This window comes from Typopeltis vanoorti, chromosome 4 (genome assembly GCF_054136105.1).
Source record: "Typopeltis vanoorti isolate ZY-2024b chromosome 4, IOZ_Tvanoo_1.0, whole genome shotgun sequence".
Taxonomy (NCBI): Eukaryota; Metazoa; Arthropoda; class Arachnida; order Uropygi; family Thelyphonidae; genus Typopeltis; species Typopeltis vanoorti.
Window position 1 is genome coordinate 167,211,009 of NC_143552.1, and position 451,401 is coordinate 167,662,409.

General features: G+C 37.3%; 2 protein-coding genes, 2 non-coding genes and 1 pseudogene across 4 annotated transcripts; 2 read left to right on the forward strand and 3 right to left on the reverse strand.

The window, feature by feature from the left end:
- Positions 1-284: 284 nt before the first annotated feature.
- Positions 285-290,407, reverse strand: LOC150107828 (uncharacterized). Its single transcript, XM_090391582.1, has 7 exons — positions 290,322-290,407; positions 236,460-236,588; positions 152,312-152,417; positions 104,636-104,723; positions 74,295-74,435; positions 53,594-53,697; positions 285-416 (listed from the first exon to the last, which is right to left on the reverse strand). The coding sequence occupies exons 2-7, from the start codon at positions 236,549-236,551 to the stop codon at positions 315-317; spliced, it is 633 nt and encodes a 210-aa protein (XP_090247708.1). The 5' UTR covers positions 236,552-236,588; positions 290,322-290,407; the 3' UTR covers positions 285-314.
- LOC150107829 (U1 spliceosomal RNA) lies at positions 279,675-279,839 on the reverse strand. The gene has a single exon (XR_016548288.1). It is a non-coding gene; the product is annotated as a U1 spliceosomal RNA (small nuclear RNA).
- Positions 290,408-306,946: 16,539 nt separating the features above from the next.
- Positions 306,947-450,856, forward strand: LOC150107830 (uncharacterized). The gene is made up of 5 exons (XM_090392195.1): positions 306,947-307,107; positions 348,505-348,667; positions 371,826-372,012; positions 436,916-438,725; positions 449,568-450,856. The coding sequence occupies exons 1-5, from the start codon at positions 306,947-306,949 to the stop codon at positions 450,334-450,336; spliced, it is 3,090 nt and encodes a 1,029-aa protein (XP_090248321.1). The 3' UTR covers positions 450,337-450,856.
- On the forward strand, positions 350,789-350,907 carry LOC150107831 (U6atac minor spliceosomal RNA). Its single transcript, XR_016548282.1, has one exon. It is a non-coding gene; the product is annotated as a U6atac minor spliceosomal RNA (small nuclear RNA).
- LOC150107832 (5S ribosomal RNA) lies at positions 356,957-357,074 on the reverse strand (annotated as a pseudogene).
- Positions 450,857-451,401: the final 545 nt, after the last annotated feature.

Below are 451,401 nucleotides of genomic sequence, written 5' to 3' on the forward strand. Positions count from 1 at the left end.
ATGGCAGATGAATGGTGTAAAATAGCTCCTGTTGAGTTCCAAGCACTGAAGAGTCTCTCCCTCGAAGAATACAGCGTGTATTCTTCAAGGGAGAGACACCCGCAATGGACCAACACCATAATTGAAACGTGTCAGTGCTTCCATGTTTTTGTCCATTACCTGTAGTTTAATATATTAGGAAGTATTAAATCTTAGAGTTTGTAATTATTTTGTTAGTTTTTCAGTATTATAAATTTATTTACTCAAATAAAATTTCCATTTTATTTCACATCAGAAGTCAAGCAGCAGTGTTAAAATACTTTTTATTTATTTTGTTAAACTTTCTGAGTTGAACCAGATCCAGCTTCACATGAAAATGATGCTACATCTAACTGGAACCCCAAAATGTCTGTCAGAAAAGTTCTAAGCGGAATATTCTGTTAAGAAATTTAAAAACAGCCATTAATAAAATGAGTAGGGCAGTAAGAAAAATTAAATACATTACTATTAAAATGTGAGAGAGACTGAAATGGATACTAGCAATATTATCCAAATAGAATTAAGCACTATTCATATTTTAAAATAATAATTTGCTCCCCAACAAATGAGTCAGACACTTAATCCTAGATTTTGAATATGAGGATAGTTCTCACAGAACTTCATTTTCTGCACAAAAATAACTTTTTTTTTTTTTTTGCAAAAACAGTTTGCATGAAATAAAATAAATGTGAACTACATATTTAATACTTTCTATACTGATAAAACAAACTTGATCTTTACTAGAAATTATGATAAAAGAATTATTGGTTGTGGTCAAAGACTTCCTGAAAGTATCTATTATTATTAGTAATATTATCTGTGACCTCCAAGGTCAAGGACTTATTGAGGGAGGTTATAAATCACCCGAACCAGATGTCATACCTTCCCTTAAATTCATTCACACTACATATGTTCACTACCCTTAAAGGCAAATTATTCCACTCACTCACTCACTGCATTGTGAGAGAAAAACCTAGCTCTTACTCCTTTCTTCACTGTAAACAAACATAACTTTCATGGATGCCCCACCACCCCCGTGTTCTCTCACCACCTTCCATATAACAAAAAATTTCTTCAGAGATATCCAATAACACCCATTTAGAAGTTAGACCTCTATCATATCATATCATCTCTCTTTCTCCTGTTTCATTAATGGATATCTTTGTACCCTTTCCACAGCTTCTTTATCCCATCGGAACCTGGGAGACCAAATCTGTGTACAATAATCCAGGTGAAGTCTTGTCAAGGTCTTATAAAGATGCAAAATGACTTATCCTTAAATGTCAAGGTTCACTTCAACATCACAATTATCCTCTGAGTTGTATTTGTAACTTCTGCTATGTGACCTTTGAACTTAAAATTCCTATCCAACATTACATGAAGATTCCTAGCATCATCAGTCTCTTGTGGCATAACCCTGCTAGTATTGCAACTGGACATCTCATCACCCCAAAGTGCATAATTTTACACTTACTAAAATTAACCTTCTCTCTGTGTACAAATATTTTAACATTAACCGTGTACAGGGGTGTAATTACACCCTGTGTATTTTCAGTGCAAAATGTAAAGAAAAAACTTGGGCATAAAACTTCCAGCATATATTAGAATGCCAATCATAGTATAGATTTCATCAGCATCATACTAAATACGAGATCATTTATATTGTGGATTTCTGGATGCATTGTAATGATCTCTGGTTTTTCTGTTAGTTTCACATACAATCATTTATAATTGTTTCAGGAATTATTTGTTTGAAATAGTCCATTGCGCAGCATAGATTTTGAGTTAGTATTGCTCCGGCAATTCCTTCTCTTTCTCGAAATACCTGAAAGTCAAGAACTTCATGTACATCAGGAGGAACATTGGTCCATCTTCTGTTCATTTGTGAGTTTCTATTCAGATACACAACAACATTTTCCGGGATATTATCAGCAGAAAAACCGCAGTTGAAGCTTCCACAGTAACTATAGATCTCTCATTTGCTTCTTCTCTTAGTTCTTCATCTAATTGTGGTATATAATCTTCAGCAGCAGCATCAAAAGCTGAGAAATCGCCATCAAAAATATCGTTTTCTAATTCCACATCTGAATCAACATCATCGCTTGGCATATCTGATGAAACAACTGACAACACTTCCTCTAAAAGATCTCTCAACTCGGAACTGGTATGATGTCTTTTTCTTCTTGTTATAATTATCTAAAATATCCACAGAAAAAAAAAATTCTATAAAAACTACAACAAAAATAAAAAATAAACATATCACAAAACAAACTTAGTAGCAATAAGTAGTAGTAAAATAAGCAGTAATGAAGAAAAACAACAATAACCACAGCAGATAATAGTTCGTAATTTGCAAGACAATATCAAATATGAAAACCAAAAACACTTACCACTAATTCAATAAAAAAACATATCTTACTTCTTTGAAACGCAAGTAAAGACAGAACTGAAACTGCATCAAATCATTTTAGAGATAATGAAATTATGCTACAGTGTACACCAGTAAGCTGAACAAAAAATGACTAAAAACGAAGAAAAATATACATACTCATACAAGAATCATACATAGTTCCAAAGCGAATATGGTAGCAAAGTAAAAATATATATATTTTTCAGGCAACAGGAATGTAAATACAAAAGAAACTATGGAAAAATACTAATGCAGCTGCTTACAAAAACTGGTTTTTGTATGGAGAATATTGGGATGCATATGCGCCCCTGTACACGGTTAAGCGCTCAGGTGCCTTTGAAGCCTTACTACTACATTCCTATTCAATGAAATGTTTTTCAAATTGTGTGTGAAACATATCACAGATAGCATTCCTAAGAAAACTTTGGAAATTTTCCATTCGGCAACTTTTTATTTACATTTTTATTAGCCTAGGGTGTGTTTGTACCCTGTACACAGAGGGAAGGTTAAATGGACAGCCATTTTCGTTTACCCAAATTTCCATCGTATTCAAATCATTTTGTATGTGCTGGATATCAGTAGTATCCGCAATTGCCCTCCCTGTTTTCACATCATCAGCAAATAATTGCACATCTCCTGGCAGATCCTCCCTAATATCATGAATATATAATACCACAGGCCACCTTAAATTTGGCAGATTCACACTCACTGTATACCCCACTTTGTGATATCTGTCTATAACCATCTCCTGATCCAAGTCAAGAGTTTATATTCCAATCATATATCTCTAGTTTATGCAACAGCTTTTCATGTGGTATCTTATCATATACCCTAGTGTAATCCAACATTATCATAGTGTACCCATTCCCTTTATCCAGGGGCATGGCAGTAGTGTCCGGCACCTGTGTGCAAAACTTTAGTTGACGCCCCTATATCCCCCCCCACCAATAAAAAAACACTTTATAAAAACGTTATTTTTAATATTTGATGTCAATAAAGTGAGTATTTAATTTTGAATTTTATCACCTAAATAGGAGGGCATATTTTTAAAGTTAGGATCAAACTTTTCTAACATCTCGATGCAGTTTAAAAAATTGCCATTGTTGCGATCGTAAAGTTTATTACTTTTACCACGAAGAGCTAGATTTTGTTTGCCTAAAAGCTGTACTACAAAAATTATTATTTTTATAACTCTATCCCAAGGTTTCCTTTCATTATCTAAAACTGTTTGTTGCAAGTGATCAATACAAGTTTTATATTTTAAGGATGTAATTAATTCTGTCCATTTTTTGTAATTGTTCAAATGTTTTAAATTTTTCTCATGACGATTCAGGTACATTGCAAGATGTTGCCTATATTCTGCTGTTATCAGCAGAATATAGAATAAAGTTAAAAACTGCAGCAGATTTTCTTATATATGTTTAGAGCAAATGCGAGTGTGAACAAGATTAAACAAATTCAAACGTGGGTCATCCTGTAAACAGTAAACTCAAAAAGTATTCTTGTTTCTCAGACTTGTTAGAACTAGGATCAGAATAAAATAAGATCTTAAGGAATAATAACAAATAAGTGATTATAAATAATTTGTTTAAGACAAAAAAGTAAAATATAATTAAAATTTAAACAAAAATGTAATTTATTTTGATATAATTAACAAATAATATTTTTTTAAAGTATTTCCTCCTGGCCTGAAATCTTGGGCGCCTCTACTATCCTGGTGCCTGTGTGCGTTGCACATATTGTTGGCATGCCCCTGCCTTTATCCAACTTGGCCACAACATTGTTATAAAATATGAGCAAATTGCTAAAAACTGAACTTCCTTTAGTAAACCCATGCTGCTCCTCGCAGCATATAGCTTGTTTGTCTACTCATTTCCACATGCAAGTTCTTACTAACTTTTCTCAAATCTTCACTACCACATCAGAGATACTGATACGTCAGTAGTTAGACACATTAGTATTTGCACCAATCTTGTATAATGGATTCTATTATGCATTTCTTCCATTCCTGAGCTGAGACTCAAGTTATGCAAACATGTGAGAGGCATAGCCAATTTGGCTGAACATTCTTTTAGCAAATGTGCTGATGTTCCATCTGTCCCTGTTGACAAACTCTTATCCAGGTTATGCAACAGCTCTTCAACCTCATTTTCATGCACCTCTAACTTTTCATCTCATGTAGCAGTAGCACTGTGCACCATGTTATACACCTGGTTAATATATCTTAGCAAAGTAAGCACTTATTACTTGAAAGAGCTCATTAGCTTCTGACACTAGAGTCCCATCTGCATTCAGTAAAGTTAATCTTCCATATTCATTCTTTCTTTTGCTTGCGACAGCATAACGATAAAATTCTTTTGAATTGCCTTTAGCTTGCATGCCCAATTTTTTTTTTCATACACCGATTTAGCTTTCTGGACAATACTCATTACTTTTCTGGCCTGAGTTTTATATATTTCATAACTCCTCTCACTCTTATTCACATGATAGTCTTTCCACATCATCATCATCTGGATCTCTTACTTAACAAGGTTGAACATCTATTTAACTCCTAACCTATTTATTCTTCAAACACTAGGGATACATTCATACACCACTTTAAGCACTTTTTCAAAGTGCTTAAATGACACCCTTGGACCAAAGGTAGGATTCTCCTAAATTGATCATAATGTCCAGCTTTATAGTTCAGCATGTAACCTGTCTGGGAACATACTTCCCAAGAAAGCATGGCATGATTACTGACACCAACTGGTGGTAAAATAGTCATATGAATAAAACTAAACTCTTTGACCTTGAGTTCCTTCTTTCACATGTTGCTCGAGAAAGTTGTCTTGCAACAATTCTATAAATCATGTCTGAATGGTGAAATAAGATGCCTAGTAGAAGTCTGTCCCTTGGAATGCACTTCCACCATTGTAATAAGCAATGTAATTCATATGGTATTGTGTATATAGGAATAGAATGGAGGAATGGAGTAGCATTTGTACTAAAAAATAAGATTGCCCAATCCTTACTTGATTTTGGCCCATAAGTGACAGAGCAATTGTATTAAAAATTGCAGCTCAACCTTTGATAATTTTATCATCCAAATATATGCACCTACTTCTGATTACCCAGATGAAGATGTAGAATACCTCTCTGAAGACATTCAAAATGCACTTAATGACACCAAATCATATGACATAACTATCGTTATGGGAGATCTAAACGCTAAAGTAGTTTCCCATGCAGGAAAAGATCAGAAATGATCTCTTCCTGCATGGGAAACCAAGGCCTCGGGCATAGAAATCCAAGAGGAGAATGATTAATACAGTTCAGTGAAGAAAACAATCTGGTAATAAACAAATACTTTGTTTAGCCAACCTCCTAGAAGACATGGGAAAGTCCCAGAGACAGACATAGGAACCAGATTGACTATATAATGATTAAAAAAAGATTCCGGAGTAACATCTTACAAGCCAAAACATACCCGGAGGGCTGATATTGGATCAGACCACAACCCTGTGGTCATTAAAGCAGCAATAAAATTAAAGAAAACAATGAAACAACCTATACACATAGAAATAAATAACCTTTGGCTCCCTTAAAAATCAAGAAATACAAGGTAAATTTTTAGTGGAACTGGCACAATCCACTGCTGTTAATGTTCCTAATTCCACCAGGTATCCTTACTCCTAAAGATGAGATTGAGGATAGATGATAGAAATTTAAAGAAGGCAGTAAAACAAATAATTCCCAAATTTCTCTTGCCAGAAATTGTCAGCTTGGTTGGCCGAGTAGTTAGCGTATCTGCTCTCCAGCCAAGCGGCTGTAGGTTTGAATCCTGCCAAGGGCATGGATGTTTGTGATTGCCCTACTAAGTGTTTACAATATGTGCTGCTGTAAACCTGCGTCCTGGTGCAGTATGATCTTTGATATCTTTGCACCATAAAAATCAAATGAAATCCTAAAAATCTTGCCAGAAAAAAAAACAGTCTCTTGCTACTTCATTATATTCTTTCTCTCCCGTAGTCCTAAATGGACCATTGGGTCACTCATGGCTGGTAGGTGATATTCTTTGTTAGCCTCCTCCAATCATTTCGGTCTCTTGTTCTTGATGTTAGTTGAGAAATAGGAGGAATTTGTCCATTTTTTCATGTTATCAGTCCATTTTAATTGAAGTTGGCCCCTAACCCTTGATCCCAGAACGATTCCTTCTAGTGCTTGCTTTGGAATGCCATTAGCCCTCCCCACATGTCCAAACCATTTCATCTGTCTTCTTCTGATGACTGTCAGAATATTTTCCCTTTTTCTCCCATCTATTGAATCAATCAGTTTTCGGACATTTTCATTGGTTGCGTTAGCGGTATAGGGAATTCTCAAAAGTCTTCTGTAAGTTTTCATTTCAAAAGACAGGAGTCTCCTCTCATCTTCCCTCAGTAAAGTCCAGGCCTCACAACCATACAAGAGGATAGAAATTCACCAAAGTGTCAATTAGTCTTAGTCTGGTTGTGATTGCTATTCTGTTATCGATTTTATGCTTACAAGGATTTGTAAGCACAAAATCGATTTTAAAGTCGATTTGTTTGTGTGTTTTACCATCAGGGGAAGTCCATGTCCATCTTCTGGATGGTTTATAGGGAAATAGAGTGTTAGTAATGGTAAGTTCATTTTGTGAGGCAAAATTGATCAATTCAAAACCTCTTTTGTTTGTCTCCCCATAGCCATGTGGTCCAACAAATGGGAGAAAATCCTTACTGATGTCGGTTCCAATTTTGGAATTCCAATCGCCCTTTATAATCAGAAGGTCTTTTCTATTCGCTCCGGTGATTGTTGCATTAAGTTGCCCATAAAACTCCTCTACTTTACAGTCCTCATGACCTGTGGTTGGGGCATAGACCTGTATGATGGTGATATTGAGTGGTTTTCCTCCTAGGCAGACTAGAGCAATTCTGCTATTGATAGGATTGAATTCCATGACAGAATTTCATGATGATTTGTGTATCAGAAACTTGACACCTTTTCCGTTGCAATCACATCCAGAGTAAAGAAGCAAATGTCCATCTGTTGTTAGCTCCTGTTTTGGGCCACCGAATCTTACAAAGCCCCATAACAGTCCATTCATATCTTTTTAGTTCGTGCTGTAGTAATTTGAGTTGAACTGATTGTAGTAGAGTCCTAATATTCCAGGTTCTGATCATTAAATGGTTAAGGAGTCTGAATCTGGATCCAGTTTTTTCATTATTTTTGTCAGTGATAGTGGTGGTGGTGGTGGTAGTGTCAGTCGCTAACTTCTCATTGCCACCCCTGGAGCTGCTACCAAATGGCAATGCAGACCTTGTTGAACTGGGTGACGTCCAAGCTGGCATGGTTTGCTGTGTTAAATCCTTCACCATGAATGTCTAATTTCTGGACTTTAAGCTTTCTCACTTTCTAGCTTCTTGTATGTGCCTTGAATGTATTGGATGGTAACAGTTTGGCTGCAGTCTTGTGTGATAGGCAATGGAGGCGATTTTTGAGGGGCATTTAGTATTTTTGCTATCCTATGGAAATTATAGCCATAGGCTAAGAAGGTGTGACATAAGTGAGTGAGTTCAGCAGCAAGAGCATTGTGATTGTTACCATCCCATACATTCAAGGCACATCTGAAAAGATATCTAGGTGCTCAATAAATATCAGTTACACTGTTCAGTTATTTGCTGATGACACAAAGTTGGGTAGAGCAATAGTGAATACACATGATGTCAAAATTTTGCAGGATGATTTGGTTAAATTGGCAGACTGGGCTAAGGAGAATGGATGTCAGTTTAATGTGGCAAAGTGTAAGGTTATATATTTTGGGGTGAAAAGTTTACCAGCAGTATATCACATTGGTGGAACTGTACTCCAGGAGGTTGATGAAGACAGAGACTTGGGTGTGTTAGTGGATAGGGAGTTAAAGTTTAGGGGGCATGTAGCAAAAGTGGCTAAATCAGCTCATCAGATTACTTGGTTACTGAAGAATACTTTGACAAGCAGGTTATTATTGCTCTTTATTGAGCCTCAATGAGACCCCATCTTGACTACTGTAGGCAGATCTGGGCACCAGGATTTCTTGGTGATGGGGAGGAGGTAGAGAGGATCCAGAGGTGATTGACCGAGATGGTAGCTGGTCTATGGAATGAACCTTACAAGAACAGGTTTGTTCTTGTGTGGGTTACAGAAACTGGTTGAGGTGGCAAAGGGGTGATATGATTGAGACATTATAAATTGCTGAGGGGTTTTTACAAGATTAATTCAGAGGAAATTTTTCAGAACAGGTGTGGTGGTGGGAGAACTAGGGGTCATCCATGGAAACTGAACAAGAGTGTAGTTAACAAGTGTGTTAGAATTAGGTTTTATACTTGGTGAGAGTGGTGAATGAGTGGAATAAGCTGCCAGAGTCTGTTGTGAGCGCCATGACTGTGAATGAGTTCAAAGCAAAGTACAATAGATACTGTGCAAATGCGAATAGATCTTGACATGATATTCAGGGCCTCCCTCAATGAGTCTAAGGACTCCTTGGAGCTGCCCGTAATAATAATAATAATAATAAAATTTGAGAAGAAGAAGAAGAGTAAACTCTGGAATAATGATAAGATACTGAAAATGATAGAGGAAAGAAAGAAAAACAAAAATTGTCTTGAATACAAGAACTTAAACTGGGAGAATAGGAAAGAATCTAGGATTGCAAAAGAACTATAGCTCAACAACAAATGCAAGGAAATTGAGCTTTTGCACAACAAACACAAAACCAGAAAACTTCATGGAAAAAATTAGGGAGCTAACTAGCAAATCTTGGAAAAGGGCAGGCTCTCAATGAATTGAAGATGCCAGTGAAAACATCCTAATGGAGAAAGACAAAATAAAGGATAGATTGGTAGAGTATTCAAAGTAACTCTACAATCATGATAGAATAGATAAGCCATTGCAAGAAAATTTAGATGTGCCTACTATTTTTACCTGGGAAGTAACAAATGCCATTAGGAAATTGAAATCAGGAAAAGCTCCAGGAATGGATGGAATTATGGCAGAATGTCTAAAGGCTTTAAATGATAAGGCTATAAGATCACTGATTGACGTATATGAAACTGGACAACTGCCAAAAAGATTTTAAGCACTTGACATTCCTACCAATGCCTAAAAATCTAAGACAATTACATGTGAAGAGGTCAGAGTCAGAACAATCAGTCAGATAACAAAAGTTATGTTATCTCTCATCCTAGAAAGAAATAAACCTAAAATCAAATTGTAAGTTAATGAGACACAATCTGGTTTTCAGGAAAATAAAGGTACTAGAGAAGGATTTTTCAATGTTAGAACTATTACAGAAAGATATCTAGAGAAGCAGAATGAAGACTACTTATGTTTTATTGACTACACAACACAAAGGCCTTTGACAATATAGAACATGAATTAATAGAATGCATCAAAAATTAGGAGTAGATGGTAAAGATATTAGATTACTGACAAATCTATATCGGAAGAAAACTGCTTCAAAAATATCAGGAGAAACCTTGGAGGAATTCCCAGTAAAGAAGGGTGTCAGACAAGGCTGTGTTCTTTCTCCTTTACTCTTTGACTTCTATACTGAAAATATCTTCAAACAATCAGCAGAATTTAAAGGAGTCAGCATAGGAAGCAGAAATATAAACAATATGAATTGTTTGTGAAATACGAATGAAATTGAATAAACAAAATAGAAACAATAGGGAGAATGACATTGTGGGATAAAAATGGGAATAGAGTGACTGATGCAGAAGACATAGTGGAATTGTTGTATGAACACTTTATTGGAGTATTTCATCCTGGAGGAGTAAATTTTATTACTAGAGGGATAGGGCAGGTTCAAGGTTTAGAGGTGCAGGAGGAGAGTGTGTCTCAAATACTGAGTATTGTGGTCACCAGTAAAGCTGTGGGACTGAATGGTATTTCAGCATGAGTTTTGGAGAATGTGCTAAAGAGCTGACAGCTCTTTTGACCTGGCTTTTCAATGAAAGTCTGGCTACGGGAAAGGTACCCAGGGAATGGAAGGAAGGTAAGATAGTGCCATTGCATAAGGTATGGTGGTAGCAGACTGGAAGTGTCTAATTATAGACCAGTTTGTGTGTCAGCAGTAGTTGTTAAGATCTTGGAGAAATTAGTGAGGGACCGTATACAGCATTGGGCAGATGAGGGTAATGTTATCTATGGGAGTCAACATGAATTTGTGAAGGAGTGCTCTTGTTTTAGTAATATGCTAGCCTTTTATAATAAAGTTACAAGAGCAGTAGATGAGGGAAAGGCATATACTGCCATTTTCTTGGATTTAGCAAACGCATTTGATAGGGTACCACATGATAAGTTGATACTTAAGTTGCAGAACATGGGTCTGGGTGTCAGATTGGTCAACTGGATTCAGGATTGGCTGTCCGACAGGTATCAGAGAGTTGTGTATGGTGGGACAGTTTCAAGGAGGCAGAGGGTTACAAGTGGGGTCCCACAGGGCTCAGTGCTGGGACCTATATTGTTTAACCTTTATATCAATGACAGTGTCAGTGGATTGCAAGGGGTTATTCAGTTGTTTGTAGATGATGTGAAGCTGGGTAGGGTTATTAGTAATAGTGCAGATGTGGTAGCCCTGCAAGAGGATTTGAATACGATGGGCAAATGAATGGGGATGTAGGTTTAATGCAGCAAAATGTAAGGTCTTGAGGTTTGGGACACATTGATGGGATGCTGCATACTCCATGGGAGGAGTTAAACTGGGGGAAGTTGGGGAGATGAGTGATGGAGGTTGATGATTGATACAAACCTGAAATTTAGGGGACGTATTGCAAAGGTGGTAAAGGTAACACAGAGGATTGCTGCAATAATGAGGACAATGACCAGCAGAGATAAAAGTGTTATCATTTCGTTGTAGACCCTGATCAGACCATACTTACACTATTCTCAGATTTGGTCCCCAGGATTTGAAGGGGATAAATTAACTGTGGAAAGGGTACAGAGGGGGATAACAAAGTTGTTTTCAAGATTGTACAATGTTAGTTATGAGGATCTGCTGAGGGAATGTGGACTGCAGAGTTTGGTGGATAGAAGAAACAGAGGTCATATGATTGAGACTTTTAAAGTGTTGAGAGGTAGTTACAGGGTTGACACTGGGGAGTTCTTTTGCTTGGTTAAACAGCAAGAAGGAGTGGTGACAAGGGGCCATCCCTGGAAGTTACGAAAGGAAACTGTGAGCAAGAGGATGAGGTGTGGTTTCTTTGCATGGAGGGTAGTTGAACCATGGAATGCATGAGTGATAGAGTGGTGAGAGCGAGAACGGTCAATGAGTTTAAGGAATGATATGATAGACTTTGTGTTTCCTAAGAGGAAACATAAAAACACCTCCCATGATAAGTGTTGATAGACTTTGTGTTTCCAAGGAAGGACCTCCCACGATGAGTCTTTGGACTGCATGGAGGCCTGAATAATAATAATAATAATATAAGATATGCAGTTGATACAGTACTGCTGGCTGAAAATAAAAAAAAGATCTTCAACTTACTAGAAGAGATGCTGAAACTATGTGAAATTGCAGTGAATGTGGGCATGAAGATGGAGTATATTGCTATTTGGGTGGGAAAGTTGAGACTGAGCATATATATGCGGTAAGTGGTGATAAAGGTAATTGGGCAGGTGTAGTGGGGAAATCACAACCATCAAATGCTTGGATAGGATTGGCTATAGACCTAAAAATGAACTGCTAAGCAGGTATTAATATGACTGTCTCCCAAATCTTTGGCAAATTTATACAGCCATACTTGTTGAGGTTTGCAGTATGTTTCAGGGCTGCTGTTGATTCCAAGATGCTGGAATCAACAGAATAAGGGCTACCACATCTATAATTTTATATACACACCCTTCTACTGATCTTGTAGAAGGGTGTGCATTTTGCTTTCATATTCTGTTGAATTCATCACTACCGTTGTGTTTCCTTTGTCTGCTTTGGTTATGGCAATGCGGTTATTACTGTGTAGCTCTTTTAGAGAAATGATTTCTTTATGTGAAAAATATTATTTTCTTAGAATGGATTAGAATGTTGTCCACATCTAAACGAATGTTACAAGTTTTTGCTGGAAAACAGGTCGTATATTCCCCGTTCAACAGAAGCCATTATTTTGGGCTTTTGGAACTCGCTTCAGAGTAATGGCAAAATTGTTCTTGACTTAAAGCACTAGTGACTTCTTCGGTTAAGGTTAATGATGATAAATCAGGATCCCATCAACTTGCAAAAGAATATGGAAAGCAGGTGAATTGAGCACGTGGCGGTGAATTTGAGCTGTGCAGAAGAAAGTGATTTTTAATCGGTGAATAGTCCGTTGTTTTCCCGTTTTTCTATGTTTTTGAGTGCTAAATCGTTTCTCTGAATACGAGTGTACTTCAGTGGTTGTATTTTGGAAGTTAGTTGCTGTCGCGATATAATATATTTTGGTTACCGTCAGAATTGAATGAATAACGATGGAAGACAAAACGAAGCAAGTTTTCATTATTGTATTTAGTTATATTTCATTTTATTTAATTATATTTAGTGTACTTAAATGTTTTATTTTGCTTGCAATTGTTTGTACTTTTGTTCTTATTTATTTAACGAAATTTATTAATTGAATAATTAATGATTACGCTACTTGGCAGTAAGGAATGATGGCAAATTCAGCTGCATTCGCAAGTGGCATATCGCCAAGTCATCCGCCATTTAAGAACTCTATTATAAGCAATATCATAAGGGACTTTGTGGAATGCAGTACTTGCGGCATGTATGCGTCTCGGGAATTGGATATGTGGCTTGTGAAAGAGAGCAGAGAGTGTATGTGCGCAAAATGCAGGCGGTGGGAGGAAATAAGTGCATTAGAAATATCAATATCCAACCTTGTTGCTCCAGGAATGGGGAATGAATGTAGGAAGACAAGTAGTGTGATAGGAGAAAATGAAAAAAAAATATATATATATGAATGAGAAAATAATAGTTCATAGTGTGGAAGGCATGAGTGACTGTGAAAGTTTAGGAGATGGTTTTGTTTGGGAGAGTGAATTTAGATTAAGAGTGACTGACCTGCAGAGGGAGGCAGATGAGCTGAAAGGGGGGGGGGGGTGGAATGTCTTGTGAATGAGAGCAGAAGTATGAAAGATAAGATTAGGAGAATGGAAGAGATAAATGCAGGCCGAATCAGAGTAGGGGAGAGAGAGAATTTTGGGAGTGTTAGAAGAGGAGAGAAAGGAAACAGTAGAAGAGAGGGAATGAGTGAGAGGTATGGGGATGCTAGAAGAGGAGAGAATGGAAACAGTAGAAGAGAGAGAATAAGAGAGAGGTATGGAAATGCTAGAAGATGAGAGGATGGAAACAGTAGGAGAGACGGAATGAGAGAGGGATATGGAAGTGCTAGAAGTGAAGAAAATGGAAACAGTAGGAGAGAGGGAATGAGAGAGATGTATGGAAGTGCTAGAAGAGGAGAGAAGGGAAACAGTAGGAGAGAGAGAGGTATGGGAATGCTAGAAGAGAGAATAGCAGTAGAGGAGAGGGAATGAGAGAGAGAGAGAGAGAGAGAGAGAGACCTATGGGAAAGAGAGAGAGAGAGACCTATGGGAAAGAAAGAAGAGGAGAGAATAGAAACAATAGAAGAGAGAGGGAATGGTAAGAGGTATAATGTATGGCGACGCAATTATCCGTGGTGTTCAAGATAGGATGCGTGAGGAGTGTTTGCCAGGAGGAACAATAGAAAGGGTGGCTATGGCAATTAAGAGAGGTGAAAGGGTGGATGAGATGATTGTGATGGTAGGAACAAATGAATTGAGTGGTAATGTAAGTCAGGCAGCAAGAGATATGAGATTTTTGCATGAGGCTGTACGGAAGAAGACAGAGAGAGGAAAAATAGTGTGCGTGTTGCCTAGGTATGATAATGACGAGCTGAGCAGAATAGCAGCAATATTGAATGACATAATAACTAGAATGTGTGACAAGAGAGGACTGGTATATGTTGATGCTTGGAGTACATTTGAGGAAAGAGAGGAATTGTATGCGAGACTGCTTACATTTGAATGAGGAAGGACATAGGCATCTGGAGAGATTGCTGTTCTGAACGAGTCAGTGTGTCCCAGGGAGGATGTTAGCAGGGGTGGCCTCTTGTGGGAATGGAGACGACATCAGGTAACACTGAACCCAGTGGGGTCTAGAGGGGATAATGCTGGGTATAGAAACAATGGCATTTATATGCTTTATACTAATACCAGGAACATTTGGAATAGGAGAGAGGAATTGGTGGTGCTGATAGCATCAGCCTGGCCAAAAATTATTGGGATCACTGAGATGTGGTTGACAGAAGAGGATATAATAACAGAAATAGAAGTCGCTGGGTACAGCATTTTTTGGCAGGATAGGAAGGGAAAGCGTGGTGGTGGAGTACTGCTTATAAGTGACGAACTATGTCCTCTAAGAGTGGAGGCTTTGGAAAGAAGTGAGACAAATGATTTTGAGAGCATACGGTGTGAGGTAGAGGTGGGCAAGACAGGATATTTAGTGGGGTGTTGCTACAGACCCAGGAGCACAGAGATGGGGACCAGGGGATGTTTAGACAGTTAATCTCCCATAACAATCATTCTTCCTGCAAGTGCAAGAAGAATGATTGCTATGGGAGATTTTAACTACAGTAGTATAAATTGGAGAGAGGAAGATGCATGTAGCAATAGGGGAATGGAATTTCTAGAATTCTTGAGGGACAAATGTCTTAGAAAACATGTAACAGAGGGAACAAGAGGTTTGAGAGTTTTGGATTTGGTTATAGCATCAGAAGAGTTGATAACAACTGAGATGACATCTCTCCCGCCAGTTCGAGAGAGTGACCATATGGTTTTGACTTGGAAAATGAATAGACATGAAGGAGTATCAAAGAGACGGGAACTTATGTGGAATTATAAAGCAGGTGATTATAATAGTCTTAGACGTCAACTACGGGAAGTTTCATGGAGGGAGGAATTGGAAGGCTGGGATATCATTAGTGTGTAGTAAATTGTGAACGAATATTTGTTAGCAGCAATGGTAAGTTGTATACTACGAGTGAGGAAGAGGACAAAATTTGGAGTAAAGTGGATGACAAACAATATTAAACAGGAATTGCATGCGAAAAAGAGGCTATGGAAGAGATATAAGGAGACAGATGAAGAGAACATACATGAAGAATATAAGACACAGGCCAGAAGAGCGACTAGTGTGGTAAGGAAAGTGAAAGTGGAATATGAGAGGAGATTGGTCCTAAGATCCAAAGACAATCCTAGGGAATTTTTTAGCTATGCGGCCAGTAAGAGGAGAAATGACTGTGGAAGAATGATATTGTGGGATAAAAATGGGAATAGAGTGACTGATGCAGATGACACAGTGGAATTGTTCAATGAACACTTTATTGGAGTATTTCATCCTAGAGGAGTCAGTTTTAATGCTAGAAGGATAGGGCAGATTCAAGGTTTAGAGGTACAGGAGGAGGGTGTGTTTCAGATACTTAGTACTCTGGATGTCAATAAAGCTTTGGGACTAGATGGTATTTAACCACGAATTTTGAGAGAATGTGCTAGGGAACTGACAGTGCCTTTAACCTGGCTTTTCAATGAAAGTCTGCCTGCAGGAAAGGTGCCCTGCCCAGGAAATGGAAGTAAGGTAAGATAGTTCTATTACACAAGGGTAGTATAGTTTGCCCACCGTTTGTAGATCTCTTCTTGGCATTTTGCCAAGAATAGTCAATTCATGCTGAAGGCGAGAAAGAAATGAAGGATGTACGAATTGGTCACCAATATGCGAAATCACGTGCTTTCTTGTCTGTCACTGCACTAATACTACCTTGATTTTTGTTGTCGCTTTTTTGCATTACCTTTTTATTATTAATTTGTATGATGGATCCAGTACAGTCAACAAGTTCTGTTGTTAAACATTTCAGTAGCTCTTGCAAAAGAATATTGAATAATGTGCTGACATTCCGCGAAAAAAGAACCATCTCCTTGTTCCCCTTTCTCAAGTCATAAAACGTGCAAGTGCAATTGTGGGCGTATCGGGGTTGACTGTTAAAATAATTTGTAGGGAATCAAAAGGTGAAGGTAAGCCAAAATTTAAATCTCCTAAAAAAAAGCGCCAGAGTAAAGAAAACCATCGAAACCGTAGCTTTGAATGATTTTGATGTAGACGTTATAAGAAGAACTATTCACGAATTTTACATGTTCGAGAAAAGAGTGCCAACTGTTCCAAAATTGATTCCAGTGCTTAAAGAAAAAATTAATTTTCCTTGGAAAACAGAAACTTTAAGGAAAATACTTCATGAAATCGGATTTTGTTTTAAAAAGTCTCAGAATAAAAGAAAACTTATCATGGAGCGAAGTGACATTGTTTTATCTAGAACGCAGTATTTGAGAGTAATAAGACGTTTCAGGGAGGAGAAAAACCGATTGTGTATCTAGATGAAACTTGAATTGATAGTAATTTAAGTTATGGAAAATGTTGGCGGTTTAAAGAAGAATGTGGAGTGCAACAAACTGGAAATTCCTCGCAGTGCATAATAATTTTGTGTGCGGGCGGAGAAATGGGTTTTTTACCGAATTCAAACTTACTATACAAAGCCAATTACCATAGGCAAACGAATTCTATGATCTTTGAAAAGTGGGAAGAAGAAAAACTGATTCCAATCCTTCCTAAAAATGCTGTTGTTATAATTGATGATGCTTCATATCATTAAACAAAGTTCCAAATTGGTCTAATAAGAAGCAAGTTCTTATGGATTGGCTCTCTGCAAATAACATTTCTCATTCCCCAGATATGCAAAAAATTAAATTGCTTAATTTGGTCAAAAGAAACTCGCCCACAACTTAACTATTTAAATTCGACATGATGCTCAAAGAGCATGGATTTCTAGCCATATCATTGCAAAATTAATGCTATTCGGTATGTTTGGGCAGAAGTGAAAAGTTTCATTCGCCATCACAACATAACTGGAGATATTGACATGTCGAAACTCTTTAAGCTTTCAGAACAGGCGATTGAAAGTATTGCAGTTCAAAACTGGGGAAAATATTGCTTTGATGTCACCTAATTGGAAAATATGTATTGGGACAGAGATAGAATTATTGAAGAATTTCATTTAAAATGATCACATTTGGTGATCAGGTTAAGTGAAAGCGATGGCGATTCGGACACCGATTCAGATGACTCTGAAGATTAAAAAGATTTGATAATGGTATTTTTTTCCAACCTTTTTTTTTTGCATGGGTTTGTTGAAAGAGTCACAACAAGTCATAAATAATTAATCGGTTTAGGACATTAAAGTGTCTCAGTTCTCTCAACTGTAAGTTTAGAATATCTAAGTTCATTCGAAAAAATTCTGTTTTTCTGTATAATTATTTTTATTTTGTAGAAAACTTTCTTAAAAATAAACTTAGTTAAATTTTTGTTTTATGCTATACCTTTTTTAATTTTATTAATACTCTACGTGCATTTTTCCAACTGTTATACAAGCAAAATAGTTACACTTTAAAAACTACAATGTTCCTAAAAGAAAAGCTAAATTTTCCGACCTGTAATAATAAACAAACACACCCCAGAAGACAGATTGATTACCCTATTATCGGAATGGATTCTCCTTTTTCTGACATGCGCAGAAGTGTCGAGGGACCTGTAACCGGTGGGCGAACTATAACAGACTGGAAGTGTCTAATTATAGGCCAGTTTGTATGTCATCAGTAGTTGTTAAGATCTTGGAGAAAGTAGTGAGGGACCGTATACAGCATTGGGCAGATGAGGGTAATGTTATCTGTGGGAGTCAACATGGATTTGTGAAGTGGCACTCTTGTTTTAGCAATATGCTAGCCTTTTATAATAAAGTTACAAGAACATTAGATGAGGGAAAGGCATATACTGCAATTTTCTTAGACTTAGCGAAGGCATTTGACAAGGTGCCACATGATAAGCTGATAGTTAAGTTGGAGCACAACTTAACTATCAGTTGGGTCTGGAGTCAGATTGGTCAACTGGATTCAGGATTGGCTGGCTCATAGGTATCAGAGAGTTGTGTATGGTGCAGTTTCAAGGAGGCAGAGGGTTACAAGTGGGGTTCCACAGGGTTCAGTATTAGGACCTACATTATTTAACCTTTATATCAATGACATTGCCAGTGGATTGCAAGGGGATATTCAGTTGTTTGCAGATGATGCAAAGCTGGGAAGGATTATTAGTAATAGTGCAGATGTGGTAGCCCTGCAAGAGAATTTGAATAAGCTAGATAGATGGGCAAATGAATGGGGGTGTCAGTTTAATGCAGCAAAATGTAAGGTCTTGAGGTTTGGGAAACATCGATGGGATGCTGCATAAAAGGAAGTAGTGGAGACAAGAGATCTGGGGTTGATGATTGATAGAAACCTGAAGTTTAGGGGACATATTGCAAAGGTGGTGAAGGTAACACAGAGGATTGCTGCAATTATGAGAAGGACACTGACCTGCAGAGATAAAAGGGTTATCATTCCATTGTATACGTCTCTGATCAGACCACACTTAGACTACTGTTCTCAGATTTGGTCCCGAGGATTTGAAGGGGATAAATTAACTGTGGAAATGGTATAAGGACAGATGAAAAATATGGTTTCAGGACTGTACAATTTTGGTTATGAGGATCGGCTGAGGGAATGTGGACTGCAGAGTTTGGTGGATAGAAGAAGGAGAGGTGATATGATTGAGACTTTTAAAGTGTTGAGAGGTGGTTACAGGGTTGACACTGGGGAGTTCTTTCACTTGGTTGGACAACAGGATGGAGTGATGACAAGAGGCCATCCCTGGAAGTTACGAAAGGAAACTGTGAGCAAGAGGGTGGGGAGTGGTTTCTTTGTGTGGAGGGTGGTTGAACCATGGAATACATTGCCTGATGGAGTGGTGAGAGCGAGAACGGCCAATGAGTTTAAGGAGTGGTATGATAGACTTTGTGTTTCTTAAGGGGGGGAACTCCCCTCGATGAGTCTTGACAGACTTTATGTTCTTAGGAAGGACCTCCCACGATGAGTCTTTTGACTCCATGGAGGCCTGAATATTAATAATAATAATAATATGGTGTGTAAATTATTGAAAAAGTCACTTCCTGGCCTAAAGAAACAGTTAACAAACTCAAGCCCTTCCACGTTAAAACACCCAGGACATATGGAGCACCAAACATTCACAAACAAGGCACACTCTTATGCCCTATTGTGAATAGTATAAACAGTCCCACATACAAACTTTCTAGACATTTAGCTAAGCCACTCTCACAAAAATTCGCCCTCCCTCATCAAAAATTCTTCCCACCTAAGAAGTATTTTAGAAAACCATACCTTAAAAAATTCAGACATAATGGTGGCTTTTGATATCTCCTCACTATTAACAAATGTACTGTTAATTGAAACCCTTGATCTGTTAAAGTCACACTTTCTCCCTGATATATTTGAATTATTTAAATTCACAATCTATGCAGGTATTTTACATGGAGAGGGAAAATATACAAACAATTAGATGGGACAGCTATGGGCTTCCACTTTTTCTCCCCCCCCCCCCCCCAGCCAACTACATAGAAAATGGAAAAGCTAGCTATGAATACAGCCCCTCTCAAACCAACCCATTTTTCTATGCTATGTTGACGGTGTGCTTATTATTTGCCCACATGGCCCAGACATATTCTTAGCACATTTAAATATCCAACACCCAAAAATCCCTTACAATGGAACTGGAAGCTAACAACTGTCTGCCCTTCCTGGGTGCATCAATCACACGTCTTTCAGATGGTTCCTTATCATTCTCAGTTTATAGAAAACCAACACAAACAGAAAGATATTTACACAAACCATCACCAATCCCAACAGGATGGTATCCTAAAAACACTAACCCACAGAGCAAGAGCAATTTGTTCCAATGACAATGCTTTTACTGTTGAACTCGCTCACTTATACTTTCTTAAACAATGGCTATAACTCCCATAATACTAAATGCTCCCCAGAAATACCCCCCACTGCCCACCATGGAGAATTACAGCAAAACTGTCACCACCTCATATATTCAAGGCACATCTGAAAAGATATCTAGAGTGCTTAAGAAACATCAGCTATGCACCATATTTAGACCATATGTCAATTTGGCTATTCTCATCTGTTCCTCCAAGGACAGCATATCTCCCTTATCACATCCAGAAGGCTACGTGGTATCCTGTTCATGTGATCAAGCTTACTACTGTCAAACAGGAAGAACTGTGGACATCTGCTTCAGTGAACACAGCAAATACATCCGGCACTATCACTATGGCAAGTCGGGTCTAGCAGACTGTGCTTTGGATACCTCTGCACACAGGATCAACTGAAAGAAAACAAAAGTACTGCACAGAAGCTTTTAAAAGTCAGGGAGATTGTTCTTAGAAGCAACAGAAGCCTTAAAATATACTCCAAATCTCAACAAATATGGCTGTATAAATTTGCCTAAGATTTGGGAGAGTTAAGACTGTTAAGATTGTTAAGACTTTTTTTTTTTAACATAGAGGGCACCTAATTAGGACTTTAGTCTTTGTGTTGTAGCTACAATTGTTCTAACTAGTCCCATTGTTACACCACATTTTTGTTGTCTCATGCACTATGACAAACTGTTGTTTGTGCTCTGAAGATGCTGGTTAGAATACCAGCAAAATATCAGTAATAAGTCAATAAATTCATTATTTACTTATCAGTCTGTGTTCTAATATAAACCATCAAAATTAATCAACAGGTAAGTGAAACTGTCAGTTTAATATTACGAAGTGTAAGATTTTGAAATTTGGTAAGCAATGATGGGATGGAAAGTATACACTTGGTGGAGAAACTTTAACGGAAGTAGAGGAGACGAGATCTAGGAGTAATGGTGGACAAGGACCTGAAATTCAGAGGTCACACTGCACAAGTTGTGAAGATGTCACATCAGATAATAGCAGTGATGGGGAGGACCCTGACATGCAGAAATAGAGAGGTTATGATACTATTGTATAAAGGCCTTGATCAGGCCTGATATGGATTATTGTGCTCAGATTTGGTCACCTGGTTTTCATGGGGACAAGGATATGTTGTAAATGATCCAGGGAAGATTCACAAAGGTGGTCAGTGGTCTTTAGAATATGGAGCACGAGGATGTAAATTGAGAGAATGTAAATCGCAGAGCCTCGTGAATAGGAGGAAATATGATTGAGACATAAGATAGTCAATGGTTGTTATTGCATCGACATGGAGAAGATTTTTCATAGAATGGTAGAGGGGAGTAGGACAAGAGATCATTGTTGGAAACTGTAGAGGAATGAGGAGTAGGCCCTTTGCAGGGAGTGGATGGTGAGTGGAATGCAATGCCTTGAGTGTGCACTGCCTTGAGAGTTGTGACGCATTGAATTAGTTTAAGGCACGGCTGACAAGCATTGTGTGCAATAGTGTGTACCTCCCACGATGAATTCTCTGACTCCATGAAGGTCAAATGTTAATAATAATATGGACTTAATTTCAACTTCAAAAAAACCCCAAAACCATGCTCGTAACAAGAGAAAAAGGGAAAATACCCAATACTTTAGATCAAGTAGAGAGTTTTATATATTTGGGTCAACTAATTACAGAGAATGGATAGTGTGATAAGGAAATATTAAGAAGGATAGAACTTGCTAGATCAACCTTCATTAGTATGAAAAACATTCTGGCCTCAAGGGAAATTCACACAAATACAAGAATTAGGCTGTCCAAATGTTATGTACAGTCAACACTGCTATATGGAGCAGAAACCTGGACAATTTAGTGGATGGATTGAGTGGTGGGTGGAGAGTTGTGGAGCAGCTGTCTTCCCTCAATGAGTCCTTGGACTCCCTGGAGGTTTCACATAATAATAATAATAATAATATCAAAATATTGTGAAAATAAATCGAAAGCCTTTGAAATGTGGAGCCTGAGAAGAATCCTTAGAGTCTCATGGACTGCCAAAAAACCAATTTAGAGATATTAGAGATGATTGGAAAAGATAGGACTCTGTTGAAAACCATTATGAAAAGGAAAACCACCTTAGTATGCAAACAAATTCATGCCTTGATCGCATACTAAGGCATGAATCCCTACAAAAAACACTTTTAGAAGGAATGATACAAAGAAAAAGAAGAGGAAGACAAAGAACAGATTGGATGGGAAATATTAAGGACTGAACCTTTTTTGAAATGAAAGTTTTAAATATTTCATTATTCTCACAGGGAGATGAAGTGATTATATTTGTATTATCATCACTAGAGCTCCATGGAGTCTAAAGACTCATGGGAGATCCTATGGAAATAGCATCTCCTCAAACACACTGTTCATCAAATATGCCGTAAAACTCATTAGTAGATAATGTAATTATCTCACTCTCCAAGCAAAAAATATGCCCTTCAGTCATAAGTTAATGTCATGCCCTCTTTATACAACTTCCAGGGATGAAATCTTGATTTACCTCTATTTTCATCTGCTCAACAAAACCTCTATTTTGTAGTAATCTGTTAAAAATCATCAACTTATGTTTCTTGATTACATCACCATCCTTCACCTTCCATTTACTAGGCTTTGTAATTCATTCTATCCTGATACCCAACATCGTATATAGTAATGAAATATGAAAGAGGCTGCTTGGGATAATGGGAGTATATGCCTCAGAAAGAGGAAAGATGAAAATGAAACATTATACATTTTGGAAAAGTTGAAGATATTATAAGCGATTATATGATAAACGCAGGATAATTAAATACTAGATCAGGAAACCAAAATACCATAGATTGTAAGCATATAGGGAGAACAACATTTAAATCAAAATTAACATAAGGTGAGAGATTTCTCATGTTATGAATTAAAAATATGTTGAATTAAATGCTGTTTATTTAACATATTAAAAGAAAGACAAATACCAAATAATATTCTAAAAGCTATCCTATCATGAAAATAATCAAATACAAATAAGATTCAATCATGAGATATCATATATGACAGAGACAAACAAAGAAGTCCGACAGTGATGTCCCCTTTCAGCAAATCTTTTTAACATTTATCAAAATTAGGGGTTGGCAAATGTTTTAGACCATTGACTCCTTAATGGAATCCTTGATCCCTCATTGACCCCCATCATGTAAAATAAATGAATAAATGCTATCAATAATAAATTTCTCAATTTAAAAATAATAATTCCTTCATCGTTTTACTTCATTACCGCTTCTCGATAAGAAGTATTTAAAAAAATTTATAAAGAACATTAAAAATTTAAACCCCTTTTGAGCCCTTAGATAGCCATGTCGACCCCCAGGGGTTGATATCGACCACTTTGCCGAACCCTGATCTAAATGAAATAATAATAAAATAGAATAAAAATTTCCATCGAGTATTAAACTTTCTCCTACTCTGAACGTAAACAGTCTCCTTTTTGCTGATGACCAAATAATAATTATAAATTCCAAAGATAACTTACAAAAAGGTATTTTGAATTTAAATGAGATAGTCAAAGATTATGGAATGAAAATATCAACAGAAAAATCAAAAACGATGCCGTTTAAAGGACAAGATCCAGTAGGAACTAAAATAGTAATAATAGATAACAAGATTTTAGAAAAGGTGAATTCATTTAACTACCTAGGATGATGATTACTTATGAAAAAGATATATAATGAAAAAGATATATATAAATATATCCTTGATGTTAATTAGGCGACAGCATTTGATGAAATATCACTATGCATCTTAAGAGAATGTTCCAGCGAACTGGCAGTAGCATTGGCATGCATTTTTAGCAAGAGTTTTGCAACAGCACAGGTAACCAAAGTGGAAGGAGGGAAAAAATTGTTCCACTGCATAAAGTCAGTGATAACGCTGTAGCTTCAAATTATAGACTGGTCTGTATATCTGGAGTTGTGGTGAAGGTCCTGGAGAGATTGGTGAGAACTAGGATAGAGAAATGGGTTGATAACAACAGTATTCTCTGTGGTTATCAGCATGGGTTTGTTAAGGGGGAGATTATGTTTCACTAACTTACTTATATACTATAACAAGGTGACAAATACCTTGGCCAGAGGAGATGCATATACAGAGGTGTACTTGAATTTTGCAAAGACTTTTGATAGACTGCCACATGACAAGCTCTTAATTAAATTAAAAGGGATGGGATTGGGTAACAGACTTCTGTGTTGGATCAGTGACTGGCTGTCAGATAGGTATCAGAAAGTTGTATATGGGGGTTCAGTATCTCGAAAGGGAAAGGTCATCAGTGGTGTGCCACAGGGGTCAGTTTTGAGGCTATTGTTGTCCAATTTGTATGTTAATGATATTGGGTTGGGTTTAAGTAGTAATATCCAGCTGTTTGCAGATGATGCAAAACTGGGAAGGGCAATGCACAGTCAGGCTGATGTTAATGCCTTACAAGAGGACGTGAATAGATTGCATGAATGGACAGGTAAGCGGAACTATCAGTTCAATGTTGCCAAGTGTAAGGTTTTGAGATTTGGTAAGCAACGATGGAATGCCAAGTATACACAAGGTAGGGAAACTTTAGCAGAAGTAGAGGAGATGAGAGATCTAGAAGTCATGGTAGCAGGGGCACACCAAGGGTATTTGCCGCCTGGGTGCAAACTTTTATCGGCCGCCCCTAATACTGCATTGTATAATCCAAATTAGATATTATATACATAAAATGCCGCCGGGTGCGGTGCACCCCTTGCACCCTCGAGTTGGTGCAGCCCAGCATGGTAGACAAGGATCTGAAATTCAGGGGCCACACTGAACAAGTTGTGAAGACATCACATCAAATAATGGCAATGATGCAGAGAACCCTGACATGCAGAAATAGAAAGGTTATAATTCTAGCGTATAAGGTCTTGATCTGGTCTCATATGGATTATTGTGCACAGATTTGGTTGCTGAGTTTTCATGGTGACGAGGATATGTTGGAAAGGGTACAGAAAAGATTCACAAAGGTAGGCAGTGGTCTTTGGAATGTGGAGTATGAGGACAGATTGAGGGAATGTAAGTTGCAGAGCCTCGTGAATAAGAGGAAGGGGGGGATATGATTGAGACATATAAACTGGTCAGGGGTTGTTATCAGGTAGACATGGAAGAGATTTTTCATAGAATTGGAGAGAGAAGTAGAACAAGAGGCCATTGCTGGAAACTGTATAAGGAGGGTGTGAGCGAAGGAGTGAGACAGGTTCTTTGCATGGAGGGTGTTTGGTGGGTGGAATGCATTGCCTGAGTGTGTTGTGGATGTGGACATATTGAATTAGTTTAAGACGCGGTTGGATGAGCATTGTATGCAATAGTGAGTACCTCCAACGACGAGTCTCTGACTCCATGGAGGTTGGGTGTTGATAATAATGATAATAAAATAATAATAATAATAATATAAACCTAAAAACTGCAAATTATTTAAAAATAACAGGTGTAATTAACTCTATATTTAAACCAAATGTAGTACAAAAACAAACCAGACTAAAAGTATACAATACATTAGCCCTACCAGTCCTATTGTATAGGAGTGACATCTGGACAATAAAACATAAAGACAAACAAAGATTAATAACAGTTGAAATGAAATTTATGAGAAAAACTGCAAAGTATACTTATTTGATCACAAAAGAAATGAAGAAATTATGAAAGAATGAAACCAGGAATCAGTAATAGAAAAAATTACAAAATATAAACACAAATGGATGGAACACATTGAAAGAATGAAAACAGAAAGATTACCAAAATAAGCCTTAATTACAAGCCATTAGGAAAAAGAAAACCAGGACGTCCTCTAAAGAGATTCAACAATGACTTCTAAGGCCGGAAAGGCTACTGTAGGCCTAAATCCTTGATAGGCATGATGATGATGATGATGATGATGAATTAAAAATAATAAACACATTTTTTCAGGAAAACAATATCCATAAAATGTGGATGCTGATAATAGGGGAATTTATGCCAACACTAGGTTCAGATCCAAGGGAGGAAATAGTAGCAGTTTATGATGTAGTGTGATAGGCTGTGGAAATGTGAGAGTGGTGACAGTGAAGGGTCAAGGGCTGGAAAACTGGGAGGAGACCGCCACATGGCCTTTTGTGGAATGTAAAGAACTGACCTGGGCTTCTGACCTGATGTCCAATCATCACGTTCTTGTGGTTCACCCTGTTGGATATCTACCTAGATACTGAATGAATGAGGATCGGCTGGCAGTTTGGAATTTAGCTGACCAAATTGTATTCTTCTTGGCTCAAACTATAATTTAAAATGATGGTACAACACGATGGAATTTCATGCCAGCTCGGGCATTGCCCAATTGATTTTCTTAGCGAAGCAGGGTAAATAGCAAAAAAAGTCAGTTACAGGAACAAGCTCCAACTCAACATCAGCAGATATCAAGATTAGCACCATCAACATATAAAGCATCACGGAAAAGAAATGGAACTAGCAGAAGAATTGGATAAGTACCAGATCGACATAATAGGTGTTACCAAAATAAAGAAGACAAACACAGGTGAGATCTTTCTAAGCAACAAACACCAGATGTTATATTCAGGAAAAACATGAGCAGCTATAATATTAAAAACTAAATATGAGGATAATTTTGACAATGAGACTTATTTGTGCTTATGGTCCCACAGATGGTTCTACCAAGGAAAAAAATGGTGAATTTTTTGGAGGCATTAGAGAGGTATATGTTCATTAGAGAAGGCAGCTAGCACAATGAAAAAGGAAAAGTTGGTCCTTGTTGGAGATCAAAACAGCAGAGTAGGAAATGATTATAAGCCATGTGTTTTGTGAAAATTTGGAGAAAAGAGCAGAGCTAATAATAATGATAAGTACCTTCTCAGGCCATATTATTATTATTATGGTTATCTCCATGGAGTCAGTAGACTCATCGCTGGAAACTCAAACTATCAAAACAATATCTATCATATCTCTTCTTGAATTCATTTACAGATGAAGAACTCACAACTGAGTCAGGCAATGCATGCCATTCATTCACCACCCTCCAAGCAACAAACCTTGTTCTCACACTATTGTTAACCACACTTTTCTAGGGATGACCTCTTGTTCTTCCATCACTATTACACAGCTGAAACATTTCCCCTGCATCATGGGGAAATGTTTCAGCTTGGATGTTTGGAGTGCATTTGAGGAAAGAGAGGAATTGTATGCGAGAGACCGCTTACATTTGAATGAGGAAGGACGTAGGCATCTGGAGAGATTGCTGCTCTGAATGAGTCAGTGTGTCCCAGAGAGGATGATAGCAGGGGTGGCTTCTTGTAGGAATGGATACTTGGGAGAAGGAGACGGCATCAGGTAACACTGAGCCCAGTGGAGTCTAGAGGGAATAATGCTGGGTATAGAAACAATGGCATTTATATGCTTTATACTAATGCCAGGAGTATCCAGAATAAGGGAGAGGAATTGGTGGCGCAGATAGCATCAGCCTGGCCAAAAATTATTCGGATCACTGAGATGTGGTTGACAGAAGAGGATATAATAACAGAAATAGAAGTCGCTGGGTACAGCATTTTTTGGCAAGATAGGAGGGGAAGCGTGGTGGTGGTGGGGCACTGCTTATGATAAGTGACGACCTATGTCCTCTAAGAGTGGAGGCTTTGGAAGGAAGTGAGACAAATGATTTTGAGAGCATGTGGTATGAGGTAGAGGTAGGCAAGACAGGATATTTAGTGGGGTGTTGCTACAGACCCAGGAGCACAGAGGATGGGGACCAGGAGACATTTAGAAAGTTAAGTTTGGCAAATGCAAGAAGAATGATTATTATGGGAGATTTTAACTACAGTAGTATAAATTGGAGAGAGGAAGACGCAATAGCAATAGGGGAATGGAATTTCTAGAATTCTTGAGGGACAAATGTCTTAGAAAACATGTAACAGAGGGAACAAGAGTTTTGGATTTGGTTATAGCATCAGAAGAATTGATAATAACTGAGTTGCCATCTCTCCCACCAGTTGGAGAGAGTGACCATATGGTTTTGACTTGGAAAATGAATAGACATGCAGGAAAATCAAAGAGATGGGAACTTATGGAGAATTATAAAGCAGGTGATTATAATAGCCTTAGACATCAGCTTCGGTAAGTTTCATGGAGGGAGGAATTGGAAGGCCGGGATATCATTAGTGCATGGGAAATTGTGAAAGAATATTTGTTAGCAGCAATGATAAGTTGTATACCACGAGTGAAGAAGAGGACACAATTTGGAGTAAAGTGGATGACAAACAATATGAAACAGGAGCTGCATGTGAAAAAGAGGCTATGGAAGATATATAAGGAGACAGGTGAAGAGAAGATGCATGAAGAATATAAGACACAGGCCAGAAGAGCGACTAGTGTGGTCAGGAAAGTGAAACTGGAATATGAGATGAGATTGGCCCTAGAATCCAAAGAAAATCCTACGGAATTTTTTAGCAACATGGCCACTAGGAGGAGAAATGACTGTGGAAGAATGATATTGTGGGATAAAAATGTGAATATTGTGACTGATGCAGATGACATAGTGTAATTGTTCAATGAACACTTTATTGGAGTATTTCATCCTAGAGGAGTCAGTTTTAATGCTAGAGGGATAGGGCAGATTCGAGGTTTAGAGGTATAGAACGAGAGTGTGTTTCAGATACTGAGTACTCTGGATGTCAGTAAAGCTTTGGGACTGGATGGTATTTAACCATGAGTTTTGAGAGAATGTGCTAGGGAACTGACAGTGCCTTTAACCTGGCTTTTCAATGAAAGTCTTGCTATGGGAAAGGTGCCCAGGGAATGGAAGGAAGTAAGATAGTGCCATTGCACAAGGGTGGTAACAGACTGGAAGTGTCTAATTATAGGCCAGTTTGTGTGTCATCAGTAGTTGTTAAGATCTTGGAGAAAGTAGCGAAGAACCGTATACAGCATTCAGCAGATGAGGGTATTGTTATCTGTGAGAGTCAACATGGATTTGTGAAAGTGCACACTTGTTTTAGCAATATGCTAGCCTTTTATAATAAAGTTAAAAGAACATTAGATGAGGGAAAGGCATATACTGCAATTTTCTTAGACGTAGCGACTGCATTTGACAGGGTACCACATGATAAGCTGATATTTAAGTTGCAGCGCATGGGTCTGGATGTCAGATTGGTCAACTGGATTCAGGATTGGCTGTCTGATAGGTATCAGAGAGTTGTGTATGGTGGAGCAGTTTCAAGGAGGCAGAGGGTTACAAGTACTAGGACCTATATTGTTTAACCTTTATATCAATGACATTGCCAGTGGATTGCAGGGGAATATTCATTTTTTTGTAGATAATGTAGATGATGTAGGGTTATTAGTAATAGTGCAGATGTAGTAGCCCTGCAAGGGGATTTGAATAAGATGGGCAAATGAATGGGGGGGGGGGGGATCGGTTTAATGCAGCAAAATGTAAGGTCTTGAGGTTTGGGAAACATCGATGGGATGCTGCATACTCTATGGGAGGAGTTATACTAGAGGAAGTAGGGGAGACAAGAGATCTGGGGTTGATGATTGATAGAAACCTGAAATTTAGGGGACATATTGCAAAGGTGGTGAGGGTAACACAGAGGATTGCTGCAATTATGAGAAGGACACTGACCTGCAAAGATAAAAGGGTTATTATTCCGTTGTATAAGTCTCTGATCAGACCACACTTAGACTATTATTCTTAGATTTGGTCCCCAGCATTTGAAGGAGATAAATTAACTGTGGAAAGGGTACAAAAATGGATGACAAAAGATGGTTTCAGGACTGTACAATTTGGATTATGAGGATCGGCTGAGGGAATGTGGACTGCAGAATTTGGTGAATAGAAGAAGGAGAGGTGATATGATTGAGACTTTTAAAGCGTTGAGAGGTGGTTACAGGGGTGTTCTTTTGCTTGGTTGGACAGCGGGAAGGAGTGATGACAAGAGGCCATTCCTGGAAGTTATGAAAGGAAACTGTGAGCAAGAGGGTGGGGAGTGGTTTCTTTGCATGGAGGGTTGTTGAACCGTTGTAATACATTGCCTGATGGAGTGGTGAGAGCGAGAACGGTCAATGAATTTAAGGAGTGCTATGATAGACTTTATGTTTCTTAGGGGAGGACCTCCCCTCGATGAGTCTTTTGACTCCATGGAGGCCTGAATAATAATAATAATAATAATAATAATCAATCTTATAAAAATCTTTTAGTAATTTAAATGTTTCTATCATATTCCCTCTTCTCTGCCTATCAACCAACCTCTGCAATCCACAAGCTCTCAATCTATCAATGTAGGGAGCATTTTTTACATCACTCACCAACTCTCCTCTGAACCCTCTCCACAAGCTCCTCATTTCCAAGGAATCCAGGTGATCAGACCCGAGCACAGTAATCCAAAGGTGGAAGTATCAATGCTTTATAAAGGGAATAATGACCTCTGGATTTTAGCACGTTCCTCAATAACCAATTAATCCTATGTACAATCTTGGACACATTAGCAATATATTCCCTGAACTTCATCTCGCATCAACACCCTGAAGTCCCTAGCATCATGAATCTCTTGGATTATCGTTCCATCAATGTAGTACACAGCTGGTAATCTTTTAACCCCAAAATGCATAACTTTACACTTTTCCACAACGAACTGACATCCATTACCTTTTGCGCATTTTGCCAGCTTATTTAAATCATCCTGCAAACTCTCAACATCAGCTTGATTTTTTTGCACTACCCAACTTTGCATCAACAGCAAACAACTGAATATCTCCCTTTAAGCCATTACCTATATCATTTATGTACAAATTAAACAACAATGGCCCAAGCACAGAGCCCTGAGGCACACCACTGGTCACCTGCCTCATCCTGGACTCTGCTCCTGCATACACCACCTTCTGGTATCTCCCTGAGCCATTCTCCTATCCATATCACCAGTTTAGTATCCATCCCATCTGCTCCAATTTGCACAACAGTACAGCAATCCCTCGAATAGTGAGCCTAATGTGTTCTTTAAAACAGGTGCATTAATCGAAAACGCACTTATCGAGTATAATAACCTAAGGAAAAAAGTATAATGCGTTCCTCAAATTTCTTTTTTTACCCGTGATTTTTTTTATAAAAGAATTAGGGTATGTCTCAGGGCCTAGTTAAAGGAAAAGTATGAAGCTGATAGACAATAAAACATATTCAAAATATAAATCTATTATTCTGGCAGGCATTCTGTTTCTTTTTTACATACAACTGCCTCTTCTGCAAATTTTCCTGCTTATCTCTTCACAAGGGCCAGTCTCTAAGCATTGGTACTTAAAATTTCGGTTGCATGAAAAATATTTTAAATTTGTTTCTGTGAAATCTCTTTGGCTTGTCAGCAATTAAATTTTCTTCATATTCTTGAGGATCTTCCTGCTGTGCATCTAAATTTAGCAGGTTGGAATCACTCAGTTTCTCAGAATGAGATTTAATTAACTTAGATTCATTTGAAAAGCCTCTAAAATCATTTGCACAATGTGCTTCCAAATGGATCGCATATTACTAGCTGTAATTTCATTCGACTTTGCGACTTTATAACCAGGCTGAGATTTCTCTGATTTAGCAAAAAAAGTCATGGAAGGCATTGGCTTCCAAAAAAAGGCCAGTTTCATTGACATTAAATATTTGTTGGTCACAAAATATCCCCTTTCTTATACAATTTTCTTCAAATCTCTGGATAATTTGAGGCTGCCTCCTTATCGGCACTTGCAGCTTCGCCCTGCGATTAGAATGTTATGTATGTTATTTCTAAATCACCCAGCACTGACATGGAATTCTTCTTTTCCATCAGTGATAGCCTTTTCTTTCAAGGTTGCAAAGAGACTTAATGCTTTTGATTTAATAAGGTCAGTTCTTAGCAGGATCCGTTTTTGTTACAATCTTCGATCCATGTACAAAGAAGTCTCTCTAATTCAATCATTATAATACTTTGTTGACTCACCCATCTTTGTGTTGTTGTCTTATCTTTGCTCTGGACTCGCCTTGTTCACTTTCTTTATTATTTCAAGTTTTTCTTCCAATGAGATTTACTTTTCGAATTATTTTAACACTATCACTTTTTTGCTCACTAATTCTTTTACTTATGATGAAAGGTTGGGAAAATACTTTTAAATAAAAGATAAAATTTAAGAAAAATAATTGCAAAGGAGGAACAAGATATGATCAGGAAAATGCTTTGTAATTAGCAGACGACATAAATTTTGGCTGTAAAAATTTCGAACATGGTATACATATAGCGTATATGGAAGTAGTGTAGTATGCCATTAAAAATAATTTTATAAAATGTTTTAAATCAGTAACTAAATTATTTCATTTTGGTGAGTGATTTATTGAAATCGTTAGCCATAAAAAATGTATAGATAGAAAATTTTTAAAATCTGTAACATTTATTTTTAAGATGTATACAGACACACTAATCGAATTCAGGTATTGAAAAAAAATTATGCGCTAATCAGGAGAGCATTAATCGAGGGTTTACTGTATTCCATGGGGTATCCTGTCAAAAGCCTTAGCAAAATCCAGAAGCACCACTGTGTAGCCATTTCCTTTGTCCAACTCAGATGTCATTCTATTATAAAATAATAAACTGCTAAGGCAGGATCAACCTTTAACGAAACCATGTTGGCCCCTACAGAGTATCATATCCTGATCCACCCATTCTTGAATTTTGTATTTAATCAACTTTTCCAATACTTTTACCACAATTCCTAAGATGGTGATTGGTCTGTAATTAACTACCAGAGTTTTAGAGTCACCTTTATTGCCTTTCTTCCACTCCCTAGGGAATACCAGAGTTCAAACTTAAGTTAAATAACCAAGTAAGAGGCATTGACAATTCCTTTGCACATTCTCACAACACTCGAGCTGATATTCCATCTAAACCTACAGCAGTGTTTACATTTCAATTCTGCAATATTCTAAGTACCTCTGATTTATTAACTTCAATTCTCACATTAGTTATTGCTACAGGTATACAGAGATATCCTCACTTGGGTGATAGACTTTTGAAAAGTGATCACTCAGTAACTCTACTATTACATCTGAATTTGTCACCTCAATACCATCGGCACCCACTAAAGTTATCCTTCTGAAGTCATTCTTCCTTTTATTTACCATATAGCGGAAGAACTATTTGGGATTACCCTTGATCTCCTTTGCTAAGGTCTTCTCATAATCTGATTTAGCTTTTCTTATTATGGTAACCTTCCTAGCTTGAGCCTTGTACTGCTCATGGTGTACTGATCGCCTTTCTCCTTGTAAATTCTCCATAACATTTTCTTTTTTTTGCAGATCAAGCCTGATACTACTACTCATCCATCTAATGCCTACCTTGTTTGTCTTCCTGACCATGGGAATACAATCTGATATTGCCTTCCTCATACACCCGCTGATTATATCCTATGCACTGCTAACATCTTTCCCCTGGAATATGTTCTGTCACAATGGCTGCAAGCTCACTCCGAAGCTTGTTATAATTGCCTAACCTTAGTTCCATATATACCCCTTCTTAAGAGAGAAATCCACAAATTTTGCAACCTCCCAAGTCAATACGACATGATCACGCTCACCAATTGGAGGTAATGAGGACACCTTACTCATGCATATATCCTCTGAACCAATTACCAGGTCCAACACTCTCACACCACGTGTCCCTTCAGTTATGTGCTGTTTCAAGTAATTTCCTTTTTGTCACGTGATATATCCTTCTTCCAATTGATATCACCATAATTAAAATCCGCCATAATAATCACTAACCCTGCACTCACTGCACTAATTTACTGATGCATGAATTCAATATCACCTCCTGTACCCCCCCCCCCCCCTGGCCAATAGCAGCAACAAACTGTATATTTGGTTATGTTGGTCACTATTTCACACCAGACCACCTCAAATGAACTATCATTCACATGTCTATCATATTATATCTATTATATAATAGGACTGGTAGTGGAAGGACTAGGGGCCATCCATGGAAGCTTGGCAAGAGTGTGGTTAGCAAGGGTGTTAGAGTTAGGTTTTTTATTTGGAGAGTGGTAAATGAATGGAATAAGCTGCTAGAGTCTGTTGTGGGTGCCATGACTGTAGATGAGTTCAAGGTGAAGTATGATAGATACTGTGTGAATGTTGAATAGTCGTTCTAGACATGATGTTGGGCCTCCCTCGATGAGTCTAAGGACTCCTTGGACTGCCCGTAGTAATAATAATAATAATAATAATAATCTAATAGTAATACAATATACTACTTTCTTTGGCTGCAACTCATCAGCTATCATCAACAGTAATCCTCCCTCTGTTCTACTTCTCTATCCTCCCTGAAAATACCGTACCCATCACATTCAATTCCAGTGATCACCTCTTCTGCTGACAGCCATATTTCACTAATGCCTACAACGTTTGGTGAGATTGCACTGACTAATGCCAAAAATTCTTCCCTCTTATTTCGAATGCTTTACTAACACTATGTTCCAACATAAAAATGTGCACAAATTTACATGGAGAGAAGATGAAAGGAATAAGAAAAGTTTCATTGACTATGTTATTGTCGATTGATATTTTCCCACTGGTTCAGGAGATGAGTTCACTATCAATGTAAACTGTAGACTCAGATACACATCACAGAAAAAGTTTGAAAACAAGAACAAAACCATGGAGAATCATTGGCAAACACTTAAGAAAACATTGACTGATTCAGCCAGAGAGGGATGTTCAATGAGATAAGCAAGGATAAGAAAATCAGAACTCCATGGTGGACTCAGAAAGTTAAACAGGCAGCTAAGGAAAAGAAAAAAGCAAATTGAAAGTTCCTGACAGTATGTCAGCTTGTGCTCTTAGGGAATACACAGAAAAATGTATGAAAGTAAAGCATTGTGTAAAATTAGCTAAACAAAAGTCTAAAAAATTGTTAAATGAAATAAGCAGTGACAGCAAGGTGGTATAAAACACTCAACAGGAATCATCAACATCATTAACATCAAATTCCTGCCATGTACCTTCGAGGGGGGGGGGGGTGTACAGGATATGATAGTACTACAGGAAAAATTTACCTCATTACGAACTTCCTATCTACAATTTTGCTCCAATTCAGTCTGTTACCTGTCAAGACTCCAATATTATCAGATCTTATATTTCTATCTTCTAAGGTACTTTTTACCATATCAATCCACCTACTATATCTTTGTCTTCCTAAGGGTCATTTTCTTGCCAACCTGGCAGAGAACACTTGTTTTGCTAAACTTTCCTCTCTCATTCTGTTCAAGTGACCATACCATCTGAGATTAACTCTGCTAATGCATTACTGTCAAGTGCTTTCCTAACATCCTCATTTTTAATATGATATTGCCATTGATGTCATCTATTCATGCCCCTAATCTTTCCCAGGACTCTCATATCTGTGGTCTCTAGTCTTTGGTCAAGAGTTTTATTTCTAACTTAGCTCTCAGATCCATAAGTTAAAATCGGTTTGAACACTGTCTTGTATACAGCTAATTTAGTGTTTTGACTAATTTCTCTCTTATTCCATATAAATTTATTCAATTGTCTTCCTACCATGCCAGCTTTGTTGATTCTGTTGTGTATTTCCATATTTAATTTACCACCTTCTCTAAAAATCATGCCTAAGTAGCTGAAATGTTTTACTTGTTCTATAGGTTCTCCATTCACAATGCAGTTGATATTTTCAATGCTTCTGCCTATTTTCATTGTCTTTGTCTTGTCAATGCTGACCTTCATACCATATTTATTAGAACAGTTATTCAATTCAGTCAGGGAATCTTGCAGACTTGTAGCAGATTTATTAAGAAGTATAACATTCTCCAGATAAAGCAAAGAGCTGAGATTAAATCTCCAATTTTGATATCTGGTTTAATACAACTTTCTTTCATAATGTGATCCATATAGATAATGAACAACAGTGGAGATAATGTACATCCTTGTCTGACACCAAATTTAACATGAAATCATCATCCTGTACTTCGTTCAATTCTAACTGCTGACTTACAACTCAGATAAAGACTAAGTATTGCTTGATATAATGCCCCATTGATACCATATAACTGTAGCATTTTGAATTGCTTCTCTCTTGGCACCTTGTCATATGGCTTTCTAGATATACAAAACTTAAATACAGACCTCTGTTATATTTCCATAATTTCTCAACTATTTGCCATAAAGTGAAAATCTGATCCTGATAGCCTCTATTTAGCCTGAAGCCTGAATCCAGCTTGTTCTTCAACAAGCGTTCAGGCGGTCTAGGGATTAGTGGCTCTTTATAGAAGAAATTAATAATATATATTTAAAAATTAATTATTTTTGTGATTTTGCGATTAGATAATCATTTAAAATTTAAATATTGCATTTTAATTCATCTTATGCCCGTCTTACACGATCAGTTTTTTTTTTCAATTTTCTATTTCAATTATTTAATCATTTGAAAATTTACCATGTCAGGTGGTAAATTTTACAACTTACAACTCAGATAAAGACTAAGTATTGCTTGATATAATGCCCCATTGATACCATATAACTGTAGCATTTTGAATTGCTTCTCTCTTGGCACCTTGTCATATGGCTTTCTAGATATACAAAACTTAAATACAGACCTCTGTTATATTTCCATAATTTCTCAACTATTTGCCATAAAAATTCTAACATTAACATTTTCCATTCTACCTTTGATACTGCCTGCTCTACTAACATTTGCTTCGATCCAACTCAGGGGGTCTTCAATCCTTCAGATAGTGTGGGATGCATTAAAAATTTCAATGAAACCAGCAGACCACTAAGCTATACTGCAGTATTTAAAATTGTAAGATGCTTTCCAGATTCACAAGGAACGCTGTGCATTTGATATTTTACATAAAATCCTATAAAAATAAACCAACTCAGCTTTAAGAGAGTAGGTAGGAGTCGGGTTCATGATAAGTAAATACAATCAATACTTGAAAAAAGATAATTTAACGAAGAAAACATTCATTTTTTACAATGTCAATGGGCAACTTGGCAATGTTTTTCCTTGACCAGCTTGTCGATATTGGCATTCAATATTGGAAGTCGTTATGCACAGAGTATTCTCGAGATGTTGGTCCGTAATCTGAGTTCTTGTAAGTATGTGCTTCCTAACAAAGCACACATCTTCAAAGCATGCTGGCGAAGATTAGGGAATGCGTCCTCAGAAATGTAGTTTGTGTAAAATGTAAACAAGGGCACACTGGATAATAAAGAGTTGCTTTGGAGTTCAAGCAGCTCCATTTGTATTGAGATTAGCATTTCGGCAGCATTGACACTGAATGGCATTGAAAATAAATCTGAAGAAGACTGTTGGTTATGAAAATCACTAAATCTCTCTTTGAACTCACTTTGCAACACGGCTAATTTTGTAGCGTATTCATCAAGAGATGAACAGTTGGACTCAGCAAGATGCTGAAAATGAATTATATCTTTTTTTTGCGGGTTGTGCCTCCCAAAGTTTGAACTTGGCCACAAAAGCTTTGATGTAATCAAACAGAGTGTGCATCAGTTGATCTTTGGATTGTAGGCACGTATTTAGGTCATTCATATGCAACGAGATGTCGGTCACCCACTTCAGATCATTAAATTCTGCAATCGGATTCCCCATGGTTTGCATGAACTGCTGTGTTTCGCTCCTTAAGTCAAACTCTTTTAAGAACCTTCCCTCTGCTCAACCAACGCACATCACTATAATAAACCACATCGCCATGATCCACTTCGCACTCCTGGGTCAAAAATTCTTGGAATCGATGATGATTCAATCCTCTTGCCCTAATAATGTTGACGACAGCCACAATAACTTTCATGACATTCTCAAATCCAATAGTTTTCATGCATAAATTCTCCTGGTGGATTAAACAGTGGTAATAGACGAAATCTTTTCCTTCTAGTTCTGGCTCTTTCTGTAGCAGTGAAACAAACCCTTCATTCTTTCCCACCATAGCAGGGGAACCATCAGTTACCACACCCTCGAGGTTGGTTAAGCTGTGGTCGAAACACTGGAGCATTTTCTTGGCAGCTTCAACAATATCAGTGCCTTTTGGCTTCAACAATATCAGTGCCTTTTGACCAAAAGGCAATATTGTTCATAGCGCTAGCAGTTTTCTTCTGTCACATTGAATTGTTGATCAATGCCACGGACAAAGACAGCCAGTTGTGCTGTATCCTTCACATCTGTGCTCTCATCTAAAACAAGTGAATATGATGTAAATTTGGACAACCGTTTTTTTTAAAGTTCCTTCAATGTCATTGGCAAGTTCTTCAACACGTCGTGCTTTCAGTTACCCCAGACAAACTTGGTTTTTTAAACACTTCCTTATTATTTGGCCACAGAATATCCCCAGCAGCGATGAGACACTCTTTCACAAACTCGGCATTCAAGAAGGCTTTTGATTTTTCAGCAATTTTTTCAGCTATTACATAGCTAACTTTGACGCATGCTTCACTCTCTTCCCTCTGTCTTTTAAATATACCCTGCTGCCATTTTAAATCAATTTGGAGACGGTTCACTTTGTCCCCACGAAGCCGTCCTTGAAGGTGATTGAAATTGGATGCATGCTTTGTCTCATAGTGTCATTTTATATTGTATTCTTTTGATACTGACACTGACTCACGACAAATTAAACACACTGGCATATTGTTGATCAGCACAAAAAAGTACAAATTGATCCACTTTTCATTAAAAATCTGACAAGAATCATTTGATTTATGATTTTTACTCGTAGATGTCATGGTGATGGAAGGTGAACCAAAAAATGATCCAAAATGGCCATGTAACAGTTATTATCCACTGAATATGTCTCACACTAATGAAAAAAGTCTGGCAATATAAAACTACAATAGGCTATGGCTGACACAACGAACCTGCATGCACTTATACATGAATATCACACTGTTCAGGACTGACTGTGGATGAGATCCTCTTGTATTTATATGAAACTAATGAAGTATTGAGAACCTTTGAGATGTATCTGGAAGACACTAGACAACTCCTGCTTCAGCCATCTACCTGCGATGTTAGTACTAGTACTTAAGTACTGCTTGACATGGTAGATGGATGAAGAAGCATGTCTATTTAATATTTATTTTTATAGGATTTTATGTAAAGTATTAGATGCACAACATTCCTTGCGAATATGGAAAGCATCTCACAATTCTAAATACTGCAGTATAGCTTAGTGGCCTGCAGACACAGATTTGCAGGACATCTTCTGAGAGGTTCATCGGACACCTGACAAGAACTACATTACAAGGGAAAGTTGAGGAGAAGAATAGACGAGGAAGACCAACTAGAGAGTGGTTTAATGACATCGTGGAATGGACTGGTTTAAGAATGAAGGAAGCGATAGACAGAGAGAAATGGAGAAGAGCTGATCATCTGCTGCAACCCTCTTGCTAGAGGATGCTACTGGACGACGACGATGAATGTTAAGTAGTTATTTTTTCAAAATGGCTGGCGGGCCACGGCAAAGAGTTCTGAGGGCCACAGGTGGCCCACGGGCCATGCGTTGAAGACCCCTGATCTAACTGATACTCCTCTCAAAACTCTTAATACACACACTTTCTCACCAGTTTTGCTCTCTCTTTCCATAAATCCTTGACCTTTCACAACAAATACATTTCATACACACAGCATTGTGCAAAATTCAAATCACCCAATAATGATGTCTTTACGACCACTGCTCTAACATGCATTGCTGCCATACTACAATATCATATTTAAACAAAGAATACAAAGCTTACTTATGAACTAAATAAATCAGTCACATGTCATGAAAAAAAACTACAATTAATATAAAATTAACCTAATATTAATAATCAAAATAGGGAAAAATGACTTATCTTTCACCAGTGCTAATAATGACACAACACATACAATACACCATCTCACAGTACCGTTTGGTCAACTCGTTCCAAAGTGCTACCAATGTTTTAAAATTACTGCCAACCTTGCCTCTGACAACACTCATATGTCTATGCAAAAAGAAATTTCTCTCATTGTGATTGGATTATCTTGGCAAGAAGACTCTCTTGGCTAAACTTGTTACAACCAATGAATTCTTGACATCCTAAAAATTCAGATCCCTCTTTTGCTCATTACTTTACTTCTGAACAGCTATTAAAGCTGTGCAAATCACAAAAATCTGCTATCCATCTATTACTGGTCACACATCTTGGATGGTGCTATCAAGAGCTCCTTAAAAATATTCAAATCATTACAGAAGAGTGGAATCAGACTGATTGCACTCTTCTGCAATGATTTGATATCTGATTTGATATTTGATTTGATAAATACTACCTTTGCAACCACTGTTGCATAGGTAGTATTTACTGCATGAATCTTCTATAAATAATTCCATGGTAAATATCTATTAGAAAAAACATCACTAATTTCATTTCTCTCTATACCAGTGGTTGATGCACATTAAACATGTGCAGCTGCCACTCAACACGCATTCACAGTCCAACTCCATACTCACAGAACAAGTTTCTCTTCCTTCTCCTTCATTTCTGCTGCCATTGCACTCTGGAACAGCCTCCCCTCCCATGTGTTTCACTTGTTCAAATCTAATGTGAACACGTTCCTCCTTTCCCAAATCTCTTCCCTAGTCCAAAACTAATAGACTACTCATATATGAGCCTAACAACAAAAACTTCTATTTCAACAAAAAGCAAAAAACATGAAAAGCATGTTTTTTGCAATACATTCCAAGGTTCAACCACCCTCCATGCAAAGAAACCACTCCTCACCCTCTTGCACATAGCCTCCATTCGTAACTTAAAGGGATGGCCCCTTGTCATCGCTCCTTCCCGCCGTTCCACCAAGTGAAAGAACTCTCCAATGTCTACCTTGTAACTGTCTCTCAACAGTTTAAAAGTCCCGATCATATCACCTCTTATCCACCAAACTCTGCAGTCCACATTCCCTCAGTTGATCCTCATTACTCATATTGTACAGTCTTGAAACCATCTTTGTTATCTGCCTTATGTACCCATTCCACAGTCAATTTATCCCCTTCAAATCCTGGGGACCAAATCTGAGACAACAGTTGAAGTGTGGTCTGATCAGGGTCTTATACAATGGAATGATAACTCTTTTATCTCTGCTGGTCAGCGTCCTTCTCAGTATTGCAGCAATCCTCTGAGTTACTATTATTATTATTATTATTATATGCCCTCCCTCGATGAGTCCTTGGACTCATCGAGGGAGGGCATTGAGGAGGGCATCTGCTCTACAACCGTCTCCACTCAATCCACCAATTGACCGCAACTATACCAATGCCATCTACCGCTGACCACCACCATTAGTATTTCCACAGACAATCATAAACTCACAAACATCCATGTCCACGGCAGGATTTGAATCCGCAGCATTTTGGCAGGAAAGCAGATACCCTAACCACTCGGCCAGCCAGGCTGACCTCACCATCTTTGCAACATGCTCCCAGAATTTCAGTTTTCTATCAATAATCACCCTAAGATCTCTTGTCTCCCCTACCTCCTGCAGTACAGCCCCTCCAATCGAGTATGCATCCTCACATCGATGGATCCCAAACCTCAAAGACTTTACATTTTGCTGCATCATTGATCCTATACCCCCATTCATTTGCCCATCTGTCTAGTTTATTCAAATCCTCTTGCAGGGCTGCCACATCTGCACTACTCCTGATAAAACTTCCCAGCTTCACATCATCCACAAACAACTGAATATCCCCTTGCAATCCATTGACAATATCATTGATATAAAGGTTGAACAATAGAGGTCTCAGTACTGAGCCTTGTGGAACCCCACTTGTAAACCTTCTGCTTCCTTGATATTGCCCCACCATATACAGCTCTCTGATACCTATTAGTCAGCCAATCCTGAATCCATTTGACTAACCCGACATTTAAACCCATGTGCTGGAACCTAAATATCAGCTTATCACATGGCACCCTGTCACATGCCTTTGCAAAATCCAAACAAATGGCATTATATGTCTTTCCCTCATCAACTGCTTTTGTCACTTTATTATAAAAGGCAATCGTATTACTAAAGCAAGAGTGCCCTTAAACAAATCCATGTTGATTCTCACAGATAACATTACTCTCATCTGCCAATCCTGTATATAGTCCCTCACTAATTTCTCCAAGACCTTAACAACTACTGATGATATACAAACAGGCCTATAATTAGACACATCCAGTCTTCTACTGCCCTTATTAATCGGCACTATCTTACCTTCCTTCCATTCCCTGGGTACTTTTCCCACAGCCAGTTCAACAGAGCTGTCAGTTCTTTAGCACATTCTCTCAAAACCCATGTTGAAATACCATCCAGTCCAACAGCTTTACTGGTATCCAGAGTACTCAGTATTTGGAACACACTCTCCTCCTGCACCTCTAAACCCTGAACCTGAACTATCCCTCTAGTATTAAAACCTCCTGGATGAAATATTGTAATAAAGTGCTCATTGAACAATTCCACTATGTCCTCTGCATCAGTCACTCTATTCCCATTTTTATCCCACAATATCATTCTTCCACAATCGTTTCTCTGCCTACTGGCCAGGTAGCTTAAAAATTCCCTAGAATTTTCTTTGAATCTTAGTGCCAATCTCGTATTCCATATCATTATTATTATTATTATTCAGTCCGCGCGGTTAGCCTAGTGGCTTAGCGCTTCACAACCATATGCTTGGGGAAGGAGTGTCCTAGGTTCGATTCCAGTCGGAGACGTGAGGAGCTCAAGGATCTTCCTCAGCCATAGCCAAGTTAGCCGGCCTTGGGTGTGAACAGTAGGGTTTTTTCTGCCAGTTTATCTGGGGTTTTTCATCCCGCAAGCAGGCAAACCGGCCCCGTGAACACACAGGTTACAGTCATAAAAAATACTTACGGCAAGGAAGACAACGGGAAACCACCTTGCTCATAATCATCTCCCTAGTATGGTAGCATATAGCTACCCTCCCCTGGCAGTATGGCAGAAGGGAATAGATAGATAGATTATTATTCAGTCCTCCATGGAGTCAAAAGACTCATCGTGTGAGGTCCTTCCTAAGAAACACAAAGTCTATCATACCACTCCTTAAACTCATTGACTGTTCTCCTTGCTCACAGTTTCCTTTCGTAACTTCCAGGGATGGCCTCTTGTCATCATTCCTTCCCGCTGTTCAATCAAGCAAAAGAACTCCCCAGTGTCAACCCTGTAACCACCTCTCAACAGTTTAAAAGTCTCAATCATATCACCTCTCCTTCTTCTATCCACCAAACTCTGCAGCACTCCCTCAGCCGATCCTCATAACTATGCTTGTGCAGTCCTGAAACCATCTTTGTCATCCGTCTTTGTATCCTTTCCACAGTTAATTTATCCCCTTCAATTCCCGGGGACCAAATCTGAGAACAATAGTCTAAATGTGATCTGATCAGAGACTTATACAACGGAATGATAACCCTCTTATCTCTGCAGGTCGGTGTTCTTCTCATAATTGCAGCAATCCTCTGTGTTACCTTCACCACCTTTGCAATATGTCCCCTAAACTTCAAGTTTCTATCAATCATCAACCCCAGATCTCTTTTCTCTCCTACTTCCCATCGATGTATCCCAAACCTCAAGACCTTACATTTTGCTGCATTAAACCGACCCCCATTCATTTGCCCATCTATCTAGCTTATTTAAATCCTCTTGCAGGGCTACCACATCTGTACTATTACTAATAATCCTTCCCAGCTTCGCATCATCCGCAAACAACTGAATATCCCCTTGCAATCGACTGGTAATGTCATTGATATAAAGGTTAAACAATATAGGTCCTAGTACTAAGCCCTGTGGGACCCCACTTGTAACCCTCTACCTCCTTGAAACTGCTCCACCATACAAAACTCTCTGATACCTATCAGACAGCCAATCCTGAATCCAGTTGCCCAATCTGACATCCAGACCCATGTGCTGCAACTTAAATATCAGCTTATCATGTGGCACCCTGTCAAATACCTTCGCTAAGTCTAAGAAAATTGCAGTATATGCCTTTCTCTCATCTAATGTTCTTGTAACTTTATTATAAAAGGCTAGCATATTGCTAAAACAAGAGCGTCCTTTCACAAATCCATGTTGACTCTGACAGATAACATTACCCTCATCTGCCCAATGCTGTATACGGTCCCTCACTACTTTCTCCAAGATCTTAACAACTACTGATGACACACAGACTGGCCTATAATTAGACACTTCCAGTCTGTTACCACCCTTATGAAATGGCACTATCTTACCTTCCTTCCATTCCCTGTGCACCTTTCCTGTAGCCAGACTTTCATTGAAAAGCCAGGTTAAAGGCACTGTCAGTTACCTAGCACATTCTCTCAAAACTTGTGGTGAAATATCATCCAGTCCCACAACTTTACTGACATCCAGAGTACTCAGTATCTGAAACACACTCTCCTCCTGTACCTCTAAACCTTGAACCATCCCTATCCCTCTAGCATTAAAACTCACTCCTCTAGGATGAAATACTCCAATAAAGTGTTCATTGAACAATTCCACTATGTCCTCTGCATAAAAATGGGAATAGAGTAAGTCACTCTATTCCCATTTTTATCCCACAATATCATTCTTCCACAGTCATTTCTCCTCTTACTGGCCACATAGCTAAAAAATTCCGTAGGATTTTCTTTGGATCTTAGGGCCAATCTCCTCTCATATTCCAGTTTCGCTTTCCTTACCACACTATTCACTCTTCTGGTCTGTGTCTTATATTCTTCATGCATCTTCTCTTCACCTGTCTCCTTATATCTCTTCCATAGCCTCATTTTCGCATGCAATTCCTGTTTAATATTGTTTGTCATCCACTTCACTCCAAATTGTGTCCTCTTCTTCACTCGTGGTATACAACTTACCATTGCTGCTAACAAATATTCTTTCACAATTTCCCACGCACTAATGATATCCCGGCCTTCCAATTCCTCCCTCCATGAAACTTCTCGAAGTTGACGTCTGACACTATTATAATCGCCTGCATTATAATTCCACATAAGTTCCCGTCTCTTTGATACTCCTGCATGTCTATTCATTTTCCAAGTCAAAACCATATGGTCACTCTCTCCAACTGGTGGGAGAGATGTCAACTCAGTTATTATCAACTCTTCTGATGCTATAATCAAATCCAAAACTCTTGAATCTCTTGCTCCCTCTGTTACATGTTGCCTAAGACATTTGTCCCTCAAGAAGTCTAGAAATTCCATTCCCCTATTGCTACATGCATCTTCCTCTCTACAATTTATACTACTGTAGTTAAAATCTCCCAAAACAATCATTCTTCTTGCACTTGCCAAACTTAGCTGTCTAAACATCTCCTGGTCCCCATCCTCTGTGCTCCTGGGTCTGTAGCAACACCGCACTAAATATCCTGTCTTGCCTACCTCAACCTCATACCATACGCTCTCAAAATTATTTGTCTCACTTCCTTCCAAAGCCTCCACTCTTAGAGGACATAGGTCATCACTTATCATAAGCAGTACCCCACCACCACCAAGCTTTCCCCTCCTATCCTGACGAAAAATGCTATACCCAGCGACTTCTATTCCTGTTGTTATATCGCCTTCTGTTAACCACGTCTCAGTGATCGCAATAATTTTTGGCCAGGCTGATGCTATCTGCGACACCAATTCCTCTCCCTTATTCCAGATACTCCTGGCATTAGTATAAAGCATGTTAATGCCATTGTTTCTATACCCAATATTCCTTCTAATATTCCAGTTTTGCCTTCCTCACCATACTAGTGGCGTTCATCTTATATTCTTCATGTATCTGTCCTCCACCACTCTCCATATATCTCTTTTATAATCTCCTTTTTAACTGCAGTTCCTGTTTGATATCGTTTGTCATTCACCCATGGAATACAGCTTACTATTGCTGCTAACAAATACTCCTTCACAATTTCCAAAGCACTAATGATATCCTGGCCTTCCAATTCTGATACTTAAGACTATTATAATCACCCACCTTATAATTCCACATACGTTCCCTTTTCGTTGATACAATTGTATGTCGGTTCATCTTCCAAGTCAAAACCACATGGTCACTCTCTCTCCAACTGGTGAGAGAGATGTCTTCTCACTTATTATCTGCTCTTCTGATGCTATCACCAAATCCAAAACTCTTGAACCTCTTATTCCCTCTATTACATGCTACTGAAGACATTTGTCCTTTAAGAATTTCAGAAATTCTATCCCCTCCTTACTACTTGCATTTTCCTCTTCCCAGCTTATACTGATGTAGTTAAAATCTTCCATAACAATCACTCTTCTTGCACTTGCCAAGCTCTACTGCCTAAACATCTCCTGGTCCCCACTCTCTGTGCTCCCTGGTTTATAGCAGCACTCCACTAAATATCCATTCTTGGCCACTTCTACCTCACACCATATGCTTTCAAAAGCATTTGTGTCACTGCCTTCCAAAGCTTCCATTCCTAGAGGACATAAGTCATCACTTATCGTAAGGAGTACTCCACCACCACGTTTCCTTATCTATCCTGCCGAAAAATGCTGTACGCTGCTACTTCTATTCCTGTTATTATATCCTCTTCTGTCAACCATGTCTCGGTGATCCCAATAGTCTTTGGCCAGGCTGATGCTATTAGCACCACCAATTCCTCTCCTTTATTCTGGATACTTCTGGCATTAGTATAGAGCAGCGTTTCTCAACCTTTCTAAGGCCAAGGACCAGTAAAATGATGAAAACAATTCTACGGACAACTAAGTTACAGAGGTGTAGCTGGGAAAGGCGATCCGCCCCGGCAGGCACTTTTTTGGCGTTTAAGAAATCTTGCCTTCCTGTCTATAAAACAGCAACTGAGTTTTGAAATAGACTTCGACAATGTGATTGACGATTTTGCAAACAGAAAAGCAAGAAAAATAACATTTTAGAATGTTGGAATTAAAGTTTTACTTCAAAAATAAACGTGTTTTTAATTTATTTCCCTATATGTCTTTTGACTTTTTGTAATTTTTTTAAAAACCTAAGTAGGGGAATTACAAACATATCGGAAAAATTGTGCCATTTATAACATAATAAATCTAAAAGCATGTTTTGTATACATATGGAAACATAATTAATTAAATTGAAAGTAAACGATTAAAAGTGTATCATCATTGAACAAAGTTTTAATTTTTATTAAACAAATAAATAATATGATCTAATAATGTTACTATTTACTTTTAATGAGATGGTTGAGCTTCTCGGCCATTGCAGAGTTGCAGGATATTTGGCTTAATATTGGTCAAATTCAGTCGAAGATCGGCACACACACGCACACGAAGCCGATTTCTGTCTTTTGTTTTTATTTGAAGGAGCAATGAAAATCCTTTCTCACAAAGATAGGTTGTTACATGATGATTTTCAATGCTGCTTTAGATAATTCGGGAAATTCACTTCTCACTGAAGGCGAAGTCCAAAACGAGCCAAACCAAGATCACGGAATTGCATTTTAAGCCCACTGTCACTTGAAAGCTCAATTAACTTCTTTTTTCGATAATAAAGGTCGTTCTCGTGACTACAAGCCTGAAATGGATTGCGAACCCAGAGAAATTTCTTATACAAGTTATTTGGAAAATATGTTTCAAAATTCTGTTTCAGATTTTTGAGGAGGTAAGTCACAAACCCTTTCTAGGAAACTCAGAATCAACAAAAATATAATTTTTCACTAAAAAGGATTCCAATGTTAGAAAAGGTGCAAATTGTCTATTTTTTACATAATTAATCCATAAAACCAGTTTTTTCTCGAATGCCTTAATTTTGTTGTGGGCATCAAGAACAGTTAAAGAATTTTCCTCAAGGGAGAGATTTAACTCATTTAATTCTGAAAAATGTCTGAAAGATAGGATAGTATTGATAACCATGCTTCATCAACAAGGAGTGATGCAAAATCAGAATTACATTCATTTACAAATAAGACTTCATGCCTTAATTGAAATGACCTTGTTAGTACTTCACCCCTGGAAAGCCAGCGAATTTCAGAATGAAACAAAAGTTGTATATATTCACTGCCCATTTCATCGCAGAGTACTGAAAATAACCTGTTATTTAACGGTTATTTTCATTACTCTTCGAGCATTAATAAAATTAACTAGCTTTACAGCATTGTATAGCAGTTTTAAAATCTGGTGGCATTCCTTTGGAGGCTAACTCTTCCCTGTGTATGAAACAATGTACCAAATTCATATCCAGAGCTACTTCCTTGACCACAGAAACAACCCCACTATGCCTGTCTGTAAAGGCACGAGCTCTATCCAAACAGAAGCCTACATATTTACCCCACTTGATCCCTTTGTGTATTATGTAATTATTGAGAGTGTGAAATATTTCTTCTCTAGTTGTTCAGGATGGCAAAGTTCTACAAAACAGAATATCATCATGAATGTTCTTATCATGCGCATATCTTACGTAGCATATGAACTGCACATCACTTGTAACATGAGTAGTCTCGTCTATTTGTAACGCATAATAAGGGCTCTTTAACTCTTTCGATTAATTGACATTCTACGTCACCTGCCATATCATTAATTCTGCGACCGACATTGTCATTTGAAATAGGAATGAAATCAACAACTTTTAGTAACTTGTTGCCAAACAAGTTACTAAAACAGTTTTTACCACATCTTTTATAGCTGGAAGTAGCAAATTTTCCCGATAGAATGAGGCATCCCTGTTTTCGCTATGCGCAAACTTAAGCGATAGGATGCTTCCAGTGCCTTGCCATTAATGGAACCCATGGCCGAAACTATATCTTTCCCATCATTTAATGTCCCTAAGCGTCGCTGAAAAAATTCAATTGGCTTATTTTTCACATCGCAATGTTTAGTTTCTAAATGTCGTCGGAGTTTTGCAGGTTTCATGCAGTCGTTCAACAACACTTCATTACACAAAACACATTGAGGTTTCTGTTCATTTTCATCTCCACACCAAGTAAACCCAAATTCCAAATACCACTGTTATATTTCCTACTGTATTTTTTCTTTGAACTGCTTGTTTCTTCTTCAGATTTACTCACCGTTACAACACTTGAATCACAATTAGGGTTAGCATCACCTGTTTCATTTGCCCTTCTTTTCAAAGTCCTAGTTCTAAGCCACTTTTCCATTATTAAAAAACGTTTCAAAAATATATAAATATACAATAGTGGGGTTAACTCAGGACACATTTTGTCCAATTATCACTTAGCACTTCTCAAAATATACTGAACCTTGGTTGAAGGAGGGAAACCTTCAATCATAAAAATCAATAAACAACAAGCAATTGGTTGAAATGTGGATAACGCATTTCAACCAATTGCGTTAAATGTTCTCTTCAAATCTGAAAAAACATCAAGGGAGGGCGGAAGCAATAAAACTATATTATTGTTCACTTCACCCCTCTTTTATTATTGTTCATTCTGCCACTACAGATTTAGCGGCAGAATGACGAATAATAAAAAGGGTGAAGTGAACAATAATATAGTTTTATTGCTTTCGCCTTTGAACATTCTGACGATATTTGTTGCTTTTGTAAGTCTCCATTTGATTTCAATAATTTTTACTTATTCAATTTTAATTTGTTTAGATAATTAAAAAATATATATTTATTTAATTAATTTAAGTCTGCCTGTGGACCACCTGTCCCATCGTCGAGGACCACAGGTTGAGAAACACTAGTATAGAGTTTCTCAATTGGTATAGAGTTTCTGGTATAGAAGCAGTGACATTTTTATGTCACTGCTTCTATACTTATCACTGTCCCCTCTCAACCCCTCCCCGGGCTCAATGTTACCTGACGTCATTCCCCTTCCCCCAAGAGGCCACCCCTACTACCATCCATCCTGGGAATTCTAGTTTTCCCTGCATCTACACACTGACTCGTTCAGAAAACAGCAATCTTTCCAAATGCCTTCGTCCTTCCTCATTGAAATGCAAGCGATCTCTAGCATACAGTTCCCTTCTGTCCTCAAATGCCCTCCAAGCATCCACGTATTCCAATCCTCTCTTCTCACACATTCTGGCTATTATGCGATTCAGTATTGCTGCTCTTCTGCTCAGCTCATCACTATCATACCTGGGCAACACACACACACACACAATCTTCCCTCTCTGCATTTCCTTTTGCACAACTTCAAGCAAGAATCTCAGATCTCTCGCCACCTGATTTACAAGATTTACCTCCTGATTTACCTCTCAAGTCATTTGTGCCCACCATCACAATCATTCCATCCATCCTTTTACCCTTCTTAATCGTCATAGCCACATTTTCTATCATCCCTTCAGGCAAACACACCTCTGGCATCCTATCTTGCACACCAGAGATCATCTAGTCTCCATGCATCACACCTCTAACCACTCTCTCTCCTCTAACTCTTTCTCTCTGTGGGTTCCCCTACTTGCCTGCTGTCCTCGCATCACTCTGTCCCTGGTTCTAGCACTCCCTCGCATTCTTCTCATTTCCTCTCTCTGACTGTTTCCATCATCCCCTCCTCTATCATTCCCATTACTCTCTCTCACTCCCTCTCTTCTACTGTTTCTATTCTCTCCTCTTCTATCATTCCCATACCTCCCACTCCTTTCCTCTCGCCTACTGTTTCCATTCTCTCCTCTTAGCATTCCCATACCTCTCTCTCTCATTCCCTCTCTCCTACGCAATGAAATTTATCTATACCTAAATAAAATCATAAACACCCAAGCTCATGGCATAATTTAAAACTGCAGCCTGCCTGTTTATTAAAGAGCAGATATACTAACCACTCAGTCAACCATGTAATCAAGTGCATCCAAATTAGCTTGACTTTAGTAAATTATCTGCATTATGTATCTGATGAAGAGATGGCCCTTTTATTGATTACTGTAAAATGATTGACTCTTGAGTTTGGACTTAAATCTTTCTTAATCTTTTCAGATATCCGAAGCCTGTTTTCTAATTTTGACTTCTAAATATAGTACAAAATGTCTACTTTAACAATTCCTAGGTATTTGTAAGGTTCATCATGGGACAAGGTTTTAACTCTACTTCCACCTGAAAATTTGATTCCGTTGCTGTTTCCTTAAGCTATAGATCAGAGGTGGCCAACTATGCATCCTTTTGGAGACAAAATAATTCTGGTAAGACTCAGAAGAGCTGCAACCTTTGACCGATGTGATGGTATGGGAGTGAGTGTGCGCATAGCGAAGTTGTAATGAACTTGTAAGAACTCTCTTTGACTAATTACACACCTAATTTTAAAGAGCTTACTAAGAAAATGTATACAAGGAAGGTCCTCTACTAGTAAATAACTAAAATTTGTGTTTTGACTTTAAAATTATTCTAATTGTTCAAAGTAAACTTTGTTTAATGTGTTTAAAATTAAAAGTTTTTATTGCAGTAATTTTTATTACTCCTGCTTTTTCACTCTCTTCTCTCTTTTTGTTTTTATTTTGTTTGTCTTTTTTGCTGTCTCCTCTTCTCTTTTTTGTTTATTTTTTCCTGGTAGATCACGAACAGCTGCGTGATGTATGGACGCAAGCGGCATGCAGCCAGTGAGCCACATTGTGGCCATCCCTGCTATAGATAGTACTGCATGTTTATCACCTCCAAATTATATACAAATGTCCCTGCTGACAATTAATACTATATTGAACAGATTCAATTTCTCTGGATGATTTTCCATATAACTTAAAATCATCCACGTGATCATCTGATATTTTTTTCTTGCTTGCTTTGATGTATCATACCCAAAGCCAAAGTTTTCTTGAGGTTTAATGTTACAGGAATCACTGCTAGAATGAACAGTAGATGTGATAATGAATTACCTTGGAAAATTCCTCCTTTGATATTGGAACTCAGATTATCTGATTGATTACACCCAGTTGGATGTTCCATGTGGTTGTAACTGCTGCTAGAAATTTCCTGATTTTTAGTCACTCCAAAAATTTCTAGACATTTTCTTATCTAAATATGTGTCATGGCATAAAATGTTTCTTATATCTAACCCATGAAAATATAAGTTTAATTTTTTTTGAATTAACAATTAGTCATTTGAAGTTTAGGCAACAGTCCTTTTGTTGAATAAGCATGAGCCAAAAACTGATAAATGTTGATAATTCAGACTTGCTAGGATCCAGTGAATAACTTAATGGTGGCAGTCGAGTTACTGGATGGTAATTACTTGTAAATAGCTCCTTTGTCTTTCAAAATCAGTAATGTCCTCTGGTTATCATCCATGCTTCCAGGTGTTCAATTGATGAGACAGTCAATCATGAGTGCTGGTCAGTTCAAACAAAAACCGTGCAGTTATGATTATTATAAATATATTTTAATTGTAAATTAAAGATGCCAAGAAATTATATTCTTGGTTTCATCCTTTATCCAAGTGTAAGCAAAACAAAGTTTGCATGTGAAGTAACTTCACAACTGGGCTACTTGCATATAGAGGCTAATAACCTCACATCAGTTGCCTTGGGATATTAAGGCAAGTTAAGTTACTTCACGTGCAAACTTTGTTTGCTTACACTTGGATAAAAGATGAAACCAAGAATTCAATTTACAGTAAAACCAAGTGAAAAAACTTTCAACATCTCTCTCTCTCTCTCTCTAATCCAGAGTATTTTAATAATAAGGTGTGACAACTTTTAACTACTTCTATATAGGAAATATAAGATTTCAGCATTACTTCAACCTTAGTATCACTTCTGGTTCTGATTCCCACTGATGAGATAGCAATAAAGGTCAAACTGGTCTAGGTAGTAGCCCTTCCCATAATGCACAGCCGCCCTGGTTTGTGTATCTGCTCTCCAGCCAAAGGGATGTGGGTTCGAATCCCACCGTGGGCATGGATGTTTGTGATTGTCTGTGAAAATACTAGTAGTGGTGGTGGTCGGCAGTAGATGGCATTGGTGTAGATGGTGAAAGTAGTTGTAGTTGGTAGATTTAAGTGGTGGATATGGAGAGTTGTACAGTAGGTTCCCTTCCTCAATGAGTCTTTGGAGGTACCATGTGATAATAATAATAATAATAATAAACTCATTCGTGATGTTCACATGCAAACTTTATTCGCTTACACCTGGATAAAGGATGAAACCAAGAATATAATTTCTTGGTATCTTTAATTTATAGTAAAACAGTGAAAAAACTTTCAACATTCATTTTACTTATAAAGCTGAACAACATTAAAATAATAAATCACCTGTGGTAATAGGTCTTCAATTTTTAACATTGGCCCAGAAGGAATGGAACTACCAGTTACAACCCTCAGTGCTTCTTTTAATTCTTCTTGACTGAATGGTTCACCTAAAATAAATTCTTAGAGTGAATTAATGTGAATTATTTACAATTACCATCTTGCAGCAAGAACTAAAACACATTAAATGGGACATCATAGGTTTAAGAGAAGTTCGCAGGCAAGATGAACAATTAATAAAACTAAAAAATGGAGACTACTTATACTATTATGGGAAAACTAAAGGAAAATACAGAGTTGGATTTCTAATTATTATTATTATCCAGGCCTCCATGGAGTCAAAAGACTCATCGTGGGAGGTCGTTTTAAGGAAACACAAAGCTCATCATACCACTCCTTCAACCCATTGACCGCTGTCGCTCCAACCACTCTCTGTCTCAGGCAACGCATTCCAAGGTTCAACCACCATCCAAACAAAGAAACCACACCTCACCCTCTTGCACACAGCCTCCTTTTGTAACCTCCAGGGAAGGCCCCCTTGTCATCGCTCCTTCCTGTCGTTCCACCAAGTGAAAGAAGTCTCCAATGTCTACCCTGTAACTGCCTCTCAACAGTTTAAAAGTCCTGATCATATCACCTCTTCTATCCACCAAACTCTGCAGTCCACATTCCCTCAGTCGATCCTCATAACTCATATTGTACAGTCGTGAAACCATCTTTGTTATCCGCCTCTGTACCCTTTCCACAGTCAACTTATCCCCTTCAAATCCTGGGGACCAAATCTGAGAACAATAGTCTAAGTGTGGTCTGATCTGGGTCATATACAATGGAATGATAATTCTTTTATCTCTGCAGGTCAGCATCCTTCTCAGTATTGCAGCAATCCTCTGAGTTACCTTCACTACCTTTGCAATATGTTCCCTGAATTTCAGTTTTCTGTCAATCATCCCCCCCCCCAGTTTTCTTGTCTCCTCTACTTCCTCCAGTACAGCTCCTCCAATCGAGTATGCATCCTCTCATTGATGGATCCCAAACCTCAAGACTTTACATTTTGCTGCATTGAACAGACATCCCCATTCATTTGCCATCTGTCTGGTTTATTCAAATCCTCTTGCAAGGCTGCCACATCTGCACTATTACTGATAACCCTTCCAAGCTTCACATCATCTGCAAACAACTGAACGTCCCCTTGCAATCCATTGATATAAAGATTGAACAATACAGGTCCCAGTACTGAGCCTTGGGAACCCCACTTGTAACCTTCTGCTTCATTGATATTGCCCCACCATACACAACTCTCTGATAGCTATCAATCAGCCAATCCTGAATCCATTTGACTAACCTGACATTTAAACCCATGTGCTGCAACTTAAATATCAGCTTATCATGTGGCACCATGTCAAACACCTTTGCAAAATCCAAAAAAATGGCAGTATATGCCTTTTCCTCATCAACTGCTCTTGTCACTTTATTATAAAAGGCAATCATATTACTAAAGCAAGAGTGCCCCTTAACAAATCCATCTTGATTCTCACATATAACATTACCCTCATCTGCCCAACTCTGTATATGGTCCCTCACTAATTTCTCCAAGACTTTAACAACTACTGATGACACACAAACAGGCCTATAATTAGACACTTCCAATCTGCTACTGCCCTTATGCAATCGCACTATCTTACCTTCCTTCCATTCCCTGGGCACCTTTCCTGTAGCCAGACTTCCATTGAAAAGCCAGCTCAAAGGAGCTGTCAGTTCTTTAGCACATTCTCTCAAAACTCGTGGTGAAATACCATCCAATTCCACAGCTTTACTGACATCCAGAGTACTCAATATTTGGAACACACTCTCCTCCTGCACCTCTAAACCCTGAACCTGCCCTATCCCTCTAGTATTAAAAACCTCCTCCAGGATGAAATACTCCAATAAAGTGCTCATTGAACAACTCCACTATGTCCTCTGCATCAGTCACTCTATTCCTATTTTTATCTCACAATGTCATTCTTCCAAAATCATTTCTCTGCCTACTGGCCACATAGCTAAAAAAAAATTCCCTAGGATTTTCTTTGGATCTTAGTGCCAATCTCTTCTCATATTCCAGTTTTACCTTCCTCACCATTCTGATCACTCTCCTGGCCTGCATCTTAAATTCTTCGTGTATCTGTCCTCCACCCCTCTCCTTATATCTCTTCCATAATCTCCTTTTTAACTGTAGTTTATGTTTGATATCGTTTGTCATCCACTTTATACCAAATTATGTCTGCTTCTTCACCCATGGAATACAGCTTACTATTGCTGCTAACATATATTCTTTCACAATTTCCCAAGCACTAATGATATCCTGGCCTTCCATTTCTGCCCTCCATTGAACTGACCCTAGTTGATACCTAAGACTATTATAATCACCTGCCTTATAATTTTACATACGTTCCCTTTTCTTTGATACATCGGCATGTCTGTTCATCTTCCAAGTCAAAACCATATGGTCACTCTCTCCAACTGGTGGGAGAGATTTCATCTCACTTATTATCAGCTCTTTTGATGCTATGACCAAATCCCAAACTCTTGAACCTCTTGTTCCCTCTATTACATGCTGCCGAAGACATTTGTCCTTCAAGAATTTCAGAAATTCTATCCCCTTCTTACTTCTTGCATTTTCCTCTTCCCAGCTTATACTGCTGTAGTTAAAACCTCCCATAACAATCATTCTTCTTGCAATTGCCAAGCTCAACTGCCTAAACATCTCCTGATCCCCACCCTCTGTGCTTCGTGGTTTATAGCAACACCCCACTAAATATCCTGTCTTGGCCACTTCTACCGCACACCATATGCTTTCAAAACAATTTGTGTCACTTCCTTCCAAAGCCTCCACTCTTAAAGGACATAAGTCATGACTTATCATAAGCAGTACTCCACCACCACCACATTTTCCTTTCCTATCCTGCCGAAAAATGCTGTACCTCACTTCAATTCCGGTTATTATATCATCCTCCGTCAACAACGTCTCAGAGTTAAGAAAACAATTGTACACCTTATAGAAGAATTTATTTATAAAGATGAAGGAATAATAGAAATCACACTTAAAATAAACTCCAAACTTAAATTCAGGATCATCCAAATATATGCTCCCACCTCATTCCACACTGATGAAGAGATAGAAGCATTTTATTACTCAATGCAGCACACTGTAGACAAAAAAAGAAATAGCAATCAAAACTTTACTATAGTAATAGGCAAGTTTAATGCCAAAGTAGGTCATCCTATTAAAAAAATAGACACAATAGGACGATATGTATATGGTACAAGCAGCAACTTAGGAATGGTTCTTACAGAATTCTCTATCAGTAACAAGCTTTACATTATGAATACATTTTTTGAGAAAGTCCTTAAAAGAAAATGGACATTGAGAAGTCCAAATGGAGAAATAAAAAATGAAATAGATTAATAATAATAATAATAATAATAATATTATTATTATTATTATTAATGTGTATTATCGACACAGATGTTGATAATACACAACCCAAGAATCATACGCCCTGCATCACTATCGATACATTGTCACACATACCGCTGCATTAACAGCAAAAATACCTGCCAATGTTCCGAAATCAAACCTGTAACACACGCAAAATACCTCGGTCTCTATATAGATTCCCACTTTAAATGGACAAAACATATAGAATACCTACACACCAAACTCTGGATCATCGCAGCAAAACTCTTCCAAGTTAAAGACATTATTCCACCCAACATAAAAAAAACTCCTATATCACATTATCTGCGAATCCCTACTCAGATACGGAATAACAGTCTATGCAAATACATCAAACAGCCACCTAACAAAATTGAAACACTACACAGGAAAATCGTGTCAACAGTGATCTGGACACCTTACATGCAACAACCAATATCCGACAAGCACATGGCGATACACGGAATTCTGAGCATTAAAAACCTAAAACACTACATGACATTAACAGGGAATTATTTCAACATCACCTATCGAAATAACAGAGACACATATCGTATAACACGACCTGCAACAACTCTATACATCCCCACACCTTTCAACAACTCATACGGATCTTTTGTGAGATCACATCAGATACCCACGCAGCTCAACAACCTACCAAGACAGTTAAAATACGTAGATAACTACAGAACATTAAAAAACGAACTCTGGAAAATATACCAACAAAGTTAAGAAACCATTAACACTAATATACACATCATAAATCACTAGCATCCAATGCCTACATCCCATACATAAACAGTTGCAACAACACAAATAGTGAAGGCTAAATCCCACTCTCTTCATAAAAGCTAACCCAAGCTTCGAAGCAGGTGGGATTAACTTGCCTCACTCATCTACAAATAATGCTTATAAGCAAATGCAGAAATTTGTATGAATAATCACTTTTTCTCAAACTTAAAAATAAATAAATAAATAAACAAAAATAAAATAAAAAACAAAAAATTATACAAAATATTCTGTATAATCTTCATTGTTAATATTAGAACATGTATTGTAAATACATAATATAAAGGCAAAAAAGTATTACTAAAAATTTTTAATTGAAATCCAATTAATATATAATATATAATAATAATAATAATATAATAATATATTATATTATTATTATAATATACTCACTATAATATACTCATTATAATATACTCACTATATAATAATAATAATAATATTATTATTATTATTAATGAGTCTTTTGACTCCTTGGAGGAGTCAAAAGACTCATCACGGGAGGCCTTCCTAGGAATATCAAGTCTATCAAGACTGATCCTGGGAGGTCCCTCCTAGGAAACACAAAGTCTATCATACCACTCCTTAAACTCATTGACTGTTCTCACTCTCACCACTCTATCAGGCAATGCATTCCACGGTTCAACCACCCTCCATGCAAAGAAACCACTCACCCTCTTGCTCATCTCACTATATAAACATTTATATACTATGTAACAATAAAGAAATAGTTCAAGATATGTCAGCACTAAATCAAGTAAAAACAGGAAGTGGCCACCAAATGGTGAGAGCCAAAATTAAAATAAACCCCAAATTGGAAAGAATAAAATGGCTAAACAACAAAAAATCAAGAAGTTTTGACTTAAAACCTATTGAAAACAGAAGAAGGATTACGAAGAAAAACTCAATCAAAAACTAGTCTTAATAAATATATTTGAAGAAGAAGACATAAACAAAATAAGCGGAAACCTAACGGAAGTAATAATCTCAGCAGCCAATGAATTCAAAAGCAACAAACAAAAAGGACCATAAACTTTCAGAGGAAACCTTACAACTACTAAAAAAGAGACGAAATATGAAACAAGACAAAAACTTAATTTCTTAAATAGAATATATAGAACTATGCAAAACATTAAGAAAAAAGATAAGAAATAAAATAAGATCTTATAACACTAAAAAATTAAAAGAAACAATTGAAAAGAATAAAAATATGAAAATACTAAGAAAACATTTATCAGTTGCAAAAGTCAAATAACTGCAATAAAAGACAAGAATGGAACTATAATAAGGAACCAAGTACAAATCCTAAGCAGGCTAGAAGAATTTTATAAAAAACTCTGTAGTGATCCTTCCATAAATAAATCAAATAAAAATAACTCTTCTCCATCGCATGTAGAATTCATCCCCCCTCCCATTCACTTCAGATGAAACAAAACAAACATTAAATTAAATGAAAAATGGAAAATGTCTTGGTGAAGATCTAATTCACACAGAATTAATTAAATGGGGAGGAAATAATATAATTCAACATGTCACAAACTTACTAAATCTATGCCTAGAAGAAGGGAAGATAACAGAAAACTGGAAAAATGCTACCCTGATATTGTTATTTAAAAAAGGGGACAAAGAAGAAGTGGAGAGCTATAGACCAATTAGTATTCTCTCCAATCTGTACAAAATTCTCACAAAAGTAATAACAAACAGGTTAACTCCTCTTCTAGACTCAAATTAACCAGTAGAACAAGCAAGGTTCTGTAAAGGCTTTAACAAAATTGATCATATTCATACAATAAAACAAATAATAGAAAAAGCAGAAGAAAACTAATTGTCTATATGCTTAGCCTTTATTGATTATGAAAAAGCATTTGATTATATCAAAACTAATGCAATAATCAAAGCACTCCAGAATCAGGGAGTTCCTGGAGAATATATGTACCTCCTCCAGGAAATATACCACGCTGCAACAACAACAACAATCCAACTTCACACAAGTAGCAATAAAATATCAATTGAAAAAGGTATCCGACAGGGAGACTATCATCCAAAATCTTTACAGCAGTCTTTCAAGAAATATTTAATAATATAAACTGGACAAACCTTGGTATAAAAATTAATAACAGAAACTTAACACACCTAAGATATGCAGATGATATCATAATTTTTGCAAACACTCCAGAAGACCTTAATAGAATGATAGAACACCTATATCATGAAAGCAGAAAAGTCGGTCTAAAAATAAACAGAGAAAAAACTAAAATCATGTTTAATCATTTTGTAACACCAAAAAGCATAATAATAGAAAACAATTTCTTGGAAAGAGTCTCTTCATATACATACTTAGGTCATCTCATTGATGTAAACTGTGGACTCCAAAAGGAAATAAATAGCAGAGTTCAACTTGCCTGGGGTGCATTCAGAAAATTGAAAAGCATTTTTCAAAACAATGATGTCTCACTCTGTTTAAAAAGGAAGACATTTAATCAGTGTATACTTCCAGTCATCACATATGGTTGTGAAACTTGGTCTCTAACAAAAGCACTGGCAAATAATCTAACAACAACTCAAAGAAAAATGGAGAGGTTGATGCTAGGCATCACATTAAAAGATAAGAAGCAAAACTCCTGGATAAGAAGCCAGACTCACATCACTAACATCATTCTTCACCATAAGCGATTAAAATGGAAATGGGCCAGATATCTATCCAGGAGAGAAGATGCGCGATGGACCACTATAGTAATGAACTGGATTCCAAAAGAAGGGGAAACGAGGCTGAGGACGTCCTAAAAGAAGATGGAGCGATGAACTGTCAAAATTAGTTGTGAAAAATTGGTCAACCATTGCCAAGAACAGAGAAAGGTGGAAAGAACTGGAGGAGGCCTTCGTCCAGCAGTGGACAGAAAATGGCTAAAAAGAAGAAGATATACAATTATTATTATGGTTATAATTTCCTTGAAGTCATTCCTTGACAAAATTGCCCATTTTCATTGGAGACAATATCTTACCTTTTGTATGTTTTAGTGCAACCTTGGAAAATTTCCGCAATTTTGGAAAATGCTTAGTTTTTGAATTAATTGATATTTTGATAGGAACTCTTTCCTGTCCAACAGTCGTTCATCTGATTGAAGTCTATGGGTGACCGTAGCAGATGTACCGATTATGTGAACAGGCATTTCGTCTCCCTGCATCATTGTGATGCAGGATCTTTAGAGGAGGAGGAGGAAAGCATCTCGCTGGTACCTAATCTAATCTAACCTAATAGTCGCTGGCAGGAAAATGCAGCCGAACACCTAACCTAACCAAACCAAACTAACCTAACCTAGCTGGGGGGGAAATGCAGCCGTACACCGGTGTACCGCTCACGCAAAAATGCGTCTGCTCCAGTCTCTCGTAGACTGCCATATTAACGAACTGTCCATTGGCAGGGAAAGAGTCTGATTTTGGAAATGGATTTTTGGAAAAAATAAATAATGAGCGCTAATTTTTATGAGTTGCGTTGTAATTATCGAAAGCTAAGAAATTGTCTGATATGCTACGTTACGCATTTAAAGAGGAAATGACCCCAAGTAACTATAGCCATTATTATAGTTGAATCTTACTCTATCAAATGCATTAGAGACCACAGAAATAGATGTTATAGTGAATTTCCTTCAGAATAGCACTGTGCCTGTGGGGTTTTGGTTTGGACTTTTCATTTTCAGTAGTTTGTTACAGTTGATTGTTTTATTATTATTATTATTCTATATCAAAATCTCAGGGGGGAGGGCTACCCTAGATCACATTATACCAAAAACACTTAACTTCGCCATTCATTCACTCACTCACAGCACTTCATGATAATTATTTATCCCCCATTCCTTTGCTTATTACATCACTTCTTAAATATTAAGAAGGATCAACCCCTTTGTTCTTTCTCTCTCTCTCTCTCTTTGCCATGCACTGAAGAAACCGTCGTTCTTTTTAATCCTAAAGATTCTTGTCTCCTTCTTCACCTTTTGTCTCTGAAATTTTATAAATATTTCACATTGTCTTAGTCTATCCTCACTATTCAGTTTCCATGTTTGATATTATCTTGGCTACCTGCTTTCTAATCTTCTCCTATATTTCATAATTTTCCTCTTCCAGACATTTGGGTGATTAATTTTCTGTGCTGAAATCCAAATGCCTTGTCAAAGCTCTAAAGAGAGCAACAATAACTGAATATCCCTATCACCAGGGGCAGACCAAGGGTATTTGCTGCCTGGGTACAAACTTTTATCGGCCGCCCCTAATACTGCATTGTATGATCCAAATTAGATATTAGTTACACATAAAATGCCGCCCTATCAATGTTGCTGCCCGGGAGCGGTGCACCCTCAGGTTGGCACGGCCCTACCTATCACTTAGGTTCCTTCTCAGTAATCCTTTCTGTTCAATTGTGTATCTTCTTTAACTTCAATTCTTTACCTGAAAAATCACTAAAACTTTGTCTACTTAAAATTTTTTGTGGTAAATAGTCTGCTATATCTCCAATTCACAAATTGGTAACAACTGAACTAACCTGTGTTCTCTGATATTTCTGTCAATCTAATGAAGTCTTCATGAAAGAATACCACATCAAAGTAATTCCCTAGTACAGTAGTCTCCCTTATCTGAGGATTCGCTGTCTGCAGTTTCAGTTACCCATGTTCAACCTTGGTCCGAAAATATTAAATGGAAAATTCCAGAAATAAACAATTCATAAGTTTTAAATTGTGCCATTCTGAGCAGCATGATGAAATCTCGTGTGGTCCTGCACAGGACGTGAATCATCCATTTGTCCAGCATATTCACTATACTTATGCTATCTACCTGTTAATCACTTAGAATCTGTCATTCCTTCCTGATTTACACTCACACATAGACCCACACTTCGCTGTGTAGGCATTCAAAACCAAAATTCTATGGAATAGGTTGGTTAATCCTTATTCCAGGAATGTCTTATGTCTGTAGATGTGCATGTTCACAGGGTCAGTTTGCCTGTTCTGGGGGAAAAACTTGAGTTTCCAGGTGAAAAATACCCTCTACCTCTGTATGAGGCTAACTTACCTTTAATCAAAAGAGACCAGATAAGGTTCCTCATTTCATGGACAGGTATCAAACCCAGGACTTTCTGACCAAAGTAGCAGTTCAAAAATATTAAATGGGAAATTCCAGAAATAAACAATTCATAAGTTTTAAATTGCATGCCATTCTGATTAGTTCTCGCTAATCAGGTTAACTGTTGTGGTATCATGGTGCTTGTGTTCAAGTAACCCTTATTTTACTTAATAATGGCCATAAAGCTCAAGGGTAGTGATGCTAGCAATTCGGATGTGCCAAAGAGAGCTCTAAATACTTCCTTTAAGTGAAAAGGTGAAAGTTCTCAACTTCATAAGGAAAGAAAAAAATCATATGCTGAGGTTGTTAAGATTCCATTCACATAACTTTTATTACAATATATTGTTTTAATTGTTCTATTTTATTATTAATTATTGTTGTTAATCTCTTTACTGTGCCTAATTTATAAATTAAACTTCATCATAGGTATGTATGTATAGAAAAAAACATAGCATATATAGGGTTCGGCACTATCCACGGTTTCAGATATCCACTGAGTCTTGAAACATATCCTCCACAGATAAGGATAGACTACTGCATTCTCCCTAGTTTTACATCATCTGCAAATTGAAACAGTCAACTCTCACTATAACCTGCTGAAAGGAGTGGAAGGAATAGTCTGTTTCACTAGAAGGTTTGCTATAATGAAGTGGAGTGTTGTGATGAATGAAGTAGAGGTGAATAGTCTATTACAGAACCTTAATGTGAATACATCTGTGGGATTGGATGGTATACCGGCACGGGTCTTGTGTGAAGCGGCTAAGGAATTATCAGTGCCCTTGACCATGTCGTTTAATCTGAGTCTCAGGTCTGGTTTAGTCCCAAAGGTGTGGAAAAATGATAGCAGGTCTATGGAATGAACCATATGAGAACAGGTTGAAGATTTGTGGGTTGCAGAAACTAGTTGATAGGTGGAAAAGGGGAGATATGATTGAGACATTCAAATTGCTAAAGGGATTCTATAGGATTAATTCAGAGGATATTTTTGAGATCAGGACTGGTGGTGGGAGAACTAGGGGACATCTATGGAAGCTGGGCAAGAGTGTGGTTAGCAGGGGTGTTAGAGCTGGGTTCTTTACTTTTAGAGTGGTAAATGAGTGGAATAAGCTGCCAGAGTCTGTTGTGGGTGCTATGATGGTAAGCGAGTTCAAGGCAAGGTATCATAGATACTGTGAGAATGTCGTATAGTTATGTGGACATGATGTTTAGGGCCTCCCTCGATGAGTCTAAGACTCCCTGGAGTTGCCCGAAATAATAATAATGATGATGAACTGCCTTTAAAAGAGTACTGATGCTATGGGGACTATGGAGACTTTAATGAGTTTACTATAGTGAGGGGGGTGACTGTATTACCATTAAATCATCACCATTAAACCATCCAAAGCATTATTATTATATAACAGCAGAGACTGGTTACTAGGCTATTATCCATCACCCATCAAATCCAGTTTATGCAATATGGTGCAACATGATATTCTGTTGGATGCCTTTGAAATTTCGAAATACCACTGCTAATTTGTTCCTCTTAGCTAAGTAGTTGCTTTATTAAAAATCAGTAAATTATTAAACATAAAACATAAGCTAAAACATAATTGCAACACTGGTCCAGAAATTACAAAGCATCAGTCCCCACACCAAAAATGCCAACTAGCCTAAAAAAATAAAATATTTCTTCCCTCACATCATTTATGAAATAGAGTTACTTTAGCTTTTTCTATTCCTTTGGGACAATACATATTAAAATATTTGTTAACACGTTCGCTGCCACGCTACTTTGGCATGGTCTGTTCCCCTACGCCGAGCAGTTTTACTTCTTCAAGGTCAGTACGATAATCTCGTTACCGGAGGTAAACGACCTACGAGTATACTCGTAGTTGGCTTGTACAGAGCATATACGGTCTATGAGAATACACAGTTTTGAAGCTAGCCCCACAAGCCAAGCATTTTCACTTCTTCATGGTCACTACAATAATCTCGTTCCCTGCGGTAAGCGTCCTACGAGTATACTCGTAGCTGGCTTGTGAAGCAGGTTTACCCACTACGAGTATACTCGTAGTTGGCAGCGAACGTGTTAAACAACCAATCAATCATCTGATAACAGAAAGCAGCAACAGAAAATGTCTGATACAATATAAAAATACCAATATGGGAGCACAGGGAGTCAACTGCAAGCACTATCTGCAGTAGATGACACACTCACTGAATATGACTGTAGGGTGCCATGAAGGATAATATGTAAAAACTGCCATTCGTCGGCCGACATGTTGAATGCAAAGTTCCGGGCAACAACTGGAATACAAATCTGCACAAAAACATTCAGAACCACATGTAACAACATGAATTTCTATGGTAGGACCACACAATATGCAAGTCCCATATTACCTGAACCAACATACGACATCATCTTCAGCAGTGCAAAGAATATGTACAGTAGGATGTGAAAGCTTGGACAGCTGTGTTATGGAATGGCAAATCACACTACACCTTTACCGAGCAGATGAACAGGTGTGGTAAATGTCCGGTGAATGTTTCCTGGCAGAGTGCATAACCCGAACTATGAAATTCGGAGATTGTTGTGTAATGGGATAGTCCTGTTTTTCCTGGTTTATGGGATAGACCTCTGTTTATGGCACCACGAACATTAAACTCCATGAGGCATTTGAACACCCTGAAGTGCAATGCTTCCTACTTTCTACAGAACAGACCGTTGTCTCTTTCAGCAAGACAATGCACTATGTCATAAGGCTGCTGCTGTGACTGCGTGTTTTGTGGATATGAACATAACCACCCTTGAACTGGCCTCCACAGAGCCCTGATTTCAACCCTACTGAACGTCTGTGTGATGAATGGGAACATCAGATCAGGTGACATCAAGGAACATCCACCTCACAACATCCAAGACTTCATTATATGCCCACAGGAAGAATGGTTCAAAATTCCGATTGATTGATATTGTACGCTTGTGGAAAGTACATCCCATAGGATTGCTACAGTCATCACAGCAATGCTTGGAAAGAAGCCAACGACACCATAGTGTGAGGCACAAGCAGCTGTGATACCCACCTTAATAAGATGTAGGACCTTATTAAGGTGGGCATCATGGCTGCTTGTTCCTCACACTATGCTGTCCATTGAATTCTTTCCAAGCAGTGTATATAACTTCTGCATTACTTCAACATTGCTATTCTTTTGGTTCTTGCTCCCACTGATGACAACTCAATAAAGGTAAAAAATAATCTGCTTGGTGGCCCTTCCTATAATACATAGCATTATAAACACCCAAAAGGATTGTGTGTGTGCGTGCGTGCGTGCGTGTGTGTGTGTGTGTGTGTGTGTGTGTGTGTGCTTTGCATTATGAGATACTAAGGCAACTGATGCGAAGGCATTAGCCTCTATATACAAGTAGCCCAGTCGTGAAGATACTTCAAGAGCACACACTTTGTTTGTTACACTTGGATAAAAGATTAAACCAAGAATATAATTTCTTAGCAACTTTAATTTATAAAATTCAATCTTGAACTGGAAGATCACAAAAAGTTGCCATTCCTTAATATCCTTTTTGAACTAAATGAATAAAAAAAAATGATCTTTTCAGTATACAAAAAACCTACCACAACCAGAAGAATTTTAGATGCCGCTTCACTACTACCATCCATTACAAAAGATAGGCAGGGTTACTGAGGCATACTATCCCTCTCAATGGGTATGAACCGAGATGATTAACATCTTTCAAGAAGATGTTAACGTTATAAAGATTAACATCTTTGTAATATCAAAGGCTAACATTACAAAGATTAACATCTTTCAAGAAGATTAACATCTTCTGGAAAGATGTTAATCTTTGTAATGTTGCTTTGTGATTAAAATGTTAAAATGGCTTTTTTTGCCAATGTATAAGATCTCGAGGTTCTTATATCCACCATAACCTCCACATGCTCTCATGAACAAACCAGGAGTTTATGTAATTCACTGCTCTTGTGGCATTTGCTATGTGGGCCAGACAACAAGTTCTAAGGATAAAATTCGCAATGCTGAACACATAAAAGACATTGAAAAAAGAAGACAGCATAAATCAGGATTAGCCTTCCACACAACAAATGCAGGCCACCAAGTAATTTGGCAAGGAACAGAAATGCCATATATTGATCATCACTGTTTTACAAGAAAATTTAAAGAAGCCTCAGAAATTCTCTGGATCTACACACAATGTAATAAAAACCAAGGCTTAATCCTACACCAAAGTTTGCCTGCTTTCATCAAAAATCTAACAACTGCAGACCTGGAATATGAAATGCATTATTATTATTATTAAGACCTCCAGGGAGTCAGAGACTCATCGAGGGAGGCCACATGCTACACATCAGCTATCATATTTATTCTAGAATTCATTCAAACTGCATGCACTCACATCATCCAATGGCAATCCATTCCAATCACGCACCACCCTCTGAGAGAAAAATCTAGCCCTCACACCATTCTTGGCAGCCTTCATTCTCAGCTTCTAAGGATGCCCTCTCGTCGTTTCCCAACCATCCATAAATTGAAAAATTCCATCAATTGAAATCCTGTATGACCCTTTCAGAAGTTTGTAAGTCTCAATCATATCACGCCTCTTTCTCCTGTTTGCTAGTGTCTTCAGTCTACAAATTCTCAATCTGTCTTCATAATCAGTTTTCCACAATCCTGATATCATTTTTAACACTCTACCCTTTGTACTCTCTCTCCAATATATCAGAATCACAATGGAAACAAGACCTGCACAAAATATTCCAAGTGAGGTTTTATCAAGGCCTTGTAAAGAGACAAAATAACATCCTTATCTTTACATGTGAACGTTCGTTTCAGCATGCAATTATCTTTAGTTGTATATGCAATCTTTGCCATATGGCCCCTAAACTTCAACTTCCTATCTATTAACACTTCAAGATCCCTAGCCTCATCAGTTTCTTCTAGCCTAATCCCACCAATATAATATGACACTGGATATCTAATCATGCCAAAGTGAATGACTTTGTATTTACTGACACTGAACGAAACCCATTTTTCCATGCCCACAATTCCAGTCTATTCAAATCATTCTGCAAGGACTGCATATCAGCAGCATTCAAGATCACCCAACCTATCTTTGCTTCATCGTCTAGACATCTTGTCCAGACTTGATATAGGCCTAAGCCTTTACAAGTGTTTTACCCTATGCCTGTTCTAATTATCATTGCAGTCATTCTCTGGTGGAAATGCGATGCCACCAATGTGCTCTGTAGGGCCCTCAAGGAAAGAACTTTTATATTCTTCTGCATAAGCCCAAGCTGTTTTAATTCCTTATAGCTATCTGCGCTCCATATGCCATGCAAAGAGATGGTGGCACTGATAAACCTCGGAGTTGCCCCATGCTCCTCCCGTATCTTACTAACTAGATCTTGGTTATTCTTGTAATAGTTTACCTTATTATTATGGCTATAGGTGACTAGGTGCCCTATTCCCACTACCTAGGCATCAGCTATCCAAATGTCACCATCTCTTTTAATCACTAAGTCTGGCATATGGAAATCCGCAGAGGTCCTATAATGTGGTTCCAAAGTGGTCTCCCAACCTTTGTTCTTCGGTTGTTGTTCAGAATGGAGACCACGGTGTCATGCCTCCACACGCAGACCCCATGGGTGCAGAAGCAACACTGGGCTATATGAGACAATGTTTCACTGTAGTGGCAGCCAGCCCTACAGTTTGAGTCGTCACTACCCCATAGAGCTGTGTGGGCTCGAGTAGGCAGGGCATTGATCCTCGTCCTGACTGACTCAGATCCTCAAAATACTACTTTTTGATATCTGTCAGTCAGCCATCCTTTTATGCATGCTAATATTGTATAGCCCAAACCCATTTTCTCCAATTTATGCAGCAGTCTGCCATGCAGTATTCTGTCAAAAGCCTTAGCAAAATCCAAAAGTATCATGGTATATCCATTCCACTTGTCTTGTTCAATAGAAACATTGTTATAGAATGTGAGCAAGTTGCTAAAACATGACCTTCCCTTAGTAAACCCATGTTGCTCATTGCAAAGCAGAGTTTCGCTGTCAACCCATTTTTGAATGCAGACCCTAACCAATTTTTCCAAAATCTTCACCACCACTCCTGAGATACTAATTGGTCAATAGTTGGATACATCTGTCTTTGCATCACCCTTGTGCAATGGAATTATCATACATTCCTTCCATTCCTGTGGAATCTTCCCTGTTCTGAGACTCATATTAAACATCCTGGTCAAAGGAATGGCCAGTTCAGCTGAACACTCTTTTAGCACATGTGCTGATATTCCATTAGTCCCTATTGCTGAATTCTTATTCAGTTTGTGGAACAGCTCTAATACCTCAGCCTCACACACCTGCATTTCTTCATCTAGTGAAGAGGTAACAGTGAGCCAATGTTGCATACACCAGGTTGATAGCTTTTAATGAAATGTGCACTCATTAACTGAACAACCTCTTCTGTATCTGTAACCCTCAAGCTATCTGGATTTAGAAGAGTTATTCTTTCATATTCATTCTTTCTTTTACTTGCAGCATATTGATAGAATTCTTGTGGGTTGTCTTTAGTATGCAGAGCCAGTTTCTTTTCATACTCAGACTTTGCTTTCCATACAACAGTTGTGACTATTCTAGCCTGCTGCTTATAACGTTCATAACGGACGCCATCCTTATGCAAACGGTATTCCTTCCACATCGTCCTTTTCTTATGAATCTCTTGCTTAATAAGATTACACATCCATTTGACTCATACTCTATTTATTCTTCGAACTCTTGGGATACATTTTGATATCACATCATTTAAGTATTGTTTAAATGCTTCCCATGCACTGTCGATATTCTTTCCATCCAGCAACCGATCCCATTCCAGTGAACTCAGTATACTCCTCAGTTTGTCATAATTTCCTGCTTTTTAGTTCAGCATGTAACCTTTTCTGAATGGAACATTCATAAACTTAGTCACTTCCCAAGTGAGTACCACATGATAACTGTCACTAACTGGAGGCAGAATAGTCATGTCTTTAACTGAAATGCCCTCTCACACTATAATCAAATCTAACACTCTTTGACCTCGTGTTCCTTCTGTCACATGCTGCTTGAGGAAGTTGTCCCACAAAGTTCAATAAATGCATTTTCATTCTTCTCATGAGATTCTACTGCTACCCAATCAATATTTGGATAATTAAAAGTCTCCCATTATGATTACTCTTTTCTCGCTCACCTTTTCTATTTGGTGATGCATTTCTTCATCACCAGCAACCAAATCCACCAGGTATGTAATTCATCTTGTTAGATTCCATCTCACAACAGATGGCTTCAAACTCACTGCCACATGAAATATTGTTAGTAGTATTACTACATTCATAGGTCTCAACTCTAACTGGATTTAAGTCATCCAATATCATTAGCAGCATGCCCCCCCTCATATCCTATCCACTCTATCCTTCCTAAAAATACTGTACCCATGACACTCAATACCAGTTAGCAGGTCTGATTCTGATAGCCAGGTCTCACTAATTCCTATAATCTGAGGTCGCAACATATTGACTAAGGCGACAAACTCTACCCCTTTGTTTCTGATACTCCTAGCATTCGTGTACAGACATAATAATCTACCTGCATGTTCTTTTGTATACTCTTGTTTGTAGTCTGCCTGACACAGATGGACAACTTACAGATCTCTATTCTTCTCTAATGCCTTACACATGTAGACATCTTTGCACACATATGATGGGTCTGAACCGGACGGAAACAAACCCGAAATCGTTCTCGCCTCATCAACATTTCCACGACAAAGCCCATTTCTGTCATTAACACAGTTATATACCATTGTCACTCTTACACTCACATTCACACATTCCTCCCTTTATAATTTAGTTTCCCTGACTCTCTGTGTTAGGTCTCATTATGCTACAGAACATGATGGCAACAACTAGTATTGTTTGAATGCGTATATATAATTCATATAATGTCCCCCCCCCCCGGTCATCACTTGTCTGCATGTACTAATGGGAAGTTCCAATAATATCTACTATATGCAATTAATATTTTTCTAGTCTTTTTTTGTAATTTTTTTTACTTCAGATGATGGAACTCTTTTGACTCATGAAACTTGTTGGATTATATTGTTTATAACTCAACAGGTTTATTAAATATGTGGTCTCAATACCAAAAATTAACCGAAGAACTGCTAAACCACAGAAAATTTCATATTCATGAGGCTCTATATCCCTAATCTACTTTAATATTTTAAAGGAAATAAATACAGACATGTCTAAACCACTTAATGTGGTAGAAAGAGCCAAAAAATCATAAATGTGAGGGCATACAGCTTACTTTAGATCTTGCCAAAAGTGAAAGGATGAAAAAGAAATTAAAAAGATCAAGACCAAATGGAACATATAATATCAGGATGCAAAAAAGGAGGCCTGCCACTACAGCACTTCCCCTGAAGTTCTCTTATGCAGAGGAGGCAATTAAAAAATATTAAAAGGAACAGAAACTCAGATATCTATCCTACCATCCGAAAATTTCATTGTACCTCATGTTTATGATCGTGAATATTTATCTTTAGTGTGCATTAGTTATGTAAGCTATTAGAGTCTCACTTTTCATTTAGCAGGATTTATTTTATGAAACAATTGCTAAAATGATCCACAGAAAAAATCAATATTTTGTATACAATGACTTAACTGCAAAAAAGTGTTTCTTCAGACAGCAGTTTAAGCCGTTTTGAGGTGCTGAGCTTTTGAATTTTGAGGATGTCAGGCAGAGGAAGGGGTGGTGAAGGTCTCGGAAAAGGAGCCAAGCGTCATTGTAAGGTTCTTGCCGGCCTGGCTGGCTGAGTGGTTAGCGTATCCGCTCTCCAGCCAAAAGGCTGCGGGCTCGAATCCCGCCATGGGCATGGATGTTTGCGAGTGTCTGTGGAAATACTAGTGGTGGTGGTTGGTGGTAGATGGCGTTGGTGTAGTTGCGGTCAACTGGTGGATTGAGTAGTCGAGACAGAGTTGTAGAGCAGGTACCCTCCCTCGATGAGTCTTTGGACTCACTGGAGGTGTCAAATAATAATAATAATAATAATAACAAAACTGATTGAGGCATATTGGATGACATTATTAAACAGCTTTCCAGAGGAAGAGCTGTTTAATAATGCGGACATTGACTATCGAAAGTTCCCTAAATCAAATGACAAAAACAAGTCAAAAAAATCCTCAACCTCTTGGAAATCAAATGTCTGCAAATCCAACAGAATGGGGAAATTCTTAAAGTGGAATTATTGTCAATTCTGCCAAAATATCAACTATATCAACTTTCTGCATAAGAAACAATCCTAAAGGTTTGTTTCTTATGCAGAAAGAAACCTTTAGGATGCACATTTAAAACCCACTTTAAGTGCAGCCTCCACTTTAAGGCATTTCACTATTATTTGTAAGGACAGAAATGGAAATGAACTTGTGCATTGAGCATTCGGTATCCTTGTGGACAACCATACCCCATTTTCTGCATGTCCAGAATGTTCTGCATAAGATTACTCTAGAAGGTATAGTTATCTGTCATTCAGCAGAATATCTTCTTACAGTGTCTTCCATTTGTTTACCTTTACATTCTGAGTTAATTCAGATTGTTGCGACTTCTGGAGGATGTTTTAGTTGTCATCGCTACTGTGTGCTCATAGTGACTCATAGTGTTATCTGTTTTGAAGTAATTGAAACAACTAGCATAAATTAAAGATACCAAGAAATTATATATTTGGTTTAATCCTTTATCCAAGTGTAAGCAAACAAAGTTTGTGCCTGAAGTATCTTCAGGACTGGGGAAACTCTTGGTAAAGGTGGTGCGACTTCACATCACTTGCCTTAGTATACCATAATGCAAAACACATCTCCTTGCGGATATGTATAATGCTATGTATTATGGGAAGGGTCACTATCCAGACTGGTTTCGACCTTTATTGAGGTCTCATCATTTAATTTATTTTTCTTTAATTTATTGTAATGGAAAAACTTCCAACAACTAACTATCTATAATCCAGAGTATTTTAATAATAAGGTGTGACACCTTTTGGCAACTCGTATATGAAAATATGACTTTTGCATTATTCCAACCTTGGTATCACCTCTGGGTCTGGCTCCTGCTGATGAGACCTCAATAAATGCCGAAACAAGTCTGGGTAGTGACTCCTCCCATAATGCATAGCATTATACACGTCTACATAGAGATGTGCTTTGCATTATGGGATACTAAGGCAAGTGATGTGAAGTCACGCTACCTTTACTATGAGTTGCTCCAGTCCTGAAGATACCTCAGGTGCAAATTTTGTTTCCTTACACTTGGATGAAGGATTAAACCAAGTATATAATTTCTTAGTATCTTTAATTTATAGTATAACCAAGTGAAAAAACTTTCAACAACTATCTCTAATTCAGAGAATTATAATAATAAAGTGTGACACCTTTTGGCAACTCATAAAAATATGAATTTTGCATCAATTCAAACTTGGTATCACTTCTGGGTCTGGCTCCCACTGATGAGACCTCAATGAAGGTCAAACCCGGTCTGGGTAGTGACCCTTCCCATAATACATAGCATTATACATGTCTGCAAGAGATGTGCTTTGCATTATGAGATACTAAGACAAGTGATGTGAAGTCAATACCGCCTTTACCACGAGTTGTCCCAGTCCTGAAGATACTTCAGGCGCAAACTTTGTTTGCTTACACTTGGATAAAGGATTAATTTCTTGGTATTTTTAATTTATAGTATAACCAAGTGGAAAAACTTTCAACAACTAACTATCTCTAATCCAGAGTATTATAATAATAAGGTGTGACACCTTTTGGAAACTCATATATAAAAATATGACTTATACGTTTCCGAAAGTGTCACGCCTTATTATTATAATATTATGGATTAGAGATAGTTAATTGTTGAAAGTTTTCCCACTTGGTTATACTATAAATTAAAGATACCAAGAAATTATATACTTGGTTTAATCCTTTATCCAAGTGTAAGCAAACAAAGTTTGTGCCTGAAGTATCTTCAGGACTGGGACAACTCATTGTAAAGGTGGTATGACTTCACATCACTTGCCTTAGTATCCCATAATGCAAAACACATCTCTTTGTGTACTTTGCATTTATTCTTATTACTGTTTTTACAGTTATAAAAACAGTAATAAGAATAATAAAGGCAATTTGCAGTAAATATAATGCAGAAGGAAAATAACACTTATGTGAAAAATAAAGCATAAATATATATAATAAATATAATAAAAATAAAGTGAAATTTCAGTGGTAGATAAAATTCTTACCTAATTCAAGGAGTGACTTGACTAAAAATTGCCTATGGATGCTGATTTCTTTCCCTTCATCTTGTTTGATACCAAGGGTTTTGAATGCAGATGTCAGCTCTGCAAGACTGGTTCCAAACACAGGTCTGTGATTTATGTATACTATGATAAGCAAAGGATAATATAAAAAATTATATTTGGTACAAAAACTGCAGTAATATTACTTAACCAGAAAAAAAAAAAGACTAAAAACAACAAAAGAAACAGTCATTTTAATTATAAAAAGAATCGAACTTTCAGTTTAAATATTTCATCACTAAATACTTTGAAAGTTCAAAATCAAAGATACATGGGACCTGAAACTCATGCTTTCTGAATTTTCTTAGGAAAATAACTGACACACAAAAAAGAAAGTATTCTGCCATACGTTCAAATAATGCTTATAAAATATTATTATATAACACACTGAAAATAAATAAAACATGAAAAGATTATAAATAACATAATAAAGCCACTTAGTCTCTTCTGAGTCATACAAGATGTAGCCAAGGTTTTGGATTATTTACTAAAGAAAATTTTGCTTTTGCAAATGCTGCACTAGCCAGTAATACACACAAAGGATAATTGGTAACAGATTAAGGATTCTGAAATTTTCAAATATCTCATATTGGTGAAGCACATTATTAAAACAAATAAATAAATAAATACGTTTTAGGAATAATCATTTGTTACAAAAATGTCAACATTATAGGGTACCAAGAAACTTAGAATGTTATAATCAGTATAACAGAATGCAGAAAGAAAAATCATAGGATTATATGCTAACAAGTGTGCTATTATCTCATATGCTATATATTCTCAGGTTGGTCAGAATTTAAAGTTTGGAGATCAAAATAATAAAAGGATCAAGAGAGGGAAATAGTGAGAACTGATTTGAAAGTATATGGTGGAATGCTGGTATGAGCTAGAGAAAATACAGGTTGGTTGAACATGAGAATACTGTGATTTTCAGCTTGACTTCGCCAAAAATTATCAGCATCACTGAAACTTGGTTGACAGAAGATGATTTAATTATAGAAATAGAATGTAAAGGGTGGTGTATTTTGAGGGAACATAGAGGGAATCAAATCAGGAGGACTATTATTGATAAAATCAAAGAACTGCAACTAGCAAGAGAAGTTAAGGAGGATTTTAAGACTGAGAGTGATAGTTTATTTGAGGCTATCATGTGTGAAAAATAGGCCAACAGTAAAATATATTGATAGTTGCTTCTATAGGCCAGTGGTTGTTGCACAGAATGATGTGGATGTCATGCATTAGCAAATTAGAACAGTGAGTGCAATTATTATGGGACAACTATGGAGGCATAGATTGGAGGGAGGAAAGGATGCCTGGCAAGATGGAAATTTAATTTATACAGTTATTAGGGAGTATTTATCTGAAAGAACATGTGATGGAGGAGGACCTGGAGTTTGAGAGTGCTCAATCTGGTAACAGCATCAAACGATGTATCCATAACCAAGAGCCACTCTGATTGGGGAAGGTGACCATGCAGTCTTGTCCTGATAAGTTGATAAACATGGAGTGCTCAGTTAATAAGGGGTATGTGTGGAACTACAAAGCTAGCAATTACAATGAACTTAGGAAGCAGCTTGAAGCTGTGCCATGGCTTAAGAAGCTACAAAAGAAGAATGTCAACAGAGCAAAGGAAATCATCAGATTGTGTGACGGAATCAGTACCAGATTATGTACTCAGGGCCAGGAAGATGCACCGAGAGGGAGTTAGATGGATGAGTAGCATCATAAAGTTAAATCTTCAAAGAAAAAAAGAAAAGAAAAGAAAACATTGTGAAGAGAATATCAAGAAAAAGGTTGTTAGCTTTAATAATTATCTTTCAGATAATTATTCCCTAATAACTGTATAAATTAAATTATCATCTTGCCATGAGCAATACAAAGCACTGGCCAGATGAGTGACTGGCAGGTTAAGAAGGGCTATTAAGAAGGATTATGAGAGGAAATTACTATTATTATTATTATTACTCCAAGATCTCATGGAGTCAAAGACTCATATCTGGGAGGTCCTTTTATCACACACATCTCATCATACCGTGTCTTAAACACGGTATGATGAGATGTGTACATCGATTTAATACTATAGATGAGACTTCAATTCACCATTACACACTAGAATCCAAACAGCAGTCAAAACAGTGGACAGAAGCCGGTTGTTCAGCCCCAAAAAAGACAGAGTCGGTTCCATCAGCCGTCTTTTGGACTCTACTCCTGAATAAACTACTCTTTGATATCTCTCCATCAACCAACCACCTATCCATCTCACCAATCCTATATCCATTCCCATATGTTGTAGTTTACGGATTAGTATTCCATGTGGTATCCTGTCGAACACCTTTGCCAGGTCCTGCAGTATCACTGTAAACCCATTTCCCTTTCCAGTTCAGCCGTCACCTTGTTATAAAACTTGAGCAAGTTACTGAAGCATGATCTACACTTCACAAAGCCATGCTGTCCCCTGTACAGTATCTCGTTTTCATCAATCCATTCCTGTATTTTTCCCTTGACTACTTTATCTAAGACCTTTCTCTAAGGATAGGAAGGGAAAGCATGCTGGTGGAGTATTGCTTATGATAGTGATGATTTATGTCCTCTAAGAGTAGAGGATTTGGAAGGCATTGACACTGATGATTTTGAAAGCATATGGGGTGAGACAGAGATGGGCAAGACATGATATTTAGTGGGGTGTTGCTACAAACCAAGGTCAAAGGGTGGAACCAGGAGATGTTTAGGCAGTTCAGCTTGGCAAGTGCAAAAAGAATAATTGTTGTGGGAGATTTTAACTACAGCAGTATAAATTGGGGAGAGGAAGATGCATCTAGCAATAATGGAACGAATTTTCTAGAATTCTTGAGGGAAACGTGTCTTAGGCAACATGTAATAGAGGGAACAAGAGGTTCAAGAGTTTTGGATTTGGTCATAGCATCAGAAGAGTTGATAATAGCTGAGATGATATCTCTCCCACCAGTTGGAGAAAGCGACCATGTGGTTTTGACTTGGAAGATGAATTGACATGCAGGAGTATCAAAGAGATGGGAAGATATGTGAAATTATAAGGCAGGTGATTATAATAGTCTTAGATATCAACTTAGGGAAGTTTCATGGAGGGAGGAATTCAAAGTCCGGAATATCATTAGTGCTGGGGAAATTGTGAAGGAATATTTGTTAGTAGCAATAGTAAGCTGTATTCCACAAGTGAAGAAGAGGACACAATTTCATGTAAAGTGGATGATAAACAATATTAAAAAAAAGGAACTGCATGTGAAAAAGAGGCTATGGAAGAGATATAAGGAGACAGGTGAAGAGCAGATGCATGAAGAATATAAGACACAGGCCAGGAGATTGACTAGTATGGTAAGGAAGGCGAAACTACAATATGAGAAGAGAATTTTCCTATGATTCAAAGAAAATTCTAGGGAATTTTTTAGCTATGTGGCCAGCAGGCGGAGAAATCATTATGGAAGAATGACATTAAGAGATAAAAATGAGAACAGAGTGACTAATGCAGAAGACATAGTGGAGTTGTTCAATAGACACTTTATTGGAGAATTTCAACCTGAAGAAGCAGGTTTTAATACTAGAGGGATAGGGAAGGTTCGAGGTTTAGAGGTGCAGGAGAAGAGTTTATTCCAAATACTGAGTACTCTGAATGTCAGTAAAGCTGTGGAACTGGATGGTATTTCACCACGAGTTTTGAGAGAATGTGCTAAAGAACTGACAGCTCCTTTGACATGGCTTTTCAATGCAAGTCTAGCTACAGGAAAGGAAGGAAGGTAAGGTAGTGCGATTGCATACATGCAGTAGCAGACTGGAAGTATCTAATTATAGGCCAGTTTGCGTGTCATCAGTAGTTGTTAAGATCTTGGAGAAATTAGTGAGAGACCAGATACAGCATTGGGTGGATGAGGGTAATGTTATCTGTGAGAGTCAACATGGATTTGTGAAGGGGCACTGTTGTTTTAGTAATATGCTAGCCTTTTATAATAAAGTTACAAGAGCAGCAGATGAGGGAAAGGCACATACTGCCATTTTCTTGGATTTAGCGAAGGCATTTGACAGGGTTCCACATGATAACCTTTATATCAATGACATTATCAGTGGATTGCAGAGGGATAATCAGTTGTTTGCAGATGATGTGAAGCTGGGAAGGGTTATTAGTAATAGCTCAGATGTGGTAGCCCTGCAAGAGGATTTGAATAAGCTAGACAAATGGGTAAATGAAGGAGGTGTTGGTTTAATGCAGCAAAATGTAAGGTCTTGAGGTTTTGCGACATAACGATGGGACACTTCATACTCTATTGGAGGAGTTGTACTGGAGAAATTAGGGGATACAAGAGATCTGGGATTGATTGATAGAAACCTGAAATTCAGGGGACATATTGCAAAGATGGTGAAGGTAACAGAGAGGACTGCTGCAATGCTGAGAAGGACGCTGACCTGCAGAAATAAGAGAGTTATCATTCCGTTGTATAAGACCCTCATCAGACCACGCTTCGACTATTGTTCTCAGATTTGGTCTCCAGGATTTGAAGTGGATAAATTAACTGTGGAAAGGATACAAAGACAGATGACAAAGATGGTTTCAGGACTGTACAAGGATAGTTATGAGGATCAGCTGAGGGAATGCGTACTGCAGAGTTTGGTGGATAGAAGAAGGAGAGGTGATATGATTGAGACTTTTAAACTGTTGAGAGGTGGTTACAGGGTTGACACTGGGGAGTTCTTTCGCTTGGTTGAACAGCGGGAAGGAGTGATGACAAGAGGCCATCCCTGGAAGTTACGAAAGGAAGCTGTGAGCACGAGAGTGAGGAATAGTTTCCTTGCATGGAGGGTGGTTGAACAATGGAATGCATTGCCTGATAGTGGTGAGAGAGTGAGAATGGTCAATGAGTTTAAGGAGTGATATGATAGACAGTGTGTTTCCTAGGAGGGACTTCCTGCGATGAGTCTTGATAGACTTTGTGTTTCCTACGAAGGACCTTCTGTGATGAGTCTTTTGACTCCATGGAGGCCTGAATAATAATAATAAATTCTCATGAATGCTTGCATAAATCTTACCTGAATAGGAAATCTTACCTCAGCATGAAAATTCCTATGCTATTTTCATGTTCAGTTTTAGTACTGTTTTATTTACTTAGAAAAGACACATGGAGATTAGTATAACACGAACTTTACTCCAACCATCTGGAATTCTACCTTCTGACAAAGCTTTCTGAATAATGCACTGTCATTACTGTAAAACTTGCTGTGTGATGTCATTCATAAAATAACACAATGGTATAACAGAGGAAATATTGCAATATTAATTTTTTATTAGCTATTTAAAAAACAGTGCGTTTTTCATGTTATTAGTATTATTATTAATATCTGACCTCCATGGAATCAGAGACTCATCGTAGTAGGTACACACCATTGCATACAAAGCTCATCAAACTGTGCTTTAAACTGATTCAATGTGACTACATCCACAACATACTCAGGCAGTTCATTACACTCAACCAACCACTCTCCATGTAAAGAACCCCCTCTGGGCACTCCTCTGCTCACACCCTTCTTATACAGTTTCCAGCAATTGCCATTCGTTCTACCCCCTTCCCATTCTATGAAAAATCTCTTCCATATCAACCTGATAACAACCACCTGACTAGCATATATGTCTCAATCATATTCTCCCCCTCTTCCTATTCAAGAGTTTTATGCAATGTATATTCTCTCAATTTATTTTCCACATTCCAAAAACCACTGACCACCTTTGTGAATCTTCTCTGGAACCTTTCTAACATATCCTCGTCCCATGAAAACCAGGCAACCAAATTTATGCACAATAATTCATATGAGGCCTGATCAGTGCCTTATACAATCACATCATAACCTCTTTATTTCTACATGTCAGGGTCCTCAGTATCGCTGTCATTATCTGATGTGAGATTTTCTCAACTTGTACAATGTGGTTCCTGAATTTCAAGTCCTTGTTCACCACCACATCCAGATCTCTCATTTCCTCTTCCCTGCCCCACCAAGTGTATACATTGTATTATCCCATTATTGCTTACTAAATTTCAAAACCTTACACTTTGCAATATTGAACTGATAGTTCCACTTACCTGCCTATCATTGCAATCTATTCAAGTCTTCCTGTAAGGCCATAACATCTGTAACATCTTCCTGTAAGGCCATAACTTTCCTCTGTAATTCTGCATTGCTCTCTGCAATTTTGAATCATCTGCAAACAGTTGCATATCACTAGTTTAACCCATCCCAATATCATTAATATATAAATTGAACAACAATGGTCCAAAAACTGATCTCTACGGCATACCACTAGTGAACTTCCTCTTTCAGGATACTGTTCCCCATATACAACTTTCTGATACCTATCTGACAGCCAGTCACTGATCCAACTCGGAAATCTGTTATCTAATCCCAACTGTTTCAATTTATTTAGCAGCTTGTTGTGTGGCAGTCTATCAAAAGCTTTTGCAAAATATAAGTATACTGCTGTATATGCATTTCTTTTGTTCAAGACAGTTGTCACCTGGTTATAGTACATAAGTATATAGTATATAAGACATTAGTAAGTTAGAACTGATATCTCTTTAACAAGCCCATATTGACAACTACACAGAATACTCCTGTTATCAACCCATTTCTGTATCCTACTTCTTATCAATCTCGCTCTAGTACCTTCACCACAACTCCAGATATACAGATTGGCCTATAATTTGTAGCCACAGCCTTAACACCACCTTTATGCAATGGAAAAATTTTACCTTCTTTCCACTCCCTTGGAACCTCTGCTGTTGTAAGACTCTTATTAAACAAATATGCCAATGCTACTGCCAATTCCCTGGAACATTCCCTTAAGACATGTGGTGATATGTCATCAAATCCTATTGCCTTATTGACATCAAGGTTATTTATTTCCTCAAATACCTCTTGCTCACTCACAACTAAGCCATCCTCTCCTACGTCTTCTACACTCAATTTTCTCATGATTTCATCCTGATGAGGATAAAACACCCTTTTAAATTGATCACTGAATACCTCAATGGTGTCTTCTGTAGCTGTTACCATTCTACAATTTTCATTCATTAACATCATCTTACTATAATCATTCTTCCTTTTACTTGCCACATGTCTAGAATTCTGCCAATTATATACAAAAAAAATCACTCTTTTATTATAGGACTGATTACCATACTTGAATTGGGTTACAAGTCCACTAACAGACAACTCCGAAAACTGAACTCTTTGCTAGAAAAAGTTGTAAGCCTCAATGGAGACGCCATAAAAAACTTTTATTATTATTATTATGGAGAATAGAGAAGATAGAACAGGGGGGGGGGGGAGTACTCTGAGTTGCAGCCAAAGAAAGCAGTATATCAAGAGGATAGATATGTGAATGATAGTTCATTTGAAGTGCTCTGGTGAGAAATAGCAACCAACGCAACCAAATATACAGTTGGTTAACTCTTAGTAAGGGAATACCATGAGTAGACATATAAATACAAAATTAATGATGGAAAATCTCATGTAAAAAGATTTTTTTAATAGTATAATTTTTGCCTGTGTGTCACAGGCATCTTCAGTACATTTTAAGCTGAAATTAAACAATAACTGACAATTCCAAAAATTGGTGCTTTTTGGAATTGTCAGTTATTGTTTAATTTCAGCTTAACATGTACTGAAGATGTCTGTAACACACAGGCGAAAATTATACTATTAAAAAAATCTTTTCACGTGAGATTTTCCGTCATTATTTTTTTTTTATACAGTTGGTTGCTGCTATAGGACAGGAGGTACAGGGGGTGATACTGAATTCATGCAACACAAATTAGTGCATTGAGTGCAGAGTTAGTGATTATTATGGGGGATTTTTATTTTGGTGATATCAATTGGAAGGAGGAAATATCACATGGCAAAAACGAAGTGGAATTCATACACCTTCTAAGAGATAATTACTTGAAACAGCACATAACTGAAGGGACACATAGTATGAGAGTGTTGGACATTGGTTCAGAGGACATATGCATAAGTAAGGTGCCCTCATTATCTCCAATAGGTGAGAGCGATCATGTGGTATTGACTTGGGAGGTTGCAAAATTTGTGGATTTCTCTCTTAAGAAGGGGTATATACAGAACTACAGGTTAGGTCAGGGTTTCTCAAACTTTTTCTACGACGGAACACTTCACAAATCCTGAAATGTTCACGGAACACCTTGGTTATTTTGTAATGCATTAATTAATAATTAATTGGTAATTTAGCTTATTGTATTGTCAATTAATAATTGATAATTAATTATTATTTAATAAATAATAATTAATAATTAATTAATAATTAATTAATATTAATAATTATTTTTATAATTATTATTAATATTAATAATTAAATATTAATAATTAATTCTTCTGGTTCCCATCTGCCATACGGCCGGGGGAGGGTAGCTATATGCTACCATTCTAGGGAGAGATGATTATGAGCAAGGTGGTTTCCCGTTGCCTTCCTTGCCGTAAGTATTTATGACTGTAACCTGTGTGTTCACAGGGCCAGTTTGCCTGCTTGCGGGATGAAAAACCCCAGATAAACTGGCATAAAAAACCCTGCTGCCAACGCCCAAGACCGGCTAACTTGGCTATGGCTGAGGAAGATCCTTAAGCTCCTCACATCATGGACGGGAATCGAACCTAGGACACTCCTTCCCCAGGCATATGGTTGCGAAGCGCAAAGCCACTAGGCTAACTGCGCGGACCACAATTAATAATTAATTAAACATCGATTAAACCATAATTAAATTAATTTGTGCTGATTTTCACTGACATATCCCATTCTGATCACCAAAAATTTATATTATTATAAGTACTTATGAGTGAATGCAGACTTTTTCTCCTGTGTGCTGGTTTTGTAGAGTAGGTAAATATAAATAAAATAAATGAGTAAATCTAAGCATTAAGAAAAAAACAATAATTTATTGTCAAATGTTAATTAGTAAAAACAAAACACATAAAAATAGTAAAACACGTATATTGCAAATTAAGTTCTTAATGACTCCGAAGTTTTTGGGTCTTTGAGTTACAAATTCTTTGATATCAGACACCACATTAGAAAGTTAAATTCTCATATTTGGTGTAGCGTCGAGTCTGTTCCTGGATTTTGATTTGGTTGCAGCATAATATGAAAATCCTGCCTAGCATTAATATATGTTGTTATAAAAGGAAGTGTAAACTATAACACTTTTTTTGAAGGTTAGTCAAGTGAGTTTTAATTTATCGTCCTACATATTTCACCGATTTTTGCAATTGGCATCTTCAGGGAATACAATTGGTAAGCTATATGAATGTAACAGACTAGGTTTTTAACTGACAGTTCTAATTCATACAAAATTAGTATTGTGTGAGACAATGCACGTGTCTCGGGAACATGATTTATTTGTTGCAAGACATAATGTAATTGGCGTGAAAGTTCATTTCTTTGATGTTTAGTGATCTGATTAAAGCTTTCTAAATTTCCATTAGGATTAGACCTTGATTCTTATTTAGGTTTCCTGTTGAACGGGCGACCGTAGCAGCCTCCTTGAAGGTTCTGGAATGGTAATTCCCTTCTATATAAGGCATATGACTCTTATCCCACTCAATCAGATGGTTGGTAGAGGCAAAGTGTCAAGAAAGGCCTGAAATATCTTCTCTGTTGTTTCTGACATATCCTATGTGTTCCTTCTGTCTCATGTCGAAACTTCTAGAGGTCTGACCAACGTAACTAACACCACAGGAGCGAGGTATATTATATACTCCGTAGTACTTGTAGAATGGATGAGGGTCTTTCGGTGATATTAAAAATTTCCGAATAGTATTGACTGGCTTGAATGCTACTCTAATATTGTGTGGTTTTAGAAGGATAGCCACTTTTTTGGAAATGCTGTTGACAAATGGAATAGTTATAGTACTGATGTATTGGGTGTCATCACGTTGTCTTTGTGGTATATCCGAAAAGAGAATCTTGTTGCAGAGTCTTTTTGGATAACCATTTAAGGATAGCTTTCTGGATATTGTAGTTAATTCTGTACATTATACAACAGACCAAGATGACTTTTTGTAAGTCATCTTGGTCTGTTGTATAATGTACAGCTCTTTTCTTAAGCATATGGAAAATGCTAAGTTTCTGGGATATATGGTGTGATGAGTTGAAATGGAGGTAATGTCCAGTATTCATAGGTTTTCTATACACAGACAGGTTGATACTGTTATTGGTTTGTTTCTTTATTAGGATGTCCAGGAATGGAAGTTTTTAATCTTTTTCAATTTCTAATGTGAATTTGATGGTATGGTGGAAACTATTGATTTGGTTGAGATAATCCATTAGTTCTTCTTTTGTGTGATTCCAAATGATAAAGATGTCATCAACATAGCTGTACCAAGTTTTTGGTTTTGGGATCATTTGTGATAAGATTTTACCACTAGGTCTTCCATGAATAAGATTAAAAACTTCCATTCCTGGACATCCTAATAAAGAAACAAACCAATAACAGTATCAACCTGTCTGTGTATAGAAAACCTATGAATACTGGACATTACCTCCATTTCAACTCATCACACCATATATCCCAGAAACTTAGCATTTTCCATATGCTTAAGAAAAGAGCTGTACATTATACAACAGACCAAGATGACTTTTTGTAAGTCATCTTGGTCTGTTGTATAATGTACAGCTCTTTTCTTAAGCATATGGAAAATGCTAAGTTTCTGGGATATATGGTGTGATGAGTTGAAATGGAGGTAATGTCCAGTATTCATAGGTTTTCTATACACAGACAGGTTGATACTGTTATTGGTTTGTTTCTTTATTAGGATGTCCAGGAATGGAAGTTTTTAATCTTTTTCAATTTCTAATGTGAATTTGATGGTATGGTGGAAACTATTGATTTGGTTGAGATAATCCATTAGTTCTTCTTTTGTGTGATTCCAAATGATAAAGATGTCATCAACATAGCTGTACCAAGTTTTTGGTTTTGGGATCATTTGTGATAAGATTTTACCACTAGGTCTTCCATGAATAAGATTAAAAACTTCCATTCCTGGACATCCTAATAAAGAAACAAACCAATAACAGTATCAACCTGTCTGTGTATAGAAAACCTATGAATACTGGACATTACCTCCATTTCAACTCATCACACCATATATCCCAGAAACTTAGCATTTTCCATATGCTTAAGAAAAGAGCTGTACATTATACAACAGACCAAGATGACTTTTTGTAAGTCATCTTGGTCTGTTGTATAATGTACAGCTCTTTTCTTAAGCATATGGAAAATGCTAAGTTTCTGGGATATATGGTGTGATGAGTTGAAATGGAGGTAATGTCCAGTATTCATAGGTTTTCTATACACAGACAGGTTGATACTGTTATTGGTTTGTTTCTTTATTAGGATGTCCAGGAATGGAAGTTTTTAATCTTTTTCAATTTCTAATGTGAATTTGATGGTATGGTGGAAACTATTGATTTGGTTGAGATAATCCATTAGTTCTTCTTTTGTGTGATTCCAAATGATAAAGATGTCATCAACATAGCTGTACCAAGTTTTTGGTTTTGGGATCATTTGTGATAAGATTTTACCACTAGGTCTTCCATGAATAAGTCAGCACAAGAAGGAGAGAGGGGGCTACCCATGGCTAATCCGGTAAGCTGTTTGTAGACTGTTTTTGCCAAATGAAATAGTTCGAAGTTAAACAATGATTGAACAAAGTAGTGATGTTTCTTGGGAACAAGTTGCCTAAGATGTTGATGACTTCTACAACTGGAATATTTGTAAATAAAGATGTGAAGTCAAGGCTTGCTAGTATATCATCTTCAGAGATAGGAATGTTTTTTAATTTATAAATAAAATGTTTTGATTATTATAATTACAGCTATTTTGCATGCTTCAGTTTAGGAGTGCCCCTGTTTAAATGTCACTGGCTATTTACTCATGGATTCTTAGAGCATTGTGAGTGTAAATGTACCAAAAAGTACATGTAGCATAAGGAATAGAAATTTACACATACCTTTTTCTGGGTGTTGCGGCTTTTCCTCTCTTCTGCGATGTCGAAAAATTACTGAGTGTGTGTGGGGGGGGGGGGTAGGCAATTTGGTAGAATTAAGTTAGAAAAACCCGGGTTTTTTGCTGTAATATATATAAACATATATATTATATTATATAGGGTGACAATGACATTTAAACAGGGCACTCCTAAACTTAAGCAGGCAAAATAGCTGTAATTATAATAGTTTATTAAGAGGAGTAACATGGGAGTTTTCCCAGAAATAATATACAAAATGTTTTGAGTTTTTAATATAAGTATCCGAGTTGTGAATGTGTTGTTGCAAAATCTTGGCTCGATATTTAGACAGTTGATAAGTAGGAGAATATATTCCATCAACTATTGGACGTAATGGTATACCTTCTTTATGTATTTTAGGAATGCCATACAATCTTGGAGTCAACGGGTGCATGGATTTTAGCTTTCTTGTTAAGGCTATAGGCCAGTTAGTCATTCCATGTAATAGTTCATTTGTGTCGTTATGGGTTTTTTGCATAGGATCTGTACTGAGAACGTTATAGACAGATGTCTGATAATAGATTTTTAATTTTTTCTTCATAATCTTTTGTATTTAAGATAACAGTATTGTTGCCTTTGCCAGCTTTAAGTATGATGATGTCTTTATTATTCTTTAATTTGTGTAGTGTTCTTCTTTCCATTTGGTTAGAGTTAGGAGATCTTAATGGAGCGGAAAAGATAATACTGCTTTTTAATCTTAAGTCATTAGATATTGGGTGTGGAAGCAATGAGATGGCTTTTTCTAAGTTGCAGATGAACTCTATTTTAGGAATAGTAGTAGGTTTTAAGGCAACATTGAATCTTTTTTTGAGAACTGAGATCTCAAGTTTTGTTAAAATGTGTTTAGATAGGTTTATTATCACTTTGTTATCTGGTAGAGACGGTTTAGAGTTAATATAATTATCATACATCAAGTTGAATTTATCAATTGGCCTCTTTTTGCTGTAACTAAAGGTTTTGGCATAACTGTTGCTAATCATATTATATACCAACAAATTTACTCGTAAATACCTTTCCAAATTTTTTTAAAGTTCATACATTAACCTAAGTGTTAATAATTAACTATGACATAATCTTAAATAGTATTAGTGCACTTATGTATACGGTGTGTCATGTTGACAAATATAAATTACATTTAAATTAGTTATCAATCACTGGGCTAATGAAATCTTGTAGCATGTCATAGTTTTTTCAGGCAAACATCATTAAATTAATTTATACTGATTTTCATTGACATATCCCATTCTGATCACCAAATCTATTTATAATATTATTATAAGTACTTACGAGTGAATGCAGACTTTTTCTTCTGTGTGCTGTTAGTTTTCCCCCTCCTTTTGTACATCCTGGAGATCTTTGTAGGCTTGAGATGGATGACTCACTATCTGTTCCGTCACAAACACCTTCAATAAGAGATTTCTTAATAACAAAATTAAACAAAGTGCCTTGTCTCTTATTTATATTAGATTTTAACTCTGTATTCCTATTACTTTTAAAAAAATCACGGCACTCCGGTTTCAGAATAAGCACTTACACACTGCAATATGAACTTGCGAAAAAGTATTCAGTAGTAATAGATTTGAGAACGGATACATACTACCTTGATCTTCAATTTCGGTGGAAAAATTTTCTTTATACTTTCCTGCTGATTGGTCACTGACATTTGCAACACAGATATCATTTCCTTCAGTTTTGAGAACAGATGATATGACCAATTGTTGTAATGGGCTTGCAGACAATTTTTATGACCTGTCATAAACAGCGGCATTCCCTTTCCCAAATGTTAAAAGGTTTCGATGTGTGAAAATTAACAATACACAGATGTTATTAGCTGTTCTGGGTCTGAGCTTTTCGACATATTCTTGAATATTATTCTCCACTGAACATTTTTATTATAAAATATTTATTCATGAAAAATGCTTAGAAAACTAAAATGACAAATTCCAAAATTTCTAGTGGAACACCTATTCACCTTGCGTGGAACACCAGTGTTCCACGGAACACAGTTTGAGAAACCCTGGGTTAGGTAATTATAACAAGCTTTGGAGTGAGCTTACAGTCACGCCATGGCAAAACATATTACAGGGAAAAGATGTTAACAGAGCATGGAATAAAATCAACGGGTATCTGAGAAAGGCAATATCAGAATGTATCCCCATGGTCAGGAAGACAAACAAGGTAGGTGTTAGATGGATGAGTAGTACCATCAAGCTCGATCTGCAAAAAAAGAAAATATTATGGAGAATTTACAAGGAGAAAGGCGATCGGTACACCCATGAGCAGTACAAGGCTCAAGCTAGGAAGGTTACCAGCATAGTAAGAAAAGCTATGTCATCACTCCTTCCTGCTGTTCAACCAAGTGAAAGAACTCTCCAGTGTCAACCCTGTAACCACTTCTCAACAGTTTAAAAGTCTCAATCATATCACCTCTCCTTCTTCTATCCACCAAACTCTGCAGTCCACATTCCCTCAGCCGAGCCTCATAACTATCATTGTACAGTCTTGAAACCACCTTTGTTATCATGCCTTTGTACTCTTTCCACAGTTAATTTATCCCCTTCAAATCCTGGGGACCAGATCTGAGAACAATAGTCTAAGTGTGGTCTGATCAGAGACTTATACAACAGAATGATAACCCTCTTATCTCTGCAGGTCAGTGTCCTTCCCGTTATTGCAGCAATCCTCTGTGTTACCTTCACTACCTTTGCAATATGACCCTAAATTTCAGGTTTCTATCAATCATCAACCCCAGAGCTCTTGTCTCCCCTACTTCCTCCAGTATAACTCCTCCCATAGAGTATGCAGTGTCCCATTCATGTTTCCCAAACCTCAGGACCTTACATTTTGCTGCATTAAACCGACACCCCATTCATTAGCCCATCTATCTAGCTTATTCAAATCCTCTTGCAGGGCTGCCGCATCTGCACTATTACTTATAATCTTCCCAGCATCGCATCATCCGCAAACAACTGAATATCCCCTTGCAATCCACTGACAATGTCATTGATATAAAGGTTAAACAATATAGGTCCCAGTACTGAGCCGTGTCAGACCCCCACTTGTAACCCTCTGCTTCCTTGAAACTGCCCCACCATACACAGCTCTCTGATACCTATCGGACAGCCAATCCTGAATCCAGTTGACCAATCTGACATCCAGACCCATGTGCTGCAACTTCAATATCAGCCTATCATGTGGCACCCTGTCAAATGCCTTTGCTAAGTCTAAGAAAATGGCAGTATATGCCTTTCACTCATCTAATGCTCTTGTAACTTTATCATAAAAGGCTAGCATATTGCTAAAATTAGAGCGCCCTTTCACAGATCCATGTTGACTCTCACAGATAACATTACCCTCATCTATCCAATGCTGTATACGGTCCCTGACTACTTTCTCCAAGATTTTACTAACTACTGATGACACGCAAACTGGCCTATAATTACACACTTCCAGTCTGCTACTGCCCTTATGCAATGGCACAATCTTACCTTCCTTCCATTCCATAAGCACCTTTCCCACAGCCAGACTTTCATTGAAAAGCCAGGTCAAAGGCACTGTCAGTTCCCTAGCACATTCTATCAAAACGGATGGTGAAATACCATCCAGTCCCAAAGCTTTACTGACATCCAGAGTACTCAGTATTGGAAACACACACTCTACTCCTGTACCTCTAAACCTCGAACCTGCCCTATCCCTCTAGCATTAAAACTGACTCCTCCAGGATGAAATACTCCAATAAAATGTTCATTGAACAATTCCACTATGTCCTCTGCATTAGTCATTCTATTCCTATTTTTATCCAACAATATCATTCTTCCACAGTCATTTCTCCTCCTACTGGCCACATATCTAAAAATTCCCCAGGATTTTCTTTGGATCTCAGGGCCAATCTCCTCTCATATTCCAGTTTCGTCTTCCTTACCATACTAGTCACCCTTCTGGCCTGTGTCTTATACTCTTCATGCATCTTCTCTTCACCTGTCTCCTTATATCTCTTCCATAGCCTCTTTTAAGCATGTAATTCTTGTTTAATATTGTTTGTCATCCACTTTACTCCAAATTGTGTCCTCTTGTTCACTCGTGGTATACAACTTACCATTGCTGCTAATGGTAAGTTGTATACAATGCTAACAAATATTCTTTCATAATTTCCCACGCACTAATGACTTATTTAGTCAGATGTTTTAGTCTTCTTTATTTCAGTAACATCTATTATGTCAATCTGGTTTTTATCCAGTTTTGCTAGGTTCATTTCTTTTCCATTGATGCTTCTTATGTTGATGGTGTTGCATTCTGCTGATGTTGAGCGAGTTTAGGATATGTTCTGGAGTTTGTTCCTGTAGCTGACTTTTCACTGTTCACTTTGGTTCCCTGACAAAAACAGCAGGATCCTTGTTTAACTGGGCTATACCCCCAGCCAACATGATTTTCTGTATGTTGCACCATTATTATTATTTTTATTATACAGGTCTCTCCATAGCGTCAGAAGATTCATCCTAGGAGAATCATTACACACTCGAGCCATCATTCACACAATACCTCTCACACCCTTCTTTAAACTCATTCATTGATGAAGCACTCATACCACCTCTGGAACACATTCCCCACCCACCCAGCAAAAAATCTAGTCCTAAAATACAGAGGCTGTTCAATAAGTTATAAGACTATATTTATACAGAAAACAGATTACCTTTAATCGTCATCATTTACATGGCCTTTTTCGACGTAACTACCATGGGACACAATGCATTTGTCCCAACGTTGTGTCCACTTCTTAAACACAGGTGAAAGTCCGTTTTTTGAGAGTTCTTTCCAAACCGCCTCTGCCGCTTTTACAAATGCTTTGTTGCTTTCGAAATGGCAGCCTCTTAGTGGTTTCTTGGGCTGAGGAAACAGCCAGAAATCGCACGGTGCGAGATCAGGACTGTATGGAGGGTGTGGTAGGATATCTATGTTGTTCTTCTGTAAAATGTCCACTAAACAACGAGCAATATGTGGCCTTGCATTATCGTGGTGCAATAAGAAGCCATTCTTCAGCAATGGACGCTTCCTTTTGACGTGCTATACCATTGTACAAAACATCCGCATAGTATGAGCTGTTTACAGTATTCCCGGGTTCTACAGCGTGTTGGTAAACAATGCCTTCGTAGTCAAAAAACATTATGGTCATAACTTTACCAGCCAATTTTACAGTTTTTGCTTTCTTAGGGGTAGGTGAAGATGGATGCTTCCATTCACTGCTTTGTTGTTTCATTGTAGGGTCATAGTGATACAACCAAGCTTCATCTGCTGTAATGATGCATTTTAAGAAGTTGTCGCCTTCTTGTTCCAGTCTTTCTTTCCATTCTGTGCATACATCCACTCGATGCTGCATTTGCTCCGGTGTCAAGAGTTTGGGAATCCATCGGGCGCAAACACATTTCAGTCCCAAATGTTCAGCCATGATTGAGTGAACACTTCCCACAGAAATATTCAGGACAACATGCAGCTGGCGTACTGTAATTCTGCAATCCTCCTTGATGATAATCACTGCTGTGTTGATCATTGTCTCTGTGATGGACGTTGAAGGTCTTCCCTCACGTTTAAGATCTTCCACGTTTTACCTTCCTTCCTTAAAAGTTTTATGCCAGCGAAAAACACTTGCCCTCGACATTGCTTCATCGTGGAAAGCTTCGCGTATCATGTTAAAAGTGTCCAATGCCGATTTTTGCAAACGCACACAAAATTTAATTGCATAATGCTGTTCCAAGGACGCTTCCATTTCGACGACTGGTCGCGGCTCGTAGGTGTGCCGAAACAAGCTTGCATTTAGTCACATGACACTCTGGCACATCTATAAACCTCTTTTGTTAATAGAGACAGCAACATTTCTTTATTCCACAGAAATTAATATTGTGATGAGTAGTTTTGCGACAGCAAAATTAGTCATATTACTTATTGAACAGCACTCATATTATGGCTGTGGAAAATTAGACCACTATTATTTTAGGAGAACTTCCCCACTAGATGATAAGCCTTAGTATGGAAGTTCTAAACTGGCTGTCATTATAAACAAAGATGGACTCTCAGTTAAATGCAAGTTTCACATTTCAGTGGTATTCATCAAATATCCTGCATAGTGACTTCATGACAAGAAATAATAAAATACTTTATTAAACTCTAACCTGATAACTACACTCTTACAACTTCCACTAATGATCCATTGTTTGTTTCCTTCTTGTCATGTACTGAAAATTCTTCAGTTTCAATCCTATAAAACCTTTTTTAATAACTTAAATGTTTCTATCATGTCTCCCTTTTTTTTTCTATCAGCTAATTTTTGGAGATTACAGACTGTCAATCTATTCACAGACTTTGCACAATCTTTGTTATTTGTCTCTGGATTCTCTCCACAACTTTTTCATCCCCAAGGAATCTGGGAGTTCAGATCAGTGCAATAGTCCAGATGTGGCCTTATTAAAGCCACATCTGGACTACTGCACTGGAATAATATAAGGAACAATAACCTCTCTATCCCTGCTTGTTACAGTATTCTTCAACAACCACGTAACCTGATGTACTGTTTTGGCTACTTTCGCAATGTGCCCTCTAGACTTCAACTCCTTGTCCATCTCCCTCAGCAGGTTTCTGCAGTTTAGCTCCATCAATATGGTACACAGCTTGTGATCTCTTCCCATCATCTTACACTTGGCCATATTAAACTGACGGCCATTTACCTCTGTCCATACTGCTAGTCTGTTCAGTTTTCCTGCAGGATTTCTGCATCATCTTCATTTACCATTGCCCTTCCCAATTTAGCATTATCAGCAAACAACTGAATATTACTTGTCAAATCACTTCCTATATCACTGATGTACAAATTAAACAATGGATGACCTAGTAATGAGCCCTGTGGTACAATACTGAACACTTGTCTTCGCCTAGACTCAACTCCTCCATAAATCACTGTTTGATATCTGTCCAACAGCTTCCCTCTAATCCAAATCACCAGATTCATACCCATAACCAATATCTCCAGTTCTACAACAGAGTTCTATGCAGATGAGAGATATTTCTAGATTTTGCAAAATCTAGAAATATTACTGAGTAGCCATTTCCCTTATCCATCTCCATTGTTACTTTATAAAAAGTAACCAAATTATTAAGGCAAGATCTATCCTTCAAAAAACCATGTATCTCTTATAGAGTATTGTATTCCTATCTACTCAGTCGTGAATTCTGTTTTTCACTAATTTCTTCAATACTTTAACCACCACTCCCGAGATGAAGACTGGCCTATAATTGGCTACTTCAGTCTTGTAGCTTCCTTTGTAAAGTGAGACTATTTTGCCTTCTTACACTCTACCTTCCCAGTACTGAGGTTTAGATTAAACAACTTGGTAGAGGAACTGATAATTCCCTTCACATTCTCATAATACACAGGCTGATATGCCATCTAATCCCATGTATGTATGTGTTCGTATTGAGGTTCTGCAGTATTCTAAACACCTCCATTTCTTGAATCTCTATTCTCTCATCATTTTGCATTATGGTTTAAACCAATAGGAATACATTTAGGAATAAAATAGTCAGCTAAATCTCAAGCTGCCAGTCCATCATCATTCATTCAGTATCCAGGTAGGTAACTGTACCAAAAAATGTTCCAAAAATGCTCAGTGTTTTCCAGAAGAGGGTAATCTGGTTAACTAGTGACCATTCTTTCACAGACTCACTCCAGGTGTGCTGTTTGTGTGTTCTACCTCTTCTATGGATAATTTCCTCCATGCTCTCCTGCTGTCACCATTCCTCCAAGTCTATAAACAAATAAGCAATTGCTAATCAACATCCATTTGTGATTCAGCTCCAAATATACCAAATCAACCTCCCATCCTCCTCTTTAATTCCTTGTAGCTCTTCTGTGCTTTTGTATAAGCTTCACAACACAGTTTTCCTTAAGAACTACAACCGCCTGTTGTTAAAAAACATAGGTTCGATCTTTCTTCTTAATGATCCCCCCCCCCTCCATTCCACACACACACACACACTCAGCACTAACATTTCATAGGCTTTGCAACTGCTTGTGTGTGTCAATGATCTTGAAAAAAAAATACTGTTAAGGCTGTTTAAATTATTCTCTAGTATCTCTACATGAAACTTACCAATAAATTTAGTTTAATCCTTTATCCAAGTGTAAGCAGCCGAAGTTTGCGCTTGAAGTATCTTCAGGACCGAGGCAACTTGTGGTAAAGGTGGACCAAGCTCTCATCACTTGTCTTAGTATATCCCATAATGCAAAGCACATCTCCTTGCAGACATGTATAATGCTATGCATAAGGGGAAGAGCCACTACCCAGACCGGTTTCAACCTTTATTGAGGTCTCGTCAGTGGGAGGCAGACCCAGAGGTGGTGATACCAAAGTGGAAGCAATGGAGAAGTCATATTTACCTATATGAGTTGCCAAAAGGTGTCTCACCTTATTATTAAATTACTCTGAATTTAGAGAAAGATGTTAGGTTTTTTCCCACTTGGTTAGACTATAATAAATTTAGTTTAATCCTTTATCCAAGTGTAAACAAACAAAGTTTGCTCTTGAAGTATCGTCAGGACTGAGGCAACTCATGGTCGTGATGAGACAACCAAGCTCTCATCACTTCTCTTAGTATCACCACCTCTGGGTCTGGCTCCCACTGACGAGATCTCAATAAAGGTTGAAGCCGGTCTGGGTAGTGGCTCTTCCCTTAATGCATAGCATTATACATGTCTGCAAGGAGATGTGCTTTGCATTATGGGAGATATTACGACAAGTGACGAGAGCTTGGTCCACCTTTACCATGTGTTGCCTCAGTCCTAAAGATACTTCAGGCGCAAACTTCGTTTGCTTACACTTGGATAAAGGATTAAACTAAATTTATTATTAGACACTTACCAAATATTAGCTTCTGTTCTGCATCACTAACAAGCAATTGGCCATCCCCCAATCGTACCCTATATCACCAATGCACAAATCAAATAGCAGTGACATGCACATAATTCCATGTCACACCATGATTACCTGTTATATACAGGATTCCACTCTCTGTTATTTGTCTATCAGTTACCCCCCCCCCCATCAGCCTCATATCTATCTCCCACTTCATTCAATTCAAGTAAAACACAGGGAAGAAAACATTAAATGAACATAGGGAGGAAAAGAAAATTAAGTAGCAAAATAAGAAACAATAAAGCACAGAATCAAGTAAGAGTAAATTTGATTGTAAACAAACAGAAGGATATTATTTTGTATGGTGACTCTATCATAAAATATGCTGTTGATGAGTGTGTTATAGTGTCAAATTTTCCAGGAGAAAAATTAAAAACAAACCACATGTAATTGAAAAATAGAAAAGAAAAGTAAACAAGATCATAATTGTAGTAGGTACTGATGACTTAACTGGCAATAAGTTCAGTAAGAGAGGATATGAAAGAGTTATTGGAAGAAGCGAGAGTGAAAGGTGGGAAATTGAAAATCGTAAGTATATTACCTCAATATGATAAAAATGATTTAATATGAAGGGCTATCATTCAAACAATTCAATGTGTAGGCTGTGTAGAAGGAATAGATGCAATTTTTTGGATGTGTGGAGTGAGTTTGAGGGAATATTGGATTTGTACAAGAGGGATGGCCTACACTTGAATGCATTTGGTATCGGGAGTTTTGAAAAACTAATAACTAATGAGACCTATGAGATCTACCACAGAGTCAGGGAAACTAAATTACAATGGGAGGAATGGTGAGAATATGTGTGTAAGAGTGACAATGTTATATAACTGTGTTAATGAGAAGAATCGGCATTATCATGGAAACGATTATGAGGATAAAACAATTTTGACTTTCTGATGGAAGTTTTTCACTTGGCTATGCTACCAATTATATATTTGGTTTAATCCTTTATCCAAGTGTAAGCAAACAAAGTTTGCACCTGAAGTATTTTCAGGACTGGGGCAACTCGTGGTAAAGGTGGTATAAGTTCTCATCTCTTGCCTTAGTATCTCCCATAATGCAAAGCACATTTCCTTGAGGACATGTATAATGCTATGCATTAAGGGAAAGGCCACTACCCAGACTGGTGCCGACCTTTATTGAGGTGCTGTTTAAGTAAAGACCTCTCTAAAAATTAGGCGGTCACCCAGACCACTCCCTATGAGTGTCAGAAGGACCATCCAACTCAGCAGTGGTCTCACTCAGAGACAGGCAAAAACCTACCCCTGGGCAGAGCTTCTCACATCTCAGCCAGACCCAGAGGTGGTGACACTAAGGTGGAAGTAATGGAGAAGTCATATTTACCTATACCAGTTGCTAAAAGGTGTCACACCTTATTAATAAAATTCACTGGATTAGAGATAAGCTGATGGAAGTTTTTTTCACTTGGCTATGCTACCAATTATATATTTGGTTTAATCCTTTATCCAAGTGTAAGTAAACCAAGTTTGTGCCAATTATTTTCAGGACTGGGGCAACTAGTGGTAAAGGTGGTATAAGTTCTCATCACTTGCCTTAGTATCTCCCATAATGCAAAGCACATCTCCTTGAGGACATGTATAATGCTATGCATTAAGGGAAGGGCCACTACTCAGACCAGCTTCGACCTTTATTGAGGTTAATTGAGGTTTATTCAACCTCAATGAAGGTCGAAAGGAGAAAATGGCACTACTGAAGCAGATAACACCTGATGACTTGCAGCACTGCTTCCAACAATGGAAAATTCATATGCAACAGTGTATAGATAGAAGGGGGGGGGGGAGTATGTTGAAGAGGATAACAATTAAGTTGTACAATTGTAATAATAAACCACATTTCTGCATTATTTAATAGCCACACTTTGAATATCAGTCCTTTTTATATTTGTCAGTGCAATATCTCCAGCTGGATCATCCACTGTTGGAAAGTATTCTCTCTCAGATGGTAGAGATCCATCTCTACCATCAGCAATACTGGAATCGTTCTTCCCCCTAACTTGCCAAATGAGGGATAGAATGACAATTTTGGCCAATTTTTTCTTGCTATCCGATTCCACCTTCTCCATCATTCTGTTCATACCTCCCTATGCTTTGTACAATTCATCAGTTCAACAATCACATTTTTCTTAATATTCCTTGCATGACATGTTCTTTTTCTACATATCCTGCTTTACAGTGCCACTTGATTCACCTATCATCCAACCTATTCTCCTGACACCATCACCATTGCATTGTCATCATACATCACTTTCTTATTCCATGGCACTGCTTCAATTAGTCTTCTAAATTTGTTCTAGTCAGTGACTGCCTCTGTAGCTCAACACACACGTTCTGTCCGAACTGAAAGCTCAACGTGCACTTCTCCAAATCAAGACCATTTCTATATAAGATGATTCCACGCCTTCCGTAAGATGATATCCTACAATACCCATTCAGAAGTTTATAGACCTTTATCATATTACTGTCTCCCTCTTCCTTGCTAACCAGAGTCTGTAGTTCACATATTCACAATCTGTCCTCATAATCTAAATTCCATAATCTTCTGATATAATCTTTGTAAGCATTCTTTGCACTGTTTTCACAGCTTCTTTATCCCTTTGTAACCAAGGCAACAAAATCTGCACACAGTAGTCCAGATGCAGTAAAGAAGCAAAATGACTTCCTTACCCTTATATGTCAATGTTCATTTCAACATCACAATTATCCTGAGTTGTATTGTATTTGCAATTTTAAACCTCTGAAAAAATCCTAAAACTTACCCCAACTCAACATCACCAGAGTTCAAGATCAGTACTATCAACATAAGAAGCCTGAATGGCAAAGAAATGGAGCTAGCTGAGGAATTGGATGAGTACCAGATCAACATAATAGGAGTGATTGAAACAACAAAAGACAAAAACTGGTGAGATCTTTCTGAGCAATAAATACAAAATGTTATATTCAGGCAATGACAATCAAGGAAAAGAAGGAGTAGCCATAGTATTCAACACTAAATACGAGGCTAATATTCTTGAATGGCAGGCAGTCTCAAGTAAAGTGATGTGGGCAAATATGAGAATGGGGAACTGTAAAATGAGACTTATTTGTGCCTATGGTCCCACACTGGTGAGATCTAAGGTAGAAGTAGAGAAATGTTTTGAGGCTTTAGAGAAAACAACTGACACAATGAAAAAGGAAAAGTTGGTCCTTGTTATAGATTTAAATAGCAGAGCAGGAAATGATTGTCAGACATACAAAAATATTTTGGGAAAATTTGGAGAAAAGAACAAAGCTAATAATAATGGCAAATACCTGTTGGATTTCTGCTCAGGACATGGACTGGTTATTACTATCAACACGTTCCAAAATAAAAATGTGCACAAATTCACATGGAGAGAAGAAGCAAGGAATACGAAAAGTCTCATTGACTATGTTATTGTTGATAGTGATGTTTTCTCCCTGGTGCAGAACACCAGAGTGTACAGAGGATTTGAAATTGGAAGCGATCACTATTTAGTCTTGAGCAGGATAAAATTGAATTTCATATGGAAAAGAATAACATGTAAGAAAGTTTTAAAGCGAATAAAAGTTGAGCAGCTCTCAGATGTGAACTGTAGACTAAAATACACAAAGATTATTGAAGAAAAAATGAAAGAGTTTCAGAGTAGAAACTAAACTGTGGAGATTCAATAGCAAGCCCTGAAGAAAACACTGACTGAAGAGGTATGTGGTGAGGTTGTGTGCAAGGATAGAAAACTCAGAACCCAATGGTGGACACAGGAAGTTAAAGAAGAGAGGTATGTGGTGAGGTTGTGTGCAAGGATAGAAAACTCAGAACCCAATGGTGGACACAGGAAGTTAAAGAAGCAGTAAAGGAAAAGAAGAAAGCATATCAAATGTTCCTGGCAAATAAGTCAGCTTGTGCTCTTAGAGAATACAGAGACAAATGTAAGAAAGCTAAACACTGTGTAAAACTGGCTAAACAAAAGTCATGGGAGAACTTTGGCAAGAACATAGAAAATAAATATCAAGAAGGTAGCAAGATATCCTGGAGGTTGTTGAAGAAGCTCAGAAATTGAGGAAAGAGTGCTGTAAAAGGAATTAGAGAATATAAAGGTGACATGAAAATGGGAGAAAAAGATATCCTTGAAGTATGGAGTAATTACTTTGAAAAATTGCTAAATGAAACAAACAGTGATGACAGCACAGTGGTAAAAAGCACTCAACAGGCATACAGTCATGAATACATATCCATACTTGAAGTAGAAAAAGCCATCAAATTCTTGAAATGTGGAAAGGCAGCAGGAGTAGATGATATTCGACCAGAAATGCTATAGTGGTAAAAGTCTTACAGTGTCTGCACTGCATAGTTCAAAAGGCCTGGACAGAGGGATGAATTCCAGATGATTTGAGTAGAGCTCTCATAGTACCCATATATAAAAAAGGAAATAAAACCGAATGTGAGAATTACAGAGGTATTTCCCTACTGAATGTTCCTGGTAAGATTTATGCTAGTATACTTAAGAAATGGTTGAGAAGAATTGTGGAAGAAAAGCTTGGTGAAGAACAAGCTGGATTCACCCAAATAGAGGCTGTCAGGATCAGATTTTCACTTTACAACACATAGTTGAGAAATAATGGGAATATAACAAAGATTTGTATTTAAGTTTTGTAGATCTGGAAAAGGCATGTGACAAGATGCCAAGAGAGAAGCTATTCCAAACGCTAGAGTTAAATGGTGTTAATGGGGTATTATATCAAGCAATACTTAGTCTTGATTTGAGTTGTAAAAGTCAGCAGTTAGAATTGAAAGAGGTACAGGAAGGAGATTTAATGTTAAATCTGGTGTCAGACAAATATGTACATTATCCCCTCTCTTATTCATTATCTATATGGATCACATTATGAAGGAAAGTGATATTAAACCTGATATCAGAATTGGAGGTGTTAATCTCAGCTCTTTGCTTTATGCAGATGATGTTATACTTCTAAATAAATCTGCTACAAGTCTGCAAGATTCCCTGACTAAATTGAATAACTGCTGTAATAGATATGGTATGAACATCAGCATTAAAAAGACAAAGACAATGAAAAAAAGCAGAATTGAAAATATCAACTGCATTGTGAATGGAGAACTTATAGAACAAGTAAAATATTTCAGCTACTTGGCACAATTTTTAGTGAAGATGGTAAGTTAAATATGGAAATAGACACCAGAATCAACAAAGTTAGTATGGAAGGAAGTCAACTGAATAAATTTATATGGAATAAGAGAGAAATTAGCCAAAACACTAAATTGGTTGAAATACTAAAAAGACAGTGTTTAAACTAATTTTAACTTATGAATCTGAGAGCTGGGTTAGAAGTAAAATGCTTAACAAAAGACTAAAGACCACAGATAGGTAAGTCCTGAGAAAGATTAGGGGCATGAACAGATGGCATCAATGGCAATATCATATTAAAAATGAGGATATTAGGAAATAACTTGATACTGTCAGCATCCAGGAATGCATTAGCAGAGCTAATCTCAGGTGGTATAGTCACTTAAACAGAATGAGAGAGGAAAGATTAGCGAAAAGTGTTCTCTGCAAAGCTGGCAAGTAAAAGACCCAGAGGAAGACCAAGATATAGGTGGATTGATACAGTAAAAAGTACCTTAGAAGACAGAAATATAAGACCTGATAATATTGGAGTCTTGACATTTAACAGACTGATTTGGAGGAAAACTGTAGATAGGAAGTTAGTAATGATGTAGATTTTTCATGCAGTACTATCATATCCTGTATTTAGGAATATGATGATGACCCTTGAATGAACTTCAAATTCCTGTCCACTATAGCTCCAAGATCCCTTATTTCATCAGTTTCTTTTATGCCAGCAAAGGTTGGTCAATTGGTAGAGCCTCTGCTACTAATGGCTCACAAAAAGTTAAGCAAGTTTGAGTGCAGTTAGTAGTTGGAAGGAGGTTCAATCGTTTGATGCTGTTGGCACACTCTCCCTGGATGAGTCTTTGGATGCCTGGAGGTGTCACATAATAATAATAATAATAACCCTGCGAATATAACATGCTGTTGGAAATCTCATCGCACCAAAGTGCATAACTTTATGATTGCAAAGAGTGAACTGATAGCCATCATTTAACCACATTTCTAGTCTATTCAAATCATTTTGTGAGTGCTGGATATCATAGCATCACTGATTTCCCTGCCTATCTTTGCATCATCAGCAAACAATTGAACATCACACATTAGATCCTTCCTAATGTATAGACTGAACAAGGGTTCAAGGACCAAATCTTGGTGTACACCACTGGTTACCTTAAATCATGTATTTTCCTATCAAATGCCTTAGCAAAATTCAAAAGTATCATATGGTATTCATTCCCAGAGTACAGCTTGTCTGTCTACCCATTTTATGCATGTGAGTTCTTACCAACTTCTCTAAAATCTTCACTACCACACCAGGGATATTGATAGGTTGGTAATTAGACACACTGATGTTTACACCACTCTTGCAGAATGGAACTATCATGCATTCTTTTCGTTCATGTGGTATCTTTCCTAAGCTGAGACTCAAGTTATACAAATATGTCAGAGGCGTAGCCAATTCAGCTGAACATTCCTTTAGAATACATGCTGATATTTCAGGTTATGCATATCATCTCTTCAACTTCATTCTTAATGAGTGCTTGTTAATTGCACAATCTAATTAGCTTCTAACCCTAGAGTACTATCCATTCAGCAACATTATTCTTTGACATTCATTCTTTCTTTTACTTGCAGCATAATGATAAAATTCTTTTGGATTACTTCCATATCCTGTTTCGTTTCATACTGTGATTTAGCTTTCCACACAGTACATACATTTTCTGGCCTGTGCTATATTTGATAATTCCTTTCATTCTTATTCTCACAGTATTCTTTCCACATGATCTTTTTCTTATGGATTTTTGCTTAATAAGGTTGCACATCCATTTCACTCCCACTCCATTTATTCTTTGAACTATAAGGATACATTCGGATACTGCTTCATTTAAGCACTCTTTGAAAAATTCTCCTCCATTGCTGATATCTTTCCCATTCAGTAACTGATACTATAGGACCAAACATAGTATTCTCATATGTTTGATCTCTCATATGTTGCGTTTATATACAAATGCTAGAAGTGTAAGAAACGAGGTAGATGAAATGGTTGCACTAATTGAGTATGTTCACCAAAAAATTGTTGGAATAAGTGGGACATGGTTAGATGAGAACGACACTCTGACAGAAATAGAGATGGAAGGATATGATGTGTTTCGTGAAGATAGAAGGAGTAAAAAGGAGGGGGAGTGCTACTGATGATAGAGAAAGAGTTATGTCCATACAAAGTAAAGATGCAAGAGGGAAATAGTGCCAGTGGTTTTGAGGCAGTATGGTGTGAGATAGAGGTGAATGGAATGAAATACTTGGTTGGATGTTGTTATAGACCAGGAAATGTGGATGGTAGTGAACATGAAATGTATAATCAAATTAGCCTGGCAAATAAGAAAAGAGTGATCATTATGGGCAATTTTGATTATGGCAATATAGGCTGGAATGATGAGATAGCAACTGGAAGTAAAGAAAATGGGTTTCTTGAATTTTTGAGGGATAACTACCTCAGACAGTATGTAACAGAGGGCACATGAGGATTGAGGTCTTGGATGTGGTCATCTCATTAGAGGATATAATTATAAATGAAGTGTCAAATCACCCACCAATTGGTGAGAGTAACCATGAGGTGATTACCTGGGTGATTGCCGGCAGTGTGAGGACCACTGTAAGAAAAGAATATATGTTGAACTTCAAGGGGGGGGGGGGGGGGCATGGAATGAAGAATTAGCTGGAAAAGAGATCAATCCAGCTTGGGCGATTTTCAAGAATTATCTAGTAGATGCAATGTCTAAATGTATTCCAAGGGTCAGAAGGTTAAATAAGGTAGGTGTGAAATGGATGAATAAAGAGATTAAGCATGCGATACAGAGAAAAAGGGAATTATGGAGGCAGCATACGAGAAGTGGAAATAAACAATTCCATGAGGACTACAAAGACCAGGCAAGGCAGGTAACTTGGTTAGTGAGGGTAGCTAAAGAGATGTATGAACAGCAGTTAGCCAATGAAGCCAAAATGAATCTAGAATTTATGCTTGGTGGGGATATATTGTCAGAGGTGGAGAAAGTAAGAGATCTTGGGTGATAGTGGATAAGGATCAGAAATTTAGGGGACACATAGCCAAAATTGTGAAGACAACACAAAGGCTTCTGGGAATGATGTGGAGGACACTGACTTGTAGAAGTAGGGAGATTCTTGTTCCGCTGTATAAGGCACTGATTAGGCCATACATGAACTACTGCCCAGATTTGTGTCACCTGGTTTTCAGAAGGATGAAGAAATATTGGAAAATGTCCAGAGGTGACTGACTAAGGTAGTTTCTAACCTCTGAAGTGTCAAGTATGAGGAAAGATTTAGAAGATGCAACTTGCAGAGTCTGGTGAACAGGGGGAGAATAGGAGATATGATAGAGACCTACAAGTTATTAAAGAGTTGTTATAGTATCAATGCTGGAGAGGTTCTACAGAAAATAGTGGGAGATCAGGGGAGAACGAGAGGTCATCCCTGGAAGCTGTATAAGGATGGTGTGAGAAGGGGAGTGAGAAGCAGTTTTTTTTCATGCAGAGTTGTGAATGATTGGAATGCCTTGCCTGAGAGTGTGGTGTCTGCAGAGAATTTCAGTGCATATAAAGGATGGTATGATGAGCTGTGTGTTTGAGAAAAGGATCACCTAGATGAGCCTTTGATTCCATGGGGTCTGGGGTAATAATAATAATAACTTCATAGTGTCTCTATAATACAACTTCCACTGTTTGAAAGAAAAAAAAAACCTGAATTCAATGTTCTCATCGTAATCATGTAAAAAATTGTGTACGATTTTTCAAATGGAAGTGAATCAGCCAGTCACATGCAGATAGCCAGGCAAACTGGCTAGAAAATGCACAATCACACAATTTACAGTCAAAAATACGTTTATAGAGTGGGGTGGATTATAATGTAGAGAATGGCCTCCCATGATGAGTCCTTAAACTTTGAAGATATGTAGTAATAATAACATGGAATGATAATAAATTTAGCTAAATAGTGAAATTGTTATTCTCCAATTTTCTTCAGTTAATCTTTAATTTTACTGATATAAACAACAACACTATGCAAGGTATACTTACACTTAATAACATCATTAACATCAACTTCATTATTCTTTCTGTTTTCTAGTGAAATGCTGAATTTGGCATCATTAAGGAGAAGTTCAGCCTGTAAAGACACATATTTTTAAATCAGTGAAACCTTGAACTTTATCATTACTAGTAATTTTACTGTTCATCCAACTTTATTACTACTAATATGAGAGGAGATTGGCCCTAAGATCCAAAGAAAATCCTAGGGAATTTTTTATCTATGTGGCCAGTAAGAGGAGAAATGACTGTGGAAGAATGATATTGTGGGATAAAAATGGGAATAGAGTGACTGATGCAGAGGACATAGTTGAATTGTCCAATGAACACTTTATTGGAGTATTTCATCCTGCAGGAGTCAGTTTTAATGCTAGAGGCATTAGGGCAGGTTCGAGGTTTAGAGGTACAGGAGGAGAGCGTGTTTCAGATACTGAGTACTCTGGATGTCAGTAAGGCTTTGGGATTGGATAGTATTTCACCACGGAGTTTGAAAGAATGTGCTAGGGAACTGACAGTGCCTTTAACCTGGCTTTTCAATGAAAATCTTGCTATGGGAAAGGTGCCCAGGGAATGGAAGGAAGTAAGATAGTGCCATTGCACAAGGGTGGTAACAGACTGGAAGTGTCTAATTATAGGCCAGTTTGTGTGTCATCAGTAGTTGTTAAGATCTTGGAGAAAGTAGTGAGGGACTGTATACAGCATTGGCAGATGAGGGTAATGTTATCTGTGAGAGTCATCATGGATTTGTGAAAGGGCGCTCTTGTTTTAGCAATATGCTAGCCTTTTATAATAAAGTTACAAGAACATTAGATGAGGGAAAGGCATATACTGCCATTTTCTTAGACTTAGCGAAGGCATTTGAAAGGGTGCCACATGATAAGCTGATATTTAAGTTGCAGCACATGGGTCTGGATGTCAGATTGGTCAACTGGATTCAGGATTGGCTGTCTGATAGGTGTCAGAGAGTTGTGTATGGTGGACCAGTTTCAAGGAGGCAGAGGGTTACAAGTGGGGTCCCACAGGGCTCAATACTAGGACCTATGTTGTTTAACCTTTATATCAATGACATTGCCAGTGGATTACAAGGGGATATTTGGTTGTTTGCGGATGATGCGATGCTGGGAAGGATTATTAGTAATAGTTGGAGATGTGGTAGCCTTGCAAGAGGATTTGAATAAGCTAGATAGATGGGCAAATGAATGAGGATGTAGGTTTAATGCAGCAAAATGTAAGGTCTTGAGGTTTGGGAAACACCGATGGGATGCTGCATACTCTATGGAGGAGTTATACTGGAGGAAGTAGGGGAGACAAGAGCTCTGGGGTTGATGATTGATAGAAACCTGAAATTTAGGGGACATATTGCAAAGGTGGTGAGGGTAACACAGAGGATTGCTGCAATTATGAGAAGGACACTGACCTGCAGAGATAAAAGGGTTATCATTCCGTTGTATAAGTCTCTGATCAGACCACACTTGGACTATTGTTCTCAGATCTGGTCCCCAGGATTTGAAGGGGATAAATTAACTGTGGAAATGGTACAAAGACAGATGACAAAGATGGTTTCAGGACTGTACAATTTTGGTTATGAGGATCAGCTGAGGGAATGGACTGCTGAGTTTGATGGATAGAAGACGGAGAGGTGATATGATTGAGACTTTTAAACTGTTGAGAGGTGGTTACAGGGTTGACACTGGGGAGTTCTTTCGATTGGTTGAACAGTGGGAAGGAGTGATGACAAGAGGCCATCCCTGGAAGTTACGAAAGGAAGCTGTGAGCAATAGGGTGAGGAGTGGTTTCTTTGCATGGAGGGTGGTTGAACCGTGGAATGCATTGCCTGATGGAGTGGTGAGAGCAAGAACGGTTAATGAGTTTAAGGAGTGGTATGATAGACTTTGTGTTTCTTAGGGGGGGGGGGGGACCTCCCCTCAATGAGTCTTGACAGACTCTATGTTCTTAGGAAGGACCTCCCACGATGAGTGTTTTGACTCCATGGAGGCCTGAATAATAATAATAATAATAATAATAGTTTTACTATATAGAGGCTAACATATAGTATTATATAGGTGTATATATAGAGGCTAATGACTTCATACTAAGGGAAGTGATTTGAAGTCATTAGCCTCTATATACAAGTAGCTCACACCTGAATATATTTCGCATGCAAAACATTGTTTTGCTTCCTTGAGAAAAGGATTAAAACCAAATATATAATTCCTTAGTATCTTTAACGTATAATAAACTCAAGGTAAAAAAACTTTCTACATCTTTCTCTCATTCAGAGATTTTTATTAATAAGGTCGAGCATCTTTTGGCTAGTTGTATATGAGATATATAACTTCTGCATTACTTCAAACTTGTATCTCTCACGGTCTGGTTCCCACTGATGAGACCTCATTAAAGGTCGAAACCGGCCTGGATAGTTGCCCTTCCCATTACGTATAGCATTATACATGCCTGAAAGGGGATGTGCTTTGCATTATGGGATGCATACTAAGGCAAGTGATATGAAGTTATTAGCCTCTATATACAAATAGCTTAGACATGAATATATTTCATACACAAATCATTGTTTTGCTTCCCTGGGAAATGAATTAAAACCAAGCATATAATTTCTTGGTATCTTTATAGGCAATCATTAGTTGAGCAATCTTATCTGTATTGATGAGAGTCATTCTTCCACATTATTTCCATCTTTTACTTTCTACATAACAATAGAATTCTTCTGAGTTTTTTTTATCTTGGAGAGCCAGTTTTCATATTCACACTTACTTTCCATACAATAGTTGTAAGGTATAGGCTTATATGTTGGTTATCCATTATGGTACTACCCATAGGTATTACTCAAGGAAATTAACAACATGTACTATATATTATGTAGAAAAAACTTACCATTAATACTTCCAATATTTTGGCATAGTCAAACTGCCATCATCAGAAAACAATGACAAAATTGATATGCGCATGTGCAAGCACTACATAAGGTAAGTATGGCTGAAGCAGAAACAACAAACATAAATCTGAAGTGCTAAAATAGTTTCACTTAGTGGGCTTGGATGGGTGTTCTTGGCTGTTGGGCTGAAGTTTTCAGGATCATTTCTTCCCAGATTTGAGGCAGTTTAATACAAACATATTTATTGAGGTTATGGTTGAGCGTAATTCCAGGAATGGTCTTTCATATTAGAATTTCCTTCAGTAAATTGTAAGAAGTCAGGAGGCTTTTTTTTTTTTTTCCATAGCATTTTGTGGCAGGTGTCCAAGGCATGGTCAGCAAACACTGAGTGACTGTAGTGATAGAACTGGATGTAGTCTTTTTGTTTAGCAATTCTGATGTTGGCTGTCTTGCCTGTTTAGCCATAACACGACAGCTTACAACTGCATGGCACCTGGGAGATCTAGGAACTATAACTTGTATTTGTGGGAACGAATAAGGGATGCCAATTTTTTATATAATCTATAAATGGTTATAAGGTTGTATGTTTATATAATTTTTGTCAGATATAATTTGGAGTGCTAGAACCAAGGATAGAATTATATCAGGAAGACAGGCAAGTAGGGAAACACAGAGAGAAAGTGTTAGAGGAGAGAGAGAGAATGAGGGATGCAGCAAGCAATCGAGGAACAGGGTGGTAAGAGGTGTAATGTATGGGACTCAATGATCCGTTGTGTGCAAGATAGGATGCGTGAGGAATGTTTACCTGGAGGAATGAGAGAAAGTGTGGTTATGGCAATTAAGAGTGGTGAAAGGTTGGAGGAGATGATTGTGATGATAGGAATGAACGACTTGATAGGCAATGTAAATTGGGTGGCGAGAGATATGAGATTCTTGCTTGAGGTGGTATGAAAGAAAATGGCATGATGCCTAGGTATGATAGTGACAGCTCAGCAGAAGAGCAGTAATAATGAATAACATAATAGCTAGAATGTGTCAGAAGACAAGATTGGAATATTATTATTATTATTATTATTATGGGCAAATATAAGGAGTCCTTAGACTCGTTGAGGGAGGCCCTAACATCATGTCAAGAACAACAATTTGACGTTCACACAATATCTATCATACCTCGCCTTAAACTCATTCACAGTCATGGCAGCTACAACAGACTGTGGCAGCTTATTCCACTCATTCACCACTCTCCAAGTAAAAAACGTAGCTCTAACACCCTTGCTAACAACACTCTTGCCCAGCTTCCATGTATGACCCCTAGTCCTCCCACCACCACCATTCCTATTCTCAAAAATATCTTCTGAATTAATCTTATAGAAACCCTTCAGTAATTTGAATGTCTCAATCATATCACCCCTTTTCCGCCTATCAACCAATTTCTGCAACCCACAAATCTTCAACCTGTTCTCATAAGGTTCATTCCATAGACCTGCTATCATCTTGGTCACTCGTCTCTAGATCCTCTCCACCTCCACCCCATCAAGAAGAAACCCTTGCGCCAAATCTGGGCACAGTAGTCTAGATGGGGTCTTATCGAGGCTCGATACAGAGGAGCAATAACCTGTTTGTCTCTGCTTGTCAAAGTATTTTTCAGCAACCAAGTGATTTGATGAGCTGATTAAGCCTTTTGCAATGTGTCCCCTAAACTTCAACTCCCTATCCACCAACACTCCAAAATCCCTGGCCTCATCAATCACCTGGAGTACGGTTCCACCAATGTGATATACTGCTGCTAATCTTTTCACCCCAAAATGCGAAACCTTACATTTTTCCCCATTAAACTGACATCCATTCTCCTTAGCCCAGTCGTCCAAACTATCCAAATAATCTTTCAAAATTTTGACATTGAGCATATACTATTGCTCTACCCAACTTTGCATCATCTGCAAACAGATGCACAATTTCTCTCAGATCCTTCCCTATAACGTTAATGAACAAATTAAACAGTAGTGGTCCCAGAACAGAACCCTGCGGCACACCACTAGTCACAGGCCATCTTTTGGACTCTACCGACGAATAAACCACTCTCTGATATCTCTTAATCAACCACCCTCCTATCCATCTCACCAATCCTATATCCATTCTCATATGCTGCAGTTTACTGATTAGAATTCCATGTGGTATCCTATCAAAGTCTTTAGCAAGGTTCAGAAGAATCACTGTAAACCCATTACCCTTATCCAGTTCAGCCGTCACTGTGTTATAAAACATAAGCAAGTTACTGAGGCATGATCTACCCTTCACAAAACCATGCTGTCCCCCATACAGTATTGTCTCATTTTCATCTATCCAATCCTGTATTTTTCTCTTGACTATTTTCTCCAAGACCTTGACAACAATTCCTGATATGCTGATCGATCAGTAATTTACAACAGCAGTCTTGGAACCTCCTTTATGCAGTGGAACTATTTTCCACTCTTTCCAGCCCCTCGGGACTAACCCAGACCCGAGACTCAAATTAAACAAAATGGTCAAGGGCACTGACAATTCTTTAGCCGCTTCATGTACGACATGAGCTGGTATACCATCCAATCCCACAGATGTATTGACATCGAGGTTTTGTAATAGACTATTCATCTCCACTTCGTTCACCACAATTCCTGTATAAGCTATTGGTTCATTCATTCCTGCAATGTCACCACCAGGATGATATACTCTTGCAAAGTGCTCGCTCAGTAATTCAACTATATCAACTGATTCGGTTACCTCCCTACCATCGGCATTCTTTAAAATCATTCTGCCATATACATTTTTTCTTTTACTTGCAACATATCGAAAAAACTGTTAGGGATTCTCTTTAGCCTGTATGGCAAATGTTCTTTCATAATCTGCTTTTGCTTTCCTTACCACACTCTGTACCCTTCTGGCCTGTGCTTTATACTGTTCATGTACCTGCCGGTCACCTTTCTCCTTAAATTCCCTCCAGAGTTGTTTCTTTTTTTGCAGTTCAAGCTTAACACGTTCGCTGTCAACTATGAGTATACTCGTAGTTGGTAAACCAGCTACACAAGCCAGCTACAAGTATACTCGTATGACGCTTACCTCCGGCAATGAGATTACTGTACTGAGCTTGAAGAAGTGAAAATGCTTGGCTTGTGGAGCTAACATCAAAACTGTGTATTCTCATAGATAGTATATGCTCTGCACAAGCCAACTACGAGTACTCATATGACACTTACCGCCGGCAACGAGATTATCGTACTGACCTTGAAGAAGTGAAATTGCTCGGCGTACGGGAACAGACCATGCCGAAGTAGCGTGGCAGCGAACGTGTTAATAGTCTTATTCATCCATTTAACCCCTACTTGATTTATTATTTAGACTCTAGGTATACAGTCAGCCATTGCCTCATGCAAACACTTCTTAACTGCTTCCCATGCACTATCAACATCCAGCCCTTGCAGTTTTGCATGCCATGGCACTGAACCAATCAAACCACTAAGCTTGTCATACTTACCAGCATGATAATTCCACATATACCCTGTCTTAATTGTAAATTCAACACCTTTAGTTACCTCCCAAGTCAAGACCCTATGATCACTCTCACCAATTAGTAGCAACATGGTCATATTTGTTACAGCCAAATTTTCAGATGCAATGGATGTGGATGCTAGGAGGGCATTTCAGGATAGAAAGGAATTGTATGTGAGAGACCGCTTGTATTTGAATGAGGTAGGATTAGGCATCTGGAGAGATTGCTGTTTTCTGAACGAGTCGGTGTGCAGGGAAACTAGAATGCCCAAGGTGGATGGTAGCATGGGTGGCCTCCTGTCAGAATGGGTATATGGGAGAAGTGGAAAATAAAATCAGGTAACGCTGAGCCCAGTGGAGACTAGAGGGGATAATGCTAGGTATAGAAACAGTGCAATTTTTATGCTTTATGCTAATGCCAGGAGTATCCAGAATAAAGGAGAGGAATTCTTGGCACCGATAGCATCAGCCTGGCCAAAGATTATTCGGATTACTGAGACATGGTTGACAGAATAGGATATAATAAAAGGAATAGAAGTAGCAGGGTACAGCATTTTTGGCAGGATAGGAAGGGAAAGCATGGTGGTGGAGTACTGGTTATGATAAGTGATGACTTATGTCCTCCAAGATGCTTTGGAAGGCAGTGACACTAATGATTTTGAAAGCATATGGCGTGAGGTAGAAGTGGGCAAGACAGGATATTTAGTGGGATGAAGCTACAAAACAAAGAAAACAGAGGGTGAGGACTAGGAGAAGTTTAGACAATTGAGCTTGGGAAGTGCAAGAAGAATAATGAATAATTGTTGTGGGAGATTTTAACTACAGCAGTATAAATTAAGGAGAGGAAGATGCATATAGCAATAAGGGAATGGAAGTTCTAGAATTCTGGGACAAATGTCTTAGGCAACATGCAATAGAGGGAACAAGAGGTTCAAGAGTTTTGAATTTGGTCATAGTGTCAGAAGAGTTGATAATAACTGAGATGACAGTTATTATCAATTAAATCAAAATCACATGGTCGTTCTCTCCCACCAGTTGGAGAGAACGACCGTGTGGTTTTGAGTTGGAAAATGAATAGACATGCAGAAGTATCAAAGAGACGGGAACATATGTGTACTTATAAGAAAGGTGATTATAATAGTCTTAGACATCAACTTGGGGAAATTTCGTGGAGGAAGGAATTCAAAGTCCGGGATATCATTAGTGCTTGGGAAATTGTGAAGAAATATTTGTTAGTAGCAATAGTAAGGTATTCCACAAGAGAAGAAGAGGACACAATTTCGTGTGGATGACAAACAATATTAAACAGAAACTGCGTGTGAAAAAAGAGGCTATGGAAGAGATACAAGGAGACAGGTGAAGAGGAAGAATATAAGACACAGGCCAGTTGAGTGACTAGTATTGTAAGGAAATCAAAACTGGAATATGAGAAGACATTGCCCAAAGATCCAAAGAAATTTCTAGGGAATTTTTTAGCTATGTGGCTAGTAGGAGTTGAAATGATTGTGGAAGAATGACATTAAGGGATAAAAATGGGAATAGAGTGTCTGATGCAGAGGACATAGTGAAGTTGTTTAATGAGCACTTTATTGGAGTATTTCATCCTGGAGGAATAAAATTTAATACTAGAGGGATAGGGCAGGTTTGAAGTTTAGAGGTGCAAGAGGAGAGTGTGTGTGTTCCAAATATGAGTACTCTGGATGTCAGTAAAGCTGTGGGACTGGATGGTATTTCACCACGAGTTTTGAGAGAATATGCTAAAGAACTAATAGTGCCTTTGACCTGTCTTTTCAACGAAAGTCTGGCTATGGGAAATGTACCCAGGAATGGAATGAAGGTAAGATAGTGCCATTGCATAAGGGGGGTAGCAGACTGCAAGTGTCTTATTATAGGCCAGTTTGTGTGTCATCAGTAGTTGTTAAGATCTTGGAGAAATTAGTGAGGGACAGTATACAGCAATGGGCAGATGAGGTTAATGTTATCTGTGAGAGTCGACATGGAGGGGATGCTCTTGTATTAGTAATATACTAGCTTAAGAATAAAGAGCTAATAAGCTTCATTTCGGCAATGAAAACATTACTTAAAATTAAGGGGATATCAAATCCCGCATAGTTTTAAAACCGAATAAGAAACTTAAAGATTGGAATCAGAGAGTTTCTTGCCGAATATAGTAAACTATAAAGTATCGGCGACACTAGCGTTAGCCAATGCAAGTGATTCTCGTACGTAGTACAATACCGGACAACTCGTTGTAAAGGTGGGGGAAGTTCAGATCACTATTCTTAGGTATTTTCCATAATGTAAAAACACATTTCCTAGGAAATGTATGCTGTTATTACATTATGGAGGGAGGTCACTACCCAGACCAGTTTCAGCCTTTTTTGAGGCTTCATCAGTGAGTAGCTAGACCTAATACCAAAGTGTATAGCGAAAAGAACTTATATACTCTGCGAACGAGTTTTCCAAACAGGTGCAACCATTAAGTTACTTAAGAATAAAGAGCTAATAAGCTTCATTTCGGCAATGAAAACATTACTTAAAATTAAGGGGATATTAAATCCCACATAGTTTTAAAACCGAATAAGAAACTCAAAGATTGGAATCAGAGAGTTTCTTGCCGAATATAGTAAACTATAAAGTATCGGCGACACTAGCGTTAGCCAATGCAAGTGATCCTAGTATGTAGTACAATACCGGACGACTCGTTGTAAAGGTGGGGGAAGTTCAGATCGCTATTCTTAGGTATTTTCCATAATGTAATAACACATTTCCTAGGAAATGTATGCTGTTTTTACATTATGGAGGGAGGTCACTACCCAGACCGGTTTCAGCCTTTTTTGAGGCTTCATCAGTAGGAAGTAGGGGAGACAAGAGATCTGGGGGTTGATGATTGATAGAAACCTGAAAATTTTGGATACATATTTCAAAGGTGGTGAAGGAAACCCAGAGGACTGCTGCAATAATGAGAAGGATGCAGGATTTGAAGGGGATAAATTAATTGTGGAAAGGGTACAGAGGAAGATAACAAAGACAGTTTCAGCACTGTACAATGTGAGTTATGAGGATCGGCTGAGGGAATGTGGACGGTAGAGTTTGGTGGATAGAAGTAGGAGAGGTGATATGAATGAGACGCTTAAACTGTTGAGAGGTGGTTACAGGGTTGACACTGGGAAGTGCTTTCACTTGGTTGAACAGCAGGAAGGAGTGATGACAAGGGGCCATCCCTGGAAGTTATGAAAGGAAGCGGTGAGGAGTGGTTTCGTTGCATGGAGGGTGGGAGAACCATGGAGCGCATTGCCTGATGGAGTGGTGAGGGAAAGAACGGTCAATGAGTTTAAGGAGTGGTATGATAGACTTTGTGTTTCCTAGGGAGGACATCTTGTGATGAGTCTTTTGACTCCATGGAGGCCTGAATAATAATAATAATAATAATAATTTTCAGGGAGGATAGAGAAGATAAAACAGGAGGAGGAGTACTGTTGATGATAGCTGATGTGTTGCACCCAAAGAAAGTAGTATATCAAGATGATAGACATGTGAATGAGAGTTCATTTGAGGTGGTCTGGTGCCAAATAGTGACCAATGCAACAAAATATACAGTTGGATGCTGCTATAGGCCAGGGAGTACAGGGGGAGATATTGAATTCATGCATCAGCAAATTAGTGCAATGAGTGAAGGCTTAGTGATTATTATGGGGGATTTCAATTATGGTGATATCAATTGGAAGGAGGAAATATCACATAGCAAAAAAGAAATGGAGTTCATACATCTTCTACGAGATAATTACTTGAAACAGTACATAACTGAAGGGACACGTGGTGTGAGAGTGTTGGACCTGGTTATTGGTTCAGAGGTTATATGCATAAGTAAGGTGTCCTCGTTACCTCCAATTGGTGAAAGCGATCATGTGGTATTGACTTGGGAGGTTGCAAAATCTGTGGATTTTTCTGTTAAGTAGGGATATATACGGAACTACAGGTTAGGCAATTATAACAAGCTTCGGAGTGAGCCTGCAGCCATCCAATGGCAGAACATATTGCAAGGGAAAGATGTTAGCAGTGCTTGGGATAAAATCAGCAGGTATCTGAGGAAAGCAATATCAGATTGTGTCCCCATGGTCAGGAGGTCACACAAGGCAGGCATTAGATGGATGAGCAGTAGTATCAAGCTTGATCTGCAAAAAAAGAAAATGTTATGGAGAATTTACAAGGAGAAAGGCGATCAGGACACCCATGAGCAGTACAAGGCTCAAGCTAGGAAGGTTACCAGCATAGTAAGAAAAGCTAAATCAGATTATGAGAAGACTTTAGCCAAAGAGATCAAGGGTAATCCCAAAGAGTTCTTCCGCTATGTGGCAAGTAAGAGGAAGAATGACTTCGGAAGGATAACTTTAGTGGGTGCTGATGATATTGAGGTGACAAAATCAGATGTAATAGTCGAGTTACTGAGTGATTACTTTTCAAAATCTATCACCTAAGTGAGGATATCTCTATACCTGTAGCAATACCTAATGTGAGAATTGAAGCTAAAGAATCAGAGGTATTAAATATATTGCAAAATTTAAATGCAAACACTGGAGTAGGCTTAGATGGAATATCAGCTCGGGTGTTGCGTGAATGTGCAAATGAATTGTCAACCCCTCTTACTTGGATATTTAATTTAAGTTTGAACTCTGGTATGGTCCCTAGGGAGTGGAAGTTAGGCAAAGTGGTTCCTTTGCATAAGGGTGGCTCTAAAACTGCGGTATTATATCATGGTTATATAATACCGATATTATATCATATCGGTAGTGGTAAAAGTATTGGAAAAGTTGGTTAAAGACAAAATTCAAGAATGGGTGGATCAGGATATGATACTCTATAGAAGCCAACATGGTTTTGTTAAAGGTAGATCCTGCCTTAGCAATCTATTAACTATTCATAATAGAATAACATCTGAGTTGGACAAAGGAACTGGCTACACAGCGGTACTTACTGGATTTTGCTAAGGCTTTTGACAGGATACCCCATAGAACACTGTTACGCAAATTGGAGCAGATGGGAATGGATATTAAATTGGTGATATGGATAGGAGAATGGCTCAGGGAGAGATACCATTAAGGTGGTGTATGGAGGAGCCGAGTCCAGAATGAGGCAGGTGACCAGTGGTGTGCCTCAGGGCTCTGTGCTTGGGCCAATGTTGTTTAATTTGTATATAAATGATATAGGAAATGGCTTAAAGGGAGATATTCAGTTGTTTGCTGATGATGCAAAGTTGTTTAGTGCAATAAAAAATCAAGCTGATGTTGAAAGTTTGCAGGAGGATTTAAATAAGCTGGTAAAATGGGCAAAAGATAATGGATGTCAGTTCAATGTGGAAAAGTGTAAAGTCATGCATTTTGGGATTAAAAGATTACCAGCTGTGTACTACATCCATGGAAAGGTACTCCAAGAGATTGATGAGGCTAGGGACTTAGGGGTATTGGTAGATAGGGAGATGAAGTTCAGAGGACACATTGCTAAGGTGTCCAAGATTGCACATAGGATTACTTGGTTGTTGAGGAACACACTGACATCCAGAGATAAAGAGGTTATTATTCCCCTTTATAAAGCATTGATACTTCCACATTTGGATTACTGTGCTCAGTTCTGGTCACCTGGATTCCTTGGAGATGAGGAGGCTGTGGAGAGGGTTCAGAGAAGAGTGACCAAGTTGGTGAGTGATATAAAAAATGCTCCCTACATTGATAGATTGAGAGCTTGTGGATTGCAGACATTGGTTGATAGGCAAAGAAGAGGCGATATGATAGAAACATTCAAATTACTGAAAGGTTTTTATAGGATCGATGCAGGGGAAATGTTTCAGCTGTGTGATAGTGATGGAAGAACAAGAGGTCATCTCTGGAAATTAAATAAGAGTGTGGGTAACAAAGGTGTCAGAACAAGGTTTTTTGCCTGGAAGGTGGTGAATGAGTGGAATTCATTGCCTTACTTAGTTGTGAGCCTTCGTCTGTAAATGAATTCAAGAAGAGATATGACAGATATTGTTTTGCTAGTTTGGGTCTCCCGCGATGAGTCTACTGACTCCATGGAGATACCCGTAATAATAATAATAATAATAATAATAATAATAATAATAATAATAATATAGGAATACATGGAGAACACACTCTAAACAGAAATGGTAAAAAATTGATTGAATTTGTAGTTTATAATAACCTAAAAATAATGAATTCCTTCTATAAACATAAAGACATACATAAATATACTTGGGCAGCAAGAGGATGGAAATGAATATTAGATTACTTCATATTAAATGAAAAGACATAAAAATTTTTACTAGATGTTAGAGTTCACAGAGGATATGAAATAATCAATGACCACTTCCTTGTTAAAATAAAATTAAGACTACCATCTAAATGGCTACAAGTAACAAGAACAGAAAGAAAAATTGAAACATTTGTTTATAAAATCTAGACTTTTGAATGACACAAATGTACAATGGCTATATGAACAAAGAATTAACCAATATCTAGATAAAATAAAACAAAATGAAGAAATAGAAATAGAATGGCTTAATATAAAAACGATACTAAATGCAGCAACAAATGAAAGCTTAGGAAAGACCAAAAAATTCAATAAAAGAAAAAAACTGAAGATCTGGGATGATACAATCAAAGAAATAATCAAAAAGAAAAAAGAAGCCTATCACAAATGGTTAAGCAGTAAAAGATTAGAAGATGAAATAGAATATAAAAGAATAAGAGCTATAGCTAAAAGAGAAGTCAGAAAAAGATATAGAGAATCATGGAATAAATTAGTTTCTAATTTAGAACATGATTTATATAAAATAAGACCCAATGTATATAAGATTTTGAAACACTTAAATGCAGATACCAAAGAAAACATAAAATTAAACACTGAATTGAAATTAGAAGAATTTCTAAATTACTAAAAAGAACTGTGGACAGACAAATATTTTAAAAAAAGACAACTGGCAAACAATTAATGAAAATGAAAAGGAAATAGCTGAAGAAGAATTAGAAATCAGCCTGAAAGAAACAAGAAACAGAACATCACCTGGAGAAGATAAGCTAGGTTCAGAACTATATAAATACGCAGGAACAAGATTCAAAGAAAGACTCTTATTATTTTTAAATAAAATTTACTCAACTAGTATCCCCCCAATAGAATGGATAAAAGCAATTGTGATTCCTATCTTCCCTAAAACTACTATAGAGGTATCAGTATACTAAATTCCTGTTACAAAATATATAGCAGAATCTTAATTAACAAACTAATGAAATATTCCTAAAACTTTATTCTAGAAGTACAAAAGGACGATCATGTATAGACCCAGCCTTTTGCCTAAAATTAATAATAGAGAAAAGAAGAGAATATAATTTAGAAACACATATTGCATTTATTGACTTTGAAAAAGCATTTGACAAAGTTAAAAGAAACATATTATTTAACATATTAAAAGAAAGACAAATACCAAATAATATCCTAAAAGCTATCACAAGTATATATGAAAATAATCAAATACAAATAAGATTAAATCACGAGCTATCATATACAAGAGAGATAAACCAAGGGGTCCAACAGGGATGTCCCCCTCTCAGCAACTCTTTTTAATATCTACTTAAATGAAATAATAATAAAATGGAGTAAAAATTACATCAAGGAATTAAACTTTCTCCTACAGTAAACTTAAACACTCTCCTCTTTGCCGACGACCAAATAGTAATTACAAATTCTGAAGATAACTTACAGAAAGCTATGTTAAATCTAAATGAGATATCCAAAGATTATGGTATGATAATATCAACGGAAAAATCAAAAACTATGGCCTTTAAAGGACAAGATCCAGCAAGAACTAAAACAGTAATAGATAACAAGATCTTAGAACAGGTGAATTCATTTAACTACCTAGGATGTATGATCACATATGTAAATGAAAAAAGATATAAACGTAAAAATTGCAAAATATTTAAAAATAACAGGTGTAATTAACTCTATATTTAAACCAAACCTAGTTCAAAAACAAACCATGCTAAAAGTACACAGTACATTAGCCCTACCGGTCTTAATGTATGGAAGCTAAATCTGGACAATAAAACAAAAAGACAAACAAAGATTAACAACAGCAGAAAAGAAGTTTATGAGAAAAACTGCAACGTATACTCTATTTGATCACAAAAGAAACGAAGAAATTATGAAAGAATTAAACCAAGAACCAGTAATAGAAAAAATTAAAAACTATAAACATAAATGGATGGAACATGTTCAAAGAATGAAAAGAGAAAGATTACCAAAACAAGCCTTAAAGTACAAACCATTGGGAAAAAGAAAACCAGGACATCCTCTTAAACAATTCAACGATGAATTCTAAGGCCGGAACAGGCCATGCTAGGGCTAAATCCTTGATACGCATGATGATGATGATGATGATAATATGGATAATAATAATGTGGAATAATAGATTTGGTGTAGTCTCTGTTTGGAGGTGAGGAGTGTGGTTTCTTGGTTTCAATATTCCTTGGATTTGGTGGGGGATTGTAGCTGCTGGCTAAGAAGGTGTTGTGAATGAATTCAATTGAATGTGTTGTGAATTTGTTCATTCTCTGCTAAGTTCTCCACACTGCCAGTGTGCCCAGTAAGGCATGCAAAGAAAGTATCTTGAAATCAGCCCAAGAATCCAAAAGCTTAGTGAGATCCATATAACTTTGCTGAAAAGAATACAGTTCCAGAACAAAATTTTGTTATAATGTGGTGTCATTCTTGAAGTACACCAAGTCTTGATTTCAGCATAGTAGGCAGTTTTTTCATGATGGAAACTAATAAATGGTTGCCTGGCACTTCCTATTTGTACACGGATAACTACTAATTATTCTCCTGTCTAGATTACGAGGCTAGGCTTCATCGATCCAATGTTAGTTGGAGAGTGAAGTTCTATTTCTTTTATACAACTTTTGTTATCTAAACTATCTCCATAATTTCCATTACTGCATTGTGTTTACTGACATATATTCCATTTGCATGAAAACAATATCAAACAACATCTGGTGGCCTGGTTGGCTAAGTGGTTAGAGCATCTGCTCTCCAGCCATGGGCATGGATGTTGTGATTGGCTGTGGAAATACTAGTGGTGATGGGATGTAGATGGCATGGCATTAATGTAGTTGCAGTTAGTTGTAGTTAGTAGATTGAGTGGTGGAGACAGAGAGTTTTAGAATAGATTCACTCCCTCGATGAGTCTTTAGTGTGATGAAATAATAATAATAAAAAAAACACGTACCAAAATTTCAACCTGACAGCTTCCTCCGCAATTCTTGTCATCACTTCTGCTCTGAGTTGTACAGGCTTGAGTTTGCAGAGAATTGATTCTTGTCTTGATTAAATCTATATATTCAAATCCAAGCAGGAGGTACAGTCCCATCCCTAATCCATTGACAGTGAGATGGAACATGTTTATAATCTTGTAATGCAGCCTTATTGACTGAATGTACAGCATTAAAGGCCATCTCCTTTGTTCACCAAGGCAGTCATAACTGATGTCCTTCCATTAAGCACCCATCCAGAGGTACTTGAAATCCTAGACAGTAAGATATAATTCTGAAATTGAGAGGAAAAATTCTTTAATCTCGATAGATATAAATCTAGGTGCTAACCATAGAATAAAGGAATTCCAAGACTTCCATGGATTGCATGGAAAAATGCTAATAGCAAATCATGAGGAAGGTGTGAACAAGAACAGAGAGTTGAACAAATAACTACATCTCTGAAGGACAATACAGAGACTTTACCTAGGATTGTTCTTGATAGACACAGGAAGAAGTAAGTAATTAAGAATAAAAACCTACTGTTGAGGTTTAAAAGGGCTTTTCAAAAAGAAGAGAGAATATCCTAAAGTAAATGCGAAAAAGGAGCCCGCTGCTGGAGCAAAGAGCACACCAAGGTAAGGTGGCCTGAAAAGTTCATTATCTCGTCCCTATAGTGGTTCTCAGTTAGAACTACAAAATACCTCTCTACAGCTGCAATCACCTCTTGATTCAAAGAAAAACACTGACCAGCGAGGAAGAGTTTTAGTTTTGTGAACAGATAGAAGTCAGAGGGAGCTAAATCTAGGGGATAGGGTGGATGTTCCAACAATTTATAGTGCAGATTCCTTAATTTTCCCATTGCCAAAATAGCTTTGTGGGCAGGTGCATTGTCCTGATGAAAGATGATTTTTTTCTTCTGCAAACCGAGTCTATTCTCACGAATTTTTTCTTCTAGTCTGGTTAAAAGATCAGAATAATATTTCCCGGTTATTGTTTTACCCTTTTCAAGATAATTAATAAACAAAATGTCTTTAGCATCCCAAAACACCGATGCCATGACCTTTCCTGCTGATGGAACTGACTTTGTCTTCTTTGGTGCTGAACAACTGGCTTCTGTCCACTGATTTGACTGCTATTTGGATTCTGGTGTGTAATAGTGAATCAAAGTCTCATCCATAGTAATAAATTGATACACAAAATCAGTTTTATTCTTGTTAAAATGCTCCAAGCACTGTTCAGAGATTTTCATGCGAGTGCATTTTTATCTGCACTCGCATGAAAACCCATCTTGCGCAAAGCTTTTTCATTTGCAATTCTTCGTGCAAAATATATCCTACACGTTCTTTTGAAATGGCTATAGTCTCAGCAATTTCACGCACTCTGGCTCGCTGGTCATCCAATACCATATCATGCACTTGATCAGTGATTTCTGGTGTTGTTACACTTTTTGGATGTCCTTTACGTGGATCATCTTCAAGGGTGGTACGGCCATTTTTAAACTCAGCAGCCAATTTCTTAATTGTCGAAAACAAAGGAGAAGAGTGCCCATAAACTTTTATGAACTTCTAATGAATTTCTTTTTTGCGTTAAACCTTCTTTTACAAAGAATTTTATTACTGCACGATACTCAATTTTACCCATTTTAAGGGATACAGACTTCTGCTTCAGACAGTTGTAGAAAACAAACTACTTGATAGAACGACTTCAATTTCACATGAATGCTTATGACAGATGTACCAACTTGAAAAAAAATCTTGCACCAATAGTGTTGCCATCTATGGTCGAGGCCGAGAACTTTTCAGACCACCCTCGTATTTGCACTCTTCCATAACCCAGACAAAATGCAGGGACATGCAAGTAAATCTCAAAGTTCTCAACCTGGCGAGACAAGAGAAAGTGTATTTGACTTTGTCCCACTAACATTTAGGACTTGAACTTGAAAGATATTGAATGCTGGGTTGAGGAGTTCCTTTAAGAGGTCTAATAATTCTCTAGTAGAGGCTATGAGTATAAGTCATTGGCAAATGCCATAGCATTAACAGTGATTGTGTTGAATGAGTAGATAGTATAACTTGGAAGGGAGTAAAGAAACTCATTGATGACACAATTGAAGAAAACAGGATACAGCGGCTCCCCTTTGCATACACTCCTAAGTGTGACATCCTTCTTAACCCTAGAGTAATAGGGAATTTGTAGAATAAATCTCCAAAATGTAGGAAAGCTTCTAGATATCCTTCAACAGACAGCACTAAAAGTACAGCTTGAAGGAAGACACTTCCAAAGGCTTTCTTTGGAAATAATGAAGATATTCTCAGTACAGCCATCTGCAGGAATGAATGCTACTTACCTAAAATCATGCAGGAATGTAACTGAAGACATTTAGCTAAAACTTCATGAAAAAGACATAAGAGAACAGGATTAACTGCAACTGAATATTGTAGATGTATCTTCCTTCTTTGGAATGAACACTGTTCTTGAGTGGCAAAGATAAGATGGTATATCAGATAAACAGAAGTAGATCAATTATATCTTGCAAGATAGGCAGAGGGACCCCCACTGTAGCTCAGCAGCAAGTGAAAAATCAGGTAGGTAGGTATGGCAGCAGTGGAGTGGAAAACACATCTCTAAAAGCAAACTATTTATACATCTCACTTAGAGGAGGAGAGATGCTGCATAAAGCATCTTTATTGCCAAAATGCAGGTGTTATACAACTGTTATATAACACTTGTATTTTGGAATAAAGACACATCCTTTCTTTCCACTTGGGTTGAAAAGATGATGCAGGGTGATATTCTATTAATCAAGAGAGGGAGATGTAGTATGACATATCCTGTCTCTAAGTAATGATTCAGCCAATTTGTAATAGATACTTCACTGAGTGGCATTCTGATAATTTACTTTAAAATTCTGTGACTATAACGAGTTGTAGTCATAGAATTTTAAATCAGAATTCCCCAATTTACCATCTGAAATGATAGTCATGGAACAGAAGGTATGGAGGTATTACCTGTTCTGGTGGAATATTCTAACATAGATGTTTGTATTTGCATCACTAGCTCTCTAGGATGGTAATTTGCAATGCAATGCAATATGATTGCTGCTGTTCATCTAGGCAGAACCTCTGCTAAAACTTAATAGGCTAATGAGGCTTCACAGAAGGCAAAAATGTGTTCTTCTTCTGCAGGTAAGGCATAGATGATCTGGAAACTTTACTCTACAGACCATATATGGAACTTTTAAAAGCCACTTTATACCTCCTGTAAATGGGATAGTATCACACTTAGTGAAGAAATTCATCTACCAACTGTGTATGTGTCAGAAGAGTAAGTGCTGGAAGAGAAGGGGAGATAGAATAGTGAGCATGTATCTTGAATATAATGGTGAAAGAAAAAAGTGCATTAACAGGAAAGGAAGAAATTCATCTACCACCTAAAGATTTGACATTCACGCTAGCAATTGTGTGTCAGAAGAGTGCATGCTGAAAGGGAGAGGGGGGGGGGGTGGAATAGTGAGCATGTATCCTGAATATGATAGTGAAAGAACAAGCAGATAATATGAGATCAGAGCAAGGATGTATAGAAAGAGAGATTTAGAATAAGTGAATGTCTGCAGTGCATTAACAGGAGAGGGAGAGAGAGAGAGAGAGAGAGAGAGAGAGATTATGCAGTAGAGTTGATTTCTATTCAAAGAGCTGTGAATGTAAGGAAGCTACTTTGCTTGCACTTATGCTTACACTATATTTTCTTGTTCAATATAATATACATTGTAATCAAATGGAAAAACTTTCAACAAATGTCTCTCATCCAGAGTACTTCATAATATGCTGATACACATTTTTTCTATTTCGACATCGAAAATATTAGGAAACAGAAATCTGAACAAACAGTTAAGAGTAAGAATCCTGAAGACAATGATCTGGAGCATGGGAACGTATGGATGTGAGTCCTGGATGATCAATAAGGAGATGAGTGACCGATTGAATGCATTTGAAGTGTGGTGCTTGAGAAAAATGGATCGTATCAGCTGGACTGAAAGAGTGAGCAATTAAGAGGTTCTTAAAAGATACAAAATGAAAAGAGACTATATGGCTAGCATCCAAAGAAGAAAAATAGCATTTGCAGGACATTTGATGAGGGGTTTTTCTGGAGAGCTTCCCAGAATAGTATTGCAGGGGATGGTGGAGGAAAGGAGAAGAAGACCCCGACTGCAATGGAAAGACAACATCAAAGATTGGACAGGCAAGAATCTTACAGAAGCAAGAGACAGAGAGGCATGGAAGTGGATTGTTCATCAGCTGCAATCCTCTTAAAGAGGAGGCCACAGGATTAGATTAGATATGGAAAATATATGAAATCTATATTAACTGAATTTGACATCTTCGTGGGTCTGGCATTTCCACTGGTGTGACAGTAGTAGATAGCAGGAGAATTATGTCCACATAAGGTTATCATGACAGAGGGAACTAGTGGCAATGATTATGAGGCAGTGTGAGGTGATGGTTGACAGGAAGACATATTTAGTTGGATGTTGCTATAGGCCAGGGAATGTGGAGGGTAGTGATGAGGAAATGTATAAACAATTCAATTTGGGAACAAAGGAAGGGCAATTATTATAGGCGACTTCAACTATGGTAGTATGGATTGGAATGAAGAGGTAACATTTGGGAATAAGGAAAATTAATCTCTCAAGTTCTTGAGAGATAACTATCTCGGTAGCTAAAGGAGGGCACACGAGAATCAAGAGTCTTAGATCTGATAATTGCATCCTCTCATTGCATCCTCTCATGATCACATCTCTCCAGATGGTGAGAGTAATCATGAAGTGATCACTTGGGGTGTGGTTAGCCATATGCGGACTTCTGTGAGGAAAGGATACATGTGGAAATACAAGGTTGGTGATTACGACTATCTTATGAGACAGCTTGGAGCTACAGCATGAAATGAGAAGTTGAGTGGTAAGGAAATAGATGCTGCTTGAGAATTGACAAATAAATTCATAACAGCATCAATGCATGAATGTATTCTGAAGACCAAAAGGCTGAATAAGATAAGTGTAAAATGGATGAATGAGGGGCTTAAGCATTAATCTGGAAGACGAAAGTACTTTGGAAGCAGTACAAGAAAAATAATGGTAATAATCAGTTACATGAAGAGTATAAAGAACAAGCCAGGAGGGTGACTCAGTTAGTAAGAAAAACAAAAGTGGAGTATGAATAGAAATTGGCAAATCAGGAACAGAAAATCCCTAGAGAATTTTTTAGATATGTGGTAAGTAGAAAGTAAAATGATGAGCTTAATGAATGAAAATGGTACAATGGTAACTACTGTAGAAGAAATCGTTGAGGTATTTGGTCATCAATTTATAAGGGTGTTTCATCCTCATCAGGGTAGAATCATGAGCAACTTAAGTGAGGGCATAGGAGAGGATGGCTTAATTGTGAGCGAGCAGGAGATATTTGAGGAAATAAATAACATTGATGTCAATAATGTGATAGGATTTGATGACATATCACCATGCATCTTAAGGGAATGTTCCAGGGAATACACAGTAGCATTGGCATACCTGTTTAATAAAAATCTCGCAACAGCACAGAATCCAAGGGAGTGGAAAGAAGGCAAAATTGTTCCACTGCATAAACCCACTTGGGTTGAGTTCGAGGTTATGTCGTAGTGTGTAGGGTTCGTGCAAGCTCCTGATAAGATAAGTATTATTTTCAGTTATCGTTGATAAAATTAGTAAATATTGCGTAGTTTTGTTTGCCTTGCATATTTTAGTGCGTCTGTTTGTGTGTTTCTGGTGTGTATAACTTATTATTTGATAAAACACGTTGCAATAATTATGGCACCTGTACGAAGGAAAATGGCGGCCAGTAATGATGGTTCGCCATCGTTATCAAAAAACAGTAGTATAAAAGAAATGAGTCAGTGTACTAGCTGTGAAATGTATGCTTTACGGAGTGTGGTCGGAGTGTGGATAGATGATAATAAAGGATTGAATGTGTGTAGAAAATGTAGGGAGAATGAGGAATTGAAGTGTATTTCGGATCGTTAGTGTGATATTTTTGTCAAACTTCAGAATGAAGAAAATAGCGATATGACAAGAAACGGCAAGGTTGTACATGAGAATTATGAGAGTGTGAATGTAGAAAGTGTGAATGATAGTATTAATGGTTTCTCAGAGAATAAAAAAGATGAGATAGATGCATTGAGTGAGATCGCGTTGTTGAATGGTGCGATAGAAAGGGCAAAACAGCAGCTAGAGTGCATGAACAAAAGTCGACTGAATGAACCAACCAATAATAAAAGGTATGACAGGAAAAATAGGCGTATGAATGTGAACATGAACAAAATGAAGGATAGAGTGCTGTATGGAGACTCGTTAGTACGAGGTGTGTTAGTAGAGGATTTGACAAAATCGTACCAACCTGGTGCGACCATAAAGGATGTAACTGAGTCTATTAGAGAGCAAAAGGAAAGGGTGAAAGAAATGATTGTTGTGGCAGGTACGAATGATTTGAAAGGAGATAAAATGGAAATGATAGAAGACCTGAATGAATTGTTTGAGGTAGCAAAAGAAAAGAGTGAGAGAGTTAGAATGATTAGTCTTTTGCCACGGTATGACAGTGAAATGTTTAAAAGGAGGGCCATAATTGCGAATGACTTTATGCGTGGGTTATGTATGACGAGTGGTGTGGAATTTGTGGACGTGTGGAGTGAGTTTGATGGGCGAAAGGATCTATATAGGATGATTGGCTTACATTTGAATGGTTATGGTGTAAGAAGACTTGAGAAAGTGTTGCTGAATGTAGTGGATGTGCAAATTCAGGGAAACTAGATTTGTTAAGGGGGGGGGGGATAGACATACAGTCCTTAGGGAGGCAGTTGAATGTAAGAATGAATATAATATGCTAGAGCAAATAAGGACAACAAACCAGAGTGGGATAGTTAATATAAGATATCAAGGTAGGGTTGGGGCTAATGGGGGTCTTAAATTCATGTACACTAATACTAGGAGTATTAGGAACAAGAAGGAAGAGTTTTTGGCCATGGTTGGCACTTCCAGACCACAGGTTATTGGTATTAGTGAAACATAGCTGACTGTAGATGATATAGCTAGTGGGATTGAATGTGATGGGTATAGTGTGTTCAGGAATGACAGAGAGAATAAAATGGGGGGAGGAGTATTGTTGATGATAGCTGATGAGCTACAGCCAAGGAGAATAGAAGTTGAATTGCAGGATAGAGAAAAGAGCACATTTGAGGCCATTTGGTGTGAGATTGTGGCTAGCAGAACTAAATATACAATTGGGTGCTGCTATAGACCAGGTGATGGAAAAGATGGTGGTGACAATATGCACAAGCAAATAGAAGAAATGAGTGGAAGGAGGGTGATTATTATGGGAGATTTCAACTATGGTCACATTGATTGGAGTGAGGAGAGGACACACGGGAGGAAGGAATTGGATTTTATGCGGTTATTAAGGGATAACTATCTGCGACAGCATGTAATGGAAAATACTAGGGGTCAGAGAGTGCTTGACCTAGTAATTACATCTGAGGATTTGGCTGTAACAAATATGACCACATTGCCACCAATTGGTGAGAGTGATCATAGGGTCTTGACTTGGGAGGTGGCTAAAGGTGTAGAATTTTCAATTAAGACAGGGTACATGTGGAATTATCGGGCTGGAAAGTATGACAAGCTTAGGAGTTTGATTGGCTCAGTGCCATGGCATGTACAACTGCAAGGACTAAAAGTTGATAGTGCATGGGAGGTAGTTAAGAAGTGCTTGCATGAAGCAATGGCTGACTGTATACCTAGAGTCCGAATAATAAATCAAGTAGGGGTTAAATGGATGAATAACACCATTAAGCTTGAGCTGCAAAAAAAGAAACAACTATGGAGGGAATTTAAGGAGAAAGGTGACCGGCAGGTACATGAACGGTATAAAGCGCAGGCCAGAAGTGTGACGAGTGCGGTAAGAAAAGAAAAAAAGGATTACGAAAGAACATTGGCCATGCAGGCTAAAGAGAATCCTAAACAGTTTTTTAGATATGTAGCAAGTAAAAGGAAAAATGTACATGGCAGAATGATTTTAAAAAATGCAGATGGTAGGGAGGTAACTGAATCAGCTGAGATAGCTGAGTTACTGAGTGAGCACTTTGCAAGAATATATCATCCAGGTGGTGACATTGCAGAAACGAATAAACCAGTAGATTATACGGGAATTGTGGTGAATGAAGTGGAGGTGAGTAGTCTATTGCATAACCTCAATGTCAATATATCTGTGGGATTGGATGGTATACCAGCTCGTGTAGTACGAGAAGCAGCTAAAGAATTGTCAGTACCCTTGATAATTTTGTTTAATTTGAGTCTCGGGTCTGGGTTAGTCCCAAGCGGGTGGAAGGAGGGGAAAATAGTTCCACTGCATAAAGGTGGTTCCAAGACTGCTGTTGTAAATTACCGACCGATTAGCATATCAGGAATCATTGTCAAGGTCTTAGAGAAATTAGTCAAGAAAAGAATAAAGGATTGGATAGATGAAAATGGGATATTTTATGGGGGACAACATGGTTTTGTGAAGGGTAGATCATGCCTCAGTAACTTGCTCACGTTTTATAGCACAGTGACGGCTGAACTGGAAAGGGGTAATTGGGTTTACAGTGATACTACTGGACATTGCCAAGGCCTTTGACAGGATACCACATGGAACCCTAATCAGTAAACTGGAGCAGATGGGGATAGATATAGGGTGGGTGAGATGGATAGGAGAGTGGTTGAAGGAGAGATACCAGAGAGTGGTTTATTCAGGAGTGGAGTCAAAAAGACGTCTTGTGACTAGTGGAGTGCCGCAGGGCTCTGTTCTTGGACCACTGCTTTTCAATTTGTTCATCAATGATATTGGAAAGGATTTGAGAGGAAGTGTGTTCACTTGTTTGCTGATGATGCAAAGTTGGGTAGAGCAATTGTCAGTGCACAGGATGTCAAAATTTTACAGGATGATTTGGATAGTTTGGAGGACTAGGCTAGGAAAAATGGATGTCAGTTCAATGTGGCAAAGTGTAAGGTTATGCACTTTGGGGTGAAAAGAATAGCAGCAGTATATCGCATAGGTGGAACCGTACTCCAGGAGATTGATGAGGCCAGGGATTTGGGAGTGCTGGTGGATAGGGAGTTGAAGTTTAGGGGGCACATTGCAAAAGTAACTAAAGCAGCTCACCAAATCACTTGGCTTGTGAAAAATACTTTAACATGCAGAGAGAAGCAAGTTGTTGTTCCTCTGTATCGAGCCTTGATAAGACCCCATCTGGCTTCTGTGCCCAGTTATGGGCACCAGGGTTTCTTCGTGATGGGGAGGAAGTGGAGAGGGTTCAGAGACGAGTGACCAAGATGATAGCAGGTCTGTGGAATGAACCTTATGAGAATAGGTTGAGGATTTGTGGGTTGCAGAAATTGGACGATAGGCAAAGGAGGGGTGATATGATTGAGACATTCAAATTACTGAAGGGTTTTTATAAGATTGATCCAGAAGATATTTTTGAAAATATGACTGGTGGTGGGAGGACTAGGGGCCATGCATGGAAGCTGGGAAAGAGCATGGTTGACAAGGCTGTTAGAGCTAGGTTTTTTACTTGGAGAGTGGTGAATGAGTGGAATAAGCTTCCAGAGTCTGTTGTGGGTGCTACGACCGTAAATGAGTTCAAGGCAAGATATGATAGATACTGTGTGAATGTTGAATAGTTGTTCCAGACATGATGTTAGGGCCTCCCTCGATGAGTCTGTCGACTCCTTGGAGTTTCCCGGAACAATAATAATAATAATAATAATAATAATAATAATAATAAAGGTGATGATAAGGCTGTGGCTACAAATTATAGGCCAATCTGTATATCTGGAGTTGTGTTGAAGGTAGTACTACAGAGATTGATGAGAGTAGGATACAGAAATGAGTTGATAACAGACGTATTCTCTATGGTTATCAGTATGGGTTTGTTAAAGGGACATCATTTTTTACCGTATTTATGTACTATAACAAGGTGAAAAATACCTTGGAGAGGGGAGATGCATATACAGTGGTGTTTTGCAAAAGCTTTTGATAGACTGCTACATGACAAGCTGTTAAATCAATTGAAATGGATGGGATTGGATAACATACTTGTGAGTGGGATCTGTAACTGGCTGTTAGATACATATCAAAAAGTTGTATATGGCATTGCAGCATCCCAAAAGAGGAAGATCACTGGTGGTGTGCTTCAGGGGTCAGTTTCCGGAACATTGTTGTTCAATTTGTATATTAATGATACTGGGATGTGCTTACCTAGTGATATATAGCTGTTTGCAAGATGATACAAAATTAGGAAGAGCAATGCAGAGTCAAGCAGATGTGATGAGCTTACAGGAAACTTGAATAGATTGCATGAATGGGCAGGTAAGTGGAACTATCAGTTTAATGTTGCAAACTGTATAAGAAACCTTAAAAGAAGTAGAGGAGATGAGAGATCTGGGTGTGGTGGTGAACTTAAATTCAGGAGCCATATTGCACAAGTTCTGAAGACACCACATTGGATAATGGCAATGATGGGAGAATGCTGACATGCAGAAACAAAGAGGTTATGATGCCATTGTATAAGGCCTTGATCAGGTCTCATATAGATTATTGTGCATAGATTTGGTCACAGGTTTTCATGGTGATGAGGATATGTTAGAAAGGGTCCAGAAAAAATTCAGAGATGGTCAGTGGTGTTTGGAATGTGGAGTATGAGGACAGATTGAGAGAAAGTAAATTGCAAAAGCTTTGTAAATAGGAGGTGGAGAGGGGAATATGATTGAGATATATATGCTAGTGTTAAATTGTGAATGAAGGATTTTATGATTATTAATACTTCATTCATGATTTAACATGAATTCCATATCCTGAGCTAATTTTGCGCCTAAGTAAATTCTAATTTAAATACTTACTCTTATTTTAATTTTTTTTGTTATTTATTCTGTATAAATTCTTTATATAACTTGTAAATGTTTCCTACGTGAACTGTAATATATGCATTTTATTTGTTGTTACGGAAAGTGAAAGTAATTCTAACAGAATCTGCTAATGTGATTTCATTGGTTGCTGTCAGAAAACTAAGTTATTTTTAGATAGCACGTGCCTTAGCATTGGGGAACTGTATAACGATCATGTGAGAATTTTCATTGTAAACTGAACGAGTGGAAAAAAAAAAAAAGTTTGGGTGGGAAAAAGGAAGGAGAGAGGTGATATAGGAAGAACCAGCCAGAGGGAAAATGGACAGAGTGTATGAAGGTCATGAGATGTGATCTAACCTGGGATAGTACGACATAATAAAGATTTGGAAACTTGTTCTGATTTTAATGGATCTTACTTCAAACTCATATTTATTTATAGTTTCCTGTCATCTTGTAAAGGAATTTACCCAAGTGAAAGGATAATAATATGATCGATATTTATCGTAAGATAAGTTATTACGAGCAAAAGAAAATACATTTTCCAGTCTTAACAAATAAGTTATTGAACTCATGAATACCATAAGTTTTATGTTGCCTATAGTGGAAGATTATCGAGTGCCTAGAAGTGTTGTAAGCATTTTCCATAATGTGCAAGCTATGATGATCATACCGGTAAGAATATCTATTCTATAACTAACGGGCAATAGTGTTACTTGTGTCCGGAGAACTTGGTCAAATTTCGTGTTGCTGGAGCCGGCTAATCAAGCTTGAATGAGTGATATTATAAATGAGTGAAATTAATGTGAGAAACTTCATTGAAGAATTAGTTCATGTTTGAATGTGTTATCTCACTACGTATATGTAAAATCAAGATGAGCCATTTAAGAACTATTTTAATCCTCTGATAAATTTTGATGATGCTTGTTAACTGTTTGATAAATTGAAGTTTATGAATATTTCACTTAGACTAAAAAGAAATAAGTTTTGAATATTTTGCTGAATATTATTATTATTATTATTATTACTCAGGCCTCCAAGGAGTCAAAAGACTCATCGAGGGAGGTCCTTTCTAAGACATAAAGTCTGTCAAGACTCTTCGAGGGGAGGTCCCCCCCTAAGAAACACAAAGTCTATCATACCACTCCTTAAACTCATTGACCGTTCTCACTCTCACCACTCCATCAGGCAATGCATTCCATGGTTCAACCACCCTCCATGCAAAGAAACCACTCCTCACCCTCTTGCTCACAGTTTCCTTTCGTAACTTCCAGGGATGGCCTCTTGTCATCACTCCTTCCTGCTGTTCAACCAAGTGAAAGAACTCCCCAGTGTCAACCCTCTAACCACCTTTCAACAGTTTAAAAGTCTCAATCATATCACCTCTCCTTCTTCTATTCATCAAACTCTGCGGTACACATTCACTCGGATGATCCTCATAACTATCCTTGTACAGTCCTGAAACCATTTTTGTCATCCGTCTTTATACCATTTCCACAGTTAATTTATCCCCTTCAAATCCTGGGGACCAAATCTGAGAACAATAATCCAAGTGTGGTCTGATCAGAGACTTATACAATGGAATGATAACCCTCTTATCTCTGCAGGTCAGTGTCCTTCTCATAATTGCAGCAATCCTCTGTGTTACCTTCACCACCTTTGCAATATGTCCCCTAAACTTCAGGTTTCTATCAATCATCAACCCCAGAGCTCTTGTCTCCCCTACTTCCTCCAGTATAACTCCTCCATAGAGTATGCAGCATCCCATCGATGTTTCCCAAACCTCAAGACCTTAAATTTTGCTGCATCAAACCTATATCCCCATTCATTTGCCCATCTATCTAGCTTATTCAAATCCTCTTGCAGGGCTACCACATCTGCACTATTACTAATAATCCTTCCCAGCTTCACATCATCCGCAAACAACTGAATATCCCCTTGCAATCCACTGGCAATGTCATTGATATAAAGGTTAAACAATATAGGTCCTAGTACTGAGCACTGTGGGACCCCACTTGTAACTCTCTGCCTCCTTGAAACTGCTCCACCATACACAACTCTCTGACACCTATCAGACAACCAATCCTGAATCCAGTTGACCAATCTGACATCCAGACCCTTGTGCTGCAACTTAAATATCAGCTTATCATGTGGCTACCTGTCAAATGCCTTCGCTAAGTCTAAGAAAATTGCAGTATATGCGTTTCCCTCATCTAATGTTCTTGTAACTTTATTATAAAAGGCTAGCATATTGCTAAAACAAGAGTGCCCCTTCACAAATCCATGTTGACTATCACAGATAACATAGATAGGATAGATTTGATAGCACTGGATAGATACCCTCATCTATCCAATGCTGTATACGGTCACTCACTACTTTCTCCAAGATCTTACTAACTACTGATAACCCCCAAACTGGCCTATAATTACACACTTCCAGTCTGCTACTGCCCTTATGCAATGGCACAATCTTACCTTCCTTCCATTCCATAAGCACCTTTCCCGCAGCCAGACTTTCATTGAAAAGCCAGGTTAAAGGTGTCAGTTCCCAAGCACAATCTCTCAAAACTCGTGGTGCATGTGAAATACCATTCAGTCACAAAGCTTTACTGACATCCAGAGTACTCAGTATTTGAATGACACTCTCCTCCTGTAACTCTAAACCTTGAACCAGTCCTATCCCTCTAGCATTAAAACTGACTCTTCTAGGATGAAATACTCCAATAAAGTGTTCATTGAACAATTCCACTATATCCTCTGCGTCAGTCACTCTATTCCTATTTTTATCCAACAATATCATTCTTCCACAGTCATTTCTCCTCCTACTGGCCCCATAGCTAAAAAATTCCCTAGGATTTTCTTTGGATCTTAGGGCCAATCTCCTCTCATATTCCAGTTTCGCTTTCTTTACCACACTAGTTACTCTTCTGGCCTGTGTCTTACATTCTTCATGCATCTTCTCTTCACCTGTCTCCTTATATCCCTTCCATAGCCTCTTTTTCGCATGCAATTCCTGTTTAATATTGTCTGTCATCCACTTTGCTCCAAATTGTGTCCTCTTCTTCACTCGTGGTATACAACTTACCATTGCTGCTAACAAATATTCTTTAACACTTTCCCATGCACTAATGATATCCCAGCCTTCCAATTCTTCCCTCCATGAAACTTCCCGAAGTTGACGTCTAAGACTATTATAATCACCTGCTTTATAATTCCACAGAAGTTCCTGTCTCTTTGATACTCCAGCACGTCTATTCATTTTCCAAGTCAAAATCATATGGTCACTCTCTTCAACCGGTGGGAGAGATGTCATCTCAGTTATTATCAACTCTTCTGATGCTATAACCAAATCCAAAGCTCTTGAACCTCTTGTTCCCTCTGTTACATGTTGCCTAAGACATTTGTCGCTCAAGAATGCTAGAAATTCCATTCCCCTATTGCTACATGCATCTTCCGCTCTCCAATTTATACTACTGAAGTTAAAATCTCCCATGACAATCATTCTTCTTGCACTTGCCAAACTTAGCTGTCTAAACATCTCCTTGTCCCCATCCTCTGTGCTCCTGGGTCTGTATCAACACCCCACTAAATATCCTATCTTGCCTACCTCTAGCTCACACCATACGCTCTCAAAATCATTTGTCTCACTTCCTTCCAAAGCTTCCACTCTTAGAGGACATAGGTCATCACTTATCATAAGCAGTACCCCACCACCACGCTTTCCCCTCCTATCCTGACGAAAAATGCTATACCCAGCAACTTCTATTCCTGTTATTATATCCCCTTCTGTCAACCACGTCTCAGTGATCCCAATAATTTTTGGCCAGGCTGATGCTATCTGCACCACCAATTCCTCACTCTTATTCCGGATACTCCTGGCATTAGTATAAAGCATATAAATGCCACTGTTTCTATACCCAGCATCCCTTCTAGACTCCACTGGGCTCAGTGTTACCTGACATTGTCTCCCTTCTCCCAAGTATCCATTCCCACAAGAGGCCACCCCTGCTATCATCCTCCCTGGGACACACTGACTCGTTCAGAACAGCAATCTCTTCAGATGCCTATGTCCTTCCTCATTCAAATGTAAGCAGTCTGTCGCATACAATTCCTCTATTTCCTCAAATGCACTCCAAGCATCCACATATACCAGTCCTCTCTTGTCAATATTGATATTGTTTAAATTGAAACTAAGTTGAAATCTTAATGGATGTGAATTGTGAAAGTCGTATATATAAGTTCTAGCAGTAAATGATGCACTCAGCTGAGTAGAATCTTAATACTTTATTGAATGTATAAATTATTTTCTAATTGTATTGATCTTAATAGAGTTCTTGTTTCTTATGTAAGAATAATTTTGTGAGAGAATTAAATATCTTGTTTAACTTGATTCTTGTGCTTGCCTAATTTCAGTTCCATTGCACCGCTCATTAAAATATGAATCTTGCGAGAAACCCTAAATATAGTTAAGAAATTATCGGTCTGTAGTGCTATTTGATGCTTGATTCCTTCACTATAATTGTGTAATTTCAAACATAGAGTGGCACAGTATAATAAAAATTTTCTTTATGTTTGAATGTGGGATCAACCAACAGCTAACAAATATAAGGTTGGATGAAAGACAAACCCAACACTAGTCAGTGGTTGGTATTAGATTGACATACAGGAAATTTTTCATAGAATGGGAGAGGCAGGTAGAATAAGAGGCATCCTTTGGGGAATGGAATGCATAGTCTGATTGTGTTGTAAATGTAGACACATTGAATCAGTTTAAGGCATGGTTGGATGAGCATTGTGTGCAATAGTGTGTACCTCCTGCGATGAGTCTCTGACTCCATGGAGGTCAGATATTAATAATAATAATAATAATAATAATAATAATAATAATAATAATGACCTGAATAAAGGTCGAAATCAGTTTGAGTATTATCACTTTACTGAAAGTTTTTGCATTATGGGAAAGAAGTGGATGTGAAGTCAGTGGTCTCTATACTCAAGTAAACCAGTCATAAATTAATGGTTATGCTTAGGGTATAGAGCTGACACAAGAATATAATTTCTTGAATGGAGGCAATTGGGCGTGTGAAAAACTGAGCATGTTGAGTGCAGAAAACTGGAGTTAGACAGGAATGGTACCCTATGTGGGAACTGTAGTTTTGGTGCCAAACAAACCAGACTATGTAGTATGCAACTGAATGGACAGAAGACTAATGAAAATAATTATGTGAATAGGACTGGCAAGAGTACTGGCAATCTATATTGATGCTAGAAATATTAAATATAAAGATGCTGAAAGTTTATTTTTCACTTGGTTAGACTATAATAAATTTAGATTAATCCTTAATCCAAGTGTGTGCAAACAAGTTTGCACCTGAAAGTATCTTCAGGACTGGGGTAAAGTGGTAACAACACCTAGGCAACTCCTATACCTGCCATTGTTTCTGCCTTGTATCTCCACTTCTGGGCCTGGCTCCCACTGAAGAGACCTCAATAAAGGTCGAAACTAGTCTGGGTAGTGGCTCTTCCCTTAATGCATAACATCATACATATCCACAAGGAGATGTGTTTTGCATTATGGGAGATACTGAGATAGGAGTGTTGGTAGCTTGCTCCACCTTTGCAGGGAGTTGCCCGGTGTTGTACCACTTTACCCCAGTCCTGAAGATACTTTCAGGTGCAAACTTTGTTTGCACACACTTGGATTAAGAATTAAACTAAATTTATTAAATATAAAGACAAGTTTGTGACCTTCATAAAGTTTCAGACTTACAGAAAGTGGGTTTGGAATAACTTCTGAAGAGTTAACAGGCTAAACCATCATAAGCAGCCTCTATTTAGCAGATAAGGTTGTGTTGAGTGACTCTGATATTAAAATTACCCCAAAAAACACCTAGATAATCTTTGTTAAGGTGCAACATTATTGTTTGGTAGTCAACAGCAGTAAATATTATTATTACTTAACATCTCCAGCAAGTCCAAAAACTCATCGAGGCAGGGCTCCTACTCTACAACTCTCCATCTCCACCAACCGCAACTACCTTCATTATCTACACTAACACCATCTACTGCCGACCACCACTAGTATTTTCACAGACAATCACAAACATCCATGCCCACGGCGGGATTCGAACCTACAGTCTTTTGGCTGGAGAGCAGATATGCTAACTACTAGGCCAACCAGGCCTGCAAATAGAAGGAAACAGTATGCTAAACAACTACCCACTTGAAGAAGAAAAAGATTGTCACTGGTTCTTTGGGCCTGCTCCTTTTGTTCTTCAGATGAATTATTACAGAAAGAACTGCATTACAGAAAGAAGTAGTTTTGATATATCTTCCTCTTCAAATACAGAAGAAATAACATGTATTCCTATCCCTTATGTGCAAGGCATTAGTGAACGCATAGTAAAAGTTTTAAAACCACTAAATATTTTTGTTGCCTTTCGACCAATCAAAAAAATCTCCACCTTTCCACTTCTCCAAAGGACAAGCTTCTACATCTCAGTTATCCAGGTGTCTACCAGATTCCTTGCTCTTGTGGGTTATCTTATTTAGGACAAACAGGAAGATCTGCTTTTATTCAGTCAGAAGAATACCAGTCTTATATTCGAATAAAGTTCATTGGAACAAAAGTCCTTCACAAAAGTTGGTTCCTCATGGAACAGCTTTATAAAGAAACATGTGAAACTTTACTTCACTCTCCTAACTTAAATAGATCCGGTGGTCTACGTCTATCCACTCTGTGGGAGAGAGTACTTTTTAAATCAGCTAATCTTTCCTAACTTTTTTAATTGTAAATATATATATATATATATAATTTATTTATTTATTTATTTATTTTTTAAATAAGTTAGGAAATTTAATGACCTTTTTTTTAGTTATCCTACATTAGCTATTTAGGTGGCACCTTTTGGAATTGTGAGTTATTATAGAACACATGCAATTTACAGACAAAAATACTAGCTGTGGTGGTGGTGGTTGTGGGTAGTAGATGGCTTAGATGTAGGTGATTGGTAGTAGAGGGTTGGTGCAGTAGTGGAGACGGAGTGTTGTATAGTAGGTATCCCCCTGTGATGAGTCTTCAGACTCCTTGGAGGTGTCACGAATAATAATAATAATAATAATAATATTGTTTAATTAGCTTTTTACATGTACTAAAGATGCCCATGATACTCAGGCAAAATTTCTACTAATAAATAATATTTTAAGTGAGTTAATTCAGTTATTATAATTTTAATTAATGTCTACTCACGGTATTTCCTTACCGAAACATACAAAAAAATTGTCAGCACCTTGGATTCCTACACTGACACATTAACTGATATATAATTATTATTATTATTATTATTATTCAGGCCTTCATGGAGTCAAAAGACTCATCGTGGGAGGTCCTTCCTAAGAACATAAAGTCTGTCACGACGCATCGAGGGGAGGTCCCCCCCCTAAGAAACACAAAGTCTATCATACCACTCCTTAAACTCATTGACCGTTCTTGCTCTCACCACTCCATCAAGCAATGCATTCCACGGTTCAACCACCTTCCATGCAAAGAAACCACTCCTCACCCTCTTGCTCACAGTTTCCTTTCATAACTTCCAGGGATGGCCTCTTGTCATCACTTCTTCCCGCTGTTCAACCAAGCAAAAGAACTCTCTCTCTCTGTGTTCACTGGGCATCTACAGATGCCATATGGTCACTCCGATGCTCGATGATGTTCCACACTAGGCCTCGCCATGTAATCCTGTTATTTGCCCTTCTGGCAGCCTCAACTCTCTGAAGATCAATCACTCTACACACGCCATCCATCCATCTCATTGATGGTCTACCCTCTGCCTCTTTTTCCAGGAACTTTACCTTCTATTACTGTTCTGAGAAGTCCTCCTTCCATCCTTTCTATGTGTCCAAAATATTTTAACTTTCTTCTGTCAACATCCTTAAGGAGCCTTAAAGTTCTACTAATCTTTTCTAACACCCATTCATTTGTATGCCTTTCAGTGTATGATATCCTCAACAGCCTTCTGTAACACCACATCTCAAAAGCAGATATCAATTTCTTATCTGACTTCTTTAGGTTCCAAGTCTCGCATCCATAAGTCGCTGTTGGAAAAACAACTGCATCTAAAATCCTCAACTTTGTTCCCATGGAGATAGATCCATCCTTCCAGATTTTAGACAGGTCTCTGACTGTTGTTTTAGCCATTCCTAACCTTTTTCTGACATCTTCTGAACAGCAATTCTTCACATTAATAATGGATCCCAGGTACTCAAACTTGCTGACTTCCTCAATTCTTTCTCCATTAAGATACATTTGTTTCTCAAATGCTTCTCTGTTTGTTTTTCCTTTGAGAACCATGATCTTTGTCTTGCTAGAATTGAGTTGAAGTCCTCTGTTATTACTGATCTTGTTAACTTTGTCAAGAATTAGTTCTAGTTCTTCCAAGTCATTACAAAGGAGTACTGTATCATCAGCGTACCTCAGATTACTGATCAATCTACCTCCTATCGTAATTCCTGTCCTGAGCTCATCCAATGCTTCACGCATGATGTCCTCTGCATATATACTAAACAAGTGAGGAGAAAGTAAACATCCTTGTCTAACTCCTTTTCCGACTTGAAGCCAGTCACTCAATCCAACACCTGTTCTTACTGTGGCTTCTTGCTCCTTATACAAGTTGGCTATCAACCTGATAGTGTGTTGAGGAAAATCCATTCTTTTCATTACTTCCCACAGTTTCACATGCTCAACACAGTCAAAAGCTTTAGAGTAGTCTAAGAAACACATTACCAGAGGGAGTCTGAATTCTTTATATTTTTCTATGATCTGTCTAAGGCAAAGGATCTGATCTCTGGTGCCCCTACCTTTCCTAAAACCTGCTTGTTCCTCGGGCATCTCTGCCTCAACTTTGGCCTCAATCCTATTTAGCATGATCTTTAATAAAATTTTGCTTGCATGAGATATCAAACTAATAGTTCTATAATTCTTGCATGCCTTCATATCACCTTTCTTGTGTAGTGGTATGAAAACTGACTTCTTCCAGTCTCTAGGCCATGATCCTGTCTCCCATATCCTTGTAATCAATCTATGAAACACTCTTATCCCTCCATCCCCTGTGGCCTTAATTAACTCTGCTGGGATTTCATCTGCACCTGGGGCCTTATTGCTGTTGAGCTGCTTAATTGCTTGAAAGAACTCCCCAGTGTCAAACCTGTAACCACCTCTCAACAGTTTAAAAGTCTCAATCATATCACCTCTCCTTCTTCTATCCACCAAACTCTGCAGTTCACATTCCCTCAGCCGATCCTCCTAAGCAAAATTGTTATCCTCATAACCCTTGAAATCAAATTGTTAATGTGAATTGTGAATAAAAATGAACTGTAAAATTAAAGTGTAAATGACAAAATACAATAATAACTGTTTAACTGTATTAATGTACAACTGTAACTGTAAATTGTTTTTCTTAGGATTACTATTAATTTTAACATTAATTATAATATTACATTGCCCTAATCATAATAATTTTAATAACATGTAACAAAATGTACCATACACTCATGTCATCTCTTTGAAAGATAATAAACTGTGTTAAAAAAAAATTATGTATGGAAATGTACAGATGTTAAGTACTGTAAGTAATTATTGCACTGTTGCCTAAATATTATAAACTCTATGCCATTCACTATAACAAGGCAATGAATGTATTGGACCAGGGATATTCATATACAGTGGTATACTTAGATTTCACACAGATTTTTGATAGATTGCTATACCACAAGTTGGTCACTAAACTGAAGCAGATGGAACTGGATGATAGACTAGTGAGTTGGATAGGTGAATTGCCATCAAATAGGTATCAGCAAGTTGTGTCAGTTTTAGGACCATTGTTATTTAATTTGTATATTAATGATATTGGTATAGGTTTAACTGGAGATATGCAACTGTTTGTAGATGATGCGAAACTGAGGAGAGTGATGAAGAATCAAGCAGATGAGGCCTTACAGGAGGACTTGAGTAGATTGTATCAGTGAGCTGCAGTATGGAACTGTCAATTCAATATTGTCAAGTGGAAAGTTCTGAAATTTGGTAGGCAACAACGGGATGGAAAGTAAAGTTTACTTTCCTCGCTTGGCAAGGAAAGTTTAGAGGAAGTTGAAGAGATAAGAGACCTTGGAGTGTAGTGGTGGACAAGGATCTGAAGTTCAGAGGCTACATTGCGCACATTATGAAGACATCACATCAGATTATGGCAACTATGAGGAGGACCCTAACCTGTAGAAATAAAGATGTTTTGGATCCATTGTATAAGATCCTGATCAAGCCTCATATGGATTATTGTGCATGCACAGATTTTGTCCCCTAGTTTTCATGGTGGTGATGAAAATATATTGAAAATGGTCCAGAGAAGGCTCACTAAAGTTGTAATTAGTCTTTAGGATGCGAAATATGAGGACAGATTGAGCGAAAGTAGTTTACAAAGCAGTTTTTCTGACGTTTGGGCTTGTTATATGATGTGCCTGTCTCTTCAACGTTTCTAAACACCGTAAACATGCCTGCAAGAATTGTAATCAACTATTTTATAATGGTACAAGTCATCAGTGTTCCAGCACGTTGGCAGTTTTGGACATTCATCATTTTATTGGCCCTAAATGCGTGCCTTTACTTCTGCTGTTAGACTTGGAGTGCATAATTCTTCTAAACATCTTGCTGAGGCGAACTCTGCAATCTGCATTGAGTGCATTAAAGCATGCTGGAGTTCAGAGGAGGAGCATATATTATATATTCTTTTATATTACGTAACACCTCCAGGGAGTCCAAAGGCTCATCGAGGGAAGGCATCTACTCTACAACATACTGTCTCCAGCACTCCACTAATCGCGACTACTTTTTATAATCTACACCACCGCCATCTACTGCTGACCACCACCACCACTAGTATTTTTACAGACAATCACAAACATCCATGCCCACAGTGAAATTTGAACCCCATGAAGTTTGTTTGGTGGCAGCAGGTGCTAGGAACTTAACCTGGCATTAGTAAAGTGGGGTATTACAGACCCCAAAGATTTTAAATTGACTATAACTTTTTAACAACATGTGGCAGAGTCATGCCTCAGTATAACTTCCCCCCCCCCATGACCTGCTACTCGACACCATAGATGACAGGCTGTTGCACACAAGCAAGTTTAGTGTGCAGAGGTGTAAAGTGTGCTGGGGTCCACCAGATCACCTTACTAACGACGAGTTAAACAAGGCTTTCACTGATGTGCTACCTCATTGTACATTTCATGCTATTAAAAGTCATCGGCTTGTTACTACAAACAGCTTGTTAATGAGCTTACAGAAATTTCTAGGAATGGCTGGATGGGTAATATCTCCGTACCTCCCACCCTACCTTCCGTTCCTAGTCAACATCAAGTTGATTTTCAACAGCCAGTTTTAGCAACAGAGGCTCTGATTTCCAAGTCAGCATCAGTTTTAAACCATTCGGAAGTTAGTTGCTGTCGCGATATAATATATGTTGGTACCGTCAGAATCGAACGCGTAACGGTGGAAGACAAAACGAAGCTAAGTTATTGTATTTGGTTATATTTCATTTTATTTAAGTATATTTAGTACTTAAATGTTCTGATGTTTGTACTTTTTTCCCCTCTTATTTATTAATTGAATAATTATTAAAGATTACGCTACTCGGCAGTAAGGAATGATGGTGGATTCAGCAGCAGTCGCAAGTGGCGTAACGCCAAGTCCTCCGCCATTTAAGAACTCAATTATTAGCAATATCATAAGGGACTTTGTGGCATGCAGTACTTGCGGCATGTATGCTTCTAGGGAATTACATATGTGGCTTGTTGAAGAGAGTGGAGAGCGTATGTGCGCAAAATGCAGGCAGTTGGAGGAAATAAGTACATTAGATATATCGATATCCGACTTTGTTGCTCCAGGAACGGAGAATGAATGTAGGAAGACAAGTAGTATGATAGGAGAGAATGAGAAAATAATGGTTGATAGTGTGGAAGGTGTGAGTGACTGTGGAAGTTTAGGAGATGGCTTTGTTTGGGAGAGTGAATTTAGATTAAGAGTGACTGACCTGCAGAGGGAGATAGATGAGTTGAAAGAGGAGGTGGAATGTCTAGTGAATGAGAGCAGAAGTATGAAAGATAAGATTAGGAGAATGGAAGAGATAAATACAAGGCGAATCAGAGTAGGAGAGAGAGAGAATTTAAGGAGTATCAGTGAGAGGTATGGGGGTGCTAGAAGAGGAGAGATTGGAAACAGTAGAAGAGAGGGAATGAGAGAGAGGTATGGGAATGCTAGCAGACGAGAGGATGGAAACAGTAGGAGAGATGGAATGAGAGAGAGATATGGAAGTGCTAGAAGAGGAAAGAATGGAAACGGTAGGAGAGATGGAATGAGAGAGAGGTATGGGAATGCTAGAAGACGAGCGGATGGAAACAGTAGTAGGAGAGACAGAATGAGAGAGGGATATGGAAGTGCTAGAAGTGGAGAAAATGGAAACGGTAGGAGAGGGGGAATGAGAGAGATGTATGGGAGTGCTAGAAGAGGAGAGAATGGAAACAGTAGAAGAGAGAGGTATGGGAATGAAAGAAGAGGAGAGAATGGAAACAATAGGAGCGAGGGAATGGTAAGAGGTATAATGTATGGCGACTCAATGATCCGTGGTGTTCAAGATAGGATGCGTGAGGAGTGTTTGCCAGGAGGAACAATAGAAAGGGTGGCTATGGCAATTAAGAGAAGTGAAAGGGTGGATGAGATGATTGTGATGGTAGGAACGAATGACTTGAGTGGTAATGTAAGTTGGGCAGCGAGAGATATGAGATTTTTGCTTGAGACTGTACGGAAGAAGACAGAGAGAGGAAAAATAGTGTGCATGTTGCCTAGGTATGATAATGATGAGCTGAGCAGAAGAGCGGTGATATTGAATGGCATAATAGTGAGAATGTGTGACAAGAGAGGACTGGTATATGTGGATGCTTGGAGTGCGTTTGAGGAAAGAGAGGAGTTGTATGCGAGAGACCGTTTACATTTGAATGAGGAAGGACATAGGCATCTGGAGAGATTGCTGTTCTGAACGAGTCAGTGTGTCCCAGGGAGGATGATAGCAGGGGTGGCCTCTTGTGGGAATGGATACTTGGGAGAAGGGAGACAATGTCAGGTAAGACTGAGCCCAGTGGAGTCTAGAAGGGATAATGCTGGGTATAGAAACAATGGCATGTATATGCTGTATACTAATGCCAGGAGTATCCGGAATAAGGGAGAGGAATTGGTGGCGCAGATAGCATCAGCCTGGCCAAAAATTATTGCGATCACTGAGATGTGGTTGACAGAAGGGGATATAACAACAGGAATAGAAGTTGCTGCGTATAGCATTTTTCGCCAGGATAGGAGGGGAAAGCGTGGTGGTGGGGTGCTGCTTATGATAAGTGATGACCTATGTCCTCTAAGAGTGGAAGCTTTGGAAGGAAGTGAGACAAATGATTTTGAGAGAGTATGGTGTGAGGTAGAGGTAGGCAAGACAGGATATTTAGTGGGGTGTTGCTACAGACCCAGGAGCACAGAGGATGGGGACCAGGAGATGTTTAGACAGCTAAGTTTGGCAAGTGCAAGAAGAATGATTGTTATGGGAGATTTTAACTTCAGTAGTATAAATTGGATAGAGGAAGATGCATGTAACAATAGGGGAATGGAATTTTTAGAATTCTTGAGGGACAAATGTCTTAGGCAACATGTAACAGAGGGAAGAAGAGGTTCAAAAATTTTGGATTTGGTTATAGCATCAGAAGAGTTGATAATAACTGAGTTGACGTCTCTCCCACCAGTTGGAGAGAGTGACCATATGAATTTGACTTGGAAAATGAATAGATGTGCTGGAGTATCAAAGAGACCGGAACTTATGTGGAATTATAAGTCAGGTGATTATAATAGTCTTAGACGTCAACTTCGGGAAGTTTCATGGAGGGAGGAATTGGAAGGCCGGGATATCACCAGTGCGTGGGAAATTGTGAAAGAATATTTGTTATCAGCAATGGTAAGTTGTATACCACGAGTGAAGAAGAGGGCGCAATTTGGAGTAAAGTGGATGACAAACAATATTAAACAGGAATTGCATGCGAAAAAGAGGCTATGGAAGAGATATAAGGAGACAGGTGAAGAGATGCATGAGGAATATAAGACACAGGCCAGAAGAGTGACTCGTGTGGTAAGGAAAGCGAAACTGGAATATGAGAGGAGATTGGCCCTAAGATCCAAAGAAAATCCTAGGGAATTTTTTAGCTATGTGGCCAGTAGGAGGAGAAATGACTGTGGAAGAATGATATTGTGGGATAAAAATGGGAATAGAGTGACTGATACAGAGGACATAGTGGAATTGTTCAATGAACACTTTATTGGAGTATTTTATCCTAGAGGAGTCAGTTTTAATGCTAGAGGGATAGGACTGGTACGAGGTCTGGAGGTACAGGAGGAGAGTGTGTTTCAGATACTGGGTACTCTGGATGTCAGTAAAGCTGTGGGACTGGATGGTATTTCGCCACGGGTTTTGAGAGAATGTGCTAGGGAATTGACAATACCTTTAACGTGGCTTTTCAATGAAAGTCTTGCTTTGGCAAAGGTGCCCAGGGAATTTAAGGAAGGTAAGATAGTGCCATTGTATAAGGGTGGTAACAGACTGGAAGTGTCTAATTATAGGCCAGTCTGTGTGTCATCAGTAGTTGTAAAGATCTTGGAGAAAGTAGTGAGGGACCGTGTACAGCATTGGGCAGATGAGGGTAATGTTATCTGTGAGAATCAACATGGATTTGTGAAAGGACACTCTTGTTTTAGCAATATGCTAGCCTTTTATAATAAAGTTACAAGAGCATTAGATGAGGGAAAGGCATATGCTGCAATTTTCTTAGACTTAGCGAAAGCATTTGACAGGTAGCCACATGATAAGCTGATATTTAAGTTGCAGCACAAGGGTCTGGATGTCAGATTGGTCAACTGGATTCAGGATTGGCTGTCTGATAGGTATCAGAGAGTTGTGTATGGTGGAGCAGTTTCCAGGAGGCAGAGGGTTACAAGTGGGGTCCCAGAGGGCTCAGTACTAGGACCTATATTGTTTAACCTTTATATCAATGACATAGCCAGTGGATTGCAGGGGGATATTCAGTTGTTTGCGGATGATGCGAAGCTGGGAAGGATTATTAGTAATAGTGCAGATGTGGTAGCCCTGCAAGAGGATTTAAATAAGCTAGATAGATGGGTAAATGAATGGGGGTATCAGTTTAATGCAGCAAAATGTAAGGTCTTGAGGTTTGGGAAACATCGATGGGATGCTGCATACTCTATGGGTGGAGTTATACTGGACGAAGTAGGGGAGACAAGAGATCTGGGGTTGATGATTGATAGAAACCTGAAGTTTAGGGGACATATTGCAAAGGTGGTGAACGTAACACAGAGGATTGCTGCTATTATGAGAAGGACACTGACCTGCAGAGATAAGAGGGTTATCATTCTGTTGTATAAGTCTCTGATCAGACCACACTTGGACTATTGTTCTCAGATTTGGTCCCCAGGATTTGAAGGGGATAAATTAACTGTGGAAAGGATTCAAAGACGGATGACTAAGATGGTTTCAGGACTGTACAAGGATAGTTATGAGCATCGGCTGAGAGAATGTGGACTGCAGAGTTTGGTGGATAGAAGAAGGAGAGGTGATATGATTGAGACTTTTAAACTGTTGAGAGGTGGTTACAGGGTTGACACTGGGGAGTTCTTTCGCTTGGTTGATCAGCGGGAAGGAGTGATGACAAGAGGCCATCCCTGGAAGTTACGAAAGGAAACTGTGAGCAAGAGGGTAAGGAGTGGTTTCTTTGTGTGGAGGGTGGTTGAGCCGTGGAATGCATTGCCTGATGGAGTGGTGGGAACGAGAACGGTCAGTGAGTTTAAAGAGTGGTATGATAAACTTTGTGTTTCTCAGGGGGGGACCTCCCCTCGATGAGTCTTGACAGACTTTATGTCTTAGAAAGGACCTCCCTCGATGAGTCTTTTGACTCCTTGGAGGCCTGAATAATAATAATAATAATAATAATTATGCCTTCACGTAGGCGATTGAGGAAGACAGCTTATGCAGAAATGCAAGCTTTATATAAGAAGAATCGCGGGATATGTGCAAAGATTATAATAGATGGGAATCTCCACCTCCCTCTGAAGATCAGCCCAAAGATTTTGTGGAGTTTTGGAGTACTGTCTTCTCCACTCAACCATTGCACTTACCTGATCAAGCCCAGCCTTGGGTCTGTCCCTGAATCAGCCATTTATTCTTTTGTATCGCATGAAGAAATTGTATAAGCTTTACCTCCTAGTAATTCAGCTTCTGGCCCTGATGGCTTTCCAGTCACATTTAAGGAAAGTGCCCATTCAGATCCTTCAAGATCTTCTGAACATTTTATTATCAACTAAAGTTATTCCACCTTATTTACGGAACTCAAGAACTATATTTATCCCAAAGAAGGATACTGCTAGTAGTCCTGTGGATTACTTATTACAGTTTCTTCTGTTCTTCAACTTTATCATCAAGTGTTAGTCAAGAGACTGCAAAAGTATATCCAACATGATGTCCCTTTGGATGGCTGTGCTGAGAACATCTATATTCTTTCCTCCCTTCTTTTTAATTCCTGCCAACATCTTAAGCCTTTGTTTATGGTTTCCTTGGACCTTAAAAAAGCCTTTGATAGTGTTTCTTTTCCTGCTCTTTTAAGAGCACTATCTATTGAAGGTTGTCCAGCTCCTTTTCTTTCACATGTTTTAGAGTTATACTCTAATAATTCTGTTAATATTCTATTAATATTAGGGCCTGTGCAACTTCTATTCCTGCAGTTTGGTATGTTTGCCAAGGTGATCCTCTATCCCAATTTTTCTTCAACTGCATCACTGATGAGTTTTTCATTCTCTACCTAACCATATTGATTACTCTCTTGATGCATCTTCTTTTAATACTATAGCCGTTGCAGACAACCCTATTCTACTGGCCTCCACTAAGGTACACCTGCAGGAACTCCTTGACAAGGCAGTCGACTTCTTTCGTGTTAGAGATCTTACCATAAATGTAGAGAAGTCCTGCTCATTAGTACTTGTCCCTTCGAGGCATGACAAGAAGCTAAAGGTCGAAAATCTTGAGTTTCTTCTGCATGATAAGCCATTGCATTGCCTTACTGTCCTGGAGGAATGGAGATACCTTGGTATCTTATTTACACCAAAAGGACGATCTTCTATTCCCTTCTCTTTAGAAAATGCTTTGTCATCTTTAAGAAAAGCTCCTCTCAAACCCCAGCAAAGGCTTTTCCTCCTTTCAAATTATTTGCTCCCTAGGCTATCATATCATAAGTTGATACTCAGGCACACACCTATGTCTCAGTACTGTCCTGTATGGATAGGGCTATTTGCTCAGCCATTCATTCATGGCTTTGACTTCCTTTAGATACTCCTGTTGCCTATTTTCATGCCAAGGTGAAGGACAGTGGACTTGGTGTTCCTTTCCTCTGCTGGCTTATCCCATGCTTCCATTATAATGGAATTAAGAAATTAGAAACATCCACTTCTCAAATTTGCAGAGATGCATTTCATTTTCCTATTATCCAGGAAGGCCTTTGGTGTACTATACGGTGGACCAAGTATCAAAGTCAAGTGATGGAGACCGCATCAGCAGAGCATAAGAAATGGACTACTCAGCTATACAGCTCTGTTGATGGTGCATCATTTTATGGATCTAATCAAGTTGCTCCCCAGCATCAATGGTATGGGAAGGTACTAGACTCCTACCTAATTATGAATTTATTGACTTAATCAGGGCTAGGATCAATGCCCTGCCCACGAGGGATCACATATAAGTTGCAGTGACATAAGTTGAGGTGACATAAGTTGTAGGCCAGGTTGCTGCTACAGTGAAACCCTTTCTCATATTACCCAATGTTGTTTTCGAACTTATGGTATTCAGGTGAAGCAGCATAATGCTGTGGTCTCCATATTAAATAACCAGTTGAAAAACAAAATTTTTTTATTTAACATATTAAAAGAAAGACAAATACCAAATAATATCCTAAAAGCTATCACAAGTATATATGAATATAATCAAATACAAATAAGATTAAATCATGAGCTATCATATACCAGAGAGATAAACCAAGGGGTCTGACAGGGATGTCCCCTCTCAGCAACTCTTTTTAATATCTACTTAAATGAAATAATAATAAAATGAAGTAAAAATTTACATCAAGGAATTAAACTTTCACCTACAGTTAACTTAAACACTCTCCTCTTTGCAGACGACCAAATAATAATTACAAATTCTGAAGATAACTTACAGAAAGCTATCTTAAATCTAAATGAGATATCCAAAGATTATGGTATGATAATATCAATGGAAAAATCAAAAACTATGGCCTTTAACACGTTCGCTGCCACGCTACTTTGGCATGGTCTGTTCCCCTACGCCGAGCAGTTTTCCTTCTTCAAGGTCAGTACGATAATCTCGTTACCGGAGGTAAACGTCCTACGAGTATACTCGTAGTTGGCTTGTACGGAGCATATACGGTCTATGAGAATACACAGTTTTGATGCTAGCCCCACAAGCCAAGCATTTTGGCTTCTTCAAGGTCACTACAATAATCTCGTTCCCGGCGGTAAGCGTCCTACGAGTATACTCGTAGCTGGCTTGTGAAGCAGGTTCACCTACTACGAGTATACTCGTAGTTGGCAGCGAACGTGTTAAAGAACAAGATCCAGAAAGAACTAAAATAGTAATAGATAACAAGATCTTAGAACAGGTGAATTCATTTAACTACCTAGGATGTATGATCACATATGAAAATGAAAAAGATATAAACGTAAAAATTGCAAAATATTTAAAAATAACAGGTGTAATTAACTCTATATTTAAACCAAACCTAGTTCAAAAACAAACCAGGCTAAAAGTATACAATACATTAGCCCTACCGGTCTTAATGTATGGAAGCGAAATCTGGACAATAAAACAAAAAGACAAACAAAGATTAACAACAGCAGAAATGAAGTTTATGAGAAAAACTGCAAAGTATACCCTATTTGATCACAAAAGAAACGAAGATATTATGAAAGAATTAAACCAAGAACCAGTAATAGAAAAAAATTAAAAAATATAAACATAAATGGATGGAACACGTTCAAAGAATGAAAACAGAAAGATTACCAAAACAAGCCTTAAAGTACAAGCCATTAGGAAAAAGAAAACCTGGACGTCCTCTTAAACGATTGAACAATGACTTCTAAGGCCATGCTAGGCCTAAATCCTTGATATGTATGATGATGATGAAAAACAAAATTTGGGAGACTGCAGTTGAACTGCATTATAGAACTACAGCTGGTATTAGAAAGCCCAATTTTGCAAAGAAGGGTGAGAGAGTTTGTGTTATTGGGACTGACAACAAGTGGATACTGGGTACCCACTTGTCAGTCATAAGAACAAGGTCTCATATTATGGGCAGAATATAGATCTTGCTCGATAGATTGAAGAGGAGTTTGGGGCAGCTCCTCATTTCACTAGTGCTACCATCTCCCTTCTTGGATATGGTGCAATGAGAGTTACAAAGACTTGACTTCTATAGGCATTACTTAAGCAGACATTAAAATCTTGTTGCTTAGAGCTTTGCTGGACACACTGGTGGCTTGGCATCATCACCAACAAATGACTTCTAGAATACCTCATACTCGTGAGATAGATCTTTCTCTGGTAGACTATAGTATGTAGCACTAGCACTAGAAGATTTTTAAAATAAAATCTCATCTCATCTTCATTATAACCTCTTTTACCTTGCAGTGTCGAGGATTTATTAATCATCAGACCTCAAACCGTTCACAGGATAAAGTGGTCAGCCCTACACCTCTGGTGTATCCTATGTCCTGTAGTGTTGAGTTCTCAAGGCCTGTTTGTCTGCTTTGCGGGATGAAAAACCCTAGGATAAACTGGGAAAAAACCTTGTTCTCCACGCCCAAGACCGGCCTAACTTGGCTACGGCTGAGGAAGATCTTTCAGCTCCTCACGTCACCGATGGGAATCGAACCTAGGACACTCCTTTCCCAGGCATATGGTTGCAAAGTGCACAGATACTAGGCTAACCGCACGGACTTAAAGTAAAATAGTAAAAGGATGTCCCCCTTGTTCTACTCCCTTTTCCCATTCTGTGAATGGGGATATACCTGGAAGTTGTATAAGGAGGGTGTGAACAGGGGAATAAAGAGTAAGTTCTTTGGATGGAGAATTAGTGGAATTCTTTGTCTGACACTGTGATGAATGCAGATACACTGAATAAGTTTAAAGCACGGTTTGATAGACTTTGTGTATAACAAGTCTTTAGATTTCATCAACAAGAAAAGAGTGCAGTGTTCCATCCTTTTTTCAGTTGTGCTATGGAGTTGCTATAAGATATTGTACAAAAGATTTTGTATTTTGCATGCACCTTGTCTTTGTTCCATGGACAGTATAGAAGGGAAATGATAGAAACATACAGGTTTTACATGCCATATATGAACAGTTAGGAACTGGATCTTATAGAAAATATGCTGGAGAATTTTTTTTATTATTCTCTGTGTGGTTAGCAAGAATCTGAGGGCTAGATGTTTTTGCTTGGAGAGTGGTGAATGTATGGTGTGGATCACCAGAGTCAGCTGTGAGTGTTCTGTTAGTGAATGAGTGTAAGGAGAGGTATGAGAGGCATTGTATAAATAATAATAGTTAGTTTTATCTCCTGTGATGAAAATTCAGATTCTATGGTAATGCCTGGATAATTATTTATTATTAATAATAATCCTGACTGAAAAATCATACTCTACTGTATAAGAAATTAATATGCATATAATGCAATAAAATAAACTGAATTGTAATGAACTTAAGATATTTTCTCTGTATGCAAAAGGTTCATTGCATCTGATGGCATTTCTATAAAGAAATTCTTACCTCATAACGTGAAGGGTAAAACCCAAGTGCTGGCATGAGATTAAGCAATTCTTCAATAGGAATGGTATTGCTCATGTGTAAAGTATCCATATAGTTTTCTCCATATCTGAAACAGTATTACAAATTGAAAGTTTATTGAAAGTTTATTTTTCACTTGGTTAGAGTATAAATTTATAGTATTTTATAGTATTACAAATTATTCTTATGTTATTTGTCAAATTAAAAAGTGTGTTCTGTAAAATTTAATATCTGAATTATTCACATGTGTGTGTATATAGAAACATTGGAGAATAAAACACTTCTCTCCTGGTCCTAATGATATCCCTCCAGTTGTCCTGAGGGGCTGTGTTTAAGAATTATATTTTATTATTATTATTATTATTATTATTATTATTATTATTATTATTATTATTAAACAAGACCTCATGGAGTCAAAGACTCATCTAGGAGGTCCTTTTATTTCACACACATCTCATCATACCGGGTCTTAAACACATTCAAACTCCTTGCAGACACCACACTCTCAGGCAAGGCATTCCAATCATTCACAACTCTGCACGAAAAAAACCTGCCTCTCACTCCCCTACTCACACCCTCTTTATACAGTTTCCAGGGATGACCTCTGGTTCTCCCCTGATCTCCCACTATTCGCTGTAGAACTTCTCCACCATTGATCCTATAGCAACCCCTTACCAACTTGTAGGTCTCTATCATATCTCCCCTCTTCCTTCTCTCCACTAGTCTCTGCAAATTACATCTTTTCAATCTTTCCTCATACTCGACATTCCAGAGGTCAGAAACTACCTTAGTCAGTCGCCGTTGGACCCTTTCCAACATCTCCTCATCCTTCTGAAAACCAGGTGACCAAATCTGGGCACAATAGTCCATGTGTGGCCTAATCAAAGCCTTATACAATGGAACAAGAATCTCCCTACTTCTACACGTCAGTGTCCTCCTCATCATTCCCAGAAGTCTTTGTGTTGTCTTCACAATTTTGGCGATGTGACCCCTAAATTTTAGATCCTTATCCACTATCACTCCCAGATCTCTTATTTCCTCTACTTCCAACAATATATTCTTACCAAGCATAAATTCTGCATCCCATCTTTGTTTTCCAAATTTTAAAACCTTACATTTTGCAACATTGAACTCACACCCCCATTTGCTTGCCCAATCACTCAATTTATTCAAGTCTTCTTGCAAGGCCACAACATCTTCACTACTCTTTATGGTTCTTCCAACTTTGCATCATCTGCAAACAACTGAATATCTCCATCCAAATCTTCGCCAATATCATTAATATACAAGTTAAATAGTAATGGCCCTAAAACAGATCCCTGAGGCACTCCACTAGTGACTTTCCTTTTCCTGGATATTGCACCCCCATACACAACTTGTTGATACCTATCAGATAGCCAGTCTCCAATCCAATGCACTAATCTAATATCCAACCCCATCTGCTCTAGTTTGACTGTCAACTTATCATGAGGCACTCTATCAAAAGCTTTTGCGAAATCCAAGTATATTACTGTGTATCCTTCTCCTCTGTCCAAGGAAGCAGTCACTTTATTGTAATAAGTAAGTAGATTACTAAAACACGACCTCCCTTTAGCAAATCCATGCTGTCCATCAAAGATTATACCATTGTTGTCAACCCAACTCTGGATTCTAGCTCTCACAAGCTTCTCCAACAACTTAACCACAACACCCGACACACAGATAGGCCTATAGTTTGATGCTTGAGTTCGATCACCTCCTTTATGAAGTGGCACAATCTTGCCCTCCTTCCACTCTTTAGGGACTTGACCAAGTGCAAGACTCGTATTAAAAAAATATGTCAAGGCAGGTGTCAACTCTCTGGCACATTCCTTCAGAATACGCGGTGATATATTATCAAGTCCCACAGCCTTATTTACATCTAGTTTACTCAACTCCCCAAACACCTCTTGCTCACTTACAGTCAGTCTCTCCTCCCCATCATCAACTGCTCTTAATCTCTCCATGAAGTCACATTCACAAGATTGAAAGATCTTTATGAACTGCTCATTAAGTATCTCCACCACACATTCTGCAACAGCTGTCTTTATACCATTTCCTCCAATCAATGTCATCCTTCCATAATCATTCTTTCTTTTGCTGGCTACATATCGAAAGAACTCCCTAGGATTCTTTTTAGCTTCATTAGCTAACTGCTGTTCATACCTCTCTTTAGCTACTCTCACCAACCAAGTCACTCTCCTTGCCTGGTCTTTGTAGAACTCATGAAATTGGTTACTTCCACTTCTCTTATGCTGCCTCCACAATGCCCTTTTTCTCTGTATTGCATGCTTAATCTCTTTATTCATCCATCTCACACCTAACTTATTTAACCTTCTCACCCGTGGTATACATTTAGACATTGCATCCACTAAATATTTTTTGAAAATCCCCCAAGCTGCATTGATCTCTTTTCCAGCTAACTCCTCATTCCATGCTACACCTGCAAGCTGTCTCCTGAGCTCTTCATAATCACCCCCCTTGTAGTTCCACATATACCCTTTTTTCACAGGGGTCCTTGCACTGCTGGCAACCACCCAAGTAATCACCTCATGGTCACTTTCACCAATTGGTGGATGATTTGATACCTCATTGATAATTACATCCTCCGATGAGATGACCAAATCCAAGACCCTTAATCCTCTTGTGCCCTCTGTTACATACTGTCTGAGGTAGTTATCCCTCAAAAACTCAAGAAACTCATTTTCTTTACTTCCAGTTGCTATCTCTTCATTCCAATCGATATTGCCATAATTAAAATCACCCATAATGATCACCCTTTTCTTATTTGCTTGGCTTATTTGACTATACATTTCACTATCACCACCATCCACATTACCAGGTCTATAACAACATCCCACCAAGTATTTGATTCTATTCACCTCTATCTCACACCATACTGCCTCAAAACCACTGGCCCCATTTCCCCCTTGCATCTCTACCTTGTATGGACATAACTCTTTCTCTATCATCAATAGCACTCCCCCTCCCTTTTTACCCCTTCTATCCTCACGAAACACATCATACCTTTCCATCTCTATTCCTGTCAGGATGTCATCCTCATCTAACCATGTCTCACTTATTCCGACAATCTCTGGGTGCACAGACGCAATTAGTGCAACCATTTCATCCGCCTTGTTTCTTATACTTCTAGCATTGGTATACAAACACAACAACTCATTTCTGGATCTACAGCTAGTTCCACTGATACCACTCACTCGATGTGATCTCTCCATGCTGGACTGGGGCCATTTCCCTTTCTGCTTCTTCATTTTAGAACCCTTTGCAATTCCATCTGTTTCCTTTTGATCCCTGATCATCCCATTACTTTCCTGCCTACACATTCTCTCACCTCCTCTTGGAGCATCCACCTTTCTCACGCTGTGTATCCCTGTCCACCCTGAGCCTCCCCGTTTCCCTGCTCCTCTTGCACACCCATTCTCTCATTATCTATACTCATACCACTCACTTCCACATTCATTTCCACTCCTTCAATCTCTCCTGTCTTACTCTCCTGCTCTTCCACATCACTCCCCTCTTGATCTGATTCATTCTCTCTATTCACTTCTCTACCTTCCAGCAGCAGTCTCTCCAAGCGACTCACACCATAACCACTCAAATGCAGTCCATCGCTCCCATACAGCTCACTTCGTCCATCAAACTCATTCCACACATTAACAAACTGTACTCCCATCTCCTCACACATTTCAGCCAGAATATCATTCATAATCCTTGCTCTCCACCTCATTTCACCACAATCATACCTAGGCAACACACTGACCACCCTTCCTGTCACACTATTCTCCTTTATCTTTCCAAGCAGTCTCCTGACATTCATTTTGACATGCTCTTTGTTCTCTCTCAAATCATTTGTTCCAATTAATACAATTAACTCTTTTGCTCGTTCCCGCCTCATGTTCAATGCCTCAATCACTCTACTCATTTTACCGCCTGGAAAACATACCTTGTGCATTTTATCCTCTAGCACACCTTTAATAATGGAGTCGCCATACAACGCCACTCGCTCATCTTTTGTTAACTCTTTCATGCCATCATGATTTATTTTAATAGTTTTGACCTGCATTCTCTTAATTTCATTCCGCATCCATTTCATTTCTTGCTTCATCCAATCCAATTCACCTTCTGAACCTCGCGACACATTCACTCTATCATTAAATCTTTCTAACTTTCTAACTCTCGACCCTCTCTTCTCACTTTCCCTCTCATTCATCCTTCTTTGTTTCCGTACTTTCGGTCCAACATACGTCCAACTTTCACTGTCATTCTTCTCACTTTCACTCTCACATATCTTTCTTTGTTTCCGTACTTTCGGACTAACATGCGTCCAACTTTCGCTATCATTCTTTTCACTTTTACTGTCATTCATCTTTCTTTGGTTTAGTACTTTCGTTCCAACATGCGTCCAGCTTTCGCCATCAGTCATTCTTTTTTCGCTATCATTCATTCTTTCGATTTTTTTTACTTGCGGTTTCTGCACCACGCCATTTCTACTTTCATTCGTTCTCTCAATTTCGTTTCTTTCCGCCTCACTTTCGTCCCTTTTAACATCCGTTACGGTTGTCAAATCGCTCTTTTTCTTTTTTCCTGATTTTTTAACATTTTTTCGCCTGTCTTTCTCGCCATTCTCTTTCAAACGTGCACTCACGACACAATCGGTACTAGCACTTTCTGTCATCAACTTCATATTCGCATTCATCAATTCCTCGTTCAGGTCACATTTCGCACACACCCTTCTTCCATCCGCACTAAACATCCACAAATCATTTATGTAATCGAAGGAATACATATAACAGACCTCACACTTAACGAACCTACTGAAATCCAAATTAAAATCATGGAATGACAATGCAGCCGCCATTTTTTTTTCTCTGCAGGTTACTAGGTCTAATATTAACGTTTTCGTATTTAGTTTAAGCAAGAAAAAAAAACCCACACTAATACTATCGGTAGCGTACAACGTTTACAGCCGCTCTTACTTAAACAATTACGCATATATACTTAATTATTCCTAGTAAAACTTATCTGAATCAGGAGCTCTTCAAAGCACGTTCGTAGCGCCTGACCCACTAGCGCCATATGATTCAGGCCTCCATGGAGTCAAAAGACTCATACATATTCACCTTATTATGTTATCATCCCACCAACTTCACATTAATTAACAGTTAATTCTACAATCTGTCACTTAAGAATCATATATTATTATTTTTTTTTTCCATTAAGGCATTAACTTTATTATTCAAACTTGGTTATTTACATTACCCATATGTGTACATAACAGCATACAAATACTGTCGCATAAGTTATAAGTATCTACGTTGTAATCTTATGAACAGTGAAACTTGACAAATTTACACCTTTACAATTCTGTACTAAACATCTGTGCAATTCAGTACAACTAAAAAAAATTTTTTTTCAAGTCATTAACTTTATTATTCATTTCTACTTATTTACATACATTATATACAAGTTTACATATCACTATATAAGTATTGTATGTTCACAGTTCATAGAATCTTCTTTGGCAGATTGTCAAGAATAGTCAATTCATGCTGAAGGGGAAAAAGAAATAAAGGATGTATGAATTGATCACCAACAGGTGAAATCACGTGCTTTATACGTAAAATTTTCCAACTGTTATAAAAGCAAAATTTTCCAACATGTAATAATAAACAACTCATCCCACAAGATGGATTGATTACCCTATTATAGGAATGGATTCTCCTTCTTCTGACATGTGCACAAGTGTTGAAGGGTCTCACATCTGTGGGCGTACAGTACTTTCACATAAGTTATATGCATCTGCATTATAATCTTATGAACAATGAAACTTGACAATTTTACAACTTTACAATTCTGTACTTAACATCTGTACATTTCCATACATAATTTTTTTTTTAACACAGTTTATTATCTTTCAAAGAAATGACATGAGTGTATGGTACATTTTGTTATGTGTTATTAAAATTATTATGATTTAGGGCAATGTAATTATTATAATTAATGTTAAAATTAATAGTAATCCTAAGAAAAACAATTTACAGTTACAGTTGTACATTAATACAGTTAAACAGTTATTTTTGTATTTTGTCATTTACATTTTAATTTTACAGTTCATTTTTATTCACAATTCACATTAACAATTACTTTTTTATTAATATGCAGATAATGTCATATGCTTCATTTCACTTTTCACAATAATAATTAAAATAAAAAAAAAGATCGACAACAACAATGAACAATGAGACTTTACAATTCTGTACAATTCAGTAGCACATCTCTTTACTTTCACTTATCATTACCTCTCAGCGAATGGCATAGATTTTATAATATTTAGGCAACAGTGCAATAATTTCTTACATTACACTTTTCACTCTTAATATCTTTATAATTACATAATGTGGATTTCATGTAACAGAATAATTACGATCACAGTAATCGTTTGCAGATATAGTTCAGTTACACAGGTAGGTGTAAGATGGATGAATAAAGAGATTAAGCATGCGATACAGTGAAAAAGGGCATTATGGAGGCAGCATAAGAGAAGTGGAAATAACCAATTCCATGATGTTTACAAAGACCAGGCAAGGCAGGTGATTTGGATGGTGAGGGTAGCTAAAGTGAGGTATGAACAGCAGTTGGGTAATTAAGCCAAAAAGAATCCTAAGGAGTTCTTTCGATATGTAGCCAGCAAAAGATTTATATTAAAAATTAAATATTACAAATTATGGTCTTCCAAGTCTCTCTATCTTGAGCTAACTGGTAGATGTCAGACGGAGTTTTGCAGTTCAGCCTACTGATGGTTTCACATATGTAGTGCCAAAATTGTTTGCATGGTCTTCCTCTAGTGTGTTTGCCATCTTCTGGTTTGTACAGGATGAGGGATTCCAAAAAGGGCGAGACTTCAGGATGTTTGAGTAGATGCCCAAGTAGATCCAAAGGATCTACTTGGGCATCAAAAGCCATCTGAGTTGTAGTTTTTTGATTATAATGACAAGTGTTTCTTGCTTAGCCAGATTTAGCACAGCAGAGTTAGCGATGCGGTCCATCCAGGTGTATCCAAGGATCAGTCTGAGACATGTAGTTCCAAAGGAGTTAATTAGATCTGTAGTTTTTTTGGTGCTTATTGGGGGAGGTTTGAGAACCATACAAGAAGATGGATCTACTGGTTGCATGGTATAGTCTTATATCATTTTGTCTTTAATGATATTAATGATGATTTCCAGATGGGGCAGAGTTTGTTATGGAAGACTAGAGCCAGCTGTTTATGTTTTCTGTTTACTCTTTCTAAGGGTTCATTGTTGATATGAATTATAAAGTTTTCACAACCTATTGAGAATACTTTGGACTTTTGGATGTTGATATGCATACCAATAAGTTTAGCCTGTGCCTCTAGTAGACTGAGATGTTTTTGTGCATTTGTTGCTTCTGTATCAATAAGTACAACATTGTCAGCAAAGCTAAGATCAGTTATTTGGATGGTGTGGGTGGATGTTTTAATGTTAAAACCAAGATCTTCTGTGTTGATGGTCTGGAAGATGTAGTCCAAGCATATTAAAAACAAATAAGGTGCTAGTACATCATCTCGCAGGACACTGGAAATGATTCAGATGTTTCTGTTTTAAAGATTACTGTAACATTGTAATCTTTATAAGACACTGAGATTACTTGTATGAGTTTTGATGGTAGACCATAGAAGCTGAGTATTTTAAACATTGCTTCTCTATTAATGGAGTCAAAAGCATTTTTGAAGTTTTTTTTTTTTCTATGATGCTTCTGATGCAATGTATCTGTTCTATTGTACATCATTTTTTTAGAAATCCCGCTTGGTTTTTTCTTAAAAGTGGTGTTAAGTAAGATTCTAATGAGTATCATCCTACTGTAGATTTTAACTGTGGTTGATAGCAAAGTAACGCCTTTGTAGTTATCCATTCTATTGAGACTGCCCTTTTTGGGTATAGGGACAATAGGCCTTGTTTCCATTGTTGAGGTATTATTCCAGTGTTTAAAGCTTGATTCATTATGGTAAGGAGATTGGATATGTATTATACCCAGCATTTTTGAAAGCTTCTGCTCTAATTCCATCAATCCCTGGGGACTTTCCTGCTTTGGTTTGATCTATTGCTATTTTTAGTTCCTTTTCAGTGAAGTCTTCACAATTTATTGGTAGAGTGGTGGTTAGATGCAGGTCCGCTAGCTGACTTGAATGTTGGGAATTATCAACATTCAGTAATTCTTGAAAGTAGTTTCTCCATTCTTTCATCAAGTTCGAATTTACTGATAGCTGTCTACCGTTTTTGTCATGTGTGACAATATTTCCACTTCTTTTTTTTTTATGGTGACAGATATAATTTATCATTTGAAAGGTGTTTCTAGTATCCCCAGTTTTATTATAATTTTCAAGTCCCTGCAGTATTTATTTATTTGATTTTCTTTTTCTTTGGTCATGAGTTCACTGACCTTGTCATTTAAAGTGTCTAGTTTATCTTTATTTATTTCATTCCTGTTTAAGCAGTAGAGTTTCCTTGCTTTATTTCTTTCTCATTTATTTATAAATATATAAATAAATTTATTTATAAATAAATAAATAAATAAATAAATATATATATATATTTATTTATTTCCCTTTTTTTATTTGACAAAGTGTTATCTTTATCTGACAAAGTAGAGAACGAATGAAAGTAGAAATGGCGTGGTGCAGAATTGCAAGTAAAAAAAATCGAAAGAATGAATGATAGTGAAAAAAGAATGACTGATGGCGAAAGTTGGACGCATGTTGGAACGAAAGTACTGAACCAAAGAAAGATGAATGACAGTAAAAGTGAGAAGAATTATAGCGAAAGTTGGATGCATGTTAGTCCAAAAGTACGGAAACAAAGAAAGATATGTGAGAGTGAAAGTGAGAAGAATGATAGTGAAAGTTGGACGTATGTTGGACCGAAAGTACGGAAACAAAGAAGGATGAATGAGAGGGAAAGTGAGAAGAGGGGGTCGAGAGTTAGAAAGTTAGAAAGATTTAATGATAGAGTGAATGTGTCGCGAGGTTCAGAAGGTGAATTGGATTGGATGAAGCAAGAAATGAAATGGATGCGGAATGAAATTAAGAGAATTCAGGTCAAAACTATTAAAATAAATCATGATGGCATGAAAGAGATAACAAAACATGAGCAAGTGGCATTGTATGGTGACTCCATTATTAAAGGTGTGCTAGAGGATAAAATGCACAAGGTATGTTTTCCAGGCGGTAAAATGAGTAGAGTGATTGAGGCATTGAATATGAGGCGGGAACGAGCAAAAGAGTTAATTGTATTAATTGGTACGAATGATTTGAGAGAGAACAAAGAGCATGTCAAAATGAATGTCAGGAGACTGCTTGGAAAGATAAAGGAGAATAGTGTGACAGGAAGGGTGGTCAGTGTGTTGCCTAGGTATGATTGTGGTGAAATGAGGCGGAGAGCAAGGATTATGAATGATATTCTGGCTGAAATGTGTGAGGAGATGGGAGTACAGTTTGTTAATGTGTGGAATGAGTTTGAGGGACGAAGTGAGCTGTATGGGAGCGATGGACTGCATTTGAGTGGTTATGGTGTGAGTCGCTTGGAGAGACTGCTGCTGGAAGGTAGAGAAGTGAATAGAGAGAATGAATCAGATCGAGAGGGGAGTGATGTGGAAGAGCAGGAGAGCAAGACAGGAGAGATTGAAGGAGTGGAAATGAATGTGGAAGTGAGTGGTATGAGTATAGAAAATGAGAGAATGGGTGTGCAAGAGGAGCAGGGAAACGGCGAGGCTCAGGGTGGACAGGGATACACAGCGTGAGAAAGGTGGATGCTCCAAGAGGAGGTGAGAGAATGTGTAGGCAGGAAAGTAATGGGATGATCAGGGATCAAAAGAAACAGATGGAATTGCAAAGGGTTCTAAAATGAAGAAGCAGAAAGGGAAATGGCCCCAGTCCAGCATGGAGAGATCACATCGAGTGAGTGGTATCAGTGGAACTAGCTGTAGATCCAGAAATGAGTTGTTGTGTTTGTATACCAATGCTAGAAGTATAAGAAACAAGGCAGATGAAATGGTTGCACTAATTGCGTCTGTGCACCCAGAGATTGTCGGAATAAGTGAGACATGGTTAGATGAGGATGACATCCTGACAGGAATAGAGATGGAAAGGTATGATGTGTTTCGTGAGGATAGAAGGGGTAAAAAGGGAGGGGGAGTGCTATTGATGATAGAGAAAGAGTTATGCCCATACAAGGTAGAGATGCAAGAGGGAAATGGGGCCAGTGGTTTTGAGGCAGTATGGTGTGAGATAGAGGTGAATAGAATCAAATACTTGGTGGGATGTTGTTATAGACCTGGTAATGTGGATGGTGGTGATAGTGAAATGTATAGTCAAATAAGCCAAGCAAATAAGAAAAGGGTGATCATTATGGGTGATTTTAATTATGGCAATATAGACTGGAATGAAGAGATAGCAACTGGAAGTAAAGAAAATGAGTTTCTTGAGTTTTTGAGGGATAACTACCTCAGACAGTATGTAACAGAGGGCACAAGAGGATTAAGGGTCTTGGATTTGGTTATCTCATCGGAGGATGTAATTATCAATGAGGTATCAAATCATCCACCAATTGGTGAAAGTGACCATGAGGTGATTACTTGGGTGGTTGTCAGCAGTGCAAGGACCCCTGTGAAAAAAGGGTATATGTGGAACTACAAGGGGGGTGATTATGAAGAGCTCAGGAGACAGCTTGCAGGTGTAGCATGGAATGAGGAGTTAGCTGGAAAAGAGATCAATGCAGTTTGGGGGATTTTCAAAAAATATTTAGTGGATGCAATGTCTAAATGTATACCACGGGTGAGAAGGTTAAATAAGTTAGGTGTGAGATGGATGAATAAAGAGATTAAGCATGCAATACAGAGAAAAAGGGCATTGTGGAGGCAGCATAAGAGAAGTGGAAGTAACCAATTTCATGAGTTCTACAAAGCCCAGGCAAGGAGAGTGACTTGGTTGGTGAGAGTAGCTAAAGAGAGGTATGAACAGCAGTTAGCTAATGAAGCTAAAAAGAATCCTAGGGAGTTCTTTCGATATGTAGCCAGCAAAAGAAAGAATGATTATGGAAGGATGACATTGATTGGAGGAAATGGTATAAAGACAGCTGTTGCAGAATGTGTGGTGGAGATACTTAATGAGCAGTTCATAAAGATCTTTCAATCTTGTGAATGTGACTTCATGGAGAGATTAAGAGCAGTTGATGATGGGGAGGAGAGACTGACTGTAAGTGAGCAAGAGGTGTTTGGGGAGTTGAGTAAACTAGATGTAAATAAGGCTGTGGGACTTGATAATATATCACCGCATATTCTGAAGGAATGTGCCAGAGTGTTGACACCTGCCTTGACATATTTTTTTAATACGAGTCTTGCACTTGGTCAAGTCCCTAAAGAGTGGAAGGAGGGCAAGATTGTGCCACTTCATAAAGGAGGTGATCGTACTCAAGCATCAAACTATAGGCCTATCTGTGTGTCAGGTGTTGTGGTTAAGTTGTTGGAGAAGCTTGTGAGAACTAGGATCCAGAGTTGGGTTGACAACAATGGTATAATCTTTGATGGACAGCATGGATTTGCTAAAGGGAGGTCGTGTTTTAGTATTCTACTTACTTATTACAATAAAGTGACTGCTTCCTTGGACAGAGGAGAAGGATACACAGTAATATACTTGGATTTTGCAAAAGCTTTTCATAGAGTACCTCATGATAAGTTGACAGTCAAACTAGAGCAGATGGGGTTGGATATTAGATTAGTGCATTGGATTGGAGACTGGCTATCTGATAGGTATCAACAAGTTGTGTATGGGGGTGCAATATCCAGGAAAAGGAAAGTCACTAGTGGAGTGCCTCAGGGATCTGTTTTAGGGCCATTACTATTTAACTTGTATATTAATGATATTGGCAAAGATTTGGATGGAGATATTCAGTTGTTTGCAGATGATGCAAAGTTGGGACGAACCATAAAGAGTAGTGAAGATGTTGTGGCCTTGCAAGAAGACTTGAATAAATTGAGTGATTGGGCAAGCAAATGGGGATGCGAGTTCAATGTTGCAAAATGTAAGGTTTTAAAATTTGGAAAACAAAGATGGGATGCAGAATTTATGCTTGGTGAGAATATATTGTTGGAAGTAGAGGAAATAAGAGATCTGGGAGTGATAGTGGATAAGGATCTAAAATTTAGGGGACACATCGCCAAAATTGTGAAGACAACACAAAGACTTCTGGGAATGATGAGGAAGACACTGACGTGTAGAAGTAGGTAGATTCTTGTTCCATTGTATAAGGCTTTGATTAGGCCACACATGGACTATTGTGCCCAGATTTGGTCACCTGGTTTTCAGAAGGATGAAGAGATGTTGGAAAGGGTGCAAAGGCGACTGACTAAGGTAGTTTCTGACCTCTGGAATGTCGAGTATGAGGAAAGATTGAAAAGATGTAATTTGCAGAGTCTAGTGGAGAGAAGGAAGAGGGGAGATATGATAGAGACCTACAAGTTGGTAAGAGGTTGTTATAGGATCAATGGTGGAGAAGTTCTACAGAGAATAGTGGGAGATCAGGGGAGAACCAGAGGTCATACCTGGAAACTGTATAAAGAGGGTGTGAGTAGGGGAGTGAGAGGCAGGTTTTTTTCATGCAGAGTTGTGAATGATTGGAATGCCTTACCTGAGAGTGTGGTGTCTGCAAGGAGTTTGAATGTGTTTAAGACCCGGTATGATGAGATGTGTGTGAGATAAAAGGATCCTAGATGAGTCTTTGACTACATGAGGTCTTGTTTTAATAATAATAATAATAATAAGTGTTATCTTTATCATACAGTATTTACATTTAGATTATTCACATACTGTATTTTCGTTTTAGTACAGAAAACGTTATATAATAACAATAATATGAGGGTGGTCAGAAAAGTTCTTGGCCTAACAATGAACAAACAAATTTATAATTTCAAAATTATTTTTATTTTTCAACATAATCTTCCTTAAGACTATTACATTTATTCTAGCAATCCTCCAGCGCCATTATCCCATCCCTGTAGTGGTTCTCAGTAAGATCTGCAAAATGCCCCTCTACAGTTGCAATCAGAAAAACAATAAAGAAAACATCATTTTGAAATTGTAATGGGAGACTTTAATGCCAGAAATGGTATTGCTCAATGGGAAATTTTTGATATGGCATGAGAGATGATAGAGGAGCAAGGATAATAGCATTTGCAGAAAAAGAAAAAAACACATAGGAAGTATACAAGGAAAAGTCCAAATGAAAACACTAGTGAAATAGACTTTACCCTGAGCAACAAGAGAAACATCTTTTAGATCTGTTCTGTTATCAACACCTTCAACATTGGATGTGACCATTGTATGGTACACAGAAAGAGTCACCCCCCCCCCAAAAAAAAGAAGAAACATGTTTCAAAGATCAAAGCAAAACATAGATATATACAAACTCAACATTTAAAAAAAAGCATATTTCAACTGTAGATGACAATGCTGATCAATCAGAAAGTAATGACATTATTACCCAAAACTTTTTTTATAATGCTCACTTGAAATAGTTGGTACCACAGAACAGAAACATGACAAAATTTCTGAAGAAATCAAATAGATTATGAAGAAGTGAATAAAAATGAAACAGGCAGATAACCCACGAAATAAAACTGAATACATAGAACTGTGCAAAACAATCAGAAACATATCATGGAGGAAATAAGACAACTCAATTGTAAATTCATACAACAAACAGCTGAAGACAATCGTAGTCTCGAAAAAGCCAAACCACAATTCATGAACAGCAATAAACAGATGGCTGCAGTCAATCTATGAGATGTGAACCAGAAATAGATATTCTATAGCAAAAATAATTGAAAAATTTCATTCAACATTATATTGGATAATGAATCAAATGAAGAAGAAGAAGACAACTATGAAATAACAGAAGTGAAACAGATTCTTCTAGAATAAGTTATGTGCAGTATCCAAAGCTTACAAAATGGAAAAGCTGAAGATGAGAATAGAATTACTGTGGGGAAATGATCTATAAAATCTTGGCAAAACTATTTACTCTATGTTCAAAGAAAAATTATGTTAAGTTAAGGGGATAATAAATTCCTCATTATTTTAAAGCCGGATACCAAACTCGAAGATCGAAATCTAAGAGTTTCATGCGAAGAACTTTTGGCGAGTCCAAGCGTAAGTCAACACCTGGTAGTACAACACTAGGGCAACTCGGAGCAAAGGTGGAGAGGTCACTACTCACTGATGAGACCTCAATAAAGGTCGAAACCGGTCTGGGTAGTGACCTCTCTCATAATGTAAAACATCTAAGAGCTGTGTTTTACTTTATGAGAAAATATTAAAGATAGTGATGGATCTTGCTCCACCTTTGCTCTGAGTTTCCCCAGTGTTGTGCTACCAGGTGTTGACTTAAGCTTGGACTCGCTGAAAGTTCTTCGGCATGAAACTCTTAGATTTCGATCTCCGAGTTTCGTAAAATAATGAGGGATTTATTATCCCCTTAAGTTAATTTACGCCATAAGAAAAAAATAGCCTCTTGGCTCTTTATCATAGAAAAACTTATGTACTGAGAACACGGAAAAAGGGTATTATTCTGACGAACAAAAAAGGTGAAATAGAAGAACTGATAAACTATCGACCCATCAGTCTACTATCAGTGGTTTACAAAAGTCTTGGCTCATATGATTTGTGCAACTCTAGACCTAGCACAACCAAAAGAACAGGCAGACTTTTGAAGTGCCGTTAGTAACGGGCCATATTCAAGTTGCATAAGAGATTATCAGTGTAATGAATATCAAGTACCATTATGTCTTGATTTTATTGATTATGAGAAAGCTTTTGATTCATTAAAAACTTGTGCAATACTTGGGACCATCAAATCAGCATGCACCAGTGCAACAGCAGCAATTCATTTCCATGGAAACATTTCTACTGCGGAAATAGAGACATACAAAAGTATACAGTATAGGACAAGGTGACAACATTTCAAAAACTATTCATAGCATGCACGGAAGAAATATTCAGACTTCTTGATTGGGAAGAAAAGGTCTAAAGATAAATGGAAGTTATTTAAGCCATTTATGTTTTTGCAGATGACATACTTATCTTTACTTCAACTGCGCATGAACTACAGACTTATATCCATGAACTACAAATTGCTAGCAAAACAGATGGACTAAAGATAAACCTAAAGAAGACCTAAGTTATGTTCAAATAGCTATGTCTAACCAGAAATAAACAAAATCAATAATGATGAAATTGAACAACTAGATCATTACATATACTTAGGCCAAAGGATATCAATGGAACAAAATATCATCGATGAAATTAAAAGATGCATGATATCTGAGTGAGAAACATTTGGAAAATGATTAAAAAAAATTATTATTTAAAGTTTATTATAAAAGTTTATTATTATTATTATTATTATTCAGGCCTCCATGGAGTCAAAAGACTCTTCGTGGGAGGTCCTTCCTAAGAACATAAAGTCTGTCAAGACTCATTGAGGGGAGGTCCCCCCCCCCTAAGAAACACAAAGTCTATCATACCACTCCTTAAACTCATTGACTGTTCTCGCTCTCACCACTCCATCAGGCATTGCATTCCACGGTTCAACCATCCTCCACGCAAAGAAACCACTCCTCACCCTCTTGCTCACAGTTTTCTTTCGTGACTTCCAGGAATGGCCTCTTCTAATCACTCCTTCCCGCTGTTCAACCAAGCAAAAGAACTCCCCAGTGTCAACCCTGTAACCACCTCACAACAGTTTAAAAGTCTCAATCATATCACCTCTCCTTCTTCTATCCACCAAACTCTGCAGTCCACATTCCCTCAGCCGATCCTCATCAACAAAATTGTACATGAAACCATCTTTGTATCCTTTCCACAGTTAATTTATCCCCTTCAAATCCTGGGGACTAAATCCGAGAACAATAGTCTAAGTGTGGTCTGATCAGAGACTTATACAATGAAATGATAACCCTCTTATCTCTGTAGGTCAGTGCCCTTCTCATAATTGCAGCAATCCTCTGTGTTACCTTCACCACCTTTGCAATATGTTCCCTAAATTTCAGGTTTCTACCAATCATCAACCCCAGATCTCTTGTCTCCCCTACTTCCTCTAGTATAACTCCTCCCATAGAGAATGCAGCATCCCATCGATGTTTCCCAAACCTCAAGACCTTACATTTTGCTGCATTAAACTGACACCCCCATTCATTTGCCCATCTATGTAGCTTATTCAAAATCCTCTTGCAGGGCTAGCACATCTGCACTATTACTAATAATCCTTCCCAGCTTCACATCATCCGCAAACAACTGAATATCCCCTTGCAGTCCACTGACAATGTCATTGATATAAAGGTTAAACAATATAGGTCCTAGTACTGAGCCCTGTGGGACCCCACTTGTAACCCTCTGCCTCCTTGAAACTGCTCCACCATACACAACTCTCTGATACCTATCAGACAGCCAATCCTGAATCCAGTTGACCAATCTGACATCCAGACCCATGTGATGCAAATTAAATATCAGCTTATCATGTGGCACCCTGTCAAATGCCTTCGCTAAGTCTAAGAAAATTGCAGTATATGCCTTTCCCTCATCTAATGTTCTTGTAACTTTATTATAAAAGGCTAGCATATTGCTAAAACAAGAGCGCCCTTTCACAAATCCATGTTGACTCTCACAGATAACATTACCCTCATCTGCCAATGCTGTATACGGTCCCTCACTACTTTTTCCAAGATCTTAACAACTACTGATGACACACAGACTGGCCTATAATTAGACACTTCCAGTCTGTTATCACCCTTATGCAATGGCACTATCTTACCTTCCTATCATTCCCTGGGCACCTTTCCTGCAGCAGCCAGACTTTCATTGAAAAGCCAGGTTAAAGGCACTGTCATTTCCCTAGCACATTCTCTCAAAACTCGTGGTGAAATACTATCCAGTCCCACAGCTTTACTGACATCCAGAGTACTCAGTATCTGAAACACACTCTCCTCCTGTACCTCCAGACCTCGAACCAGCCCTATCACTCTAGCATTAAAACTGACTCCTCTAGTGAAATACTCCAATAAAGTGTTCATTGAACAATTCCACTAAGTCCTCTGCATCAGTCACTCTATTCCCATTTTTATCCCACAATATCATTCTTCCACAGTCATTTCTCCTCCTACTGGACACATAGCTAAAAATTATTTATATAAAAAATAAGTTTTTAATCATTGTGTTCTTCCTATATTGACAAATGGCTGTGACACATGAACACTAAATGCAAAGGAACTTTTGAAATTAAGAACAACACAATTTAGTATGAAAAGAAGTATCACAAGACTGGGTCACAGAAAGAATACACCGATAAAAAATCAAATCAAAGTCTCTGACAGGAATGTACTTATGCACAGGTGCATGAGGCTCTAGCTGGGGGACCCCAAAAATGAGAGCCAATTTATTATTATTATTATTATTATTATTCAGGCCTCCATGGAGTCAAAAGACTCATCACGGGAGGTACCTCCTAGGAAACACAAAGTCTATCATACCACTCCTTAAACGCATTGACCATTCTTGCTCTCTCACCACTCTATCAGACATTTCATTCCATGGTTCAACCACCCCATCCAAAGAAACCACTCCTCACCTGCTGTTCTTACATATTTAATTTCTATTGCAATGATCTTTTTCTTATCTCTTTCTCTTATGGTCCAAGCTTCTCAATTCCAGATAATAGCATTGGTTTTGATAAAATATTATACAATCTTAGTCTGCTTTTTTGGTAAGTATTGATGACCTTAATGTTTTGTTTATAATTCCATTTACTTTGAAGAATTTGTTAATTTTGTCAGAAATGTCTAAATCTTCATTGTAACTTAATTTATAGCCCAAATAATTAAAATTGTCGACTTGTTTGGTTATTTTATTGTCTATTACTATTTTAGTTCAGATGGGTATTTTTCCTTTGAATGCCAAAGTTTTTTTTTTTTTTCTGGAGAGATTTATATATTTTATTATTAAATTCAGTTGATGTACAGCATTTTGTAGTGTCCTCAGTTGTTTGTTAACCACCATTCTTTGATTATTTCATTCATATATATTCCAAACAATACTGGAGAAAGGGGCATCCTTGTCTAAGGCTTCTTGTTACTTCAAATGTTCTGGTTTTGTTCTCACCTCTTTTTATGCTTATTATTGTTTTCTCATATTGGCTGTACAGTGATTGTAATAAATTTATAAGCAAGAGATTTTTTAAGTATATCAAAAAGTTTATATCTGTCTATCTCATCAAAAGTTTTTTTTTTATATTTATTTTATTTTTATAACCTATGAATGCTAGATGCATTTCTAAGTTGAATTCTCTTCTTTTCTCGATTAGTAGTTTGAGGCTGAGTTTAGGATCTATGCAGGATCTTCCGTTTCTAACACCATTCTGTTCTTCATTCGTAATTTTTTCTAGTATAGGGTTAATTCTGTTCTTCAGTATTTTGGCATATATTTTATAACCTGTGTTTAATAAACTTATTCCTTTGTAGTTGTCACAGTTATTCTTACTACTTTTTTTTTTTAAAGATGGGAATCATAGTTGCATGGCTCCAGTCATTGGTCTTCCAGTGTTATATATTTTGTTTATTAAAGTAAGAAATCATTGATAAATTTATTTCCTACATATTTTATAAGTTCTATTTATATTTTATGGTGATTTTCCATTTTTCATTTCTTTTAATGTCCCTTTTAATTCTTCTGATGTAATGTTATTTGAGAGACCATTATCAGCTCTATTTAATAAAAAATCTTTTAAATAGTACTTCTGACTGTTTATTTCCTTTCGAGAGTTTATAATAAGAATCTATCAATAGTTGGTCATCTAGCATCTATGTCAAATGCTAGTTGAAGGAAATCATTGTCTTGGTTTGTACAAACAATTTTACAGGCAAGAAGTATTCTATGAGGGTGGATGTAAAAGAGTTGTAAGAAGAGGCAAAACTGAAGAGCAAGAAGGTGAAGATTATAAGTCTTCTACAGTGATATGACAGAGGCGAACTGAGGAGCAGGGCATTGATAACCAATGAGTCTATATGCAGATTTTGCAGAACTAATGATGTAGGATTTTTGGATCAGTGGTCCATGTTTGACGGAAAGAAGGATTTGTACAATGCTGATGGAATGCATCTAAATGGTTTTGGTGTTAGGTTTCTAGAGAGAGCTTTGTTCACCAAGCATGCCGAAGTGCAAATACAAGGAAACTTAAGCAATTAGGGTGGAAGTAAGTGAGTTTGTCTGAAGGCACCCATGAAGCGACTGAGTGTGAGAATGACCAACAGAGGAATCTAGTCCTGAAGCAAAAATATTGAATAGGGTAGTCAATTCAGAAAGTAAAGGTGGGTGGAGGAATAAAGGGATGTTGCCATTTCTATATACTAGAAGGATGCCAGAAGGATCAGGAACAAGAGGAAGGAGTTTTTTGACATTGGTTAGTGCAACCTCGGCAAACGAGGAATTAGTGAGACTTGGCTAACAGCAGATGATGTAGTTACATGGATAGAATGTGAAGGGTTTAGTATATTCAGGGAAGATGATGGGGGAAGGGGTACTGCTGATAATAGTGGATGAATTGTAGCCAAAAAGAATAGGAGATAGGTGGGAGGGTAGCTGTTAATTTGAAGCAGTCTGATGTGAGATTAAGGCCAGTAAGACAAACCATATAGTTGGTTGTTGCTATAGGCCAGGGAGTTCCACAGATGATCTTGAACACATGCATTACCAAATTAGTACAATGAGTACAAGTCGAGTGATTATTATAGGGGGCTTCAACTATGGGAATATAGACTGGAAGGAAGAAAGGTCACAAGGCAGGAAGGAAATACAATTTGTACACCTAATAAGAGATAATTACTTAAGGCAGCATGTGGTGGAAAGGACTAGGGGTGGGAGAGTATTGGATCTCATCACAGGATTAGAAGAGCGATTCATAACAAAGATGACCACATAAACCTTCAATTGGTAAAAATGATCATGCAGTCTTGACCTGGAAGATTGTAAAACATGAGGAATATTCTGTCAAGAAGGGGGGTATATGTGGAACTACAAGGCAAGTGATTAAAACAAGCTTAGGAAGATGCATAAATCTGTACCATGAAAATAAAACACTGCAGGGTAAGGATGCTAGTAGTGCATGGGACATATGCATAAATCTGTACCGTGAAAATAAAATACTGCAGGGTAAGGATGCTAGTAGTGCATGGGACATAGGTAAGGGTCTGCAGAGGAAGCTATATGAAATTGTACACCTAAAGTAACGAGGGTTGATCAGACAGGAGTTAGATGATGACTAATATCATTAAGCATGAGATTTAGAAGAAGAAAATGCTGTGGAAGGTATATATAAAGAGAAAGGTGACCAGAAAACTCATGAACAGTACAAGGCTCAGGCAAGAAAGGTAACCAGCATGGCAAGGAAGACAAAATCAGGAGAGGAATCTAGCCAAGCAGGACAAAGGAAATCCCAAAGAGATCTTTTATTATGTGCCAAGTAAGAGGAAGAATAACTGTAGGAGATATAATGAGTGATGATAGTCACGAGGAGAAAGAAGCTGATAAAATAGTTGAGTTACTAGTGACACCAATTTGCAATTGTATATCATCCTAGTGAGGTTACTGCTTTAACATATGTGACAGACACTGATGTGGGAACAGAGGTGGATGAAGTGGAGGTTCTTAAGATATTACAGAATCTCAATGTAAATACAGCTGTTGGAGTAGTTAGGATATCAGCTAGGGTTTTGCAAGAATGTGCAAGGGAACTGACAATACCTCTGACTAGGCTCTTTAATTCAAATCTCAGCTCTGGTAGAGTTCCAAGGGAGTGGAAAGAGGGCAAAATAATTCCCTTGCATAAGGGAGGTTCTAAGACTGCAATAACAAATTATAGACAAATCAGTATCTCAGGTGTGGTGTAAAAGTACTAGAAAAATTGGTCACAAAGAGAATTCAAGAATGGGTAGATAAAAAATATGATACTATATGAGGGTCAACAGGGCTTTATAATAAATAACCTATTATAAAAAAGTTAGTAATTTACTAACTCTATATACCACTTGCATACAAGTGGTATATAGAGGGGCAGAATTGGGCCAAAAAAACAGTTGACTAATGGTGCGCCACAAGGTTTAGTGCTGGGACAATTGCTGTTTAATTTGTACATAAATAATATAGGAAATAACCTGAAAGAAAATATTCAGTTATTGTTTGCTGATGATATGAAATTAGGTTAAATAATATTTAATTAAGGCAATGAGCGGAGAGCTTGCAGGACGATTTAAATAGGCTGTCAGTATGAGCAAAAGATAATGGTATCAGTTTAATGTGGAGAAATGTCAAGTTATGCATTTTGGGAAAAGTAGATTACAAGCCATTTATCACATTGATGGCACTGTACTACAGGAAATAGATTGAAGTCAGAGATTTAGGGGTGGTGGTAGAGAGAATTAAAGTTTAGAGGACATATTGCTAATGTTGTGTCGGAAAAAGTGCTGATTCACTTTTGATGAGTCATCCTTTTTCCGACCCAACATAAGGTAACCTCAGAAGGGATGGATAAGGACATACTTATGCCTCCAGATAAAAAATGTGCCTATTAATGACCTAGAAAATGTATATATATTCAGTTTTGTAAAATATTAAGTGATGTTAAAGAGGCCCATGATCTAAACAGAGTGTTTATGAATTAATTAAGATAGAAAAATCATATATAATTGCTAAAAAGATGTGTATAAAGTGATACAAGTTTTAGGCCATGTCAAAGGCAGTTTGGGGCCGCGGTATCCAATCGGCAGCCGCCATATGCATGATGACACCATCGAGTGAGGGTGCTGTTTTGTGGTATATAGGTTTCGGCGGGAATTTGAATTGCTCTCTTCTCTTCTCGTTTTCGTCGGTTCCTGGATTCCTGAGCGGAGAGCTGAGTAGCTGTGGAAAGCTTGCTGCTATGCGTAGCAAGAATTTCCCCCTTGCTATACGTGCCACGTGGATCAAAGCTGCAACCATAATGCATCCAGAGTTCTAGAAGAAAAGGCCGCTGGTGAATTTACGCCAGTGTATAAGTCAGTGAAAGAGTGCTCCTCTTCGAGTAGAACAAAAGAATAGCGGAGATGCCATTAAAGAATATACGGTGAGAGGATCCGAGAATCTAGATAAGAAGGTCCTAAATCTACCAAATAAAGCAAGAACGGTAAGCTGAAACCCTTTTGCACTAAGTTAGAGTAATCGTGGAGGAAAAGGAACTGAACATTGAGAAAACAGCCAATCCATGTAGTGTTTAAGGAACTGTCTGCATTTGGACATTTTATCTGCACCTAAGGATTAAGAGGCATCTTAGGCTTGAGCCGAATAGGAAACCGAGGCTTCGGACTGTTTGTATCGAAAGAGGGAAACTAATGTTATTATGTTAAAACTTAATTTGAATGCTAGCTAAAATTCTGGGGGGGGACAAAGTTTGAATATAAGAAAGAATGTTATCTCATGAAATCTATGCCAGTTGTAGAATTGGCTTGTATATATATGTAATTTATATGTGTGATAGTAATAGGTAATTTAGTATAAGTTAACAGAGTCTGAGAATAGGTATATATAGAAGTGTAAGATTTTGTCAGTATAAGAAATTTTAGTGTAGAGCTTTTTTTGATGTGTTAACTTAAGAAAAGGGAGGGAACTCAGACTCTTTTAGAATCAAAGGTTTAAAATGTATCTCTATGTTATAAACTAAAATGTATCTCTATGTTTGTGTCAAAATAAATGTATTTCTTATGTGTAAACCAAATGAGTTTGTCATGTTTCTGTGGATTGAATTACCGCTTGGAAAATCACGAACCGTGTATTAGAGAGAAATCCATTAGTGACAAAAGAAACGGGATCATGACTGCAAACTTCTTGATCCCTGCATTCTTTTTCTTAGTATCCTAGAATAGTATATCAGAATTCTGTTGCCGGCTGGCGCAGTCATAAAATAATATAAATTTGCTGGCAAACAAAATAACTGATAATAAGTAGCATAAAATAACAACTGATAAAGATAATATAAAAACTAAGAGAAAGCAACAGACGTAACAATGGCGCAGTCGACAGGATGTGCTAAAGAGATTTAATTTGCACAAGCTGGTCTCAATCCCAGAAACAGAACTCAGTAGTGAAAAGTATAGTAGTGAAATTAATTTTTTTGAACTTTAAACAGTGTTAATCTAAGAGCGTGTGTCCCTACCTAATACAACCACCGAGATGAGCGACCGAGAGTTCTTTAGAACCATAAAACCCCCCAACAAATTTTCCCTCAGTTCTCTGGTGAAGATTCTGATGATGTGGGGGCATATTTTGAGTACGTAGAAGAACTTAAGAAAATAGGGAGATGGAGTGACTTCCAGTTGCTCATTCTGCTTCGCAACAAGTTAACTGGAAGGGCAAAAAGCTACTTCTACTCCTCTCCTCTATTGAAAAATACAATGGACTACCAGAGGTTTAGGCAAATTCTAACCTCCCAATTTTCAAAAACCAAGACAGTGGGGCTTAACCTCTGGAAGCTCCAAAGCATAAGGCAAAAGGAAAAGGAAAATGTAAATGAGTATTATAACAGGCTACTCACATGTGCTAACTCACTGAGTGTACAAGAGGAGGAGAGATGACATTTGGATTGGACAGTGTTCCAACTATTCAGAGTAGGCCTGAGACAGGAACTAAAGGAGGTGGCATTTGCGAAGGACATATCCGACCTGAAGGAATGCCTTAATGCTGCCACAGAGAAAGAACAACTGCTTGGGGACATCTACCCCGCAGCCACTGCAAACCACATAAATGTGGTAAATGATAACAAGGGAGATAATAGATGTCTGAGTCAAAGAAAGGAAGGGAGAGAAAAGGAAATAGAAAAATGCCAAGAAGTACAAGAAAGTATAGGAAGAAACAAAATGGAGTCTGTCTGTAAGGTCGATAATGACACGTATAACCTCAACGAAGTCCGCTCCTTAATCAAAATGGAGGTTGAAAAGTTACAACAACCACTCATGGAGCGACTTGATTTAATAACTAGCCAGTTGAAGGAAAATCCTACTAACAGCAAGAGTTCTCAAATGATTCAGGAAGAGAAGGTAACTGATCTCATACGACAAGAAGTATATAGGTTACAACAGCCAGTACTTAATAAATTAGAGTCCCTGATAGACAGGTTAGCAAAAATGTCTGCACAATGTGGCTCAAGCCCTCCTTTGTCTTTAGACAGAGAGGTTAGACAAGATTTCCGATGTGAGATCCCTAGATGTTACCGTTGTAATAAACTAGGACATTGCCCGCGACTGTTTTATCACACAGGGAACCTCAAGGGCTAGGCACCAACCTGAGGTCACATCTTACGTTTGTGCCAAGTCATTTGAAAAGGGAAAGGAAAACCTCACAGGTATGAAAGTAACAACAAGAATAGGCAGGAAAGACTTAGACACACTCTTAGACACAGGCTCCCGGGTTTCCACTATATCTGAAAACTGCATCAGGGAACTGAGTACATACATAAAAATGAGAACTAAGAGATTGAGGAAGCCAATTAGACTATTAGGAGTATCACCCTCTGTGATTTATGCCCAAAAGCGGGTAAGATTAAGGATAGAATTGGTAGGACTAGGCCTACATGCATGGCATAACGTCCTCGTACTGGCCAGAAACGCATGCCCACACGTAGAAATGATCTTAGGAGAGGATTTCTTGAAAAACATGGTTTCTCCTGTGATTATCCCAAAGCTAGTGTTCTATTCCATGGAAGAAAGAGTAACTCAAAAAACGATCAAAAGTTTGTATGCAAAGGGGTAGAATTAGAAAACTTAATTGAAAGCCAGAACACACGTCGGAGTGGGTGGCATATGCAGACCAAAAAGGCCCCTACAGATATCGCTATCAAAAGGCAGTGTGGAAAGTAGGAAAATATCACCCCACCGTGGAGAACTAAGAACAAAATTTCCTTTGGGAGAGATTGCTGGTAATAATGAAAAAGCGGAAACAAAGGGAAAAGGGGCAAAGAAATTTTATCATAACTTAGTTAAGAAAAGTAATTAACAACAAAGGCCCCCCCTTTAATACTTAATTAAAGGGGGGCCTTTGTTGTGTCAGAAAAAGTGCTGATTCACTTTTGATGAGTCATCCTTTTTCCGACCCAACATAAGGTAACCTCAGAAGGGATGGATAAGGACATACTTATGCCTCCAGATGGAAAATGTGCCTATTAATGACGTAGAAAATGTATATATATTCAGTTTTGTAAAATATTAAGTGATGTTAAAGAGGCCCATGATCTGAACAGAGTGTTTATGAATTAATTAAGATAGAAAGATCATGTATAATTGCTAAAAAGATGTGTATAAAGTGATACAAGTTTTAGGCCATGTCAAAGGCAGTTCGGGGCCACGGTAGCTAATCGGCAGCCGCCGTATGCATGACGATGTCATCGAGTGAGGGCGCTGTTTTGTGGTATATAGGTTTCAGCGGGAATTTGAATCGCTCTCTTCTCTTCTCGTTTTCGTTGGTTCCTGGTTTCCTGAGCGGAGAGCTGAGTAGCTATGGAAAGCTTGCCACCATGCATAGCGAGAATTTCCCCTTGCTATACGTGCCACGTGGATCAAAGCTGAACCATAATGCATCCAGAGTTCTAGAAGAAAAGGCCGCTGGTGAATTTACGCCAATGTATAAGTCAGCGAAAGAGTGCTCCTCCTCGAGTAGAACAAAAGAATAGCGGAGACACCATTAAAGAAAATACGGTGAGAGGATCCGAGAATCTAGATAAAAAGGTCCTAAATCTACCAGATAAAGCAAGAATGATAAGCTGAAACCCTTTTGCACTAAGTTAGAGTAATCGTGGAGGAAAGAGAACTGAACATTGAGAAAACAGCCAATCCATGTAGTGTTTAAGGAACAGTCTGCATTTGGACATTTTGTCTGCACCTAAAGATTAAGAGGCCTTAGGCTTGAGCCGAATAGGAAACCAAGGCTTCAGACTGTTTGTATCGAAAGAGGGAAACTAATGTTATTATGTTAAAACTTAATTTGAATGCTAGCTAAAATTCTGGGGGTGGGGACAAAGTTTGAATATAAGAAAGAATGTTATCTCATGAAATCTATGCCAGAGTTGTAGAATTGGTTTGTATATATATGGAATTTATATGTGTGATAGTAATAGGTAATTTAGTATAAGTTAACAGAGTCTGAGAATAGGTATATATAGAAGTATAAGATTTTGTCAGTATAAGAAATTATAGTGTAGAGCTTTTTTGAATGTGTTAACTTAAGAAAAGGGAGGGAACTCAGACTCTTTTAGAATCAAAGGTTTAACTAAAATGTATCTCTATGTTTGTGTCAAAATAAATGTATTTCTTATGTGTAAACCAAATGAGTTTGTCATGTTTCTGTGGATTGAATTACCGCTTGGAAAATCACGAACTGTGTATTAGAGAGAAATCCATTAGTGACAAAAGAAACGGGATCATGCCTGCAAACTTCTTGATCCCTGCATTCTTTTTCTTAGTATCCTAGAATAGTATATCAGAATTCTGTTGCCGGCTGGCGCAGTCATAAAATAATATAAATTTGTCGGCAAATGAAATAACTGATAATAAGTAGCATAAAATAACTGCTGATAAAGATAATATAAAAACTAAGAGAAAGCAATAGACATAACACTAAGGTCGCACATAAAATCATTTGGCTACTGAAGAATACATTAACAAGTAGAGATAAGGAAACTGTTATTCCTCTTTATAAGGCCTTGATATGCCCACATCTGGATTACTGTGCTCGGGTTTCTTGGAGATGAGGAAGCAGTGGAGAAGATTCAGAGGCAAGTGATCAAGATGGTGAGTTGTCTATGGAATGCAGAAAATTAGTTGATGGGAGAAAAAGAAAGGATATGATAGAAACATTTAAGTAGCTTACGGGGCTTTATAGGACTGATGCAGAGGAAATGTTCAGCACTTGGCTGAAGTGGCCAGAACAGGAGGTCATCCTTGAAAATTTAATAAAGGTGTAGTTATGAGGGGTGCGAGGATTAAATTGTTTTGCTAGGAGAGTTGTGAATGAATGAAATGGGTTGCCAGAATAAGTTGTGAGTACGTTGTCTGTTAATGGGGTTCAAGAAGAGGTATAGGATTGTGTGGATAGATTGGGTCTCCCATGATGAGTCTTCAGACTCCACTGAGATGCAGTTATAATATTTTTTTTTTTTTTTGACAAAGTTTATTTAAAAAGCTTATTTAAAGTTTATTTATTATCCTCTTCGCATATACAAAATATTGACAAATATACAATTGAAATATTCCTATTATATTTTAGTCCACAACAAACATTCAATAATGTTTAGTGAATATCTTATTTAAATGTGTATAAATAATAATACTAACAATGTATTTTACATTTTTTGTATCCCATATTTACAATGATTCATTTAATGTGTTAAGAAAAAGATATTTTTCATAATAGCAATATTAGTTGTGGAATAATTTTATATAAATATATTATTATTATTATTATTATTATTATTATTATTATTATTAAGAGAGACCTCCAGGGAGTCAGAGACACATTGAGGGAGGCCACATACTACACCAGCTATCATACTTATTCTTGAATTCATTCACACTGCTTGCAATTACGACATCCAATGGCAATCCATTCCAATCACGCACCACCCTCTGAGAGAAAAATCTAGCCTTCACACTCTTCTTGGTGGCCTTCATTCTAAGCTTCCAATGATGCCCTCTCATGCTTTCCCCACCCTCCATAAATTGAAAAATTCCATCAATTGAAATCCTGTATGACCCTTTCAGAAGTTTGTAAGTCTCAATCATATCACCCCTCTTTTTCCTGTTAGCTAGTGTCTGCAGGCTACAAATTTTCAATCTGTCTTCATAATCAGTATTCCACAATTCTGATATCATTTTTAATACTCTCCTTTGTACTCTCTCCAATATATCAGAATAACAACGGAAACCAGGAGACCAGACCTGCGCACAATAGTCCAAGAGAGGTCTTATCAAGGCCTTATAAAGAGGCAAAATAACATCCTTATCTTTACATGTGAACGTTCATTTCAAATTGTAATTATCTTTTGAGTTGTATTTGCAATTTTTGTCACATGGCCCCTAAACTTCAACTTTGTATCTGCTAACATTCCAAGATCCCTAGCCTCATCAGTTTCTTCTAGCCTAATTCCACCAATATAATATGGCATTGGTTATCTATCATGCCGAAGTGAATGACTTTACATTTACTGATATTGAACTGACACCCATTTTCCCATGCCAATTCCAGCCTATTCAAATCATTCTGCAAAGACTGCATATCAGCAGCATTCCTGATTACCTTACCTATCTTTGCATCATCAGCAAATAACAGTATGTCACTTGTCAAATCCTTCCCAATATCATTAATGTACAGATTGAATAACAGTGGAAAGGGCACTGATCCTTGTGGTACACCACTTGCTATTTAAAATAATTTTTTTTTTAATTTCTTATTAATCTTTGTACTGGTTATGGACAGTACTACTCTTACAACACGTCCAGACATCTTGTCCAGACTTGATATAGGCCTAAGCTTTTACAAGTGTTTTACCCTATGCATGTTCTAGTTATCATTGTAATCATTCTCTGGTAGCAACGCCATGCATTAAGTGTGTCCTGTAAGGCTCTCAAGGAAAGAACTTTTATATCCTTCTGCATAAGCCCAAGCTGTTTTAAGTCTTTATAACTATCTGTGCTCCATACGCCATGAAAAGAGATGACTGGTAATTAATTTACGGAATTAACAACGCATATAAAGTAAATTAATTAAAGATAACTTTAATGAATCACTTCTATATTTCGACAATGTCACATTGTCATCTTCAGGAACTTCATCTTCAAAAAATTAATCTGCTCAGATGACAAGGCCCTGACTATAGAACTAAACCACATCCTCAACACTTTCTTAGCCAATGGCTATAACCCCAAAAAAATCCAAAAAATACTAAAACCTGAAAACCACAACCCCCCTCCCCCCCTCAACAATAAAGACTACACCAAGTCTATCACTATCCCCTACATCCAGGGCACCTCTGAAAAAATAACTAATATCCTCAAGAAATATGACCTTACTTCCTGTTACAGACCATATAAAAAGTTGGCATCCCTTATCCGCTCTACCAAAGACCAACCACTTCCCCTAGACCTACCTGGTGTATACCAGGTCCCTTGCAGCTGCAAATTGTCCTACTTTGGCCAAACAGGCAGAACAACAAATATCAGGATTTCAGAACACCAAGACTACATCCGGTTTCACCAGTACAGCCGCTCTGGGCTGGCAGACCATGCCTTAGATACCCACCATAAAATTCGTTGGAAGAAGACAAAAATAATCCATCGCAGCAAGTTTAAATACGAAAGATTATTCAAAGAATCTTCAGCAGCTCTAAAAAACGTTCCTAACCTCAACAAATTTGGGTGCATGAAACTGCCCCAAATTTGGGAGACTTTCATTATGAGAACTTCAGCCCAACGGCCAAGACTACCAAATTAGCCCGCAAGAGGGCACCATTAGGACTTTAGGAACAAAATTAGTGTCTTAATTTCTGCCTCATTTGCTTTGTTAGTTCCTGTAGTGCACATACCATATCTTTATGTTCCTGAAGATGACAATGTGACATTGTCGAAATATAGAAGTGATTCATTAAAGTTATCTTTAATTAATTTACTTTATATGCGTTGTTAATTCCGTAAATTAATTACCAGTTATGTCTAACCAATGTATAAGTCTTACCACTAGAAAAGAGATGGTGGCGCTGGTAAACCTCGGAATTGCCCCATGCTCCTCTCTCACTTACTAACTAGATCTTGTTTTTTTTTTTTTTTTTTTTTATAATTTACTTTATTATTATGGCTATAGGCTAGTGGGTGCCCTGTTCCCACCATCTGGGCATCAACTACTAAATCACCATCTCTTTTAATCACTAAGTCTGGCTTGTGCAAACCCACAGAGGTCCTATAATGTGGTTCCACCACGGTCTCCCAACCTTTGTTCTTAAAGCAGTTGTTCAGAATGGAGACCACGACATCATGCATCTGCACATGGACCCCATGGGTGCAGAAGCAACACTGGTCAATATGAGACAATGTCTCACTGTAGTGGCAATCAGCCCTACAGTTTGAGTCGTCACTACCCCATTGAGCTGTGCGTGCTCAAGTGGGAAGGGCATTGATCTTCGTCCTGATAAGGTCAATATACTCAAACCCAGGGAGGAGTCTGGTGCCATCTCTTACCCAATCATGCTGGGGAGGCACCAGATATGACTCTTTTAAAGGAGCACCATCTACAGAACAGTGCAGCAGAAATGCTCACTTCTTGTGTTCTGCAGGTGCTGACTCCATTCAGGTACCTTGATAATGGGCCAATCCTTTAGCCTGCCTAAAGTCTTCTTGTATTAATGGGCTATAGAAAGCCTCTCTGCAGATAGGGGAAGAAGAAAGTTCTAACTTTGTGATTCTGGACAGCCACAGGCATGGGATTAGCCATCTAAGTGATGGAACCCTGAGCCCACCATCCTTCACCTTTATGTGGAAATATGCAGTAGGGGTGTCAAGCGGCAGTGGGAGCCATGATCTTATGGATGAATGGATAACCCTGTCCATTCGTGACAGTACCGAGATATATGTCCTACTAAACACCAACTTGTGGTAAAAGTGAGGTAGGAGACAGTGGGAAAGGAGAAACAGTCTTTGATGGGGCTTGAGAGGAGCTTTCCTCAAAGAAGCGATCCCGGCTTCTAGGATAGAAGGGACAGAAGACGTTCCAGTCTTCTGTCCTTAAGTCTCAACCTTAAGCTTCTTGTCACAGCCACAGGGGACAAGAGCTAAAGAGTAGGACTTCTCTACATTAATAGAAAGGCCTCCAATAGAGAAAAAGTCAACTGCTTTTTTAAGCAGTTCCTGCAAGTCTACCTTAGTAGAATAAGATCATCTTATTGATCTTATTCTACTAAGGCTACGAGAATAAGATCATCCGCAAAGGCCATAGTATTAAAGAAAGAAGTGCCTAGAGAGCCTATATGGCTAGAAAGAGAGTGAAGAAACTCATCTATGACACAGTTAAAGAAAAGGGGAGATAGAGGATCAACCTGGCGAACACCTGACACTGCGAGAAAGAAGTCGCATGGGACCCTGTAGTGATAGTGATGGAGCTACCCAGACTCAGATCCCCCGTATACCACTTTTTGATATCTGTCAATCAGCCATCCTCTTATCCATGCTAATACTGTATAACACAAACCCATTTTCTCCAATTTATGCAGCAGTCTGTTATGCTGTATTCTGTCAAAAGCCTTAGCAAAAATCCAAAAGCATCATGATATATCCATTCCCTTTGTCTAGTTCAATGGTAACATTGTTATAGAATGTGAGCACCTTAGTAAACCCATGTTGTTCATTGCAAAGTAGAGATTCATTGTCAACCCATTTCTGAATGCTGGCGCTAACCAATTTTTCCAAAATCTTCACCACCACTCCTGAGATACTAATTGGTCGATAGTTGGATACATCGGTCTTTGCACCACCCTTGTGCAATGGAATTACCATACATTCCTCCATTCCTGTGGAATCTTCCTTTTCTGAGACTCATATTAAACATCCTCGTCAAAGGAATGGTCAATTCAGCTGAACACTCTTTTAGCACATGTGCTGATATTCCATCAGTCCCTATTGCTGAATTCTTATTCAGTTTGTGCAACAGTGCTAATACCTCGGCCTCACACACCTGCCATTCTTCATTTAGCGAAGAGGTAACAGTGAGCCAATGTTGCATTCACCAGGTTGATAGCTTTTAATGAAATGTGCACTCATTAACTGAACAACCTCTTCTGTATCTGTAACCCTCAAGCTATCTGGATTTAGAAGAGTTATTCTTTCATATTCATTCTTCCTTTTACTTGCAGCATATCGATAGAATTCTTGTGGGTTGTCTTTAGCACTCAGAGTCACTTTCTTTTCATAATCAGACTTTGCTTTCGGCACACAACAGTTGTGACTATTCTAGCCTGCTGCTTATAATGTTCATAACAGACGTCATCCTATGCAAACGGTATTCCTTCCACATTGCCCTTTTCTTACATATCTCTTGTTTAATAAGATTACATATCCACTGCAAGAGGATAGATGGATATATGGGCCAATGAATGGGGTTATCAGTTTAATGCAGCAAAATATAAGGTCTTGAGGTTTCGGACACATCAATGGGATGCTGCATACATCTGGGGTTGATAATTGATAGAAACCTGAAATTTAGGGGACATATTGTAAAGGTAGTGAAGGTAACATAGAGGATTGCTGCAATAATGAGAAGGATACTGACCTGCAGAGATAAAAGGGTTATCATTCCGTTGTATAAGACTCTGATCAGACCACACTTAGACTACTGTTCTCAGATCTGGTCCGCAGGATTTGAAGGGAATATATTTAACTGTGGAAAGGGTACAGACGTGGATAACAAAGATGGTTTCAGGACTGTGCAATGTTAGTTATGAGAATCGGCTGAGGGAGTGTGGACTGAAGAGTTTGGTGGATAGAAGAAGGAGAGGTGATATGATTGAGACTTTTAAACTGTTGAGAGGTGGTTACAGGGTTGATAATGGGGAGTTCTTTTGCTTGGTTGAACAGAGGGAAGGAGTCATGACAAGGGGGCCATCTCTGGAAGTTACGAAGGAAACTGTAAGAAAGAGGGTGAGGAGTAGTTTCTTTGCATGGAGAGTGGTTGAACGATGGAATGCATAATCTGATAGAGTGGTGAGAGCGAGAATAGTCAATGCATTTAAGGAGTGGTATGATAGACTCTATCAAGATAGACCTTTGATAGACTTGTGTTTCTTAGAAAGGACCTCCCACGATGAGTCTTTTGACTCCATGGAGGCCTGAATAATAATAATAAATACACACAATTTTTTTTAATATCAGTAACATTATTTATTACTATACACCATATTTACATACACATTACAATAATTTGCAGTCTATGATTATGAGGGTTAGTTGATTGAGGCAGGCTAATCCCTCCTACTTCGAAGATAGAGTTAGCCTTTATGAAGAGAGTGGGATTGGCCTTCACTATTTACATTGTTTGGTACTGTTGGATGGAATGTTAACATTGGATGCTATTGACTATGTCGGTATAGCTTCCAGATTTCATGTTTTTAGTGTTCTTTAGTTGTCTATGTGTTTTAAATTTCTTGGTAAGCTGTTAAATAGCATGTGTATTAAATGTGATTGCACAAAAGAACTGTATGAGTTGTTGAATAGTCTAGGGATGTTGTGAGTTGTGTTATATGATATGTGTCTCTGTTGTTACAATAGGTGTTGTTGAAGTAATTCCTTAGTAACATTATGTAGTTTTTCAGATTTTTAATGCTCAGGATTCTTTGTATTGCCATAAGCAGTTTGGGTATTGACTGTTGTATATAAGGCCTCCAAATCACCGTTGAAACAATTTTCCTATGTAATATTTCTAATTTTGTTAGGTGGCTGTTTGATGTGTTTGTGCAGACTGTTATACCTTACCTGAGTAGAGATTTGCAAATACCATGATATAGGAGTTTTTTATGTTAGATGGAATCATGTCTTTTACTTGGAAGAGTTTTGCTGCGATGATGCAGAGTTTAGTATGTAAGTATTTTATATGTTTTGTCCATTTAAACTGGCAATCTATGTAAGGCCAAGGTATTTCTCTTGTGTTAAGGGTGTGATTTTGGAGCATTGGCAGCTATTTTTGTTTGTTAATGAAACAATATTTGAGGGCATAGCAATAGTGGTGCAGGGCGCAGGATTCTCGGATTATGTATAATTAACATCAGTGTCTCAGTGCTGTTAATTATAATTGAGTTTTTTGGTAGAAGTAAGTTGTGATTTCATTTAGGTTTTGTTGTGATTTGGAAAGAGCCGTGTTGATCTATTACTAGAGTGATCTTTGGTTTTAGCTGTAAGAGCACTTCCTTCAGTTCCTGTTTTGTTACAGGTGGAAAATACATAGTTTACTGTTGACTTTGTGTTGATAATTTTTTATTGATCATTGGTAGATTATCTTTTTTTGAGCTGCGTGATATTGTTTGTGAAGGCATGGTGGAATCAGTCTGCTAGTTCCTCTTGGTTCATATCTTGACCAAAGCTTTTTTGCAGTAAAATCTTGTGCTAAAGTTTTCTTGTTTTGAGTTATTAATTCATTAAGTGTAGCCCATGTTTGCTTCATATTATCATTATATTCCATAAATGTTTGAAAGTAGTAGTGTTGTTTTGCCCTACGAATTTTTGTTGTTAGTTGATTTCTTGTGTTTTTCTATGTTTTTAAATGAGTGTTACTGGGTGATTTTTTTTTCCCCATAGATTTTCTTTTACAGTAATGCTATTTAGAATGTCACCATTTATCCATGGGTTATTATCCATGTGCCTTCGTAGTGCAATTGGAAGAACAGCGGAACTTTGTACCTTTAGACTGGAAACCCTGGGCGATTCTCATCATGACAAGGGAATCCTTATATGGGCTTTTTCAATTGAAGGTGGTAGGGTTTTTTCTCCCAGAAACTCGGGTTTTTATTCTTCCATACAAACAAATCGATCTTCAAAACACACAATTTACAGCCAAAAAATACTGTTGTTCGTGGTGATGGGTGGTAGATGGCATTGATGGTAGATGTGTTGTAGTAGGAGAATTAAGTATTAGTGGAGAGGATGAGATGTATTTAGCGAAGTAGAGTAGAGTGTCCTCCTGCAATGAGTCCTTAGACTCCCTGGAGGTGACATGTAATTTTTTTTTCTTCCTCAGATAAATTACATACATTATATGAAGACAATTATGCATAACAAATACTTTCTCGTACTTAAAGTTTTTTTTTAAATAGTAATAATAACAATAACTGTTTACAACATATATTATTATAATATTCATAATGATGATTATTACAGATGTTTCTTTGCAATTTTACAGTCTATATATACAATATCAATGGATATAATCACTCTATATTGCATACTTTTGTTAAAGTTATTACATACATTTGATTACATGTGATACATTACTTACATATGATACTTACTTTACATACTTTTGTTTACATATAATACATATATGAAATATTTTGGTTTATATGTGATGCGTACATTACATGCACTTGGTTACATATGATACATCTTGAATGAGAACTAATTTCTCTGCTTTCATCCTTGAAGCTTATCTGAGGATGACACCAGTTGGTTATTATTTATTTATTTATTTATTATTTTTTTTTTTACTGTGTTGGGAAGCTAAGAAATCTATGATTGAGAAATTCACGCGCGTGCACTCGCATACTCACTCACGCATGCACTTTATAATAATAATAATAATAATAATTGTCTATTTGTCATCTCGTTTGTGCAAGGTTTGTTGGTTTTTAGTATATTTCTGTGAACACTAGTTGGAAGTTTTTGTATAAAGTTACAGGGTCATTTATTTTGAGTGAGCAATTTCAGTCTGTATTTTTTATAAGGTTGTCGACAATGCTGTTTAATATAATGGCATTTTGTAGAGTTTTGTGGTGTTGTGGGAAGAATGAAGTGGCATAATGAAATGAAGCTGAGATAAAGTAGTGATCGGGGATTTTGGTGTTAATTACAGATGTGAGGTATGTGTATTGATGGAAGCCTGTTTGTTGATATGGTCAATGAATGATTGTGTTAGTGAATGGTTGAGTATTTCTTCTCTTGTTGGGAAGTTTATGACAGGGCTTATGTTGTACTGACTCAGTATATCAAGGTATGTGTTAGTGGTTGAAGAAGCATGGTCTTGAGTATTTATGTTATCATCATCATCATCATCATCATCATCAAATTCCAGCCACGTACCCTCAAGGGGTGTACAGGATATGACAGTACTACATGAAAAAATTACATCATTACTAACTTCTTATCTATAATTTTCCTCCAAATCAGTCTGTTACTTGTCAAGACTCCAACATTATCAGATCTTATATTTCTATCGTCTAAGGCACTTTGTACTGTATCAATCCACCTATATCTTGGTCTTCCTCTGGATTGTTTTCCTGCCAACCTGGGAGAGAACACTTGTTTTGCTAATCTTTCCTCGCCCATTCTATTTAAGTGACCATACCACCTGAGATTAGCTCTGCTAACGCATTCCTGGATGCTGACAATGTCAAGTTCTTTCCTAATATCCTCATTTTTAATATGATATTGCCATTGATGCCATCTGTTCACGCCTATAATCTTTCTCAGGACTCTCATATCTGCGGTCTCTAGTCTTTGGTCAAGTGTTTTACTTCTGACCCAGCTCTCAGATCCATAAGTTAAAACTGGTTTGAACACTGTCTTGTATACAGCTAATTTAGTGTTCCGACTAATTTCTCTCTTATTCCATATGAATTTATTCAATTGACTTCCCACCATACCAGCTTTGCTGATTCTGTTGTCTATTTCTATATTTAATTTACCATCTTCAGTAAAAATCGTGCCTAAGTAGCTGAAATGTTTTTCTTGTTCCACAGGTTCTCCATTCACAACACAGTTGACATTTTCAATGATTCTGCCTATTTTCATTGTCTTTGTCTTTTTATTGCTGACCTTCATACCATATTTATTACAACAGCTATTCAATTTAGTCAGAGAATCTTGCAGACTTTGTAGCGGATTTATTTAGAAGTATAACATCATCCGCATAAAGCAAAGAGCTGACATTAACATCTCCAATTTTGATACCAGGTTTAATACCACATTCCTTCATAATGAATAACAGAGGGGATAATGTACATCCTTGTCTCCCACCAGATTTAACATTAAACCATCTTCCTGTACTTCCTTCAATTCTAACTGCTGACTTACAACTCAAATAAAGACAAAGTATTGCTTGATATAATGCCCCATTGACACCATATAACTGCAGCGTATTGAATAGCTTCTCTCTTGGCACCTTGTCATATGCCTTTTCCAAATCGACAAAACTTAAATACAGATCTTTGTTATATTCCCATGCTTTCTCGACTATTTGTCGTAAAGTGAAGATCTGATCCTGACAGCCTCTATTTGGCCTGAATCCAGCTTGCTCTTCACCAAGCTTTTCTTCCACAATTCTTCTCAACTGTTTCTCAAGTATACTTACATAGATCTTGCCAGGAACACTCAGTAGGGAAATACCTCTGTAATTCTCACATTCAGTTTTATTTCCCTTTTTATATATGGGTACTATGAGAGCTCTACTCCAATCATTGGGGATTAGTCCCTCTGTCCAGGCTTTCTGAACTATGCAGTGCAGCCACTGTAAGACTTTTATACCACCATACTTCAGCATTTCTGGTCGAATATCATCTACTCCTGCTGCCTTTCCACATTTCAAGCCTTTGATGGCTTTTTCTACTTCAAGTATGGATATGTATTCCTGACTGCATGCCTGGTCAGTGATTTTTTTCACTGTGCTGTCATCACTGCTTGTTTCATTTAGCAGTTTTTCAAAGTAATTACTCCATACTTCAAGGATATCTTTTTCTCCTGTTTTCATATCACCTTTATCATCTCTAACTCCTTTTACAGCACACTTTCCTCCATTCCTAAGCTTCTTCAACAACCTCCAGAATATTTTGCCACCTTCTTGATATTTATTTTCTATATTCTTGCCAAAGTCCTCCCATGACTTTTGTTTAGCTAGTTTTACACACTGTTTAGCTTTCTTACATTTGTCTCTGTATTCTGTAAGAGTAAAAGCTGACTTATTTGCCAGGAACTTTTGATATGCTTTCTTCTTTTCCTTCACTGCTTCTTTAACTTCCTGTGTCCACCAAGGAGTTCTGATTTTTATATCCTTGCAGACAACCTCACCACATTCCTCTCTGACTGAATCAATCAGGGTTTTCTTAAAGGCTTGCCACTGAATCTCCAAAGTTGGGTTCCTGTTCTTAAACTTTTTCATTTTTTCTTCAATAATCTTTGTGTATTTTAGTCTACAGTTCACATCTGAGAGCTGCTCAACTTTTATTCGCTTTCAAACTTTCTTGCATGTTATTCTTTTCAATATGAAATTCAATTTTATCCTGCTCAAGACTAAATAGTGATCACTTCCAATTTCAAATCCTCTGTACACTCTGGTGTCCTGCACCAGGGAGAAAACATCACTATCAACAATAACATAGTCAATGAGACTTTTCTTATTCCTAGCCTCTTCTCTCCATGTGAATTTGTGCACATTTTTATGTTGGAACATGGTGTTAGTAATAACCAGTCCATGTCCTGAGCAGAAATTCAACAGATATTTGCCATTATTATTAGCTTTGCTCTTTTCTCCAAATTTTCCCAAAATATTTTTGTATGTCTCACAATCATTTCCTACTCTGCTATTTAGATCCCCAACAAGGACCAACTTTTCCTTTTTCATTGTGTCAGTTGCTTTTTCTAAAGTCTCGAAAAATTCCTCCACTTCTACCTTAGTAGAACCTTCTGTGGGACCATAGGCACAAATAAGTCTCATTGTCCAGTTCCCCTTTCTCATATTTGCCCACATTACTCTACTTGAGACTGACTGCCATTCAAGAAGATAGGCTAATCCTCATATTTTGTGCTGAATAAATGGCTACTCCTTCTTTTCCTTGATTGTCATTGCCCGAATATAACATTTTGTATTTATTGCTCAGAAAGATCTCACCAGTTTTGGTCTTTTTTGTTTCAGTCACCCCTATTATGTCGATCTGGTACTTATCTAATTCCTCAGCAAGCTCCATTTCTTTGCCATTCAGGCTTCTTATGTTGATAGTACCGATCTTTAACTCTGGTGATGTTGAGTTGGGGTTTGTTTTCAGATTTGTTCCAGTAGCTGACTTTTTGCTGTTCGCTCTGGTTCCCTGGCGAAAACAATGGGCGCCTTGTTTAACCGGGCGACGCCACAGCCGGCATGAAATTTTGTCATGTTGTACCATCATTTTTTATTTTGGTTTAACCAATAAGAATACAATTTGGTCGGCTAAATCCCAAATTGCCAGCCCATCCTCGTTCGTTCAGTATCAAAGTAGATACCCAACAGGGTGCACCACAAGAAGGTGAGGATTGGACATTAGGTCAGAAGCCCTGGTCGGTTCTCCGCATTCCTTTAAAGGCTATGTGGAGGTCTCCTCTCAGTTATACAGCTTTGACCCTTAAGCACCCCTTGACCTTTAAGCACCCCGCAGAGTATTTATGTTAATGTGTCCTTAATAATAATAATAATAATAACAATAATAATCTCTCCAATATCTATTGTTTCTTTCTGTAAGAATTTATTGATTTAGAGATTTTGGATTTCAATTTATATAATTCTTTTTTTAATTTACTAATATAATTATCCCAACTCTTTTTATTAAGTTTTCTTGTCTTTCTTTTTGCTATTGCACTTTTCCTGTTATATTCTATTTTGACTTCCAGTTTTCTGGAGTAAGCCATTTTTCTTTGTTTTTTTCATCTTCAATTATATTATTGATGTTATCATTCCATAAACAGAGTCCTTGTTTTCTTTTCCATTTATTTCTTTTCCTTATAATTTTTTTCTGAAACTTTATGTATAATAAGTGCCAGAATTTCCATTCTTCTCTCTCTTCTTTCAATTCTGTTTCTTTTAAGTATTTATTTTATATTCAGATTTATTTTATATGATAATTTTATTCAACCTCTGTAATCTCTTATATCATTTACTAATTGTGCTCTTTTGTTATTGGCTATCAATTAATCGATTACTGATTTTCATCTATAGCTGACTGAGTAATTTCATGAGAATTTTATGTCTAAAACAAAAACACAAAAAGTATATACATGATGTATATACATGGAGGTATTGAAAATTTATTTATCACTAGGTTAGACTATAATAGATTTAGTTTAATCCTTTATCCCAGTGAGAGCAAACAAAGTTTGCGCCTGAAAATATCTTCAGGACTAAATATAGTGTTGTACTATCTTATCCAGTAAGTAGTGCAACACCAAGGCAACTCGTGGCAAAGGTGGAGCAAACTACCAGGCACTTCTAACCCAGTATCTCCCATAATGCAAAACACATTTCCTATGTGGATATGTATACTGTTATACTGTTATGCCTTAAAGGGATTGGCCATCTACCCAGACTAGTTTCGACCTTTATTGAGGTCTCTTCAGTGGGAGCCAGGCCCAGAGCTGGAGATACCAGGCAGAAGCAGTAGCAAGTCATCTGTGCCTATGGGAGTTGCCAAAAGGTTTATCACCTTTTTTAAGAATTATTACTCTGGATTTAGAGAAAGATGTTGAAAATTTATTTATCACTAGGTTAGACTATAATAGATTTAGTTTAATCCTTTATCCCAGTGAGAGCAAACAAAGTTTCCGCCTGAAAATATCTTCAGGACTAAATATAGTGTTGTACTATCTTATCCAGTAAGTAGTGCAACACCAAGGCAACTCGTGGCAAAGGTGGAGCAAACTACCAGGCACTTCTAACCCAGTATCTCCCATAATGCAAAACACATTTCCTATGTGGATATGTATACTGTTATGCATTAAAGGGATTGGCCATCTACCCAGACTAGTTTCGACCTTTATTGAGGTCTCTTCAGTGGGAGCCAGGCCCAGAGCTGGAGATACCAGGCAGAAGCAGTAGCAAGTCATCTGTGCCTATGGGAGTTGCCAAAAGGTTTATCACCTTTTTTAAAAATTACTCTGGATTTAGAGAAAGATGTTGAAAATTTATTTATCACTAGGTTAGACTATAATAGATTTAGTTTAATCCTTTATCCCAGTGAGAGCAAACAAAGTTTGCGCCTGAAAATATCTTCAGGACTAAATATAGTGTTGTACTATCTTATCCAGTAAGTAGTGCAACACCAAGGCAACTCGTGGCAAAGGTGGAGCAAGCTACCAGGCACTTCTAACCCAGTATCTCCCATAATGCAAAACAGATCTTTCTCTAAATCCAGAGTAATTTTTAAAAAAGGTGATAAACCTTTTGGCAACTCCCATAGGCACAGATGACTTGCTACTGCTTCTGCCTGGTATCTCCAGCTCTATAGATAGAGTAAAATAGATTTATGAAGAGATTATGTGTGAAATCTGAAAGAAGGGGGCACTGTGGAGATAACACAAGATTAATGTTGGTAATAATCAGTTGCATGAAGAGTTCAATAAGCAAGCCAGGAAGGTTACTTGGTTAAAGATAACAAAATTGCAGTATGAGAAAAAAGAAGCCAATCAAGCTAAGAAAAATCCAAGTGAGCTCTTCTAATATGCAGCAACAGAGTGAACCCAAAGGAATGGAGGGTGGGAAAAATCCTCTGCCATTTAAGAACTCAATTATTAGCAATATCATAAGGGACTCAATTATTAGCAATATCATAAGGGACTTTGTGGCATGTAGTACTTGCGGCATGTATGCGTCTCGGGAATTACATATGTGGCTTGTTAAAGAGAGTGGAGAGCGTATGTGCGCAAAATGCAGCCAGTTGGAGGAAATAAGTACATTAGATATATCGATATCCGAATTTGTTGCTCCAGGAACGGGGAATGAATGTAGGAAGACAAGTAGTATGATAGGAGAGAATGAGAAAATAATAGTTGATAGTGTGGAAGGTGTGAGTGACTGTGGAAGTTTAGGAGATGGTTTTGTTTGGGAGAGTGAATTTAGATTAAGAGTGACTGACCTGCAGAGGGAGATAGATGAGTTGAAAGAGGAGGTGGAATGTCTTGTGAATGAGAGCAGAAGTATGAAAGATAAGATTAGGAGAATGGAAGAGATAAATGCAAGGCGAAGGACGTAGGCATCTGGAGAGATTGCTGTTCTGAACGAGTCAGTGTGTCCCAGGGAGGATGATAGCAGGGGTGGCCTCTTGTCGGAATGGATACTTGGGAGAAGGGAGACAATGCCAGGTAACACTGAGCCCAGTGGAGTCTAGAAGGGATAATGCTGGGTATAGAAACAATGGCATTTATATGCTGTATACTAATGCCAGGAGTATCCGGAATAAGGGAGAGAAATTGGTGGCGCAGATAGCATCAGCCAGGCCAAAAATTATTGCGATCAGAGTGACTAGTGTGGTAAAGAAAGCGAAACTGGAATATGAGAGGAGATTGGCCCTAAGATCCAAAGAAAATCCTAGGGAATTTTTTAGCTATGTGGCCAGTAGGAGGAGAAATGACTGTGGAAGAATGATACTGTGGGATAAAAATGGGAATAGAGTGACTGATGCAGAGGACATAGTGGAATTGTTCAATGAACACTTTATTGGAGTATTTCATACTAGAGGAGTCAGTTTTAATGCTAGAGGGATAGGACTGGTACGAGGTCTGGAGGAACAGGAGGAGAGTGTGTTTCAGATACTGAGTACTCTGGATGTCAGTAAAGCTGTGGGACTGGATGGTATTTCGCCACGAGTTTTGAGAGAATGTGCTAGGGAATTGACAGTGCCTTTAACGTGGCTTTTCAATGAAAGTCTGGCTTTGGCAAAGGTGCCCAGGAAATGGAAGGAAGGTAAGATAGTGCCATTGCATAAGGGTGGTAACAGACTGGAAGTGTCTAATTATAGGCCAGTCTGTGTGTCATCAGTAGTTGTTAAGATCTTGGAGAAAGTAGTGAGGGACCGTGTACAGCATTGGGCAGATGAGGGTAATGTTATCTGTGAGAATCAACATGGATTTGTGAAAGGACGTTCTTGTTTTAGCAATATGCTAGCTTTTTATAATAAATGTTGCAAGAACATTAGATGAGGGAAAGGCATATACTGCAATTTTCTTAGACTTGGCGAAGGCATTTGACAGGGTGCCACATGATAAGCTGATATTTAAGTTGCAGCACATGGGTCTGGATGTCAGATTGGTCAACTGGATTCAGGATTGGCTGTCTGATAGGTATCAGAGAGTTGTGTATGGTGGAATCAGTTTCCAGGAGGCAGAGGGTTACAAGTGGGGTCCCACAGGGCTCAGTACTAGGACCTATATTGTTTAACCTGTATATCAGTGACATAGCCAGTGGATTGCAGGGGGATATTCAGTTGTTTGTGGATGATGCGAAGCTGGGAAGGATTATTAGTAATAGTGCAGATGTGGTAGCTCTGCAAGAGGATTTAAATAAGCTAGATAGATGGGCAAATGAATGGGGGTGTCAGTTTAATGCAGCAAAATGTAAGGTCTTGAGGTTTGGGAAACATCGATGGGATGCTGCATACTCTATGGGACGAGTTATACTGGAGGAAGTAGGGGAGACAAGAGATCTGGGGTTGATGATTGATAGAAACCTGAAGTTTAGGGGACATATTGCAAAGGTGGTGAAGGTAACACAGAGGATTGCTGCTATTATGAGAAGGACACTGACCTGCAGAGATAAGAGGGTTATCATTCCGTTGTATAAGTCTCTGATCAGACCACACTTGGACTATTGTTCTCAGATTTGGTCCCCAGGATTTGAAGGGGATAAATTAACTGTGGAAAGGATACAAAGACGGATGACAAAGATGGTTTCAGGACTGTACAAGGATAGTTATGAGGATCGGTTGAGAGAATGTGGACTGCAGAGTTTGGTGGATAGAAGAAGGAGAGGTGATATGATTGAGACTTTTAAACTGTTGAGAGGTGGTTACAGGGTTGACACTGGGGAGTTCTTTCGCTTGGTTGATCAGCGGGAAGGAGTGATGACAAGAGGCCATCCCTGGAAGTTACGAAAGGAAACTGTGAGCAAGAGGGTAAGGAGTGGTTTCTTTGTGTGGAGGGTGGTTGAGCTGTGGAATGCATTGCCTGATGGAGTGGTGGGAGCGAGAACGGTCAGTGAGTTTAAAGAGTGGTATGATAGACTTTGTGTTTCTCAGGGGGGGACCTCCCCTTGATGAGTCTTGACAGACTTTATGTCTTAGGAATTACCTGCCTCAAAAAGTCTTTTGACTCCTTGGAGGCCCGAATAATAATAATAATAATAATAATAATAATAAATCATTGTACTACACAAAGGGGAGATAAGAACAATGTTATAATTTATAGGCTAATTGTGCCTGGAGTTGTTTTGATGTTGTCAGAGAAGCTGGTGAGTAATAAGATTCAGAAATGATCTGATAATTATTACAGCAAAAGAGTTGGTAGTGGTAATAGGGACAAATGACCTGATTAGGAACAACGAACATGTAAGATTGGATATCAGGAGGTTGTTGAGAAGGATAAAAGATAGTGTGTTATAAGAGTGTTATGGTAAAGGTAAAGTCAGTGTGTTGTCCAGGTATGAGGGTGATAAAATGAGATAAAGAGCAAAGATTGTGAATGATATGTTAGCAGAAATGTGTGAGGAGAAAGGAGTGCAGTTTGCTAATATGTGGAATGAGTTTGAAGGATAAATTAAACTCTACAAGAGTGATAGACACTGCATTTGAATAGTTTTGGTGTGAGTCACTTGGAAAGACTGCTGCATGAAGGTAGAGAAGAGTGTAGAGAATGAATCTGATCAAGATGGACTACTATGCACAGATTTGGTCAGCTGGTTTTCAAAAGGAGAACAGATGTTGGAAAGGATCCAGAGGCAATTGACTAAGGCAGTTTCTGATCTCTGGAACAAATATGATAAAGGTTGAGAAGATGCAATTTACAGTCTAGTGGATAGGAGAAAGAGGGGGTGATATGATAGAGACATACAAGTTGGTAAGGGGTCATTATGGGATCAATGTTGAAGAGGTTTTTCATAAAATGGTGGGGGATTAGGGGAGAACAAGGTCATCCTCTAGGGATGGTGGGTGTGAACAAGGGACTGAGAAGCATGCAGAAGTTTTTGCATGCTTCTCAGTTGTAAATGATTGGAATGCCTTGCCTGAGAGTGTAGTGTCTGCAGAGAATTTAAGTCTGTTTAAGGTAAGGTATGATGAGCTGTGTATATGACAAAAGGACCTCCTAGATGAGTCTTTGACTCTATGGGATCTTAGAATAATAATAATAATAATAATAGCAATATATAAATAAAAATAAATAAATAAATGAAATAAATAAGCAAATGTGGCTAAATCACCTCATTAGATTACTTGGTTATTGGAGGATACTTTGATGAGCAGAGACATGCAGGTTATTGTTCCTCTTTATTGAGCCTTGATAAGACCCCATCTTGACTACTGTTCCCAGATCTGGGTGCTAGGGTTTCTTCTTGATGGGGAGGAGGTAGAGAGGATCCAGAGGCGAGTGACCAAGATGGTAGCTGGTCTATGGAATGAACCTTATGAGAACAGGTTGAAGATCTGTGAGTTACAGAAATTGGTTGATAGGTGGAAAAGGGGTGATATGATTGAAAGAGGAAATTTTTCAGAACAGATCTGGTGGTGGAGAACTAGGGACCATCCATGGAAACTGAGTAAGAGTGTAGTTAGCATGGGTGTTAGAACTAGGTTTTTTACTTGAAGAGTAGTGAATCAGTGGAATAAGCTGCCAGAGTCTGTTGTGGGTGCCATGACTGTGAATGAGTTCAAAGAAAAGTATGATAGATACTGTGCAAATGCTGAATAGTTCTTGACATGATGTTTAGGGCCTCCCTCCATGAGTCTAAGGATTCCTTGGAGTTGCCCATAATAATAATAATAATAATATTATTATTATTTATCATGTTCAGCATGAGTTTGTTAGGGTAAGGTCATGCTTTAGCAAATGCAGTCTGCTTATGTATTACAACAACATGACAAATTCACTGGAAAAGTAGATGCACATACATTATTATGCTTGAAGTTTTCAAAGGCATTTGATAAACTGCCACATGACAAACTTTTATCTAAATTGAAACAGATGTGATTAGATAACAGACTAGTGAGTTGGATAGCTGGTTGGTCAGAGAGGTATCAGTAGTTGAATATAGAGAGTGGTATCCCAAAAGAGGAAGATCACTAGTGGAGTGTGCCAAAGGGATCTCTTTTGGGACCATTATAGTTTAAATTTTATGTTAGAGGGATTGGTACTGGCTTAACTAGAGATGTGCAGATGTTTGCACATGATGCAAAGTTAGGAAGAGCTATGAGAAGAAGACCAAATAATGTGGCATTGCAGGAGGATTTCAATAGACTTTTTGGGTGGGCAAGTGAGTGCAGCTATCAGTTTAACGTTGCAAATTGCAAATATTCAGAATCAGAGGTTGATAATAGGGGCAGGTCATAATTCAGCAATCTGCTTATGTATTACAACTCATTGGATAACTGGGGGGATGTATATATTTAGTGGTATCCTTGGATTTTTCCAAGGGCTTAGACAGACTGTTGCAAATAAATTTAAATGAATGGGACTGGAGAAGAGACTAAGTAATTGGCTATCAGACACCTATCAGTGGGTTGTGTGTGTGTGTGGTAAAGTAATATCCTGTGAGAGGAAACTCTCTAGCAGTGTCCTGCAGAGGCCTGTTTCAGGAACAATGTTAATGATACTTGGACAGGCTTAACTGAAAATATGCAGCTCTTTACAGATAATGTGCAAAATAAGGAAGAACTATGAAGAATAGAGCAGATATTGTAGCTATACAGGAGGATCTGAATAGACTATGTGAGTGAATCTGTAAATTTAATATCGCAAAGTGCAAGGTCTTGAAATTTCATAGGCATTGTTGAGATGAAGAGTACACAATTAATGGGGATATTTTGAAGGAGGTGGAAGAGCTTGGGGAGTGATGGACAGAGACTTGAACAACGGATTATAGCAATAATTAGGAGAACACTGACATGAAGAAGCAACGAGGTTATGGTTCCCTTGTATAAGGATTTAATCATATATACAGCAGACATATATGGACAACTGTGCACAGATTTGGTTCCTTGGTTTTCAAAGGAGATGAGAATGTATTGGAGAGGGGGGGTCCAAAGAAGGTTTACTAAGTCAGTGTCATGTTTATGGAAATGTCAAATATGAGGAGAGATTGAAAGAATGTCAGTCACACAGTCCTTTCAATCAAAGAGTAGTGGAGATATGATTGAGACATAAGTTGTGATTGTTACCAGATTTCTGTGCAGATATTTCATCAAGTAGAGGGAGATAAGGATAGAAAAGGAGGCCATTCCTGGAAGGTGTATAAGGAGGGTGTGAGCAAGGAAGTGAGAAGCAGGTTCCTTGCATGGATAGAGACTGGTTAGTGGAATGCACTGCTTGAAGGTGCAGTGAGTGTGGAAAGCTCTGGATGGGATTAAGGCATGGGTTGACGATCTTTTACAGGAGATAGAGAGTATGGACCTCCCATGATGATACCTTTGATTCCATGGAGATGATATATTAATGATAATAAGCAGTCATACCACCATTCATCTCTTAACAGTACAACATCCTCTAAACACTTATACACAGAACCAGGCTATTTGTTCTAATGACACAGCTCTTGAGCACAACTCAGTTGTCTTCTAATCCATGCTGTACATCATAGAGGATATTCCTATTATCAAGCCAATTCTGAATATTTGCAATTTGCAACCTTAAACTGAAAGCTGCACTCACTTGTCCACCTGGAAAGTCTATTGAGATCCTCCTCCAAGGCCACAACATCTGCTCTTCTTCTCAAGACCATTTTTTAGCCAATGTCTATAACTCCTATAAAATAGAGAAAATACTGCACGTGTCTCTCCCTATACCTGCTATCTGACACACAAGATACCACAAAACCATTCCCATCCCCTATATTTGCAGTAGATCTGAAAACAGAGCTAAAGTTGTTCACAAATACACTGTTCATGCCATTTTCAAACCACACATCACATGTATAAAAGATGTATAGAATAGCCTTCATCTGTTCTCTGAAGGATATGCCTTATTCCTTGTACATCTTGGGTGTATAAGTTTCCTTGCATTTGCAATTTAGCTTGTTTTGGACAGATTAGTAGATCTGTTAACATCCAACTCAAAGAACATAAGAACTCCATGTGCAATCATCTATATATTATGTCAGGAATGATAAACTATGCACTGGATACTCCTTCACACGGAATTAAATGGAAGAGGACAAGTCTCTACACAGAAGTTGCTATAGGTCTCAGAGACTTTTTAGAATCAGCATCAGCTATGAAAAGCTTTCCTAACCTCATTAAGTGTGTCTACCTTGATTTTCTGAAGATGTGGGATATAATCATTCTGAGATCATATTTAGCTTTAACTTCTCTGAATTAACTTTGTTTCTTATTGTGGGTGTAGGCTTCTGTGGTATATCAGTTCAAAAGAAAGATTCCGGTATTGCGACCACATGTTTATTAAGATAAATAAAAATAAACAAACCCCACAAGTTTTATATGTTGTTTGACTTACATCTTCAGGGGTTAAAGGTAAATAAAAGTTTAAAACAAGAAATGAGAAATTACTCAAAATAGTACATTCTATGATGTTATGGCCATCTAACTGTTCACTAAATCAAAAAATCCGAATTCAGTAACTGTGCATGCTAAGTTTGAACAATGCTAGATGTTGTCACATTCTGTTGTTCACATTCACACTGTACGAGGTCTGACTTAGGTATATTTTTATCAATGCTGACCAAACTTGTTGTAGAATTAGACCCTGGTTTTTGTTGCATTACATTACAATTCTAAGCATATTAGCAGCTTCTTTAAATTTCCTTGTGAAACAGTTTTTTTCGATATAAGACATGTTTGTTTTATGCCAGAGTACATTATGGCTGGTGGAAGTTGTGTGGGATGCTAAACCTGATTTGTGTTCTCTCCTTTTTTGCACATCTTTTTGGTGTTCGTTCATATGAATTTCCCCTGATCGTCCTGTCTGGCCTACGTAGCAGATGCCACAGGAACAATGAATTTTATATACACCTGGTTTTTTTAAAGGGTGATGTGGAGGTTTTGCGGGATGTAGAAATATTGACATTTTTTCTAGCAGAAGAAAAGCAACTTTAATGTTATGATTGCTTAGTAATTTGGCCAATTTGTCTGTAACATTCTTGATGCATGGTAGTGTGACTGCGTTCTTGAAATCTTGCTTTTGTGAGATGCTTGTAGGAGGTGTGCCGAGGATTTTCTTGATTATCTTGATTATCTTTATTCAAAACCATTTTTACTGAGGATCTGTGTTAAATAATGTAATTCTTCATTTCTCTTTTTTTCTGTGCCGGAAATATTCTAAGCTCTATCCCTCATGGTTTTAATTAAGCTTATTTTTTGTCTGGGGTGGTAGTGTGAGGCCGCATTATGAAATCTTCCTGCGTTGGCGAGTTTTCTATAAATGGAGAAAGATAATCTATTATCTGTTACATTGATTTCTATTAGGATAGCAAGAAACGAAGTTTTTTATGTTCTTCTTGTTCCAAAGTGAATTTGATTTTGTTGTGTAGATCATTAAGATAATCTTTAAAAGCAACGAGTTCCTCTGTTGTTCCTGGCCATATGATGAAAATATCGTCTACATTACGAAGTCAAATTTTCGGTTTTTTATGATAGTTTTTAAAGCATTATTTTTAAAATTTTCCATATATAGGTTAGCTAAAGCTGGAGAGAGGAGGGGGGGGAAAAGCCCATTGCCAGTCCTTTTTGTTCCCAAAATTTGTCTTGATACATGAAAAATGTATTTTTTATGCAATGTTTATATAGTTCTACACCATCCGGTGAAAAAAGGTCTTCAAGGATATTCACTGTTTCATTTCTGGGAACATTTGTAAAGAGGCTGACCATCCAAACTTGCCAAAATGTCTGAAGGTTCTATGTATATATCCTTTACCTTCTCAATAAAATGTGCACTGTTCTTAATGAATGTTGTTGTTTTTCCTATGTGTGGTAAAATCATGTTAGTGAGGTGTTTTGCAAGATTTGAGGTTGGAGAGTCTCTTTCATCTACTATAGGTCTTAAAGGAGTGTCTTTCTTATGAATTTTTGGTACTCCATATATTATTATTATTATTATTATTATTATTCAGGCCTCCAAGGAGTCAAAAGACTCATCGAGGGAGGTCCTTTCTAAGACATAAAGTCTGTCAAGACTCATCGAGGGGAGGTCCCCCCCTGAGAAACACAAAGTTTATCATACCACTCCTTAAACCCAATGACCGTTCTCGCTCCCACCACTCCATCAGGCAATGCATTCCATGGCTCAACCACCCTCCACACAAAGAAACCACTCCTTACCCTCTTGCTCACAGTTTCCTTTCGTAACTTACAGGGATGGCTTCTTGTCATCACTCCTTCCCGCTGATCAACCAAGCGAAAGAACTCCCCAGTGTCAACCCTGTAACCACCTCTCAACAGTTTAAAAGTCTCAATCATATCACCTCTCCTTCTTCTATCCACCAAACTCTGCAGTCCACATTCTCTCAGCCGATCCTCATAACTATCCTTGTACAGTCCTGAAACCATCTTTGTCATCCGTCTTTGTATCCTTTCCACAGTTAATATATCCCCTTCAAATCCTGGGGACCAAATCTGAGAACAATAGTCCAAGTGTGGTCTGATAAGAGACTTATACAACGGAATGATAACCCTCTTATCTCTGCAGGTCAGTGTCCTTCTCATAATAGCAGCAATCCTCTGTGTTACCTTCACCACTTTTGCAATATGTCCCCTAAACTTCAGGTTTCTATCAATCATCAACCCCAGATCTCTTGTCTCCCCTACTTCCTCCAGTATAACTCGTCCCATAGAGTATGCAGCATCCCATCGATGTTTCCCAAACCTCAAGACCTTACATTTTGCTGCATTAAACTGACACCCCCATTCATTTGCCCATCTATCTAGCTTATTTAAATCCTCTTGCAGGGCTACCACATCTGCACTATTACTAATAATCCTTCCCAGCTTCGCATCATCCGCAAACAACTGAATATCCCCCTGCAATCCACTGGCTATGTCATTGATATAAAGGTTAAACAATATAGGTCCTAGTACTGAGCCCTGTGGGACCCCACTTGTAACCCTCTGCCTCCTTGAAACTGCTCCACCATACAAAACTCTCTGATACCTATCAGACAGCCAATCCTGAATCCAGTTGACCAATCTGACATCCAGACCCATATGCTGCAACTTAAATATCAGCTTATCATGTGGCACCCTGTCAAATGCCTTCGCCAAGTCTAAGAAAATTGCAGTATATGCCTTTCCCTCATCTAATGCTCTTGTAACTTTATTATAAAAGGCTAGCATATTGCTAAAACAAGAGCGTCCTTTCACAAATCCATGTTGATTCTCACAGATAACATTACCCTCATCTGCCCAATGCTGTACTCGGTCCCTCACTACTTTCTCCAAGATCTTAACAACTACTGATGACACACAGACTGGCCTATAATTAGACACTTCCAGTCTGTTACCACCCTTATGCAATGGCACTATATTACCTTCCTTCCATTCCCTGGGCACCTTTGCCAAAGCCAGACTTTCACTGAAAAGCCACATTAAAGGTATTGTCAATTCCCTAGCACATTCTCTCAAAACTCGTGGCGAAATACCATCCAGTCCCACAGCTTTACTGACATCCAGAGTACTCAGTATCTGAAACACACTCTCCTCCTGTACCTCCAGACCTCGTAACAGTCCTATCCCTCTAGCATCAAAACTGACTCCTCTAATCTGAAATACTCCAATAAAGTGTTCATTGAACAATTCCACTATGTCCTCTGCATCAGTCACTCTATTCCCATTTTTATCCCACAATATCATTCTTCCACAGTCATTTCTCCTCCTACTGGCCACATAGCTAAAAAATTCCCTAGGATTTTCTTTGGATCTTAGGGCCAAACTCCTCTCATATTCCAGTTTCGCTTTCCTTACCACATGAGTCACTCTTCTGGCCTGTGTCTTATATTCCTCATGCATCTCTTCACCTGTCTCCTTATATCTCTTCCATAGCCTCTTTTTCGCATGCAATTCCTGTTTAATATTGTTTGTCATCCACTTTACTCCAAATTGCACCCTCTTCTTCACTCGTGGTATACAACTTACCATTGCTGATAACAAATATTCTTTCACAATTTCCCATGCACTGGTGATATCCCGGCCTTCCAATTCCTCCCTTCATGAAACTTCCCGAAGTTGACGTCTAAGACTATTATAATCACCTGCCTTATAATTCCACATAAGTTCCCGTCTCTTTGATACTCCTGCATGTCTATTCATTTTCCAAGTCAAAACCATATGGTCACTCTCTCCAACTGGTGGGAGAGACGTCAACTCAGTTACTATCAGCTCTTCTGATGCTATAACCAAATCCAAAATTTTTGAACCTCTTGTTCCCTCTGTTACATGTTGACTAAGACATTTGTCCCTCAAGAATTCTAGAAATTCCATTCCCCTATTATTACATGCATCTTCCTCTCTCCAATTTATACTACTGAAGTTAAAATCTCCCATAACAATCATTCTTCTTGCACTTGCCAAACTTAGCTGTCTAAACATCTCCTGGTCCCCATCCTCTGTGCTCCTGGGTCTGCAGCAACACCCCACTAAATATCCTGTCTTGCCTACCTCTACCTCACACCATACGCTCTCAAAATCATTTGTCTCACTTCCTTCCAAATTCTCCACTCTTAGAGGACATAGGTCATCACTTATCATAAGCAGAACCCCACCACCACGCTTTCCCCTCCTATCCTGGCGAAAAATGCTATACCCAGCGACTTCTATTTCTGTTTTTATATCCCCTTCTGTCAACCACGCCTCAGTGATCGCAATAATTTTTGGCCAGGCTGATGCTATCTGCGCCACCAATTCCTCTCCCTTATTCCGGATACTCCTGGCATTAGTATACAGCATATAAATGCCATTGTTTCTATACCCAGCATTATCCCTTCTAGACTCCACTGGGCTCAGTCTTACCTGACATTGTCTCCCTTCTCCCAAGTATCCATTCCCACAAGAGGCCACCCCTGCTATCATCCTCCCTGGGACACACTGACTCGTTCAGAACAGCAATCTCTCCAGATGCCTACGTCCTTCCTCATTCAAATGTAAACGGTCTCTCGCAAACAACTCCTCTCTTTCCTCAAACGCACTCCAAGCATCCACATATACCAGTCCTCTCTTGTCACACATTCTTGCTATTATGCCATTCAATATCACCGCTCTTCTGCTCAGCTCATCATTATCATACCTAGGCAACACGCACACTATTTTTCCTCTCTCTGTCTTCTTCCGTACAGTCCCAAGCAAAAATCTCATATCTCTCGCTGCCCGACTTACATTACCACTCAAGTCATTCATTCCTACCATCACAATCATCTCATCCACCCTTTCACTTCTCTTAATTGCCATAGCCACCCTTTCTATTGTTCCTCCTGGCAAACACTCCTCACGCATCCTATCTTGAACACCACGGATCATTGAGTCACCATACATTATACCTCTTACCATTCCATCGCTCCTATTGTTTCCATTCTCTCCTCTTCTTTCATTCCCATACCTCTCTCTTCTACTGTGTCCATTCTCTCTACTTCTAGCACTCCCATACATCTCTCTCATTCCCTCTCTCCTACTGTTTCCATTTTCTCCACTTCTAGCACTTCCATATCCCTCTCTCATTCTGTCTCTCCTACTACTGTTTCCATCTGCTCGTCTTCTAGCATTCCCATACCTCTCTCTCATTCCATCTCTCCTACTGTTTCCATTCTCTCCTCTTCTAGCACTTCCATATCTCTCTCTCATTCCATCTCTCCTACTGCTTCCATCCTCTCGTCTGCTAGCATTCCCATACCTCTCTGTCATTCCCTCTCTTCTACTGTTTCCAATCTCTCCTCTTCTAGCACCCCCATACCTCTCACTCATACTCCTTACATTCTCTCTCTCTCCTACTCTGATTCGCCTTGCATTTATCTCTTCCATTCTCCTAATCTTATCTTTCATACTTCTGCTCTCATTCACAAGACATTCCACCTCCTCTTTCAACTCATCTATCTCCCTCTGCAGGTCAGTCACTCTTAATCTAAATTCACTCTCCCAAACAAAACCATCTCCTAAACTTCCACAGTCACTCACACCTTCCACACTATCAACCATTATTTTCTCATTCTCTCCTATCATACTACTTGTCTTCCTACATTCATTCTCCGTTCCTGGAGCAACAAAGTCAGATATCGATATATGTAATGTACTTATTTCCTCCAACTGCCTGCATTTTGCGCACATACGTTCTCCACTCTCTTTAAGAAGCCACATATGTAATTCCCTAGAAGCATACATGCCGCAAGTACTGCATGCCACAAAGTCCCTTATGATATTGCTAATAATTGAGTTCTTAAATGGCGGAGGACTTGGCGTTATGCCACTTGCGACTGCTGCTGAATCCACCATCATTCCTTACTGCCGAGTAGCGTAATCCTTAATAATTATTCAATTAATAAATAAGAGGGGAAAAAAGTACAAACATCAGAACATTTAAGTACTAATATAATTAAATAAAATGAAATATAACTAAATACAGTAACTTAGCTTCGTTTTGTCTTCCACCGTTACACGTTCGATTCTGACGGTACCAACATATATTATATCGCGACAGCAACTAACTTCCGAAAAACAACCACTGAAGTACACTCGTATTCAGAGAAACAATTCAGCACTCAAAAACGTAGAAAAACGGGGAAAAAAACGGACTATTCACCGATTAAAAATCACTTTCTTCTGCACAGCTCAAATTCACCGCCACGTGCTACGGCGACGCTAGCGCCACTCCTAGGTACTAATGGGTGTTTTGATTGTAGAGTTCTTTTTAGTTCTTTAGTCCAATTGGGTATATTTTTAATTAGATCATTGGTTTTATTGTGAGCTCGCCAGGTGGGATTTCTGTCTAAAGGTGTATAGGTATTAGAATCTTCAAGAAGAATCTTCATTTTTTTTGTCATAATCCTCTGAGTTCATGACTACTGTCGCATTCCCTTTATCTGCCTTAATTATAACGATGTTTTTGTCTGAATTTAGGTCTTTGAGGGCTGTGAATTCTGTGTATGTTAAATTTCTGGGTGGTAATTTGCTTGTAATAGTAATGCTGTACTTTGTATACAGATGACATCTGATGCATCCCCAGGCAAATTTCGTATTGCTTTCTTGATTTGAGCTATGATGTCAAATTTTGGGATGTAGCGTGGCGTTAAAGCGAAGTTGAAACCTTTCAAAAGTAGATTTTTTTTCCGTTCTTGATAGGAAGGTTAATTACTAGGTTAGTTACTACTTTGGAGTGATCTAGATGTTTTCTTTGTTTTTATTTTTCTTGAAGAAGTACATTAAATTTTTTAATTAAATTACATTTCTTCTGGTCAGAAATTGCAGCAGTTTGTTGTATGTAATATTGTCAATGTTATTCCAAAGGTCGGATGGAAGTGATGTGGCTAACTCATTGTGTAGAGTAAATGTATCTTGGCATATTTGTGCTAGTTCTGATCTAGTGGTTGCAATTCTTTCTCTCAAAATCGCTACTTCCTTTCTTCAGTGAATTCTGTTAGCTTTGGTTGTATGGAATGCATGCTTGATTGGGATGAACTTAGGTACAATGAAATTGTACCTAAGTTCATCCCAATCTATTCATGCTAAGTTTGAACAATGCTAGATGTTGTCACGTTCATACTGTCTGTGGTCTGACTTAGGTGTATTTTTTATCAATGCTAACCAAACTTGGTATAGAATTAGGCCCTGGTTTTTGTTCCATTGCATTGGAATTCTAAGCATATTAGCAGCCTCTTTAAATTTATTTGTGAAACAGGTTTTTTCAATATAAGACATGGCGGGTGGAAGCTGTGTGGGATGCTAGGCCTGATTTGTGTTTTCTCTCCTTTTTTGCATGTCTTTTTGGTGTTCATTCATACGAATTTCCCCCTGATCTTCCCGTCTGGCCTATGTAGAAATCTTGACATTTTTTCTAGCGAAAGAAAAGCAACTTTAATGTTATGTTTGCTTAGTAATTTGGCCAATTTGTCTGTAACATTCGTGATGTATGATAGCATGATTGCATTCTCGAAATTTGCTTTTGTGAGATGCTTGTAGGAGGTGTGTTGAGGATTTTCTTGATTATCTTAGGTTCAAAACCATCTTTTCTGAGGATCTATGTTAAATAATGTAATTCTTCATTTCCCTTTTTTTCGGTGCTGGAAATATTGTAAGCTCTATCCCTCAAGATTTTAATTAAACTTATTTATTATCTACCATTTATCTGACCTTTAAAACAATGATCCTTTAAAAAAACCAGGTGTACATTAAAATTCATTGTTCCTGTGGCATCTGCCACGTAGGCCAGATAGGAAGATCAGAGGAAATTCATATGAACAAACACCAAAAAGACATGCAAAAAAGGAGAGAACACAAATCAGGCATAGCATCTCACACAACTTCAACTGGCCATAATGTACTCTGGCATAAAATGAACATGTCTTATATTGAAAAAAAACTGTTTCACAAGGAAATTTAAAGAAGCTGCTAATATGCTTAGAATTCCAATGCAATGCAACAAAAACCAGGGTCTAATTCTACAATAAGTTTAGTCAACATTGATAAAAATATACCTAAGTCAGACCTCGTGCAGTGTGAATGTGAACAACAAAATGTGACAACATCTAGCATTGTTCAAACTTAGCATGCACAGATTCTGAACTCAGATTTTTTAATTTAACAGTTAGACGGCCATAACATCATAGAATGTACTATTTTGAGTAATTTCTCATTTCTTGTGTTTTAAACTTTTATTTACCTTTAACCCCTGAAGATGTAAGCCAAACGACATATAAAACTTGTCGGGTTTGTTTATTTTTATTTATCTTAATAAACATGTGGTCGCAATATCAGAATCTTTCTTTTGTAAGTTTGTTTCTTGATCTAATCCCTAGTGAACATCTTGAAAGAACAATAAACATTAATTCCTGTTTTCTGTTAAAATTTGAACTGTTTCTGCAACAATGTAATCAAGTGTTGTTTATAATCTATACAGTAACCTACCATTTATGACATATAAAACTTGTCGGGTTTGTTTATTTTTATTTATCTTAATAAACATGTGGTCGCAATATCAGAATCTTTCTTTTGTAAGTTTGTTTCTTTATCTAATCCCTAGTGAACATCTTTAAAGAACAATAAACATTAATTCCTGTTTTCTGTTAAAATTTGAACTGTTTCTGCAACAATGTAATCAAGTGTTGTTTATAATCTATACAGTAACCTACCATTTATCTGATCTTCAAAACAATGATCATTCAATTAACTAACCTGTGTATGTCAACCGACTGCAGCTACAGCACCATGTCGTTTTACTTAATTATCCAACACTTCAATTATCAGAATGGCAATTCACATTCCAGAGGTGTGGATAAACAGTAGATTACTGTATTATTCTTGTAATAAGTGTTAGCAGTAATGTAATTCTTTAAGAGTTACTGCTATAAATATTTACTTGATTAACTTTTTAATAGTTGCTGCTATAACTCTTGACTGGTAGTAACACCTAAAAGATCATAGTGGAGATACTGTAATTACTGCATAATCAAATTCTTCTATGGGAAATAAATTACTACTATGCTTTACAAAATGGCTTTCAGCCCTGGAGTATGCAGCATGTTGTGAGGTGTTTGCTTCTTGGGGAAAATGTTAGTTTTAGAACACAACATGAATTAAAAGTTCCAATTCAGAGATGGAAAGATGCTTCAATAAGAATACTTTGACTTCATGATAGATTCAAAATGAATTATCCTTAATCAATTACTAACTGATTGGCAGAGAGCCAACTGCACATACACTATCCAACAAGAAGTGAATTCCATAGACATTGATATATGTGAATATCTTTCAATGGAAGATGAATTTCATTGTCCAGTATGAGACCACCATTAGCTCACCCATAATCCTCATAGAAATGCACTACGTATTTTAATGTGACTCCCACTTGCATGAGTAGGATAACATTAAAAAAGGAATACTGAATAAAAATAGAATTTCTGTAGACAGCTTCCAGTATTGAGACCACATGTTTTTAATGAGTTTAATAAAACTAATCAAATATAACCCTACCTCATTTGCTTTGTTAGTTCCTGTAGTGCACATACCATATCTTTATGTTCCTGAAGATGACAATGTGACATTGTCGAAATATAGAAGTGATTCATTAAAGTTATCTTTAATTAATTTACTTTATATGCGTTGTTAATTCCGTAAATTAATTACCAGTTATGTCTAACCAACGTATAAGTCTTACCACTAGAATCATAACCCTACCCTACAACGCTACAAGTTGCCAGTCTGGCTGGCCGAGTGGTTAGTGTATCCGCTCTCCAGTCAAGAGGCTGCGGGTTTGAATCCCACCGTGGGCATGGATGATTGTGATTATCTGTGGAAATACTAGTGATGGTGGTTGGCGGTAGATGGCATTGGTGAGCAGATGTAGAGTATATGCCCTCCTTCGATGAGTCTTTGGACTCTCTGGAGGTGACAAATAATAATAATAATAATAATAATAATAATAATAATAAAAATAAAGTTTTGTAAGTCATCAGACTAACATAACAAGGATATTAGCAAAGGTTGTACAAAAAAAAAAAAAAGGTGAGAAACATTTAATTACACATATCAAATCTTCATAATTGGGACATATAAATAAGTAATCAGAATGAATAAATTAAATACAGTGTACTTTTTCTCATAGTTATACTCCCTAATACTTATTTAGCGTTTATTTTTTTGACAATAATTAGCGACACTATTTTGAATAATGGCGAAAGCGGCAGTTAAAATTGCAAATGGCATATTGCCAAGTCCCTCCCCCCCCCCCAATTTAAGGGCTTCGTTTTGAACAATATCATATGGGATTTTGTAGCATGCAGCACTTGAGGAATGTATGCGTCTCGGTGGTTGTATATGTGGCAGGAGAGAAAAGGGAGAAAATGTATATGTGTAAAATGCAGGCAATGGGAGGAAGTTGATGATTTAGAAATGATAGAGAGTGAGAGAAGTATGAATAAAATAATAAGAGTGGGAAGTATGGAAATGTTGAATGATTCTGAAGTTTTAGGAGATGGTCTCAATTGGGAGGATGAATGGCAAACAAGAGTGGCTGACTTAAGAGAGAGACAGATGAGCTGAAAGAGCAGGTGGAATGGCTGGGGAATGAGATGAGAAATGTGAAAGATGAGATTAAGCGAATGGAAGAGACGAATGCAAGACGAATCAGAGAAGGAGTGAGAAAGAGTTATGGGAATGAGAGAAGAGGACAGAACAGGAACAATAGTAGAGGAGAGGGAATGAGAGAGAGTTATGAGAATGGTAGCAGAAGAGAGAATCGGAACAGTATAAGAGTCTGAATGAGAGAGAGTTATGGGAATGATAGAAGAGGAAAGAACAGAAACAGTATGAGAGAGAATGAGAAGAATGCGAGGGAGCACTGGAACTAGGAATTGTGGGAATGGGTACTTGGGAGAAAGGGACAACATCAGGTAACGCAGAGCCCAGTGGATTCAAGAGGGGATAATGCTGGGTACAGAAACAATGGCATTTTTATGCTTTATACTAATGCCAGGAATATTCGGAATAAGGGAAAGGAATTGGTGACACTGATAGCATCACCCTGGCCCAAGATTATTGGGGTCACCGAGACGTGGTTGACAGAAGAGGATATAATAACAGGAGTAGAAGTTGCTGGGTTCAGCATTTTTCGACAGATTAGGAAGGGAAAGTGTGGTGGCAGAGTACTACTTATGATAAGTGATGACCTATGCCCTCTAAGAGTGATGTCAGGAAGGCAGGTAAATAGGGGAACACAGAGAGAAAGTGCTAGATGGGAGAGAGAGAGAGAGAGGGAGAGTGAGGGATGCAGGTGAGCAATCGAGGAACATTGTATGGGGACTCAATGATCCATGGTGTTCAAGACAGGCTGCATGAGGAATGTTTGCCTGGAGGAATGATAGAAAGTGTGGCTATGGCAATTAAGAGAGGTGAAAGGGTGGATGAGATGATTGTCATGGTAGGAACAAATGACTTGAGTGGTAATGTAAGTAGGGCAGCAAGAGATATGTGATTAGAGAAATAGGGGAACACAGAGAGAAAGTGCTAGATGGGAGAGAGAGAGAGAGAGGGAGAGTGAGGGATGCAGGTGAGCAATCGAGGAACATTGTATGGGGACTCAATGATCCATGGTGTTCAAGACAGGCTGCATGAGGAATGTTTGCCTGGAGGAATGATAGAAAGTGTGGCTATGGCAATTAAGAGAGGTGAAAGGGTGGATGAGATGATTGTCATGGTAGGAACAAATGACTTGAGTGGTAATGTAAGTAGGGCAGCAAGAGATATGTGATTCTTGCTTGAGGGTGTAAAAAAGAAGACACAGAGAGAGAGGAAAGATAGTGGGTGTGTTGCCTAGGTATGATAGTGATGAGCTGAGCAGAAAAGTGGTGATATTGAATGGCATAATAGTGATAATGTGTCAGAAGAGAGGATTGGAATATGTGGATGATTGGAGTGCATTTGAGAACAGATAGGAATTGTATATGAGACACCGCTTGCATTTGAATGAGGAAGGACGTAGGCATCTGGAGAGATTGCTGTTCTGAACGAGTCAGTGTGTAGTGTGGATGGTAGCAGGGGTGACTTTGTGGGAATGGGTACTTGAGAGAAGGGGACAACATCAGGTAATGCAGAGCCCAGTGGATTCAAGAGGCGATAATGCTGGATACAGAAACAATGGCATTTTTATGCTTTATACTAATGCCAGGAATATTCGTAATAAGGGAAAGGAATTGGTGACACTGATAGCATCACCCTGGCCCAAGATTATTGGGGTCACCGAGACGTGGTTGACAGAAGAGGATATAATAACAGGAGTAGAAGTTGCTGGGTTCAGCATTTTTCGACAGATTAGGAAGGGAAAGTGTGGTGGCAGAGTACTACTTATGATAAGTGATGACCTATGCCCTCTAAGAGTGGAGGCTTTGGAAGGCTGTGACACTAATGATTGTGAAAGCATATGGAGTGAGGTGGAGGTGGGCAAGACAGGATATTTAGTGGGATGTTGCTACAGGCCAAGAAGCACACAGGGTGAGGACCAGGAGATGTTGAGACAGTTGAGCGTGGCAAGTGCAAGAATCATGATTGTTATGGGAGATTTTAACTACAGTAGTATAAACTGGGGAGAGGAAGATGCATGTAGCAATAAGGGAATGGAATTTCTAAAATCCTTGAGGGACAAATGTCTTAGGCAACATGTAACAAAGGGAACAAGAGGTACAAAGGTTTTGGATTTGGTTATAGCATCAGTAGAGTAGATAATAACTGAGATGACATCTCTCCCAACAGTTGGAGAGAATGACCATATGGTTTTGACTTGGAAAATGAACAGACATGCATGAGTATCAAAGACACGAGAACGTATGTGGAATTATAAAGCAGGTGATTATAATAGTCTTAGACATCAACTTGGAGAAGATTCATGGAGGAAGGAATTGGAAGGGCAGGATATCATTAATGCTTGGGAAATTGTGAAGGAATATTTGTTAACAGTAATGGTAAGCTGTAATACACGAGTGAAGAAGAGGACACAATTTGGAGTAAAGTGGATGACAAACAATATTAAAGAGGAACTGCATGTGAAAAAGAGGCAATGGAAGAGGTATAAGGAGACAGGTGAAGAGTGGATGCATGAAGAATACAGGACTCAAGCCAGGAGAGTGACTAGTACGCTAAGGAAGGCGAAACTGGAATACGAGAAGTGATTGTCCAAAAGATCCAAAGAAAATCTCAGGGAATTTTTTAGCTATGAGGTCAGTAGATGGAGAAATGACTGTGGAAGAATGACATTACGGGATAAAAATGGGAATAGAGTGATTGATGCAGAGGACATAGTGGAATTGTTCAATGAACACTTTTTTGCAGTATTTCATCCTGGAGGAGTCAATTTGAATACTAGAGAGATAGTGCAGGTTCGTGGTTTAGAGGTGCAGGAGGAGAGTATGCTCCAAATACTGAGTACTGTGGATGTCAGTAAATCTGTGGAAATGGATGGTATTTCACCAAGTTTTGAGAGAATGTGCTAGGGAACTGACAATGCCTTTGAACTGCCTTTTCAATGAAAGTCTGGCTGCGGAAAGGTGCTCATGGAATGGAAGGAAGATAAGATAGTGCAACTGCAAAAGCGCAGAAGCAGACTGGAACTGTCTAATTATAGGCCAGTCTGTGTGTCATCGGTAGTTAGTAAGATCTTGGAGAAAGTAGTGAGGGACCGTATACAGCATTGGGCAAATGAGGGTAATGTTATCTGTGAGAGTCAACATAGATTTGTGAAGGGGCATTCTTGTTTTTGCAATATGCTTGCCTTTTATAATAAAGTTACAAGAGCATTAGATGAGGGAAAGGCATATACTGCCGTTTTCTTAGACTTAGCGAAGGCATTTGACAGGCTGCCACATGATAAGCTGATATTCAAGTTGCAGCACATGCGTCTGGATGTCATGATTGGTCAACTGGATTCAAGATTGGCTGTCCAATAGGTATCAGTGAGTTGTGTATGGTGGGACCATTTCAAGGAAGCAGAGTATTACAAGTGGGGTGCAACAGGGCTCACTACTGGGACCTATATTGTTTAATCTTTATATCAATGACATAGTCAGTTGATTGCAAGGGGATATTCAGTTGTTTGTAGATGATGTGAAGCTGGGAAGGGATATTAGTAATTGTGGAGATGTGGAAGCTCTGCAAGAGGATTTGTATAAGCGTCAGATGGGCAAATGAATGGGGATATCGGTTTAATGCAGCAAAATGTACGGTCTTTGCGACACATCGATGGGACGCTGCATACTCTATGGGAGGAATTTAACTGGAGGAAGTAGGGGAGAAAAGAGATCTGGGGTTGATCTGGGATGCTGCATACTCTATGGGAGGAGTTTAACTGGAGGAAGTAGGGGAGAAAAGAGATCTGGGGTTGATGATTGATAGAAACCTGAAATTTAGGGTACATATCGCACAGGTATTGAAGGTAACACAGACGATTGCTGCAATAATGAGAAGGATACTCACCTGCAGAGATAAAAGGGTTATCATTCCATTGTATAAGACTCTGATCAGACCAGACTATTGTTCTCAGATCTGGTCCCCTGGATTTGAAGGGGATTATTTAACTGTGGAAATGGTACAGAGCAGGATAACAACGATGTTTTCAGGACTGTACAATGTTAGTAATCAGGATTGGCTGAGGGAGTGTGGACTGCAGAGTTTGGTGGATAGAAGAAGGAGAGGTGATATGATTGAGATTTTAAACTGTTGAGAGGTGGTAACAGGGTTGAAACCAGGGATTTCTTTTGCTTGGCTGAACAGTGGGAACAAGTCATGACAAGGGGACATCCCTGGAAGTTATTATTATTATTATTATTCGGGACTCCATGGAGTCAAAAGACTCATCATGGGAGGTACTTCCTATGAAACACAAAGTCTATGAAGACTCATCGAGGGGAGGTCCCTCCCTAAGAAACACAAAGTCTATCATACCACTACTTAAACACATTGACCGTTAACGCTCTCACCACTCCATCAGGTGATGCATTCCAGTTCAACCATCATCCATGCAAAGAAACCACTCTTCACCCTCTTGCTCACAGATTCCTTTCGTAACTTCCATCTCTGGAAGTTAGAAAAGCAATCTGTGATCCTCTTGTCATCACTCGTTCCCGCTGTTAAACCAAGCGAAAGAACTCTCCAGTTTCAACCCTGTAACCACCTCTCAACAGTTTAAAAGTCTCAATCATATCATCTCTCCTTCTTCTATCCACCAAACTCTGCAGTCCACATTCCCTCAGCCGATCCTCATAAACAAAATTGTACAGTACTGAGACCATCTTTGTATCCTTTCCACAGTTAATTTATCCCCTTCAAATCCTGGGGACCAAATCTGAGAACAATTGTATAAGACCCTGATCAGACCATGACCAGCAGAGATAACAATTTTATCTCTGCTGGTCATTGCCTTTCTCATTATTGCAGCAATCCTCTGTGTTACCTTCACCTCCTTTGCAATATGTCCCCTAAATTTCAGGTTTGTATCAATCATCAACCCCAGTGCTCATCTCCCCTACTTCCTCCAGTTTAACTCCTCCCGTAGAGTAGAGCGTCCCATTGATGAGTCCCAAACCTCAAGACTTTACATTTTGCTGCATTAAACTGACACCCCCCCATTCATTTCCCCATCTATCTAGCTTATTCAAATCCTCTTGAAGGGCTGTCGCATCTGCACTATTACTAATAATCCTTTCCAGCTTCGCATCATCTGCAAACAACTGAATATACCCTTGCAATCCACTGACAATGTCATTGATATAAAGATTAAACAATATAGGTCCCAGTAGTGAGCCCTGTTGAACCCCACTTGTAATACTTTGCTTCCTTGAAATTTCCCTGCCATACACAACTCACTGATACCTATCAGACAGCCAATCCTGAATCCAGTTGACCAATCTGACATCCAGATGCATGTGCTGCAACTTGAATATCAGATTATCATGTAACACCCTGACAAATGCCTTCGCTAAGTCTAAGAAAATTGCAGTATATGCCTTTCCCTCATCTAATGCTCTTGTAACTTTAACATAAAAGACTAGCATATTGCTAAAACAAGAGCACCCCCTTCACAAATCCATGTTGACTCTCACATATAAAATTATCTTCATCTACCCAATGCTGTATACGGTTCCTCACTACTTTCTCCAAGATCTTACTAACTACTGATGACACACAAACTGGCCTATAATTACACACTTCCAGTCTGCTACCGTCCTTATGCAATGGCACAATCTTACCTTCCTTCCATTCCATAAGCATCTTTCCCGCAGCCAGACTTTCATTGAAAAGCCAGGTCAAAGGCAATGTCAGTTCCCTAGCACATTCTATCAAAACTCATGGGAGAGATATCATCTCAGTTATTATCAACTCTTCTGATGCTATAACCAAATCCAAAACTCTTGAACCTCTTGTTCCCTTTGTTACATGTTGCCTAAGACATTTGCCCCTCAATAATTCTAGAAATTCCATTCCCTTATTGCTACATGCATCTTCCTCTCCCCAGTTTATACTACTGTAGTTAAAATCTCCTATAACAATCATTCTTCTTGCACTTGCCAAACTGAAATACCATCCAGTCCCACAGCTTTACTGACATCTAGAGTACTCAGTATTTGAAACACAATCTCCTCCTGTGCCTCTAAACCTCGAACCTGCCTAATCCCTCTAGCATTAAAACTGACTCCTCCAGGATGAAATACTCCAATAAAGTGTTCATTGAACAATTCCACTATGTCCTCTGCATAAGTCACTCTATTCCCATTTTTATCCCACAATATCATTCTTCCACAGTCATTTCTCCTCCTGCTGGCCAGATAGTAGGATTTTCTGTGGATCTTAGAGCTGATCTTCTCTCATATTCAAGTTTCGTCTTGCTTACCATATTAGTCACTCTTCTGGCCTGTGTCTTATACTCTTCATGCATCTTCTCTTCACCTGTCTCCTTATATCTCTTCCATAGCCTGTTTTTCGCATGCAATTCCTGTTTAATATTGTTTGTTATCCATTTTACTTCAAATTGTGTCCTCTCATTCACTCGTAGTATACAACGTACCATTGCCGCTAACAAATATTCTTTCATAATTTCCCACGCACTAATGATATCCCAGCCTTCCAATTCTCCCCTACATGAAATTTCCCCAAGTTGACGTCGTACACTATTATAATCACCTGTCATATAATTCCACATACGTTCCCTTCTCTTTGATACTCCTTCATGTCTATTCATTTTCCAAGTCAAAACCATATTGTTACACTCTCCAACTGGTGGGAGAGATGTCATCTCAGTTATTATCAACTCATCTGATGCTATAACCAAATCTAAAACTCTTGAACCTCTTGTTCCCTCTGTTACATGTTTCCAAAGACATTTATCCCTCAAGAATTCTAGAAATTCCACTCCCTTATTGCTACATGCATTTTTCTCTCCACAGTTTATACTACTGTAGTTAAAATCTCCCATAACAATCATTCTTCTTGCACTTGCCAAACTCAACTGTCTAAACATTTCTTGGTCTCCACCCTCTGTGCTCCTGGGCCTGTAGCAACACCCCACTAAATATCCTATCTTGCCCACCTCTACCTCACACCATATGCTTTCAAAATCATTAGTGCCACTGCCTTCCAAAGTCTCCACTCTTAGAGGACATAGGTCGTCACTTATAAGCAGTACTCCACCACCATGCTTTCCCTTCCTATCCTGCCGAAAAATGCTGTACCCAGAGACTTTTCCTATCATTATATCCTCTTCTGTCAACCACGTCTCAGTGATCCCAATAATTTTTTGCCAGGCTGATGCTATCTGCGCCACCAATTCCTCTCTCTTATTCCGGATACTCCTGGCATTAGTATAAAGCATATAAATGCCACTGTTTCTATACCCAGCATTATCCCTTCTAGACTCCACTGGGCTCAGTGTTACCTGACATTTTTTCCCTTCTCCCAAGTATCCATTCCCACAAGAGGCCACCCCTGCTATCATCCTCCCTGGGACACACTGACTTTTTCATAACAGCAATCTCTCCACATGTCTACATCGTTCCTCATTTAAATGTAAACGGTCTCTTGCATATAATTTCTCTCTTTCCTCAAACACACTTACGAAAGGAAACTGTGAGAAAGAGCATGATAGGCTTCGTGTTTCCTATGAGGGACCTCCCTCGATGAGTCTTGATAGACTTGTGTTTCTCAGAAAATACCTCCCACGATGAGTCTTCTGACTCCATGGAGGCGTATATAATAATAATAATAATAACAATAAATTATATGCACCGGAACAATGCTGGTTATTGCTATCCAAGTTCTGTTGCATTGTACATGTCATATTCTAGGTCTGTGACAGTTAGATCTTTAATGAAAGCAGACCAAACTAGGTAATGGATTATGGCTGATTTTTGTTACATGGAGGAGGCTTCCTTAAACTTTCTTACAAAACAATTATAATCAAAATAAGGCATTTTTGTTTGTTGCCAAACTACTTTATGGTTTGTTGTAACTGGGAAGTTCAAATGGGATGCCAAACCAGATTTATGCTGTCTTCTCTTATTGATATCTTAGAAGGTCGGGGTTTCCGGTCTATATAGCAAATGTCGGGTCCGGCCTACATAGCAAATGCCACAAGAGCAATGAATCTCATAAATGCCTGCTATTTTTTCATGGGATGATGTGGATGTAAGAGATTTTATGCAATGGTAAGAAAAGTCACTTTAATGTTGTACTTGCAGAGCCACTTTACCTGTAACATTCTTGGTGTAAGGTAGTATGACTGTATTCTTAAAATCTTGTTTAAGTAAAGGATCTGTTGGAGGTGTATTAAGAATTTTGTTCATCATCTTGGGTTCACAGCCACTGAGGACAAGGTTATGCCTCAGGCAGCACAGTTCTTCTTCATTCTTATTAATTGATGTAATGAATATATTGTATGCTCTGTCTTATGTTTTAATCATGCCTATCTTTTGTAATGGATGATAGTGTGAAGTGACGTTTAAAAATCTTGCAGTTGTAGTAGGTTTTCTGTATATTTAAAAGGACAATCTTTTTTCTTCTTCTTTTATTTCGATAGGGATATCAAGGAACAGTAATTTTTTGTGCCTTCTATTTCAAGAGTGAATTTTATATTGAGATGTAAGTTGTTCAGATAGTCTTTGAAATGAATTCAGTCATCTATTGTTCCTGACCAAATAAAGAAAATATCACCAATGTAACATAATTAAATTTTTGGTTTCTTGTGATGATTTTTAATAGCATTCGTTTCAAAATTTTCCATAAAAAGGTTGGCCAAGGCTGGAGATAGGGGGAAGTCTGTGCAAGTCCTTTTTGTTTGAAATTTGTGATATGAAATATGAAAAAAGTGTTTTCCATACAGTGTTTGAATAGTCATACTGTGTCTGATGAGAAAAGGTTTATAAGCACTGTCATTCCTAGGCACATTGGTGAAAAGACTGACTACATCTAAACTTGCTAAGACATCAGAAGGCTTTATATTTAAATCTTTCACCTTTTAAATAAAATGTAAGCTATTATCAACCTCGCCAGAAAAAAATAGCCGTTTGGCTTTTCATCTTAAAATGTAAGCTGTTCTTCACATATGATTCTGTCTTTCCTGTGTGTGAAGCTATCAGGTTTTTACGATGTTTCAGGTCAGGGAAACTCTCCCATCTATAATTAGCCGAAATGGAATTTTTTTTTTTTTTTTTTTTTGTGGTGCTGCATAAATTCTTAGGACTAATGGATGTTTAGATTCAAAGATTCTTTTAATTCTTCTGGCCAATTAGTTAACTTTTTGACCAAGTCTTAGTTTTATTATGAGGGATTCTGGTCTAAGGATAAGTAGGTGCTAGAATCTTTTAATAGTGTTCATTTTTCTCATGTACTCATCTGTGTTCATAACCATTGTTGCAGTTGTTATAAACACATATGTTTTGTATGTCTTAATTACTATTACTATATTTTTATCTCATCATAATTCTTTAAGAGCTGTTAACTCCAATTTTGGTATTTCTAGGAGCTAATTTAGTTTTGATAATAAAGCTGATGTTTGAATGCAGATAAGGTCTGCAGAGTCTCTTGGAAGATTGCATATTCATGTTTTAATGTGTGCTATAATGTCCGCTTTTGGAATGTTCTGTGGGAATAAAGACAAAATTAAAACCTCTCACTAATTCTTTTCAGTGCCAGAAAAACAACTAGACCACTCAAAAATTATGATTAATATTTCTTCTAAAGTCTTAACTGCCTGAAAGCCTTTAAAATGCTAAGGATCCCCAATGTAACAAAAAATCTAGACTTAATTTTACACCAAATTTGGTCGCTTTCATTAAAAATCTGACCGCCGTAGACCTAGAACATGACACATGATGCCAAAGAATGCAACAGCAACAACTAGCATTGTTCTGACACGTATACAGAAATTAATTTAACATTTTTATTCTGGTTACTTATTTATATGCACCAATTGTAAAGTTCTGATAATATCTAACATGTGTAATTAATTATTTCTAGTTTCTTTTTTGTACAACTTTTGCTAATACCACTGATGATGTAAGTATGACAACTTATGAAACTTTTAGTTTATGAAACTTTTAATTTATCGAAAACATATGGTCTCAATACTGGAAGCTATCTACAGAACTGCTAAACCACAGAAACTTACATATTCATAAAAACAGAATTATCAGTTTTAATAGAGATACACTATATAATAATTTATTGCCGGTGATCTCATACAAGGGTGTGCTGAAAAGTTGTGATAATGACCATGAAGGAATTGAGATAGAAGATATAACTTACATATTATTCTACATATTCATTGTAAAGTGTTATACACTTCTTACAATGCTGCTGCATCATTTGTAATCCTCTGAGAAAAAGTCTTTCCCTTGTTGCATAAACCAGTCCTCACTGCAGATATGACTTCATCATCTGTCGTAAATTTTGTTCCTTGCAAGTGTTTCTTCAAATCTAGGAAAAGGAAATAGTCAGATGAGGCTAGGTCTGGAAAATAGGGTGGGTGAGGAACACACTAAAAGTCCAAGTTGTGTATTATCTGTTGGGTTTCATGAGCAGTATATGCAGGTGCATTGTCCTGCAAAAGCAACACGCTTCTGCTCAGTTTCCAGTGGTGTGATCACTGTGGAAGATCTTCCTGACACGGAGGAGGACATCTGTTGTCCCAGGATGCCTAGTTTTAAACTTGGCCACACATCTGGCATCCTTTGAATATGCTGGGATAACTTCTGGATATCCCTAAAGTCTCACACAAAGTTTAGTGAATCTCAGTTGCAGGATTTTCTTCCAGCATGAAAAACTTGATGATGGCCTGCACCTCTATGTCTTCGAATTATTTCAAAACTTCTGACATGTCTTCTGATACATCTTAAAAGAAAAAGAACAAATTACAATTTGATGAAACATGGGTGTTGTTAAAGGGTTTTAAGATATGTTCTTTCTTGTGGTTATATCAATATAACCACATTACTTTAATATGTCAGTTACTTTAATATCATTTTTGTGTTTGTAAGAACTTTTCAGCTCCCCCCCCCCCTCATATATATTAACAGCATACATCAAGTAGATTCAGAATTTAAATAACAGTTACTTCATTACAACAGTCAAAACCAAAGATTGGTTTCCATTGATCTCTTTCCCAGCTAATTCCTCATGGAATGAGGAGTTACCTGGAAAAGAGATCAATGCAGCTTAGGGGCTAGGGGCTATTCAAGAACTACCTAGTAGAAGCAATGTCTAAATGTATTCCAAGGGTCAGAAGGTTAAATAAGGTAGGTGTCAAATGGATGAATGAAGAGATTAAGCATGCAATACAGAGAAAAAGGGAATTATGGAGGCAGCATAAGAGAAGTGGTAATAATACATTTCATGAGGATTACAAACACCAAGCAAGACGGGTGACTTGGTTGGTGAGGGTAGCAAAAGTGAGGTATGAGAAGCAGTTAGCAAATGAAGCCAAAAAGAATCCTAAAGAGTTCTTTCGATATGTAGCCAGCAAAAAAAAGGATCATTATGGAAGGTTGACAATGACTGGAGAAAATCATATAAGGACAGCTATTGCAGAAGATATAGTGGAGATACTTAATGAACAGTTCATAAAGTCTTTCATTCTTGTGAATGTGACCTCATGAAAAGACTGAGAGCAGTTGATGATGGAGAGGAGATACTGATTGACACCTCTTGCTCACTTGTAAGTGAGCAAGAGGTGTATGGAGAGTCGAGCAAACTTGATGTAAATAAGGCTCTGGGACTTGATAATATATCACCAAGTATTCTGAAGGAATGTGCCAGGGAGTTCACATCTGCCTTGACATAAATTTTTTAATATGAGTCTTGCACTGGGTCAAGTTCCTAAGGAGTGGAAGGAGGGCAAGATTGTGCCGCTTCGTAAGGGAGGTGATAGAACTCAAGCATCAAATTATAGGCCTATCTGTGTATCAGGTGTTGTGGTTAAATTGTTCTAGAAGCTTATGAAAACTAGGATTCAGAACTGGGTTGACAACAATAGTGTTATCTTTGATGACCTTTGATGGAAGGGAGGTCATATTTTAGTACTCTACTTACTTATTAGGGGTGCTTAAGGGTCAAAGCTGTATAACTGAGAGGAGACCTCCACATAGCCTTTAAAGGAATGCGGAGAACCGACCAGGGCTTCTGACCTAATGTCCAATCCTCACCTTCTCGTGGTGCACCCTGTTGGGTATCTACTTGGATACTGAATGAACGAGGATGGGCTGGCAATTTGGGATTTAGCCGACCAAATTGTATTCTTATTGGTTAAACCAAAATAAAAAATGATGGTACAACATGACAAAATTTCATGCCGGCTGGAGCGTCGCCAGGTTTAAACAAGGCCCCCGTTGTTTTCGCCAGGGAACCAGGGAAAACAGCGATAAGTCAGCTACTGGAACAAATCTGAAAACAAACCCGAACTCAACATCACCAGAGTTAAAGATCGGTACTATCAACATAAGAAGCCTGAATGGCAAAGAAATGGAGCTTGCTGAGGAATTAGAAAAGTACCAGATCGACATAATAGGGGTGACTGAAACAAAAAAGACCAAAACTGGTGAGATCTTTCTGAGCAATACATACAAAATGTTATATTCGGGCAATGACAATCAAGGAAAAGAAGGAGTAGCCATAGTATTCAGCACAAAATACGAGGATTAGCCTATCTTCTTGAATGGCAGTCAGTCTCAAGTAGAGTAATGTGGGCAAATATGAGAAAGGGGAACTGGACAATGAGACTTATTTGTGCCTATGGTCCCACAGAAGGTTCTACTAAGGTAGAAGTGGAGGAAATTTTTGAGGCTTTAGAAAAAGCAACTGACACAATGAAAAAGGAAAAGTTGGTCCTTGTTGGGGATCTAAATAGCAGAGTAAGAAACGATTGTGAGACATACAAAAATATTTTGGGAAAATTTGGAGAAAAGAGCAAAGCTAATAATAATGGCAAATATCTGTTGGATTTCTGCTCAGGACATGGACTGGTTATTACTAACACCATGTTCCAACATAAAAATGTGCACAAATTCACATGGAGAGAAGAGGCTAGGAATAAGAAAAGTCTCATTGACTATGTTATTATTGATAGTGATGTTTTCTCCCAGGTGCAGGACACCAGAGTGTACAGAGGATTTGAAACTGGAAGTGATCACTATTTAGTCTTGAGCAGGATAAAAGTGAATTTCATATTGAAAAGAATAACATGTAAGAAAGTTTTAAAGCGAATAAAAGTTGAGCAGCTCTCAGATGTGAACTGTAGACTCAAATACAGAAAGATTATTGAAAAGAAAATGAAAGAGTTTGAGAACAGGAATCAAACCTTGGAGATTCAGTGGCAAACTCTGAAGAAAACATTGATTGATTCTGCTAGAGAGGCATGTGATTAGGTTGTCTGCAAGGATAAAAAAATCAGAACTCCCTGGTGGACACAGGAAGTTAAAGAGGCAGTAAAGGAAAAGAAGAAAGCATATCAAAAGTTCCTGGCAAATAAGTCAGCTTGTGCCCTTAGAGAATATAGAGACAAATGCAAGAATGCTAAACACTGTGTAAAACTAGCTAAACAAAAGTCATGGGAGGACTTTGCCAAGAATATAGAAAATAAATATCAAGAAGGTGGCAAAATATTCTGGAGGTTGTGGAAGAAGCTTAGGAATGGAGGAAAGAGTGCTGTAAAAGGAGTTAGAGATGATAAAGGTGACATGAAAACTGGAGAAAAAGATATCCTTGAAGTATGGAGTAATTACTTTGAAAAACTGCTAAATGAAACAAGCAGTGATGACAGCACAGTGGTAAAAAACACTGACCAGTCATGCAGTCAGGAATACATATCCATACTTGAAGTAGAAAATGCCATCAAAGGCTTGAAATGTGGAAAGGCAGCAGGAGTAGACGGTATTCGACCAGAAATGCTGAAGTATGGTGGAATAAGAGTCTTACAGTGGCTGCACTGCATAGTTCAGAAAGCCTGGACAGAGGGACAAATTCCCAATGATTGGAGTAGAGCTCTCATAGTACCCATATATAAAAAGGGAAATAAAACTGAATGTGAGAATTACAGAGGTATTTCCCTACTGAGTGTTCCAGGCAAGATCTATGCAAGTATACTTGAGAAACGGTTGAGAAGAATTGTGGAAGAAAAGCTTGGTGAGGAGCAAGCTGGAATCAGGCCAAACAGAGGCTGTCAGGATCAGATCTTCACTTTACGACAAATAGTCGAGAAAGCATGGGAATATAACAAATATCTGTATTTAAGTTTTGTCGATATGGAAAAGGCATATGATAAGGTGCCAAGATCGAAGCTATTCAATACACTGCAGTTATATGGTGTCAATGGGGCATTATATCAAGCAATACTTAGTCTTTATTTGAGTTGTAAGTCAGCAGTTAGAATTGAAGGAAGTACAGGAAGATGGTTTAATGTTAAATCTGGTGTGAGACAAGGATGTACATTATCCCCTCTGATATTCATTATCTATATGGATCACATTATGAAGGAAAGTGGTATTAAACATGATATCAAAATTGGAGATGTTAATGTCAGCTCTTTGCTTTATGCGGATGATGTTATACTTCTAAATAAATCCGCTACAAGTCTCCAAGATTCTCTAACTAAATTGAATAGTTGTTGTAATAGATATGGTATGAAGGTCAGCAATAAAAAGACAAAGACAATGAAAATTGGCAGAATCATTGAAAATGTCAACTATGTTGTGAATGGAGAACCTGTGGAACAAGTAAAACATTTCAGCTACTTAGGCACGATTTTTACTGAAGATGGTAAATTAAATACAGAAATAGACAACAGAATCAGCAAAGCTGGTATGGTGGGAAGTCAATTGAATAAATTCATATGGAATAAGAGAGAAATTAGTCGGAACACTAAATTAGCTGTATTCAAGACAGTGTTCAAACCAGTTTTAACTTATGGATCTGAGAGCTGGGTCAGAAGTAAAACACTTGACCAAAGACTAGAGACCGCAGATATGAGAGTCCTGAGAAAGATTATAGGCGTGAACAGATGGCATCAATGGCAGTATCATATTAAAAACGGGGATATTAGGAAAGAACTTGATATTGTCAGCATTCAGGAATGCGTTAGGCAGAGCTAATTTCAGGTGGTATGGTCACCTAAACAGAATGGGCGAGGAAAGATTAGCAAAACAAGTGTTCTCTGCCAGGTTAGCAGCAAAACGACCCAGAGGAAGACCAAGAAAAATTTAATTGATACAGTACAAAGTTCCTTAGATGATAGAAATATAACATCTGATAATGTTGGAATCTTGACAAGTAACAGACTGATTTGGAGGAAAATTGTAGATAGGAAGTTAGTAATGATATAATATTTTCATGTAGTACTATCATATCCTGTACACCCTTTGTGGGTACATGGCAAGAATTTGATGATGATGATGATGATGACTTACTTATTACAATAAGGTGACGGCTTCCTTTGACAGAGGAGAGAGATACACAGTAATATACTTTGATTTTGCAAAGGCTTTTAATAGATTACCGCACGATAAGTAGATAGTCAAACTAGAGCAGATGGAGTTGGATATTAGGTTAGTGCATTGAATTGGAGACTATCTATCTGACAGGTATCAGCAAGTTGTGTATGGGGGAGCGATATCCTGGAAAAGGAAGGTCACTAGTGGTGTATCTCAGGTGTCTGTTTTAGGGGCGTTACTGATTAACTTGTGTATTAATGATATTGATGAAGATTTGAATGGAGATATTCAATTGTTTTCAGATGATGCAAAGTTGGGACGAACTATGGAGAGTAGAGAAAATTTGTGGCCTTACAAGAAGACTTGAATAAATTGAATGATTCGGCACAGGAATGGGGATGTGAGTTCAATGTTGCATAATGTAAGGTTTTAAAATATGGAGAACAAAAATGGGATGTAGAATTTATGCTTGGTGGGGATATACTGTCAGAGGTATAGGAAATAAGAGATCTTGGGGTGATAGTGGATAAGGATCTGAAATTTAGGGGCACATTGCCAAAATTGTGAAGAGAACACAAAGGCTTATGGGAATGATGCAGAGGTCACTGACTTTTAGAAGTAGGGAGATTCTTGTTCCATTGTATAAGTGATTAGGTCACATATGGACTACTGTGCCCAGATTTGGTCACCTAGTTTTCAAAAGGACAAAGAAATGTTGGAAAATGTCCAGAGGTGACTGACTAAGGTAGTTTCTGACCTCTGGAAAGTCGAATATGTGGAATGATTGAGAAGATGCAATTTACAGAGTCTGGTGAATAGGAGGAAGAGGGGAGATATGATAGAGACCTACAAGTTAATAAGGAGTTGTTATAGAATCAATAATGTTAGAGAGGTTCTACCAGGGAGAGAACCACTGAGAAGAGGAGTAAGAAGCAGGTTTTTTGCATGTAGAATTGTGAATGATTAGAATTCCTTGCCTGAGCATGTGGTGTCTGCAGAGAATTTGAGTGTGTTTAAGGTGCAACATGATGAGCTGTGTATATGATAAAAGGACCTCCTAGATGAGTCTTTGACTGCATGAAGTCTTGGATAATAACAATAACAATAAAATACAAAAATAACTATATATTAAAGGAAAAACTACATAGGATTTCAGGAGTTGAAGGAAACAAGGAATCTGGAATGTTGAAGGAGAAGGAATTGAAGTTCAGGGATTATTTATTATTCTTTATATACTATTATATATTATTGTTTTTCTAGTGTGAACTTGATATGAGGATATAGGGTGATGACCCAAAACCAACAATTTGGTTGTAGTACATTGAATACATCAGAGCATAAGCAAGATAGATCCATTTCCACATCTGTCTACCAAAAACCAACTTTTACAGGTCGTTATATTCAACAATATATGAGTACACCATTGATCTCAAAAATACTGCATCATAAAACTGCTAGTGTCAAGAGCATACAAGATTTGTGCTCTCAAAGAATCTCTAAAGCAAGAACTGGAAACTATCAAAGAAACAGCCTTGCTAAATGGCTATAATCCAAGAATAACTCAAAAATAATTAACTACTCTCCTATACAGCAACTCAGACAAGAAAAAGCCCAGAGGACTCCTATATCATATATTAAAAGCATCTCTAAACGTGTGGCAAACATTTTGAAAAAATATAAACTCATCACTACCTATAAACCCATCAACCAAATTCATAACCTGCTGCCTTCTCCAAAAGACAAACTGTCACCACTGATGCTGCCTAGCATATACCAAGTACCATGTTCATGCAACTTGTCTTACTATGGACAAACGGGAAGATCCAATAAACATATCATTGAACATCATGACCATAATCTAGCTTATCAAACCTCACAAATTTGGCCTGGCACAACATGTAATTGAAATTACTAGCCACAAGATTCAATGGGGAAACATCAAGCTGCATGGATATCCACATATAAACATGAATATTTATACAAAGAAAGTGCTGATGCATACTTTGTTAACCTAACCTCAATCGTAATGACTGCCTCACCATTCCAAAAGTGTGGGAAATTGTAATCCATTCTCTGTATTAAATAAATTTGTAACCTCTTATTCGTTATTTTTAACTAATCTATTTTAATTTATTTTCAGCCCAACAGTTTTTAACCCATGAATACATGACTGTATACATAGAAGAATTGCAATTTAACACATGCACTCTGTTTCTTTATTCAAATATCTTGTTGTTGTTTGCTGTTTGTTTGTACTGATGATGTCTTAGGATACATTAGACAAAATATCTGCATAATAAATTTCATTTTTTTACTGTGGTGCTTGTGTGATTCTATAGTTTTAGAAATATCAGAGAGAGAGAGAGAGAGAGAGAGTATAAAGGCAAATGGCTAAGAATGTCTCAGGAATATACAAGAATATATTAAGGAAATGTACTCCTCTGAGCTTGGCAGATAGGAGAAAATAGTTGATATGACTGGGACATATAAATTGGTGAACAATATCTATCAGTCAGATATAGGCAAAATATTGTATATGATGAAATGTGTGGTTGGAATGTGATATTATTCCTGGAAACTAAATAAGGATCATATTAGTAAAAAAGCAAAAAAGTAGTTTTTTTTCTTGCATAACAGGTGGTTATTTATTTATTTATTCTTATGGCAAAAGGAATACAGAAAAGCTACAGGTCAATGTCCAGTTTAGAAAGCCAATCCAAGGTCTCATCCATCACCTTGGGGATGTCCTGTAGGCCGCCCCGTGAAATTGGTGCCTTGGACAGTTGTTCACAATATGAGTAATCGTCTGAGTCACAGAAGAACATTCACAATAAAGATGGTCTAACAGCCTCCATTTATGTAGTAAGTAGCCACATTTGCCCTGGTTAGTTTTGATCCTGTTGAGTGATGACTAAATCTTCCTAGGAAGAGCAAACCTTGGTTGCAGAGCACACGGATCTTCTACCAGGAAGCCGTTTGTTGAGAGATTTGTTTGTTGGACCAGTATTTTCTCCACATGTCAGGTGTTGATGGCAGGGCTGCCAAAGAGTGAACCAGAAAGGCTTTCTAGAATTTAGACAAAGACTAGGTGGATTTATGAGAGTCTGGTGCAGGGGCAGGGGTGTGTTGCTCATTCTCAAGTTTTCAAGAGAAGTTGACTCTCAAGACTGATTGCAGGAAAAGACAAAAGTTTGTAGTTAATGATTACTTGAGGAGGTCACTAGAGTCACCGGAGAACACGGAGGGAATTTGAGCTGTGCTGAAAGAAGTGCTTTCACAATCGTTGAACAGTGTGACTTCTGTCGAGATTTGTGCTAAGTTGTTTTACTTTAATACAAGTGTCCTTCAGGTTGTTTTTGGAGTTAGTTGTTGTCACTATAGTGTGTATTTTGATTACCGAGAAGACGGGGTCAGAATCGAATGCATAACGGTGGAAGAGAAGATGAAGATAACATAAGTTTTCATTATTTAGTTTTATTTTATTTATATGTAGTATACTAAAATGTTTTGTTTGTATTTTCTAAAATTGCAAAAGGCTTATCACCAAGTCCTCCCCCATTCAAGGACTCCATTTTGATTGATATAATATGGGATTTTGTAGCATGCGAGACTTGTGGATGTATGCATCCTGTTGGTTATATATGTGGCAGGTGAGAGAAAGGGAAATACGTATATGCGTGAAATGCAGGCAATGGAAGGAACTTGGTTAGAGATTACTATAACTGACCTTGCTGAATCAGAGGCAGGAGATTCTCCACGTAGAGAAACGAGTAGTATGATAGAGGGTGAGAACAGTGAGATAAATATGAATAAAATAATGAGAGTGGGAGTATGGAAAGGTTGAATGATTGTGAAGTTTTCAGAGATGGTCTCAATTGTGAGGATGAATGGCAAATAAGACATTCATCTCTCTCTGCAAGTCAGCCAACTGACTTGCAGAGAGAGAGAGAAAAACAGATGAGTTGAAAGAGCAGGTGGATTCTCTAGGTAATGAGATGAGAGGTGTGAAAGATGAGATTAGGTTAATGGAAGAGAAGAATGCAAGGCAAATCAGAGTAGGAGTGAGAGAGAGTTATGGGAATGGTAGAAGAAGAGAGAATAGGAACAGTAGAAAAGAGGGAATGATAGAAGAGGAGAGAATAGGAACAGTAGAAGAATGAGAAAGCGTTATGGGAATGATAAAGGAGGAGAGTGGAAACAGTAGGAGAGGGAATGAGAAGAATGTGAGGGAGCACTGGGACCAGGGATAGAGTGATGTCAGGAAGGGAGAAATGTAGGGGAACACAGACAGAAAGACAGAAAGAATGGAAATTAAGAGGGGTGAAAGGGTAGATGAGATGATTGTGGGACCAAATGACTTGAGAGGTAATATAAATTGAGTGGTGAGAGATATGAGATTCTTGCTTGAAGATGTATGAAAGAAGACACAGAGAGGAAAGATAATGTGTGTGTTGCCTAGGTATGATAGTGACGAGCTGAGCAGAAGAGCGGTAACATTGAATAACATAATAGCTAGAATGGGTCAGAAGAGAGGATTGGAATATGTGAATGCTTGGAGGGCATTTGAGGACAGACAGGAATTGCATGCCAGAGACCGATGCATTTGAACGAGGAAGGACATAGGCATCTGAAGAGATTGATAATCTGAACCAGTCAGTGTGTCAATGCAGGGAAACTAAAATGCCCAAGGTAGATGGTAGCAGTGATGGCCTCTTGTGTGAATGGGCATTTGAGAGTAGGGAGACGACATCAGGTAACGCTGAGCCCACTGGAGTATAGAGGGAATAATGCTGGATATAGAAACAGTGGCATTTTTATGCTTCATATTAATGCCAGGAGTATCTGGAATAAAGGAGAGGAATTGGTGCTGCTTATAGCATCAGCCTGGCCAAAGATTATTAGGATAACTGAGACATGGTTGACTTAAGAGGATATAATAACAGGAATAGAAGTAGCAGGGTACAGAATTTTTTGGCAGGATAGGAAGGAAAAGCGTGCTGGTGGAGTACTGCTTATGATAAGTGAAACTTATATCCTCTAAGAGTGGATGCTTTGGTGGGCAGTGACATTAATGATTTTAAAAGCATATGGTGTGAGGTATAGGTGGGTAAGGCAGGATATTTAGTGTGATGTTGCTACAAACCAAAGAGCACAGAGGATGGGAACCAGGACATGTTTAGACAGTTACGCTTGGCAAGTGAAAGAAGAATGATTGTTATGGGAGATTTTAACTACAGCAGTATAAATTGGCGGGGAAGATGCATGTAGCAATAAGGGAATGGAATTTCTAGAATTCTTGAGGGACAAATGTCTTAGGTAACATGTAATAGAGAGAACAAGAGGCTGTAGAGTTTTGGATTTGATCATAGCAATAGAAGAGGTGATAATAACTGAGATAACATCTCTCCTACCAGTTGGAGAGAGTGACCTATGGTTTTGACTCGGAAGATGAACAGAGATGCAGTAGTATCAAAGAGATGGGAATGTATTTGGAATTATAAGCTAGGTGATTATAATAGTCTTAGACATCAACTTGGGAAAGTTTCATGAAAGGAGGAATTGCAAGGCTGGGATATCATCAGTGCTTAGGAAATTGTGAAGGAATATTGGTTAGCAGCAATAGTAAGCTGTATTCCACAAGTGAAGAAGAGGACACAATTTGGTGTAAAGTGGATGACAAACAATACGGTAGTGACTAGTATGGTAAAGAAGGTGCAACTGGAATATGATAAGAAATTGGCCCTAAGATTGAAAGAAAATCCTAGGGAATTTTTTAGCTATGTGGCTAGTAGGAGGAGAAATGAGTGTGTAGGAATGACATTGCTGAATAAAAATGGGAATAGAGTGACTGATGCAGAGGACATAGTGGAATTGTTTAATTCCACTATGACTTTATTGGAGTATTTCATCCTGGAGGAGTAAATTTTAATACTAGAGGAACAGGGCAGGTCTGAGGTTTAGAGGTACAGGAGAAGAGTGTGTTCCAAATACTGAGTACTTTGGATGTTGGTAAAGCTGTGGGACTGGATGGTATTTCACCACGAGTTTTGAGAGAATGGACTAAGGAACAGATGGCTCCTTTGACCTGGCTTTTCAATGAAAGTCTGCCTATGGGAAAGGTGTCCAGGGGAATAGAAGGAAGGTAAGATAATGCCATTGCATAAGGGTGGTAGCAGACTGGAAGTGTTTAATTATAGGCCAGTTTGTGTGTCATCAGTAGTTGTTAAGACCTTGAAGAAATCAGTTAGGGACCATATACAGCATTGGGCAGATGAGGGTAATGTTATCTGTGAGAGTCAGCGTGGATTTGTGAAGGGGCACTCTTGTTTTAGTAATATGGTAGCCTTTCATAATAAAGTTACAAGACCAGCAGATAAGTGAAAGGAATATACTGCCATTTTCTTGGAATTAGCGAAGGCATTTGACATGGTGCGACATGATAAGCTGATATTTAAGTTGCAGCACATGGGCTGGATGTCAGGTTGGTCAACTGGATTCAGGATTGGTTGTCCGATAGTCATCAGAGTGTTGTGTATGGTGGGACAGTTGTAAGGAGGCAGAGGATTACATGTGGGTCCCACAGGGCTCAGTACTTAGACCTATATTGTTTAACCTTTATATCAATGACACTGTCAGTGGATTGCAAGGGGATATTCAGTTGTTTGCAGATGATGTGAAGCTGGGAAGGGTTATTAGTAATAGTGCAGATGTGGTAGCCCTGCAAGAAGATTTGTATAAGCTCGAGATGGGCAAATGCATGGGGGTTTCGGTTTAATGCAGCAAAATGTAAGGTCTTGATGTTTGGGACACATCGAAGGGACAGTGAATACTCTGTTGTAGTTGTACTGGAGGAAGTAGGGGAGATAAGAGATCTGGGGTTGATGATCAATAGAAACCTGAAATTCAGGGGACATATTGCAATGGTGGTGAAGGTAACACAGAGGATTGCTGCAATGAGAACGACGCTGACCTGCAGAGATAAAAGAGTTATTATTCCATTGTATGAGATGCTGATCAGACCACACTTAGACTATTGTTTTCAGATTTGGTCCCCAGGATTTGAAGGATAAATTAACTGTGGAATGGGTACAAAGGCAGATAAAAAAGATGGTTTCAGGACTGTACAATGTTAGTTATGAGGATTGGCTGAGGGAATGTGGGCTGCAGAGTTTGGTTGGCAGAAGGAGAGGTGATATGATTGACACTTAAACTGTTGAGAAGTGGTTAGTGTTGACACTAGGGAGTTCTTTTGATTGGTTGAACAGTGGGAAGGAGTGATTAGAAGAGGCCATCCCTGGAAGTAACGAAAGGAAACTGTGAGCAATAGGGTGAGGAGTGGTTTCTTTGCATGGAGGGTGGTTGAACCGTGGAATGCATTGCCTGAGAGAGTGGTGAGAGCAAGTATGGTCAATGAGTTTAAGGAGTGGTATGATAGACTGTGTTTTCTAGGAGGGACCTCCCATGATGAGTCTTGACAAACTTTGTGTTTTCTAGGAAAGACAAACTTTGTGTTTCCTAGGTGAGTCAAACGACTCACCACTCCTGTGATGAGTCTTTTGACTCCATGGAGGCCTAAATAATAATAATAATAAAACAATAATCACTTCTGAGCACACATGCTCTCCCCCCCCTCACAGGATACTAATACCTGGAGAAGTGCCATGGAAAAATAAAGAAGAGAAGAATGTCGGCAGTGCTCAAGAAATGCCAAGGGGTTTTGAGGGGAAATATTAGATTGCATAGCAAGAGTTAGAACTATAAATCAGGTAGAAGTTGAATGGATGAGTAAGAAAACTACAACATATAAATGACATTTGAGGCATTTTGCACACTTCTGTAGTAGTCCTCCAAATTTCAGCTGCCTTTTCACTCCCCTCCCCAAATCCCTAGCTTCAATTTTCTAATTCTAATTAAAAATTCCAATTAGATAATTTGTTTTATTTTATTTATTTTATCTACTGCAAATATCAGACATACACAATGGGTTAAGAACAAATGTAAAGTGTTTATTTCCATTAGTCTGAGAAATTTTATAAATGAAGTGTCAACATTTTTACCAGCTGGTGAAAGGTCACATGTTACTGAAAGGAGTGGATGTGTGAAGCAAGGAAGTTTTCAGCTAAAAAAAATAAATAGCACATGTGAAAGTTTTAACCATTCCCAATGCATTAGCAATGTCTTTTCCTCATAGCAAGTTGTGAGGAAAAGATGTTATAATGTGTTGGTCCAAAATGGGCACAGAACAACTATATATATATCCCTCGATGAGTCTTTGGACTCCCTGGAGGTGTCGTGTAATAATAATAATAATAATAATATATCAGGAATCAAGAATTAGACAAATAAAACTGGAAAAAAGAATTAAATGGAATATAATTTGTAGATAACACAAATATAATTATAATTATTATAATGTGACACCTCCAGGGAGTCCAAAGACGCATTGAGAGAGAATGTGCCAACACCATTGAATGATTGGGCCCCTTCTAACTACTAACCGTGCTTAAACCTCCTTAACTTTTTGCAAGCCATTAGTAGCAGAGGCTCTACCAATCGACCAACCTTCGCTAGTTGTAGATAACAACAGATCATTGTGCATTTGAAGCAGATTTTATCAGTGGTGAACTATAAGGCTCACCATTATAAAGCTATAAGTAATGTAATTAGTGGTGAGTTATAAGGGGCTTGCTGAGCCCTTTGTTAAATTTTTCTCATATTTGTGTGTCCTTTGTTCTTATTGTTTACTTTTTTATTTTTCAAAAAAAAAAAAATTTTTTTTTAAAATATATTAAGGAACAAACTCATATGGTAACCTAACCAAGTGATTTTATTAAATAAAATATTAAAGTTACTGTTACTACCATTTTACAAATAAGAATTCACTTTGGTAATCACATATAAATAAATAGTACTATAAAATAATGCCACGTGATATTGGTACCATTGATTATCACTTGAAGTATAAAAACAAACAGGAAATATAACGTATTTCAATATTACTGTGTTTAGATAATATTTATTTATTATTTATAGAGTGTTTGTCATAAAAACTTCTAGCACAAACAAAACAAATTTATTTTGTTTATAAAAAATGCGGACTATTGCATACGTGCGATTATAAAAGATTTTATTCTTATTATATTTTGATAATTAAAAAATGTTTTTCTTATGTAAGATAAATTAACACAGTTGATTTTGTGCAAATATTTCATGTTTAGATCATGAAATATTTCTTTAAAAATGATAGCCTTTACAGGTTGATTATCTCCTCATACTTTTTGATCAGCATTGGTACACAAGCTGTATTAATAAGTTTTTGTGTGAAATACAGCGGTTTTTTTTGCTTGCCGATGTGAGACCTTTGTTAAAATTTCCATAGCTCACCACTGAATGTAATCCATTCTGATGAGTGATGATTCTGAAGGTTATGCAAAGTGCTACTCTTTTAGAAAGTCATACCTAATATTTTGCACTTAGATTTCCTGATATTTCCACTTTGCATAACCTTAATAAATGTTAAATGACCATATGTCAAAACAGTAATGTAAATAAATATTAAAAACTGGATTGTTACTTTTAAAATATATTAATAATAAGACATATAGCAACCTTTTAATCTGTATGTAATACATGTAATCCTTCAAAGTGTTTACTATTTTTCCACCTTCCTGTGATTGCAAAACTTGGTTAAATGGCAGCATATCATCCCCTCCATGTTTAGCTGCAATGTGAACTGGTCTGTAAAACATTCAAAAATTAGACAAATAAAAAGTGACAGGAATCAAGCAGTATTATTTGAAGATAAAACATCTTTAATTTTTAAAATGTCTTTGTAGGGTAACTTATGTTAAATTCAGAAGATGATAAACTTAAAAACATTGTGCCGCTTCATAAGGGAGGAAATATAACTCAAGCATCAAATTATAGGCCTATTTGTGTGTCAGATGTTGTGATTAAGGTCTGGAGAAGTTGATGAGAGCTAGGATCCAGAATTGAGTTGACAACAATGGTATTAACTTTGATGGACAGCATGGATTTGCTAAAGGGAGGTCATATTTCAGTAATCTACTTACTTATTACAATAATGTGACGGCTTCATTGGACAGAGGAGAGGGATACATAGTAGTATACTTAGATTTTGCAAAAGATTTTAATAGATTACTACATGATAAGGTGATAGTCAAACTAGAGCAGGTAGGGCTAGATATTAGATTAGTGCAGTGTTTCTCAAAGTGTGGTAAGCGTACCCCCATGGGTACATGAAAGGTCTTCAGGGGGGGGGGGGGGACATGGCAATTTTTGGCTATGCATCATTAATGCATGGAATCATTATTAAGAAAAAAAGAATTATTTTAAACATATATATTTCTCAATAAATTACTATATTTGTCAGCGTATAAGACGCACCCCCTTTTTTTGTACACATTTTTTAGGAAAAAAAACTTTATCACTGAATATTATAATGAATTTACAGTATTTCAAATATAAAGTAATAAGTAGGTCTACTTTCAACAAATACCCTAATCTAACTAGGAAAGAGTACCCACCTTTTAATCTTCTTCGTCAAAACCCAGAAATTCATCTCCAGAGCTAAATGAGAGACACTTGAAACCTCTTCTAAATCAGAATCTCAGTCCTCATACAACAAATTGTCCTCTGTAAAACCCAGTGTATTACTAATGCCACACTTCTTAAATGATTTAACCACTGTCTCAGTTTTCACAGCATCCCATGAAGCTTTGACCCACTCACAAACGTGCAAAATGCTAGGCCTCTTCCTGATGCTGTAACCTCAAAATCTGAAGGCTGCATCCAGCAGTCTTCTGGATGCAGCATTCCACTTCTTCTTCATAAATCCCTTAAATGGTTTATTAATACAGACATCTAAAGATTGAAGCTGACTAGTTAGACCTCCTGGAATTACAGCTAAATGAGTTTTCAATTCCTTATTTTTAACATCTTCTGTTCTGTGAGAATGAAATTGATCCCATACTAGCAGGGCAGGCTTCTTCAACAGTAAACCAGAGCTGTTAGTCCAGATGTTATCTATCCATAACTGGAATACTAGAATGTATTCCAGTTACTGGAATACATAACTAATGTAACTGGAATGCTCTCACACACCGCAAGGAAGCAAGAAAGAAACAGCATAACTCGGAACAGAGAAAATTTCCAGAAATGAAAGTAATAAAAAACTGAGTACTGGTGTATAAGATGCACCCTGCTTTTCAGACCTATTTTCAAAGAAAAGAAGTGCATCTTATATGCTGGCAAATACAGTATATATTATGTATGAATTCTCCTATTCAAATTGTGAGTTACTATCGCCAGGCCGCGAACGTCGTGGCGATAGTAACTCGCTCCCTGCAATAAACAACAAGCCCTCTCCAACAGCATCACTATACTGAAGACACAAGAAAAACAAGTAGTTTTATTGTATCACTGAATAAGATAGAGAGACATTTGCAGTCTGTGTATCATATTTCTCAACAAATAGTGCAATTAGAGAACTGGGATAAAAATGGCACTAACTAATGAATAACATCTCTGCTCTAACGAAACTGCTGTATAGATTCAAGCAAAACCATATGTTGCCAGTGCAACATATGGTTTTGCTTGACACCACCTCATCGTGAATGTGTCAAAACTAAGAAATATATAGTGAATGTGTTTCAGATATTATGGAATTCGGTTGAAGAGAATGAGCATTTCAACTCAACTATTGACTTGCCTTTGTCTTTGGTTCACGCGATCTTTTGTTAATACCGCACAAATCATATGCACTTCATAGCTGCTCTATCTCTACTGGCCTACCATTGCTGTCCGTTTCGCTCTCTGCTTTTATTTCTCATTAGTCATTTGTGAAGGATTGTTCATTACGTATCTTAAGTCTTGTAAATTATGGGTAAATTTTGCTTGAAATAACGGGAAAGAAGATGAAGCTATTTGGGTAGATGACTTTGATGTTGCACACAAGGAAACTGTTCTTGATGCCAAAAGTAGTGATAGTGAATAGGCTTCTTGGTAAGTCACACCATTTTCATTTTTTTTTCTGAAAATGTTAGTTTCTGAAAATCCATGCATATATCTCGCACCACGATTTTTTAGCTTTAATTTTGGGAAAAAAGTGTGAGTTATATTTGAGTAAATACAGTAATTTTTTAGCTTTCATATTCTTATGTATGGATCATTGGTTAAAGACTGGATTTATAAAACACACAAAAGAGAGCAATATAGCAAATACAAGTAGCTGTAAGCAACAAGAAAATGTTGATATTGTATCTGGATCAAATGAAATTGATAACGGTGTGTTGTCTGACATCTCTAGAGGAACTAGGAAGAAGATGAAAAACTTTCATAAGTATGATATGAATTACTTGAAATGTGGATTTTCATGGATGGGAAATGAAAAGGAACCTATTCCTTTTCATTTCCTTTCAAATGAAAAGGAATAGGTTCCTTTTCATTTATTCTATTAAAGATAGATCATATTTTTTGTTTACATAAACATATAAATTTAAATAAAATGGACATTTACAATGTAATATACTTTATTTATTTATTATTATTTTGATAAGGGGGTACTTGGTAATAATGAAAATTTAAGAAGGGGTACGCAGATATCTGAAGTTTGAGAAACGCTGGATTAGCGTATTGGATCGGAGACTGATCATCTGATAGGTATCAGCAAGTCGTGTATAGGGGAGCAATATCCCAGAAGAGGAAAGTCGCAAGTGGCGTGCCTCAGGGGTATGTTTGAGGGCCATTGCTGTTTAACCTGTATGTTAATCATACTAGTGGTTTCTTGCTCTCACCACTCTATCATGCAATGCATTCCACAGTTCAATCACCCTCCATGCAAAGAAACCACTCCTCACCCTCTTGCTCACACCTTCCTTTTACAACTTCCAGGGATTTCGATGGGGATATTCAGTTGTTTGCAGATGATGCCAAGTTGGGATGAACTATGTAGAGAAGATGTTGTGGCTTACAAGACGACTTCAATAGATTGAGTGAATGAGTATGAAAATGGGGGATGCAAGTTAAATATTACAAAATCCAAGGTTTTAAAATTTAGGAAGCAAAGATGGGATGTGGAATTTACACTTGGTGGGGATATATTGTTGGAGGTAGTAGAAATAAAAGTCTTGGGGTGATAGTGGATAAGGATCTGAAATGTAGGGAACACATTGCAAAAATTGTGAGGACAACACAATGAATTCTTTGAATGATGTGTAGGACACTGACTTGTAGAAGTAAGGAGATGCTTGTTCCATTGTATAAGACTCTGATTAGGCCACACATGGACTACTGTGGACGGATTTCGTTACCTGGTTTTCAAAAGGATGAAAAGATGTTAGAAAGGATCCAGAGGCAATTGGCTAAGGTAGTTTCTGATCTCTGGAATGTCAAATATGAGGAAAGGTTGAGAAGATAAATCTACAAAGTCTAGTGAATAGGAGGAAGAGGGGTGATATGATAGAGACGTACAGGTTGGTAAGGGGGTTGTTATAGAATCAATGTTGAAGAGTTTTTTCATAAAATGGCGGGAGATCAGGGGACAACCAGGTCATCCTTGGAAGCTGTATAAGAAGGGTGTGAGTGGGGGGGGGGGGGAGCACATTTTTTGCATGCAGAGCTGTTTATGATTGGAATGGCTTGCCTGAGAGGGTGGTGTCTGCAGAGAATTTGAGTGTGTTTAAGGTGCAGTGTGATGAGCTGTATGTATGACAAAAAGACCTCATGGATAGTCTTAGGATAATAATAATAATAATGAAATTCATCATAGTAACTACAGGATAGTTCTGCATATGCCATTTTCCCATGTATCTGGCTGCTTTCTAAGTTAGAAATACATGATCTCTGCAACCGATATAAACACAGACACCTAGCTTATAATCACATACTCAAATGCTATAACTAAATATAATTCCCTTACAATGCAAGTCCCTACTACTACTGCATGCTGCCAGAGTTAACTATTCTTCTGCAAACTTTATGAATAGTTAGATGGATGTACAGCTTATGAAAGAAACCTATCACCACAGTATACAGGTTAACATTAAATTAAATTAAATATCAAAACTAAAACTAATTTAATTAACATATATTCTGTTTTAAGAAACTCAAAAGACCTTCAGTGTACAAAACTAAGAGGACAACAGGAAATTCAATTTAACCAATTATAACTGCCTGGTTAGCCATGATTATTTTTGAAATGCAAGGATAAGTAAGCTAAGTTAAATTTCTGTTAACTATTTTAATTAACAATATGTCCAACCTTCACCTTTGATATGTGTGTCTTAGTTAATTACAGAAATTCCGCCAGTTCTATTACATCATATGAATGGATAGTGGTTCCATGTTTTCATATTTAGTTTGCCAGCTTCACTAAAAATCAAGGTAGCAATTTTTATCTTAAAATCTAAAATGTATTACCTGTTCTACAGGTTTCACAACTGAAAATGTGGTTGAGATTTCTTGCTGTAGCCTTTTTTATTGCTGATTTTCATATCAAAATACTGATAATCAGACTACATTTGTCCAACAATTATTCAATTATTATTATTATTGTTATTACACCCTCCATGGAGTCGACAGAATCATCATGGGAGGTTCATTCAACTATCAACATATTTATCATATAGAATCTTAAAGTCCTTAAAACTCCTTGCATTAACAACACATTCTGGTAATGCATTCCATTCACTGACAATTCTCCATGTAAAAAATCTTCTCACTAACTTAAACATCTCTATCATATCACCTCTTCCTCCTATCCACCAAACTCTACAATCCACATCTTTTCAACCTCTCTCCATAGCCAGCATTCCAAACTTCTGATATTGTCTTAGTCACGTGTCTCTGGATCCTCTCAAATGTCTCCATATCACATTGAAAACCAGGTGACCAAATCTGAGCACAATAGTCCAAATGTAGTCTGACCAGTGCCTAATACAGTGGCACAACCACTTCCTTATGCATGCATGTTAGAGTACTTTTTATCACAGCAGCACTACAATGCGCAACCTTTGCAACCCTAGCAATATGCCTTCTATACCATCAATATGGCACCATCAATATAGTACATAGCCTTATAATGCAACACCTTGCACTTAGTGATATTAAAACTACAACCCCACTCTTTTGTTGAAGTAAAAAGTCTATTCAAATCTTCCTGAAGGGTTTCAGCATCAGCAATGCTACTTATAATTCTTCCTAACTTTGCATCATCAGCAAATAGCTGAAGATTCCCAGTCAGTCCACGTGATATATCATTTACAAACAAATTAAACAGCAGGGGCCCAAGAACAAAACCCTGGTGCACGCCACTGATCACTCTTCCTTTCTGCGACGCTGCTTCATCATACACAACCTGCTGTATCATTCAGAGAGCCAATCTCTGATCCATCTAATCAATATACTGTCTATTCCCATCCTCTGCAGCTTGTATACCAACGTATCAATATGGTAATCTATCAAACACTTTTGCAAAGTCTAAGAATATCACCGTATATAATTCTCCCAGGGCACTGTGGTCGCTGAATCACGTGGCGGGTGATTTGAGCTGTGGTAGGGAAAAGTGTTTTTTTAAACAGTGTATAGTGTAAATTCTTTTGTGAATTGTGCTACATTTTTTTCTCAGTAACACAAGTGTTATATAGTGGTTGTGCTTTTGGAGTTTCGTTGTTACCGAGTTTCGTTGGGTTACTGAGAAGGCGAGGTCAAAGTCACAGTCGGCAGCATTGCGGTGGAAGAGAAGATAAGTTGTCGTTATCTAGTATAGTTGAATATAGCGTAATATTTATATATATTATATATATATATATATATATATATATATGTTTATATTTAGCATTTATTTATTTATATATACATCTGTGATACACTGTTCATATATATTTTTTAGCGATTAGTTTAGTAGTTACATACTTGGCAGTAAGGAATGATGGCAGACGCAACTGCAATCACAAATGGCATGTCACCGAGTCCTCTGCCATTTAAGAACTCTATTATAATATAAATATAATACAGGACTTTACGGCATGTATGCTTCCCGGGAGTTGGATATGTGGCGAGTGAGAGAAGGGGGAGAGCGTATATGTGCAAAATGCAGACAGTGGGAGGAAATTAGGAATTATATATATATATCGATAACTGACCTAATTGCTTCAGGAATGGGAAATGAATGTTGGGAGACAAGTAGTGTGATAGGAGAGAATGATGAATGGGAGACGAGCAATGTGATAGGAGAGAATGATGAATGTGAGGCAAGTAGTGTGATAGGAGAGAATGACGAGTGAAGTATTAATCAGAAAATAAGAGTTGGGAGTGTGGAAGGCTTGAATGACTATGAAGTTTACAGAGATGGTTTTGATTGGGTAAATGAATGGCAAGTAAGAGTGACTAACTTGCAGAGAGGGATAGATTAGCTGAAAGAGGAGGTGGAATATCTTATGAACGAGATAAGAAGTATGAAAGATGAGATTAGAAGAATGGAAGAGATGTATACAAGGCAAATCAGAGTAGGAGTGAGAGAAAGTTTTGGGAATGATAGCAGAGGAGAGAACAGAAGCAGTAGGAGAGAGGGGATGAGAAAGGGGTTTGGGAATGATCGTGTAGGAGAGCATAGAAACAGTAGAAGACAGGGAATGAGAGAGAGGTATGGGAATGAAAGAAGAGGAGAGAATGGGAACAGTAGAAGAGAGGGAATGAGAGAGAGTTATGGGAATGATAGAAGAGGAGAGAATAGGATAAGTGAAAGAGGGGGGAATCAGAGAGACTTATGGGAATGACAGAAGAGGAGAGAATGGAAACGATTAGAATGGTAAGAGGTGTAGTGTATGGTGACTCAATGATCTGTGGTGTGCAAGATAGGATGCATGAGGAGTGTTTGACTGAAGGAACAATAGAAAGTGGGGCTATGGCAATTAAGAGGGGTGAAAGGGTGGATGAGATGATTGTGATGGTAGGAACAAATGACTTGAGAAGTAATGTAAATTGGGCAGCAAGAGAAATGAAATTCTTGCTTGAGGTAGTATGAAAGAAGATGCAGAGAGGAAAGATAGTGTGCATGTTGCCTACGTACAATTGTGACGAGCTGAGCTGAAGAGGAGTAATATTGAATAACATAATAGAGAGAATGTGTCAGAGGTCAGAGGAGAGAATTGGAATATGTGGATGCTTGGAGAGCGTTTGAGGACAGAGGAATGCAAGTGGTCTCTCGAATTGTATGCGAGAGACCACTTGCATTTGAATGAGGAAGGATGTAGGTATCTGGAGAGATTGCTGTTCTGAATGAGTCAGTGTATCAGTGCAGAGAAACTAGAATGCCCACAGTGTATGGTAGGAGGAGTGGCCTCTAGTGCAAAAGGGTACTTGGGAGAAGGGGGGGAACAATATCAGGTAGCACTGAGCCTCGTGGAGTCTAGAGGAGATAATGCTGGGTATAGAAATAGTGACATTTTTATGCTTTATACTAATGCCAGGAGTATCTGGAATAAAGGAGAGAAACTGGTGGCGTTGATATCATCAGTCTGGTCAAAGATTATTGGGATCACTGAAACGTGGTTGACAGAAGAAGAGATAATAACAGGAATAGAAGTAGCAGGGTACAGCATTTTTCGGTAGGATAGAAAGGGAAAGCAAGGTGGTGGAGGAGTACTGCTTATGATAAGTGACGACTTATATCCTCTAAGAGTGGAGGATTTGGAAGCAGTGACACTAATGATTCTGAAAGCATTCTGGTGTGAGGTAGAGATAGGCAAGATGGGATATTAAGTGGGGTGTTGCTACAAACCAAGAAGCACAGAGGGGTGGGGCCGAGGAGATGTTTAGACAGTTGAGCTTGGCAAGTGCAAGAAGAAAGATTATTGTGGGAGATTTTAACTACAGAGTGAGGATTGTATAAATTGGGGAGAAGAAGATCCATCTAGCAATAAGGGAATGGAATTTCTAGAATTCTTGAGAGACAAACGTCTTAGGCAACATGTAACAGAGGAAACAAGAGATTCAAGAGTTTTGGATTTGGCCAGTCATAACATCAGAAGAGTCGATAATAACTGAGATGACATCTCTCTCACCAGTTGGAGAGAGTGAACATGTGGTTTTGACTTTGAAGATGAATAGACATGCAGGAGAGACAAAGAGATGGGAACGGATGTGGAATTATAAGGGAGGTGATTATAATAGTCTGAGATCTCAACTTGGGGAAATATCCTGGATGGAGGAATTGGAAGGATGGGATATCATTATTGCTAGGGAAATTGTGAAGGAATATTTGTTAGCAGCAATATTAAGCTGTATTCCACAAGTGAAGAAGAGGACACAGTTTGGATGACAAACAATATTAAACAGGAACTGCATGCGAAACAGAGGCTATGGAAGAGATATAAGGAGACAGAGGTGAAGAGAAGATGAATTAAGAATATAAGACACAGGCTAGGAGAGTGACTAGTATGGTAAGGAAGGCAAAACTGGAATATGAGAATAGACTAGCCCTAAGATCCAAAGAAAATCCTAGGGAATTTTTTAGCTATGTGGCCAGGGAGAAATAACTATGGAAGAATGACAATGTGGAATAAAAATGGGAATAGAGTGACTGATGCAGAGGACATAGCAGAGTTGTTCAATGAGCACTATATTGGAGTATTTCATCCTGGAGGAAGTTTTAATACTAGAGGGATAGTGCAGGTTCAGGGTTTAGAGGTGCAGGAGGAGAGTTTTCCAAATATTGAGTAATCTGGATGTCAGTAAATCTTTAGGAGTGGATGGTATTTCATCAGGAGTTTTGAGAATGTGCAAAGGAACTGCCACCTCCTTTGACCTGGCTTTTCAATGAAAGTCTGGCTGCAGGAAAGGTATCCAGGAAATGAAAGGAAGGTAAGATAGTGCCATTGTCATAAAGGCGGTAGCAGACTGGAAGTGTCTAGTTATAGGCCAGTTTGTGTGTCATCAGTAGTTGTTAAGATCTTGCAGAAAGTAGTGAGGGACTGTATACAGATTGGCCAGATGAGGGTAATGTTATCCGTGAGAGTCAACATGGATTTTGAAGGGGCACTCTTGTTTTAGCAATATGCTAGCCTTTTATAATAAAGTTACAAGAGCATTAGATGAGGGAAAGGCATATACTGCATTTTCTTAGACTTAACAAAGGCATTTGACAGGGTGCCACATGATAAGCTGATATTTAAGTTGCAGCACATGGGTCTGGATGTCAGATTGGTCAACTGGATTCAGGATTGGCTGTCTGATAGGTATCAGAGAGTTGTGTATGGTGGGGCAGTTTCAAGGAGGTAGAGGGTTACAAGTGGGGTCCCACAGGGCTCAGTACTAGGACCTATATTTATTAGTCTTTATATCAATGACAGTCAGTGGATTGCAGGGGGATATTCAGTTGTTTGCAGATGATGTGAAGCTGTGAAGGGTTATTAGTACTAATGCAGATGTGGTAGTCCTGCAAGAGGATTTGAATAAGCTAGATAGATGGGCAAATGAATGGGGTATGAGTTTAATGCAGCAAAATGCAAGGTCTTGAGGTTTGGGACACATCAATATATGCTGCATACTCTATGGGAAGAGTTATACTGGAGGAAGAAGGGGAGACAAGAGATCTGGGGTTGATGATTGGTAAAAACCTGAAATTTATGGGACATATTGCAAAGGTGGTGACGGTAACACAGACGATTGCTGCAATAATGAAAAGGACATTTTATTTATTTATTCGTATGGAGTTTCCTCCCTTTTTCTCCCCCCTCCCTACTGGGGCAGTGTTGAGCCCTGTCATGGGGGGGTTAAGTATTTATGACTGTACATCCGTGTGTGTTCACGGGGCCGGTTTGCCTAGTTGCGGGATGAAAAACCCCAGATAAACTCGTGAAAAAAACCCTGCTGGCCATGCCCAAGACCTGCTAACTTGGCTATGGCTGAGGAAGATCCTAAAGTCCCTCACGTCACCGACAGAAATTGAACCTAGGACACTCCTTCCCCAGGCAAATGGTTGCGAAGCGCATAGCCACCAGGCTAACTGCGTCGACAGAAGGACACTGACCTGCAGAGATAAAAGGGTTATCATTCCGTTGTATAAAACTCTGATCAGACCTCACTTAGACTATTGTTCTCAGATTTGGTCCTCAGGATTTGAAGGGGATAAATTGACTGTACAAAGGCAGATAACAAAGATGGTTTCAGGACTATACAATGTTAGTTATGAGGATCAGCTAAGGGAATGTGGACTGCAGAGTTTTGTGGATAGAAGAAGGAGAAGTGATATGATTGAGACTTTTAAATTGTTGAGAGGTGGTTACAGGGTTGACACTGGGGAGTTCTTTTGCTTGGTTGAACAGCAGGAAGGAGTGATGACAAGGGGCCATCCTAAGAAACTTTGTGTTTCTTAGGAAGGACCTCCCATGATGAGTCTTTTGACTCCATGGAGGCCTGAATAATAATAATAATAATAATAATAATAATAATAAACTCTGCAAGATATACACCTTGAATCCATTCACATAGGGAACATTCTGCAGACCTGCCAACAGCTTGCTCACTTTTCTCTAAATCCCCTCGATCAACTTGTGATATCAAGTAACCCAAGTGATCTAATGCACAGTATTACAGATGCAGATGAATTATACTCTTATAAAGAGGGCTAATAACTTCTCTTTTACTTGTCAAAATAGGTTCTTCAACATCCAAGTAATCCTTTGAGCAGCTATTTTGTCAACTTTTGGAATATGTCTGCTGAACTTCAAATCCCTGTTCACATTGTCCACAGATTCCTACGCTCAACAATTTTTTGAAATCCAGTACCATCAATAGGATAAAGTATGTAATTTTTTCATCCCAAAGTGTATTACCTTACATTTTGCAAAATTAAATTGGCAACCAATGTCCTTTTCCCACACTATCAATTTATTTAAATCATCCTACAGGATATTTACATCACTTTTATCAAGAATTGCCCTATCCAGTTTTGCATCATCAGCAAACAACTGAATATCTTCCATTAAATATTTCCCTATATTATTAATATACACAGTGAATAGTAGTGGACATGATATGGAGTTCTGTTACACTCTACTAGTCACGCTCATTCACCTTTAATCTAATCATCATATGCTAACCTCTAATGCCATGCCTGTCACCCCCCCCCCCCAATCCATGCCATCTGCCTCCTATCCATTCCTATATGCTCCAACTTATGTAATCTGATCTGATCCTGTGGCTTCTTCTCTTTGAGAGGGTTGCAGCTGATTACTACAGAGATAATGATGCAAGGTGGTTTCCCGTTGCCTTCCTTGCTGTATTTCTATGACTGTAGCCTGTGTGTTCACGGGTCCAGTTTGCCTGCTTGCATGATGAAAACCCCCAGATAAACTGGTGGAAAAAACCCTGCTGTCCAGGCCCAAGACCGGCTAACTTGGCTATGGCTGAGGAAGATCCTTAAGCTCCTCACGTCACCGACAGGAATCGAACCTAGAAGATGTATGTTGTTATATATTATGGGGGAAGGTAATTTGCCTCAAAAAAGGTTGAAACACAGACAGGTTTCGACCTTTTTTGAGGTGTCATCAGTGAGTAGGCAGACCTAGATGTAAAAATACTGAGGTTGCAGTAGTGCAAAGCTTATTTTTTTACTATATAGCACCCCAACTCAACATCACCAGAGATAAAGATCGGTACTAATCAACATAAGAAGCCCGAATGGCAAAGAAATGGCGCTAGCTGAGGAATTAGATAAGTACCAGATCGATATAATAGGGGTGACTGAAACAAAAAAGACCAAAACTGGTGAGATCTTCCTGAACAATAAATACAAAATGTTATATTCAGCCAAACAATCAAGGAAAAGAAGGAGTAGCCATAGTATTCAACACAAAATACGAGGCTAATCTTCTTGAATGGCAGGCAGTCTCAAGTAGAGTGATGTAGGCAAATATCAGAATGGGGAACTAGACAATTCCCCATTCTTATGAGACTTATTTGTGCCTATGGTCCCACAGAAGGTTCTAATAAGGTAGAAGTGGAGGAATTATTTGATGCTCTAGAAAAAGCAACTGACACAATGAAAAAGGAAAAGTTGGTCCTTGTTGGGGATCCAAATAGCAGAGTAGGAAATGATTGTCAGACATACAAAAATATTTTGGGAAAATTTGAAGAAAAAAGCAAAGCTAATAATAATGGCAAATAATTGTTGGATTTCTGCTCAGGACATGGACTGGTTATTACTAACACCATGTTCCAACATAAAAATTTGCACAAATTCACATGGAGAGAAGAGGCAAGGAATAAGAAAAGTCTCATTGACTATGTTATTGTTGATAGTGATGTTTCTCCCTGGTGCAGGACACCAGAGTGTACAGAGGATTTGAAATTGGAAGTGATCACTATTTAGTTTTGAGCAGGATAAAATTGAATTTCATATTGAAAAGAATAACATGCAAGAAAGTTTGAAAGCGAATAAAAGTTGAGCAGCTCTCAGATGTGAACTGTAGACTAAAATACACAAAGATTATTGAAGAAAAAATGAAAAAGTTTAAGAACAGGAACCCAACTTTGGAGATTCAGTGGCAAGCCTTTAAGAAAACCCTGATTGATTCAGTCAGAGAGGAATGTGGTGAGGTTGTCTGCAAGGATATAAAAATCAGAACTCCTTGGTGGACACAGGAAGTTAAAGAAGCAGTGAAGGAAAAGAAGAAAGCATATCAAAAGTTCCTGGCAAATAAGTCAGCTTTTACTCTTACAGAATACAGAGACAAATGTAAGAAAGCTAAACAGTGTGTAAAACTAGCTAAACAAAAGTCATGGGAGGACTTTGGCAAGAATATAGAAAATAAATATCAAGAAGGTGGCAAAATATTCTGGAGGTTGTTGAAGAAGCTTAGGAATGGAGGAAAGTGTGCTGTAAAAGGAGTTAGAGATGATAAAGGTGATATGAAAACAGGAGAAAAAGATATCCTTGAAGTATGGAGTAATTACTTTGAAAAACTGCTAAATGAAACAAGCAGTGATGACAGCACAGTGAAAAAAAACACTGACCAGGCATGCAGTCAGGAATACATATCCATACTTGAAGTAGAAAAAGCCATCAAAGGCTTGAAATGTGGAAAGGCAGCAGGAGTAGATGATATTCGACCAGAAATGCTGAAGTATGGTGGTATAAAAGTCTTACATGGCTGCACTACATCTTTCAGAAAGCCTGGACAGAGGGATGAATTCCTGATGATTGGAATAGAGCTCTAATAGACACCTTTTTTATAAAAAGGGAAATAAAACTGAATGTAAGAATTACAGAGATATTTCCCTACTAAGTGTTCCTGGCAAGATCTATGCAAGTATACTTGAGAAACGGTTGAGAAGAATTGTGGAAGAGAAGCTTAGTGAAGAACAAGCTGGATTTAGGCCAAATAGAGGCTGTTCAGGATCAGATCTTTACTTTACAGCAAATAGTTGAGAAATCATGGGAATATAAGAAAGATCTGTATTTAAGTTTTGTCGATCTGGAAAAGGCATATGACAAGGTGCCAAGAGAGAAGCTATTCATTACGCTACAGTTATATGGTGTCAATGGGGCATTATATCAAGCAATACTTAGTTTGTATTTGAGTTGTAAGTCGGCAGTTAGAATTGAAGGAAGTACAGGAAGATGGTTTAATGTTAAATCTGGTGTGAGACAAGGATGTACATTATCCCCTCTGTTATTCATTATCTATATGGATCACATTATGAAGGAAAGTGGTATTAAACATGATATCAAAATTGGAGATGTTAATGTCAGCTCTTTGCTTTATGCAGACGATGTTATACTTCTAAATAAATCTGCTACAAGTTTGCAAGAAACCCTGACTAAATTGAATAACTGTTGTAATAGATATGGTATGAAGGTCAGCATTAAAAAGACAAAGACAATGAAAATAGGTAGAATTGGTGAAAATGTCAACTGTGTTGTGAAGTGGAACCTGTGGAACAAGTAAAACATTTCAGCTACTTAGGCACGATTTTCACTGAAGATGGTAAATTAAATATGGAAATAGACAACAGAATCAACAAAGCTGGTATGGTAGGAAGTCAACTGAATAAATTTATATGGAATAAGAGAGAAATTAGTCGGAACACTAAATTAGCTGTATACAAGACAGTGTTCAAATCAGTTTTAACTTATGGATCTGAGAGCTGGGTCAGAAGTAAAACACTTGTCCAAAGACTAGAGACCACAGATATGAGAGTCCTGAGAAAGATTAGAGGCGTGAACAGATGGCATCAATGGCAATATCACATTAAAAATGAGGATATTAGGAAAGAACTTGACATTGTCAGCATCCAGGAATGCGTTAGCAGAGCTAATCTCAGGTGGTATGGTCACTTAAACAGAATGGGCAAGGAAAGATTAGCAAAACAAGTGATCTTTGCCAGGTTGGCAGGAAAACAACCCAGAGGAAGACCAAGATATAGATGGATTGATACGGTACAATGTGTCTTAGACGATAGAAATATTAGATCTGATAATGATAATATTGGAGTTTTGACAAACAGACTGATTTGGAGGAAAATTGTAGATAGGAAGTTAGTAATGATTTAATTTTTCATGCAGTACTATCATATCCTGTACACCCCTTTAGGGTACATGTCAGGAATTTGATGATGATGAGTTTCTCATTTGCTAAGACGTAATATTGGATTCAATATCCACTTAATTTGAATAAATTTACCTCCCCGAAGTGAAGCCTATTGGCTCTTTATCTGAGTAATTTAGTCGTGCACCTTTTGGCGACTCGTACAGTAAAGAAATAAATTCTGCACTACTGCAACCTCAGTAGTGACCTTCCCCCATAATGTAAAACAACGTACATCTCCTAGGAGTTGTGTTTTATGTTTTACATTATGGGAAAATACTAATTACAGTGATCAGAGCTCACTCTACCTTTACTATGAGTTGTCCCAGCATGTACCACGTGTTGGCTTATGCTCGGACACATCGTACTTTTATAGTTTTCTATAATTGGCATGAAACTTTTAGATTTTCTATCTTTGAGTTTTTTATTCGTCTAAGAAGTAATGGAATCAATATCCACTTAATTTGAATAAATTTATCTCACCGAAATGAAGCCTATTGGCTCTTTATCTCAGTAATATATTAAACAATTTTGTCAGAAGCACTACTGTGTCTTGAATATTCTCGTAGCACATGGGGCAACCATATTGTCTAGTCCTACTACTGTATTCATATTGATATTTTTTTAATATGCTGAGTACCTCCAGTTCATCTACTTCAATTTTCATATCAGCTTTTTCATATCAGTATCTGCAAAGTCTCCACCTGTATGATACACTCTTGCAAAGGATTGCTTAGTAGCTCAACTATTTCTTCTGCTTCTGTCAATATCCAGTCATCAGCGCTCAGTAAGGTTATCCTTCCATAATCATTCTTTCTCTTAAGTGTTACATAAGGAAAAAAAATTATTGTTTTGAATTTCCTTGGCCTGCTTAGCTAATTTTCTCTCATAATCTGAATTAGCCTTCTTTACCAAACTAGTTACCCTTCTTGCCTGCACTCTGTATTGCCCATGAAAATGTTAATCACTTTTTTTGCTTATATTCCCTCTGCAATGCTTTCTTTTCTTTTCTTTTTCTATGTTTTTTTTCCAGCACCTGCTTTATATCACTATTCATGCATTTAATCCTCCTCACCCTGGATGTGTAGTCTAATATTGCCTCTTTCAACTAATTCCTGACCACTTCCTATGGACTGCTGACATTCTTTCCTTGTAGTTTTTTATGCCATGATATTGCTCCAAGCTACTGCCTAAGTTTGCCATAATTCCATTTTTCCATGTGTCTCCTTTAATTATTAATATTATCATCTGACATCCATGGAGTAAGAGACTCATCATGGGAGGTACACACTATTGTACACAATGTACCAACATCCAACAATTTTCCTCCAAATAATTTTTACTTTTCAGTAATCTAATATCATCAGATCTTCCATTTCTGTCTTCTAGGCACTTCTGATGGCACCAATCAACCTAGATCTTGGTATTCCTCTGGGTCTCCTTTCCCAGCCACTTGGCAAAGGAAGGCATGGATTCTCTGACCTTTGCTCTCCTGTTTAGATTAAGTGACCATACCATTTTTGATAAGCTCTGCTCATATTCTTGAATGCTAACAATGTCAGGTTCCTTCCTCACATCTTCATTTTTAACATGATCATGTCATTCATGTCATCTGTTTTTTTTTCCCCTTAAAGAACATTTGGATATTAGTATTTGCATAGTTGAAGCTACAGTTTACCTCGAAAAGCTGCTCAACTGTAATTCTTTTTAAAATGATATTTATTGTTATCCTACTTAAAACTAAGCAATATTCACTTCCACTTTCAAATTCCCTGTATACTCTTCTAACTTGAACCAGCTTGAAGATATCACTATACAACAATTAACAGTCAATCAGACTTTTACTTTTCTTGTTTTTTGTGTTAAATTTTTTTTTCATATGAATTTTTGCCCATCTTTATTTTTTTATTATTATTATTTGCTTTGCCCTTTTCTTCACTTTTCAAAAACCTTACATTTCTGTGATTAATTTCCTCATTACTATTTAGACCTCCAACAAAGACCAACTTAGCCATTTTTCTTATGCCAGATGTCCTCTCTAAAAATTTCTGCACTAGTAGAACCTTCAGTGGCTTCATAGGCACATATACAAATCTTCATGGTTGTTATTCAATGCTGTCATTATGTCTTTCTTTCACTCATCACTACTGTGTGAATATAATATCTCAAATGCAGAACCGTATTGCAAGTGGTTCAGCTGAGAATAGAATTTTCAAAAACCTTTTACTCAGCTAAGTGAGAAAAGAGAAAAGTAAGGAGAGATTCTTGAATAGTGATTCTATTATAAGAGGTGTGTTTGACAAGAGAATGATGAAATCATGCTTCCTGGGTGCAAAGATTAATGATGTTAGCAAGGCTATTAGAATGAAGAAGGAAAAAGTGAAAGACTCAATTGTTTTAGGTAGACCAAATGATTTGAAAGGAGACAAGTATGGTATAAGGGAGGATATGAAAGAGTTACTGAAACTAGTAAAAGAGAAGACAGAATGTTAAGATAGAGAGTGTGTTGCCATGGTTATCACAGAGCTGAATTGAGAAAGAGGACCATGATAGTGAACGAGTCAATGCAAGGGTTATGCAAGAGGAATGATGTGGAGCTTGTAGATGTGTAGAGTGAGTCTGATGGATGAAATGACTTATACAAGTTGGATGATTTGTACTTGAATAGATTTGGTGTTTGAAGTCTGGAAAACGAGTTGCTGAATGAAGTGAGACTGGAGGTGCAAATTCAGGGAAACTACAGCTATTGGGGATGGGGGAGCTGTTGAGCAATTCCACAGATATCAATGAGGAAACATGTCAAGGCATATGCCAACTCCCTGAAATGATTCCATTCCTCAAAAATATACAGTGATATCAAGTCCTACAGCCTTATTAACATCAAGTTTACTCAATTCTCAATATACCTTCTCCCACTCATTCACACTCTCTTCACTACACTCGAATCGCTGAATGATGTCATATTCACAAGGATGATATGCTTTTATGAACTGCTCATTTAATATGTCAATTGTGTCCTCCACAGTGGTTATCCTCTTACCCAAGGACTCTCACTGATCACTATCATCTTTTCATAATCATTCTTTCTTCTGCTGATACATATCGAAAGAACTTCCCTACATTTTTTTTTTTTTTTTGCTTCATTATCCAATTACTGTTCATATTGTACTTTTACTACCCTTAGCCAAGCAAGTTGACTTCCTTGCTTGTTCTTTGTACTCCTCATGCAATCATCTAATGTTGCCTCTATAATGACAGCTTCCTACCCTGGGCATAGATTTAGATATTGCTTCTGCTAGATAGTTTTTAAATAGCAGCATTGATTTCTCCACCCAGCTCCTCATTCCATTATATAACTGCAAGTCATCTTCTGGGCTTTTCATGCAACCAGCCGTGTAATTCTACATCAGTGCTTCCCAAACTTATGGATGTAAAGGCCCCTTTGGAAAAATTTCATAGCCCCCCCCCATCGAAAAAAAAAATCGTAATACAGACATATATCATTATAATATTTATTGTATTTATATTCAATACTAAACATACACATTTTTACATCTTATGTAAAAATCAAATGCAAATATTACATTTATAGCATCTTACACACACACACATTTGACATGGCACATTATCTTGTATTTTTATATAGATAGATATATTGTTACTGTACATTGCAGTACAAATGTGAAATTTGTTTTCATTATTTCACGGCCCTCTCAACAAAACTAACAGCTCCCAAGAGGGCTGTGGCTCACAGTTTGGGAAGCGCTGTTCTACATATATCCTTTCCTAACAGAAGTTCTTATATAGTTGTCCACCAGCAAGATAACCATTTTATGGTTACTCTCATCAACCTGAGAGAGATTCAACACCTCATTTATAATGACATCTTGTGATGAAATGTGATGTAAATTAAAGATCCTAAGCAATTATATTCTTGGTTTCATCCTTTATCCATGTGTAAGCAAACAAATTTTGCACGTGAAGTAACTTCGCAACTGGGCTACTTGTGTATAGAGACTAATGACTGAACATCAATTGCCTTAGTATTCCATCATGCAAGGTACATATCCTTACAAACATGTATAATGCTATGCATTATGGGAAGGGCTTCTGCATTACTCCAACATTGGTATCTCTTCTGGGTCTGGCTCCCACTGATGATATTTAACACTGTTCGTCATTGGGTTTGTGGATCTCCTGGGGAGTAGAGAGGCTCTCCTTGTGGCCAGTTTTTGCCTGTCACTGAGTGGAACCACCCCTGAGTTTCCTATCCTGGATTGATGCAGGTCAACGGTAATGCGTTTAGTAGTAATCCTTGAGGATCACTCAATGAGATTTAGAGTGATCTTGTAGATCACTCAGAGTTTTTGGAGAGGTATCCCTCCACTTTAACATACCACAATAAAGGTTGAAACTGGTCTGGATAGTGGCCCTTCCCATAATGCACAGCATTATACATGTCCATAAGGATATGATGTGCCTTGCATTATAGGATACTAAGGCAATTGATGTGAAGTCATTAACCTTTAGATAAAAGTATCCCAGTCATGAAGTCATGTCACACACAAACCTTGTTTGCTTATACTTGGATAAAGAATGAAATAAAGAATATAATTTCTTGACGTCTTTAATTTATTATTATTATTATTATTATCCAGGCCACCATGGAGTCAAAAGACTCATCGTGGGAGGTCGTTTTTAGGAAACACAAAGTTTATCATACCACTCCTTGAACCCATTGATCATTCCCATTCCAACGACTCTCTCAGGCAATGCATTCCGAGGTTCAACCATCCTCCACGCAAAGAAACCACTCCTCACACTCCTCTTGTGCACAGCCTCCTTTCGTAACTTCCAAGGATGGCCCCTTGTCATCGCTCCTTCCCACCGTTCCACCAAGTGAAAGAACTCTCCAATGTCTACCCTGTAAGTGCCTCACAACAGTTTAAAAGTCTCGATCATATCACCTCTCCTTCTTCTATCCACCAAACTCTGCAGTCCACATTCCCTCAGTCGATCCTCATAACTTATATTGTACAGTCCTGAAACCATCTTTGTTATCTAACCTCTGTACCCTTTCCACAGTCAATTTATTCCCTTCAAATCCTGGGGACCAAATCTGAGAACAATAGCCTAAGTGTGGTCTGATCAGGGCCTTATTATTTGACCATCTGTCTAGTTTATTCAAATCCTCTTGCAGGGCTGCCACATCTGCACTATTACTGATAACCCTTCCCAACTTCACATCCATTGAACTACCCGTAGTTGATGCCTAAGACTACTATAATCACCCGCCTTATAATTCCACATACGTTCCCTTTCTTTTCTTTGCTACACCTGCATGTCTGTTCATCTTCCAAGTCAAAACCACATGGTCACTCTCTCCAACTGTTGGGAGAGATGTCAGCTCACTTATTATCAGCTGTTCTGATGCTATGACCAAATCCAAAACTCTTGAACCTCTTGTTCCCTCCATCATGTTGCCGAAGACATTTGTCCCTGAAGAATTCCAGAAATTCTATCCCCTTCTTATTATTTGCATTTTCCTCTTCCCAGCTTATACTTGCTGTAGTTAAAATCTCCCATAACAATCATTCTTCTTGAACTTGCCAAGCTCAACTGCCTAAACATCTCCTTGTCCCCACCCTCTGTACTCTCTGGTTTATAGCAACACCCCAATAAATATCGTGTGTTGGCCACTTCTACATCACACCATATGCTTTCAAAATCATTTGTGTCACTGCATTCTAAAGCCTCTACTCTAAGAGGACATAAGTCATCACTTATCATAAGCAGTACTCCACTACCACATTTTCCTTTCCTATCCTGCCGAAAAATGCTGTACCCTGCCACTTCAATTCCAGTTATTATATCATCTTCTATCAACGACGTCTCAGAGATCCCAATGATCTTTGGCCAGGTTGATGCTATCAGTGCCACTAATTAATTTCCTTTATTTTGGATACTCTTGGCATTAGTATAGAGTAGGGGTGTTCAACCCATCGATCATGATCGACCATTTGATCGCGGAGCGATTTTTGGTCGATCTCTTGTGTATTCCTCCTTACTTACAAATTTAATTAAAACTGAAAACATTATTTATTTATCATTATTTTGTATTATTTTTAATTCATTATAAGTGTATTGCTATTGTTTATTTATTTTGTGTTAAAATTGTCAAATCAGTAATTATAAGTCTGGGTAAATTAATTAATTTGGATCAGTGGAAGTCAAACAGCGAGCTGAGTGAATACAATTATAAGCAAAGTGTAAAAACTCGATTGTTCCAATATTCCAAAGCACATCACATCGATTTTTTACTTAGGTTAAGTCCATATGAATATTGTAAAAAAATAAACTTTGTTTGTCTCGGTATAGTCTGTATTAGATGTTTTTGTAAATAACTCTTTTGAAGCTAACTGTATATACTGCTTTAATAAAAATATGTTAGAGTGTTAAAAACAAAGGCAATGTTTTTGTCGCCGAAACTGTACATGGCGACATTAGAGAGATTGTTATTGAAACTTGCATGTATTTTCGAAAGGCTTGCAGGCTCTAAGTGTAAACATCTCCGAAGTCAGTCAGAAAGAGTTCAAACTACTTTCCGTTGCCGGCAACTTACAATCAAAAGAAAGCAGAGAACAAAAGGCGTGCCAAACTTGAAACTTAAGATGAAAGACTCATACTGATTCTTTGGGGGTTGCCAAACTTCATGTGAGGTCTCAGAGGAGGCCTAATAAAAAGGGACTGAAGCAAGCAGAAGGGGTCCCGGTTCCAGAATTGCTGTCAGAGAGGAGGCTGCCCTGTCCAGAGTTGCCGTCAGAGAGACTGCCCGGCTCCATGTTGCTTGAGAGAGTAGTTTCCTGCTTCTAGAAAGGAGCTTCTCGGTTCGAGACGTCGCTAGAGAGAAACTACTTCCAGGCCGCAGACAAGGTTTCAATTTTTCTGAAAGAAAGAGTTCCAATTGCTGGAGAAAAGTTTCCAGGCCAGGTTAATGTCAGACATTCACCAGTGTTTTGCGTTTTCATTACAATTTGATGAATCAAACGACTTCACTGATATTGCTCAGTTAATGGTATTTATTCACATGGTATTTCAAGATTATTCAAGTAAAGAAGAACTTTTGAAAATTATACCATTATTGGGAAAGACTAGGGGAGAAGACATTTTTTCGGGCATTTGATGAATTTGTGAACCAACAGAAACTTCCGCTTTTTAAACTTGTGTCTATTACTACTGATGGTGCTCCTGCAATGATAGGTAATAAATCAGGCTTCATTTCATTATATAAAAATGATGACAAATATCCAGATTTTTTAACGTACCACTGTATTATTTACCAATAAGTTCCATGTAGTAAAAGATTAAACACAAAAGATGTTTTGGATATTACATTTAAAATTGTAAATTCTGTTCGAGGAAAAGCCCTGCAACAGCGGTTATTTAAATTACAGGCAGATGATGATAGGGTACTTCTGTTGTACAATAATGTTCGGTGGCTCAGCAGAAGTAAATTTTTAGAAAGATTTCTTGTATTAATTAACGATATAAAAATTTTCTTGATGAAAAAGGAGATATTTATTCACAATTGAGCGATAAAAGATGATTGTTACACTTATCATTTTTAGCAGATTTCTGTACGAAATTAGCAATTTAAATTTAGAGTTACAAGGTAGAGATAAAAATTTAATTGACATGTTAAGTTCAATAAAAACTTTCCAACAATACTTACTTTTATTAAAGAAAAATATAAATGACCACAAATTTGGACATCTTCCATATTTATTAAAATTTTTTGATCAAAATCAAAAAATGCTTCGCTATGATTTAAAAGAATTTATTCATGAAATAGAATTAGTTGAGGAAGAAATAAATTCAAGATTTAAAGATTTTAATAAAACTGAAATGATTGTATCTTTTATCAATAATCCATTTCAAGAAAACTTGAACATCACAGAAATTTCAAATAAAATTAGTGGGATGTTTGATTTATACCAAGCTGAAGTAGAACTTGGGATAATAAACATTCAGAATAGTTTACATTTAAAATCAATAAACATTGAAGTCATTTGGAAGTATGCATATGAAAAATTCCCAATATTAACTGATATTGTGTGAAAAATTCTGTCGTGTTTCGTGTTTCGGATAGACATACTTGTCAGAATCCACTTTTTCAAATATGACCATCATAAAAAATCAATTAAGAAACCAAATTACAAATGATCATTTGGATGATTGTCTGCGGTTGGCCACTTCTTCATATCAACTTGACTATGAAAATATTCCGAGATCCAAACAATGCCAAATTTCACATTAACTTTTTTTTTTTTTTTTTAATCAACCAGAATTTCCTGTAACTTGTGAGTTTGTAATCAATCTGTTGTTTTTTCTAACTTTGGTTTTCCAAAATAGAGAAATAAATATTTTATTCCAATATATTTGTTTGTTTTTTTTGTTGTATTCAAATATTTGTTGTATTGAAATAATTAAAAGTGATAAATAAATTTTTCAATACACAAATAAAGTTTTTAGTTGTGTATTTTTTTTTAGTTGTTTATTTGTGCACAATCAGATATCAGGTTGGGGGAACATGATCTATATAAGAGAGATCACCGAATAACATATATAAGAGATTAGATCACTGAATAACTTTTTATAGAAAAGTAGCTCGCGTAGTAAAAAAGGTTGAACACCACTAGTATAGAGCACAAAAATGTCACTGCTTCTATACCTATCATTGTCCCCTCTCATCTTTCTTATTATTATTCTATTACTTATAATGGAGTTCTTAAATGGTAGTGGACTTGGCAACACGCATTTGCGAATGCAGCTGAATCTGTCATCATTCCTTACTGCCGAGAAACTACTAAAGTAATTATATATAAAGGCTAAATAAACAATGTTTCACTGTTTCAATGGCTCAATGTTTCCTGACATCGTCCCCCCTTCCCCCAAGCACCCATTCCTACAAGAGGCCATCTCTGCTACCATCCACCCTGGGAATTCTAGTTTCCCTGCATTGACACACACTGACTCATTCAGAAAACAACAATCTTTCCAGATGCCTTCGTCCTTCCTCATTCAAATGCAAGCAGTCTCTAGCATACAGTTACCTTCTGTCTTCAAATGCCCACCAAGCATCCACATATTCCAACCTCTCTTCTCACACATCCTGGCTATTATGTGATTCAGTATTGCTGCTCTTCTGCTCAGCTCGTCACTATCATACCTGGGCAACACACACACACACAATCTTTCCTCTCTGCGTTTTCTTTTGCACAACTTCAAGCAAGAATCTCAGATCTCTCATCACCTGCTTTACACTCCCTCTCAAGTCATTCGTGCCCACAATCACAATCGTTTCATCCATCCTTTCACCCCCTCTTAATTGCCATAGCCACATTCTCTATTGTTCCTCCACGCAAACACTCCTAACGCATCCTATCTTGTACACCACAGATCATTGAGTCACCATACATTACACCTCTTACCATTCCCTCTCTCCTACTTTTTCCATTCTCTTCACTTCAATCATTCCCATAACTCTCTCTCATTTCCTCTATTCTATCATTCCCATTCTCTCTCTCTCATTCCATCTCCTCTACTGTTCCTTTTCTCTCCTCTTCTAGCATTCCCATACCTCTCTCTCTCACTCCCTCTCTCCTACTTTTTCCATTCTCTCCTCTTCTAGCATTCCCATACCACTCTCCTGCTGTTTCCATTCTCTTCTCTTCTACCATTCCCAAAATTCTCTCCTCTCCTTCCCAAAACTCTCCCTCTTTCCTACTCTGATTCGCATTGCATTTATCTCTTCCATTCTCCTCATCTCATCTTTCATACTTCTCATCTCATTCACAAGACATTCTACCTCCTGTTTCAGCCCATCTATCTCCCTCTGCAAGTCAGTCATTCTAAATTGAAATTCACTCTTCCAAACAAAACCATCTCCGAAACTTCCACAGTCACTCACGCCTCTCACACTATCGACCATTATTTTCTCATTGATATTTTTTTCTTCATTCTCTCCTATCACACTACTCGTCTTCCAATATTCATTTCCCGTTCCTGGAGCAACTAGGTCAATTATTGATATATCTATTTCATTTATTTCCTCCCATTGCCAGCATTTCATGCACACATGCACTCCCCCTCTCTCACCAGCCACATATCCAACTCCCAAGACGCATACATGCCGCAAGTACTGCATGCCACAAAGTCCCTTATTATATTACTTATAATGGAGTTCTTAAATGGCGGAGGACTTGGCGACACGCCATTTGCGACTGCAGTTGAATCTGCCATCATTTCTTACTGCAAAGGAACTACTAAAGTAATCGTTTACTAAAGTAATTATATATAAAGGCTAAATAAACACTGTATTATATATATATATATATATATATATATATATATATATATATATATATATATATATATATATATATATATATATATATATATATATATATATATATATATATAAATGCTAAATAATGTATATATACATATATATAAATGCTATATTCATCTATACCAAATAGCGAATAACTTATCTTTTCTTCCGCTGCCAATACTCCCGACTGTGATCTGATATGATGATCAAATAGAAGATTCATGATTCTCATATGCCCTCTGTTATATGCTGCCTAATGTTGCTGTGCTTGAAAAAACTTGAGAAATTCATTCTCTTTTCTCCTGAATGCTATTTCTTCATCTGAGTCTATAGCTATAATTAAAATCATCATAATGATCACCTTTATCTTATTTGCTTGGCTATTTTACTTATATGTTTCATTGTGACTGGCTTCTACATTACCAAGTCTATCGCAACATCTAACTAAATATTTCCTTCCATCCACCTTCACACTATGCTGCCTAAAACTACTGCCACTATTTTCACATTTTTATCTCAAACTTCCATGGATACAATTCCTTTTCAATAATCAACAGCACTCAATTTCCCTTTTTTGCCTTTTCTATCTTCATGAAAAACATCATATCCTTCCCTTTGTCAGAATGTTGTTCTCATCTAACCACTTATTTGAACAACTGAATAGAATGCAAGGATGACTTTAAAAAGTGCTGATGGTGGGGTGGTAACAGAACCAAGCCAAATAGTTGAATTACTGAGACTGAGTGAGCATTTTGCTGAGATGTAACAACTGATAGGAGAATAGAGACTGAAGAAATGGAGGTGCTTGAAATATTGAAAAACTTCAACACAAACAGAGCCATGAGATTAGATGGCATATTGATCCATGTATTATGAGAATGTGCAAGGGAATTCTCAGATGCTCTGACCAAGCTTTTAATTTAAGCCTCAGTAGTGGAAAGAGGGCAAAATATCCCACTACACATAGGAGGCTCAAAGACAGAAGTAGCAAATTATAGGCCGATCAGCATCTCAGGAAACAGTGGTTAAGGTAGTGGAGAAATTGATGAAAGACAGAATTCAGAACAGTAGAGAGGAATATGAGCAAATTACTAAGGCAAGAACTACCCTTCACAAACCATGTTGTTCGTTATAGAGTATCATAACGAACAACATGGTTTGTGAAGGGTAGTTCTTGCCTTAGTAATTTGCTTACTTTTTATAATCAAGTGACAAGTGACAATTAAGTTGAATAAGGGAAATGGCAACCCAGTGATATTGCTAAATTTTGCAAAGGCATTTGACAAGATTCTGCATAGGACTTTGTTGTATAAATTGGAACAAATGGGGATGATATGAATCTGGTGATTTAAATTAGAGGGTAGCTTATGGATAGATATCAAAGAGTGGTTTATGGAGGAGTTTAGTCCAGGAGAAGGCAAGTGACCAGTATTGTATTCAGTTGTTTGCTGATTATGCTAAACTAGGAAGAGCAATGGTAAATGAAGATGATGCAAAGATCCTGCAGGAACGCATAAACAGACTAGCAGTCTGTTTATGGTATGGGCAAAGGTAAATGGTTGCCATTTTAACATGCACTTTGGGAAGAGATCAGAAACTGTGTACTTTATCAATGGAAATGAACTGCAAGAAACTGATTAGGCCAGGAACTTCGTTGTAATTTTGGACAGGGAGTTGAAGTTTATAGGGCATATTATGAAGTTAACTAAAACAGTATATCAAGGTCAGTACGAATAATCTCGAAACTGGCAGTAATCGACATACGAGTATATTCGTAGTTGGCTTGTGAAGCTCATATACCAACTACAAGTATACTCGTAGTTGGCAGCAAACGTGTTAAAGAGGTTTCATGGGATTGAAATTGATTTTTTTTCAGTACATAGGGGTCACCATTGAAAGATGTATGAGTGTGGGGGTGTTAACAAGGGAGTTAGGACTAGGTTTTTTGCTCAGAGGGTGATGAATGGGTAGAATGGAGTTACCAGAGATGGTTGTGAGTGCTTCATCAGTGATTGAGTTAATAAAGAAGTATGATAAGTATTGTATGAATGATTGCTAGTGTGTGTGAATAAATGGATCTCTTACAATGAGTCTTCTGCCTCTATGATGATACCTGTATAATAATAATTTTTCAGTGAAATACCCAATCAATGTAACAGTTTTGTTCTCCTTATTTCTGATACTTCTGGTATTTGTGTATGAACTTAATAGTTTATTTCTAGATCTGTAACCTCCAAGAAGGATCTGTAACATCTGATACTACTTCTCAGAATTCCATGAAAATTCATCAAAAAGGCAATTCATCGAACGACAATTCGTCGAAAATGCAATTCATAGAAAAAACAATTCACAGAAATTTTTAAATTTTCGATAATGTTATGATAAAAGTGATCCATTTAGAACAAAAACTGAACCATGAAGACAGCTTCTTGTACCAACAACTTCCACTAATTCTGCTAAGTTGAAGAGTTATTGTAATACATAATTTGGACACATTATTTCTTTGTTTCCCCAAATGCAGCTGAACTGAAAACTGGAACGGTTCAACATTTTTTTTGTAAAAGTTTCAAATAGCAAATCTGAGTAAAATTCATCCCATAATAATTGCTGTGTTGAAGTCTCATATTACTACTAGCAACAATAATAATAATGGAGCCAGCATAGTTCAGTCAGTATAAACGAAGCCATTTAATTAGAAAGACCAGAGTAGTTGGAATCCCCTTTTACGACGCACATAATTTTTATCAGTCCTGTTCAGCTAAAGGTAAGTTAGCAGGCATAATACGGAGATGGCTGGGCTTTTCCTCCCGGAAACAGGCAAATCAGTCCCATGAACAGACATGAAACAGTTATCGGACAAGAAAGACTGTAAGAAACCATACTGTTCTATAATTTTTTCCTATTAAAGCATTGCTACTCCCAATGCATGGTTTGGTTTTTGTTCTAAATGGATCAATTTTCTCATAATTTTCAAAAATTTAAAATTTTCGGTGAATTGCCTTTTTGATGAATTGTCTTTCGATGAATTGCCTTTTCGATGAACTCTCCAGATACCACTTCTCAGATGTGCATTCTCCATGCTTTCTCCCAATCATTCCTCTCTCTAACTGCCCATTCCAGAATCCTTTCTAGACCAAAATGCTCCGTCCCTCAACATCCCAGGAAATCCTATTTTTTTCATGTGAATATGAAAACAACATTTGACTGCTTTCCGTTGATACGTCATATGTTGATGGTGCCTATCTTCAGTTCGTCTGATGTGTGTTTGTTCCAGTAGCTGACTTTAACTGCCTTCTCTCATAAAAACAGTAGGGGTTTGGTTTAACCAATAACATCCCCAATCAGAAAACTTTCACCATGTTGTACCAACAGGTTTGCTTCTGGTTTAAGGCAATGCAGAATATAATTTGGTTAGTTCAGGCCCAAACTGAATTGCAGCCCATTCTCATTCATTCAATACCCAGTGGATACCTACTAATGATCACATCTCACAAAGGTGAAGATTAGATACTAGGTCAGAATATCCAGTAGGTCCTCCAAAATTTCCCTGCCAAGTATATATACTTTGCATCCTATCACTGCCTACTAAATTTCAGAACCTTACACTTGGCAAAACTGAATTAACAGTTCCATACTGTAGCCCACTCATACAATCTACTCAAGTCCTTCTATAAGGCAACAACATCTGCTTGATTCCTAACGACGATCCGCAGTTTTGCATCATCTGCAAACAGTTGTATATTGCTAGTTACACCTATCTCAATATCATTAATATACAAATTAAATAACAATGGTTCCGAAACTAAACCTTGTGGCACACAACTAGTGACTTTCCTCTTTCTAGATAGAGCCCTCTCCATACACAACTTGCTGATATCTATCTGGGAGCAAGTTGTCCATCCAGCTCACTAATCTATCATTCAGTTCCATCTGCTTCATTTTAGTTACCAACTTGTGGTGTGGCAACCTATTAAAAGCCTTTGCAAAATCTAAGTATGCCACTGTGTATGCACATTTCCCTTGTCTAATACATTTGTCATCTCATTATAGTACATAAGCAAGTTGGTAAAATACAACCTCCCTTTAACAAACCCATGGTGACAAAGTGGAGCTACTAACACTGTGTGGCATTAGTTAAACGTTGGTCATCATGTAGGCTGTAACAAGATAAGTCTATTTTATATTTAAATGTGTACTGATATTATCTAAATTGTGGATTAAGTATTACTGTGAGATATTTTCGTGTGGAATGAAGTGTCTGGATAAATTTCTTAGACAATATTATCATAAATTCATTGCTTTTGTTAGCATACTGATACAACATGCACTGAAAGACAAATCATTGTGTAGGCCTGCACAGAAGACAAACAAAGTAAATGCTGTGGATTTCTCAAAAACGGTATGATGAGTAAATGTAGTATGTATGCGTGGGAAGATGTCACAGATATTTATGTAGCGAGGATGAATAAGAGGAAAGAACAAGTGTAGGTATGTAGGAAATGCAATATTCTAATGAGCCATAAGGGTTGCTTAAATATGAGTAGGAAACATGGTGTCATAACTAGCATGGCAGATGAAGATTCTGAGAATGTTCAGAGTGTGTGGAAGTGATAGCAAGGAAAACAGTTTAATAGATAATAAAGCAAACTGTAATAACATTGAAAAAGAAAGTGAAATTAATGATAAAGTGGGCAATAATGGTGCTGAATAAAATAGTGCAATTAACAGTATGGTGGTGAGCAGGGTTGATGGCAAACTGGTGATAAAATAGTGAGAATGAATGATAGTGACAAAGGATGCAAGATTTGAAAACCGAGTTGATGAGGCAGATGAGAAGTAAAATGAAGAGGAATGGAGACATGTATAGAAGAGTGAAGAAGATGAAATCAAGAAGATGAAAAACTCACGAATGGAGTTGTATAGTGAACTGATTATTAGAGGTGAGGTAAATGAGAAGAAGCACCTCCATAGCTCAGTCAGAATTGATGAAGCCATTTGGTCAGAAAGACTTAAGTTCAATTCCTGTACATGATGTGAGGAACCTTTATCTAGTCTCTTTCAACTAAAAGTGAATTAGCAGGTTTGATACAGAGGTAGAGGATTTTTTTTACCTAGAAATTCGTTTTGTCCCTCAGAAAAGGCTAGCTGGCCCTGTAAACACACTCACAGATCTATAGTCATGAATATTTGTATATAGGGGAAGCAGCAGAGGAGTGACGAGCCAGCTGCACTAATTCATCATAAACCCCTCATTAGGGAACTCCACCCATCCTAAGGGACAGATGAGAAAGGGAAAATGAGAAGATGCACAAGGTTTGTTTTCCTGGAGGTAAAATGAATAGAGTGATTGCAGCGTTGGATATGGCAATGAATAACTAAGCAAGCAAAAGAGTTGGTAGTGGTAATAGGAAAAAAATGACTTGACTGGGAATATTGAACATGTAAGATTGGATATCAGTAGGTTGTTGAGAAGGATAAAAGCTAACAGTGTAATAGAAAAAGCAGTCGGTGTGTTGCCCAGGTATGACAGCAATGAAATGAGGGGGAGAGCAAAGATCTCAAAAAAAAAAAAAAAATCAGCTAACGCCTTTTTATTCCCGTATATACGGGAGTAGGTGAGGCCATTTAGCCCTATCTAACTTTTGGAGACTGAGTTGGCAATTCAATCTCCACTGGTACCCAATCAGAGACAGATGGCCCAAGGCTATCACTAATTAAGCGGTACGCAGTGAAGAGAGATGGCTCAAATGTGCCGCCATCTCGTGGTCTCTAACCCTAACACAATATATTTAATGTCTGAAATAATGTGGGTTCTACGGTCGATTTTCTTGAGTTTACAGGACGAAAAACCCGAGTTTCCGGGAGGAAAAACCTGCTTGCCCGTGCCAGAGATCGACTAACTCGGGAACCGGTCGAAAAAAGGCTTAGAAAAATTTCCTCTAGTCGCCGACTAGACTCGAAACCAAGAGCAAAGATTGTGAATGAAATTTTAGTAGAAATGTAAGGAGAAAGGAGTGCAGGTTGTTAATGTGTGGAATGAGAATGAAGACTGAATTGAACTGTATAAGAGTGATGGACTGCATTTGAATGACTTTGGTGTGAGTCGTTTAGAGAGTTGCTGGAAGGAAGAGTAATGAGTGCAATGAGACCTATATAAGAGTGGGAGAGTAAGGAAGAATATCTGAAGTGGTGCTTATGAATAAAGAAGTGAGTAGCATAATTGCAGAGAATGATAGAACAACTGTGCAAGACAAACAGGGAAACGGGGAGACTCAGGGTGGACACAGTGTGAGAAAGCTTGATGCTCCAAGAGGATGTGAATGTGTGCATAGACAAAAAAGGGAAGGGATGACCTAGGATCAAGCAAAAAAAAAAAGTTGGAATGGAAGAAAGTTCTGGGATAAGTAAAGAGAAAAAGAAAAGTATGTAGAAGTCACATCTAATAAGTGGTATCAGTAAAAAAACTTGTTGTAGATTCAGGAATCAACCGTTATGATTATACGAATGCTAGAAGCATCAGAAACAAGGGAAATGAAATGGTTACATTCATTGTATTCGTGGACCCCAAAATTATTGGAATATGTGAGACATGGTTGGATGAGACAGCAAGCAAAAGTAAAGAAAATGAGTTTCTTTAGTTTTTGAAGGACAACTACCTCAGGCAGTACATAACAGAAGGCACAAAAGGATTGAGGGCCTTGGATTTGATCATCTCATCAAAGGATGTCATTATAAATGATGTGCTAAATATCTCTCCAGTTAGTGAGCATGACCATGAAGTGATTACTTGGGTGAGGAACTGCATGATTAGTGATTATCATAGGCTCAGGAGAAAGCTTGCATCTGTAGCATGGAATCAGGAGTTGGGAGAAATTGATATTAATGCTGCTTGGGTAATATTAAAGAACTATCTAGGCAGAAACTATGTTAAATGTATTCCAAAAGTCGGAAGATTACATAACATAGGTGTAAAATGTATGAATGAAGAGATTAAGCAGAAAAAAAGGCATTGTGGAGGCAATATAAGATGAGTGGTAATAATCAATTCTACGAGCAATACAAAGAACAGGCAAGGATGGTGACTCGATTGGTAAGGGTAAAAAAATTTCAATATGAGCAGCAGTTAGCTAATGAAGCCAAAAAAAAAAAAAAAAAAAATCTAGGGAGTTCTTTGATTAAGAATGAATATTGTAAGATGATGGCATTGATTGATAGAATTAGTAAAAGGATAACTGCTGCAATTAAATATCTAGATCAGATATTTAATTGGTAGCAGTTCACAAAGGTCTTTCATCCTTGTGAATGTGACATTATGGAAAATTTGAGAGCAGAGGAGAGACTGAACGTAAGTGAGGAAGAGGTATATGGGGAATTATGGTATATATTAACCCTGCGGAGATCGCAGCTGATCTGACAGATACATGCAAATTGTTTATATAAATATTTTACAGATATCCAATGTGTAGCTTGGAGGTCATGAATAGCTGTGCATTCGTATATTACAAGTGATATTTCATACTGTTTATGCAGTCAATTTTGGTTTAACACATGTTATGTAAAGATTTGTGATATTTCATAGTAAATTGTATCTGAGAGATACTGTGACCTCCGATGTCAGTATAGTATTAATTTAGTTTTTTTTTATTTACTGTTGAAAATGGTTGGAAAAATATATCGACAGGATAATCCATCAGATGTTGAAGAGATTCAGCGAATGTTACTCGAGTCCGAAAGTGAGAGTGATATTTGATAGTAAATTGTACCTGAGAGATACTGCAACATCTGATGTCAGTATAGATTGGTTTAGTTTTTTTTTTCCTTTGTTTCTTTGTTCAATAATTTCTAGATTGTAACTGAAAATAAATAAACCATCATGTATTATATTTGCAGTGTTTTTTCTTTAAGTTTTATTGCATTTTAGCATATACTAGTAATGAATGTATCTCTCAGATATATGCAATCTACGCTGCAATTTTTATGACAATAGTGGTAATATCTTTGATATGCATCACAGATTTGCTAAAATGTGGTCATGCTTTAGTAATCTACTTACTTGTTACAATAAGGTGACAGCAGCATTGGACATGGGGGATGGATGTACAGTAGTATACTTAGTCTTTACAAAGGCTTTTGACAGATTACTTGCATGATAAGTTGATATCAATCTAGAGTGAATAGGGATTGGATATTAGACTAGCACATTGGATTGGAGGTTGGCTGTCAACATAAGTATCAACAAGTTGTGTATAGGAGGACAATACCCCAGAAGAGAAAAGTCACCAGTGCTGTGTCTCAGGGGTCTGTTTTATGGCCATTGTTGTTTAATCTACATGGTAGTGATATTGGGGAAAATTTGGTTGGAGATACATAGTTGTATGCAGACGATGGAAAGTTGGGATGAACTATGAGGAGCAGAGCAGTGTTGTAGCTTAACAAGATTACTTGAACAGACTGAGGGAATGGGCATAGAGTGGGGATACAGGTTCAATGTTGTGAAATGTAAGGTTTTAATATTTTGAAAACAAAGACAGGATGTAGAGTTTACTCTTTAGAGGGATATATTATTGCAGGTGGAGGAAATAAGAGATCTTGGGGTGATGGTGGATAATGATCTAAAATTTAAAGGACATATTGCAAAAATTATGAGGACAATACAACGAATTCTGGAAATGATGTAGAGGACACTGACTTGTAGAAATAAGGAGATTCTGGGTCCATTGTCTGATTAGACCACATATGGGATAACATGTACAGATTTGATTACTGGTTTTCAAAAGGATGAAGCGATGTTGGAGAGGGTCCAGAGGTGATTGACCAAAGAAGTTTCTGATCTCTGGAATATTGAATATGAGGAAAGGTTGAGAAGATGCAATCTAGTGAATAGGAGGAAGAGGGGTGATATGATAGAGATGTACAAGTTGGTAAGGGGGTTGTTATAGGATCAATGTTGAAGAAGTTTTTCATAAAATGGTGGAAGATCAGGGGAGGACAGGAGGTCATCCCAGGAAGCTGTGTAAGGAGGGTCTGAACAAGGAATTGAGAATCAGGTGTTTTGCATTCAGAGTTCTGAATGATTATAATCCCTTGCCTGACAGTGTACTGTCTGCAGAGAATTTGAATGTTTAAGGAAAGGTATGATGAGGTGTGTGTATGCCAAAGGGACCTACTAGATGAGTCTTTGACTCCATGGGGGTCTTAGGGTAATAATAATAATAATAATAATAATAATAATAATAATAATAATAATAATAATAATAATAATGATTTCTACTTGTCTTTCCTTTACATTGTCAGACTACTGTTTCTGTCCTACTGATCCAAACACCTGCTCTGAATGAGTCACAGAAATTATCTTCACTGGTATGAAGACCTTCTTTCCTCATTTCCATCCATAATTTGAGTAGCTGAAGTAAAAAAACTTGGCTTACCAGAGTATCTTGCATCAATAACACTAGCTGCATACCCAGCTTAAGCTGAAGTATACAATAAATGCAGAACAGCCATCAACAAATCCAAATCTGACTTTGTAAAAGCCAACAGCAGAAAACTCACTTTCTTCCCAAATGGCAGCCATGCCTTCTCAGTCTCTTGCAAAGGCTATCAGATGCAACTTCTGTCTATCTGTGTTTCCATCTCTCTCTCTATGATACTACTGTTATAGCACCTCTAAAGATAAAGCTGCCTCCTGCCATCACTCTTCTCCTTCAATTCCTTCATAGATGCCCAAGGAAATTTGTCTCCTTCGTCAAACTTTTACTAACATTTATCTGGAGGAGTTATTATTATTATTATGATCCAGGCCTCCATGTAGTCAAAAGACTCATTGTGGGAGGCCCCTCCTAGAAAACACAAAGTCCATCATACCACTCCTTTAACTCATCGACTGTTCATGCCCTCACAACCCTTTAAGGCAATGCATTCCACAGTTCAACCACCCTCCATGCAAAGAAACCACTCTTCACCCTCTTGCTCACAGCTTCTTTTCACAACTTCCAGGGATGGCCACTTGTCCTTAAGCAAGGCACCCCTTAACAAATCCATGTCGACTTTCACAGATAACATTACCCTCATCTGCCCAACTCTGTATATGGTTTCTCACTAAATTCTCCAAGATCTTTTTGTGTTTGGGTACATTTATTGTGTTGGGATACATTTATTACGTATCCAAACACAAGTGGTACAGTAGTAAGTAAGTGGTACAACATGATTTACAACAAATTAGGATACATTACAATGAGATCAGCTTAGATTTGGTAGGTGAATTATACAGGGAATAATAATTAAATATGAAAAAAAGGAAACTATACATAACTTATATACAATAAATATGATCAGATGTTCCTCCAGTATCTTAACAATAACTGATGAAATACAAACTGGTTTATAATTTGACACTTCCAGTCTGCTACCACCATTATGCAATGCCACTATATTACTCTCCTTCCACTCCTTGGGTACCTTTCCCGTTGCCAGACTTTCATTGAAAAGCCAGGTCAATGGAGCTGTCAGTTGTTTAGCACATTTTCTCAAAACCCATGGCAAAATTCCAACCAGTCCCACTGCTTTACTGACATCCAGAGTACTCAGTATTTGAAACAAGCTCTCCACTTGCACCTCTAAACCTGAAACCTGCCCTATCTGTCTAGTATTAAAACTTACTTCTCCAGGATGAAATGCTCCAATAAAGTGTTCATCAACACAGCTCCACTATGTCCTCTGCATCAGTCACTCTATTCCCATTTTTATCCCACAATGTCATTCTTCCACAATTATTTCATCTTCTACTGGCCACATAGATAAAATTCCCAAGGAGTTTCTTTGGATCTTAGGGCCAATCTATTCTCATATTCCAGTTTTGCCTTCCTTACCATACTAGTCATCCTCCTGGGCTGAGTCTTATATTCTTCATGCATCTGCTCTCCACCTTTCTCTTTATATCTCTTCCATAGCCTCTTTTTCACCTGCAGTTCCTGTTTGATATTCAGTTGTTTGAAGACGATGCAAAGTTGGGATGAACCATGAAGAGTAGTGAAGATGTTGTGGCCTTACAAGAAGACTTGAATAAATTGAATGATTGGGGACGGAAATGGAGATGTGAGTTCAATGTTGCAATGTGTAAGGTTTTAAAGTTTGGAAAACAAAGATGGGATGCAGAGTTTATGCTTGGTGGGGATATATTGTTGGAGGTGGAAGAAATAAGAGATCTGGGGGTGATAGTGGATAAGGATCTGAAATTTAGGGGACACATAACCAAAATTGTATAAGGCTTTGATTAGGCCACACACGAACTATTGTGCCCAGATTTGGTTACCTGGTTTTCAGAAGGATGAAGAGATGTTGCAAAGGGTCCAAAGGCGATTCACTAAGGTAGTTTCTGACCTCTGGAATGTCGAGTATGAGGAAAGATTGAGAAGATGCAACTTGCAGAGTCTGGTGGATAGGAGGAAGAGGGGATATATGATAGAGACCTACAAGTTATTAAGGGGTTGTTATAGGATCAATGCTGGAGAGGTTATACAGAAAATAGTGGGAGATGGGGAGAGAACCAGAGGTCGTTCCTGGAAACTGTAAAGACGGTGTGAGTAGAGGAGTGAGAGGCAGGTTTTTTTGTGCAGAGTTGTGAATGATTGGAATGCCTTGCCTGAGAGTGTGGTGTCTGCAAAGAGTTTGAACATGTTCAAGACATGGTATGATGAGCTGTGTGATAAAAGGACCTTCCAGGTGAGTCTTTGACTCCATGAGATCTTGGGGTAATAATAATAATAATAATAATATTTGTTATCCACTTTGCACCAAATTGTGTCCTCTTCTTCACTCATGGAAAACAGCTTATTATTGCTGCTAACAAACATTTCTTCACAATTTTTTCCCAAGCACTCCAAGTTGATATCTAAGACTATTATAATCACTTGCCTTATAATTCCATATATATTCCCTTCTCTTTGATACTCCCGCATGTCTATTCATCCTCCAAGTCAAAACCACATGGTCAATTTCTCCAACTGGGGGACGAGAGATGTCATCTCAGTTATAATCAGCCCTTCATGCTATGACCAAATCCAAAATTTTTGAACCTCTTGTTCCCTCTATTACATGTTGCCTGAGACATTTGTCCCTCAAGAATTCCAGAAATTCCATTCCATTATTACTACACGCAGTATCCTCTTTCTAATTTATACTGCCTTAGTTAAAATCTCCCATAACAATCATTCTTCTTCTTGCACTTGTCAAGCTCAAGTGCCTAAACATCTCCTGCCCCCCCCCCCCTCAAGTGCTCCTTGGTTCATAGCAACACCCCACTTTAGTAATATTCCATAACTAATTATAACCCACTAATTATTCCATAACTCCTCCAGATGAAGTTACTAAATGGGATAAGGAAACTTTAAGCCAGAAGAGAATCAAAAAATAAATGATTCTCAATTATACCAGAAACTGAGCATCATATGTTTCCTGTGGTTTTTCAACAAAAAATTATCAGGAGACCTGAAAAGTTAGACACCAAAAAAGTCTTCTGGTGGCATCTTTCCATTTGCACTCAGAGATTGTGTTGTTGTTATTTTACTCCACTTGTCACCAGCCAACATTTTATTTTAATGCGTGGAAACATACACCAGGCAAGTGTCATGATCCTAACAACAACAACAAAAAAAAAAAAAAAAAAACTCCCAAAAAATCTTGAAATGTGACCATACGAATACTGCTACCAAGCTCAACATACCCAACCTAGTCCAAGAAGGGGAGATAAAAGATCTGCCTTTAAATGACTGTCCTATTACCATCACCTCAATCCTCCAAAATAATGGAGAATGTTTTATCAATGTCTTTTCTATAGGTATTTCCATAGATACAGCTCAATCAAACTATTAACTATCATTCCTTCACTTTCTCTGACCTGTTAAAACAAGTGCACCAGCTGCCTAACATCCCTTTTCAGTACATCTGCAAACACACTGAACTTGCTTCTTCTTCTCTTTTTCTTTTATTCCATCTACCTTTTCCCTCTGGAACTGCCTTCCTCAAAGTATTCCCTGACAACTGTAACCTCCAGCTGTTCAAGAAAATGCCAATAGCATTTTTTTTTTTTTTCAAATCTCACTTGCTTCTCATACAGTACTAATGTGCTATAGGTTCGTTTACCCTTGTGTATTATTATTATTATTCAGGCCTCCAAGGAGTCAAAAGACTCACGAGGTAGGTCCCTCCTAAGACATAAAGTCTGTCAAGACTCATCGAGGGGAGGTCCCCCCCCCCTGAAAAACACAAAGTCCATCATACCACTCTTTAAACTCACTGACCATTCTCGCTCCCACCACTCCATCAGGCAATGCATTCCACGGCTCAACCACCCTCCACACAAAGAAACCACTCCTTCCCGCTGTTCAACCAAGCGAAAGAACTCCCCAGTGTCAACCCTGTAACCATCTCTCAACAGTTTAAAAGTCTCAATCATATCACCTCTCCATCTTCTATCCATCAAACTCAGCAGTCCATTCCCTCAGCTGATCCTCATAACCAAAATTGTACAGTCCTGAAACCATCTTTGTCATCTGTCTTTGTACCATTTCCACAGTTAATTTATCCCCTTCAAATCCTGGGGACCAAATCTGAGAACAATAGTCCAAGTGTGGTCTGATCAGAGACTTATACAACGGAATGATAACTCTCTTATCTCTGCAGGTCAGTGTCCTTCTCATAATAGCAGCAATCCTCTGCGTTACCTTCACCACCTTTGCAATATGTCCCCTAAACTTCAGGTTTCTATCAATCATCAACCCCAGATCTCTTGTCTCCCCTACTTCCTCCAGTATAACTTGTCCCATAGAGTATGCAGCATCCCATCGATGTTTCCCAAACCTCAAGACCTTACATTTTGCTGCATTAAACCTACATCCCCATTCATTTGCCCATCAATCTAGCTTATTTAAATCCTCTTGCAGGGCTACCACATCTGCACTATTACTAATAATCCTTCCTAGCTTCGCACCATCTGCAAACAACTGAATATCCCCCTGCAATCCACTGGCTATGTCATTGATATACAGGTTAAACAATATAGGTCCTAGTACTGAGCCCTGTGGGACCCCACTTGTAACCCTCTGCCTCCTGGAAACTGCTCCACCATACACAACTCTCTGATACCTATCAGACAGCCAATCCTGAATCCAGTTGAACAATTTTACATCCAGACCCATGTGCTGCAACTTAAATATCAGCTTATCATGTGGCACCCTGTCAAATGCCTTCGCCAAGTCTAAGAAAATTGCAGTATATGCCTTTCCCTCATCTAATGCTCTTGTAACTTTATTATAAAAGGCTAGCATATTGCTAAAACAAGAGTGTCCTTTCACAAATCCATGTTGATTCTCACAGATAACATTACCCTCATCTGCCCAATGCTGTATACGGTCCCTCACTACTTTCTCCAAGATCTTAACAACTACTGATGACACACAGACTGGCCTATAATTAGACACTTCCAGTCTGTTACCACCCTTATGCAATCGCACTTCTTACCTTCCTTCCATTCCCTGGGCACCTTTGCCAAAGCCAGACTTTCATTGAAAAGCCACGTTAAAGGCACTGTCAATTCCCTAGCACATTCTCTCAAAATTCGTGGTGAAATACCATCCAGTCCCACAGCTTTACTGACATCCAGAGTACTCAGTATCTGAAACACACTCTCCTCCTGTACCTCCAGACCTCGAACCAGTCCTATCCCTCTAGCATTAAAACTGACTCCTCTAGGATGAAATACTCGAATAAAGTGTTCATTGAACAATTCCACTATGTCCTCTGCATCAGTCACTCTATTCCGATTTTTATCCTACAATATCATTCTTCCACAGTCATTTCTCCTCCTACTGGCCACATAGCTAAAAAATTCCCTAGGATTTTCTTTGGATCTTAGGGCCAATCTCCTCTCATATTCCAGTTTTGCTTTCCTTACCACACTAGTCACTCTTCTGGCCTGTGTCTTATATTCCTCATGCATCTCTTCACCTGTCTCCTTATATCTCTTCCATAGCCTCTTTTTCGCATGCAATTCCTGTTTAATATTACTTGTCATCCACTTTACTCCAAATTGCGTCCTCTTCTTCACTCGTGGTATACAACTTACCATTGCTGATAACAAATATTCTTTCACAATTTCCCACACACTAGTGATATCCTGGCCTTCCAATTCCTCCCTCCATGAAACTTCCCGAAGTTGACGTCTAAGACTATTATAATCACCTGCCTTATAATTCCACATAAGTCCCCGTCTCTTTGATACTCCTGCATGTCTATTCATTTTCCAAGTCAACACCACATGGTCACTCTCTCCAACTGGTGGGAGAGATGTCAACTCAGTTATTATCAACTCTTCTGATGCTATAACGAAATCCAAAACTTTTGAACCTCTTGTTCCCTCTGTTACATGTTGCCTAAAACATTTGTACCTCATGAATTCTAGAAATTCCATTTCCCTATTGCTACATGCATCTTCCTCTCTCCAATTTATACTACTGAAGTTAAAATCTCCCATAACAATCATTCTTCTTGCACTTGCCAAACTTAGCTGTCTAAACATCTCCTGGTCCCCATCCTCTATGCTCCTGGGTCTGTAGCAACACCCCACTAAAATCCTGACTTGCCTACCTCTACCTCACACCATACACTCTCAAAATCATTTATCTCTTCCTTCCAAATTCTCCACTCTTAGAGGACATAGGTCATCACTTATCATAAGCAGTACCCCACCACCACGCTTTCCCCTCCTATCCTGACGAAAAATGCTATACCCAGCGACTTCTATTCCTGTTGTTATATCCCCTTCTGTCAACCACGTCTCAGTGATCGCAATAATTTTTGGCCAGGCTGATGCTATCTGCGCCACCAGTTACTCTCCCTTATTCCAGATACTCCTGGCATTAGTATAAAGCATATAAATGGCATTGTTTCTATACCCAGCATTATCCCTTCTAGACTCCACTGGGCTCAGTGTTACCTGAGATTGTCTCCCTTCTCCCAAGTATCCATTCCCACAAGAGGCCACCCCTGCTATCATCCTCCCTGGGACACACCGACTCGTTCAGAACAGCAATCTCTCCAGATGCCTACGTCCTTCCTCATTCAAATGTAAACGGTCTCTCGCATACAATTCCTCTCTTTCCTCAAACGCACTCCAAGCATCCACATATACCAGTCCTCTCTTGTCACACATTCTTGCTATTATGCCATTCAATATCACCGCTTTTCTGCTCAGCTCATCATTATCATACCTAGGCAACACGCACTATTTTTCCTCTCTCTGTCTTCTTCCGTACAGCCTCAAGCAAAAATCTCATATCTCTCGCTGCCCGACTTACATTACCACTCAAGTCATTCGTTCCTACCATCACAATCATCTCATCCTCTCTTTCACTTCTCTTAACTGCCAAAGCCACCCTTTCTATTGTTCCTCCTGGCAAACACTCCTCACGCATCCTATCTTGAACACCACGGATCATTGAGTCGCCATACATTATACCTCTTACCATTCCCTCACTCCTATTGTTTCCATTCTCTCCTCTTCTTTCATTCCCATACCTCTCTCTTCTACTGTTTCCATTCTCTCCTCTTCTAGCACTCCCATACATCTCTCTCATTCCCTCTCTCCTACTGTTTCCATTTTCTCCACTTCTAGCACTTCCATATCCCTCTCTCATTCTGTCTCTCCTACTACTGTTTCCATCCTCTCGTTTTCTAGCATTCCCATACCTCTCTCTCATTCCATCTCTCCTACCGTTTCCATTCTCTCCTCTTCTAGCACTTCCATATTTCTCTCTCATTCCATCTCTCCTACTGTTTCCATCCTCTTGTCTGCTAGCATTCCCATACCTCTCTCTCATTCCCTCTCTTCCACTGTTTCCATTCTCTCCTCTTCTAGCACCCCCATACCTCTCACTCATACTCCCTAAATTCTCTCTCTCTCTTACTCTGATTCCCCTTGCATTTATCTCTTCCATTCTCCTAATCTTATCTTTCATACTTCTGCTCTCATTCACAAGACATTCCACCTCCTCTTTCAACTCATCTATCTCCCTCTGCAGGTCAGTCACTCTTAATCTAAATTCACTCTCCCAAACAAAACCATCTCCTAAACTTCCACAGTCACTCATACCTTCCACACTATCAACTATTATTTTCTCATTCTCTCCTCTCACACTACTCGTCTTCCTACATTCATTCCCCGTTCCTGGAGCAACAAAGTCGGATATCGATATATCTAATGTACTTATTTCCTCCAACTGCCTGCATTTTGCGCACATACGCTCTCCACTCTCTTTATCAAGCCACATATGTAATTCCCGAGACGCATACATGCCGCAAGTACTGCATGCCAGAAAGTCCCTTATGATATTGCTAATAATTGAGTTCTTAAATGGCGGAGGACTTGGCGTTACGCCACTTGCGACTGCTGCTGAATCCACCATCAATCCTTACTGCCAAGTAGCGTAATCTTTAATAATTATTCAATTAATAAATAAGAGGAAAAAAAAGTACAAACATCAGAACATTTAAGTACTAAATATAATTAAATAAAATGAAATATAACTAAATACAGTAACTTAGCTTCGTTTTGTCTTCCACCGTTACGCGTTCGATTCCGACGGTACCAAAATATATTATATCGCGACAGCAACTAACTTCCAAAAAACAACCACTGAAGTACACTCGTATTCAGAGAAACAATTTAGCACTCAAAAACGTAGAAAAAAGGGGAAAAAAGCAGACTATTCACCGATTAAAAATCACTTTCTTCTGTACAGCTCAAATTCACCGCCACGTGCTAAAAAAAAGATAGCGTGAACGCAGTCCCCAACTACCAAAAATTCCATGCTCCATCTATCCCAGTTTGGGAAAGTGGCAGGGGTCAGCCCACTCGAGTAGTGCAATGAGCAGCCTCTCCCTGGGGCACCATCCTTGCTGATCAATGGAGCCCCAGCGCCAGGTATAGAATTGATATTTTGAAAAAAAACTATACATACATACATACACCCTCAATGCTTGCCTAGGATGTGGCATATATCCTAATGTGTCTAGAGTAAATGCCATCCCTAGGGAAGCACAGTTTTGCTGCTTCTGAATTCAAGAAAATCCAGATGAGTCTTTGACTCCATGAGGTCTTGGGGTAATAATTTAAAATTAAAATGAAAAAAAAAACAACAACAATGTTTTTATGATTGAGTTACAATTTTGTGGGTTTTTCTTTCCTTCCTAGACACTGACTTAGTTGCTTAGTGGGTTACAATGGCACTGTATATGCAACACACACACACACACACACACACACACACACACACACACACACACACACACACACACACACACACACACACACACACACGTGCTAGTAATTGGAAGAAGATAAAGCTGCCATTTTAAAAATCTGTAATGTAAAATTTCATTGTGTGAGTGTTTTTTGTATAAAACTCTTCATGTTATACCAATTAACTAGGCCAGTTGATAGTAAAAATTTAACTGAGAAAAGTAAACCTGTTGGTAGCCTGGAGGAGTATGTATAATACGTTCAGCAGTTGAAAATTGTGAGTTTCAACTCACATTCAATCATATGACTTTTTTTGAAAACACTCTATATTAAATTTAAAGGATCAGACATGACAGAATTAATTAATTCATTTAATAATCAATGAATTAATTCTGTCATGTCTAATTTTCTTTTCAGTAATATTTCTCTAGTTTACACTAGCATCATGAGCTATATTGGACAAGGTAAATAATTAATGTAACAGATTAGCAGACAAGATTAATAACATCATGCTAAAATTCACCACACAGAGCTTGAAAGGGATAATTTGATGTCATCTACAGACTTTTTTTAAGTTTTTCTGGCTATAGTGTACTATTATTTTCTCTGATGTGGAATCACTTATACATGAAAATAATCATATTAAAAGAGATCTAATGGCTCCAGAATATCTGCTATTAATAAAATGCTCATGAAATATTAACTGAAACAGCTTTCTTACAGTAGATATTCTAAAGCCATTAGATCTCTTTCTAGATGAACATTATTTAATGTTTTACCTTGATTACCTTGATGGACCTGTGTTTCACTCAGGATTTCTCCATGCGTGCAGGTCGCAAAGATGCCTTCAACGATCTCAATCTTCTCTCTCTTCCATGTTATACCCATAGATTTCACTAGTGGATCTTCCCATCTTGTAGGTGGTCTTCCTGCTTTTCTCTTTATTCTTGGTTGCCAGTTGGCAGCCAAGAATAAATTATTTCTTGTACAATTATTTAATGTACAAAACAATAAAGATATTTCAGAAACAGTAACACACGTTTGTTGAAAGTTTTTTTCACTTGGTTATACTAAAAAATTAAAGATGCCAAGAAATTCTTGACTTAATCCTTCATCCAAAGTGTATGCAAATAAAGTATCATCACAACTCTGCTACCTGTATCTAGAGACTGACGACTTTACATCGGTTGCCATAGTATCCCATAATGCAAATCACACATCTTTTTAGGTGTGGATAATGCTAAGCATTATGCCTTACCCTGCAGGTAAGGTGTCGGTATAGGATCAACATTGAAGAGGTTTTTCATAAAATGGTGGGAGATCAGGAGAAAAGAAGAGGTCATCCCTGGAAGGTGTATAAGGAGGGTGTGAGTAATGGAGTGAAAAGCAGGTTTTTGTATGGGGAGTTTTGAATGATTGGAATGCATTGCCTGAGAGCATGGAGCCTGTAGAGAATTCGAATGTGTTTAAGCCATGGTATGATGAGATGTGTGTATGATATAAGAGACCTTTTAGATGAGTCTATGACTCCATGAAATCTTCGGATAATAATAATGACAAACACAAAGAATACCACTATCATTAATCCTCTTTTGTATCCTATATCTCACCAATCTCTCTAATACTTTAACTACAACTCCAGATATGCAGATTGGCCTATGATTTGTAGCCTTAGCTTTATTACTACCTTTATGAAGTGGAACAATTTTATCTTCCTTCCACTCATTTGGGACTTGTGCTGTTGCAAGATGCTTGTTAAACAGATAAGCCATGGTTGATGCTATCGCTTTAGAACATTCCCTTAAGATACATGGTGACAGATTAATATGAAAGAGATTTTCAACAGAATGGAGGGAGGCAACAGTGAAATTGGAGGTCACAATGGAAGCTGTATAAGAAGGTTGTGAGCAATGAGCCGGTTCGTGCAGGGAGAAACATTGCTAACAGGAGTACGAAAGAGAATGTGGTGAGTGTGAAAATTGTGAATGAGTTTAAGGTATGGTTTGCTGAACAGTTAGTACTAAAATAGGCTTCCTGCAACGAATATTTTGAATTGACAGAGGTCTAATATTAATAATAATTATAAAAATCAAGTGGATATTAGATCCGGCATTATTTCAAAGCCAAATGTAGAAACTAAGAAAGTTTTATAAAAATAAGTTGACCAGAGAGCTTATGGGAATATTCCTGATGGCATTTACGAGTCACCCTAGAGTGGACCACTTTAGAAAACATACATGTTGTCCAGGTGTTCATATATTCACTTTCTAATTTAGTGCATTTTTTAAGGTTTCACAGGCCTGACAGCTGTTTTGGACTGGTTGGTTCTCATTAGAGACCAGGGAGAAACGTTAAGAGAGCAAAAACTCTCTTTCAATACTAAGGTGTTTGAAACATTGGAGAGGTGTATTTTTTGTAAATGAACTCTTCATCAGTGCATACAAGTATTTACTAAAATAAAGAGCCAGAAGGCTTCAGTTCGGCAATGCAAAAATTATAAAAATCATTAATAATAATTTTTCTAATCCATCTCTCAAATCCATAAGATAAAGCTGGTTTAAATGTATTATATATTGCTTGTGTTTTGGCTAATTTCTTGCATACAATTCACAAAATATATACATTTATCTCCCCATTCACAGTAGTTTTATTTATTCTGTTGTCTATTTCATATATAATTTGCAATCTTTATTGAAAATTATAACTGAAGAGCTAAATTGTTTTACTTATTCCACAGGCTTTTGCATTAAGAACTCAGTTGATGTTTTCCATATCCCTAAAATGACAAAACTCTTTTCAGAGTTTTGTCATTTTATTGCTATAATCAAACTAATTTTGTGACAGTGATTATTCAGATTTGTTATGGAGGCTGCCATACTAAAGAAATCTGATAAAAGCAGGTGCTCAGCACAACAGATCAAAATTGAATAACTGAAGTAACAAATTTGGTGTGAAAATCAGCAAATCAAATAACAAAACAATGAAAATATTTACATTTTACAAAAAGTAAAACACCAAAGTGATTTTTATATCAGGTTTAATGTTGATTTCCTACAAAATAATAAAAATTTAGATGACAAGTAACAGCTTTAACAAATTTGTAGCAGATGTAGGGAAAAAAAAATTATTATGGTAGGATGACATTCAATGGAGGATGTAGTATAAGGACAACTGCTGCAGAGTATATAGCTGAGATATTTAATAAACAATTCACAAAGGTCTTTCATCCTTGTGAATGCAACATCACAGAGAGTTTGAGAGCAGTGAATAAGGAGGAGAGATTAACTGCAAGTGAGGAAGAGGTATATGGGAAATTCAACAAACTTCATGTTAATAAGGCTATGGAACTTATTATTATTATTACCCCAAGACCCCCATGAAGTCAAAGACTCTTCTAGGAGGTCCTTTTATCATACATACATTTCATTATACTGCACCTTGCAGAGGGAAATAGTGCGGTGGATTTGAGGCAGTATGGTGTGAAATAGAGGTGAATAGAATGAAATACTTGGTTGGATGTTGTATAGACCTGGTAATGTGGATGGTAGTGACTATGACTATCAAATTAGTCAAGCAAATAAGAAAAGGGTGATCATTATGGGTGATTTTAATTATGTCCAATATAGACTGGGAAGATCTGAGAGCAAACTGAAGTAAAGAGAATGAGTTTCTTGAGATTTTCAGGAACAACTACCTCAGACAGTATGTAACAGAGGACATGCGAGGATTGAGGGTCTTGGATTTGATCATCTCATCACAGGATGTAATTAAAATTGAGGTCCAATCACCCTTCAATTGGTGAGAATGACAATAAAGTGATAACCTGGATGGTTACCAGCAGTATGAGGACCTCTGTGAGAAAAGGGGTATATGTGGAACTACAAGGGTGGTGATTATGATGAGCTTAGGAAACAGCTTGCAGTTGTAGCATGGAATGAGGAGTTAGATGGAAAAGAGATCAATACAGCTTGGGGGATATTCAAGAACTACCTAGTAAAGGCAATGTCTAAATGTATTCCTATGGTCAGAAGGTTAAATAAGATAGGTGTGAAATGGATGAATAAGAGATTAAGCATGTGATATAGAAAAAATGGCATTATGGAAGCAGCACAAGAGAAGTGGAAATAACCAATTGCATGAGGATTACAAAGACCAGGCAAGGACTGAGGATTACAAAGACTTGGTAGGTAAGGGTAGCAAAAGTGAGGTATGAACAGCAGTTAGCTAATGAAGCCTAAAAGAATCCTAAGGAGTTCTTTCAATATGTAGTCAGCAAAAAAAATAATGATTATGGAAGGATGACACTGATGGAGAAAATGGTATAAGAACAGCTGTTGCAGAAGATATTATTATTATTATTATTATTATTAAACAAGACCTCATGGAGTCAAAGACTCATCTAGGAGGTCCTTTTATCTCACACACATCTCATCATACCGGGTCTTAAACACATTCAAACTCCTTGCAGACACCACACTCTCAGGCAAGGCATTCCAATCATTCACAACTCTGCACGAAAAAAACCTGCCTCTCACTCCCCTACTCACACCCTCTTTATACAGTTTCCAGGTATGACCTCTGGTTCTCCCCTGATCTCCCACTATTCTCTGTAGAACTTCTCCACCATTGATCCTATAACAACCCCTTACCAACTTGTAGGTCTCTATCACATCTCCCCTCTTCCTTCTCTCCACTAGACTCTGCAAATTACATCTTTTCAATCTTTCCTCATACTCGACATTCCAGAGGTCAGAAACTACCTTAGTAAGTCGCCTTTGGACCCTTTCCAGCATCTCTTCATCCTTCTGAAAACCAGGTGACCAAATATGGGCACAATAGTCCATGTGTGGCCTAATCAAAGCCTTATACAATGGAACAAGAATCTCCCTACTTCTACACGTCAGTGTCCTCCTCATCATTCCCAGAAGTCTTTGTGTTGTCTTCACAATTTTGGCGATGTGTCCCCTAAATTTTAGATCCTTATCCACTATCACTCCCAGATCTCTTATTTCCTCTACTTCCAACAATATATTCTCACCAAGCATAAATTCTGCATCCCATCTTTGTTTTCCAAATTTTAAAACCTTACATTTTGCAACATTGAACTCACATCCCCATTTGCTTGCCCAATCACTCAATTTATTCAAGTCTTCTTGCAAGGCCACAACATCTTCACTACTCTTTATGGTTCGTCCCAACTTTGCATCATCTGCAAACAACTGAATATCTAGATCCAAATCTTCACCAATATCATTAATATACAAGTTAAATAGTAATGGCCCTAAAACAGATCCCTGAGGCACTCCACTAGTGACTTTCCTTTTCCTGGATATTGCACCCCCATACACAACTTGTTGATACCTATCAGATAGCCAGTCTCCAATCCAATGCACTAATCTAATATCCAACCCCATCTGCTCTAGTTTGACTGTCAACTTATCATGAGGTACTCTATCAAAAGCTTTCGCAAAATCCAAGTATATTACTGTGTATCCTTCTCCTCTGTCCAAGGAAGCAGTCACTTTATTGTAATAAGTAAGTAGATTACTAAAACACGACCTCCCTTTAGCAAATCCATGCTGTCCATCAAAAATTATACCATTGTTGTCAACCCAACTCTGGATCCTAGTTCTCACAAGCTTCTCCAACAACTTAACCACAACACCTGACACACAGATAGGCCTATAGTTTGATGCTTGAGTTCGATCACCTCCTTTATGAAGTGGCACAATCTTGCCCTCCTTCCACTCTTTAGGAACTTGACCAAGTGCAAGACTCGTATTAAAAAAATATGTCAAGGCAGGTGTCAACTCTCTGGCACATTCCTTCAGAATACGCGGTGATATATTATCAAGTCCCACAGCCTTATTTACATCTAGTTTACTCAACTCCCCAAACACCTCTTGCTCACTTACAGTCAGTCTCTCCTCCCCATCATCAACTACTCTTAATCTCTCCATGAAGTCACATTCACAAGATTGAAAGATCTTTATGAACTGCTCATTAAGTATCTCCACCACACATTCTGCAACAGCTGTCTTTTTACCATTTCCTCCAATCAATGTCATCCTTCCATAATCATTCTTTCTTTTGCTGGCTACATATCGAAAGAACTCCCTAGGATTCTTTTTAGCTTCATTAGCTAACTGCTGTTCATACCTCTCTTTAGCTACTCTCACCAACCAAGTCACTCTCCTTGCCTGGTCTTTGTAGAACTCATGAAATTGGTTACTTCCACTTCTCTTATGCTGCCTCCACAATGCCCTTTTTCTCTGTATTGCATGCTTAATCTCTTTATTCATCCATCTCACACCTAACTTATTTAACCTTCTCACCCGTGGTATACATTTAGACATTGCATCCACTAAATATTTTTTGAAAATCCCCCAAGCTGCATTGATCTCTTTTCCAGCTAACTCCTCATTCCATGCTACACCTGCAAGCTGTCTCCTGAGCTCTTCATAATCACCCCCCTTGTAGTTCCACATATACCCTTTTTTCACAGGGGTCCTTGCACTGCTGGCAACCACCCAAGTAATCACCTCATGGTCACTTTCAAAAATTGGTGGATGATTTGATACCTCATTGATAATTACATCCTCCGATGAGATGACCAAATCCAAGACCCTTAATCCTCTTGTGCCCTCTGTTACATACTGTCTGAGGTAGTTATCCTTCAAAAACTCAGGAAACTCATTTTCTTTACTTCCAGTCGCTATCTCTTCATTCCAGTCTATATTGCCATAATTAAAATCACCCATAATGATCACCCTTTTCTTATTTGCTTGGCTTATTTGACTATACATTTCACTATCACCACCATCCACATTACCAGGTCTATAACAACATCCCACCAAGTATTTGATTCTATTCACCTCTATCTCACACCATACTGCCTCAAAACCACTTGCCCCATTTCCCTCTTGCATCTCTACCTTGTATGGACATAACTCTTTCTCTATCATCAATAGCACTCCCCCTCCCTTTTTACCCCTTCTATCCTCACGAAACACATCATACCTTTCCATCTCTATTCCTGTCAGGATGTCATCCTCATCTAACCATGTCTCACTTATTCCGACAATCTCTGGGTGCACAGATGCAATTAGTGCAACCATTTCATCCGCCTTGTTTCTAATACTTCTAGCATTGGTATACAAACACAACAACTCATTTCTGGATCTACAGCTAGTTCCACTGATACCACTCACTCGATGTGATCTCTCCATGCTGGACTGGGGCCATTTCCCTTTCTGCTTCTTCATTTTAGAACCCTTTGCAATTCCATCTGTTTCTTTTGATCCCTGATCATCCCATTACTTTCCTGCCTACACATTCTCTCACCTCCTCTTGGAGCATCCACCTTTCTCACGCTGTGTATTCCTGTCCACCCTGAGCCTCGCCGTTTCCCTGCTCCTCTTCGCAGAGATACTTAATTAGCAGTTCATAAAGATCTTTCCTTCTTGTGAATGTGACGTCATTAAGAGTTTGAGAGCAGTTAATGATGAGAAGGAGGGACTGACTGTAAATGAGGTATATGGGAAATTGAGCAAACTTGATGTTAATAATGCTGTGGGATTTGATTATATATCGCCATATATTCTGAAGGAATGTGCCAGGAAGGTTGTCATTTGCCTTGACATATTTTTTTAATATGAGTCTTGCAGTGGGTAAAGTTCCAAAAGAAAAGAGTAGAAGGAGGGCAAGATTGTGTCACTTCATAAGGGAGGTGATAGAACTCAAGCATCAAATTATAGGCCTATCTGTGTGTCAAGTGTTGTCGTTAAGTTGCTGGAGAAGCTTGTGAGAACTAGGATCCAGAATTGGGTTGACAACAATGTTATTATAAATAACAGTATAAAACGTTATAAATAAAATTATAAATGGTATTATAATGTTTAAAGATTAGACAATGGTATTATCTTTGATGGACAGCATGGATTTGCTAAAGGGATGTCATGTTTTAGTAATCTAGTTACTTATTACAATAAGGTGACGGCTTCCTTTGACAGAGGAGAGAAATACACAGTAATATACTCAGATTTTGCAAATTCTTTTGATAGATTACAGCACGATAAGTTGGTAGTCCAACTAGAGTAGATGGGGTTGGATATTAGATAAGTGCACTGGATCGGAGACTGGCTATCTGATAGGTATCAGCAAGTTGTGTATGGAGGAGCAATATCCCAGAAAAGAAAGAAACTAGTGGTGTACCTCAGGACCTCAGGGGTCTCTTTTAGGGCCATTACTGTTTAACTTGTATGTTAATAATATTGGCAAAAGATTTGGATGGAGATATTCAGTTGTTTGCAGATGATGCAAAATTGGAATGAACGATGAAGAGTATAGAAGATGTTGTGGCCTTACAAGAAGACTTGAATAAATTGAGTGATTGGGAATGGGGATGCGAGTTCAATGTTGTGAAATGTAAGGTTTTAAAATTTGGGAAACAAAGATGGGATGTAGAATTTATGCTGGGTGGGGACATATTGTCGGAGGTGGAGGAAATAAGAGATCTTGAGGTGATAGTGGATAAAGATCTGAAATTTAGGGGTCACATTATCAAAATTGTGAAGCAACACAAAGACTTCTGGGAATGATGCAGAGGACACTAACTGTAGTGAGATTCTTGTTCCACTGTATAAGTCTTTGATTAGGCCACGCATGGACTACTGTGCCCAGATTTGGTCACCTGGTCGCAAGTCTATAGGACTTGATATATCAAGACCAATAGCCTTGCATTTTGGAGGAATGCAGCAGGGAGTTGACCTCTTTTTTGGCATTTTTCTTTAATATGAGTCTTACAATGGGTAGATTTCCAAAAGATTCAATGGAAGGCAAGATTGTACTGCTTCATAAGGGAAGTGACAGAACTCAAGCATCAAATTATAGGCCAATTTGCATGTCAAGTGTTGTGATTAAAGTGTTAGAGAAATTACTGAGAACCAGGATCTAGAACTGGGTTGACAGCAGCGGTATTAACTTTGATAGACAGGATGGATTTGGTAAAGGGAAGTCATGTTTTAATAATCTACTTACTTATTACAATAAGGTGATAGTTGATGATGAAGTCATAAGTGATGGCTTCATTGGACAAGCAAGATAGATACACAGTAGTATACTTTAATTTTGCAAAGGCTTTTGATAGATTGCAACCTGAAATGCTGATAGTCAAACTAAAGCAGATGGGGTTGGATATCAGACTAGTGAATTGGATTGAAGACTGGCTATCTGATAGGTATCAGTAAGTTGTACATGGGGGAGAAATACTCTGGAGGAGGAAAGTCACTAGTGGTGTGCTTCATGGGTATGTTTCAGGGTCATTCCTGTTTAACCTGTATGTTAAATGATATTGGGAAAGATCTGTATGGGGATATTCAGTTGTTTGCACTTACCGAGTTTACATTAACTTTAGATTTTTTTTTCACACACACACACACACACACATATATATATATATATATATCTTTGAGACAACTTCCCCACACCTCCTTAGTTGAATACATAAAAATTTCCTTCAGATTTTGCAACTACCTCTAAGATTATCAAAATTTTTTTTTTCTTCTCTAGTAATATTTTTAAATCTGAGTCTGCAGTTTACCTGCAAAAAAAAAAGGCTAAACTTCATTTTTTTTAAAGCCTTTCTTACATATTTCTCTTTTTAATATTGTATTAATATTTATCCTACTTAAAACTGAGTAGTGGTCACTTGTATCCTGAACAAGCATGAAGATATCACTATCAAGAATGAGACAGTCAAGGCTTTTTTTTTATTTCTTCTGTGCTCTCTCTCTCCTCCCCTCCCCATATGAATTTATGCACATTTTATTAGGGAACATGGTGTTTATAATAACAAGGCTATTATCCTGAATAGAAATCCAGCAGGTATGTACCATTATTATTAATATTAGCTTTGCTGTTTTTTCTAAATCTTTCCAAAATATTTCTGTATGTCTGGTATTCATTTACTTCCCTGCTGTTCAGATTTACAACAAGAACCAGATTTTCTTTTTTCTTTATGTCAACCACTCTTCTTAATTACTTGAAAAATTTCTCTACTTCTTACTTGCTAGAACCCTCTGCAGGATCACAGACACAAATAAGTCTCATTATGTGGCATTAAGTACTCAAACTATTCTCGTATATATATACATACACAAAACAATACATACGTAGGATTTATTTTCCAGACATTAACACAATTATCATTGGTACCAACAGTAATTACATGAATCCCATCAAAACTAGCTTGCAGATCATGTACCTACATAGAAATATGATAAATGTAATATTATTATTAAAATTTTATAAGATTCTATTTAGAGTATAAAAATAAATAACTTTTTTAGGGTTATATATGAATTAACTAATAAAATATGTAAAAATTTTCATTTCATATATTTGTAATCATATCTTTCAAAACTTCATACCATTAGACCATATTATGCAGAATTGAATAATAAATGATAATTTATCTCAGTTACTGAAATGAGAGATCACCGGATGATCATTGATAGAAAACTGAAATTCAGGGAACATATTGCAAAGGTGATGAAGGTAACACAGAGGATTGCTGCGAAGGACGCTGACCTGCAGGGATAAAAGAGTTATCATTCCATTGTATACGACCCTGATCAGACCACACTTAGACTATTGTTCTCAGATTTGGTCCCCAGGATTTGAAGGGGATAAATTAACTGTGGAAAGGGTACAAAAGCGGATAACAAAGATGGTTTCAGGACTGTACAATGCTAATTATGAGGATTGGCTGAGGGAATGTGGACTGCAGAGTTTGGTAGATAGAAGAAGGAGAGCTGATATGATTGAGACTTTTAAACTATTGAGAGGTGGTTATGGGGTTGACACTGGGGAGTTCTTTCGCTTGGTTGAACAGCGGGAAGGAGTGATGACAAGAGGCCACCCCTGGAAGTTGCAAAAGGAAGCTGTGAGCAAGAGGGTGAGGAGTGGTTTCTTTGCATAGAGGGTGGTTGAATCATGGAATGCATTGCCTGATAAGGTGATGAGAGCAAGAATGGTCAGTGAGTTCAAGGAGTACTATGATAGACTTTGTGTTTCCTAGAAAGGACCTCCAATGATGAGTCTTTTGACTCCATGCAGGCCTGAATAATAATAATAATAATAATTAATTTGTGAAATGTCTTGTACAATTATTATTACAAAAGAATCAAAAATTTTTTTTCTAATGTAGTGGTATATTCAGAGCATTACATTACACTGTAATAACTGTTAACAATATTACAGCATTCATGATTTGTGTGCCAATTAGAAGAGTGAGAGAGTTAGGTTGGTGAGTCTGTTATGACAGTGAAGAAAACAGCACATTTGAGGCTATTTGGTATGAGATTGAAACTAGCAGAACTAAATATACAGTTGGGTGCTGCAATAGACCAGGTGATGGAATAGATGGTGGAGATAGTATCCATAAGCAAATAGAACAAATGAGTGGAAGGAGGGTAATTATTATGGGAGATTTCAACTATGGTAACATTGATTGGAAGGAGGAGAGGACACGTGGGAGGAAGGAATTGGATTTTATGCAGTTATTAAGGGATAACTATCTGCGACAACATGTAATGAAAAATACTAGGGGTCAGAGAGTGCATGCCTGGTAATTGCATCTGAGAATTTCACTGTAACGAATATGACCACGTTGCCACCAATCGGTGAGAGTGATCATAGGGTCTTGACTCGGGAGGTGGCTAAAGGTGAGGAATTTACAATTAAGACAGGGTACATGTGGAATTATCAGACTGGTAAGTATGACAAGCTTAGGAGATTGATTAGTTCAGTGCCATGGCATGTACAACTGCAAGGGCTAGAAGTTGATAGTACATGGGTAGGCGGTTAAGAAGTGTTTGCATGAAGTAATGGCTGACAGTATACCTAGAGTCCGAATAATAAATCAAGTAGGGCTTAAATGGATGAATAACACCATTAAGCTTGAGTTGCAAAAAAAGAAACGACTGTGGAGGGAATTTAAGGAGAAAGGCGACCGACAGGCACATGAACGGTATAAAGCGCAGGCCAGAAGGGTAACAAGTGTGATAGGAAAGCAAAAAAAGATTACGAAAGAACATTGGCCATGCAGGCTAAAGAGAATCCTAAACAGTTTTTTCGATATGTTGCAAGTAAAAAAAAAAATGTATATGGCAGAATGATTTTAAAGAATGCTGATGGTAGGGAGGTAACTGAATCAGTTGATATATTAGAATTACTGAGCGAGCATTGTGCAAGAATATATCTTCCAGGTGGTGACATTGCAGAAATGAATGAACCAATAGATTATATGGGAATTGTGGTGAATGAAGTGGAAGTGAGTAGTCTATTGCAAAACCTCAATGTCAATACATCTGTGGGATTGGATGGTATACCAGCTTGTGTCATACATGAAGCAGCTAAAGAATTGTCAGAACCCTTGATAATTTTGTTTAATTTGAGTCTCGGGTCTGGGTTAGTCCCGAGGGGATGGAAAGAGGGGAAAATAGTTCCACTGCATAGAGGAGGTTCCAAGACTGCTGTTGTAAATTACCGATTGATTAGCATATCAGGAATCGCTGTCAAGGTCTTGGAGAAATTAGTCAAGAGAAGAATACAGGATTGGATAGATGAAAATGGGATACTGTATGGGGGACAACATGGTTTTGTAAAGGGTAGATCATGCCTCAGTAACTTGCTCACATTCTATAACACAGTGACGGCTGAACTGGATAAGGGTAACGGGTTTACAGTGATTCTACTTGACCTTGCTAAAGCCTTTGATAGGATACCACATGGAATTCTAAGCAGTAAACTGCAGCATATAAGAATGGATATAGGGTTGGTGAGATGGATAGGAGGGTGGTTGATGGAGAGATATCAGAGAGTGGTTTATTCAGGAGTAGAGTCCAAAAGACGGCCTGTGACTAGTGGTGTAACGCAAGGTTCTGTTCTTGGACCACTACTGTTTAATTTGTTTATTAACGATATAGGGATGGATCTGAGAGGAACTGTGCAACAGTTTGCAGATGATGCAAAGTTGGGTAGAGCAATAGTGAATGCTCAGGATGTCAAAAATTTTGCAGGATGATTTGGATAGTTTGGAGGACTGGGCTAAGGAGAATGGATGTCAATTTAATGTGGAAAAATGTAAGGTTTTGCATTTTGGGGTGAAAAGATTAGCAGCTGTATATCACATTGATGGAACTGTACTCCAGGAGATTGATGAGACCAGAGATTTGGGAGTGTTGGTGGATAGGGAGTTGAAGTTTAGGGGGCACATTGCAAAAGTGGCTAAATCAGCTCATCAAATCACTTGGTTGCTGAAAAATACTTTAACAAGCAGACACAAACAAGTTATTGTTCCTCTATATCGAGCCTTGATAAGACCCCATCTAGACCACTGTGCCCAGATATGGGCGCCAGGGTTTCTTCTTGATGGAGAGGAGGTGGAGAGGATCCAGAGATGAGTGATCAAGATGGTAGCAGGTCTGTGGAATGAATGATAGATACTGTGTGAATGTCGAATAGTTGTTCTTGACATGATGTTAGGGTCTCCTTCAATGAGTCTAAGGACTCCTTGGAGTTGCCCGAAATAATAATAATAATAATAATTTGGTCAAAGGATTTTAACTATGATTGGGGAAAACTGGAGACTTAGGACAATAACTTAGGACTTTGAACTGATGGTTGATATTACTTATTGGAATCTCCATGGGATCCAAAGATTCATTATGGGTGACTCACCATCCGACTAATACCTATCGTACCTCTGCTGGAATACATTTACTGAGAAAGCACTCAACAACTGTGACAACCTATTCTATTCATTCACCACTTTTCCAGTGAAAAATCTAGTTCTGAGGTACTAATCATTCTCTTATTCAATTTCCAAGGATGATCTCTTGTTCTGTCTCATCTGCCAAAAATGTTTTCTGCATCATTACTACAAAAATCCTTTTAGTTACTAAATCTTTTTAGTAACTAAAATGTTTCTATTATATCCCCTCTTTTCTACCTAACTTGTCAACTTCTGCAATCTACAAACACTCAATCTATACTCCTATAGAGAATTCCACAGCCAGCTCACCAATTTGCCATTTCTCCATCAGCAAAGAACTCAATAATTCACTTAAAATCATTTCCTGTATCATCATCAGCAGCAGTTTTCTTCAGTCCACTGCTGGATGAATGCTTCTTCCATTTTGGCTGGTCTTGTGCATTTCTCCACCATAGATGTCCATAACATCTTGTTATCTCTTAATTTCATCACAAGCGCAGATCCCTGCAGCATACCACTGGTCGCTCTTCTCCTGGATTCTTCTTCTTCTCAATACACTATTCTTTGATATCTATCTGCCAGTTACCTTTGCATCCATATAATCTGTTTCCTACCCATCCCCATCAGTTTCAGTTGGTGTAACAAAATTGAATGTGATATCCTGTCAACTGCTCATTACAAATTCCAGCATAATCATTTTGTAGCCATGCTCTTTATCCAACTTAAATGTTAAACTATCATAAAAAGTTTAATTCCCTTTTCTGAATTAAACTTTTTGTGAATTTTGTCTTTGACCACTCCAATGCCCTTACCACCATTCCCAAGATACTAACTGTTCTACTTGGCCACCTCTATCTTGGAGCCTCCTTTATGCAATGAAGGTATCATGAAATCTTCCAACTCCTGAAATTGAAGTTAAACAGCCTAATAAGAGACAATGCCAATATCTTTATACATTCTCCCAATTAGTTGCTGATAACCATTTAATCTCATATCCATAATTGCAGTGAGATTCTGCAATATGCTAAATATTTCAAATTCATCATCCTCTACTATATCATCAGTTCCCATTTCACTAGCATATATATCTTCATCTGGATGACAGTCCCCTTGCAAGTGGTCACCGAGTAACTCAGCTGTTTAACCAATTTCTGTTGCCTCCCTACTATCATCACATGTTAGTTTATCCTAACATAATCATTTCTTATATATAGAAACCTGCGGAGTATTCATTCATAACTATAAATTCACATGTATGCCACAATAATTAACTATTTAATAATAAGTAAATATTATTAAAAAGTTAATTACTGTGGCATACGTGTGAATTTATAGTCACAACATAATCATTCTTCCTTTTGGTCACTACGCAAGAACTCTATGGTATTTCCTTTGCCTTCTAGTCTAATTTCCTCATATGATGTGATTTTGCTTTCCTGACCATTTCTTATGTATCCTTCTTTGTACTGTTTCATGAGCTTGCTGTTTTCTATGCAATGAAGCTATCATGAAATCTTCCAACTCCTGAAATTGAAGTTGAACAGCTTAATAAGAGTTAAACAGCCTTATATATATATATATATATATAAGGCTGTTTATATATATATATATATATAAGGCTGTTTATTATATATATATATATATATATATATATATATATATATATATATATATTATTTATTTATTTAATTTTTTTTGCAGCTACTGTTTAATGATACTACTCGTCCATTAACTAATACCTGATTTATGCTACTGACTTTTGATACATACTCTGATACTACTTCCTTCAGATACCTCTTCACCATCTCCAATGCAATGCTTCAGGCTATCTCCTAAGTTTCCAATATATATATATTGGACTTAAGCACCAAGAAAAATACAAGAGATTTAATAAGGTTTCGCTACTAGATTCATCGGAAATGCTGACTTTGCCAGGTGAATACACTACTGTAATATCTCACTACTCTTCTCTATATGTATATATATGTTGTTTTTATAATGATCTTTTCCTGACACTTATTCCCTCATATAAATTCCTTACCCTAACTTCAATAAAATACATTGCTCGGTGCATCAGGTTAATATACCTAAATTCTTAAGCAGTTTCAATATTCAATCTGGGCCGTTAACCATTCTTAAGAGTAGTGTATGTAGATAGAAGACAAAGGAATTGCCATTGGACAACACCAATTTCTTTGTTTCAATACTGGCGTTGATTCCTCTTTCGGATTCAGGGAAAATTTCTATTATACTGTGCCACCCTGAATCCTAGATTATTGAACAGTGCAAAATCAAGGAACCAGAACTCACTTTAGCACACTGTCTTAATTCTCTTACACACTTTTGATAAATTCTAAACCTTATCAAACAACTAAAACTTAATTCACAGTCGTAGCCTCCCTTGTAATTCACCTCCCGCCATGGTTCGAACTTAATGAGCGGTGCAATAGAAAAGAAATCAGGCCAGTCATCAGTTAAACTTAAAGAAAAACATTTAATCACAAATCAGACAATTTACACATTACGAACAAATACTGACATATAATTGCACTAACTTTAAGGAATGAGTATAATTATCCAACTTTTCTAATTCTCCCATAACATGTAAAGACATCAATTCACTTAGGAAATTCTATCTAAGGTCAATCATGCATTTTATACACTACAGTGCTAAAGGTTATTTACTTATCAACAACAAAGTTAGCTCTATGTGCTTTCATACTAATTCCTTCATTCAAAACTTAAAGTTCCACTACTTTCTTAAACAAAATCTCTAAAGTCCTTTCATTAATCGTAGCCTTCAAAACCTAATGTCAATTTCACAAATACAGATTTTCTCCTTTAACACAATTACTTAACAAATCAAAGTTTCTACATTACCAAAGGCTGGGGAACTAATTGACCTTCACATACATCTCGACAGATCTTCTGATTCTTGGTTCCTTTTTCAGTAGACTTTATCTGCATTATTCTACTGATAGGCCCGGACTAGACATATCTCTGCCGAAGAAGGTAAGTGCTCGCCGCTCTCTGGCAGACTGGCTCTGCATGGCTTAGCGATCTCCATGGCGATTGGGAACTCCGCTCCGGTGGGCTATTCGTTGACCGGTGAACTGCCCATAGACACTTCGGCATGCTCCAACGACCTCCGAAGGACCTCTATCCCTAAGACCTCTCCAATGGGACCTGAGCCAGCTCCACAACGCCTTTTAAATCCCATGTCCGATACTTCCTTTCTACGTCATTATTCTCTCTCCTTTTGCCCACAATACCTTACTTCTCCCAGCACCTAGCGCCACCCTCTCCCCTAGCGTGCTTTACGGGGGGGGGGGTAACTGCATGCACGTCCTACTTGGTGCACGTGTTTAGCTTCTGGCCATCAGTATCTAATCCGATTATCTTTCTCCCAGCAATACACAAGAATTTACACAAAGTTAACATAGCTTAAACATTAGAAAATTTACAATAATTATTTACAACACGATATACAGATACGTATTTTCTCAAATTATTAGTGTTGCTGATAAATTACAATTAGCTTTATTCATCTGATATATCAATATTGGCCCCGGAAACGTTAATGCATGTTAAGTCTGAAGGAAACATAAAATGTATTAAATTTCAGTTTCATTCAGAACTTAACAGTACCATGGAGAAAACAACATCTTAAAAATATATATTGTACTTTAGACAAAACAGAGTTTAGAACACAAGTAGTAGTTTTGTTTGAAATTGAGTCCTATCTGGATCATTTAAACAATTTTCATCAAAATATAAACTTCACATCCGAACCAGAAGTCAATGGTGTTTTAGCTTTTCTAGATATAAAAACTTACTAGAACAACGGATCGTCTCAAGATTTCTGTCTTTAGAAAGCCAACACACACCGATAGATACCTACATGTTTTGTCTCACCACTAATCCCCTCAGAAATTAGGAATTATTTCCACACTAGCTCATCGGGCAAGATCCCTTTTGTCAGAAGAAGAAGAGGAACTTCAATAAGAACTTATTTACCTCAAAAGGACTTTCTTAAATAATGGTTACTTTCTTAAAAACATCTAAAATTGTCTTCATGTACATGATCAACACAGTAATGAAGGATAACTCAAGTCCAACAGCCTACATCTCCTTACCATATATAAGTTCTTTTTCTCCTAAACTAGCGAAAATTCTGAAGAAATTTAATGTTAAAACATATTTCTCCACCTTTTCAAAACTCCGATCTTACCTCAGCCAACCTAAAGTAAAACACAACTTTCTTCAGTTCCCAGGAGTATACAAAATCATTTGTAGTTGCGGCAAACCATATTATGGCCAGACAGAAAAGTCCATCTCTCTCTCTCTCTCCGACTAGAAGAACACCAACATGACATTTCTTATAACAGAGTCCGTGTTAGTGCCCTATCCAGCCACGTTTTATTCTCAGCCAATACCAATGTTGAAGGACGACAATATCAAATATTCAAATGCTGCAATGAATTAGAAAGACGTATCTCGGAATCCAAAGAAATAGTTCTCGACCCTGTCCATCTAAACAGCAATCTCAGTTACAGCCTGCCTGATTCACATAGCGCTGTAATCCAGTTTTGGCACACTCATGATATCATTCACACATACAGTGCTTCATGCCAGAACTAATGCTCTAACTCAATTTCAAACACAACTACTACTTGTTCTAAACTCTGTTTTGTCTAAAGTACAATATATTTTTAAGTTCTCCATGGTACTCTATTCACCTGATGAAGTCGGCATTTCCGATGAAACTAGTAGTGAAACCTTATTAAATCTCTTGTATTTTTTCTCAGTGTTTAAGTCAGTTAATAATTTTAAACATGTCACTTAACCGAGTCAATTACTCTGTAAATATACATATATATATATAATTTATTTATTTATTTACTTTTTTTTTCAGCTACTGTTTAATGATACCACTCATCCATCTAACTAATACCTCATTTTATGCTGCTGCCTTTTGATACATAGTCTGATACTACTTCCTTCAGACACCTCTTCACTATCTCCAGTGCAATGCTTCAGGCTGGCTCATAATCACCTGTCATGGAATTCCATATATACCCCTTCTTAACTGAAAATTCCTTATGCACCTTCCAAGTTGAAAATTCCTTATGTACCTTCCAAGTCAACACAATTCACTCTCAGCAAAACCCTGAGTCCCCTCCATCACATGCTGTTTCAAATAATTAAATTCCATTCCTTCCAGTCTATATTCCCTAGTTGTTGTTATGTACCATCCAATCATTTTTGGATCTTGGTAATCTTGTACACAAAGGCTCTAGATTACACTCGGCCTCTTCTCCTTTATTTCAGAAATTGTAAGTTAAAGTTGGTAAGTTCTTTTATGCTGTCATCCAACTCCTTTCTGGTGTTCCTCTTCTGCTCATTTCCTTAATCTTCCCAAATATAACTGCCTTTTCCAATGATTCATCGGCTTGCATAACATGCCCAAAGTACATCAACTTCTGTTTAGCGATCATTGTCTCCAAACAGAATGCAAATTGATTCAAATGAATCAATTTGCATTCTGTTTTTCTTCTTAATAATCCAGCTTTCATATCCATACATCACTACTGGAAATACTTGCTTTAACAATTCTAACTTTTGTAGCCTTACAACTATATCTTTCATAATTTTTGTTAGGTTTAATATAGCTTTTTTTCCCATGACAATCATTCTTTTAATTTCATCTTAACATTTACCATAATTTCTTATTCTGGACCTCAGTAAATCATAACTTTCAATTATTTCTATTTTATCTCCCTCTATCTGTTGCCAGCCTAGTTGGCTGAGTGGTTAGCATATCTACTCTACAGCCAAAAAGCTGAGGGTTCAAATCCTGCTGTGGACATGGATGTTTGTGATTGTCTGTGGCATTAGTGTAGATAATAATGGTAGTTGCAGTTTGCTGCGGTTGGTGGACTGAGTGGTGGAGAGGGAGAGTTGTAGAGTAGGTGCCCTCCCTCAATGAGTCTTTGGACTCCTTGGAGGTGTCACGTAATAATAATAATAATTTATGAGTCTTGCACTCAGTTGAGTTCCTAAGGAGTGGAAGGAGGGCAAGATTGTGCCACTTCATAAAGGAGGTGATTGAACTCAAGCATCAAATTATAGACCTATCTGTGTGTCAGGTATTGTGGTTAAGTTGTTGGAGAAGCTTGTGAGAACTAGGATCCAGAGTTGGGTTGACAACAATGTTATTATAAATAACAGTATAAAACGTTATAAATAAAATTATACTTACTTATTACAATAATAAGTAAGTATAATTAAGTAAAAAAAAGTAAAAAAATATACTTACTTATTACAATAAAGTGACTGCTTCCTTGGACAGAGGAGAGGGACATACAGTGATATACTTAGATTTCACAAAGGCTTTTGATAGAATACCTCATGATAAATTGTTAGTCAAACTAGAGCAGATGAGGTAGGATATTAGATTAGTGCATTGGATTGGAGACTGGCTATCTGATAGGTATCAACAAGTTGTGTATGGGGGAGTGATATCCAGGAAAAGGAAAGTCACTAGTGGAGTGCCACAGGGGTCTGTTTTAGGACAATTACTACTTAACTTGTATATTAATGATATTGGTGAAGATTTGGATGGAGATATTCAGTTCTTTGCAGATGATTCAAAGTTGGGATGAACCATGAAGAGTATAGAAGATGTTGTGGCCTTACAAGAAGACTTGAATAAATTGAGTGATTGGGCACAGAAATGGGGATGTGAGTTCAATGTTGCAAAATGTAAGGTTTTAAAATTTGGAAAACAAAGATGAGATGCAGAATTTATGCTTGGCAAGGATATATTGTTGGAGGTGGAAGAAATAAGAGATCTGGGGGTCATAGTGGATAACGATTTGAAATTTAGGGGACACATAGCCAAAACTGTGAAGACAACACAAAGGCTTTTGGGAATGATGCAGAGGATACTGAAGTGTAGAAGTAGGGGAGATTCTTGTTCCTTTGTATAAGGTTTTGATTTGGCCACACGTGGATTATTGTGCCCAGATTTGGTCACCTGGTTTTCAGAAGGATGAAGAGATGTGGGAAAGGGTCCAAAAGTGACTGCCTAATTAGTTTCTGACCTCTGGAATGTCGAGTATGAGGAAAGATTGAGAAGATGCAATTTGCAGAGTCTGGTGGACAGGAGGAAGAGGGGAGATATGATAGAGACCTGCAAGTTGGTAAGACGTTGTTATAGGATCAATGCTGGAGAGGTTCTACAGAAAAAGTGGGAGATCAGGGGAGAAACAGAGGTCATCCCTGGAAACTGTATAAAGAAGGTGTGAGTAGGGGAGTGAGAGGCAGGTTTTTATCATGCAGAGTTGTAAATGATTGGAATGCCTTGCCTGAGAGTGTGATGTCTGCAAGTAGTTTGAATGTGTTCAAGGCATGGTATGATGAGCTGTGTGTGTGTGATAAAAGGACCTCCCAGATGAGTCTTTGACTCCATAAGGTCTTGGGGTAATCTTCTTCTTCTTCTGCAGCTTCTCCCACTTAAGTGGGGTTACTGTTTGTAATGAGTCTCCTCCACACCTTCCTGTCTTGGGCTGTCACCACATCCAAATTCTTCATCTTCAAGTCCTCTTCTACCAGCTCCCTCCATCTCTTCTTTGGCCACCCACGCTTCCGCCTTCCTTGCACATCCATCTGCATGACCCTTCTTCCCACATATTAGTCCTCCCTCCTCATCACATGACCAAACCATCTCAACCTTGCCTCCTGTATTTTCGCTCCTAAGTTCGTAACTTTCACTGTTCCCCTGACATAGTCATTTCTCAGATGATCCTTTCTGGTCACACCGCACATCCACCTAAGCATTCTCATCTCTGCTACTTCCATCCTGCTAATGTTATTTTTCCTCAGGGCCACAGTTTCTATAGCATATGTTATAGCTGGCCTCACTACTGTCCTATAAATTTTGCCTTTCAGATTGATCGGCACCCTCTTATCGCATAACACTCCAGCCATCTCCCTCCAGTTCCTCCAACCCGCTTGTATCCTGCATCCCACTTCCTTCTCAGCTCCTCCATCTTCTTCCACTGTTGAACCTAAGTATCTAAAGTTCTCACCTTCCTGATGACATTATCTTCCAGCTCCAGATCTGTCTCCTGGCCCCCGCCACAACACATATACTCTGTCTTACTTCTGCTCAGTCTCATACCTCTCTCTTCCAGTACTTTTCTCCATCTTTCCAGTTTAGTTCCCGCTTCTTCTCTTGAATCTACACACAGCAAGATGTCATCTGCATACAACATTGTCCAAGGTGCATCTTCTCTCACCTCCTCTGTTACCACCTCCATCACAATATTAAACAGAAACGGACTTAATGCTGACCCTTGATGCAAGCCAACTGTTACTTGAAAACTTTCTGTCTGTCCCAAACAGGTCCGAACACTTGTCTTCACATTTCTGTACATTTCCCGCACCAACCTGACATATTTCTCCGGCACCTTCTTCTCCCTCAGACACCTCCAGACTTCTTGCCTTGGCACTCTATCGTATGCTTTCTCCAGATCAATAAATACCAGATGTAGCTCCCTTTGGTAATAATAATAATAATAATTATAAATTCATTTAAATTGTCAGAAGCCATCATTTTTGTTTTGCTGATGTTTAAATTAAGCCTAGCTTTATTAATTTCCTTCTTAACCAACAGAATCAATCAATCCACATCTTCCTTAGTTTCTGCTATGAGGGTTGTATTGTCTGCACATCATAAATTGTTTTTTTTTTTTCTGTCACTAATCTTAACTCCAACTGGATCTTTGTCTAAGTTAACCACTGTCATAATATATTCACTATAAATATTAAAAAGATAGGACGACATTATACAACCGTGTCACACCCTTTTTTCAACTCAAATATTGTCTATTTCTCCAAAGATGTTCTTACCGAAGATTTGTGATTGTCATACAGCTCTCTTATTAAGAGAATTAGATGCTCAGGTATTCCATCGATCTCATTACAATCCACAGTCTGTTGTGATCCATGCAATCAAAAGTTTTCTTATAATCAATGAAACAGATGAATACTTCCTTCTGAAATTTTCATGTTCTTTTCATAATCCATCTTATGTTTGCTATTCAGTCCTCTAGTTCCTCTACCTCTCCTAAAGCATGCCTGTTCTTGTGGAATTTCTCTATTCACATATGGCTCCAGCCTTTGTTGGATCACTGTTTACACATGACAACAAACTAGCAATGTTCCAACACACGTACAGTAATGAATATATCATTTATTTTGTTTATCGATTTGTTTAACATTTGTGAAGTTAGAAAAAACATCTAATATGCATAATTAATCGTTAATAAGCTTTTGTTGTGCAAACATTTATGTACCATTATCCCTGATGATGTAAGTCTTATGACACATGAAACTTACCAGGTTTTTTAATTGTTTATTTGTAATAAACTCCTTATATTACAACATTGTCTCAATACCAAAAGCTATCTACAGATCTCCTATTTCGTTTATTTTATATTGCTAAAATGAAGACTTTTAAGATCTTTGATAAAAAAAAGGGAAAATAAAATTTTACACTTCAGTCTATATTAAGTATAGACTGAGATGCTTCAATGTGAAACAAATGAAATACTGTAAAGAAGAATATGATGGATCCATCCATATTTTCTAGCCAAATGTAGGGAAAAAAACAACAACTTAACTCTTTTGAAAATTTACCAGAAAGTTTGTAAGAACAGAACCCTCCGATAAGATTTCTAGTAATTTTATGAGAAGGTTCTATTCTTTCTACAATTTTCTACATTTCTTACTTTTGCTATTTTATTTCACCATAAAAAATATAGGATATAAAATATAGATGAATCTGTAACATTGTCTATTACGGTATCTGTGTAAGACAAATATAAGTTTTTCAGCTCTATAGTTAATATTTTATTATGCACCAACTTGGAAATCACTTATGATGTATTGAACTTTCTGATATAGCTTAGCTACCATGTTATTTGAAAGAGCTTCTGTTGTCACTTCTACTTGTAATTTTTTTGAACTTAGTCGATTTAAAGCCTGGTGTTTCAGACTAGTGAAAATTTCTTAATATGTTAATAAAAGGCGAATATAAGGGCTGTGGATAGAGTCTGTCTTGTTTAAATAGTGCAGCCAAGGCAACTCTGATTCTGGTCTTGTTCTCATAAGTTCACTGTTAAATTTTTCAAACTTCACTTTCTTTCTTTCTAAATTTCTCCATAAAATATAGATGGATCCATAATATTCTCCATTTTGATGTAATAAAATATCATTTTAAGTTCATAGAGAACATTGTATTTAAAAAACGATATAGCATAAAAATCAGAAAAAAATATTGTATTTATTTCTTCCAATAACAAAAATATTAACAGTACTTCTTTAAACACTGTGAAATGTAGAGAATAATTATATAATTATGGATTTAATAATCAAAATAAATTCACAATAAATTATGAGTTATGAAAATGAATTTTTCGGCATTTTTTTGGAGGAGTAGCATACTCAGGTTTCTTGACAAATATTTCCATTTTCTGGGGGGGGGGAAACATCTTATCAAGGAATTGGTGGCTAGTGCCAAAGAATTTTCTGAGAAATTGTAATGTGGAATACACTTGCTAATTAGACTTGGAAATTTGGCCTTATAGCCACCTATATAGGACTTAAGAAGCATATCTGTGTGTTTCATTTAGTACTGTGTTGCATTTGTGTGTGTGTTGTACTCCCTGAAGATGTCTTATATTGGAAGCATTAAAATAGTTTTAATCCTTTCTTAGTGGTGTCAATACTCCATTAAACCTACAACATGATGGACGATAAGCCTTCACAAAGAAGCTGTTGAAGGGTTATTATCATATTAACACTGGGGAGATTTTTCATGTGGTAATACAAGGGGAAGGAACAAGGACAAGGAGCCATCCCTCGAAGTTACAAAAAGAAGCAGGGAGCAAATGGGTAAGAAGTAAGTTTTTTGCATGGTGCATGGCAGGAGCATGGAATGCATTGCCTGAGAGGGTGGTGAAAGTGAAAATGGTGGATGAGTGGAGGAGTGGTAAGATCAACTTTGTATTGACTAGTGCCGACCTCCCATGATGTCTTGTGACTCCATGGAAGTCAAGAAAATAATAATAATAATAAAGCAGCCATACTTGTTGAGGTTAGGGAGTACATTACTGCTGCTGACTCCAAAAACAGTATCGCTGTTCTTGTGATAACACTCTGGTTTGATTCAATATAATCCTGTATAATGGGTCATCGAAAGTATGGTCTGGAGGTCTGGATCTCCATAATGTTAATGAGGATGGAATGAATTTAATGGGTTTGTGTTGGTCATTTAGAGCAATTATTGTCTACTAAGAGTACACAGGGTTCATGGGAAATTAGTACTGCTAAGAGTCAGAGAGAGAGAGAGGTTGAGAAGCAGGTTGTGGAAGGACAGGAAGAGGATGGAAACAAAGGTGAGGAAGTGATTATAGCCAGGCAATGTGATGCCGTGCAAAATGATGGGGATGATAAGAATATGAATGAAAATCAGAGTCAGGATCAGGGAAATGGGGATGATCAGAATGAAGAGAAAAGTGCACCACAGCAGAGAGAGTAAAGAGTAATTGCATTCATGAGATAGTCTCACAGAGTGGAGAATGGTTATGTTTGTATACTAATGTAGGGAGTATTAGCAATAAAGGGACTCAGTTTGTAGCACTGATTGAATCAGTATGCTCAAAGATAATTGGCATAAGTGAAACTTGGTTGACTGAGGGTGATATACTGTCAGGACTTGAAATGGTAGGATAAAGAATTTTCTGAAAGAATAAGCAGATGAAGAAAGGAGGAGGGTATTGTTAATATGAGCAGAAGAATTGTGTCCTTCAAGAGGAGAAGTGGAAAACTGTAGTACATGTGAAAATTTTGATGCAATTTGGTGTGAAGTTGAGATCAACAAAATAGTATATCTAATAGGATGCTGTTATAGCCCATGAAATGTGGAGTACTGATTGTGTAATGTCTAGACCAATTAGTTGGACAAGTAAAAGGAAGATGATCCTAATGGGAGATTTTAATTATAGGAATGTGGATTGGAAAGAAGAGACAGTCTATAGTAACAAGGAGAGTGAATATGTTGAGTTTCTGCAGGATAACAATCTAAAGCAGCTTTTGATGGAAGCAAGATGAGGTTCATTGGTGTTAGATTTGGTGATACCTCAAAGGATGTGGTTGTGAAACAGCTATCAATGATGCTACCTATTGGTGAAAGCAATCATGAAGTATTGGTCTGGAAGGTAGTCAAACAGAAAAAAAATTATCACGGTCTATATGTGGAACTATAAGGTGAGTGATTATGAGAAGTTCTGTAGCCAACTAGAATCAACACACTGGGTTGATGAACTGCGCAGAAAAGATGTTGATAGCGCATAGGAAATGATAAGGCAATATCTAACACAAGTGATTCATAACTGCATATCAAGAGTTAAGTGAATAAATAGAGTAAGAGCGAAATGGATGAACAGTGAAATCAAGCAAGCAATGGTACAAAAGAAATTGCTATGGAGGAAGTACAAGGCAGTTTGCAGAGAACAGATGCATGAAAAACATAAAGTTTAGGACAGAAAAGTAACAAACATGGTTAAAAATTTTAAAAAAAATTAAACCCTCCAAAGTCCAACCCCACATCCATGTTGGGGAGGGTGGAAGCAGCATAAAGTAGAGAATTGCTTTGTAAGATTAAGCACAGTGGGGATTTCGTGTACCTCGGGCCAATACAGTAGCCGTGAAGGCTTACAGAGAACCTTGAAAAATGGCTGACTAAACGGACTCTGGCGAAAATGTTAGAACTGCAATGACATCGGTTTCATCATTGGTGGAAGAATTCATATATCAACAGCAATGTGAAACAACTGGCAGGTGGAAGAATCTGAATACAGATCAACGGCTGGCAGTTTGAGCCAAGTTAGCTGGCTATTGCAGATGTGAAAGAGATTGGGGCCTCACCACGTTACTATCCTATAGTCGACCATGGAGAAATGGAAATATCTTACAAGCTATGCTTTGGAAGTTGGAACCTCTGCAACATCCCAAGCTGTAAATAGTTACAGGGAAGAAGACACTGAAACTATGAGTAAAACGAGTGCTGCAAATGTACTCCATGATGATGTCAACTTAAATCCCAAAGGAAGGTCAGCACATGATATTCCTCATTTGAAAACAAGAAACAGAGTCTTGAAAATTTGAACTTGGAATGTGAGAACATTAAATAAACTAGGGATTTTGACAACCTTATACAGGAAATGAAAAGACTTAAAGTTGATGTGATGGGAATTAGTGAAACAAGATGGCCTAACACAGGAAAACTAGAAAAAGATGTCTTTACATTTGTATATTCTGGCAGAGAGAAGCATGAATACGGAGTGGGTTTCATGATTAGGAAAGGCATCTTTAAATCTGTAATGGGGCCGTAGTCCGATTACAGATTTAAAGAATGATACTTATTAAACTTGCTGCAAAATCTTTTAACATCATAATTATCCAGGTTTATGCCTCTTCTGCAAATCAAAATGATAAAGAAGTAGAAGATTTTTATAATAACTTACAAAAATCTATAGAATATGTAAAATCAAATGAGATTAGTGATGAGTGACTTGAATGCAAAAGTTGGAGAAGGGCAAGATTATACTGTTGTTGGAAAATTTGGATTGGGCAAAAGAAATGAAAGAGGTGAGAGATTAATACAATTTTGCATTCAAAACAACTACGCATAATGAGTACTTTCTTTCAAGAACCAAAGCACAGGCTACATACGTGGACAATGCCAGATAACTCTATAAGAAATCAAATAGATTTTATAATGATAAATCATAGATACAAAAATAATATAACCAATATTAAAATATACCCAGGCACTGATGTAGGATCAGACCATAACCCTGTTATGTCTACTTTAAAGATTAAACTAAAAAACATTTCTGAAAACTATAATACTGAAAGACATGACTTGACAGCTCTGTATATACATGACAACATAATAGTGCTTAATTCAGAAATTAGGAAAAAAATAGATCATGTAGGATATAAAAACAGAAGACAATATACTAAACAACACAGGGAAATTGAAAGCAGATGGTCAAATTTTAGAAGTGCAATATATTATTATTATTATTCAAGCCTCCATGGAGTCAAGAGATTCATCATGGGAGGATCTTCTTAGGAAACACAAAGTCTATCATATCCTTCCTTGAACTCATTGATCGTTCTTGCTCTTACCACTCTCTCAGGCAATGCATTCCAGGGTTCAACCACACTCCATGCAAAGAAACCACTCCTCACCTTCACAGCTTCCTTTAGTAACTTCCAAGAATGGCCTCATGTCATCGTTCCTTCCTGCTGTTCCACCACCAAGTGAAAGAACTCCCCAATGTCTACCCTGCAACTGCCTCTCAACAGTTTCAAAGGTTCGATCATACCACCTCTCCTTCTTCTATCTACAAACTCTGCAGTCCACATTCCCTCAGCCAATCCTCATAACTAACATAGTGCAGTCCTTAAACCATTATGTTATCTGCCTCTGTACCATTTCCACAGTTAATTTATCCCATTCAAATCCTGCCGACCAATTTTGAGAACAATAGTCCAAGTGTGGTCTGATCAGGTTCTTATACAACGGAATGATAACTCTTTTATCTCTGCAGATCAGCGTCCTTCTCAGTATTGTAGCAATCCTCTGGGTTAACTTCAGCACATTTGCAATATGCTACCTGAATTTCAGTTTTCTATAATTCATCAGCACCAGATCTCTTGTCCCATATACTTCCTCCAGTAGAGCTCCTCCAATCGAGTATGCATACTCCCATCGATGTATCCCAAACTTCAAGACTTTACATTTTGCTGCATTAAACACCGATATCCCCATTCATTTGCCCATCTGTCTAGTTTATTCAAATCCTCTTGCAGGGCTGCCACATATGCACTATTACTTATAACCCTTCCCAGCTTCACATCACCCACAAACAACTGAATATCCTGTTGCAATCCATTGACAATATCATTAATATAAAAGGTTGAATAATACAGGTCCCAGTACTGAGCCCTGTGGAACCCCACTTGTAACCTACTGCTTCCTTCATATTACCCCACCATACACAACTCTGATACCTGTTTGACCCCCCACCCCCCCCCCCCCCCACCCCCCCCCCCCCCCACCCCCCCCCCCCCCCACCCCCCCCCCCCCCCACCCCCCCCCCCCCCCACCCCCCCCCCCCCCCACCCCCCCCCCCCCCCACCCCCCCCCCCCCCCACCCCCCCCCCCCCCCACCCCCCCCCCCCCCCACCCCCCCCCCCCCCCACCCCCCCCCCCCCCCACCCCCCCCCCCCCCCACCCCCCCCCCCCCCCACCCCCCCCCCCCCCCACCCCCCCCCCCCCCCACCCCCCCCCCCCCCCACCCCCCCCCCCCCCCACCCCCCCCCCCCCCCACCCCCCCCCCCCCCCACCCCCCCCCCCCCCCACCCCCCCCCCCCCCCACCCCCCCCCCCCCCCACCCCCCCCCCCCCCCACCCCCCCCCCCCCCCACCCCCCCCCCCCCCCACCCCCCCCCCCCCCCACCCCCCCCCCCCCCCACCCCCCCCCCCCCCCACCCCCCCCCCCCCCCACCCCCCCCCCCCCCAAGTAAAACACTTGACCAAAGACTAGAGACTGCAGATATGAGAGTCCTGAGAAAGATTAGAGGCGTGAACAGATGGCATCAATGGCAATATCATATTAGAAATGAGGATATTAGGAAGGAACTTGACATTGTCGGCATCCAGGAATGCGTTAGCAGAGCTAATCTCAGATGGTATGGTCACTTAAATAGAATGGGAGAGGAAAGATTAGCAAAACAAGTGTTCTCTGCCAGGTTGGCAGGAAAACGACCCAGAGGAAGACCAAGATATAGGTGGATTGATACGGTACAAAGTGCCTTAGACGATAGAAATATAAGATCTGATGATGTTGGAGTCCTGACAAGTAACAGACTGATTTGGAGGAAAATTGTAGATAGGAAGTTAGTAATGATGTAATTTTTTCATGTAGTACTGTCATATCCTGTACACCCCTTGAGGGTACATGGCAGGAATTTGATGATGATGATGAGAAATTATATACTTGGTTTAATCCTTTTTCCAATTGTAAGCAAATAAAGTTTGCACCTGAAGTATTTTCAGGACTGGAACAACTCATATATACAAGCTAATGATTTCACGTCACTTGCCTTAGTATCCCATAATGCAAAGCACATATCCTTATAGGTATGTATAATGCTATGAATTATGGGAAGGGTCGCTACCCAGACTAGTTTCGACCTTTATTGAGGTCTCATCAGTGCGAGCCAGATCCAGATGTGATACTAAGGTTGAAGTAATGCCAAAGTCATATTTTTTCATATACGAGTAGGCTCCTACTGATGAGTCCGCTCTGGGTAGTGACCCTTCCCTGTGCACCTGTGCTGATATCTCATCAGTCCTATTGCTGAATCTTATTCAGTTTGTGCAACAGCTCTGATACCTCGTTCTCATACATCTGAATTTCTTCATCCAATGAAGAGGTAGCAGTGAGCTCATTGTCGTGTACCCCAGGTTGAGAGCTTTTAACAAAATAGGCACTCATTAGTTGAACAACTTCTTCTGCATCTATAATTCCCACTCCATCTACATTTAGAAGAGTTATTCTTTCATATTCATTCTTTCTTTTACTTGCATCATATCAATAGAATTCTTGTGGGGTTGTCCTTAGCACGCAGAGCTAGTTTCTTTTCATACTAGGACTTTGCTTTCCACACAACAGTTGTGACTATTCTAGCCCGCTGCTTATAATTTTCATAATGCATATCATCATTTTCTTACAAATCTCTTGCTTAATAAGATTACACATCCATTTGACTCCTACCCTAATTTATTCTTCGAGCTCTCGTGACACACTGATATTGCATCATTCAAGTATTGTTTAAATGCTTCCCATGCACTGTTGACGTTCTTCCCATCCATCCATCAATCTATCCCAATCAACTGAAATCGTTATACTCTTCAGTTGGTCATCATTTCCTGCTTTGTAGTTCAGCATGTAACCTTTTCTGAATAGAACATTCATAAACTTAGTCACTTCTGAAGTGAGTATCGCATGATCACTGTCCAACCAGAGGCAGAATAGTTACATCTTTAACTGAAATGCCCTCTGACACTATAATCAAATCTAACACTCTTTGACTTCGAGTTCCTTCTGTCACAAGCTGCTTGAGGAAGTTGTCCTGCAACAGCTCAAATGCATTTTCATTCTTCTCATGCTACCCAATCAATATTTGGATAATGAAAGTGTCCCATTATGATTACTCTTTTTCTGCTCATCTTTTCTATTTGGTGATGCATTTCTTCACCACTAGTAACCAATCCACCAGGATGTTATTATGGGCAAATTGATCATTCTGCACAAATTCTTCTGGAAGAACATCAGGAATACATTTCCCATAACGAACCCATCAAATCGGGTTTAGCAAACAACGCTTTATCTACAAAACACAGAATTCAGTGGAGTGAAACTAAAGTGTTACACAAAAGTTACTTTTTCTAGAAATACTCCACAAAGAAAGCTGTGAAGCACATATTCACAACCTGAATCTGAACAAAAACGACTGCATAAACCTTTCTCAATTTTGGGAAGTTATATGAACCAGTACTCGCCATTCATGTGTTCCATAATTGTAATTAAATATTGTTTATAATTTAAAAATAATTAACTAAATTAATTTATTGTAATTTATTTTGAATAACCATTAATGCAGATGGAGCTATTCTCCTGCAGCCAATATTGCACAGAATATCGCATGCTTTCAATTAAATAGCTCTTTCTGGAGTTTTCCTATGACTGTATTGACAATGGCTATACAACTGAGCCAAAAATGTTTCATTAAAATATTAAATGTGTTTCTGATATTAATATTTTATAAAAATAATCCTTGTTAACTACTGTTAACAAGGATTTTTATGATCATCAGTGAGCTCTTTAATTTTTCCATTCATACTGGTTACTTCCCTTGTAATCCTATATTTACTTTGGAAAAGAAAGTGTCTAGGGTGCTTAAGGGTCAAAGCTGTATAACTGAGAGGAGACCTCCACATAGCCTTTAAAGGAATGCGGAGAACCGACCAGGGCTTCTGACCTAATGTCCAATCCTCACCTTCTCGTGGTGCACCCTGTTGGGTATCTACTTTGATACTGAACGAACGAGGATGGGCTGGCAATTTGGGATTTAGCCGACCAAATTCTATTCTTATTGGTTAAACCAAAATAAAAAATGATGGTACAACATGACAAAATTTCATGCCGGCTGGGGCGTCGCCCGGTTAAACAAGGAACCCATTGTTTTCGTCAGGGAACCAGGGCGAACAGCGAAAAGTCAGCTACTAGAACAAATCTGAAAACAAACCCCAAGATTGGTAAGATTGGTACTATCAATGTAAGAAGCCTGAATGGCAAAGAAATGGAGCTAGCTGAGGAATTAGATAAGTACCAGATCGACATAATAGGGGCTACTGAAACAAAAAAGACCAAAACTGGTGAGATCTTTCTGAGCAATAAATACAAAATGTTATATTCAGGCAATGATAATCAAGGAAAAGAAGGAGTAGCCATAGTATTCAACACAAAATACGAGGCTAATCTTCTTGAATGGCAGTCAGTCTCAAGTAGAGTAATGTGGGCAAATATGGGAATGGGGAACTGGACAATGAGACTTATTTGTGCCTATGGTCCCACAGAAGGTTCTACTATGGTAGAAGTGGAGGAATTTTTTGAGGCTTTAGAAAAAGCAACTGACACAATGAAAAAGGAAAAGTTGGTCCTTGTTGGGGATCTAAATAGCAGAGTAGGAAATGATTGTGAGACATACAAAAATATTTTGGGAAAATTTGGAGAAAAGAGCAAAGCTAATAATAATGGCAAATATCTGTTGGATTTCTGCTCAGGACATGGAATGGTTATTACTAACACCATGTTCCAACATAAAAATGTGCACAAATTCACATGGAGAGAAGAGGCTAGGAATAAGAAAAGTCTCATTGACTATTGTTGATAGTGATGTTTTCTCCCTGGTGCAGGACACCAGAGTGTACAGAGGATTTGAAATTGGAAGTGACCACTATTTAGTCTTGAGCAAGATAAAATTGAATTTCATATTGAAAAGAATAACATGTAAGAAAGTTTTAAAGCGAATAAAAGTTGAGCAGCTCTCAGATGTGAACTGTAGACAAAAATACAGAAAGATTATTGAAAAGAAAATGAAAGAGTTTGAGAACAGGAATCAAACCTTGGAGATTCAGTGGCAAACTCTGAAGAAAACATTGATTGATTCTGCCAGAGAGGCATGTGGTGAGGTTTTGTGCAAGGATAAAAAAATCATAACTCCCTGGTGGACAAATGAAGTTAAAGAGGCAGTGAAGGAAAAGAAGAAAGCATATCAAAAGTTCCTGGCAAATAAGTCAGCTTTTACTCTTACAGAATACAGAGACAAATGTAAGAAAGCTAAACAGTGTGTAAAACTAGCTAAACAAAAGTCATGGGAGGACTTTGGCAAGAATATAGAAAATAAATATCAAGAAGGTGGCAAAATATTCTGGAGGTTGTTGAAGAAGCTTAGGAATGGAGGAAAGAGTGCTGTAAAAGGAGTTAGAGATGATAAAGGTGACATGAAAACAGGAGAAAAAGATATCCTTGAAGTATGGAGTAATTACTTTGAAAAACTGCTAAATGAAACAAGCAGTGATGACAGCACAGTGATAAAAAACACTGACCAGGCATGCAGTCAGGAATACATATCCATACTTGAAGTAGAAAAAGCCATCAAAGGCTTGAAATGTGGAAAGGCAGCAGGAGTAGATGATATTCGACCAGAAATGCTGAAGTATGGTGGTATAAAAGTCTTACAGTGGCTGCACTGCATAGTTCAGAAAGCCTGGACAGAGGGACGAATTCCCGATGATTGGAGTAGAGCTCTCATAGTACCCATATATAAAAAGGGAAATAAAACTGAATGTTAAAATTACAGAGGTATTTCCCTACTGAGTGTTCCTGGCAAGATCTATGCAAGTATACTTGAGAAACGGTTGAGAAGAATTGTGGAAGAAAAGCTTGGTGAAGAACAAGCTGAATTCAGGCCAAATAGAGGCTGTCAGGATCAGATCTTCACTTTACGACAAATAGTCGAGAAAGCATGGGAATATAACAGAGATCTATATTTAAGTTTTGTCGATTTGGAAAAGGCATATGACAAGGTGCCAAGAGAGAAGCTATTCAATACACTGCAGTTATATGGTGTCAATGGGGCATTATATCAAGCAATGCTTAGTCTTTATTTGAGTTGTAAGTCAGTAGTTGGAATTGAAGGAAGTACAGGAAGATGGTTTAATGTGAAATCTGGTGTAAGACAAGGATGTACATTATCCCCTCTGTTATTCATTATGTATATGGATCACATTATGAAGGAATGTGGTATTAAACCTGATATCAAAATTGGAGATGTTAATGTCAGCTCTTTGCTTTATGCAGATGATGTTATACTTCTAAATAAATGTGCTACAAGTCTGCAAGATTCTTTGACTAAATTGAATAGCTGTTGTAATAGATATGGTATGAAGGTCAGCAATAAAAAGACAAAGACAATGAAAATAGGCAAAATCATTGAAAATGTCAACTGTGTTGTGAATGGAGAACCTGTGGAACAAGTAAAACATTTCAGCTACTTAGGCACAATTTTTACTGAAGATGGTAAATTAAATATAGAAGTAGACAACAGAATCAGCAAAGCTGGTATGGTGGGAAGTCAATTGAATAAATTCATATGGAATAAGAAAGAAATTAGTTGGAACACTAAATTAGCTGTATACAAGACAGTGTTCAAACCAGTTTTAACTTAAGGATCTGAGAGCTGGGTTAGAAGTAAAACACTTGACCAAGACTAGAGACCGCAGATATGAGAGTCCTGAGAAAGATTAGAGGCGTGAACAAATGGCATCAATGGCAATATCATATTAAAAATGAGGATATTAGGAAAGAACTTGACATTGTCAGCATTCAGGAATGCATTAGCAGAGCTAATCTCAGGTGGTATGGTCATTTAAATAGAATGGGAGAGGAAAGATTAACAAAACAAGTGTTCTCTGCCAGGATGGCAGGAAAACGACCCAGAAAAAGACCAATATATAGGTGGATTGATATGGTACAATGTGCCTTAGATGGTAGAAATATAAGATCTGATAATGTTGGAGTCTTGACAAGTAACAGACTGATTTGGAGGAAAATTGTAGATAGGAAGTTAGTAATGATGTAATTTTTTCATGTAGTACTGTCATATCCTGTACACCCCTTGAGGGTACATGGCAGGAATTTGATGATGATGATGATGAAGAAAGTGTCTTAAAAAAACAGTATTTTTTTTAAGACACTATAATAATGTCACTTTCTTTCTCAGTCTATAGAAGCCTATCCATAAGAGTAGATACATACAGATTCATTATCCAAATTTTGATTGGGTGGCAGTAGAATCTCATGAGAAGAATGAAAATGTATTTGAGCTGTTGCAGGACAACTTCCTCAAGCAGCTTGTGATAGAAGGAACTCGAGGTCAAAGAGTATTAGATTTAATTTTAGTGTCAGAGGTCATTTCAGTTAAAGATGTAACTATTCTGTTCTGCTTTCATTTAGTGTTACACGGTGATTAGCATTCATTTTTGAAATTATGGATTCTACAACCATGTTAAAATAACTCTTTTTATTATCCCGACTTTTCGATCTTCATATCAAGATCATCAGCTGGAGCATACATAAATATACAAGACATGCTGCGTTACATTTCAAACTGAAAGCTAGAGAAACAATGATTTGATCACATGCTACTCACTGGCATGGCTTCTAGTGGGGGGAAAAAATTACATCAAGCTAGATTTAATTTATGATTACATGAATAAACATTCTTGCTTACAGATAGTTTTCCTTCCAGTAACAGTGATATCCTATTTTTATTATTACAATTGTTATTTTAGATTTAGGATCCTAGATTTTCTACAGTTGTCTACATCACACGAAAACATGGTATGAACACAAATTTAAGGAAGCCTGTGAGATCATTATCAGCCACCCCAATCTAAACAATAATGATGGTCTAAAAATCCCATACATATGGAAGGTATATATTCATCCCACGAATCCTTCCTCTCTAAGAACAACTATAAATAGCACTAGATAATCCAGGATCCTAAATCTAAAATAAAAACTTTAATACTAAAAAATAGGACATCACTGTTAATGAAAAAAATCTGTAAGCAAGAATGTTTATTCATGTAACCATAAATTAAATCTAGCTTGATGTAATATTTTTTATTTTATTTTATTTATTTTTACTATAGGTCATGCCAGTGAGTAGCATGTGATCAAATTATTGTTTCTCTAGCTTTCAGTTTGAAATGTAACGCAGCTTGTCTTGTATATTTATGTATGCTCCAGATGATGATCTTGATATCAAGATCGAAACATCAGGATAATAAAAAGAGTTATTTTAACATGGTTGTGGAATCCATAATTTCAAAAATGAATTCTATTCTGCCTCTGGTTGGACAATGATCATGCGGTACTCACTTTGGAAGTGACTAAGTTTATGAATGTTCTATTCAGAAAAGGTTACATGCTGATACCCCCCCCCCCCCCATAACAACATGACATCATAAAAATCCTTGTTAACATTAATGAAATACTGTGAGTTGGCATGTTGAAAATAATTATAACACCCACCAGAGGAAAACTCACATAAAATACTTTACTAGTGTAGAATTTTCACCGAAGTACCATAGGCATAGTCAGTACAAGATCACAAAATGGCAATTAAACATTAGCAGACAATTCTAAAATGTGCTACCTAAGTAGTTAATGTAAGATAACTAAAGAGGTCAGCAAATTTCGTTATTTAATAAAAATATATATATATATTGTTTAGATTATATTTGGTCATTGAAACATATAATTAAAATGAAACATATATCGATCTTTAATTGACCATGATTTATAAACATCTAATACCAACAAGTTTTCGAGGGGGCTGTCCAGCTTCTTTAGGGCTTATAACGGTAGGAGAAAAAAACTCAAAGTAGCTAGTATCGTATAAATTAATGTTTAATTTATACGATAGTTTAAGGATACTTCTGACATAAAGATTGAATAATATAAGCACGTAAACACAAGAAAGATATTTAATTAGCCAAATATTTCGGTCTGAAAATTGCAGATGATCTTCAGTGGCACTAAAGAACAGTTTTAAAAAATACAAGGTGGAATACTAACAATAGATCATTTAAAAATAGAATAAGCTCCGTGATGTTATATCATTAAGTATTAAAGGGAATATTTTTAAGCAGAGACATGATTGAAATAAAGATATGAATTAATGAGTTATCCTGATTAGATTTTCCCAGATTTTTGATTCAGATATACAGTCATTCCGATTCAGGTTAGGATGATGGAGTAAGACCTCTACGCTTTCTTTGAATAAACATTCAAATTTATAGCGGGATCTATGTAAGAGGCGAGTTTTTGACCAAAGGATATTGTGGTTAGTTTCAATCCCATGCTGAGCCAATCCAGATTTTTTAGGTTTGTTGTGATCTCTCCTATTCTTTTTTTTAAGAGAGCATCCAGTTTGTCCAAAATAGGAGAGATCATAGTTGCAGGGAATTTGATAAACTCCAGGAAGAGACATAGTTGAGCATTTGTCTTTAGGAGAAGGAAAATGGGAAGATAATTTGTTAATAGGTGAATACGTAGCTGTTAACTCATATTTCTTCAGAATTCTTGAGATCATCATCATCATCATCAAATTCCTGCCATGTACCCTCAAGGGGTGTACAGGATATGACAGTACTACATGAAAAAATTACATCATTACTAACTTCCTATCTACAATTTTCCTCCAAATCAGTCTGTTACTTGTCAAGACTTCAACATTATCAGATCTTATATTTCTATCGTCTAAGGCACTTTGTACCGTATCAATCCACCTATATCTTGGTCTTCCTCTGGGTCGTTTTCCTGCCAACTTGGCAGAGAACACTTGTTTTGCTAATCTTTCCTCTCCCATTCTATTCAAGTGACCATACCACCTGAGATTAGCTCTGCTAACGCATTCCTGGATGCTGACAATGTCAAGTTCTTTCCTAATATCCTCATTTTTAATATGATATTGCCATTGATGCCATCTGTTCACGCCTCTAATCTTTCTCAGGACTCTCATATCTGCGGTCTCTAGTCTTTGGTCAAGTGTTTTACTTCTGACCCAGCTCTCAGATCCATAAGTTAAAATTGGTTTGAACACAGTCTTGTATACAGCTAATTTAGTGTTCCGACTAATTTCTTTCTTATTCCATATGAATTTATTCAATTGACTTCCCACGATACCAGCTTTGCTGATTCTGTTGTCTATTTCTATATTTAGTTTACCATCTTCAGTAAAAATTGTGCCTAAGTAGCTGAAATGTTTTACTTGTTCCACAGGTTCTCCATTCACAACACAGTTGACATTTTCAATGATTCTGCCTATTTTCATTGTCTTTGTCTTTTTATTGCTGACCTTCATACCATATCTATTACAACAGCTATTCAATTTAGTCAGAGAATCTTGCAGACTTGTAGCGGATTTATTTAGAAGTATAACATCATCCGCATAAAGCAAAGAGCTGACATTAACATCTCCAATTTTGATATCATGTTTAATACCACTTTCCTTCATAATGTGATCCATATAGATAATGAATAACAAAGGGGAAAATGTACATCCTTGTCTCACTCCAGATTTAACATTAAACCATTTTCCTGTACTTCCTTCAATTCTAACTGCTGACTTATAACTCAAATACAGACTAAGTATTGCTTGATATAATGCCCCATTGACACCATATAACTGCAGCGTATTGAATAGCTTCTCTCTTGGCACCTTGTCATATGCCTTTTCCAAATCGACAAAACTTAAATACAGATCTTTGTTATATTCCCATGCTTTCTCGACTATTTGTCGTAAAGTGAAGATCTGATCCTGACAGCCTCTATTTGGCCTGAATCCAGCTTGTTCTTCACCAAGCTTTTCTTCCACAATTCTTCTCAACCGTTTCTCAAGTATACTTGCATAGATCTTGCCAGGAACACTCAGTAGGGAAATACCTCTGTAATTCTCACATTCAGTTTTATTTCCCTTTTTATATATGGGTACTATGAGAGCTCTACTCCAATCATCGGGAATTCGTCCCTCTGTCCAGGCTTTCTGAACTATGCAGTGCAGCCACTGTAGGACTCTTATACCACCATACTTCAGCATTTCTGGTCGAATATCATCTACTCCTGCTGCCTTTCCACATTTCAAGCCTTTGATGGCTTTTTCTACTTCAAGTATGGATATGTATTCCTGACTGCATGCCTGGTCAGTGTTTTTTATCACTGTGCTCTCATCACTGCTTGTTTCATTTAGCAGTTTTTCAAAGTAATTACTCCATACTTCAAGGATATCTTTTTCTCCTGTTTTCATTTCACCTTTATCATCTCTAATTCCTTTTACAGCACTCTTTCCTCCATTCCTAAGCTTCTTCAACAACCTCCAGAATATTTTGCCACCTTCTTGATATTTATTTTCTATATTCTTGCCAAAGTCCTCCCATGACTTTTGTTTAGCTAGTTTTACACACTGTTTAGCTTTCTTACATTTGTCTCTGTATTCTGTAAGAGTAAAAGCTGACTTATTTGCCAGGAACTTTTGATATGCTTTCTTCTTTTCCTTCACTGCCTCTTTAACTTCCTGTGTCCACCAGGGAGTTCTGATTTTTTTATCTTTGCACACAACCTCACCACATGCCTCTCTGGCAGAATCAATCAATGTTTCCTTCAGAGTTTGCCACTGAATCTCCATGGTTTGATTCCTGTTCTCAAACTCTTTCATTTTCTTTTCAATAATATTTCTGTATTTTAGTCTACAGTTCACATCTGAGAGCTGCTCAACTTTTATTCGCTTTAAAACTTTCTTACATGTTATTCTTTTCAGTATGAAATTCAATTTTAACTTGCTCAAGACTAAATAGTGATCACTTCCAATTTCAAATCCTCTGTACACTCTGGTGTTCTGCACCAGGGAGAAAACATCACTATCAACAATAACATAGTCAATGAGACTTTTCTTATTCCTAGCCTCTTCTCTCCATGTGAATTTGTGCACATTTTTATGTTGAGATAGGTTCTGAAATCCCGGAGATGTATGGAATTGGAACTTGATGTATTCAATCTTTGTTGTTTAGTGGTGGATTATAAGAATCGAGAAGATGTTGTGTACTCTTTTCAGAAAAGCCATTGAGTTTCATGTGTTGTTGTTGGATAGTAGAAAGTTCTTTCTGTAGAAAATTAGAAGTAGAACAATTAGTTTTGGCTCTTCTGATTAGACATTTTATGATTCCTGTTTTTTGACAAGGATGATGGGCTGATTCTTTAAGAATATACCGACCTGCGAATGTTGGTTTTCTGTAAACTGTAGTTGTAAGAGTATTTGAAGGTGACCGGATGAGGAGAACGTCTAAAAATGATAACTGGTTGTTTTTTTCCATTTCCGTAGTAAACTTTATACGATGATGTAAGGAATTGATACTGTTTAAAAAAGAAGGTAAGGAGTCTTTGTTGTGAAGCCATATAGTAAAGATGTCATTTATATATCTTACCCAAAAGGATGGTTGAAGGAAAATACATGAGAAGAGGACTTTTTCTAGATGTTCTCAATAAGAGTTGGCTAAAGCAGGAGAGAGAGAGGACTTCCCATGGCCGTTCCTTCTACTTGGCTGTAAAATTTGTTTTAACATAAGAAATATCCAGAGTGTATTACGAAATCGAATAGTTTTATAATGTCTTCTGGAAAGATGTTAGCCAGTAATTTTGAAGTCTCCTTGAGAGGTACATTTATATATAAAGATTCTATATCAAAGCTCACCATAAGATCTGTAGGTTGCAATGAGATAGTTTTCAATTTTTCTAAGAAATCTGAGGAGTTTTTAAGAAAGGAATTAGAGTTGCCTATGTGAGATTTCAATAATTTAGCTAGATATTTGGCTATACTGTAAGTAGGAGAATCAATACAATCTACTATTGGACGAAGAGGAAAGTCAATCTTATGTATTTTAGGAAGACCATAAAATCTAGGAGGTCTTGCAAAATGAGTTTTAAGTTTTTCAATTGTGTCTCTATCTAAACTGATGATTTCATCTAGGAGAGAATTTAATTTCTTTAGTTGTCTGTTGGTTGGATCATAATCAAGTTCTTAATATGTGGAGCGATCTCGAAGTAAAAGAGAAAGCTTTCTTCTGTAATTTGCAGAGTCCATAACTACTGTTGCTTTCCCCTTGTCAGCTTTGGTGATGATGAGGTGATTGTTTTTTCTCGAGGACTGTAAAGATTTCATTTCAGAAAGAGATATGTTGGAAGGAGGAAGTTTGGTCTTAAGTAGAAAAGAAGTTACTTCTAGGCGAAGACAATTAGCTTTATCACTAGTTAGATGATTGAGATTCCGTTCAGTGTTAACTAGTAGTTATGGACTCGGCAAATACAGAAGAAAACTTTCTCTTTTACTTTACTACTCAATCTGTTATTTTTTCTAACTTTGGTTTTCCGAAATAGAGAAATAAATATTTTATTCCAATATATATTTTTTTTTTTTGTTGTTGTATTAAAATGTTTATTGTATTAAAATAATTAAAAGTGATAAATAAATTTTTAAATACACAAATAAAGTTTTTAGTTGTTTATTTTAAGTTGTTTATTTGTGCGTAATCAGATATCAGGTTGGGGGAACGTGATCTATATAAGAGAGTAGATCGCCGAATAACTTTTTATAGAAAAGTAGCTCGCGTAGTACAAAAGGTTGAACACCACTGGTGTAGGTGAATGTAGTTGTGATTGGTGGAATGGTAATGGTGGAGAGTTGTAGGGTAGGTGTCCTCCCTTAATGAGTTGTTGGACACCCTGGAGGTGTTACATAATATTTTTAAACACTTTATTGTGTTTTGCATACATATTATAATTACATTATAAAATTATAGAAATTACAAAATTTAAAAATTCTAATAATTACATACATATTTACAAAACGTGTTGTGCTAGTTTGTTTTTTTAACAATGAATTTCATAGCAATTTTCGTTTTTTATATATTTATCTATTGTTCACTGGCCATCTACAGATGCCGTATGGTCACTCTGATGCTCGATGATGTTCCACACCAGGCCTCGCCATGTAGTCCTGTTGTTTGCTTTTCTGGCAGTCTCAACTCTCTGAAGATCAGTCACTCAACACACGCCATCCATCCATCTCATTGATGGTCTACCCCTGCCTCTTTTTCCAGGAACTTTGCCTTCTATTACTGTTCTGAGAAGTCCTCCTTCCATCCTTTCTATGTGTCCTAAATATTTTAACTTTCTTCTGTCAATATCCTTAAGGAGCCTTAAAGTTCTACTAATCTTTTCTAACACCCATTCATTTGTATGCCTTTTAGTATATGATATCCTTAACAGCTTTCTGTAACACCACATCTCAAAAGCAGATATCCATTTCTTATCTGACTTCTTTAGGTTCCAAGTCTCGCATCCATAAGTCGCTGTTGGAAAAACAACTGCATCTAAAATCCTCAACTTTGTTCCCATGGAGATAGATCCATCCTTCCAGATTTTAGACAGGTCTCTGACTGTTGTTTTAGCCATTCCTAACCTTTTTCTGACATCTTCTGAACAGCAATTCTTCACATTAATAACACTGGCCAACAAAAAAAAATTATTTTTTTCTGCTGATTATGATCTGACTGTTTTTTACTACTTTGGGTGTGCTGATTTCAAATATCAAGCCCATTTTTCTCTATCACGTCAGGCTTTTCCTCTATGGCATTTTCCTTTTGCTAATTTGTAAGTTTTTGATAGTTTTAAGGAGGCAGTACTACTTAGAGGATCAAAAAAATCGATTTTTTAATATTATTTTCTGAAAGTATGTACTTTTAAAAATCTGTTCCTAACATTTTATCAAGAAATTCGAAAAATTCCCGAAGATATAGCCTATTATTCAAAGCGGTGCGCAGATCAGAATCAGAGCGCTTACCGCTCTCGCTTGTTAGTAAACAAATAAATGCGTAAGAACCTGCAACGGCACGTACTGGCGCTTTGAATGCGAGAGAGGCCGATAACCGACCTTATACATTTAGGTGATGAAAAGTAGGCGATGACAACTGCCTAAAACAAATGAATGCTATATGCGTCATAGCGGACAAAGAACGATCGAAATCAGTCAATCGTTAATCGATCGTGAAAGTATGATGAGCGCTTATAATGTTTCAATAAAGTCTCTGGTTTTTTTTGTCTTGTTTATTGCATGTTAGTCGGCAGTGAAGAAAATACATCATGTCTACTACTTGAAAATGTGTCAATAGTGTAGATTCCTTCTGCTACATTTGTGGCAGTCAAAGGACAAATATCACTGATTTCGTTAAGAAAGTGTACTTTGCATACTTTGACGTAAAACTTGCAGATTAGGACAAGTCATGGGCTCCAAATAAAGTGTGTAAGTCATGTGTAGAAAATTTACGACAGTGGAGCAAGGGAAAACGCTAAAAATTAGCTTTTGGCATTCCAGTGATTTGGCATGAACCGAAAAATCACGTAGATGATTGCTATTTTTGTTTAGTTCAGACTTCTGGTTATAATAAGAAGAATAAGAAAAAAATTGTGTATCCAAATCTCGACTCAGCAATTCGGCCAGTTGCTCATTCCAGTGAAATAGCCGTGCCAATTTATAAAGGACTTCCTTTACTTGAGAATGAGCATGATCGGGATATGCCAGATGTTCTTGAGGAGCAAGACCCGGATGTTAATTTAGACAATGAAAATTTAATTTCTAGTTCTGGACTGCAACGTTTTACTCAAGCGGAATTGAATGACTTAGTAAGAGATTTGGGCATATCAAAGGAATCATCGGAATTGTTAGCTTCAAGATTAAATGAAAAAACTCACTGGAGTAAGATACGAAGATAACTTTTTATCGTAGCAGGGAAAGTAATCTTGTACAATATTTTAAACACGAGTGTGGGTTTGTTTACTGTAACAATGTGTCAGGTTTACTAACTGAAATGAGTGTTGTACAATATCATCCAAATGAGTGGCGTTTATTTATCGACAGTTCAAGCAGAAGTCTCAAGTGTGTCTTACTACACAATGGGAATGTATATGGCTCAATTCTATTGGCTATTCAGTCCACTTAAAGGAAACATATGAGGACATTAAAAAGGTTCTGAAGTTATTAAAATATACAGACCATAACTGGATCATCTGTGTAGATCTTAAAAGTGTGAACTTTTTACTTGGCTTTCAAAGAGGATATACAAAGTTTCCGTGTTTTCTATGCTTCTGGGATAGTTGAGCTAGAAACCAACACTGGAGTCAGAAACATTGGCCTCTTAGAATATCCTTAAATGTTGGAGAACAGATTGTTATAAATCAACCTTTAATTGACAGAGAAAAAATCATTTCTCCACCTCTACACATCAAACTAGGTCTTATGAAGCAGTATGTTAAAGCTTTAGATTTACAAGGTGACTGTTTCCAATACATATGTGAAAAATTTCCACGACTTAGTTATGAAAAAATTAAAGCCGGTGTATTTGATGGACCGCAAATTTGAACTTTAATGAGAGACCCAAATTTCATCAACTCTATGAACGAAATTGAGAAAGAGGCCCGGACTTCATTTACGATGGTTGCGAATAATTTTCTTGGAAACAAAAAAGCGTGCAATTACAAAGATCTAGTGGAAACAGTGCTTGAAAATTTCCAGCACCTAGGTTGCAACATGAGCATAAAGCTTCATTTCCTATACAGTCATCGTGATAGATTTCCCGAGAATTTAGGTGCTGTAAGCGATGAACAAGGCAAAAGATTTCATCAAGACTTAAAAACTATCGAAGATTGGTACCAAGGAAGATGGGATTCTCACATGATGGCTGACTACTGTTGGAGTATTCATAGGGATTGCCAAAACAGAACACACAGCAGAAATTGCTATAAACAAAAATTTATTCCCTGAAACTCGTGTAAGTAAAATTGTTATTTTTTTATAAATATTCTTGTAATTTTTAATGAATATTGTTAAGTAGTTATGTATCTAATTATCGGCCTCTCTCGCATTCAAAGCGCAAGTACGTGCCGTTGCAGGTTCTTATGCATTTATTCGTTTACTAACAAGCGAGAGCGGTGAGTGCTCTGATTCTGATCTGTGCACCGCTTTGAATAATAGGCTATATCTTCAGGAATTTTTCGAATTTCTTGATAAAAAGTTAGGAACAGATTTTTAAAAGTACAGACTTTCAGAAAATAATATTAAAAAATCGATTTTTTTGATCCTCTAAATAGTACTGCCTCCTTAAATATTATCAAAAACTTACAAATTAGCAAAAAGAAAATGCCATAGAGGAAAAACCTCTCATGATAGAAAAAAATGCGTTTGATATTTGAAATCAGCGCACCCAAATTAGTAAAAGACAAGTCTCATATAAAAGTCAGCAAAAATTGTTTTGGACTGTGTTATTGTCCATTATATGTTGATTTCTTTAACTTTGTAATCTAGTAGTATAGTAATGATTGGAATTTCTCTGTTGTGTAAAATTATCAATATGTTAAATAAACCTTTTGCTCTTATTCATTTGGTTGCCTGAATTTAGGAATCCGATGCACCACTCATAAAAGATTCGGACTGAAGTGGGATATATAGGGAGTAGACTTTATAAAGAAGGGTAACGATTAGAATTGAATTAGAAGGTATTATCATTTCAAAGTGGGGTATTTTGAGTATGACAAAGTAACTATGTGCCAGTCTGAGAGTGCACTGCTTGGCTGAAAGGTATTTCCAATCAAGGGGTTCAGGGTGGCGCAGCAAAACAAATAAATTTTCCCTGAACCTTAAAAAGGAGATAACTCCAGACATTTAGGAAAGGTCAGTCGCTTACTTGACTACTTAAACAACAAGAGTGCACGTAGAGCTCTATATCTTAAACTATTGATAAGGGGATTGTATGCAGTGCCATATAATATAGGGTTAAGGGAAGCAAGACAGAAGGTAAAGACAAATATACGAGAACATATTATAATCAAAAAACGAGTCATAACAAAACTGTGTAGGCTCTTGTGTTCTTCTAGCAGAATAAAAGCAGATTTTTTTTTTTTTTTTTTTAACGAAATAAGATAACCCACAAGAGCAAGCAATCTGGTAGATGCCCATATAATTGAGAAGTGGAAGCTTGTCCTTAGGAGAAGCGAGAAAGGTGGAGATTTTTCTGATGGGGGCAAAAGGCAACAAAAAATATACAGTGGTTTTAAAAGTTTCACTGTGCATTCACTAATGCCTTTCACGTAAAGGAGAGGAATGCGAGTTATTTTGTCTGCATTTCAAGTGGTAGAGATACCATAACTGTTAAAAGCTTTTTGATGAAAGAATCCTTAAAACCATTAGATAAAAAGATGGAATTAATATGTTGTAGTGCTTTCTGTAACACTTCATCTGAATAACATAAAGAATGGGCACAATATACTAATGTTTTAATAGTTCCAGCCTTTTGACCGGGATGGTGGTAAGATTCAGCATGGATATAACACCCTGTATGGGTCTTCTTCCAAATAACTGAAAAATGTAGGCTCCCATCTGGTTGACGAACAGTTAAAAGATCTAAAAAAGGCTAACTGCTTATTTACTTCTTCTAAGGTGAATTGGTTGAAGTGCATTTCATTTAGAAAGAAACTGCTGCAACTCAGAAGAAGAGCCATCCCAAATTGCAAAATATCATCCACATATCTGAACCAGTGAGTAGGTCTAGGTGAAATGTTATCAAAAATAAGTTAGTCAAAGTTCCATGAAGAAGTTGGGGTTAGCAGGAGAAATAGGATTGCCCATGGCTGTTTCTTCAGTTCGTTGATATAACTTGTTTTTAAAGGAGAAATAACCAGAATGTATTACAAAATCAAATAGTTTAACAATATCTGAAGGAAATTTTTGAAGTCGTTCAATGCTGTCAGTTCAAGGAACATTAGTAAACAAGGATACAACATCTAAACTAATCATAATATCCGAAATGCCAAATGAAGATCCAAAATTTTATTTTTAAAATCCAAACTAATTTTTATATATAAGTGGCAGTTCTTCTAGATGAAGTGGCAAGTTAGAAATTTTATAAGTGGGACATCCTATATAGTATATGATTGGTCTTAATAGAATACCTCGTTTATGAACTTTGGAAAGACCATATGATCTAGGTGAATGACCAAAGAAGGTTCTAAGTTTTTTCTTTTGATCTTCATTTCGTGGATGTAATTTTTGTGTTCTTAAAGGCCAATCTTAACTGATCTAACTGTTTGTCCAAAGTAGACCAAACTGCATGGACTATACACTTCAGGATGTACTCCTAACGTATGGGATGGGAATGAGTTTGCTGGATCCATTGTGTTGGAAGGAGGTGCATGCTGCAATATTTTAGCTATTTTGTATTGGCTCTAGCCATTGGATAAAAAAGGTGTTGTGAAGGTCCTTGAGCTCAATTTCAAGGGTTGTTTTTTTATTTGAACAAATAGTATACTGGCTCGGTGACTAAGCGTTTTGAGGATGTCATACTGTTGGAAAGGGTGGTGGTGTGATTGTTTATGTAAATACCTTCCTGTATGAGTGGAGGCAGATAATGAGCATTGGGAAATCGTGACACTAGCGTATCTTAAAATGAAGGTAATTGTTACTTTCTTTTTCTCTGCTGAAGTTTATTTTAGAGTGTTGGCTGTTAAGATGCAGCAAAAATGCATCTAATGTGTCTGGCCCATGGGGACCAAACAAGAAACACATCATCAACATTGTGCAACCAAACTATTGGTTTAAGTGTGGTTGTGTTTGAGTGCTTGGTTTTCAAAATAATCTATATAGAAGTTAGCTAGAGAGGTGGAGGAAAGAAGGGGAAACCATCCAGCTGTTTTGTGTATTTTTCCTTTCCATAAGAAGTAACCTGCATATATGATGGATCTGAATAATTTAATTATGTCAGGAGGGGAATATGACTTAATAGGGTTTAAGGGTCTCTGTCAAAGGTACACTAGTGAAGAGTGAAGTAATATCAAAAATGTCCAAGTTAGATTTTCTATTAATGTTTTAAAGTGTAGGCAGTGTTTAATAAATGAGGGAGAGTTGCCTTTATGGTAGGAAAGTGATTTGGATAAATGTTTAGCCAGTTTGTGTAGGTGGGCTGTCTACTGTAGGATGAAGGAAGATATTAGGTTTATGAATTTTAGTGGCATTGTGTATGATAAGATTTGAGTTTTTTGGTAATTTCTTTGAGCCAAGATGTAACTTTTTTTTTTTTTTAATAATTTATACATTTTTCTCTTTTGGGATTTTTTAGAGGAGTCTTTAAGATGATTCATTTTTCTGTTGTAATCTGTTTGGTTCATAATAATATAGTACTATTTTCCTTATTGGCTTTAGTTATAATGTGTTATAACTAAAGTTATATAACTTTTTAAGTGTTATTTCTTTAGGTGGAATGTTGTTCTTGGGAGTTCGGATTAGCCACATTCAGACGAATGTTATTAGCAACTGTGGGTGTAAGATCCTAGATACTATGTTGTGCTGTAGTCATAATTTCCAGAATTGGTACTTTTTTTTTTGGCAGCAATGACAAAATTATGCCCACAATTCAGGATGGCTAATCTGTAGTAGTGGCCAATCTGTCTGTGCCGACAGATTGGCCACTACTGTTCTTATCATAGTTGCAGTTGTGAATAGCTTTGCTGTTAAAGAGCTGCAAATTTTTTCAGATGCTAATTCTTAAATTTTTGAAATTCTTTTTTTTTTTTTTTTTAAACCACTGTGAAAAAGTGAATTTATTCACATTAACACACAGCACAGATGGAATAGATGTAGTACAATAAAAGTCCTTCTTAACATTAACTACAGTATAGGCTGCTAACAAAATAAGGAAATTTATAATGCATAATGAGACAGTTTACAAGGTAAAGTACATAAAAATACAATACAATACAAAGTTTATTATTCTCATCACGTATACATAATATTTATAAATATGCAATTCAAATATTACTATCATATTTTTTGTTGGTTTTCACATTTATTTTTGACTGATTATTTTGTTTAGACAAAAATATTTTCCTTATATCGTACTCTACTTAAATAGAGTAAAATATTATTTTACTCTATTTAAGTAAAAGAGTATATAGAGAAAACTATTATCAGTTAGTTTTCGTAGTTTTATAAAACTGTTTAAAATAATTTAGTGAGTTTTACCATTTTTTTGTGTGTCTAACTAAGGGCCATAGCCATACTGGGTATACTAGAAAATTAAATTAGCTCGATACAAAAGTCACTTCAAAATCCAGTGACTGTATCTATGATGGCTCACAGAACATGGTATATACTTGTTAATATATTAGAATCATAATTGGTCATGATATATGTTATAGTGATCTCTTATAATATACATTTAAAGTAAATGTCAAAATTATTTAGTCCCATGAGATCTTTCAATCTTTTTCTGAAAGCATATTCTGAGGTTAATTATTTTATTTCACTTGAGAGTTTATTGTAGCTGCTTGTTGCTAGGTGTTCAAAGGATTTATGAAATATTTCTTTGTTTGCCTTGGGTATTACCAGCAAGTTCTGGCCACAGCATATAGGGATGGGCAAGTTCTTCGGTAATAAGAGCCACATATAATGCTACCACTTGGCCAGTCTGGCTGGCCGAGTGGTAGCGGATCCGCTCTACAGCTAAAGGGCTACGGGCTCGAATCTGGCCATGGATGTTTGTGATTGTCTGTGAAAATGGTGGTGGATGGCGTTGGTGTAGTTGGTGGATAGTTGGTGGAGACAGAGTCGTAGAGCAAGCGCCCTCCCTCGATGAGTCTTTGGACTCCCTGGAGGCGTCAAATAATAATAATAATAATATAATACTTTTCATACATTTTTGAATGTTCAAGAGCCGCAGAAAATATTATTTTAAAATTGTATTTATAAATAATAAAAAATACAACTATATTGTAGTCCTACTCACCAAAGAAGAATATGTTTAATCTCTATTCGTTGAAGGCTTTGATTGAGTCCTTATTTGTGCAGTTAATAGTTTAAAATCTGACTAGTAGGATGTCAAAGCTGTTCTAAGAAGCTTAGTGAGGTGACTATTAGTGAGGATAGCATGATGTTTGGACTTGACAAATTTCATTGCAGAGAAGAGAGATTCACAGCAGTAAGTTGTCCCAAAAACAGAGAGTATTTGGTAACCAGCTTTCTGAAGATTGGGATACTTTACTTCTGGTATTTGTTTCCAAAAGTCAGTTACAGATGAGCTTTTATGTACTAGCATCAAACCCACATCTTCCCGCAGCTCAATAAGCTATGTCTCTATTGAAGCAACATCCACGGTAAAAAGGTGCAACAACAGGACATCCATCGTTGATGATATCAGTCCCAAAAAGGATTCACAAGAAATTCAAAACATGGCTTTAACTTTTTTAGTTTCTCAAACCTATTCTCAAAATCATTATAAAGTGTTTCTAAGTTTCCTTCATATTGTTTCAGTTTACTGTGTTTAATTTCAGCATCAGGAAAAGCAGTTATTCTTAATTTAAAGTTCGGAAAGTGCTCACATTTCTTTGTTTTGCCAGATCTCTTTGAAAAAGCTTTATTTTATTTTGAAAACTGATTGGGAAAGTTTTGTAATAACTTTGTTCCTTCCTTGAAGTGCCAGATTTAAATATTGGAGGTGTTGCATTACATCTGTAAAGAACATCAGATCCTGTACTCATCCATGATCCAGTTGTGGGTATTTCTTTTTCTTTTCTTTCATGAAAGTTATGATTGGTTCAAAAAGAGCAACAAACTTATTCAAAAATATTGGTAGTTGATAGCCATCTTACGATACAGTAGAATGAAAGGCCACTTTTCTTTTCTTCAAGTCCAGCTCCTCAATAAAATTTCTAAATTCATGGTGAGTTTTTGATTGCAGTAACTATCGTGGCATCTCTCTGCTCAGCCTGCCTGGGGAAGTGTATGCTAAGTGCTTGGAGAGACGGTGCAGGAGCATAGTTGAGTCAAAGTTCCAGGAAGCACGATGTGGCTTTCGTCCTGGTAGAAGCACAACTGACCAAATCTTCACTTTAAGGCAAGTCTTTGAGAAATCTTGGGAATATGCCAAGAATGTCTACACATGTTTTGTGGACTTGGAGAAGGCATATGGCCGGGTTCCTCAGGATAAGCTTTGGCAAGTAGTACAGGAGTATGGAGTGGATGGTCAACTATTGGCTGCCATCAAGTCCCTGTATGAATGCCCAGAGTTTTGTGTCAGGGTAAACAGCACAAAGTCTGAACCTTTCACAGTCTCCGTTGGCCTCCGCCAAGGGTGTGTTCTGTCACCCCTCCTTTTCATAATATTTATGGACTGGATCGATAGGCACAGCCGAGGCAGTGAGTGTGTCCGAATTGGAAAATGTAGCATTGGACGTCTGCTTTTTGCAGATGACCTAGTTCTGCTTAGCTCTTCCACAGATGACCTCCCGCGGACCCTGGATAGGTTTGTAGCTGTTTGTGCAGACGCCGGAATGAAGATCAGTGTGGCCAAAACTGAAACGTTTGTGGTTTCAAGACAACCATCCCAGTGCACTCTAAATGTAAGTGGAGTCCCAATGAGACAGGTGGAGAAGTTTAAATACCTTGGGTCCATATTCACGAATGATGGAAAATGGGACGTAGAGCTACATACTCGAATTGGCTTAGCAAGCTCAATATTGCGGGAGCTTGGCCGTTTGGTAGTATTGAAGCGGGAGTTAAGCCAGAAGGCAGAGCTGGCTGTCTTCAATACAGTCTGTGTCCCCATCCTCACCTATGGTCATGAGAGTTGGGTAATGACTGAAAGAATGCAGACACGAATCCAAGCGGCTGAAATGAGGTTCATTCGAGGGGTTGCGGGGCTGACAAAACTCGACAGAGTCAGAAGCTCTGCAATTCGGGAAACCCTCAATACTCAACTGCTGCTTCTCCGTGTTGAGAGATCACAGTTACGCTGGTACGGGCACCTGGTCAGAATGCCACGAGAGAGGCTCCCTCAGCAGGCCCTCTTTGCCAAGCCAGAGGGTGGGAGGCCACATGGAAGGCCAAGGACTCACTGGATAGACTCTTTCCAAAATCTTGGGTGGACACGTTTGGGAATCTCACCAGAACACCTGAGCTTGGTGGCAGAGGATCGTGACCATTGGAAGTTCCTCTTGCAGCTTTTGCCCCCACAACCCAATTAGGAAGAGTGGGCCTTGAAGATGTATGTATGTATGATGTGTTTTTGCACTTGTCCAAATGAAATTCACAATTTCTAAAATGCAATTTATGACATTGTTGAACTTGAAGTGTTTGCTTACTAAATGCTCAAGGTGGATGATACAATGAATAAAGAGACATTCAGGATAGTTGATATCATGTGTCAGTTGTCCAACTAGGCCAGTATTTTGACCTACCATAGCTGGTGCTCCGTCTGTTGCAATGCTAACAAGTTTATTCAAGTAGTTGAGCATTTAATAAAGTTTTAAGTGCATTTTTGATGTCAATACCTGTTGTGGTTTTCCTTAAGCTTATCAAGTCTAAGAATTCTTCTTTTACAATTTCATAATTTGTAACATAGAAAACAAATATAGCTGGCTGAGGGATATCTTGAATGTCTATAGATTCGTTCCAATGCTAAGCTGAAAGCAACACAGCTTTTCAGATCACTCTGCAGCGAACATACGATTGTACAACTAATTTCAGAAATACGTCTCTCAGCAGTGCACCAGGGGATAGGAATTTGCTCTATTGCCTGTTTAAGTTTTGAGTTCTCTGGAGCGAGAATTGCAATCACATCACTAATATTCTTTTTCACAAATTCTCCATGATTGTAAGGTAGTTTATTTCGAGCAATATTCCAAGCTATAACAAAACTAGCTTCAGTAGCCAAATCACTTTGCTTACAGAGGGAAAATAGGCTATTTTGTACTAAATTATATTTCAAGCATTTTATCTTGATTTTTCACAGTTCTGATTCAGGAGGAAATTCATATGCAAACTGTTTATGATTACGTTCATGGTGGCGTTTTAAATTACTGGCTTTAAAGTGCCTGATGTTTGTATGACAAATAAGATACAGAGCCTTTTCACCCTTAAAAGTAAAAGCAAAATCGTCCTCCCATTGTTGGTTAAACACTCTTTTCTTGTTCGTATTTCCATTTTATACGCTTCTATTGCTTAGTTATTTTAAACACGGGTTTTATAACTTTCACTGAAATCAATGTTAAGTATTTATTAATCAGAAAATTACTTATCTACACTACACTACACTGGTTATGTTCCACTACCACTACAAGTGCGTAACTTGTGTGCACTGTATGAAGAGTGATGGTGCAGAGTCCAGGCAACGGAGATGGTGGGTAATGCAGCGATCTTATTAGCCACTTTTTGGAACTAATTTTGGCAGGAGCGACAAAGGCCATCAAATGTCTAAACACTTTTTATCGACCAAATAACGAAAATTACTTATCTTTTTTAAAGATAAGTAAAAAACAGATATTTAAAATATCTGTTTTTTACTTATCTTTAAAGCATTTACGAAATGAAATGTTCTAATATTGGTACTACTATACTACTATAGATTATTAATATAAAAGTTTAGGAAAAATAGCAATGAAAACCAGTATTGTCTTGGGAGCCGCATGCGGCTTGCGAGCTGCAGTTTGCTCACCTAGGCTATATACCAAAAAACTTGCAATGTTCTTTCTTACATATAATATACGACCATGAAGGTAGTTACTATATGTAAGAAGGTGAATTCATGAAGGTGAATGTGTGAAATCAGTAATGGCTATAGATCTAATTATTCTGTTTTGTATTTGTATCAATGGAAGCAGATTGTTGTAGTGATCTCCACCCCAACAGGTGATACAATATTGCAGCGAGGAATTTACCCAAGAATAGTATAAGCATCTTAAGAATGCTACATTTATAAATTTTTTAACATAATATATTCTGTTAATTATGAACTGCAACTTATTTGTTAAAAATGTGATGTGGGAGTTCCATTTCAGATTGCTGTCGATGTGGAAGCCGAAATACTTGACTGATTTTGTTTTTTTGACTAAGCTGCAATTATAGTTTTGGATATCACTACATTTCGTTTCATGGCATTTTATGATTATATTGTGATCTAGCTTATCTGTTAACTTGAAGTATGCATATCTCGTTTTATTGGTATTAATTTTAAGATTGCTAAACCACTTATTTAGTTTCAACATACCACGGTTAATCTGATTTTCTAGATCCTCAAGGGTTGTTTTGGTGTATTCTAATGCTCTATTGTCAGCGAATGATATCATTTTGCCAAAATGTTTGAATCTACGCAGATCATTAACATATATTAAAAATAGGATGGATCCTAGCACTGAACCTTGGGGGACTGCATATTTCATTATTTTTGTTGCACTGTTAAATGTGTCGTAGATGGTATATTGTTTTCTGTTATTCAGATAAGATCCGAACCAGTCGTTACTAACTCCTCTAATGCCATATCTAGACATTTTAGTAGTAGTAGGTCATGATGAACACATTCGAATGCCTTAGATATATCAAGAAAAATGGCTATTGTGTACATTCCTTTATTTATTCCACTATAAACTATTTTATGGAACTTCAATAATGCTTTTTCAATATTGTATCCGGATCTAAACCCATATTGATTAGATGCATAAAAGGCTATGGCATTTAGATAACTATTTTTTTGTTTTTTTTTTACTAGAATTTCGATAACCTTTTAGATTGTGGATAGTATAGAAATTGGTCTGTAATTTTTTATTTAATTTCTGTTACCTCCTTTAAATAGCAGAATAACTGAAGCAGACTTCAAGTGTTCTATAAATTTTTCGTGTTAAAAGATTTATTAATAATATATGTAAGGAACTTTAACTTATGCTTAATGATAATATTTAGTTTTTCTACATTTATATGGTCATATCTCATTTTTTTCCCCCATTTTTTAATCCGATTACTACACTTTTTACCTTGTCTTGATTTACTGCATATAGATAAATGGAATTCTTAATCCATGGAAGGTGACATGTACTTTATCCTCTCTGTAGGATCCAAATCACAACTACCATAGTTTGTAAAGTATGGTTGTACATTTCGTTAAGTACATCAGTAACATCATTGCCCTCTGGGAATTTGTGTGTTTTCTGCTTTGTATTACCAGTTATCATGTTAACCAACCCCCATTCTTTACTTTTATCATTCATACAAGAAAGAAATTTCGTTAAGCAATAATTTTCTTTTGCCTGCTTTATTTTTTCCTTTAAGTGTTGAGCGAAATTTTTATTTTCCTGTTCAAACATTAGATTGTAGGGATTCTTCCTATGCTTATAATAGAGCTATTCTTATGCCCTTATTATATTTTTTAGTTCATCTGTTATCCAGCGTGTGTGAACATCCTTTTACATAGTATGTCTTTTGTGTATTGCGATTTGCTGTGTGCATATTTAATAATTTTGATAAATTCCTCATATAACTGATTTGAATCTAATAGATCATTTTGAAGCAGTTGATAATTTTTTATGTAATTCTCAAATTTATTATAATTGGTACCTTATTCAGAATTTTTGACCATGAGACCACCTGCACAGCTCACATCAACACTATTAGGTAATGATAGATTCAACAGTATAGAATGGTGATCTGTTGTTTTCCTAAAATAGAATGCAGAGAATACCTCGTACGCCATTTTGTTTCTTATGAATTTATGATCAATACAACTTAGTGAGTTATTCGCTTCTCTCGTATTGCCATCAATGTATGCAAGAAACCCATGTGTAGATAATATATTTTTTATTCTTCAATTTTGCTATTATTCTTATATAAATCCAAATTTATATCCCCCACTACTATGACATCACCATGTTTTTAGATCTTTAGGACATTATTTAGCTCTTATAGAAAGATATCAACTGGGACATCATGTGCACGGTATATAGCAAATATAAATGTATTCATTACTGTGTCATCATTACAGTTTCAGCATTATGCATATTTGATTCCAGTTTATGAAAATTAAAAGTATTTTTCATAGTACAGAATTAATCCGCCTGAACAGTTATAATCACAACTGTTATAATACGTGTTGTAATTAATGAGAGAGTAACGATCAATTTCAAGTTGTTTGATTCATATTTCACCTAAGATTAGTACATCTATATATGGTTCGATTTCTGTGAAAAGTAACATTAAATTATCAAAATTTGACTTTAATGACCTAATATTTACATGATATAAATTGGCAGCATTCTTGGATGAATTTGAAGTAGTATAAAAAAACTTTTTTGCAGCAGTTAGATTACAGCAATCCCTCAATTAATGTGCCTAATGCATTCTTTGAAACAGACGCATTAATCGAAAATGCACTAATCGAATATAATAACCTATGGGAAAATGTATAAATCGTTCCTCAGATTTCTTTTTTGACCCTTAATTTTTTTTTATAAAAGAATTGGGGTATGTCTCAGGGCCTAGTTAAAGGAAAACCATGAAGATGAAAGACAATAAAACATATTCAGAATATAAATTTATTATTCTGCTTCTTAACAAAGAATTGAGCTAATGTAGTTTGGTGGGCATTCTGTTTTTTTTTTTTTTTTTTTTCATATAACTGACATATTGACTATTGCCTCTTCTGCAAATTTTACTGGTTCTCTCTTCACCAGGGTCAGTTTCTAAGCATTGCTGCTTAAAAACTTCGATTGTACAAAAACTATTTTCAAATTGTTTCTGTGAAACCTCTTTGGGCTTATCAGCAATTAAATTTTCTTCATATTCTTCAGGATCTTTGCGCTGCGTATCTAAATTTAGCAGGTCGGAATCACTCAACTTCTCAGAATGAGATTTGATTAACTTAGATTCATTTGAAAAGCCTCTAAAATCATTTGCACAATGTGCTTCCAAACAACCTCTCATATTGCTAGCAGTAATTTCATTCAACCTTGTGACTTTATAACCAGGCTGAGATTTCTCTGATTTGGCTAGAAAAGCCTTTGAAGGCATTCACTTTCAAAAAAAAAAAAAGGTCAATTTGATCAGCCTCTAAAATCAATTGCACAATGGGCTTCCAAACGACCCCTCATTTTGCTAGCAGTAATTTCATTCAACTTTGTGACTTTATAACCAGGCTGAGATTTCTCTGATTTGGCTAGAAAAGCCTTTGATGGCATTCACTTTCAAAAAAAAAAAAAAAAGGTCGATTTGATCGACATTAAATATTTGCTGATCACAATAGTCTCCTTCTTACACAATTTTCTTCAAAATCTCTGGATATCTCTTTATCTGCACTTGTAGTTTCTCCTGTGATTAGAACATTATGTAGGCTGTTTCTCTTTTTGAAATGCTTAAATCACCCAGCACTAGCGTGGAGTTCTTCTTTTCCATAATTGATAACCCTTTCTTTCCAGGTTACAAAGAGACAATGCTTTTGATTTAATAAGGCTAGTGTTTAGTGGGATCAGTTTTTTTTTTTACAATCTTCGATCCATGTAAAAAGAAGTCACTCTAATTCAATCATTATAATCCTTTGATTTCAAGTTTATGCAGGATGAACTTGAAGCAGCCTTATCTTTCTCTTTGTATTCAGCAGTTGATTCACCCATTTTTGTGTTCTTGTCCGATCTCTGCTCTTGACTTGCCTTGTTCATTTTTCTTTATTATTTCAAGTTTTTCTTCCAATGAGATTATTTTTCGAATCCTTTTCACACTTCTATTTTTTGCTCACTAATTCTTTTACTAATGATTAAAGGTTGGGAAAGTAATTTAAAATAAATAAGTAAGGAAAACAATTGCACGTGATATGATCAGCAAAATGCTATGTAAAGTAGACGACATAAATTTTGGCGGTAAATTTGGAACGTGGTGTACATGGAAATAGTGTAGTTTGCCACTAAAAAATAACTTTGTAAAATGTTTCAAATCGGTAATTAAATTATTTCATCCTGGTGAGTGATTTTTTAAATTGTTAGCCATAAAAAATGTATAGATTGAAAATTTTAAAAACCTGTAACATTTATTTTTAAGGTGTGTACAAGGGCAATAATCGAATTTTAGAGACGCACTAATTAGGGGCACATTAATCGAGGGTGTTACATCGTTACTTTCTTCTATTTTTCTATCTTTATTATCTCAATAATCACTATTATCTATTCTATTGTCTTGCCTATCTTATTTCTATCTAGGGTTATTTCCTCTTCAGATACTGGCAAAATTTATATTCTGCTGTGCCAGCCAGAATCCTATAACAGAAAAGATTCTTGTTCAGGGAAACAATCCTAGATATCTTAAGGCATACACACATCATTTTACACTTTGTTACGGTTATATAGATTTCTGGTACTTTGCAGTCGTGACCTGTAATCTATCTTATTTACCTTCTAAATTCTTCCCGCTGAGGTTCTATTTTATAAGTGGTAATTTGATCTCACAATCAGGCATATGTAATAAAACATGTTTATTGGAAAATCAAACATTTACAGTTAAGATGCAACATATATTCAATGCTAAGGAAATCAGTACATACTGATTTTACTTAGCTAAGTTACTTCAAAGAATGCTATACAACATTACATAACCTGTAATCTCTTTCCACAAGTTATTCTTAAGTTACACATTCACACATTCTCAAGGTTTTCAATTAAAAGCTCTCAGCAATACCCGTTTCATTTTTACTAGGTTCAATCTCATTCAATCCAAAATACAACATTTCATGCCGGCAGGGGCGTCGCCCGGTTAAACAAGGCCCCCATTGTTTTCGCCAGGGAACCAGGGCGAACAGCGAAAAGTCAGCTACTGGAATAAATCTGAAAACACATCCCAACTCAACATCACCAGAGTTAAAGATCGGTACTATCAACATAAAAAGCCTGAATGGCAAAGAAATGGAGCTAACTGAGGAATTAGATAAGTACCAGATAGACATAATAGGGGTGACTGAAATGAAAAAGACCAAAACTGGTGAGATCTTTCTGAGCAATAAATACAAAATGTTATATTCAGGCAATGACAATCAAGGAAAAGAAGGAGTAGCCATAGTATTCAACAAAAAATACGAGGCTAATCTTCTTGAATGGCAGGCAGTCTCAAGTAGAGTAATGTGGGCAAATATGAGAATGGGGAACTGGACAATGAGACTTATTTGTGCCTATGGTCCCACAGAAGGTTCTACTAAGGTAGAAGTGGAGGAATTTTTTCAGGCTTTAGAAAAAAGCAACTGACACAATGAAAAAGGAAAAGTTGGTCCTTGTTGGGGATCTAAATAGCAGAGTAGGAAATGATTGTCAGACATACAAAAATATTTTGGGAAAATTTGGAGAAAAGAGTAAAGCTAATAATAATGGCAAATATCTGTTGGATTTCTACTCAGGACATGGACTGGTTATTATTAACACCATGTTCCAATATAAAAATGTGCACAAATTCACTTGGAGAGAAGAGGCAAGGAGTAAGAAAAGAGTTTGAAAGAGTTTGAGAACAGAAACCAAATCTTGGAGATTCAGTGGCAAGCCGTGAAAAAAAACCTGATTGATTCAGCTAGAGAGGCATGTGGTGAAGTTGTCTGCAAGGATAGAAAAATTAGAACTCCATGGTGGACACAGGAAGTTAAAAAGGCAGTGAAGGAAAAGAAGAAAGCATATCATAAGTTCCTGGCAAATAAGTCAGCTTTTGCTCTTAGGGAATACAGAAACAAATGTAAGAAAGCTAAACACTGTGTAAAACTAGCTAAACAAAAGGCATGGGAGGACTTTGGCAAGAATATAGAAAATAAATATCAAGAAGGTGGCAAAATATTCTGGAGCTTGTTGAAGAAGTTTAGGAATGGAGGAAAGAGTGCTGTAAAAGGAGTTAGAGATGATAAAGGTGACGTGAAAATGGGAGAAAAAGATCTCCTTGATGTATGAAGTAATTACTTTGGAAAACTGCTAAATGAAACAAGCAGTGATGACAGCACAGTGGTAAAAAACACTGACCAGGCATGCAGTCAGGAATACATATCCATACTTGAAGTAGAAAAAGCCATCAAAGGCTTGAAATGTGGAAAGGCAGCAGGAGTAGATGATATTCGACCAGAAATGCTGAAGTATGATGAAAGTCTTAAAGTGGCTTGACTGCATAGTTCAGAAAGCCTGGACAGAGGGACGAATTCCCGATGATTGGAGTAGAGCTCTCATAGTCTTCATATATAAAAAGAGAAATAAAACTGAATGTGAGAATTACAGAGGTATTTCCCTACTTAGTGTTCCTGGTAAGATCTATGCAAGTATACTTGAGAAACAGTTGAGAAGAATTTTGGAAGAAAAGCTGGGTGTAGAACAAGCTGGATTCAGTTCAAATAGAGCAGCCAGCATCAGATCTTCACTTTACGACAAATAGTGGAGAAATCATGGGAATATAACAAAGATCTATATTTAAGTTTTGTCGATTTGGAAAAGGCATATGTCAAGGTGCCAAGAGAGAAGCTATTCAATACACTGCAGTTATATGGTGTCAATGGGGCATTATAGCAATACTTAGTCTTTATTTGAGTTGTAAGTCAGCAGTTAGAATTGAAGGAAGTACAGGAAGATGGTTTAATGTTAAATCTAATGTGAGACAAGGATGTACATGATCCCCTCTGTTATCATTATCTATATGGATCACATTATGAAGGAAAGTGGTATTAAACGTGATATCAAAATTGGAGATGTTAATGTCTGCTCTTTACTTTATGCGGATGATGTCATACTTCTAAATAAATCTGCTACAAGTCAGCAAAATTCACTGACTAAATTGAATAACTGTTGTAATAGATATGGTATGAAAGTCAGTAATAAAAAGATAAAGACAATGAAAATAGGCAGAATCACTGAAAATGTCAACTGTGTTGTGAATGGAGAACCTGTGGAGCAAGTAAAACGATTTTTAGTGAAGATGGTAAATTAAATATGGAAATAGACAACAGAATCAACAAAGCAGGTATGGTAGGAAGTCAACTGAATAAATTCATATGGAATAAGAGAAAAATTAGTCGGAAAACTAAATTAGCTGTATACAAGACAGTGCCCAAACCAATTTTAACTTATGGATCTGAGAGCTGGGTCAAAAGTAAAACATTTGACCAAAGAATAGAGACCCCAGATATGAGAGTCCCGAGAAAGATTAGAGACGTGAACAGATGGCATCAATGGCAATATCATATTGAAAATGAGGATATTAGGAAAGAAATTTTGTCGGCATCCAGGAATGCGTTAGCAGAGCTAATCTCAGGTGGTATGGTCACTTAAACAGAATGGGCGAAGAAAGATTAGCAAAACAAGTGTTCTCTTCCAAGTTGGCAGGAAAACGTCCCAGAGGAAGACCAAGATATAGGTGGATTGATACTGTGCAAAGTGCCTTAGACGATAGAAATATGAGATCTGATAATGTTGGAGTCTTGACAGGTAACAGACTGATTTGGAGGAAAATTGTAGATAAGAAGTTAGTAATGATGTAAGTTTTTCATGTAGTACTATCATATCCTGTACACCCCCTTGAGGGTACATGGCAGGAATTTGATGATGATCTCATTCAGTAATATAACTGCCTCCAGACAATCTTTGCTGAAGGAAACTAGTTATTTCCAAAAGGGAATTCTTAGTAAAGTCTTCTAATAATTGTCCATACTTTATGCTTACACACGTTTTCTCTTTCCTCTATCATTTCTGAAACATACAATAAAATTTTCTACATTACCAATTCTGTTCTGGACAATATGTTGCTTCCACGTGGTCTGGTTACCTTCTCATTATTCCGTCTCTGCACCTGGCATTGGGCTCATGCTGTCCTTGAATTCTGCTGCCGGACACGAATTGTTTTGCTGCCGCGTCTAAGAGGACTTTCTCCGCTCCTTCCGATGGGACATCCAGCGATTGGCACAATTCTGCAATGCCGATAATTCACGAATGGCTCTTTGTGGAATTTCTTAGGCATCTCCAGGAAAAGGCCTGCTGTCCGAAATCGAAATCCTACACACGTCACTCTTGAACCACCAGTCAAAATCACCAAGCAAGAACCATAAAAAAGAGAGAGAATAATATGGTGCGCATCGCCTTATATTCTCAATTTGTGCGCGACTTATCTTTTTTGCACGACTCTCTTCATTTATGCCCCCAAGTTGATCCTTTGCTTTCCCTTTGCTGTTAAGGGTGCTGTTTTTGTGGAAAGCATGCTAACGTCACCTTCCGCATATGTTATTGCCTCGGCATTACGCCAATCTGGGTGTCTAGCATTCGACCTTTGGACTGCTACTTATAAACTGTCTGGAGACTTACAACACACTGGATATCTTAATGAACTAAATATTTTCCTTACACAAATAGTATATTATGATACAAATTCTCACTTTGATTTCTGGTTAAACAACAATAAGATCTTAGTAAATTACATACAGAGGAATATATATTTTCACATATAGTAAACAAGTTTTCCTTATTTTCTGCTGATGTTCAGGCATCTTTTTAAGTTGTTAGTTTTTGCATTTCTTGAACAATGAATAATTTCCTTTGAAAATTTCCCCGTTCAGGATCTAACAAGGGATTGCTGTATATATTTTTTTACAGATGATAGTTGTACCAAGATCTAAGTTATTTGTGTGCTCTCGTAAGTCCATTTAAATCTTCGTTGTTCCAATTTTCATATGTAACATTTAGATTTAATGCTGTTAAATTATAATGCTTTATTATAATTTAACAATTTTATAAATGCAATATAAATTTTATAAATATTATACATGCAAGTGTAAGGGAATAACAAGCCTTTGTTATTCCCTTACACTTGCACCTTAAGTCTAACTTACTTCTTCTACTTTACTCAGTCATTACAATAATCTGTTTAAGATAGATTATTAATCCCTGATAATCTGATTTATTTTTCCACTGCTGGTGAATGATCTTTGTTATTAGTCTATCCACAAAAAAATAGGTTACCAACTCTCACACTATGAAATTAGAAAAATTTATTTTGTTTATCAACTGCATTATTCTGATTTGCAAATATAGCCCGAGAATTAAAGTATGGAACATAGGTAAGATCAAACTTAACTTGCTTAATCTTGTATAGCTAATCGTGGCAATTCTTAATCATATAAGCTCGCAGGTTCACTAATTTTTTTGTCATCAGGTGTTTTTATCTGTATTACTTTTGTGTTGTCGTCCTTTCTCATGAACAATTTACTGTCTCTTACCCATACATACTTGACTGAACCACTTGCTCTCTTTTGTTTTCCTAATAAAGAAGTTGATTATTGAGTTTGGTCAAGTGTTCGTTTATATAGACTGGCACTGGTTTTAACTATTCATCAAATTGTTGAGCTGTAATCTTATTGAGTTTTCTTGCCTCTGTTATCTATTTACTGTTAATATTCTTGCTCACTAATTGGATAACAACTGGCTTGATGTCTGTTTTTCTGTTGGTGGGTATTCTGTGGATATACTGAGCGATGGTGATTAGAATTGACCACAGTTCTGGATTAAGTATTTCCATAAGCTCTTCATGTAGTGTGGTGAAAGCAGCATTGATTTTTTCTAACTCTGTGTGAATGCTGCCAGTCTGTTCTTAAATTAGTGGTAAGCTTGCTTACATATAAATACATTGAACTATTGTGGAATTAAACTTCTGTTGGAATCTTAGACTGATTCATTACATTGAATTCCACGATACATTGAACTGTTGTTGAATTAAACTTCTTTTGGAATCTTAGACTGTTTGGAATGGTATTTGTGTCTTGTCATCTCTTTAAGAAGGCCAGCTGATTGAGTTGTTGTGACAATTTTAGTTTCCACTTACTGAGTTGACACGCTTTGTGTGCACTTTCTTCTCCGTGGGGAATTCAGATGTTCAAATAGTGCCAACTATTTGAACATCTGAGAAAAAGAGCGCCTCCATAACTCTGTTGGTATAGATGAAGCGTTTTGGTCAGAAAGACCTGGGTTCGATTCCTGTCCACGACGTGAGGAACCTTTTTTCTGGTCTCTTTTGACTAAAGGTGAGTTAGCCAGTCCCGAGTTTCTGTGCATCTCGGGGGAAAAACCCGAGTTGCACAGAAACTCGGGTTTTTCTGTGCAACTCGGACAGACAAACTGGAGTTGCACAGAAACTCCAGTTTGCCTGTCCTGAGGGACAGGCAAACTGGCCCATGAACACACACACGGATCTACAGTCATAAAATAGATACTTAATTCCTCACTAGGAGGACTTAACCAGTCCTAAGGGACAGTGGAGGAAGGGGGAGAACCCCATACGAAAAAAAGCTAAAAGAAAGTTTTTTTGTTCTCAAGGATTTCTGCTGTATAATAAAAAATGAATTTTTTATTATACAGCAGAAATGATTACTATTAGTCAAGCTGAACTGTGAAGTACAGCAAGTAACAAAAATTTTGTTATATTCAATTTGTATGGAATATATGAAAACAACCTGATAAATTTTATAATCTCAAGAAGAAGAGGAAAAGAAGTGGAGGAAATTATGCCAGTTTAGTAGTGATTATTATTATTATTATTATTATTATGTGACACCTCCAGGGAGTCCAAAGACTTATCGAAGGAGAGTGTGCCAACAGCATCGAACGATTGATCCTTCCAACTACTAACCGCGCTCAAACTTGCTTAACTTTTTGCTGAGCAATTAGTAGCAGAGGCTCTACCAATCGACCAACCTTTGCTGGCAAAGGTTGGTCGATTGTTATATATAAATAAAGTTCACTGACTTGTAAAGCAATTCAGTAACAGTAGGAGACATTGATTGAATGATGAATTTGTAATTAATAAGCATAAGGTATCAAAAGCATATATATTATTAATCAAAAGAATTCAAGTCCAGTTTTTTATTATTTATTATTTTGGAAGTTTTTTTAGTTAACTAAATTTTGTCATCATTAGTTTCCTGATCTGTACCCTTAAGGAGTATTCAGAGTATTGTGGCAGCACAACATGATTTAGTTTACATTATTATTAATTTCCTATCTGTTTTTCTCCAAATTAGTCTCTTACTTGTTTGTACTCCAATATTCATAACTAACATTTTGTTCTTCTAAGGCACTTCTGATTAAATCAATCCACCTAGACCTTGATTTTCCTGTAGGTCTTTTTCTTGCAATTTTGACATCAGACAGCTGTTTTGGAAACCTTTCTTCTCCCATTCTAGTTAGGTGACCATAACACCTTTGAATTAGACCTACTCACATAGTCTTGAATATTTCTTACTAATGCAAACAGTGTTAAGTTCCTTCTTATTGTCTTCATGATTAATATGATAATTAATATCAGGCACCTTAATAGTGCAACTGGAAGAAAATGGGACATTATACCTTTTGAGTGGGAAAGATCTAAGTCCAATTCTTGTCACGATTGAGGAATCTTTTTATAGGCTTTTTCAGTTGAAGGCGAATTAACTGATTTCATGTGGAGGTAGCAGGGTTTTTTCCTCTTGGAAACTACGGTTTTTCCCCCTGCATACAGGCAAATCGACCATGAGAACACACAATTTACAGACAAAAAATACGATTGTTGGTGGCAAGCAGCAGGTAGCATGTGTTGATGGTATTAGTGTCATTGTGTAGTTCAAGGATTAAGTATGGGGAACAGTGAGATGTGCATAGTGCAGTGGAAGACCTCATGATGAGTCCTTAGGCTCCTTAGAGGTGTCTTGTAACAATTGTTCTAATAATAATGAATCTACCATTGATGCCATCTGTTCAGGCCCCTAATTTTCCTCAGAACTCATTCTGTGGTCTCTAATCTTTGATCTAGTGCTTTCTTACTAACCCAACTCTCTGATCTGTAACTTAAAACTGGTTGGAACTCTCTCCTGTATACTGCTAGTTTGGTATTTTGGTTAATTTCTGTCTTATTCCATGTAAATTTATTTAGCTGGCTTCAATCATACCATCCTTGCTTATTCTGTTGTCTTTTTAAATTTAATTTTCTATCTTAACTAAACTGCCTAAATAGTTGAAATACTTCTATATGTTCTCCATTGAGAAGTCAGCTGAAGATGTCTATGTTTCTGACTATTTTCATAGTTTTGGTCTTTTTGTTGCTGACTTTCATGCCAAATTTGCTACAGGTGTAATTCAGTTTGTTTAGCGAATCCTGTAGACTTGTACTGGATATGTTTATGCTAACCATATCTGCATGAAGCAGAGAGCTAATTTTGATATCTCTGATTCTAATATCTGGTTCAATTCCACTTTCTTGCATGACTTTGAATGGCTTGCCTTTGGAAATTGCAAATGCTGATATCATGAATGAATTCAAGAAAAGGTGTGACAAGTGGTGCGAGTGATATTTGGCCTCTCTCAGTGAAGCCGTAGACTCCCTAGAGGCTTTCTTAATAATAATAATGTCAATTTAACAAAAAGAGTCCTTTAATGTTCATGCTGAACTACTGTAGCTTGTTTTTAAATGAAGATAGAATATTTTATTAGATATGTGAAGAGCCAAAGGCTTCAATTCGGCGACATATAACTTGTTTAAGTTAAGGGATATTACATCCCATATAGTTTCTTAGCCGAATAAGAAACTCAAAGAGTTTCATGCCGAATATAGTAAAAACTATATATATAAAGTTCGGCGATTCCAAGCGTAAGCAAATACCTGGATACTGCAGCACTGATCCCAAAGGGTAGTGCTAGCTGGGGCAACTTGTGGTAGAGTTGGAGCGAGCTCCGATCACTATTCTTGATATTTGCCCATAATGTGAACTTAGCTCCTAGGAACTGTATTTTTGTTCACATTATGAGAGAAGGTCACTACCCAGACCAGTTTCGACCTTTATTGAGGTCTCATCAGTGAGTAGCCAGATGGTTCTCTACCCTATGCCTGCATGTGCAAATACACCCATGGAGCTATTTGCATGCACCTGCGCTGTCATTTATTATATTAAATAAGGAAAAAATAAAATGAAAACTAGAAAATATGTCATCTCCTAGTAATACTAGTAATATTTATTGAAATCGTAAAAAATGTTAAATTTATATATTACGAACATTTTTAATTTCTCTGTCTCCAAATGCAAGTGTTACCAGTGGTGCCAATTTTGTGTATGTTTTATGTATTTAGTCTACTGGCAACTGTGCACTTGAGGGATGTGTCACCTGTCGCCGAATTGAAGCCTTTGGCTCTTCACATATCTAATAATTTATTAGAGCACCTCACGGCAATACTCGTAGTAGGGGTACAAGTTCTGTTCGCTACAAACGTGATATTAACCAGGTCTGGCTACTCACTGATGAGACCTCAATAAAGGTCGAAACCGGTCTGGGTAGTGACCTTCTCTCATAATGTGAACAAAAATACAGTTCCTAGGAGCTAAGTTCACATTATGGGCAAATATCAAGAATAGTGATCGGAGCTCGCTCCACCTCTACCACAAGTTGCCCCAGCTTGCACTACCCTTTGGGATCAGTGCTGCAGTATCCAGGTATTTGCTTACGCTTGGAATCACCGTACTTTATATATATAGTTTTTACTATATTCGGCATGAAACTCTTTGAGTTTCTTATTCGGCTAAGAAACTATATGGGATGTAATATAACTTAACTTAAACAAGTTATATGTCGCCGAATTGAAGCCTTTGGCTCTTCACATATCTAATAATTTATTAGAGCACCTCACGGCAATACTCGTAGTAGGGGTACAAGTTCTGTTCGCTACAAACTTGATATTAACCAGGTCTGGCTACTCACTGATGAGACCTCAATAAAGGTCGAAACCGGTCTGGGTAGTAGTGACCTTCTCTCATAATGTGAACAAAAATACAGTTCCTAGGAGCTAAGTTCACATTATGGGCAAATATCGAGAATAGTGATTGGAGCTCACTCCACCTCTACCACGAGTTGCCCCAGCTTGCACTACCCTTTGGGATCAGTGCTGCAGTATCCAGGTATTTGCTTACGCTTGGAATCGTCGAACTTTATATATATAGTTTTTACTATATTCGGCATGAAACTCTTTGAGTTTCTTATTCGGCTAAGAAACTATATGGGATGTAATATCCCTTAACTTAAACAAAAAAAAGAAGATAGAATATTTTTTTCTCTCACTTCTTTTTCTAGCATAAAGATTTGAAAATAAAAGATAATTTTATATAAAATACAAAATAGCAAACACACAATCAGTCTTTTTCATCCTCTCAAGTCTTCATTTCACCCCAACATCTTCATAGTTTGGCCTTTACTAAAAATAAAAGGTCAGTGGGAAAACCATCTTCTCTTCCAAAAAAAATAATAGAAGTTTCACCTGTTATAAAAATTTTTCAAGATCAGATTACCTTACATGAGCAGATTGTGTGTTGTGTGTTTTAACCTGTATATTTTGAAGTTAACCTAATAAATTGCTAATCAAATTTTCTTTTATTAGAATTTTAGGAATTAATCCCAAGTGCAGACAAAGCATAATCGAAGCACGTGGACTGCTTCACGTAGTACAGTTACTTAATTCAGAAAATGAGGATCTTCTCAAAGAAAGTCTCAAGACTGTTTCTTATCTAACTAAAGAGTGTTCTTTAGAGTGTGCCAGTCAGGTAAGTAACATATATTAATTTTGAAAATGATAAATTATGATGTTAACATTTTTTTTTTTTTTTATGTCAGCCCCACATTTGAGTGGTTGCAAAACCTATAACACAACAATGTGCTATATGTAAACAAGTAATTAGCATAAAAAAGAATCTGTGATGTGTTCTCCAAAGAACTTGAGATCATAGAATATAATCTCAAGATAGAATAGAAATAGAATGTGGAGGTTGTTTTCCAGAAAACTGAAATAAATGGAATAAAACATGAGAATGAGACATAGTTTCACTTCAAATTTATCAAAACAGTGTATGAATGTTAACTGGCAGTTGCTTGTCTTTTCACATTTGGAAGTAAGTAGAGGAATTGCAGTGGATGGAGGCAGCACCCTTGAAAGTAGATGTAAAAAAAAAAGGATATGTAATGCTGAAACAGATGATCTATCAAAAAAGTGATTGGTTGAGTTTGTGAGAGGAAAGGTCATATATTAAGTATCTTGCTCTCTTCTAGATAGTCAATCATGTACCACTGGAAAAGGTTGGGAAGATTTGGAAATTATGATATAATTTAAGAGAGAACTCCTTATTTATATAACATTAGAAGTTATATCTTGAAGGAAAAGTAGGGCAAGTTTTTTGAATGCTAAGGAGGCTATGGATGTGATGGGTTGGTGCAAGGAAAAGATAGATGTGCAAGCAAGTCGAAGAAAAGAAATCTGATCTTGATTAGAGATTTAAATATCATCAACGGGGGAGGGATAAAGTGACATGTTTTATGAGAAATAGGGTTGTGTTTTGCTAGCATCAAATTTACTAGCTAACAAAAACAAAAAATAACACTGGGTTTCTCCTGTCATATCAGGTGTCTTCTCCCTCCAGGAGATCAACTACTATGTGTCTCCGCCATGTCCTATTCTGCACCTCTCTGCTGCATTCCTCATATGAGAGATAGGTCCAGTCTTCTATATTTTTCATCCACTTTGTCTTTCTCTGCTTCTGTTTCCTTCACAGTTCCTTTGAGAAGTGTCCTTTGTCGGCAGTTATGTCTAAGAATATATCCGAAATAGTTGACTTTGCTCTTTTTAATTTCTTTTATCAGACTTCAGTTTTCACCTACCATCTCTGGTACCTCTTTGTTTATCTTTTTGTCTTTCCATGATATTCTCATAATTCTTTGCAGCATCCACATTTCAAAGGCCTCCAGTTTTTTCACACTCAGATTGGAGAGTGTCCATATCTCTATTCTGTATAATAAAGTGGACCATATGTGACATTTGGAGATTCTTAGTCTTGTTTCAGATTTAATTCTCTAGATGTCAGTAGATTTTTCATCTTATTGAAAGTTGACCTTGCAATTTAAATCCTCCTCCTAATTTCATCTTCTTTCCTGTCATTCTCTGTGATCAAGTGTCCGAGGTATGTGTGTTTGCACTTGTTTTAATTTATTTCCTTTTATATTGATGCAGATTTTTGGTATTTCCTTTTATATTGATGCAGATTTTTGGTATTTCCTTTTCTCTTGAAATTATCATGATTTTTGTCTTTTTAAAGTTGAAACTGAGGCCATACTGTCTTGAGGTCATATTTGTTTTCAGCTAGAAGAACCGTGTCATCTGCATATTATTATTATTATTCAGGCCTCCATGGAGTCAAAAGACTCATTGTGGGAGGTCCTTCCTAAGAACATAAAGTCTGTCAAGAATCATCGAGGGGAGGTCCCCCCCCCTAAGAAACACAAAGTCTATCATACCACTCCTTAAACTCATTGACCGTTCTCGCTCTCACCACTCCATCAGGCAATGCATTCCACGGTTCAACCACCCTCCATGCAAAGAAACCACTCCTCACCCTCTTGCTCATAGTTTCCTTTCATAACTTCCAGGGATGGCCTCTTGTCATCACTCCCTCCCGCTGTTCAACCAAGCGAAAGAACTCCCCAGTGTCAACCCTGTCCCCTCTCAACAGTTTAAAAGTCTCAATCATACCACCTCTCCTTCTTCTATCCACCAAACTCTGCAGTCCACATTCCCTCAGCCGATCCTCATAACCACAATTGTACAGTCCTGAAACCATCTTTGTCATCCATCTCTCTCTCTACCCTTTCCACAGTTAATTTATCCCATTCAAATTGTGTTGTATGAAAGGAGAGAAGGTTAGCACTCCCCTTGATAAGGACGGACCAGCCTCTGGGCCTAATACATATAAGGTTAAGGCACTGACGCTTACTTCGCGGCACTTAACCAATTTTTGAGAGTGGCGCTAGCGTCGCCGTAGCACGTGGCGGTGAATTTGAGCTGTGCAGAAGAAAGTGATTTTTAATCGGTGAATAGTCCGCTTTTTTCCCCGTTTTTCTACATTTTTGAGTGCTAAATTGTTTCTCTGAATACGAGTGTACTTCAGTGGTTGTTTTTTGGAAGTTAGTTGCTGTCACGATATAATATATTTTGGTACCGTCGGAATCTAACGCGTAACGGTGGAAGACAAAACAAAGCTAAGTTACTGTATTTAGTTATATTTCATTTTATTTAATTGTATTTAGTACTTAAATGTTCTGATGTTTGTACTTTTTTTTTCCCTCTTATTTATTAATTGAATAATTATTAAAGATTATGCTACTCGGCAGTAAGGAATGATGGTGGATTCAGCAGCAGTCGCAAGTTGCGTAACGCCAAGTCCTCCGCCATTTAAGAACTCAATTATTAGCAATATCATAAGGGACTTTGTGGCATGCAGTACTTGCGGCATGTATGTGTCTCGGGAATTACATATGTGACTTGTTAAAGAGAGTGGAGAGCGTATGTGCGCAAAATGCAGGCAGATGGAGGAAATAAGTACATTAGATATATCGATATCCGACTTTGTTGCTCCAGGAACGGGGAATGAATGTAGTAAGACAAGTAGTGTGATAGGAGAGAATGAGAAAATAATAGTTGATAGTGTGGAAGGTGTGAGTGACTGTGAAAGTTTAGGAGATGGTTTTGTTTGGGAGAGTGAATTTAGATTAAGAGTGACTGACCTGCAGAGGGAGATAGATGAGTTGAAAGAAGAGGTGGAATGTCTTGTGAATGAGAGCAGAAGTATGAAAGATAAGATTAGGAGAATGGAAGAGATAAATGCAAGGCGAATCAGAGTAGGAGAGAGAGAGAATTTAGGGAGTATGAATGAGAGGTATGGGGATGAAAGAAGAGGAGAGAATGGAAACAATAGGAGCAAGGGAATAGTAAGAGGTATAATGTATGGCGACTCAATGATCCGTGGTGTTCAAGATAGGATGCGTGAGGAGTGTTTGCCAGGAGGAACAATAGAAAGGGTGGCTATGGCAATTAAGAGAGGTGAAAGGGTGGATGAGATGATTGTGATGGTAGGAACGAATGACTTGAGTGGTAATGTAAGTCGGGCAGCGAGAGATATGAGATTTTTGCTTGAGACTGTACAGAAGAAGACAGAGAGAGGAAAAATAGTGTGCGTGTTGCCTAGGTATGATAATGATGAGCTGAGCAGAAGAGCGGTGATATTGAATGGCATCATAGCGAGAATGTGTGACAAGAGAGGACTGGTATATGTGGATGCTTGGAGTGCGTTTGAGGAAAGAGAGGAATTGTATGCGAGAGACCGTTTACATTAGAATGAGGAAGGACGTAGGCATCTGGAGAGATTGCTGTTCTGAACGAGTCAGCGTGTCCCAGGGAGGATGATAGCAGGGGTGGCCTCTTGTGGGAATGGATACTTGGGAGAAGGGAGACAATGTCAGGTAACACTGAGCCCAGTGGAGTCTAGAAGGGATAATGCTGGGTATAGAAACAATGGCATTTATATGCTTTATACTAATGCCAGGAGTATCCGGAATAAGGGAGAGGAATTGGTGGCGCAGATAGCATCAGCCTGGCCAAAAATTATTGCGATCACTGAGACGTGGTTGACAGAAGGGGATATAACAACAGGAATAGAAGTCGCTGGGTATAGCATTTTTCATCAGGATAGGAGGGGAAAGCATGGTGGTGGAGTACTGCTTATGATAAGTGATGACCTATGTCCTCTAAGAGTGGAGAATTTGGAAGGAAGTGAGACAAATGATTTTGAGAGCGTATGGTGTGAGGTAGAGGTAGGCAAGACAGGATATTTAGTGGGGTGTTGCTACAGACCCAGGAGCACAGAGGATGGGGACCAGGAGATGTTTAGACAGCTAAGTTTGGCAAGTGCAAGAAGAATGATTGTTATGGGAGATTTTAACTTCAGTAGTATAAATTGGAGAGAGGAAGATGCATGTAGCAATAGGGGAATGAAATTTCTAGAATTCTTGAGGGACAAATGTCTTAGGCAACATGTAACAGAGGGAACAAGAGGTTCAAAAGTTTTCGATTTGGTTATAGCATCAGAAGAGTTGATAATAACCGAGTTGACGTCTCTCCCACCAGTTGGAGAGAGTGTGACCATGTGGTGTTGACTTGGAAAATGAATAGACATGCAAGAGTATCAAAGAGATGGGAACTTATGTGGAATTATAAGGCAGGTGATTATAATAGTCTTAGACGTCAACTTCGGGAAGTTTCATGGAGGGAGGAATTGGAAGGCCGGGATATCACTAGTGCGTGGGAAATTGTGAAAGAATATTTGTTATCAGCAATGGTAAGTTGTATACCACGAGTGAAGAAGAGGACGCAATTTGGAGTAAAGTGGATGACAAACAATATTAAGCAGGAATTGCATGCGAAAAAGAGGCTATGGAAGAGATATAAGGAGACAGGTGAAGAGATGCATGAGGAATATAAGACACAGGCCAGAAGAGTGACTAGTGTGGTAAGGAAAGCGAAACTGGAATATGAGAGGAGATTGGCCCTAAGATCCAAAGAAAATCCTAGGGAATTTTTTAGCTATGTGGCCAGTAGGAGGAGAAATGACTGTGGAAGAATGATATTGTGGGATAAAAATGGGAATAGAGTGACTGATGCAGAGGACATAGTGGAATTGTTCATTGAACACTTTATTGGAGTATTTCATCCTAGAGGAGTCAGTTTTAATGCTAGAGGGATAGGACTGGTTCAAGGTCTGGAGGTACAGGAGGAGAGTGTGTTTCAGATACTGAGTACTCTGGATGTCAGTAAAGCTGTGGGACTGGATGGTATTTCACCATGAGTTTTGAGAGAATGTGCTAGGGAATTGACAGTGCCTTTAACGTGGCTTTTCAATGAAAGTCTAGCTTTGGCAAAGGTGCCCAGGGAATGGAAGGAAGGTAAGATAGTGCCATTACATAAGGGTGGTAACAGACTGGAAGTGTCTAATTATAGGCCAGTCTGTGTGTCATCAGTAGTTGTTAAGATCTTGGAGAAAGTAGTGAGGGACCGAATACAGCATTGGGCAGATGAGGGTAATGTTATCTGTGAGAATCAACATGGATTTGTGAAAGGACGCTCTTGTTTTAGCAATATGCTAGATTTTTATAATAAAATTACAAGAACATTAGATGAGGGAAAGGCATATACTGCAATTTTCTTAGACTTGGCGAAGGCATTTATTAACAGGGTGCCACATGATAAGCTGATATTTAAGTTGCAGCACATGGGTCTGGATGTCAGATTGGTCAACTGGATTCAGGATTGGCTGTCTGATAGGTATCAGAGAGTTGTGTATGGTGGAGCAGTTTCCAGGAGGCAGAGAGTTACAAGTGGGTTCCCACAAGGCTCAGTACTAGGACCTATATTGTTTAACCTTTATATCAATGACATAGCCAGTGGATTGCAGGGGAATATTCAGTTGTTTGCGGATGATGCGAAGCTGGGAAGGATTATTAGTAATAGTGCAGATGTGGTAGCCCTGTAAGAGGATTTAAATAAGCTAGATAGATGGGCAAATGAATGGGGGTGTCAGTTTAATGCAGCAAAATGTAAGGTCTTGAGGTTTGGGAAACATCGATGGGATGCTGCATACTCTGTGGGAGGAGTTATACTGGAGGAAGTAGGGGAGACAAGAGATCTGGGGTTGATGATTGATAGTAACCTGAAGTTTAGGGGACATATTGCAAAGGTGGTGAAGGTAACATAGAGGATTGCTGCTATTATGAGAAGGACACTGACCTGCAGAGATAAGAGGGTTATCATTCCGTTGTATAAGTCTCTGATCAGACCACACTTGGACTATTGTTCTCAGATTTGGTCCCCAGGATTTGAAGGGGATAAATTAACTGTGGAAAGGATACAAAGACGGATGACAAAGATGGTTTCAGGACTGTAAAAGGATAGTTATGAGGATCGGCTGAGAGAATGTGGACTGCAGAGTTTGATGGATAGAAGAAGGAGAGGTGATATGATTGAGACTTTTAAACTGTTGAGAGGTGGTTACAGGGTTGACACTGGGGAGTTCTTTCGCTTGGTTGAACAGCGGGAAGGAGTGATGACAAGAGGCCATCCCTGAAGTTACGATAGGAAACTGTGAGCAAGAGGGTAAGGAGTGGTTTCTTTGTGTGGAGGGTGGTTGAGCCGTGGAATGCATTGCCTGATGGAGTGGTGGGAGCGAGAACGGTCAGTGAGTTTAAAGAGTGGTATGATAGACTTTGTGTTTCTCAGGGGGGGGACCTCCCCTCGATGAGTCTTGACAGACTTTATGTCTTAGGAAGGACCTCCCTCGATGAGTCTTTTGACTCCTTGGAGGCCTGAATAATAATAATAATAATAAATCCTGGGGACCAAATCTGAGAACAATAGTCTAAGTGTGGTCTGATCAGAGACTTATACAACAGAATGGTAACCCTTTTATCTCTGCAGGTCAGTGTCCTTCTCATAATTGCAGCAATCATCTATGTTACCTTCACCACCTTTGCAATATGTCCCCTAAATTTCAGGTTTCTATCAATCATCAACCCCAGATCTCTTGTCTCCCCCTACTTCCTCCAGTATAACTCCTCCCATAGAGTATGCAGCATCCCATCGATGTTTCCCAAACCTCAAGACCTTACATTTTGCTGCATTAAACTGATACCCCCCATTTATTTGCCCATCTATGTAGCTTATTCAAATCCTCTTGCAGGGCTACCACATCTGCAGTATTACTAATAATCCTTCCCAACTTCGCATCATCCGCAAACAACTGAATATCCCCTTGCAATCCACTGGCAATGTCATTGATATAAAGGTTAAACGATATAGGTCCTAGTACTGAGCCTTGTGGGACCCCACTTGTAACTCTCTGCCTCCTTGAAACTGCTCCACCATACACTACTCTCTGATACCTATCAGACAGCCAATCCTGAATCCAGTTGACCAATCTTACATCCAGACCCATGTGCTGCAACTTAAATATCAGCTTATCATGTGGCACCCTGTCAAATGCCTTCGCTAAGAAAATTGCAGTATATGCCTTTCCCTCATCTAATGTTCTTGTAACTTTGTTATAAAAGGCTAGCATATTGCTAAAACAAGAGCACGCTTTCACAAATCCATGTTGACTCTCACAGATAACATTACCCTCATCTGTCCAATGCTGTATATGGTCCCTCACTACTCTCTCCAAGATCTTAACAACTACTGATGACATACAAACTGGCCTATAATTTGACACTGCCAGTCTGTTACCACCCTTATGCAATGGCACTATCTTACCTTCCTTCTATTCCCTGGGCGCCTTTCCTGCAGCCAGACCTTCATTGAAAAGCCAGGTTAAAGGCACTGTCAATTCCCTAGCACATTCTCTCAAAACTCATGGTGAAATACCATCCAGTCCCAAAGCTTTACTGACATCCAGAGTACTCAGTATCTGAAACACATTCTCCTCCTGTACCTCTACACCTCGAACCTGCCTTATCCCTCTAGCATTAAAACTGACTCCTCTAGGATGAAATACTCCAATAAAGTGTTCATTGAACAATTCCACTATGTCCTCTGCATCAGTCACTCTATTCCCATTTTTATCCCACAATATCATTCTTCCACAGTCATTTCTCCTCTTACTGGCCACATAGCTAAAAAATTCCCTACGATTTTCTTTGGATCTTAGGGCCAATCTCCTCTCATATTCCAGTTTCGCTTTCCTTACTACACTAGTCACTCTTCTGGCCTGTGTCTTATATTCTTCATGCATCTTCTCTTCACCTGTCTCCTTATATCTCTTCCATAGCCTCTTTTTCACATGCAATTCCTGTTTAATATTGTTTGTCATCCACTTTACTCCAAATTGTGTCCTCTTCTTCACTTGTGGTATACAACTTACCATTGCTGCTAACAAATATTCTTTCACAATTTCCCACGCACTAATGAAAATCCGGCCTTCCAATTCCTGCCTCCATGAAACTTCCCGAAGAAAATCTTACGCCAATGGTACTCAGTATTCCCAGGTTGTACCCTCCCAAGTACTAACTGAGCTCAATGCTGCTTAACTTCGGTGATCGGACGAGAACCAGTGTATTCAACGCCATATGACAGTTGGCTATATATATATATATCTTAGGTTATTAATATTTCTGCCCCCTACAGTGATTCCTTTTAGGTTACTAATTTTATTAAATATTTCTTCTGTGTATAGGTTAAAGAGAATCAGACAAGACACAGCCTTGTCTCACAGCTTTCTAAACTGCGAATTCTTCTGAGTCTCTCCATTTATTCTCAAAGATGCAGTCTGTTACTGGTAAAGATTAGTTATTAGCCTAATGTCTTTTCTGTCCATGCCTATCTTTTTGAAAGGATTTCAATTAATTGCTCATTGCCTTTTTTCAACTGATGTTGAAAATACCTTCTCTTGTACTTACATTTTCCTTGAAACCACTCTGTGTATCATTTATTTCTATGTTTATTTTTCTTTTATTTCTTTCCAAAATAATTATAAGAGGACTTTTGATATTTGATTGATGAGGCTAATTTTCCTGAACTCTTCACATCTTGTAGCTTTTGTTTTTTTGGGAAATTGGAACGAAAATTGAGGGATTAATATCTTTGGGTAGAAATCCAGTCTCGTATATCTTATTGCATAATTTTATTAGGAATTTCAGTCCTCCTTCATCTGGAGCTCTCAGATGAAGGAGGATTGAAATTCAACCATTTTGCCAAGATATTATCTATTCCTGAAGCTTTATGTGGTTTTAGTTTTAATGCCGTTTTCAACTTCACAAAGTAAAATGGATGGTTCTTCTAAATCTGTCTGTTCAGAAATATTATTTCTTTGTTGCTCATATAATTTCCTTATATATTCAATCCATCTTTCCATGATTCTTTTTTATCCATTAGAATATGGTCTCTTGAGTCTCTAATGACACTCGAGTGATTTACTGTATTTGTCCTGCTTGTCATTTCTCTGCTTCTGTGCTTTCTCTCAAGGTTTTCTATGTCTGTACATTTATTCATAATCCATTCCTCTTTGGCTTTTCTGCATTCTTTTTATTTCTGTATTCATGCTTTTATATTTGAGTTTGTTCTTCGACTTATTTCTTTGTTTCATCAACTTTAATATTTTTTCATTTATCCAAGGTTTATTCCTTTTCCTTTTTAATTGTGGGAGTGTATTTTTGGCTGTTTCGTTGATGCTATTTTTGAATGTTTGCTAGTTCATGTTAATTTCATCAATTGGGTTTCTATTTTCTGTGTGAGTTGTGTCAGACTTGTTAAGGGATTTTGTAAATTCTTTTATAAAGCAGTCTTTAACTTCTCAGTTGTTAAATGAATCTGAATTATAAGTTTCTCTTATGAATGGTTGGCTTAGTATCTTAAGTTTTGTTTTGATTTTTGCAATTACTGGGTTGTGGTCTGATCCTATGTCTGCCCCAAGATATGTTTTTGTTTGTGTTATTGCATTTCGGAATCTTTTGCTTATTATTATAGTCAGTTTGGTTTCTATAGATGTCTCCAGGGCTTTTCCATGTATATAGTCTTCTGGGAGGATGTTTAAATAGTGTGTTTGCAATTATTAGGTCATTGGTTTCACAGAATTGAATCAGTCTTTCACCTCTTTCATTCCAAGATTCTGATTCCAAGCCCTTGGTTTCCCATGCTTTTTTCTGAACCCACTTTTGCATTTAGGTCGCTCATCATTATAATAATATCATCTGACAGCACTGGAGATTACAGTTTGGATCTTCATAAAACTGTTCCAACTTTTCATCTGGATGGTCTTGGGTTGGTGCATACAAATGTTATTCTGTCATTTATGGGCCAATATCCATGTAGAGGTTTTGCAATTCTATTACTTCAAACAAATGCTACTTCGTTAAGGTGTAAGTCACTGCCAGAGTAGAATATAATATGATTTTTTCTTCTTATTATGCTTGTATCTGTCCACCTCACTTCACTGATATCTGCCTTCATCTCTTCTAATTCCTGGATTAAGTTGTCTAATTTGCTCACCTCATAGAGTATCTTGAGGTTCCATGTTACTATTTTCAAGAGATTGCTCTTGGTTTTCAGACAAGGGGCATCTGAGAGTATCCTCTTTGGAGAGTTTGGGGGGGGATACACTACCTTAGTAGTTCTTGTCTTACAATTCCTGGTTTCGAGCTCTTCTTCCCTGTAGCTATAAGAGCTGATGGTTGCAGGGATCTCAACCACATCTCTAACTTCGTATTGTGACATGCTGTGCTTCATGGTTGACCATGGATAAATACATGGTGAGGCTCCGATCTCTTCCACGGCAGCTGGCCACAAGTCCCTTAGATATCAGGAGCATGCCCTCGATGTGCTGTACATCTTGCTGTCATGCCCCTGGTGCCATTGATCAGTCAATGTTGATTCTTCTTTCATCTTGGCCATTCCGGACTTTATGCACATAAAGGTTGACATTCCCTTTGTCACTGGATTTAATAGGTCGTAATTGATATTCAATTAAACCTAATTGTTTCGCCGCATATGCTAGTGGCTTCTTTTAGGTTAGAAAGAACAAACAAACATACAATAAGCAGTAAAGATGAACCATTACATAACTAAAAGCCAAATATGTAGGAACCGTTACACAGAAATAAAATAAAAAACAACAACATGTGGAGCATGGAAGCTGTCACTGGTCAGTCATTTTTCAGCAAGTGTGCACGATAATTGGCAGAAAATTTAAAGTGTAATGTGTTGAAAGATCTAATAAGTGTCTTCCAAATGTCACATAAAATCATTCCTTGGTTTGTGTTGAGAGTGTCTTGTGAGTGGGTTACCATCATAGTCTCTTTGATGTTGCGGTCGCTGTCTTCTGTATAAGGCATGGAGCTCTTGTCCCATTCAGTATTGTGGTGAGTGTGGGAGAAATGGAATGCCAGCCCTGAGCTGACTTGTCGGTTGTTATTGACATCTCCAATAATCTTCTTTTGTCTTATTTCTAAATTTCTAGATGTTTTCCCTATGTAAGCTAGGCCACAAGAACATGGAATATTGTAAACTTCAGTATGTTTGTTAAAAGGATTGTGGTTCTTAAGCAGGTGTAATAGATCTTGTACAGTCACGATGGGTTTGAAGGCCACTCTTATGCTGTGAGATTTCAGGGGATTCCATTTCAGGAGAAATGGAATCCCCTGAAATCTCACACTGAGGCTCTGTAGTGAATGTCATGGATCCGCTGTGGAGGAGTAGTGAATAGTATTCTGTATACCATTTTCTAGGAATATCCATTGCTGACCAATAGTTGGAGAAGAGAATATAATTCTTCTTTTAGTGTTCCTTCATCTCTTGTAATAGAGATCGCTCTCTTTTTCAGCATTTGTACAATACCTAATTTTTGTGATATATAGTACAATGAAGAGAAATGTAGGTAATGATTTATATGAGTGGGCTTATGGTATACATTAAGAGAGATGCCTTCTGCTTTTTTCAAAATTATAACATATAGGAAAGATAACTTTCTATCATTTTCAAGTTCTAAAGTGAATTTAATTTTTTGGTGGAAGGAGTTAATTGATGAAAGAAAATCATCTAACTCAGCCACACTGTGTTTCAATATTATTAATATGTCATCTACATATCTCCACCAAAGTGACAGTTTAGGATTTGTAGCAAGACATCTTTTTCAAAGTTTTCCATGAATAAGTCATTACATGGAGGAGATAGAGGGCTTTCCATTGCAAGGGCAGATAGTTGTTTGTAGATTTACCCATTCCACCGGCAAAAAAAATTGAGTTGAGACTGTCTAAATAGTTGAGAGATGTCTTGAGGAAAAAGATTATCTACAAGTGCCATAATTTCATCTACAGGAATATTTGTGAACAACAATACAACATGCAGACTAGCTAGAATGTCTGTTTTCTACAAAGTGTTGAAAATTTTTGATGTAGGCATCCGTGTCTGATGGGCTCCTTTAGATTAGCCAGATGTTTAGATAACAAATAAGTAGGCGAGCTAATACCATCTATGATAGGCCGAAGAGGAATAATACGAGGGTGGTCTGAAAAGTTAATGGATTATGTATTGGGGTTCTACCAATAAACGGGAAAGTGGGACTACGATAGGAACATACGAGGGTGGTCTGAAAAGTTCTTGGCCTCAACCATAGATGGCAACACTATTGGTGTGATTTTTTTTTTTTTTCTCAGTTGGTACATCTGTCATAACCATCCATGTAAAATTGCATGGATGGTTTATGTGACCCCATCTGATGCTCCCTGTCACAACACCAAGTTTATTCTCTGAAATAGTGTGGGATCTACAGTCGTCTTTCTTGAGTTTACAAGATGAAACACCCAAGTTTCTGGGAGAAAAAATTGCTTGCCTTTTGTGGAGATGGACTACCTTGGGAGCAGGTGAAGAAAGCCTTAGAAAAAGTTCCTATGCTTGCCAAATGTAATTGAACATAGTTATTTCTTCGGGCCCCTTTTCACTGTGGAGTGCCATCTCCGTTTCCAGTGACTTACACAGGCTCTTGATTATGATAAATCAGAATGCTTTTGAAAGAATCGAAGTGTGTCACTATAACTAAGATTATATCAATTCTGTGAAAATTGTTTGGGACAGTTAATGAATTATAGATGGCAACACTATCGGAATGATTTCTTTTTTTAAGTTGGTACATCTGTCATAAGCATCCATGTGAAATTGCAAGTCATTCCATCAAGTAGTTTGTTTTATAAAGCTGTCTGAAGCAAAAGTGTTCTCTGTATCCCTTGAAATAGATAAAATTGAGTATCGTGAAATTATAAAATTCTTTGTAAAAGAAGGTTTAATGGCAAAAGAAATAAATTATTTCGAAGCTCATAAAAGTTTATGGGCACCTTCGTTTTCGATAATTAAGAAATGGGCTGCCGAGTTTAAACGTGGCCATACCAGCCTTGAAGATGATCCACTTGGAGGTCCAAAAAAGTGTAACAACACCAAAAATCATTGATCACGTGGTCAAGTGATCAAGCAAATCATCCAGTACCCATATCGTGATCAACTGATCACGATATGGTATTGGATGACTGGTGAGTCAAAGTGTATAGTTATTTCTTCGGGCCACTTTTCGCTGTGGAGTGCAATTGCCATTTCCAATGAATTACACAGGCTCTTGATTATGATTAACTCAGAATTCTTTCGAAAGAATTGAAGTGTGTAACTATAACTAAGATTATATCAATTCTGTGAAAATTGCTTATGAGGAAAGTTAATGGAATATGTATTGGGGTTCTACCAATAAACGAGAAAGTGGGACTACAATAGCAACATATAAGGTTGGTCTAAAAAGTTCTCAGCCTCGACCATAGATAGCAACACTATTGGCAAGATTTTTTTTTTCTTAGTTGGTACACCTGTCATAAACATCTATGCAAAATTGCAAGTCATTATATCAAGTAGTTTGTTTTATACAGCTGTCTCAAGCAAAAGTATTGTCTGTATCCTTTGAAATGGATAAAATTGAGTATTGTGCGGTTATAAAATTCTTTGTAAAAGAAGGTTTAATGCCAAAAGAAATTCATTCGAAGTTCATAAAGGTTTATGAATGCTCTTCTCCTTCGTTTTCGACAATTAAGAAATGGGCTGCCGAATTTAAACGTGGCCGTACCCGCCTTGAAGATGATACACGTGAAGAACGTCATCCAAAAAGTGTAAAAGTGTAACAACACCCAGAAATCATGGATCAAGTGCATGATATGGTATTGAATGACCAGTGAGTCAAAGTGCATGAAATTGCTGAGACAATAGGCATTTCAAAAGAACGTGTAAGATATGTTTTGCATGAAGAATTGCAAATGAAAAGCTTCGCAGTAGATGGGTGCCACACTTGCTCACAGCAAATCAAAAAACACACTTGCATGAAAATCTCTGAACAGTGCTTTGAGCATTTTAACAAGAATAAAACTGATTTTGTGCATCGATTTATTACTAAGGATGAGACTTGGATTCGCCATTAGACACCAGAATCCAAACAGCATTAAAACAGAGGACAAAGCCGTTTGTTCAGCACCAAAGGCGGTGCTATCAGCAGGAAAGATCATAGCATTGGTGTTTTGGGAATGTTTATTAATTATCTTGAAAAGGGGAAAACAATAACCGGGGAATATTATTCCAATCTTTTAACCAGACTGGACGAAAAAATTTGTGAGGAAAGACCTGTTTTGCAGAAGAAAAAAATCATCTTTCATAAGGACCATGCACCTGCCCACAAAGGTGTTTTGGCAATGGGAAAATTTAAGGATCTGCACTATGAATTGGAACATCCACCCTATTCCTCACATTTGGCTCCCTCTGACTTTTCTCTCTTCCCAAAACTAAAACTCTTCCTTGCTTTTAGCGTTTTTCTTCGAATCAAGAGTTGATTGCAGCTGTAGAGGGGTATTATTATTTATTCCCTTAATTGATACAAAGTCAAAACACAAATTAAACAACGTTATTTGAACAACAAATATTATTTGATACATGAAGAGCCAAAGGCTTCAATTCGGCGACATATGACTTGTTTAAGTTAAGGGATATTACATCCCATATCGTTTCTTAGCTGAATAAGAAACTCAGAGTTTCATGCCGAATATAGTAGAAACTATATAAAGTTCTGCGATTCTAAGCGTAAGCAAATACCTGGATACTGCAGCAACTGACCCTTAAGGTAGTGCAAGCTGAGGCAACTCATGTCTAAGGTGGAGCAAGCTCCGATCACTATTCTTGATATTTACCCATAATGTGAACTTAGCTCCTAGGAGCTGTATTTCTGTTCTACATAATGAGAGAAGGTCACAACCCAGACCGGTTTCAACCTTTATTGAGGTTTCATCAGTGAGTAGGCAGACCTAGTTAATATCAAGTTTGTAGCGAAAAGAACTTACAACCCTTCTATGAGTGTTGCTGAGAGGTGTCCTAATAAATTATTAGATACATGAAGAGCCAAAGGCTTCAATTCGGCAACATATGACTTGTTTAAGTTAAGGGATATTACATCCCATATCGTTTCTTAGCCGAATAAGAAACTCAGAGTTTCATGCCGAATATAATAGAAACTATATAAAACAAATACCTGGATACTGCAGCTATATTTGGCATGAAACTCTGAGTTTCTTATTCGGCTAAGAAACGATATGGGATGTAATATCCCTTAACTTAAACAACAAATATTTTTTAAACAACAATGTGACATGATGCAGAACAATTCAGATTCTACCCAAGAATCTAAGAATGGATTATTATTATTATTATTATTATTAAACAACACCTCATGGAGTCAAAGACTCATCTAGGAGGTCGTTTTATCTCACACACATCTCATCATACCACGTCTTAAACACATTCAAACTCCTTGCTGACACCACATTCTCAGGCAAGGTATTCCAATCACTCATAACTCTGCACGAAAAAAATCTGCCTCTCACTCCCCTACTCACACCCTCTTTATACAGTTTCCAGGGATGACCTCTGGTTCTCCCCTGATCTCCCACTATTCTCTGTAGAACTTCTCCACCATTGATCCTATAACAACCCCTTACCAACTTGTAGGTCTTTATCATATCGCCCCTCTTCCTTCTCTCCACTAGACTCTGCAAATTACATCTTTTCAATCTTTCCTCATTCTCGACATTCCAGAGGTCAGAAACTACCTTAGTCAGTCGCCTTTGGACCCTTTCCAACATCTCTTCATCCTTCTGAAAACCAGGTGACCAAATCTGGGCACAATAGTCCATGTGTGGCCTAATCAAAGCCATATTTTTATGGCTAGGGAGATTCTTGTTCCATTATACAATGGAACAAGAATCTCCCTACTTCTACACGTCAGTGTCCTGCGCATCATTCCCAGAAGTCTTTGTGTTGTCTTCACAATTTTGACAATGTGTCCCCTAAATTTTAGATCCTTATCCACTCTTATTTCCTCTACTTCCAACAATATATTCTCACCAAGCATAAATTCTGCATCCCATCTTTGTTTTCCAAATTTTAAAACCTTACATTTTGCAACATTGAACTCACATCCCCATTTGCTTGCCCAATCACTCGATTTATTCACGTCTTCTTGCAAGGCCACAACATCTTCACTACTCTTTATGGTTCGTCCCAACTTTGCATCATCTGCAAACAACTGAATATCTCCATCCAAATCTTCGCCAATATCATTAATATACAAGTTAAATAGTAATGGCCCTAAAACAGATCCCTGAGGCACTCCACTAGTGACTTTCCTTTTCCTGAATATTGCACCCCCATACACAACTTGTTGATACCTATCAGATAGCCAGTCTTCAATCCAATGCACTAATCTAATATCCAACCCCATCTGCTCTAGTTTGACTGTCAACTTATCATGAGGTACTCTATCAAAAGCTTTTGCGAAATCCAAGTATATTACTGTGTATCCTTCTCCTCTGTCCAAGGAAGCAGTCACTTTATTGTAATAAGTAAGTAGATTACTAAAACACGACCTCCCTTTAGCAAATCCATGCTGTCCATCAAAGATTATACCATTGTTGTCAACCCAACTCTGGATCCTAGTTCTCACAAGCTTCTCCAACAACTTAACCACAACACCTGACACACAGATAGGCGTATAGTTTGATGCTTGAGTTCGATCACCTCCTTTATGAAGTGGCAATCTTGCCCTCCTTCCACTCTTTAGGGACTTGACCGAGTGCAAGATTCGTATTAAAAAAATATGTCAAGGCAGGTGTCAACTCTCTTGCACATTCCTTCAGAATACGCGGTGATATATTATCAAGTCCCACAGCCTTATTTACATCTAGTTTACTCAACTCCCCAAACACCTCTTGCTCACTTGCAGTCAGTCTCTCCTCCCCATCATCAACTGCTCTTAATCTCTCCATGAAGTCACATTCACAAGATTGAAAGATCTTTATGAACTACTCATTAAGTATCCCCACCACAAATTCTGCAACAGCTGTCTTTATACCATTTCCTCCAATCAATGTCATCCTTCCATAATCATTCTTTCTTTTGCTGGCTACATATCGAAAGAACTCCCTAGGATTCTTTTTAGCTTCGTTAGCTAACTGCTGTTCATAACTCTCTTTAGCTACTCTCACCAACCAAGTCACCCTCCTTGCCTGGTCTTTGTAGACCTCATTAAATTGGTTACTTCCACTTCTCTTATGCTGCCTCCACAATGCCCTTTTTCTCTGTATTGCATGCTTAATCTCTTTATTCATCCATCTCACACCTACCTTATTTAACCTTCTCACCCGTGGTATACATTTAGACATTGCATCCACTAAATATTTTTTGAAAATCCCCCAAGCTGCATTGATCTCTTTTCCAGCTAACTCCTCATTCCATGCTACCCTTGCAAGCTGTCTCCTGAGCTCTTCATAATCACCCCCCTTGTATTTCCACATATACCCTTTTTTCACAGGGGTCCTTGCACTGCTGGCAACCACCCAAGTAATCACCTCATGGTCACTTTCACCAATTGGAGGATGATTTGATACCTCATTGATAATTACATCCTCCGATGAGATGACCAAATCCAAGACCCTTAATCCTCTTGTGCCCTCTGTTACATACTGTCTGAGGTAGTTATCCCTCAAAAACTCAAGAAACTCGTTTTCTTTACTTCCAGTTGCTATCTCTTCATTCCAGTCTATATTGCCATAATTAAAATCACCCATAATGATCACCCTTTTCTTATTTGCTTGGCTTATTTGACTATACATTTCACTATCACCACCATCCACATTACCAGGTCTATAACAACATCCCACCAAGTATTTGATTCTATTCACCTCTATCTCACACCATACTGCCTCAAAACCACTGGCCCCATTTCCCTGTTGTATGGACATAACTCTTTCTCTATCATCAATAGCACTCCCCTCCCTTTTTACCCCTTCTATCCTCACGAAACACATCATACCTTTCCATCTCTATTCCTGTCAGGATGTCGTCCTCATCTAACCATGTCTCACTTATTCCGACAATCTCTGGGTGCACAGACACAATTAGTGCAACCATTTCATCCGCCTTGTTTCTTATACTTCTAGCATTGGTATACAAACACAACAACTCATTTCTTGATCTACAGCTAGTTCCACTGATACCAATCACTCGATGTGATCTCTCCATGCTGGACTGGGGCCATTTCCCTTTCTGCTTCTTCATTTTAGAACCCTTTGCAATTCCATCTGTTTCCTTTTGATCCCTGATCATCCCATTACTTTCCTGCCTACACATGCTCTCACCTCCTCTTGGAGCATCCACCTTTCTCACGCTGTGTATCCCTGTCCACCCTGAGCCTCCCCGTTTCTCTGCTCCTCTTGCACACCCATTCTCTTATTTTCTATACTCATACCACTCACTTCCCCATTCATTTCCACTTCTTCAATCTCTCCTGTCTTACTCTCCTGCACTTCCACATCACTCCCCTCTCGATCTGATTCATTCTCTCTATTCACTTCTACACTTTCCAGCAGCAGTCTCTCCATGCGACTCACCCCATAACCACTCAAATGCAGTCCATCGCTCCCATACAGCTCACTTCGTCCCTCAAACTCATTCCACACATTAACAAACTGTACTCCTATCTCCTCACACATGGGAGATTTCAGCCAGAATATCATTCATAATCCTTGCTCTCCGCCTCATTTCACCACAATCATACCTAGGCAACACACTGACTACCCTTCCTGTCACACTATTCTCCTTTATCTTTCCAAGCAGTCTCCTGACATTCATTTTGACATGCTCTTTGTTCTCTCTCAAATCATTTGTACCAATTAATACAATTAACTCTTTTGCTCGTTCCCGCCTCATATTCACTGCCTCAATCACTCTACTAATTTTACTGCCTGGAAAACATTCCAAGTAATGCTGTTTTTTGTAGGTCATATGGGATAACCTTGTTGATGTTTAATTGCTGTAAATAGTTGGATAGCTTCTTTGGAATTGTGCCACCGATAACTATTGGGATAACTTTAGTGTGTTTAAGGCACAGCCTGCCAACTTCGATTGCCAGATCTCGATATTTAGTAATTTTTTCAGGTTCTTTGTTGTTATCACTGGGTATTGCGATATCAATAATCCAAACATGTCGATGTCTGATAATTGCAATGTTTGGTCTATTGTGTTCCAAATGCCGATTAGTTTGTATTTGAAAGTCCCAGAGAATTTTTGCTGTTTTTTTTTTTTTTTTTCCCCAATACTGTCTATTTTATGCTGCCACCATGTCCCATCCTTGTTAAATGCATTTTTACTTAATTTCCAGGGATGAATATTTTGCATATCTTACTGAGAACCACTACGGGGACAGGATAATGGCTCTGGAGTCCTGTTGGCATGATAAACATACTATACACTTCCCGTCTTGAATGTGTCAAATAGATCTCCTCCTGCTTATCAGTCAATAAATGCACTTCACTAAGCTTTTAATACTAAGATTTTAATACATTGCTTATTTAATACTAAGATATTTGTAGGTGGAAATGAATTTGAAGTTTGGTGTTGATGAAATTGGCAGTCTGTGTATGTGAGGAAAACACCAGGAGATCTGACAGTGTTAAGAATCCAGTGGATCAAATTCATCTCTAAGTAAATACCATATGATATACTATGAGCAGTTGTATTAAAAGCAAAATGCACATATCCAAAACATGTAATTAGATATTTTTTACTGTCACTTTATGCACTAAAAATGCAATTTGTTTAAGTATACCCAATAGTTTTCATTTGATATATATGTAAGCCAACAGCACTAATTTAGCTAGTTTTTCAAAATGTTAACTGCTCACTGTAATAGACAATGTTCTCTCTCTCTCTCTCTTTTTTATTTTATTTTTTATAAAGAGAAGGTAATTAAAAATAGCAACATTGCTATATTGGTAAATGCAGTTTTGTCTGAGAGAAAAAAAAAATGTGTAAAGGTTCAGCAAACAGTACAACTAACAAATTAGTAATTTTTTTGTATTATTTCTTCTCATGCATTCAAGAATATGTTCATTCCAGTTGAATGATATTTGCAACCATTTGTGGTAAATAAGTATACGATAACAAGCATTGCTTTGAAAGTGAAGGGATGCTCCTAGAAAGTAGACAAGGAAAAACAAATTGAAAAGTCTCAAATTGTGAAAGTAAATTTGTTTGATAAAAAAATTATTTCAAAAATTTTATTGATAATAATGATGCTATGGATACCTATTATTCCTTTTTTTATATACTTTCTGTATTAACGTACACATACATACTTGCATTGTCAATTTTTTGATGCCATGAAAGGTTTAAATTCATATCAAAATTTAAAAAATAAATAAAAGGCAGCACATGCACACTCAGAAATAACATGTGATTGAAACTTATTTTTCAGCACTAAAAACAATGTCTTTGCAATTGGCATGTTCTTTTCTTCTGTCCTTTAGGGACAGGTTGAGCCTTTTACCATTCTCTGTCCAAAGCAAGCTTTTATATGCTGTCAGCTTTGAAATTTCAATGCAGTTATAAGGGCTTTATGACATGTTAATCTTGGTTTTACCCCTGGATCTTCTACTCTCCATAGTGCTCTCATATACCAGACAAGGAAGTCTGTCCATTTGCACAGTGTGACCAAACCAGTGGAGTTGATGCTTTTTAACTGTGTTGAGAATTGTTGAATTAGGGATATTCAAATCTTGCAGGAGTTGTGCATTAGTCTTTATTTCTATCCAGTAAGTTCTGTTTTTTTGCTGAAGCATTTTATTTCAAAAACTAACAGTTTTCTCTCTGCTTCTTTTTTTAAGGTCCAAGTTTCTCTTTTGTAAAGAACTGAATTTTGTATAAGTTTTGTATAATTTTATTTTTAGAGTTTTAGGAAGGCGAAGAAAGATTAGCAAAACAAGTGTTCTCTGCCAGGTTGGCAGCAAAACCCAGAGGAAGACCAAGATATAGGTGGAGTGATATGGTACAAAGTGCCTTAGACGATAGAAATATAAGATCTGATAATGTTGGAGTCTTGACAAGTAACAGACTGATTTGGAGGAAAATTGTAGATAGGAAGTTAGTAATGATGTAATTTTTTTCATGTAGTACTATCATATCCTGTACACCCCTTGAGGGTTCATGGCAGGAATTTGATGATGATGAGTTTTAGGAATTTGTTGTTTTTCAAAATTTTATTAAATTTATTCATCAGTGACCATGCTATGAAGAGGCTGTGTTTTATTGTTGCTGTGTCATTTATATTTGAAGTCAAGTATGCTCTTAGTTAATTAAAACCATTAACTTGTTCTATGGTTTCCTGTTTAAGTGTTATCACTGGCTGTTTTTTGAAGGCATTTTAGAATAACATGATAGATGTATACAAAAAATGGAATATCTGTGAATTTTATTTTCAGACCAAAACTTTACCACATTATTATTACATTTAACATCAAAGCATGAATAGAAAATACTTCACATCGGTCTTTGTGACTTTAAAACTATTGCAGTATGGTTAATTGGAACACTTCTAATACAGTGATGGAAATTAAAAACAAATCATGTTCTCAAAAAAAATAAAAATAAATAAAATAAGGTGGCTCTGAAATTTGTAATTCAGTTATATGAGGTACTTGGTTAATTGAAGTTTGGATAATACAGAGTTCACTATACTTCTTACTCCCATTTAGTTTACATAGTGAGGATTGCTAATCAGGACTTCAGTTAGTTTTCTGTTGATAACAAGCATTGCTGAAATCATATATACATATCAAGTAATGTCTAATTTAATGATTGCTTAAAATTTCATTATAATTGAAATGTATTTTTATGCACTAAACTAACTCGAATTTGAGGATTGTGGCACACATCAGAACATTAATTGGTCATCTGTGGCAACTTGTATATTTATGTATTTCATAAAGCTTAATTTAAAAATTATTTTATATTGGAATTAATAAAATGATATAAATATATTAATGATAGAATAATAACCATTTTGATTATTATTATATTATTTTATATTATTATGATATTATTTGGTTATTATATCATTTTGGTTATTAAAGAAATAGGAAAACTTAATGTAATTAATGTGTGCCTACCAGAAAAAAAAAAAATAGAAGAAACAATAAATTCTATCTAGAATAGTATAGATCAGAGGTTCCCAAAGTGTGGGTCACGAGCTGATTTTGGGTGGGTTGTCAGATGAACAATTCAAAGTAGATTCAGTTAAAGATCACATGAGAATTACAATTTCTGTCTAGTTTCTCTCAGCTTGCAGATCTATATCAAATCAATCTTGAATTGCTTATCAATCAACTCTTGACAGCAGTCACACTTCATTATTGTGCACTGCTCAAAAATGTAGACGAGTAGACAAACAGATCAAGACATGCTCGATTGAACGAACTAGTGACAACATGTCGCGACGTACTTTGTATAGCTGCACGCTGTCGCAGGTTAAAATAACAGGTGCATTGATGGAAGTTAGTTGTGTGTAATCGCAAATACATTTTTTTTTTTTTCATTTAATAATTAGTGTGTTATGTAAATAATAAGCATTTCTCTATTATTTTTTAATATTTTCCATAGTAATGGACGAGTGGCTGATAAGAAATCTGGCAAAAACACAAGTTGCTGCATTACAAGCGAGTTGGTCACGAAAAATTACCGTTTTCAAAAGTGGGTCTTGACTCATAAAAATTTGGGAAGCCCTGGTATAGATAATTAGTATAGTAGTCGTATGATCACATTGGGAATTAATTTTTTGGTCAATCTCCAACATATTATGATATACAAATGTCAGAATGGCATAACTGATTATGTAATCAGTGTGATCTGTAAATTAAGCACATTATTAAAAATAATTTGATTAGACACTAGCTATAATAGCACTGTTTCTTTTTTTTTTTTTTTGTAAATAGGTATCAGAAGGAAAGGGACTAGATAAGCTAATTGCTCTCAGTTCTCATAGCTCTCTTTCTGTAAGGAAGCAAGCAGTTAAGATTCTTGTTAATCTTACAATACTCTCAGATATACGACCAGAACTTGGTCGTGTTGGAGCTGTAGATGTATATATTAAAGAAATTAATATGAAGTGTCATGATCCAGGTATGTTTATGTTCTTTTTCTTTTCTTTTTCCTTTTTTTTGCTGTGTATGTGCACACACACATATGAATAGGGTAGTTGCAGTTTTAATATTAATAAATGGAAGGTGTTACATTTTGTGATATAAGGCTACGTACTGTATTGGTGGAGCTGTACTTCAGGAAGTGGATGAGATTCAGGATCTTGGCATGATGGTAGACAGCGGACTGAATGATTATACTATAAATGCCTAGTAATTATATTCTTGGTTTCATCCTTTATCCAAGTGTAAGCAAACAAAGTTTGTGTGTGTCAAGTCACTTCATGGCTTGGCTTCTTGTATATAAAGACTTCACATCATTTGTCTTGGTATCCCATAATGCAACTCGTATATCCTTACCGACATGTTTAATACTATGCATTAAAGACCAGTTTCAACCTTTATTGAAGTCTCATCAGTGGGAACCAGACCCAGAATTCATACTAAGGTGGAAGTAATGCAGAAGTCATACCTCTGTATACAAGTAGACAAAAGGTGTCACACCTTATTACTAAAATACTCTGGATTAGAGATAGATGTTGAAAGTTTTTTCACTTTATTATACTATATATTGAAGTTGCCAAGAAATTATATTCTTGATTTCATCCTTTATCCAGGTGTACCAAGGCTATTGATGTGAAGTCATTAGCCTGTATATACAAGTAGCCCAGTTGTGAAGTGACTTCACGAGCAAACTTTTAACAAGTTTGGTTACACTTGGATAAAGGATGAAGCCAAGAATAAAATTTCTTGACATCTTTAATTTATAGTGGACTTAAGTTCCAAGGGCACATCGCAAGTATTGCAAAGACTGCTAATATATTCCTGCTCTGATAAAAAGTACATTGACATATAGGGAGGTGGTGGTGGTGGTGCCACTATGTAAGGCATTTGTCAGACCTACTTAGTTTTCATTGTGATGTGGAAACACTAGAGAGGGTCCAAAGATGAATGACCAAAGTGATATCAGGACTCTGGAGTGTTGGTTATGAAGAACATATGATGGAATGTGGATTACAGAGGTTAGGAGGAAAAGAGGATATATGATAGAGACCTTCAAGTTAGTTAAAGGATTCTATCAGATTAATATTGAAGGAATTGTAAAAAAAGAGTGGATGTTAAGATGGGAAGAATGAGTTGCCATCTCTGGAAGTTCTGTGAAGATATGAAGAAGGGTGTGAGGAGTCGAATTTTTTTATGTGGAGTTGTTAGTCAATGGTAAGCATTGTGAATGCTGGTTGTACATTCACAATGTCTATTGTTATGATAGACATGTTGCTAGTTGAGTGGGCCTCTGACGATGAGTCTGTTGACTCCATGGAGGTTACCAAAATAATAATAATAATATATGTACTAACTAAACTAGTGGTGCATGTAGTCCATTCTGTGTATTCAAAAACAGTTAATACTTATGTCAGGTTATGCTCTGTGATAGTAACTTTATTCCCTCCTCTGATTCTACACTGCTATGTCACATGACACAAGGGAAATGGCATTAGTAAAAAGAAACTAAAATACAGTGTTCTGCATATTGGTACCTGGAATGTAAAGTGACTCAATAGCAAAGAATTAGAATTTGCAGAAAAACTAGAAAGGTCATTATTATCAGTTTCATGATATACCTGTACATCCTCATTAAAGGTTATACAGGTTACTGTGACAGTTCTACATGATTAAGTCTACATTATTACTAATCTCCTGTCAACAATTTTCCTCCAAATTAGTCTTACCTGTTGGCACTCCATAGTCGTATCTAACATTTCAGGTCTTCTGAGGTACTTCTGACTGAATTAATCTACTTGGATCTTAGACTAACTCTCAGTCCCTGCTATCTTACCATCAAAGAATGAATTTGTTCAAATCACTTTTAGGAAATGTAATACAAATGAAATATGTTAGTGTGGCACTTGATGACAATCCCGATGTCAACGACGCTGCCCAACTTATTGTCTTCACATGTAGAATTAACGGTATTTTTTTTAGCAGTTGAAGATTTAGCTCATGTATGCAATATGCATAGGACAACTACAGGTGGAAATCTTTTTCAGAATTTTTCTTATCTTTTGATAATTTTGGATTAAATATTAAAAACCTGGTGGGAATCATGACCAACTGTTAAAAAAACATGATCGGTATAAACATTAGGCTTATAAATAGAATAACCAATGATAGAAAATGATAGATATCAGAGCTGAACTCTGATCAGAATTCACTGCATCATGCATCAATAACCTCTCTGTGGGAAAGAATTGGATCGCCAGCATGTTATGTATGTTTCAAAAGTTTCTTTCAGAAATTGAAGCTGAACACGAATATGCAATTTTACATAGTGCAATGAGATGCTTAATCATGGCAAAGTGTTATATTGTTTAACATTTCTTATTTCTTAAAACTGCATCATGAAATTGATATTTTTATGACAGAAAATAGGGACATCAATAAAACAACTATCACTATGGAGAAACACATTTATAGAGAATCTTTGCCTCTCATTATTAAAACTACTTTTTGATGAGTTTCAAAGTGGATTTGCTGATATAAGATCCCATGAAAAATATGTAAGCTTGTTTAAGAATCCATTTACTTCTGTGACTGCAAACTACAATCCTAGCTTGCAACTTGAAATTATTGATATTCAAGCGTTATCGATATTCAAACCGTGGTTCAAAAATAAGTATGTGGACTGTGAAAGTAAACTAAATAACTCGATTATCGCGATTTATAATTTGATACCAAAATTCCAATTATTGCGCTCCAAATTCGAATTATCGCGGCCACGAGATGTAGCCCACTACATATGCAACCAGTTCGAGTCGCCACTCTCCAGGTATCGCTCTCTTGTAGCGCTTCATGTTTCTCCGACGGCGCCTTCTCACCACTTTCCAGTAACTATCCGCCCTTGCCTGAATTACATGTGGATATTTATTTCTCTTGTTATTTACTCCTACAATGAATGCTAAAAGAAACAAGGATGATGTAGTCTACAACTATCAAGAAGAAACGTAGAGTGATCAGCTTAGAAGATAAGTTGCATATGATAAATAAGTATGAAGCAGGCATAACCAAAGCCAAAATTGCAAGGGAGTACGGTTTAAATGAATCAACTGTTTGCCATATTTTAGACCATGCTGCAAACTCTAGGGCTTCAATCTAGGACTAAAAGAAATTGAAAAAGGTGTTGTTCAGGACCTGCTTCAGTCACATGATAAGGAGCTGGAGGATGAAGATCTAATTGACCTCGAGAGAGAACATGCTTACGATGCTCAAATCGATGATAATGACGAACAAATTGACTTGGCACCGAAGGAATTTACTCTCAAAGAAATGGACGAAATGTTTAGAATTGCTGAAAATTTTAAAGAAAAAATCTTGAATGGCGATCCTAATCTCGAGCGATCACTGAAAGTTCGTCAGGAAATTGAAAATTCCATTCGTTGCTACCAAGTTTTATACGAAGAAAAAAGAAAGAAAAAATTCCACCAGCCACACCAATTTTTATCCAAGAAAGAATAATTGTATGTACTGTATGTGCTTATATATAAACAAAGATTAAAGAATAATCTTGTTTTTCTAAATGAACCTTAATTTTTTACTTAACACGTTTAGCACATTTCTTTTTTACTTGATATATAAAATTTAATTAATAGATTTGAAAAATCCTTGGCATTGATCACCCATTTTACATGCATTATTTATCCCGATTATTGCAGATTCAATTATTGCGGTATTTTTCATGGCAACAATAACCGCAATAATCGAAGTATTCCTGTACTTGAATTCTGCAAGCTGAAGATTTCCTATTATAAAAAAATTTCACATTTGACATCTGCAGACAGTGCATGTTCACTCTGGGCCATACCTCACTGGGTTTTTAAAAGTGAAGTCTTCTGCTAGAAGAAGTAGTAGGGTTGCAGATGCCCTTTCCACGCAAAGTTAGTACAATGACAAGCATCCATGCCCATGGTAGGATTCGAACCCGCAGCTTCTTGGCTGGAGAATGGATACACTAACCATTCAGCTAACCTAACTTGCTAATAATTTCCTGCAAATAAAAAAAATTGCTATGAAAAATGCTACTTTGTATAGGTCAAAATATGTTTTGCAAGCAGTTTTTACACATGAAATCAGATGTTTAAATGAAATAGAATAACAGATGAGTATCTTCATTCCTTATCAAGAATTGTCATTGCACAGTTTTAACCATATCTTCAACAATTATCTGAAAATATCAGCCTCAATCATTTCTTTAAATATTTTGCTCAGTAACTATTATGCATTCTATATAGTAAAAATATTCAGCTGTTTTTAATTTTAGGTGTATCATTATATTTATTTATTGATCTTTATTGAAAAGCAGTGATCCTTTTCAGGTTATAAATTTTTTATAGTGAGCATTTAAAAGCAAATGTAAGGTCTTTAAGTAATTAATATTTTTATGATTTTAATAAAAATATCTAATTACATTTTTAAAAAAAATATAATTAATTTTTATAAAAAATCTCAAAAAGAATAAATTATGGATGTAAAGTTGATGCAGATAAAACTGTTAGTTTTATCTGCATCCTTCTGTTTATGTCTGACACGATATGAAAATGTTAGATTGCTCAAGTGCAGCTTGTTAAACAAATTCAGCTGTGAATGTAGTGTATGGGAAAAAGTTGGATGCCACTAGTTAATAACAATAACAGGATACTTATAAATAATATTAGCATAATATTGAAAGTTGAGGGACATAAAAAGTAGCAAGAAAATGACTATGAAGAAGAAGGCAGCTTTAATTTTTTCTATGAAACAATTCATTGAAGCACTGACTTTAAATTTTTCAGGCAATGACAACATATACTAAAATATTAATTAAAAAACTTGAATCAATACTTTCCAATATTTCGGCAATGTTACATTGCCATCTTCTATGAACATAAAAATATGTGCATGTGCAGGCACTAACAACGAGCAAGTGAAGCTGAAGAATGAAACTGGTGTTGGTTCTAGAGTTCTAAAGGTGCCCCCTAGCGGGCTAAATTAGGTTGTCTTGGCTGATGTTCTAAGAATGCAAGCTTCCCAAATTTGGGGCAGTATCATGCATCCAAATTTGTTGAGATTTTTATTATTATTATTATTATATGATACCTCCAGGGAGTCCAAAGACTCAGTGAGGGAGAGTGTGCCAACAGCATTAAAGGATTGGTTTCCTTCTTATGAAACTAACCACGCTCAAACTTGCTTAACTTTTTGTTTGAGCCATTAGTAGCAGAGGCTCTACCAGTCAACCAACTTTTGCTTTGGGAAGTTCTTTAGAGCTGAGGCTGATTCCAGGAACAATCTTTCATATTTATATTTGCTACGGTGTAGTAAAGTGGCCTTCTTCCAGCATATTGTGTGGTGGGTATCGGAAGGTATTGATTAAAGTGTTTTAATTAATATTTTAGTATACATTGTCATTTCCTGAAACATTTAAAGTAATCGTGTACCCAACATATAAGTCTATCTACAAGCATTAAAGTACTGGACAAAAATGGACTTGTATTCAAGTACATAACACAGGGCTTCCAGAAATTTTAGGAACACTTTATTCAATTCCTGATATGTACCCTTAGGTGGATGAAGTGCATGATATTATGATATTACTACATGAAAAATTTATGTCATCATTAATTTCCTATCAACAGTTTTCCTCCAGATTAATCTGTTGCCTATGCGGATTCTGATAATTTCAGATCTTATATTTCTGTCTTCTAAGGCATTTCTTCTTGTATCATTCTGCTTAAATCTTGGTCTTCCTCTAGATTTTTTTCTTGCCATCCTGACAAAAAACACTTGTTTTGCTAATATTTCCTCTCCCATTCCTTTAGGTAATCATACCACGAGATTGGCTCTGGTCACACACACACTCCTGAATGCAAACAGTGTACAAGTTCCCTTCTAATATCTTCATTTTTGGAATGATTCTGCTACTACTGCCTTCTGTTTACTCCTCTAATTATTCTCATAATTCTTAAATGGTCTCCAATCTTTGATCAACTGCTTTATTTCCAGTGGAACTTCGATTCCATGAGTTAAATTTGGTTGAAACACTATGTATAACTAGTTAGCTAGCTTAGTGTTTTGACTAATTTAGTCTTTATTCTATATAAATTTATTCAGTTGGCTTTCTATCATACCAGCTTTAGTTATTCTGTTTTCTCTTTTCATATTTAATTTGCCATATTTACTAAAACTCTTGCCTAAATAGCTGAAATGTTTTACTTGTTTTACAGGCTCTCCATTCTGGATACAGTTGATTTTTCTAGTAGTTCTGCTTTTTATAGGCTTTGGCTTTTAATTGCTGATTTTTTTTCCAAATTTATTACAGGAGCTATTCAATTCAGTCGTGGAATGCTGCTGACTTGTACTTGATTTATTTAAGGATATAACATCCACCTAAAGCAAAGAATGGAGATTAAATTAACATCTCCAACTTAGAATCAGGTTTAATGCCACTTTCCTTCATAATGGGATTCATATAGATGATGAATAACAGTCGAAGTAATGCGCAAGTTTGTCTCACATCTGATTTACGATCAGACAATCTTCCTATACCTCCTTCAATTCTAACTGTTGATCTGCACTTCAAATATAGATTATGTATTGCTCAATAATATCTCACTTGCACTGGCCATATAACTGTAGCATTTTAAACAACATTTTAGACTTTTTTTCTTGTACCTTCTCATGTGCCTTTTCCAAATATACAAAACTTAAATACAGATCCTTGTTATATTTCTATTATATCCCATATATTTGTCTTGGAGTGAATATCTGATCCAGACAACCTCTCTTTGACCTGAATCCAGCTTATTCTTCTCCAAGCTCCCTTCCATAGTTGATTTTAGTTTTTACTGAGGTATGCTTGCATAAATCTTATCATGAATACTCAGTAGAGAAATTCCTATTTCTCTACTGAGTATTCAGTAGAGAAATAATTATAGATGTGTACTGTTATTTTAATTAAAACGTCTTATTAAAATCTTTTATTATATCTTATTTTCTCTTATTAAAATCTCCCTTTAAATTCCAGAAATCACTTAATTTGTTCATTAATGATATAGGGAAGGATCTAAAAGGAACAGTTTATTTGTTCACTGATGATGCAAAGTTGGGTAGGGCAATAGTGAATGCAGAAGATGTCAAAATCTTGCAGGACGACTTGGATAGATTGGAGTTCTGGGCTAAGGAGAATGGATGTCAATTTAATGTGACAAAATGTAAGGTTATGCATTTTGGGGTGAAAAGATAGCAGCAGTATACCACATTGGTGGAACTGTACTCCAGGAGACTGATGAGGCCAGGGACTTGGGAGTGTTGGTGAATAGGGAGATGAAGTTTAGGGGGCACATTGCAAAAGTAGCTAAATCAGCTCATCAACTCGCTTGATTGTTGAAAAATACCTTGACAAGTAGAGACAAGCAAGTTATTGTACCTCTGTACCGAGCCTTGATAAGACCTCATTTCGACTACTGTGCCCAGATTTTGTCACCGAGGTTTCTTCTTTGATGGGGAGGAGGTGGAGAGGATCCAGAGGTGAGTGACTAAGATGATAGCAGGTCTATGGAATGAACCATATGAGAACAGGTTGAAGATTTGTGGGTTGCAGAAATTAGTTGATAGGCGGAAAAGGGGAGATATGATTGAGACATTCAAATTGCTAAAGGGTTTCTATAGGATTAATTCAGAGGATATTTTTGAGATCAGGACTGGTGGTGGGAGAACTAGGGGACACCAATGGAAGCTGGGCAAGAGTGTGGTTAGCAGGGGTGTTAGAGCTGGGTTCTTTACTTTTAGAGTGGTAAATGAGTGGTATAAGCTGCCAGAGTATGTTGTGGGTGCTATGACGGTGAGTGAGTTCAAGACAAGGTATGATAGATACTGTGAGAATGTCGTATAGTTGTGTGGACATGATGTTTAGGGCCTCCATCGATGAGTCTAAGGACTCCCTGGAGTCGCCCGTAATAATAGTAATAGTAATAAACTTTCCTTCTTTACCTTGTTTTACTTGTTAAACTTGGTAATATTCAGATCAATTTTTACATAACATTCTGCAGGTTTAAGCAATAGCTATAACATTAAATACATGCTGTTTCACCTTAAATTTTACCCAGACCTTCTCTCACATATAACAAAATACTTCAAATATCAGCATAAGGCCTAAAGTCCTCAAGTATCATTAGAAAACAAGTCCCTTAATTAAATCACCGTCACAATCTTCTTATTTCTAGTTAAACAAAGGAAAGATCTTACTTTGAACAGATGTCTGGTCTTTTCTGAATGATCCCTGAAATCACTTCCTTCTTTACCATCCGACTTTAGTACTGCACTTGGATATCATCTCTGGGATTTCGTGAGATCTCCTCTTAATATCGGCGAACATTTGGATCTTGGTGGCATGAAAACTCGGCATCTAATTTCTTCTAAAACAGCTTATCTTAGTTGTGTCGGTCTTCAGCAATTTTCTATCTGTAACGGAGATCTCTGATGGCGATTACAAATTATCTCCCACGATGTTAGCAAAACTCTGCCGTAGTGTACATCGTAACTTCAGGTCGGAACCCCATGTGACCTCGAAACTTCTCGCTGACTGGGAATGGGACCGGACGAACTCGAACTCCATGAACTGTCCTGCCAGGAACCAAACTGAATTGCTGCACCGAACTCCCTTTCTCACTATCACAACCCGCTATTTATCTGGTTTCATTGACCTTGGGGTTCGCTTACGTCATTGCCCTCGGTTGTTGCATTCAGACATGAAAGCCCCGTGCACTGTTGACCCTCGAGGTTGCAGTTGCCCCTGGTCATTTGTTAATACCTTAATCTGTCTGGAATTACCGGTGACTAAGAGGTTTCTTTAGACAATTAATCTTACACTTATTTTTCTGTTCTTTTACAAAACCCTTTGAGGTGACAATATTCAGTAATATACAAAAAATATTATTTCCAAATTAAAAATATGAAAATTTCTCAATTTACCTACAAATATTTTTAGTGAATTTTGCTTACCAGTAAAATCGGTATACAAGAGGTTTTTGAATAAAGTTCCTTGAATACACGATTTTACATAGGTTTTCTACCCCCAAAAAACATTTCTTTAAGAAAATTTTTTCGACTTCCTTCCTGAAATTTTTCTGGATAGAATTTGACCACAAACTTGTTTTCTTTCTTCTTTTGTATCTCTCTCAGACCTAATTTGCACCTTATTTCATTATGCATTTTATCCTCATGATTACACCTAATTTCATTGCTATCTCTTAACGTTTTAGACCTACTTAATTCTCCATTATCTTTATTCATAAATCTTGCACAATCTGTTTAAGTGTGCAGCCTTTTGTAGCAGTTGCTAAATTCAAACACAATAAACCACTTATAGCTTTTCTAAGCATAAAAAGAAAACAGAGGAAGTTTGCATAATCAAACTGCCGATGAGGTTGTATATTAACTTCATGTTTTCTGTGCTTGTTCCGTCTTGATCTGTTATAGGAACTTCTAGATCTATTAATTATCTCAATGTAGTTTACCCCAATTGTTCTCGGACAATCCTCCCCTAAATTTTCTTCTGTAACACCTTGGTCATTTGCTAATTTTATGCTTGACTGTTCACTTTTGAAGTTGAAGATATTTCAGAATCGATCTGGTTATCTTGAGACACTTCATTAACTCTATCAGTTGGCACGGCATGTTCATTCCCTTTTCTCTGCATTCTTTCTTCACGAGATTTCTCATTTCTATTTCTACCCTTAAATTTTTTGTTTCCTCTACTAAACCGTTTATTTCCCATTAAAATTATCTCATTTCTAGAGAAGTTGCAAGAGAACTTGTACCGCTCTAGAAAGTTAGTTCCTAAAATTATCCGAATGTGTGGGCGAGATGTCCTAGTCAGGACCAACAACTCCTGCCAAACACACACATTAAACTCAGGTAAGTATAATTTTACTCTAACCCTTTTGGTTGCACAAACTTTAGATGTCATTAACTCCGATAATCTGATCGTTCTCCTTAGATTAGAAATGCCTCACCATACACGGGATTTTATTCCTTGAAAATAATCTTCTGTTATGACAGAGGCCTGGGAACCAGTATCTAACATTACGTCACAATGCGATCCTTGAATCATACCCTTAATTATCATTTTTGACCTTCCTTGTTATTCATGATTCTGTTGTCCTCTCCTCCATGGTTTACCTTCATAATTATGAGGAGTGTGCCCAAACTTCGACTCATTTCTATCATTTCTCTTGGAGGGTCTCCTGTTACTAAAACAGTTGTGAGCGATGTGTGCCCAGTCTTGTTACATTTAAAACATCTAGGAGGCTCCCCTCTGCCTTCTTGTTCATTATTTTTCTCTGAATGCGGTAGAGATACTTCGGAGGTCTTTGCTGTTACTGCCGCCAACTTCTTCATAGCAGCATCAAGAGGATCCATCATCGGCTGTTGTAGTCTTTCGACTTCTTGTCGTATTATTTCATTAGTCATCTCTGTTTGAGGTACAGTTGATTCCGAGGATTTTACTGTTACTGCCTCCAACTGATTCAGTACAGCATCAAGACGGTTCATCATTGGCTGTTGTAATCTTTTGACCTCTTGTCTTATCACCTCATTAGCCCTCTCTGTCTGAGGTATAGCTGATTTTGAAGCCTTTCTGTTACTGCCACCAGCTGCTTCAGTGCAGCATCAAGATAGTCTATTAAGGGCTGTTGTAGCCGTTCCACTTCTTGTTCAACTATAGAACGTATTTCCTCTAAATTAGTTAGCCCCACTTCTTTTGTGATGTTAGCTCTATTGTTATTCACTTGATTAACGTTGACTGACATTTCTCTTTTCCTTCACTATCTTTTTAATCTTTAGTCTTTCCTTTACATGTGCTAAATTCTTTCTCAGTTTTATTCTCGCTAGCAGAATTATTCGCCTCTTTAATCATGTTAATATAGCTGGCATTAGATGTGGGACGAATGATTCTGAGCATCTGTTCCTTCTCTTTTACAGCAAGAAAACATTCCTCAAGATTCGTGATTTTTTTTCTTATGGGCATCTCCTTCAAATGTTGTTTTACCCCTAGCCTAAATTGATGAAACACTGCCCAGTCGAGGTGAGGTTTATCCTCATTAGAGACGCTCAGACTGTTGGCAATTGTCAGTAACCTATTGTAGTACTCAGTCACATTCTCCTTATTTTTTTGAGCACATCTCTGCAATTTCCATATATTAGGGCCTAAACTTCTTACCCTGGAGAACTGGAAAATTAACGTCTCTTTAAACTTCGTGTATTCCAAGTATCCTTCAAGATTGGGGATGAATACAGGAAGCTTTTGGCCTTTCTGACCAGCTTGCTCCGTAGTAAGACAAGAAGTTGGAGGTCTGTCCATCTACCAGCTTTTCTCAATTCCTCGACGAAGCTGAAAAAAGCTAAGATGTCGTCAGTTTCCTCTCCAGAAAACTGTGGAAATACTTGTTGGGGATTAATGGTTCTAAAGAACTTAACGTCATCCATGCCTGTACTAGTGGGTAGACTCATACTTGCGAATTAATCCAAAAAAATCTTAACTTTTCACAAATTTTTTTTTTTTGATAACTGCCTGATTCTAAACCAAAACTAACTCACTTTAATTCACAAATTTGACCTATTGATTGCGTGAATTAAATCCTGTTGGCTGTGCCATTGTTAAAATATCGTTATTTTAATTAAAACGTCTTATTAAAATCTTTTATTATATCTTATTTTCTCTTATTCAAATCTCCCTTTAAATTCCTACTTTATCTCACTTAAACTTTCGTTCTTTACCTTGTTATACATCTGACTTATGGCCGCAAATAATAAAGCTCACATGTGCAAAACTTACAGAACAAAGAAATCACCTCTGGCAGGAGCCAGTCTCTTGTACTGGTGTTTATTCTCAACTGAATTTGGAAAATTTATTTAGTTTCCAGCTGCGCCACCAAATTCGTGGGTGGGAGTTGAATCTCCCTCTGAAAAATAACACACAGTAAACCACACGGAACTTTTCTCTCTTAATTCTAAGTAAATCTAGCAACTTAAATTTTCTGTTATGCAGTTGTGACAATATCTACCTTAAGGTCACAGATTTTAATTAATGAGTAGTGCATTGGAAATAGAAATCAGGCAAGTTATTTAAACAAGAAAACAATTTATTTAACATCAATGAAATGTACAATGGGTCAATTTTAAGTACTAAGAAAATTAGCTTCTATGCTTCAAATCACAACTAATGACTACGTTTACAATTTAGTTCCTCATCATAATCAATTCTAGTAAGACCATGTGTCTATAATTTTCTCTCGTTAAACTTTTTTATACTCGGATCAATTTTTACATAATATTCTGCAGGTTTAGGCAATAGCTATAACATTAAATACACGATGTTTCACCTTAAATTTTAGCCAGACCTTCTCTCACATATAACAAGATACTTCAAATATCAGCATCCTCAAGTATCACTATAAAACAAGTCCCTTAATTAAATCACCATCACAATCTTCTTATTTCTAGCTAAACAAAGGAAAGATCTTACTTTGAACGGATATCTGGTCTTTTCTGAATGATCCCTGAAATCACTTCCTTCTTTACCATCCGACTTTAGTACTGCACTTGGATATCATCTCCGGGATTTCGTGAGATCTCCTCTTAATGTCTGCAAACATTTGGATCTTGGCGACATGAAAACTCAGCATCTAATTTCTTCTAAAACAGCTTATCTTAGTTGCGTCGGTCCTCAGCAATTTTCTATCTGTAACGGAGATCTCTGATGGCGATTACAAATTATCTCCCACGATGTTAGCAAAACTCTGCTGCTGTAGCGTACATCGTAACTTCAGGTCGGAACCCCATGTGACCTCGAAACTTCTCGCTGACCGGGAATGGGACCGGACAAACTCGAACTCCACGAACTGTCCTGCCAGGAACCAAACTGAATCGCTGCACTGAACTGCCTTTCTCACCATCGCAACCCGCTATTTATCTGGCTCCAATGACCTTGGGGTTCGCTTACATCATCGATCCTTGGTACTTTGGTGGTCTACACTGCCACTCTTCCCAGTCGTTGCATTCAGACGCCCCCCCCCGGCACGAGTACTGTTGACCCTTGAGATTGCAGTTGCCCCAGGTCATTTGTTAATACCTTAATCCGTCTGGAATTACCGGTGACTAAGAGGTTTCTTTAGACACAATTAATTTTGCACTTATTTTTCTGTTCTTTTACAAAACCCTTTGAGGTGACAATATTCAGTAATATACAAAAAATATTATTTCCAAATTAAAAATATGAAAATTTCTCTATTTACTCAAGTATTTTTAGTGAATTTTGCTTACCAGTGAAATCGGTATACAAGAGGTTTTTGAATAAATTTCCTTGAATACATGATTTTACAGTACTACAAGATTACGTAAGTCATCCAGAAGTTGATCTTCTACCCTTCTGAGTGTAAAACTTTTATATCTTCATATCTGAGCATTTCTGGTCATAATTCATCTACTCCAGCTGCCTTCTCATGTTTCAGGTTTTTGATGGATTTTTCTAGCATTCATACATAACTCCTGATTGCATTCCTCTTAAATACTTTATACTGCTGTTTTATCACTTCTTGTTTCATGTAACAGTCCTTCGAAATTATTACTCCAAATATCTAAGATATTTTTATATTCAGTTTTCATATTAGTTTTCAATAGCCTCAAGAAATTCTTTCCACCTTTCTGATATTTATTTTCTATATTTATTTGCTATATTCCAAAATCTTCCTATTAATTTTGTTTAGCTAGTTTTACACAGTACTTCACTTTCTTTACATTTTTCTCTATATTCTCTCAGATCATGTGCTGATTTACTTACGAGAAACTTTCAATATCTATCTTCTTTCCTTGACTGGCTATTTAAGTTACTGAGTCCATCATGGAGTTTCTAATTTTTCTGTCTTTGCACCCAGCCTCACCACATGGCTCTCTCTCTCTAAAAAGAAATGAATGTTTTCTTCGAGTTCTACTACTGAATCTCTAAGGTGTAGTTCTTGCCAAACTTTCATTTTTTTTTTTTTCTTGAATAACCTTTGTTTTTTTTTTTGAGTCTACAGTTCACCTCTGAAAGCTTCTTGACCTTGATTCTTTTTAAATCTTTTGTACATACTTTTCTTTTCGATATAATATTCAATCTTTTTGAATATCAATATGATGATCAATTTTATCCTACTCAAAACTCACTAAATTATCATTTCTAGTATCATATCCTTCATATCCCTTGTATTGTTGATTCAGGACATGAATAATATAATGAAATAATAAAGTCTCAGTAACATAGTCACTGAGACTTTATTATTTCTTGTGTCGTCTCTCCATGGATTTGTACTCATCGGTATGTTAGAACATTCTGTTAGTAATGACTAGTCTATGTCCTTTTCTTTTCAATGTAATATTCAATCTTTTTAATATAATATTCAATTTTATCCTGCTCAAAACTAAATGGTGATCACTCTCTGTATTATATCCCATGTACTTTTGTTCCTGAATCAACAGGAAGACATTTCTGTCAAACAGTAACATAGTCATTGAGACTATTATTTCCTTTTGTTGTCTCTCCATGAATTTGTGCTCATCTGTACGCTAGAACATTCTGTTAATAATGACTAGTTCATGTCCTGAACAGAAATCCAGCGGATACCTGCCATTATTATTATGCTCTTTCCTCCAAATATTTCTTGTAATCATTTCCTACTCTGCTGTTTAGATCTCCAACAAGGATGAACTTTTTCCTCCACCACTTCCTTTTTGTGGGATCATAAGCACAATAAGTCATCATCATCAACCTTTCAGCAATTTAGGATCAGTGGTCTGTTCCGGTCTCGTTCCATCTTTTCCTTGGTCATGGATGACTTCTAAATCCTCCAACTGGGGGAGGGGGAGATATCAGAGTACTTTTTGGATAGTCTTGATCAATCTAGTAGGTAGTCTTAATCTTTGATCAATCCACTTCTTTCGGTATTCATATAGTTTGTTTAATGCTGAGTCTATTTGTAGTTCTTTACGTAATTCTGTGCTTCTTTATTTGTCCCAGAGAGTATAGCCTGCTCTCCTTCACAGGAATTTCATTTCTCTAGTTTCTTATCTTTTTTCTTCTTTAGTTTTTATGGTCCATAATTCTCTTCCGTACAGTAGAGAGGTCTTGCCAAAACTTCATAAATTCTCATTCTTGGTTAGGTTTGAAAATATTATTGATCATTCCTGTTATCTTTGAAAAGTTTGAAATTTTTATATCAGTGTCAGCTTATTTTGTATATGATACAGCACATCTAAGGTATTTGATGCAGTTAATTGTTCTAAAATTTTATTGTCAATCATGATTTTACTTCTGACTGGAGATGGTCTTTAAAAGCCATGATTTTTGTTTTGTTGGTTGATATTTTCATTCCAATTTTTTTAGGAATTATGTTTAAGGAGTGTATTGATCTTTGGAGTTCATCTTCGCTTCTTGCTATGATTATCTGGTCATTTGCAAACAAAAGGGTATTAAGTATAGTTCCACGATCTAGTTTAAATGCTGATTTTATATTTTTCTTCCATTTGTTTACTATTTCATCTGCCATCATCATCATCACCCCCAAGGAGCCTTCCGGTTACTGTGACAGCACTGCACATGATTAAGTTTACATTATTATTTATCTCCTATCAACAGCTTTCCTCCAAATTAGTCTATTACTTTATAATAGATTTAGTTTAATCCTTTATCCCAGTGAGAGCAAACAAAGTTTGCACCTGAAAATATCTTCAGGACTAAATATAGTGTTGTACTATCTTATCCAGTAAGTAGTGCAATCCAGTAAGTATTGCACTACTTACTGGATAAGATAGTACAACACTATATTTAGTCCTGAAGATATTTTCAGGCGCAAACTTTGTTTGCTCTCACTGGGATAAAGGATTAAACTAAATCTATTATATAGTCTAACCTAGTGATAAATAAATTTTCAACATCTTAGTCTATTACTTGTAAGCACTCCAATGTTGTCATATCTAGCATTTTGTTTTAAGGCAGTTCTGACTGAATCAAGCCGCCTAGACCTTGGTCTTCCTCTGGTGGTTCATGAAAATGTGGTTGAAGCGCTGTTGCATAACCTGGATAAGAATTTGTCTATAATAGGAACAGGTGGAATATCAGCCCATTTGCTAAAGAATATTCAGTCAAATTGGTTAGGCCTTTCTTATGTTTGTATAACTTGAGTCTCAGCTCAAGGGGATAAAGAAGCTGTGGAAAGGGTGCAAAAAAGAGTTATAAAGATTATATCTGGATTATGGGATTTAAATTATGAGAACAGATTGCAAGTATATGGATTGCAAACTCTGGTTAACAGGAGAAAGAGGGGGTGATATGATAGAGATATATAAACTTTTGAATGGGTGTTATAGGATACCATCTGATGAAATTTTTTGTTATATGGAAGGTGGGGAGAGAACACTGGGTCATCCATTGAAGTTAAATTTATTTGCAGTCAAAAAAGGGGTAAGAACTAGGTTTCTCTCAAAGAGCAGTGAGTGAGTGGAATAGTTTGCCTCTAGGGGTAGTGAGTGCATCTAGTGTGAATGAATTTATGGGAAGGTATGACAGCTGGTTTGGGTAATTTATAGTCTCCCTCGATGAGTCCTTGACTCTCTGGAGGTCTCAAATAATAATAATGTAAAAACATGCATGATTGTCCTTTTCAGAAGAAATTTTGTTCTTTGCAAAGTTTTTCTTCTACATGTGATTTAAGTTTCAAAGTTGATATTCATTCATATAACTTATGACCAGTATTTAGACGACTTATTCCTCTGTACTTTTCACATTTGCACTTATTGCCTTTTTAATATATTAGGATGATAATTGTCTCATTGCAACTTTCTGGAATTTTTCCTTGCTGCCAGATATTGTTAAATAATCTTAAAAGTAGTCCGATGAAGGGGATGCCTGTATATTTTACAAGTTCTATATTTATTCCATCTTCTCCTGGGGATTTTCCTGATTTGTTTTGCTGTATTGCTTGTTGGATTTCTTGTAATGCTATTTCTTCCACTCTATAGTTAGCTAACGTCATGTCAGTTTTAGATTTGTTGCTATCTTGCCATAAGTTTTGGAAGAAGTCCAGATTTGAAATAATCAAAGTTTCTCTTCGATTATTTCAAATTTCCTTTTTCTTTTACCTCTTTATTCATATTCCTTAGAATTTTTTATGTATTTGGTTTCTTCACTGTAAGATCTCTTTCCAATTTTTGCTATGAAATTATCCCATGTTTCTCTATTCTTTTTTCTGGCATATATATATTTTTTTTGCTATTGCTCTTTTAAGTCCTGCTTCTATACCAATAGAAAGAAGAACCACAGCACCTAAATTGTTCAAAATATTGGATGATTTTATATGCAAGGCAAACATACAGTGGAAAAATTGTGTTGGAATTTGCACTGATGGTGCTTGAGTTATTCCTGGAAATTGATTATTGCTTTAATGTTTTTTTTTGTTGTGTTGTGTTATCTCAGTTTCTTATTCTTTTTCTCTTCCATTTATTTTTTGTTCCAAGGCATTCTGTTGCTGCATTTATTAATATAATTTTGTGAATTATTCTATTCTATTTCTATATCATAATTTTCTTTTATTTGCTCTGCTTTTCCATATATTCTTTGTGAATAAAGGTAGTTAATACTTTGATCATCCAAGAGTTGAACTCTAAAAGATTCCTGGAGATTTCTCATGGCACCTGATTTAGTTAATTTTAAACTATCGTTGGGGTATTCTTAATTTTCCTCTAAGAGATAATGATCAGATTCTATTTCTGCACTTCTAAATACCTGGCTATCATGTCATATTAGCTATTATATGGTCTATTATCATTTTTTCTTCTTCATGTAGCTTCCTTAATGCGGGGATGCAGCACCATGCCCTTCCAATCCTCTCTGTTGGCTGCTGCTCTTTTTGTTTCAGCATAGTCACATGATCCTGTCCATGATCTTATATATCATCAAACCATGTTCTTCCTTTTTTTACCTCTTGATCCTCTTCCCATAATTTTTCCTTCTAAAGCTGTTGGTGTTCTCTGTCCTGCTGATCGCCCCAGTACATGTTCTGCCAGTCTCGTCTTTCTCTGGATCATTTCCTGCAATAAAGATTTTTGTGTTTTCATCTGTATTGTCACATGCTCTGTCCATGAGATTTTTAGGGCTCTTCTGTAGCATCACATTTCAGAGGCCACTATCTATTGTCTTACTCTCTTCTTGAATACATAGGTCTCACTTCCATATGTGAAAACTATCCAAACTAATGTTCTTATCATTCTCTTCTTTGTCTCTATACCCACAGAACTTCTGAGCAGGTCTTTATTTTTCCGGAAGACATCTTTAGCTATGGCATTCTTATTTTTATTTCTTTATCTTGGTTTCCATCTGCATTTAAGTAGGTACCTAAATATTTGTATTCTGTTGCATGCTCAATTTTTATATTGTTTATGAATATTTCTGGCTGAGATTTATTTTCTTTGGAGAGTCTCATAAATTTGGAATTCTTTACAAAATTTTTACCTTCTTCAGTTAGTAGGTCCAGTAATTTGATTAATTTGTTTCTGTTTTCTGCATTTAGAATGGTATCATCAGCATATCTAAGATTGTTATATTTTATACCATTGATACTGATTCCTATATTTTGTTTTTCAATCTTTTTCATCACTCTCTCACTGTAAATATTAAATAGGTTTGGTGAAAGGATGCACCCCTGTCTAACTCCACTTTTTATTTTCACTTTGGAAGTGTCAGAGTTAAACAGCTGCATTTTCTGCTTGGAGTAAATCATTTTTATAAGTTTATGTACATGGTCTTCTAAGTTTTCTAGAATATTAAACAGTGTGTGTTTTACTTGATCGAAGGCTTTCTGAAAGTCTATGAAGCATATGTATATGTTCCTGTTCCTTTCCAGTAATATTTTTAGTTCCAAGATAGCATTAATGGTTCTCATTCCTCTTCTGAAGCCTTTCTGTTGTTCACTTAGTTCACCAATTGAGGCTTTTTCAATTTCTTTGCATGTGGTTAAAATGATTTTAGATGCATGAGAGATTAGGCTCACAGCTCTATAATCCTCATGATTTTGTGCGTTATTTTTCTTTGGAATTGGTATGCAGAGCAATGTTATAAAAGATTCAGGCAATTCTATTGTTTTATAGATGTGCTGAATGTCCACTAAGTAGGTGTTATTGTAACCAGCTAATCTTTCAAAAGCTTTCAGCAGTTCTGCAGGGTTGTTATCACACCCAGGGGATTTATTTATGAAGATTCTTGATTATGTGTTGTATCTCATTTCTTGTGGGTAGAGCGGTATCTGTTGCTGCACATAACCTAAGGTGTTGTAAATTGTTGCTTGTGTTCTCATCATCATAGAGATTTCATAAATATTCCACCCATCTCTCGTTTATCTTTTCATTATCAACAATTGTATTTCCCTCTGTGTCCTTGATGTTGTTAGATTGTGTTCGTTTTGCTTTTCTATTAAGTTCTTTCACTTTCAGGAATGCTTCTTTGGGTTTTTTTTTTTTAACACTTCTATCTCAGCAGATTGGTTATTTATCCATTCTTCTTTCAATCTCCTGCATAATTGTTTGATTCTCTTATCCATTGTTTTATATCTTAATCTTTCTTCTTCATTTGCTCTTTCTTTCTTTCTTTTTCTTTTTTCTTTCTTTCTTCATGTTTACTTGATGTGGTTCTTAACAGAAGTTATGATAGCTGTCTGTAGTTTTTATCCATTGGGAAGGTTCACTTTCATTTTGTAACTGTGCAGCCAGTAGTTCTGAAACATTTTCATTAAATTTTGATTTCACTGTTGCATTTTGTAGCATTTGTAAATCCCATTTATCAGTTTGTTTCCTTTTAATTTTTGTCTTTCAGGGGAATATTTATCATCATTAGGACTAGTCTATGATCAGATCCACAGTCAGCACTTGGCATGACCTTTGAGTTCCGTACTCCATTGAAGTAATGCTTATTGATCTCAATATAGTCTGATTTTTATATCTTCCATGAGGACTTTCCCAGGTGTATTTTGGTTGGTTTTTGTTCAAAATAAGTGTTAGTTATAATGAGACTGTGTTTATTGCAGAAACAGCTAATTTTTGTCCTCTCTCTCATTTCAAATTCCAAGTCTAAATGGTCCCATATGTGTGGATATTCTCTCTGATCCGACTTTTGCAGTCCTGTCGCCCATAACACTAATAACTCAATTTTTCTTGCCTCCAGCTACCTTTATACACCATTCTATTTCATCATACATGTTATTATTATTATTACATCCTCCATGGAGTCGGCAAACTCATTGTGGGAGATTCATTCAACTAACAACATATTTATCATATAGAATCATAAAATCCTTAATTCTCCTTGCATTAACAACACATTCTAGTAATGCTTTCCATTCACTGACAATTCTCCATTTAAAAAAAATCTACTCCTCACACCCCTCTTCACCACACTCTTATATAACTTCCAGGGATGACTTCTGCTTTTTCTTCTTCTCGCCTAATACTCTTTTTTATAATCCTCTCTGGATTAATCTGATAAAATCCTCTCTCTAACTTAAATGTCTCTATCATGTCATCTGTCTTCCTCCTATTCATCAAACTCTGCAATCCACATTTCTTCAACCTCTTTCCATAGCCAGCATTTCAAAGTCCCGACATTGTCTTAGTCACTCTCTCTCCAATGTCTCCATATCACATTGAAAATCAGGTGACCAAATCTGAGCACAATAGTCCAAGTGAGGCCTGACCAGTGCCCATTTTCATTGTCTTTGTCTTATCAGTATCTACGTCTTCATTCTGTTCTGTAGGAGCATATATCTGAATGATAAGCATACCTCTGGGCTTGGCATTCGCTAGAATTGCTATTACTCTTATCTAATTTTTTAATTACATAAGTGATTTTGTTACTAATTTTCTTCTCCACAATGAATGCTACACCTGTCCGTCATATTTCTCCACCTGAAGAATTTGTCTTATCATTTGGGAGTTTCAATTCGAAGTCCAAAGAACCCTTCCAAAAGGTCTCACTTATTCCTAATATACCAATATTCAGTCTCTCCATTTATCTCATCACATTAGCCAATTTCCTGGGTTAATTCAAACCCTTTTACATTCTAAGTAGCAAACAAGCATTCCTTCAAGCAATATCCTTGTTTAGGCTTCTTGTTTCCCAAGTTAATTTATGGCAATTTTTATACTTGAAAAAAGTATATTAGTAAATTTCAAGTTATTATATGTGGAAAACTTCCAAAGTCTAGTCTCTATCCATTTCCTTTGCATGTTGTTTCACAATTTGTTCCTATATTTGTTACCTAGTGGATGTTCCCTATTCTGGCATTGAAATCTCCCATTATTAATTGATAATCTTTTGGGTTTATTTTTTTAAAATCTGAATAAAAGGCATTGTTATCTTCTCTCTTCCTTTCTTCCTCTGACTATTATAGGTGAAGACACCTATAATAGTCAGGAAGCCATGGCTTATTTATAATCTTAGTTCTAGAATTCTTGTGCTCCAATATTTTTAATGCATGATATTTTTTTCTAATTGATTTGTGAATAAAAATCAGTAGTCCTGCTTTTGCTCTTTCTTCCTTTTTGACTCCACTGTGGATATAGATGTAATTATCTGTTTCATCTGAATCTTTTTGTTTTTTTCTTTGTTTCTGTTATTACTGCTAATTTGATATTTCCTTCTATTAGTGTTTTGTCTAGATCTTAACATTTGTGTTGGATACTCCTGACATTTCAAGTAGAAATATTCCAGATATTCTTGTTTATTTTCATTCTTTTTCCTTTCCTTATCCTGCTCATATCCATTAACCTGTCTGAGTCATTTTCCAGAGTGACAGTCCAGTTACCTCTTTCCTAAGACATTGGAGTAAGACACGATTCAGCTGGGTTCATCACTGGCCATTTGCAGCCTAGTTTGGTAGTGGGGACTGCCACCCTAGGGCCTTCAAACTTTCCTTATGTCCCTTCATTTATATCTGACCAAGTTTCCCACTGGAGTAAGTACCTAATCTTCCACTTGGTTACTCAGGTTCCAGGGTTCACCACATGGAGGTGAGATTTGGATTGTGGAGGAGAGGCTAGGTGATCCTACTTGAGAAGATAATATATTGCACATCCATCCTCTTTGAACACCACAATAACTCTTATTGTCTAATTTTCCATTGTAATATTTGCCTACATCACTGTATTTGATAATGCATGCTATTCAAGATTATCCTCATATTTAGTATTGAATACCATAGCTACTCCTTTTCTCTCATCATTATTGACTGAACTCCTATTTAGTACTTAAAAGAATGTCACTTGTTTTTGTGATCTTTGTTTTGGTCATCCATTTGTCATTCTGATACTTATCTCCAATTTTTCTGTTAGTTCCATTTCTTTTCCATTAATGCCTCTTACTTTGATGGTGCTAATTTTGAATTCTGTTTGTATTGAGTTGGAATTTCTTCCAGTAGCTAATTTTCACTTGTTTGCCCTGGTTACCTGATGAAAACAGCAGGGATCCCTTGTTTAATCAACACCCCAGCTGGCATGAAATTGTCATGTTGTACCATCATTTTATTTTGGTTTAACTCAATGAGAATGCAATTAGGTGGGCTAAATCCCAAATTGCTAACCTATCTGCATTTGTTCAGCATTCAGTTAGGTACCTACTAAAGTGGTTCACTATAAGAAGGTGAGGAGTGGACATCAGTTCAGAAGCCTCAGTCATTTCTCTGTATTCCTTAAAAGACTAAGTGGAGATCTCCTCCCACTTATTCGGCTTTGACCATTAAGTGAAGAGGAATTCCTGCTTTGACATCTTTCTCTAAATCCTTGGTGACAAGCAAAGCAGATGTTCCACCAAAAAACTCATAGGAACATCAAGTAAAATCAAATGCTAACATAATTGGAAAGTTGATGGTTTTTTCAAAAAGAGACAAGCTTGACAATGCTCACAAGTAATACAAGTACATTAGTTGAATTTTATTGTTGTGAGAAAAAAAAAAAAAACAAGTTCCATATTCTATGCACTAAAATGCACAGGTTCTACCTGCTTTGATATTATTTAAAAAAATCCTTACTGACAAGTGAAATTAGGTGGGCAGCCTTTTTATAATTTTGCCAGCCTGGTTGGCCGAGTGGTTAACGTATCCGCTGTCCAGCCAAAAGGCTACGGGTTCAGATCCTGCTGTGGGCATGGATGTTTGTTTAAGTATAAAGAGCTAATAAGCTTCATTTCGGCAATGAAAACATTACTTAAATTAAGGGGATATTAAATCCTGCATAGTTTTAAAACCGAATAAGAAACTCAAAGATCGGAATCAGAGTTTCTTGCCGAATATAGTAAACTATAAAGTATCGGCGACACTAGCGTTAGCCAATGCAAGTGATCCTAATACGTAGTACAATACTGGGCAGCTCGTTGCAAAGGTGGAGGAAGTTCAGATCGCTATTCTTAGGTATTTTCCATAATGTAAAAACACATTTCCTAGGAAATGTATGCTGTTATTACATTATGGAGGGAGGTCACTACCCAGACCGGTTTCAGCCTTTTTTGAGGCTTCATCAGTGAGTAGCTAGACCTAATACCAAAGTGTATAGCGAAAAGAACTTATGTACTCTGCGAATGAGTTTTCCAAACAGGTGCAACCATTAAGTTACTTAAGTATAAAGAGCATTGGCTAACGCTAGTGTCGCCGATACTTTATAGTTTACTATATTCGGCAAGAAACTCTCTGATTCCGATCTTTGAGTTTCTTGTTCGGTTTTAAAACTATGCGGGATTTAATATCCCCTTAATTTAAGTAATGGATGTTTGTGATTGTCTGTGAAAATTCTAGTGGTGGTGGTCGGCAGTAGATCGCATTGGTGTAGATGATGAAGGTAGTTGTGGTTGGTGGAGAAGGAAACTTGTAGAGTAGATGTCCTCCCTCGATAAGTCTTTGGACTCCCTGGAGGTGTTACATAATAATAATAATTAAGTAGTAAATTTATGGCAAGCAATGATGGGGACTAAATATTTTTGAGTCTTCAGAGTTTATCTTATTTTATTTTTTAATTTATTTTTATTTTTTCAAGCCTTTGTAGCTCAGTGGAAGTAGCATTTGCATTTTCCCTGCTAGGCCACCTGAAGAAAGACCTAAGTTCTAATCTAGTTGCCAACTGGATGAACACACATCCAGAGTGTGTTCCAAATACTGAGTACTCTGGATGTCAGTAAAGCTGTGGGACTGGATGGTATTTCACCATGGGTTTTGAGAGAATGTGCTAAAGAACTGACAGCTCTTTTGACCTGGCTTTTCAATGAAAGTCTGGCTATGGGAAAGGTACCCAAGGAATGGAAGGAAGGTAAGATAGTGCCATTGCATAAGGGCAGTAGCAGACTAGAAGTGTCTAATTATAGGCCAGTTTGTGTGTGTTGTCATCAGTAGTTAAGGTCTTGGAGAAATTAGTGAAAGACTATATACATTGGGCAGATGAGGGTAATGTTATCTGTGAGAATCACCATGGATTTGTTAAAAGGAGCTCTTGCTTAAGTAATATGATTGCCTTTTATAATAAAGTGACAAGAGCAGTTGATGAGGCAAAGGCATACATTGCCATTTTTTTGGATTTTGCAAAGGCATTTGACAGAGTGCCACATGATAAGCTGATATTTAAGTTACAGCACATGGGTTTAGATGTCGGGTTAGTCAACTGGATTCAGAATTGGCTGTCTGATAGGTATTAGAGAGTTGTGTATGGTGGGGCAATATCAAGGAAGCAGAAGGTTACAAGTGGGGTTCCACAGGGCTACTGGGATGTGTCTTGTTAACCTTTATATCAATGACATTGTCAATGGATTGCAAGGGGATATTCAGTTTTTTGCAGATGATGTGAATCTGGGAAGGGTTATTAGTAATAGTGCAGGTGTGGCGGCCCTGCAAGAGGATTTGAATAAACTAGACAGATGGGTAAATGAATGGGGTGTCGGTTTAATGATTGATAGAAAACTGAAATTCATGGGCATATTGCAAAGGTGGTAAAGGTAACCCTGAGGATTGCTGCAATACTGAGAATGAAGCTGGCCTGCAGAGATAAAAGAGTTATCATTCTGTTGTAAAAGACCCTGATAAGACCACACTTAGACTATTGTTCTCAAATTTGGTCTCCAGGATTTGAAGGGGATAAATTAACTGTGGAAAGGGTACAGAGACGGATAACAAAGATAGGTTCAGAACTGTACAATGTTAGTTATGAGGATCGGCTGAGGGAATGTGGACTGCAGAGTTTGATAGAAGGAGAGGTAATATGATTGAGATTTTTAAACTCTTGAGAGGCAGCTACAGGGTTGACACTGGGGAGTTCTTTCACATTGTGGAGCAGTGGGAAGGAGCAATGACAAGGGGGCCATCCTTGGAAGTTACAAAAGAAAAAGAAAGCTGTGAGCAAGAGGATGAGGAGTGGTTTCTTTGCGTGGAGGGTGGTGGAAACCATGGAATGCATTGCCTGATAGAGTGGTGAGAACTAGAATGGTCAATGAGTTCAAGGAGTGTTTCCTAGGAAGGACCTCCCACGATGAGTCTCTTAACTCCATGGAGGCCTGAATAATAATAACAATAATATATGTTGCTCAGTTATGCCTTAAATGTATATTTATTGACAGAAACCTGTATTAGAGCATCTGTCTCCAACCTACTCTTTTATTAAACCAATTCCCAGATTATGATGTTTCAAAATTAATTATTTAAAAAGGAAGTAATTTTTAATTACTTCCTTTGATATTGTCAGCATGGCATCAGTGCAACAAACAATACCGTCAGCTATTTGAATTTGCCGGATATTATTCATTGTAGCATATGCAAAATGTGTGCATCAAGAAAATTAAAGAATATGTGGGAGGAAATTGAAACTGGAGAGCGAGTATGTATTAAGTGTCTTGAAAGAAGTGAGTGTCTCTTAGGACGAAAACGCAAGAAATACCAACGATATGACGGAAAATGATGTTAATAATGTCGAATGTGCGGCTGTGGAAATAGAAGAGAACGAAATGAATATCAATAAAGAAATAGCCTGCTTAAATGTTATCCTTCATAGGACAAAGTGTGAAACTGAAAAACTGCAGAAGTGGCAAGAGTTTAGCAGGGCTGAAAAAAGAAAGCAGGTGATTCAAAAGAATAATAAAGATCGACCAAGCAACAAGAATTACAAGTTAAGGAGAAAATTATGTATGGAGACTCAATAATCAGTGGAGTGCTTAACGAAAGTATGAAAAATCGTGTTTCCCAGGAGCAAAAATTCACTATATTGGCCACGCCGTCCAGATGCAAAAAAGTAAGTCGAAGGAAACGATTGTCTTGGTTGTTACCAATGATTTGAGAGGTAAGAATTATTCTATGAGGGAGGATGTAAAGGAGTTGTTAGAAAGGCAAAACTGAAGAGCAAGGAGGTGAAGATTATAAAGTCTCCTACTATGCTATGATAGAGACAAACTGAGGAGGAGGGCATTGATAACCAATGAATCTATACATAGATTGTGCAAAAGGAATGATGTAGAATTTGTGGATGTGTGGTTTCTGTTTGATGGAAAGAAGGATTTGTACAATGCAGATGGACTTCATCTGAATGGTTTTGGTGTTAGATGTCTGGAGAGAGCTTTGTTCACTGAGCATGCTGACGTGCGAATTCAGGGAAATGTAATCAATTAGGGTGGAAGCAAGTGAGTTTGTGTGAAGGCACCCATGAAGCGAGCGAGTGTGAGAATGTCCAAGTGAGGAATTTAGTCTCTCAAGCAAAAATATTGAATAGGGTAGTCAATTCAGAAAGTAAAAGTGGGTGGGGGGAATAAAGAGATGTTGCTGTTTCTATATACTAATGCCAAAAGTATCAGGAACAAGAGGGAGGAATTTTGCATTGCTTGGTGCAACCTTGCCAAAAGTTATAGGCATTAGTGAGACTTGACTAACAGTGATGATGTAATTACAGGGATTGAACGTGAAGGGTTTTGTATATTCAGGAAAGATAGAGAAGATAGGATGTGAAGTATGTCAAGGTGGAGTATTGCTGATGATAGCAGATGAATTGCAGTCATAATGAATAGGAGACGAGCAGGAGGATGGCTGTTCATTTTCAGCAATCTGGTGTGAGATTAAGGCCAGTGAGACAAAATATACAGTTGGTTGTTATAGGCCATGGAGTCCACAGATGATCAGGAAGACATGCATTGCCAAATTAGTACAATGAATACAGGTTGAGTGATTATTATGGGGGACTTCAACTATGGAGATATAGACTGGAAGGAAGAAAGATCACATGGCAGGAAGGAAACAGAATTAATACACCTGCTGCGGGATAATTACTTAAGGCTGGCATGTGATGGAGGGGACTAGGGGTGGGAGAGTATTGGACCTTATCATAGATCAGAAGAGCTATCCATAACCAAGGTTACAACATTGCCTCCAATTGGTGAATGTGACATGGGAGATTGTAAAACATGAGGAATATTCTATCAAGAAGGGGTATTTGTAGAACTATAAGACAGGTGATTATGACATACTTAGAAAAAAGCTTAAATCTGTACCATGGCATGAAATACTGTAGGGTAAGGATGTTAGTAGTGCATGGGATGTAGTTAAGGGTCATCTAGAGGAACCAGTATTAAATTGTATACCTAGGGTAAGGAGGGTTAATCAGGTAGGAATTAGATAGATGAATAATATCACTAAGCACGAACTGCAGAAGAAGAAAATGCTGTGGAGGATATATAAAGAGAAAGGTAACCAAGAAACTCATAAACAGTACAATGCTCAGGGAAGAAAGGTGACCAGCATGACAAGGAAAGCAAAATCAGATTATGAGAAGAATTTAGCTGAGCATGCCAAAGGAAATCCCAAAGAGTTCTTTCATTATGTGGCAAGTAAGAGGAATAAGTATGGAAGATTAACCTTAATGAGTGACGATGGTAACGAGGAGACAGAAGCAGATAAAATAGTTGATTACTGGGTAACCACTTTGCAAGCATATATTGTCCTAGTGAGGTTACTGCTTTAACCTACATGACAGACAAAATGATGTGGAAACAGAGATGGATAAATTGGAGATTCTTAAGATATTGCAGAATCTCAATGTAAATACAGCTGTGGGATTAAATAGGATATCAGCTAAGGTTTTGCAAGAATGTGCGAGGGAACTTGCAGTGCCTTTGGCTAAGCTGTTTAATTTAAGTTTCAGCTCTGGTAACGTTCCAAGGGAGTTCCAAGAAAGAAGGTAAAATTATTCATTTGTATAAGAGAGGTTCTAAGACTACAGCAAATAATAGACCAATCAGAATCTCAGCCATGGTGGTAAAAGTACTAGAAAAATTGGTAAAAAAGAGAATTCAAGAATGGGTAGATAAAAATATGATATTGCATGAGAGTCAACATGGCTTTGTATGGTTGGTAGTGCCTTAGTAATTTACTAACTTTTTTTTTAAAATAGAGTAACAGCTTAGTTGGATAAAGAAAATGGCTGCACAATGATTTTGCAAAGGCATTTGACAGAATACCACGGGGAACACTGTTATGCAAATTAGAACAAATGGGGATGGATATGACATTGGTTAAGTTAATAAGAGGGTAGCTGCTGGACAGATATCAAAAAGTGGTATATGTAGGGGCAGATTGAGGTGAAAACAGGTGACTAGTGGTGTGCCATAAGGTTCAGTGCTGGGACCATTTCTGTTTAATTTGTACATAAATGACACAGGAAATAACCTGAAAGGAAATATTCAGTTGTTTGCTGATGATGCACAATTAGGTAGAGTAATAGTTAATCAAGGCAATGTGGAGAGCTTGCAGGAAGATTTAAATGGGCTGTCAGTATGTTAATGGGTGTCAGTTTAATGTCGAAAAATGTAAAGTTATGCATTTTGAGATAAATAGATTTTTTATTTATTTCGTATCCAAACACAAGTAGTACAGTAGTAAGTAAGTAGTACAACGTGATTTACAACAAATTAGGATACATTACAATGAGATCTGCTTAGATTTGCTAGGCGAATTATACAGGGAATAATAATTAAATATGAAAAAAAGGAAACTATACATAACTTATATACAGTAAACATGGTCAGATGTTCCTCCAGTATCTTGCACAATGAACTGCTCTTTCTATGCAGGATATAAGGTCCTCTTTTGCACAAGGTGATGGAAGAAAGGTACAAGAAAGAAGGTGTTCCATGGACTGGGTTGTCCCACACTCACAATTGTCTGGGCCAGTGAGGTAGCCCCATTTGATGAGGTTTTGTTTGTAGCATCCTGTCGTCTGGAGTCTGTTGAGGCTTTTCCAAGTATTCCAGTCCAAGTGGGCATCATGTGGAAGATGTTCGGCTGTTGGAATACCGGTATTATTTTCAGGATATAATGCAAGCGATTGTTGAAGTCTTGTCTCTGGGAGGTTTTTAGGTGGTTCAACAGTTGTCAGGAAGCTATGTTGGGATCTTAGTCTTTGGGGAACTGCGGTCTGGCCGAATAGTGCGTGGCATTCATCATTCATGTGTTTGCTTCTTTCATCAGCTGAGAATGCAGATCTTCAAATTGAAGGGGGTGCAATACCAGCAAAAGTATACAGGTCTTTTAGTGGTGTTGGTTTCAGGCATCCTGTAATTAAGCGGCAGCTTTCATTCAATGCTCGATCAAGTTTTTCAGCATTGCAGGATCTGGACCATACTGGGCAGGCACATTCAGCAGAAGAATAGCAAAGAGCCAAGGTAGAAGATCTCAGTGTGCTAGGGTCTGCACCCCATTTGGAGGAGTACGCTTTCTTAGTATGTTTTTTCTTGCATTCACTTTTGCCTTTGTTTTTTCTATGTGGATTTTATATGAGAGGGTACGATCGAGAGTCACACCGAGGTAGATTGGATTCCAGGAATGTTCTATATTAGAGCCTTCCCAAGAAATCTGTAGCTTCCTGTTGGCTTCCTTATTGCTAAGGTGGAAAAGGCCAGTCTGGGTTTTCAAGGGATTTGGTTTTAGTTGATTGCTGGTATAGTATGTGGTTAGACTATTTAAGGCAAGTGATAGAGTAGTTTCAATGGATTTGAAATTTTTTGACTGAGTAGTTATGTCAAGGTCATCAGCATAGATAAAATTTCTAGTTCCTGGAAAGATGGGGAGATCATTGACATAGATGTTGAAAAGTAATGGTGATAACACACTTCCCTGGGGGAGGCCATTTTTTTTTTTGGTGGTGCCAGCGGCTCTTCCTACCCCAAGGTCCACGTAAAAGCATCTGTTTTCCAAGAGTGATTGGATCAGGAGGACAAGACGATAGACTCTAGTTATTCTGTATATTTTATTTCTGAGTGTGAGATGGTTTATGGTATCATATGCTGCAGTTAGGTCTACAAAGACTACTCCTGTGGGCTAGTTTTTGCTCATAACCATTTTCTATATATTGAGTGAGGTTGAGAATTTGTGATGTGCAGGATTTGCCTGGTCTAAAGCCAGCCTGCTCAGCAATAAGATGGGGTTCGATTAGGGGTTGTATCATATGCTGCCTATTCAAAATTAATCGTTCATAGAGTTTAAAGAGGTTGCTGAGTAGTGATATAGATCTGTAATTTTTTGCTTCGGTTGGAGTTTTCCCCTGGTTCCAGAAAGGCCACCACTTTGACATTCCTCCAGATAGTTGGTATCCTTAGGGTTCTGAGGCAAGTGTTGTATAGGTTTAATAACCACTCTTTAGTCCTGGTTCCAAAATGTTTAATCTGTTCATTACAGACATCAAGACCTGCAGATTTTCTAGGTTTTAATAGGTTTATGGCAGCGTTGAGTTCAGTGATGGTGAAATTTGAGTTAATCATATTTTGTTCCTCACTTAGTATCTTATTTTTTGTGTGTTTTTTGAGTGAATTTTCCATTCAGCAGCAGCTGGTGAGCAATTTGATTAGCTGTTACCTGTGGATGCTCATATGGCTTAGTGAAATCCTCCCTAATTCTGTTGATAAAGTTCCATGCCTTTCTGCTACTATGGAGCATATCAAGGCTTCTATTTCTTTTTTCCATGAGGAACGCCTTTCCTCTGCCATCTTGGAGCATAATTTTTCTCCTGCTTGGATAGTCTCTTCTGAGAAGGGGTTGGTGTTAAAGTTGTAAGTAATGCTGGGCTTATATGTCACTGGAAACGCCTGGAATGTAGTTTGTGCGGCATCCTCAGGGGATGTGTTTGGTGGAGATTTTCCTCGGTATTTTTATGAATTCTAGATACTCTTGAGGGTTTGGAGGGACTGTCAAGATCTTCCATGAAACCCTTCCAATTAGCTTTCATCATCATCATTAAATTCCTGCTATGTACCCTCAAGGGGTGTACAGGATATGATAGTACTACATGAAAAATTTACATCATTACTAACTTCCTGTCTACAATTTTCCTCCAAATCAGTCTGTCACTTGTCAAGACTCCAATATTATCATTATCAGATCTTGTATTTCTATCGTCTAAGGCACATTGTACCATATCAATCCACCTATATCTTGGTCTTCCTCTGGGTCGTTTTCCTGCCAACCTGGCAGAGAACACTTGTTTTGCTAATCTATCCTTGCCCATTCTGTTTAAGTGACCATACCACCTGAGATTAGCTCTGCTAATGCATTTCTGGATGCCGACAATGTCTAGTTCTTTTCTAATATCCTCGTTTTTAATATCATATTGCCATTGATGCCATCTGTTCACGCCTCTAATCTTTCTCAGGACTCTCATATCTGCGTTTTCTAGTCTTTGGTCAAGTGTTTTACTTCTGACCCAGCTCTCAGATCCATAAGTTAAAACTGGTTTGAACACTGTCTTGTATACAGCTAATTTAGTGTTCCGACTAATTTCTCTCTTATTCCTTATGAATTTATTCAATTGACTTCCTACCATACCAGCTTTGTTGATTCTGTTGTCTATTTCTATATTTAATTTACCATCTTTGCTAAAAATCATGCCTAAGAAGCTGAAATGTTTTACTTGTTCCACAGGGCCCCGTTCGCAACACAGTTGACATTTTCAACAATTCTACCTATTTTCATTGTCTTTGTCTTTTTAATGCTCACCTTCATACCATATCTATTGCAACAGTTATTCAATTTAGTCAGGGACTCTTGCAAATTTGAAGCGGATTTATTTAGAAGTATAACATAGTCTGCATAAAGCAAAGAGCTGACATTAACATCTCCAATTCTGATATCATGTTTAATACCACTTTCCTTCATAATGTGATCCATATAGATAATGAATAACAGAGGGGATAATGTACATCCTTGTCTCACACCAGATTTAACATTAAACCATCTTCCTGTACTTCCTTCAATTCTAACCCGACTTACAACTCAAATACAGACTAAGTATTGCTTGATATAATGTCGCATTGACACCATATAACTGTAGCGTATTGAATAGCTTCTCTCTTGGCACCTTGTCATATGCCTTTTCCAGATCGACAAAACTTAAATACAGATCTTTGTTATATTCCCATGATTTCTCAACTGTTTGTTGTAAAGTGAAGATCTGATTCTGAAACTCCTGTATTTGGCCTGAATCCAGCTTGTTCTTCACCAAGCTTTTCTTCCACAATTCTTCTCAACCGTTTCTCAAGTATGCTTGCATAGATCTTGCCAGGAACACTCAGTAGGGAAATACCTCTGTAATTCTCACATTCAGTTTTATTTCCCTTTTTATATATGGGTATTATGAGAGCTCTACTCCAATCATCGGGAATTCGTCCCTCTGTCCAGGCTTTCTGAATGTTTCTGTTGTTCATTGAGTCAATGGACGATGGGATCAAATTCTCTTTTGTAAATATTGCACTGCCATATTTATCGTGGGGTATTTCTTTGATGAGTTGCATGCCATGGATGTAAGGTCTTGCAGCACCTTCTCCTCTGTGAGTTTCTTGCAGGCAGAGTACATCACAGTCATTATCTCTGCAAATATTTGCAATGAGATCTTGCTTGACACTGGAAAAACCTTCAATATTAAATTATATTATTTTTAGACTTGGCCCCAGGTAGGAGGGCAGAAATTTTGGAGCTTTTTAGTTCGATCACTTGCGTTTGGTTGATAGCAGCTTTAGCTTCCCCTAATGGGTACTAACAGGGTGCAGGAACAAGAACCTAGCTGGTGCGCACCCCAGATAAATAGATTATGCATGTGTATCACATTGATTGCATGTACTACAAGAAATAGATGAAGCTAGAGATTTAGAGGTGGTTGGTAGACAGAGTTAAAGTTTAGAGGACATATTGTGAAGGTTGCTAAATTAGCCGATAAGATTACTTGGCTAGTGAAGAAACACATTAACAATAGAGATAAGGAAGTTGTAATTCCTCTTTATAAGCCTTGATACGCCCCCATCTGAATTACTGTGCTCAAGTCTGGTTACCTGGGTTTCTTGGGGATGAGGAAGCGATGGAGAGGATTCAGAGATGAGTGACCAAGATGGTGATTGGCCTGTGGAATGTTCACTATGAGGATAGAATTGAAGATGTGTGAATTGCAGAAGTTGGTTGATAGGAGAAAAAGAGGGGATATGTTAGAAACATTTAAGTTGTTTAAAGGATTTTATAGGATAGATACAGGGGAAATGTTTCAGCAACATGCTAGATGCACCAGAACAAGGTGTCATCCCTGGAAGTTGAATAAAGGTGTTGTCAGTAGGGGTGTGAGGACTAGATTTTTTGCTTGGAGAGTTGTGAATGAGTGGAATGGGTTTGCCAGAGTCAGTTGTGAGTTCTCTTCTGTTAATGGGTTCAAGGAAAGGTATGATAGATTGGGTCTCCCACGATGAGTCTTCGAACTCCATGGAGGTGTCCATATAATAATAAATAATAATAATAATTTTAGTTTCTGACTACACGAAATTTTTTTAGCTTGGTTCCTGAGTACCATACCTGCTTCTTGCATAGGCATGTAAGGTATTTTCCTCCCAGAAACAGGTTTATAGCTTTAGCATCTGAGAAAATCAACTGTGGAACTTGCATTATTTCAAATAACAATACAAATTCAGTTTAGGATCACAAGATGGTATTAGCCTAGTGGCTTTGCGCTTCGCGGCCTGTGGAAGATTTGTCCTAGGCCCGATTCCCATCGACGATGTGAGGAGTTTAAGGATCTTCCTCAGCCATAGCCAAGTTAGCCCTCTTGGGTGTGGACAGCAGGTTTTTTTCTGCCAGTTTATCTGGGATTTTTCATTCAGCAAGCAGGTATACTGGCCCCATGAACACACACGGATTACAGTCAGGAATACTGACCCAGCCACAGGCCTGATTTATCAGCTATGGCAGTCTCAAGCTTGGATAAAAATTTTTTTTTTTGGGGGGGGGAATTGAGATGGTGCCATATCTTCCTGTAAAAAGGACTCACAGCCATTGTATCATCATACGAAACTAAGTAGTCATCTGCCATCTTATGACCCTGAAATGCTCTTGCCCCAGTTCCTCAAAATCACTGATACCTGTGTGGTTTTCAGTGATTTTATTAACGATGGAGATCATCAGTTCCCCCAATTTCCAAAAGTTACTGTGCTAACAGAGCTCTGCCTATTTGGGGAATTATAAGATATTTAGAAATTAAAAATTTTGTTTTATTTTTTCAGAAAGAGTATTTAACCAACATTAATTCAGATAATAGAAAAGTTTTGGAAGATAATTCTGTTCTTATGCATTTTGCTTTGAGTAGCTGTGAGTGGAGAAAATCTAGCATTTATCAGGCTGTTATTTGATTCTCAGTGTGGCATGGATGTCTATTTTACTCTTGACATTATAATTAGGAATTATAGACACTTTAACACAAGAATATTTTAATATTTGCCAAATATTTCAGTCTGAAACTAACGGACTATTTTCAGTGGCTACATAGGAACAGTTTTTAACAAGGTGGAATACCAACAATTGATCATTCAAAAGTAGAATGAGCTGCGTGATGTTACATTGCTAAGCATTAAAGAGAGGAAAAAGTTTTCATCAGAGTGATGACTAAATTATAGGTATTAATTCACAATTTCATATAATAATCTTAATTTATAAATAACATTAGACTAATGTAGGAATTGAAAGTCTCAATTAAAAAATATGTATATATTTAAATGTGTTCCGAATTAAACTTTCCCATATTTTTGATAAGGATATACAGTCATTTCGATTGAAGTTATGACGTTGAAGTAAGGCCTCAGCACTCTCTTTGAATAGGCATTTGAATTTATAGCGACATCTGTGTAGAAGGCGAGTCTTGTACCAGAGGATGTTGTGGCTTGTTTCTATCCCGTGCTTAGCCAATCCAGACTTATCGGATTTGCTGTGCTGAATGTATGATTGATGTTCTTGAATTCTTTTTTCTATAGAGTGGCCTATTTGTCCAAAGTAGGACAGATTGCAGTTACAAGGAACTTGATACACACCAGGCAGAGACATTGTTGAGTGTTTATCTTTAGAAGAGGGGAAATAGGTGGATATTTTGTTAATAGGTATATAAGTGGCTGTTAAACAGACACTATCAAGTTCCTTGTAACTGCACTCAGATGTTGCAATATATTCGAACGCCTATTCAAAGAGAGTGCTGAGGCCTTACTTCAATGCCCTAACTTGAATCGAAATGACAGTTTATCCTTATCAAATATATGGGAAAGTTTAATCCGGATAACACATTAAAATATATATATATATTTTTTTTTTTTTTAATTGAGACTTTTAATTCCTACATTAGTCTAATGTTATTTATAAATTAAGATTATTATATGAAATTGTGAATTAATACCTATAATTTAGTCATCACTCTGATGAAAAATTTTTCCTTTCTTTAATGCTTAGCAATGTAACATCACGCAGCTCGTTCTACTTTTGAATGCTCAATTATTGGTATTCCACCTTGTTAAAAACTGTTCCTGTGTAGCCACTGAAGATAGTCTGTTAGTTTCAGACTTAAATATTTGGCAAATATTAAAATATTCTTGTGTTAACATGTCTATAATTTCTAATTATGGATGTCTATGTAAGGGTGCTTAATGAGTGTGATTCTCATTCTGTGATGCAGACCACCTCCCTGCATATTAGAAATTCTTGGAAAACAATATACAATAAAACTCCGTTTTTTACATTCCCCTGCCATTTACATCATTTTCCATTGGTTCCGTCTTAAGGCCTATTCTTACAATATATTGTTTTCTCACCATTAATAACGTGATGTGGACGTTATTTCCCGTGATTTGCAGCTTTTTCTCTGGTAGCAACACTGATTTTCAAATCGGTTTCTGTGGAAATCTGCACATTTCTGTTCCCAGATGGCGTTGCTTTTGGATGTAGTTTAGTTTCTGCCATCACGGTGACTTGCATGCTTGTAGCAGTGATGTAGTGATGAGCGATACCATGATTTTTCAATCACAGCACGAATTGATACCGTGAAGTTTTCATATCAGTAATTTTAAACTGTCAGTAGCTCGTGGCACCCGTAACGTGTTGTGATGTGATTTCACATTCACAGTGCTATATTGAAATCGTGAACAAGGACCATACACAAATTGTGAAATCACATTCACACTTCTACCTAGTAACAGTTGTTACTCTTGAATATTAGATATCAGTGAATAAACCACAGTTCGTGAAATATCGTTTCACTAGCTTGCGGTGTTGGTGTTCATAGTCGCAAATTCAGAAGCACGTGGTATATTGCAGAATTTCTGCTACGTAATTTAGCATGTGATAGTTGCTTTCAAGTTGCAGTGGTGGATGATCCATATTAGTAACATGGATAAAAAAGCCAGAAAATGTATTTCGGTAGAAGAAAAGATGGCAATTCTGTGACGTGTAGATCGGCATGCCGGAACACATGTGCAATTAGCAAAAGATCTTGGACTCTCCGTGTCCACTTTGAACACGATAGTAAAAAACAAGTCAAGCATTGAACTCGATGCAAAGCATTATGGCACTATGAAACTGGGCTCTTTTTTAACGTTCTGCCAAGTAAAACATTGTGTTTTAAAGGAGAGAAGTGTCGCGGTGGAAAACTCAGCAAGCAGAGGGTAACTGTTTTGTTCATGGTCAATGCTGATGGATCAGAAAAATTACCTCCACTGGTAATTGGTAAATTTAAAAAGCCAAGTGTTTTAAGAATGTGAAAAATCTGTCTACTAAGTATGATGCCAATAGCACAGCATGGATGACCAGCAGCATCTTCACATCCACTATGCATGCTCTGGATGCTAAAATGGAGGCAAATCACCGCAAAATTCTACTACTGTTAAACAAAAGTCCTGCACACACTGAAGATCTGCAGCTTAGAAACATTAGATTAGTTTTCTTTTTTCCTAATTGTACAAGTGAGCTTCAGTCATTAGATCTGGTCATCATCCATGCATTTAAATGGAAATATAGAAAAATGCTTGTTGAAAAAGCTATGTTTATGCTATGCGTGATAATGGTATGAACTCAAAACAAATGACCATATCAATCCTTGATGACATGGTCATCCAGGCCAAAGCATGGTTGCATGTTACTTCTGAAACCATATCCAACTGTTTCTGGAAGGCAGGAGTTATGTTTGTGGAAGAGGAGGAACAACTACAGGAGGAAGAAGATATGTCAGAGCCCAACAACTGGTATGTGATGGATGAGTCTTCCTCATTTCAAGACTATGTGATGCTGATGTGATCACAATAATGGTACCAAGTGTAGAAGACATCCTTTCCAACCACCTTGGTGAAGAAGAGGAGGAAGAAGTGGTTGAAGAAGACTAATTAAGAACCTACCATCCCTACTAGTAAAGAAGCAATGGAAGCTATCTCTGTTTTGAGGAAGTATATTGCAAGTGCATCAGGAGACGATGGGGCATTTAATGCCATATACACTGTGGAGAGGCAGGTGGAACTTATTAGAGTGCAGAAAAAGCAAAAACAATCAACAATTAAAGATTTTTTTAAATAGATAAATGTAAGTAATTGTGAATTCATTTATTTTCAGTTATTAAATTTTGTAATCTAGTACGTAGAGTAACATACTAGCAGTAAGTCATCTTTTAGTCTTTTTTTAATGTTTTTTACACTTTCCTGCTATTTACACTTTTTTCCCATTAGTCTCCTGGAAAGTGTAAGTGGTTTTACTGTATTGAGTTTTAGAGATTCCTGAAAAAGATTTTTTTCTCAAGAGTAAGATTTTTTCTGGATTATCAGATTTAGCCCATATGTGATACTAATGTACACTAGGTTCCTTACATGACAGGGATTTACATAAATAAAAAAAAAAAATTTGCCCAATTAAGTGCAACAGAAATGTTGTTGTTGTTCTTCTATCATCATCATACTTATATGAAAATGGAATTTCTGTGGTTAGGTAAACTATAGAGCAAACTTTGTTTGGGCAGTCAAAGAAACTCTTACTGAATTTGTTTGATTAAACTCATCCCAAAATAGACAAACTCTTGCTGAATACTAAAAATTCTCATTAACTTAGTTTCACTGTAATTAGGTTTGCAGCCATTATAAATGGAAGATATTATTACTTATTTTATAGTTTCTTATGTATCGTAATCAAATTCTTGATTAGGGATTCTTTACAAGATGAAACTGTTGTTCTAATCAGGCAGGTGACCTGATTTGGTCTGCAGAATAATATACATGCAAAAATTATTACATTTATATTATTCTCATCTGTATGAAATTTTGTTCAATTATGTCTTAAATGTATGTTTATTGGCAGAAACCAGCATTATGGCATCCATCTCTAACTGGCTTTTTTTTTTTTTTTTTATTAAACCAATTCCCAGATTATCAAGTTTCAAAATTAATTATTTAAAAAGGAAGTAATTTTTAATTATTTATCTTTATCTAGGATTTATATCTCAGTAAAGCAAGAACTTTGCAGCAAATGACATGTTTATTATTCTTCTTTAGCTCTCTTTCATTACTTGATTAGTCACTTTGCAAGGAGATTCATTTTCCACTCTCCCCACTATGTACCCTATGAGAATGTTGTGGTAGTACTATATGAATTGATATTATTGATAGTACTACCTGACAATTCTTTAAATGATTCATTTTTTCTTCAAATTAATTTATTTGTCAGAACTCTAGTACTGTCAAATCTCATATTTTGATCTTCTAAGTTACTTCTGTATTGTATCGGTCTGTCTAGATTTTGGGCTTCCCTGGGTCTTTTTTTTTTTTTTGGCTTACCTTTGCTGTACCATTATGTTTAAGTGACCATATACCACCTTAGGTTAGCTCTGCTTACACATTCCTGAATGCTAACAATGTAAATTTCTTTATCTCATTTTTAATAAGGATCTGCCATTGATACCATCTCTGTTCACTCCTCTAATTTTTCTCAGACCTCATATCTTTAGTGTCTGATCTTTGGTTAAGTGTTTTATTTCTAATCTACCTCTCAAATGCATAAGTTAAAATTAGTTTGAATATGGTTTGTCTTGTACACAGTTAGTTTAGTGTGTTCACTCATTTTACTCTTATCCCATTCAGTTCACTTCCTAACATATCTGCTTTGATTATTTTGTTGTTTCCATATATTTAATTTGCTATCTTCCTTAAAAATTGTGCCTAAGTAGCTGAAATGTTTTACTTGCTCTATAAGTTCTCCATTCAGGATGCAGCTAATGCTTTCATCTTTCTGCCTGTTTTTATTGTCCTTGCCTTTTTATTGCTGATTTTCATACCAAATTATTACAGCAGTTATTCAGTTTAGTTAGGGGAAGCCTACACAGTTGGACTGGATTTATTTAAGAGTACATCTTCATCTGCGTAAAGTAAAATTCAGTATTTCCTGTTTTGATATCAGGGCCAATCCCACTTTCCTTCATATTGTGATATCCACATAGCTGATGAATAACTGTGGAGATGATGTGTACCCTTGTCTCGCACCTGATTTAACACCAGTCAGTCTTCCTATACCCTTTCAGTTTTAACTGCTGGCTTACAACTCAAATATAGACTAGGTATTGTGCAATATAATGTCCCATTTGTATCATATAATGTAGTATTTTGAACAGCTTTTTCTTTGCACCTTCTCATGTGCCTTTTCCAGATCTACAAAACTTAAATACAGATCTTTGTTATATATCCATGATTTCTCATATATTTGTCTTAGAGTGAAAATCTGATCCAGACAACCTCTTTTGGCCTGAACCAGCTTGTTCTCCAAGTTTCCCTTCCACAGTTCATAGCTTCTTCTCAGGTATGACAAAAATCGTCTAGAAAAACAAGAAGGGCTTCGGAGAATGATTTGAAGTGTAAGTTATACTAAACTCCATTTCTTCTATACATGAGTATGTATAGAAAAATTCTAATGAAGAAAGCATTTGTTTTAGTGGGAAAATCTGGATTTTGAATGGCTAAGAGTTCCATAACTGGAGCTGATGACTGGTTAGATAATTGAACATTTAGAGAAACAAGAACTGCTATTCAAATCTGAGATGAATATGAAGCAATTAAGAGCAAAAATGAATTTAAGAGAATGACAAATGAATGGAAGTAGAGAGGGGAGGAACTAACAAAACAGTGTAGAATATCTTACCACAGAACAGTGTAAAATCATGCACTTCTCATATATGTTGTAACAGATGTTGATGGAGAAATGCATATATAAAGTGTATGTGTGTGTGTTGAGAGAGAGACCTCAAATGTAGAAAGGCAAGTGAAGAAGATTATTATTATTATTATTATTATTATTATTATTATTAAACAAGACCTCATGGAGTCAAAGACTCATCTAGGAGGTCCTTTTATCTCACACACATCTCATCATACCGGGTCTTAAACACATTCAAACTCCTTGCAGACACCACACTCTCAGGCAAGGCATTCCAATCATTCACAACTCTGCACGAAAAAAACCTGCCTCTCACTCCCCTACTCACACCCTCTTTATACAGTTTCCAGGGATGACCTCTGGTTCTCCCCTGATCTCCCACTATTCGCTGTAGAACTTCTCCACCATTGATCTTATAGCAACCCCTTACCAACTTGTAGGTCTCTATCATATCTCCCCTCTTCCTTCTCTCCACTAGTCTCTGCAAATTACATCTTTTCAATCTTTCCTCATACTCGACATTCCAGAGGTCAGAAACTACCTTAGTCAGTCGCCTTTGGACCCTTTCCAACATCTCTTCATCCTTCTGAAAACCAGGTGACCAAATCTGGGCACAATAGTCCATGTGTGGCCTAATCAAAGCCTTATATAATGGAACAAGAATCTCCCTACTTCTACACGTCAGTGTCCTCCTCATCATTCCCAGAAGTCTTTGTGTTGTCTTCACAATTTTGGCGATGTGACCCCTAAATTTTAGATCCTTATCCACTATCACTCCCAGATCTCTTATTTCCTCTACTTCCAACAATATATTCTTACCAAGCATAAATTCTGCATCCCATCTTTGTTTTCCAAATTTTAAAACCTTACATTTTGCAACATTGAACTCACACCCCCATTTGCTTGCCCAATCACTCAATTTATTCAAGTCTTCTTGCCAGGCCACAACATCTTCACTACTCTTTATGGTTCGTCCCAACTTTGCATCATCTGCAAACAACTGAATATCTCCATCCAAATCTTTGCCAATATCATTAATATACAAGTTAAATAGTAATGGCCCTAAAACAGATCCCTGAGGCACTCCACTAGTGACTTTCCTTTTCCTGGATATTGCACCCCCATACACAACTTGTTGATACCTATCAGATATTTGTTGTTTTAAGGATACTTGCGACATAAGACTGAATGATATAATCACGTAATCACAAGAAAGATATTTATTTAACCAAATATTTCGGTCTGGAAATAGCAGACCATCGTCGGTGGTATTACAAGAACAGTTTAAAAAATATACAAGCTAGAATACTAACAATAGATCGTTGAAATTAGAACATGCCGCGTGATGTTATATCACTAAGTATGAAACGAAATATTTTGAAGTAGAAACATGATTGAATTTGCTATTAAAAAAAAAAAAAAAAAAAAAAAAAAAAAAAAAAAAAAAATTAATGGGTAATCTTGATTAGGCTTTCCCAGATTTTTGATATAGATATGCAGTCATTACGATTCAGGTTGGGATGGTGGATGATTACGATTACGACCTCTGGTCAGAAACTCGATGGAGCAAGGTGGAGCAAGATGGAGCAAGGCCTCCCGTGGAGGCCTTGCTCCATCATCCCAACCTGAATCGTAATGACTGCATATCTATATCAAAAATCTGGGAAAGCCTAATCAAGATTACCCATTAATTTTTTTTTTTTTTTTTTTTTTTTTTTTTTAATAGCAAATTCAATCATGTTTCTACTTTAAAATATTTCGTTTCATACTTAGTGATATAACATCACGCGGCATGTTCTAATTTCAACGATCTATTGTTAGTATTCTAGCTTGTATATTTTTTAAACTGTTCTTGTAATACCACCGACGATGGTCTGCTATTTCCAGACCGAAATATTTGGTTAAATAAATATCTTTCTTGTGATTACGTGATTATATCATTCACCTATCAGATAGCCAGTCTCCAATCCAATGCACTAATCTAATATCCAACCCCATCTGCTCTAGTTTGACTGTCAACTTATCATGAGGCACTCTATCAAAAGCTTTTGCGAAATCCAAGTATATTACTGTGTATCCTTCTCCTCTGTCCAAGGAAGCAGTCACTTTATTGTAATAAGTAAGTAGATTACTAAAACACGACCTCCCTTTAGCAAATCCATGCTGTCCATCAAAGATTATACCATTGTTGTCAACCCAACTCTGGATTCTAGTTCTCACAAGCTTCTCCAACAACTTAACCACAACACCCGACACACAGATAGGCCTATAGTTTGATGCTTGAGTTCGATCACCTCCTTTATGAAGTGGCACAATCTTGCCCTCCTTCCACTCTTTAGGGACTTGACCAAGTGCAAGACTCGTATTAAAAAAATATGTCAAGGCAGGTGTCAACTCTCTGGCACATTCCTTCAGAATACGCGGTGATATATTATCAAGTCCCACAGCCTTATTTACATCTAGTTTACTCAACTCCCCAAACACCTCTTGCTCACTTACAGTCAGTCTCTCCTCCCCATCATCAACTGCTCTTAATCTCTCCATGAAGTCACATTCACAAGATTGAAAGATCTTTATGAACTGCTCATTAAGTATCTCCACCACACATTCTGCAACAGCTGTCTTTATACCATTTCCTCCAATCAATGTCATCCTTCCATAATCAATCTTTCTTTTGCTGGCTACATATCGAAAGAACTCCCTAGGATTCTTTTTAGCTTCATTAGCTAACTGCTGTTCATACCTCTCTTTAGCTACTCTCACCAACCAAGTCACTCTCCTTGCCTGGTCTTTGTAGAACTCATGAAATTGGTTACTTACACTTCTCTTATGCTGCCTCCACAATGCCCTTTTTCTCTGTATTGCATGCTTAATCTCTTTATTCATCCATCTCACACCTAACTTATTTAACCTTCTCACCCGTGGTATACATTTAGACATTGCATCCACTAAATATTTTTTGAAAATCCCCCAAGCTGCATTGATCTCTTTTCCAGCTAACTCCTCATTCCATGCTACACCTGCAAGCTGTCTCCTGAGCTCTTCATAATCACCCCCCTTGTAGTTCCACATATACCCTTTTTTCACAGGGGTCCTTGCACTGCTGGCAACCACCCAAGTAATCACCTCATGGTCACTTTCACAAATTGGTGGATGATTTGATACCTCATTGATAATTACATCCTCCGATGAGATGACCAAATCCAAGACCCTTAATCCTCTTGTGCCCTCTGTTACATACTGTCTGAGGTAGTTATCCCTCAAAAACTCAAGAAACTCATTTTCTTTACTTCCAGTTGCTATCTCTTCATTCCAGTCTATATTGCCATAATTAAAATCACCCATAATGATCACCCTTTTCTTATTTGCTTGGCTTATTTGACTATACATTTCACTATCACCACCATCCACATTACCAGGTCTATAACAACATCCCACCAAGTATTTGATTCTATTCACCTCTATCTCACACCATACTGCCTCAAAACCACTGGCCCCATTTCCCTCTTGCATCTCTACCTTGTATGGACATAACTCTTTCTCTATCATCAATAGCACTCCCCCCTCCCTTTTTACCCCTTCTATCCTCACGAAACACATCATACCTTTCCATCTCTATTCCTGTCCGGATGTCATCCTCATCTAACCATGTCTCACTTATTCCGACAATCTCTGGGTGCACAGACGCAATTAGTGCAACCATTTCATCCGCCTTGTTTCTTATACTTCTAGCATTGGTATACAAACACAACTCATTTCTGGATCTACAGCTAGTTCCACTGATACCACTCACTCGATGTGATCTCTCCATGCTGGACTGGGGCCATTTCCCTTTCTGCTTCTTCATTTTAGAACCCTTTGCAATTCCATCTGTTTCCTTTTGATCCCTGATCATCCCATTACTTTCCTGCCTACACATTCTCTCACCTCCTCTTGGAGCATCCACCTTTCTCACGCTGTGTATCCCTGTCCACCCTGAGCCTCCCCGTTTCCCTGCTCCTCTTGCACATTCATTCTCTCATTATCTATACTCATACCACTCACTTCCAAATTCATTTCCACTCCTTCAATCTCTCCTGTCTTACTCTCCTGCTCTTCCACATCACTCCCCTCTTGATCTGATTCATTCTCTCTATTCACTTCTCTACCTTCCAGCAGCAGTCTCTCCAAGCGACTCACACCATAACCACTCAAATGCAGTCCATCGCTCCCATACAGCTCACTTCGTCCCTCAAACTCATTCCACACATTAACAAACTGTACTCCCATCTCCTCACACATTTCAGCCAGAATATCATTCATAATCCTTGCTCTCTGCCTCATTTCACCACAATCATACCTAGGCAACACACTGACCACCCTTCCTGTCACACTATTCTCCTTTATCTTTCCAAGCAGTCTCCTGACATTCATTTTGACATGCTCTTTGTTCTCTCTCAAATCATTTGTTCCAATTAATACAATTAACTCTTTTGCTCGTTCCCGCCTCATGTTCAATGCCTCAATCACTCTACTCATTTTACCGCCTGGAAAACATACCTTGTGCATTTTATCCTCTAGCACACCTTTAATAATGGAGTCGCCATACAACGCCACTCGCTCATCTTTTGTTAACTCTTTCATGCCATCATGATTTATTTTAATAGTTTTGACCTGCATTCTCTTAATTTCATTCCGCATCCATTTCATTTCTTGCTTCATCCAATCCAATTCACCTTCTGAACCTCGCGACACATTCACTCTATCATTAAATCTTTCTAACTCTCGACCCTCTCTTCTCACTTTCCCTCTCATTCATCCTTCTTTGTTTCCGTACTTTCGGTCCAACATACGTCCAACTTTCACTGTCATTCTTCTCACTTTCACTCTCACATATCTTTCTTTGTTTCCGTACTTTCGGACTAACATGCGTCCAACTTTCGCTATCATTCTTCTCACTTTTACTGTCATTCATCTTTCTTTGGTTCAGTACTTTCGTTCCAACATGCGTCCAACTTTCGCCATCAGTCATTCTTTTTTCGCTATCATTCATTCTTTCGATTTTTTTTACTTGCGGTTTCTGCACCACGCCATTTCTACTTTCATTCGTTCTCTCAATTTCGTTTCTTTCCGCCTCACTTTCGTCCCTTTTAACATCCGTTACGGTTGTCAAATCGCTCTTTTTCTTTTTTCCTGATTTTTTAACATTTTTTCGCCTGTCTTTCTCGCCATTCCCTTTCAAACGTGCACTCACGACACAATCGGTACTAGCACTTTCTGTCATCAACTTCATATTCGCATTCATCAATTCCTCGTTCAGGTCACATTTCGCACATACCCTTCTTCCATCCATTATATTCACCCGGAAATGCTCAAGTATGGAGGTATAAGATTTTTTTTTTGCAGGTGCTGCACTTTATAATCCAGAAGTCATAGTTCAAAGATTGAATTTCAGATGACTGTGTAAAAATAATCATATTAAAAATTCTGAATATTTTTACGTATTAATTATGCTTGTTAGTTTTTGTTTTCATACACGCAGTGTCTGCACTTGTGATGTGCTCGTTATGAAAATGCTATATTAGAAGTAACATGTAAAGAAGTAAAAAAATATTGAAGTACTTACTAAACTGATTATTTGTGTTACTTATAAGAAAGTTTGTTGTATTTTAAAATGTTGAATTTTGTGTTTGTGAAAGACTTTCTCTTAGCGCTGATGGATACAGCGAGTCAGCCATTTTATTGCAGTGCGTAGTTTCTGACTTTTGTGAAGTGCGCATGCTCCCGGAGAGAACTTGATGTGTGATTGACAGCTGACAAGGAAAGCGTTGCGTATCCAAGTTACAGTTGTAAAGAGCGTTCGGAAGTTTTTTAGAACACTGACCGAGGAATATTCAAGTTAGAAGGAACTTGATTTTTTGTGTGCGGCAGTCAAAGGAAGTTTCATAACGTATTCCGAAAAGGGAATAGTGAAAATAAATAGGTTTCAAGCAGGAATAAGTAAAGAATAAAAAGAAAGTCTTGAAACTATAAGTTTTTATAAACTGGCCGGTAAATATTCAAGTTGGAAGGAACTTGATTTTTTGTGTGTGGCAGTCGGAAGAAATTTTATAGTGTATTCCGAAAAAGGAATAGTGGAAATAATAGGTTTCAAGGAGGAATAAGTAATGAATAAAAGGGAATCTTGAAACTGTAAGTTTTTATAAGTGGAAAAAGTTAAGACTGTCATTTAGTATTGTGAATGAAAGAAGAACTTGTTGCTTACATTCTAAAGTGAATGTTTTTCTTAGAGAAAATATTGATAAGGAAGTTCTATAAGTATTAAGGATGCCTGAAAGTGAATGTTTTGAAAATATATTGATTAAGAAGATTTATAAGTATTAAGGATGCCTGATCTGATGAGTATTGCTACTAAAAGAAAACAGGATATAGTCAAGAAGACTTTATGTGTGTTATATTGATTGATGAAAAGGATCCTGAAAATGAAGTACAGAGCCTTGTAACTTCTGGAAAAGAGCCTTAACAGAAAGAGAAAAAGACTATGAACATTTTTTTGTGATTGTGAAAGAAAAAGTGTTTAATCTTAAGAGTAAGTTTATATTTTTAAATAAGGCCTTAGATCCATGTAATCTGTAGTTATAGTTATGTATTATTACTAGAAGTGTGTGTATATTGTTTTAGTTTTATTAAATGTGTTTATTTTGTACTTGATATTGAGTCAATGATTAGTTGGATTCTGAAAGAGTGAGTTAAAGTCATTGCACCAATTGGAGTGAACTCTTTGTGCAAATATAATAACATATAGGGACACTCGGAGTCAAAATAAAAATAATTGTTAGCAAAAGAGATTTATATAATAAATCACCTCATAAGTATATAGTATAATTATTAACTGGAATACAGCCCTAGTGGTATTTCATCTAAAACATGGAAATAAAACTGAATAATATCAGGCATTACAGAGGAATTTCCTGCCTCAGTGTTCCAGTGAGATTTCTGCAAGCATACCTGAGAAGAAGCTATGAATTGTGGAAGGGAAACTTGGAGAATAAGCTGGTTCAGGCCAAAAGAGGTTGTCTGGATCAGATTTCTGAGTCCATGGTGGACCTCAGAAATTTAGAGGTAGTAAAGGAAAAGAAGAAATGAAATATGTACAAAGTTCTTGGCAAGTAACTCAACTTATGCTCTTAGGAATACAGAGAAAAATGTAAGAAGGTCATGCACACTGTGTAAAACTAGCTAAACAGAAGTCATGAAGACTTTGGATAGAACATAGAAAATAAATATCAGGAAGGTGGCAAAATATTCTGGATGCTATTGAAAAAGCTTAGAAATAGATGATAAAGTACTGTAAATGGAATTAGAGATGATAAAGGTGACATGAAATCCGAAGATAACAATATTCTAGATGTCTAGAGTAATTACTTTTGAAAGTAATTACTCTAGACATCTATACGAAGCAAGCAGTGTCAGCATAATGGTAGAAAACTCCTAATAGGAATGCAGTCAGAATACATATCCATACTTGAAGTAGAAAAAGTTATGATAAACATGAAATGTGGAAAAACAACTGGAGTAGATAGATGAAATATGGCCAGAAATGCTCAAATATGGAGGTATAAAAGTTTTACAGTGACTGCATTGGATAATTCAGAAGGCCTGGTGAGAAGGTTGAATTCCAGATGATTGGAGCAGAGATCTCATAATATCTATATATAAAAAAGGAAATAAAACTGAATGTGAGAATTAGAGGTATTTCCCTACTGAGTGTTCCAGGTAAGATTTATTCAAGTATAAATGGCTAAAGAAAATTTTGGAAGGGAAGCTTGGTGAAGAACAAGCTGGATTCAGACCAAATAGAGGTTGTCAGGATCAGATTTTCACTTTAAGACAAATAGGTGAGAAATCTTGTGAATATAACAAGAATTTGTATTTAAGTTTCGTTGATCTGGACAAGGCATATGACAAAAGAGGAAAGCTCTTCTAGGTGCTACAGTTATGTAGTATAAATGAGACATTCTATCAAGCAAGACTATGTATTGCTTGATAATGAATAACATAACCACTGTTATTCATTATCTATATGGGTCACATTATGAAGGAAAGTGGTATTAAATGTGATATCCAAATTGTTGATGCTACCTTAGCTAGTTTTGAAGGAAACTTGTACCATAGTATGATAAATATTTAACTCTTTACTTTATGCAGATGATGTTGCAGATTTCTGAATAAATCCACTACAAATTTGCAAGATTCCCTGACAGGGATCAAGAGGAAACAGTGGGAATTGAAAAAGGTTTTAAAATGAAGAAGCAGAAAGGGAAATGGACCCAGTCAAGCATGGAGAGATCGCATCGAGTGAGTAGTATCAGTGGAACTAGTTGTAGATCCAGAAATGAGCTGTTGTGTTTGTATACAAATGCTAGAAGTATAAGAAACAAGACAGATGAAATGGTTACACTAATTGCGTCTGTTCACCCAAACTTTGTTGGAATAAGTGAGACATGGTTGGAACAGGATGACATACTGACAGGAATAGAGATGGAAGGGTAAGGTGTGTTTCGTGAGGACAGAAGGAGTAAAAGGGGGAGGGGGAGTGCTATTGATGATAGAGAAAGAGTTATGTCCATATAAAGTAGAGATGCAAGAGGGAAATAGTGCCAGTGGTTTTGAGGCAGTATGGTGTGAGATAGAGGTGAATGGAATCAAATACTTAGTGGGATGTTGTTATAGACTAGGTAATGTGGATGGTGGTGAAAATGAAATGTACAATCAAATTAGCCAATTAAATAAGAAAAGGGTGATCATTATGGGTGATTTTAATTATAGCAATATAGACTGGAATGATGAGATAGCAACTGGAAGTAAAGAAAATGAGTTTCTTGAGTTTTTTAGGGATAATTACCTCAGACAGTATGTAACAGGGCGCACGAGGATTGAAGGTCTTGGATTTGGTCATCTCATCAGAGGATGTAATTATAAATGATGTCAAATCATCCATCAATTGGTGAGAGTGACCATGAGGTGATTACCTGGGTGGTTGCCAGTAGTTTGAGGACCTCTGTGAGGAAAGGGTATATGTGGAACTACAGGGGGGGGGTAATTATGAAGAGCTCAGGGGACAGCTTGCGAGTGTAGCGTGGAATGAGGAGTTAGTTGGAAAAGAGATCAATGCAGCTTGGGGGATTTTCAAAAACTATTTAGTAGATGCAATGTCTAAATGTATTCCAAGGATGAGAAGGTTAAATAAGGTGGGTGTGAGATGGATGAATAAAGAGATTAAGCATGCAATACAGAGAAAAAGGACATTGTGGAGGCAGCATAAGAGAAGTGGAAATAACCAATTCCATGAGGTCTACAAAGACCAAGCAGGGAGGGTGACTTGGTTGGTGAGGGTAGCTAAAGAGAGGTATGAACAGCAGTTGGCTAATGAAGCCAAAATGAATCCTAAGGAGTTCTTTCAATATGTAGCCAGCAAAAGAAAGAATGATTATGGAAGGATGACATTGATTGGAGAAAAATGTAGTGGAGATACTTAATGAACAGTTCATAAAGATCTTTCAATCTTGTGAATGTGACTTAATGGAGGGATTGAGAGCAGTTGATGATGGGGAGGAGAGACTGACTGTAGGTGAGCAAGAGGTGTATGGGAAGTTGAGTAAACAAGATGTTAATAAGACTTGATAATGTATTCTCATGTATTCTGAAAGAATGTGCCAGGAAGTTGACACCTGCCTTGACATTTTTTTAAATATAAGTCTTGCACTCGGTCAAGTTCCTAAGGAGGTGATCGTGCTCAAGCATCAAACTATAGGCCTATCTGTGTGTCAGGTGTTGTGGTTAAGTTGTTGAAGCCTGTGAGAACAAGGATCCAGAGTTGGGTTGACAACAATGGTATTATCTTTGATGGACAGCATGGATTTGTTAAACGGAGGTCATGTTTTAGTAATCTACTTATTTATTACAATAAAGTGACTGCTTCCTTGGACAGAGGAGAAGGATACACAGTAATATACTTGGATTTCACAAAAGCTTTTGATAGAGTACCTCATGATAAGTTGACAGTCAAACTAGATCAGATGGGGTTGAATATTAGATTAGTGCATTGGATTGGAGACTGGCTATCTGATAGGTATCAACAAGTTGTGTATGGGGGTGCAATATCCAGGAAAAGGAAAGTCACTAGTGGAGTGCCTCAGGGATCTGTTTTAGGGCCATTACTATTTAACTTGTATATTAATGATATTGGCGAAGATTTGGATGGAGATATTCAGTTGTTTGCAGATGATGCAAAGTTGGGACGAACCATAAAGAGTAGTGAAGATGTTGTGGCCTTGCAAGAAGACTTGAATAAATTGAGTGATTGGGCAAGCAAATGAGGATGTGAGTTCAATGTTGCAAAATGTAAGGTTTTAAAATTTGGAAAACAAAGATGGGATGCAGAATTTATGCTTGGTGAGAATATATTGTTGGAGGTAGAGGAAATAAGAGATCTTGGGGTGATAGTGGATAAGGATCTAAAATTTAGGGGACACATCGCCAAAATTGTGAAGACAACACAAAGGCTTCTGGAAATGATGCGGAGGACACTGACGTGTAGAAGTAGGGAGATTCTTGTTCCGTTGTATAAGGCTTTGATTAGGCCACACATGGACTATTGTGCCCAGATTTGGTCACCGGGTTTTCAGAAGGATGAAGAAATGTTGGAAAGTGTCCAAAGGAGACTGACTAAGATAGTTTCTGACCTCTGGAATGTCGAGTATGAGGAAAGATTGAGAAGATGTAATTTGCAGAGTCTGGTGAACAGGAGGAAGAGGGGAGATATGATAGACCTACAAGTTGGTAAGGGGTTGTTATAGGATCAATGCTGGAGAAGTTTTACATAGAATAGCGGGGGATCAGGGTAGAACCAGAGGAAATCTCTGGAAACCGTATAAAGAGGGTGTGAGTAGGGGAGTGAGAGGCAAGTTTTTTCCGTGTAGAGTTGTGAATGATTGGAATGCCTTTCCTGAGAATGTGGTGTCTGCAAATAGTTTGAATGTGTTTAAACACGGTATGATGAGCTGTGTGTGTGTGTGTGTGTGATAAAAGGACCTCCCAGATGAGTCTTTGACTCCATGAGGTCTTGGGGTGGTAATAATAATAATATTGAATAACTGTTGTAATAAATTTGGTATGAAAAGACAAAGGCAATGAAAATAGGCAGAAACATTGAAAACATCAACTGTATCCTGAATGATAACCCTATAGAACAAGTAAAACATTTCAGCTATTTAGGCACAACATGTAGTTTAGGTGGTAAATTAAATATAGAAATAGACAACAAAATTAGTAAAGCTCGTATGGTAGGAAGTCAGCTGAATAAATTCATATGGAATAAGAAAGAAATTAGTCAAAACACTAAATTAATCATACAAGACAGTGTTCAAATCAATTTTAACTTATGAATCTAAGAATGGGTGTTAGAAATAAAACAGAGATCTCTAATATGAGAGTTTTGTGAAAGAATAGTGGAGTGAACAGATGGCATCAGTGGCAGTATCACATTAAAAATGAGGGTATTAGGAAAGAACTCATTCTTGTTAGCATTCAGGAATCTGTTAGTAGAGGTGGTATGGTCACATACACAGAATGGGAGAGGAAAGATTAGCAAAACAAATGTTCTTTTCCTGGTTGGCAGGAAAAAGACCCAGAGGAAGACCAAGATGTAGATGGATTGATACAGTAAAAAGCACCTTAAGAGATAGAAATATAAGATCTAATAATATTGGAGTCTTGACAGATTTGGGAGGAAATTATCGATGAGAAGTTAGTAATTGTGTAACTTTTTCATGTATTACTATCGTAATTACCCTGTACACCCCCTGTAGGTACATATCAGGAATTTGATGATTTGATAATGATTGGTGTGTGTGTGGGGGGCTTGTCTTCCAGAGATAGACAGAATGAAAGAAGTTGGTTAGATGAGTTTGGAGTTGAATTGTCCATGTAATTGGTCTCTGAGAAAGCAATTGAGGGAAAAAAGAAACGAGAGAGAAAACGGGAGAGGGAGGGAGGGAAGTCATCTGTTAGTTGATTTCCCTTTTCTGGATGGCATTAAGAATTCTTAGGCAAGTTTTGGTGCACCACACCAAATCTGTCCACTTGGACAGAATAGATTATAAAATTGGACAGATTTAGGTTTTAGGATGCAAAAGTAATGATTTGAATAAAGATAAGGCTATGAATGTGCCAATATGTGCCAGAATTGGCTAGATGTGAACATATATGCAAGAAGAGAAAACTTACTAAAGTATAGAGATGAAAGGTTTTTGGACTAAGTGAGATATTGAAATTAAGAATACTGTAGATCCGTCTATTATATAGCCAAATATAGAAAGAATCAGATTTGAAATTTCTCAGATGACTATGAGAATATAACCCTTGCATCAGAATTGCCTTAGTTGCATTACTTAAAAGACATGGACTCTTTCCAGGAGCCAATCTATTTATTAGTGCTTAGATTAGGTTCACTGGCTGACAGCCAGTGAACCTAATGTTTTGTACTGTTGTTTCTCATTGGAGACCAGGCAGAAATGAGGGCAAAACACTCTTGTTCATACATTCTCAGTTATCCACCATAGCATCAGAAAGTTAAATTCATCATAAGTGATTTCACTCTCTGATGTAAGTGAATAATTAAATACCAAAGTATAGGGCTAAAAGGATTCAACATAATTAGAGATTGGAATATTGGTGATTAATTTCCCAGAAATAAGACAGGGCTATGTTTTGGTAGCACTGAAATTCACTAGTTTAAAATTCAATAAAATTAACTTCATTCCACTTGAGAATGGTGAGAATTATTTATCATCATCATCATCATCAAATTCCTGCCATGTACCCTCAAGGGGTGTACAGGATATGATAGTACTAGAAAGTACTAGATAGGATATGAAAAATTTACACCATTACTAACTTCCAATCTACAATTTTCATCCAAATCAGTCTGTTACTTGCCAAGACTAAAACATTATCAGATCTTATATTTCTGTTGTCTAAGGCACTTTGTACAGTATCAATCCACCTATATCTTGGTCTTCCTCTGGGTCGTTTTCTTGCCAACCTTGCAGAGAACACTTGTTTTGCTAATCTTTCCTCCTCCATTCTATTTAAGTGACCTTACTATCTGAGATTAGCTCTGCTAATGCATTCCTGGATGCTGACAATGTCAAGTTCTTTCCTAATATCCTCGTATTTAATATGATATTGCCATTGATGTCATCTGTTCATGCCTCTAATCTTTCTCAGGACTCTCGTATATGCAGTGTCTAGTCTTTGGTCAAGTGTTTTACTTCTGACCCAGCTCTCAGATCCATAAGTTAAAACTGGTTTCAACACTGTCTTGTGTACAGCTAATTTAGTGTTCCGACTAATTTCTCTCTTATTCCATATGAATTTATTCACTTGACTTCCTAACATACCAGTTTTGTTGATTCTGTTGTCTATTCCCATATTTAATTTATCATCTTCACTAAAAATTGTGCCTAAGTAGCTGAAATGTTTTACTTGTTCCACAGGTTCACCGTTCCCAACACAGTTGACATTTTCAAAAATTCTACCTATTTTTAATGTCTTTGTCTTTTAATTGCTGACCTTCATACCATATCTATTACAACAGTTATTCAATTTAGTCAGGGAATCTTGCAGACTTGTAGCAGATTTATTTAGAAGTATAACATCATCTGCATAAAACAAAGAGCTGACATTAACATTTCCAATTTTGATATCATGTTTAATACCACTTTCCTTCATAATGTGATCCATATAGATAATGAATAACAGAGGGGATAATGTACATCCTTGTCTCACACCAGATTTAACATTAAACCATCTTCCTGTACTTCCTTCAATTCTAACTGCTGAGTTACAACTCGAATAAAGACCAAGTATTGCTTGATATAATGCCCCATTGACACCATATAACTGTAGCGTATTGAATAGCTTCACTTTTGGCAGCTTGTCATATGCCTTTTCCATATCAACAAAACTTAAATACAGATCTTTGTTATATTCCCATGCTTTCTCAACTAATTGTCGTAAAGTGAAGATCTAATCCTGAAACCCTCTATTTGGCCTGAATCCAGCTTGTTCTTCACCAAGCTTTTCTTCCACAATTCTTCTCAACCGTTTCTCAAGTATACTTGCATATATCTTACCAGGAACACTCAGTAATGAAAAGCTCTGTAATTCTCATTCAGTTTTATTTCCCTTTTTATATATGGGTACTATGAGAGCTCTACTCCAATCATCGGGAATTCGTCCCTCTGTCCAGGCTTTCTGAACTATGCAGTGCAGCCACTGTAAGACTTTTATACCACCATACTTCAGCATTTCTGGCCAAAATGCTGAAGTATGGTGGTATAAAAGTCTTATATCTACTCCTGCTACCTTCCAGATTTCAGGCCTTTGCTCGCTTTTTCTACTTCAAGTATGGATATGTATTCCTTACTGTATGCCTGTTGAGTGTTTTTTAACACTGTGCTATCACTGCTTGTTTCATTTAGCAATTTTTCGAAGTAATTGCTCCATACTTCAAGGATATCTTTTTCTCCCGTTTTCATCTCACCTTTATCATCTCTAATTCCTTTTACAACACTCTTTCCTCCATTTCTAAGCTTCTTCAACAATATCCAGAATATCTTACCACCTTCTTGATATTTATTTTCTATGTTCTTGCTAAAGTCCTCCCATGACTTTTGTTTAGCTAGTTTTACAGTGTTTAGCTTTCTTACATTTGTCTCTGTATTCTCTGAGAGCACAAGCTGAGTTATTTGCCAGGAACTTTTGATATACTTTCTTCTTTTCCTTCATTGCCTCTTTAACTTCCTGTGTCCACCATGGAGTTCTGATTTTTCTATCCTTGCAGACAACCTTACCACATGCCTCTCTGGCTGAATCAATCAGGGTTTTCTTCAAGGCTTGCTACTGAACCTATATTTCATAATAATGACAGATAGTATTCTATGATGCATTTTCTTTAATATTTTGAAAAGCTGCTATTTTTCAAAATATTAAAGTTTTCAAAATACTAAATCACAGCAGTATCTATATCTTCAATTTTCATGGCTTTTACTATCTCTGATACCTTTCACAGTACTCTTTTTCTTTTCTTTTCTTTTTTTTTTCTATTTCTAAGCTGTATCAAAAGTGTACATAACATTTTGTCATTTTCCTGATATTTATTTTCTTTAGTCTTTCCATTACTTGTTTAACTGCTTTTACACAATTTTCTAAAATCATCATCAATTTCCTCATATGTACGCCCAAGGGGTGTTCAGGTTACTATAATAGTGCTGCATGATTAAGTTAATCTCCTATCAACAGTTTTCCTCCAAAGCAATCTATTAGTTGTGAGCACTCCAATATTGTCATACCTAACATTTTGTGCTTCTAAGGCACTTCTGACCCAGTTGATCCACCTAGACCTTCATTTTCTTGGGTCTCTTTCCTGTCATCTTGGAACATTAAACGCCTGTTCTGCTAACCTTTCTTCACCCATTCTATTTAAGTGACCATACTACCTTAGATTAGCTCTGCTGACACATTCTTGAATGCTAACAATGTCAATTTCCTTTCTATCTTCATTTTTAATATGATTTTTCCATTCAAGAATTCATCCCATTGAAACCATGTGTTAATTTCCTAAACTTTCTCAGAACTCTCATATTTGTGGTCTCTAATCTTGGATCAAGTGCTTTATTTCTAAGTCAACTCTCAGACTTATTTGTATTGTCTTATATTATCTGCTAATTTGGTGTTTTGGCTAATTTCTCTCTTATTCCATATAAATTTATTCAGCTTGGTACCCACCGTAGCAGCTTTGCTTATTCTGTTGTCTATTTCCAGATTTAATTTACTATCTTCACTAAAAACTGTGCATAAATAGCTGAAATATTTTACTTGTTCTATAGGATCTGCATTCACAATGCTTCTGCCTATTTTCATAGCTTTGGTCTTTTTATCGCTGATTTTCACCAAATTTGTTACAGCTGTTATTCAGTTTTTGTTAGTGAATCCTGGAGACTTGCACTAGATGTGTTTAGAAGTACAACATAATCTGCATAAAGCAAAGAGCTAAGTTTGACATCTCCAATTCTATTATCAGGCTTGATGCCGCTTTCTTTCATAATGTAATCGTTATAAATGATACATAAGAATGGAGAAAATGTGCATCTTTGTCTTACCCCTGATGTTACATCAAACCATCTTGTATTTCCTTCAATACGAACTGCTGATGACAACTTAAATATAGACTATGTATTGCTCTGTGTAATGTTCCATTCACCCCATATAATTGTAGTGTTTTGGAAAGCTTTTCTTTGGGCACCTTGTTTTATGCCTTTTCCAGATCTGCAAAACTTAAGTACCGATTCTTGTCATATTCCCACAATTTCTCAACTATTTGTCTTAAAGTGAAAATCTGATCTTGACAACTCTATTTGGCCTGAACCCAGTTGTTCTTCTCCAAGTTTCTCTTTCACAATCTTTCTCAACCTCTTTTCAAGTATGCATGCATAAATCTTACCTGGAACACTTAGTAGTAGAAAAATTCCTCTGTAATTCTCACATTCAGTTTTATTCCCTTTTTTATAGAAGGTACTATGAGAGCTCTACTTCAATCATTGGGAATTTGACCTTCTGACCAGGCCCTCTGAATTATGCAGTGTAGCCACTGCAAAACTTTTAATACCTGCTTTATTTTCTGAAATAAATCTTGTGGAATACTTGAGGCTTTAGCTGAATTCAGGAATCTGTGATAAATTTTGGATGTTTTCTCTGATGCATATTGCTAATATATTATAGTTATTATTATAATTACATTTGTATTGTACTCTTGTAGATATCATTTAAAGGAAATCTCACCTTATTTTGGTTTCTTTGTCAAAGAAACTTTAGTTATGCATTTCTGTTAATTCCCTTTCTGGTTTGGCCAGTTTTCTTTAAGTTCTGTTGGAGCTCTTGTAGCTTTTTTTCACGGTTTATTCTGGTTTCCTGAGAAAATCACCAATTTCTCACTGTTCATCTGGTTCTCTCATTAATGAGGGACCTTGTTCAACTAGAATTATATCCCATCCAGCAATATTTTAAATTATTTTTTACTGTCATAATATGTGTCATTTCAACCAACACAAAATAGTTTAGTCATTTAAGTTCCAAATTGCAAACACATTCATGTTCATTAAGTATCAAATTGGATAACTACAGTGTGCATCTCCAGAACATGAAGTTGAACTTTGGGTCAGAAATTCGTCAATTCTCTTCATTCTATTATAGGGTATTTGGAGTTTATTCTCAGTCTTTAAATGAAACAATATATAAACATTTCTATATTCTTCTGACCCAAAGTTCATGAAGTTGAACTTTGGGTCAGAAATTCGTCAATTCTCTTCATTCCATTATAGGGTATTTGGAGTTTACTCTCAGTCTTTAAATGAAACAATATATAAAAATTTCTTAAAATATGTAACTCCAAAGTTAGAGAAATGTTACCATCTAGGCTTTTAAAATGGATGAGGCTTCCCTTAAACTGCCAACTGCCGGCTATAACAGCGCTATGTATTAATGTTTTATTGGCTAATAATCATTAATTGAAATTTGAAAGACTATAAATTTGAACATATCTGAATATCTTGGAGGTAAGGATGATTTCACTATATACCAAATTTAAAATTGCACTAAAAAGTATTATAAGATTGGAAAAAGTGTGAAAGAAAGTTTGATGAGGAACCAGTTTTGTTCAGGGAAATATGAAAAAAAATAGAAACAAATGTATGCTAATGATATTAATAAAAATCTCACTACCAAAATGTCACTACATGTCATACAGTTAAAGCATTACCCCTGAAATGGATAGTCACCGTTATTGATTTCCAAGAAAATCGAAGCAAATTCTTGCTCAGAAAGGTCTTCCCATAAACCATCTCATGAACCATCAGGCAAACTCATAAGTTTTCACCTTCTGCCTACCCAGTCATTCATTCATATTGACGAATTTAGGGACACAAAACACATGTGTTGAAATGATTATTTTACTAATTATTAATAAAATAACACTTGACATTTCAACCCCTGTATTGAGGTCATCATCAGAAGGATATGTGTGTATAGGGAACCAAGCTACATGCTCTTGCACTCTATAAAGGTAAATTAAATCTACGCTGTTAATTAATCTTTTTCTTAGCCTGACCTCTAGTAATAATTAAATAAAAAAAAATAATTAAATTTTTAATTAAAATAAAATAAATAAAAAACTACAATAAACTCTGCTAAAGTCCTCATGTACTAAAATTCTTCTGGATTTGTACAGTTCAGATTGTTATACTACGATTTTCTTCAGGACTTGTGTAGTTCAAGTTGTTATTAAATGTTAAGGGGGGAAAAAAAAAACACTTTACCAAGTCTTCTTGTAGTAGGATTTTTCTTTGGCTTGTTCTGGTTGATATAAAGGTTGCAAATGGGTCCTCCACATTCTTGGAATAGTTAGAAAATAAATTTTCTAGTTTTAATTATCACTAGAGGTCAGGCTAAGAAAAAGATTAATTAACAGTGTAGATTTAATTTACCTTTATAGAGTGCAAGAGTATGTAGCTTGGTTCCCTATACACATGTATCCTTCTGATGATGACCTCAATACAGGGTCGAAACGTCATGTGTTATTTTATTAATAATTAGTAAAATAATAATTTCAGCATGTCTGTTATGTGTCCCTAAATTCGTAAATATGAATGCTGATCACCATGTAACCTTAAAAGAACGTGTCATTCATATTGCTGACTTGTCATGTATATTATGTATTATTATTAGTTTACTAGTAGCATCAAACCTCTATGGAGTTGAGACTCATTGTGAGAGGCCCCACCCCACTTTCTCACAGTTCATCACACTGTGACTTAAACACGATCACCTACCACTCTCCATGCAAAAAAAAAAAAAAAAATTCTCTCATCCCTTTGCTCATTACCTTTCTTATGTAGTTTCCAAGGATGGCTTCTTGTTCTCCTGCTGTCTCCACTCATTCTATGAAAAAGTTTTCATCTCCTGCTTATCTAATGACATTTTCTCCAAAACTGCTAGCACACTCATTCACATTGCTAGCTTGTCATTTATGTTACACGTTTTATTATTATTAGCATCAGACCTCCATGGAATCTAAAGACTCATTGTAGGATCTCCAACTCTCACACAGACAGCTTACATGCTGTGACTTAAAGGCAATCATCTGCCACTCTCCATGCAAAAACCTACTCCTCAACCCCTTGCTCATAACTTTCTTACACAGTTTCCAGAGATGTCTTCTTGTTCTCTCACTATCTCCACCCATTCTATTAAAAATCTTATCCAAATTAATCTGGTAATAACTCCTTACTGACTTATAAGTCATGATCATGGATCTGCTCCTCCCATCCACAAGATTCTGCAGAATCTTGTGGATAGGAGGAGGAGCAGATCTGTCTTCACACCTAACATTCCAAAATCCACCTTTGTCATTTGTTTCTGAACGCTTTCCAGCATCTTCTTTTGTTGTAACCCCAGGTGATGAAATCTTTGCACAGGAATCTACATGTGTCTGATCAAAGCCTTAAAAAGTGGAAATGTAACATCATTACTTCTACATGTCAGTGTCTGCTGCATCATTGCCAGAATTCACTGTACTACCCTCACAATTTTAGCAAAAATATCCCCTAAATTTCAGATCCTTAACACCATCACCCTCAGATCTCTCATTTTCTCCACTTCCCCCTAGGTATCCCTACCAATTGTGTATTCTACATCCCATCTTTGCTTCCCAAATTTTAAAACCTTAAACTTTGTTATGTTGACTGGTAACTACACTCATTTGCCCATTCATGCAGTTTATTCAAATCCTCTTGCAAGGCAACAACATCTGTTCTACTTCTCATAGTTCTTCCCAACTTTGCATAATCTGCAAACAATTGTATATTCAAGCCTTTCTCGATATCGTTTACATGCAAATTAAACAGCAACGGCCCCAAAACAGACCCTTGGATCACATCACTAGTGACTTCCATATTCTGGGCTGTCACTCCTGCCAGTACACAATTGGCTGATAAGACAGCCAATCTCCAATCCAATGCCATCAGCTCTAATTTAATATCATCTTGTTATGATGGGAATGCATACCAGTGTGTATGTATCCCTCCCTCCCTTGTCTACTGCATTTGTCACCTTGTTATAATAAGTACACCCTATCCTGTTTTAAAATGGTATATATGTTCCGAAGAATATCGTATGCAAATATTCTTCCCAACTTTGCATAATCTGCAAACAATTGTATATTCAAGCCTTTCTCGATATCGTTTACATGCAAATTAAACAGCAACGGCCCCAAAACAGACCCTTGGATCACATCATTAGTGACTTCCATATTCTGGGTTGTCACTCCTGCCAGTACACAATTGGCTGATAAGACAGTCAATCTCCAATCCAATGCCATCAGCTCTAATTTAATATCATCTTGTTATGATGGGAATGCATACCAGTGTGTATGTATCCCTCCCTCCCTTGTCTACTGCATTTGTCACCTTGTTATAATAAGTACACCCCATCCTGTTTTAAAATGGTATATATGTTCCGAAGAATATCGTAAATTCATTACGTACTGTATATAGAAAAATATTAGATAGCCTTCACAACTTCAAAGCAACTTCAAAAATTAGTAATCTTGATCAAAGAAACACAGATTTTGTTTATTTGAGCATATTCATCTATATTTTATTTAAAAAAAACAAATTCTTTCATCTATTCATATTTTATTTAAAAAAAACATAAATCAATTTTTATTTCAGTATTTTAACATAAAAATTCAGTCTTTTAGAAATAAAAATGAAACAAAATAAAAATTAAATTTCAAAAAGAAAAAAAAATCACAATTCAGGAACATGAAAATAGTATTTAATAATGATTTTTTATTCTGAGTCAAAACTTTCTAGTAGAAAGCACATCCTTTTGTGCTGAATTGGTGCAGATCACTTTTGTGTGAGGAATTGTTTTGTAATCACCTTCATCTGCATTTGTTGACAATTGATTTCTTCTTATATTAGAAATCTTTTGAGTCATTGTTTCAGGCACAGGTTGATTTATTTTAACAGTAAATTCAGTAATGGATCATTGTGATCCTAATTTGGAGAGTTCTTTGTAGCAACCCATACAAGATTTCAGATCTGGTTGGAATTTAACCGCTTGTTCGATTATGGGATCATTAATCAGAAAATGATTTTCAAATTTATTTGCTAAATGAAGGCCTACAAGAATTTAAATTAGCAGTTAGTAGTGATGGTTCATCCTCATTGTTGAAATCTTTTGGGTCAACCTTCTCCAACACGATTTCTAATAACTCCTCCTCCTTAAGAACTCTGTCAGCAATTATTTCATTTATATCATCAACAGCAAAATCATCAAATCTTCACCAACTGCTTGTGCCAAAGTGATTATTTCTGCATACACTTTGTCGGTCATATTTGAAGGCACAGTATTTTCACTTTTGACGCATTCTGGCTAAATGCCCTTCCAACATGCATTAGAAGTTGATGGTCTTATTTCAGATAAGGCTAAAGCTGTGTGTTTTACACAATCCATCATTGAAAAGTTTTTCCAAACATCGATAACAGTAAGGTTTTAATCATTATCCATTTTATTCAAAATGTATTGAAATGATTTGCCTACACAATATGTTTTGAATGTTACAATTATTCCCTAGTCTAATGGCTGAATTAGGGAAGTGGTATTAGAAGACAGGAAAACAATTTTTACAGTGAGATGTTCCAAATTTGGATGGCCAGGTGCGTTATCTATCACCAGAACTTTAAAAATTAGGCCCTTGTCCTCAGGAACAAAGCAATTGCAAAATCACTTACTAAAAAACTGCTGTCATAACCCATGCTTTTTGTTTGCCATCCAATGAACTGGCAATTTATTTAGATCAACTCCTTTCATTGCTCGTAGGCAAGGTGACCAATTGATTAGGAGAGGTTTTATCATACAATCTCTTGAAGCATTGCTGCAGAATAAAAATGTAACATGATCTTTAGCCATCTTAAAACCATGCACTTTTTTCGGATTTGGCTATGTATGTTCTGCTTGGCATCCTTTTCCAAAAAAAAAAAAATAAGGCCAGTTTTCCTCATTAAAAACTTGATCAGCAGCGTATCCACCATCTTCGCTTATTTTGGCAAGCTTTGAAGGATATTCTTTGGCAGCTGTCATATTTCCAGAAGAAATTTCACCTTTTATTTTGATGTTGCGAATTGTGCATTATTCCAAAAAGCCTGGAACCTCCATTACTTGCTTTTTTTGTTGTCATAGTTGGGAGGACGATGATGTTTCTAGTTCTTTTATTTTCTCATAAGTTCTTATTAAAGCCTTTTGTTTAATCAGTCTACTGGTATGCATTTTTGGGTGTGATCTGCAATCCATGTCAGCAGCATCTTTTCCATTTTTTTCTATACCTCTGGTATATGAAGAAGACTTAGCACTCAGTTTTGCACCAGAGACTACAGATTGTTATATAGCATTTCGTTTTTTTTTTTTTTAATTGTTCAAATTAAAACTTTTGACAACAGATGTGGAACCTACAGCTTTTGCAAGCTGGTCTAAGATTTCTGTTTTTGTTTCTAAAGAAGTTGTTTTTCGTTTTGGTTTCAAGGCAGAAAATATTTTCAATTAATTAAATCATGCTATAAAAATTGTAACTTGACCTTAAAACAAAATTCAAGTTTATTATTTCGATTTAATTATATCAGTGCTAGAAATCAATTAACATAATTCGGAAAACTTGGAAATTTCTTAAATTTCCATTTTTGAATTTAGATGAACATGATATGAAAATATGTAATGTGAACATGATATGAAAATAACATAGTAAAAAATAATAAATTTTGTTACAGGATTACTTTATTTTTGTCAACTGTGTTATTTCAAAACCGTGTAAAAGTAGGATTGGGTGTAATTAGATTGCTAATCACACCCAATCTAATGTTTTCCTTTAGAAAATGCATGTTGTAAATCAAAGAACTGTACTGTTGCTGCTGTTGTCAACCCATTCGTGAAGCTTTGTTTTAACTAGCCTCTCTAACAACACTTTGAACAAATAGATTAGTGTATAATTTGAAGCCTTAGTCATATCACCTCCCTTATGAAGTGGAACAATTTGCTCTCTTACCACTCCTTTGGAACTTAGCCTAATCTAAGAGACTCATGCTAAATAGGAACATCAATACAATTGCTTTTGTTAACTCCCTGGAACATTCCCTCAGGATATGTCATCAAATCCTACAGTTTTATCGACATCAAGTTTACTTAATTCTTCACATACTTCCTGCTCACTCACCATCAGTAGCTCCTTTCTCACTGCTCTCTCAAATTCTGCATGATGTTCTACTCACAAGGATGACATGCCTTCATGAATTGCTCATTTAACATCTCTTCTATAGTGGTTATCTTTCTATCATTTTTGCTAACCAACATCATCTTTCCATAATTGTTCTTTCTTATACTGGCCATTTATTGAAAGAACTTCCTAGGATTTCTTTTGGCTCGGAAGCTAATTGCCGCTTATACTGCACTGTTGCTACCTTACCAAGTGAGTCACCTTTGTTGTATGCCTTTTATTCTCCTCATGGTTGGCCAAGTAGTTAGCGTATCAGCTCTCCAGTCAAGAGGCTGCAAGTTCAAATCCTGCCAAGGACATGGTTGTGTGTGAATGCTCTACTAACCAATTACCATATGTACTGCTATGACCTATGTCCTGGCAGTGTATGACCCTTGATGTGTTTGCACCATAAAAAATCAAATCAATCGAAAAAGAAAATTCTCCTCATACAACTATTACTACTCATCTTGTACTGCTCCCTAATGCCATTCTCCTCTTCCAAATTGCGTGCCTCACCTAATTTGACATCCTGACCTTGGGAATGCATTGCCTCTGCCAGACAGTCCTGAGCGAGGCCTAATATATGGCTGACTACCACCCAAGTAATTATTCATGATCACTTTCACCAATTGCAGAAATATTTGACACCTCATTTACAATAACATCCTCTGATGAGGTAATCCATTTTTAGTTTTTTTTTACTCATTTTCTAATTTGTTTCATTTATATTTTCCTAATCTGATACTATTTCTCAACACCATTTTAAATTCTGTACTATATATTAAAATCATCCTTTCTGAAATTTTGGTATGGCATAATTATGTAAAATATTTTTTCTTCAGCTATCTACCTTCAAAATGCTAAAAAAAATTCATTTTTACCTCTTGCAGATAATATGTCCTTAATTAAAGCTCTTGGTCTGTGTTGCAAAGAAGTAGTAAATAGAGTCAAGATCAGAAATGCTGGTGGCTTGGAAATATTGTTGAGTATTTTAAAGGATGTTATATTTTCTGAACTTCATGAATTTATTGTAATGGCTCTGTTTGAATTTCGTTATGATGATGAAAGTCTGAAAAATATCCTGAATAACAACTTAATAACAACACTAGCAAATCACTTAAATGAATGCACAGAAAAAAATCACAGTTGTCATCTTCTACATGCTGTGGAATATAGTGAAGAGTCACAAATCTCTAAAAGTTGTGAACATGCAGTAATTAATAATACACCAGTAGAAAACATATCAAAATATGAAACTTTCGAAGAAAAAGTTGATGAAAAAATTAACAGCAGTCATTTATTACAATGTGAAAGTGATGTACAAATTAATATTTCTTCTGGAAAAGGAATGTATTCTAGAAATTTGCTACAAGGCCAGCCATATCAGGAAAGTGCATTCACAACAGCTACCAAACTGGCAGATGAAGTTGAACTTTCAAAAACATGTAGTGCAGTTAGTGAATATGGTGGCAGAACTTCAAAGCAGTTTTGTATTTATAGTCCCAGTTACCAAGAAATTTATAATGTATCATGTGATCATGGAAATTATGCTTCAAAAAATGACAAAAGCTGTTTCAACAGAAATCTAGATGCTGCAAATAAACTTATTCTGGATTCAAACTTGACTTCTCCATTATCTAATTATGGCTCACTCTCTCCTCCAGTATCAAATCATAGCTGTGTGTCTTCTCCATTATCCAGCTATGGTTCTCTTTCATCCCCACTATCCAACTATGGTTCTCTTTCACCACCACTATCCACTTATGGATCCCTGTCACCTACATCGTCGACTAAAGGTGATAGTTCACCTTGTCATTCACCACTGGCATCTCCCTCTTCCTTTCTAGATGTTTCTCCAGTAAAGAGCATTTTACCACCAGAATTTGATTCCTATGAATATTCAGGTAGTAGCGTTTGCTTTTCACCGGTATGTGAAGAGGAAACTTCAGGTAGTGAAGTTGATGAGCCAAATAGCATTACACAAAGTCAATCAAATCTTTCATGCAAAACTGAATCCACAGTGAATAAATCTATAAAAGCACCTTCCCATTTTTCTTCTATAAGTAGTAAATCATCAGAAAGTAATTTAGATTATTACTTCGCCAAGAGTGAAATAGAGTCTCACCATTTCACTGATTCTGTCTCTCCTGATACTGAAATGTGGGAACTTGTAAATGAACCTTGTAATCAATATATAGTTACTGATTCTGTATCAAGAGCTTTAAAACGACGACGGTGTAGCTCTGACTGTAGTGATAATTCAAAAAATGCTAAAGTCCAAAATTGTTTTGAAGATAAAATTTTGTATTTTTTGTCTCATATTTCACAAGATGAACAACATAGTCATAAATTAGTTACTGAAACTTGTCTTCATGCATTAGTCAGGTACTTGTCAAAGCATTCATTTCCTTCCCAGAGAGCAGGTAGAATCCTCCTTCGATTAACCAGTAATCGTCTCTGTTTTGAAAATCTTATTAATCTGAATTTTGTTCCCCTTATTTTGGAGAAATTTGCAAAAGTGCATAGTACAGAGATATGCAGTACTTGTTGTTGTCTTCAAGCTCTAAAATCTAAACTTATAATAACTCTTAATAAGATTGCTGAATCTGATTTTGGAATTGGTGAGCTTTCCCGTTCTTTACTAAGTGGTCACTGCAAACAACAAGACCATGCCATTCTTGCCATTCCATTTATTATCAGGTAAGTGTATTTATATTACTTATGTTTATTATCAGCATGAAATATGTAATATATTATATTCATTTTTTATGGTGAATTATTATAATACCATGTCAGAATCATTCATATCCACTGCTTGGAAAGAAGTCAATGGACATCCACACAGGCAAGGTGCATTGTGGCATGTAACGAGTCAGGTGCTTGTGACTGGTATAAATTGGAGGAATATGATACTCCTAAGTCAGTGCAACTGTGTACTGTATCTGGGTGAAATGGCTGTGAGAAGGGAGCTGACAGAGTTTGAAAGAGGCATTGTGATACCATGTTGCCAGGCCTATTTGTTCTGCAAATTGTTGACAAATTGGGCCATCCCAGGTCAAGCAGTGATATCATACTGAGATGGAAGTGCAGAAAGTCAACTGCAAGTGCTACCCACAGTGGCTGACCCACCACACTAGCCAATCGTTGACCATAGGGTGCTGCAAAGGATAATATGCAAACACCACCATTCATCGGCCAACATGTTGAATTCAGTGTACTGGGCATCGACTGGAACACAAATCTGCACAAAACATTCAGAACTGAGATTCACAATATGGGTTTCCATGGTAGGACCACGATATGCAAGCTCCACATTACCCGAACCAACATGCAGCATCGTCTTCATTGATGCAAAGAGCATGTACAGTAGGATATGGAAGCTTGAAAAGCTGTATTATGAAGTGATGAATCATGCTACACCCTCTACCAAGCAGATGAATGGGTGTTTGGGGCAGATGCTGGTGAATGTCTCTTACCAGTGTGTAACCACAGCTCTGAAATTCAAAGGTGATGGTGTGTGTTGAGGCTTAAGTGCTGTGAGGACATCATGTTGGAGGCTTAATGGATTGTATACAGCACTCAGAAAGGATTAAAACAGAATTTAATACTTCCTATATTTTGTCTGTCACCAAGACATCTTCAGGGATTACTAATGTAACATATACACACATACCACACAATACTAAGCCTACCACGTGGGTGACTCTAAAGTCCTATCTAGGTGGAGTGCCCTCTATGGGTGGTTGTAGGTGGCCTGGAATGTAAGGTGGGATCTCTGATTATTAGTGTTTCCCAAATCTTAGGAAGCTTAATGCATCCGTATTTATTTAGATTTGGTTGATTTCTGAGAGCTGCTGTGATTCTGAAAATAGTCTCTCGTTTTTTAATTTACTGTGGTGGAGCATGGTTGTTTTTTCCCAAGAGATCCTATGGGTTGTATCCAAGATATGGTCAGCCAGGCCTGACTGACCATAATTGTGGTTTGAGATGTATGACTTGTGTTCCTCTAGGCAGATGGTTGCTGATCTGCCTGTCTGTCCAAAGTATGCTAGCTTACCCTTTCTTTTAGGCTTGCACAGTGATCCGAATGCATTTTTGAAAATTATGGAGACAACTACCGTGTTTGAATAAAAACTTTAGTTTAATATTACTAAAATTTTACAATTTGACGTTTCGACCTTTATGTCAAGGTCATCTTCTGGAGCGTACAAATATACACAAGAAACAAGCTATGTTACAATCATACTGGTTCGTTAAAGACACTGACTAACCGCTACCACAATTGTTGGCCTGACCTCTGGTGAAAAAAAAAAAAAAATTATACATCAATGCTAGAGTCCTATTATTTGTGTTGTCTACTATATACATATATTAACATCATTCCATCCAGTTGGAGTGGAATGGTTTCTAATACTAGCGGATTGGCTAGAGTCCTGACTTATGTTGAATCTTTCATATTAGGTTGGCTGAATGTGTGCCATCCAGATCCTTGGAATTTTCATACCATCTTTATTGTTGATATTTGGGTGGTTTATCAGGATTTCGCAGGATTCTTTAAATTTTCTTTCGTACCATGTTTTTGTGCGGTGTAAGGAGCAGGTGCTTTTCCAGTTGATTTGGTGTAAGGTGTTAAGTGCATGGTCTGAGAGGCCTGCTTCACCATAATGGTTATATTTAATGTGTTCTTTCTTGCGTATAGGGATTGTCCGTCCTGTTTCACCAATGTACGGTAAGTTACAGGTGCAGCAGATGCAATAGACTCCAGGATGTGCTAATGGGAGGAGAGGATCCTTAGAGGAGCTGAATATGGTTTTAAGTTTAGTGGGTGGTTTAAATGTGGCATTGAGGTTATAATGTTGTAGGATTCTGTTTATTTTTTCTGATAACCCTTTAATGTATGGGATGACTATGGTTTTACTGTAATCTAGATTCGTTTTTGTTGTGGTTTTATAGAGTATTTTATTGACAGTATTTTTGTTATAGCCATTGTTATAGCCACTGTATATAATTGTGCTCTTTTTTTAATTTGTGACCCCTTTTACAATGGCAGCTAGCACTAATAAAAAACTAAAATTATCACAGAAAGGAAGTGGAAGAAATTTCCAAGATGCCTGGACTGAACAATATGGTGTTATTGATAGAGGCGATAAAGTTCTCTGTAAATTGTGTGATGAGCTATCTGTGAGTAGAACTTGGAATGTAAGAAGACATTTTGAAACTAAGCACAAATGGCTCTTAGAAAAAACTTTTGAAGAACGCAAAGAATACATATCGCAACATCTAAAACTAGCAGAAACAATCAGGAACTTAATTAAATTTGTTTCAGGACCTTCAAATTTAGTAGCCGCAAGTTACAGTATTTCACATACTATTGTTAAACATGGGAAACCACTTAGTGATGGTGATTATATTAAAGAAGCTTTCGTACAGTGTGCACTATTCTTATTTGAGGACTTTCATAATAAGGAAGCTATGTAAAGCGCATGAAAGAGTCACCATTAAGTAGGAATACTATTAAAGACAGAGTTATATCAATGAATGCTAGTATAGAAAATCAAATACAACAAGACTTGAACTCATGGCATTGTTTTTCCATTTGTCTCGACGAAACTACAGATATTACATCATCAGCTCGATTGGCTATTATTGCAAGGTATGTTCACGGTGATTCTATGCAGGAGGAATTGATAAAGTTAGAACATTTACCTCAAAACATGACAGGTAAAGATATAAGCGACTGTGGTGTTAAAGTATTCCGTGAGAAACATATAGATTTATCGAAAATATTTTCGATTACAACTGATGGCACGCCTAATATGGTTAGCCGTAATGTCAGTTTTATCAATGATTTACAGAATATGTTGGTCATCTCCTGGATTGTTTCCATTGCATTATACATCAGGAGACAGTGTGTGCGAAATCAGGCTTAAAGGATTTAGATGATGTGATGAGAATTGTGACAAAGGTAACTATTTTTATTGCTGCCAGGGCTTTAAACAAACGAGAATTTAATTCACTTTTAAGCGAAGTTGAATCAGTGTACAATGGCCTATTAATGTACAATAATATTTGATGGTTGAGTCGTGGCCAAGTACTTGAACAGTTTGTTGAATGTTTAAATGAAATTAAATTATATTTAACTGCGAAGGGCATGGAGCATGAATTTTCTCAGTTGAACGATTCTGCTTGGCTCAGTAAGCTGATGTTTTTTTCCACATATTTTTCATTGCACCTGAATGAACTTAATATACAATTGCAAGGTTTCAGAAAATCTGTCGGCGTTATGTTTGGCATGATCAAGAGTTGAGAATAAACTCAAAATATTTCAACATGATTTAGAAAGTAACAATTTTAAGTATTTCCCAAGAGTGAAAATTTTTTTTAACGAAACCAGCCCCAAAAATCGTGAACAACATATCAATCAATCTATCGAAGTTCTAAAGTCAGTAACTGAGCAGTTTTCTTCTAGATTTGAGCAATTTCAAATGTTGGAACAAACAATCCAATTCATAAAGTATCCTGATGAAAAAGAATTCTTGGATCTTAAATTAGATGGCTTTGAGTGGTTGGATTTAAAAGATCTAGAAATGCAACTAGCCAACTTCCAGTTGTTTCCTATCTGGAAAAGAAAGTTTATTGCTCTTCGAAATGAATTAGAAGAACTTGAGCGGGAATGTCTGCATGATACCTTGTGTAAAAGTTGTTTATATTTTAACGGTATATATTAGAACACAGAAAATTAAGTAAATAATTTATTTATTAACTTATTGCTGATATTTCGCTGGTGTTATAACCAGCATCTTCAGAGCACAAAAACACAGTTTGCCACAATATGCGAGACTATAACAACATGGTGTAATCAATGGACTAGTTAAACAAAATTGTAGCAGCAACACAAAGACTAGTCCTGATTTTGGTGCCCTCTGTCTGAAAAAAAAGAAGAAAATAATTGCAGCTATCACATAAGACTAGAGTCCTAAACAGAGAAAAAAACTGGTACTAGTTTTTTCTTAAGATGACTGTCTCCCAGATTTTAGGCAAATTTATACAGCCATATTTGTTGAGATTTGGAGTGTATTTCAGGGCTTCTGTTGCCTCTAAGAACAATCTCTCTGACTTGTAAGAGCTTCTGTGCAGTATTTTTGTGTTCTTCCAGTTGATCCTGTGTGCAGGGGTATCCAGAGCATGGTCTGCTAGGCCCGACTCGCCATAGTGATAATGCCAGATGTATCTTTTGTGTTCGCTGATGCAGATGTTCAGTTCTTCCTGTTTGACCGTAGTAGGCTTGATTACATGAGTAGGGTACTTTGTGGACTCCTGGATGTGATAAAGGGGGAATGCTGTCCTTGGGTGAGCAGATATCCTGTCCTATCAGGTGTCTTTTCCCTCCAGGAGATTGACTACCATAGTGAATATCAGCAATAAGTTAATAAATTAATTATTTACTTATTTTTCTGTGTTCTAATATATACCGTTAAAACAAAAACAACATGTACGACGAACACATATGTCTGTCCACACCTTGTGTAAAAATTCAGACTGTGAAATTCTAAGCATGTGGAATAGCCTTCCTGAAAACTTTCATGCTCTTAAAATCTTTGCTAAAGCTCTTCTAACAATTTTCTTTTCTACATACTCTATTTTCTGCCTTAAATAATATCAAATCGAAAGGGAGAAATAGATTGAGCAATGATTTGGGTGCTGCCTGTGTAGCATTGAAATGTACACATATAGCCCTTCTATAAAACAACTTTCTACCAGTACTCAGCAACAGAAAAGTCATTAAATGTAATGTAAGTTTGTAATTTCATTTTATTAAATTAATTGTATAATATGAATTCATAGATTTTATATCAATGTTCTATTAAATAAATAGCCTAATATGATATGTATAAGTCACCATCTGTGATTATGTAGTTAAATTTATAATGCATGTAGGCAAGTGGCACATCAACATCGTCAATATTTAAAAAAAAAAAAAAGATGTTTGACACACCTGGGTAAAAAGGTTTGCCATCACTGCCCTAGAGGAACACAAGTCATACATCTGCAACCATGACTATGGTCAGTCAGGCCTGGCTGACCATGTCTTGGATACAACTCATAGGATCTCTTGGGGAAAAACCATCATGTTCCACCACAATAAATTTTAAAAAAAAAAGACTATTGTTAAAATCCACAGCAGCTCTCAGAAATCAACCAAATCTAAATAAATATGGTTGCATTAATTCCTAAGATTTGGGAAACACTAATAATCAGAGATCCCACCTTACATTCCAGGCCACCTACAACCCCCCCCCATAGAGGGCACTCCACCTAGATAGGACTAGTCACCCACATGGTTGGCTCAGTATTGTGTGGTATTTGTGTATATGTTACATTAGTTTTTTTGTAATCCCTGAAGATGTCTCAGTGATTGAGATGAAATATAGGAAATATTAAATTCTGTTTTAATCCTTTCTGAGTGCTGTATACAATCTATTAAGCCTCCAACATGAGGTGATGGTGTGGTCTTGTTTTTCCTGGTTTAGCCTTGGACTTCTTTTTGTAGTGCCATGAACATTGAACTCCGAGAGGTATCCGAACATTCTGGATGGTACATTTCTCTGACTTTGTGGCATCTTTATAGAATTGACCATTCTCTTTTAGTAAAACAATGCACTGTATCCTAAGGCTGTTGCTGCTGTTGTAACTGCATGGTTTATGGACATGAACATCACTATATTTGACTGGTCTCCATAGAGCCCTGATCTCAACCCAATTAAACATCTGTGGGATGAACTGGAGCATTGGCCAAGGGATGTCTGTCCCATGACAGTCCAGGACCTCATTACATTTCTACAGAAAAAAAAAGGATTCAAAATTCCCATTCATTGCTATCATATGCTTGTAAAAATATGTCCTGTAGGATTGCTGTATTCATTTTAGTGAAAGGAGGTCTTACATCTTATTAATGTAGGTTCCATGACTGTTTGTTCCTCAGAATGTGGTGTTCATTGATTTCTTGGTGTACAACTCATACACCAAGCAGTGTATGAGTTGTACACCTTTATTATTATTATTAAGAGAGACCTCTAGGGAGGCCACATACTACACACACACACACACACACACACCAGTTATCATACTTATTCTTGAATTCATTACCACTGCTTGAACTCACAGCATCCAAAGGCAATCCATTCCAACCATGCACTGCCCTTTTGAGAGAAAAATCTAGCCCTCACACCCTTCTTGGCGGCCTTCATTCTCAGCTTCCAAGGATGCCCTCTTTCTCCTGTTTGCTAGTGTCTACAGTCTATAAATTCTCAATCTGTCTTCATAATCAGTATTACACAATCCTGATATAATTTTTTCCAATATATCAGAATCACAATGGATACCAGGAGACCAGACCTGTGCACAGTAGTCCAAGTGAGGTCTTATCAAGGCCTTGTAAAGATGCAAAATAACATCCTTATCTTTACATGTGAACGTTTGTTTCAACATTGCAATTATATTTGCAATCTTTGCCAAATGGCCCCTGAATGTCAACTTCCTATCTATTAACACCCGAAGATCCCTAGCCTCATCAGTTGCTTCTAGTCTAATCCCACCAATATAATACAACATTGGATATCTAATCATGCCAAAGTGAATGACTTTACATTTACTGACATTGAACTTACACCCATTTTCCCATGCCCACAATTCCAGCCTATTCAAATCATTATGCAAAGACTGCATATCAACAGCACTCTTGATTACCCTACCTATCTTTGCATCATCAGCAAATAACTGTATGTCACTTGTCAAATCCTTCCCAATATCGTTAATGTACAGATTGAATAACAGTGGACCAAGCACTGATCCTTGTGGTACACCACTTGTTACCTTGCAGACTCAGATCACCCGTATACCACTTTTTGATATCTGTCAGTCAGCCATCCTCTTATCCATGCTAATATTGTATAACCCAAACCCATATTCTTCAATTTATGCAATGGTCTGTCATGCTGTGTTCTATCAAAAGTCTTAGCAAAATCCAAAAGTATCATGGTGTATCCATTCCCCTTGTCTAGTTAAATGGTAACATTATTATAGAATGTGAGCAAGTTGCTAAAACATGACCTTCCCTTGGTAAACCCATGTTGTTCATTGCAAAGTAGAGATTCACTGTCAACCCATTTCTGAATGCGGGCCCTGACCAATTTTTTCAAAATCTTCACCACCAACACTCCTGAGATACTAATTGGCTGATAGTTGGATACATCGGTCTTTGGACTACCATACATTCCTTCCATTCCTGTGGAATCTTCCCTCATATTAAACATCCTGATCAAAGGAATGGTCAGTTCAGCTGAACACTCTTTTAGCATACATGCTGATATTCCATCAGTCCCTATTGCTGAATTCTTATTCAATTTGTGCAACAGCTCTAATACCCCAGCCTCACACACCTGCATTTCTTCATCTAGTGAAGAGGTAACAATGAGTGCAGTGTTGTGTTCACCAGGTTGATAGCTTTTAACGAAATGAGCACTCATTAACTGAACAACCTCTTCTGCATCTGTAACCCTCATGCCATCTGGAGTTAGAAGAGTTATTCTTTCATATTCATTCTTTCTTTTACTTGCAACATATCGATAGAATTCTTTTGGGTTGTATTTAGCACGCAGAGCCAGTTTCTTTTCACTCAGACTCTGCTTTCTGTACAACAGTTGACTATTCTAGCCTGCTGCTTATAACGTTCATAACGGACGTTATCCTTATGCAAATGGTATTCCTTCCACATCATCCTTTTCTTACAAATCTCTTGCTTAATAAGATTACACATTCATTTCACTCCTACTCTATTTATTATTCAAATTCTTGGGATACATTCATGCCATCTGGATTTAGAAGAGTTATTCTTTCATATTCATTCTTTCTTTTACTTGCAGCATATCGATAGAATTCTTGTGGGTTGTATTTAGCACGCAGAGCCAGTTTCTTTTCACTCAGACTCTGCTTTCCGTACAACAGTTGACTATTCTAGCCTGCTGCTTATAACGTTCATAACGGACGTTATCCTTATGCAAATGGTATTCCTTCCACATCATCCTTTTCTTACAAATCTCTTGCTTAATAAGATTACACATTCATTTCACTCCTACTCTATTTATTATTCGAATTCTTGGGATACATTCTGATATTGCATCGTTTAAGTATTGTTTAAATGCTTCCCATGCACTATCGATTTTCTTTCCATCCAGCAACTGATCCCATTCCACTGAACTCAGTATACTCTTCAGTTGGTCATAATTTTCTGCTTTGTAGTTCAGCATGTAACCTTTTCTGAATAGAACATTCATAAACTTAGTCACTTCCCAAGTGAGTACCGCATGATCACTATCACCAACTGGAGGCAGAATAGTTATGTCTTTAACTGAGACACCCTCTAAAGTCGGCCAGTGGAATAAACTGAAACTTGACATCGGCAGAATTCATGATACCCATCATAAACATAAGAATTATTGTTATATCACACCTCCAGGGAGTCCAAAGACTCATCGAGGGAAGGGATCGACTCTACAACTCTTCGTCTCACCACTCCACCACTAGTGCTTTCACAGACAATCACAAACATCCATGCCGACGTCTGGATTTGAACCTTCGAACACTAACCACTCGGCCAACCAGGCTGGCTATATCACCAGAAAAGAAGTAGAAATGGTCATGAAAGCCATCATAATAAATATGTTTTGGATAAATATTGGAATGTAATTGCAAGTAATTTAAATACTACTGGTCATTTAAGCAAATTGATGTTATAATATTGCTAGCCAAGTATATAATTTACAATAGAATATATATGAAAAATAAAGAGGAATCTTGAGTCAAACATACATTTGCAGGCAAAATATGACTGTCAATAGTCGTCAGCTTGTTGAGCAGATGATTGAATAGTCAATGCTTTGAGCCGTGCTTGGGGTGAGGCTACACTATGTTCTCACCCTTACGGTAGAAATTAGACGGTGAAGTTAATGGAACGTCATTATAACTCAGAATCAAAAGCTTTCTATCTTTTGGAAAAAATTTAAGAAAGCTTGATTGTAATTTTCTTTCAAGATCAAAGCAATATTATTTTGATCAGTTGTCATTGGGTCCCCTAAACAGTGTGGGACCCATATCTATTTCCAAGTCATTCCCATTATGGATCCAGAGTTTAATAATTTTATGCAAAACTTTGTCTGTTTACAAGAAAGTGCTAATCATATAGATTTAAATGTAGCTGGTTGTACAACAAGGATTGCTCTCTGGATGTTTGTTTTATATTAGATAATAAAAGTGAGGTAGGTACTTTTCACATTTGTGTACACCCTCTGTCCAAAAAGAAACCAAACTTTTCAAAAATAGAAGAAACTAATGGTGCCACCTGTTGTACTTTTTTTTTACGAAAGCAGCAACCTTCATTAGTGTTGTGTCAACTGTTTATGACATTTGTTTCATTAGAAGCCGAGTTATAGTAGCAAGAGTGACATTGTGTTTTGATTTGAATGGTCAGAAAATGAGTTTCAAACAGAGAGCTGCGATTGACTTTTGTGTTAAACTTGGTAAAGGTTTTACCGAAACACATCAAATGCTTCAAAAACCGATGACCAAAAAATGTATCAAATTCAAACACTGCAAGGACCTCATTAAAACCGCTTGTAAGGACTTGGTCTTCCTTGAAACGATCGTTACTGGTGATGAAACATGGTGTTTTGAGTATGAGCCCGAAACATAGTGCTGAGTGGAGACCACCAGAAGAGGAGCATCCGAAAAAAAGTCACTTGGAGAAGTCAAAAGTAAAGACAATGCTGATTTGTTTCTATAATTAAGGGCATTATCCACAAAGAATTCATTCCGCCTGGTCAAACGGTCAATGGCGAGTTTTATCTCGAAGTTTTGAAGCAGTTGATAGCGAGAATTTGTCGCGTATGGCATGAATATCATGATGCACTTTTGCACGATAATGCACCATCTCATCGTTCGACCATTGTGAGACAGTTTTTGAGCAAAAACCAAGTTTGTGTGTTGGATCACTTGCCATATGCACCTGATTTAGCATCCTGTGGCGTCTTTCTCTTCCCCCAACTTCATTTGCCGATGAAAGGAAAGCGATACACCATTGAAAACGTTCAAGCGGCAGTAATCAGGACACTCAACAGTATCCCATTTTTTTTATATCTTGTTTTAAAAACCAATATAAAAAAAACCATTTAACGAATTAATTAACCGTGCCAAACACTGTATCGATTGAAATAAAGGATTGGAATAATTATAATTGGCCTGTGTTTTATTTTCTATCAAAAGTTCGGTTTCTTTTTGGACAGAGGGTGTACATTCAGAATTTTTCTTTGCCATGCAACTCGAGTTCATCCTCCAAAGTCCTGCATAACCAAAGAATAAAAATTATCTGTTATTGCTTGATATGAATGCTGTTTGGTTTCATGTTCTTTAATAAGTTTGCATTGTTATTTACATATTTCTAAATACACTGCTGTAGAAGACATAATTTTTTTTTTTCTTTCCTTCTAGGCAGAAATTACTGTTGTCAAAATTTCTAATAAAATTCTATGGATTACAGCTGTTTATAAGTCATTTAGAATGTCCAGATAATAAATCATTTCCATTATGGATCCTGAGTTTAATAACTTTATGCAAAACGTTGTTTTTCTGTTCACAAGAAAGTGCTCATCCAAAAGAGTTAAATGTAGCTGGTTGTACAACAAGGATTGCAGGTTTAGATCCAGGTGCAGTTTGCAAGCATGTGACATTCTGTAAAGCTCCAGATATTTGGTTTATATTAGATGATAAAAGTGAAGTAGGTACCTCTCGCACCATTCTTTGTGAACGTTCAGAATTTTTCTGTGCTATGCTCCAGGGATCTTTTATGGAAGCATCTTTAGTTCATCTTCCACTGCCTTGCATATCCAGAGAAGTGCTAGAAGTTATCTGTCATCACTTATATGGATGCAACTTGGTTGCTTGTGCAGAGTTAGAAAAACTTGAGATTCATAGCCTTTGTGAATTATCAGTTTCTTGTAACAGGTTTCTGTTGCTGGAATTGCAAGAAAAAATTAATGATCATATTAAAAGCCACCTTACACCGAGTACTGTAAAAACTGTGTATTTATATGGTAAAGAAGCGAATTGCACAACTTTATGTTCTTCAGCATTGAAATATCTTTTGACTATAGAATTAAAGCAGATGGATCACTGCAACTACTTCAGAGACCTTTTAAGTCTACCACAAAGAAATGATGTTTTACATGATATTGAGACTGTTATTAGAGCTTCTTGCTAGCTATTTAAATTCTACTTGTCAAGAAATTATATTCTTGTTTAATAATTTACTCAAGTGGAAGCAAACAAAATTTGTGCATGAGTTATCTTCACGACTAGGCTACTTGTAGATTGAGACTGCTGAATGTCAATTGCCTCAGTATTCCATAATGCTGAGCACATTTCCTTTCAGATGGCATTAGGAAGGAAGTCTGGTTTGCATTATGGGATACTAAGGCAATTGATATGAAGTCAGCAGCTTCTATAAACAAGTAGCCTAGTTATGAAGTTACTTCATGTATCACTTTTCTTAAGTAAAGGATGAAGCAAGAATATAATTCCTTGGCAAGTATAATTTGCTTTGTAACCAAGTGAAAACACACTTTTTCCAATTTAAATTTAGGCATAAAAGATTTTAAATATGTCATTGTTCTTTATGATTGATAAAGTTTGGTATTTACTTTGTTTGAAGCTGTTGTTTTATGTTCATAATGTAAAAGGACATTCCCAAATAAGATTCATGTCTTTAATAGTGATTAATGATATACATGCAAATATGTATATATTTTATATATATATAGTTTATTTATTTTGTTTATACTTTTAAATGTTTTATAAAAAAATAAAATAAGTACAGTACTATCATGTATGTTTCCATGATGTTTAGTGCACAGATAGTAAAGAGAGGTTGAAAAATTAAAGATAAATTTATCTACTCTATAATATATATAAAATGATAAGCCTTTTTTTGTAATGTTTTTGTGGCACGTTTTTTGTCAAGTTATTTGAAACGTTTTGAAACTCAGAACTACCCTGAGTGTCGAGTCATCAGAATTCAAGGAGAACAGGTCTACCAGTCCAGAACTCCGGGAGGTTGGCGTTGTGTGTGTGTGTGTGGGGGGGGGGGGGGGGGTAAACCCCCCCCCCCTTTCGAGTCTTCAGAATTCAAGGAGAACCAGCCTTACCAGTCCGGAACTCGGATGGTTGGGCGGCAGACCCCCCCCCCCCCCTTCAAGTTTTCAAAATTCGAGTCATCAGAATTCAAGGAGAACAGGCCTACCAGTCCGGAACTCTGGGGGGGGGGAGG

Excerpts from the sequence above, each read along its gene's own strand:
- LOC150107828 (XM_090391582.1), bottom strand. The coding sequence starts at position 236,551 with ATGCTGCCATTTAACCAAGTTTTGCAATCACAGGAAGGTGGAAAAATA. Across the intron at positions 104,724-152,311 it reads TTTACCCTTCACGTTATGAG|GCTGAACTTCTCCTTAATGA; the intron begins GTAAGAATTTCT and ends GTGTCTTTACAG. Across the intron at positions 417-53,593 it reads TTGAAGACCTATTACCACAG|AATATTCCGCTTAGAACTTT; the intron begins GTGATTTATTAT and ends ATTTCTTAACAG.
- LOC150107830 (XM_090392195.1), top strand. The coding sequence starts at position 306,947 with ATGGAGAAATGGAAATATCTTACAAGCTATGCTTTGGAAGTTGGAACC. Across the intron at positions 372,013-436,915 it reads TATGAAGTGTCATGATCCAG|ATAATATGTCCTTAATTAAA; the intron begins GTATGTTTATGT and ends TACCTCTTGCAG. Across the intron at positions 438,726-449,567 it reads GCCATTCCATTTATTATCAG|GCAGAAATTACTGTTGTCAA; the intron begins GTAAGTGTATTT and ends CTTTCCTTCTAG.